Source organism: Mauremys reevesii, linkage group 2, assembly GCF_016161935.1.
Source record: "Mauremys reevesii isolate NIE-2019 linkage group 2, ASM1616193v1, whole genome shotgun sequence".
Lineage (NCBI taxonomy): Eukaryota > Metazoa > Chordata > Testudines > Geoemydidae > Mauremys > Mauremys reevesii.
The window spans coordinates 16,263,166-16,763,633 of NC_052624.1; the positions used below are offsets into that span (position 1 = coordinate 16,263,166).

The 500,468-nt window shown below is 42.7% G+C and overlaps 2 protein-coding genes and 2 long non-coding RNA genes across 25 annotated transcripts; 3 read left to right on the top strand and 1 right to left on the bottom strand.

The window, feature by feature from the left end:
• The first annotated feature begins 9,863 nt into the window (after nt 1-9,863).
• GALNT11 (polypeptide N-acetylgalactosaminyltransferase 11) lies at nt 9,864-91,508 on the top strand. Of its 6 annotated transcripts, XM_039524519.1 has the most exons (13): nt 9,869-9,984; nt 13,653-13,721; nt 32,805-33,137; nt 36,647-36,770; nt 40,317-40,483; nt 50,102-50,227; nt 54,589-54,838; nt 58,097-58,214; nt 60,836-60,988; nt 63,979-64,197; nt 67,520-67,624; nt 89,651-89,788; nt 91,374-91,508. In XM_039524519.1, the coding sequence occupies exons 3-13, from the start codon at nt 32,843-32,845 to the stop codon at nt 91,503-91,505; spliced, it is 1,827 nt and encodes a 608-aa protein (XP_039380453.1). In that variant the 5' UTR covers nt 9,869-9,984; nt 13,653-13,721; nt 32,805-32,842; the 3' UTR covers nt 91,506-91,508. The 6 variants fall into 6 exon arrangements, 4 of the variants coding, with proteins under 4 accessions (XP_039380454.1, XP_039380453.1, XP_039380455.1 ...); XM_039524520.1 differs by lacking the exon at nt 13,653-13,721 and having other exon boundaries at nt 9,864-9,984; XM_039524521.1 differs by lacking the exons at nt 9,869-9,984; nt 13,653-13,721 and adding an exon at nt 16,836-16,852.
• Nucleotides 91,509-100,110: 8,602 nt separating this feature from the next.
• KMT2C (lysine methyltransferase 2C) lies at nt 100,111-446,683 on the bottom strand. Of its 14 annotated transcripts, none has more exons than XM_039527503.1 (63): nt 446,535-446,683; nt 445,153-445,244; nt 426,947-427,111; nt 350,036-350,124; nt 333,075-333,213; nt 308,390-308,596; nt 304,386-304,531; nt 302,012-302,121; nt 256,405-256,567; nt 249,362-249,533; nt 247,400-247,514; nt 243,503-243,675; nt 241,448-241,614; nt 238,606-238,719; nt 229,641-230,380; nt 214,397-214,516; nt 208,842-208,958; nt 206,394-206,468; nt 205,968-206,069; nt 205,696-205,800; nt 204,319-204,500; nt 203,832-203,996; nt 203,124-203,233; nt 197,593-197,658; nt 195,417-195,629; nt 190,493-190,618; nt 187,700-187,819; nt 176,390-176,520; nt 173,626-173,812; nt 166,244-166,348; nt 165,831-165,878; nt 164,160-164,297; nt 163,941-163,973; nt 163,743-163,856; nt 159,292-159,430; nt 158,812-159,026; nt 158,573-158,646; nt 156,822-157,004; nt 154,294-156,171; nt 150,222-150,547; nt 147,192-149,011; nt 145,757-145,868; nt 143,131-143,209; nt 142,948-143,011; nt 135,488-135,720; nt 130,161-131,864; nt 126,960-127,172; nt 125,815-125,979; nt 124,479-124,620; nt 117,299-117,446; nt 115,895-116,073; nt 115,647-115,801; nt 115,195-115,447; nt 114,400-114,539; nt 113,173-113,280; nt 109,555-110,674; nt 107,272-107,408; nt 105,936-106,078; nt 105,499-105,667; nt 104,189-104,305; nt 103,168-103,241; nt 102,625-102,733; nt 100,111-102,094 (listed from the first exon to the last, which is right to left on the bottom strand). In XM_039527503.1, the coding sequence occupies exons 3-63, from the start codon at nt 427,108-427,110 to the stop codon at nt 102,002-102,004; spliced, it is 15,048 nt and encodes a 5,015-aa protein (XP_039383437.1). In that variant the 5' UTR covers nt 427,111; nt 445,153-445,244; nt 446,535-446,683; the 3' UTR covers nt 100,111-102,001. The 14 variants fall into 14 exon arrangements, with proteins under 14 accessions (XP_039383437.1, XP_039383436.1, XP_039383434.1 ...); XM_039527502.1 differs by having other exon boundaries at nt 190,493-190,621; XM_039527500.1 differs by having other exon boundaries at nt 195,411-195,629.
• LOC120399327 lies at nt 169,599-198,717 on the top strand. Its single transcript, XR_005595095.1, has 5 exons — nt 169,599-169,638; nt 170,107-170,201; nt 171,881-172,014; nt 197,811-197,973; nt 198,582-198,717. It is a non-coding gene; the product is annotated as an uncharacterized LOC120399327 (long non-coding RNA).
• LOC120399326 lies at nt 427,143-466,664 on the top strand. 4 transcript variants are annotated; one of them, XR_005595092.1, is made up of 7 exons: nt 446,765-447,898; nt 448,963-449,060; nt 449,569-449,700; nt 451,257-451,382; nt 457,449-457,546; nt 458,182-458,451; nt 465,979-466,664. It is a non-coding gene; the product is annotated as an uncharacterized LOC120399326 (long non-coding RNA). The 4 variants fall into 4 exon arrangements; XR_005595094.1 differs by lacking the exons at nt 446,765-447,898; nt 465,979-466,664 and adding an exon at nt 427,143-427,266 and having other exon boundaries at nt 458,182-458,652; XR_005595093.1 differs by lacking the exon at nt 465,979-466,664 and having other exon boundaries at nt 449,569-449,710; nt 458,182-458,652.
• Nucleotides 466,665-500,468: the final 33,804 nt, after the last annotated feature.

Here is a 500,468-nt window from a genome sequence, read left to right on the forward strand (position 1 = left end):
ATTGGACATCATTGCACAACTATACAATGTATTGTAAATCTAATCTAAACTTTCATATTATGTTCTTATTTCCACAATATCTGAGTGTCCCAGAAAGGCTATCTTTTCAGCCATAGCATCTTGTGCTCTAACTTCCTACCTCCTTCTCCCTTAGTCAGTTCCTATGACTTTGCTGTGGATGCATCTCAGATGTCAACCTTGAGTTCATAGATATGTGGATCCATCTGATCTAATCAAAACATCACTTACTTGCAGGTATCAAGAAAAACAACAACAGTATTTATATGTGCCAAGATACAGCAGCAGAGAGAAAAATTCTGACTGGCCAGCAAAATAAAATGTTCATTTTCCTTTGAGGACTGTCAGTCCAGATCCCCAAACTTGGAAAGTGCTCATTTACTCCATATAAACCTGCAATCCTCTAGAATATTCTGACCATTAGGGCTCTGCAGACAAGACCTTAAGCCATCAAGTGCCCTGTACAAAACACTATGGTACGGAGATATGGCCTCACCAAATTGAGTTTCTTCCAGTTGCAGAAGGAGCAAGTTGGAGCTTCCTCTGGTCCTCTCTCTTTTAGAGGGTCAGTTTTCCTGCCCTTTAACTAGAGATAATTGTTAGTACTTTAGGAATTTTGTAGATTAAAAAAGTTTTTGAGTTCTCTTAGGGGATGTTTCCCCTCCTTTTTTTAGGAGGACCTGAGTCCCTGTTAACTGTTAGGGATAGTGGAGCCCACAAAACAGACAGATTTAAAGAAAGCCCTTTTTGTAGTTCAAAATTCCCTATCTCTTATCTTCACTCCAAGTCTGAGAGGTTTGGGTGAGGGGCATATGTTAGATTGATGCTCCATCTCCCTGAATTTCATTAGTTGGGCACGTAAGGATCTCAGGTTCCACTGTGAGCCATACTGACAAAGGGTTGCTTTGAGAAGTTACCTAACTGCTATTTGTCTGTAGAGCTTCCTTTTGACTCCTGTGAAAACATGTATCCCTGGTGATGGGCAAGTGTGTGGATGGCAGCCAGCTGGAGACCCTCTTGCAGAACATCTCATTTGGAAGTCATGCTGCCAGTTCCACTGGGGTAAAATCCATTCCCCCCATCCTCCAGCAGAAGAATGAAGCTTTGTAAAAACTTACATAGTAGAAATCATTCTTCATATGGGGATTAGAGCTCTGCTATCACGTTAAATATGGGTCTAAGATGCAGAGAAATTACTCAATCCACATGGATTTTTTAATATTTTTGACAATCTTTACCTAATGTATTTTATACTGGGCTCTGTTTAGATTAGATCTTTTCTAATTTTCATTTCTAATTCCCTGACACGGAAGATCATATGATCCACTAATGAGCTACTCTGGAGTATATTAAAACAATTGGTCTGGGCAGATCTTGGGAACTGAATAGTAAATCTCTTAAAGACCCTGTAGTGGATGACACTAATAAAAACAACAATTTATCAATACTATTAATAAAGTGATAATCTAGGAACCATGGAAATATTTTATGTGATGTGAGCTAAAAGAGCTATTAACAGTTGATTAAACAGCTGAAATTAAGAAGTAGGGATGAACTGGTTTAGAAGATTAGAAAAACTGTAGAAATAATGATTCAAAAGAAAGTTGTCAGAATATGAGCTGAGTATGCTTTTACCTAACAGAATTTAACATACACCTGGTGTCCTCAGGCAAAATTAGTATGAATGGTAGAGCAAAACTCACTAGTTAACCATTATGAAATGAGGATTATGAAAGAAGGAACCAGCCTGATTGATGAAGATGCTGACTTTGTGAATAACTTGCGTAACAGCACGTCTGGGTTGCTTTAATCATGGATCCTACCATGAATTTGTGTTCTCCACCCCATATCCTTCCGGGGACTGTCTCTCCAGTTCCTGCTACTGCTGCTTCTGATTATGCAAGAGAGTCAATCTCTCTTGCCACTCTGCTTCTTCCTTTCCAGATGCAGCTCTTTTGATTGCTTCTCATAATGCGTCCATCACGGCAGCATCCGAGCACCATGTCATATCTGTTCTGCTGCTCAGTCAGCCAACAGTTGCGTTGGCTCATCCACCTTCAGCTCTGGTTACCTCTGATACATCGGCCTTGTTGACATGACTTTGGCGTGTTTGTGTTGCTTCCAACCATGGAGCATGGTCTGCTTCTTGCCAAGGACTTTGACCATCTCCTGAGCTCAAAATGCCCCACTGTTTCTGGGTATAGATTGTAGCCCACTAGCCGTCCACTTTACCCGAGGTCTTTTAAACAAGTCCTGCTGAGCTGGTCCTTAGTAAGTCCTGTAACATTAATTCCTCTCATGATCCATTTCTGCTAGTTGAGACTTTCTGAATTCTCTGGAATTCATATGTGTAGACTTGACCCTCTCTAGCTTGAAACTGCAAAGAAAGATTTTTTTTTTATTTCATGAGCCTACTGATAAAAGAGAAGATTTTGATCTGGAACCTCCGGAAACAGAACAAATATACAAAGGAGGTGGAAACTTTATCATTTGAATTGCTTAAAAAAATTAAAATGGAGTAACATCATGGAAAGGTAGGGAACTGGCACTGGGAGTATCTGATGGGAGAAGGACAGTTGGTGAAAAGAAGCAAAATCTAAAGCAAGTAAGGTTGCTAGATGCACTGTATGAGACTTGTTCTAGGTATAAGGGACTCGTGAGAAAAGTGAAAAGCAGACAGCAGAATGAAGTGTGTATGGAAAGGAATAGAAGGAGAGGAGATGTGAAAATAGGGACAACAAATGAAGAACTTTGAAGGCAAGGAGGAGTTGGAGTGAAATTAGGAAGGATTCAGCAGAGTGAATCAATGAAGGGAGGATAAATTTTAGATAAATAAGCCTTGGGATACACATCTAGAAAGTTCAGTAATGGGGAAAGATGGCATTGGGGACAATGAAAGATCTTGAGAGGACGGGGAGGGGGAACTACTGGTTTTTCTTCCTTAATAGCATTTTTTGTTTTTTGCTAGGGCACCAAGACCAGAGCTGCCTCTTCCTTTCTAGCCACATCTTCTAGTATTACTTTCCTTTCTTCACCACTCTGGCCCTCTAAAGCAGGCCTGCACAACATACAGCCTGCATGCGGCCCGCGGAGGCCCACTGTGTGGCCCGCGGAGGGATTCTAAACCCCGCGCACACAGGAAACACCGCACTCGCTCACCATCACCACCAAAGTCCCAGGGCTAGCGTGGCGGCGCTTCCTGGGGTGCGCCTGCCTGCCGGCAGGAGCCAGCAGTGCGGGTGGTTGAGTCCTGCACAATCAGAGCTGCGGGGGTGGGGCTTTCAGGCACACTGCCGGTCCCCTCCCCAGTGGGACACGGGCAGGGAGCCCTCGCATGCCACTGCCCCACCCCAGCGGGACACGGAGCCCTCGCATGCTGCCACCCCCCCCAGCAGAACAGGGACACGGAGCCCTCGCGGGCTGCCGCCTCCCACAGGTGCTTCAGTTTTTGCCGCCCCAAGCAGGGCGCTGAATTGCCGCTGCTGCCGGGGGCTGGGGCAGTCCGTGTGCCCTTAGGGCGGCAGGCGCGTTTCCACGGTGGTGGCAATTCAGCGGCAGCTTTTATGTTTAGCTGAAGCCGCCGCAGACAGCTAAACATAGAAGCTGCCGCTGCGGAAACGCACCTGCCGGCCTAAGGGCACACGGACTGCCCCCGCCCTCCGCGCCGGCGGCAATTCGGTGTGCTGCTTGGGGGCAAAACAACAGGGACTGCCGCCCCTTGCAGATTGCCACCCCAAGCACCAGCTTGGAATGCTGGTGCCTGGAGCCGGCCCTGCCCCCCCCACAGCGGGACACAGACACGGAGCCCTCGTGAGCCGCTGCCCCCTCCCCCAGCGGGACACGGGCATGGAGCCCTCATGCGCCGCCGGACCCTCCTCCCCCAGGGGAACACGGGCGTGGCGCCCTCGTGAGCCACCGCCCACCCCGCCCCAAGCGGGACATGGGCACGGAGCCCTCACGCGCCACTGCCCCCCCCAGCGGGACACAGGGCTCAACCGCTGCCCCATTCTGAGCACTTTTTGTCTCATGGCATACAAATTTGAATGCCGCTTCAAAAATGTGCACAGAAGAAATTTTTCTTTTACCTTAATTATACTATCTTAGGAGCCCGCTATAACATATTACCAAGGTTCAATACAAAGTCATATAAAAGTTATACAAAAATGCATAATGCAGAGATTTATCTACAACTGCATTGATTGACTGCTGTGTGCAGTAATATAGTAATATGTAATATGTATTGTTTCCAAAGACAAAATACTGTGCCTCGTGTGTCGTGAAATGTTAGCCGTTCCGAAAGAATACAACCTTCGGTGGCACTTTGAAACTAAACATCCCAATCTCGCCAAATTGAACCCAAATGAAAAAATAATTAAAGCAGCCAGTTTAGCAAAAAACCTTAGTGGAGAACAGCAAATTTTCAAGAAATTGAGCACTGAGAACGATACAGTTACTAAAGTAAGCTTTCAAATTTCTAAGGAAATTGCTGCTGCTGGGAAATGCTTCACAGAAGTCGAGTTTTTTAAAAAGTGTATGTTGATTGCTGTATCTGTGTTATGTCCAGAAAAGAGGGGAATATTTGAAAATGTCAGTCTATCACGCATGACTGTACAGAGACAAATAGCTGACATTTCTACCAACCTAAGTGATCAGTTAAAGCAGAGAGTCAGTGAATTCTGCTTTTACTCCCTAGCTATGGATGAAAGCACCAATTTAAAAGACACCGCCCAACTTCTTATTTTTACTAGAGGTATTGATAAAAACTTTGAAATTACTGAAGAACTTGTTGGCATGTGCTCCATGATGAGTCGCACAACCGGAAAAGAAATCTCCAGTGAAGTGATAAAGTGCATGAATGATAAATTGGGATTAGATTTCACAAACTTGGTGGCCATTTGTACTGATGGTGCTCCAGCTATGTGCCGAAAAAAATGTTGGAGCAGTTACTCTTCTTGAAGAATGTATCAGGAGACAAATAACCAAACATCACTGCATTGTACATCAGCCGGTTTTGTGTAGCAAAGTCTTAAAATTTGAGCATGTAATGTCAGTGGTAGTTTCCATTGTAAACTACATCCATTCTAGAGGACTAAAACATAGGACATTTTGAGCCTTTCTTGAAGGAGTAGACACCAAGTGCAGCAACTTAATCTACCATACGGAAGTGAGGTGGTTGAGTCAAGGAAGAGTGTTCCAGCATTTCGTTGCTTTGAAAGAGGAGGTAGCAAAATTCCTAGAAAATGGGCCAATAAAATTCCCAGAGCTTGAAAATGAGTCCTGGAATCAAGATCTCTTTTTCTATTGTGACCTGAATGATCTCAACATTCAACTTCAGAGAAAAAGTCAACTTATATTTCAAATGTGTGCAGCAGTGAAAGCTTTCAAAATGAAACCGAAACTTTTCAGAAGTCAGCTGTCAAAAGGTGAAATGTGTCACTTTCCCACTTGTGCACAGCATATCTGTCACCCTAAACACACCGAGTTAGGAAAAAATAAGCAAAGCACATTAATCTTTTGATTGAAGAATTTGACAGAAGACTTACTTTGTCTAAAGAAGAAGACATCCAGTTGAAGCTGATTGAAGATCCCTTTTCTGTGGATCCAGAGGAAGTGCCACTAGATTTGCAGTTAGAGGTTATTGAACTTCAATGTTAAGCAGTTTACCGAAATAAGCACAGAGAAAGCAGCCTGCGGGACTTCTACAGAAGTCTAGACAATGAAAAATACAAAAATCTTATCGAAGTTGCACTGAAAACGTTCAGCATTTTTGGAATCACTTACATATGTGAACAAACATTTTCCATCATGAACATGAATAAAAACAAGCAACGTTCTTCTCTGACTGATGACCATTTGGAAGATATTATGAAAATATCCACTTCAAATATGACCCCTGAATACGACAAGCTTGTTGCCAAAAAGAGATGTAATATCTCTCATTCAATTTGCAAGGTAATTATGAAAAGTACAAATGTTTTCTTTCAATGGAACAGGTGTTTTTCATTTTTCCATTATTCATAATTTTTTTTTAAAAATTGTTTAATTTAATTGAAAAATTCTTTAAAAAGTATCACCCCCACCCCCAACCTTCCTTTCTGGCCCACAGCTGTTTTGGTGGGGCGGCGCTGGGGAAGGAGGGTTTGTTTCTGCAGGGCTGGGCGGCGCTGGGGGGGGGGGGGGGAGTGTTTCCGTGGGGCCAGGGGGGTTCAGCCCTCAGCTGTTTTCTTTGGAGTAATATGGCCCTCGCCGCTTTACGAGTTGTGCAGGCCTGCTCTAAAGTGTCTGGTTACTTATTTTTCTTTGGCTGGTCTGTAAAAACCAAAGTTCTCTTCTGAACTCAGACTCCCCAAATCATATTAGGAACTAATTGTAACCCTTCTGCCCATCTGAGTTGGCAGCAACAAGGGCCGGGTTCAGTATCTAGGGGTTCCGTTTCAATAACGCAATGCAAAACCAGCTCAGACTCCCACCCAGTGACCTGGGACAATTACATATCACGCCCCCAGGCACCTCTAAGAGGCAATACTTCCCCTCTTACAAGCACAGAGTCTGAGTGTAGCAAAATCCTTTTAATAAAGGAGGGAAACAATGCAGCATTATGTTGGGGAAACACCCAAACAAGATTCATAACACAAACAACCCACCCCCAAGCTAGTTTGGCAGTGTCCTTTTCCCTTCAGGGTCTTAAGTCCAACCACCCAAGAGATCACCCCAAAATCCCAAAAGTCTAACACCCCAAGAATCTCTTGAGTCTATTAACCCAAAAATCCCCCCAAAAGTCCAGCAACCCAAAAGTCTCTGTCACTGGTCAGTGCAGCCCCAGAGTTCAAAAGTTTATCTGCAGAGTTCTACACCCCCTCCCCTAGCTGGGTGGAAATGGGGGGGGGAGAAAGGGGCACAAGGGGCATTAAGGGGCACCTTACATGGTCCAAGACTGACTGCCCTGCCTCTCCGTGGGGTTCTGCTGCACTCTTCACCACGAGCCGCTCCACTCCACCAGCTGTCCCGTGAGCCGCTCCTGCCGTCCCATTAACTACTCTGCTCTGCACCACTTCACTCCCCTCACTGTCCCATGGGCCACTCCAACCATCCCACAAACTGTTCAGCTCAGCTTGCCGTCCCATAGGCTGCTCTAACCATCCCACAAACTGCTCTGCCAGCCACTTAACAATATATCTTCAGGCTTGCCCACTAGTCAACACAGCACTCAGTGATCTCAACTCCCAGCAATCTTAGCTCTTTAATGATTTCAGCTCTTAGTGATATCTGCTTTTAATAGGGAAGCCCCAATGCTGGTATATCATTAGCCCAAAGTGAATTCAGCACAGCAGCCCATAATTAAACCCTTATTAGAATCAAAATTAGCTCTGCTATTCAACAGTAGAGAGAAAATACAATTACTGTTGCAGGCCCTCAAAACAACCCCCTGCCATCAAATGCAAATACTCCCTCCCTCAATTCACTGAGAATTGGAACCCATGTCCCTTGTCTAGCGAGTGCTACTTAGTTGATGGTGAGTCCCTCTGTCATAAAACAGTTTCGTTGTCCTTGATTCACATAATCAGGGTAACAACACTTTATTCTTCCTGCCCTAATAACAGAGAAACTGGGGATCCCACAATAGCCAAAGTGATCATTTGGGCAGCTGCGGGCTCATGCTAGGTGGGGTGGGTGTGCCTATGCAAACAAGACCAGCTTCTGAAGTTCTTTTCCACACAATTCACCACCAGATGTCAGGGTAGAGCTCATCCTGACTCTGCTTACATAATTATCTGATGGCACATGTCTGTTTCCCAGCATGCAGGGTGGAAGGAGATTAATTTTCCATGCTGAATAAATAGCCAACTCTGAAGCCACCTTATCAAGAGCAGTTTTTGGTTTAAAAAAACTCTGGTCGCATTATTTCCTTGACTCACTCTGTGCTCGCCTTCTGCAACCTCAGCTAAGAGGTGTATGTAACCCTTCTGCCAGGCCGAAACGATAGCAGCAAGGGCCGGGTTCAATACATAGGGGTCCCTTCCCCACAACATAATGCAAAACCAGCTCGAGCCCCCACCCAGTGGCCTGGGAAAATCTTACACACACCCCTGGGCGCCTCGAAGAGGCAATACTTCCCCTCTCGCAAGCACAGAGTCTTGGTGTAGCAGAAAAGGTTTAATTACATGACAAACAACAAGCATTAAATTGGGAAAATACCTCAGCTAGAGTTCATAGGTCAAACCGTGAGCAAAGACCCACTCCAGCAAATTGGGCCATGTCCTTCTCTCGGGGCCCTTGAGTCCAGCAACCCCCAAATCACCCACAGTCCCAAAAGTCCCACAATCCAAAAGTCTCTGTCCCGGGTCAGTGCAGCCCCAGAGCTCAAGAGTCTCTCTGCAGAGGTCCCCCTCCCCAGCCTGGGTAGAAAGGGGCACCTTACGTGGTTTCGGGGCCAACTGCCCTGCCTCTTCATGGGGTTCTGCTTCCACTGGTCATCTCCGCAAACAGCTCAGCTCCGCTTGCTCTGTGGGCTGCTCCGCTCTGCCAGCTGCTCTGGTCCACCAGCTGTCCTGTGAGCCACTCCAGCCGTCCTCGCGAGCTGCTTGGCTCCACTCACCCAGTGGCTGCACAAACTGCTCCACTCTGCTCTGCTCCACAGTATGGCTTCAGGCTCCCCCACTCATTAGCACAGTACTCAGTGCTCTCAGCTCAGAAAGTCCAGCTCTTCAGTGATTCCAGCTCTTAGTGATTCCAGCTCATAGTAGGGGAACCCAGTGCCCATGAGTTCAGCTCAGTAACTAGTATCTTGATTCTTAAGGGAATCAAAAAATTAACTCTGACATTCCACAGTGGAGAGAGGCATAGGTAGAACTGGTGCTTCTGGCTCACACAAGGAGCCTGCACCACCAAGTACAGACATCTGTCCCCAGCCTCTCTCTTTTCAATGGGTTTTGGAACCCATGTGCCCCATCTAGCAAGCGCTCTCCAGCTGACAATGATGAAACCCCCCATCACAAGACAATTTTGTAGTTCCCCATTACCCAATCAGGGTGACAACATTTCATTCCTCCTGCCCCAATAACAAAGAAATTGGGGATCCCACAGCGGTGAAAATAGCCATCCCAGGCTGCTGTGTGCTATGCTAATGGCAGTCGGAGTGCCAATGCAAATAATTGAAATACCAATGTGAATACATGAAACTTCTTTCTGCACTCCCCATAATTTACCACCAGATGTCAGGGTAGAGCTCATCCTGACTCTGCTTACCTGTATAAGTTAAAATGATTTTCTTGTCTTCTCTCACTTCAAACAAGTTGACTCATCACACTAAAGCTCTCAGGCCCCTTCTCTCCCTGCCCCTCTGCAGCAGAGGGCAGGTCATAACCCAGAGAGAGAGGTAACACCTGACCCACTGCTCTCTCTGCTCCCGGGGAGAGTGGGCGCTCTTGTGGCTCAGCCCCTGGGCTGGACTGTGAGTTGGGGACTTGCGTTCAGTTCCCAGCTCTGTCACATAAGGTAAGTCACGTGCTCTCTCTCTGTGCCTCAGTTCCCCCATCTGTAACATGGGGCTCATCCTTGAGATTCCTCCTCCTCCTAGTCCCGTGTGTCTGCGCAGCCCCTAGCCCCATGGGGTGGGCACGGCGCCCCCAGGCGGTGGCTGGGCCTTGTCACACCCTGCTCGCCCCTAGGGGACGCTCTCATCTCCCGCAAGCCCAGGGAGCGCGGGGGGCTTCCCAAGGCGCATCACAGGGACCCCTCCCCCGCCCCTGCCTCTAGTGTCATGGACGGCGGCCGGCACGCGCGCGTCACGTGACGGGGCTGGGCGGAGGGGCGGTCACGTGGCGCCGCCGCCGCCGCAGCGCGTCGCGAGCCCGGTGCAGTCTGTCCGCGCCGCTTACGGGCAGCATCAGCCGCCGGGGCCGGGCGCGCGCGAGATGCCGCCGTCCGAGTGCCGCAAGCTGGCGGGCCCGGGCCGCCGGAGCGCGGGTGAGTGCGCGCGCGCGGGGCTGGAGCCCCTGGCCAGAAGCGGGGGCGGCGCCGCCCGGAGCTGCCAGCCTGGCGGGGAGGCGCAGGCAGCGGGGCTCGCCCCTGTGGAGCCAGCGGGCCAGCCCCTGGACCCCCCCTTCCCCCGTGCACGGGCGGGGGCCGCGCACCCGCTCTGCTCGTGCTAGATGGCCAGGGGAGCCCCCCGGGCTCCGAAACGCCTCCCTGGGCAGCCCGGCCGGGGCCAGGAGTCCGGCTGCCTGCAGAGTCAGGAGGACAAGGCTGGGGGATGGGCCGCGGGCATTTCACCCGCAGCGGCGGGTAGGTTTGGAGCCATCAGAACTTGACACTTGTCACAGCGGAAGCAGGTTCTGCAGGAGCCGACGGGGCTTTCTCTTCCCCTCCCCTCGGAAGGGCTCCCACCAGCCACTGCGGAGAGGGTTTCTCACGGTCAGCTGCCCATTAGACCTGAACATCAGTGTCAGAGGAGAACTGAGTCTGAAATGAGGCAGTTCTCTCATTTCGAGGGGCAGATGAGAAGCATGGACTAGCGAAGGTGCAGTATGCAGGTTCATTGCATGTACCTTGTTCCCAATGAACAAATGGGTTTGTGACTCTACTCTGCCTCCCCTTCTAAATTGAAAGTCCAGAGTGCTGAACTGGGTAAGCTTTAGGGTGTACATTTAAATAATACTGCTATATCTGGTAAAAACTTTCCCAAGAAGACAACCTCTAGGCTACCTTGAGTTTTACCAGATGGCAGGGATGACAGCATGACCTTTTTCTTATCTCTACATACACCTCAGTGAGCAGCAGGCATCAACTAGACTCTCTGTAGGTAGGGTAGGGTAGAAATTGTATAACTGTAAGTCTTTAAAACTAGTGCTCTGTATGTTTATAGTCTTACTTTGCTGCCACCACTGCCTATGTGAATTCCCTTGCAAGGAGGAGCCAGGCATTCTCTTCCTTCCTACTTCTCAAAAAACCCACTGTATCTAAACCTGCCATAACTTCCCAGCCAGGGAGTTTATTCTTAATCTCTTCTCTATGCGTTTTCTGTAGCTTCCATTGTATGGTGCTCATCACTGAAATGTCTCTCCCCTCTTCACATGTAAGTGGTTATTTTACATGGCTGGGGTCTAGCCCTTCAACTGGGCATCTTGCAAATTATTTTTAGTTCATAAAGAGGAAGATTGTCTCAAGTCACTTCTGGCATTTGAGCTAACAATCCCGCTGTGGTCTAGTGCAGATCCTTAGTCTGTGTTTGCAAGGTAGAAAGACTTCCCTTCACAAACTTGCTGTTGACAGAACAACCAAAAGTTCTCTGCTGCTAGCTGTTACTTTCTGAGCAGCACAGTGGGGCTGGCCTGCTGTGCATCTGGCGTTGGAAGCACAGACTGCATTCAGAGGCTGCTGTTCCAAATAGCCTTTTTTCAGCTCCTGCCTAGGTGGCTAAAACTGTGGTTGAGACTATTAAAAAACAAACAAACCAAAAAACGGTACCATTGCCTTTGATAGCATCTCTATCAATGGCATTGTGATCTTTACATTATCAGCTATAGTACTGTACAGAGAACAGCTCCCATTGTTCCAAAAATAATTTTACATGATTTCACTCTTAGTTCTCTATAAACAATCTGTGTTTTGTCCACTTTCCCTCATGATAAGAGTGTTGATTTCTGGGTCATAGTTGTGGTATCATGTTAAAAGATTTCATGAATACTGTAATTATGCAGGTCACAGGCTCAATAGCCCTCTTCTACTCTAGTATTTGCTATTATGCTTGTACTTCTGGAAAGTTCATTTTAGTTTATCAAATCGCTGGAATCTTTTGCTTATTTAGAAATATTAAATATCACTTGCATGGACTGCTTCTGAATATGATCTACTCTAAAGGTTCTCTAACTTTTTCTTAATGTGGACCACATCTTAATAGAGATGCACCCACCTCTCTTTTAGTCCTGATTGTGCAGCCAATTTCCCTCTGATTTGTGATCACATAACCTCCCTCTGGCCACTACAGCAACTAATGATATAGAAAACTAATATTAGGAAAGTAACGTGTTTGTGGTCTGCTGAAATTCAGATGTTGGAAAGTAGTCAGCTCATAGCAGACTGCAGCTTGGAATTCTCTGCTCCCATCAGCCTGCATAAGTGAAATAGGAAGTCTAACCCACTTGTTGGCTATTATAGTAGAAGAGCATCAAAGTCCTGAGGGGTTTTAATAATCAACCATTTGGCCTCTCCAAGTATAATTGATTTAGAAGAACTGCAGTCCTTCCTAGCCTTCCTCTCAGCTGCAGTTTTAAGCTCTTGCAGAGTTCATGAGCTCTTCAGCAGCAGGGGAGGGAAAGAAACCAAGACTACATCTCTGATAAGCTCTTCATCTGTCTCTCTGAACTGAGGAAGCTTGGTAGCAGGCTATGAGGTGTGTACACACAGTATCTGGGAATCCTGACTGAAAACTCCAGAGCCTGTTGTCTGGCTCCATTATCTAAAAGTTTTGATTTGCCTCTGCAAAGAGTTCTCTTGTACATAGGAATGAAAGTCCAAAGAATTCTTGATCAGGTGTGTTGTGCCAGTGGTTATAAAGTACATGTAAAATAGTGACTTTGGTAACAAATTTCATATTGATGTAAAATTAGAGTAGGTGAAATGTCAAGCTACTCAAAGGAGACAACATGGTGGGGTGGAAATGGAAAGGTGGGTTACTAGTACTTAAGAAAATTTGTCTGAACGTACTGTGCAGTAGAGCAGCAAAGATTGTATTAGAGTGCATACCTAATGGCGTTTAAAGATAAAAGAGCATTCTGTCTGGAGCGTATGCAAACAGACTGATTAACACATAGGGAATAAGAAATTTAGACGTTATTAAGCAATATATTGTGATGGAAAATGCAGAGCACTCTGTGAAAGAGGGATAGGTACAACATGGGTGAAAAGGACACAAAGGGAACAGTTTTTCATTTTATCAGTCTGAATGAAAAGGTAATGCAACTAAAGATTGCAAAGTATAAGCAACTGGCAGGGCTGAGTCTAGCAATGTGATGACTGTACTGATTAATGAAGAAGGAAATATGAAGGGGATGCCAGGAGCTGAAGAAGCAAAATCAAGTGTGGAAAGGTATTGCTAAAGGATGGACTGGTTACAGGTCTGCCTCATCTTACGCTAGGGTTACGTTCCGCAGTCAGTGCGTAAAGCAAAAATCGCGTATAGTCAAAATTACATTGAGTGTAATGGCGGGCAGAAGCGCCCGCACTACAGAAACAGTATTTAAATTGTTCTTCTTTTTCTTGTTTTTGCTGATTGCGTAAAGCTGAAATCGCACATGTTAAATGCGCCTAAGATGTAACAGACCTGTACTGAGTTTACCATCTTTCCAGAACACACTAGAGAATAACATCTCCTGCCTGTTTGTATAACATGAGGTGGTCAAGTAGCATTAAGCTAATCAACTTGAGTAAGAATAAATATCACACCATGGTCCTTGAGAAATGCTGTGTTGAAACTATTTTTGCATGCTGTATGAGGACAAGTATGTAGGTATATTTTTGCAAGTACAAGTATAAACACCTGTTTTGCTTCCTCAATCAATTTTTATTGATGTGGTGAAGCCAATTTAAGAGCTGTGTGTAGCTGTATTCACTTGAAGTTTCATCTTCTGTTAAAGGACTTTGGAGATGGATAAAGACAAACTGCATTTAAACAAGAATCAGTAAGATCATCCCTTAAACACATGGTGAGTGCTTGGAGAAAAAGTGCAGCTGCTGCTGCAACTTTTTATCTGTACAAGCCCTGTTAGCAGAGAGAATTTGGTTCAATAGCTGACATTTAGTAACATACGTAAAAAATGTGGGTGGCTCTCCTGGTGCAGTAGTTCAAGGAATTAGTAAATGCTGCTTGCTATAATGTGTTAGCTTGCTGTTTCTCTTGACTATCAGTGTAAATTGTGTAACTTTTTCTTAATACTTCACTTGTAAATTATGTACAAACTATTCCACTACAACAAAATAAAGCTCACTTTTAGAAAACCAGTGTACTTGCAATATAAGTCTAGTACTGACTTCAAGTACATTTACAAAGATAGAAGTTTTATTCCCCTATAACCTGACTCAAAGACTTGGAAGTGTAATAAACATGCAGCGTAATACACTGCCTAACATGTGTCTGAATTGCAGTATTGATTTAAATGTTTGCATAAGAATAGTCTCATGCACTGTACCTCAGTTTCCTCCTATGTGACAGGTGGCTTGCCTAGGTTAAGGCTTTTTGCAGTGGTGCAGCTTCTCCAATATTAGCCTTCAGTCTGGATGTACTACTTTGGTGTGATTGACCCTGGTTTGAAACTGGAATAAGGTGCACTGTTATGAGTCCTGCTTTCCACCACTGGAGAGTATCTGCATTCAGGGTTTGTGGTGGTATAGATATGCTGGCTTAAAAAAAAAATCCCAAATGTAGGCAAGCTACAGTTCTCTCTGTTTGTCCTCTTTGTTACATACAATAGGATGAGATATCTAACACCTGGGTGAACAAACCAAGCATTGTGTATCTTGCACAACACATCTACACCACTGTAAATACACTAAAATCAAGCCTTGAAAAACAAATACCCTGAGACTGATAGGGAAATGAGGTAGAGCCCCTACTCCCAAGATCTAGATGCTCAACCTTGGAGACAGAGGTGGAAAAGTCTTCCTATTTTGTGTTGGTAGAGATGATTGAGAGCAAAGCTTAACCTGTTTGTGTGCTGGGCTGGATTGTCTTCTACTTGAAGAGTAAGACCATGTCTATTTGAGAAGCTGAATTGGTGTAATAGAGTTGATTTAAAATGGATTTATTTAATCAGTGCAAAACCCTTAAATGTGCTTGAGTCAATTTAGCTTGTATCAGTTAATTGATGTAAGTGAAACTGGTTTAAGTGCAGGTTAAAATGGTTTAAGTGCATTTACCTGGAGGTTTTCCATAGTTGAACTAGAACAATCTGTAATCTTGACTTTGTTAAATCAGTGTAGATTTTCTTGTACAGAAGAGGCCTAAAATCAGATATTGCTTAAGCCTAAAAGGTGACTAATTACTAGAAACAATACCTCCTTCTCAAAAGTGAGAAACTCTGTATGGCAAAAGCTAATGACATTTACGTTTGAAGTTAAAGAATAGAGAAAAATCCTCTCTTCAGTATTTGCTTGTGGCTAGCTTGCCAACTGCTAAAGCCTAATTGTATCCAGTTCTTATGAGCTCATCCACATTTCCTGTCCTGCTGGGTAACCAAACCTGCTGGCTTATTTGTCAATGAACTTGCTTTCTGTGATGTTGCCTCCAGTAGATGAGGTTTGCTAGTATAGCTGTGAGCAAACCCTTATAGTAGGAATGCAGTTTGTACTAACGAGTTCTTTTGTTCTCTGAAAGAAATAAAGCCATACCTGTTGGTCGTCTCCAGGAATTAGCTCTCCAGCCGTTGGAGCACCCTCTGGAGGCCAGTGGTCCACCTTGCCTCACTCTGGCTCCTGTGTCCCTCCCAGGACCCAGTGCCCCATTATCTGGGGTGCTTCCCCCTGGCAGTAACTTCACAGTTCTAGGTCTCCCCATCCCAGGGGAGCCCCTACCCCCACTTCACCTCAGTCTTGGCTACTGCCCAGTCTCCATCTAGCCCCCCTTCACTGGGGCAGACTGCAGTATAAGCCACTCATCACAGGCAAAGGGGTTTGGACCTGCTGCCTCTGGCTACCCGTGGACTGCCTTCTGCAACCCCCAGTACCTAGCTGGCCCAATGCTAGGCCACAGCCTGGGGCTTTCCAGGCTGGAGCTCCTCTGCCTATCCCTAACCCTGCTCCACTCAGGTACCTTATCACCAGCTCCCTACAGCCAGGCCCCTTTCTCTCTGAATGCAGAGAGAGAGTAAAACTGCTTTAGCCCAGCAGTCCCTTTATAGGGCCAGGTGAGTCCGTCTGGGGCGTGTCCACAGCTGTGGCTGTTTCCCTACTCAGCCTGGGCTGTTCTCCCAGCCTGACAGTCCTCTCCCAGGGCTGGTTCCAACCCTGTCAGGGCTGGAGCGGGTCATCACCCTGCTACACTGGTAAAAGCACTTGTTTGCTTTTAAACTGCATTTACACTAGGTATTTTGTCTGCATAGCTGTGTTAGTTAAGGGTGTGATTTCCTCCCCCGCCCCACCTGACCAACATAACTATGCTGGGAAACCCTTTAAACATAGATCAGGTGTGTGTTACTAAAGATTGCATTTGTTGCAGTCCTGGAATGGATTTTCACTAACATTACATGAACAGACCCCTCCTTTTTGAGAGTGTTTTGTAGACACAGTTCTGGGACAGTATATCACTAATTTCAGAGACAGTTTGTAGTTTTTTGTATAGAGATAGGGAGTTGTCATGATTTATCACAGAGCTCAATTGCCGCCATTATTGTCTACCCCGAGTCTTTGGACCTGATTGCCTACTCTTTAGTTTGGCAATACTCGAACTTTTTATTTCAAAAGAACTTTTGCCAGATTAAGGATTTCACAATCATACCCCTTCCATCCCCCATTCCTTCTCTTCCCTGGACTAATAATTGTAAGTGTTTGTCCACAGTGGAACAGTCATTGGGCCAGAGAGAGAATAACTCTCTCTGGTCCAGTCATTGGGGAACTGACCTATGAGGTAGGGGACCCCGAATCCAGTCCCCCTGTTTCAACCACTGTTTCATTATTTATTCAGAGCACAACAGCTTCAACAGGAGAGATTGTGGAAGCCCCACATCAAAATATCCCATAGTCTAGTGGTTAGAGCAGCCTCCTGAAAGGTGGGAGACACACCCCTCTCTGTCTGAGGAGGAAAGAGGAACAGGGAACTGAATCTTGGTCTCCCATATCCCAGGTGAGTCTCCCATATCCCTGGTGGTCTCCCATATCCCTGGGCTAATAGTTATAAGATAGGTGGTGACACTGCTGCCACCACCACAGGCTCCTTCTCTGGCTGGATTTTGAATAAAACTCCATTGGGTAGGTGTCCTCTGAGCATGCCTCCTGGATCAGGCCCCACACACAGCTTAGGTGGCTGAATGTCTGTCTTTCCCTGATTTGTGAATTGCTCTGGGACCATGAGCTCCAAGTTTGTATAATTTTTGGTGGTGTCCAGAACAGGTCCCAGCCCACCTTGCTGCGCTCCGCCCTGCCAGCTCCTGCATCGCTTGGGGGAGCGGGGGGAAGAGGCAGGGCAGGGACTTGGGGGAAGGGCGGAGTGGGGGTGGGGCATGCCTGGAGCAGGGGTGGGAAGAAGCAGGGTGGGGCAGAGCAGAGCAGAATGGGGTGGGCTGGGGCCAGGTCACTCACTGTTGCCAGCACCAGACCCCCCACTAACCCTCCAGGCCACCCTGGACCCCGCATCCCCCCAAAGCATGGGGCCCCGGGCAGTTGCCCCGGTCCTTCCTATGGACAGGATGGTTCTGAAAATATAAGCCCGAACATTGGTGGAGCCGAGCCCACCTTCCTGAATATTGGTGGCGCCCAGGCACCACGGGCCCATATAACTCTCCTGCCTATGTCCGGGACTTAGGCAGGAGGTAAGAGTGAAGCATCAATGTACATGCCCAGAGGCAGAAACAGAGATACCTAAGGAAATTTTACTCTGAAAATTTAGATGCCAAGTGAGTTTAGGCACCTACAGGGTTCCGTGGATGGTTTGTGGATACAGTGGAGACAAAATTGGGACTTAGGTGCTTAAACCTCAGGTTACGGCACTTACGTCTGGGGTTTAAATACTTGCATACCTTTGTGGATTCCCACCTTGCTGATCTACCCCTAAATGACTGGCCCAAGGTCACACAGGAAGTCTGGGACCGAGAAGGAAATTGAACCTGGTTCTCCCACAGTTCAAGTTAGTGCTCAAATTATCCTTCTGCTATATCAGTGTGAAGGGGAAAGAACATGGAGCTGAAGTCAGTCAGTCTATATTCCAATATTCTTCTACACATGGTGGTGATTTCTGAAGGCATTATTGAGAAAGTGGGTGTGGTTCAAGAGAATCTTCTGTAAATAGAGAAGAGGGGTATAGGCTTAATTCTACCAATATTTTTAGTTTCAGCACAGAGAATGAAAGTTTTTTGTTAAAAAGTGAAAGCCACATGTCTCAACTGTTCCGTGTGGCTCTAATACCAAAAGTATCCTCTTCAGTTCTGTGCTGAACCTCTGAACTCAATGGGATCACAGAGATGCAGATCGGCTCCATGTCCATAAAGTAAAACATTTGTTTGAACTGTTTCTTAAGCTTCTTTTTTGAATGGTTTATGGCTCTTGTTCTAGGTATTTTAGTAACAAACAATACACCCAAAACAATTAAATTGAAACTGGAATATAGTCAGAATGTGCCATCTGATCAGGAGGCACTACGATAATACAAAATTTAATAAGCAGGAAAAACAGAACTGGAGTTGGGAACAATGGTTTCAGGGGGAGAGAGATACAGCAAGCAGATATAAAATGGCTACTCTATGTCTGTAGCTCCTTTGCCAAATTAAAGAGCCAGTCCCTGGAGGGACATGTGGGGAGAGAAGTTCCTATAAAAAGACAATGCCAAAGTGGAGCAATGTTAATAGGAATTAGGTAGTTACCAATGAAGGTGCTATTGTTGGAGGGCCATGCTGCTATGTACCACTGTATCAGAATATTGTGTTCAGATCATGGTTTAACATGTGCATTGGGCCAAATTCATACCTGGTATAAGCAGATCCTTTTCGAGTGGAGTTGCACTTGCTCATGAAAAGTCTGAACTTGAACCACTGCCTGGACCGTCCAAGCTCGGAGTGGTCTGTCAGCTTTTTCAGAGGCCTTTCAAAACAAATCAATAAAACATGCATGTACTTCCAGGTTGACCAAATTCAGTCATGGAGACAGACTGCACAGCCATGTTGTACTGAAATCAGTGGGTGGAGTCTGGGCAGAGGTTCTGTATGCAGCCTTAATTCTGGCATTCCTGACAGATGACTGCTTAACTTTGCCAACTTAACACTTCTAATGTACATAGTTGTATGGGATCTCCCAGATATTAAAATGAAAAAAGAAAACACCTAAAACAATTTAACTCTTCATGACATGACTGGTTGAGCTTCTGCTGGCTTGTAAAAAAAAATAGGCCAACAGCACATCCTTTCCATGATCAAAACTATTAGGAAAGATTGTCAGGTCTCTTTAGGTGGTCTGCTTATAAGGTACATCAGAGAAGCCCTCCTTTACCTTTGATCCTTATACAAGGTTTTCCTGCCAAGTCTTTTTATCAGCCCATACACACTTTACATGTGTTTTCCCCTACACAACAAGGCTCTACTCCTGCAAACAATTCCACACAAGTGGACCCCTCTGCCCTCACTAATCGCATTGCAGAATTGGAACTTTAACTGGTCATGTTTGCATGGTACCTGAGCAAAATGTATTGTGTGCGCTCAGTAATGGCTTAGAACTCATTGGCCCACTCAAGTATTTCTGCTCAGTGAGGTCTGTTTTGCTGCGAAATTTCAGTGCTTATCCGCCAACTCTTTCGGCAGGAGGTCTGTTCAAAAGAAGTCTCAATATTTTTATTGTTTATTATGGGAAAATGTCTTTTCTACTTTACTTACAGTAGAGGGGAAAAAAGAGCGAAACCATATTTGCTCAATTAAAAAAGATCAACTTCAAGCAGAAGACAAGCCCCCAAAATGAAAGATGAATAAAATTACAATTTGAAAACTGAGGAGCAAAGGGGTGGTTAGAATGGAAACTCTTATATCATCTTAACTGTTGTGGTTCTTACCACACCAACCATAATGTATAGTGGATAGAGACTGTGGAGATGGATGCCTTAGTAATGATATGCATAGCTAGTATTTACACCCCTGTAGTAATCAGCACTGCAAGGTCTTGTGATTGCTTACGGCCAAACATACAGCTCATACATCAGTTAAAAAAAAAAAATCTAACTGCTCTCTGGGACAGGATATGCAGCCAAATCAGAAATAGTTTCGCTGCATTTGTTTCCTAAGATTTCATCCAATTTTGCCTATTACAGAGAGACTTGTATTTGTTGCCACAGTTCTCAGTTAGAACTTATGAGCCGCACTCAGCAGGAAAGTGTTAAGTTTTAGGCTCAGTGTTTTATTGTTCACTGAGAATGAAGACACCAACTGGATTTGACCGTAACTGCAGCAAACGTATTTTCACCACGTAACCTTGCATTGCTTCTCTTGTGCAGGCTCTGCTGGGGAAAAGGTGAGACTTATTTGTGCAATTCATTATGCAGAATGTGTGTCTTAAAATTATCCTACTGTTTTATATGTATCTAGTTTTCTTTTGTGGCTGTATCTGCAGGCTTTGTAAGTGTAATTTGCAAAGGACCAGCTAGGTAGATTTTTAAATAGAAGTGTATTGGGTAGCTTTTTTCCATGTGGTTGACCTTGCAGTCTCTTCTGTGTGTTGAATCAAAGGGTAGTATTGAGTGTTTTTAATCTTACAGTACTTACAGCTGTGTATGAAGGAGGAGGAGAGAGGCAGAGTCACAGAACACCTATCATGACCTGTATTGCTTGTATTACTCAATCCCTATACCTTTCTTGAGAGCTAGCACATGAACTTTATGGCTTGTCCCAGAGCTGGCTCTGCTGTTGAAAAGAGAATGTCCTTATTGGTAGGAAGAGAAATATCTATTAGCACCGGAAAGGAAGAGGAAATCATCAGGACAGCATGAATGGCATGCAGTGTGTTTAGGCTCTGGATGGCTTGAAGTACCTGCCAGTGGAGTAATTCTGTGGCATGGCACGTTTGTTAGAAAGAGGGGTAGGTAAGAGCAGCCCATCTATATAGGGTACTGGGTATGTTGGTAACAATAACATTCTAGGATCGAAGGAGGACTGTGCAGCACAACTATATATATATGTCCAATGAGTGAGCACCACTTTATTTGCTCAGTGTGACCATTTTAGGATTTTTATAAGCTGATGTTTCCAATACGTAAGTGTTTGTATTCTCTAATCATGAACCAGGCTGTTGTGTTAATCTGCTTGACACAAGGTTGCACCACTGATTATACCTAAAACGGGACTAGGCTGTTCTGTTACATAGCTTATTAACATGAGACCCTGGGTCTTACGAGATTTATTTTCCTTCCAAACTCTTATAGCTGCTTTTTGCATCTAAATTCTAGTTGCTTGGACCTGTGCTAACATCATGGGACCATGGAGTATGTAGTTTCTCATCAGAGAGGGGGGATATTTATGGGTGTTCTTTCCTAGTAAGAAAACTGAAGCATTTTGTTGGCACAGATGTGGGACGCTTTGAGGAGAGAGAGATGAACATTTGAGTTCTTCATTATAGAAGTACTTTGAAATTAGAAACTGGAAGTAGATGGAGAAAAATATTTCTGAAAAATATAGTTTGCCAGTAATTTGTTTACCCTGTGGTGAATTCCGTCTAATTAAAGCTTTATTATTACCAAAACTATCTAAAGAAGCTTTTGGATTTCCTCAAATTCAGCATGACATTCCTGGGACGACATTACAGTATATAGTGTATGAAATCCAAGATAGCTATAGTGCATAGAAAGGTATCTTGAGGTTTGTTTCAAGTCCAAAGTGTAAAACATTGTAGGTTATTGCTATGTGAACCATTTGCAACGGTAGAACAGCTTGGGAAAATGCCAAATAGTTTAAGCAGGTGAATGTTTATGGTATTATTCGTGCAATACATTTCAATTTAGGATTTTTAAGTTTTGTGTACATTGTCTATTAGTGGGATATAGCCAGTTATTTTTAGTGGAAGGATAGTTTTGTGGTAACAGCATTAGATTGAGAGTTGGGGGATCTGGGTTCTGTTCCTGGCTCTCCTAGAGATTTGTGTGACCTTAGGCAAGACAACCTGGGTTTTTAGAGGTTCTGAGTATCTGCAGCTCCCATTGACTTCAAGAAGGATAGCTCTTCAGAGGGAGTTACAGGTGCTCAGCGTGTCTAAAAATCAGGCAACAAATCTCTCTATGCCCATTTCCCTATCTGTAAAGGAGGGTAAATATCTGTTGTGATGCTAAATTGATATCTGTAGAGTGCTTTGAGAGCATCTGATTGAAAAAAGATGGAGAGTATTATTAACAATGATACGTATAATCTACTTCACTGTTGGAAGATGGGTATCAGCAGTTGTCATTGGCTTCAATGGGAGCTTCAGGTGCTCAGCACCTCTGCAAATAAGGTAATAAGGTATTTTCCAGGCCTTTCAAATCTGCATTTTCTAGTCATATATCATCTAAATGAGGGGTGGGCAAACTTTTTGGCCTGAGGGCCACATCTGGGTATGGAAATTGTACAGTGGGCCATGAATGCTCACCAAATTTGAGGTTGCGGTGTGGGAGGGGGTGAGGGCTCCGGCTGAGGGTGCAGGATCTGGGGTGGGGCTAGAAATGAGGAGATCAGGCTGTGGGAGGGGTCTCCGGGCGAGGGATTGGGGTGCGGGTGGGGGAGTGAGGGCTCTGGGATGCAGGAGGGTGGGACCAAGGGGTTTGGAGAGAGGGAGTGGGATCAGGGTTGGGGCGTGGAAGGGGGTCAGGGGTGCAGGCTCCGCCGGGCGGCGCTTACCTCAAGCAGCTCCTGGAAGCAGCGGCATGTCCCCTCTCTGGCTCCTATGCGGAGGTGCAGCTAGGCGGCTCTGCGCGCTGCCCCATCTGCAGCTGTCACCCCTGCAGCTCCCATTGGCCTTGTTTGCTGGCCAATGGGAGCTGTGGGGATGGCGCTTGGGGTGGGGGCAGCATGTGGAGCCCCCTGGCTGCCCCTACATGTAGGAGCCACAGAGGAGACGTTCCGCTGCTTCCAGGAGTTGTGTGGATCAAGCCCCTGCTCCCTTGCAGGAGCTCGAGGGCCAGATTAAAACATCTGAAGGGCTGGATGCAGCCCCCGGGCCATAGTTTGCCCACCCCGGATCTAAATGAAGAGGAGTTGTGCTCACATACTGAATGGCAGGCTTTGGGGCACTCTTGTTGTGTGGAAGTGGGTGTCTTTTATCCTTAGAGTGATTTTAGAGTCCTCTTCTAAACCATTCACAGCTGATTATTAGCTCCTGCACATGTTGGACATTGAATGATTTCCAGCTCAGTTTCCCCAGCTGTGAATTGGGAACAATGATACTTGCTGTGTAAAGCACTTTGAAATGCCCTGATGAAAAGCACGACGTAAGAGTTGTTATTGCATAGCTACTGCATGTCACAAAATAGCCATCTAATTCACAATGTACAGTAGTCTGCCTTCTCATCTATAATGGCAGTAATTAAACTGCAGGAGGCCCTACATTTGACAAATGTAAGAAAAGCCTCTCAGTAAGTCGTATTGGTGAGTGGACGTCGTTTTGTACTGTTAACGAACCAGTGGAAATTGATTATTAAGGAGTCGGGTTGGGTTGGTTCTTGATTACCAGTTTCTTGTGCTCTAGAATTGTAAGCTTTCATTTAAAAATGTGTCTAGCCTTTGTGCTGCAAAGAAAACCTTCAGAATCTGAACTCAATCTAAACTTGAGTCTGCTGGAGTCTGCAGGCAATCTGAATCAATAGCTCTCAGAGGTATGAACAACTTTTCATCTTACTGTATTAACTCTGAAACCTAATGAATGTAATTTATATTGTCAACACTGCTAACGACATCCCATTAAAGCGTGGAGAAGAGAGCCGTCATCATAAAATACACAATCTGCTCTAAGTGACATCTCCATTTTGGTATCATGTGTGGACTGGGGGAGTAGCATTATTTTTCCTCCATATATGATTCCTGTTCAATATGCTGTTAACACTGTTTGGTTGAAAAATTCATGGAGATGATAAAATTGGGGAGGGTGGAAATAGGGAAAAACTTCTTTTTTGACAGTATTTGCTACCACCTAAGCACCAACATTAGGAGCTAGGAAATTACTAACAAATTTAGGTTATAAAAACCAAGAAGATAAAGTGACGTTTCTTTTAAAAGTTTTAGCCAGGACCCTATAGAACAGTAGTTCTCAAACTTTTGTACTGGTGACCCCTTTCACATAGCAAGCCTCTGAGCGTGACCACCCTTATATAACAAAAGTGTTTTTAATTTATATTTAACACCATTATAAATGCTGGATGCAAAGCGAGGTTTGGGGTGGAGTCTGACAGCTTGTGACCCCCCATGTAATAACCTTGCGACCCCCTGAGGGGTCCTGACCTCCAGTTTGAGAACTCCTGCTATAGAAGAACTAGCAGAGATATCACATTCCTTCCACAGAAAACTACAGTAATACTGTCTTGGCAACTTTTTGCTAATTTGTTGATTAACAGCTGAGGATACACAAAGATCTGTCTTGTTTCGTCACTTAAAACAGAGACAGTACACAGGCAACTTTACAGGGGAATTGGTGGTGATGGTGGTTTTCTAAGGAAAGCTCTGCTTGGAGAACCTGAAAGTTGTGTTAAGATTTTTTTCAAATAATTCTGACTTCTGTTTCAACAATGTGAGGTCAAGTTGACCTCTGACAGAACCTCAGGGCACAGTGATTAAACATTAAGTGATGAAGAATGTTTCGTTTGAGGCTAATCCAAATGAATGTTGGCATTTAAGCAATGACTAGTTAAAGATCACCTAACTATCCCTTACTGTAAGCCAAAATACAGTATTGTGAAATGCAGTCTCTTTATTTATAGTGTTTTGCTAAAAAGATTAAAGGCTAATGTGTCAATTCAGCATTACCTTAAGCTGCATCAGTTACTTGCTGTGGGGAATGGCAAATGCTCAGCTTTTTGGTTGCCCGTGAATTATCATTTTCTCAGGCTAATTATTAAATCTATTTAATGTTTTGATGATTGATTCAGATCTCATGCCGAGTAGTGGACAATTTAAGGGGTTCTTTGTTCCCAGCAACGAGAGAGGGGGAAATTTAAAAAACAAACAGTATTTGATTGTAAATGCTCAAAATAGTGCTCTAAACTACTTTTAGCTTCCCCCCAAATGGCTAGATTTCAAGGAGCTAGTCAATCTTAAATCTCTGGAATGGTTTCCCTACTTGCAAAATTGATAGTAAGCTTGTCATAGAGACAGCCTTTTTGTATGCGTTTGTACAGTGCTTAGCACAGTGGGATCCTGGTCTGTGACTGGGGCACTTAGACCAGGGGTTCTCACAACACATTTTTTGGTGGCCTCAGAGTGCGGCCCCCAACTCTTGCTGGTGGCTGCGCTGACAATTTTTCCTAAAATACTTAATTAACTTTAGGAAAAACAAATAAATATGCATGTATATGTATCCAAATCATTGTAATTTATGTAGGGTTTTTTTCAGACTCCATAATAAAAATAATTTACAGTTGTCTCTATTCTTTACTGGACCTAAACGGAATAGAAACACAAATAAGGCACTTTGCATGTTCTTGTCTTTTTGTTGTTTCTTTTGCTTTTTTGGTGGCACTTTTTTTTTCTCCTAAGACTTGCTAGCTGGTAAGTCTTCTGCTGTGAAAAGTGATATTTGTATGTTTTTTAATATCACTTTTTCACGGCAGACTTACTCAGCCACAACAAGCCCTGGGACAAATTAAGCCCTGAATGAGGAGGTGGGCAGGAGGGCCGGAGCCTGGAACCAGAGCCTGCCACCATGTGGACGGAGCCCAAAGCCCTGTGGCCAAAGCCTGCCTGTCCTACCCCCCCGTGGGGAATTTACCAGTTGTCTGCATCTCCAGCATTTGTGTCTCTGGAGGGGGGCAAGGCCCAACCACTGCTGGTGGCCCTGCAAGAGGGGCCACTGCTTTGCGTCCCCCCCATCACAGCCCAGATGGGCCATGGTGGCCGCATTTGAGAAACACTGCATAGACACTGCAGCAATGCAAATGATAAATAATACGGCCTGCCTACTGCACAGGACGTTGAGGCTTAATTAACCTTTAAAAAGTCTTTTGAGATTCTTGACTGGAAGGTGTTATAGGTACAAATTAGTATCTATTATTAATGTTATGTTGTAGATGAGAGAAAATGCTAGGTGTTTTATTTATTTATTTTAATTTTTTTTTATTGTTCTTGTGTTCATCCTGTATGTTCTTCCAGCATATACATCTTCCGGAAGAAAATGGGGTTAATTGTATATTTAAGGTCCTTTTGAGCATTCATGTGTTGTCACCTATATCCTTTAGTAATGATAGGGAGAAATATTATGGCAGCATCATGCTCAGGCTATGCTAGACTGGTACAACCCTTAGGGCACCTTGTTATGGAACTTAACCAATTAAGTGTCAACTTGCATTAAGTTATTAACTTACGGTATTTGCTGTGAGAATAATATACATATATAAAAACTAAATATTCCCTTGTCATACTAGTTAAATATGAATGGTACTATAGTAAATGAAACAATGAATTCACGCCACTGTGGCCCTTTTGGGTAATGTTGATCGCTAACTTGGCTCCTGAACCACTGAGGAAATGGAACAATGCTTGAACCATGTCTTCATACCGGCCAACGTGGGGGCAAATGGGTTCAGCGGCATTGTTATATTCGTAGCATAGATGATCCTTGGTTCTCCTCACTAAGGTTATGTCTACACTGGCAATTGAATGACAAAACTTTAGTCTTTCAGAGGTGTGTAGTGTAGACATAGCCTCAGTTAAATGTATTGCCTAGTTCATGGCCGTGTGCTTCTTTACATTAAGTGGTCAGGCTTTAACTATGTAAGCCTACTAGCTGTGCTAGCATTAATATCTAGCTATCTGAACTTCTGGGCCATTAACCGCTCAACTTGTGTTAAATTGTGTGAGCTGGAATTTTACTATCACTTGTTTACCAGTGTCCTGCACTGACCTTAAATGTTCACCAGCCACGTTCTCAATGCAGCCTGCCCTGTATGCTGACACGGCTGGTAATGCCTTGGGGCAGGAACAGTAAGTAGTCTGAAAGACAAATCCTTCTTTACGTCTTCTGGACTCACGAGCAGCTTGTTGGCTTAGAACAACGTAATGACTGAGCTTTAATGCCTGAGCTTCAGAATCTTGTTTCGGGAGGTCAGCTGGGAGAGGAGGGATATTTCCTTGGACACTTAAGATGACATGCACCAGAAAGCAGTGACATTGCATGTATTGTTACATTCCATACACAGACAGCTGAAGGGATGTGTTTATCAATCTGATCAGTGAACTCTTAAAATCAATTTCCACCCTAATGCTCTAACGTCACAGAGCTAGACAAGTGAAGAGAGATGGGAAGGGAAAAGCTCCTGCAGACAGTAACTGTATTGTGCGTAGAAAGGGAAGAAGCCCATGCTATGCTAGATGAGCAGGGAGAGGAGTAGATAAAGACTGTGGGCCAAATGATGGCTGGCATTAGCTGTGCATTGGCCCCCCAGATCTATGAAATCAACTGAAACAAACTCATGGAGGATTTAAAAAAAAAGCTTTTGAACTGGAGGCTGAAATGAACGAGGAGCCACTGGAATACCCTTGTGTATGCGTTGACGTGGTTGCACTTGGGGTGGGTAAGAGAGAGAGAGAGAGGTGGGGCAAAGCAGGGTTCTTCCCATGCTGGCATCTGGAGAGCTAGGACTTGGAGGAAGGTATCTGCCAACTCCTTAATATATTGCCTTGGTGGTTGATCTTTTAGTGTTCTTGGGTCTCGGAGGAGAGTTGAAAATTCTAAGGTGAGGGACTCTCCAAGTGAGTCTCATCATCTCCCTGCTTCTCTTACTGGTGTAGGAACTCTTTTCTCACTTGTGTGGTCTGCTGACAGTTCATAGACTTGAAGGGACCATTGTGATCATCTGGTTTGACCTCCTGTATGACACAGGCCATTAAACTCCCCCAGATAATTTCTGGAGCATTATTTTATTTTGATTTGAAAATTGTCAGTGATGGAGAATCCACTATGACTAAGGCTGCGAGTCTGTCATGGATTCCGTGACTTTCCCTGATCCCCATGACTTCTGCAGCAGCTGGTGCTGGCCCAGGGGCTGCCTGAGCTGGGCAGCCCCTGGCCCAGCAGCAGTAGTTTGGGGGTGTGGGAGGGGGCTCAGCCCCTTCCCTGGCCCCTACCACCATTGCCTAGGAGCTGCAGGGACGCGGAGCCAGGTAGGGAGCCCTGCCAACCCCCCAGCACCAGCTGGGGGTCCTGCGTTGCGGCCTGGTTCCCCCTTCACCCCCCAGCACTGCCACAGCCTGGCCTCCCCCAGCACCAGTGGGGGGGGGGTCGTGCTGCAGCCCAGTTCCCCCCTCCTCTAGCACCAGTGGGGGTCCCGGGTCACCTCGATTCCCCACTCCCAGCACCCGCAATGCCCCTGGACCACCCCACCCCCCCAGAGCACCCCTGCCCAAGTTTTAGTCATGGTAAGTATTTTTAGTAAAAGTCATGGACAGGTCATGGGCCTGTGAATTTTTGTTTACGGCACATGACCTGTCCATGACTTACTAAAAATACTTATGACTAAAACATAACCTTAACTATGACCCTTGGTAAAATGTTCCAGTGGTTAATCACTCTGGTCCTGTGCTGGTCAGCCTCTTCTTTCGTCTCAAGTCAGGTCACACTATATTTCCACTCCTTTCGGAGAAACAAAGTCCAAGACACAAGAAGTCCAACAATCTATCATCAGTTTTTGGCCCCTGACTCTGGGCCCCATGTCCTTACTCTCTCTGCCTAAAGCCTTTCAAAAATCCATATCCGCTTACATCAGGGAGTTTTCATACCACTTTCTCCAGTGGCTGGTAGGGGAACCCAGGCCCTCCTTCCCCTCTGGATTCCAGTCCAGAGACCCTGTAATGAACAGGCAAGGTGTGCCCATTAGCCTCCTTGCTACTGCCTCCCTAGACTTCTTCCTGTCATTACTCTTTCTGTCAGGCCTTCTCCTTAGCCTCTTTCTGGGCTCTTGTAATGAGCAGTGCCTCCCAAGGCTTCTCCCTGGAGGTCTGGTTCCTGCCCTTGGCTGTGTTCCTAATCCACTGCAGCCTTTATGTCAGGGCTCCTACAAACAGACTCCTTCCACTGTTCTACTCCCCAGGTCTTTCTGCCTGCAAGTCCTATCCTGCTTCTTCAGGAACGCTTTCATACTCTGTGTTCAGCCTCTTCCTGGGTGAGCTAGTTCTTCCCCTTTACCTCAGGGCCCCATACAAGCCATCTGCCCAGCAAGGTATTCTAGCTCTCGCCAGTTCCATCACAACCCTCTGTGCATCCACTCCTCCTGCTCCTTCCTGTTTCTCTGTTAAGAGAGTAGTTATAAAATTCTTCTTTCTCTCCCTGTAACCAACTTCTGCTCCAGGCGTCCTGCCTTTATGGCACCACCCAGTTCTGTCCCAGCTGGGTTTAATCTTTAATTAGGAATGGCCCACCCTGCAGGTACAACCAGGGTTAATGAGCTTCTCAGGCCCACATTAATCCTTTCAGAGCTGGGATGGAGTATACACTCCATCAGACTACAATTAAAGAGGATGCAGGGGGAGGAGAGGAAATTGAGTGGGACAGGTTTTGGCCAGGAGTCCCAACCTAGTGCCTCCTTTCAGTAGTCGCAGACCTCACTTCTCTCTGGTAGCATGCACCCGAGTAGCCGCCTCTTGCTTGAAACCCAGGTAAGCTGCACTGGAGCTTTTATTGCTGTTTATTTTATTTGCACAGGTGCAGCTATCCCAGCTGACTGATGGTTGAAATCCCAAGTATAGACAAGGCCTCAGTGTTCCAGCTCAAGATGCTCTGCTTGCAATTAAGATTGATTAATAAGCCTGATGAGCTTTTTATAGTTGTGTTATTTGTAAAGACAGGGTAACCCCCTCCCCAAATCGCAAACAAAACGTTGCCACAGAAATGGAAACTTAAAAGAAAATAAATAATCCTCCTACACTTTCTTCCAAAACTGTCACTGAATGTTTTGGTTAAATAGCAAGTTATTGAAAGGATCTGCTCTTCTGGATTTTAGTGAAGCCATGATTTGTTTTAAATGCTGTTTCATACTTCATATGTCGTGTACAACATGGTGTAAACCAGTGGGATTCAGGGGGAGAGGGACAATTACATCTCAACAAGGAACAGGTGGAATATTGCATATTAAATTTGTATTCATGCAATATAGGCCTGCTTTCTCTCACTGTGCTAACCTCTGGACAAAGTCTTTCCAGCTGGGGGGCCCTGAGGTTCTCTTCACTCTGGCACTAACTTATTTCCTTTCCTCCTAATTGAAGCCCTGATTCCTCTTAGATGTCTGTGAAATAAAATGCCCATTCTCTGTTAGAACAGTGTGATTACTGGTCTTCTCTGCGATAGTCAGAAAGGGCATATCTGTGCTGCAAAAAAGAACTAGATCAGTTCGCAGCCAGTGTTTTGCGTGCGTGTGGTGGGGCTGTGGTAGAATGGTGCCTTTTCGTTGCCAGTGGGGAGACAGCTCTAACGTTTGCTAGAGAGCAGTTTTTTAGGCTAGATAAAGTCTTAAAACAGACCTCATTCCACTGCCCCCGTGCAGAAAAACTGGCTAGTGAACAGATCTTCCTGTAGTGCGGATGAGCTTGAACAGTCTACAGATCAGTCAGCAAGAAACACTGTTGTCGTGAGAGGCTGTAGCTGTTCATCTAATCTTTTTGCTCCTTGGCAACCTCCCTTGCTTTTCTGAGTCTAGATTCACCTTGGCAACATCCTTGACCTCCATTAGCACAGGGAGTGGGAGACTTGAGGCAGATGCTTTGAAGCCATGGTGTAGCTAAGTACTGAGCCAGCTAGATTGGGTGAAGAAATGATTCAGAAATCCCAAGCTTTTGTTTACTATCTGGCTACTTTCATGACTCTAAAGTATCAGCTCAGCGGTGGCATCCCTTTTTAGAGCATTGGAGAAGGCTCCTGAATGACAGTGCGTGCATTGCACCTGTATGCAGAGGGCCAGCACAAGACTTAGGCTCCATTTATATCCCTCTTAAGTCATTGGGCTTAAGTGCTGCATAGTCTGGCACTTTGCACAGGGATGAATTTCACCTAGTAAGAATAGCAGGTAAATATTTTTTGTAAGAAGAACTTTAACAAATGAAGGAGTGGCATGGTCTGACCTGGGAACGCCAGAGTTTGATTAACAGTGATGCTTTGTGATCTTAGCCAAGTCACTTGGGGCCCAATATTACATTTTGGAAGTCAGTGGGATTTTGCTATAAACTTCAGTGGGAGCATGATCATAGGCTTAATCTCTGTTAGTTTCCCACCTGTAACAAGGGAATAATTTCTACCTACCTCACGGAGATGTTGTAAGGGATAATTAGTATTCATAAAGCGTTTGGAAGAGGCTGTAGATGCTGTCTCTTTTTCTGATTTGTTCTTCGCCAGATTCAGCTGAAGAGTTTTGTTGGTGATTTCTGATACTTTGACAAATCCTACTTCTTTAAAAACCATGGACACTTGAAAATAGACCCAGCCACCTCCCCTCTCCAATCTCCCCCACACACACAAAAAATCCCACCACCACCAACAACAAAGTGGCTGATAGCTACATATATAGCTGTAGAAAGAATTGTGTATCTTGGTTTACTGGTTTAGATCAAGTTTAACTCTGAAAGAGCATTCCAGATTTTTCTGGTTAATTCTACGTTAGGGGTTCTTAATTACCTTTCTCCTCCCATCCCTCAGAACAAACCAATAAATCTAACTGATGGCTGCCAGAAACACCCAATCAATACATTTCTCAGGACCAGTTTTCCATTTTGGGTATTATGTGATTTCTTGGACCTTAATTTTGACAAGAGAACTCAAAAAGTGTAACTAATTCTCTTGGCAACTGTAAATAAAATGCAGTCCCCAGTACAGTCTATTTCTGTTTCCTCCATTGTCCTCAGTTCTGTAATGTTCAGTTCTGATAACAGTTGTCGATATGTCTCTGGGAAGTCACGTCTGTGGGTGACTGCTTAGAATAAAACTCTCGGCTGGTTTGCTCCCTCCCAGTTCCGTTACATAGCCCTTTGCCTGTTGTGGAATCCATCCCAAAACCTGGAAGGATATTCAAGGGTCTACAGGAAGCCAATGCCAATCTAGTCTCTCTGCCAGGGACTCTCCTGGAGACCTTGGGGCATCCTGTCACAGAGAGGGCTGTGCAAAGAAGGTAATAGAGCCCAGGCTTTTACCTTTCCCTGGTAACTTCTCAGGGCCAGATAGAGTATGGTGAACATCTCCCTCCACCGCCCCACATAACATAGGTCAATTCCCAGCCTCTAGCTGGCCCTGTCCTTTCTCACCCCCTACATGGATCCTGACATTGCAGAGTGTCTTTTGGGATTCTCGCAAATAGGGCGGTTTCACTGAGGTGCCTTTTAACTCCCTTTCCTCCCACAGTGGAGGAGTGAGTTTGACACTTGGATCTTGGAGGCATTCCTGAGATACTTCCTTAAAAGTTACTTCCCCACCCTCTTGGATCTGTCACACACACACCCCCCCTTCTTGCTTGAGTTTTCATGTATGTGTTTCTCTTTTATTATGCTTTCCCTAGCCTACATGTCTTCCTTCCCTGTCTCTTTGGAAAACAGAATATTATGTGTTATAAGTAATGAGAGTAATACAAACACTTTGTGACTTCTGTATTGTGGACACCAGTAAACTGTCCCACAACTTGAAAGAAAATGCTGTTAATATTTCACCCAAGACTATCTGGGTCTTTAGCCTTGTATCTGAAGATATACAGTACTATGCAGTCTGGGACCCTAAGTATTTTGATATTTGGGTGGGAGAGGAAAAAGATATAATGCTTAAACATGAATTAAAATACAGAGCATAGGTTTAAAATAGCATTTTATAAAAAGTTGGCATTTAGTTACTCATGTACAAGTCTGCAGAAGAGTCTTAACAGATGGAGGTCTCAGTTCTGTGTTTCTTTGATTCTCTTTCAGGGAATTGAGAATGGGCCATCAACAATGCTAGGTCTACAATGGGAAGTGTCACGCTTCGCTATTTCTGCTATGGGTGCCTTTTCACATCTGTGACCTGGACACTTCTGCTGTTCGTTTATTTCAACTTCAGCGAAGAGACCCAATCTTTCAAGAATGTGCCCGTCAAGGGGCTGGAACCTCAAAAGCCACTTCCTAAAAAATTCTATCCCCGTTTCACTCGGGGTCCAGTTCGCGTACCTGAACCACAACGGAAAGACAGCAGTATAGGGAATCCATTTGGAAATCATGCACAGGACCCAGTGAAGGGAGACATGGAGCTCTCCCCTGAAATGGGTAAGTGGGCTTGGTCATATTCATTATCAATGACGTACACGCACACACAAACACATCTTAGTTAAATCAGTAGAAGTGAGACCATAAGACTTTAAATGTGTCCAAGGAAAATTTTTATACTCAAAGAGAATATTTATTGATTAAAATGTTGATCCTCGTGTTTCTCTTGGTTTCAAAGTAGACTTAAAGTTTATTCTTTTACAATATGTATTTGTTTAATCCAAAATGTTGCAGTCTAGCCCTTATTCTAAAATATTTTCAACTTTGCTACATAAAATGCTAAAACAGAGAACTTCTGACCTTTAACATCCAGGATACAAACTTTGATATACTACCTTGCCACTGGTAGCATTTGTGTGTGTCACGTTGGTAATTTACTCTGAGGGGGATTGGGCTAAAATATGTGTGAAATTTTAGAGGCTGCAGAAAAACTCAATCCATCTTTTTCAGTATTAAAGATTTAAGAAGTAGTTTGCTTGGCGATAGTATGAGGCCTATGTTTGCTATCCATGTTTCATAGAAGTATAAAATGATCTACAAACAGGACTGGAAAAGAGAAGATGATGGGTTTATTCATCTGACAGGGTCAAATCTTGCTTGCTTTATTCAGGCAAATAGGTCTGTTGACTTCACTGGGACTACTTAGAAGAGTGTGGCATTTTGAACTGAAAACTGGCCATTGAACTGGAAGAAGGTAGCGCAAATCACTCTACTGGTGTCTTAGCTATTTCCGTTGGAAGTATAATATAGAATATATTTTTTGTCTAGCCTTGAATTTAATACTGGCAGTCTTGCTAACGCTCCCTACATTCTTCTTCAGTGAAATTTCAGTACAGCGTCAGCTGTTGGAGAGTTTTATGGAGTTTAAGAGAGAGCTTACCAAAATGTAACTGCAGACTTGCTCATAGGCTTATGTGATCGATAGAAGGTGAAACGCCTTCCAAAATTTAACTGCCAACTTGTGATGCCACAGGGCATGCAAATTCTTATCAGTTTGCTATAATACCAACAGCTGCTAATTGCTGCATAGTCCAGAGGTGACCATCTCTTTCCAAGTATTCACTGCTTGCCAGGAAATGAATTGGAGAGTTGCAACAGAAAATCTCTTTGATCTTGAAACCCAGAGACTAGCTGGACTGGTGAAAGCCAAATGTATTATATTGCAGGACACGTCCTATATGAAAATTGGGGAGACAGCTGGGCCTCTGTTAGAATTAGACCTAATGTTATAGGGAAGGGTTTCCTGTCTGTCCAGTCTGGAGAAGTGATAAATTTGCTAGGTTGTAAAGTTTGGCATATTATAGCTGAAAACAAAATGCCATCTGGTAGGGTAATCTATATTTTTTTTCTTATAAATGTATGAAACACACATAACGCTGCTATAGTAAAGGGTTTGTTGATGTTTCCATTGCAAACCTTATTTTCCAAGGGCTGAGAGCTGTTGTTTGGACTGGAATTTGTCAGGCACTTTGCACACACGTTGTTAGCCTGCATGCAGCTCTTCAAAACCGGCTTCAATAATATTTATGAGTTTGACTGTGTTTAGAGAAGGGAGGGAAAGTGTAGACACTTGCGTGAGGGCAGGCTGTAGAACAAGAGCCAGTGCAATTCGGTATGAAGTTTTCAAGCATGTGGCCCTTAAGGCGGCTGAATTGAGCAGGCTCATTGGCAGTAGTGCTTGCTGAGGCTGCAAGTATGACTGAGCTTAGAGCCTCTGGACCAGTGGTGGGAAGCTGTGGGCGGCTGTGCCAGCGGACGGTCCGTCAGTGTAAACAAACTGTCTGGCGACCCACCAGCGGATTACCGTGATGGGCTGTGTGCAGCCCACGGGCCGCAGGTCACCCACCACTGCTCTGGACAGACAAAAGCATTGCTAAGGTCAGATGTGCAACTCCAAGGAAGGGTTTGTGCCACTGCCTTTGTGGCTACTGCTGGACAAGGAAGGGAAAGTGACACTATTAATAGTCACATGTCTAACCTTTGTGACTAATGGCTTGTCACATTGCAGTGAACCTGGTGGATAAAATCCCCAGTCAGTGCAAACCCCATGGAGACAGATTGCTTTGGTGTAAACTGTGACTTCCACTGATGTAGCTTCCCATGGTTTCAAACCTCTACTATAAGGGTGTGAGCCACTGCTGCTACATTAGTAATGCTGCACTTGAGGCTAAAAACCCCAGTGCAGACAATGCATATGGCAGTCACATTGGTGTATCGTTTGTTAGAGGAAGGGCCAGGTATGCTCCCTCTGGCGAATCACTGTTACATGACCCTTGGTCTAAATCTCATTACCATGTCACAGTCAGTCATGTTACATCTGTGCTATGAAGGGAAATAGGGAGATCTTGCTGTTTTCCCATTCCAAAAACATTTCTACAGCTTGTATTTCTCCTTCTATTTTGCCCCTTTTCTTTCTGATCTTGCCACCTCCCTGGACACGCTGAGGCTGTCATTGCCCTAGGTCACCTGGATTTTGCATAGCTCTCCAAAGCAAGGTAATCTCTTGGGTGTGTTGCAGAAGATGAATTTAGGGTTTCCTTGCTTATTGGTTTGTCAGACCTTTGACACATTGAATAAGGGAAAAAACAAATGAAGCCATTTGTTCCAGTACTTCAAAGCTTGTACCAAGAGTTGAGGGAAATGTCTCAGGGAGTACAACAGAACTCAGTGGAGTTCGGGACCCTAGAACAGTAGAGTTTAAATTGTTTTTGGCCCCAAGCACAGAGTCAGGGACAGAAAGCGTGACATGGCAGGATTTTGCTGCTTACACTAGCATGCGTTTTGAGACTGGATGGCTGCCTCTAGCCTGCCACTGGACTCAGTGAGAATTGATGTTTCTGCTAAAACAATCAGCGAAGAAATAGTAAACTCTGTTGCTATTGAAGTTGTCATTCTGAGGCTTGTCTCAACATCTCAGGTGAGATGACTGATGGTAGATGGGGCTTCTTTGATAGCTATTGTTTTTGTCTCGCTGAAGTCTCCTGAAACTGCACTGCACTAGGGCCATGATTGGTTGGATTTTCTACCACCACAAGGGCTAGAAACTTGCTGTATTTAAATAGAAACGTACACTTTGTAGAAGCTTAATCTGCTATGGGTACCAGATTATGCATCAAGTAGATGCATAAGGGCTAGATCTGGCTGATTAGTTGGGTGTTTGACGCCTGTGTTTTATACTGAGTTAAGAGTGAGATTTTTAGGGGGAAGGAATGTGTGGGGAATAGGAAATAAGCACAATGGGGCCATCATTCTTTGGGGGATGTTATGTTCCATTCACATACAGTCTATTTTTATTACATCTATAATGGCTGTTCATAGACGTAACCTATTATTTGGGTAGAAATTGAAGTATTCATACAGAAATGTGCTTTGAAAACGGGTTTAAAATATGATTTGTAAAGGCAGATTGTGAAAACTATGCACGAGTTAAACACTCCATTTCAGTACTTGCTCATTGCCAGAGGATGTTTTTGACCCAATGAACTGATTTTGATATGTTTCTATTATAGGCATGATTTTTAACGAACACGATCAGCAGGTGAGAGACTTGGGCTATCAGAAGCATGCCTTCAATATGCTTATCAGCAACCGGTTGGGATACCACAGAGAGGTGCCAGATACAAGGGATGCAAAGTATGTCCTTTGTACCATTTTCTCTATAAATATAATGTTGTTTTCAAGGGCCCAGTATACTAAATAATGAGACTGGAATTAAACATTTGGCTGTTACACGTCTATTATATTTTGCTTTCAGCATATCAGTTACCACTGAAGGCAGATTTCCAGTCCGTTAATACTTGCAGCCAGATGGCTTGAGGTTATTCTTTTAGTTTGAAGGGCTTGCTTTATTGAATACTGTTCAGAATTGGATCTCAAGAGGCAAACGGGAATGGGATAATAATTGTACATAATTGGAAAATCTCTACTGAGCAGGTCACGTGAGAAAGTCAGACTAACGCTACCTTAAGACAGAGTGCATGTATGTAATTTTAAGATCACCTACTCTACCACACAGAATTCTCTTTGAATTTGGATTTTAAAATACAATATGTCTTCAAAGAAATACATATACTGTAGAATCTTTACAAGCTAGTGACACTCAGCTGAATGGATCAGAGGGTTAAAGTAGAAATGGAGAAGCTAATAGGTTAGAAAGTATCCTGCTCAGTTTAAATATGAGAAGCCATCTGGTGGTCACCCCAGGGACCTAACTTCAAATATATGGTAGTGGAATGGGTTAGATCAGGGGTCGGCAACCTTTCAGAAGTTGTGTGCCGAATCTTATTCACTCTAATTTAAGGTTTTGCGTGCCAGTAATACATTTTAACGTTTTTAGACAGTATCTTTGTATAAGTCTATAATATTTAACTAAACTGTTGTATGTAAAGTAAATAAGGTTTTTAAAATGTTTAAGAAGCCTCATTTAAAATTAAATTAAAATGCAGAGCTCCCTGGACTGGTGGCCAGGACCTGGGCAGTGTGAGTGCCACTGAAAATCAGCTTGCGTGCCGCAGGTTGCCTACCCCTGGGTTAGATGATCCCTAATTGATATATTGCAGAACCTCTCTGTGTGTGTTCTATGTAATGGACAAATAACCAACTAATGGTGAGATTGATTCCATGTAGTGATCAGAGTGCATTCAAGAGATCTCCATTAATGGACTATCAGGGATATTTCACGTGAGAACAGATACATTGAGCCATAGAGAAGTTTGCATAGTGCATACATGTATTCCGTGCAGATGTACTCTGAACTGTTAATTTTAAAGGGATGATATTATATGGAAAAAAAAAACAAAATTCTGTACCTGTATTATTAATTACATACTAGGGTCTTAAAAATGAAAGCATTTTTACAATCTAATATATGTTTTTCCATTTATTCTGTTGGAGTGAATAGCAAAAAGGTAAGCAGTGTGGTGAGTGTAACTGACTGCTAATCTCCCTTTTTTTAATATTCGTTTCACATTTAGTGTCTCATGCACCAGTACAATGTTGTTAAGGTTTTTAATTTGACTTAAATGTGTTTAAGATGCTGTGCTCATGAAGTTTATATCAGTAAGTTTACACCCAAATTAGGTTTTTAATTACACACATTTTTTCCCCAGACACACAGAGCACCCCAACTGCCACTGAAGGTGTTACAAATGATTGTGTTCCGTACCTCGAAAATCAGACCCGTAAAGTTTAAACATTCAAGTTAATGAGTGTTTGAAGGCTTGATGGAGACTTTAAACGGCAACATTCTTAAACTTCAGCGCTGCCGCGAGCGCGCTTAGTGCGTCAGCAGTAGCGCTGAAAAAAAACTCCTCCCAGCCCCTCCTGCACCTCCCCCTCCTGGGGGGGGAAGTGGGGCTGGCCCAGAGCGCTGCTGCGCTGGGGCTTTTGGCACTGCTGCTGCTGCGGCGCCACAATTTTGCAGCGCTGCAGAGGGTGTGTTTTCACACCCTGCTGCAGCGCTGCAAATTTGTAAGTGTAGCCAAGCCCTAAGACTAGCAGATTACTCTGTCTTTATATACTAAGTCACATTGCTGCATGATAATAGAGATTGGGAAGGTGAGAAAAGTGGTCTTAAATAGGGCCCTTTCTTGATGTCGGGGGAAATAGTGCTATATATCTAGTGACTTTCTGTTCGAAAGCACAAATTTTCTATACTCTATTACACTTAGATGGAGTAAAGCAACCATTGGAATGCCCCCAAACCTGCGCGCGCTCTCCTTCCTCCCCCCCCCCCCCCCAAAATCATGGTGTAACTTTCGTTTTTGTTGTGGTTGCTCAATTGTGTGCAAAATGTAATGGGCCATAGTTGTTGCACAAAAGCGCATATCCTTCCCAGAGCTAAATCCACTTGAATTCAAGTGAACAGGCTTCTTGACGCAACCAGAGTTGCATATTAGGTCCTGAAGTTTTTGCTATCTCTTGGCATATTGCTATCTCAAATGCCAGTATTGACAATTTACCCTGTATCATATCAGATTTGTAGATAATCAGGGAGAGAAATTGAAATAGGCAGCTAAAAGTCCTCTTATTTTTGCTGGAAGACTTTCAGTGCCTGCTCTAACTACTATTTGCTAGGAAGCTGACCCTTAAAGGCATACAGGTATTACATTTTGTAACATGCAGCAATAAACCCTATTTATATGGGTCTGAATTGTGTGAATTGTAGGTATGAGGCTACTCTATACTTGGTTGTGCCCTAATGTAAGTATTATGTTAATGAACATGTCTTAGGCCTTGTCTATACTACGGAGTTAAGTCGATGTAAGACAGCTTACGATATGCACCTAACTACGTCAGTGTACACACTATAGCCTTGCTCCTGCTGATGGAAGCGCCCTACTGCACTGACATCATAACTCCACGTCCATGAGAGGCATAGGGCTTATGTCAGTGTAGTTAGGGCGGTGCAACGTCTGTGTTTATGCTAGGTTACTTACATCTATTGGCTGTCATTCTTGTCTATTTAACGGCTCCTGGCTCCCAACTCGCCAGCCTGTCTCTGTTCTAAGCAGCGCTGCCACCCAGGCTTCCGGCTCAGGCTGCTTCCTGGGCTCCCTGCTCCTAGCCCGGCTGCTGCCCAGACTCCTGGCTCCCCATTCCGATCTGGGCTGCCGCCTGGGCTCTTGGCTCCCCACTGGGAGCACAGCAGCCAACCAGACTCTGGGCACGAATCTCCCCTCAAGGAGTCTGGTTACCCTCCCCCAGGTTCTCAGCTCCCTGCTCCACACTGGGAAAATGGCCATACCCAGTGTGGGGAACTCTGCACCTGGAGCCCGGTGCAGACCCAAGACATCAAGGGGGGCAGGGGCAGCCGGGCTCCTGGCGGGGAGCCGAGAAGCTGATGGGGAGCTGCGCATGGAGCTGAGAGCCCTGGCTTTCAGCCCGCCCCAACGCTGCACCTCTTAAGGTGGTGTAAGTGCTCCTATTGAGGATGTGCACCACCGACAGAAGGAGGGCCGTGTGGACATGAACCGCTGCAGTAATTACGGCAGTGGCTGTAAGCTGTCCTAACATAGGTCGGCTTAAGTTTATAGTGTAGACATGCCCTTTAGCGTAACACTGAAATGTGAGAGAAGAATTTCTAATTCAATATTAGTGTTGCTGTTTATGGAGCTTTGTTAGGAGGTGCAGTCTTGTACAAATGTACATTGACCATGTGTGTGTGTCTTTTTTTTGTAGGTGCAGAGAAAAGTCCTACCCTTCTGATTTACCATTTGCCAGCATTATCATCTGTTTCTATAATGAAGCATTTTCTGCTTTGCTTCGGACAGTACATAGCGTACTGGATCGCACTCCAGCATATCTTCTTCATGAGATTATCTTGGTGGATGACAACAGTGAATTGAGTGAGTGACAATCTCAGTAATGCATTTGTGCTGGCGTTGCACATCTATGCTTGCACATACTGGTGATGTTTGGCTTTCCTATCTCTTCCTATGCTTTTATCAATAAACCATGTATTGTGTAGACATGACCAGTCAAAATAGTTAGGTTTTTAAACTTCACTTGGACAAACTAGAGTTAAGTGTTAATGTCAATAATAGTGAAGATTTAAGCAGCTGGGATCAGTTGAGCTATGAATAACATATGACAATATATAGGGAAGTTTGCGGGGCCAGCTTGGTATTCAGAATGGCTTATGCAGATGTTCTAAGAATAGATTCTTCAGGCCCAGTCTCTCCACAAGCCTATATTTACTACTGAAAAAGTGTTGCCTACACACAGTCCTGTGCTACAATATTGTTTCTGTGGCCATATAAGTTGGTGTCGCACTACAGATATAGTGTGTGATTTCTGCCAGCTCATCAGCTCAGTGGTGGTGGTGTACCTAGGAGCAGAGTCCAGCTCTTGGTCTGGGAATGCTATGCATTACTCTTGGGCAATCTTGTGGTTGTCCCAGGAGTGGTTTTCACTAGCTTTTGATGGAGCAGCTGTCCAGCCCTGGGAAGCTGGAAGGAGGTCAGTGCAGTGGTGAGGCCCCTAAAGGGGGTAGGTCTGTCAGAATGAGTTGTCAAATATTTGTCTGTGGTTTAAAGATCATGCGCCAGCCCTTTTCCTTAGCACACTCTGCAAATCAAAATAAGCCACTAACTTGGAAGCATTCTGGCATTTGATAAGCCAAGCAGCAGCTGAGAAATATGTCGATGTAAACAGCAATTACAGCAGCGTTGTGTGTGCTTCCTATTTTCTTGCTATATAAACATCTGCAGCCTTATGTATCTCTTTCATCAGATCTTTTTTTAATATACATGATTAACTCCTCCTGTTTATCACCATCTGATTTCAGGCTTGTCTTTGTGAGGCTGATTACATCTGTATGGTTTAGAATGGAATTCCCTTGTTCTTACAAAGCGAATTTGTTTCTGTTGGGTCAGAGCAAACGTTAAAGTTGGAGAGAGAACTAGGATTAAATACTCTGTCCTTTTCCAATAAGCATGTCTAATGTTTAAATGCCTATTTCGTGGTTGTCCTCTTGAGGTTTGGAAGGAATGTCCATCCCACACCACAGAGTTTCTGGCACCACTTACTGCTTTCAAGTTTCAGAGCCTTTAAGTTCAACAGTAAACTTAACTCAAATTTGAGTCTTCAAATATGGCACTGACTAAACATAAACATTCTTCCTTGCTAACCAAGCCCGCTGACCCTGCTACTATTTTGGTATGTTGTTATTTTGAAAGCCTAGTTAGTGTCAAAGTCTTAGTGTGGTCATGCTAATATTTCTAATTTTAAACCAGCCTCAGGTGGCTGGAGAATGGGGTGAGATTTCTTCAAACAAAAGGCTTGGTGCACTCTCTCATTGATAGTGCAACAAACTAATGATGACATTGATACCTTCTTCTAACAGAATAAATTTCACAAGCAAAAGAGAGCAGGGGTGGTTTTCTCATTAAGACCCTGGACCAGAACTTCAGTCCCTGGCTCTGTACAGATTTCTTGTGTGGTCTTGGGTAAATCGCCAAATTCCTCTGTGCCTTCATTAACTGTGTGTAAAATGGAGATGATAGTACCTTCTTTCTCCTACCTTTTGTCTTATCTGTTTAGCTCTTCAGGACAAAGATTGTCTCTGGCTTTATTTATCTACCCTCCTAGTGTAATGAGGCCTTGGTAGGGTTTGGGGCCTGTAGGTGCTATTGTAATACAAATAATAGTATACTCAGGAGGGCATTCTGCACCTAAAAAATCAAAAATTCTGCAAACAATATTTTAAAATCCTGCAAGTTTCATTTGTCAATAAATAAATGCAGAGGCTCCAGCATAGCAGTGGGGAGCACAGGCTGCTGGCTGCATGAAGGTGGGAGATGACTCTGCAGCCACCCCATCCCTCGGACACAGACTCAGCGGTGAGGCTTCACCTGACCCTGACACAGCACAATGTCTGGGCCTGTCCCAAAAACTCCTGGGGCCCTGCCCCTCTGTGCCAGGCACACCAGGTGTGGGGCAGGCAGGCTCAACCAGGCAGGAGCCAAGTGTGGAGGGGCTCAATGTGGGGTGAGAAGATTCTGTGTGGGACAATCTGGGTGCAGTGGGGGGGGTCTAGGTGTGGGGAGAGCTGGATGCACAGAGGCTCGTTGGGAGGGGGTTGCAAGTGCAGGGGCAATGGGACACTGCAGGGGCTTCCAGGTGAAGGTGGTTGGGGCTCAGCGGAGGGTCTAAGTGTGGGGGTTTCAGCGGGGGTGTCTACTTGCTGGGGGACTGGGGCTTGGTGGGGTGGGAGTCTGGGTGCAGCTAGTTGGAGGTCAGTGGCATGGGGGTCTGGATATGAGGGCTCAGGGTGGTGCAGGGAGTGGGGCATCAGGGTGGAGATTTGAGTGCAGGGAGCTCAGTGGGGAGTGGTCTGGGTGCAGGGGTGGGGATCTGGATGCAGGGGGGGCTTCAGATGCAGGGTTTGAGGTTCAGTGGAGTGGGGTTTGGGTATGGAGGGCTAGGGGGGTTCTGGATGTACCAGGTGAGGCTTGGCAGGGGGTATCTGTGTATGGGAGGTCTGGATGCACGGGGATTGTGTCGATGCGGGAGCAGCTCCCCGTACAGTGGCCCCTCTCACCACAGCTGAGGAGTGATGGGGATAGGGAACAGGGGAGGATGCTGAGCTTCCTGCAGCTGCGGGAGCTGACACAACCCCAGCCACTCCTTGCAGGGAAAGGAAGGAAACCCCATCCTCTCCTGTCTCCAGCCCAGCTGGGACTAGCAGCTGATCCAAGATCACGGTAGGAGCCACTGGCTGGGGTGTCCCCAGCCCTGCGGTGATTTACCTCTCCACTGGCTGCTCCGGGTGCCTGAAATGATGTACCTGCGCTGCTAGGGAGTAATGTGTGACTGCTCTTGCAGCTTCCCTTTGCTTCCCTGTCAGCAAGTCATTTTTCTGTGGGGAAGCAAAGAAATCTGTGTGGGACATGAATTCTGCACACATGCAGTGGCGCAGAATTCCCCCAGGAATAAATAATAGAACTGAACTGAATTCTGGTGAAGAGAAGAGGATGCCGTTTGGCTTGTGGGTGTGATTTTTTGGGCATTTGTTAATTAGAAAAAAAACAACAGTTGTACTAGTCTGTTGATGTTACTGGAAAAGACCTACATGCTGGGACTGTTTGAAACATCAGCTGTGCCCAGAATTGTAGGCAGGTGAAATTTGGATATGAGAGAAAAGGGCAAGATTCATGAAATTGTATCTGAAATGAAATTCAGCCTACTTGCTCACCTCTAGTCGTACATGGTCTGCTGCTCAGCCTTATCATTCTGTCATGCAAACCTCATGTCTTTGACTTTGGGTTTCCCTCAATAAGTTCCTTACACACATGAACAACTTAGAAAAGTTTCTTTAGTGTATAGGGCATTTTATGTCTCAGCTGGAAACCATTCAGGGACTGGGTTCCCCCTCTTCACTCACTTTGGCTATCATTCTATCTGTTGATCTCCATCCAGAATTTTCCCTCTCTCTCTAGGCTACCTCCTCTCCTTCTCTGGTTTTAATCCCTACCTTACTAGATGAAGCACAGAAGAAGGTGACCTCTGTGACTGGTGCCATTCTTCCCTTAAGAAGAAGAGACCAAACAGATGAAAATGTGGTGGGGAAGCATCTTCCTCAGCTGGGCCTCTTGCAGTGCAGCTGTCACACAGGGTCCTGAAGCCAGTTTTCTGCTTTCTCACAGAGAGAAGCCTCCACTACCTCGGCAGAGCTAGATAATGACTGGAGTTGATTTCCAGAGCTCCCTTGCTTGCCTGAATGAGGGGAGAAGCTCTCCTTCAGGAGCAGAGGTGGCTTTCGGGTGCTGTAACAGACAAAACCAGCCTGCCCTGCTTACAAGAAAGCAAAAGAACTTCTCTAGCGGGGAAAGAGACGCCAAGGCAGTCTTAAACCTCTGTTCCAGAAGTTACCTTAAAAAGCCCTCCAGGGGTTCCCTGGGGCCTAACCTTTTGTATTCCACTGTTTTCAGAGGCTGTCCTGGGGCACATGCAGAATCTTCTGCTAATCACTTCAGCCATGTAGTGCAGCGGTAGTGATTTTCTATTCTCTGTTTTCTCCTTGGCAGGACCAAGACTTCTGGGGACTGGGAAAGGTGGGAGCATTCTTTGCTATTCTCTCCACCCACAGAGCCCCATGTGAAGCCTTTGTCCTCACTCTGTTAAATTTGATGTTTAACCTTTGCTGCTTTAATTTGATCATATGAGTTCTCCATTTCCTGTAACCTTATAGCCATCTCTGCCCTGGGATACTAGATCAAATGAAGAATAGTTTAGGCAATAGTTTTCGTTCCTATTCATAAGTTCATCTGTTTTTTGTACAGCCCTGTCTCACTCATTTATATAGTATTATTGGGATGACACATGTTGAGTATCCCTAACTCTCTATAAGATTTCCTTCAAAACCATCGCTCCTACTCCTTCCTTAGCATATTGTACCATATTTAAGACCAGGGACAGATAGCATCCTTGAGGCAGACAGCATAGAGACCTTTGATTTACTCAGCTGGTGTCTCTTATAGAAGTTTTAAGAAGGCCTTAGTCACAAGCTATTGCTCTTTCAATATATTCACTGTCTGGGATGATGTCATGGTATTTCACAGCTTTTCCTTCCCATCCGCTATCCATAAGATTTTATTGAAGTCTCATAATGTGTAAAGATACTAGCTGGAATTCCTTTTGTTTTTTTCACTATCTCCCTTATAAAGAAATGCCTTGTTCATGTGAATGGACAGTTTTGCGCTCCATGTACATCCAGGGGTACTGGAACTAGAGGTGCAGGGACATGGTTTCCACTTTCAGCACCCCGACCATAAATTTTTTTCCAATGCCCCTGCATCCATCTATTAGACAGGATGGTCAGGAATGCAACCTCATGCTTGGGGCGACCCTAAACCTCTAACCGCCAGAAGCCACCAACCCTCTCCTTGCTTCTAATGATGAGCTTCCTCCCCACAGACCAGGGGACACCATCTCAAAGCAGCATCTGATCCTGCCAGAACAACAGATGCAAAACCTGTAGACACATTTCATTGCTATGATGATCAACACACCTTTCAAGATCCCGGGGTCCTACACGTGTCTATGACAAATGTGGTGTACCTCACACAGGAAAATAAGACAAAAACAGCCTCTCACCTGTAGATGAACACTTCACAAAGTGATCACTCTCTCTCTTCTGACCTCTCAGTCATCATTCTTAGAGGAAATCTGCACAACACCTTTGAAAGATGAGTCTGGGAACTTAAATTCATAACTTTGCTAGACACTAAAAAACATAGACTGAATAGAGATACTGGATATATGGCTTATTACGGCCGTCTATAACCCACTAACAACTCCTCTTCCCCGCCAGCTGCCTTCCTCCCCCCCCCCCCCTTTCTCCCCTATGACGGGAGAATTGTTAACTGGCCACATCATCTTGAACGATCCTTTGAAATGTGTTAACTGTTTATGTTAAATAATCTGTTCCACCTTACATTTAGCTGTGACAATGAGTGTGTTTTCCAGACAGAAAGAGCTCTGTGTACGCTTGTCTCTCTCTCCAAAAGAAGTTGGTTCAATAAAAGATATTGCCTTGCCCACCTTGTCTTTCTAAGGGTATGATTACACCGCAATGTAAGCTCAGGGTTACTGGGACTTCAGGGTTAGTGGAACTGCTTTGCAATTGCCAGCTCCCTTGCTGAAAACCTGTCCTTCACCTGGGCGGTGATCCTCACTTTCCTCCTGCCTGTCAGCATGCCGTTGTTCCCATCTTTCGTCCCTCTTCTTCTGATACTGGACCTGCTGGTCTGTCCTCTCAAGAGCATCAACCGGATTCCGTAATTTCGTCACAGAAATGCTTCCTTTTGGAACGTTCCGGGAAGGTACATTGGGCCAGGGACGGAGTTCCTGAAGAACGGCAGGCAAGTTGAGGGGCCTGAAACAGGACAAGACACAGAGGGTTATTGTCTAAAGTAGCTCAGTGAAGGAGCATAGAGTTAATTATTGTGGAATCTCAAGGGCATAAAATGTAACATTCCTAAACTGAACCAACACACATTGTGAAAGGGATGCATCAGTACTCCTACAGTCTCTGGACACAGCCTGGTTAATCGCAGTTACAGAAATGCAGAGACAATGGTCAGGTTAAAATGATAACCTTTATTCTGTTTCATAAAAATGTCATAACTAATTGCCGTATGAAGGGGTGTTTAGTGCTCTCTCTGCAAATGTTTTTTCTATCACTTCAGGCCTTTCATATTTTGGAAGACATAACAGTTTTTGTGGTGCTCTATTGGCAAAGGGAGATGTTATTCCAAGCTGCTGGAGGAAAACCTGCAGTGTATGCAGCAGTATTCCAACTAATAGTCACTGAACAGCACATCTGTGAGTGGAGTGAGCTAGTCAGCTATACTGGGGGGGCTTGGAAAATATGCTCTTCCCAGCAGTGTGACTAACTACCTGGAGTTCTTGCTTCAGGAAAAGTTTGCAGCTATCAGCAGGCAGGATTGGGTCAGAAGCCATGAGGGAATTAACATGATGCTGTGTTAGCTCACATATGGCGTACCCTGTTATGGCTGCACGCAAACACACCGAAATCTGCCTGTTTACTCCACCCGGCACAGTTCTGAGAAATAACTGACACTACACTCGAACTGAAAAGGAATAGATTTGGAAATAGTATACTGGTTTTTTTTTTCCTCTCTCTCACTCTCACACACACAGTTCACAGGCGATAGCATGGACCCAGGAGGAATGATATCATCTTATTGACAGGAAAACACAAATGACCCTAGCAAACCTCTAAGACAACATTTAAAATAACCTTTACAGCTGTTGATGAGTGTTTGAAATTCCAAGTCACCATTTTGAGCTCCATGTGGTGGGTCGGGAGGAGGAAGAGGGGGAGAGGGAGGCCTGGGTGCTGTGATATAGTCAGCCATTAGTGGCTAAATGCTGGTAGCTGGGTCTTATCATTTTTGCATTGCTTCTTACAGCAGAAGTCCCTCCATTATGGTAATAGTACACTTTGAGTCATACACTTCCCAGGCTCTGGGGCAGCTTCTGTCTCTACCAGGTTCTCTGCAGGCTCTGTAGTGGGCTGTTCCACGGGAGACGATCAAAGAGTTCTTCCAATTAGGGACTGAGAATTTGCAGTTGAGCCTCATCCACAGCCTGCTCTGGGACTGGTTTCATTTAAAGTCACTTCATGCTGTTCACTGGGAGCCTGCTGCTGGCTCCTGTCAGCCTTCATGCTGGATTCAGGGGCCAGCAGGGCATCATCCTGGCTGACCAGGTCACCATGAACCATGGTTGGCTCTGTGCTGGGCGCACTGCCCAGGATCCAGTCAAAGTCCTCATAAAACGGGCAAGTTCCCTGATGTGCAGTTTTTGTCTTCCTGCACTCACTCTTCAGCCTCTTCATGCGCTTTCTGCACTGATCACCTGTCCGGAAAATCTGCAGAGCTGCCAGCTTTTTAACTATTTGCTGTTACGGCTGGTCATTCTCAGTGCTTTTTCTGAAGTCCACAGTTTTATGGGCTTTGCACCAGAGGTTCGTCAAAATCTGGCAGTGCTCCTGTGACAAGGAAGCCACTTGCTTTGCAAAGGCTTGATTGGTTCACTCTCCGTTGCAAACCCAGGAGGCGCTCTGATGGTGTGCTTGCAGAATGGTGATCAGATGAGAAGGGGTGAATGTGGACCTGAACTGCTGCCATTTGCCTGTGTGTGTGTGTGTGTGTGAGAGTTCTTTTTTCAATACAGTGGATTGCAGGTTGTTGGGATAAAAAGCACTAAAGAAGTTGTCCCATGGAATTGTGGGATATTTCTAGATGATTCCCAGGACCCAAATCAAGCGGGGCTGCATCTACACTGCAAAGCAATAGGGCTCAGATCCTGGCTCCTGGCTTGACTCAAGCTGGGTCTGAGCCCTGGTTTAGTGCAATTGCAGTGTAGACAGAAGGGGGTGGGGGTTTAGGCTGGATTCTGAGCTCAAGCATGGACTTACATTGCAGTGTAGACATCCCCTAAGAAGCCAGGAGTGAAGATGGGTGGATCACTCTGTAATTGCCCTATTCTGCATGCTCCCCCTGAAGCTCTGGTATAGGCCACTGTTTGAGGCAGGATGCTGGGCCAGATGGACCATAGTCTGACCCAGTATGGCCACTGTTCTGTTTGTATAATATATAAAGACGGTATCAGGAATTCCTTTTTTGCTTCTTGACCATCTCCCTGATAAAGAAGTGTTTCGTTCATTGTAAGAATGCTCCATTTTGCCTTCTTCATCCATTCCATTGATGTATTAATCCTGTTGATGATGACTTTGCTGTTCTTTTATAACTGATGTCTAGCTAACTCTGGTCCTTGTAATATCCCGGCTGGCTGTTGCACTATGACTTCATTTGTTCTTTTCCATGTCTCTGTGTGCTCAGTTACTCTTCTCCAGTATTATGGCTTTCATCAGTCCCTTTCCCCAATGACCGTAGCCTGCTGCCTGCCTTTCCTTTATGTGGGAAAGGTTGGCATTGAAAAGATTGAGGAAGTACAATGCCTTTTACCATCATTATATACTTGTGTTACAGTAGTAATTACAGGCTATAATAATGATTTCTGCTCTCCTTCCAAAGCATGTGCTTTGTCTGGGGTGTTTTGATCCTCCTTTGGTTTTGGAAAGGTTACCATTTGCAATCGGAGTCATAAACTACTTTGCATATCTGTGAGACTTTTTTTTGCAAAAGCAGAGAAAAAGATGGACCAATGCTTTCATTATCCATACCTGTTGAGTTGACGATAGATGTTTTCCCCTTCGAAGGCATCAAGGTTTATTTTAGTGTAAGTTAGCAGTGTCCTACAAGGATCACTACAACACTTTTGGACAGTTGTGTGATTTATCTGCTATTGCTACAAATAAACACCTAAGACAGCTACACTGGAAAGAGATTAGAGAGAGAGAAATATTCCTTTTTGTGTTCATTAACCTAGAAACCCAAGTCATAGACAAGGACCTCATTGTGCTTGGTACTGTGCAAACACAGAGCAAAACAAGATGGTCTCTGCTCCAAAATGCTGACAATCTAGGTATAAAACAAGAGACAGTAGGTGGATACAGACAGATCTATACAGGAACAAGGAAACATTGAGGCAAATTGGTCAGCATGATAGGCTGCACTGTCAGCACACAGCACGTGGCCAGTTACATTCTTTTCCCTGTATAGCCAGTTGCCATTTTGTTGCATAGATGTCTGACACAGCAGCAGGGGAAAGAGAAACACGTAATAGGGTAACATGATTGCAAAGCTACAAAAAGTGGCAAGGGGACTTAGGACTGGGTGTACTACCTGGAATGACTTCATTGAAATTGAACAGAATTCATGTTGAAGGTTGTCAACTAACAAAGTGTAGAACTTCTAAAGGAGCTTTTCGATCACTCTGCATGCTACACAGTTTTGCTGTTTTTATTCTACATGCAACTGCAGTGAAGCTATGACTAAATTTGCTTCCTGTATTTGTTCTCTTGTTTGCAGTTGAGTTGAAAAAAGACCTAGAAGAATATATCAAAAAAAATCTTCCAAGAAACACAAAACTGGTAAGAAATGAAAAGCGAGAGGGGCTGATTCGAGGAAGAATGATTGGAGCATCTCATGCTACAGGTATACCCTGTCTTTTCCTTCCTTTAATCCTTTCACCATACACCTAGGCAGCACCTGTGTTGTAGCCACAATCCGTCCAGCCAAGGAGTATCTGACATATTCCATATGGTGATCATCAGTAGTGCTTTTTGTTTAGGTAAAGGGGATGATGTTGAGTAATGTGATGCACTTGCTTTCCTTTAGTGGACTGAACTTACTGCCTATACAGCAATCTCTTGATGGATAAGGGGCAGAGAATTGGTCAGATTTCCTATAAGTCAGTCCTTAGCATCACTTATTTTTCACTGTTTGGTGTTTTTTATGTGTGTTTGAGCTCATGTCAGTTCAGATAAAAATCACTGAGCCATCTTGGTACTCTTTCCTACAAAATTTATCGGTATTTATTTTGTATTTAGTTACTCCAGCTTTATTCAGTGGCAGTCGATGGATTAAAAACTTCCTAGGTTAAAGTGCATTTACCGGTTTAACTGTTCAAATAAAGCTGTCCACACAAGATATGGCAGCTTGCTAGAAATGAAGTGCCTTCAAAAGAGTCATACTCAGTACATAATAAATGAAAGGGAAGCTTTGAGAAGAGTAAGTGGCCACTGGATGTGATCATTCTTTCACTTTGCTGAGTTTGGAAACCTGGGCAGGATTAGGGAACCGTTTTTTCCTATAAAACAAAAGTAGATCATGACTCTGGCTTTACCTGAATCATAGTCTATTAAGGTTGGATGAGACCTCTGGAGATCATCTAGTCCAACCCCCTGCTCAAAGCAGGACCAACACCAACTAAATCATCCCAGCTAGTGCTTTGTCAAGCCAGGCCTTAAAAACCTTGAAGGATGGAGATTCCACCACCTCCCTAGGTAACCCACTCCAGTGCTTCCACCCTCCTAGTGAAATAGTGTTTCCTGATATCCAACCTAGACCTCCCCCACTGCAATTTGAGACCATTGCTTCCAGTTCTGTCACCACTGAGAACAGCCGAGCTCCATCCTCTTTGGAACCCCCCTTCAGGTAGTTGAAGGCTGCTATCAAATCTCCCCTCACTCTTCTCTTCTGCAGACTAAATAACCCCAGTTCTCTCAGCATCTCCTCATAAGTCATGTGCCACAGCCCCCTGATCAATTTTGTTGCCCTCCTCTCGACTCTCTCCAATTTGTCCACATCCCTTCTGTAGTGTGGGGACCAAAACTGGACGCAATACTCCAGATGTGGCCTCACCACTGCCGAATAGAGGGGAATAATTGCTTCCCTCCATCTGCTGGCAATGCTCCTACTAATACAGCCCAATATGCCGTTGGCTGCCTTGGCAACAAGGGCACACTGCTGACTCATGTCCAGCTTCTCGTCCCTGTAATCTGCAGGTCCTTTTCTGCAGAACTGCTGCTTAGCCAGTTGGTCTCCAGCTTGTAGGAGTGCATAGGATTCTTCCTTCCTAAGTGCAGGACTCTGCACTTGTCCTTGTTGAACCTCATCAGATTTCTTTTGGCCCAATCCTCCAATTTATCTAAGTCACTCTGGACCCTATCCCTACACTCCAGCGAATCTACCACTCCTCCCAGTTTAGTGCTGACTGCTCAGGCAGCCGGTCATAAGAAGTGGTGTTGACAGATTGTATTTCACACAAGTTCCGTATAATTAGCTTTCTTACACGTAGCAGGGATTTCATTTATGGGAAAATAAAGAATTTTTTTGCTAATGAAGAAAATAAATTGAAGCTTTCAGCTTGAGTCATGGAAGTCCACCATCTGAATACCTTTTAAGCACCCTTCATGTATTTTAGCTCCCCCTACAAGAAACAAGAGGCACAAAGATTAGTCGGTACTTAGCAGTGTTGGCCAGAACCTGCCCTCACGTGCATGTAAATCCAGAATAAATCAGTTGATTTCAGCAGATTTACACTGTGTAAGTGAAGGCAGAATTTTGCTTCTGCATGTGTTTTTTAAAAAACAAAAAAACAAAAAAAACCTCAACCTTTTTATATAATCTAAATTTGGGGCCCAAATTGACCCAGGTGTCCCTTTTAAATCTTATCAAAATTAAAACAATAAGGCAATTTACTTTTGCAGTAAATGTGTTTCAATTAATTTAGATTAATTTGCTCTAATTGAGAAGAGCAACAGTGGTTCACGAACTTTGGTAAAACAGTGTAGGATTTTCCCTCTGCAACTTGAGAGCCCAGCTCATTATATATTGGATAACGTACATGCAGAATACTTTGCCTCAAGTGACAGCTTGACAACTGTGAGGTATTTTGCTTTCTCATTAAGGCACTTTAGAAAAACTCCTGAGTAATCTCCTAATTCACATGCATTGTTGAGCTACTTCTCACCTGTGGTATTTCAGTCGTCATTACAGCAGTTAATTGGGATAGAATATATCTGTGCTTTATGTACCCAGGGTATATTTTATATTAATGTACATCATGGATAAATTCTTTGGCATGTGAGAAACTGTGTGCTACAAGATAATTTCTAAATTAGTCTGTTACTTGTTAGCATTGTAATAGCATGATCCAGAAGAAAATCACTATTGAAGTTAATAAGTTATTGACTTGATAATTACTTGTTACCTCTCTCTGTATCTGGTTCATGTACCACTCTCTTCACCATGATATGTATCAAGTCCTCTCCCATCTCTGCTCAATTATCCCAATATCACATCGTTTTTCTCTTCTAAAATAAAATTTCAGAATAATTTTTACACTGACTAAACCTGGAGATTGCTCTTTTATTCCCAATGGTCCAGATTTTAACATCTCTAATTGCGGCGAATAGTCCCACACAAACTGATGGCTCTTACAAGGAGTGAGTAGGGTGTTACTTAATGTGAGTAAGACTAGCAGAATCTGGCCCTAATAATTTTGGCCCTGACTTTGCTCTTACATCACGCATTACTGGGTGCAGGGCTAATGAGAGAGGACAAAGAGGGGATAATTGTGCTGGGACCCTGAGCTCAAGGGGATCCCCAAAATGTCTAACATCAGTGCAAATAAAATCAAATAGGAGGGGGCGGGGCCGCAGCAAATATGACGCACCGGGATCCCAAATTTCTCTTGACAGGCTTGAAATTCTGTTGCCGTATTATGCAGGAGATAGGGCTTGATCATTATAATGGTCCCTTGTGGCCTTAAACTCCATGGATCTGCGATACACCAGTGTAAAACTGGTGTGTGGTCAGGCTCAGACTTGGAATTTAAGTGGTCTGTGTGTGTATTTGTTTCATATATGTATAAAGTTTGTGTGTGTGTATGGCAGTATAGCACTGAATCTGGCTAAAATGCTTACCAAAATATGAAACTCTGCCAAAGGAAATGTTATGAATAACTGCACATTTGAGTAAGAAATTACTTTAAATGTGAATAGCCAAGATTGATAATGTGAAACTTAAGTTTGTCTGTGAACTAGCTGAATGAATGGTATTTTCTTCTTGAGAGGTTCCTTATATGCTTATCAGACCATGAGTGTCTTCTGATTACCTTCTCCTGCATTATACCTAAGGTCTCCACGGATTCTCTGTTGCATGAGTGAGACTGTGCAACACTCCTTGTGGAGCTTTTTTGGTAGTCTCTTTTGGTACTTAATTGGCTTGTGATATCTGCTCTTCAGAGTCTTCCACCCCTCTGGCTACTCATGTCCAGCTGTCAGACAAGGGGATGCTTTCTTTGTTTGGCTTTTTGAGGATTGGTGTTGAGGTTTATTGTGGTAGGAGAGAATCCTCTGGGCCTTATCAGGGTGGTGGAGAACCTCTTTGAGCTGCGAAAAAATACCTGCATTAATGGCCTGATCCAGGTCTCATTGAACTCAACACAAGGACTTCCTTGGACTTTAATGGGAGCTGGAACAGAATAAATGCAGTAATTAAAAATTGTTAGAGTGAGGGTGGAAGAAGAGTTGTTTCATTTTCACAGCAGGGGAGTCAGAAGTGCTTCCCTTTATTGTTATTGCACTGTGCTTCTCTCACAGTCTGTGCAGTATATGTAGAATTATATATATTACTTTGTAATCAGTATTACTGCCGATAGTAAAGTTCTGTACTCTGCTCCTTCAGGCTAGATGGTAAGATTTCTCTGCGGGAAACCCTTTAGCAGCAGTGGACTCAGATGATTGCTACTGTCAAGGTTTTATTTGGAGATTGTATTCCCCCCTCCCCACCTATAGTTGATAAATTTGGTACCAATACCTGTAAAAGTGCTGCTGTCTTTACAATGCAATATATCCCAGTGGATTTCTTTAGATAGTCATCTCCTCTAGATTGGGATTATATCTTCCTCCATTGTGTATGCTTTCAGTCCTCTGATAGAAATAATTTGTGTATATATGTTTAGTGTTATCACAGACCTGCATATTTTGTATGTTTTTTGTTCTTCTCAGGAAAAGTGCTGGTGTTCCTGGACAGCCATTGTGAAGTGAATGAGATGTGGCTACAACCTCTGCTGACTCCAATCAGAGAAGACCGCAAGACAGTGGTGTGCCCTGTGATTGACATAATCAGCGCTGACACGCTTATCTACAGCTCTTCCCCAGTTGTGCGTGGAGGGTTCAACTGGGGTCTGCACTTTAAATGGGATCTTGTTCCTTTGTCAGAATTAGAAGGACCTGAGGGAGCCACTGCGCCAATCAAGTAAGATTTCTGCTGCCTGTTGGGAAGCAAGCTGACAATGATAAGTAACATGTGGTAAATAGAGACCAGCTCATAAATCTTTAAAAGCAGACTTACATTGCCAAGGGCCTGTCTGTCTCTTCATTTTTATTGAGTTAGTTTAAGAGAAAATTAAACTTTAACAACAGGAAAACGCTAGCTTTGCCTAATTTGCCTGCTTTTAAAGGGCAAGAAAAACACCTTTTTAGAGATTTATATAGCACCACATTTGCCATGGTGCTCTACGGACAGATAAGATGTGATCTGTGTGAAGAGTTTACAGGCTATTCTGTATTAAATATGTACTATCCAGTACCATAATATTAGAACTATGTATTGGGGTATGTTTGCCTTAATGATGGTTATTTTGATTATCAACTGTGCCATAGTGATATGCTGCGTATCCATCTGGCATGAGCTCTGGAACTTCCGAGGCCAAATGTTAACGAAATGCTAGCTTTGGAAAATTCTTTCATTTTTTTGTAACAAGAAGGCAAGTGTCGCGGTCAATGATAGAACTGTTGTACCAGTTTTACTCAAGAGCTTTCATGTCAAGATTCCGTTCTTTCCATTCAGATAGCTTTTAATTTTTTTTTTCTTTTAGATTAGCATTTATCTTGGCATAAAGCTTTCTACTTCATCATGCATGGATGCAAAAGCTGCCTCAAACCATTAGCCACGCCATCGAGCTTTGTGGTGAATGCGTTGAAATCATCTATCCTTCTATGGTCAACCCTTTGAGTCCGGCCTGAAGTGCTTCCCAGGGTCATGCTTCAAGGCAAAAGCCTGAGTAAAGATGAGCACTAGGACTTGGCAGCACTTTCTTGGATGTTTCTACCATACAATAGGTGTCTGGTGGCCTATCAGAAATAAACAGTAGCAGTCCAATTCCTTCTGGATGTGTCCATGTTATAAAATTGCCACCACCTTTGGAAACTTTGTCTTAGCAGAGAGGGCAGATATTCACTAGGCACTGAAGTAGAAAGGGCTTGTACAGAGAAATCCCTCCAAGAGCAAGGCTGAAGTTGGCAGAGCAATGTAGAGAAGCTGATATGTTGCATATGTTCTCTAGTTTAGAGGTCTTCAGTCTCTCGGGCTGTTAATACAGCACCGTTCATTGGCACTAGGTTGACTTCATAAAAAGGAAGCTTTAAGTTCATCAAAACAATTAAACTAATTTCTGGCAGAATGTTAGTGCTTTATTACATTTTATCGCTGGGATGGGCTCTGAAACCTGGCTGTGTGTTCTTATCCTCCTCTGCCCTTAGAATGTGAATTTAACAATGCTTCAAGCTGACATAAGCGGCTCCAACACTGGATTTTCTGCTGTGATTTGAAGACTGTGTGCATCAGGTTTTCCACATCAGGTTTTCCCATCACAAGGCTTGATCTAAGGAAGCCAAGAAACTTCTCATGTTGTTTCTTAATAAACTGGCTCAGCAATAATCTGTTTGGGAAAAGATCACTGCAGGTATTTCTGAAGTTAGAAGAAGACGACACATGGGAGAAAACTGGAGAAGATCCATCAAAGAGAATTTTAAATTAAGAACCTTGATTAGAGATAATCCACCATATGCCTGAAGATGTAGTCCTCTGTGTAGGCAGAGCTGCCACTGTCTTCCAAGGATTCTGGGATTGAGCCCAGAGAAAACGTTGATACCTAAATGGAGTCCCATTGTCTACGATGACAAAATTTCCTGAGTTTGAGCATGACTTTCCTATTTAGAGAAGCTCTCGCATTGCTTAAACAATATTCTACAAGTTGTTTTTTAAAATCTCTGAATATCACTTTCCACCTAATGGAAAGCTTTTTGTTTTGTCATCTATTTAGAACCTTCATAATCCAAATGTTCTGGATTCTTCTCTACCCAGATGTTAGAGGGACGAATCCTACAGCAGAAGACCATGTCAGAACAAACAGGGGAATCCAGACTTAGGGCTGCTTACCCTGGACACTTTTATTGCATTTTTACTGACTAGGATTGTGGAATGCCTGTGTCTAGCCACTGCCATATGGCATGTTTGCATGGACTGCTCTTCCCTCCCCGCCCCCCACACCTTACACTTTGCCAGGGCAATAGCAGACAGGGACTTCCTGCTTATAAAAAGAGGTATTGGTCATACAGGAGCAGTTTAGGATGTAGGTTGTAGAATAGTAACTAATATACAGATGTTTACAAAATATATTGCTATAGTAAAAATGCTACATAAGAGGCATTGCATAGAAGGGACAAAGAACTGGAAAACCTCCGGAGAGAACAAATACTCAACTGTAGAAGAGTTATAACAATTGGGGGATAACCTGATGATTTTATTAATGATGAAACATCAGTACTCCTGATTTTAAATTCAGCTTGTGAGACAAGATAAATAATTTAATTACACCCCATTAGGTTTATTGGGTTGTGTACTTTAAGCTTGATCCTTGTTTCACATAGAAAGGGGATTATTACTTCTTTCAGGTGATACCAGTAACTACAGTGTACACTGCAATGTATTATTTTTTTCTCCAGTCAGGTCAGGACCAGCCTATATTAGCCCTTTGTTCATGAGGGGGAGATACACAAACATTTTGATTTGTACACACATCACTGTACATTTGTACGTATAATGAACAAGTACATCCATACATTTCAGATTAAGAGCAACATAGTCAAGTAACCAGAAAATGTAGGTACTGCATCAGAGCTAAAGAGCCAAAAATATAATCTGACTGGATACTAGGCAGGGTTGCAGTGCACTTACGCTGATGATCTCATTGCAAAAGAGTAATTTGGCTTCTATGCAGCCAGCTATTTGTGTCTGAAGGAAGACTGAGGGCTTGTCTTCATAGCCCTGCATTTTGGACAACGGGCGTGTGGATGGCAGTGTGCACTAGCATACTGTGCTGTAACTCCCCCGTGTGGGTGCTGTGGGCACAAACTAAAAGTTACCTCGCTTGCATTAACTTAGTGCTATTTAAAGGTACACATCAAATAAATGTATGTTGTACAGTTCTATGTGATGGAACAGTGAGAGATCGCAGATCATATTTATACACTTTCCTTTAAAAATAAATACATTATAGGATCTTTTGAGACCTGATCTGATAACTTCAATCCTGCAGTCGTAGTCAATAGGGTCCAACCATCCGGATCCAGTAATAGGACTGGGGACTTGATGATTAAGCTAGAGTAACTTTTTTTATTAAAATGAGTGTGTAGACAATGGAATCTCATTTTTAACTTTTTCCTCTTCTAGGTCACCTACTATGGCAGGGGGCTTGTTTGCTATGGATAGAGAATACTTCAATGAACTTGGACAGTATGATAGTGGTATGGACATCTGGGGAGGAGAAAATCTAGAAATATCATTTCGGGTAATTGGTTTGTATTACAGTAGGTGCTTTACTTGTTCCCTTACCTGAGCAGAGATTCAGTAGCACTGGAATTGCTATTTGCATATTGAAGCTATATGGGGCCTTCATTTTCCTTTCAAAGGATGCTTTCAGCTTACAAAATAACACTCTGAAGTTTCTGACCCACTACTGTTACAACTAATTTGATTGTAACTGGAAGTTTAAAGTGGGGGAAAATGTTCTCCCTTTTGACTTTTATTCTATAGCATTTATCTTTACTAACTTTTACATTTTCCCCTTTTGTTTGTCTGGGTCTTTCACACGGCATATGGAGAGAGAGAGAGAGACGCTTAATATGGTTTATAAAACGACAAATTTGGCAGGAGGAGACATGGGCAGGTACACTGTGTGAAACGACGTTTAACTCAGTTTGTGAAATTGTCTCGACTTCAAGCTGCCAGATGCCCTTTTAATATAAACAGGTTTATTTATATAACATTTCTATAGGCTTATAGGGGCTTTACACACATGCTAGAATCCTCAGAGGAGCTTGAAACACAGTTTAGACAGGTACTGTACAAATTAGGGATCATGCAGAAGATTAGTCTCAGAGCTGTTGAAGAAAGATGGGCAGAAAGTTACTGTCAGCAGGTTCTACTGTAGTTGGTTCATTAGGCTTGTTTTACATTTATCTCCTCTTTGCTCACAGGGTAGAGATTTAAAAATAATTAAACTGTTCTGAACTTCTTTCAGACAAGTAGTAGTAGGCACCTTTGAGTTTATAAGGTATGTTGATTCAGTCTTTAGCTATGGACAAATATGAGGCAGGGACTTATTAAGGAAATGAGCACTGGCAAATGTTTCTTAGCCCCTGCTGCACAAAATAAAAATACTTCAAACAAATCTGTTTGCAAATTGAGTCGTGATAGGGACAAAGAACATAGGTCACATTTACAGGATGTCGAGCTGAACACTGGAAATCAGTGACTTTGAAAACAAATTTGGGGTTATGGTGGAAAACCAACTGAATTGGGGCTCGTGTGGTGATGCTGTGGCTACAGGCCTAACTCAATCCTTGGATGTATAAGAAGGAGCATATTGAGTAGAAGGAGGGAGGTGGTTACCGCTATACAGCATTGATGAAATTGTTACTGAAATACTGTGTCCAAGTACAGCATGCCTACTTGAAAAATTGGAAAGGATTCAGAATAGAGTTGTTAGAAGAATTTAGGGCCTGGAAAATCTGCTTTCCAGTGAGAGACTTAGGAAGCTCAATCTATTTATCTTATCCAAGAGGAGGTGAAGAGGTGATTTGATGAGTCTGTAAGTACCTACTTGGGAGAAGATTTCTGAGAGTCAAGGGCTCTTTAGTATAGCAGACAAACACATAACAAAATCCAGTGGCTGGAAGCTGAAGTTAGGAAAAACTCAGAACGGAAGCAAGATGCAAATCAAAAATTGGATATCTTTCTAAAACAGGTGTTTAGCTCAACTAGAAGTTACGGGCTTAATGCAGGAATTATTGGTTGACATTCTCTGGCCTGTGTTATGTAGGTCAGACTAGATCATCAATCTGGTCTTTTCTGGCCTTAAAATGCCTGAATTTTACTTACCAGAGAGAAGGTAAAGTAGGGCAAACATTTTAATTCCTGCACCCAAAAGGGATTACATGTCACACACATGTATATGTGTCTGCATACAGCACGTATGGAAAACCTGTTGCAAACAACCACTTATAGGACTTAGCAACGTTTGCTTAGCAGAGGTTGTTCTATTAAGGTGGAGAAAAAATGTACTTATTAAGTTTTTGGGGATACTCTGAAATGGACAGGAGAGATCATCATCCTGATTAGTCAGTCACACAGGTTACTGTGTGCACACATGTACGGTAGCAGTAGGGATGCTGAAGTCAAGGTTAAATAATTAACCTTATTAGTAATAATAAATAATAAATAAATAGTCCATTTTAATGCCTGGTCTACACTTAAAAGTTATACCAGTATGACTGTGAGAGGTGTGATTTTTTTTTTTAAACCAATTTATAGTTATACTTGTACAAGTCCTAGTGTGGACACAGTGATACTGGTATAAAGGTGCCCTACCTGTATGGGAATAGCTATACTGTTATAAAGCACTTCTATACCAGTATCACTATGTCCACGCTATCGGGGTTGGACCTGTATACTTAAGCCTTGTCTGCAGTACTGGGTTAACCTGTATTGTCACCTATAACTTTCTAAACTTTCGCTTTTGTCCTGAAATGTTCTATGTTTGGTCTTTTGTCTGAAAACTAAATATTGAAAGCTTGGAAAACTTTGTGGCTCTTTCTAATAGAAAGGAGAGTGGGAGAAAATATGCGATGTTTTTAAAAACTGCTTGCAACATTTTATTTTGAACAACCCTAAAAAGTGGCAGGGAGGTGATATAGGCAAATTGATATGAAAATTGCCTTTTTCAAAGAGTAAAGCCTTGCCTCTTTCCACCCATAGGAACTTGGTTTTGATTTGATGGAGAGATGAGCCTTTAAAAACTGAGTACTGAGCATACACAATCCTACCATAATTATTCCCTTATAAAAAAAAAAAAGTATTGAACTTTTTTTTTACTCTATAGTGAGGTGTCTTCTGCTTTCTTGTGGACAGATCTGGATGTGTGGAGGTAGACTTCTGATCATCCCTTGCTCCAGGGTAGGACACATATTCCGTAAAAGGCGCCCCTATGGCTCGCCGGGGGGGAAGGATACCATGGCACATAACTCTCTGCGCCTGGCACACGTGTGGATGGATGAATATAAGGTAAGACAAAAATTACAGAGTTTGAAAAAGTGTTAATTGAATTGTTCCTGTTTATGATAACACATACCTTCCATTGTCTAATGAGATACCATCTGTGCATGATTCTCACTCGTGATTCGGCTTCCTAGTGTGAGATACTCAGAAATTCCTAAATTCTATATGTCTTTTTGGCCTCTGAGGTCAGCATTAGGGACTAGAGGCATCAGCCAATCCCACTTCCTGTCCAAAAAGGACTTCACCTTCTGATTGTATGAGTACTCTACCTCAGTTCTGTGCCTTTTTTTCTTGTATCAGCTATGGAGTTTTCCAGATTGTTCTCTGAAACCTGCTAGGGTCTTTTGTTACAGCAGATTTAGGGATGGAAGGCATGTCTGAAGATATTTCCATGCTTATACATATAATAAAAGTGCCAAGATAATGATATTGACTGAAGCTGTAGTGGGATGAATGATATAGAAGAGAGACGTAGAAAGATTAGTGTAGATGGTCTGTTTTCCTCTGTTTTGTTCAGCAAAGAGTTCAACAGCAGCATTTAGTAAATAATTAAAATTACTATATGATAGAGCAGAAAAAGGGAAATAGTAAAAATTGCATTTTAATTTTTACATTCATGAGGAGTTGTAAATTATGTATTTATGCAATATGAGATACAAATATGCAATACAAAAAAAGCAAAATATCATAGTTACACTTTCAAGGATACGATGATGACTACACTGAATATCCCACTTCATTAATACTTTTATTGAAAAAAGGAACAGATACAATAATATACAGAATTATATATTTGATACAGAAAAGTCTAACCTAATTTATTCCTATGACAGTGTACAATTGCCCTGGATTCCATTTCACTATATACATGATATGCCTTGTGCTAGATTGTATTAGCCTTGCTCTTACAGCTTCTTTGTACCTGCTGCAGAAATTTCAGTGATATTAACTTTGCAGGCATCTTCATAATTAACAAGTATCTCAGTAATGATGGATATATAGTCTTAATTAGTGTCGGACAGAAGACCAGAAGATTAAAAATATCACTAGACTGTCATTCCAGACATCATTTAAAGTGCAGATTTACCCAGCGAAGTGTCAGGGTTCCATGCTTATTGTATCCTAAAGAATGCATATGAAATTAGCCTAGTCTACAGACAGTGTCTTTTCTGTTTTTACCTGAAAACTCAGTCTAGGATGTGAGAATCAACATGGGAATTTTCCTTTTCATACATCACCAGTAATAACGATTCTGCAGGCCATATTATCCCTAATATTGTGTAATCTCATTAGCTCTCATTGCACCTCTGTTGGGGTTGCACAGGTATAACTGAGGGCATAATTTAGCCTCTGAATCTTTATTACTAGGGATGAGGCAGGATAAGGACAGAACCCATCTTAATTCCAAGAGCCCAGATTAAAAGCCTGGCCCTGTAAATGCATGTGGATGTGAATATCTCCAGTCACATGAGTAGTCCTGTTGAAGTCAGTGAGACTCACCACATGAATAACATCATTCATATGCAAGAACAAGCCCTAAATTTGCATGTCTGGCAGTTAGACAATAAATCATTTTTTGACTTGTAAACCAAACACATTTGTTATGGAGATCATAGAGGCACAATAAACATTGACTCTAAAATGACATTATGGAATTTTGAAGGACTTAAAGGAGAGGAAGGTGATCAGGAACACTTAACATGGATTCACCAAGAACAAGTCATGCCTGACCAACCTGATTGCCTTCTGTGATGAGATAACTGGATCTGTGGCTATGGGAAAGTGGTGGACGTGATATACCTTGACTTTAGTAAAGTTTTGATATGGTCTCCCACAGTATTCTTGCCAGCAAGTTAAAAAAGTATGGGCTGGATGAATGGACTATACGGTGGATAGAAAACTGGCTAGGTCGTTGGGCTCAGTGGGTAGTGCTCAACGGCTTGATGTCTAGTTGGCAGCTGGTATCAAGCGAAGTGCCTCAGAGGTCTGTCCTGGGGCCAGTTTTTTCAACATCTTCATTAATGATTTGGATGATGGGATGGATCGCACCCTCAGCAAGTTAAGCTAGGGGGAGAGGTAGATATGCTGGAGGGTAGTACTAGGGTCCAGAATGACCTAGACAAATTGGAGGATTGGGCCAAAAGAAATTTGATGAGATTCAGCAAGGACGAATGCAGAGTCCTGCACTTAAGATAGTGGATGAGAAGCTGGATATGAGTCAGCAGTGTGCCTTTGTTGCCAAGAAGGCTAACGGCATATTGGGCTGCATTAATAGGAACATTGCCAGCATGTCGAGGAAAGTGATTATTCCCCTTTATTCGGCACTGGTGAGATCACATCTGGAGTATTGTGTCCAGTTTTGGGCCCCCCCACTACAGAAAGGATGTGGACAAATTGGAGAGAGTCCAGTGGAGGGCAACAAAAATGATCAGGGGGCTGTGGCACATGACTTACGAGGAGAGGCTGAGGGAACTGGGGTTATTTAGTCTGCAGAAGAGAAGAGTGAGGGGAGATTTGATAGCAGCCTTCAACTACCTGAAGGGGGGTTCCAAAGAGGATGGAGTTCGGCTGTTCTCAGTGGTGACAGAACAAGAAGCAATGGTCTCAAGTTGCAGTGGAGGAGGTCTAGGTTGTATATTAGGAAAACCTATTTCACTAGGAGGGTGGTGAAGCACTGGAATGGGTTACGTAGGGAGGTGGTGGAATCTCCATCCTTAGAAGTTTTTAAGCTTGACAAAGCCCTAGCTGGGATGATTTAGTTGGTGTTGGTCCTGCTTTGAGCAGGGGGTTGGACTAGATGACCTCTTGAGGTTTCTTCCAACCCTGGTGTTCTATGATTCTAATTCCAATTTTCAGAGAACTAATACTTTACGTCAGTGGTTAAATGGAACAGGTATGTAGTTTAATGCATTGGATTAATCACTGTTTAAAATTGGTACTAGAAATAATGTAAATAGTTCTGATTGGATATTTTCTCCTATTTCTTTTCTATCTAGGAACAGTATTTTGCTCTAAGACCTGAACTAAGGGCCAGGAATTATGGAAACATTACTGACCGTGTGGAGTTGAGGAAAAAAATGAACTGCAAGTCATTTAAATGGTATTTAGATAATATCTACCCAGAGATGCAAATATCTGGGCCCAATGCCAAAGCTCAGCAACCAGTTTTTATTAACAGAGGGCAAAAACGACCTAAAATACTGCGGCGTGGAAGGGTAAGACACTGTTCAACTTCTTTAGAAAATCCTTCGATTTCCCCCTGCTCTTTTTAGGTAGTTTTGAAACTTATTGTGATGGTGCACATAGAAGTAAGTACAGTAAATTGTTTTCACAGTAGGTGATTTGGTGTATGCTGTAATAAAAGTTAGTTTTGTCTTGAAAATGACAAATTTTGTATATTTATCCAGAGGTAAATTGGAAAAGGCCCCCTTATGTAAGCCAGGTTCTTTACAGATGGTACCGTACTGAAGCAATGTCTTTCCCTTTGTTGAGGCTTTTCAGCTTTAAAGTCTATGTAGGACACTTTCATGACTGACCATTGGTTCTGAGAGTAGATTTGGGTTGAGAAGAACCTACCCCGAGACTTTCACACTCTTTGTTTATCATGGATGTACAATGTAATTAGCTTTCCTCAGTCAATACTTTTATTCAACAGTTTTTTTGCAAAGATGGAAAGTCACATCTGACTGAAAATGCCTCTTGCCCTTTACCCATAAGGTGAGGCCAAGTGAGAAATCTTACTCTCAGATGTTCAGTGAAAGTATTTGAAGTATTAGTGGCAACCTAGCAATAAACACCACCAAGAAGGATATGGTGATAGACTTCTAAAATGGTGCATATCCATCTCTTACTAAGTAGACCTTGGTTTATGGATTTGTATGCAAGAATCACTGGAGTTGCACCTGCTTTCGCCAGTGCTGAATTTGGCCCAGTACAGTTTTTTTAAACTTTCCAAAAAAGCAGGAATGACTCCAGATTCCATAGAACATCTGTCAATCTTTCTGTGTGCAAGAGAGCTGGAGGAGACTCAAGTAATTCTTATTTTAGGTATGGACAAGTGGGAACCTCCCATTGATGATCATAAACCAATTTAATAAGTAATTTGGTTAATATATAAACATGCCCCCCACCCCACCCCAAAACAGGACAACGTAGCATAGTCTGCAATATTTAACAGTAAACTTTAAAAAATGGATGCAGCTGTTACAGTGTAGGGCCCCAATCCTGCAGGCTGTTGCATGCTGAACACAAGATTGGACATACTGGGTCAGACCAATGGTCCATCTAGCCCAGTATCTTGTCTTCTGACAGTGGCTGGTGCCATGTGCTTCAGAGGGAATGAACAGAGCAGGTGATCATCAAGTGAACACCTGTGCTCATGCAGAGTCCCTTTGAAATCACTAGGATTTCACTGTAGAAGGAGCTACAGCTGAGTCCAGCAGTGAAGCAGTTATAGAATATTTTCATATTCAGTTCAGTACCTGGTTGGACCACTGTATGTTTTAAAATGAAATGTCTGGCTTGTTCTAAATACAGCAGATGTACCAACCTGCCTTAGGCACTTTTCTTGTCGCTCTTTTTACCTTTGGAGGATGATAATGGCTTTTTGGTTACTCCCAGATGAAGGCTTAGCTGAAGGAATACTGTTGGTTTTGGATGAGGTTATTCAAGGCTTTTGAACATCTCAAAATGAAGTGAGGGACCTTCTCTGTAGCCAAGGATCTCCTTCCCTTCAGTTTAGAGGGTAGCCTTCTATGTCCTTTGAATAAACAGGGCAGTGTACTGCCAAATCTAAGTAAAGTCCTGCAGCTTGAGTCTTCGGGGTTTGATAAGTGTGCTCAATATTGTGTGGGTGGCTAGTCAGCTTTGGCTCTAATTCATGATATAAACTGATTCAAGAGGCCCGGGGAACAGAATGGTCAGCCAATATCACCAGTGTGCCAGACTCCTAAGGATTCAGAATAAATTACTCCAAATGCCACCTTTATAATATAAAAACTAATTTGGAAAGGAGCAGTGCTTGTTAGCCAACTGGGGAAGTATCATAAAAATGGTCAAATACTAGTGGTCCATGACTGATGACACACACGCATCATTTTAAAACCACGTAAGTTACATAATTTAAGGAGCTACTGGTGAGTGATTAACATTCAAAATTTGATCTTCCCTAAAGTCCTTGATTGAGAGGATTCTAAGGGATGTAATCTATTTGATTTAGATGTGTAGTGCAAATCAGCAAAGTGGTAGCAGTTATTTATGCTGCAGGGCATAGCATCTTAGGGCATCTGAAGAAGCAAATATTGCTGGGGGTGATGCTCAGAGAAAAATGGAATTTAGTTTGTTGTTGTGCTGCCTGATTATTTAGTGTCATGCTACAGAGTAGCTATTTCTTTCTGGATTTATGTATCTGTTAGCATTGTCTAGAGTGTTCATAGCAATGCCTTTTGGTTTTATAAATCTAAAGAATAATAAATATTGATTTTTTTTTCTTCAGAAATAGTCTAGTAATAAGACAAAAGCCGAAGTAACTGCATGCATTTATCCAAGGCAAAATTGGCTCATTTTTCAGGATGGCTCACTAGTCCAAGGCTGTGAAAGCTCGTCTACATTCAGCTCCAAAATGGAGATCAGCTTTTTTTTCTGTCGTTGATCATACTGAAGCCAGATAACCATAATAAAAGCCTTTGAGCATGCTGAGCTACTTCAGGGACCGCTGACCAAATGACCATCAGCAGAATTCAGGGTTGGGTAGGAGGGCACTCTTGTAAAACCAGGAGAGCAGCTGAGCAGCTACTAGGAGCTTCATAATTCATCACAGTAGTAGGCTTTCTTCAATATGCAGCCACATATTGAGTGTTTGATCCCAGTCTGGTCAAAACCCCCAAATTCCAGGTTATTCTACTTCAGGTTATAGTCAATGCATCGAAACTGGGCTGGGAGCTCAACTGAAAGACATGGGAAGTTTTACACTCTAAATTGAAACCCCACCATTGGTCTAATTAAGTTAACGTAGTTAAGACCAGGTAGATTTTCAATTCCTGAAGTTTTTGGAAATCAGGTGGCACAAAGTCACTTGCATTAAGTGAATCCAGCAGGGAAGGTGGTGGGGGCTGGAGGCAAAAGCATTTTGATGTTTTTGTAATTGCTGTGAATGCTAGAAAGAAAACCCATTAAATATCCGGAGTGAAAGTATGTCTGTGACCTCTGCTGTTCAGAGAAAGGATGGAGTTGGTGGGGAATAACTGAGTTACACAAACACAACAGGCAAAATTCTGTCATTTGTGCACACTACTTCCAAATCGCAGGGGGGGAACTTGTCAGATCTTGAAAATAAAATTAAAGTGTTTAAGTATATTTATACTAAAATATTAATTTAAAAAGCAGAATGTCCTATATGTGAAAAGGGAAGAAGGTGTTTCTTTGTGAGCATATGAGGAGTTTTAGGAAATACGGATTATTAGAAGACTTGCCAAATGTTCCTTCTGCTACTGCCTTTTAATGATGGTATAAATTAAGCATCATCATTTCCTTTCACAGCTTTATCACCTTCAAACCAACAAATGTCTGGTTGCCCAGGGTCACCCAAGTCAGAAAGGAGGACTAGTCATGGTTAGGGAGTGTGACTACAATGATCAAAACCAGGTAGGTGATCGATGTTGGCTTGCTGCCATTAATTCAAGTAAGGATTTTCCAGACTTTCCAAATTGCCAGCATGCTGTGCTGTTGAGAAGGAGCCTAATGCAGCACCTAATTTTAATGAAAAGGAGCCAGCTGCAAAGTACCTTTTTCTTCAGTGTGCAAGTGCTGACCGTGTAGATTGCAAATCCCATCATACCACACTCATGTGTGTGTCTACACTTAAAACTTTATAGTGGCACAGCTGCTTTATAGTAGACACCTGAGAGGCGGTGAGCTAGATGGACGGAAGATATCTCCATCGATCTACTGCTGTCTACACAGGGACTGGGGTTGGCTTAACGTCACTCAAGGGTGTGGATTTTTCACACTCCTGACCAACGTAATTAAAGTGACCTGATTTTTCTAGTGTAGACCAGGCCCTAGTCTTATGCGGAGCAGCCTGCTCTGGTCAACATGGAGCATCGGATGCCGAGAGCTGTTGTCTTTGTGGGTTGGTATTACTGTGAACTGCATATGGCTCATGGGCTCCACTTTGGTTACCCCTCGTGGAAAGGCTGACATTCCTTTGACTCTAAGGGCTGGTCTTCACTATCCACGCTGCTGCTGCAATTGATGTAGCAGGGATTGATTTAGCAGGTCTAGTGAAGACCCGCTAAATTGACGGCAGAGTGCTCTCTGGTTGACCCTGGTAGAAGAGTAAGGGAAGTCAACCGGAGAGCGCCTCCCATCAACGCAGTGCAGTGAAGACACCGGGGTAAGTCAACCTAAACTGCGTCATCTACGTGACTAGTATTGTAACTTAGGTCGACTTACCCCCATAGTGAAAACAAGCCCTAAGAGCTGCTACAGACAATCAGTTGTTAACTAGTTCTGGGGATTCACGATATGTATGTGCTGCTTCTTTGTCCACTGTCCTCCTTGCACTCTGCCTCTGTTCAGTTTGTTTTTAATTAAGACAAGTATTGCATTTTCTGGGTTTCTCGTTGTATGACAGCATTAGCACATTGTGACTTGGGGGTCTGGTAACTCTAGTTTTCTGAAAATCAGGCTCCTTTAAGGTTTCAAATGGTCACCGCAAAATTAAGGCACCTGCAATCACCAGTCAGTTTGGAAAACTTGGTGCTATTATTTATACGTTAGTTTAGGAAAGTACTGATGCCTTAAGACACTTAAGGAGCCTGGTGGGTTCACTGTGGAAGCAGTGCACGATGCCACCTACCGGAACCAGTGGCTTTAGAGCAGGGGTGGGCAAACTTTTTGGCCTGAGGGCCACATCTAGGTGGGGAAATTGCATGCAGGGCCATGACTGTAGAGCTGGGGCAGGGAGTTCGGGTGTGGGAGGGAGTGTGGAGTGCGGGATGGGGCTCAGGGCAGGGTGTTCGGGTGCAGGAGGGGGCGCAGAGTGCAGCAGGGGGCTCAGGGCAGGGGGGATGCGGGGTGTACAAGGGGGCTCAGGGCAGGGGGCTCAGGGAAGCGGTTTGGGTGCAGGAGGGGTTCGGGTTGCGGCCTCTGGCCCAGCGCCTCTTACCTGGAGCGGCTCTGGGGTGGCAGCGGGACTAAGGCAGGCGGGCTGCTGGAAGCGGCCGGCACCATGTCCCTCCAGCCCCTGGGGGAGGGGAGAGCTGAGGGCTCACGGCGCTTCCCTCACCTGTGGGTATCTCCCCCGAAGCTCCCATTGGCTGCAGTTCCCCATTCCAATAGGAGCTGTGGGGGGCGATGCCTGCAGGTGAGGGCAGTGCATGGAGCCCTCTGGCCGCCCAGGGAATGCAGAGATGTGGTTCCAGCCACTTCTGGGAGTGGCATGGATCCCCCAGTGCCACGGGGTGGCAATCCCATGGGCCATAGTTTGCCCACCCCTGCTTTAGAGCTTGGATCCCTGCTAGTCCTGTGAGACTTGTGGGGAGATGCCAGAGCTCTGAGGAGTGATCTACTGCAGCTTGTATCTTCAGAGAACAAGAGTGACAGGTAAGTAACTTTTTTTCTTTTTTTCTCAGTAACTCTTGTATTTCATCAAGTCGTTTTAACAAAGCAAGTGTGAGTTCCTTAGGGAGAAGCTATTAGCATCAGTAGCAAAAAAATGCTTTTGTTTTATTATGGTTTTGGAGTCAAGATTTTCCTCTGCGATTTATTTTATATCTTATAAAAAGCTAGCTGTCTTACTAATTGTCTGTGCAAATGCAGTGCTGAATCAGTTTACACATAACTATACCTCCCCGGCCACACAATAGCAGATCTTAAGGTGGCCATCCTGCAGCAAAAAAACTTCGGGACCAGGCTTCAAAGAGAAACTGCTGAGCTTCAGTTCATCTGCAAATTTGACACCATCAGCTCAGGATTAAACAAAGACTCTGAATGGCTTGCCAACTACAAAACCAGTTTCTCCTCTCTTGGTGTTCACACCTCAACTGCTAGAACAGGGCCTCATCCTCCCTGATTGAACTAACCTCGTTATCTCTAGCCTGCTTCTTGCTTGCTTATATATACCTGCCTCTGGAAATTTCCACTACTTGCATCCGATGAAGTGGGTATTCACCCACGAAAGCTCATGCTCCCAAACGTCTGTTAGTCTATAAGGTGCCACAAGACTCTTTGCTGCTTTTACAGATCCAGACTAACACAGCTAACCCTCTGATACATAACTATACGGTTATCTGAGCTGATAAACTGGGAAGCTGCATTTTTAAATTACATAATCTGAAGTGAAAGATTTGAAAAACATGACCTTTATGTGGATGTTGATCAGGAATAATAAATACGGTATCTGTACACTTTGGTCACTGTCTCCCTCTTATGATCTTAACATTGAGCTGCTAGAATTCCACACGGGGGAGGAGGGGAGACAGTTACCTCCCCCCATAATATAAGGCCTATTTACACCCCTTCACCTTAAATAATCTTATGCTATTCAGAAAGAAAGAGGCAGTGGTTAAGAAATTCAATCACTAGTAATTGTAACTTTCCCATTTTACCCTTCTCAGGCAACAGGTAGTTTTCCTATACTACCGGAGCTATAGCCCTTCCCTGGGCTACTTCCCCAAACGGCCCTTCCGTGGTACCGGACCACGCTTGTTCTCCTGGCTCTTTTACTGCCCACCTTCTTTCTCCCCGTCTTCCCACAACACGCCTTCTTACTGCCAGCTCCTACCAGCCGGCCTCTCTGAAGGGGCTTCCTATTAAACTAGTACCAGCGGGTTCTAAATGGGCTTCAGGTGATCTGATTAGCCTGTTTCCCTTGATGGCTTCTAATCAGTTCTTAATTGGTTCCAGGTGTCTTATGGAGTCTGCCTGACTTAATTGCTTCTAGCACCTTCCTGACTGCCCTGGGGTAGCCCCTATTCTGGTCACTCAAGAAACAGAAAACTATTCATCCAGTGTGTTTTCCTTTTACCAGGCTACTGCACCCAACTGGTCAGGGTCTGTCACAGCATTTTGTTTTTAAGTTTTTTCGCTGCAACCATGAGGGCTACTAATTTATTCCCCCTCCCCCCCGAGAAAAAAAAAAGAGGCAGGGGGATGAAATGATCACTTTATTCTCTGATTCTAGGAACTGAGGCTTTAAGAAAAATAACAAATATAGTGAGGCTACTGATAAAGTCAACAGAGTTGGCAACACTGTTAACCATTAAGTTAAGTTTTCTCTCTGATAATCAGCATCAGAGAATGGTAGAAAATAGTTTGAGCATTGATGTCCAGTAGTTTGCGCAATCCGAAATGAGAGGGAAGTTCCCCAATTTCACAGGGCTTGATGTGACATGCTGATGTAGTGTTGCATCATCCTGTAGTGATGGGATGCAGTAAGGGAAAGAAAATAGCACGCTGGTAAGGAGTACATGCTCTCAGGCAACCTGTAGCCAGTCAAGGAAGTGCATTTATGCAGAACTGTGTAATGCATATCCCTGCTGCTTCCCATTCCTATAAATTCCATCACTTAGGTTGGATTAGGATGGAGATTCTCATGGATAGGAAGGGGAAAAAAATGAAGCTCTGGAGTTTAGTCTCAAATTTTGAAAAAGCAGCTGTAATTTCAGGCATTTGAGAAGACGGGAGCCTTTCAAAAGGGTGAATTTACATAAAACATTACTGCTATTCAATGCCTTTTTCCCAGAGGGGAGAAAGAGCTGCTGGTGGAGGTCTCTCTTTACCCCCAAGAGGGGAAGTGTGGTGAAGGAACAGACCATGCTGTAGGTGAGGCTGATGGAGGAGTCTGAGCTCTTCTTCTGCCATCAGGTGCTGGTGCCATTCTACTTATTGGTGGGAAGGTGGAGAGCTTTGGGGGCTCCCTATGCATGTATCTGCTGTTGTCACTTCAGATTAAAATGCTTTGTGAGTCCTCACTTAGCTAGCCACAGATGATGGGAAGCCTTGGGGTACCAGTGTTTCCTCCAGCCAGACGAGGGGATCTGAGCTCCTCGTACTCTCCCTGTTATTGTTATGCTGTCGTGCTGCGTGTATCAGAAGTGGTGGCACTCTTCAGAGCTGACTGCATCATATGAGAAGCCAAGTGAGTACGTTACCAAAGCGGCTCCTGCTTTATCCAGGGACAGATTAGAAATTGATAACTTAAAGGTAAAAAACCACCAAACAAAAATCCCCTAATTATATAAGATCACAGGTCTCAAACAGAATATATTTGCAGTTTCCAACTGTCAAATTAGTTTTTACAAGATAAGGTGTATTTAGATAGCTGATACTGACCCACAAATAAACTCCACTGGGGCAGTCAGTCAGAAAGAATTACTGTACTCAGAAGTCTCTGCCTTATTTAAAAAAAACAACAAAAAACTTAACCCTGTGCTATCAAGGCTCATTCTGTATTTCAAAGGAGAAAATGGGGAGAGAGAAAGCAGGTGTTTTGCATAGTGTCTAATGGTTAAAGTGGGGTGTATGGGGGATACTAGGGAGAGGTAGTGCCTTTGTTGGAGGAACATGTCATGCTCCATAGGGAGTAGGTGTTCTTTGAGTGCTGTCCCTGTGGGTGCTCCACTCCAGGTGAGTCCTGGTGCCATTGATTGGAGATCTTCGGTAGCAGCGCCTGGTCGGGACGCACGTGCCAAGCTGCTGTCTCGCAGCATCGTTAGAGTCTCCCTGAGCCTGCGCGTCCCGCACCCCCCTCAGTTCCTTCTCAACCGTCCTCGGCTGAAGACGGAACTTGGGGCAGGGCTCACCTCTTCCCTGATTACTGCAGGAAATAAGTAGAGAAAAATAGAAATATTTAGCTAGCCAGTTCTCCCTTTCCTTTAGCATAGTTTGTTAGTTCCCCCCCCCCCCAAAAAAAAACAAAAATATCCCCTCAAGTTAGTCTCTTGTTGAGACATCCCCGGCCGCTCATACTTTCCTGATGCCGGGGTCGCCAGGCTTTAAGAAATGTGGCTCCTGCAAGGAGTCTGTGGGGCACTCACTCTGCGTTAAATGCCTTGGTGAGACACATGTCTGTGTGAAGTGTCTCCACTGCACCAACTTAAAAACTAGAGCTCGCCGTGACAGAGACTTGCGGCTAAAAATGCTTCTCATGGAGAAAGCTCTGCAGCTGCCTACAGAGAAGGGTAGTAAACCCTCTCCCTCATGTTCCCCTACCAAGTCAGAACCGACCGGGAGCCCGGCTTCACCCTCTCACGCGAAGAGGCAGGAAGCCCTAATGACTCCAGTCAGAGACACTTAAAAGGGTAAAGGATCTCCTGCAAGGTCTTTACCCGTGGTGCTGTCAGTGCTGAGAACAGGCAACTCTGACCACCCCAGCACTTCAGCAGCAACTCATGCGGGGCGCAAAAGCAGGGACCCGACTTCCTGCAGCGGGAAGCTCTCCTCGGCACCAGTCCTGCCGGCACTGACAATGGACCCGGTGCCTGCAACGTGTTCTACCACGGTGCCATTGGCTATCTGCCTGCCACTCCCGGAGCAGATTCGGACCCCCTGCAGGGCTCTCACAAACATCTCATGGCTACTACAAAAGTGAAACTAAAATCATTCTGGGCTGCCGCTCACACTTCTCGCTCTGAAGCACACCAGCCTAGGGAGCAGCAACAATTCCTGCATCAGCAGGATATCTCTGTGGTCCCTGAGCCTGACTCTCCGCTCCTTGACACGGAGCACTCAGAACAATTTTGAAGTGCTGGTCAGGGGTCTGTGCGACCACCCCTTGACTCCGCCGCCCATTTGCCCATTTCGCTACCACCTCCAGGCTTTCCACCATGTCTGGCAACGGATCACGCAGGACCGCTGGGTCCTGGAAATAGTTCAGTCAGGTTACTCCATCCCTTTCTTATCTTCCCTGCCCACCCTTTCCCCTTCCCCGTCCCTCTTCAGGGACCCCTCTCACGAGCATCTTCTCCACCTAGGTGCAGTCGAACATGTGCCAACACAAGATCCGGGAAAAGGGTTCTACTCCCACTACTTTCTAACCCAAAAGAAAGGCGGGGGGTAGAGACCTATATTAGACCTACGCCGACTGAACAAGTTTGTACTTATACAAAAATGCAAGATGGTCACATTGGGCACAGTAATACCCGTGCTGGAACAAGGGGACTGGTTCACAGCCCTCGACCTACAAGACGCCTGTTTCCATATATCCATTCATCTGGCACACAGACGCTTTCTGCGATTCACACTCTGACATGACCACTTTCAATACAGGGTACTTCCATTCAGTCTCGCCACAGCACCGCGGGTGTTCTCCAAGACCCTAGCCGTAGTTGTAGTCCACCCCCGCAAACACGGGATTATACTTTTCGTCTGCTTAGACGACTGCCTTATCAAAGCCAGCTCCTACGACGAGATGTTAAAAGCGACAACTTTACCATCTCCCTGTTCCACAGCCTAGGCCTGCAAATAAATTTCCAGAAATCCACCCTAATACTTACACAGCAGATAGAGTTCATTGGAGCTGACCTGGACTCTATTTGAAGCAGAGCCTGACTTCCACACAACAGATTCCTCACTATTATGCATCTCATACACACAGTCTCTGTTCGCCCCAGAATACAGGCACGGACCTGCCTTCAGCTTCTTGGTCACATGGCAGCCACCACCTTTGTGGTCAAATATGCCAGGTTGCACACGAGATGCCTTCAGGGTTGGCTCAACTCCAACTATAAACCCAGCAGACACAGTTTCTACATCACATTAACTCCACCACTGAACGTATTGGTCCCTCTACATTGGTGGACAAAACCAGAGAACCTGTGCACGGGTGTTCCCTTCCATCCACACACCTCTGTACTCATGCTTACCACGGACACTTCCCTGATAGGTTGGGGAGCATACCTAGGTGACCACAAGGTACGAGATCGCTGTTCCCTAGCAGAGATGCAGCTGCACATCAATCTTCTAGAACTCAGAGCCGTCAGGTACGCTTGCCTTCACTTACTTCCCCCCATGAAGAACAAGTCTATCCGAGTTCTGATGGACAATATAGCATGTCTGTTTTACATCAACAGGCAGGGAGGAGCACGATCTCCCTCCCTGTGCACAGAAGCCATCCGACTATGGAATTGGTGCATACAACATCACATAGAAATCACTGCTTCCTACCTGCCTGGTGTCACAACACTACCGCCGACACATGGAACCAGTTCAAATGTGATTTTTGACACAGCGAAATCAGTGCTGGGGCCAAAGGAAAAGGGTACACCAAGATTGGTTTGAGAACCATGAGGACATTTTCAAACTCCTAAGTGGCAAGCATAAAGCATTTGTTGAATGGCAGAATTAACTCACTTCCACCTCAAAGAAAGGTAGATTTAAGTACCTACAGAACAAGGCAGTCTCTCAAAGCAGTCTACGGACCATCTAAATCTGGCACAGCCCCATTGATGTCAGCAGATGGCACAACCCTCATCAAAGACAAGAGGGAATTGTACAGAGATGGGCTGAACGCTTCAATAGTCTACTCAATAGACCATCCACAGTCAATCGGCATGTCCTTGATCATATACCCAAGAAACCCCTCAAAGAGGATTTTGAGTCCCTCCATCAGTTGAGGAAGTTATGAAAGCCATAAAACAACTGAACTCTGGCAAAGCTTCCGGAAAGGATGGTATTCCAGCAGAACTGTATAAAGTAGCAGGCCCCAAGGCCATCGAGGTGCCTCATGACATCTTGAGTAGCATTTGGGAGGAAGAAGAAATGCCACAAGACTTCAAAGATACTATTATTGTATTACTGTTAAAAAACTAAGGCAGCAAAACTGACTGCAGAAACTAGAGAGGCATTGCTTTCCTCTGTGCAGGAGGGAAAATACTAGCTTGCATTCTATGGAACATATTGCAAACATGTCTGAGAAGAATCTGCCAGAAATGTAGTGTGGTTTCAGACCAGTTTGTAGTACTATGGACCTGATCTTTGTTGTAAGGCAGGTCCAGGAAAAATGTTTAGAGCAGAATATGGATCTGTAAGCAGTTTTCATCGATTTGACCAAAGCTTTGATATGGTCAACAGGGAGCATCTATGGGCTATTCTGCATAAACTTGGCTGCCTAAGAAGGGTCATACAAATCATCTGTCTGTTCCATGACCACATGACAGTGCAAGTACTTGCCAGTGGTGACTTTTCTCATGCGTTCAAAATCTCGAATGGAGTGAAGCAAGGCTGCGTACTTGCTCCAGTGCTGTTCAACTTGTTTTTTGCCTGTGTCCTAAGCCATGGTACAAGGGACTTGGATCAGGGGCTATACATCTGGTACTGACTGGGTTCCCTCTTTGATCTTCAAAGACTCAATGTTCAGACCAAGATGCTGGAGAGACGTCTCATCGAGGCACTTTCTGCAGATGATTGCACCATGATGGTCCATATACATGATGACCTTCAGGTCATCCTTGATAGATTTTTCTGAAGCATCCCAGCTCTTTGACCCACCATCCGTCTTGGAAATAGAGGTCTTGTTCCAACCAGCACCTCATTCCAATGCCTCAATGCCAGCCATCTTCATCCAAGGCACACAGATGAAAAATGTGGGTCAGTTCAAGTATTTGGGCAGCACCATCTCAAGTGATAGTTTCCTTGATAAGGAAATTTCCTCCAAAATTAGTAAAGCCAGCCAGGCCCTCGGCCAACTTCGAACAAAAGTCCTTAACCAACACAACATTTAATCTCTCCACCAAATTGAAGATCCTATAGTGCAGTGGTTCTAACATCTCTCCTGTATGGATCTGAGATGTGGACTCTTCATAGATAGGGTGACCAGATGTCCCGTTTTTAAAGGAACAGTCCTGAATTTAAGCCCTCCTGCAGGTGTCCTGACTTTTTCTTAAAAACGGGCAAATTGTCCCGTATTTTCTGCTCCTCCCCTCCCATCAGTACTGGCGGTCCTGCTGCTGGCCAAATCCTTGCTCACCAACTGCCCGCCCACTAGTGGTGAGTGGCGGGGTAGGGTCCAGTGACAGACGATGTGGGTTAGTGTGCAAAGCTGGTGGCAGGGCAAAGCTGCAGCCTGTGTGGCTGGCTGCTACCCCCTGCTGGTCCCTCAGCGCAGCCCCCGCTGCACACTAGCTCTCAGCCAGCAGGGCCCTGCCCCGTTTCTGACTGGCACTGGCTGTGAGCTGCAGTGGCTGATGAGTGTGGGTATGCGCCAGGCGGCAGCCACATCGTGTTGCCTCTGCTGCCTACCCATTGGCCCGTTATGTACTCCCCCTCTCGCTGTCCTCTCCCTGCTTTGCCCTTTCACCCCCTGCTGCACCTCCATCACCTCCCAGCGCTGTGCGGAGAACCAGCCCCTGGTCGGAGTGCTCAGCTCGCCAACAGCCCGGCTGGCAGGCTCCTTCCTTCTCCCTCTGCCTTTGGCTGGGCCGGCGCCTCGGAAAAGTCCAAGACCCTCCGGCTCAAGGCGCTGGCCAGGAGGAGCTGAGCCCTGCATGTGCCAAAGCCCCGCACAGCACTGGCACAGGGGAATGTCTCTGCCCCCCAGCTAAGCTCTGCGGTGGTGGTTGGGAAGTGATTGCCATCCTGTTCGCACCCCAAACCTGTAGGCTCCACAGCACCCTCTTCCCCTGCCCTGGGTCCTACCCCCAGGGAGTATGGGGCTGCTCTGTTCCCTCCCCTCCTGAGCTACCTCTCTGGCTGGGTTTACTGAAGCCCCTTCAGTCAGGTTCCCTGGGCCCTGGTGCACAATGCATCCTTAGGGCTTACCCCCTTCCTGCCCGCACTGTAGCTGGGGGACTGGAGGTGACTGGGTTATGTCGGTGGCCAGCAGCAGCCTGGAGGTGTTAGCTGCCTTTTGATACTGTGCGTGCAGGAAGAGACACAGGAGCTGCTTTCAGCCCTGTGGTGGGGGAAGAGATGAGCTCTGCAAGGACACGGGCCAGGTCATCCTTTTCTCGCCCCCTCCTCCCCTGTGGCTGGAAGCAGCTCCCGTCACTTCCCTCCCGCACAGTATCGAAAGGCAGCTGTTGGCCACATTCTGGTGTGAACCCTGGCACAAATCTGGGGAGGGGGAACATGTGACCCTGCCTGCTGTCCCTCCACGTGTTGTCTTAGGAAGACGTGGTCCCAGGTACCAGGAGAGGCGGGTCCGTCCTGGGGACTCAGCCAGGCATGAAGAGCACCAGGCGGGGGGGGAAGAGAGAGAGAGAGAGAGTGAGTGTGTGTGTCCGTCCTGTCCCTGTGTGAACCCTAAAGTCTTTAAAGATCAGAAGGTAAATTAAATCCAACTACGCAGTATTTCTTTTTAACAGGGGCTCAGTCAACTTGGTGTTAATTTGAATGTTTGTAGTGCATAGTTCTGATTGATTGCTGTTGAACTTGTATTGTTGAACTCGCTTGCATACGAGTAATTTTTCCAGGCGTCCCGTATTCAGCAGAGGGAAATATGTTCACCCTAACTAAAGGTGCTAGCAACCACATGGAACCTTAGTCCTTTTCTACAGTCTCTCTTCCTGAGCAGGCCCTGGTTTACCAGCTGCAAAGAGTCCTCAGCAAGGGAGACACTAAGAACTTCCCTGAAGAAAGAAAGCCGTCCTACAGCATTCAGCAAATCTGACAAGCCATTAAAAACAAGTTCAAGGGGGTGGGAGGAATTCTGCCTAACCACAGCCAAGGACTAGATTACCTTTGACAATATGAGCAATCTTTAATTGCAGTCCAACTGTTTTCTTTGATTTCATCCTAAACAGTCAGCTAATTTCCCTGCGTTTATTATGGGTACATAGGATACCCTCAGCATGGAGGAGAATGGAGCATGTGAGTGAGTAGTTATCACAACATATAGCAGGGGTAGGCAACCTATGGCACATGTACCGAAGGTGGCACGCAAGCTGTTTTTCAGTGGCACTCACACTGCCCGGGTCCTGGCCACCGGTCCGGGGAGCTCTGCATTTTGATTTAATTTTAAATGAAGCTTCTTAAACATTTTAAAAACCTTATTTACTTTACATACATACATAATAGTTTAGTTATATATTATAGACTTATGGAAAAAGACCTTCTAAAAATGTTAAAATGTATTACCGGCACGCGAAACCTTCAATTAGAGGGAATAAATGAAGACTCGGCACAGCACTTCTGAAAGGTTACCGACCCCTGGCATATAGCTTGGGCTACTGGTGTGCTGAGTCAGCTCCTTGTACTCGCCTGTCTGCCTGGGTTCAGCTGTTGCCTCTTGTCCAATGCTAAGATTGTGAGCCCTCTGGGGCAAGGAGTGCCTTTTTGTGTTTGTACAGTACCTAGCACACAATGGGGTCCTGGTCCTTGAGGGGGTTTCCTAGGTGCTGTAGTAATGTAAGTAATCTCTCTAGAGGGCAGCAATTACAGATATTGTAAACAGCATCCTCTTCTCCAGCACTAGCTGGGATGGAGCTCCACTCTTAGAAACAGAAATGTTCCAGCGCTCGCTCTCTCAAGCGAAGGGACAGTGCAATCATCGACGTGAGGAGAAGACAAGGTAAAGGTGCCCTGTGCACTGAAAGTTAGAATGGAGGGATAGACCTGGCATAGACACCTGGCTTGAGCATGCATCCAAACGGTCGTTTAAGAATGTGAACAGAAAATTCCCAACTCTCTGCCTTGTCAAGCTCCTACCAGAAACTAGCGGCCGTAGAAGATTTGTTTCCTGTGCAGTGGTTCTCAGTGTGAGCTTTTAATGAGTAGCCCTGTGAGGCTGTAACAATGAGCTACGATACCTGTAACAGCCAGTCTTCACAGACAGACTAATCTAATGATATTAAACGTGAAGACTTTAATGTTCAGAGTTACTGGTTATGTGCAAAACCTTAATACAATAAGAGCAACATTAGGGGCTTTTCAGTTGCATCATTTGATCCCCAGTTGGTTGCCAATCTGCAGATCATTATTGCTGTTCTAATCTGAAAATGAAGAACATACTGTGTTTCTAATTTTTTTTCCAAACAGACTATTAATTGAAATGAATTTCAGCTGATTTGCATAGGATCTTTCTAGAGAAGTAATGCCTTGAACATTAGCTAGTGAAAGTGGATGAATCATTTTTAGCTTACTTTTTATCTCCCAGTACCCTGTCTTCTCATTTTTTGCTTAAATCTCTGCTGCTTCTCCTCTCAACTTTTATCCCTTTTCTCTGGTGTTTGACTTCTTTTCATCTTTGGGTACGTCTACACTACGGGATTATTCCGAATTTACATAAACTGGTTTAGCAAAATAGATTGTATAAAATCGAGTGCGTGCGGCCACACTAAACACATTAAATCGGTGGTGTGCATCCACAGTCCGAGGCTAGCATCGATTTCTGGAGCATTGCACTGTGGGTAGCTATTCCGTAGCTATCCCATAGTTCCCACAGCCTCCCCTGCCCCTTGGAATTTCCAGGTTGAGATCCCAGTGCCTGATGGGGCAAAAATCATTGTCGCGGGTGGTTCTGGGTAAATGGCGTCAGTCACTCTTTCCTCTGGGAAGCAATGGCAGACAAGCATTTCGTGCCTTTTTTCCCTGGATTGCCCTGGCAGATGCCATAGCATGGCAATCATGGAGCCTGTTTTGCCTTTTGTGACTGTCACCGTATGTGTAGTAGATGCCGCTGACAGAGGCGATTCAGCAGCGCTACACAGCAGCATGCTTTTGCTTTTGCATGACAGCAGAGATGGTTACCAGCCATACTGTACTATCTACCATACCATAAATTGGTAATAAGATGATCATGGGTACCAGTCCTTTTGCACTGCACCATTTGCTGCTGTCATAAGTGCCCCTGGCTGAGATCAGCTAGGGGTGCAAAAGTCAAAATTGGGAATGACTCCCTGAGTCAATCCCTCCTTTTTGGTATCTAAAAATAGAATCAGTCCTGCCTAGAATATGGGCAAGTGTACTAGAGAACCACTGTATCATAGAACCAGAGAGCACAGCTACTCTGTGTCAGATCCTGCAGAAATTATGAGCTGTATGCTATTCACAGGGGGTGCTCCTGCAACAACCCCACCTGTTGATTCCGTTCTTCCCCCAGCCTTCCTGGGCTACCGTAGCATTGTCCCCCCACTTGTGTGATGAAGTAATAAAGAATGCAGGAATAAGACACACTGACTTGTTAGTGAGAAATTAGTGGAAGGCAGCCTCCAGCTGCTATGATAGTCCAGACAGGACATTAAGCAGTGTGGAGAAGAGGAGCCCAGCATCCCGCTGCTAGTCCAGGGGCAATTGAATCTTTTCTTTACACATGAAGGGTGGGGGCTGATGGAGGTCAGCCCCCTGTTGCTATGATGAAGATGGTTACCAGCCATACTGCACCATCTACCAGGAAAAATTAGGAGCAGGCGCCCTTGATCGACCTAACTGATGCTAGTCGGCATGGTTACCAGTCCTTTTGCACTGCCCCATGTGCCAATAGGCTGATGATGACGATGGATATCAGCCATATTGTACCATCAGCCACCCATGGCGGGGGGGGAGCAAGGATGTTGGTGTTGAGTGCTGCAGCATCGCGTCTATCTGCAGCATTCAGTAAAGATAGGGTGACATGTAAAAGAGTCAAGAGAGGATTGTTTTCCCTTTCACTTCTGGGGGTGGGTGGGGGGGTGCGTAAATTGCCGAGCTATGCCCTGACCCACCGCGGACACTGTGTTTGACCCTAGAAGCATTTGGAGCTCAGCCAAGAATGCAAATGCTTTTCGGAGACTGCAGGAACTGTGGGATAGCTTGAGTCCTCCAGTCCATGAGCGTCCATTTGATTCTTTGGCTTTCCGTTACGCTTGTCACGCAGCAGTGCGCTGAGTCCCTGCTATGGCGTCTGTCTGGAGATTTTTTAAAAATGATTTTGAATTTCGTCTTCTGTAACGGAGCGCTGATAGAACAGATTTGCCTGCCCTTACAGCAATCACATCCGCATGGTCCATGCTGGAGCTCTTTCTTTATTTTGATTTTTAACTGTATCGCCACACGTGCTGATCGGAGCTCCACGCTGGGCAAACAGGAAATATTCAAAAGTTCGCGGGGCTTTTCCTGTCTACCTGGCCACTGCATCCGAGTTCAGATTGCTGTCCAGAGCGGTCAGTGGTGCACTGTGGGATACCACCCGGAGGCCAATACCGTCGATCTGCGGCCACACTAACCCTAATCCGATATGGTAATTCCGATACTAGCGCTACTCCTCTCGTTAGGGAGGAGTACAGAAATCGATTTAAAGAGCCCTTTATATCGATATAAAGGGCCTCTCAGTGTGGACGGGTGTGGCGTTAAATCGGTTTTACGCTCCTAAAACCGGTTTAAACGCTTAGTGTAGACCAGGCCTTTGTCACCCTGTTTAATAATAATACAGCCCCTGTTGCTATCTTTCCATTCTCTCCTCATCTTTAATCTTTCCTTCCTTTCATTCTTACGAGCGGGTCTATGCTAGAAATGTTAGAAAGAGAGCAGGTCCTGTAAAGTTAGGACATTTTTAATGTAATACCTGCAGCTCGCACTGGAAATCTCTGCGATATTAAAATAGTCAATGATAATCAGTGAATTGCAGATCTCTTAATTATGCTATCCACGTGAGAGAATATCGTGAGTCACATGACATTCAAGGAGGCTATTTTAGAGTTTGCCAGAAAAAATAAAGGCAGAATTCATTTAATTTGCCTGGTTTTAGTGCACTGAATTTGATGTTTTATACTGGGAGAGTGTGAAACTCATGCAGAGTCACAGGAGACTTACATCGAAGGCAGTGTGTGATTGTGGTGTTACAAGCTGCGTGAAATCAAACCAGTTTCAGAAGAAATAACCCTTTTAAGAGTTTAGAACACAAATGGGCCTGTTTAGTTTTGATATGATTACTCATTCACACTGGTGTCCATTAAAAGTAATAGAGTTAATGTAAGTGACTGACAGAGGAGAATTAATGGAGTTACTCCTTATATATACCAGTGTTACTGAGACCAGAATCAAGACCATGAACTTGGCCACCAGTATGTTTTGCTATTCAAACTGTGAAAGGTTTAACCACTAGTAGAAACTAGGGGCTGTCAAATTATTAAAAAAATTAGCTGTGTTAAATTGCCCAAGTAAAAATTAATCTTGATTAATTGAGCAATTAATCACACTGTTAAACAATAATAGAATACCATTTATTTAAATATTTTTGGATATTTTCTACATTTTAAAATATATTGATTTCAATTACAAAACAATACAAAGTACAGTGCTCATTTTATATTTTTGATTACAAATTTTTGCACTGTAGAAAACAAGTGTTTTTCAATTCACCTAATACAAATACTGTAGTGTAATCTCTTTGTTTTGTTTTGTACATAATTCTACATTTGTAAATTCAACTTTCATAATAATGTAAAACTTTAGAGCCTAAAAGTCCCCTTGGTCCTACTTCCTGTTCAGCCAATCGCTCAGACAAACAAGTTTGTTTACATGTGCAGGAGATGCTGCTGCCCTCTTCTTGTTTACAATGTCACCTGAAAGTGAGAACAGGTGTTTGCATGGCACTGTTGTAGCCAGCGTTGCAAAATATTTACATGCCGTATGTGCTAAAGATTCATATATCCTTTCATGCTTCAACCACCAATACAGAGGACATGCATCCATGTTGATGACAGCTTCTGCCTGATAACGATCCAAAGCAGTGTGGATTGATGGATGTTAAGAGCATAAGAAAGGCCGTACCGGGTCAGACCAAAGGACCATCTAGCCCAGTATCTGTCTACCGACAGTGGCCAATGCCAGGTGCCCCTGAGGGAGTGAACCTAACAGGCAATGATCAAGTGATCTCTCTCCTGCCATCCATCCATTCTTACCCATTTTCATCATCTGAGTCAGATGCAACCAGTAGAGGGTTGATTTTCTTCTTTGGTGGTTTGCGTTCTGTAGTTTCCTCTTCGGAGTGTTGCTCTTTTAAGACTTCTGAAACCATGCTCCACACCTCGTCCCTCTCAGATTTTGGAAGGCACTTCAGATTCTTAAACCTTGGTTCAAGTACTGTAGCTATCTTGAGAAATCTCACAGAGGTACCTTCTTTGTGTTTTGTCAGATCTGCAGTGAAAGTGTTCTTAAAACGAACAACGTGCTGGGTCATCATTCAAGACTGCTATAACATGAAATATATGACAGAATGTGGGTAGAACACAGCAGGAGACATACAATTCTCTCACAAGGCATTCAGTCACTAATCTAATTAATGCATTATTTTTTTAACGAGCATCATCTGCATGGAAGCATGTCCTCTGGAATGGAGGCCGAAGCATGAAAGGGCATACAAATGTTTAGCATATCTGGCACGTAAATTTCTTGTAATGCTGGCTACAAAAGTGCCATGTGAACGCCTGTTCTCACTTTCAGGTGACATTGTAAATAAGAAGAGGGGAGCATTATCTCCTGTAAATGTAAACAAACTTGTTTCTCTTAGGGCCTGGCTGAACAAGAAGTAGGACTGAGTGGACTTTTAGGCTCTAAAGTTTTACATTGTTTTGTTTGAGTTCAGTTATGTAACAAAAAAAAAATCTACATTTGTAAGTAGCACTTTCACAATAAAGAGATCACACTACAGTACTTGTCGGAGGTGAATTGAAAAACTCTTGTTTACAAATATTTGCACTGTAAAAATGATGAAAAAATAGCTCAGTTTATATTCTGTGTTGTAGTTGAAATCAATATATTTAAAGTGTAGAAAAACATCCAAAAATATTTAATAAATTTCAATTGGTATTCTATTCTTTAACAGTGAGATTAAAACTGATTAATTGTAATTAATTTTAGTTAATCACATGAGTTAGCTGCAATTAATCAACTGCCCTAGTAGAAACATTGGCATTTCTAGTATTTGCTCTTTTCTGATCTTGGTTTACTTTCCTTTCCTTCTTTAAAAATTGTATCAGAGAGGTAGCTCTAAGTTTTTATCACTGCTGACCTTCCATCAGTTAGATGGGCATCTGGCTTTTCTAAAGGGCTCTACTAAGACCTGCTCCATGAACATCAGGCTTGGCCATTCTGGGCCCCTCACCATGAAGAGTTTAATGACAAAGCAAAACTTTACGTTGAGGTGCAAGCAATAAGTGGTTAATAGAATAGAACCCAGGCAAGATCACTCCTAAAAGCACCATCACAACCCATCTTTGTAAAATAAAAATGATAGTTTTGTAATAAAGAATTTTCTACTGCTGTGCCTCTTCAGGCATTTTCACTGGCCATTTTTTTAGTTTCTCCTATATAAAACCACACTGAAAAAACACTTTGTTCTCACCTTCATGACAATTCCCTACAGCTCCCTATTTGCAGGAGTTGAATGTCCTTACATGGAGCCATTTAAAAACAGTGAAAAATGTAGGTGCAGAGTAAATGTAGGCACCTAAAGAAACAGCTGCATAAATACCGTAATCTTTCCATGCACCAGCTGTCCATTACTGACAGGTCCCTTAATGAGCCTTCCCTTTCTCTGTGTGTCCATGGGCGTGTACAGTGCCTAGCACACTGGGTAAAGGAACATCATTACCTCCAGGTGCTGCTGTAATAGCACTAATTCAAAAAAAACAAACTATAATGGCGTATTGATGGGAAATCTTTGTACCATGCTGGTGGAGGGAACATGACGACATATAGTCCCACATGTCATGCGGTCTAGAGAGGCTCATGACTGTAAGCGTCTGCCTCAGGGCAGACACCACAAACTGGTGTGTGGTCTCTAATTTGATTTCACCAGGCTAGTAACAAACGTGAACTCCTGGATCACTATACCAGTCCCTCTTGGCCCCCAGACAAACTCAACTTAGTGATAATGGTCATTTACACCAAACTCACACCACATTCAGGTTGCTTCCAGTCACTTGCCCCAGATCAATTGGTACCCTAGATCTTACACCAAAGCCAAGGCCTGTAGCCATCCTGTAGCAAACTAGTGAAAGGTTTAGTAATTAGGAAAAAGGCATAAGAGTTCTTTGCAGGTTAAAGCAAGCAAACATACACATACAAACGAGTTACCATCTCAATCCTGACAATGACAGAGCTGTAGTTGTCTGTCAAAGTGTTTTTCAGGGCAGATCCAGGAGGCAGCCCTGGGGGCTCTCTGGCTTTAGTTTGAACTCTGACAAAACCAGAGACTCCAAACAGCCAAAAAAGATGGAAAGAAAACAGAGCCACAGGAAACTTTTCCTTCATTCAGCTTCCTAGTCTACAGGATGAGTTTCCTTGCACAAAGCATATCCCAGGTGCAACAGGGCCATTAACCAATACTTTGCATTGAAATATTGCTTGATGGCCCATCTGATTTTTTATAGGCCTTCTGGATTTGGAGGGTGGGAGGAGGGGCAGTATGATTCCCATGCCTGAATTCACAGCAAACATTTATAAAGCAAAACTTTCATATTTTCTTGTAGCATGGCATACAGCCATTGCAAATGTGAGTAATGCATGCAGCAACTTACATGCATATCATAGAGTCTAAATACTTTCTTATAAGACTAATACTAGTTTGTGCACAACTAACATATGGGTCTGGTCTCCAGCTCTCAGTTTGTCAGGGCTTAGCTTATCCCTGCAGCCTGGGCAAGTGTTGGCATCTAGCCTGCCAGCATCACACCCATCACTTAGAAATTTTGAATCCCGCTGGGCTATTTTCTAAAGCTTTGCATCAGACCAAACAGGAATTAATTCAGCAACATGCTGTCGGCTCTGTTATACAGGAGCTCAGACTAGATGAGCTCCGTGGAGCCTTCTTGCGTTGAAGCCTGTAGGGCTGTCACACATACTAAGTTAGCCTTCCCAGGAATGGTGGATTCAGAATACTGGGCCAATCACTGGGCAGAACCAACAGCCAAACAAATGAAAAGTGCAGTAGTCATGCTCCATAATCGCTCGCCAACAATTCCCAGCGAGGAAGCAGGAAAGCTCCATCTCACATGAATGGGCTCTGCCACCACTGATGTTAGCGCTGGAATATAAAAGATTAAGTGGCTGTGGCCAGTGCTGGCCGGCCTGTGTAGTGGACTGAAGAGCATGACCGTTCTGCACCAAAGGGAACGGACGCTGCATGCTTTAGTAAAAGTCACAGAAGCCAGAGGAGCATGAGCGTGACCACGATAACCCTACTGAAATATCACCATGCAGGGTGGGGCTGGGCCAGGGGTGAAGAGCTACTCCTCCGACCGTGGCTGCAAAAGGGTGACAGCGGGGGAAATCCCTACACGCTGTACCTTGTGAAACAAGCAAAGTAGTTGAAGCTCTAACAGCTGGTTGTACCTACCGGTTAGTGGCGCTGAAACTCACCGGACAAAGGGTGGTCCTGTGGTTAATGCCATGGCCTGGGACTAAGGAGCGTGGGATTCGGTTCCCTATGCTGCTGCAGAGTGCGTGTGGCCTCATATACATCATTTAGTCTCTCTCTGCCGCACGTCCCCAGCTGTAAAATAGACGTGATAATAAGCCCTTTCTCCCACATTGCGGGCAGGGACTCTAGGGTAGGGGCTCCAGTAATAATTACAAACTGCATTATTCTGTAGGAGTGAAATAAACCGAGTAGCATGGTTGTGACCGCCCCCAGGTCCAATCCAGCCTGTGGAATTGCCATGCCCCTTTCACTCTCCCGGCACTGTGCTAGTGAAAAGCAGCCTCTCCAGGCTGATAGCTCACCCAACAAAGTTACTGAGTGCTCAGCCAGCCACTCATGAATTGTATCCAGGATGACACTTGCAAGTCCCCCACCAGCTGCTGCCTTGCACCCCCCCAAAACGTGTTTTTTTATGGTGCTCAAGCCCGCCTTGGCCAGTTTAAGCTCATAAGTCCGGCATTTTATCAACGAAAATGAATATGCAGCCGCCCTTGTTACCCTGAACAGAGGTTTCCCCAAACACTTCAGTCAGAGCTCACTGGTTTAGATAAAAACACCTTTATTAAACTGTAGAAAGATAGATTTTTAAGTGATAAAAGGTCAGAATTGGTTACAAATAAGATGATAAAAAATCACAATCTAATGCCTAAACTTTACCAAGCTAAGTAAAATTTGAAGCAAGCAACTTTCTCACCCCTCTGGATGTTGCAGGCAGGTCACAATTCTTAGTACGTAGGCTCAGTGCCCTTCCCACCCTGGGACCGATCTCCCCCATTCAAAGTCGTTCAAACAACTTATTTTAGTAGTGATGAGGTGACGAAGAAGCCATTGTCTCTTATTTTATACCCGCCTCGTCTCCTTGAGGAACACCCCTTCCCCCACCTGCTAGGGTATAGACAAAGCAGTCTCCTGTGTACGTGAGAGTCAAAGCATCTCGCGGGCGAACTGTACATTGCTCGCTCTCACCTTCTGTGTATGTGCCATTGGGATGCCAGGCAAGGCCTTTGTTATTGCTGAGAAGCCAGGCTGTGGTGTTTCCCAGACCAACAACATGTAGCAAAAAATCTCAGCACTCCATATACAAAGTTAATACACACATTTCAGCAGGACAGTGATACTTAGCAGATTGTGACTTTCCACACGGTCACTCACAAGGTATACTTTGTACAAAACAAATCAATCGTATAACAATGGTGACTATGTGGGTATGGGGGGGGGTGTTACATGGGCTACGGTGTGTTACAATGGTCATCCCCTATGTCTCAGGAAACACCTAGCCTCAAGCAGGACGAGCAAAAGCATTTGCTCTCGCTGGACGGGAAAGTTTAGCCAGGCCCCAGATTGCACCTTAAAATGTCATCCCTAAAGCTGTTTGCATGCAGGCGCCTCAGCCCCTCTGGGCCACAGAAACCCAGAAAGATTAACATCTCTTTGGCAGCAGAGACGATTTCCTGCCTGTGCTGAAAGGCTGCAAGCAGCTCAGCAGATGTACCAGAACCCAAAGATGAGTGGCCTCATGTGGCTCTCCAGGGTCACTCTGGGAACTCGTGAGCCCACTCAGATTTTATGCTGCTTTATTTGATTCCCCACCCCAGGACTTCCATGGCACTGCTCCTGGTCAGAGTTAAGTAGATGCATAAATGCTTGGCTGGACCAGGGCTCTAGTCAGTCTCAGCAAATTAAATGATCTTTGAGGCAGAACTAATGGGGCACCTGCCACTGCTTTCACAGCCTTCCACCCTGTATTCTAGACTCGTGTAGCTTCAGAATCCCCCAGCTGTCCCTTTATGCCAGATGGATCTTCCTCTGCTAAGAAAATTTAGGTTTTTGCTTCCTGGATCTGTGACCTGATGGGTCAGAGAGCCTGGAGTGGCTATAATCTTACTACTTCGTCTTGAAGTTAAGTGCATGGAGATCTCAGAGGGCAAAGGGCAGATTCTCAGCGCCCAACTGCCTCTCTGATTTTGCACAGGCTGAGAGGAGCAGAATTGGGCATCTTGCAGTGGAAAAATATGTAATTTAAAAAATGCTAGCGTACAGCAGGCTCAGAGAAACTATTTACACAGAGCCCATGATCATGTGACTTCCCCAGAGGAGACTTCTAGGAAGGGGTTAGACAGTGAAAGGAGAGACCTGAGGAAAAGACAGGGAGCTGGAGTTGGGGGACACAAGACAGGATGGGAGGAAAGATTAAATTACAAGGTAGGGCCAGGAAGTCGCTCTGAAAATTCCAATCTCCCCTGTATGGATAACCAGAGGATTTAAACCATTCCAGGATGCTGAATTCCCCACCGATCCTATGCAAACACGTTTCCTGTTTCCTTTTCCAGGTATGGATTTATAACGAAGACCATGAGCTGATTTTAAATAATCTCCTCTGCTTGGATGTGTCAGAAACTCGCTCATCGGATCCACCTCGTCTCATGAAATGCCACGGATCTGGAGGGTCACAGCAGTGGACATTTGGGGTGAGTGCTTTGTGTGGGGAATACTCATACCCATACCTGTGTTTAAGGTGCAGGGCTACCCTGAAAAGTGACTGTGAAAATGGCATTATGGGAGTCCAGGGATGTGGTTTCTGTATCAAATGTGCTCAGTTTAATAGGATAAATTGCATGGCTGCAAGTCACAATTTAACTTGTGTGCAGTGTATCCTAGAGGCTTTTGCTCAAATGTAGATAAAGCTTCACAATCTGGACTCTGAATCAAGCTGAGTTCTTTTCCTTTCCATACATCATCAGCTGTCAGGCCAAATTAGATTCATTCCCATCAATGAAGCTGCATAGGTGTAACTGAAATTTAGTAATCGATTCTCTAATGAACAGGGAGTACTAGAACCCGGGTCAGACTGTCTCAGCTGTGTTGTCTCTGTGGGACTAACAGGCATAAGAAACAGTAAAAACATTTGTGTCAATGGCATAGGCAGGTCTGACCCTGGACACGCGCAGGGAGCAGATCCAAGGAGTAAGAAAGTGCTATTTTTACAGTCACTTCTCAGAGTAGAAGCGCACGTTCAACCAGGCCAACTAAAATTGTCACCTGCACTTTTCTCTCACGTTGGCCAACTTTCCAAAGCAGCTGCTGAGCCGACTTTCACATCTGTTTCGAGGCTGCTCCTCCTGAGTGTTAATGCAAAGCCTTCCCCACTATCTAGCTTGGATGCGGTGGCAGCAGTTAATTGTCACTCTTTAATGTAAGCATTAAAACAATGGTAGTAGAGCACCAGCAGAACTCCCCATCACCCACTGGAGCAGGTAAACTCCTGTGCTGATGAATTGATAGTGGTGTGCCTGGGGCCTTTTCTGAGAAGGAAAGAGGGCCTCCGGGTGACCAACTCCAGCCAGAGCTGCCCCCAGGTCTCCCCAGACAATGGTCAGCATGGGCCTTGGAAGGTGAAGTAAAAAGGGGTTGGCACAGCCTATTTCACACAACAGCGTGCAGCTAACTAGCTTTGAGACTTGCTCCCTTGTGATGGGATCTACAAGCTGTTGAGTAGCTCATCCCCTCTCACTCCTGAACATTAGTGCCAACGCTGGTGTGTCTGGTGCATGCACACAGAACCCCCACTGAGGTCACTGGGAGTTGTGCATGGGTATCTGAATGCCAGATTTGGGTATTCTTTAATGCTATGTCACTATGTAAGGTTGTGTGTCCACTGAGTGATGGGACCCCATTCCATGCGTTGTTCAACATTTTTACAAACCATAGTATAGATATAACCTGACCAGGTCCCTGTAATTGGGCTAAAATCTTCTGTCCAGGGTTTACACCTAGTTATTGGGATATACTCTACAACTTTTAACTAATTGGGTCAAGGGACAGGTGTAGTGCCTTGGTTATAGGTGTAGAGTAGACTGGGTCGAAGTGAAGACCATCTGAAATGTGCATTGCTTTAGAATAGCCCACTCGCTTTGGCATCACTCATTTTCAGTTTAAGGATGGAGCAAAGGCCAAATTTTTTTGTATTTCTTTTTGTATTTCCTCTTTTATTTTGTGTGTGTGGTGTGTGTGCGTGTGCGTATATATATAAATTTTTTTGTATTTTCTCTCCAGAAGAACAATCGACTCTACCAGGTCTCTGTGGGGCAGTGCATGAAGATTGTTGATCCGCTTAGCCATAAAGGATACGTGACCATGGCTATTTGTGATGGCTCCCTTCCTCAGCAATGGCATCTGGAAAGCTGAATCTGTGAGAAAGCAGCACAGAGAGGCAATTAGCAGAAATCTGACTCCGCCTGGGCCATTGGTTTCTAAGTCATTCTGGAGGACATGGAAGGAGCCCTTAGCTGCTATCCCTGACATGGACTATTTTAAGGATTCTATTATTTAAATATTCTGCCATGATCACCTGTGTGTTTGGAAGGAGATGATTGGATCATTCAAATGCAGCAGTAGCGGCAGCAGTCTAGCTGCACAATATTGACACCCGTAGAAGTGCAATTTATCAACATTTCCTTGGATTATCCTGGATTAATGAATTGTTATTGTTTAAATAAGAGGAAATAATTAGAACAGTATAATTTGAATTGTGGTAATATTTTAACTCAGTGGACCTTTTTAAATGACAAAAGACAGAAAGGAAGGAAGTTCTCTTTCCTGACTGTTTCATGGGCAGCATCATGCTAATTTACATTTTTAGTCTATTTTAATGGCTGAATTATTTTAGCTCATCTGGAAAATATTTTAACTTCCTCTTGTCTTTCTGAAAATTGTCATTCGTAATATTTAATTTTAGTTTGGTTAATTTACAATTTTAGCCCATTTCACATAGTTAAATTTTCAGCTGTCATTTGTCATACAGTATTTAAAACAAAGTTACTATTACAAATTTTATTTTGATGACTCATGATGGTATCTGCATTTAAAATAAAGTATTAATGTTTTTTATTAATCATTATGGTTGTTTGGTTTTTTTGCTTTTGGATTCAGAAGTACAGAATGCAAGAGACCAGTGCAAGCCAATGTGGGTCTGATAATTCGGATACATTTGTTAGAAGTGTGTTTAAACAGACTGTTTTTGTAAAGATGCTTATGAAGACATTTTAGTGTCCGTACAGTTTGGTCTTTCGCTGCAGTGATTGGTGTGATTGGTGTGGAATCAGAGTTATGCACCTAACATTTAAGATGATGAAGATGGGAAAAAGTAAGTTGTATTCTTCTTCGAGTAGCATCCCCGTGTAGGCCGGAGTGATGTTTGGTAGCAGACAAGCCCTTCACCTGCACATTAGAGAAAGATGCCTGCGTAAATGCTTGGCGGTAGCTTGGTATTCCCTGAAATCATTTGGGAAAGTTTCTCCCTCCTGATCCATTTTCCCAACTCTTGTCTATTAGAAGTAACCAAAATACGTATGAAAAAAATCAGGTTCTTTCCCGTATCTCCTGCTTCTGCTATTCTCATTCACTCTTCCTTCACCCTCCTTCATTCACCCTCACTGCCATAATTCTTGGGCCTTTTAAAGCTGTTGCCATTAACCTCTTAGTTCTCATGCCCTTCAGGGACACATTGAGAAGGGTAGGGGTTTTCTTGCTCCTCTGCAGCTCCTCCTTCTGCCCACTTCTCCTCTCCATGTTCCCACCACCAGTTGGCAGGTTGGCACTGTTGCTGAAACTATGCCAGCTGGCCAGTAGCCTTCTCCGTCCTTCCACAAGCTCTCCACTTCACCCTTTGCTCAAGCACTTCTGTCCAAGTTTCATATCGTGCCCATCATAGAGTCCAAGTGCCTCTTCCCCCCACAACAACAGTCTCTTCCCACCCTTTCATGTCTAGAAGAAAATGCAGAAACAAAAGGGTTAAATTAAACTATTGTTAGCACTACAAGAACCTATTACTACTAGGACATCTATGAAGTAGAGTTAAGTGGCACTTGCTCTGCTGAGGAGGAAGAAATGCCACACAAGGCCAATTGGAGGCACTCGGTGAATGGGGTGAAAGTCCATGCTTGTGAGAGGCACAGCACGGGCAGCTCCCACTGAAGTTACAGGCACTGGAAGTGCTCAGCATCTCGCAGGAACTGGCCCTAACTTTGTAATTCACAAAATCCCAGAGAGCTGAGGAGCACGTGACTCTACTAGGGCTGTCAATTACTTGCAGTGAACTCAAGCGATTAACTCAAAACAAATTAACTCAATTAAAAGAATTAATCACAATTAATTGCAGTTTTAATTGCACTGTTAATAAAATACCAATTTAAATTTATTATACATATTTTTGGATGTTTTTCTACATTTTCAAATATATTGATTTCAGTTGCAACAATACGAAGTCTACAGTGCTCACTTTATATTATTTTTTACTACAAATATTCACACTATAAAAAAGAAACGAAAGAAATAGTATTTTTCAATTCACCTCATACAAGTACTGTAGTGCAATCTCTATCTTGAAAGTGCAATTTACAAATGTAGAATTTTTTTTTTACATAACTGCACTCAAAAACTTTAGATTCTACAAGTCCACTCAGTCCTACTTCTTGTTCAGCCAATTGCTAAGACAAACAAATTTATTTACATTTGCAGGAGATAATGTTGCCCGCTTCTTATTTATAATGTCACCTAAAAGTGATTAGTGCCTGTTACAACGTTGGTTTTAGCCACGTAGAGAGGAATCCATTTTTCTCCTTCCACAACTCTCTCATTTTTCTTCTTCTCTGTCTAGAGTCTCCAACTGAAATCAGGGCCCAGATGTGCAAACACGCAATGAGAGCGGAGTCCCTATTCCACAATCTAAATAGACCAGACAGACGAAGAGCTGGGGAAAGGAAGCATTATCCACATTTTACAGATGAGGAACTGAGGCAGAGAGAGGTTAGTGTCCCAGGACACGCAGGGAATCTGTGGCAAAGCTGGGAATTAAACCCAGCTCTCCTAACTCCGAGTCCATCTTATGAGTCCACACGACCATCTTTTCTGTCTCTCTTCCCATTTACTTCCCACAATTCCATCATCCTTCAGCTGCTTCCCCTTCCTCTAACTTGAGCTGCTTCCAGCCGGAGTACAACACAATGCTAGACTCCCCAGTTAAGGGAATCGTTGTGGGCTAACTGCAGTACAATGGATGGATAGCAGACAGAGAACCACAGCTCTCATCGCTTCCCCAAATGGAGACTCTTCTCTGCATCTGCTCTGCTAAAGCAGAAGACTCTAGGAGAGAATCTGGGCTTTAGGGTTATAGCACCATTATTGAGGGACTTTTAAACAATGCTAAGTCGTGATCCCATAAGCATTGAAAATACCTGTTTATCCATACCTCAGGGGTGCTTAAAGATAGGGGTTATTCAGCAGTCAGGCTTGCTGGCTGTCCCTAGTTACTAGTAGCTTCCAGGTGTGCCACAAAACAGTTTTACAACCAATGTCAGTCTTGCTCAGCCAGTAACTCCCTTGCCTCAGGATCAGAAGGTAGTGGGCTCAATTCCCACACTTCGGGGGGCCATAGAAGCAACTGGGTCCCTGTTGTGTGTTTTGCTCTGCTCCCTCTCAGTCCTTTGGAGTATGTCATGCCATTCTCCTGTAGGCCTAATTCTCTCTTCCTGTTGCTTTTCCCTTCAAGTTTTACATCATGTCTTCCTCCTCCATTTTGATGGCAAGCATCTCAGTGGAGGGACATCATCTTCCTTCCTGTCCTTGTGCTTGGCATGGGGACTGTTGCTCACACAGTGAGAAAAAGGAACAGGTGATCCTCAATCTTCTCTTCAGCCTGCTCACTCTCTCTCTCTCTGACCTCATGCTGCCTTGAAGGGTTAAGAAAGGTGGCCTGGCAGGCACAGCTTTTCCCTTCCTTGAAAGTTGCTTCTCCCCCTTTCTCCTCCAGCTCCATCCCGCATTTCCTTTATTTCATTGCCTCCCACATTCCAGCCTCCTTGTGTGGCCTTCACAGACCCAACTATTTCCTCAAAGCATGGCAGCTGTTGCATAAGGAATGAGAAATTTCTTACCTGATAGTTGTTAACAGAAATTTTTTCTCGTCATTCATCACTAATGGCCCCCACCTGTGGAATTTGGAGGCAGGTGAGACCAAGGCTGTCCCACCCTTCAGCTCAGGCAACCAGAAGAGTTCTTCCAAAGCTGTGGAAATACTCCAGCAGCCAATCATTGGCAGTAAAATAACAAGTTGATATCGTATGTATATAACCTTATGGTAATTATTTGTCCAAGTCTTCCTTTAAGGAAACATTTCAATTGTTTACAAATTGTGTTCCAGTCATTTACCAGGCTGGGTTAAATGAGGAGAAAAGCAGCTCACAAAAAGAAAATTGTCAGGTAAGAACCATCTCATTCTGCTGCACAACTTCTCTCCTCATTCGTCACTGAGGGGAAGAAGCGAGCAGCGAATCAAAGAAATAGGGAGGGAAAGGATAAGCAGAGATTTAATTATTATCAAAGTAGACAGGAAAAAAAAGACATCATCTCACCGTCCCCCGCCACCTCACCAGTATAGACATGAGCTTTGTGATTTAAGGAATTGTTTGGGAACCAACCCAGTAGCACCTTCCTACCCATGGATGTCTCTGTGGAGGAATGGAAACCTACTTTGCAAATGTTCCTCAGATCACGATTTGCAGACTTCAGTAACTCAGCCTGATGTTATGGGTCTATGACAGGAATTGGTGGGTGAGGTTCTGTGGCTGCAATGTTGCAGGAGGTCAGACTAGATAATTATGATGGTGCCGTCTGGCCTGAAAGTCTATGAGGCTCATACACTTTCCCCTCACAATACCACTAGGAACCTTGTAGGGAGCATTGGCTTCTTCGCAAATAGTTTTCCAGATGCCGAGCATGCCAATTGGTGCAGAATTTTTTTTTTAACATTTTGCCTGCAGCTTCTTTGAGGCCCTACAGCTCTGGCATTATGGATGGAATGAGATTAGCGGGGTACAACTGGCATATGTACTCTGCAGTGCATGAAATATATCGTTAGAATTCTAGGAATGCCCTTTTATGTCATAGCTTCCAAAGGAGTTCTGCAGATTAGAACAAAATAATTGTTCTGAACTGAAAGGAACTACATGAATAAGCTTTTTTCACAGCAAAATTAGTCTAGTTTTTGTATAGATAGAGGAACTAATGCTGAACCCTGACTTTGGAGGTGACGACACCTAAAAAGCCCAGCCAGTGGTTTCTCTAATGTGTCTTCCTGATTAATCTCGACCCCGGATGATACTCAAATGGGGAGTCCGATGTGCCTGCTAAAAGAACGCCACTAGGCCTGTTACCCGCTGCTCTACGGTGCTTGGTTGTAGGACTCCAATCAACCATACTCCGGAAACTCTAGTGTAGCCAAGATCACCAGAACGTTGTGGCCATTACTATTATTTGTATCACAGCAGCATCTAGAGGCCAGGGCCCCACTGTGCTGCCACTGTACAGAGACAGTCCCTGTCCCAAAGAGCTTTCTGTTTCCCTTCTCATCAAAAATGTAGCTTGACCAGATCAATAAATGAAATTTGCTGATTGAGTTCTTTCTGGATACTAAAAAGCATCTGTGAGGCTAATGGAGAATGAACTACACTTCAAACACCCGGGTGTTAACTGTAGTTTGCCTGCCTCTGGAGGAAAGAGTCCCTGCTTCAAACAGATCTTGTGTTTTGTGCAGGTGCTCTGGAGGTTCCTTGGCTGTCTGTCAAGTCTGGAGTGCTTTCTGGGCCAGTGGGAGACTAGGAGAATGTCAGCTCTCCCTTTTCTTCCTCCTTTTTGTGAACTGTCTTGACAGGTAGCAGATTTTTCTCTGCCCAGAACATTATTTCCATTGCCTCAGAGAAGCTTTGAACTTGTTACTCCCTGGTTTTGGAAGGGATGTAAACGTTCATGTTTCAATCATAATCAAACCTCTAACAGGGAAAAGAGGGAAACTTCCCCTGTGAGCACCACGGCTGCCCAGTACATGGTTTCTTGCACCATCTTCTGAAGCAGCTGTTACTGCTACTGTCATAGACATGATACTGGACTAGATGGGCCACTGGTCTGAACCGGAGTGGCCGTGTCTATATCTGTGTTCCGACAGAGCAAAGTGAACCAAAATGATGTGTACTCTGAGCTTTTGGAAATTTACTTTTCAGGTACGCTCCCCGCCCTGCAACGACCCATTTGCTTGCTATTTTGATGGTTTTCCTTATTAGTATAGGAATATTTTTTGGTCTGAGTGGCTACAGTTGAAGCTTTGAAATTTCTGTGTAGTGTCTCCTCACTATTATATGGACTATGGGATTTTCTGAAAGGGAGGCCCTTTGTATGTCTCCCACTGGGGAGCCACTGCTGCACCAGCCTGAGGTTCCCAAAACTTTGTTTTTATAACACATTTTCTCAGTGATAGTGTGTTTGCAGTACTTCCCCAGGCTATTTATAGGAGGGAGGCAGCATTTAGACCCCTCAGTTGAGGAGAGCTACTGGTACAAATACCTTGATTGTGGGGCTAGCCTGCTGGATGTCCCTGGAAGTCCGAATGAATGCCTGCCTCTCCCCCCCGCACCCTAAGCCCTGGATGGCTAGCACCCATGTATCAGGACATGTGGGGGAGGTGCAGCCACAGGCTCACAGCCGCCACCGGAGCCATGGGGGAGGGAGGTACACCGTCCTGGAAGCCACGGGTCAGGGAGTGCACAGCCCTGGCTCTGGCCCCCACCACAAGCCGGATGTGCATGGCGCCGGCTCCTGCTGCAAAGTGGGTCTCAGGGCTAGGGGCATGGGAGGAGGTTCGGGGTGCTGACTACGGGAGGGAGTTTGGGTGCAGGAGGGGGCTCGGGGCTGGGGTTCAGGAGAGGGTACAGGCTCCGGGCAGGGCTTACTTCAGGCGGCTTCCTGGACATCTCCCTCTGGGTCCTAGGCAGAGGTGCAGCCAGGCAGCTGTGCGCACTGTCTTGCCTGCTGGTGCTGCCTCTGGCCAATGGGAGCTGCAGAGCAGGTGTTCATGGCAGGGGCAGCATGCAGAGCCCCCCTGGCCTTCCCTGCACCTAGGACCCCAGAGGGAACTGTCACCACTTCTGGGGAGCTGTGGGGAGCCTGCCAGCCCTGTGCCAACCCTACAATATCGTACATCAGTCGGAACGTGGGACAAAGAGTTAAATATCGGGACATCTGGTCAACCTACACCCATGTCAGTACTTTAGGAAGGCCCTTGTACCATTTGGAATCATTCTGAACATGGGAAGGGATTTCACTTACCTCCCTACAATCCCATGATGTGCACCTGTGTGAGAAATGGAGTCTTCATCTGCCTCTGTTCTGGTCACAGACTGCCTGAAGTGCTCCTTGCACTTTAAAGTGGAGCCAGCCTATTTGGAGGTGGGGGGAGGGGAGAGAAAACCCTTTTCCCACCCATCAGTCTCTGAGCTCCTTTCCCTGGCAGAACTAAGATTAATAGGCAGAAAACCAGATAAAAACAATTCCCATTCCACTGCAGCCTGAAATTGGAGCCCCTTTCCCTAGGTCCTTAGGCTGAAAGCCAGACAGGCACAACACCCATTACTCTGCAGCCTGAGACCGAGCTTCACAGTAGTGACAAACTTCTCTGCACACCCAGATAAGCTGAAGGGTGAGGGAAGAGCAGGGAGCTGGATACAGAGCACTGTGAGGAGACTCTGTCCTTCCCCACGGTGGGAAGGACAGAGAACTTAAATGCTGATTTTTACACTGCTTGCTCATTAACAGTACAAAATGCTGCTTTGCGAAGGGGACGCTTGATTTTACCTTTCTGGGACCTGGTGTCTCTGGAGTTTGCAAGACCTGCTCCTGAATAGGCTGTGAGGGGTTCTCATCTGCATGGGAACCCTCATGCTCCCGGCCAGGCTCTCATGGTTGAGGTTTTGGGTGGGATTTGAGGCCCTATGCACCTGTTCCGACACCATGCCCTAGGAGAGAGAGGGTCGGGGTTTGTGGCAGCAGGACATACCTCGCCTCCTGAGGCTATTGTAAAGCTGCCTACAGCACCTCTTGGATGCCTCTGAATTCAGAGGTGCGGGGCATTAAACCATTAGTGCTGAGAGAAACTGCATCACAAAGGGGCTCTTCTGTCCTCTGCTGCTTTTCAGCTGTTACCAGACATCACTTTGGAGCTCTGCTGGACAGAAGAGAGGCAGCTATCACATGTCAAGAGAGCAGGCAGAAGCAGCTGGTTGTGGAGGCTCACAGCACACAGTGGCCCTACAGCTCAAGTCCATGTGACCACATGTCCCAGGGCTCTACAACACTGACATTTCACCAGAACTAGGTGGAAAGCCTGGGCTGATTGGTTGCCATCTGCCCACCAGGACTCGGGCTAATCCCAAATGCTGATGACATAACATGGGTGGAACTATACTTCTCTGAGGTGTGTTGGAAGGCTTTCCCCCATTCTTTTTGCTTCTGCTTCTCAAAAAATCAATCTTGGGCCCTGAAGACCTGTTCTTTGTGTAAAATGAAGCTGAAGAGGTTCGTGTCCTGTCCCTTTATGGAGAAGGGAAGCCGGAGGCCTTGGTGTGAAGCAATAGCGAGTTGGGCACTAACTGTGGTGGAGGATGGCTGGATCTTCTCTTGGCACCTCCTGCAGACTCTCTTCTTCTGGTGGAGGCAATACTTTGCCCCCTGAAGCGTAGGACCCCTAACTTCAAGTGCCCAGACCTGGAGGGTGTTTGGATGCAGTGCATGGCTTTGTGGTAGACAATTCAGGATGCAGCTGGCCTTAGAGGGATACTGGATCTGTGCCCGCTAACAGTTGTGATGCTCAGTGGTAGAAACAGATGAGGTTACACTGGAACAAACAGAAAACAGACGCTCCAAAATGAAAACGTGGAGTCATCATTTATAGTTGTAAAATATTTTTATTTGTAAATGCTGATCTTCTAAATCTGTTTTCACAAATTCCAAAACCCATAACACTCTGTATACTTCAAAAAAAAATCTTTTTTTTCTTTCTTTTTTCTTTTTTTTGCCAACATTAGATACTATTATACAGAACAGAAAAAACTGTAGGACAAATACTGGTAGGATGTTGGAATATTGTACAAGAGAAGAAAAATATTCAAGAAACAATTTCATACAGCTATTTATCAAGAGAAAAATATATACAATTGATTTATTCTGTAAGATAAAAATACATCATGCCATATACATTACAAGTTCAGAACTGTATTACTGAATATACCAACAGTTTACAGTCCACTTTAATTGTGCACACAAAAAAACTTCATTTTTTTTATATTTAAACCTGTGAAGTGTCAGTACCAGAATTTTAAGTACAAAATAAAAAGCTAACCTGGTTCAAAATGCTGATTAAGTTTCTACAAGCAAACACAAAACAGTGTTTATTTTTTAAAGAAATGTAAACAAAAACAATCCATACAAACACATTTTTAAATTACATTTTCCAAAACCCTATTGCCAGAGTCCTGCAGCTGCAAGCACAATTACATCTAATTTTTTTCCTTGTTTTTTCATTTAAAGAAGGCTATCATATTAGACTTAAGCTCCCACTACATGATCCTATTCTGTTTACATGATTTAGTGTAAGCTGAACAGTCACCTAATTGTGACGACTTTTTCTGAAGAAAAAACCATGTTCAGCCTCTATTTTGGGTGGTTTTAGCAGTTATTCACAGTTATCACAAATTGTAAGCACAAAAAAACCTGACTTAAGAAATAGGGATGCAACAATATAATACAAATAAAATAAATCAGTCTAACTTACCCAAGCATCTATAAAAGTCAGAGTTGTAATATACAAGCCTTCTACCAGGCTTAAAGTTTACTTAAAAAAAAAAAAAAAAGGAAAAAAAAAAGGACTAATAGACCACAGTTGAGCCAGCTTTAAACATTTAAAAAAAAAATCCTCTCTTTAAATTGAGATTTTGGTTATTCCATAATAATTGTAATGGCGTAGTTAGTAACACATGAGATCATATTGTAACATCCCTATTGATATTTTATAATAAGCACCCGAACTGCTGCAGAGTCTGGTAGCATTTGGTCAATAACTATTTTTTTATACTGTGTTTTTTTTCTCAAAATATTTACACTTTTGTACAAAGTAACAGGGTTTGTTAGTTCTGCGGGTAACAGCAGCAGCTTGGCTTTCTTCTAACTTTTTTTTTAAAAATAGCTTCATTCACTTATTCAATAATAAATACAAAAAGTTTCTCTTATTTTACAGAAATCAAAAACTACAATAAACTGACTCATGGAATCAAGTATTTTAAATGTATTTTAGTGCAAGTTATTTTTCCCTTAGCTCTATCCCTAAGGAAGTCGTTTCAGTACATTCCTTGTTCAGTGGTGTCTACTTTTATTTAAAAATTTTCTTTAATTAGAGGGCCTGCCCCTTTATCAAATAAGGCTGTGGCCAGCACTTTGGACTTCTCCCTTTCGCTGGTGATTTCAGTCTTACATTCATATATGCCCACCTGCCCTCCAGCAGGTCAGCCATCGGTTCTTTGCCCAAATTAAACAGTTTCTCCGTAGTGAGCTCAAAAAACAAAAGTGCTGGACCATTCTGTAATTCAGTTTAACCTCCAGGCATCTGGGAAGTTAGACAGCTTCAGATTTCGCCGACTTGCTTCTGGTGCTTGTTTTACACTTGAATAGAAATTGAAACTCCCAGAAGTGATTTTATTCCCCCCTCCTCCCCAGGAAGGTAAGAATTTTCTGTCGACAAAATCAAAATGTAAGTCACTTCTTCTTAGGGACAAGCGACCCTCAAAGACAGCAAGGAATGCATTCTAGTTCATCCATTTTCGGCAGTTTACAGCTCCACAGTGACATGGGATCTTGTGCTGGTCATCTTCAAAATCAAACTTATAGTCATAGCAAAGCTGGAAGGAAACAAATGTCGAGAGCTTGGTTATGAAATGTCTGGTCTGTATTCTTCATTATATCTTTGCTTGTATCTAACCTTCTATACCAGCCGTTCTCAAACGGTGGGTCGTGACCCCGTTTTAATGGGGTCGCCAGGGCTGGCTTAGACTTGCTGGGGTCCAGGGCAGAAGCCCAAGGGCAGCAGGGCTGAGGTTACAGCCCCTCTGCTTGGAGCGGTGGGACTTGGGCAGGCTCAGGCTTCTGTCCCCCCTCCTGGGGTCATGTAGTAATTTTTGTTGTCAGAAGGGGGTCACGGGGCAATGAAGTTTGGTCTATACTATACGCTACACTAGCCAGTACATTATATACTTCTGGGAACTTTAATTGTTTATATTGAGGAAGGGGACGGGGAAATCTTGGACACCAGGATCCGTCCCAAGTCTGAGTAAGTAAGTTGCTGTGCTAATGATAGTACAACAGACACGGTCATTTAGGAAAAAAAATCATATGAATGGGAACAAAATAAAAGCAAATGAGTAAAGTCTACCTCCTCCCCCTTCTGGATTCTCCTGTTGGAGCTGATGATAATCTTGTGTCCTCTCTCAAAAGTCACCACCTCAGCCACGCAGTTCGGTGCACATGAATGGTTAATATACCTACAAAAATAAAAGATTTGGAAAATGATTTTTTTTAAGCTATGTAATTGGACACAAATCTAAACTAAACTATAGAGTGACTTTAGCTTCAGTATGAGCGGATTTTTCCAGCTAAAATTACATTACTCTGTACTTGTTTCTTTACCTAGAAAAATGTAAAAGAAAAAAAAATCAAAAGTTAAAAACATTACATTTCTTTTTCTACAGCTGTACGTCTGCCATGAAACAGTTAATCAAGGCTATGGAGAGTTAATGAGAAAGATGGCATTGCTTCTGGCATTGCTTCAGTGGCTTAGTGTGAAGACTGAATGCACCAGCTTAGAGAATAAGGCCATTGAAAAAAAGCACAAAATGGAATCTCTCCCCAACAGCCAGCCAAGGGAACATGGCTAATTTCCAAACATGAGATCACAGCTCTCTGAAGAGCCACCCACCTTGCAGGACCTCCTGTCAATGTAGCATCAATGACATGATCATTGTCAATGCGGAACATGTACACTCCACGATTCTGAAAGAGAGGGGGGAGAAAAGGCGCTATAGATTTTACCAAAAAATAAGTCAGTGATTAAAACAAAGCAGCAACATGGACCATCTCCAAGTATTTTTCTGGATTTGCAATTAGATGTGGCCCATTGGCTCACTAAGGAAGCACTGATTCATCTATTTCACTTACTATCTGAAAGTAGGATACTATCATTAACTTCACTACTTATGAGGAATGGATGGGCCATAAACATGAGAGGCAACCTCCTGTGATTTTAATATCTCCCTCAAGTAATATGCTAGTATGATTTGTATGGCACCTTTCACGTAAGCTCTCAAAGCACTTTACCAATGGTCCCTCACAACATCCCTGCACTGCACCAAGAGGTTAAGCCTACTTAAAAAGTGGTCCCTAAAAACTGAGGCTCTGACCTCTGTGTGCTTGTATAACTGTAAGATCGGCACATTACCAGGCTCTCTGGGGTTTGTGAGGTTTAATATATTTGGTAGGCACGCTGAGATCCTTGAATGAAAGGCTCTGTAAAGGTCTAAGGTCATATCATCATCTCAAGGTCACACAGGAAGTCTGTGGCAGAGTGATGAACAGAATCAAAAGCAGAGTGGCACAGCAAAAGTGTGCTGAGTCTATAACTGAGAGGTCAATGGAGTGAAACCGTCTTCTGCTAGTTTCTATGGTCTGTGTTATACAGGAAGTCAGACTGGAAGATCACAATTGTCCCTCTCGCCTTGGAATCTATGAATTAAGGAGTCCCAATTCCCAGTCCCCTGCTACAATCACTAGACACAACACTGCTTCCCAGAATTCAAACATTCATCCACATTCACAACAGTACTTTGACTCAGCTTCCTCAGAACGGAAGTCTTAAAATGCTGGCAACACATCTCGTTCTGTTGCACGAATACTTAAAGGAAAGGAAGGAACAGTAAGTAAATAATAATTATATACAATACCTGAGATTCATAAAGTTTCTCTTTCCTGTTTGCTACCTCGTTACGGATGATAGTTCCAATATATTCAATGATCATGGTGTGCTTTTCAATGTCTCTAGCAGCATATAAGCCCAGGCCCTACAAAGGGAATACTGTGTGATTTAGAACAGGAGAATCAATGCACATTTACATTTGATTCCTTTGGTGTGCCCCCAAGCCATGCTTGGAGAAAATCTACATCTACACATGCAGAAATGATACATAATGAAAGATAAAAAGTGACACTGCTGAAAAAACACAAAAGGCCAGCAAAGGCAAACAGCAACCTTAGCTCCAGCATATACACACATTCAATATCTTTAACAATATACAATTGGAAATATAAACAGTGAAATATTAACTGACATATTTACGCAGAAAACAGGAAAAGCAGAGTATATGCACAACATGGCTGAATTAATATACACGTTTAAAGATTAACACAGAGAATTATCTGAGCAATTACATTCTGTGATTTCTTCACTTCATCTCCTGATTTCTTATGATTTTAATTATACAGCTTTAATGATGCAAAATCAGTTTTCTGCATTTAATTTCCTAGTTTTTTTAAAATAAGAGAAAATGCTTTGCAATTATTTGTCTTGCAGCCAATTGAGCTAGTAGACTTCTTACTCTGGAGCTATTTGACTTGAATTCTTTGAACAATAAAGAATACTTTCTAGAATCAAAGAATTCAAATGTGTGCTGTGGTGTTTTAACCATTTAAATAATCTTCCACAGTCCAACCTAAAATATACAGCAAATACATACAAGGCATGGTGTACAGATTTGGCAACAAGTCCAGTGGAGCTAAACACCTGGAAGGTTTGCATAAGTCAATAACTTGACTATTTAATTGTATTAACATGACAAAATATTTTACTCAACATCCTGGTCTCACATTATTCCTGTTCTCCATCTTTTAATGAGCTAGCTTGGTCTAAAATTAGCTACTAGATATGCAGATGATCCTCCCACTGCTGCTGGTAAAAAGATTCTGTATATTTTAGTTTCTTCACTAAACAGCATTTTTTTTTTGAGAAAAAAGTTAAGACGGCCTAACTAGTAAAATAACACAACTCAGTTTTACAAGCTAGAGTTTCAGTCAATTAAATTCAGAAAAAGAAAAAAAAAGATTTAAAGTAATCAGCAATCTTTGTTACATACAATACAGGGGAACTGATCACCACACATATGCTGCAAATTCCCTTCAGACTTTACTAGACTCTACAGACTGTAGGGAATTGTATTTAGGAATAAAATCTCAAAAATCCAGCTCTGTTGTAACTGACCTGAATCCGAGAGCGAGCCAGATACACATTGGATTTCCATTCAGTCTTCATTTTACGGTACTGGGAGGACTTGGAATGGACAAACTGTTTACTGTAAGGCGCATTTAGCTCTCCTGTCACTGTGCTCTGAAATGACTTCGAGGTGCTGGTGCTATTCAAGGTGTGAGGCCTGCGGGAATTGGGCATATAACAGAAAAAAATACAAGAAAAACTGAAGATTTCTCCGAATAAAACCACAAGCTGAATTTGATTAGAACTACTTTCAGACAAACACACACTTAAAGCCAGCTAGCATAGACGACAAAGCGGATCCTTTGATTTGGGCATGCACATACACAGCCAAGACAACAGGGTTTGTAAGCAGCAGACAAAAGCACAAATAACCCTACGCAGCCTATAAACCCTGGGCTGTACTATGTGAAGTTAAAACAAAATACCTTAACACAAACCTCTTGACATGGGTACTCATTTTAGGCTCAGCACGGGCACAGCCCGTGGGATTGATGGCAAGAGGAAGTTCCATTAAAGGGTTTCGGCCATATCGGAAAGTGTAGTTCTCACAAGCCTCAACCCCAGGAAGCTGTAAGAAACAAAGTAATCACATATTAACACGTCAGAAAAACATCCGCACAACAGCCTGGAACAGGCAGAGCGCTCACAATTGCTCAGACTTAAGACTTGACACTGCCTTATGATAATCCTTCAGTAGCATTTCCTTGACAAAAAGCTGTGTTTTGACGCTTATCAGACTAACTAATTTGCAAATATAGAAATATGGAGAGAGACACTGAGTCTTAGCAAAACTCCCTTTTCCTCCTGGCTAATTTTCTTTAAAGAAGATGTGGTGAGCGCATGGTGTGGCATGCTTCCATATCACAGCACACACTTCCCCTGTAATGCACTGTTTTTTGGGTGCACATTATGAGTAAAGCTGGTAGAAAGTTTTTGTTCAGAAAATTTTCTCACCACACAATGAGGACATTTCAATTCTAATGACAAATTTTGATTTTTCCATGGGAAATTTCAAAACAATTTTTTGTTTCATGTCAACTTAATGCTTTGGTTTTTGGAAATCACAAAATTTTGGCTTTCAAATGTTCAGTTTTTGGATTTCAGGTTCTTCTTCCCCGAAAAAGTATGTAAAGTGTAAGAAGGTGGAAGGAAAAACATCTTACTTTCTCACACCTTCTTACTGTTTTCCTTCTGCTGTGTTTGTGTGACTGATCCGGTAACTCTCTGTGTTGCATGTAGCACATTCATACAACCTTTCATGTTCTCAACAGAACAAAACAGAACTCCAAATGAAGAAAGAGTCACTCTCTACAGAATCAAATGGAACCTCTTCCTATTAGGGTTAATCACCTGGGGGAAGTGCAGGCTGGATTTCCCCAACTGCCCACCCTCCCCCGGCAGTTAGGTTGGGAGAGGGTAACTCTGGATTCCCCTGGGGGCTACAGGCCTGCTGGCTGAGGTTGCACCAAATCATTCAGTCTCTGGCCACTCTTGCTAATCCTTTCCTGGAGTAGTTCCACCCACTCTTCAGATAGCACTGGCACCAGACAGGCTCCCAGGTGGAGGGGAAGTTGACACTGCCATGTGGAATTTCCCTCCCAGCAGACTATCCACTCCAGGGGCCCCTTTGGCCTGTTTCACAATGGCAGAAACTTCACAAATATTTATATGGTAAATGTATCATTTTCATCTGAGATGTTCTAAATTGTTGTAAACCTTTAATTAGAATAAGAGTCCCGAATTGTTGCAGCAATGACTCACTGATTCAGCAATTCTTGCCACTGCAGAGACTGTCAAACCAAAGAGGTCTTCACCCTTCAAATATCCAGGAAAGAGCTGTAGCATTTCAGATTCTTTTCTAACAGAAGCAACAGGCTCCAAGATTTTATCCCACACACCTACATGACCACATGGAAAAAGATTATGATGAGCAAATAAAGAAAGCCCACAGACACTGTAGTTATACCTAACGAATAAGGAAATTGGCATAGGACACCTGTAATGAAAAAGGCCACAGAGTATCAGATAGTTGATTTTATATCTAAAGGGAACAACTTAATGAAATAAAATATCCCACTTCACCACAGTGTTAAAGTTTGAAATGGAGACTCATCTGAGTACTTATGTCCTGTTGAGTACTCTCATGTTGCTTCTCTGTTATACTTCTCTTGATTTTGAGGAATGTGACAAACACTAAGCGCTGGATAAAAACTTTTAGATCACTAATTCCACATTACAAATTCCTATTCACGTAATCAGGCAGCTAAGTTTCTCCTGCTAAACATTTTAAAAATGACCACAAAGTAAATAAAGTTTCCTTAAATAAATGGAATTTTCCACTTCCTTAAGTTGACGATTTTTCTCTCTTACTGTCCCAGATGTCTCATGGTGGTACAATATGTTGTTATGGAGGGAATAAAAGATCTGAGTTTGCGATTCCAGCTCAGTTCCTTTCTCACCACCCAGGAATTGCTGGGGAAGCTGTAGAGACAGCATGCTTATCTGAAGAGAGCAACTTTGGTCAGTTTGCTAGGACCCTCTGGCAAGTTTTCAGGAGAGGTGTTAATAGACTAGAGAGTGCATCTTCAACCCATAAGATTGGATGCACATTCGGCTAATGCTGAAGGTAGGACATAGTGGTGGTGGCAATGTAGCAAGGATTCCCTCAGCTCCAAGGATCCCATAACCTCCAAGATCTCTGATGTCACCAATCACATGGCTGACAAACATGCCGCCATTCTTCTATCCAGACAATTCTCATTAGTATCATCAGAGCCCAATGGGGTCCTTTGAGGTCGGAGCCTTAAAAATCCATCCGTTTTCTCTGACATTCATCACCACCGTTGGGATTCTGCATAGCAGTTGAAGAGCAGTGAAATAGGCTCCCTTCATAGCTTGACAATGCCACTGCACAGTTAGTTAAATGGATCTCTCTTGAACACCACAAGATATTTTTACTTTCATCAAGGTCTGAGTGCACTGCTTACTTCTAGTGCCTCCATGCTCAGAAAGTGACTAAAACCAGGAGATGGCTCCATGTCTAGTACAATACTGCTGAGCTGGCTAAACATACTTTCAAGTATGGGTCTACTCCTAAAAGAAACTATGTAAAAAACGACATCTTTGTAATTTGAAAGGTGTGTGTGTGGGTATTCAGACTCAATTCTACTTCAGTGACAAAAATATTCATGTTAGCCCTGCAAAGCTAACACAGCTAAAACTGAATGAGCTGGATTCCCATACAATTTGCAAATCATGTACAGAACAGTTTAGTAAGTTGCAGTTGGTTATGTCTGTGCAAGCCACTGCAAGCATAAATTGATAATAATGGGGTTGCACAGGTGTAAATAGCAGGTGTTATGTGTGAGACAGAAAGAAATGAGCTTGGCTCTCAGAGCCTAGGTTGTGTTTGCACAGCTGGAAAAAAAGATCTTTTTACTTGTAGCTTGAACACATCTCATCTGGAGATCATTGAGCCAGAATGAAAACAGAGCCCCAAAAGGTCATATTTAGAAAGTCATTTTTTAAAGCAGAAACACACACAAAATATTTTTTCTTATTGTATCCAATGTTCATGTTATATCGTTTTGGCTTCTTTATGAGCTTGTTGCAAGTATCCTTTCTTCCTCGTTATATTTGTAGTGCACATTATTGTTTTATCTGTCTAAGACGGTTATTCTATGGTCCCCATCACCATTGAATCCCAAAAGTTTCATCTTTGAAATCACAGTACTGAGTAAGTATAGTACAGCTCACGGTGCTAGAAGTACAGCCTTGGCATATTGCTATAGAGATTACATTACGCGGTAGAATTAGCAAATGATTAGGCACCAGATAAATAATTTTCCCATTCTATAATGGAAGTCTATGTTGTGAGACCCAACTCTTACATTACTGAGCATGAAACAGAAACAAAACAAGAAAGCTATGTAGGAAAACAAGGGCCTGCAACATTTATCTGAAACATTTACCGTACATACAATGTATAAGGAAACTGTATAGTCATGAAAGCCTTCTGTTGAGTTTACATTAATCCTTGTTTACCTTTTGGTGTTGAATCGGTAAGAACCAGATCATCATGACCTTGCTCAACAATCCTGATCACGAACACTGGAAAGCCATCCTTCTCCTCAATAGAACACAAGTAGCGACAGCGCCTGTTTGCATACCGCATGCTCCAATACAACCGGCTGGCCTCGTATCCAACAGGGAAGAGAGCTTTTGAAGAGTGGAATGCCTGCATCTGTTGCGGCAGCAGCTGACCAATAGTGTGGAAGATCAGGCTTCCTACACGGAAAGTGTGCTCACGTTCTCCCCGCTGTACTATACTAGCAATTTGCCGCACCTCATCACGCTGAACGTAGACCCTCCTGAAAACTGCAAAGTAATTAAGTTCTTGCTCATGAGCTCCCTTTGGTTTGTGCATGGGGCAAAGCATGGTTTTGTCTTTAAAAAACATGCATTGTGCTTTAATGGCACAGGTAAAGTGATAAATATTGGTGCATCTTAACCTGTGACAACTGCTGGTGGCGCCCATTTTGTGACAGAACATGCATTTCATTTGCAAGCCTCTTCGCAGTGCTAGTTCCACGTTAATTAAGGCACCAGCCTGTGTCTCATAGACCTCTGTAGACCAAAGTGCACAGTTCAAATGGACCCAAAGGTCTAAGTCAAGGTTAAGAAGCCTTGCTGGTCCATCTGTTAGTCCATCACCCTCTTCATGACAGAAGCAACATTTTCTGTAGTCTTTAGGCACAGGGTCAGGTTTAAGGGTTGTGCCCAGTTTCTTGAGAAACTCGTCTATCTCTTCTTCACCAGGGGGTTTGAATGATCCTTTAGGAATCACAACCTGAATGTTCCATTTTTTCCATTTCATTCCTCTCCATTTCTTACTTAGAGGTCGACAATCATCAAGGCTACTGTGTATTGTTTTTAACCTAGGTTTTAGCTTCACTGTTACTTTAAGCTCATCTGGCTTTGCCTCTACCTTGGCTGCTTCAAATGCAGGAGGGAAAATGATAGGGGGTGATGAAGGTGGAGAAACTTTTTCCTGCAGCTGAGGGAGACAATGTACATCTAACGTGGAGATGTTGTTGCTGTACTGATGGAATGCTTTAGGTGGCATTTCTTTCATCGGTGACTGTGGGAAAGATGGAATTGAGTCCTGAGAAATAAATAGAGAAAAGCCTCTTAAAAATGTATTACAAACTGAACAACAAATATCCCCTAATAATGTTTTCAGGTCAGACAAAAGAGAAGGGGGAAGTTTAGAGCGTATAAGGTAATTTGTCATGTTGTTGCGTCATAGGACAAAATAAGTTATCTTGAGTCATTGGTACCATGGCTTGTGTTGGGTCACAGAGCAGTATTTTAATAATTTTGCAGCTTTACTTTTGCTCCAGTAAGTCCAGAGTATGGGTCCTCTCCTCTTTCTCGACACTTTTAAAAATGAAATAGCAAATAGTTTAGTTTGCAGCATCCAACAGATTTACATCATCTTTATTTTTAGGAAGCTCCAGACAAAGTTGTATAAAAATCTCTAAATATGGATCAGGAGATAAATTATTAACAGATAAGGACCTAGTAAAATGGCAGAGAGAGATAAATGCTGGGAATTAAAGGAGTGTATTTTTCATGGAAGTTGGTGAGGACAGGGACAAATACGCTATTAAAAAAGTAAAAGGTCAAATTATAACACAAGATCTACATGTGCAGATGGATTTCAAAATAGGGGCAGGATTAAGACTCAGAGGCTGATATGTTTTTTAGGGTCATCTTGAAAACCAATGAAAAGATGCACAGGCAGAATATGAAATTTAATTGTTTAAGAATAAAGTGATGCACTTGAGTAGAAATAATGCCCAAGATAAGTACAATTCAACTAGTATTGAATTAGTTACTATGGTAGAGAAAAAGGATCTGCACATACTGATAAACCCAATATTTATATTCTCCATCCAGTTTTCAGCAACAATAAAAAGAAAAATAGAGTGCTGGCTTATATTGAGGAGGGCATGTTATACAATAAGATATTATGCAAACACGCTATAGAGCACTAATTAAATGACATTTGAAGTACAGTATCCAGTTTCAGCCACCTTTTTTGAAAAAAGAACTGAAAAAAGAATAAGCATTAGGCCAACTAAACTGATAAGTGATCTGAAGGAGCTTAACTTTGAAGCGAATGCGATCACACCAGGACTCCTTAAGTCTTGAGAGAAGACAATTTTACCATGACGTGACTGAAGCTTTATAAAGTGTTTTAACTGAAGTTATTGTCAAATTAATCTAGGTAATCTATTTTAGGGTGTTGAATAAAAAAGTACTTGGGGATATATTGAAAACATACATTAAAAAGGGAGCACACGCCCAAAGAATTTAAGAAGATATTCTTTTAGGGAATGTGCTAAAGACTTGGTTAAACTTCTATTTGAAGTGGTGGAGTCAAATACTATTAATGTAGTCAGGAAAACCTAGAGAACTCTATGGAATTTAATAAATTAAAGGATTATTTAGTCAGTTCTATGCTTTTTGTGGGACAGGAGGGAATTTTTTGCTGATTATACTTTCTCCCCACAAGACTGACTACAGGCATTTTTTTCTTTTTAAATGTGAGTGTTTTTGCCTTCCTTTGGGATGTGGGCAGGAGGGAGTAAAGATCTCCACTGACCTGATTTATTCAAGGAAAAGTACACTATACTTCTCTGCTCTTCACATCCAAGAGTTAGGGGTCTGATCCAACTCTGATTGTAGCCAATGGAAAAACTCACATTTATTTCTTGCAATGCCTATCTGTTATCATTACTTTCAATTAAGATTTTTAAGCCCTAACAGTGTGCTTGGCGATGTACTGGATATATAGCTGCAGCAACGGACCTCATCCACAAGCATCTTGTTTTCTTCCCTCCAAACTAAATAGAATGGGACAAGACAAGGTTGTCTGTCTCCTGCGCTGCTACTGTGAGCTGCTGCATATCCTTACTAGGGACTACAAACAGAAAACAGATTCTTTTGGCTGTTTACAACCTGAGATTGAATGGATGAAATTCAGTTCCAACTACATGTTCTTGTCATCCTGGAGTACACATGTGAAAAACTCCTGGCATGACCACATTTTCAACCAAGCATGTTTCTTAAAACATTATATTATACTTCCTACCTTTTGTGTCAAGAAAGTAAAGTGTCCCTGCAATCTCCCTGTTCAGTTATTTTTTGTACAGTTGTTAATGATTTCTTACTGCGCATAAAGCAAATGAAAATGCAGAAAATAAAGGAATACATGTAGGACTTGATGCAATGTTCATCAACGCAACAGAAAGCCTCCCACTGGTTTCAATGAGAGTCAGAGATTCAGCCCTAAAGCTCTGTCAGGAAAAGACTGCTAATGCTCTGCCATGCATTTCTCCTAGGTTTAATTTTCTGTAAATATGGATTTTGATTTTAATTCCTGATCCTTTGCTGCTTCAGAATTTCAATATCCTACTGTAGCATGGACTCATACTTAAATGCCATTAAAACATAACAGTTTAGGGTACTATAAATGCTAAGTATGCCAAGGACCCTTGGCCTAAGATCTTTACTTAGGAAATGTTTCTATTTCATTAGAGAAGTAGCAGCAATAATTGCTGCTAATTAGGACGTGACACAGAGCTTGGTACTTACCTTGCTCTCTGAGTTTTTTGCTTGCACAGCTGCTGAATAAAGAACAAAGCAGTTGTTGCTACAAAATACAACATCCTTTTCCACTCTATCAGAGATCTCTCGGGAATCCTGGGAATCAAAGCCAAAGATTGTTATGAGCCCATTCCAGGGAATAGAATTTTACAAATTCTCATTTTTGTGACACCAATCTTCATCTCTTTGGGACAAGATCTACCTCCCTTTTGAAGAGTACTTAACACAGGTGGGTGGGGGGGGGAGGAGAAGGGAAGGAAGGGTGGAATTCTGGTCAGGCCTCTGGGCACTACTGTAATACATATATTAAACTACGGAAATTTAAAGTTAAAACCACCAGTGGCCTTACTCTTCAGCATCTTATGCCACCAACAGAAGTGCATTAGAATCAATGTAAAGAATCCTCTATTGTATTCTCAAGTGAATTTTACTTAGAGAGTATGTCTACAGGGCATTTTTATCTTTGAACCACAAAAGCTCTTCCTGTTTCAGGCTGGTCAAAGATAGATCACACAACTTTATCATCAAGTGGTGATCTGTAAAATGTTGCTGTGGATTCAGGCCCAGATTTTTTAATGTATTTAGATGCCTAACTCCCACTGAAGTCAATGGGAGTTAGGCACCTAAATTCTGTAAAAAATCTGATCCTCAGTGTTTTGCATGGGTGCTCATGCACTTTATGTATAGGTTTGACTATACAGTTCTATTACATAGCAATCATATGATTTCACTATTTAGATAAATGATGATGGTATTTTTGTTGCAGGCCAGATGCTTGCTTTTCCAGAATTCATACTGGTGCAAATATTTTAATATTTGCATACAGGAATGGAGATCCAGCAGGGACATTTGGTTTTCCCCCACCACCACAAGAAACAAACAGCAGAAAATATACAAAAACAAGATTTAAATGTGATTAACTTCCTTCTGCTTGAAAAGATGGTTTCCAGAGTCACTCACCGAATACTGCCAGATAACAGCCCAAAGTTAGTACCTTGGAAAGTGAATTCTGCTGAATTTTTTAAGTCCCCTAAAAGTGATATATCATGGTAGCAACATTTAAATAGCTGTCCCTGATTATACACTGAAACCTATTTAAGAAAACTGACTGAAATATTTATATAAGCAGTATTTCTGAAATTGTTTGCTCGTTTCATTTGCTGACTGAAAATAATGATAAAATAAATAAATAAATATCACTTTCAACGACAGTACCTGTTTAAGGAAAGACAGATCTTTGAACGATTTCCGCACTCCACTACCAAGTACTACCACTTTACAATGAGAACACCACTGAGGTCTCAGTGCTGAGCCTTCTCCAATATTTGGATTGTGATCTTTATAACCGGCTAGACCTAAAAAGAACAACAAATCTGTTAGAAAATAGTCAAGACACTCCTGAACGAAGTGCGTGTTGAAGTGGCAGTATTCTTCGGCAGGTTAATAGTGGGGCTCTATCCTCCTAGACAGGGCATTAGGCAAACTTTAACATAAATACAAATGGGGAGTTTTTTCTTAAATCAGACACAAATCTTTTGTAGTTCTGGTTTGAATAGTAAGGCAAAAAGAGATTATATAATATGAGATGAATAAATAAATCAGAATAAAATAGGAGTATTAATATATTTAAATGTCTGTGTACAAATTTTCCAACGGAGGTATAATCTCCCAAAGTGGTGAAAGACACACCATTAGAGTAATTTAAAATTAGACAGGACAGAAAATGTGAGAATACCATGTACTGTTGGAAACAATCCCACACTGGCAGCGAGATGGACAAGATAATATCATAGGTGTTTCCTATCTCTAATTTCCATTAGTCTCGGAGAACTTCAGGAACATAGTGTGCAGGTACATGTGCGCTGATTGTATAAGAGACAGTATTATTAAAAACAAGAATCAACTAGTTAATTCTAGAGTTTGAGTTTATAGGGCTGAAAATTCTCCAATGCCAGCATGATTAAAAATGAAAAACTAATAATTACAAGAACTAGATATAAACTAACTCACCATTGCTGTTTGGAGGAAATGGCACATTAGGTTGCTTCAGGCCATAAGACCCTATTAGTCTGGTAGGGCCCATGGATCCTGCCTGAGGACCATGAAGTAGTAAGTGCTGTCTGTATTCCATAGCCGGATTCATTCTGTGACTGTTTAACACGCCCATGGAGGATGGAACATCTGGGGCATTACTAACTTCATAACTGTTGGGAATTCTGACGTGCAGAAGATTGGAAAATGCAGCCACAACGCTACTAATATTCTAAAACAACAAAAATAAATCTCTGTTTTTATCGATTACATGAAGTAAATGGCAAGGATATTAATTACCAGATTACAAGAGCTGCTGTACTATAGTAGCTCACATGCAAATTAAACTGAATAGTTATTATTTATATAATATGCTACATAAACACCATGCTAGAGTTCACATAGAAATCATTGAAGTTTATTTCCCTTACCTCTGCAGCTGTGGGATGTAAAGTAATTGCTACAGATATAAGGCCAGATTTCAGACCATTTTGGGATGGCCCAAGCTGAGAGCCAAAGAAGCCAGAACCAGGTAAAGTTCCTGAACTATGTTCTGATTTTACATAATTCCTTTTTGCTTCTGAACCTTAAAAATGAAATAAAATATAGATTAAGTTAATCTGCATGATTTTGAATGGATAGAAACTAGCAATAAGAACATAACCCATATTCCTCTTACCTTTTCCAGTACTGCTGGGTAGGATTGGAATGATGGGGGATGGTACAGGCTCTGGGCTCTCTTCCTTTACCAGAGACAAATCTGGATACCTATTTACTTCCATTCCCACAACACTTTCAGGAGAGGAAGAGGGAACAAAGCTGTCAGGAGTGTCCCGGTCATCACAGTGATCTTGAACCCTGGGAAGAAAAACAAACTACAGCTTTTGAAAATGCCTTGTACAAAAACTAAGTGAAGGAAGTGGGTGGATTTTTGGTTGCTGGCAACAATTTTTGTGGCATCTCACCTTACTGTAAGATAAAATTAGCCAGACTAGTTTTTAATTATCCTCTTCCCTCCCAAACTAAAGGCAATGAGGATCTACTGATTGGAGATACTTTTAACTCAGCAGATTTGCTGTAGATGATAGGTATAGATGATAAAGCCACTATTCTGCTCTTGAACATCTAGTAGAGGCTAACTATCCCATTCTTCACAGGTGCAACATGAGAAAGGATTTCACAAGGTTTGATGGCCACACACTTGGGTGCACACTGCTTGAGCTTATCATAAATTTAAACTTCTAGAATGTGTTCAAAATACATGTCATACTGAATGGCCCACAACCTTCCCCTACTGGATTTATAAAATCCATCCATCCATCATGGCTTGCATGACCATAGTGCCATGAATCTTTAATCTGCACTCATCCTAACGCACAGGTAAGTATTATTATCCCCATTACAAAGATAGGGATGTGATGCAAAGACAGATTAAGTGATTTCTCCAAGGTCACATAGAAAGTCTGTGGTGGAGCAGGAAACTGAATCCAGGTCTCCCAAGTCCCCAGCTAGTGAACTAATCACTGGACCATCCTCTCTCATACAGCCAATGGCTGTAGTTCCTCAAACTTGCTGTGCCTCCAATAAGCTCGAGAAAGAGAGGGAGGGAAGTCTTTGCAGAGAGTCCTGCTGTGCACCATGAAGCACCTCTGCACAGTGATTCAATCTGTGCTTACCAGGCAGGGGAGTTTTGGGGGTAGCGTGTGGACACGTACAGTGGGATTTATGACTTTGTGGATCCACTGCCCAAAACAACCCTGTGCTGCTGTGTGAACCCGATTAATTTCTATAACTTGTTTCTATTTCGGTGGAGCAAAATAATGAATATTTGACAGCTGAATAGGACATACAGTCTAGGAACAGCAGAAGTCTTCCTTTTAGTGGCACAGAAATCTCAGCTAGGGAATACTGAGAGATACCTAGTACAAATACTGCCATTTTCTTCTCATGCTGGTGTGGTTGGGGGAGGGCACATTCCCTTCTCTGAAACCCCTATGGATCTCCAGTTTACTTGGGCTTGCACAGGGTAGAAGGATCTGGGCCAAACCAAGTAAACTTAGTATTTAGGGGGGAAAAAACCTACCTTAATTCTTCCTGATTGTTATGAGGTGGTGTTGGAAGTGAAGCAGGGACATCCACAGTTTTAGGGCCCTGAGCCATAGCTCTTGCTAACAAATCATCCTGTGGTCTGAAAGGTAACTGGAACTGTTTCGGCCCAAGCGCTTTCGTAACTGAAACAGAAAAACACAGCACAACCAAGCATGCATGTGCGTCTCTCTACCTACTGATACACAGTGTGAGAGGGTGCTGGCTGCACTTGAATATAATTAAAGTTATACACCAGTTTTTAACTCTATTTTCAGTCACTCAGAACTCCAAAATTTTCATTTTCATGTTCCAATTATTTATGGATGGTTTCTGTGTGTAGGTAAAACTTTTGAAAAATTGGAGCATAAATGGTTCTGCAATTTTTGACTTCAAGGAAAGAAAAATATATTTTTTCCCATTATAAAAAACCTTTAAGCTTCCCCCCCCCCGCTTCTTTTGCAGCACCCTGTGGCTGAAATTTGAAAGATGGATTTTGTCATGAAAAGTCCTCAGGAGGACAATGCAAAGTCTTATTGATAGAAAACTGATTTTGATTTGACCAAGTTATGAGCATTTGAAAACGTTTACTAAGCATGTTCAAAGTTTGCTGAGTGCACAACTATGGAAGGCTGCTTTGTGAAAGCACATGCAGCTAAGCAAGCTTTAAAATTGTCTTGTCATCTACATTATGCATGCAACTTTTACTTTGTTTTTTTCCTGACTTTTGAGTGTTTAACTGTGCACTGATAGTGCTCTCAGCATAGTTTTTGTACGTAATATGCATAATTGCACATACATTGCTGTAAAATAAAGTTGGATAGAATCAATTACAACCTTCCAGACAGAGGAGTCTCATGTTCATTTGTATACAATAAAGCCAAAAAGACGGTTACTCACCTGTAGTAACTGTTGTTCTTCGAGATGTGTTGCTCCTATCCATTCCAATGTAGGTGTGCGCGCCGCGCGTGCACGGCTCTCCGGAACATTTTTACCCTAGCAACTCCGGCGGGCCGGCTGGCGCCCCCTGGAGTGGCGCCTCCATGGCGCCTGTTATATACCCCAGCCGGCCCATCCGCTCCTCAGTTCCTTCTTGCCGGCTACTCCGACAGTGGGGAAGGAGGGCGGGTCTGGAATGGATAGGAGCAACACATCTCGAAGAACAACAGTTACTACAGGTGAGTAACCGTCTTTTCTTCTTCGAGTGATTGCTCCTATGCATTCCAATGTAGGTGATTCCCAAGCCTTACCTAGGCGGTGGGGTCGGAGTGAGACGTGGCCGAGTGTAGGACCGCTGAGCCAAAGGCTGCATTGTCTCGAGACTGTTGCACCAACGCGTAGTGGGCAGCGAAGGTGTGTACCGAAGACCAGGTGGCCGCCCGACAGATGTCCTGGATGGGGACATGGGCCAGGAAGGTGGCCGAAGAAGCGTGCGCTCTGGTCGAATGAGCGGTGAGGCGGCAAGGGGGGACGCGAGCAAGCTCGTAGCACGTCCGTATACATGACATCACCCAGGATGAAATCCGCTGCGAGGATAGCGGCTCGCCTTTCATGCGGTCGGCGATCGCCACAAACAGCTGGGTCGAACGCCGGAAGGCCTTCGTCCGGTCGATGTAGAAAGCGAGGGCCCTGCGGACGTCCAGGGTGTGGAGCTGCTGCTCACGAGGTGAGGCGTGTGGCTTCGGGAAGAAGACCGGGAGAAAGATCTCCTGGTTGAGGTGGAAGGTCGACACCACCTTGGGGAGGAAGGCCGGGTGCGGTTGAAGCTGTACCTTATCCGCATGGAAGACGGTATACGGGGGCCCGGCCGTCAGGGCGCGGAGTTCCGAGACTCACCTGGCGGATGTAATTGCCACGAGGGAGGCCGTCTTCCAGGTGAGATAAAGCAGAGAGCACGTGGCCAGGGGCTCGAAGGGCGGTCCCATCATCTGGGCCAGAACTAGGTTCAAATCCCAGGTCGGGGCAGGAGGACGTACCGGCGGGTACAGACGGTCTAGACCTTTAAGGAAGCGGGCAACCATCGGGTGAGAGAAGACAGACCGACCTTCGATGGCGGGCCGAAAGGCCGACAGAGCCGCCAGGTGCACCTTCAGGGAAGAGATCGCAAGACCTTGACCTTTCAGGTACCAGAGGTAGTCGAGGATGGTCGAGATGGGAACCAAGAATGGGTTAAGACCTCGTTGGTCGCACCAGAGCGCGAAGCGTTTCCACTTCGCGAGGTAGGTAGAGCGCGTCGAAGGCTTTCTACTTTCGAGCAGGACTTGTTGCACCGCCGACGAACAACCCCTCTCTGCGTCGGTCAACCACTCAGGAACCAAGCTGTAAGATGCAGCGACTGCAGGTTCGGGTGACAAAGCCTGCCGAGGTCCTGAGTGATGAGGTCCGGCCATAACGGAAGGGGAATGGGATCCCGAACAGACAGCTCGAGCAGCAGGGTGTACCAGTGCTGTCTCGGCCAGGCCGGAGCGACGAGTATTACGCGGGCCCTGTCCCTCCGAAGCTTGAGTAACACTCGGTGCACGAGTGGAAACGGGGGAAACGCGTAGAGGAGGGGACCCGTCCACGTCAGGAGGAACGCGTCCGAAAGGGAGCCCGGAGCTCGACCTTGGTACGCGCAGAACTTGGTGCACTTCCTGTTGACCCTGGAGGCGAACAGGTCTATCTGGGGAAACCCCCACCTCTGGAAGAGTGAATAAGCCACATCTGGGCGAAGGGACCACTCGTGGGAGGCGAACGACCTGCTGAGGTGGTCTGCCAGCGTGTTCTGCATCCCCGGCAGAAAAAACGCTTCGAGGTGAATCGAGTGGGTCACGCAAAGGTCCCAGAGGAGCATCGCTTCCCTGCAGAGCGGGGAGGATCGGGCTCCACCCTGCTTGTTTACGTAAAACATTGCTGTAGTGTTGTCCGTGTACACCGCTACAGAGCGGTCCTGCAGGTGGGCCCGAAAGGCGAGACACGCCAAGCGGATCGCTCTCAACTCTCGGACGTTGATGTGGAGGGAGAGCTCCTGAGCCGACCAGAGACCCTGGGTGTGCAGGTCGCCTATGTGAGCACCCCAGCCGAGTGCCGAGGCGTCTGTGGTCAGAGTGACCGATGGGCGAGGAGGGCGGAACGGGACCCCAGCGCAGACAACCTCCGGATCAGGTGAGCGACTGGAGAGTGGGCTTCGTAAGCATAACCACCATGTCTATGCTGTCGTGGTGGGGTCGGTACACCGATGCCAGCCACATTTGGAACGGGCGAAGTCGCAGCCTTGCGTGCGTGGTCACAAACGTGCACGCTGCCATGTGACCCAGTAGGCGCAGGCAGGATCGCACCGTCGTTGTAGGGAAGGCCTGCAGTGCCCGTATGAGCGAGACCATCGTCTCGTGCCGAGGATGAGGGAGGCAGGCTCTGGCTAAATTGGAGTCGAGCACCGCTCCTATGAACTCCACCCTTTGTGCTGGAATTAAGCTGGACTTCTCGGCATTGATGAGCAGGCCTAGTGAACGGAAGAGATACAGTATTTCGGTCACCTGAGCTGCCACCAGTTCTTGGGACCGACCACGAATCAGCCAGTCATCGAGATACGGGTATACATGTATCCGACGACGGCGGAGGGCTGCGGCCACAACCGCCATACACTTGGTGAACACTCTCGGTGCGGTGGAGAGGCCGAAGGGTAGTACCGCAAACTGGTAGTGAGCTTCGTTGACCACGAAGCGCAGGTAGCGTCTGTGTGGGGGGGGGGGGTAAATTGCCACATGAAAGTATGCATCCTTCATGTCGAGGGCGGCAAACCAGTCTCCCGGATCCAAGGAAGGAATGATGGTCCCCAGGGTCACCATACGAAATCTGAGCTTGCACAGATGTCTGTTGAGCTCTCGGAGGTCCAAGATGGGACGAAGACCTCCTTTCGCCTTGGGGATGAGAAAGTATCTGGAATAGAATCCCCTGCCCCGCCTGCTGCGAGGCACCTCCTCTATAGCACCCACGCTCAACAGAGTCTGGACCTCTTGTAGGAGGACTTGCTCGTGAGAGGGGTCCCTGAAGAGGGACGGGGAAGGTGGGTGGGAGGGAGGGGGCGAAACAAACTGCAGGCGGTAGCCGTGCTGGATGGTGTTGAGAACCCAGCTGTCGGAGGTTATAGAGCACCACGCCTGGAGGAAGCGGGAAAGGCGATTCGAAAATAATAGGGATGGATCCTGGGGGGAGTGTGGCGGGCCGTCCTTGGGCGTCCCGTCAAAAGGCCGGTTTCGGGCCCTGAGGGGCCTTGGAGGGGCCCTGAGTCTGGTTACGCCTACCCCCCGACGGCCTGCGGCGGTAGGGGGCCGTCCGGCGATTATTAAATGGCCTAGACCTGGCCTGGGTGAAGGGCCGGTAGGGCTGCTGCCGGAAAGGCCGTCTCTGGGTGGCCGGCGTGTGCATACTGAGAGTCCGGATAGCAATCCTCCTGTCCTTCAGGGTCTGAATTCTCGAGTCCATTTTTTCTGAGAATAGACCCTGTGCATCGAACGGGAGGTCCTGGAGGGTATATTGTACCTCCGGCGGCAAGGTGGAGGATTGCAGCCAGGCAATGCGCCGCATGGTTATTCCAGACGCCATAGTTCTGGCTCCTGAGTCAGCGGAGTCCAAGGCTGCCCGAATTAGGGTCCTGGAGGCCGTCCTGCCCTCATCCAGGAGCGCCGAGAATTCCCGGCGGGAGTCTTGCGGGGTCAGCTCCGAAAATTTTCCGAGGCACCCTAAGATGTTGTAAGTGTACCTGGACAGGAGCGCCATCTGGTTCGCTATGCGAAGCTGAAGGCCACCCTCTGAATAAATTTTTCGCCCCAGTAGGTCCATGCGCCGCGACTCCTTTGACTTTGGCGCCGCGGCTGGCTGTCCATGTCTCTCCCGGTCATTTACCGATTGGACCACTAGAGAGTCCGGGGTGGGGTGTACACAAAAGTACTCGTAGCCCTTAGGCGGGACAGAGTATTTTCTCTCCACCCTTCGGGCCGTGGGGGGGACTGAGGAGGGTGACTGCCAGATTGTGGTATTGTTCCGCTGAATAGTGCAGATAAAGGGTAATGCCACTCGCACTGGAGCGTCCGAACCCACAACATCCGTTATAGGGTCATCGTCCTCCGTGACCTCCTCAACGGGCAGGTTCATGGCCTTTGCCACCCGGCGGAGAAGGTCCTGATGCGCCTTCAGGTCAATAGGCGGGGGTTCAGATGTTGATGCCCCCGCCACCGCCTCGTCCGGTGAGGAGGACGAGGAGTGGCCCGGCAGCACCTTCTCGGATGTCTGGTCCGCCCCTGGGCGGTCAGGCGCCACGGACTCCGGCCCCGGTGCCGGGCCTGGTGGCGAGACAGCCTGTTCCTGTGGGGACGGAGGGGGCCTGCTAACCGTGGCCTCCGGTACTGAGCGCCCCGTGGGCGCTTGTCTCGTCGGCAGGGGAGGCCCTTGCTCGTGATGGGCCCAGGGAACCCAATATCCCCAGTGTTGGGGTCCAAAGTCCCGTCCCTGAGACGCTGCCCTGAAATCCACTGCGCTGCCCTCAGGGGAAGCGATGGAGGGTTCACGCGAGGGCCAGGGAGGAGCTGAGGCGGTTCCCGAATGTCCAGCCGAAACCTGCGTCAGGTGTCTAGCAGGCGTTGAAGGTCGGCGGCGGTCATCACGTGACCTAACCGGAGAGCGGGACCTGCGATCAGCGCGGTACCGGGAGCCGGATCGACGGTGCCGGGAGCTCGACCGACGGTGCCGGGAGCTGAATCGACGGCGCCGGGGGCTGGATCGACGGTGCCGGGAGCTCGACCTCGATGGCGATCGGCGGCGTCGGGAGCGGCTCCGAGAGTCTCGGTGCCGAACACGGTCACTGGAGCCGGACCTCTTGCGGTGCCGGTGACTCGGCGACCGGGACCGTTGCCGGGAGTACGACCGGTGCCGCGAATGCGAGCGGCGCCGGGACTGCGACCGGTGCCGAGACGGGGAGCGGCGTCGCGATGTAGATCGACCTCTGGATCGGGACCGCCTCCGAGAGTAGGACCGGGATCGAGACCGAATCCTAGAGCGTCCGTCTCGCTTGGCAGGGGAAGGAGGCCGCATCATCATCGGTTTTCCCGCTGACTTGAGTGCCCGCACCGGCGGTGCCGGGGGCCGGGGGCTTGGAGCTTCCGCGAGCTCGATTAGCTCCCTCGCCGTCGCAAACGCCTCCGGCGTGGACGGGATCCGCAGCTCTACCTCGGTGGGTACCGGGGAGCTGGGTGGTACCGGACTCGACGGCCCTTGCGGCGCCGGAGTCGACGGCACTGTGCACTGCCTGTGCACTGCCTCAGCCTGTACCGCTTGTGTCGGAGGCGGCTGGGCTAGCGGTCTCGGCGGATGTTTGGAAGAGACCGCCTTCGGCACCTTGTGCTTCCTTCCTGGGGAGAGGGAGCGGTGCCGGGACTTCGGTGCCGGGTTTCGAGGAGCCTCGGCACCGGAGCGGCTCGGTGCTGCCGGTGCGCTGCTCGCCGAGGAGGGCTTCGGCGCCGGTGGAGTTGGCGCCGGAGGCTGGAGCGAAGCCTCCATCAGCAACTGTTTAAGGCGCGAGTCCCGCTCCTTTCTCGTCCGGGGTTTGAAGGCCACGCAGATCGGGCACTTGTCCGTTCTATGAGCCTCCCCAAGGCAGCGAAGGCACGAGTCGTGTGGGTCACTCACCGGCATGTGCCGCTGGCAAGCCGCGCAGGGCTTGAATCCCGGTGCCCCGGGCATAAGCCCGCACCGGGCGCGGAAGAAGAGGGGCTAACCCCTCTAATTCCCTATTTACACTATTTAACTATAAAAACTATAAAAACTATACAACTATCAAACTAACTAACGAACTATATACAATAATAAATGGAGAAACGCTAGGGCTGTGGAGGTAAGGGAGCACTCCACTGTTCCAACTGGCCGTCACGGGCGGTAAGAAGGAACTGAGGAGCGGACGGGCCGGCTGGGGTATATAACAGGCGCCATGGAGGCGCCACTCCAGGGGGCGCCAGCCGGCCCGCCGGAGTTGCTAGGGTAAAAATGTTCCGGAGAGCCGTGCACGCACGGCGCGCACACCTACATTGGAATGCATAGGAGCAATCACTCGAAGAAGAACTGCATCAAATAAGGTGCAGTATACATTTCATACTTCGGTACCAACATGATACATCTTTTAAGGAAGCAGCACACTAAAAGCTTACCATCATGTCCACCTAGCATTCCAGCTTTTCCAGCAAGTTCCTCAGTAGTTGCAAATCCATTCACCATCTTTTGACAAGCCACTGGTGGTGGCGTTGGAGGGAGAGAGGCTGGGGGTGTTGGAGGATTACTCAGATTATTCTGCTGCATGAGACCAAAGGATTTTAAAATTAGCTTTCGACAGGTAAATACAACACAGATGCACAATTCCAGTACAAGTAAATACTTGTAGGTTTTAAACATACAGAGGCAGCACCGAATACATAAAAATTATTACTTCCCAAATACACAGGAAAATAGATGAAAACACCTGCTACAAAACTACTTAGTATACAAAGACACAACACACTTTGTCAAGTATCAGAGGGGTAGCCGTGTTAGTCTGGATCTGTAAAAGCAACAAAGAATCCTGTGGCACCTTATAGACTAACAGACGTTCTGCAGCATGAGCTTTCGTGGGTGAATACCCACTTCTTCAGATGCAAGACAACACACTTTGTAGTGTCTGGCATGCATTGAATGATATTATTGTAGGGGAGTGGTAGATTCCTAAGCCACTTAGACATAACTCTTAAACATTCTGAGAGTTCTGTCTAAGGAAAAACTGAGTGAAGACTCCAGGATTTGGCCTTTCTGGAGCAGTGTCTACAGACATTAAACTTCATTATTGGTTTCCAAGTTCACCAGCTACCCTTGCTTGGCCAGATTCTTAGCTCAGTAACTCTGGTGTAAAACTGGAATATCTCAGATGGTCTTCAGAGTCATTCCAGTTTTATGCTAGAGTAACTGTGTGCCAAATCTGGTCCTTTGTCTGCTGACATTCTTCCTATTCTCTCTATATTGCCTTTCAGCACTCCAAGAGCCTGAGTTTTAAATTCTGTGGGCTATTAGACCTGCAACAAACAGATTATTTTGTTCACAGTTTTTAAGTCCTTAATCAGGGGCTAGTGGACAAACGATGAAGGTCTATTTCCCAACTAATTCTCATTAAGAAATGCATTGCTGCGCTCAATTACTTTGTAAAGCACTGGAAATTCAGCCTTTTCTGCTCCAGAGAGCTTTAATTACAATTTTCACCAATTAGCATCAGTTTGCAAATGCAGTGCTTGTATTTTTTAAATTTGTTTACAACACGGTTTCTATTATTTGATTCCATGTTTTGTAGAGCAAAACAACGAATACTTCACAGTTGAATGCGATATACAGTCTAGCAATAGCAAATGTCTCTTTTTTAGCTACGCAGGAGAGACTCCTAAGAGATTGTTAATGCAAATAATCCCCTTTACCTTGATTTTTTTCCAGAGAAGAGACATGGGAAATCTAGATGGAAAAACGTACCTTGTAGATCAGCTGGGAATAGTAATCAGAAACCCCATCAAGTGTAGCACTACCAAAACTTCCCAAAAGTCGATTTCCACCATTTAGCTGGCCACTGCCATAGGGGAGAAAATGTGCAAAGCTCACTCCAATTATTGGTTCCATTAGAGGTAGCAGGGAGAGTTGCTATAGAAAAAAATGGATAGAGATGAATACACCAAATAAATGCTAAGTGGACAGAAAAGTTTCCAGAGTAATATCAGTAGAATGGTTACCACTCAAAAGTCAAATAGCCTCTGAAACACACCAGTATTTCCTTATACTTATTAGAATAGGAAATAAGGTTGCAATTTGGCAAAGGATTAATGCACATCCTTAATTTTAAACACCTCCTTAAGTCCCACTGACTTCAATCAGAATTACGTACAAATAATAGGTTAGCTTTAACATTAAGCATGTACTAAAGTGCTTTGGTAAATTGGAGCAAAATCTCAGATAACACTGTATGTTAAATATTGACTTTTAAATGCCAACCACTATACACAAGCAGAGGAAAATTGCTTGCATGTTTTGTTAAGCATAGCCTTCCCCGTGCCACAGTTTCTCCATCCATGAGATAGGGATGATACTAACCTTCTGTGTAAAGCACTTTGAGATCTACGGATGAAAACTGCTCCAGAAGAGTTTGGTATTATTGATTATTATTACAATAAGAAAGTTCACATATTTAAAGTCAAGGGGGGGGAGGGTTTTAATATCGGTGTAATGTGACATTCACATCATAAAAGGCTCAAAACCTTAGCTGTTCAGAAAATTTTCAAGGGAATGTTATTCCAGTGGGAAAACATTGATTCATCAAAATCAAAACAATTCTCAGGGCTTGTGGGCTCCTGGTCTGGCAGAATTTCATTTTGAAATTATTGAAAAGAAACATTTTGATTTTTTGAAACAATTTTTTTTCAGATTTTATGGATTATTTTGAAATTTGTGGGTTTTGTTCTAAGTTGGAATGAAATTTTTTTTGAAAATCCTCTATGAAATGGAATTGCTATTCTCCACCCACCTTGACTCCAAACTCAGCATAATTGTAAATTATTTTTTTCCTCACTCTGAATCCATTCTCTTAAAGCTACTCCTGATGGACTGTACATTCTCTAAACACTCACCTGTTTTAGTTGGATAAATGTATCTGTGTTAGGATAAAGAGCCTGTTTTTCCTCTTCCTCTTTTTTTCTTTTCTTAGACCGAGGGGCTGCCTTCTCTCCAGTCCTCTGAGTTCGTTTATTTCGTTGTTTCTTTATTTCATGTCCTACATCTGTTCTCTGAAGCTGGCTGTTACCACATCCAAATGTACCTTGCATTTGATTCCCCACAGTTGGCTGATGGAAAAAGGAAGTTAAGCAACTTGAAATGCATTTGTTCAGATCCATGTTAATTTCACATTTTTATAACATGTTTTATTGTATATTTCTAATAAATGATGATTAAAGAAAATATCTGACACTTGAAAGTTTAATCCCCAAATTTCCTCTGCACTATACTAAGTGATACAGTACATCTGACAGAAGACAACATCTTGTAGTTTATACTTTGTTCACTTTGCCACCCCACTGATAATTGTAACTGCTGTTTTTGAGTCCACAATACAATATATGAACTATCATTAACTCCACTGATGCCTGCAAATGTCCTTAAAAATTATAGACCAGAAGCGTCTTCTGAATGTTTGCTAAAACTTATACCCTTAATTAGGGGTATTCACTAGGCCAAGGCATAATAAAAGAACTGGCTTCAAGAACAAAGGTTCATTTAATGTAAATATATTCCTGGTTGAGCCATATGTGGATTTATGGCTAAAACTAACAATTTTGCTTTGTACTGAGAGTACAAAAAAAATAATAAAAAATAGTTCATGACAATACTTTTAATGCAATTCTTCATAAAACAATTAGCATAGGATTTAATGGTGCAAGTGACAGGGTGAAGTAAAAATAAAGACTAAAATATTAAATATTTCAATTATTGATCTAACCTGCTGTAACCATTCTTTTCATCAGGGAAACCCCAAATCACTCCCTCAGTATATCTTTAAAGATGGATCCGTAACAACCGCTTATACTACCAACCCCTCACCACCCACTTCCATTTATTTTTTATCAGATTTCATTCACTCCGAGCTGACTTTATTTTGCTTCCAGGCTGTGTTGAGATTTCATGGAGTCATAACACAACTGGAGGGGAAAACTAGGCTGACAACAAAAAACCAGAAATGCTAACAATAAAGTGATCAGCTGTGAGCAGATCCTAATTTCCCTCCCCAGCAGTTTTCCTACCTCTAACCTTTTTTAATAATTAAATTATCCAACAGTCATTAACATGATGAATTACTGTTTTCCCCCCCTACTAGTAAAACTATTAGCTCTAGAAATGTTACTTAGAAATAGAATTGCCTCAGCTAGAGTACAGGCATACCATATATTCTCTGATGTGTAATTGTAGATATTCCCAAGTTATCCATTTCCCTGCATTCTGATTGAGTCTTGCATGTCTAATTTCCATAACTATGTGAATATCTGTACTCTGATTGGCTGACAGCCAATTTTAGCCAGAGTACAGGGATTTCCATATTAATTGTACAATTATTTCTCAATCACACTATGAATATGCAAATATCTTTTCTCTGATTGGCTGTAATAATCCTTCGGCTCTGATTGGTTCTTGTATTCAAATTTTTTAACTTCTTTGCCAACTGCAAAGACAGTCACCTCAGCTTCTGACTACTCTTCAACTAAACCTGAAAAAATACAAAATTTACTTCAAAGTAGAAAAAGCATTACTCATGGTAAATCTCAGAAATGTGTAAGTTTTAAAATAATGATGGTCTATAGAAAAATAAATTAACCTTTGTATTATTTTTAGGGATATACATTTGTGAACAGGCTGAACTATTGTGTTATATTAAAAATTAGTCCTTCTGAAGTGGCTGATTTATATAGGGGCAGATTGTGGTCTGTCCTGTGCGCAAGTGAGTTGGGAGAGGGTGGGGATAAGGTGCCCTTACTCCTTTGCACCTGTGCTACCTCTGTAGAGTTAAGGACAATAAGGAGGAGTTTCTTAAGAATACTAGAAATAAAAAGAATCCTAACAACGGTACTCGTCTATTACTAGATGGAAATGGTAGAATTATCAGTAATAATACGGAAGAGGCAGAGTGTTCAATAAATATTTCTGTTCTGTATTTGGGGACTCAGTGACTCTGAAAAGGACTTGGGGGCTGTGGTGGATAACCAGCTGAATATGAGCTCCCAGTGCAATGCTGTGGCCAAAAGGGCTAATGCCATCCTTGGATGCATAAATAGCAGGATGACCAGATGTCCTGATTTTATAGGGACAGTCTCGATTTTTGGGTCTTTTTTTTTTTATATTGGCTCCTATTACCCCCCGCCCCCTGTCCTGATTTTTCAAACTTGCTACCTGGTCACCCTAATAAATAGGGGAATCTCAAATAGGATTAGAGAGATTATTTTCCTCTCTATTTGGTTGCACTGCCGGAATATCGTGTCCGGTTCCTTTGTTCACAATTCAAGAAGGATACTGATAAGTTGAAGAGGGTTCAGAGAAGAGACGAGAATGATTAAAGGATTAGAAAACCTGTTTTATGGTGACAGATTCAAGGAGCTCAATCAATTTAGTTTAACAAAGAGAAGGTCAAGAAGTAACTTGATTACAATCTGTAAGTACCTACATGGGGAAAAAAATTAATAATGGGCTCTTCAGACTAGCAGAGAAAGGTATAACATGATCCAATGGCTGGAAGTTGAAGATAGACAAATTCAGATAGGAAATTAGTGTATATTTTTAACTGGGAGAGTAATTAACCATTGGAACAACTTACCAAGAGTCATGGTGGATTCTCCATCACAGACAATTTTTAAATCAAGGCAGGATATTTTTCAAAAAGCTCTGCTCTAGGAATTATTTTAGGGAAGTTCTAGGCCTGTGTTATACAGGAGGTCAGACTAGGTGATCACAATGGACCATGCTGGCCTTGGAATCTATGAGTTGCTAATGTCCCACCCTTGCTCAGCGGGGCAGAGCCTTGATTCCACCTCTTTCCCCACTGGCACACCTGCATGCCATACAGCAGAGCATAAAATGCAACAGGTTTACATCCAGCCCAGTTTACCCCTGCTTCAGCGTAGCAGGGAGATTGGGATGGAGATTAGTGATTTGGGGATTCTCCCCTTCCCTGCAATGGGGCTGCTCCAGAAGCATCACAACTTGCTGCCCCTTGCTTGGCACTAAATTGTAATGTCACCATCTAGCCCTTTACATGTTGACATGCATTTCAAAAACAACCACCTTACCATTCCTTCAGCTGGGTTCTGTTTCTCCACTAATTTGTTGTCCCCAGCACTTTCTTCTTCTGATCGGCAGCTGTTCTCTGATTTCTGCTTTACAAGAGAGGATGATTTTTTATTTTTAAGCAAGTGTTTCAGCAATTCATTCCCTGATTCCCCTTTTGCTGCTGGGGTGCTGGTTGATTGTGCTGGACTCTGTGCTGAAGAGTCAGGGTGCAGTGTGGCCTTGTCTTCTTCTATCGTAATACCACTTTGAGTCTCTGTTTTAGGCTCAGCTTGACCAGAACATTGATCAGATTCTGCTTTTTCCAGTTTAATTTCCTGAACGCTGGCAGGCACATCTGTCTTGCTCTTTTCAGTCTCAGGATTTACACTAGATTTGTGAGGCAATTTCTTTTGGAGCAAGCCACTATTGGAATGCTTACATTCCAGATCTAAGGAAGGCGGGTTCTCCACAGCATTTGTTGTTGATGAGCCTGTTAGCTCCGCTGATTCATCCTGATGATGAGTAAGTTCACTGGGTGTGCTAACTGTTGGGGTAGAGGTAGAATCTGAAACAGCTGGAGTTGGGGGTGCAGTTATATCTGAATGTGGAGTTGATGGGGCTTTTATTGACTCAGCATCATCATCCTTTTTCTTTTTTCGTGTCCTTTTCTTTTTTCCTTTCTCTTCTGGAATTATATCAGAATACAGCTGAATGAGAGACTGACTTGACCCAGGGAAATTTGTTGCGTGGGGCGTGCTGGTGTCTTGGCCACATGAAGGACCACTACCAGCTGCTGGAGGTCCTGCAGGTATACCAGGCGCAAATGGAGTCCTTACTTGGTTCTGCGTGAAGCTGGTCCCAGAGATATTCCCATGGGATTGTTTTACAGAATGGAAGTTAGGGGATCCACCAGGAATTGAAGGTGGTTCAGGTCCAAAAGGGGCAGGCCCCAGTGGTCTTCGCTCATTGCTTTGCATAAAATTTACTGCAGGTGGTGAGTTCACAGGGCTTTGTTGCAAAACTTGCCCCATTTGCTGCTGTTGATGCTGTGGAGATTGCTGAAGGGGTCGTGGAGGCGGCATGAAATCACAGGGTAGGTCAGAGTTAAAGAAAGGTATCTGAGACAAGGAAGCTCTGTTATTTAATTCTGACCCTATCATGCCATGTTGTTCCATTTCCATTCTCTGCTGCAAAGCCCTCTGTCGGTCCACCTCCTGCATAAGCTGTATTCGTTGCCGTTCTTGCTGCTCTCGTAAACGCTCCTTTCGTTCCCGCTCTTGAAAACTTTCACTAAATGGGTTATTATCATCGAATTCAACCCTTGGTGGTGGTCCTGACTGTGCATTTGCATTGGAACCTGGCACTGGAGTTGGTGTGCCAGGATTCATTGGCAACTGTGTCATTGGAGGCTGCATCCTTGGAGCACTGAGGGGGAGGTGATTTGGAGGAGCAGTTGCAGGTTGCCACCCAGGTAAATTTGGCATTCTGGCTGGGTTGGATTGCCCAGGAATTACAACTGTGTGCTGCTGATGCTGGAGTTGTTGTGCTACCATGGGGAAGTTCTGCTGATTCATTGCTGGTGGTGTTCCTCCTGGAACCATAGGTGGCTGCGACTGGACTCCTGGCATTATAGAATGTGGTGTTATCCCACACTGCTGCTGCTGCTGCTGCTTGATTCGATATTCCTCAATGAGCTCTGCATGTTCCTTTTGCTGTTTTCGAATCTGAAATTTAGACAAGTCATTACTCATCTCTACAAGGTTCTACTTAATATATAATATATAATATGTTTTATGTATATAAAACATACAGGACATACAGTGCACTACTAGCACTAATGTCCTGTGCTAGTTTCATACTATTGGAACTAGCCCAGGACATTGTACAAGATTAGCACTGGAACACATTAAGCTTATTTCATGTCCAACATCCATCAGCTAAGCAAAAAGAGTGCAATCCTTCCCAATGCCAGTTGCCACACAATTAATTAATTACACAACATACAACCACAAAGAACCAGACTAAGGGACAATATTTCAGAAGCAGCGCTGATCTTTAAACTATAGTTTCATTATGCAGCACTATTCAAAACTGCAGAGAACTTGCAATATATAGGCAAATAAATAAATTATGCAGAAAAATATATATTACTGCCATTTGCCATATAGTGACTTTTGTTTTATTTGTTACTATAGTTTGTATTTATGTGAAAAAACCATTTACAGTAAAGGCTATTTTAAAAAAGCTCTAGAGCACCTGAAGTGCATGCTATATAGAGATAAACTCTTGGTATTAAATGTACAATGGAGGCTTGACTGCAATGGCAATAGGGACTGGGGTTCGATCCTGGAGCCAGCTAAGCACCCTTCAGCTTTCAGGCCCTCGTTCAGGAAAACATTTAAGTACATACTTAAATTCAAGCACGTTTAAGTTCCACTTAAGTATATATTTAAGCGTTGTCCTTAATCAGGGCATCACTGACTTTAAAGGGAGTTGAGGGAGCACGGCACCTTCCGGCATCAAATGCAATATAGGTTTATAAAATAATAGAAAAATAAAACACCCTTAACTAACAGGCTACAATTATCTATCATTAATATCATGACTAGCAACTGTAACAGAAGATTAGAATGAAGTAGAGTATGTGCAATGCATTATTACCAGTACTGTATGAAAAAGTGTTTCCTTTATCTGTGATCTATTGTTAATAAAAATAAAAAAATTAAATTGTATCTGGTTGCTTCATCTTCCCATCACATCTGACTCTACAGAATTGCACCAAGCCCCTTCTACGAAAATGCTCTTTCTACAAATTGGAAAGAAAAGGCAACAAACATTCTATACTTCACGAACAGAGGTCCATTGTAAGGATATTGCAGAATACTGTGCCCAACCCTGCTGGCCAAAGACATAAGGCCTCAGTTCACTGGAGCAATTAAAAATACATGCTTAACTTTAACCCCATTGACTTCTCTTTAACCCCACTGACTTCAATGGACTTAAAATGTGATGAAAGTTAAGCGCAAACTTAAGTGCTTTGATGAATCAGGACCTAGGCCAGTTTGTGGGCTGGATCCAGCGACATGATGTAGTTCTATGACTTGCATGATGGCCTCACACACTGCAGAATCCTTCACTTTTTTTTTTCAAAAACTCAGTTTCTAACCCTCATGGCTGCAGAGATTACTTTTTAAACATGAGCAGAAGTAAACAGATGTCATGATATCTACCCTAGTCTGCAGCCAGACTGAAACTATGACTAAAAACTGTGACCTCTTCTCTCCACATTAATCTCATGGGAATGTCAACGCTAAAGCCCAATGATGACACTTCTGTGACAAAATTAACTATTTCACTGCTAATCATTTCAGAATATAAAAGGGATGAGATCTGGGAGTTGTTGCAGGGAAGGAGAGACTGAAGGTAGAACAGAAATGAAAGACAGAGGGAAGGGAGAGAAACAGAGAGAAGGTGATGAGGAAAAAAAGAGAACCAAAAGGCAGAAGTAACAGTGGTCTAAAGTGGACCATATTTTCTTAGTGAATTAGAGTGACTGCTATACAAATAATAAATAAAGCTTAGTTACTTCAGAAAGAATTCACTGTTCCCTTAACCTCTGTGCAAACCTCCCACTGGCATCAGTGGAATAGCTGCTGTGGACTGAGGGCACCATAAAGTCTTTAAATTATATCCCGGCCCACAGGTCATAATTCAACATGGAATGCAGCACTCTCCTCCAAACGAGTTTGATATCCTGGGCTTAAATTCTAAAGAATAAGGAAGAGGCTCCTAAACTGCACTCAGCACAGCTCTAGTATCAGATTTCTTCTGAACTGTGACTATTTTATATAGTGACCATGTAACCTGATAAGCTCTCTCCTAGTATTCACTATGAATTTCTTGTTTTTCACAAAATAAAGAAATGTCATACAAAAATATGAAATTAAACTGTAATAAAAGAAGGCACTTGAACAGGAAAATATAAAATAAATGACACATCACTGGCTATTACAAAGGTAGAATGCTACCAACTGGATCTGGTGAAATGATAAAATTGGAGAGAAAACCCTTAGCTGATGGATTCCTTCAGTGGAAATATAGCCCTGTATTTCAAGATGTTCCTATTATATAATTGCCAGTGCATCTGAATAGACTCTGGCTTTCCTTCACACTGCTGCCACCCGGTCTCTCTCTTCGCAAACTCTTAAAACAGTTTTTTTTCCCCATTGCTACTGTAGTTTTTTCTCTTGTAGTTCCAGTAATGCTGAGAAATTGAATCTCATAACTGACATTACTCATGTGAAACATGAGGGGTTTTGTTGTTTGTTTTTTAACATGAATTGCACTGTGTTTAATTGTTACAATTAGGGCTGTCAATTAATCACAGTTAACTCAAGCAATTAACTCAAAACAAATTAACTCGATTAAGAGAATTAATCATGATTAAGTGCAGTTTTAATCACACTGTTAAACAATAATAGAATACCAATTTAAATGTATTATAAACATTTGGATGTTTTTCTACATTTTCAAATATATTGATTCCAATTAAATACAGAATACAAAGTCTACAGTGCTCACTTTATATTATTTTTATGGAAAATATTTGCACTGTAAAAAGGCAAACAAAAGAAATAGTATTTTTCAATTCACTTCATACAAGTGTTGTAGTGTAATTTCTTTATCATAAAAGTGCAACTTACAAATGAATTTTTTTTTTGGTTACATAACTGCACTAAAAATCAAAACAATGTAAAACTGTAGAGCCTTCAGTCCTACTTCTCGTTCAGTCAATCGCTAAGACAAATGAGTCTGTTTACATTTACGGGAGATAATGCTGCCCGCTACTTATTTACGTCACCTGAAAGTGAGAACAGCGTTCGCATGGCATTCTTGTAGCTGGCATTGCAAGGTATTTACACGCCAGAGATGCTAAATGTTCATATGCCCTTTCATGCTTTGACTTGTAGATTTCACTATCTTTTTTTAATCTTTTTTACAGTGCAAATATTTGTAATAAAAAATAATATAAAGTGAGCACTCCACACTTTGCATTGTGCATTGTAATTGAAATAAATATATTTGAAAATGTAGAAAAAATCCAAAAATATTTATAATAAATTTAAATTGGTATTCTATTATTAACAGTGTGATTAAAACTGTGATTAACTGAAGTTAATATTTTTAATCTTGCAATTAATCACAATTACTTTTTTTAACCATTTGACAGCCCTAGTTACAATGCATATCTAGCGGATTTAAAGAAACAAGTAAGCTTACAGTGTTATACCTTAATATTAAACAGAAAAGATGCTGTCCTGTTTTTTCCCCCCGCCCAAATTGTTACCTGTTCTAGCTGTTTTTGGACCATACTCTGCTGCTCAGTAACATGCTTAAGCTGTTCTGCATCTTCTTCTGGGAATTCACGGCCAGCTTTTTTGGCAGTGCGTTGTTTTGCTGAGAGCGCTTTTTTTGATTTTCTGTGTGCTCCAATTTGCTCTTCAAGGTATTTCTGTTGCATTTGAAGAAGTTGTTGTGTTTCTTGAAGCCATTCTTCATATTGCTTTCTTTGTGAATCATCTGGGGTAGGGAGGGGAGTAATACAAGGAAAATAACCATTAATATTAAACGAAGGACTCTTGTTTTAAATGGAGGGGTTATTTATTATGGCTTTCACACTTTCTACGTGCAGCACAAAATTTAAAGTAACAGTATCCATCAAAAATGCACAAAAAGAAACAGCACTTCTAAAAAGGCTTTCAAATCCCAAACAATATCTAAGCCCCACCAAGTCCCCAAAAAACAAACTCTATCATTCCATTCATCTCCCAATCAGCCCCCGACACAGGGGACGCATAGGAGCACAGGTGAATCTTGTACCATGATTTGGTCATGACCAAATTTGGGTTCTAGTAGATTCAGAAGGAAAATTAAAACTCTTACTTTGCTACCAGCCCCCTCCTGTTTAAACTAAACTTAAGAATGTCAAATAATCATAACACATGGGAAGAGGCAGTCTCTCAAACAGATAGGATACAAAGCATGTAGGGCATACTAGGGTAAAAACACCACCTTACCTCAACTGACATTGACTGGTAGCCAGTCGAAATCACTGACCACAGGAGTAGTAAGAGCAAAGGGATTGAAAAAAATTGTTACCTACCTTTCGTAACTGTTGTTCTTTGAGATGTGTTGCTCATGCCCATTCCATTCTAGGTGTGCGCACGCCCATGTGCACGGTCATTGTGGATTTTTGCCATAGCAGTATCCATAGGGCCGACTGTGATGCCCCCTTGAGTGCCGTGCTCATGCGTTGGTATATTAGGTGCTGCCAGCCCTACGCCCTCAGCTCCTTCTTGCCGGCAACTCCAACAGAAGGGTAGGAGGGTGGGTAATGGAATGGACATGAGCTACACATCTTGAAGAACAACAGTTATGAGAGGCAGGTAACCATTTTTTCTTCTTCAAGTGCTTGTTCATGTTGATTCCATTCTAGGTGACTCACAAGCAGTATCAATGGAAGTGGGCTCAGAGTTCACGGTTTTGCAGCTTGCAGCACTGCTCTGCCAAAGGCAGCGTCGTCTCGAGTTTGCTGGGTAAGCGCACAATGAGATGCAAACGTGTGGACAGATGACCAGCTAATGGCCCTACAGATCTCTTGGATTGGTACCTGTGCCAGGAAGGCTGCTGACAACGCTCGTGCCCTAGTCAAGTGTGCAGTCATGATCACCGGTGGAGGCACCTTTGCCAGCTCATAGCGGTAGCAGATGCTGGCCGTGATCCAGGACGAAATCCACTTAGCAGACACTGGGCGACCTTTCATTCTGTCTGCCACCACAATGAACAACTGCATTGACTTACTGAATGGCTTTGTTCTATCTGCCTAGAAGGCCAGTGCCCTCCTGAAGTCCAGGATGTGTAGCCTGCCTGCCTCATCTGACGGATGGGGCTTTGGAAAGAAGACAGGTAAGTATATATCCTGGTCAGTACGAAACTGGGAAATGACCTTGTGCAGAAACGCTGGGTGTGTTCGCAGCTGGACCTTATCCTTGTAGAAGACTGTATAGGGTGGCTCCGAAGTGAGCCTGATCTTGGACACCCTGCGGGCTGATGTTATCATGACCAGGAACGAAACCTTCCAGGAGAGAAGCAGGAGAGAGCAGGAAGCCAGAGGCACAAAGAGAGGCTCCATGAGACTCAACAGCATGAGATTCAGGTTCTGGGGAGGGGAGGGGATCCCAGACATGCAGCTAGAAATGCTACAGACCTTTCAAAGGCCATGCCGTCGTGTCGCGAGTGAAGATCGACCTGCCTTAGAACAGAGGATGGAAAGCTGAGATAGTAGTCAGGTCAACCTTGATTGATGACAGGGACAAATCTTGGAGTCTGAGGTGCAGCAGATAATCCAAGACCTTCTGCAGTGGGACCTGCTTGGCCCGAATACACCATTCCAAGGCCCAGCATGTGAACCGTTTCCATTTGACCACGTAAGTCACTCTGGTGGAGGGTTTCCTGCTACCCAGGAAAACCTACTGAACATGGGCCGAGCATGCCCATTCATCCATGCTTAGCCATGCAGTAGCCAAGCCATCAAGGGCAGCGCCGCCGGGTTTGGGTGCAAAACATTTCCATGGTTCTGGGGCAGCAGATCCAAGCAGAGGGGTAGCTGCAGTGCTGCTTAGCTCCTAGGCAGAGGTGTGGCCAGGCAGCTCTGCATGCAGCCTCAGCCTGCAGGCACCACCTCCATAGTTCCTACTGGCTGTGGTTCTTGGCCAATAGGAGCTGCAAAGCCAGCACTCTGGGCGGAGGCAGTGCACAGAGCTGCCTGGCCACACCTCTGCCTAGGAGCTGAGGGAGGGGGATGTCACCGCATCTGGGGAGCCCCCCAAGTAAGCGCCATCCAGAGCCCGCCTCACCCCATCCCATGCCCCTGTCCCCTCCCACACCAAACTCTGCTGGAGGTGGGGATGGCGGTGGGCCAAGACTGCCCCAGCAGCGGACAGTTTCTGTGACCTCCGTGACAAACTCACAGCCTTAACTATAAAAAACTATTTCCAAGGTCCTAAGGCTCGAAGTCAGAAGAAATGAAACCGCTAGCCCTTGCTATGCAAGGAAAAGCACTCCAACTAACCACCATGCGCGGTAAGAAGGAACTGAGAGGGCATAGGGCTGGTCGTGCCTGATATACTGACGCCAGAGCGTGGCACTCAAGGGGGGTGGCACGGCTGGCCCTACAGATACCGCTAAGGAAAAAATCTCTGATGACTGCCCACGTGGGCACGCGCACACCTTGAACGGAATCGACATGAGCAATCACTCAAAGAAGAATATAAAGTTCTGTCCAGTACATAAGAACGGCTGTACTGGGTCAGACCAAAGGTCCATCTAGCCCAGTATCCTGTCTACCAACAGTGGCCAATGCCAGGTGCCCCAGAGGGAGTGAACCTACAGGTAACGATGAAGTGATCTCTCTCCTGCCATCCATCTCCACCCTCTGACAAACAGAGGCTAGGGACACCATTCCTTACCCATCCTGCCTAATAGTCATTAGTGGACTTAACCTCCATGAATGTATCCAGTAATGTAAGAAATCACCTCATCTCTGACCACAGATCGTGTTTAAAATTGCATTCAGTGAGAAGGGAACCTCTTTATATAATTTTTTTATATAAGACCACTAGGAAATGGAAGAATATAAGAAATCACTGAGAAAAATTAGACTTCATGAGATATTTGTAATCTCAAGCATCTACAGAATTATTAATTAAAATACAAATTGTTTTTAAGAACTATTGAAGTCACTGCAATAAGATCAACTTAAAATATGCCTTATTTATTTATTTTAGGAGAGTTTTTTTATTTGTCTTTTATGTACAATGCACATTTCCCCAGTTCTCAGTCAAGGGCCTCCAGTCCCAAATGGCCTTTTCTTACAGAAATTACCCTGTTTGGCAGATAACTGGGTGTTACTCTTCTTAGAGCTCATAAATGTAGTTTGGTTATCAGCGTCACTACAGAGTAACCCAAGGCTCCTTCACCTGTCTCCTGGGGGCAAAGCACGCTACAGTAGATTCTGCTTACTAGCAACCCAGACATTAACATCTGGTTAATAGCAAGATTTTGCCAGGAGCTAATCCCATCCCATTTACTTTAATGTTAGTGGGATCTGGATATTGACAATGGCATGTCTCTTATTACGAACATTTTTTTGGAACAAAGGCTCCAGATACAGGCAGGTTTGCAAAGCTGCAGCCAGGGAAGGAAGGGCTGGGACATGCCTTCCCTGGCTGCAGCCACACAAACCTGCCTGTGCCCAGTGCTCAGCACAACCCAGAGCTTCCTTCTGGGCCTGCAGCCTTGAAAACCTGCCAGTGCACAGGGTCTGCATAGGAAGTAAGGAACTGCAGAGTGGGAGGGGAGGCTATGAACTAGCAGGGATGGCGGATGCAGCCCTGATGCTAGAGTTATGTGGTACATTTCCCTGTGCTCTCTGGGCTGTACCCTGCTGGGGGCTGCACCTAGAGAAGGAAGAACTGGGATGTGAGGAGCTTTGACCCCCTGGGGGCACAGAGAGAGGTACCATGCAGCTATGTGGGCCCCCAAGGCCTCCACTCAGAATAGAAAGCCCTGGCATCTGGGCTGGAACCTCTCTCCCTGCTGCTGACCTGCCTGCATTCAGGTTTGTGGGGCTGCAGCGAGGGAAGGAAGCACCGGGGTGTGTCTTCGCTGGCTGCAGCCCTGCAAACTTGCCTTCTGCTTATTGACAAATGCTGTACAATGGCAACTTTTTTGCTGGCAAATGAGGGATTACTAATAAGCAAAATCTACTGTACTTCTAATAATATTCTCACCTGCTTTCAGTCTAGGATCGGGGAGAAGGAGGCCAGGTCTGGGAACAGTACCAGTTTTCTCAGATGATAGAACATAAGAAATGCCATACTGGGTCAGACCAAAGGTCCATCCAGTCCAATATCCTGTCTTCCAACAGTGGCCTATGCCAGGTGCCCCAGAGGGAATGAACAGAACAGGTAATCATCAAGTGATCCATTCCCTGTCGCCCATTCCCAGCCTCTGGCAAACAGTGGCTAGGGACACCCTCACTGCTCATCCTGGCTAATAGCCATTGATGGACCTATCCTCCATGAATTTAGTTCTTTTTGAACCCTGTTATAGTCTTGGCTTTCACAACATCATCTGGCAAGGAGTTCCACAAGTTGACTGTGCGTTGTGTGAAGAAATACTTCCTTTTGTTTGTTTTAAACATGCTGTCTATTAATTTCATTTGGTGGCCCCTAGTTTTTGTGTTATGAGAAGGAGTAAATAACACTTCCTTATTTACTTTCTCCACACCAGTCATGATTTCATAGACCTCTATCATATACCCCCTCAGTCGTCTCTTTTCCAAGCTGAAAAGTCCCAGTCTTATTAATCTCTCCTCATATGGCAGCCGTTCCATACCCCTAATCATTTTTGTTGCCCTTTTCTGAACCTTTTCCAATTCCAATATATCTTTTTTGAGATGCAGTATTCAAGATGTACCATGGATTTATACAGAGGTAATATGATATTTTCTATTTTATTATCTATCCCATTCTTAATGATTCCCAACATTCTGTTCGCTTTTTTGACTGCTGCTGCACATTGAGTGGATGTTTTCAGAGAACTATCCACAATGACTCCAAGATCTCTTTCTTGAGTTGTAACCGATAATTCAGACCCCATCATTTTATATGTATAGTTGGGATTATGTTTTCCAATGTGCATTACTTTGCATTTATCGGCATTGAATTTCATCTGCCATTTTGTTGCCCAGCCACCCAACACTGAGACTAATAGACAGAGTAAACAGAAAAACAGGAACAGAACTCCATTATAAAAATGTTTTGCAGATATTCTTAAGATGTATAATGGTTTTGGCACAAACAGGTCTTCCCTTGTGCTTCAATACCCACCGTATTCTACATTAGTTGTCACTGCACTACAGGCACTTGCAGAATCTAGTATCTCTATTGACTCAGTTCTTACAGCTATCCATACTCTCAAAGGACACCTTGATTCCTTCAATGCTAGGTTAGATTCTGTATCTAATAATATTGCCCAAAGTGACAACTGAGTGGAAATGTTAAGAGTATATCTTTGTGGATGTGGAAAAAAGACGTTTGACTCAGGAAAATGAGATTGAACATACTGAAATATTAACATGTCCTAGTTAAGGGTAACTGCTTGTTGAATCAAAAAAAACAGAGGGTGGGATTTTCAGAAGTGCTCAATATTGGCCCAGAACTGCTCTCATTATAGTTAAATCAATGCTGAATGCTATTGAAAATCCCTCTCAGAAAGTCTAGAAAACTCGAGTAAAGTTTCTAATTGCATTTTGTGCATTGGGCCTCCAATATCTGAAGGGGGGAATCTAGCTACTTCTGTTTTGTTGTTTTAAAATAATTGGGGAGATTTTTTGCAGACATAAAAACTTCTTAGGATATGTAAAAAAAGTTCAGTATTTAAATCTACAGTTAAATCTCTCTCATGATAGAATGTAAGGGCTATGGGTTTTTGGGAGGGGCCAGGGCCGGCTCTGGCGTTTTTGCAGCCCCAAGCAAAAAAAAAAAAAAAAAAGTGTGTGTGTGGGGGGCAGAGTGCAAAGCAGGGGAAAAGCCAACAAAACCACGGCGTGGCCAGAGCAGCAAAGCGGGGTGGGGGTGGGGTGGGGGGGCGGGACACAGCGCAGCTGGAGCGGCAAAGCAGGGGAAAAAAAACAAAACAAAAAACCCTACAGGGCGGCCGGAGCCAGGGGACTCCCTGTGCTGCGGAGTGCGTGACCTCTCTAGTGGAGAGGAGGGGGAGGGAGCCGGGGGGAGAGAGAAGGGGGGCGGCCAGCGCTTCAGCAGGGCGCTCGCCACGTGGCCCCGACCGCCGCGCCGCCTGCTGGGAGGGCTCCGCGCAGCTCCGGTCGGCGGGGAGGGAAGGACGTGGGCTGCCCTGCCGAGTTTGCTGCAGGGCGCTCCCCTCCTCCGCCCCCTACAGGGCGGCCAGAGCCGCGAACAAACAAACAAACAAACACCCACAGCCATGCCGCCCTAGGTTTGGGCGGAATGTCGCCCCATAGAATCTGCCGCCCCAAGCACGAGCTTGCTCAGCTGGTGCCTGAAGCCGGCCCTGGGAGGGGCAGGGGGAAATGAAATATTAGGCATATCAACTAAAATAGATACACGTTTCCAAGTATTTCTAAAATTACCAATTCTGGATGAATAAAATTGCTCTTTCTTTAGGTAGAGGTTCCTGCAGTTAGTTTTTCTGGTTTTCTGACAAGCTTTGCTTAACTAAATTCCAAAAATCTTTTTTCTTTTTGACTGATGATGCCAAGCCCTTTTTGATTTTTAAATTAAAAATAACTTGTTATTTTGGATAACTATTCCAACAGAGATCCAACTGAGTAATTATTAGATTTTTGAGATAGCTGACTGTAGTTTAATATATAATTAATTACTATTCTTTTGCCAATGGAAAATACTAATTACTCTATATGATTAGTACTATCAGATTCATATTTGTATGAATTTCCATCTTTCTTCACGATGTTTTTGAAGATTTTTTTGATATTGTTTTAATGTTTTAAGGTTTTGTATTTTGTTTTGAATTAATATCATAATTATGAAATGTTAAATTTTAAGTAAGCTAGAGTATTAGTGGAGCTAGGAAAATATTTTTTGGTAATCAAATATTCATGTGTGACGTTTCCCTTTAAAAAAGAAACTGCAATCTGAAACCCCAAGTTCATATACAAGAAATTATAAGGTTTATACTTACTGACAAAACCAGGACCAAAATTTGGAGGATTAGGCCTAGAAATCTGAGGTGTCAAACTTCCATCCTAAAAACCAGTAAAATGTATAAGCAAAGTGATTAAATCACAATTCCTTTTAAGAAGAAAATAAAATATTCATAATTTATCAACACTTCTGCTGTAACTCTCATATCAAGTTATGTTACCTGTGTGATTGGTTGCTGCATAAGATTCTGGCCTTCACTAGTCTGCGTTCCTGACACTGGCTGACCCATAAAGGGAAACCTATTGATACACAAAGATCAGCTATAACAGACTTTTTAAACTAGTGAACACTTTAGTACAGATGCATTGTTTAAAATTATTTTGACCTAAAATAAAACTTCCAAACCTTTTAGAGATATTTGTTAGAACTATTACATCCTAATTATGTGTCAGATTTTGAAAATGATATTTCTTATTTCACCCTTGTAACACTTTGTCCTCAGTTCAACCTGTTGTGCCTTATAATTCACAAAGGCATTAACTAAAAATGGCTTAAGTTGCCTTATACCAGGAGCTACCTGGAGTTTCCTAATAGTGATGATTCATAAAGGCGGCTGAACACATACAGATCACTCGAGAAGTCTCTGTGCTTGAATTTTAAATGCTATGTGATGTAAAGAGTAGGATTCAATGTGCTTAGATACCACAGTATAAATACCAACACAAATAAGGGTAAATAGCATTTTGGACATTATAAATCGTTTTTTAAAAGGCACTGCTGCTAAACTTGGACAATGTAACTCCAGGGAGCAACAACAAATGGAACCCCAAAGAGCTTAACCACAATGACAAGACAGAAGGAGATGGACTTCATCATGGAGCTGTGCCCTAGATCATGGCTTCTAAATATCACAACCAATTCCTTTTATTGCATTTAGAAACAAAGAGGAAGCCAGTGCTCACAGTTAACCTACCCTCTGAGGATGGGTGCCACTACAATCTGCGCTAGCACAAGTTTGTAAGTTCTCTTCTAGGGCAGTGGTTTTCAAACTTTTTTTCTGGGAACCCAGTTGAAGAAAATTGTTGATGCCCATGACCCAATGGAGCTGGGGATGAGGGGTTTGGGGTGTGGGAGGGGGCTAGGGTGTGTGGGTGAGGGCTGCGGGGGAGGGCCGGGAATGAGGGGTTCAAAGTGTGGGAGGAGCTCTGGGCTGGGGCAGGGGGTTGAGGGGCAGAAGGGGGTGAGGGTGCTGAGCTGGGGATGAGCGGTTTGGGGTGTAGGAGGGGTTCCGGGTTTGGGGGGAGGCTCAGGGCTGGGGCAGGCAGTTGGGATGCAGGAGGGGGTCAGGGCTTTGGGCTGAGGATGCATTCTCTGGGGTGGGGTGGGGATAAGGGGTTTGGAGTGCAGGAAGGGGTTGCTGGTTTCAGGGGGCTCAGGGCTGGGGCAGGGGATTGGAGTAAGGGGTTGGGGCATGGTCTTACCTCCAGCGGTTCCTGGTCAGCAGCGCAGCTGGGATGCACCGCGGACCGCGCTGCGGGCCGGAAGTGGCCAGCAGCATGTCTGGCTCCTAGGCGGAGGCACACAAACAGCTCTGTGCGACTCTTGCCTGCAGGTCCCCCCTCTTCCCCCCAGTTCCCATTGGCTGGTTGCTGGCCATCGGGAGTGCAGTGTCAGTGCTTGGGGCTGGAGCAGAGCGTGGAGCCCCGTGGCCCCCCTGCCTAGAAGCCGGACCTGCTGCTGGCCGCTTCCAGGACACAGCGCGGTGTTGGAAAGGGTAAGCACTAGCCTGCCTTAGCTGGGCAGCACCTCTGATGGGACTTTTAATGTCCCGGTCGGCAGTGCTGACCAGAGCAAGGCGACCCACCGCCTTACATGCTGCGCCCCAGTAGTGGGTTGTGACCCATGGTTTGAAAAACGCTGGTCTAGGGTAGCTGCAAACAGACACAGTTGCAGTAATGTATCTTAGAAGTGGCAAGGGCATGGACCATCATGGTGAAGTCTTCATTACTAACAGTCAGCTTTATTACACTATGGACCATAAACTTATGAGGGAAGTACTGGAAGCTCTATTGCTTGGACCATTTAAAATTAGTCTAGATAAAAGCACTAGGAAATTTATGGTAGTAACAACAATAAAATAACTAAATCTTGAATAGCAATTTTGATTCATAGATCTTTACTATGCAGAAGAAAAATGCTGCTTTCCCTGTATTGTTTTAGTAGCTTATGTTTAACACAGTACTGTACTGTATTTGCTTTTTTTTTTTTTTGGTCTCAGCTGCTACATGATTGCATACTTCTGGTTCCAAATGCAGTGTGTGGTTAAGTGGTCAGTTCGTAACTCTGATGTTCATAACTCTGAGGTTCATGTGTATATATCATTACACATTTTACAGATGAGGAAACTCAGGTAGAGAGAGATGAAGCGACTTGCCCAAAGTCTTACAACAGGTCAGTGGTAGAACTGAAAATGGAACCCAGGTCTTCTGAGTTCCAGTCCAGCGTCCTGTCCATAGATCACACTGTCTTTACCCTAGGGAGCAATGCTGTATTGGCATGGAGTATGAGCTAAATGATAACATGGCCTTTTTCCACATCTTATTATGATTCACTGTGAATAATTGTGATGGTCTATAATTGGCTGAGAATGACTTTTCAGACTCCAGAGGGACAAGGTGGGTGAGCTCATATCTTTTATTGGACCAACTTCTGTTGGTGAGAGAGACAAGCTTTCAAGCAGCACAGAGCTCTTCTTCAGGTCTACTGATGCTGGCGGCTAAAAGGCTATAATACTTTGGGTCACTTTTCCCTTTTTACTTTAAACAATAGTGTCATCTTTTGCCTACCTGTTCATAACCATTGGTGGCATCCCCATATTGCTCTGTGCCATTACTTTATTGATACCTTTAAGAGCTACCATTTTTGCTTTCATTATGGGATCAGTGATTGCATCAAAATCTATGAAACAAAAATAGTAAAGGGTGAATTACACAGCTGAACATTTTGATTTTACTGAACTACCAACATAATGAATATTTCCAATATTGGCACATGTACTAATCCCTTGAGTTTAAAACAACTGCATTACAATTATTTATCCATGCGTACTTCAAATTAATTTTTTTTTCACTTTATAACTAGAGATTAACATGCAGGTTTCTATATTCTGTAAGAAACTTGCACTTCAGTAAGCATCTCAGGAATAGGATTGACAGTGCCCATGATAGCAAATGGAATAACTTTCATTGCTTTAGTGAGCCAAGAACTCAAAAGAAGGGATATTAGTTTGAGAGAGGCTGGTACAGGAGACTTGGCTAGAGGGTGAATCCATTAAATTACAAACATCAAGTTAATGGAGGTATTTGACAGGGCTGCCTTAGTCACCATGAACAGTGACACGGAGGAAGAATTTACTGCTATTATGAAATAGAATTTATATATAAAAAGATCAGGAAAAGGAGTCTGACTTGTGCACTTAGTAGACATTACTGATATTGATACAACAGTGACAGCTAGTCAGAAAGCTCCAGTTGTGTTTAGACTCCTGCACCACACATTGACTCAGTATGTTTTTTAGCATTTTCATATTACATTAACGAGCTGTGGATTAAAATACCTGTTTTATACATCTAAATACTATAAATTGATATGCTATGTTATACCAGTAAGAACAGATTGCCAGCTTCTATTCAGAACTTTTCTTTTTTAAGTACATGAAGAACAATTTTTCCCTAGGTCCAATATGGGTGAGTTAATAATTGTACTTTGTTCTAATATATAATAATGTATATACATTTTATTTATAAAGCACTGCAGTTGAAGCAATGCACAATAATGTAATTCATTCATCATAAAACAATAAAAAGACAGATGAAAGGTCAAATAATATAGTACTTTTTATCTGTCTCTCTCTTTAAAAACCAAAAACAAAGGCAGCATTACCCCCTATCTCACATATGGGAAATTGAAGCATAAAGAGATTAAGAGACTTGCCCAAGGTCAAACAGATTTTGAATACAACTGTGAGTAAAATCCTGGCCCCACTGAAGTGAACAGGATTTTTGCCACTGACATCAACAGAACTAGAATTTCACCCATATGCTTAATTTCCAGTCTCCTGCTGTAACTACTAGTCAAGTTGCTCTTCATCATGCCAGCTACAAATTCAGTTTTAAATGCCTTTGTATTTTTGTCAATAGACAGTCAGATTTTTTTTTGATATATTCTTTTGGTATTTGTTTAGTGAACTAACCAGCCCCAAAAAAGATATCACATACATACCAATATTGGGGAAAAATGGCTCTGAACGCTGACGAATCATGGCTTGCATCTGTCGCTGCTGCTGCTGCTCCTGCCTTTCCTGATCCAAAAGATCCTGCAGAAGAAGAGGCTGCTCCTCTAATAAAAGAGGTCTCTCTCGATTTTGCTGCTGGGCTAGAGTCTGTGGGAGCATTATCTGCTGGGGACCAGATATGCCACTGGGACCAGGGCGATTTGCCAAAGTCACGGCTTGATTACCTGGTTGTCCTGTCCCAAAGCTGTGATTAGTTGACTGACCTTGGATAAATCCTGGATTTACTGTTGCCCCTTGAGAGAAGCTATGGTTTATTCGTGGAACCACAGTCAGATTAGAATTTAAAGCGTTTTCCAAGATTTGTCCAGCAGGTGTCATTAGTGTTTGTGAAACACCCAATACGTGATTTGTTTGTGTTGCCGGCAAAGACTGAGGTGAAGAACTTAATGCCCTTATGTCAGAGTTATCTGAACTCTCATTGGCCAGCAGACTTGAAAGGACTGGTGTGGAACCAGAAATACTGCAAGAATTTATAACACCCTGAGCAGGCAGTTGAGCAGGGCCCTGAACAACATTTGGACTAGACACAGTTGTTTCCTGATTCGTAGTAATAGTTTTGTCAGGTAATTCTGGATTATTAGGCTGCACAGGAGCTTTTTCTCCATCATTTAACTTTGTTTCAGCAGCAACCTGAGGGCCTGCAGATTCCACATTTCCATCATTTTTTTCATTTTCAGACTTTGTTTCATCTAATGAGTTTGGAGAAAGCACTTCTGTTTTAATCTCACTATCCATAGCAGATTTCTTCTGCGGAGAAAGTGCATCAGTGGGGACTGAAGTTTTATCACTTCGTTCTTTCTGTTTTGGTTCTTCTGTCTTGCTCTGAATATCTAATTTGTCATCTATAGGAACACTAAGATCCAATTCCTCATTAAACATACTTTTTTTATCTTCTAGATCAAGTTCTGGGTCTGTGTATGCAATTATGTCAAATTCCCCTGATCTCAGGAGGTCATCAAGGTGAGGATCATTGGTTTCTAGATTATCTAAAGTGTCCAACTCATCTCCTTTCCCATCCTCTGGATCTAGATTTAGATTTTCAAGATCCTCATCATCTAAGTCCTTGACTTCAACTCCATCCAAGTCTTTGACATCTAAGTCTTTTACAGAGGGATCATCTGGATCAAGCTTCTCTTCTAATCCATCAGTTGGCTGGTTGGGAATCTGTAGATTCCCAGGTGCCTCAGTGGGTGCAGATGTAGGCAAAGGAGTCCCTGAAAACGCGTCATTAACCGGGGGATGACTTAAAGAACGCATGACAAGCACGGGTGGATGGTCATGATTATCTTGCTGAGATTGTGGCAAATGCTCCAAATTTGTAGACATCTGTAACTGGTTAGTTAGACCTTGAGGAGAACATCTCACTGGATCTATGTGTCTTGGACCCTGAAAGTCCTGCCTAGGTAGAAATCCTGTATGCCGCTGATGCTGGGGTGCTGTGTCTATAACATTAGCAGCAGAGGGATTAAAGGGGAGTCTTGGTCTGCCATCAGGGGCTCTGTGGCGTAACTCAATGAATGCTTGACCCAGTATATTGTGTTGCTGAACCTGAATACCCTGTGGTGGAAAATGCTGAGACAGTCTAGCTGGACTATTCATATGTGTATTGTTCAATGGCCTAGGCATATCTATAGACAAAGATCTTCTCAGCTGTGGTGGAACTCCAGCGCGTTGCATTTGCTGTTGAGGCCCAAGAAAACGTTCTTGACCTGTTGATGGACCATGTCCACCTCCTGGAAACCCAAATCTGAAATCAAAGATTCATTAAAGAATTAGTTCTCTTGATTCATTTGGCCCACCTGATCTGGCATATTTCAGAAAATGACTAATCGCTTAAATGTTTTACATATTATGTTCTTTAGTACATTTAAATAAATATTTTATTTTGATCTATCTCAAACTTAAGTGAGCTTTCTGAACAGAATAAAAAAAGTAACTAAAATAACTGTATTAATTATGTTTAAACAATTTGTGCTGTACCAACCCCTGAACCCAAATAATCTTGGATAAAAATGCTTCTTACAGCAAAAACTATCTTGCTAGACATTCCATATTTTAATTGAACTCAATAAGTGTAAAAAAAAATTGGGGGACCAACCCCCACAATATTTCAGTATTGATATTTATTTCACATCTTGCCACTACTTAAAAAAATAATGACATAGAATACAAGTCGTTTCTTGATTGTGTATACTTTACATGAGGACAATAATATTTCATTAATGCCATATTCATAAATGAAAACTAAAGCTGGATTAAATAGTTTTCTTTATAAATGCCTAAAAATGCAGTTTTGTGGGCTGTGTGTACACAGGTGGCATAATGCAAGGAAAAAAATTCCCACCCTCCATCTCTCTCAAACTGCCAAAAAACCAACAATGTATTACTAAGGGCAGGTCCATACTCACCGCGTGGGTCGACGCGGTGAGTTCGACTTCTTGGAGTTCGAACTATCGCGTCTGATCTAGACGTGATAGTTCGAACTCCAGAAGCGCTGCGGTCGACTCCAGTACTCCACCACTGCAAACGGCGGTGGTGGAGTCGACGGGGGAGCCGCGGAGTTTGACCCCGCCGCGTCTGGACGGGTGAGTAGTTCAAATTAGGGTACTTCGAATTCAGCTACGTTATTCCCGTAGCTGAATTTGCGTACCCTAATTCGAACCCCCTTTTTAGTGTGGGACAGACCTTAGTTTTAATTGCTGAACAATTTCCAGTAACACACACAATCAACCTGTGCAAAAATATAGGCTGCAATAACCTCAGATGCTTACATGCATACTTAACTTTATATACGGACGTCAATGTGATTACACAGCTGCTTAAAGCTAAACACGTGTATAAGTGGTTAGCAAATTACATCAATGTTGCACAGGCCATCTTACTGGAAATCCCTATAATAGTTTAGACGATACAACTCTCTCTTAAACACTTATGTTTTAAGAAATCAAAAATCATACCCAAGACCATGAGGCCTCATTCCCATGGCTGTCATATCTCCTGGAAATTGGGGTCTATTAAACTGCCCATCAGAGGGAAATGGTCCACGTTGATCTTTTGGGAATACTGTGAATCTTGGACCACCTGGAGGGATGATGGATGCTCTAATATTCCCAGGGTAGGGAGGAGGAGGTCGGTTAAAAATCTGATTTAGATTTTCTTGCTGCCAGTGTTGATGCGGAGCTGCATGGGGAGGCGTGGCTGGGTCCTGTAGTGCTTTTTCCTGACGGATAGCATTCTTCTTCTGCTGCTGCTGCTGCAGAATAATTTCACGCAACTTCTGGCGCTGGTTTAAAAAAAAATTATGTTCACTACTGAAATAAATCTACTTTCAAAATGTAAGGTCCCCCAGAGCCAAGAATCTTGTATAAACGGAACAATCTTTCCTCCCACTCACTAGAAAAAAACCATATAATTCCCTTGCAAATTAATCAAAAACCAGACAACATGATTCAGGGAATTGGTAAGAGGCTAGTGAGACCTTTCACCTCAAGGCCCCCTATTCACCAAGGGTCTGCTAATAAATTGTATAGTAAATTGCTTGACCACACTTCAGTTTGTTATGAAATATATTCAAGAGACCAAACAACCAATACCAGTCAGTTTTATTGCTCAAAGTGAATTACAATATAGTACAGGAAGAAAGGCTCAATATGAGACCAATTTCTGGAAAGCCTTCTCATGCAGTGTTGTTAAATTCACCTTACAAAGAAGGTGCTTCCAAAGTTACAATGCTAAAGCTATTCTTTTTATGCTCATCCTGTTTGTATGTAAAAAGGTACTCTGTGCATCATCTGAAACTAGATTTAACCAATCAGTTTTCTATTTTGTTTTTCTGGTACACCCCTATCTCTTTGTTCTGAATACAGGCATTCCAGGTACCAAAGGGCACGAAGGCACCTCTTAGGTGTGTACCAGGGTAGAACAATCATTTACCTTGTCCTTTTCCTTTGGGACATTCCAGTACTGGTGTGTGAGAGTAACTCCTTACCAACTGTTATAGTAAAACACCCATATATCTAGATCCTGAGTTTTCCTACCTACTTAAGCCAAAATTTACTTCAACTAATGCAAGGTGTTATGGGATATTTGACACAGGTGAACAAATAGTGGGGAGAGGATAATACATTCAGTTAACATAAGAATTCACACTTACATTAATACTATGCCTAACGTATGTGTCTTGGCTAAGAGGCCAGCTCACTAATGTTAGCACAAGGAGCTGTCATATACACTTTTGTGCCCCAAATGGTGCCCTTGTGCCATAGGGAGAGGTGAATTCTGAAGGAGGAGAGGTGATCAGAAGTTCAGCTAGGAAAAACTGCTTTTGGTTTAACAGCAGTAGCAGACGCTACCCCAGCCAGGGCCCCTTCCAGGCCAGCACTGTCAATTTTTAGGCTGCATTAGGCCCCTAGACCTCCTTCACGCAAAAGGAGATTAAGCTACTTTCCACAACTCTAACCTCAGCCCCAGCCCCATCCCAAGGTGAACTTTCTGCCTTCTGATCTTTGTCAGAATCTACACTAGGATAATCCCAGAAGGAATGTGGTCCAGGACAGCAGTGGTCAAAAGACCTTACTATCTAATGCTTATTTGCTATTTGGTGGCTTATGTGACATGATTTGGTGTTCTTGGTCCAGTTCCTAATGGTCAGGTGGACATATTGCAGAAATCACCAACATAATTGATGTCAGCATTCTCAAACAGAGAAAGGACGAATTTGCATGGAAACCAATCTACCCCATAACCTCTAGCAAAGGTCCCTCCAAATAAGCATGGAGGCACACTTGTAGAGGACTGTGGGTGAACTCAAACAGCCAATAACCCTGCTGTACCTAGCCTGTGGATAAACGATTTAGATCATTACAATATTTTTTATCAGTGTCGTTACTCTTCCTAGGATACATTAATACTATTAAACGCCTCACAGGTCTGTCCAACTGTTTAAGTTCTTGAAGGTAAAGAAAACTTTTAATCTGTAACATTTAGGTGTCTCAAAAAATGACACAAAATAGTTTTTATCTACATTCGAATGTCACAATTTTAAGGTCCAATAGCCTGAAATGTGTCAAGGCCAGAAATAATCACATTATATCAGAGGAGGTAAATATTCTATGCAGAACGCTGAATTACATTTTCAGTCATGGTCAGTGGGCCAGGGCTACACGGTTAGGTTCATTCAACGGATCCTCAATCCACACTGTATCTCCTTCTGATGATGCTGGAAAGTTTGCTAATAAAACTGTGGGTAGAAGAAGGCCCTGTGGTTGCAACTGTAATTTAGTTACAGTAGAATTTCAGAGCTAGACACACCTCGGGAACGGAGGTTTTTCATAACTCTGAAATGTTCCGTAACTTTGAACAAGATATTGTGGACTTCAGCCAGAGGGTGGTTGGGGCTACAGGTGCGCGTGGGGGTGGTTGAGTCATGGCCCCAGGTTGGGGCTCAGGGTTTCTGCCCCGCGGAAGCACCAGGGCTCAAGGCTTTAGACCTGCGGGGAGCACTGGGACTCAGGGCTTCAGCCCTGCAGCTCCATTTCCAGCTTCTGCCCTGCAGGGGGCCCCGGGGCTTGGGACTCCCCATGGCTCTGTTCCTGGTTTCAGTTGGTGGGAGCAGGGTGGGGATCGGGGCTGTAGCTACGGGGGGAGTGCTTGGGCTGAAACCGGTGCTCCTCTCATAGCTAAAGGCCCGAGCTCCGGCACCCCCTGTGGGGCTGAAGCTGGGAACAGAGCTGCAGGGCTGAAGCCCCAAGCCCCGGTGACAGTTGCGTGGCTGAAGGCGGGAACAGAGCTGCGGGGCTGAAGTGCTGAGCCTCGGTGCCCCCTGCGGGGCTGAAGCTGGGAATGGAGCCACAGGGTGAAGCCAGGAGCCCCAGCACTCCCCCCAGGTCTAAAGCCCTGCGCTCTGGTGCTCCCGAGGGTCAGAAGCCCTGACCCTGCCACCTTGCCCGGAGCCCTGACCCTCTATCACGCAGCTGCAGCCCCAATTCCCTCCCTCTCAATCCTCCCCGCTGAAGCCTTGAGCCAAAAGCCCAGAGGCAGTACAGTATTTGCTTTTTATCCTGTGTGAGTATCCACAGTTGCCAGATTAATTACTTCTGGTTCCACAGGGTGTCCGGTTGACCGGTAAGTCCGTAACTCTGGTGTTCATAATCTTTGAGGTTCTACTGTAGTAAAATTACTGTTTTATTCAGCATCAATCTGGGGGGGGGGGGAACTAAGCAGAGCACTTTTGAGATCACATCTATTTCTGACCCTTATTTGGTCATTTGCATGAGTAACTCCTTAGTTTCAATGTATACTAGCACGCCCACATTTTTTGAAAACCTGGTATGTAAAGTGTAACAATTAAACATCAGATTTAACACACTTCTCAATGGCAGCAGTTTGCATCTCACTTGGGGTCTGATCCTACACCATCAAGTCAATGGGAGTTGTGCCATTGACATCAATGAGTGTAGGATCAAACTCTTAGACTATGTCCACACTGCAAATTAAGGTGTAACAGTTGCATGGGTAGGTATGTGCTAGGTTTAATCTAGCTTGTGTAGGTAACAATAGCAGTAAAGATGTGTGGCGTGGCCTAGCCACCCCAGTACAACCCTTCTAAGGGCCCTAGGTACATACTTGGGTTGCTAGCCAACGCTGAGGTCCGTGTTGCCACATCTTCATTACTACTCTTACCACCACTAGCTAGATCAAAGCTAGCATCAGTATGCCTATTCATGCTACAATATCACCTTAATTTATGGTGTAGAAATACCTTCAGACTAGACAGCACTATCTTAGTCAAAATTGAGAAACTTTTCTTCATAAACGTAAGAATTAGAAACTTACTCCTTAAAAATATTGAAAGCTTGCATTCTGCATATTCTGATTTTGTTAGATGGGCCAGGGAAACATGTCAAGTAGCCAAGGGCTGGCCAATGGGCTTTGAGTTTCACACCCCCGCTTTATAACAATGTAATATGGGAGATTCCTCTAATTGTGACATTTTAATAGCACAAACATTAAATTGTATACTGAGCTCACCTGTCTTAGTTTCTCTGTGTCTGCCTGAGACATGTTCATGGTATTCTGTGTATCTGTTACTCCTGTAGTTGGTGCTGGGCCAGAAACTTGTGAGACTGTGGAAAACTGCTGCCCTTGGGAGCTCATTGGAGAATTTGCAGATGCATTAAAGTTGCCCTCAGATCCAGACCTTTGCTGATCAGCTTCGTGGGCATGCTGACTAGTTCCAAAAGTTTCTGGCTGAGGTCTTGGAGTCATTGGAGGCTGATCATAAGGATCATGTGCTGGGGCTGCTGGAGCATGGCTAAATGATTCTGTTACAGCAGGTCCTGCTGGTCTTGGAGTTTGAGAACATGAATCTGGTGGTCTTACAAAAGTGCCCTGCAGAGCAGTTCCTCTGTTTTGGGATGTCTGCAGGAAAGGATCTCGATTTGGCATTAGTCCTGGTCTTACCGTGGGTCTGTTAAAATTCTCTGGAATCCCTGGCCTTGGAGTTGCTGGTGGCTGAGAATAAGGGTCATTAATAACTGGCCTTGGCGTTCCAGGAGGTTGAGCATATGGATCAGAATGTCTCTGATTTGCTGGAGACTGAACAAATAAATCTGCTGGCTGTGCAGGTCTTGGCGTGGGTGGTTGCTGCATATATGGATCAACAGTGGTGGGTCGAGGTGTTCCTGGAGGTTGGGAATAAGAGTCAGCAGCCGGCCGAGGAGTACCTGGAGATTGGGAATAAGGGTCCTGAGAGGCTGGCCTTGAAATGGGTCCAGACTGAGAGAAAGAGTCACTCTGCTGTCGCATTACCCGAGATGGATGGGCAAAAGGCTCCTTTATTGCAGGGTGAGGAGTCAGAGGAGGCTGGCTATATGGATCATTAGACTGATTGTGGGAAAAGCTATCCACTGGCCTTGGTGTCAAAACAGGCCTTTCATATGGATCAACAGCAATGCGTCTTGGTGTTGGTGGTATTGCTCCATAAGGATCTTGTGGGGACTGTGGTGGGCGCATTGGAGTTTTAAAGGGTCCAGGGCTGCCATCAACAATGGGAGTAGGAGTCAGTGGTGGTCGTGCATATGGATCAGCAGGAGTTATTCTCTGTCTTTGAAATATATCTGTTCTAGGAGCTGGTTTAGTGAATGCGTCATTGCTTCCAGTTGTTAAAGGAACTTTCCCTGATTGTTCCATAATTATGGGAGATCTTGGTACCCCCAAAGGTTTGGGGAACTGATCTGCTGCCATTACAGGTCTGGGTGTATCTGGTGGTTTTGCATAGGGGTCATTGCTAACTGGAGATGAAGAACATGAATCTCTGACTGGTGAAGGCCTGCTTCCTGCTGGTTCACTTACTTGAATGGGCCTGGATACAGATGATGGTGGTGGACAGGTATCCACTGGTGTAATGGTACTTCTTCTGACAAAGTTTTGGTTAACAGGTGGTGGCCTAGGTGTTCCCACCATTTTAGCATAAGGATCCATTGGAGAGGGCGGTCTAGAGTTTGTAGTACTTGGAGGAAACATCTGTTGTGATGCAGGCTGAGGCGTCTGTGACTGAGCAAGAGGATCCTGTACTGGCATTCTAGTTGGGGTTGGGGGTGGAGGTGGTGCTTGTGGTTTGAGAAACACATCATCGGAGGATACCGAAGTAGGGGTACCAGGTAGTTGTTGTTTGGTAAATAGGTCTTTGTGGAATGTCTGTTGAGCAGGAGACATATTTCCATTGCCAGTCTGAGGCGTTAAGGGGCTCTGTATCCCGCTGCTAGGTGTGTCTGAGCCAGACTGGTTTAGAAGCTGTTGTGAACCAAACTGTTGTTGTTGTTGTTGCTGCTGCTGCTCATTTTTCACTTGCTCAAGTTTTTGTGTGGCTTCGATTTTGGCTTGCTGCTTACTTTTCTGACGCATTTGCTGGTTTAAGATGGGAAGAGAAAAGGTTACATTTATTAGTCCAGGGAACATAAGCAAGGGCATTTTGATGACTGAGCATCAACGAATTAGGATCTTTAGAGACATATGAGATCAGTTAAGAATAATTTAAAAGCTTAAGTACAGTGGGGGCAGAATGCCTGGTCATTTATGAAACTAAATTACATTGGCAAACTCCCCATTGACTGATTGGGGAAAAGTATTTCCCAGATTCCCAGAGGAATAAAGCTGCTTGCCAACCTTCCATACTAAAGAAGCGATGCAGCCTCATTAACAAGCAGTAAAGGGCTTTGGAGTAACAGAAAAGTGCCAGCCTCATTTAAAGTGAGGGTACCCAGGGTGAAGGCCTTTTCTGTGACATATGACAGAAAAGGGCATACACCACTGCTCTTGGCTGGCCCCACAGAAATAAAGATAATTAATTATGTTAACAATCAACCGAAGTGGTAAAAATAAGTCAAATATTTTTATATACCTTTTCTTCTTATGACCAAAATCTTCACTCTATGCAGAGTGCATGTTATGAATTTATATTTCCTTCCTTGGATAGATTAAAATTGATTTTCATCCATTAAGCACAGCAACTACCAATAAAAAAATCCCACAATAATAAATGACCAAAGATAACACACCTGTCTGAATTTCCACTCCTGCTCATGTTCTGATTCCCTCTGCTTTAAAGGATCTTTAAAGAGGTCTGAGTCGATTCGAGAGCTATGATCAATGCTATCCTGTTGCTGCTGCCTTTTCATGGAGTCATTTGACATCTGCACTTTATTGATGCGTAGAGCAGCTCTATTATCTCTGGCTTTTTGCTGAGAAAAAAAATACAAGTAATTTTTCTTCTTCTTCTTTTTTTTTTTTTTAATATGTGTAAGTACTGCATCTACCCATTCTTCCTACAAAATCTACAACCAAATTATTGATGTGGTCTGATTTAATCGCACACAATCATGAACAAACTAGGTTACTCTCTTGTAACCAGAACTACTAACTGCAAGTCTATAGTCTTGACAAAGCTGCAGTGTGGGATTTGTGTATGTCAAACCATGTCGGGCAAAAGAGTCATTAACAATAGAGGCTTTAAATGTAAGTTAGGAGATTCTGTTTACATGCAGCAGAGGGCCAAAGAAATACAAATATACCAATACACATGTCAAATCTTATATTTGAGTGGTCCCAGATTTGAAGAAAACAGGCAGCTCCTAGGTAAAATGAATCAACAGAGGTTCATCTGAAGAACTTTAGTTATAGGAGAATAAGATGCACTAGTGGACTACATTAAATAGCCTCTATGCATCCCACTGAGTCAGGCTAGCAATACAAGCATAGGATTGAGGGTTAAGGACAAAGAAAAATTGGACTGCACAATAACAACTCTTCAGATAAGCATTTTCAAGCAATAATGGAGCTTTTAAACTTTTAATGGCTGCTTCAGGGAGTCGCTTCTGGCTGACATTTTGAATCTGGCTCCTTCTGAGTATCAAATCCTGACAGGTGCTTTTTCAGATTTATGTTACAGTTCTCAACTGCATATTGCACCTTGCAGAAATGACCCTTTTTAAAGATTTTAAAAAGCAGTCAAGGATGAGAGCTGCATAGCCATAATGGCAGCTGAATTAATGCCTGCAGCTTCTTACAAAATCCTCAAGTTGGTGTGACATTTTTCCTCCCCTTAAAGTGATGGGATGGTACATATTTAAAAGTGATAAGGTAAAGAAAGCTACAGTAAGCGCAGGAAAGCTGGCTTTTGAGCTTCAGTCACTTGGTAGTTTGAATTATCTTATTCAGCATGGAAGCTCTTAGAGGCGGGACTGTGATTTCTCCTATGTTGGTACAGTGTTAATCACATTGGTAGTGCACAAATAATAACCATCAGCAGACATTTAGATTGCAAGCTCTTTGGGGAACAGAGTGTCTCTTACTATGTAGCATACTGATCTTGGTTGGGGCCTCTAGCTAATATAAATAAATAAATGAACTTAGTTTATATTAAGACTGAATGGCTGAGAAAATAGCTTTAGAAACAAGTTCTAAAATTACAGAGGTCTAAAACTGCATCTTCTGGAACCTTAGGGTACGTCTACACTACCCGCTGGATTGGCGGGTAGTGATTGATCCCTGATCGCTTTGCAGTCGACTCCTGTACTCCACCGTGGCAAGAGGCGGAAGCTGAGTTGATGGGGGAGCGGCGGCAGTCGACCCCACACTGTGAGGACGCAAGGTAAGTCAACCTAAGATATGTCGACTTCAGCTATGCTATTCTCATAGCTGAAGTTGCGTATCTTAGGTCGATGCCCCGAGTGTAGACCAGGCCTTAGTAGTTTTAAAACAAAACACCCCACAGATTACATGTACAAATGCTAGTTTTAGTTATTGTTACCACATATGGTGCTCTTTCTTGTGAGCTTGCTTTTCTCCACAGTTTAGCAATCTGCTTCACTCTTGTAGTCCAGTCTGCAACCAAAAGCAACATATTGTTTTAGTATGCAGGTTTTTGATGATTTTATAATTCTTCAGACAATTTTTATAAGTAGAAACGGTTAATGCTTTGGTGAAGAAAGGTGCCTAACAGAACTGTTACAAAATGTTTGCCCCCTACACAATAAATCACTTCCTCACCTGGGAATTCTTCTTTTAGGTTGGGGAAGTTGATATTTGTGTACAGAACAGGTGCTACTGTTGCCATTTCACCAAGTGCTTCTTCTTTTTCCCACTTCAGAGTGCTTCTTTGAGCATTGGACATTGTATCCCCTTCTCCTTCCATAGGGGGAGCAGATGGTGTCCATGAACTATTAGGATCATTTACCATTGGATTAAATGCTGGGTTCTTATCCCTGACAAATCAAAACAGATGTTTAATTTTTCAATTTTCCTCTCAATATAATATGAAAATTTATTTTATAAACACTCTGTTCACTACTCCAGCAGTTAGTATCATGTCTTTTGAAAAGATTTAAAAGAGCAAACATGTTTTAAAATGTATTTAATGTTTCTGTCAAATAATAAACATTTAAAATGTGCAGTGGCAAGTATGCTTCACTGATACCACTCAAGCTAGGCTAACTGTTGAGTAATTCCACATTCTTCAGCTTGACTTACCTGGTATCACTGTACGGTGGTTGTGTAATAGGAGAGAAAGTGCCTAGTCCAGCTCCAGGAGCCAAAGGTGTATGAGGGAGATGAGGGGTAAGTCCAATCAGGCCATTCATAAGTGGTACTCTTGAAAACACACTTTCCCCTGGAAGGCAAACGTTGAAATGATCAATGTAAAGAATGAGTGCCTGAAGGCTTTCAAGGTGTTCAAGACAAACTTTGGTGAGGAATAGGCCTTTAGTCTAATGAGAAACTACTTATTTGTACATTCTATGGTGCTCGCCATGAATACATTTCTGCTATAAATTAGAAGGTTTCTAACCCTCAGAGGAGTGAGGTTCTAGTACAGCTTCCAATAGCAGAAGAAGGAGGAAGTAGCCTAGCTAGTTTTAAACCAGAGCTTGATAAGATTATATGACAGGATTAAATGATGGGACTGCCTGTGATAGGAGGGGACTTGATTCGATGACTCAGGAGGTCCCTTTCAGTCCTACATTCCTATGTGTCAACTTCAACCTTTTGGAGAGGATTTATGAACATATGACATTCTCCACCACCATAAACTTTAGTGAGTCCTTTCCATTATATCCAATCAGTATGTACATGTTTCTTATGATTTTGGCAAGTCAAAGGATTCTTTGAGAATTTCCCATCTTAACTCATTTTATATCAGGCTAGCCTGTGTTATATTATTCCATTTTACATATATGTATCTTTTGGGGTGGGGAAACAGAAGAGCAATTTTGAGCATTTATTTTTATTTAGTTAGTGATTTGAATATCTGTTAATACTGCTTGGTTACATATTATTAAATACTTGGAAATGAGTTCATGAAAAATAACCTAAAATTCACCAAAAGCTGAACACAACTCTTCTATATATGGGTGCGCAGCAGGCCCCAGATCCTTTGTTTATTTGAACATATTTTCTTTTACTGTTGGCAACAGCATCTAGGATCTCCTGCTTCTACAATGGAGGTAACTGGTGGTTGTCCAAATATATAAGGGTGAGGAACACAGTGGTGACAATAGATAACAATAATAGATAATAATAAAAGCTAAGCTCCTTCAACTGTAATGTAACAACTAAGATTGTCTGGTAGGCATCTGGCAAAGACTAGAACATGGCTTACAGACAGCTCTAGGGTATCCCAGGCTGCCAACCACTGTGATATTTCTAGCCTTCAAAGTTCTTCCCTAAAGGAGACATAACAAATACTATGAATTGGTGTTTCAACAACAGCTATTGTTATTTTCTGATCTCTCAGATTACAGCCAAACAAAGAAGTTACTCATCTTGTGCAGTAATGATGGTTCTTTGATGTGTCCCCCTATGGGTGCTCCATTATAGGTGTGTCTGCGTCTTTTTGCTGCTGATTGGAGAACTTCAGTAGCAGTGTCCATTGGGCCCACACATGCACTGTCTCCTCATGCTGCACCACGAGGCTAGAAAGCTGCGCGGACTAACCGTCCTCAGTTTCTTCTCTACTGCAGAATCATAGTGAGAACTCCAAAGTAGGGGAGGAGGGAAGGTAGTGGAGCAGCCACAGTGACACACATCTCGAAGAACCATTGTTACTCCACAAGGTGAGTAACAACAACTTCTTCTTTGAGTAGCGTCCCTATGGGTACTCCACTGTGGGCAAATCCGAGCAGTAGCCCCGCCGTGGTGAGCTGGGACTTCGTGGTCGGTTTAATCATAGATTATAGTACTGTGGAGCCAAAAATAGCATCAGAGGCAGAGTCCTTAGTGACTGCGTAACGTTCTGTGAAAGTGTGGACTGCCGAAGATACTGAATGAGATGGTGATTGTTTTCAGCTATTCCTGGGTTTGCTGAGGAGACTTCTTGCTCTCTTTTTTGACTTGTGAGAGGAGTCCCCGGATCGTTTTTTCAACCCACTATCCTTCGAAGTCAAAGGTTATGGGGAAGAGTCATGCCCGCCGGAGAGTTGGGGTCGGAGAGCAGCCTCCATAAAGATGATTTTCTGGCAGAGCTCACTGTCTTTGTGGGATCTCTGTCAGAGCTGCTGCAGAGGGAACACTTTTGCTGGATGTGGCCCTCGCCGAGGCAGCGAATGCACTGGGAGCGCTTGTCTGTGACTGGGTGCAACACTTCTTGAAGCCTGGAGAGCCTGCATGCCCTTGTCCAAGGGAGTCCCCCCAGAGGGGGTCCACACAAGAACAAAGCCTTTTCTTTCTTCATTTTTTTTAAGGCACGGCCAAATACAAGTCAAAAGAAGGCTAAAGGGTTTCTAAAAGCTAAAGATTAACAAATGAAAAGAAGAGTTAACGATCTACTAACGGACAGCTAAAGGCTCTGGCCCTAGCCAGGAGCAGTTGAGAAGGAACAGAGGATGGTTAGCCCATCCTGGCGCAGCAGGCGGAGAGAGAGTGCATGTGCGGGCCCAAAGGACACTACTACGGAAGTTCTATGATCAGCTGCGCGGGGACGCAGACACACCTATAGCGGAGCACTCATAGGGACACTACTCGAAGAAGAACCAATGCTACATCAAGAAAAAGAAAAGGAAAACATATCCATGATGCCAGGTAACAGACATGAAGGCACTGCACACAATCTTCTTTCACAATTCTTAAATAAATATTAACCATTTAATTAGGAATCTCCTCTTCAGAGATGGTTGGTATACCAGAGTAAAGCTTTCTAACGTATGATTTCTATACTCTTATCAATGAAATAAATAAATCTAGTCAAATGTACCTCAATATTTCAATAAAATATTAAGTCTAACAATTTTACACCACTATTAAGGCAGAATGTTTTATTTGTATCATTAAAATATTAGTGCAGACAGGACACAGGAACAAACTGGCCATGTAATCTATTACCTCTCGTTTGCTTTAAATGATCTCATTTTTAGAACTTCTTGAAGTTTTATATTTTTCTATAAATTCATCCAGATTAAGAAACAAATTATTTTTTCCTTTCTTAGGGTATCTGGTGGTTCTAGAATTATTCACTACTGAAATAGATTTCTGAAGCACAAATACATCATCATGGGCTCTCTGCTTGCACCTGAGCTAGTGCCAACTCTACTAGAGACGATGGCTGATGAGAAAAGAATGCTTTGAACCATGTGCCTGGATATTATGTAAACCACGGGTTCCCAAACTGTGGGCTGCGACCTAAAAGTGGGCCACAACACAGTGCTGGGTGGTCTGTTGGCAGGGGGAGAGATTGGGGGTAGGGTAGGAGGATGTTGCTCCCTCAAAACTATATACATTAGTGTAGTCGCGGCTGGCGATGACCCTCACCAGGGTCAGAGGAGCCTAGCGTCCGCAGCAGGTGACAGAGGGTGAAGCGGAGCCGCCAGGCGAGGAAAAGGGGTTGACCAAGAAGTGGAGGCACTCAGGGCGGCTGGAAGGTTTGCAGCCATTCCCACTCTGAGCCAGCGCACCCCACGATCTGTGGCTATCAGGACCCCTGGAGTATCAGCCCCGTGGCCCTCCCAGGGACCTGGGCTCAGCACTGCTGCTCTGTTTCCTCCTGGACAATGCTGTGATGAGGACTGCCACAGGTAACGGCCAGGCCCATCCTGAGTGCCTGCCTCTGCCCAGCACTTTGGACTTGTTCCTGGGCAGAGAATGCCTATGAGGCATGCCAGGGTGCTAGGTGACTGGGGGCATGGCTGTCAGGTGATGAGCTCAAGGCACTCAGCGGGCTGCTGAGGTGGAGGGTTTCAGCAGGGGCAGGCTGTGGCACCTGTCTGGCCCCTTCACCCTCTTGCTTGCCCTGGTCCCTGCTGAGGCGAGGGGCCAGGCATGCCCCAAGGCGTCACTCTCCCTGATGGAACTGTGTTAATAGTGGGCCGCAGTCCATCATTTTCTCAGAAAAATCTATCCAAGATAATAGAACTAAACAAAGTAAGTCTGATAACCAGCCTTCTTCTGGATTCATGGCTTGGGAAACAGATTTGATTTGGTTTTGCAAGAAAAACAAAAAAGGCATCTGTCCCCGCCTTCCCTATAATTGAAATAGTGAAAAATTATGCTAGCTCTCTCTTCCTTGTCTGAATAGTGCTAGTCAACTTTCTTAGATTAACCTTTTTACAGAAATTTGACTGAATGGCACTGTCACATTTAGACAAAAATGTTATAATTAAGGGGCAGACTAACTCCTTCACCGTGAGAGTGTGCTTAAATGTACTGACAAAGAAATGAGACAAAATGTCATAATAGGAGCCCTGCTTTATTACAGACCACTTACAGTACTATACCACAGTCAGCCGGTGTAACAGCTCCAGTATTTCACAAAAAGTCTAACAAAAGATAGCTTTTCCTCTCGGATATCAAAATCCATTCACATATATATCAGACACTCAATTTCAAAATGATTTGTGAAATAAAGCATACGGAGTATTTGCCCTAGCATAGTTTATCATCATATTTATAATATGAAAGATACAATTGGTTTTAAAAGAAACAGAAGACCATACCCTGATTGTGTAAAGGCATTAACTGAGGTGGAGGCTGTGGCAAAGGAGTTGGCTGAGTGGTTGCAGGACTCAGTACAGCAGTGAACAAGTCTTCCACATCCTTTCCTCCCAGCTCTGTAAAAATAATATGCATAACTTGGCAGGTACTGTTATATAAACTACATTTAATAAAAGACAGCAACGCTCAAGAACACATACCTGGAATTTTGTACAGTTTACCAAGAATTGCACCTGGTCAAAGTAAAAAATAACACAAAATTAGCAATAATTCATTTCACTCTTCTAGATAAAACATAATAAAATTAATTCTGTAATTGTAAGTGCAAAGGCTAATTTTAAAATTACATAGACAGTAATAGAAAATAGGAAGCATTTGCTTAAGTACTCTACAAGGTCAACATGTAAGAAACATTTTACCATCTGTAACCATTTTGTCTAGTTCTGGACTGAGAATTCCATCTAATTGTTCTTCACTCAGGGGCCGTGAACTCGGATTGACACTTGGCTGAGGCAGAGAGGAAGGATCATCAGAGATGGGACCAATATCTAGTCCAGCTGAAGGGGTAAGAATATTAAGTCAGCTGTAAACAATGAAATCTACTGACACAGGACAAAGGCCATAAAACATTTCCAAAATGATTTTTGGTTACAGTTTAGTTGTAAACTAAACCCATCTGCTAAAATCTAAAAGTTGATTTTCAAGAGAAAATAAGACATCAATAAAAATCAGAAAATATCTGATTTAGATTGCTGCATAGTTTGAGGAAGGCATCTAATTTAATGAAATGGTTAGAATTAGAAGACTTTGAACCAAATTTTGTTGTAACTTCAAATTTAGTCACAGAAGGTTTTCAAACACTGAATTCTCTAAGGCCTGGTCTACACGGGGAGTGTGTGTGGGGAGGATTGATCTAAGTTACGCAACTTCAGCTACGTGAATAAGGTAGCTGAAGTCGTCATACTTAGATCTACTTACCGCGGTGTCTTCACTGTGGTGAGTCGACTGCTGACGCTCTCCCATGGACTCTGAGCCTCTCGCTCCAGTGGAGTACTGGAGCCGATGGGAGAGCGCTCAGTGGTCGATTTATCGCATCTAGACTAGACACGATAAATCGACCCCTGCTAGATCGATCGCTGCCTGCTGATCCAGTGGATAGTATAAACAAACTCTTTGAACTTTTTATTTTGTTCATTTTAAAAACAGGAATTTCCTTCAGCAGGTACACTTAAACCTGACTGAAAGTTACCTTTGATCTTAAGTATCCCCCAAAATTCCCCTGATTTCTGCTGTGTTAAATTAAAAATCTACTAAAACACAGTTCATACTAGTAAATATCTGGCCTATATTAAAATGGCAGCAGCTTCTACTTTCAAAACAGGGCTAAAATATTCTGCATTGAATTAGAAAATACAGTTGTGGGTGTTGAGAAAATACAATTGTTACTTTTTCTGTGACGCATATAATATCCTTTTAAAAGTTAAGAAAATATCTCAGAAGCAAAAGACTCTTGGTAATACTGTACACAATTGACTTTAGTACTTGAAAGGTATTGCAGCACCAAATTCCAACTAAGAACCACCTTTAAAATAATGCAGCATGCTTCTTCTAGTTATCATAAATCTGTGTTTTATAAAGAAGTTTTATGTAAAAGTGATCAATCACCACCAGTGATTAAAAAAAAGACTGATGTTGATCTTTTTATTCATGCTTTATACATTGACATAATTAAGATGTGTTTTTAAGTTAAAAACAAATACATCACTAATACTACTATATGTAATACTGTCAAATATGAAAGAAAGCAAGAAAATGCATAGTTTTGCATTCTGAAACACACAAAAACAACAAATTTATTAAAAAATTTCAAAAGAAAACTTTCTAGAATTCTATCGAGTGCACAGTGCAGGTTTTGTAAGTTGTGCTTGGCTCAAACAACACAGAAATATAGAAAAAAATGAAAGCATGGATTAGTTACACAGAGTAACGAAGTACTAACATCTATGCATGCACAAACAGTTCTTTCAGCTGAAACCACTAGGAAAGATGACTACTTCTAACCACGGGCCATCCATTGTTTAGTTTCTTACCAAATGGGGAGGGTGAGTTCTCAACCTGGAAAGTGCATAAATCAAGACCTACAGGACCCAAACCAGATAAAATGGATGATTATAACAAGAGAAAAACAAACAAACAAAAAAAAAACCCGTAAGAGCATACACTGCTGCATGCTGAAAAAGCTACGCAGGTATGATAGACAACAGCAGCTGTTTTTATTCCCTTACAAGCAGCAAAGCAAAGGGCTGAGTAAAATAAAACACTGACAAGTTTTTTGTAAAAGAAGAGATAAAAGTCCTTCTGAAATTGGAGTATACTTAAGATATAACAGTTACATAAATATCAAAGCCACACATCACATAACCTGTGAACATAACACACGAAATGTGTCTATAATCAAGAGAACAAAGAAAACGGCCACCAAGGAGCACTTAAAAGCACATACCTGAATGATCTCCAGACTTTACTAAATCATCAGAAAGTATTCCAAGAATATCATCATCTGTGTTCAAGACCTCTGAAAGGTCAGCCAAAGGGTCATCAGAACTACCTATGTAAGATACAATAGACTAAAAATCAATACAACCATGATCCTCACATACTTATTCAATTATTTGTCCAGTGATTTACATGGATTTAGCAATTTCCTAAATTTAGTAAATGTAATGAATGAGCATGTTGTAAGGGAGACTGGCTGGATGATTTTAGGAAAAAATATATGGAGAATTTCTAAAAAAGAGAGAGAAAACAATAATCCCACAAATTTAAATGAGTAAACCAACTCTAATTTAGTATAACATAATATGGAAGAATGTCTTAGCTAACCACACTGCACAGAAGTACAAGGAGAAAATAAAGCAAAGTCAGGATGGGGAAAAAACTCTGTTTTATGAGAGTGATTTTCTTATTAATTATATTTTTGAGGGAACATCACATTTGAAGTTTTTCTTCAGCTATATTTATTATACCTGGCAAATATCAATTGTATTGCCAACTCAAAGTGTCAAAAAATCATGCCTGGTTTAAAATTCATGACATTTAACAAAACAAAAACAATGATTTTTTTTTTATTTGCCTTCTATTTTTTAAACCATTAGGGTACACTTGGAATGCATTTTCAAGCTTTTCTCTGCAAACTATGAAGGTAAGAAACACACACTTTTTTTTTAAATGTAAGCTTTCTTTCAAAATAACATGACTCCAGGATCTAAGGCTTTAAAAAGAAACACCCAATATCGCAAGATTCACAATAAAATTGCAATAGCTGGCAGCACTGAAAACATTAAAGAAAGATTAAATCTAAATTTTTACTACTGATGGGGAAGTTATGTTCACAAGTATCTTCACACTCTGCAATTTATAATCACCTGGCTACTACGGCATTTAGTTCACAGTAATAATTATTTCTTTAAGGCTCAGTCCCGGAAATATGCATTTGTGAATAAAGTTACGAACATATGTACATGTTGCAGGATCAGATCCTACCTCTAGCCTGGAATGAATGTTTGGGAAGTGTCCACCCTAGCCTTAACTTCAGGTAGTTTACATGTTTGTAAACAAATTAATAGTTAAAAATATCTGTAGATAAATGCTTGAGCACAAATCACTGAATATTATGAAGCATTCCAATAGGATGAGTTTGACAAATAAACCAGAATAACTTAGAAAGTCTATCAGGAAAAGTAAAGACTACTGAAACCACCTGGAGAAGTACCTCAGGAGTAAAATATGAAGAGCAGACCGTAACACGGACAGAGATGGAGGCAAGTGAAGGTGGGCAGGACAAAGAGGGACAGCAGTAAGACACAGACTAGACACACCAGTAGAATGGTAGAAAGACGTCTACATTGCAGCATTTCTAGTTCTATTCCGTCTAGTTTAACCTGGCTCAAGGGGTTGTGCTTCCAGAACTTCTTCTGTGAGGCTATGCCATGGTCTTCTACACCTCACATGACCTGAAGGTTTTTTCAGCTGTTTAGATTAAGTTTTCCTTTCTCTAACTTGATCCCACTACTCCTACAGGTTCTTCCCTGAACCATGCTAAAAATCAGAGTAGAGAGGACAATAGACCTGACCCTCTTTGTATAATCACTTACACCCATGCAAAGTAGCTGTAACATAGTACTGTCTTCATTGGGTAATGTTTTATGCTTCAAGCTTGCTTTGTAATTTATAGGACAATTTATCAGTGGAGAATGGCTACTAGATTGAGCTACATTATTGTGCATAGAGAACAGGGACTAATTATAATGAGGGAAGTACTTTAAGTGCCTCAGAAATGTGTCAGTTGTGGATAGTTTTTTATTTAATCAGTGTATCTGGTACTATAAAAGACTATGGAATGTAAGTACAGTACTGTGAACAAAAGTTGATTCCGCTTTTGTGATAAAATTTTGCCTTTTGCATATTAACTTTTGCATTTTGGCGCCAGTACACTAATCATGCAAATGGTTGGGTAATTCATGTATCACCACAAAGTGGTGCTGATGACATAAGATGGCTAGATGGCTTGCTAGCTGGCTAGCTAAAAGGATCGGATGCCGTCAACGCTTGGCTTTTATGAAATTCCACCCAAGTATGCATACTTGGCTTATGGCAGAGTTATTGAAGCAGGAAAAAAAAAGTCTCCTAATGTAGCAAACACCCAGGCAGAATTAGCGCCCCTTCAGTTCTTCTGCAATATTCTTCCTAAGCTGTGGCAGTTTTCCCTATAGGCTTCAATAAAACTACTTGGGCACAGTCCTTAATACTTTAAGCACCTTTTAATTAAAACAAAAATCTTAATCTAAGTAGTTAGAAATGACTCAGGGTGAAAAGATATAACTGAACAGAGCTTACTACTTAGACTTCCTCTCTGTTGGCCAGCTCTGTTCCCGTTGTGTTCACTGTCACTTAAAAAAAAAAAAAAAAAAAAAAGCTATCTTCCCATTTGTTCTAAAATTTGTCAGTTTTATTCTCTTTCTTTCTTTCTTTTTTTTTATTAAATTGAATGTGTGTTAAGTCTTAGCTTGGAAACTGCCAAGTTGCTTTGGTCAGCTGCTTCAGATCAGAGCCAAAGGCTTGACACCACCTGTCACTTCACTTGGCCGTTTTGGATTGGAGATGAAAACTAATGCCAAGCAAAAAGGAAAAATGACTTACCTGCATTTCTGGGTTCCCGGATGAACACAGTTATATTGCTACCTCGTGGACTTCATTCCTCTGGTGCATTTATTTGTTTTTGTTTATTTAAATTCAAATAATAAAGATGCCTATCTAAGGCTCTAGGCTCTCTCACATAATTAATTACACAATACATACAATTGAATTAAATCTTAGCAGCATTAAAATCAGTTCCAGTGGAACTGGGCCAAGCACCTGCCTCAATCATCATCTGGGAAGCATACCCTCAGCCATCTCCAGAGACCGTATCAAACAGATGTTTTTTGTAGCATGCCCAAATAGTCACCAAACAGGGGATATTTCAGACCAAAGGAGGGTAAGAGAGGTTGGAGGGGGAGGAGGGAGGGAGAACAAGTTCCAGAGTCCCAGAGCCCTCACAGAGAATGTCCTACCAGCTGTCCCTCTCTTTTATAACAAGAGGGATCCAGCTCAGGTAACCCTGTTAACTGCAGCAGTGGCAGTATGGCCTCGCAAGAGAGAGAACCCCTGAGGGAGGCTGATCCCAGGCCATTTAGGGCTTTATAGGTCACAATTAACACTTTGAATTCCACCAATGGGCAGCAAGTGCATAGCCTGGAGCTCTGGGGTCATGTGATCCCAGTATGATGCCCTGCTCAGTTACTGAGCTGCTGCATACTGCACCAGCTTCAGTCTCTGAATGGTTTAATGGCTGTGACAGTCTGTACCCTATATTCACCCCTTTTACACTACTATGATAAATCCTGGATAAAGTATACCTTGTAATAGCATTTGAAAACTTGTAATTTGCTGATCATATGTCCTGGTAAAATATGTGTGGCAACACTGCATGTAAAGTTATAAGATTCCACCGTATGGTATTACTAAGACATGTCCCAAGTCTGGGGGAAGCAGCCACAAACCATGCCCCAGAGACAAAAGGCTAGCCAACGCCTCAGCTAGGTGTCAGTAAAAGCAAATGGACCATCGCCTGGTTAAATGGCCATTTTTTGGCAGGAAAGAAGATGTGGATGAAAATCTGTATCTTCACAAAGATAGTGGAGGGTGTTCCCATCCACACAGACTTTATGTCTTCTGAATCTGAGCTGGAGAGGATTCTTGGAGAAAGAACTATGAAAGGACTGAGTAGGCACCCCAAATAATTCCTCCTTTTCTCTCTACCCACAGAACCCACAACACCTGAAGAACAGAGGAAACAACTTTGGATTGGGGGAGAGTCCTGACTGAAAGGAATTCAACCAGTAAGACTGCTGTAACTTGTGGTGAGAGAGACCTCTGCTTTGAATTCACTTAGTTTGTTAAGTTAGGTATTAGTTGTTTTTTACTTTTATTTTCTGTAACCAATTCTGACTTAGATTTTAAATGATTACCAGTAATGAGGCATCAATCTTTTGTAATTAATAAACTTGTTTTATTTTTATCTAAACCAGTGTGTTTGGATTGAAGTGTTTGGGAAGTTCCCTTTGGGATAACAGGATTTGTGCATATCATTTTCTATTAATAAAATGACAGACTTTATATGAACTTGTATTGTCCAGGAGAAAACTGGGCAGTACAAAACGTACATTTCTGGGGGGAAGTCTGGGGCTGGGAATTTCTTGGTGTTGCTCTGCAGTGTAATTTATGGATAGCTGGCTACAGCACTCATACACCATAACTGGGAGCAGCTTACTTGCTGGAAGCTATGTGAGAGGAGACCAGGAGTGATAAATCTCACAGGGAAGCAGTGTAAAAGGCATCCCAGGTTGGAGAATTGAGGGGACACAGCTATTCATCAGAACAGACTGTACGCTGGGACAGTGGCCCCAGGTAGAGAGCACTGCAATAGCCTGGTCTTGTAAAAACAGGGATAACAGTGGCAAGGTCTGCATCCAAAATGAAAGGTTGCAACCACTTACTCAGACGCAGACGAGGAAAAGCTGACTGAGTCACTGCTGTAATATGATCCTCAAACAGAAGCTGGGAGTCTAAAATAACCCTAAATTGTGAACACTAACAACTAATGGCAGTGATACTCCTTGATATCACCTCCACCACCACATCTGGCTGCTTCCCCCAACCCATCAACACCACCTCAGTCTTGTCTGAGTTGAGTTTCAGCCACCTCGCTCCCATCTACGCCCTAATTTCAACCAGACACGGGCTGAACCCATCATCCAAGTCAATGAGACAGAGACCTACAGATCGGTGTCATCAGTATACTGAAAACACCAAACCCCAAACTCCTTATTAACCCTTCTAAGGGTCCCATATAGATGTTGAACAGAAGGGATAACACAGTGGCAACCTGCGGTACCCCATCCTTGAGAACTCTTCAGGAAGACAAGCAATTGCACACAATTACCCATTAAGATCTGTTGTAATAATAGGGGTTTCTGAGAGTAAAGAACAAGGCCACTGATCAAAGGCAGCTGATGTGGATCTAATACCACCAGCATTGTCTTCATCCCTGACAAGAAGGAGATCAGCCACCAGTGAGACAGTTCAGATTTACCAGACTATCTACCATCTGAAATAAATCTGCTGTTCAAGATTTTGCAGATGTTATTGTGGAGGGAAAGAACTGTTTCTTGGCCACACACACGGCCATAGCACAAGAGTTTATAAAAAAATCTTCATGCTGAAACCAATCAGGCTAGGCACGGGACTTCCATCACTGGCAATCCAGCCATCTCATGGTGTATAACAAGAGGGAATATGCACAAGTCATAGTTCTGACTCACTGAAATCTCAACAGCAGGATGGATACATCTGCTGACTTGGCATTCCTATAGACCTATAGTGGCTGCTGATAATTATTGTTATGTTTACAGAAGTTTTAACTAAGCCTACCTGGTTCTCTGTTGCTCAGAATTTACTCTTTGAAACAGTTTTGTTTTGGAGTGAACTTTTCCACATTTTGTCTCAGTTTAAACAATTTTTGTTTTGTTTTGTGTTAAAGTTCCTGGGCTCTCAGGCTTTGTGTCCCGAAATGGATTGAGACTTCTAGAGTCCAGAAAATCAGAAAGAGATGCATGAGGAATGAGTCTTCTAACCCCTCTTCCTGGGGAACAGGTCTCCAAGGCCCTCTGGTTGGTAAGGTACCAAGGAATAAGCACTGGCTACGTGGTCATAGAGGAGAGTGGATGCAAAAGCTGCTCCCTGGCTGTTATTTTGGAGATACTAGGGTTATTTATGTAACACTGCACCATGCCTCTGTGAAATGCACATATATTAATGGGGAATGAGAGAACATACTTTAATAATTAAAAAACTAGATACCTGTACCAGCAGGAGTAAAGTATGGAATTGTGTGGTTTTATATTTTCCCCTACCATTTCCTGTTTTGTTTTTCCTCCCAAGCTTTAAAAAACAGGAAATTAAATGCATAACATGACATTAAGACAGCACTAAGGCTGCACAGTTCAAAACTTCTACCCCATTGGCTTAATATATTAGAGCTTAGGGCCTCAATCCTGCAAGCAGATGCACCAGCATGGAGCTTTGTTTGCATCCATGGAGAGTTTAAATGGAACTCCTCATGGGTAAAAAGATCTGTGTGAGTGCATCTCCTTGCAGAGTTGGGACTTATACAATGTTGACTAGAAAACATGCAGTGGGGACTGTGATAACATTACTCTAAGGTTCTTAATCTTTGCATTCCTTGATTCTTGTGATTTTAATTGTGCAACATTAAAGTTGTACCTTTTGAGTTTAACTACCATTTTCAATGGGCAACAAGACAGCTAAGTAATTTTCTCTTTTGCAAAGGTAAAAGTTATAATTGATGCCCATTCTGTGCACATTCAAAAACACCAGAAATACATGGGTAAAAAATTATTGGGTAACAGTACAAAAAACTATTTACAGTACGGATCAGACAAGCTATGAGTCACAAAATAATCATACAGCGTAATACAAAGTGTTAAAATACATAATGTAGAGGGATAAGATACTGCTAAACACACAGCAGATACCTATGAGACATTGAGAAAAAGAATTCTTGAAGTAGCAGGACAGTTGGGAAAATGCGAGATTGCTCCCTTGAGCGAAGCTGGCCTTTCAGCAGCACTTTGTGGCGCTCCAGCCATGTTCAAGACTCACTATCCATCAAGTTAAAATAACATTCCCAGTTTAGCTTTTGCAGTAGGAAGTGAGAGTTGAAAGCTGCCTTTTGGCTACAAACTGCACCCTGAAAGAGCATTCAGGCTCCTGGGGGACAATATAAAGCAAAAAGAATCCCCAAAAGTCTGAGGAGTCTGGGAACCTAAAATAATCAATACTAAAAATTAGACAATAATAACTTGAAAATAAATATTCACCAGTACAAAGAACAGGTTTTTAATGTTGTCTTTCCAATTAGTCTACCTTAGCCTTCCATCATGAAGGATTTGTCTTCCTAAAACAGGATACACCTTCTACCCTGTTTCTAAGTGTTTTGAAAACATGCAAATTAAAATCAAGGAGTCTTATTAGACCATGTATAAGGCAAGTCAGTGGAAGGCCTGCAGCTGTGTATTAGTGACTCCAGAATGAACACCTAATTGTGGATTATCACCTAATATAATGTTAACTAGTCTTGTAATATTAAATTAAAGAATGGTAGAAAGTGTGTATGTTAAGAATGAAAACACAAAAGCATAGGAAAGCTCCTATAACAACAAAACCAAACATGACTGAATTATCACTAACTTTAGCTTGGTATACCTTGAGCTCCTAGTTTTGCTTGAGCTGGAGTAGAGGCTGAACTAAGCAGTGGGTCAGAAGATGGATCCAGAAAATTGGTGGTCTGATTCGTTTTACATGACATCAGAAGTGATTCTTCGGATACATTTTCTAGGCTCATCTTACTGTGTCTACTGGTATCTAGGAGATCTTTTCCAAAGAAAGCTTCCTATAATGAAGACAAACATACATTAAAGTCAGTCTATTTAGGAAAATTTGTATATCTATCTGTCTACATGAGAAAGTTTTAGTAGTTATACCAATATAGTTATATAGCATCCGTATGGACACTGTTATATCGGTATAAGAGTGTCCACCCTGGAAGGGTGAGGGGAGGCGTGTGTGTGTCACTGGTGGAGGGTGGTAGTGGTTACACTGGTACAACCACATCAGTTTAAATTCACATCTTAGGTTATATAGGGAAAAAAACAAACCAAAAACTTTCCTTAGGTACCAACACAGCCCTGTGGTATCTGAGCACAACACAATCTTTCAAGGATTTATCCTCACACAAACATCACTGTGAGGCAAGGAAATGACTTGACCAAAGCCACACAAGAAGTCTGTGGAAGAGTAAGGAACTGAACTTGGGTCTCCTGAGTCCCAGGCTAGTGTTCTAACCACTGACCATCCATCTTTCCTGAATGGTTATCAATTAGCAGAAATCACCACATTGTGGAGCTGCAACACCACAAAACCTCTTTCTTCATGGAGCATAACGTACATTTTCATTAGCAGACTTACATACACTGTGTAATAGCTGTCATTCACTTGCAGCTGACTCATGAAAAGTACATCAGGAACCCACTGACTGGTCAACAGACTACACAAACTTCAAACCAACTTGTCAGTTGCAGTATTTTTAATTTATTTATTGCCACCTTCTCATTTGGCCCTAGAAACCCATATCATTTTAAGTTCTAATTGTTAGAAATGTAATTAAAATTATTTTTAAATTTCAGTTATTCTCTGCTTTAATGTAGTCAGAACCCACACACAAGAGCTAAAGAACTATTCTATGTTTCGAAAGAATTGAATTAAGTAAAAAAAAAAAATCCCTGCAATAAGAGGAAGTCTTAATTAATGGATTTTTTCCCTCTCTCCCCCTCCCTGAATACAGAGTATTTTTTTCTCATCAAATAATAATCTGTGATCTTTCTGTAAAGAAAAATGTAATAATATCAAGGAGAAATGACAAGATCTGACTCAGGCTTTTGACAGTATTCAATATATGCAAGTATGCAAATTGAAGGTCTAGTGTTTCAGTGTGTTGGGAGGAAAAAATACAGAATGTAATTTGTATGTTATTGCTCAATAGCAAGCAAGGGACCGGAAAACGGAGAGATAGTTGCCCAAGCTTGTGAACGCCTTGTATTCAATGGGACAGCATTTTCTGTCTGTCTGCATGTAACTCAACAACTTTTAAATTAAATACTGCATCCTGCCAATTCCAAAGTTTCACAGGGCATATTCTAGGCATCAATGGCCAGAAACCTTTTGATGGGAAAATCAGGGGAAAACTGTTTGGGACAGTTAGAGCTTCCAAGTACCTCTGCAATTGTTTATAGATCAATCAACTAGTTGATGGCACCCATTAACACCTTCTCATCTCTGTCTACCATTCCAATAGAGTGTAACACGTTCACACCCTGAACGTGTTATGATAGGACTTATCTCCCAGATTACGCTCTTGAATGAACTCACACAGAAAAATGATAAAAGACAAAAACACCATATTCCCTGTGGGTGAACACTTTTTACAAAGCCATCACTCTATATCTGACCTCTCAGACCTCATCCCCAAAGAAACATGCATAACACCTTCAACAGACAAGCCTCGGAACGTTAATTCAAACTTTTCTAGACCCTAAAAATCATTAATAGAGACACTGGATTTATGGTTTATTACAACAATCTATAACCCACGAACCCCCTTCCGCCCATGTATTTCCCCCCTATGACTGGAGAGGTGTTAACGGGCCACTTCACTTTGAATGGTCCCTTGAAATATGGGTTAGCTACTTATGCTAAACAATCCATTCCACCTTGCATTTAGCTATGACACTCCAAGTACATTCCCAGACCTGAAGAAGAGCTCTATGTAAGCTTGACGGCTTCTCTCTCTCTCCCCCCAACAGAAGTTGGTCCATTAAAAAGATATTACTTCTTTCTTATCACCCAGACAGAAAGAATAATGGGGGGTGGAGGAGGAAGAGGAAGGAAGGGCATGGGGCAAAGGGGGCTTGAACATAGCTCATGGCATGGGGAGGGGAAGATTGGGGGACCCTGGCATGGGAGCAGAAGGGGATGGGTGCAACATACAGAACCCCTACCAGGAGGGAAAGGCGGAAGGGGGAAACACATAGAGCCGCTGGCATGACGTGTGTGGAAGAGGGGACCCTCACATGTGGCAGAGAGGGCAATGGGGGACACAGAGATGTCCAGGCATGAGGGAGGGGTGGGGGAAGTTGCACAGAGTCTTTAAAATAGAGGGAGATGGGAAGGTGGTACACAGGGAGCTTGTGGGAGCAGGAATGAACGAATGCAGGGAGTCCCCAGTGTGTGTAATAACCTCACTACAAAGAATAGCTTTTATTATATATTCCTTATGCAAAAGCCACATCAACTGAGTGATAAATTAGATATCAGAAAGCAAACATTTATACTTTAAATATATTAACAGTTTATTCAACACATGCATACACATTAGTTTTAAATAGCACATAATGGATAGCAAGGACTGTACCTGCAAGTATGCAGGGAAGGTTTCTTCAAGTTTATTTTTCTTTTTCCTGTAACGCTTTTTTATTTTCTCAGTATTTTCAGAAATAGGAGTAGACTCATCAACTGGTGTCTCTGGCAGCTGTTCAGTCCAACCTAAAAACAACATTCATATACAAATGCATTAAAATTCTCTCTCTCTCTCTGGCCCACTATACACATCCAATGTTTATTATTTAAGAAGGACAATCTGTACTATGCAGGCTAACTCTCTGAAGTACAGTTCTACTCTGAAAAGGGTCTCTGTAAAAATGGTATTGTGGGGTTGGTTACATGTTTGTCATCTCTCAATTTCCTTACTGAATTTGATGATTCAAAATGAAACATGATTAAAGCTGAGAAGTGACAATTCTGTTAGTGACCTTGCCTACACTTGTGGTGGAGAATAGGGTGCATGTAGTTATATGCTGCATCCACACTCACTGTGGCAGTGAAAGGCTCTGGCAGGGAGGAGGCTGCGGGCTTTGGATCCGGGGATCCTTTGCTCACTGCTTCTCCCTGCCAGAGGCTTTCCTATTTGCCTGTGATGCAGAAAGGCTCCAGCAGCTGGGAGGCAGTGGGACTCTATACTGCTAAAAATAGCAGCATAGATGGGGAGAGTCATTTCTTGGGCATGTAGACAGCCATGCAGGCTACATACTCTTGGGTTCAGGCATGTAGGGCACTCTAGTCTACTCACCGAGGCAGTGCCTCACCAGCTACACTGCTATTTATATGCAGGCTGGCTGGGCATGCAGAGTCTGCACTCTATATACCACCGTATCATAGAATCTTAGGGTTGGAAGGGACCTCAGGAGGTCATCTAGTCCAACCCCCTGTTCAAAAAGCACAAAACAACCAAAAATCATCCCAGCCAGCTTTGTCAAGCAGCTGACCTTAAAAACCTCTAAGGAAGGAGATTCCACTACTAGTGAAAAGTTTTTCCTAATATCCAACTAAACCTCCCCTCTGCAAACTTGAGACCATTACTCCTTGTTCTGTCATCTTCTACCACTGAGAACAGTCTAGATCCATCCTCTTGGACCCCCTTTTCAGGTAGTTGAAGCAGCTATCAAATCCCCCTCATTCTTCTCTTCTGCAGACTAAACAATCCCAGTTCCTCAGCCTCTCCTCATAAGTCATGTCTCCCCCCCCCTAATTTTTTTTTGCCCCTCGCTGGACTTTCTCCAATTTATCCACATCCTAAATGCCCCCTACTTACACAACAAAAAATGCCATTAGCCTCTTGGCAACAAGGGCACACTGTTGATAGTCTGTAGTGCATGGGATTCTTTTTCCCTAAAAAAAATGCATGTTTATTTGATATAAATTGGGACCATATAGAACATGGGTTGCAACCAAGGTCCTGCAGAGATTATGGGTTGCTGATTATAATTATGCTGTCTATATGTCTGTATCATTTTTGTTGGCTCTAGAATGTTGGCTCTATGCTGTCAGTATTTCAAGTTTCTCTGCCCTAGCCGCTTGATGGCCCATTAAGGACCATCAGCTACACAATGGACCCATGGAGAGAAGCAGACACGCCTTGTGACTCAGCAAGGTATGCAGAGACTTGTCCATGTGACTGCAGACTCCATGTTGCTGTGATTTCATCTCCATCTGGTCTTCAATCCTGCTTCTGACCTCTGGGGGACTTGCCACAAACTGAAGCTCTACACCAGGGACTGAGGACCCATCCCAGCGGGGGATGTTCCAGAGACTTAATCTGAACCTGCAGTTTACTCCAGCACTGCTACAAGCCTGAACTAAGAACTTTGCCATTACTGTATGTAATTGATTCCATTTAACCAATTCTACCTAGATTTTAGATTCTGTTGGTTTTCATAACCATTCATCCCCAGGACGAGTGCACTGGTGGTGATGCTGGGAGACTGGCCCTGTTTGAGCAATTGGTCCTGATTTGGCACTCTCAGTTGGTCCCCGCAGAATCGCTCCGTCACATCAGAACCCCACGCTATCCAAATTTTAACTTTGGGATTGGTTAAAGATCAGTGACCATGAGACAGAAAGCATCAGGAAATGGAGAAAGAAGCTGATGAGAGAAAGAAAGAAGTTGCTAAGAGAGAAGAAAAGCTGTAAGAGGCGTCTGGAGCTGCTGGCTGCTGAGGAGAAAACTCCAAGTCAAAAGGAATGGAAGAACAGCAGAGACTGTATCCTCTTGAAAGTCCAGTTTGTAACAATGTTGGTATGTTGTATAAATCTGAGCAGTTGTCTGCTGTTTAGGCAAATTATGGCTTCTAACATCACTCTTGTTAAAGCAGATCTGGTCAAAGAGGAAGATTATTTACCAAATCAGAGTGTGAATGTTGTGATCCTCTGTGAGTTTACTGTCGTGTGCCTTTAGCCAGAATCCACAAGTGATAGCTGGCACAGAAGTTATTGCCTAAAGATCTTGCAGTGTGTCTGGGAATGAAGTTTCTAAATGTCTGTCTGATGTCTCAGAAGTTAATCTGGAGTTAGATCAAGAGCAGAAAGATCAGCAGATTAAAGTAGACGGTCAGGTTAAAGCCCTAACTGAGGAAGGAGATTTGCTAAAAGTAGCTCAGTGTAGTGAAGAGCAGCAGCTTATCTGTTGGGAGAGCTGATGGCTTTGTCTAATCAGCAGTTTGGGAAGGACCTGTTTCCTGTGTGGAGAAATGTGACAGTGAAGGGAATGTGCCTGTCTCTGTCAGACAGCCCTGTGTGCTGGGACAAGGGAAGTGAGATCCCAAGCTGTGTGTCTGGTAAAGGAGAATGTGTCTCCGGCTCTTCTGTGTCTGTGGAGCAAACAGAAGGGGCCTTTCAGCCTGTGATGGTTGAGGGTGGTTCAGTTGTCTCGGAGTTGGTTGTAAATACAGCTAAAGCCCAGGAAGGGAATAGTCCTGAGTTTGTGTCTGCTGGGGAGAATGGCACTGTGACTAGGTTGCATCCAGTTAGTGTCATAGCAAGATCCCAAAGACCAGACAGTTCTGGCCAGTTGCTAATGTGTGGTTGGAGAAGGGTGCAGCAACTGTCTGATCAGCATGAAGGTGATTTAAGTGTGTTACCTACTGACAGTTTGACAACTTGTAGCAAGAAGGAAAAGATTCGGAAGGAGACTGCTTATGACCTGTTATCTAGAAAGTCTGTAGGTGTGCCTAAAAGGGGATTGTGTAGAAATCCGCCTGTGGGGCCTGAAGTGAGTCTAAATGTAAGTAAGGTCCAGAAAGAGTCTGTGATTGCTCAGGAAAGGGTTCCTTTAGAGCAAGCCCTAGGTGAAGAGGGTGAGAGCAGAATTTCTGAGAGGGGTGAATTGCTGCTTAGAAAAGCTCCTGGGGAAAGAATCCTCATGGTAGCCTGTGCAAGCAGTTTACTGCAACTGAAGGGTGTAAAAGTGATTTAATCAAGGAAGTTTCAGTTCCTAACAGCCAGAAATTTTCTGTTGTGAATGAATCCACTGACTTTCCTATTGAGAGATCCAGTGTGGGCAGCTTTGAAAAGGTCTCAGATGGAGTAGAAGCTGTTAACAAAGTTGAACAGCCCTATAACCACAAGGCTGTGTGTGGCCAGCTTGTTGGAAAGACCATGGTGTTGGGACAGGACTGTCTCCATGCTGATTCTGTGAGTGAGCAGTCTGTGCTTCAGGGTCTGAGGGCAGATTCAGTTACTGGTGTTTCAGAGCAGAACAGTTTTATGGTTGAATGCTTAAGGATGCAGGTCAGACTATTTGGATTTGTGTGGTACCTCTGTAAGACAAAGTCCAGCCTTGGAATGGGTAGCAGCTGAAAATCTAAAAGCCAGTGTCTGTGTTGGTGCGAACTACTTGGCTGGCAGGGATAAGAAAGACTTGCTAATAGCTGTTAGCAAACAGAGCCCACCCCATCAGCCAGTAAATTCTGTTAAGCAAAAGAAATTGGGGTTTAGTCCTGCAGGACAAGAAGGAAAGAGAAAACTGAATTTTGCAAAGGGAAGCCACAGGTTAACCCTAAAATGCCCAAACTCCAATGGTATTGAGCCAAGGGTGTGGCATGACAAACATCATTGTAAATGGACACTTGCAATGAATTTTAATGCTAATTTTTGTAACTAATGTGTTGCTATTGCCAAGAACTGTAAAAATGTATGATGTGCCTAATCTTTTGGAAAATCCCTTGAACATGTTGAAAGGAATACATGAAAACACACTTTATGTTAAAGGGCCTTGCTATACTGATGTTTCACAGTTAATGCCTGTAAACAGTATTGGAACTTTAAGATACATTCCAGACCCGATGTGCTGTATGAGAGGGGAAACTGAGGCACACTACCATATTGCTTTCATGGCTAAATGCCAAGATTCCTGTACTATGAACAACATCAATATCTACATTGGTGTAATATTAATTGGGTTCCAAACATTGGCCAGAGCTGGTATGGATAAAGTAGCTGAAACATACAGGAACCATGCTGCAAAGTTATACCTTGAGTTTGTAGATTCATTCATGTTATTGAACATGACTTTGATAAACCATTTCTGTTATACACTAGCCCAACACTAGCTGTAGTGAGACAGACCCAAAAGGGGGGCTCTTGGGATGCAGTCAGCGATGTTTTGTCATCCCTTCCTGCATCAATTTCGTTATTGATATAAATTGGGACCATATAGAACATGGGTTGCAACCAAGGTCCTGCAGTGGCACCAAATCTTAGATAAAGGGGGTCATCTAAGGTGTCTAAGACCAGATTATGGGTTGCTGATTATAATTATGCTGTCTATATGTCTGTATCATTTTTAGTTGAAGTTATGAATGTTGGCTCTATGCTGTCAGTATTTCAAGTTTGTGCTGTGCTTCTGGGGGAAGCCTCCCAGACAAGCTGGTGTTAGCTCTGCCTAGCCTGTTTGATGGCCCATTAAGGACCATCAGCTACACAATGGACCCATGGAGAGAAGGCAGACACGCCTTGTGACTCAGCAAGGTATGCAGAGACTTGTCCATGTGACTGCAGACTCCATGTTGCTGTGATTTTCCACAGTGAGAACAAAGAGATTCTTACACCTGGAAAAGCCTATATAAGGCTGATGCTTCATCTCCATCTGGTCTTCAATCCTGCTTCTGACCTCTGGAGGGACTTTGCCACAAACTGAAGCTCTACACCAGGGACTGAGGACCCATCCCAGCGGGGGATGTTCCAGAGACTTAATCTGAACCTGCAGTTTACTCCAGCACTGCTACAAGCCTGAACTAAGAACTTTGCCATTACTGTATGTAATTGATTCCATTTAACCAATTCTACCTCTCTTCTCTACCTTTTTCCCTTTGTAAATAAACCTTTAGATTTTAGATTCTAAAGGATTGGCAACAGCGTGATTTGTGGGTAAGATCTGATGTGCATATTGACCTGGGTCTGGGGCTTGGTCCTTTGGGATTGAGAGAACCTTTTTCTTTTATTGGGGTGTTGGTTTTCATAACCATTCATCCCGCACTGGTGGTGATGCTGGGAGACTGGAGTGTCTAAGGAAATTGCTTGTGTGACTTGTGGTTAGCCAGTGGGGTGAGACCAAAGTCCTTTTTGTCTGGCTGGTTTGGTTTGCCTTAGAGGTGGAAAAACCCCAGCCTAGGGCTGTAACTGCCCTGTTTGAGCAATTGGTCCTGATTTGGCACTCTCAGTTGGGTCCACAATGCAGGACTCTGCACTTATCCTTGTTGAACCTCATCATATTTCTTTTGGCCCAATCCTCTAATTTGTCTAGGTCCCTCTGTATCCTATCCCTATCCTCCAGCGTATCAACCACTCCTCCCAGTTTAGTGTCATCTGCAAACTTGCTAAGGGTGCAGTCCACACCATCCTCCATATCGTTAATGAAGATTTGCCAACTAGACATGGAACCATTGATCACCCATTCATCCAGCCCATACTAAACTGTATCAAAAGCTTTAGTAAGTGTAGACCTACCAAATGATGCATATGCCAGAAAAGTAGCCAGCTCAGTTCTCCTGGTTGTGCTAATTTGGCAATGGTGCTGACCTGGAATGCATGCGGGGAACAGGTCCATTGCAAAAGGAGGTGCCATTTTTACATAGTCACTTTTCTGACCATAACCATACATAGATCTTAGAAAAAGAAGATACTTCCTCTTCGGGTATGTCTACACAGCAAAATAAAAAACAGGCCTGGCCTATGCCAGATGACTAGGGCTCACGGGGCTTGGGCTGCTTCATTACTGCGGAGACTTCCGGGTAGGACCCTGTGGGGTGGGAGAGTCCCAGAGCCCAGGCTCCAGCCCAACCCTGGAAGTCTACACAGCAATGAAAAACCCCACAGCCCAAGCCCCACAAGCCTGAGTTCGCTGGCATGGGCATTCATTTGCTTTGTAGACATCTCCTTAGACCAGCCTCCTATACAAGAATAGAAGTAGTTGTACTCCATTCCACAAAGGGGTTTATCCTCCCCTTGATGTGTGTTTAACTCCCATTAGTGTGCTTCCATAATTTGTTGGAAATAAAGTGTACTAATACTTCCTTTCTCTGCTAACTGTTCCAGAATTCCGTGGTGAAATTTGTGGAATCAGATCCAGATAATTTACCTGCCTATTTTTCTGAAGCGCTTGTTCTCTTGCCTCTTATCTATCTCTAGGGCAGGCTTTTCCCTGTAATCTATGATACTTAATTTATTTTTTGAATACCTTCCTGGCTCTGTGTTGAAGTCTCTACTAAAAACACACAGAGGACCTTGAAGCAATCAAAATATTTTCTGAATAATTCAGCTATTATATTCAAAAGAGGCAATAATTATTTTTGTAACAAACAAAGATTTTTCTGCAAAACATTGCAGAATAACAAATCCCCCATTGAATTGTTTATTTAGACAAAGAAGTAGAGTCACTGCAACTAATTGAAATACTTTTAAAAAGAATGTTTTGCACTTGTGAGGTGCCCAGCCTAATTGCAGGAAGTTACTTAGGAAAAATCACTAAACCAACTACATTGTTAGGTAAGAAAATGTTTTATACTGTACTGTGGATGCACTGCTAACAAAACCACTACAGCCAAATCCTGTAGTTATGTCTTAGTGTTGTACAGTCATGGTTTATGGATTTTATGACAAATTTTGAACTCTTAAGATAATTATATGAGAGAGAGGGTCTCAGAAGCCAGTAAGAAGAGTCTATCATATGACAGGTTTCACAGTAGCAGTCTGTATCCTGTAATAGGAAAAAAAGAAACAGAAGTGTGGAGAGCTTAGAGACTAACATTATTTTTTTAGTGATGAGCTTTGAGCAGACAGCTCACTTCTTCGGATGCATAGAATGGAACACACAGACAGGAGATATTTATACATACAGAGTGAGCTTACCAGCCAAGGAAGTGACCATAAGTTATTCTGCCAATCCCCCGGGGACCTTCTCTCCCATTCGTATGGTCTTGCCAACATCACCACTGTTTTTATGTGATTTCTCTGCAGTTTAGTTGTCTAAATCCTGCATTGTTCCCCAATTCTGTAGTGCCTGAATTATTCTGCTTCTCTCTTTCGTCTCTTCCACTGCTATAGATTTTTATCCTCCTCTGTCTTATATTCCTCTTACACTGAATTGCCGCTCTGTGTTTTTGTATGGTCTCTACCTCTTTGTAGTCTCTCTCTCTCCTTTCCTGTTCTTGTTTAACTCTCCATGCCCTGTGCTGTTCTGCTGTACCGCTTACTCTGAGCAGACTGAAATGTACTAATACCCTGATCTCAAAATTGCTTGAGAGTGTTTTTGCTGCCAGCACACAAGAGGGAATGAAACAGGAGAGTGCACCAAATGACAACCCAGGAGATCAACATTGGAGACTAAGGCCAGGTCTGCACTACATGCTTACTTAGGTATAACTATGTTCTTCAAGAGTGAAAAATCCACACCCCTGAGCGACGTAGTTATACCGACCTTAGGCCCCCTGTGTAGACAGCACTACGTTGTCTGGAGAAGCTCTCCCACTGATATAGCTACTGACTGTCGCGGAGAGCTCTCTCCCATCAGCTTTGAGCTTCTTCACCAGAAGCGCTGCAGCTGCACTGATGCAAGTTTGTAGTGCAGACCTGCCCTAAGGGCCACTCTCAGCTGGTATAAAGCTGCATGACACCACTGATCTTAATTCAGCTATGCCGATTTAAACTAGCTGAGGATCTGTCTCAGTATTCCAAACCTGATTTTTCCTAACAAGTAAATGTGCATCACACACATAGGCCCCCAACCCCCGTCATTATCAGATATGCATAACTTAGAATCATAGGGTTAGAACCGACCTCAAGGGTCATCTAGTCTAACCCCCTGCTAAGATGCAGGATTTGCTGCATCTAAACAGATGGCTATCCAGCCTCCCTTTGAAAACATCCAATGAAGGAGTTTCCACAACCTCCCTAGGCAGTCAACCAAAAATTTCAGTTGCTTTTTTTGCAACAGCATCATATTGCTCTCACTTTGAGGTTGTGATCTATCACCATTCCCAGGTCCTTCTCGGCTGCCAAGTCAGTTTTCCCGCATTCTGTATTTATGCATTTGTTTTTTCTTTCCGACCTGTAGCACTTTACACTTGTCTTTATTGAATTTCATTTTGTTGTCTATAGCCCAGTTCTCCAATTTTTCACGATCCCTCTGAGTTTTAGCTTTATCCTCCAAAGTGCTGGCAAACCCTCCCACCCAAGCTTTCTGTCATCTGCAAATTTGATCAGTATGCTCTCTATTCCTACATCCAGCTCATTAACAGATATTAAACAACACCAGACACGGCCTGCATTTCTCCAATTTACTTATCAGTATGTCATGTGGGACTAAAGCCTTGCTGAAGTCCACCCTTCTTTTCCACTCCCGTTCTTGGCATATCCTCACTTTTGTTTTTGTCAAGTTCATCACTTAGGCCACGTCTACACTAAAAAGTTAGGTCAACCCAGCTACATTGCTCAGGGGTGTGAAAAATCCACCCCCCTGTATAACGTAGGAATGCCGACCTAGTCTCCGGTGCAGACAGTCTAGCTACCACATCTTGGGGAAGTGGATTAACTACAGCACCGGGAGAACCCTCCCATTGCTGTAGTGAGTGGCTACACTGAAGTGGTGCAGCTGCAGCTGTGCCACTGTAGTGCTTCTATTAAGGCCATAGCCTTAGGGCTAGTCTACACTGGCAACATTTTAACGTAGCTTGTGTAGTCACGGCAAAGCGCTGGGAGAGCTCTCTAAAAAACCCACCTCCACGAGGGGAATAGCTCCCAGAGCTGGGGCACTGTCTACCCTGGCACTTTGCAGTGCTGAAACTTGCTGCGCTCAGGGGGGTGTTTTTTCACACCCGTGAGCGAGGAAGTTGCAGCGCTGTAAAGCGCCAGGGTAGACAAGCCCTGAGGATCAGGTTCTAATACTCAGTTTGTAGAAGTTTAGCACCTGTGCTCCACAAGCAGTCACACTGACTTCAGTTCAAGGGCTATATTATATATGGTTTAATACTTAAGGGTCAGTGGTTCGTAACCTTTCCAGACTACTGTACGCCTTCTAGGAGTCTAATTTGTCAAGTTTCACCTCACTTTAAAACTACTTGCTTTACAAAATCAGACATAAAAATACAAAGGTGTCACACACACTATTATTGAAAAATTGCTGACTTCCTCTTTTTTACCATATAATTATAAAACAAATTAACTGGAATATAAATATTGTACTTTCATTTCCGTGTCTAGTATACGGAGCAGTATAAACAAGTCAGTGTCTGTTAAATTTTAGTTTGTACTGACTTTACTAGTGCTTTTTATGTAGCCTGTTGTAAAACTAGGCAAATATCTAGATGAGCTGATGTACCCCCTGGAAGACCTCTGCGTACCCCTGGTTGAGAATTACTGGGCTAGATTATACAGCCCATTCTCACATTAGTGAAGAGTGGCTCAAGTTCTACAGTCCATGTATTTATACATTTATACAAAAAATCCACCCTCAGAAAAGAAGGTATCCCAACCACAGAAAGGGTCTGGAAAAATGTTTATGATATGCAAACTGATGCAAATACCATACTTTCTTATAAACATAACAGATGCAACTGTTAAATGAATAAAACTAGGATAATTAACCCCCTTCCACACACACTTATTGTTTTAGGGCCTCATTTATTCTCATGGTATAATCAGGTTGTTTTTTTTTGATTAACCAGGTTGTTGAGTGCCCTTTGTCAGGCACTGCTGAAAAGGCGTGAAAAAATGACCTATCAAACTACAGAAGTGCCACCTGAATGCAGTTAGCACCTCGTCAGGTGTTAAAGCAATGTAGGTTATAAAAGAGGAGCCCATATGCTACAGCAGGGGTCGGCAACCTTTCAGAAGTGGTGTGCCGAAACGTCATTTATTCACTCTAATTTAAGATTTCGCGTGCCAGTAATACATTTTAATGTTTTTAGAAGATCTCTTTCTATAAGTCTATACTATATAACTAAACTATTGTATGTAAAGTAAAATAAGATTTTTAAAATTTTTAAGAAACTTCATGTAAATTAAAATGCAGAGCCTCCCAGACCTGTGGCCAGAACCCAGGCAGTGTGAGTGGGACTGAAAATCAGCCTGCATGCCGCCTTCGGCACCCGTGCCATAGGTTGCGTACCCCTGTGCTACAGTATGTAAGGAACAGGCAAAGGACTTTTTTTTTTTTTACAGCAGGCTGAGCAGACATCCTATTCCAAACTAAAAGAATATTTACAAAGCAGACACTCATGGTATAGCTACATTGCTTAGGGGTGTGAAAAATCCACACCCCCGAGTGACGTAGCTATTCCGACCTAACCCCTGGGGCAGACCAGTGCTAGGTTGATGGAAGAGGTGGATTACCAATGCCAATTGCCTATTGGTGGTAGGTAGCATCTACATGGAAGCACTACAGCAGCACCACCTCAGTGTTTTAAATGTAGACATACCCTTACGCGTAATACAAATGTTATACAAACAAAAGGAACCATTTCTAAGTAGCGGGTCCAAGCTATAGCAGTAGGTCAGTAGCTGAGCTGGGAATGGAACCTAGGTCTCCTGAGTCCCAGCACAGTGCCCACTCTTCTAGAGCACACTGTTTCTCTTAGCTGTGTCTTAGTAACCTGTTGTTAGTGTTTCAGGACATTTCTAGTTCTGTCTCTTTGTGAATTTTAGACACTGCTGTAAATACAAATGAATTAGTATAGCAGCCAAATTCATAAAATGAAGTGACGAACATTAATAATGTAACCATTTTTCCACTGCAATAATCTCCTGACAGCAGCAGATAAAAAAAAACAGTTCCATTTTTTTTCTAAATTAAGCATTGGCAATAATTTACAAACAAATAAATGTTAGTACATACCATCTTCTCTGCTAGGCAACTGCTCAGAAACAGAACCGGAAGAATCTTTCCTGGAGAGAGATCTCTTAGTTTTACCCTGCCCTGTACGACTTCTCTGGCGTACCATGAATCCTCCAATACCTATCAAAGAAACAAAAATACAACAAGCAGATGCAGATTTTACATTCCCAGATAAAAATGGAAACAAAGAAAAAGCCATTAAGACTTAGATATTTTTTGGTTGCCCACATACAAGGACTTCTTCAAAACACAGAAATATTTTCCTTAAGACTTGGTCTACACACACTGTTTGTATGGACATAGCTACATTGGTTATGGGTGTGAATTTTTTACTGATATTCTAGTACAACTCGTAAGTGTGGACACCGTTAAATTGGTATAAAATGTGTCTTTTACTGGTCTGGATTATTCTCTTTCCCATATGGCTAAACATAAGTTATACCAATATAAGCACATTGATACTGGTACTGGTGATGATGTGTAGCTATGTTTTTCAGGTAAGCATAAGTGAGAGTTAGCGAATGTGTGTGTTATGCTGGGAGAGTTGTATTGATTTATGTGAGGGTTGTTTTGTGCTGGGAGGCCTGTACTGATTTGTGTGAGGCTTGTGTTGTGTTAGAAGACTTGTGTGGGTGGCAAAATGAGGGATGTGTGCTGCAATGAGGAGTAATGTATATTTGGGGCTCTTGTCTAGGTGGTTTTGAAGAACTGTGTCAGTTGGACAAACTAATCCATCATCTGTGCAGTGTCCCTCAGAAAACCAAAAAACTGCTGTGTGCAAATTAGCTGTAGAGTAAGGAGGGCCATTGGCTGAGTTACCTCTGATATCATAATTGTCTAGGACTCTCAGCACAGAATCCTTACTGTAGCCAAAAGTCTGTGTTATCGCAAGGATGCAATCTGTAAAGTCAATCATAGGCGCTGACTTCCCCTCTTTACCGTGGGTGCTTGACCTCCACTCTAACCCCAGCCCTGCCCTGCTTGTTCCCCAAAGGCCCCACCCCAACTCCACTCCCTCCCTGCCCCAATTCCAATCCCTTCCCCAAATCCCTGCCCCAGCCCTGCCTCTTCCCCACCTCCTCCCCTGAGCGCACCATGTTCCCGCTCCTCCCTCCCCTCCTGGAGAGTGCTAATGCCACCACTTTGTCGGTGGCTGGGCAGGAAACACTGGAAGGTAGGCGGAGGAGCAGGGATGCAGAGGAGGTAGGGCGGGGGGGAGTGAGGGGAGCTTGGCTGCCGGTGGGTACAGAGCACCCACTAATTTTTCCCCATGTGTGCTCCAGCCCCAGAGCACCCACGGAGTCGGCATCTATGAAGTCATTATGGTCGAGAACTTAAAAATTGGATTGTAAGAGACTGAAAATGCCAGTGATGACTGAACCTGGTGATATTCTAAACAAAAAGAGCTCTCAACATGCTGTTTCCATCCCATCCTGTCCCCTACCCTTATTTAAAACATCAGGGAAATATTTTTGTTCCAATTGTCCAATCAGTTTTTTTTTTTTAACTACAAAGACTATCAATAAATGAAGGTGATTCATTCACCCAACAACTGACAACTGAACTGCATACGAGTATGAATCATCTTCAGACTGTATGAAAGGTACCCTTACCACTAGAGGGCCCTACCAAATTCACGGTCCATTTTTGTAAATTTCATGGGCCTAGCATTTAAAAAAAAAATCTAGAATTTCATGGTTTCAGATATTTAAATCTTAAATTTCATGGTGGTGTAACAAAGCATGAATATGTATTTAAAAACAGCAAAATATACACATATAAAGCCCTTAAGTCAGCATTTCTCAAACTGGGGGTCCCAACCCAAGCAGGGGTCACAAGACTATTGTAGGGAGGATCGCAGTATTGCCACCCTTACTTCTGAGCTGCTTTCAGAGCTGGGCAGCTGGACAGCAGCTGTCCAGGCACCCAGCTCTGAAGGCAGTGCTGTCACCAGCAGCAGGGCAGAAGTAAGGGTGGCAATACACCTTACCTCTGTGCCACCTTTACCTCTGTGCTGCTGCTGGTAGCGGCGCTGCCTTCAGAGCAGGGCGCCCAGCCAGCAGCTGCCTCTCCAGCCGCCCAGCTCTGAATGCAGCGCAGAAGTAAGAGAGGCAATATCACGACTGCCCTACAATAGCCTTGTAGTCTCCTTTGGATTAGGACCTCCTGTTTGAGAAACACTGTGTACTTTTGTATACTTTTACCCTCTAGTATAGTATAGAGTAAAAGTACACAAAAGGCCACATTTCATGGGGGAGACCAGATTTCACAGTACACGATGTGTTTTTCACGACCGAGAATTTGGTAGGGCCCTACTTATCACACACTTCAGAAAACAGGTAGTAGATACCTACAAAAGTATTCTCTTTAAAGAAGCAAAAAGCCTCACACACATACTTCACTGAGCCACAGATACACATTTTTATACAATACAGCATATACGTATGTTTAACCTACAACATATATATCCAATTAGAAAAGCACAGTGCTTTCTTTTCTCAAGTTAAATAATCCATAACTGGCTGCAAATCTGAATTGTGAACCAGTATTTACAGCATAAGGGCAGGACTGTTGCTGTGCAGCAACCTGGAAAAGCGTACCTGGATAATCAGACTGTAAATTATTTTTAACCATAATAGAAGAAACTACTACATTGCACAGTGAGGAATGAACCACCCAAAGAAGCCTTTCCTAAACATGCTGTTTAGTCTTCCTATTTCTAAATTAACAGACTATTTACATAGTAGAAAACTTAAATGTGACAAACAAATTGGTCTACATTATGTACCCTACCAGGTCTGTATGGCTTTCTCTTTCTCTTTTTGACCCCATCAGCTCCTTCTGTCACCTTAGTATCATCATCCACAGTTTCTCGTTCTGGGCTGGAATCTGATTTTCCATCACAGTCCATAAGATCACCTTCTGGAGAAAAGACAGAATTATAAACTAAACCAAAAAGGAGGAGGACAATGCTTGCATATAGCCTATATAGAGTGGGATTTTCAAAAACATCTAAGGGAGTTAGATTTTCCTTGTGATAAACTGAGACTGCAAGGGGGTCTATAGTGGTAAAATGTTCCATCTACATGAATTTGTGATTCTGCATAGCTCTATTCTATTGAGTTTTTTATACTTCCCTCATCACTGTAATAGTCTGTTGGTCTATAAGGTGCCACAGGATTCTTTGCTGCTTTTACAGATCCAGACTAACATGGCTACCCCTCTGATACTGTAATACTTGAGGGCTCTGAAGTAGCACTTTAAGTGATGTGACTAACATCTGTCATATGCAGTTTGTTTTCTCTCTCATCTTCTTCCCAAAGGGGTAATTATGTGTGCAATGTAGTGTTTTGTTTAGGTAGGGTTCTATTTTGGGCTGTTTTTCTTGTTTGTTTGGCTGTTTCTGTAGAGAAGGCACGTCAAAAGAGTAAACCTTGCACTTGGAGCGGAAGGTGGTGAGGTTTGTGGTGGTCCTCAGTTTTTTGAGAGTTCATTCCACAGTCTTGGGTCTGCCCCTGAGAAAGCTCTGTCTCCCACACAGACATGCTTTACTCTAATGTTAGGAAGTTCCACTGCACCAGAAAAGCAGAGTTGTCATCCAAAGTTCTCATGCCAGAGCTTCAGGTGATTTTGTAGATATCTTTGGCCCAGGCCACTGAACACTTTGAAGATAATGACTGAGACCTTGAACTCGATTCAATAGTTTATGGGAGCCAGTCTAGAGAGTGAAGGACAAGTCTGATATGCTTGCGGTAGCCCGTGCTGCCAAGAACATGGGCTACAGATGCATTAATTCAGTGTTAGTCATCCTAAAATAAGTGTCAATAAATGAGTGCCAATATCGCCCTGCCCCCATCTTCCTGTATTGTGTGCGTCATACAGGTCTTGACATTTAAAAAAAATTTTTTTTAACAACAAGATATCGGGAGTCAGAGACTAGATTTGTTTTCTCTCCTTGGGCATTTGGGTGCCTGGGAAGTTGTTGGAGAATCTGGAGAGGTCATTATTCACTAGCAAAACATTCTTTTCGAGGTGATGGACTTTTCAGTCTGATCTCCTGAATGCTGGGAGTAGTCCCATTAACAAAGGCTTAATGGAATAAGGGCAGTGATGTGGTCAAAGGTGAGTGCTAAATGTATCTCTGAGGAGTGAGCTACATGTCCTTAGTTTCTTAATTATCAACCATGATTGTAAAGGGTGGGGAAAGTAAATGTTGTGCATGAGCTGGTTACATTTCATGGTAATTTTGCAAGGTTGCTTTAATACATGCGTACAACATTAAACACACATACATTGAAAAAGAACTACATAATTTTGAAGAAATGCATCTCTGTGCAGTCTATTTATGCTGCTGAGTAATAAAGGCATCAGAGATTCTCTCATTTCTAGCAACCACATGCCTTACTCCCAAAGGCTGAGCTCCTGACCAGACCTTCTAACTGGACAGGACCCCTGAAGTCTATCAGCTCTACTTTTGGACTGGCTAGGGAGTCTCTATTGAGTAACATGTAGTGATTTTCTCTACACTTTAGAGGATGAACAAGTCCTCTCAGCAAAACTTCCAGCCCCAGCAAGGAACAAAGTTTTCTTAGGTACCCAAAAGATCCTCTGTACAGTACAGTATATACTCGATCATAAGCCGGTTCGTTTATAAGCAGACCCCCCAAAGATGGATGAGTAAAAAAAGTTTTTATAACTCGTTCATAAGCCGACCCTATAATTTAGGGGTCAGCAAACTTTGGCTCCCAGCCATCAGGATAAGCCGTTGGTGGTCCGAGATGGTTTGTTTACCTCAAGCGTCCGCAAGCACAGAAGTAAACCTAAATAAACAAAGTGTCCCAGCGTGCCAGCTGCTTACCCTGATGGGCTGGGACAGCAACTGATGGGAAAAATTTTGGGGGGGAGAAGCTGGGAGTCAGGGGAGTAACCCCTGTGATCACCCCCCACATGACCCCACCCCTAGCCCAGGACCTCCCCACTCTCCCCATCCCATCCCTTCCCACCTTATCTGGGGAGGGCCAGGGGAGGCTGTCTCTGACCTGGCTGCAGCTGCTCCGGCAGGCTGGGCAGCGCGGCCGCAGCATGTTCCAGCAGGCTGGGCCAGGCGGAGTGGCCATGGCCTGCTCTGGGGGGTGGGACCAAGCGGCACAGCTGCAGCCTGCCAGCCCCGGAGCTGCAGCTGCTTTGGAGCCTGGGGGGAGAGCAGCATGGCCAGAGATGGAGAGGCTCCCTCTGTTGTGGGGAGGGGCTGCGTCCCACCTCTCCCTCTCTATACCCGTTCATAAGCCGACCCCCGTCTCTGCTGCTTCCCTTTTTTACTAAAAAAAAAAATCAGCTTACGAACGACTATATACGGTATGTTCAGAGTGCTATCTTAGTCCAAGGGTTTCCTAGTTTCTTTTCAAAGCACAGGTCTACAAATATTATCTAAAGATCCTTTCTGAGGCTTTTAACGCACCTAAATCCAGGCCAGTTTTCAAATACATTGAAACATTTTATCACAATCACTTAATAAAAAAAAAATACAGCTGAGGGGATGAGAACTGAAATCTAAACAAAAAGTTAGATCCCCTATTCCACTGCTATACTATGTGCATTATATTACATATCTTGTTATCTTATCAAAAAGGAGATTGAGAGGTGACTTGATTACAGTGCCTTCACAGGGAGAAAATACAAAGCACTAAAGGTGTTTAATCTAGCTTTGGTTTGGTCCATTTTCTTCTTGGTACTGTAACAGTGAGGCTTTGTAACAGACACCCCCAATTCTGTCAAACAGATTCCATCTTGGGTATATGTCTTCGGTGGGTCTATACAAGAACCAATGTCTGGAAGTTGAATCCAGACAAATTTTGAACTGGTATTAAGATACAAAATTTAAAAAAACCAGCCAGGATGATTAACCATTAGAACAAACTACTAATGGAAATGGTGGATTTTCTCTCTCTCGAAGTCTTCAAATCAAGACTGGATGTCTTTCTGGGAGATATGTTTTAATCAAACACAAGCTGTTGGGCTAAATACAGGGACCACTGGGTGAATTTAAGGTCTTCTGATATACTGGAGGTCAGACTAGATGATCTAATAGATCATAAGAGGGAAGATCCTCTCATGGATTGGTAACTGGTTAAAAGATAGAAAACAAAGGGTAGGAATAAATGGTCACTTTTCAGAATAGAGAGGTAAATAGTGCCCCCCCCCACAGTGGTCTGTACTAGGACCAGTCCAATTTAACATATTCATAAATGATCTGGAAAAAGGGGTAAACAGTGAGGTGGCAAAATTTGCAAATGATACAAAACTACTCAAGATAGTTAAGTCCCAAGCAGACTATGAAGAGCTACAAAAGGATCTCACAAAACTGGGTGACAGGGCAACAAAATGGCAGATGAAATTCAGTGTTGATAAATGCAAAGTAATGCACATTGGAAAACATAATCCCAACTATACATATAAAATGATGGGGTTTAAATTAGCTGTTACCACTCAAGAAAGAGATCTTGGAGTCATTGTAGCCTTAAACTCTATGAATCTATTAATCACAAACAAAGCAAGAGAAAAGTGATCACTCCATCATTCAAAAGTAACAAACAAACAAAACAAACATTTCTCATAAAAATACACATTTCTTCCAGCCAACAACAGATCATGATTAAGGATACACCAATCAAACATCTGCCATGCTACTTATATCAACACTTAACATGAGACCATACTAGAGTTAAATCACTCTATCTCAAGAACACTCTATATCTACAAAAAGCCTCTTATGACATTTAATCTGATTAACAGTAAGACAATGTTGCGTAAACAGAAAGCATTTCAGAGTGTGGTGAGGTGGGGTGTCTGCATTCCACTTTTAATAGGCGCTTGTGTAATTTATTTCCTGACTTTCACACTTGTATTTAGTTAGCCTTTCCTCAGGTTTAGGATTAACATGATAATACACAATACAGTTATCAGAATGTACAGTGGACTCTACTTAAACCAGATACAGATTAACTATGTGATCCATTTTCCAATCCAATTTCTGTCCAGTCTGGGATTATGGAGTCAAACAAAAGCTCACTTGGCCAGGGAAGTAAAAGGATGTGTTGCTTCAGACTGGGGTAAACAACTTCTTCTCTGTCGGAAATGGCAATTCCATGCCCTCCCCAGACCCTCTTTGTATCTAGAGAAGGATGAGTTGAGACCCCCCCCCTCAAGAAATTCAACTGTCCCTGAGTACCCTCATATGCCATCACACCCTTACTTTTGAGCATCTCATTTGAAAGAGCCCAAGAAGTCTCGATGTCTCTTTGTTAAGCCTTGGGGCTACAACTTTCTAACAGCGTTTGCTCTGGGTCTGAGTGTCTCAGAGTGCGCTGTGTACTCCCCATAGTGTGCAAAATTTTCAGTTGTAGTACTGGTGTTCTATGGAAGGGCAGCCAGACCCTTTGTTCTGCCCCTATTGTTAGTCTTAAAGACATGGTTTCTGTACGGGATAGATGACACACGAACAAAAGTAAGAGGAAGGTCCATCTCCTTGAAATGGACAGCTATGAACACCGACAGTCATGTTTTACAGTTAGTCCATCTTAACCATTTAGCACTAGAGTGAAACAGAAGCACCTATATGAGTAGTAAACAATACATTTAAAATATGGCCACATGTACAAATATATGCATGAACTGCAATAAATATCAAACTGAAAATATGCCACATACTGACCATTACCTCTACTGTCATCCATCTCTCCATCTCTGGAATGCTCTGATTGGATATCTGGTGGTGTCTGTAGCACAGCGACACTGTTCTGGTTTATAATCTTCAATTTAAGCTTTGGTTTTGTCCGTTTTCTTCTTGGTACTGTAACAGTGAGGCTCTGTAACTGAGACATCCCCAATTCTGTCAAACAGACTCCATCTTGGGTATATGTCTTCGGTAGGTCTATACAAATTACATGAATCACAACAGGAATATAAAACTCTTTATACTTTGACTCAAGTCTTGGATGAATTATTTAAACACTTCTTTAAAGAGTTAACCATACACATGTATGTCAAAGCATGATACATTCTAAGCACTAGAACTTGAAGAATATCAGTATAAATAATACAGCGGTACCTGATACTATCTTATAAATTACAGACAAAGCTTTATAATTTACAGTGTAATGTCAAATACAGTAACACAACATGACACACTGCAAGAACTCATTAAAAAGAATGTTTGCATTACAGCAACTGATGACTTCAAAAGGTATCCAGAGCTGGACTCCTACCTGACATACTCATATAACTTGACAAGTCTTATCTTTTTGGTCTCTGCTTCCTGTCTATCAAACTGTCTACCTAGATACTTATGTGGTCTTCAAGAATGGTAGTATTGGAATGTCTCATGACTTGTAACAGATTTTATCTTCACAAAACCCTTGTGAGGTAGGGAAGAATTATCCCCATTTTGCAGATGGGGAGCTGAAGGTCAGGGTAGATTAAGTTACTTTCCCAAAGTCACACAGGAAGTCTGTGGGTGAGACCTGGTCTACACTAAAAAGTTAGGTTGACCCAGCTACATTGCTTGTGGGAGGTGAAAAAAGTGACGTAATTAAACTGACCTAATCCCTGGGGCAGGCAGTGCTAGGTCGATGGAAGAATTCTGTCGACCTAGCTACCACTTATCAGGGAGGTGGATTAATTATACCAATGGAAGAACCCCTCCAGTCGGTGTAGGTAATGTCTACACTGAGGCACTACAATGGTACAACTGCAGTTGTGCCACTGTAGCATTTCAACTGTAGATAAACTCTCAACCAGGAATTGAACCCAGGTTTCTTGAGACCTGTGAGACGGCCTCTCTCCAGTGACGTGACAAGGCTATTGAGGTGTGGTGATAAGCATGTGCTGACAGTCCCTAGTTCTCAATGTAGGCAGGGATCCTTTTCTCAAATTCTTTTCCTCTGGCGATCAGCAGAGTTCAAGTTTCGTAAACGTCATTCAGGGGTGATATAAAGGCAAACAGGACAATAATGGTAAGCACCAGTGAAGCTAATTAAATACTGTCTGGATAACAGCTCTAACAGATATTTTAATATCACAAACAGTAAAATTCACTCCTTTTAAACAAATGAAGAAAAATGTCTTCTGACACAACATCCCAAAAGGGCACATCTACAGGTGGTTTGTGCAGATAATCATTTATTAAAGAAACATTTCTCTAGTGAAGAAATAACCCAAATATTTACAGCAACATTTTTATTCATTGTATCGTACAACAATTTTGTTGTATCATAATTTTGTTTTTTATAGATTGCAAACTCTTTTTAAGACAGAAAATTCCTTGCAATAGCTACCGACTTCTACTATATGTAAGTACAGCATCAAACATAATGGGGCTTAATTGAGACCTCTGGATGCTAGTATATACAAACAACAGTAATTGCTGTGGCACCCACAGGCCCCAGTCAAGACTGGGCCGACCTTGTACTAGGCACTTTACAAACACAGGAAGCCCTGAAGAGTTTACAGGCTAAGGTCCTGATTCTTCAATAATTTATGGGCATGCTTAATTTTAAAGCACATGAAATTAACAGCCCCAATTATTTAAATGAGAATACTTGTTACCAATGGGATTATTTATTGTTTACTCACGAGCTTCAAGTTAAGCACGTGCTTAAATTTCTGCAGGCTCAGTGCCTAATTTAAGATAATTGTAACAAAGTTGGTGTGACAAATAATAGAAGATAAAGGGAAGGGAGGACAAGGGAAACAATAAACGTTACACTGAGATAAAGGAGTCTTAGTGGTGCATCTATGATAAAATCATAGAGAAAACAATTTCTATGTTCCAAATAAAAATATCAGTTAAAATTATTCTAGATAATTAAAAGATTAAGCATTTTTTAAAAAATTACCTAGTTCTTTTACTTTTGAAACAATCTGAGCTGCAATTGATGGGTCACAGCAGTCTGAGGAAGGTACTGAAAAATAAAATTTAGTGAGTTTAAATAAAATCAAATAATTCATTTATTGGGATAGCGCAGAATTGATTTAAGGTGACAATGTCAACTAATTTTCTTTTAAACATTTTTTTTATACTCTCTCTTTTATATTATTGGCAACACATGTCTAGAATCTTACAAATAAAATGATTAATCTGGCTGCATTCCCAACATCATTGAAAAGATGGCTAACAAGAAACTCTGGGGGTTATCTGAAGCACTCAGATTTCCCAGACCCATGTATTGTATGGAGACTACATTGGTTGTGATCTCCTACTAATGGACAATGAGCAGGTGAGTACACTGGGTTTTTTTACATTGTCAAGCAGTTGACTGGTGACAGCAAGGTTTTGCCAACCTGATCGTGCATTATGGCTGGGCGGGGTGGTATCACAGAGCAGTGATTCCTTTCCTTCCAAAGAATTCCCAGAGAACTGCACTGGGCAATCATTCATTGTCCCCGAGGGCTCCCACGTGTGGGATTTCAGAGGCTCTCTCCGGTCAGCCTTATTGTACAATGTGTATGTGAGGCTATTGTGAGAGAAAGTGAGGCTCTAATACAGAGAACATGCTACTCTAGGTCTCTTGTAAAACTCAGATGGAGCAGTTAGACCATTTTTCAAGATAGGAACATGAATAAAAGTGAATTGGCAGAAACTCAATTTGGAAGTGATGTTAGTGGGTAGAGGGAAACATCTGTCTACCAAGTCTGGCAGAGATAATGTCCGCTCTTGTGACTGATTTAGTCTGTCAGCAACTCAGACCAAGGATTGTAAAGCACCATGCACACCTAACAAACAAGGAGATCCATAGTTATGGGGTACTATTTTGGGACTTGGAAGTACTTTTTCTCCATATTATTTTAATATAACAATTATGACCACTCCTTTCCTGTTATCTAGGTTTCTGTGACCTCCAGACTGAAATGTTACATGGGGCAACCCTAGAAGGCCATGCAGAAGGAATAGCTGGAGGAGAATGTAGTTGCCTCTATTTGATTTGCGACCTAGCTACACAAGAAACCACCTATCTCTGCATACACACAATTATGGAACTTGAAGTCAACTTACGTGGTTATACATAAGTTGCTGAAATAGCAGCTTTCTGTTTTTATTTTCTTATCAAAATAGAGAATATATTGATAAAAAGGAAAATATTTAGAATCTAGAGAATAATCCTCATAGAAAATATTCAAAAAATTAAGACCAGTGAAAGTTTGGTCTGAACAAATTAACAAGACTCCCTTAAAAATATTGCAGAATAATATATTTATGCAACACAACTTTATTTTATGTCAGTATCATTTACACAAGCTGTAATTGTATTATGCCAGAATTACAGACCATCCGAGAATGCTATATGGTACAAATCACAAAACAATTAGCTAAGCACTTTGATTAATAACTTAAAGTGATCAATCAACAAGCCCACAACAGTGGGAGAAAGAAATTAAGTGACATACCCAAGAGTCAGAAATACACAGGAAAAAATAAGGAAGAAATGATACATTTGAAAATGAAATTTGGAAATAGGTTTTGAAATGATGAGATAGAGGGAAAACAGGAAAATTGCAGGAGGAAAGGCACCAGTAGCTCCAGTGAGATTACAGGAGCAGGCAGATACTAATGAGTGGAGTGGGAAGGTCAGTAGAGTCAGACTTCACATATGAGCTCAATTGATCTAGTCCACAGAGTGTTTTAAAACAAAAGGAAATTTTGAAGTGGAACTAAAGTAAATAGGAAACCAATAGAGGTGATTTAGGATGGGGTGATTTGATATGTTTCACTGGTAAGCAAGACAGTGGGCAGTGGTATTCATGTACACGCTGCAGTGTGGAGACTTGGGGCTTGTGGAGGTCAATTAGGAAAGAGGTGCAATAGTCAAACAGTTGATGGCAAAGGTGAAGTCTCTAGAGACTAAGTCAAGGAAGTTGCACAAACAAATTATGTTTTGACAGTGGCAATAGACAGATTTCCAGATACTCGAGATAAGAAGATTAATACAGACAATAGAGAGAAATGGCAGATCTGAACTGAGGATGGAGACAGAAATGGAATTGTGTTCAAGGATATTCTTCTTGCCAAAGGGGAGAACTGCAGCAAGCTCAGCCCAAAATCACAAATTTATTTGGATAAAACAGACAAAGACAGTGTTTAGGGAGGAGTCTTTAAAGGTGGTGAAAGATATGCAGAGTTGAGTAACCGTGGAAAAAAGGTAATTAAAGTCAGAGTACAGATGGATGAGAGAGAGAGCAGTTAGGCTATGTGTACACTGCAGAGTTTTGTGGCCAAAAGCGATGCTGCTTTAATTAAACCGCTATTGCATGTACATGTTATGCTCCTTGTGTCAGCAGAGTGCATCCACACTAGCACCTTTTGCATCCACACAGAGAACAGTGCACTGTGGGTAGCTATCCCACTGTGCAACTGGCCGCAGGATGATTTGGGAAGGGTTCGCAATGCCTTACGGGGCAGGTACAGCAACACATGATGCAGGTTTCTCAGTCCCATCATTCCACGGGCACCCTACTAAATTGTCAGCCGCTTTTCAACTCAAGTGTGTGTGTGTGTGTGTGTGGGGGGGGGGGGTTTAGAGGGGAGAGACGGTGAGACAGGGAGCGTGTGCATGTATGGGAGAAGCAGAAACAGAGTGTGTGTTGGGGAAGAGTGAGCATCCGAAGAAGTGAGCTTTAGCTCACGAAAGCTCATGCTAAAATAAATGTGTTAGTCTTTAAGGTGCCACAAGTACTCCTGTTTTTTTTGCGGATACAGACTAACACGGCTGCTACTCTGAAACCTGTCATGTTGGCATGCTGTCTCTAAGTTCAGACAGCCGGAAGCAAGTTCTGAAGCAGGGAGAGGAGGACACCTCCGACATCAGCCCTGGCCTCCCTCCCTGGCTCTGTCAGCACAGCAGCCTCTCACATACACACTCATCCGCCCCGCCTCTTTGTTTGTAGTATGGGAGAGAGCAGGAGTATTCCATGTTAATGATTTGCTTTGTTGCTGGAGCTGAGCAGCATACTCAGCTGTCAGAACTTCCAGGAGCTTTGAAAGGAGAGGGGCGCATGCTAGCAGGGTAGATGAGTTCAAAACAGTAAGCAGAGCAGTCACGACAAGCATTGTGGGATACTGGGGGAGGCCAGTTACGGCAATATAATGAATGGCAGCATCTGCACTGATACTTTGCCGCTTTAAGTGTGCCGCAAAAAGCTTTATGCCTCTTGTCAAGGTGGTTTTATTTTGTTGCCAAAACTGAAGAGTTTTGTTGCCAAAAGTGGCATTACAATGTGTGCACCTCCACTGTTTCGTGTCCAAAAGCTGCCTTTTGCTGACAAAACTCTATGGACTGAGCATTAGGCTGAACAAGGCAGAAAGTTGCAAATTTAACCTTCCAGAAGAGCAGTCTTAGGGCTTATCTTCATTGCTAAAAGAACCCTGTACTTTTTACCTTGGGGTAACTAACACATTTGAGATAGCCCAAGATAAAAACATAGTGAAGATAAGGCACTTTAGTTTTACCGCAAGGTACGCTTTCTGCGGTCAACTCCAGGTGGGAATATAGGACTAACCTTGGCAAGTCTATCTCATGGTAAAATTGATGTGCCTTGTCTTCCCTGTGTTTTTACCTTGGGATAGCTCACGTGTGGCAGTTATCCCGAAATAAAATCACAGCTTTTTTAGCAGTGAAGATAAGCTCTCAGGCAGAGGTTTCACTGCCACCAGGGACAGATGAAAAATGGTTCAATATATAGGAGAACCATGGCAGGAGAGAAGCAGAGACACTTGCACAACTTTGGAGGCAGTTCTAGAAGACAGAATGGTTTCCCATAGTGCCAAAGGCTGCAGTGTGGTCAAGGAGAACAACAAAGGAAGAGAAGAACCATCAGCATCAGAAATCAGTCAGTCCTATAAAAGAATGGGTAATAAGACAATAGTGTTGCCAACTTGTGCAAGTTTTCCACATGATATAATTCTGGTTGGGACTGGAGCCAGTCTTGTGATAACGTGTGAAGCTACAGCCCTCTAGCTTATATGAGCCCTCTGATTGGCTCTCTGACTCACTTGCCAGCCTCCTGGGGCAGAATAACCAATCAGTGCTGCTGCAGGCAGAGCTCTCTCCTCCATCCCCTTAGCAGCACAAAGTCATTCTCACAGGAGGGCAGGGGAAGGAAGGATGTAAAGAGCCCTGGGCAGCTCCAATCCTTCCTTCCCCTCTTACCTGTGAGCAACAGGAGGCCACCTTTGCTCCTCCCCCCTACCTGCAACATCCAGCCTAGGACGGAGTTGCTCCTTCCCTGCCTAGAAGGGGAAGTAGAGGCTGAAGAACCCCAGAAGCTGGGGGGCAGAACTAAGTGGCAGGAGGTGAGCTGATGGGAGGCAGAACTGAGGGACAGGGGACTAGGGGAATGAACTGAGGGGGAGCTGAACTGATGGGGGGGCAGTCTAGACTGAGGGGGGGCAGAATGAATTGCTGGGCTGGGGGTGGGCAGATGTGGAGGTGAGAGCTCCTTCAGCAGAGACCAAAATCACTTTCCCAATAAACTTGAGAGATTACATTTTGACAATATCGTCTCACTCGCTCACGCACACAGAGAATGGGCAGGGGGAGGGGTTCAAAAATCAAATGACAGACAACCCCCCAACCCCGCCTCAACTCATTTTTTTAAAATCATTAGTTTTGGAACAGCCTCATGATTTTTGGGGATTGGACTCATGACTTTTGATCTCTTAAGGGAGTGTGACTCATGATTTTTCATCTCTTCCGTCTGGCAATACTGTAACAGGGAGAGAGCACGGCTGCAGCTGTTACGTGATTTGGATGCTACTCCTGCAGAGAGTTCTTTCACTGACGGTAGTCAAGAAGGAACTGGCTACAAAGTTCTAGGGGCTGAAGTAGCGGCATTAGCAGTGTGTGATTATGTAAGATAGAGGAAAGGTCATGTACACTCTGGATACCACTACTGCTACCTCAGAAGGCCTGAAAGTGTTAAGTTCAGAGAGGTTTACCCTGTCTGGGACCGGAAGCTGAGGTTCTTGTGCAAATATCTTTAGGGAATCAGAAATATTTTTTCCCACCTGACAGCTGGGAAGTTGAGTTGTGTTTCATCTTCCCAACACCACAATTTGAAACAGATCTCTGGCTCACACAGGGTTTATGAGTATTTACCCAACCCATCTTCAATAAATTGTTCATATTCCCCCCTCTATATCACATAACTCAACTGCTGACAATCTGCTAAATCTTTCCTGATGCTGTAATGGTGCTCCTGCAGTCAGTCACTATGGGGTGCTAAAGAACTAGCCTCTAAAAACTGGAAAGCCTCCGTTCTGCAATGATCCAGGACTTTACCAACCATAGCACAGAACCATAAAAACATTCCCAAACCTACTCTATTGCATTGTGCACTGCTGCTAAGTCATTAGTGTCAAAAGTCCTCTTACCGTTTGTTGGTGGTATGTATGGCCTACACATGGTACAGTCAAAACCAATATCAGCTATGCTTTCCACTTCCTCTTCTGTGTTTAAATTCTGACAGATTGCATGCATCCATCTAGAAATTAAATGGGGGGGTGGGGAAGAAATACAATTTAAAGGAAATGGCTAACATCTTAAGAGACTTAAATATCAGTATATGGTTTCTGAGGTAATAAATAAAGGGAAATGTTTATATAATTTGATTATTTTAGGATGATGATCTATGTTCTGGATGTATGCTTTTTCCTGTACATGTGGTTAAATACTGTATACACTCCCTCACATTGTCACCCTTAATAAGAAGGAAAATTGTATTTGTGTTGCAGACACTTTTTAGCATTGCTTTGCTTGTATATGTGATGGTCTATTTTGTTCTTATCTATTTATATGATACTCTGCCGAGTTCATATAGATTTATACTCAGAACAACCCTTTGAGATAAGCAAATATCACTTTTAAAGATAGAGAACCAAGACACAGAGAAATTTAGTAAGTTTCCCAGACTCGCACAGGAAATCTGTGGTAAAACTGGGAAATGATTTAATATATTCTGAGTCCCACTTCAGCTGGTTTCCACCACAAGACAACCCTTCCTCCCATCCTTACCATGTTACATCATTAGGGTAAAATGTAACGCATGGGAAATAATTTCACAAAATGTTAGAAACTCTTACCTATCACATTGCCTACACTGAAGAATGACCTCTTCTTCCCTATAATTGCGAAAGCAGACTGGGCAGTTAGATAAACTTGCACAAGGAGCACACTGTGTGTAATTGTTTTGCCATTCACATCTTAGACCAGGAGACGTTGCTCCGCAGTGCCTGCACCAAACACACCTGCAAAACACAAACAAGAATGTCTTTATTGTCTTGGGTTCAAAGTAAGATTGTTTGCACTCACAGCATCCTTAGCACAATACACAATATTAATGGAAGTCAATTATTTCCACATTAAATTGTGTTTGATCAAAGAAAAAAATCTGGTAGGTGTTTTTGTTCAATATATGCCTGCCCTCAAACATTATTTGACTTAATTGAGAAATTATGGTTAAACTGACATTGTGAAATACTTAGCTGAAATATATCAATAATAGTTTTAAATACAATGAAATGAAAAAGGGATAACAGTAAACATTTCTGACACCAGAACCAAACACACCATTTGCACTTCCAGCCTCCTTTGGGAACTGTCTGCAGTGGGGGATCTAGGCAGTAAGTGTGGTAGCTGATGTCACAGTCATCACAGAGAAGCAGTCTTCCTGGATCTGTAGCTTTCCCGCAGGCTTCACACACTGTGCACTCCAGGCACCTCCAGCCTTTACTGAGCACCACTTTAGTAATCTGCAGATAGGAAGGCAGTGTGCAACTTATTCCCAAACAACTGTACAGGCTTTAAATGTTGTATACGTTTATTTCACTATAGTAAACGTTGGGCCCAATGCTGATCTGGCTAGGTAGAGGTGTAAAGAGATGCTGCACCTGTGCTGATTATCTGCATCACTGGTAGCAGCACAGGAAGGGAAGCAGGCTTTGCAAAGCTGCTATATATCCCCTACTTGAGCAGGTGGGTGGGGAAAGTAGCAGAATGGGGAAGGGACTGGGTAGAGCTCAGCAGCATGTCAAGGAACATATGCTGTACTGGGGTCTATACCCAGTGCAGTTTACTCCCTCCTTGGAGCAACAGGGGAGTCACAAGCTTTTTCCCAGGCTGCTCATAGGGAAGTGCAACAATATGTTTGCCTGTAGCAAAGCCAAGATGGAACTCATTAAAAAATCCTGGTTCATTCCAAATTCTTTGTGAGGCCTAACACTGGGGTTTTAGTGAGTAGAACCAAATCATCTATTTAAAATTATTTAAGAGTATCATCTGAATGCAAAACCAAATTATATTCTCATGAAAAATGCACACAGCATTTCATAAAGCACATGTAAAAGCAAAGTAAAACCCAGTGGTATCTTAAAAAATACCCACATTTTACATAACTGCACTTATATAATGAGCAACAGACAGTTTATAGCATTCTGCAGTAAATAGTTTATTATGTGCTTGCTAAATCATCTCATACCATTCAAATTTAATTTTCTCACATTCTCCTAGACTAATGAATCTGAAATGTATTAACTACTCCAGTTGCTGTCAATTCTGACAGCCAACAGACAAATTGAATCAACTAAACCTGACACCCTAGCAAATGAAGTTTCACTATAATTTCTTTCTTTAAAAAATTCTGCTTGTGTTAAGATTTTAAGCTTACATTTCAACATGTTATTTTAACCAACTGCTAGATTAATAAGTGCTATTTATGGCTGTGAAATTAGAAAAAAGTTCATTTCTCTTGAGGCAGTGTATACTATAAAATGACATTTAATTAAAGTCTTTCACAAGTTGCATACAAATAATGGTCACATTAGCTGAAGAATATTTAACAAGTTAATGACTCTCCTAATTATGACAAAACTGGAAGCAATGGGGTGCTATTCAAGTACAATATGCAAACAATGCTGTCAAATAATTTTAATGCAACAAAGCACTTACCTTAATACTGACACAGTAGGGATGGTAACACTGACCACACTGAGAGCACGCAAGCAACCTGCCCTCTGCACCCTGTCCAAAACTCCCGCAAACTACACACATATCCTAGAATGACAGAAAGAACAGTTTTCAAAGATCGGCCAATACACTAACATCCAAAACTATGCAGCTGCTCTAAAGTAAAACCCCACCCGTATATTGGATAATTCAACTCATAACAAAGACATTAATTCCTTTTTCATTACAACAATCAGAGTCACTGGTATTCCAACCTGATGTAAAGTGAACTTGTCACTGCTAGAAAATAGTACAACTGTATTATGCATCGAGTTTTCTTCCTCATCTTTGTTAGATGAAACATCCATGGTTGTGACCTACAAAAAACAACATCATATTAATATATTTTCATAGCCGAATATACAAAACTTTTCACTCAGTTTACTACTGTCCTTCTGGAACTGAACAAGGAGTACAGTATTTCAGAATATAAATACATACAAAACATTGTAAACTGTAAAGAACATTTGCTGGTTTCAAGAACTGTATTTCTGGGTATTCATCAGGAAACCAGGCAAATGTTTATTAATACAAAGTAATCACCAGTAAAATCCACATTTGCCAGAAGTTACACACTGGTGGTCATATTGTACCATTTTTGACATCATGTGGAGGGTCCCTTCTGCTTAACTTTTGCTCACCGCAAAGAAAGAGATGTCAAATGTTTCTGCAGCAGTCTCTCTTCCCCCTTCCTCCAGATAGTACCTCTTATGCATCTTGGGATCCACATGGGGGAAACGGGAAGGCAGTAAACAGGTTGAGAGAAATGCACTTTTTGCTAAACAGAGGTTTATCTGAATATGCTAACTTTGCAGTTTTTCTTGCTCATTAATAAACATAAAGTCCATTTAATAGCACATTTTAATATTAAAGGTATAGTATATACACCCATAATTGAAGAACAATGAAGCTGAAGCAAATTACATATTACCGATTTTTTTTAATACTTGATTTAGATAAGTGCTCCAGTTGTATTAAAGAAATGATGGATAGCAGTTAAGGTTGTGCAGCTGTTCCCATTCATGGGTTTCTATAGGGTTTTATAATGTGACTCTGAAAATTAACTCTGGGTTGAAAATTTTGCACAGACATTTAGACCACAGCCGATAAGCAAATTTTTCTCCCCAAAACAGAGACCCTCCCCAACAAAAATCAATTTAAGCATCTAGATTATATGAAGGCAACACACATAAAGCCCCCAGACAGATATTAGGATTTTTAAAATGTGTTTTTATGCTTCCGTAACTCAATGTTTTCATTTTATTTTAAACAATTTTTCCATACTTTTAGACCTTAAGACATAGTTGTTTCAATAAAATATTTTCAAATAACTGAGCCAGACTTTAGAAAGCTATGTGTTATGCATAAAATGGTTCTTCACGAAATGCAACAAGAATTTTAAAAATGTAATATTACATTGTAATTGCACATAATTACATCACTACATATATTTATACTGATTCAATAATTAGATACAATTAGTTACATAAACTAGGCTTCCAAAATAAGCCAAGGATACTAACAAACCTTCATTAGAAGATATAAGCAAGACAATTAACTGTTTTCTGATTTAAAATCCAACACATACACTTGTTACCCTCCTGCGCCAAATGAGAGAGAGACATAGGAGACCAAGAATCTATGAAAAACAACTAACATCTGACAAATACATAATACTATGACTGGATTTCTCAAATGCATAAGCTTGAACAATAATTTCTAACTACCTTTTTTCTATGTTCAATCATATTTGATATAGCACTAAATAGAATGCTTGAATTACCAACTTCTGATATTAGAGCTTTTTAAAAAAAATACAGAGAAGGAGAGGGCAAAAAATGGTGATATTCCAGTACTTTGTTTTTATTTGACTGAAGGGGATCTACTACAGTAGGTTCCTTTGATTACGAGTAGCACTATTTCACCTGGTATTCAGGAATTTAGGTGTGTATTTCCCCTGCCTCGTGGTTGAACAAAATAATTATCGCCGCCGAAGGACCCGAAATGCTGCCCCTGAAATGCCAGTGCCCTAGGCGACCATCTAGGTCGCCTAATGGGTTGCACTGGCCCTGGGTACAATCTCCTACTACCACAAATTCCCATCCATGGGGAAAAGACCCCAGGTGCAGGAGATGGCTGGTGCCTTTCCACTGCTACCTTCCCTCTTGCTACCACTGTATAGCCATCACATCTCAGTGCAAAATCTACCTTCTCTAGGAGTCTGATCTGGTGCTCACTGAAGTAAACTGAAAGGCTGTCATTAACGTCAGTGGGCATAGTATCAAGCTTTAGGCCTTTATGGAAAAATTCTATACAGTTTAGTAGCAAATGTTCACCTTTCTATGTTTAGACCAACCTACAGAATTACATAATAACGACACCATATTTTCTACTACATTTTATAAGTGTTTAGTAATTATTTCTATAAAATCTATTGGTTGCACTCCTATTAAAATATTAGGCTTTTCCATAAGTGTAAATTAGTGCTTTGTAGCATTAAAATAGTTGTGGATATTCAAGTTGATATCAACAGCTATGCCCCTATTCAGCAAGGTACTTAAGCACATGAGTAGTTCCAGGAAGCCAATGGGACAACTCACACAACTCAAGTGAGACATGCTTATGTTCTTTGCTGAATTGGGGCCCTAAGAAGAAGAGCTTTCCATGGGCAGCTCCGCATCATAGACCCCCAATACCTTTGGAGTACCCTCAGGGGAATTATTATGGGGTTAAGAGAAGGTGATACAGTCCAGTAAAGGCCTTATTTTTCCCATGTCTACTGTGCCCAGTGAAAGCTCCCTTAATTAGTGTCACCTCCACTTGTGGAAGTAGAAAGAATGATCTGGGTCCTCAACAGTGTTGTTTTAAAAGGGAATGTAGATGACATAAAATTGTTTTGGATCCATTAGCTACAGGTTATTCCCTATTTTTAACTAAAATATATAATTAAATTGAATGAAAACTAGATTATCAAACCTATTTCACATTGCTTATTTTGTTTAGATACAAAATGTCTCTCAAAAAATGAAAGCTGGAACAATGAAGTTACACACCAAACTACATACATGATTAAAAAGATATGTTCTTACCCCTGGAGTGACAATAGCTCCAATCCCATTCTTCAGTTTTGATCTACCTCTGCCACCTCTTCCTGAAAGACCCGCACCACGTGGTCTCCGCTTCCCTGGGAATCCTGATCCACGGCCCTATTTAATATAAAAGAGCAATTTAAATGCAACCCAGATCTCTTTTAGTGTAGGGACACTTCCTTGTAACTATAAATAAGAAGAACTGTGGTTTCCAGTGGATATAGGCAAGTCAGATCATCATTATTAAATCACTGCATAAATTGTAGTAGAATACCTTTAACTTCAGACTAAAACCTTTTCCTCTGTCTGTGGTCTTCAACCATTATTAAAAGGATCATCTTCAATAAAAGTACTTAAAACCTGTAACACATTAATTTTTACTACAGGCACAGCTGGTAATACTGAAATACCTTTTCTCCCTCTTGCCTAGTACTCCAGCTAAATACAACCTCTTGTTTGATTCTTTAAGAACATGCAGCTCAGACACAGCCAGGTGTGTTCTGACTGTTGCTTTGGCACTGTATTGCCATGAGCCTTAGGACTGTTGCATGGGCACTTTACTAGATATACGGTAGCTACACTTCTTTGCTGTAAATAGTCACACAGACATTAAAAGTTGTTAGGGCTTAACCCTGCTCCCACAGAGCTCAGTGACTAAACTCCCACTGATTCAGTGGGAACAAGATCAGGATTTGAGTGTTTAATTTGTTAAATACTCTAAAGAAAGTATTATTTATAATACTAAAATTATATTTTTATTTGTAATATTTATACTTATTGCTAGTGATTTGTTCTTTTTCCCACCCTTGTTTAATCTGTAGATGCTTGGTGTGAGTGTTGAGTTGGGATCCCTTAACTGATGAGGTGAATTCAAATACAGTGAATTTGGGAGGGTGGGGGCGGGAAGTAAATTTCATACTTTTTCAGTGTTAATTACCTGACATTATTATTGTTAATTAATTTGGCTTTCACACTGAACTGGAAAAACAAAAGAAAACAAAGCAAAAGAAAACAAAAAAACCTCACTAATCACTTCCAAAAGAGGAAAATATTATTGGCTATGTCTCTATAGAATTATGGCCAATATTTTTCTGTCCAGATTTGAACAGATTACATATACCTTAGACCTTTTGTTCTGTTCTTATACAATGAGAGTCAAGGTATATATTCAATACAGCAGATTTCATACTATGCTTTTCTACTACTAGATACACAGTGTTTGTCCTTGTTTTAAACGCATTTTAAGAAATCTATGTTAACAGCTACTCTAACTTAGTTTTGCTGTCCACAAAATATCTACAAGTCTACCATCACTATCTGAATGCTTACTTCAAACTATTTTAAGATGCCAAAAATACCAAGAGAAAACAATTCACTCAATAAAAGGCACGTACTGCCTTTGAACGATGTTACTCTCATTAACGTCAATGGAAGATGCTCTAGACCAGGGGTTCTCAAACTTCATTGCACTGCGACCCCCTTCTGACAACAAAATTAGTACATGACCCCGGGGGGCAAAGCCCAAGCCCGGCTGCCCCAGGTGGTGGGAGAGGGGGCCAGAGCCTGAGCCCAACCACCCCAACTTGGGGTGGAACTCGGGCTTCAGCCCTGGATCGCAGCAAGTCTAATGCTGGCCCTGGCAACCCCATAAAAATGAGGTTGCGACCCACTTTGGGGTCCTGACCCACAGTTTGAGAACCGCTGCTCTAGAGTAGTGGTCTCTAACCTTTTAAGCACAAGATCACTTTTTGAATTTAAGGGCAACCCAGGATCTGTCCCGCCCTTTCCCCAAGCCCTGCCCCACTCATCCCCTCCGCCCCCTGTCACTCACTCTCTCCCACCCTCACTCCCTTTCACTGGGCTGGGGTAGGGGTAGAGGTTTGGGAGGGGCTCTGGGCTGGGGCTGAGGGGTTTGCAGTGTAGGAGGAGGCTCTGGGCTGAGCCTGGGGCAGGGGGTTGGGGTGCAGGAGGGGTGAGGGTGCAAACTCTGGGAGGGAGTTTGGGTGCAGGAGGGGGCTCCGGGCTGTGGCAGATTGTTGGGGTACAGGGCGCTGGCTCTGGGAGGGGGGTCAGGGCTGGGACTTGGGAGTGCAGGAGTGGGTTCAGGCTGTAGGAGGGGGTATGGGGTGCTGGCTCTGGGAGGGGGCTCAGGGTTGGGGTGTGGCCTCCTGCCAGGCAGCACTTATCTCCAGCAGCTCCCTGTCTGTGGTGCAGCGTGGCTGCTGCTAAGGCAGGCTCCCTGCCTACCCTCCTAGAAGGGGCCAACATGCCCCTGCGGGGGGGAGGGGGTGGGGAAAATGGACATGGCTCCACGCACTGACCTTCTCTGCAAGCACCGCCCCCGCAGCGCCTGTTGGCCACAGCACCCCAGTCCCAGCCAATGGGAGCTACATGGGTGGTGCTTGCAGGCAGGAGCAGCACGCAGAGGGAGACCCTTGCCCCCCGCCTGGGGCCATGCTGCCCACTTCTGGGAGTGATGAGGGGCTGGGGCTGGCAGGGAGCCTGCCCTAGCGGCAGCCCCACTGCACCAACAGAGATTGCGATTGACTGGGAGATCCTCTAGGATCGACCAATCGATCGTGATTGACCGGTTAGTGACCACTGCTCTAGACCCATACGTACAGCTTCTGTTGATATTAATAGTTCCATGGATTGAAGGTAACATTATGGCCTCAATAGGGCCAATAGTATTTTCAGATCCACCATCCCCTACTTTTCTAGAAGGTATAGGCAGTGGTTCTCAATCAGATGTCCGGGGTCCCCTGGGGAGCTGCGAGCAGGTTTCAGGGGGTCTGCCACGCACAGCCAGCATTAGACTTGCTGGGGGTCCAGGGCAGAAAGTCGAAGCCCAATGCATGGGGCTGAAGCCCAGTGCTCTGAGCCCCACCACCCAGGGCTAGGGCTGAAGCTGAAGCCTGAGCAACTTAGCTTCATGGGATCCCCTGTGGTGTGGGGCCCAGGGCAGTTTCCCTGCTTGCTACCTCCTAACCCTGATCCTGGCTTTTATATGCAGAAAAACAGTTGTTGAGGCACAAGTGGGCCGTGGAGTTTTTATAGCATGTTGGGAGAGCCTCAGAAAGAAAAAAGGTTGAGAACCCCTGGTATAGAAGTTTGTGGTGATAGTTATTGCCAGGTAGAATCCAAATATTCCACTAGTAACAATATTATTGGAACTATAATTTAAAGTAACTGTGCACTATCAGGCAATGTCATCATACAGTATTTTAGAAATAAGAATAAGGAAGGAGGTGTTGATGGTCAAAGTTTATTTGAGTAGCCAAGTGAAAAGTTTAATTCCCCCCATCTCCGCACACAGTGTAAAATATATACACACTGCATATAAGATTGACTTTTTTTAGAAGTAAAATGCTCTGACAAATTCCTAACATTTTGTGTTTTAGATTGCACATCTGTATTTTTATTTTCACAAGATTAACACTGTGACAGAAATAGCACAAAACTCTACCAATGTTAATGCTGGACATTATGCTGAAAATTAATATTTCAAGCAGCAATAGCTAAGCTAATATCAAATTAAAATAAAGCAAATTAGCATGATAATTAAAGTGAGATGAAAATAAATCAATTGAAAACAGCAGCAACCTACTTATGGTTTTATATTTTTTCATTAAGTTTTTTCTCTCTCTCTTTTTAGTGTTGTAATAATCCCAGTAAGGGGGTATCTACACAGAGCAGCAACGTACACTTTTACTTATTTTGGGGTGGGGGTGTTGTGATCTCCAAAGCACACCAACGTGTTGTGTGTTAACCAGTCCATGTAGACTCTGCTGGTGCGCACTATAAGTTCTCTAGTGTGCTTTAATGTGGTGCTGTTCGAATCAGCATTATGTTAAAGCACAGCAGGGAACCTTTAGTGCACAGCAGCAGGGTCTACACTGACCAATTATTAGGGCTGCCAACTTTCTAATGACACAAAACTGAACACCCTTGTCCCACTTCCTGCCCTGCCCCTTCTTGAGGCCCTGCCCCTGCTCACTCCATGCCCCCTCCCTCTGTTGCTTGCTCTCCGCACCCTCACTCACTTGCTCATTTTCACCACACTGGGGCAGGAGGTTGAGATGTGGGAGGGGGTGGGGGTGCAGGCTCTGGAGTTTATTTGAGTAGCCAAGTGAAAAGTTTAATGAAGGGTTTGGTGATCAGGAGGGGGCTCCGGGCTGGGGGGGTTGGAGTGTGGGAGGGGGCTCAGAGCTGGGGTACAGCCTCCGGGAGTGAGTTTGAGTGCTGGGGACTTAGGGCTCGAGCAGGGGGTTCTGGTGCGGGAGGGGGTACAGGCCCTGGGGTGGGAATGAGGGGTTTGGAGAGCAGGAGGGGGCTCCAGGCTGGGACAGGGGGCTGGAGTACAGGAGTGGGTTCGGGGTGCAGCCTCCGGGAGTGAGTTTGAGTGCTGAGGGCTTAGGGCTCGGGCAGGGGGTTCTGGTGCAGGAGGGGGTACAGGCCCTGGGGTGGGGATGAGGGGTTTGGAGAGCAGGAGGGGGCTCCAGGCTGGCACAGGGGGTGGGGTACAGGAGTGGGTTCGGAGTGCGGACTCCAGGCAGCGCTGACCTCAGGCAGCTCCTGGAAGCAGTGACACGTCCCTCGGCTCCTAGGTGGAGGGGCCAGTTGGCTCTGCACGCTGCCTCCGCCTGCAGGTGCCGCCCCCGCAGCTCCCATTGGCTGCAGTTTCTGGCCATGGCACTGTGGAGCCAGCGCTCAAGGTGGGGGCAGTGCAGAGAGCCCCCGAGACCGTCCCTGTGCCTAGGAGCTGAGGGACATGTCTCCTATTCCAGGAGTCACGCGGCGCCAGGTAGGGAGCCTGACAGCCCCACACCAACTGGAGTTTTAATGGCCCAGTCAGCAGCAATGACCAGAGCCACCAGGGTCCCTTTTCAAACTGGTGTTCCGGTCAAAAACCAGACACCTAGCAACCCTGCAATTAACACATATTAGTGTGCTTTAGAAATCACCCCCCTAAAGTGTGCATTGCTGCTCTGTATAGACAAGCCCTCAGTTTCTTTTGATGGTAGCTATCAATGGGAGAGTAGCCTGGCTCCTTCTAAGACAGACAAATAGTTGCTTTTTTCTAAGTTTAAACATATGTCACTGTGAATGCCTTTTGCAAGATATCTCCACAGCAACACACTTTGCAACAGCCCAGAGCTCAGTCCTTTTCAGTCTGGCTCTCCATACTGCCAGCAGGCTTCAGGACACACAGACGCACACTCTCTCTCTCAAGTAACTCCTTTGACAGCTATTTAACAGCAATAGCCAAAAAATAGTGAAGTACTAAAACATAGTTCATTAAAAATTGGTAATGCAAATTATCTTGCCATATAAAATTCAAAATTTATGCAATGCCATCACATTCCATATATGCTCTAATAAATTTATATTTTTGTAATTTAAAAGCTCCAGACTTCAACAGTTTTCTTAAAAAGCCAAAGTTAACAGTGATAAAATGGAAGATTAATTCAGTTGAGCTATACATAGTTTTCATTAGTAGCTTCTATAGCAGAAAGATAGCAATGGATACATGAATAGAAATACAAATTATTTACCACTTTGATGCTCCAAATGGCACTGCCAGGAAGCTGTCTGGATTTAAAAATGTCCCGACCTTCTGAAATGTCTGGGGACCAGGAAGGTGGGCTCACTGTATTATTGGTACTCCAAGCCCCCTAGGATACGGCAGGTGAGAAAATAGATGTATAAAACTCAGCAACATAAAAATAAAGAAATTAAAAAAAATAAAGCAAGCAACTAAAAGTTTCTGAAAAGCAAAGCACATGCAGGCATAGGCAATTTCCCCTAAATTTACTTAACTGCTAAACTAGTTCATATGGGGAAAATTTCAACCCGCCACTGAAATTTATGCAGATAAAATTTCAACCCTCAGTGAGGTTAAAAGGTCTGCAAAGCGACTTAAAAAAAACTACAAATGTGAGAAAAGAGGGTTGACTAACATAATCATGTCATAGACAGCAATCATAGCAACATAGTAAGTCTCTAAATTTTGGATCACCATGCCAAGAAGATACTATTTTGAGATCATAGATGGGTTTTGAGAGTACATTCCCTTTTATATCTCAAACCACATCTTTGAAGGAAGAAACGGCCTTGTATCACTTTTTAAATATAAAATTACTGATAATCAAAACAACATGTAGGCTGAGAAGCATGTAAGACAAAGAGATAAAAATAAAACTAAAACATGAAAAAAATGAAAAATAAATGTGAGCAGTTAACAAAATACCTCTGACCTGCAAGTATACCACAAACGTACAATTATAAAAGCTCACACCTATAAATCTTAACTCCATTTGTTTTACATTATAACAAACTATAATATCAAACAATCTCTAATATAATACAGGATATATAAAGCTGAATTTTAAAAAAAAATCATAGTTTTATTTTAATTTGTATTTATACAATGTCCAGCACAATGGGGTTCCAATGTGATTTGAGGTATTTGCTTGAACTCTGTGTAAGGACTTCAGGTTACTAATGATTTACTAAGATAATTTCATCCTAAACTTACAATTTAGCATGTCTAAAGAATAATAAATTATACTAATTTTACCATTTCTTTGGAATTAAGCAAAAACATAGTTAGGATTAAGATTAAAACGGTATAAGGAAAAATTAGTTAATTAAAAAAAAACAACCTACATTCAGCAATAATTTAGGCCCCTAATCCAGCTCATGAATAGTCCCAACTATTCACATACGTAGAATATCTCCATGCAGAAGTGTTTGCAGGATTGAGGCCTTAAAACATAGGCCTTTGTGACAATAAGCGTAAAGAAACATACACTGGCTTCACACATCACACATTTTTAAAATGAAATCTAAAACAATGTCAAGCAAAATAAAGTGATTTGGGATTCTTTTGAATCCAATAGTTCATTAAAACTTTTACTCGTGTCAGCATTAGTCTACATACAGAAATTGTAGCACTTTAACTTTACCAGTATAGTCAAAAGCAGTACAAGTCCCCTAGTGTGGACACAGACACATAGAATCATAGAACCGGAAGGAACCTCAAGAGGTCATCTAGTCCAGTCCCCTGAACTCAAGGCAGGACTAAGTATAAAAGTGCTTTATATGAGTACTGTATAGCTATTTCTGCATAGGACTGGGAATAACTTATACTGGTATAACTGCTTCCACTGTAGGGGTTATACTGGTATAACAATATTGGTTTTAAAAGGAGAAAAGCACACACTACCTGAAATATACTAGTACAAAAATTGTGTGTCGACCAGGCCTCAGTAAAAATAAATCCCTGTCACTTTGTCAATGGAAATGGAAAGACTACCAATGAAGTCAAATCTCTGTGTTGAAAATATTGTAGTTTTACTAATCAATATTTTTGTTGAATGATTATTATTATTTTTATCAATAACATTAATGTTCAGAATAACATTGTCAGAGATTATGTTAGCAGATCAGGAGCTACAGGAAATGGAAGACGTCAAGTCTTGACAACTATGCAGCCTTCTCTTTAACATCAAGGTAGATAGAACACTAGCTTCCAGTTTGGGTAAGAACAAGAGAATTTTGCAGAAAATTAAATTAAAAATCTTTCTGGCATTTTAGATTTGTTTTTCCCCTAAATAAATAAAGTTCATTATTTGTCAGGTATTTGTTCTTTACCCATAACAAAATAATGGACATATTCCGCATATCAAAGTTCTTCCCTCATCCTGTGTTTATAAGGGAGAGAACATACCACTTGAGGGCCACAATCCAAAGATCTAAAAACACATTACTCAAACTACTGTTAAAGACCTAAAACCATTAAGAGTCCTATTTGGAATATATTAAACAATTTTGCTGTAGAGAGAACACACTTCTCCAGAAATTAAATATTTCAAATTGATTTAAAATGTAATAGAAATTTAAATTTGAATATGAAATAACCATCTTTCAAAACAAAATGCATTATATATGATTATGAAACACATTGTTATAGTTTAAATTTCCAATCGAATCCAAGTTTTATTGTAGCTCAGAAACACATTTGAATTCTGTGTCAGATAAATTTAATTAAAAACACACCACTTCCACAATAGTATGAACAAATTAATTACATCAAAGAGATGCATTAATTATATTTTGGCTTTTAATTAATGCCCATTACAGCACAACATTGGAGAAAAAGTTCTATTCAGTTCACTTATATCAAAACCATGGTAATAATTATGTACTTTGACATAAACAGGAAGTTCTCATTCTCCATCATATTCTTGAGTCCTCAGAACTGAACAGCACAGCTGCAACTAAATTACAACAAAAGGAAACAGAACGTCAACAAAGGTCAGAAGGGCTTACTAAATCACCAGTGGCTGTGTTTAGCAACTGAGTGCCTCCTTTATGAAATATACTTTAATCAGAAATAAAGATGAACAAAACATAAGCTTTCATCTCATTTCAATATTTAATAAAATACCACATATGATCTTCTCAGATTGCAACTGTGTCATTTCTAGAGAGAAAAAAAAATATACCAGGACTCTGAAATAACTTGATAGTTATAAATCTAACTCTTCTTCTATTAAAAACAAGTCCCCTAATAACAATAAATACATCATAACAGCTTCTTCCCAGCCCCACATACCAACAAAAGTGCCCTCTCTCTAGGTTCTCACATCGACAATCATGATCATAGTATCTAAGCACTTCCATTGTGATTAAAAATGATTAAAAAGCCACAACACCACAACACCCAATAGGAAACATACAATGAATGTAATACAGTGTTTTGCTCTCTCAGTAGTATGGACAAAACAGAATCTGTTTGGGTCAAAATCGTTTTGGGGAAAGACTGTAAAAGTGGTTCCACTGGGATAGAGATCTCTTTAATACTATTAGAGAGAGAAAAACTAACGGGAATAGTGTCATAATGGGAGACTAATAATAAATGCTATTAATACTGGTAGAGCCCACTTATTGCTAGATGTGACAGATGACACTTTTCATTGTCAAATCATTACTGAACCAATAATGGGTGATTCAATTTCAAACTTGGTTTTGGTAAGGAGTGAGGACATCATAGAAGAGCTGATTGTAGGAATAACCTTGGAACAAGTAACCATGAGTTGATTCAGTTTAAATTAAATGGAAGGCTAATCAAAACCAGGTTATCAACTATGGTTTTTTTGGTTTCAAAAGGGCATTGTTTGGGAAATTAAGGGAATTAGTTAAAGTCGTCACTGGACTGAACAGCACACATCTTAAACATGGAGCAGGCTTGGAATTTCTTGAAATCAACTATACGAAAACTATCGCAATTTGCATCCCAAGCAAGGGTAAAAAACTGTAGGGAAAAGCTCCAGATGAATAGCCACCTTAAAGGCTGTTCATAGTAAGCAGAGAATCTAAAGGGAATGGAAAAACAGATTGATCATCAACGAAAGCTACATCCTGAAGACTAGAAAATGTAGGAATAAAAGTGAGACTTTCTAAAAGTCAACCTGAATTAGCTCTTGTGAAAAAAATAAACAAATTTTTTACTTATGTAAATAAAACGAGAGTAAGGAAGAATGAGGTTGGGTCACTATGCAGGGTGAATGAGGAAGAGTTTATAGATAGTCTAGGTATGACCCCAAAACTAAATGAATACTTTGCCTTGGTTTTCAATATGGAACATTGGCAAGAAATCAGGTTGGTTGATGGACATGAGTATATAGAAATGGAAATTTCCATATCTGAAGTGGTAGAAAACTCAAAGATCTTAATGTGCTCAGATTGGGGGACCAGATAATTTCCATCCCAGAATACTGAAAGAACTGGAACATTAGATTGCTAGTCTGGTAGCAAGGACTAACAAATCTTTCTATTCAGGAATACTACTGTATGACTGAAGAATAGCTAACCTTGTACCTACATTTAAAAAAGGGAAAATAAAGTCATTGGGGCAATTACAGACCCGTTAGTCTAACCTCAGTGGTATGTAAGATTTTCGAACAAATTGTGAAGGGCAAGAATAATTAAATTAATGGAGGTAAATGGAAAAAGGGATATAATGCTACATGTGTTTACCAAAGGCAGATTGTGTCAGACCAACCTGATTTCCTTCTTTGAGAAAATAACTGATTTTTTTAGATAAGGGAAGTGCAGAAGATCTAATAAACTTGAACTTCGGTAAATCATCTGACATGGTACCACACAGAAAATCATTAATTAAATTGGGGATTAGTACAAGAATGTAAAATGGATAAGGAATGATCTTATTTTGTATTTTTATTAATGTCCTTGGTACAAAAAGTAGGAGTGTGCTAATGAAATCTGCTCATGATAAAAAGTTGGGAGACTTCGTCAATACAGAACAGGATTGAAATATTATATAGGAAAATCTGGATGACCTTGAAGACTGGAGTAACATAAATGGAATTAAATTCAATAGTACAAAGTGTAAGGTCATGCATGAAGGGTCTAATAATAAGAATTTCTGCTACAAGCTGGGGGCTCATCAGTTGGAAGCAACAGAGAAGGAGAGAGACCTGGGTATGTGGGTCGATCACAGGGTAACAATGAGTCACCAAAATTATGCGGTTGCGAAAAAAGCAAATGTGATCCTAGGATGCATCAGGCGAGGCATTTCCAGTAGAGGTCCAGAAGTATTAATGCCATTGTACAAAGCATTGATAAGACCCCATCTGAAATGCTGTGTACGATTCTGGTCACCCATGTTCAAGAAAGATTAATTCAAACTGGAGCAGGTACGGAGAAGAACTACGAGAATGATCATGGGAATGGAGAGCCTCTCTTATGAGAGAAGACTGAAAGAGCTGGCTTGTTTAGCCTAGCAAAACGAAGGCTGAGAACGGATATAACTGCTCTTTATAAATACATGCAGGGGTTGGGGAGGGGGAAGGAACACCAGGGAGGGTGAAGCGCTATTTAAGCTGAAGTACAATGTTGGCACAAGAATGAATGGATATAAACTGGCCATGAACAAATTACGGCTGGAAACTAGAGGAAGGTTTCTATCCATCAGAGGAGTGAAGTTCTGGACAGTCTCCCAACAGTCACCCATGTTCAAAAGATTAATTCAAAACTGCAGGCAGGTGGAGAAGAACTACGAGAATGATCATGGGAATGCTTGTTTAGCCTAGCAAAACGAAGGCTGAGAACGGATATAACTGCTCTTTATAAATACATGCAGGGGTTGGGGAGGGGGAAGGAACACCAGGGAGGGTGAAGCGCTATTTAAGCTGAAGTACAATGTTGGCACAAGAATGAATGGATATAAACTGGCCATGAACAAATTACGGCTGGAAACTAGAGGAAGGTTTCTATCCATCAGAGGAGTGAAGTTCTGGACAGTCTCCCAACAGGAGTTGTGGGAACAAACAACTTAATTAGTTTTGAGAGAGATCTGGACAAATTTAAGAGTGGGTCCCACGGTTGCTTCTGATGGTGGTGGCAGGACTCAGCAACCCGGGGGGAGGGGGAGTCCCTTCCGGTTTAAATCTTATGTTCCCAATGCTGATGCTTTAGGGCTTCAGATGGTCAGGAAAGGATTCCCCCAAACATATTCTGTTTTTTTTTGTTTTTTTTTAAGTCTCCTTCCTAAAAATCCTCAGAGATGGCCACAGTTGGAGATAGGAAATTGACAGAGGGGTTCAGTGCTCTGAGGTGGCACCAAGCATTCTCGGTCTCTCACGTGCTTAGCTGTCCGGTTGCTGTTCACATGCTAAGAATCTAACTAATCACCATAGATGGGGTCAAGAAGGAATTTTCCTCAGGTCAGATTGGCAGTGACCTTGAGGGGTTTTCCCCTTTCCTCTGCAGCATGGAGTATGGGTCACTTGCCAGGATTAATTGGGTACATCTCCCTTAATCAATTCCCTGCCATTGTACGGGTCCTGAGCATTTGGACCATCTTAGCCCTCCTGTTCTCTGCATGTGGCACATAATAATTTAGTCTCATGTTGGCTGTAATACTTTGGTCTAATTTGGGTTGTTGAGTTTAGTGTAGGGTGTTGGTGGTGGTCTGTGGTTTTCAGGAGGTCAGACTAGATGACTTGGTGGTCTCTTTTGGCCTTAAACTCTGACTCTTGCAGAGCTTAGTTATCACATTACAAAATCACTGACAAATCACTAAAAATACCTTATGAAGTACAATATCTATTAGAAATGTGAGGTAGACCATAGATAGATTCTACTCAATGTCTGCCTGATGAAAAAAATGCACAATCGGTTGTGAGATTACTTTGTAGTTAAACATTTAATTAAACTAAAACAAAAAACAAAACCACCAAAAACCACACACCCAACTTGAAAGCCATAAATTACTGTGCCTAGCTACTTAGATAACCAGAGCAATTATTTCAATATCTTAATTTTAACTACATAGAGTACTTTGCACTAAAAACTTATACATGTACTACCATTAACACCCCCCCCACCACCACACACACAAATATTCCGTTTTCTATACTTTTCTATGCTACATTCTTTTTACAAGCTCTTTAAGAGGCTCTGTGTTTCAATAGAGTTAAAATACAGGATACCCTCTACTGGTATGTATGCACTGATTTCATATGAGGATTATGTTTCATAGATAATGACTAACGATCCATATCAATTTGTCAGGAGAATTTTTTTTTTTTGGGTAAAGAATATCCCCAATATCATCCAAGCCACAAACTTCCAGAGAAAATTTAGCCCTGAATCAGTTTGTGTGGATGGAAGTGTTTCTCTGAGCGTGTGTTTTCATTACTACTGGGTTCAGGGAAACAGGACTTTATGTACATACTTTATAAACAAACAGGACTGCATCCAAGAAATATTCAATTCTATCATAATTTTCTCCTTCTAACGGAAACAATCCAGAAAGGCCCCAAATATTGGCTAGCCCCTCTTTGGCCCAAGCAGCAACAGTATTATTGCCATAAATGTACATTTAAATGCACCCATCAATTAATTATTTGAATGTTTATTGTACTAACTAATCTCGGATGTCCGTTTTTAGTACTTTTAGAATAAGGATGCAGATATATCATACATCTCTTACAACGTGGTGTTTGTGCCACGTTACTAAGACTCCATTCCAGAAGCAAAGCACTTAGGCCCCAATTCAGTAAAGCATTTAAGCATGTGCTTAACTTTAAGCATGAGTAGTCCCACTGACCTCAACATTAACAAGTTAAATCATATGTTTAACTTTGCTGGATCAGAGCCTAGGCAAATAAGGAAAATACTGTAGGGTATTACAAACACTATCTACTATGGAGGGAGGAATGATGTGTCTGAGACACTGAAGGATTTTTTTCTGGAATGTATATGCCATAAGAGAGTACAGTAACTCCTCACTTAAAGTCATCCCAGTTAACATTGTTTCGTTGTTACATTGCTGATCAATTAGGGAACATGCTCGTTTAAAGTTGTGTAATGCTCCCTTCTAATGTCATTTGGCAGCCGCCTGCTTTGTCTCCTGCTTGCAGGAAGAGCAGCCCGTTGCAGCTAGCTGGTGGGGGCTTGGAACTAGGGTGGACCGGCAGCCCCCTATCGGCTCCCTGCTCCCCTAAGTTCCCTGTGCAGCAGCTGCCTGCAGTTCAGCTGTGTCCCTCCCCCAACTGCCATGTGCTGCTCCTGCCCTCTATCTTGGAGCTGCTCCCCAAGACTCCTGCTTGCTGTGCCAGGGGGCGGGGGGAGGGAAGGAAGAGGGGAGCTAATGTCAGAGCGTCCCCCTGCTCCTGCACCCCGCTTACTCTATCTTCCATAGAGCAGGGCTCAGGACAGAGGGAGTTTGTAGCAGCTGCGGTCTCAGCAAGCTGATCTAATTAACAAGGCAGCGTGGTTAAGGGAAATGCACATATCTCCCTCCATTCCTGCTGCCTTGCAGGGTGAGAGAGTTAACCCTTAAGGGCTCAGCCAATTGCTAGTTCATCATTTAGCAGTAAGGGAAATATCCCACCCTCTGACTCCTCCACCTCAACCAAGCTTCACAATCATCATCACTGTGTACCAGTATTAAAGTGTTTGTTATATATATATATATATATATAATATACAGAGAGAGAGAGAGTATATGTCTTTTGTCTGGTGAAAAAAATGTCCCTGGAACCTAACCCCCTCATTTACATTAGTTCTTATGGGGAAATTGGATTCACTTAACATCGTTTCTCTTAAAGTCTCATTTTTCAGGAACATAACTATAACGTTAAGTGAGGAGTTACTGTACATGTGAATGTTTCTCTCTGTCCAGAAGTGGGCATTGTACTTGGAGGAGTGTTTGGGTAGCCCATATACAATAAGTGGGGGGCAGATCTGTCAATCTATATTCAGCATGCAATAATGGGTTAATAGTTTATGTTGGAAACGCAGAAATCTTATGGTCAATTTGCTATATGGTGGTTGGGTGTAAAAGGATTAATTGTGCACAGTTGTGGACTAGGTAGTCAGAATTTTGGTTGTTTGTGAAACCTTAATTATGCATTCTTAGGCTTTCATTTAGTATAAATATTCTAGTAAATTTTCTTTCTGAAGAAATTGACAAGGTAAGGTTACACTTACAAAGGCTTAGTTGGAGAATGTGCTTTTAAAAACTGAGAAGTGCTGTTTCTGTTTCTTCCCAATACTATTTTAAGTTTTCTCTTGCAAAAGTTAGAAAAGAATATAGAAATATTTTATTACCTTGCACATTCACATGTAAACTGAAGACCTCATTTGTAGGCAAAATATCTCTTTTAGAAAAATTGTTCTCCTTTGTAACAGAGAACAATTGAGGCAGTTTACCTATTTGTGTATATGCCAAACAAGTATCCGGAAGTTTGAAACAGTGCTGTGTTTTAGTGTGGTTATAATTATAAATACATTAAATAAATGAACAAATAAAATACACTGAGAAGCCACATACATGAGTACAGATGGCAGTAGAAAGGAGATATGCTGAGAGCCTAATCCACCATATCTTGTGAACAGTAGGTATCTTAGGGTGAAATCCTGGCCCTAATGGAATCACTAGCAAAAAACCCACTGACTTCAATGGGGCCAGAATGTCACTCAGTTACCATTTCTGCTAGTACGGAGCTTAAAAGCTCCATGAAGCAGATGTTTCACTGGCATCCCTGCTCCTGCAGAACTTAGAATTTCCTCAACCGGTGTCTCAACTACTGTGAAACGTCTGAATTTCCTCTCTGAAGAGCTATGGGGAGCTCTCTTTGTTCCTCAAAGAGTCTACAGACTGCCAGCTTCCCGGTAAAGAAATAAATGGTGGACCACAGGCCCCTTACTGCCTGCCTGTTCTCCCACATCGGGGCTGCTGAACCTCTCATCACTCCATAGCCATCTGCGGGTGGAGGACGTGGAGGTGGTTGCAAGTCAGGACAACCTGCAACAAAAGCTAAGAACAATAACCTTGACATTAGGGCATGACTACCCACAGAGGCAGCTGGTGATGACAGCCTGATATTTTTGCAGTCTTTCAGGAAATCCCAGGATACATGAGAAGGAAAAACATAGATATAGGTCTAGGGCAGCGTAGACCTCCCAAGCATAGTTTCCAATACTCAGAACACTCTTTCCTGACAGAGTCTATCCTCTAATGTTTTGTTTGTTTGTTTTGGGGGATATTTTAAAATATTTGACTGTCTAACTATGATTTGGACTCCTGGCCTTCCTACACTAAAGAATTCCCATTGTGTGTGGGGGGCAGGGTGGGGGAAGAGGTGTGGTGTACATACGCATGCCTAGAAGAATGAGCATGTCTATTGCTTAGTCTTTTCTGCATAGATCTGCCAGGTTCCACTCAGGAAGGTGAGCCAGGGAACCCAGTGCTGGAGATTATCCACCCTACTGGACTCCACGGAGGTGAGAAGGGACACCTGGTGCTGGGGATTATCCAACCCTACTGCATTCCACAAAGGTGATCTGGGGAAACAGCACTGATTTTATTATTCATTTATTTCACCTTTAGAAATTTGAGCCCAGTTTCACTTCCCCTCTGAAGCAGGATAATGGGGGACAGAAATTGTGAAGAAAATATTTCAAGTGGCTACCAATCCCCTTGTCCTCCTTGAGGCTAACCTTCCCTACATGAGTCCGGCTGGGTCTCAAGAAGGGATTTGCAATTACCCCTCTCTATTGCATGAGATCCACATGGAAAGATCTGTGTTTGAAAGAAGGGAAGGGGGCTAGGCCTGAAGACCCTTTGCTGGACTCTCTGGGGTTGACAGAGACTGTGCTGTGTCCTGTGCCCTCCATCTGTGGGATGTGGCTGAGCTCTGCACAGAGGTGTGGCTGCTGGTGTGGGCTATAGAGACTCAGGGTTGATCTTCCTTCTGGCTTCACTACCGTTATGGAGCTGTGGCTGCTTGCCCCAGAGCCAGTTCTTTTCCAATCCTTTCTGCCCCCTTTCCTGCTGTGGAAAGGGCCCAACGCAACTTCCCCCAGCAGAGCCTGTAACTCCAATCCTGCCTGATTCCTTTCTTGCTCAGAGGAGAGGGTAAGAGCCTCCAATCAAACTGCACTATGAAGGGAACTGCACTCACCCTAAAGAGCCAGTCTAATTCCCCAAAGAAACACTCACTAAGGGGTGAAGCAGGAGGCACAGAGCCTTCCACTTGCCTCTGGCTTTTTCAGTCCAGCTCTCTCCCAGAAGCCTGCAGGGACACCAGCCATTGCAAATGCCTCAGAAGGGATGCAGAGCTGAGAGGACAGCTCCTCACGAGGCAAATGCAGCCCCTGGGACATGACTGCGGATTAGATGGACACATTATTAAGCCAAATTGTTAGCGAGCCATTTGATATACGGTCTTGAATTTCCCTCAGAAAAGTTTTGCAGCAAGGAGACCTGGCTGAGCCACCAGGGAGGCAGAAAAAACTGGCAGGAGCTTCAAAGAGCAGAGCATTCTCCTGCTGCCAGTGACTGACAGGTCTGGTTCTGCTCCCACAGTGCAAACAGGCTTACGTGTTCATTGTAACAGGTTTGTGGAAATTATCATGCAGAAGTGACATATCTGTAATTTTTCAAATTAATTTCCAATGAACACCTTGTACAATTACCCTCAAGCTTCGCCACAATCATTCTCCTTTGGCAGAACACAATTTGTGAAATTATACACAGAATACTTTAATTTCTCTGAAGTTAGGAAAGGAATTGTATCCAAATGAGGATTATGAACCAGAAAAACTAGTTACAATTTTAACTACGGAGTTGCTCCTGTCATTCTGTAATATGTGAATCAACTTTCAAAAACAAACTGAGTATTTGTCGGCAGAGAAAGAAGAAGACAGTGTGAATGTCTCATCTACTAAAAATTAGAAAAGTAGATATTTATATTCATCCTAGTTTGAAAGAAAAATGAGACCTCTATATTTAATATCCAATTTTTAAAAAGTGAGTATGATAAAACACAAGAGGATAAAAATACTGTGTGTGTTCTCAGGTACTAATGAAATATCTTCACAGGAGGTTAATTATTCTCATCCACAATTACTGATTTACCACAAGTACAAGATTTTTATAACAACGTTGACTCAAGGCAAATTGTATCAATGCAATTCTAGATGATACCCATGAGTACAAAGTTTAACACATGACTTACCCAGCTGGGATTTTTCTGTTTGCTTATACATTACTCAAAAGGGAAATTGTTTACCAGTAATTGGACTTTTCTAAAGCTAGTATCCTCTACAGACCCACGTTCAAAAGATCTCAGTCCCTTAGCAAAGGAACAGACTAGGAAGTTAATACTGTAAAATTGAGAACCTTCATTGGAAAGAATTATTGCATTGTCTCAGGGATATGTATATATATTTGTACATACAGTACATGCCTTAGTATATAATGATCTACAATAATCTAAGAGTATAAAAGAATAAACACAGAATCACTAATCTCTGAGAAGTAGAAGTGTGGTTCCAATGGTGAAACTGTATTTAGAAAACATCAATTACAGAAAAGCAAACTCCTTTTCTCAAAAGATAAGTATCCTCTACAGATATATAGGTCTCTTAATTAATACACTCAAGTCAAAACTGTAGCAATATAATAGGAACAAAATTAAGAAACAATCAACTAAGAGCATAAAAACATAAGATGATCCAGTTGTAACAAAACTAGTATAATAAATGAGAGAAAAGCCTGGTTTCCTTTTAAATTAATACTTTGATTAAGTATCCTGAGATTCATTCTTACTTTTTGTTCAGTCCTTCCTCAGGCAAATTTCCACTGACTTCAATGGAAGTTTGACAGAGTTAGGACAGAAAAACAAATGAGTAACAACTGAGGAGTTTAGGATTTGGACCAAAACCTTTGCAGATGCTTTTCTTACAATGAAATTGCTACTGGAATGACGGACGTTCCAACTTAGCATATTAATGGCATGATTCAAAGTCCACTGAAGTCAATGGGAGTCTTTTCACTGACTTCAATAAACCTTAGATCAGCCGTTAGTCCTTAAGTGGAAAATTATTTTTTCCCCAAATTGGGCAAAGTAAAAAACTGAGAAATAAACAAACTCTAAATGAGTTGTGTGCTATGTGACCAGTGTATTTTTCTTAACAATGGGAGTCATTTAACCACTGGAAATGGTTATCCAGACAAATCCATATTTCTGCACACTCAAATAACTATACATGTACTATTTCAAATGTTAGATATTAAAACATTAACTACATGTGTTTAATATGACTATTCGATCCATTATGACCACTCCTCAGAATATTAATACATCCTAATATCATGAAGAAGTGCCTCAAGATGCATATTTCAAAGAAATGCACTTGTGACTCTTTTTTCTTTTTTAATTAACATGGAAATTAAATGCTAAAATTATATTATGACAATATTATGACTGGGATTTTGTTTGCTCTAGCCATAAAATTCAATGTTATGGTTCCCACAGCAGTTGTAACTTGGCCATATTACACGCACTGTATATATTAAGATGTTCATGTCAATAGTAAAGGAAGTGAGCAGTATGTGCAACATAACTCAGTGCTTTTTGTTGATTTTTTTAAAAAAATGTACAATTATTTTCCTTCACCACTTATGTGTATTATTACTGAATTAAACCTGGGAAGAAATAAGAAACTTTTCATGTGATTTTAGAAGAATCTCACAGATCATGGGGGCAGTAGCATAAGTAACATTTAGTTTGCTGATGTCCAAAATAAAGAAGAATCCACCCTTTGGCATTTTCTCCCCCCCTACTTTCCCCATCAGACACACAAAAATGCATTTTAAGGGCATTTTAAACTACACTAGAAAAAAATCTGTATTACAAACTAAGTAAACTTTAATGGAAAATGCATTTGATTTTCAAGACATTTAAGTATAGAAACAAATGTCATATTCTAAAATATGTGACAATGCTCATTTAAGTACTATAAGGAGATACTAAAGCAGGGGCAAGTACAGTTTCTTCTAGTAGATTAGCTGCAAATTTCAGATTTACTGCATATTTCCAGCCAATTTCACTATGTTTACATACAGTGAAAGCCACTGAGAAATGCACCAAACCCCAGCTGGTTGAATGATCTTGTATGCAATTTGCTGCATTTACTGTAGAGGATTACATTAGTCTTGGATTCTTAATCCTTGGAGAACACTTTCTCACCTCTCAAAAAATATCAGGCTTTGCTTTGTGCTTGTGAATAGTCTTAAATAAGGACACGTCTACACTACAAACTTGCATTGGCGCTGCTGCACCAATACAGCTGCGATGCTGTAGCACTCCCAGGGAAGACGCTCTAGGCTGATGGGAGAAGCTCTCCCGCTGAGATAGCACTGTCTACATGGAGGGTTATGGTCAGTATACCTACGTCACTTCGGAATGTGTGGATTTTTCAAGCTCCTGAGCAATGTCGTTATACCAAAGTATGTACGTAGTGTAGACCTGGCCTAAATCAGTAATATGGAAAGTATCATATAGATTTTACAATTCTTTCCTTTACAAAAAGTGAAATTATGAGCCTATGATGTTCAGAAGCAAAAAATGAAATTTTGTGATCTTGACTAATGAAGTACTAATTTAACTAGTCACAGTAAAATATTTCTTGTGAAAAATTTGCAATGGCAAAATAAATGTGAAAGATGCGTAAACAATTTGTTTTCAAACTATATCTTTAGTGTGTATTATAGATGATGCAGTAAGCTATTTACTTTTCAGGACTATGATCAAATCTAACCCAAATCACAATTGCAATGACTTGTACCAGATAGTTCCTAATAGATACCTGCCAACATAACAAAATTATCAGACCATTTGCCATAATCACAAATTTCCGCCCAGGGAAAATCTCCCAGCACAAGGACAGCAGAGTTGCTCCAGGTTCATCTATAAAGGTAGGTGAAAAAGTTTTACCACATCCTGCCGACAAATACAATATACAAATCAAGATGGAAATATATGCAGATTGATATGAAAGAGTGAGAAATAAGCTTACACAACAAAAACTATGACATTATGGATAATATCACTTCTGGGATGTACCTTGAATATTGCATTTGAGGATCATATAAGATTTCTAGTTTGCTCTAGTGCTCAAAGGATAATCCAAAAGTAAGAAATTTCCCATTAGAGAACTTCACCATGTCTTATCTTCAATTATTCAACCTGTAGTTACCCAGAGTTTTTCAAAGCAAATGTGTTTAAAATAATGGATTGTTAACAATAAACTATATGCCCAATTTATACTGTGAGATAAACACAATGTATATTTTCCAGGATAGATCAAATTGTTTTTCATAAACCCAAACTTGATACTTCTTTCAAAAACACAGTATATTGAAAGTTAACAATGATTTGTCTACCAGCTTCAATACTAAAACAATATGCTTACCTGTCTTGATCTTGGCCTCCCAGGAGAAAACTTTCGTTTGGTGATAGCTGGCTTTCCCATGCCGATTTTTGGAGTGACAGATATATAAGTTGCTGGGAGAACATTTCCGGCAGAGGAACTCTGTGGTGGAGTCTGACTGTGCAGCATGTCATGTGCAGAATGCAAGTCTAATGAAACTACTGGTGAGGAACACACACTTCTCTTGTTTATATCAACTGATGATGAAAATGAAGAATATGTCTCAGTCGGTGACTTTACAGGTTTGTCTCCTGATAGTGAACTGTTTGCACAACTTTCATTTGCAGGAGTGGTTTCCACTTTCAACAGAAAAGTTGGTGTTTCAGAGCTTTCATGGGTTTCTTTCTTTTCTATGTCTTCTTGCACTCTTACTGTCTCCAATTGTTCTTCTATCTTAAAAGAAACCTCCTCTTTATTCACAGATCCTAAAGTTTCTGGTGGCGTAGTTGTGGCCTCAGGTGCAGAAAGGGGAGTCTGAGTTTCCTCTGTGGATACTTTTGATACCTCAACATCTTGTGACAGTTGTTGCTCTTCTGCTTGTTTGTCTGACTCCAGCTGTGTTACAGCTTGAATGCTTTCTGTCACTTCCATCATGTGCTTAGTTTGACTGTCATCGGATGCTGGTGTCCTTTTAGGAGATGTTTCCATTTTAGCTGTACCAAGTTGATCAGAAACTCCTGCTTCCAGTTCAACAGTCTTTTCATCCTGTGATACGTCTGTAACTAAGTAAGAGCATATTGTTAGAGACTCATACGAAAGCATCAATAGTAGAAAAGGTTTATATTTAAAAAAAGAAAAGTGGGAGATATTTCAACATTAAAACATACATTTATCTTCCAGAGAAACAATACAGCAGATGGAACCTAGGTTTAAATATGAAGGTGCAAGCAAGCAGAATGTTCTTAGGCCTGGACGACATAGTTTTAACCACATGTCTATGTCTGTTACGGGTGTGGAAAAAAAATCGCACATCAACAGACATAAGTATGCCAAGCAAAAGCTTTGGGTAGATACAGTTATACTGGCAAACAAGCTACACCAACAAAAGGACTCTGTTTCATTTTGTGACCTGGCATATACTATACTGACAAAAAAACCCTCATTTGCTGTTCTGAGCTATACTCCCAAATCCTTCCTAGTGTAGGCAAGCCGTCGTGGAAGACTTTTCACTGTGAAACTTGCTCCCACCCAGAGATCAGGTTTGACCAAGTCTTGAGATTCTGGAGGAACAGGTGCTGCAATGTGCTCCTGGATCAAACTACCTAACCCCATAGACAAGATACTTTAAAATAATAAATATTAGTATGTGAGATGATGGGAAGTGGACTATTTCTCCTGAAAGGCTGCAGATGTAGCTTCCTCCATCTTCCCCTTTCCTCTCCTCATGGGAGCTCATCTTCCCTCCTGGGTTTGGGAGGAAATAGCTGGGAAGGGGGAGTATTCTAGTTGATTGGCTGGTCTGAGCGGTGCAGAAACCCACTGACAGCGAAGGGGAGGGCATTCTAAATTCTTTCCCCTTGGCTGGGATGCCATTATTCACCCAGAACATGTTACCATGCTGCCAGAAAGTGTTTCTGACATCACAAATGCTGTCAGAATTACAGTAAAATGTTTAATATGATATTTCATTACATCAAACCATACCAAATGTTTTATGTATCTAATCCACACAACTCAAAATACAACCTAGAAAAATTAAAAGTGTTTGCTTGTACACATACAAATAATCCAGAAATTGGAAATCATGGAAAAATTAAAGCCAGAAAAAGTAAATGACTGTTTAATAGGGTATTTACTCTCTATATAAAATCTTTTACATATATAAAATCTTTTTTTTTTGCTTTAGTGTGTCTGTGGTGCTTAAATCTAAACATGTACAGAAGTAGTGCAGACGGTCCATCTTCCTAAAGAACAGGAGGGAAGGAGAGAAACAGTTTATAATGTAGTTAAAGTAATGTATTAGCTTTGAGCTATGTAAAGTGAAAAATATGTTCAAAATATCACAATATTCACTGCCATAACTCATTTTAGATTTCAATATTCAGTAAGTGGATTAACAACATGGATTTAATACAAAGCTTCAGAACTTAAAGACCCAGCATAGCACAAATCACTCACATGATAAATCAGAATAGTATATATTTTCAAAAAATTGACCACAGCTAAATTTTCCAGTAGGTAATTCCTTAGAAACTAGAGTTTTCCTTCTGAAAAACACCTTTGACAGTTTCATAACCACACAGTGTTCTCCACAAAAATCTTAAAAAAACAAAATATCCATAAATTAAACAATCTCAGATGGTGTAAACTGCCCAGCTGGACAAAAAACTCTCCCAACCATGTACAACCAACAAAGCTCCCCATAGTTCATCACTTAGGATCAGCAAGAAAGTGTGATTTCAAGTTATGGTATGCAAAGGTAGCAAAAAGAAAACTATTCTTGTCCAGTGTATGTGTGAGCCTGAGCCATACATTTCTGAAGAATTAAAACCTATATTTTTTTTATAAAGTCAGTCAGCCAAATCAACATAGTTTCCTTGTTTTTGCAATAGCATCACATTAAATGCTCATGTTTGTAATGTATTATCACCAGTGGGATTCCTTGCCTCAAACCAGCTTTCTCCCATGTGGCATTTCTCATCAGTATTATCTCCATATAAGTTGAATATCATCCCAATGGAATTTGCCCAATTTTCTAAATTCTCAAGGTCCTATTGCAGTTTCACTTGATCTTCTACTATGTTTGCAATCCTTTTTAAATTGGTATCACCATCAAATTTGATTATTTAATCTTCCAGGTAATCTGTGAAGCTATTAAATAGCACTAATACCAAAAGAAGCTCACTTGACACCTCAGCTGCTTTTGATTATGCTCTGATTATTTCCACTTCTGGTTAAACAAACAGTTTTGTGTTCATATTACCAAAAATCTTCACAACTTTTACATTGGATCATTTAGACCAATAACAAAAATGGTTCAGTCAATTCACTTTATCCACAACAATTAACATTTTATTTAATGATAGAACAAACATAATTTTTGTCTGGCTTTTCATTAAAAACAAAACACCACAAATACCTTCCTTCTCCACAAATCTATGAGTCTTCCTACACATCAAATTGTCATCTAAATATTTCCTGTATTGTTTATTTTAATAGGTTACCTAACTGTGATTTATCCAAACAGTTCAATATATTTACGTTTTGAAAACACTTTGTGCACTCCTCTTGTGCTTCCTGTGATCTTACCAATGAATTCAAACGATCAGCTATATATTTTGCTATTTGTTTCAGGATCTTGGATACAACTCTTCAAGTCCTGCTGATTTAAAAGCCAACCAATAGTCTCTCAGCTCCTTTGAATCTATCATTAGAGAAGACTTATCCAAATCATCTATGCCATCCAATATTCCACTCTGATATTAGTATTAACATGAGGGGCAAAGTACTGCATACACTAAATAACTCAGACATCATACAAGGACATTCCAAATGCTAGGCTACGATTACTCTGGTTTTACTCTTTTTCTTGGTGAATTTTTAAAAGTCTCCTAGAAAAGTATATTATTTAACTCTCCTAGAAAAGTATACTATTTTTGTCTTTTACTTCTGAAAGATTTGACTGTTCAGTAATCTTATCCAATGACTTCCCTGATTTCCCCACTTTTGTACAGAATTTGTTTTAAGTCATTTAATTCAGGTCTTTGCATATATCATCATGTAATCAAATATGTCTTCTCTACTCATGTATTGCACAAAGACAACTCACCTAGTCTTTTCTTCTAAGAAAGATGCTGGTGCTGTTACACTCAAAATTGATGGCATTAACATCTTTGCCAACAATCAATCTATTTAGGCTAGCAATGGTAACAAGAATAGGAGTAGGATCAAAGGTTCCTGATATTTGAAACGTAGTTAAGATCACACAGTTCAAGACTTAAACAAGTGTTTCTGAAGTTTAAGGCAGCATCATCGACCAGCAGGGTGGCACAGACGCAGACATCAAAGCAAGGATTGGTAAGGCAAGAGCAGCCTTCCTACAGCTCAAGAACATCTGGAGCTCCAGAGAGCTGTCTTTGGCAATAAAGATTTGACTGTTTAATTCCAACGTGAAACCAGTCCTACTGTATGGAGCTGAAACCTGGAGGACAACTAAAACAACCACTAGGAAGATCCAGACCTTCATTAATAGCTGCCTTAGAAGGATTCTTCAGATCCGCTGGCCAGACACCATCAGTAACATCCACCTCTTGGAGAGGACTCGTCAACCTCCAGCAGAGGAAGAAATTAGAAGAAGAAGGTGGGGCTGGATAGGACACACACTACGCAAGCAGCCAACCAATATCACCAGACAGGCATAGCGGTGGAACCCCCAAGGCAAGCGGAAAAGAGGCCGTCCAAGAAACCCCTGGCGACGCGACCTTCAGGCTGATTGCACAAAAATGGGCTATACCTGGAACCAGTTAGAGCAAATGGCCCAGGATAGAGGACTCTGGAGATCTGTTGTTGGCGGCCCATACCCCGACTGGGGTGACGGGCATGAATGAATGAATGAATGGCATGAAGAGTACATGTATAAAGTTGTAGATGATACAAAGCTGGGTGGGTTTTCAAGTGCTTTGGAGGATAGGATTAAAATTCAAAATGATCTGGACAAACTGGAGAAATGGTCTGAAGTAAATAGGATGAAAATCAATAAGGACAAATGCAAAGTACTCCACTGAGGAAGGAACAATCAACTGCACACAAACAAAATGGGAAATGTCTGCCTATGAAGGAGTACTGTGGAAAGGATCTGGAGGTCACAAGCTAAATGTGAGTCTAGAGTGTAACATGTTGCAAAAAAAGCAAACATAATTTTGGGATGTATTAGCAGGAGTGTTGTAAGCAAGGCATGGGAAGTAGTTCTTCCACCTACTCCATGCTGATTAGGCCTCAACTGGAGTATTGTGTCCAGTTCTGGGTGCCACATTTCAGAAAAGATGTGGACAAACTGAAGAAAGTCCAGAGGAGAACAACAAAAATGACTAAAGGGCTAGAAAACATGACCTATGAGAAAGGCTGTGAGTCTTTCACGGAGGTCACGGATTCAGTGACTTTCTGGGACCTCCGTGAATTCCGCAGCTGCAGCGGCTGGTGCGGATGACCCGAGGGACGCCCGAGCAGCAGGGGTGGCCCTGATGCCAGCCACACTGGCCGCCTCTCCGACAGCCCCAGGCAACTGTCGGAGCAGTGATCTGGGAGGAGCAGCAGTGCCCTAGGTCACCTCCTGGACCTGGAGGAGCAGTGGCAGGGCCCCGGGTCGCCTCCGCCTGGAGGAGCAGTGGCAGGGCCCCAGGCAACCCCCGCCTGGAGGTGCGGTGGTGACAGCAGCAGGGCCCCGGGCTGCAACCCCCCAGGAGGAGCAGCAGCAGTGGGGCCCTGGGCTGCCCACCCCCAGAAGCAGCAGTGGCAGCAGGGCCCCCGGCTGCACCCCACTGCCAGCAGCATCCGCTGGAGCGCACACACACCCCCGTCAGCACCTAAGTTTTAGTTAGGGATATTTTTAGTAAAAGTCATGGACAGGTCACTGGCTGTGACTTTTTGGTTATTGCCCGTGACCTGTCCATGACTTTTACTAAAAATATCTGTGACTAAACTGTAGCCTTACCTATGAAGTAAGATTGAAAAAATTGGTTTAGTCTGGAGAAGAGAAGACTGAAGGGGGACATGACAACAGTTTTCAAGTAGGTAAAAGGTTGTTGCAAGGAGGAAGGTGAAAAAAAATTTCTTGTTAACCTCTGAGTTTAGGACAAGTAGCAATGGTCTTAAATTGTAGCAAGGAAGGTTTAGAGTGGACATTAGGAAAAGCTTCCTAACTGTCAGGATAGTTAAGCACTGGAACAAATTGTCTAGGGAGGTTGCAGAATCTCCTTCATGGAAGGTTTTTAAGAACAGGTTAGACCAACACCTTTCAGGAGTGGTCTAGTTATTACTTAGTCCTGCCTTGAGTGCAGAGGACTGGACTAGATAACATATTGAGGCTCCTTCCAGTCCTACACTTTTCTGATTTGATGATTTTTCACATAAATAATTTGCCAAGTTCATTGATTACATTATTCAATGAAGAAAATTCAGCTAGCCTACCCAAGAGTGCTGGAACAAAATGTCACATACAGAGAGCTTGATGGCTTAGGCCAGGGGTGGCCAACCTGAGCCTGAGAAGGAGCCAGAATTTACCAATGTACATTGCCAAAGAGCCATAGTAATAAGTCAGCAGCCCCCATCAACTCCCTTCACCCCCCGCCGCTCCCAGAGCCTCCCGCCCACTGGCAGCCCGGCTGATCAGTGCCTCCTCCTCCCTCCCGATCAGCTGTTTTGTGGCATGCAGGAGGTGGGGGAGGAGAGGGAGGAGCGAGGGCACAGCAGGCTCAGGGGAGGGGGCGGAAAGGGGTTGAGTGGGGGCAAGGCCTGTATCAGAGCCAGGGGTTGAGCAGTGAGCGCCCCCTCCCCCCCCCGGCACATTGGAAAGTTGGCACCTGTAACTCCAGCCCTGGAGTAGGTGCTTATACAAGGAGCTGCATATTAAACTTCTGAAGAGCCCCATGTGGCTCTGGAGTCACAGGTTGGCCACCTCTGGTTTGAGCTTTGAATACTTCTGAATTAATGGATGATCAAACACCTAATATTGAAGACAACAGTCTTTCTGATTAGAAGCCATCCTACATTTTGGCTAATGCTTTGTAATGCCTTAAATGACTTTTTTTTCCTATTTCTTAGGAAACCTTAAACAAATAACTCCATCCACTAACCAACAGTTACAGCCTTATTATAGACACTGAAGGTGTCAGGTGCTCTAAAATGCTACTAAAAATACAACCACTGAAAGGTGCATAGCTATTGTATAAACTTAAGGGTATGAACTATGAACTTGATACTTAATCCTTGACCTGCTTTACAGTTAAAATTTAGGCTCACATAGCTGTGTCACTCTGCAGTGTGAAAAATCCAAACCCATTAGGGATGTAGCTATGCCTACCTGACCCCAGTGTAGATGTAGCAAAGTTGACAGTGAATGCTTCCCACTCTAGCTACTATCACTCAGATAGGTGGTGTTCCTACACCAATGGAAAAACCCCTTTTGTTGGTGTATGCTGCACTATGGGGTTATGCTGGCATCACTACGGCACTGTGGCAATGCCAGTGTAGTCCCCTTAGTGTAGACATGTCCTTTTGTGTTAGGGCACACACTATAATTTCTCAAAACCCAAATTTTTGTCAGTTCTCCAGTTGTGTGCAGCAACATATGCCAGTATTCAAAGAGTAGCAAATATGTGGAAAACATCTTATTCTGGAGAAACTACATATTGTATTTAGAATACGAAATGTTTTCATAAGAATTTCCCCTGCTGCCTTGTTTTGAAAACAAACATGATAAGGTCTTTTGTGGTTCACTCTTCCATACAGTAAACAGATGTCAGATAAAAGATGAGTTTACAAAGCTATAGGACTTTGGACTTGACGGCTCATTTGCTAGTGCTCTTTGTTTCCATATGGGATACTCAAGTTCTCAATCTTCTAGCTCGCAAGGGCAAGAAGTTCTGAAGGAGTTGCACATTCAGCCAACAGGAAGAAGTGTCTCATGTTAATCAATAGCACCCTTTGTCCCCCCAACCCTGAAGCCAAATAAATAAATATGTATGTTACTTCTCAAAGTGCTTTAAACAGAGTGGGTAGGTTCCAGTAAGCAGTGTTAATGGCAATTTTTGAAAGGTGGTCCATCCAGAGTTAGACAAAATGGAAAGATGATTACAATACGGAAAATCAAGTGAACTGAATTTAAAGCGGGGAAAAAATTGCTTGTATTTTTGCCATGAGCTTCTTTTTATAAGGGTAGAACATCTATTTTAAAAATCCACTTGCATTTGGAAAAAAGATGAAATTCTCACAGGAGGTCACATGTGGTTGTATGATTAAATCCATGCAGCAAGGATGCTGGAAGCACTCACCCCTTGGATATGTGGCCCAAAACACACAAGAGAAAATTTAGCCACTCATCCTGTTGTGTGCTATTGCTAACACATGAGACTCTGTGAAAACAAAAAGGATACCATTCCTGTGGGGTCGGAGGCCAGCAGCTGGCTAATCAGGCCCACCTGATGCACCTGGGACAAGACCTGTGTAACTTAACAGGCTGTTCTCCATAAAAGGAGGACCAGGAAATACAAAGAGAGAGCTACGATATCTGCCAGAGGCTGGAGCTAGTTCTGTGAGGAACTGCTCCCAGAAACAAAACAGATAGAAGGGAGACTGTGGGAAGTCCTATTATCACAAAGGCTCTGAGGCAAGAGCCAGGAACTTTTGGGTTGAAGAACTTACCGGGATGAGGGACAGACTTAGGGACATTTTGATCTTCTTTTGTTGAGGAGTCATGAAAGAAAAGAAACAACAGCAGCTGACCTGCTGGAAATTACCGTCCTCGGACTCTGAGAGACGGTTCCGGGCAGAATTCCCCAGAGAAGGGCACGGGCTCAGCAAGAAGAAGCCTGTGTCCAACTGGAAGAGGGGGCTATAAGACAGGCCCCAATCCTTTGCAGACTCATACAGAAAGTTTTGCGATTGAAATTATGTGGCAATAATTTTTTTTTCCTCTATAGTCCACAAATATACAAACATACCAACTTGGTTACCTTCTATTTCAGGGAATATCCACTCCCAGTAAATATTTAACATTTTTCCCCCATATAAATGTTCTTCAGACAGAGTCTATAACTTTATCCTTGTCTTAATGAAAATAATCTTTCAAACAACAAAACATAGTTAATACAGTCACTGAAGAGTTCTGGTAATGGAATCTATACAATTCATTTGACTCTGCAAAAGGCAGGGAATCTTCCTGTTAGTGTTTATGTAACTTCATGAGCACTTAGTGATCTATTTTGTCTGGCTGTGAACCTCTCATTCTTACCATCTGTGACACATCCAACTGTTGATTCTTGACCAGGACCATCATCAGCAACTCTTTTTTCCTGAAATGCCACTTCTTCAGCATCACCTCCAATTTCCATTTCATTTGTACAAGCTTAAGGAAAAGCAAAGCATTTATCAATTTTGACATAGTGTTTATTGTATTACTTTGGCATCAGTGGTTGCTGTCATTGCTTGACCTTTTGGTTTAACAACGTGGTATTTAACTATGTGATTTGAGATAAGGCAAATCAGGACAACTAGAAGGTTAAATAGAATTTCCTAATGAGCTTGTCTAAACATGGAGTTACTTACGAATAGCTGTATCTCCATGTATGGAATAACTCCATGTATGGGCACTTATTCCAGAATAAGAGTGCCTTGGCCCTATTTAACTTAACCCACCCTAATGTTACATCTACATTACAGAGCCCATGCCACCATAGCTATACCAGCATAGTCCCCGAATGTAGACACAGCATTCACCAATAGAAGGAGTTTTTCTGCCGATGTAGGAACACCACCTCCCTGAATTATGTTAACTACGTTGACAGAAGCCCTCTTCTGTTGGCATAGTTGTGTCTACACTATGGTTTTTGTCAGCATAGCTATGTTGATGGCAGTGTGGTTTTTCATACCCATGGCTGACATACCTGTAACAGTTTAAATTTGAAGTGAAGATCAGGCCTAAATGGAATAATTTTAACAGGTACAAGGCACTCTTATTCCAGAATAAGAGTGTCCCCACATGGAAGTATTCAGGAATCTATATTGCACTTTAAATTCGCAGCCTACCTTAATCCCAGTTAACTTTCAAGTATAGACAAGCCCCAAGGGCCTAATTCTCATTAGTGCTACAGCTGCTTTACACCACTCTGACAGTGAAAAGGGATTTTAAAGTGAGTGTAATTTAGTAAACATAATTTACACTCACTTTAAAATCCTTTTACACTGCCAGAACCATATAAAAGAGCTTCGGCGTAAATGAGAATCAGGCCCTAAGGTCCCAAATCCTATAAATAACTTACAGAATCATGGCTGAAAATATTTATAAAAATATATAATACAAGAACACTGTAGACGTATGACATAGTGAAGAGGCTCTATCATCTATCAATGTTCAGAACGTTCAAGTGGAGGCTAAATTTTCCACTTGAGGCATAGGCCTTCTTTCATATGCAAGGATCCCATTTCAGCTGGAGGAAGCTGCATGGAGGAAGCATATTAATTCAATGAGTGAGGCTACCTCTTGGGCTGAAGTCCTCATTATGGTGCATGCCTACCAGATGCCTACTTTCCTTTCCCCTAAAAGCCTTTTTACCTAATAAAATTCATTAAAATGCAGTAGGCAAAGTAGGAGACAGGGAAAATGTAAAGTATATACTAATACCTGCAGCTCCTAAAGAACTGATTCTCAGACAGCATTCGTGCAAAAAAGCACAATGACTGCTGCTTTTGGTTCAGGAAAGCCTCTTTAAAGTTCAAAAAGCCAGAAATGATTAGGTGATGCTACTTTTAGCACCTAAATATCCCTCTCAGAGACTATGCCAACATTAATGTGATATTTTAATTTCAATTTGAGGAAATGATCATTTAGATTAAACCCAGATTTGGAACCAATGTACAAAAGTGATCTCTTGGGTGTAAGATGCTACATGACTACCCTCCTATAACAGCTTCAGATTTTCACTAGTAGTTGAGATGACAGCCTAACTCTTCTTTGGAGGAAAAGAATACATTCCTCAGTGTTTCATCTGGCTAAAAAACATAACACAAGTAGTATTTTCAATTTTAAACATTCAAATACAAGCTTCCATTTATTCAGCAGTGTTTTCACTTTAAGGTTGGAAAGTTTTTAGGATTAGTTTTGTGTGTTAGCTCAGACTTCTCCCTAAATGACCTAAACACACTATCTGAAAGTTCAATAATCACGAGTAGCCTTTCAAGATAGAAGTGACCTTTTGCTAACCTGTTGTACATGTTCATTCCTAACCTCTGCCATTCATTTATTTATATTTACCTACTGTCACTGTCCCTCTCTAAGATCAATTTTTCCATTATCCCCTGCTACTCATCAAGGGTGTATACACATGACTGGAGCCAGCATCAAAGATGCTTGTTTACGCAAAGAATTAGCCTGCACACATAGGAGAATTATACTTGACTTTTCTGGTAGTTCAACATTTTCCCCATCAGCAGTGAAGGAATAGTTGGCTCCCTGGGTTATAGATACCTTGCAGTTGGTTTCCCTATTTCTTCTCAAAGAAGTTCACAATACATGGATGGCAAGAATTCACAAAGTGCCAGATTGGCTGATGCTGGCAAAGCAGTGCCAGCATCAGCTAGTGCCCTCTCCTAATGATGGTGGTGTTTTTTGTCAAATTTCTAGCCTCCGCCTCCAAGCTTAAACACCAATCGTATTTCTCCCATGAGACAAAACATGCATGAGAAGAAGTGCAATCCCTGTGACAATGTGGTGTGAAATATCCAAGAGTATTCAACTTCTCCCCCCCATTACAATTTAGCAAGGTAGCAGGTCTAGTGGACTGAGCACTAGACCATGACTTGGGTCCTACTCCCAGCTCTGTTGATAACCTACTGTAAAAGCTTGGACAAAGCACTTCATATCTTTCTGTTTTCCCCCCTCATCTTTGGTCTGTCTTGTCTAATTAGACTATAAGATCTTTGAGGCAGGGACTGTCTCCTGTGTAAATATTTTGTTTCGAATTGGACTCTTGTAATGACAAAATACATTTAATTGAATGTTGTTTAATGATTTAATTAAATACAGCTTAACCATAACTAACTGTTTGATACTCTCACACTTTAAGAGAAAATTGTACCTGTCACACTGCCAGATTCAGGAATCAGTCCAGAAGTCTGCATTACATCACATGGCTGTCCCTGATTCACTTCTCCTTCTAGTTGTTTACAAAGAGTACAGATGTAATCTTTTAACTGAGAATCCAATTCATTACCTGGAGGTTTGTCACATTCTATATGAATCCACCTGGATAGATTATTAAAGTTACATTAATGATAATTAATTCACATTAAATTATAAAATATCTTACTAAGAAATCTCTCTCTCTCTCTCTCTCTTCATTCCAACTCGCAGAACAGGCACAAGCACACGAATGCACACCCCCACGCCCCAAAAAACTGTAAACCAATGCCTAAAGGGTCCAATTATAAATTATGACTAAATGTACTTTGCACTTTGACTTATTTAGACAGTAAGGCCTAGAGAATGTGATTCTTTTTCAACTTAGAAATACTACTGCTTTGGGGGAGGGAAGAAATAAAAATAGCTTTCAATATATCAGGCAGAGAACAAATGTAAATAGCAGCCTAACTTTGCTTAAAGCCAACCATGTAACCATAATATTGTCCTAAATGCACATCAATTTAAAGATTTCCCATCTCTTTCATCCCCCCCATTACTGAGCTAACAGCATGGGTATAATTGGATAGAGAATGCCTATTCTATAGGCTTTACAAAAGAAGACAAATACCAAAAACAGAATTATTTGTATCTTCATGAAATGAAAATTTGTAATAGAAAGAATTTAAAGCTAGTGCTCATAAATGACAGGTTTCAGATTAGCAGCCGTGTTAGTCTGTATCCGCAAAAAGAACAGGAATGCTTGTGGCACCTTAGAGACTAACAAATGTTGGCAGAATGTGGGGCCATGCGGGTACCCATAGCAGTGCTGCTGACTTGAAGGTATAAAATGTGAAATAGTCCTGGGTGAGGACAAAGTCACAAAGTTCAGCCACCAGGTTTGCCATGACATTATTGAGGATACTGTTCCTGATAGCTTGTAGTCCACACAAAGATGGATCAACCACACACCACACAACAAAAACAACAACCCAGGAACCTATCCTGGCAACAAAGCCCGATGTCAACTCTGTCCACATATCTATTCACGGGACACCATCACAGGACCTAATCACATCAGCCACACCATCAGAGGCTCGTTCAATGTGATATATGCCATCATGTGTCAGCAATGCCTCTCTGCCATGTACATTGGCCAAACCGGATAGTCTCTACGCACAAGAATAAATGGACAAAATCTGACACCAGGAATCATAACATTCAAAAACCCACAGGAGAACATTTCAACCTCTCTGGTCACTCAGTGACAGACTTAAAGGTGGCAATTTTGCAACAGAAAAGCTTCAAAAACAGACTCCAATGAGAAACTGCTGAACTGGAATTAATTTGCAAACTAGATACCATTAACTTGGGCTTGAATAGAGACTGGGAGTGGCTGGGTCATTACACAAATAGAATCTATTTCCCCATGTTAAGTATCCTCACACCTTCTTGTCAACTGTCTGAAATGGGCCATCTTGATTATCACTACAAAAGTTTTTTTTCCTCCTGTTGATAATAGCTCATCTTAATTAATTACCCTCTTAGAGTTGGTACGGCAACTTCCACCTTTTCATGTTCTCTGTATGTGTATATATCTTCTTACTGTATGTTCCATTCTATGCAGCCAATGAAGTGGGGCTGTAGCCCACGAAAGCTTATGCTCAAATAAATTTGTTAGTCTCTAAGGTGCCACAAGTACGCCTGTTCCTTTTGCTCATAAATGTTATCACACTGACAGCCCAGGTCAGCTCTAGTCTTTAGTTTACCCACAGAATAAATGCAACATGACTAACAGGAGGGCAAGTCTCTAGGAGAAGAGAGGACAGTTTACTGACCACGCCTATTTACTCGTTTGATGAAATTACAAACCAAGGGTCCTATTTATTGAGAACTGTGGCAATGTTTTATTATGACACTTGCCAATTAAGTGAAGTGAGATGGATGCACTAATTTCCGATAGGCCGCCAAACACATTATAATGATTTAAGGAGTTGTAAATTCAGCTTCTTACCTTTTGCACATATGACAGTGCAACAAGTCTTTCTGCAAGTCTGGGTGGCATGATTTTTCACAAAAAGGACAAGGTATGTTGTCTTGCTGTTGGTAACAGCTATCACACACTAGACAGTTGTGGTGCCACTGACAACTGGTTCGTGTGCCACACTCGGCACACACTCTGCAGTTCTGGGGACCATAAAAAACAGGGATTTAGTTTGTTAATTATGATACTACACCACAGGCCCAAACTATCATTAATTGACACTTTCTACTTTGATTAAAGGGGCATTTTTAAAATCCTTTTTTTTTGGGGGGGGGGGGGAAATGCTAGTAAATGATACAAGATTATCTGCTCTGACTCTGGAAGTCTTTTATCAACAGAACATGTAAAGTCTGGCAATAGCAGGAAAAATTTCCTTGCACTGCACTCTCACTTGAAAGGGACACAACCTCTCTGGTGAGTGGACACTTCAGTCTCTAATCCCATTCAAATGTCAGCTTCTTGTTGAGACTACTAACAAGAGGCTCAATTAGTACAAACCGTGGTGGTGCTTTTGTGATTCTGACACCTGTATAATGAGAACTGAATTAGGACTCAACTCATTTCACAAAGGTCACCAAATAAAATCATATACTAACTATCTTTAGTCCATATTCCAGTTTTTACATGTATAACTTCAGAACTAATGGTTATCACCTTTTAACAGCACGCATAACTATTCAATTATTGCTCATTTTCTGTGTAGCATACAACGCCAGAAAATGTATTACCAAATTATTGCCATTTATGACGACAACAATGGGGTAAGTCCAGTCTCTTCCTCCATGGTGAAAGAGGGCCCTGTGCAGTTGAATTGGTGTTATTTTACTGAACAAGGAGTGTCAGGACAAAGGGAGGCATACGGGGAAGGAAGCACGTACTTCATGGCACAGACTGGAGTGTCGCACAAGCCCCTTCAAGAGCAATGTATGGAGGCAGACATGACCAGATGCAGGGAACCCATATGGATCATCCCCCTTCCCATCTCCTACATAGGGGGCTGCTTAAGTGCCTATATGGACTGAAGTGGTCTCCATGGAGCAGCTATGGTGCCATACCACAACCTGATGGCATAATTCCTCCAGAGATCACTAGGTTGGGATTTCTGGCCTGTGTTCTAAGCAGGTGGTCAGACTAGATGATCATTATGGACCCTTCTCACCTTAAAACACTATGTATATTAACCTGAGAGATACAAAGGGAATGTTATAAAGATATGGACACAATCTCTGGGGGTTGGTGCCCAGAGGCATCCCTCAGCATCCCTCAGCATGCAGATCTCCCCCTTCCCACATGACGTGTATGGGGGGATACATTAGGATCAGTTGCCTCCATACTAGCCAGCCTTCCTTTCTCTTCTAGAGGCACTCTGAAGGACTTTTTGTAAGGTCCAGGATTTGTGTTTGAGGAGGCAGACTGCAGTGAATCTGGGAAGAAGCATGCCATTACCTTACTAAACTTAGACAACTTTGTTTGAAGAGAACCTCCACGCAGATGTTAATATAGTTTGAACCTTTATTATTAACTTTTTCTGAGAAGGGCACCCTTGATGTTCTGGAATACCGCATGCACCAATGCACACACACCTTTTGTCTTGGGTAGCTGGCCCCTGTAAATGAAGCAGCTGTGCCAGAACAGGTGCTCCCAGTTTGGCAGGGCAATACCAGAGGCTATAAAGGATCAGGGAGAATCAGAGAGAGACACTCAGTGAGTCAGAGCAGCCTGAGTCAGTCACAAAAAGGGGCAGATGAGATTTTCCAGAGACCAGAAGAGGTCCCTGAAGGAAGTTGTAGGTGGTTCCTGGGAAATGCTGAAGGCAGGAGAGCAACAAGAGGGTTTGTTGGACAACAACCCCACGCCAGAATGCCAGGGCTGGAGGGTTGGGGAGCACTGAAGGCCAGAGAGTAGCTGAGTGAGTTGCCTAAACTGGAGAGTGAAAGCCAAGGGCTGGAGAGGGCTGAAGGCACAGGAGTAGTGGAGGAGCTTATTTGCTAATGTGTCCAAGCTGGACCCAGAATAATAGTTAGAGGGGCAGAGGAATGAGAATGATCTCCCAGCAAATCGGCTGTGGGGGCTCCTGCAGGGAAGAGCAGGGCTGCATGCCAGCTGGGAGAGGGCAAGAAAAGGACTGACAAGGTGATAGGTGTGGCAGAAAACACTGGAGGTGTAGTACCTGGGGTGTCAAGGGACTGCCAGTCCTGGGATTTTAAGGACTATAGGCACTGGATATGATAAATGGACTATGTGTTGGGATTTTTGTGGGGAATTATTTGTATAACGTTTATGTACTAAACCAGTCCCAAGGAGTGATATTACTGAGGCAGGAGAGCCTGGCGTAGAGATACTGGGAACTCAGAAGGAAGAAAACTGAGGCAGGCACAATGGCTGCGCCATCGCCTTCTACAGGAAGATGCTCAAGATGGAGCCACTCATGGCACTGTTTATGATTATTCCAGGGGCAGGAGTCAAATGGGGAAGTGCTCAACTTGGTCAGCTCCCCACAAGCGGTGACATGTCCCTGCTGCTCTTAGGCAGAGGCACAGCTAGGTGGCTCTGCGCACTGCCTATGCCTCGCCCCACCCCGAGTGCTGGCTCTGCAGCTCCCATTGGCTGGGAACCGTGGCCAATGGCAACTGCAGGAGCAGCATCTACAGGCAGAGGCAGTGTGCAGAGCCGCCTAGCTGTGCCTCCACCTAGGAGCAGCAGGGATATGTCGCCGCCTGCAGGGAGCTGCCTGAGGTGAGCACCGCCTGGATCTGGCACTCCAAAACCCCTCCTGCGCCCCAATCCCCTCTGTCCTGAGCCGCCTCCCGCATCCAAACTCCCTCCTAGAGCCCAAACCCAGCACCCCCTCCCACACTCCAACCCCCTCGTGGCCGTTCCTGCGGCTAGGAGCAGCAGGGACATGTCGCAGCTTCCGGGGAGCCATGCAGAGCCAGGTAGGAAGCCTGCTGGCCCCGCACCAACCGGACTATAAACTGGACTTTCAATGAAAATCAGAAATGCCGGTTTCTAGAGCTTTCCAGTTGATAAAGTGCTGGATAACACAGATTTTACTGTACATACAGTACTTACAGTATTTGTCCTACATGTATATTATGACCAGTAAACTTGTGTTCAAAATGCTGCACAAACAAAAAGTGCTATATAAAAAACTAAATATGATTAGAATAATGATTTCTTATGCAGGTTTTACATAAATTGGGAACATCTTATCTACAGAAGTTTATTTTTAAAGGTACAATATATTTTTATGAGTATGCTGGTTCTTGTCTGGCTGCCATTTTATTAATTTTTTAAAAATAACAAGTAAATAAGCTTTAGGCATCCAGCAAGCTGACTGGCTGGCAGAAATCCTTTCCAGTAGTAAAGGCATCTGGCTCAGAGGCAACAAATTCTCAACTCAAAAGATGAATAAAAATAATAAATCATGCAATACTAGGGTAAAGAATTAAATAAAAAAAGATTATGTGAGAAGTCTCTGTGAAATGGAGCTTTGAGCAAAACAAACAGCATATTTTTAGCTAGCCTCCATATTTATGTTCAGTAGAAAACATCTAAAAAATAGTTTACACCATTCACTATCACATGTATGAAATTCTCTGGGATTAAGAAAGCTAGACTATTGTGTTTATGTTACACCCATATGCACATCTATCTTGATTTAAAAAAAAATAAAAAAATACTATTTTCACTAGCCAGAGGCTGAATTCGGAATTACTCACTTCAAACAACAACTTTACTCCACAAATAATCACTCTGGTTTCAATAGCAATAAATATGAAGCAAGGTAATATTCAGCATGAGTAACGATATCAAAGTTTGGCCTCACATAGGCAATGAATATTTTTAAAAACATATTCAACTTACTTTGCATTTCCAGCCATTTGTTGGTACAGAGTCCATAACTGGTTGCAGACAAAAAGTATGGTACCCTTTGTCACATGTATCACACACCAACATCTTGTTGTCTTCCCCAGAATGCCTAAGAAATATGTAAGACAGGCTCTTAAATCCATATTAAAGAAACTAAAAGTTGTCTTGTTTTCAAAACTGCTGAACACTTGCAACTCCCATGACTTCTAGAAATCAGCCATTTTTATTTAGGCGTCTATCCGTGGATTTAAGACCTAGCTTTTGACACCTATGTTTGAAAGTTCAAGGAACATCTGGCTAGAATTAACATCTTTAGATAGAATTCCATCCAGGTGAATCAGCTCAAAATTTGAAACATTCCGCCTTGTGTGTGTGTCTGGAAAGCCTATGTAATTTTTCCTTCTTCTCAAAATAAATGATTCAGTGATATTTTTTCAAAAAAGAAAGTTACCCACAACTCAGCCTGCCAATAAGCCTATGACGACAAACCTATATGCATGCAAATGAGTAAAAATAATTGTTAAGGGAGAAGATTCCAAATTCAATTATCTTACAGACTACACAGTAGGGCAGATCTTCTGCTGGTGTAATCATTATAGCTCCACTGCCTTCAGTGACAATTGACTCTGTGTGTGTGTGTGTGTGTGTGTGTGTGTGTGTGTGTGTGTGTGTGTGTGTGTGTGTGTGTGTGTGTGTGTGTGTGTGTGTGTGTGTGTGTGTGTGTGTGTGTGTGTGTGTGTGTGTGTACACACGTACACCGGTATATAAAAATTGCCCATTGAAAAAGGAACAAGCTCAGGATCTGTGCAGAATTTTTAAATATCAAATATTTTTTGTGTATTTTTAAGTTCTAATAAATAAATGTAGCAACTGAGTGTACCACCAAGGTTTGGTTTTGATGAATAAGCATAGTTAAACTCCAGGCTCACACTCAGAACTCATCAGCAAAATGTCATACTGCGTATTAGATGCTACTTCGTTAGCTAAGAGACATGATATTTTGAGAGGAAGGAATAAATGCTGCTCTGAATAGCAAAATAGATAAGACCCTGTCCTATGACACCTGCATAATTCTGCCACCGTGACCTCACCAAAACAATGTACTATGTATATAATCACATTTTACTACCTATTCCATTTGCCATTGTGGAGAGGATTTTTTTTTAACAAGTCTTCCCATAACACAATGAAAAGTCTTCTTGTGGGTGTACTTTTTAGAATGTGCTCCAATACTAATCTTTGACTGCTGATAGCTACTATAGTCTGTGTGTGGGGAGGGAACATAACTTTTTTTGAACTTGGTGTTCTTGGTAAATGGTGCAGCACTAAAGGAGGTGCATTTTACCCTACGTATCAGGCATATCAGGCAGCAATTAAGTGGTTCTTCACTCTCAGATTGTCCTTGATGATGTCCATAAAACTGAACAATATTCTTTTTCTTTCCCAATGGACACTTTTAAATATATATATAGACAATGCATATTAGATAGGTCTTCTGAGAATAATTGTACAGGTATATTCCAAGTCCTGAGTGAACCCTTGTAAAATTTATTTCATCGTTTCAAATGCCTGTCTATCTTATCAGTGATTGCTCTTGACTTGTCATCACCTTCAAGTTACTTAGGTAAGCCACCAATCTGTTTTAGCAATGACTTATCAGTTCACTCCCTCTACAAAGTATTCTGAAGTAGAAGGATCAGTCTTGCACAAAGAACACTTCCAGCCAGTGGTAAGGTACCTAATATATAGGAGTTCCATCTCAGCTCTTTTCTGAGGAAGATTCAGAAGCTTTGTGATTTGATCAGTTATTTAAGTTAGCACTATGTGCTAAGCAGATGTACTTTGGTATGCAATCTTTATTTTTTAGAACAAACAGTTTAAGATAAACAGTTTTATTAGTAACATTTTGTTCTTAAAATCTCAGCGTATGTAAAACCATACCCCATTCTTACTTACTTGCAGTTCTGGCACACTTTGCAGTCAGGACACTGCCAACCTGCTCGTTTTAAAGGTGTAACTTGTATATCCAGGCACATCCCATGGTAATGCTGCCCACAGGTAGTACAAAAAAGTTGATCTAAGAGGTCTCCAGGGCAGTCACACACTGCACAATTTGCTTCTTCCTTTGCTATAATTTAAAAGTTTTCCAATTATTCAGTAAAAAAATAACATTTCCTTCATTTTCTTTCTAAAGCCAAACTTTCCCATACATTTAGAAATAAAGAGGTAAATATTTTAAAAATATTTACAATTTCTTTTTAAGAATGATATACAATTCAATAAAATAGAGAAAACCATGTAATATTTTAAAGTTTTTAATCCATTCAAATTGATTTCGTTTTCCTGATGAATATATGCTCTGGGGTGTTGTTGTTGTTGGGCTTTTTGTTCCTTTTTTTTTTTTTTTTTTGGAGATCTGTAGCTACTCTTTTCACACCAAAATTACATACATTTCAAATCTTTAAAAATGAAATCTTATTAAAATAAACAGATTTACTCTCCTCTCCCCCTGAGACTTAAGGCCTATTCCTGTCAGTACAGATTGCATGATCAGATTCTGAGCGGTTTCACTGTTACATTTTGTCCTACCTTTTGCTATTTTATGAAAGCTGCACAATATTTTTAGCTGCCACAAGTACATTTCTTTTACGTGCTTTTTTAGTCATTTAGTCTTAGACAGTAGCTTACATTTGGTTAGTACAACTTAACGATTTTGTGGGTAATTTTCCTGATATAGCTTGTGTTATTTGTTTACAATTATTAATTTAAAATACTACTGAATAAAATGTATTGCTACATGCTTACTTACTAAGGCTCTGATTCAGGAGCTTCCATGCTCAGGAATGGTGCTTACACATTTGCACATGTGTAAATCCCACTGAAGTCAGGAGCTCAAATGCTTTTCTGAATCAAGCCCTAACTGTTTTAAAAATTGCAAAAGACTAATAATGAACTTTTATCACCTTCACTAAGAAAACAAGAAATACCAACTTCATTTGTTGCGAGTCTATATAACAGTTATACACAATATACATAAAGATAGTATATGTACATACACAAAACTCATCTCTCACCAGGACATATGCCAACTGTGGGTGTAATTACAGACATAATAAATCTATATTAATGCATTCCTTAAGTAAACTGGCCCTACCAAATATTAGTTATCACAAAAACTGTAGCTATATAATGATGTTTGTTGCCATTTTACTAATTTTACACAGAATAATTTAGAAATAATTTCCTTGCCTGTGTCATTAAAAAATACATGTTTTAAGTATATATAGATATATAATTATAAATGGCACAGATAATGATGTTTGCCTGACATTTTTCATTGTAAGACCCTGTTTTTTCAGTTGCTTATAACTTTTCCAAACTTAAAACATTTGGGCTGAAATTTTCTATGCCAGATGTTTACCTCAGGTTTAATTTTTATGGAAAATTTCAGCTGTAGGAGATTCAGATGCTTCTGAGAATGAGGTTAGGGGAAAATGTTTTGACCCATGTTAAAAAAAATTCATACAACCTTTTCATTGAAAATCACTAGCACCTCCATATTTTGAAGCAGAGACTTGAAATTTAGCAGGGGATGGTTGCTGTGGTATCAGGAATGTACCTTTTGCCATCCCTGTAATAATTCACCCAAATTTGTATATGCTCAGCAGAGGTGCATTGGAGTTTGGCAGCTAAATTCTCTGAAGATTCTATACGTACTGATCATGCGTCATCCCCTCACAGCTCCGACATGCTGACCAGACTATATACACAGCATCTCACAGAGTGCATTAACATACTTCATCCCAGGGATGCCGGGGGTGAGCAATTGCCCCTCCCAGCGGCTGGGGACACTGTGGTGCTAAGTGCCAAAACTGAGCGCAGGGAGACTATCCCTCTTGTGCCCTCAGTGCTTCCTCTGCTGGGCACAAGCAGCAAAGAGGAGGAAACTACCTGATTTGAATTCAGAGTGTGAGGAACCATCAAGGGGGAAGAGATAGAGGGTGAGAGGAACCTTGCATGAGCAACCTTAATTCAGGCACTTCCTAACCTGAGTCCTTGACTTTGCAATAATAATAATGTTCTAAACATATTTTATCTATTTATTCATATACATATAGCAGCTGTTCCCCTTCTCATTTTGTTTAGATTACAAATTAAAACATGTACACAGGTTCCATTGCTTCAAGTCTCTACGTTATTAGGTCTGTGACTCCACATTATGGAACAGCTGATTTCCATGTGTAATAGTTGACTCTGTTCAAAATGTGAATACTCATTCAATGCACATGATAACATTTAATTTGATCATATTGAATGTGAGGAAGCAAAAAAAACCCTATTCTTTACTTTCCATAAGTCACTCTAAATATAACAGATAAATATTCAATTTACCAACTCAATTTATTTTTGTATAGTAGCTATTATACCATCTTCACAAAATGTTTCAGACAGTTACAAATGCAGAATTTTTCAAAAAATATAATATAAAGAAGATACTACATGACTAGAAAAACAAATTAGACATGAGAGAAGGGAAGGCTGAAGGTGGGCAACAAATGCAAGAAAGTATATATATATTTTTGGTAGTATTTGAAACCACTGAGACTGTAATTCAGGGCTGGCAAAGGGATTGCATCAGATAGGGCGTAAGCAATATAGCTAAGAGAAAGGCAGACAAAGGAGGATTCTAGCTGACCAATACAGGAAGTGACCATGTCAGAGAGAATGGATGGAGTGAGGCTGAGAGAGCAGCCAAAACTAGAGGGTAGATTTTTAATTTTTGTCTTTGATAAAATGCACCAATAATGTGAACAGATACTAAGGTAGTGTAGACAAGTTTGAACATTGATTAAAAGCAGGGTTACTGTTTGTACACAGTGCAAAGAAATTGCAGTTATCTAGAAAGGAGACAAGACAGAACATGGGTGTGAGAAAATGGATGAAAATGCAGATAAAGTTAGATATTGTTAAGACTGATGAGATAAGACTGAGCTGTGCATTGAGATGGTTGTAATCAGTGCATGGATTTCCCACAACTTCAGCAATGGCTGCTAAAACCACATTTTACTTAGAGTAAAAGGCATATATGTACAGTCACTTGAAATTTCCAAATGGTGCAGTGGACTTGGAGGCCAGATCACTGTTTCTCGAGGCACCAACTGAACGGTCTTAGAGTCTGCAAATTATCAGCATATTGGCAACATCTTATGACTCTAAAGATAAATTCTAATTAAGAGGATCAAGATTAGCAATATGTGAACCTCAAAAGGTTTGGATAAGCACTTAAAAACTCATATTGGCTAGAGATTCTGCTTCAGTGTGAGGGAAAAATATGAGAACACCTTTTTTCTTTCTGTATTTCATCACTTCAGCTTGACCTCGTGACCAGCACAAAGTGAAGAAGAGTGCAAAAATGAGAGACGCTGTGTGCTTATGTGACTGTGTGAGAGAGCTGAATTTTGCCAGATCTTTAAAATTTGACAAAGTTTCAGGTTAGGTCTTATTTTGGCCAGAACAGTTTGCTTCAAAAATCAAGATTTTTTTTTCTTTCAGATAATGGAAAATTTTAGTGTAGGTATCAACAGGTAGAAATTTAGGAGGAAAAAGAGATTCTAGGTGGAAGTCTAATCGATAGGCAAGATATTTGACAAAGCAATTTAAAGCAAGGTACTACACAGGGATAAACTTTCCAAGAGTGATCTTAAGTTTAATGGAAATATGATGCTTATAGTAAGATCACAGAGAAAACATTGAGTTTGAGGAAGCGGCTATGAAAGAGGATTAGGAGCTATGGAAGGAAAGTTGGCGATTACGAGGTCAAGAGCGCCACGGTGTTGAGCTGGGCTAGTAGGAGTCTTTTGAAGGAAAGAAGACATACAAGCTGGATGGACAGTGTGACAGAATGCAGTATGTCTGAGTCAAATTATGAATTTTATCTTGTTCTAGGTGTGGAAAAGTTGGATGTGGTGACTGCACAGGTTTGGACATGCCCAAAGCCAATCTATTGTACTGCATTCCAGACAGCTGCCCTTCCTGGGAAAGGTGTTTGACCCTTAGTTAAAGAACTAACACTAAGAGCCTTCAAGATTGCAGTCTGGGGACACCAGATTTTATTGTCTCTCAACTACTGGCCAATCCCTCTACTGGAATTAATAGAGCTAGAGATAGAGATGAATATGTTTATGTTTATTTATATATATATTTTATATATATAAATAAACTGGTGGGTCTGTAGACTTTCAATTTAAGAACACCTTAAAGATGGAGGCCCTATTCAAGAGCAGCATTCTGCTCTGTGCAAGAGGCAGACCATCAGCACATTTAAGGACTTGCAGAAGCAGGAGAGCAAGAGGCACTTTGGCCAGCTTGAATGCTACAAACCTCAGACTCACAGAAGGTGCATCACAGGACTTCTGTTGTTTTCAAAGATCTGTTACTCTTGAGTGCTTCAAGAGTAAAGTCACTGCAGTTAAGAAGTTCCTTTGCTAAGCACCTTTCCTTCTGCCCCTTGCTTTCCTGCCATGTTGACCCTGAAGGGATTAAACTAGAAGCCCAGTATGCTCACAGCCTAGATGTAGCTCTGGGGGAAAAGTGTGTATAAGCAAGTGGGGGGTGGGGTGGGGGCCTGGGAGGACACAGACTGATTTTGGGGTTAGGGTGGCAGCACTCTATGTCCCCAGGAAGGGCATCAGACAAGAGCCGTATGGTCCCAAAGCTAGAAACGGTGACTAGGCTCTACCCAGACCCAGTTGGCTTTGAAGCATGTAGGAGCTAGCTACTGGGTCCACATGCAACAGACTGGTGACCATTCAGAGCGGATTGGGTCAGCTTGTAACAGACAGTATGTGAAAAAGCCATTTTCCATGACAGCTAATGCAAAGCAGCTTTTTCATTATTTCATCAACTCATCAAAATACATATTCACACCCCAAGATTTCAGAGCATTAGCCTAATTCAAGGTGACAGTGACAAGTGAATAATAATAGTCGGAGTAGTTACTTCTGAAAATGTACAGAGGTTCACAACACCTCTTACTAGCTGATACTGTTTCACATGCCCACTGCTCCTGAAGATGATTTAGCTCCCCACTCTTCAGTGGGTAATCTGTTTATTTAAATTAGACTTGCTTATGTGTAATGTTTTGCCTGCTTCCCTCTTTCAATTGTTATTTAATAGCTGAATAGGAAGGGGGTGTATATATGTGGGACTCTGCTCGCTCCAACCTTCCTTCCCTCAAATTCTACTCTGCCCTTAAGCAGAAAAATAAGCAGGATCAGGATGCAAGAGATGTGCTGTCACTTATCGACATGAAAACAGCTCAGTGGAAAGAAAAGGCCATTTGAAAACATCTTCTGGACACATCTGAGCAGCAGCACTTTTTATATGTACTTGTACTATTGACAAGCTTGTACTACTGACTGAGCAGCCATGTGGGCTGGAGGGCAGAGGAGGAATTCCTGCACACTCCTTTTCCCCTCTGCCCATTCCAGCTATAACACATGACTGAATCATAGTGGATGAAGAAGAAAGTTTTACAAATGTATGAACAATTTGGTAAACAAATTACACTTTCAGAGGGGTAGCCGTGTTAGTCTGGTTCTGTAGAAGCAGCAAAGAATCCTGTGGCACCTTATAGACTAACAGACGTTTTGCAGCATGAGCTTTCATGGGTGAATACCCACTTCTTCGGATGCAAGGAGTGGAAATTTCCAGGGGCAGGTTTATATATGCAAGCAAAAAGCAAGCTAGAGATAACGAGGTTAGTTCAATCAGGGAGGATGAGGCCCTGTTCTAGCAGTTGAGTGAAAACCAAGGGAGGAGAAACTGGTTCTGTAGTTGGCAAGCTATTCACAGTCTTTGTTTAATCCTGAGCTGGTCCTGAAGTTTTTTTGCTGCAGGTTGAACCTCCCTGGCCACACAATAGCAGATCTTAAGGTGGCCATCCTGCAGCAAAAAAACTTCAGGACCAGACTTCAAAGAGAAACTGCTGAGCTTCAGTTCATCTGCAAATTTGACACCATCAGCTCAGGATTAAACAAAGACTATGAATGGCTTGCCAACTACAAAACCAGTTTCTCCTCCCTTGGTTTTCACTCAGCTGCTAGAACAGGGCCTCATCCTCCCTGATTGAACTAACCTCATTATCTCTAGCTTGCTTCTTGCTTGCATATATAAACCTGCTCCTGGAAATTTCCACTCCTTGCATCCGAAGAAGTGGGTATTCACCCACGAAAGCTCATGCTGCAAAACGTCTGTTAGTCTATAAGGTGCCACAGGATTCTTTGCTGCAAATTACACTTTGGAGGCTGGGCTAAACCTTCCTTAAAAGCAGGAGGAGCAGTGGAAGGGAAACAGGAATTCAGGATTTGCCATACTGGAGCAGACAAGTGATCCATGCACTCCAGTAGCCTGTCTGAAATGAGTTAAGGTGAGAACCTTAAGTAGCGATGTCTGAAATGGGCCATGGACAGCGAGTTCTTGGGGCTGTAGCATATCAGAGTGCAGGAATTTGCACAGTCTGCTATTATTGAGAAATATCCACACTGGTGTTGGTCAGTTCAGTATATGAACAGCAACTCTAAACCCAGGCTGGCTGCAACAATTCTACTTCTGTCTGCATTTCCATTTAACATTTATTTTAGTGAAACCTCCCTTTTTATTTTTTAGAACAAATTTGTGGTTAATGGCTTTTTAAAATATACCTATCTTTATATTTTTTCTAATTTACAGAAGTATTTTAAGAAAAGGTTATAATGTCCCTGATGCAGGATAGAGCCCATACTTAGTATGCAGGGTGCTGACCACCATGGCCCAATAGTCTTATTGGCTTCAAGGGGGTTATTCACATGCTTAAATACAAACACATACTTAAATGCTTTTCTGGATTGGGCCAGGATGCTCAGCATCTTACACGGTGGAGTCCTATACGACCAGAGTGTGAACCTGTGATATAATAACCATATACAGTTCACTTTCTTATTTGAATGTAGCTTACTTACATCTTTCAGGAGCCTGGTCAATATGGTCTGGACAAAGGAGGGAGAAGTTACTGAAATCCTGAAAGGTGCCTGCTCCAGCAGCACAGGGGTAATGGTACATCTGGGTACATTTCTCTTCACAGCATTTGATAGTGGCTCCAAGGTGCTTACAATATGCACATCGCTGAAAAACAGACATGCAGTTCTTTTTATGATGAAACTGAATACAAAAACTACAGTTCACAGAAGAAATCCCTTTGTTGCACAAATCAGAAAATCCATTCTCATGTCAGTCCCAGCCAGTGCCAAAGGTCTTAGTCACAGAAGCAATGTTACAACCATGTATCTACTCTATAGATTTTCACTTTGCAAAGATGGCTGACTGCTTGGAATTTGGTGCTCCCTCCTGGTCATTCTGGCTAAAGATTTTTTGAGCTGGATTTTCAAGAGTACACAGAGTTGCTTAACTCTGATAGAGAATAGTAGAGCTCCCACTGACTTCACTGGAAGCAGAGCTAGGGCAATGCTGAGAACTGTGGAAAGTCCCAACTCTTAGCTATAACCTGCTTAACCTTCTGAGGTGCATTATGTGGCAATCCCCTAAAATGGCAAACACCAACATACAAACAAAATCTATCCTTATTATTTACTGCTATCCATATAAACAGACTGTCATTAGCTGCAAGGACCGTTTGCTACACATGAATAAATCTGCTCTGGTAACTTCAAACTTGTTGATGGTGGAATGTATTTCCTTTACTTTTTATCTATTGTCTAATTTTAGCTATTCCTTTTGTAAAGAGGCATGTAAAGTAATCCAGAATAGTGCATGCAGAGGCTACGCATGTTGGTACGGGCTGTTACTAGAAATGGTATAATTCTGACATTGTGAAATAACAGGGTACATTAGAATATGAAAATACGTGAACATAAACAGGAAGTATCATGTTCTACTTCAGGGGTTGGCAACTTTTCAGAAGCGGTGTGCCGAGTCTTCATTTATTCACTCTAATTTATGGTTTCGCGTGCCAGTAATACATTTTAACGTTTTTAGGAGGTCTCTTTCTATAAGTCTATAATATATAGCTAAACTATTGTTGTATGTAAAGTAAATAAGGTTTTTAAAATGTTTAAGAAGCTTCATTTAAAATTAAATTAAAATGCAGAGCCCCCCAGACCAGTGGCCAGGACCCGGGCAGTGTGAGTGCCACTGAAAATCAGCTTGCGTGCCACCTTCGGCACACGTGCCATAGGTTGCTTACTCCTGTTCTACTTAAAAGATCAACACATTATACCCAGTATGGAGCAACTCTGTCTGGCAGAGTGATGGATTAGATGACCTAATATCTCTTTCCCATCTCTAATTACTGTGATTCTGTGATACACGAGTTCAGGCAACAGACATACTTTACACGGAATCAGTACTGTTATCATTAATGATCACATTTGTATACATGAAAAGAGAATTCCTCATGAGGAACTAACAAACAATATGACATAGGGCCACTCCACCTGGAGTTCGTTCTGCATGACAGGTGCACCTGCCTTGGTTTCCCTTTCAGAGTCCCCTGAAACAGTCCAAACAGCTTTTCTCAGTGCCAGTAGTCTTGTGGGGCTAAGTTGTTACCTAAGAAAGCCCCTCATGCACACAAGTCCCAATACCGTAGTGCAGACAACACATCAAATGCAGCCCTGGCGCCCTCAGCACACCCAGCTCTCCAGCACCAACCTGGCTCCCCAGCATAGTCCTCTCATGTCTCGTTGCCAGGACAACCACCCCAGCCCTTCCAACTGAAGTGCAGTCCCACTCTTCCCAGCGGAAACCCCCACAGCTTCTCTGCTGGGATCATCCTTGCCATGGGAGCAGGCCTCAAGCCCCCTGGATCTCTCTCAGTTCTGGGTCCAGCTCTATGGCCCTGGAGATATCAGCGGGTAAGCTCATCTTGTCTTCAGCCCTGGCTCTCTGGCTGGGGGACACCAGCCAGCAAACCCCTCTTTTGCTGCTCTCTTCCCTTCAGTCTTCTCCCAGGAACCACATTCTGCTTCCTTCTGGGACTCCTCCAGTCCCTTGGTTTCTGACAGCTCTCACCTGCTTTTCCTGACTAAACCAGTCTTCTCTGACTCGTTGGGACCCCACCCTTTCAGGTCTCTCCCTGATCTTCTATAGTACCCTGATGCTGACCCATCCTCTTAACTGGCCAAATGGGAGCACCTGTTCTGGTACGGGGAGATGGATCTACTTCATTCACAGAGGCCAGCCGCCCTGTGACACAACCTCTTTATTCAAGGATGGAATTTTTCCCTCCATCTATCTCACCCACACCTTTCTGATTCAGTTCATCAGTCCTTTAACTTCTTGGATCTCATTACAGTCCCCGAAGCACTGCAACAAGCTTCTGTACTTTTTCTCCAAGGCAATAATAATTTTTTGGGTAACATACGGCACTATAGAAAATTTGGAATAAACTGATGAAAAATAGGCCTGTGGTTTATAACAAAGCATATAAAGTACCAGGTGAGCTAATCTTTCATTATAAAAATATACACTTTAGGAATACTGGCATATTAGAGTACAAGAGCATCAATTACACAAAGGAACAAGTACTCCAATACTATATGTGCTTAATTCTTTAGAACATAGAAAACATACATTACCTTAATTCTCCAACATTTCACAAGTCAGACCCAAGACATAAATAATGCTCTTACAAACTCCTGGCAACTGACAACTGATTTTAAGGCAAAGAGTTTGTAAGGATACATGTCTAAGTTAATTGCTACACAGACATTCTTAAAGTCAGACCAATCCACATCCTCAGAGAAACATCCATCTGCACAGCCAACTGAAGGTATAGTGATGGGGGGAAATGGCTATTTCATTTGCAATATAAAAGAGAAACTGTCAGGTCTACAAAAGAAGCCAGTTGATTGGGGGTAGCTATTGCCAAGTATTTTGTGCAGCAAGGCTTAAAAAAAACCAGAGAGAGAGAGAGAGAGAGAGAGAGAGATTTCCAACATAATGTACAGAGAAGAAAGATTTTACAACCCCTACTGAAGACAGAGGTCCAGTGATAGTGTTCTGCACTCAAAATTTATATGAATAATAGGGGTTCCTTGCAAAAAGTTTACAGAGCTGAGTTCTGGGTGCCACAAGGCTGGCTATCAAAGATGCATTTGTACTGTCATTGCTTTACAGCTCTGCTCTAAAAATTATTGAAATATATAGCTCCAGATATGGGAACACATGGCATACAAGAGGTTAAGAGTCGTGTAGGGTAGAATGCATAGTGGATACCTACATCAGTACATTAAGGTGATAGGCGATATTGTGAGCATGCGCAGATGAGTTAATATTTACTAGACTTCCAATCTCTATCTATGTATGTTACTAATGTCTCTGAATAGTAAGACTATAACTATTATCAGGGGCGGCTCTAGGCACCAGCGGGCCAAGCGCCCGCTTGGGGCGGCATCCTGGGGAGGGCGGCATTTGGCTCCGGTGGAGCTCCCGCCGCCATGCCTGCGGCAGGTCCACCGGAGCCCGGGACGAGCGGACCTGCCGCAGTCATGCCTGCGGCGGGTCCCGTCTTCCCGCGGCTCCGGTTGAGCTCCCGCAGTCATGCCTGCGGCAGGTCCGCTCGTCCGGGCTCCGTGGACCTGCCGCAGGCATGCCGGCGGAGCTCCACCGAGCAAATGCCGCCCTCCCAGGATGCCGGAGCCGCGGGAAGAGGGGACCCGCCGCGGGACTGGGGAAGGGCGGCGCAGCGCTCCGCGCTGCTTGGGGCAGCCTACTTTGTAGAGCCGCCCCTGACTATTATAAGGTTGAAAACACTGTGACAAAGTCACTTTTAGAGACCATACATTCACTGAATATATGATCTACGATGCTGTATTGTGGGTAAATGGGACTGAATGTGAGGTTCTGAAACCATGCAGTCTACAATCTGAAGCTTTGCAAACTGCAGCTGCATGCTTGTCTTATAACTACCACACAACCAGTGGCATAATTTCATATCCAACATTCAAACTGTACAGATTAAGAATGCAGGCAAGAGAGGTTTGGTAGGATTAATCCTTAGAACGTTAAAAATTTCCAGCCAGATTAACCCTTTAGAAGATGTCCATAGATATCTCTCATGTCAGGCTGGTGGTGGGGTGATGGAGGAATGTGTGTGTGTGTGTGTGCGTGAGAAATAAATTAATGAGATGAAAAGATTCAAAATGTTACTCAAAACGTTGAATTATTGAGTTGTAATAAATACCAGTGTTAGTGACATTTCAGGCCTCAAGTTTCTGCTTTAAAATAGCCATACAAAAAGGTATATAATGAATGATAAAAGTAGATTTAGAGTGCATCCTTCTCCAAATTTTATGCTGATTCCTGAGATGTCAGTTAGTGGATTCCTCATCAGTTTTCACAAAAGAATGGAAAATAGGATGATAAGAGAAGAGCAAGATCTAAATAACTCTGAGAAGTACTGAAAAATGCCGAAACATGCTGATTTACAGTATCATATAAAGAAACTGGGGGGGGGGGGGGGAGAGATGGAAGCCCTAATTACATTTAATTGAACCCTTCAAACCCATCTGCTAAAACTATGTTAGCAATGAAAAGCATTTGGCAGCTACACAAACACACACTTTATAAACAAGGTGGCATATATCATCTGAACCATATAAAAATGAAGAATATCAACATTTATTGAATTGATAAGATGAAGAGATAAAGCAGTCAGAAGTAATAAATCCTCACAGGGAGTTTTTGCCATAGTTGCTGACTAGAAAACTTACTTTTCCAGCAACAGAAGCCAACACTTCTCTGAAATTGGACAACAAGTTATGGCCAAGAACAAGTATGTAGTTATTGTAACTGACTGACTTTTCTGAGGGAAGTGTTCAAAAACAATGAATTAGATGTTTTCAATGCTGTGATACATAAAAGCTCCCAGAACCAATGTTACTTTGGTTTTTTACTGCAAAAATATTTCATCAGGACATTAGAAAAAAATCAAATTATCAAGATAGTATAATGTCTTTTTCCATCACCACACTGTACATTCAAAGATAATAAGAGACTAAAGGAAGGTACAGAGTTTTCAAGATGACCAACAATGGGTAGATGAAATTACATCAGATTCTCAGGAACTGTGTGTCTTGAACTCTGGTCCACAGGGCTATTTGGAGCTAGCTGGTTCCAACCTGCCACCAGGAACCTGCTAACTGTTGTCAGAATAGGAGCTGATCTCAGACAAAGAACCTCAATCCTGGGAGCTGATTGGCAGAATGCTGAAGATCCTGATTGGTACACAGCTCCTATTTAAACCTAGCACAGGAACAGGAAGTCATCCATGCAACCGGATCCACCGTGCTCTGGACTGTATGCCTTTTGCTTCCTGCTCCCACTACCCAGGCGTGACTTCCTGGTATGCCAACTTGGTCTCACTCTTTTTACCGAGCCAAGGTTCTGCTGCCAAGTTCATCTCCTGGTAACCTGACCCCTGCCTGCATCCTGACACTCGGACTTTTGGTTTGCCCTCTGGTTTGTCTTGGACTCTGAGTTCCTGGTATCTGACCTGGCCTGAGTCCCGACCCCTGCTTTGACCGCTAGGTCAGACCGCCCATATTCAAGTCAGGACACAGCTAAAGGTGATGGCATATGGGGCTCCTCTCAGAACATTCAACGCTGCTGCAGGGATTAAAAATGGCAAGCTGTCAAAGAAAGCATGAAATTATTAGGAACCAGAAGTTTTACAGTCTGCTGGACTGAAGGAAAGTCCTTGCACAGTGCTATAAACTAGTTAGAAAGTTCAGGTTTTGTTCACAGTTCATTCAATTTGAAACTTACTTAACTCATTAGGTTCATTAGCTCCAATCTGCCACTGTAACATGACTCATTTCTTTATACTTAAAAAAAAGAAACTAGAAATCCATGCCAGAGGCAGCTTCTCTCTTTCACTCACTGTGGGGAAACCACCTCCCCAAATTAGCAGAATCAGCATTTTTAAATTCTACCTCTATTCTCCCCATACTCCCCTTGGTTGTCATCTTTGTTGTTGTTACACCATAGACCTGCTAGCCCTTGAATACTACAATTAACCTAAGGGAAGAGTACTGAGCTCAAGACTTAAATGTCTTCCTAGAAAAACAGGAAATGCAACTGGTTTATTGTTCAGAAATAAGTATCAAGAGAAACTGATTAAACAGAAATTATAGAACTGCCACCACAAGAGTTTATTGGGTACCTATTCCACATTATAAAAAGGTCCACTGATTGATCAGGATTGGAATATATGCAAATAGGGTGACCAGATGTCCCGATTTTATAGGGATAGTCCCAATATTTGGGGCTCTCTCTTATATAGGCACCTATTACCCCCCACCCCCTGTCCCGATTTTTCACACTTGCTGTCTGGTCACTCTATATGCAAAGCAGAGGTTACCACATGTATGTATCTCAGTTCAGGGTGTTTGCAGGCTAACTTAATTTTCAATATATGCTGTAAAAAAAGAAACTTGTTGGCAGACATGTCAGCCCTGGTGTTAACCAGATAAAAGTAAATCTGATAAAAGTAGCATAAGCTAAAATTATAGAACAAAGGCTTGGTTTTGTCCATACATTATCAAAACAAAGTACCTGATCCTTAGAGCGGCTGAGATCCACCAATGCTCATTGGCTTCATGGGAAGTTGAGGATCAGGCCCTAAAAGCTAGGGCAATAGAAGGATTGTTGACTCTGTCCTCACTGTTAAAAATATTCTTGATTTCAAAAAGTGCCTTTATGAAAAAATTGCATCCACTATGTTAACAGATTTCCACTACTGAGGTGCTTTGGAAAAATATTCATCCAAAAACACAGAAAAAAAAAATAACTGAAGAGAAGATTATGACATGGGTTCTGATCCAGCTGCTACCAATAGCAAATCAAAGGATATATAATGCCACGTTTTATAATTATTTCATAGCCTTTAGTACTCTTAATTAAAATGAACATGTATGAAACAATTGCATTATGAAGAAATACTGTGGATTTTAGAGACGAGGTCAAAATTATGACTTAGAATGGAAACTTATATGCAATCAGAATTCAGTAAAATATGAATTTTACCATTCCAAAACTTATTTTGGATAAAATGACAGACTTTATACTTTGCATGGATCTGTGTATTTCTTTTAGCTTTTAAAATGTTAGCTGAGAAATAACAGAATGCAATGAATGATTTTCATTTATAATAGTGTACTGTACCAGGTAGATGACCCACCTGTTCTATTTTATTGACCTGGCACAATTTAATCTATACAGAATAGTACGGCTGTATAAACTGTTATCTTACAAATGGTTCGGCTATTGAAAATTGTTGTGATGGACTCATATTAGAGGGATAAAGAGAATAATACCTTATGGTCCTGGCATTAATAAGACCTCAAAGAAACTTAAGTGTAAATGGTGGTTAATGAGACGTGCTACCGTTGTTTTGACAAACATCATCGGTTGCTCTGTGATCTGATAAAAACCTAGTAATGCTTATGAGCACACATCACTATCAGGATATCTAAGTATTGTAGATAATTAAGAAAAATTAAACACACCAACATGTTGACAAAGGAGAGTAAGCAATGTTCCATTATATGACTGCTTTAAAAAGGTACTATGTTATTGGCATGTCCAGCAGTACCCATTATTTTCTAATCTTTTAAATTTTGTATTAACAATGCCAGATATAGGGAGATGATTCAAAGCTGATAATGAGCAGGACAACCAGAGATTGGTTATTTTAAACTTGAAGATTTAATAAAAAAATTAAACAACAAAAAACAGGAAATTAAAATTCAAATTGCTCTAGCTTAGATTTTAATTGCACTGTAATTGTAATTTTCTTTTACCACTATAACTTACTACATGAAACATTTTGAAGCACCAGCAAACTCTAATGTAATTTAAAAGGTAAACTTGAAACCTGAGAAAACATTTCCTTCCCTTAGCTTATTTAAAAACAAACAAACAAGACCAATGCCTGCCTATGTCAGGCTTTTGGTGCTTTGATATCTTTAAAAACTCACAATATTATGAAGTACAGTGTATATTACATACCAAAAAAAAAAAACCACCATGTGAAAAGAATGCCACTGTTGCAAAGTCAAGCACTGAAAAGTTAACAAGTACCAGAATTAAGGGTGACAGAATGCATTATGATTACATGTAATTAAATGCAGCATGTATTTAATCAAAAGATCATATACTATTTTTTTCCACAGGACTCCAGCCTCATTCAGTGCACAGGATGGATGGTGCTAAATGAATAGATATTATTCATTACTTCTTTTTATCCTCCTATTAATGTGTGGACCCTATGCTGTACTGAAAGTACACCATCCAAACTGTGCACTGAATACTAAACTATTAATTTCCTAATGGGCGTGTCTATAGTGCATTCTCTGTACTGTCAGTTGTGAAGAAAAATGTATTAATACTTTCATAACCTCTCTGTAAGGTGAAGGGGCATTATCCCTATTTTATAGATGGGGAAGTGAGGCAGAGAGAAATTGAGGCTAAAATTGACAACAGTATACACCAGTTTTGGGTGCCCATTTTGATACATCTAAATAACCTGATTTTTTCAGAGTACTTAGCATTTTTATAGCCCTATATATTTGAAGCTGTGAAGTTGCAATTTAGGCAAATCAGGTCACAGGTGTCTGAAGCTGGTCATACAGAAAATTTGGCACATATAATTAGTGACCAACTGTGAACGTTTTGTCCTAAGTGACCTGCCAACATCACATGTAACCTTAATTCTGGCATATACTAACTTCAATACTTAAGTTTCCAATCTTAACATTATTTTAACAGTTTTTATATGAAATTTCAATTTTTTTTTAAACAAAGCAATATGAAAATTATATTCTGTGGAACCCTATTGACCACCACATGGATCATCAGCAAAGCTGGGTCCTTTAGAGCCACACCACAGATTTCAATCACTTGGGCTAATGGACTATCTGGATGGCTACTGACAGCAGCGGTAGACTGTTATTTTCCAAGTAGACCAATCCATGGGGTCGGGGAATGACACACACACTTAACAAGGGTTTACACAACTATTTGCAGACAGCAGAAGCCTCAAGAATCCTGGATTCTATCCCAGATTCTGGAGGGAAATGTGCTCTAGTAGTCATAGGCCATTCTGCTTCCGTCTACCTTACCTGACTCCTGCTCTGTAGAGATATATTTGTAGAAGATTATAATTTAGAGATGCTCCCTCACAAGGGACAGTATTATGAACATAGAAATTTGGAGATGTGTACCCTGGAGGTGGGGATTGGGAGCACCATGTGGCTATGTGCAGCAGGTTCACCTGAGAGGCTCTCCAGTTTGTTTTATTATAGTTTTATTCCTTTCTCATTCACTGATTCATTATTTAATGAACCCAACATCGTTACATGGTGTCTGAAGTGCTGAATGAGAAGGAAACTGCAGTGATTTTGAAGTTAACCTGGGTTTGCAACTGAAAGCAGAGATAAAGGGAGGCACCAAAGAAGCACATGGAGCACCAGGCACAGAGGCTTTTGCATATATTTGGTGAGCACAACAGTAGCTTGACTAGCTTAAGAGGGGGGGAAAGGCCAAAAATGGATGTATTGCAACCTCCATCCAGTCTTCAATTGTCAGGCAATGCTGCCAAGAACTTGAAAACATTCAGACAGAGATCTGAATTGTATTTAGCAGCCACAGGGGCAGAGGAGAAAAATGATAAAGTGAAACCGTCAATCTTATTGTATGTTACTGGGGATGAAGCATTGGATATTTATAACAAAATTTAAGTTTGAAGAAGGTGAAAGCATGAAGTTCAGTAAAATACTGACTAAATTTGAGGAACACTGCATGCCAAATAAGAATGAAGCCTTTGGGAGACCCAAATATTTATATGCATGCAAAAAACTGATAACACCATAGAGCAATATGTCACAGAATTAAGGAAACTCAGTAAAACCTGTGACTTTGGTGAGCTGACAGAATCTCTGGTCAGAGATAGAATCATGTGTGGTATTAAAGACTATGTGTTAAGAAAGAGACTGATCCGGAAGGAGATTTAACTTTAGAAAAAGCTCTCCAAATATGCAGGGCAGCAGAAACTGTGAAAGCACAAGCCAGAGAGCTGAATTCACCAGAAGGGGTTATCCATGTACTAAGTTCAAAAGAATATAGCCAGAATAGGTCAAATCAAAAAGAGTGAAACCTCTAGCTATGAATACCACTGCTAGGGGGGAAGACTGGTTTTCAGATGGTCATGTGGAAGTTGTGGATCACAGCATGCTCCCAAACAATGTGTTACCTTTGTGAAACTATGTCATAAATGTGGGGAAAATAATCATTTTGCAAAATGCTGCAGATCCCAAATGCAGAAAAGTCAAGTGCATTCAGTTAAAGACACTCTTGTTGAGGAGTTTTTCTGTAGACGAATGGGGATCTAGCAAGCATGATGAGAGGGACTGGATACTGACTGTGACTGTGAATGGAATAATTATTCCACTGAAACTGGACACAGAAGCTCAGGTTTATATTCTGTCTGAACAAGAGTATGAAAGACTGAAGATAAGACCAAAACTGGCACCAACAAAAATAAAAGTAGCTGGTTATTCTGGAACAAATATACCACTGAAGGAGAGATGCATTGCTAGCATCAACCGTTTAAAAAAAAATGTACAGGCTCCCTTTCATTGTAGGGCTAAAGGAGGTGACATCAATTTTAGGCCTGGCTGCATGTGAGAATTTCAATCTGCTAACATTGGCACTGCTCTCACTACAAGATCATATTGAACTGGCTACGAAGTACTCTTTCGGGAATATCAAAGGTTGGGTTGCTTGCAGGGTGTACATACAATCTGGATAAACCAGCAGGTCTCTCCAGGTCTCCATCCATGTAGAAAGATGCCATTTACACTCTGTGATAAACCCAAGTCTGAGCTTGCAAGAATGGAAGCAATACAAAAAATTGAGGTGACAACATAATGGGTGAGCTCCCTTGTCATTGTGGAGAAAAGTAACTGCCAGCTACGCATATGCTCAGATCCCAGAGACCTCGACAAGGCTATATAAAGAACATTTCAAACTATCAACCAGAGAAGAAATTATGGCTCAATTTGCAAATGCTAAATATTTCAATAAATGGGATGAATCCTCAGGTTTTGGCAGATAAAATTAAATGAAGAAAGCTCAAAGTTATGCACATTTGGAAGATACTGATTCTCATGCTTACCTTTCGGCAAAGTTTCAGCACCAGGAGTGTGCCACAAAACCAGACATAGATCTATGAACATATTAATGGTGTTGACACCTCAATGGATGACATCATCATCTGGGCCTCAATGGATGACGACATCATCATCTGGGCCTCAATGAAAGGGGAGTATGATCGTAGACTTTGGGATGTCCTGGATGCAACTACTGATACAACCTCAAAGTAAATATGGAGAAATGTGTTTGAGAGATTACAGAACTGACTTTTGCTGGGGCCATTATTTCCAAGGAAGGTATAAAACCTGATAAGAGGAAGATTTCAGCCACTGAAATGATGCTACATCCCCCAGTCAAAGAAAGATGTCCAATGGTTCCTGGGAATGGTTAATTATCTTGGAAAATTCATACTTAATCCACCAAACCAGCAGCTTTGAGAAAATTCCTAGAGAATAAAAATGAATGGTATTATGGTGCAGAACAGGAGGCACCATGATAAGGTTTAAAACAACTAATTCAAGAGTCAGTGTTGAAGTTCTAGGCACCAGGAAGGCCTATTAAAATTTCAGCAGATCCTTCATAGTCTGGGTTAGGTGCAGTGATTTTACAGAAGCATGAAGATTGTTGGCAACCAGTGGCATATGCATCCAAATCACTGACTGAGGCAGAAACCAGATACACACAGATCAAGAAGGAGCTCTTGGGAATGTTGTTTGCCTGAGAGAGATTCAATCAGTATATTTATGGATAGACAGTGGAAGTTGAAATGGACCACAAACCTCTGATAGTGCTATTTAGCAAACCGCTAAATGACTGTACCTTAAAGATTCAAAGAATGATGATAAAGCTGCAAAACTATGATTTGGTTGTGACCTACGTGCCTGGTAAATTCATGTTCACTGCAGATGCACTTTCCAGATCAGTGGCAGAGAAGACTTTAGAGACAGAGATGCAAGCCTATGTAGATCTGATTGTAAAGTAAATTCCCACAGCTAACAGGAAACTACAACAAATAAGAGAGGAAATGGAGAAAGATGAACTGTTGGGAATCCTTAAAGAAGTGATAATTAAAGGGTGGCCTGAAGAAATAAGCAGTTGCTGTCCAAGTATAACAGAGCACTGGAACTGCAGGCATGAACTTATTGTGATTTACAAGGTGATTTTCAATGGCAGTAAGGTTGTAATTCCAATGAGCCTTCAAAAAGAAATGCTATGGAAGACGCACAAGGATCATTTAGGAATTGAGAAGTGCAAACAATGAGCACGAGAGGTGCTGTATTGGTTGTGGATCAATCACAACATCGCTACTGTGATAGGAAACTGTTTTTCCTACTTGAAATACAAGCCATGCCAACAAGCAGAGCCTCAGACTTCTTATAAGGCCTTTGTGGAACTGGATGAAGATCAACACTGACTTATTTGCTTGACAATCAAAGGATTATTTAATAGTCCCAGATTATTAATCTCTGTATCCAGAAATCTGTACATTGAACAGTACTGATAGTAAGTCAGTGATAGCCGTATTTAAGGGAAACTTCTCCAGACATGGAATTCCATATGATGTCTTTAGTGATAATGGGCCACAATTTTCCAGTGCAGATTTTAGGCAATTTGCCATAGATTGGGATTTTCATCCTAAAACATCAAATCCAAATTATCCCTAATCAAATGGATTTGCAGAAAGATCTATATAGTAACTCCCTTAACGTTGTAGCTATGTTCCTAAAAAATGAGACTTCAAGAGAAACCATGTTAAGCGAATCCAATTTCCCCATAAGAATTAATGTAAATGAGGGGGTTAGGTTCCAGGGAAATTTTTTTCACCAGACAAAAGACTCTCTCTCTCTCACACACACACACACACAATAAGTTTTAAACAAACAATTTAATACTGGTACATAGTGATGATGATTGTGAAGCTTGGTTGAGGTGGAGGAGTCAGAAGGTGGGATATTTCCCTTACTGCTAAATGATGAACTAGCAATTGGTTGAGCCCTCAAGGGTTAATGCTCTCAGTCTACAAGGAGGCAGGAATGGAGGGAGATATGCACATTTCCCCTTTAAGTACACTGCCTTGTTAATTAGATCAGCTTGCTGAGACCGCAGCTGCTGCTGCAAGCTCCCTCGGTCCTGAGCCCTGGTGTGTCCCCCCCTGCTCTATGGAAGATGGGGTAAGTGGGGTGCAGGAGCAGGGGTGAGAGGGACATCCTGACATTAGCCCCCCTCTTCCTTCCCTCCCCCTGCACAGCAAGCAGGAGTCTCAGGGAGCAGCTCCAAGGCAGAGGGCAGGAGCAGCACATGGCAGTGGGGGGAAGGACAGATGCAATTGCTAGCCTGCTGGACAGCTGCTGCACAGGGAACTTAGGGGAGCGGGAAGCTGATAGGGGGGCTGCCAGTCCACCCTGGTTCCAAGCCCCCACCAGCTAGCTGCAACGGGCTGCCCTTCCTGCAAGCAGTAGACAAAGCAGGCAGCTGCCAAACAACATTAGAAGGGAACATTACCCAACTTTAAATGAGCATGTTCCCTAATTGATCAGCAACGAAACAACATTAACCAGGACGACTTTAAGTGAGGAGTTACTGTAAAGACAGTAAAGAACCTTATGAAAAAGACTTTTGACATAAGACTTTTGTATAAAGTGTTACTGGTTTACTGAAGTACACCCCTGGAGAATGGCTTTTTCTCCAGCTCAGCTGTTAATGCGAAGAAGGATCATATCTAATTTACCAATTATTGATAACTTGCTGAAATCTCATAACAATGAAACCATACAGAAGATGAAAGAAAATCAGAAGTGGAAGCAGAAATATTATTTTTGACAAAAGAGCGCATGATCTCCCATCTCTTAACCCAAGTGACAGAGTATGCCTGAAGAATCATACCTCTAATACTTGTGCCAAAGGGTACTATTAAAGAACAGCTGCATCCAAGGTCTTATGTAGTCTAGAGAGACCACAGGGGATGCATTTTGAGGTAACTGAAGGGATCTACGAATAATCCCAGAAAGTTCCAACACACGGACAGTAGATGTGGATGCTGGCATTTCTCATCTGACTGATCCTTTATTATCAACAAACAAAGGAGAAACTGTCAAGGAACAAGAGAACAACTCAGACTCTAATGCAGGGGTAGGCAACCTATGGCACGGGTGCCGAAGGGCGGCACGCGAGCTGGTTTTCAGTGGCACTCACACTGCCTGGGTCCTGGCCACCAGTTCGGGGGGCTCTGCATTTTAATTTAATTTTATATGAAGCTTCTTAAACATTTTAAAAACCTTATTTACTTTACATACAACAATAGTTTAGTTATATATTATAGACTTATAGAGAGAGACCTTCTAAAAATGTTAAAATGTATTACTGGCACGCAAAACCTTAAATTAGAGAGAATAAATGAAGATTCTGCACACCACTTCTGAAAGGTTGCCGACCCCTGCTCTAATGAAAGGCTGATACTGAGGAGATCAGAACGAGAGATTAAAACATCCTGAAAGACTCCTAGAGACTTGCTAATGTTACTGGTTTTGAGGAAAGTGAGCAGTAAAGACTCGCTCAAGAATGATGTGCTGGTAAGCTCTCCTATCTAGGCAGTTGACACATTGGGTTTACGGAAATGTACTAGATGGGCTGAGAATTTAATGCATGAGTTATTAGATAGTTGTTAGCTGTGTGTGAATATGTATATACACACACACACACCCCGTATATACTCATTCATAAGCCAAATATTTTTGGTAAAAAAGTGACACATCAAAGAGCGGGAGTTGGCTTATAAATGGGTACACACCAAAATTTTATGATTTTAAACTCTATAGAATCCTTTAATTGAATATCTAATACATTGTCATTTTGTTTACCTGGAGCGTCTGCAGGCATGGAGCCCCTCAGCTCCCTGTGGCCGTGGTTCACTGTTCCCAGCCAATGGGAGCTGCGGGAAGTGGCGCCACTTCCCGCAGCTCCCATTGGCTTGGAACGGCAAACCGCGGCCACTGGGAGCTGAGGGGCTCCATGCCTGTGAATGCTCCAGGTAAACAAAACGTCCAGGCCCGCTAGCGGCTTACCCTAACGGGCCAGTAGCCAAAGTTTGCCAACCTCTGAAATATAGGGTTGGCTTATGAAAGGGTCATACAGTTTTTGCTATTTTTACCTATCCATCTTGGGGGGTCGGCTTATAAACAAATTGGCTAATGAACAAGCATATACAGTAATTTGTTGTTCTTTAAGAGGAAAGCTGTAGAGATATGTTTGTAGATTATAATTTAGACACTCTCTCAAAAGGGGCAGTATTATGAACATAGTAATGTGTTGATGTGCCCGGGAGGCGGGAACCCTGCATGGCTGTGTGCAGCAGTTTACCAGAGAAGCTCTCCAGTTTGTTCTAATAAAGTTTTGTTCCCTTCTCATTCACTGGTTTGTTATTTAATGAACCCCAAGGTTGTTACCTGCTCCCATCCACCTCTGATTTTTATTCTACCCCACCCATTTCTGCTCCTCATACTTCTGCATTCCAGTCAGGCTGCTTCCTCTGCGCTACCTGGGAGCCACTGAGAGAACAGAAGAGAAAGTCTCCCTGGTATCAGTTCTGATGCTTGGCAGCACAGAAGATCCCAGTAGCCTGGAAGACCAATGATAGGAAATGTCTTGCTCAGCCCTGGGCTGGATCACAGAAAGTCTGATCGGCACATATGAGCTGTGTGGAAACGGACCATGCCCAGTTCATATGGAATGTTCAGCAAATTTAGATGCCTAACGCTAATAAGTCTCTATGGAGCATGTGCAAACCAAGAATTTCAAAGGCATTTATAACTTGGCCAATGTAGACAAATGTTCCTAGGGATGGCAAAGGCATATCCCTCAAACTAGGACATCTCCACTGCCAAATTTAAAGCTCCTGTTCCAAAGCATGGGGACACTACAGCTTCTCAACGAAACAGATACAATTTTTTTTAACATGAGCTAAATTAATTTTTTCCATAATCTTGTTCTCACAAACAACTGAACTGTTTTAGCTGAAACTTTCCCAAAAACTTCTGCTTGAAGTTGACACCTAGCATGGAGTATTGCAGCTTGAATGGTTAAAGTCTGGCAAAGTTCTAAGCAACTGAAAACAGGATCTTCTAATGGAAAGTATTGGGTAACTTTAACTTAGGTAATAGCTACCAGCTAAACCTATAGCTAAACCACTCAGGATATGCATACACTGAAGAAAAAAATAAAAACTCCTGCAACAATGAGTCTCAAAGCCCAAGGTATACAGACTCGAGCTCATGCAATGGCATTAAAAATAGCCATGTAGACATTCCCACTTGACTTCTAAAAACCAAGGGGAGAGAGCCAGTGCTTCTGATTAATTTTGAAGTGGATGAAACTAATTTGGAATAAGGCACTCTTATTCTAGAATAAGAGCATCCACACGTGGAGTTAATCAGGAATCGTTAATCCACTTTAAATTCACATTCTACTTTATTCCAGATTAACTTTCATGTGTAGACAAACCCTAATTTTGATAGCAGTACTACTAAGCACAACACATTTAGCAAAAGTGGATACACCTGGATAAATCACTTTCATCACTGTCAATCTGAATGTCTGGAAGGTTGCCCTGTTTTCTCTGTTTCCCCATTTAACTACTTTATTTACTTTGTAAATTTTTAAAAACAAAGGTAAATTCTAGCAAGGTATAAAGCATTTGGATAACTAGCTACAGGATAGTCTTTTGCTTTGCTGTTTCTGGGGCTTTTGTCATTGGGGAGTGAAAGACCCTCCTATTTTCCTCTCCCCTGTAGGCAGGGATATAGAGAAATTAAAGTTCTTAGGCATATTTGAACTTCTCCTTCCCAGTAGCCAGGCACCCCATTAATCTTAGTCTCAATATCCACAATGATGAATGAACATGTTAGCAGGATGTTTCTGACAAAATGATCAGCAGTGAGATAGTTAATGTTTGACATTTAAATCGTTATAATTAGGCTTCGGGGTTAGCTCCCCCCAAGAGAGGATTGGGGAAGATCAGACCCTGTCACTTATTGTTTCAGGCTGCTTGTTTGCAGGCTCAGGAACATAACATTGCATCAGCTCTACTTGGTTCATATTTGGAAGGTTTTCTTCACATCCAGAAGGGGTAGAAACTTCATTTAGAAAGTAGAAAAGAAAGAAAAAGAAAAGAAACAAAGCTTAGATCCTGAAACAATTCTGTAGTAGTGAGCGGATTCTGTAGGAAATTCTGCAGCCATAGTACTGTGGAAAATACCAGCCCTGCTTATTACAGGCAGGGCTGATAGTGCTGTTTATTAAGGTTGCCTGACACTTCCCACTTCAAGACCCTCTTTTTATTGGTGTATAACTTTGCCAAACAAACCAGTTGAGCTGAAATTTTACATGGCAGATGTGTGCTTCAGGCTGATATTTTATTTCATTTTTTTTTAATTTGAGCCAAAACAGTTTAGCTGTTTCTGAGAATGAGGCTATAGAAAAATAATTGTTGGGCACATTACAATTTACTGGTAACCTCTTCACTGAACAGCTCTAATGTTGTCCCCGTGCTTTGGAGAAAGGACTTGAAATTTTGCATGGGGTGGCCTTTGCGTAAGGAGTGTGCTTTTTGCCTTCCCCGTGAAAATCTGCCCCAATTTGGCCATAAGTCTTAGAAAACAATCACAATTTGCACATGCCTAATAGAAACTCCTTCGATTTTAGCAGCTAAAACCCCTGAAGATTCTGAGCATGCTTGATCCTCTCTCTCACAAAAGTCCCAGTGATGATCAGAATGCACATGAACCATCCCCACAGAATGACTGATTGTGCTCCAGCATAGGGCAACAGGAGTGAAGTTGCACTTTCCCTGTAATGGGTGCTCCAAGTTGCTCCAGCCCAAGGGTGAGGGACTGGCACTAGAAATGAGAGCAGGGAGCCAGTATCTCCTGTGTTCTCAATGACTGCACCTACTGGCTCCTAGACCGCATGGAGAAGAAAGCAGTCAGTCATATGTAGAGGGGACAAAAATAGGACTAATGGAGGGAAAGTAATAGATGGGGGGAAGGAGGGGTGGCAAGAAACTAGGACTGGCTGAGCAAGGAAACTGAGAGTCAAGGGGAAGCTGGGACTGAGAGCTAGTGAGGGAAATGGGAGTGACAGGGACTGGAAATCAATTGGCTGGAGGGGGATTGGGAAAACACTAAGATCAGCTCTGGTGGGGGTGGGCAGACTGGGACTGGTTTAACAAGGAGACTGGGACTAGGAACCAGAGTGTGGCCACAGCAACAGATCTGACAAGAAGCCGGGTAGGTGAGGGGGAAGGGAGATTAATGCTGATACAGAGCTGGGGGATTTGAGGAGAAGAGGGACTGGAAACTGAGACTGGATGAGGAGCCCAAGGAGGGAGGTAAGAACTGGGAGCTGGTGGCAGGGAGGAGGGGAAGAGCCAGATCAGATGAAGAGCCAAGAGAAGGAAACTGGAGTGGGTAGGCAAGAAGAATGGGAAGGGAGGGAGAAAAGAGAGAACTGGGACTCAGATGGCAAGTGGACTGGGACAAAGAACATGGGGTGGGGAAAAGACAGGACTGGGACATGGACAGGTTGGAAGGGAGGGGGCAGAAGGGTCAAAAGTTGGAAATGGGCAGAAGCGTCTGTGTCAACTAGAGTATACACCCCTCCAGAACCGGAAATGGAACCGCAAGGTATGTCTACACTGAAGGAAAAACAAAACAAAACAGCAGTGAGTCTCAGAACCCAGGTCAACTGACTTCAGCATGCAGAGCTCATGCTACAGGGCTAAAAATAGCAGTGTTGACATCCCTGTTTGGAATGGAGCCCAGCCTCTGAAATCTGGCAAGTGGGGAAGAGTCTTGCAGTTCAGGCCCCAGTCTGAATGGGAATGTCTATACTGATATTTCTAGCCATGTAGCATGAGCCAGTTGACCCTGGCTCGGAGACTTGCTGCTGGGGTGGGGTGGGGTGGGGTGGTTGGTTGCAGTATAGACATATCCATAGATTCCAGAGTCATACTATTCCTCTGCTGTCAGCAAATATCCATGAAACCCACTGGCAAAAAGTGTCCTATCCCTGGTCCACATCAAGGATAATATGCTGCTAACATGATGGAATTTATGTCTTTTCAGCTTGCTTTTATAAAAACCTAGGAAATTACACACATACAAACAATTGTTGAAAGAAAATGCAAGAATTAAAGTTGCCTGTGCAACCTTAATTTGTCCCCTTGTGTGTATGCATTATGATACAGTCTTCAATTACATGATCAGATACAATTTTTTCCACAGGACCCTGCCTCATTCACTGCACAGACTACTTTAATTCTGGCATTTCCTAACTTTTGAGTGCTTGACTGTGCAAACTTAATAATATTCTTTTAACAGAGGGTTGGTTTTTTTGTAGTATAATAGGAATTTACTCTAATGGAAAGGCAATTGTCAATAAAAACCACTGTACATATTCAGTTACAAGTATGTTTTATAGGATGATAGTGGGGGTAGGGTCGAAGAGCAATTTTGGATTATATATGCATATAAAATAAAACTTCTCGGCTTTGCTACCTTCCCCAGTATTGAACACCTTCTTAGTATTCCTTCCCCATTGACTGCAATCAGTACCTCATTGTTCATAATTCTTATTTTCTTGGTGGTTCCTAAATTGTGCTATCCAAATGGCACAGAATCATTGTAAACAAAATTCTACATCTTCAGTTCACTAATTTTTGTAAAATGAGCTCAAATAAAGCAATTAGAAGGTATACTTTAAAACTACCAGCTTGACACATAAATATGATTTCCAACTTAATGAAAGTTTCACATGTTTTATCTGGCTATTGCTTTCAGTATTTGCAATTTGATTACATTAGTCAATTAAACAATTTATTCATTCATCCCAAAACCACAGTGCCACAAACTAGGGCTGCCAAGCGATTAAAAAAAAACGCACTGTTAAACAATAATAGAATACCATTTATTTAAATATTTTAGGTGTTTTCTACATTTTCAAATACATTATTTCCATTACAACACAGAATACAAAGTGCTCACTTTATATTTATTTTTGATTACAAGTATTTGCACTGTAAAAAAAACGAAATAGTATTTTTCAATTCACCTAATACGAATGATGTAATGCAATCTCTTTATCATGAAGGTTGAACTTACAAATTTAGAATTATGTACAAAAAAGTCTGAATCCAAAAATAAAACAATGTAAAATTTTAGAGCCTGCAAGTCCACTCAGTCCTACTTACTGTTTAGTCAATCACTGAGACAAACAAGTTAGGCTACAATTTGCAGGAGATAATGCTGCCCGCCTCTTGTTTACAATGTTACCTGAAAGTGAAAACAGGTGTTCTGATAACACTGTTGATGCCGGTGTCGCAAGATATTTACATGCCAGATGCACTAAAGATTCATATGTCCTTTCATGCTTCAACCATCATTCCAGTGGACATGTGTTCATGCTGATGACGGGTTCTGCTTGATAACCATCCAAAGCAGTGTGGACCGACGTATGCTCATTTTCATTATTTGAGTCAGATGCCACCAGCAGAAGATTGATTTTCTTTTTTGGTGGTTCGGATTCTGTAGTTTCTGCATCGGAGTGTTGCTCTTTTAAGACTTCTGAAAGCATGCTCCACACCTTGTCCCTCTCAGATTTTGGAAGGCACTTCAGATTCTTAAGCCTTGGGTCAAGTGCTGTAGCTATCTTTACAAATCTCCCATTGGTACCTTCTGTGCATTTTATTAAATCTGCAGTAAAAGTGTTCTTAAAATGAACAACATGGGTCGTCATCCGAGACTGCTATAACATGAAACATATGCCAGAATGCGGGTAAAACAGCAGGGGACATACAATTCTCCCCCAAGGAGTTCAGTCACAAATTTAATTAACACTTTTTTTAACGAGCATTATCAGCATGGAAGCATGTCCTCTGGAATGGTGGCCGAAGCATGAAGGGGCGTACAAATGTTTAGCGTATCTGGCACGTAAATACCTTGCAATGCAGCTACAAAAGTGCCATGCAAATGCCTGTTCTTACCTCCTGGTGACATTGTAAAGAAGAAAAGGGCAGCATTATCTTCTATAAATACAAACAAACTTGTTTGTCTTAGCGACTGGCTGAACAGGAAGTAGGACTGAGTGGACTTGTAGGCTCTGAAGTTTTACATTGTTTTGTTTTTGAGTGCAGTTATGTAACAAAAAAAAATCTACATTTGTAAATTGCACTTTCACAACAAAGAGATTGCACTATAGTACTTGTATGAGGTGAACTGAAAAATACTATTTCTTTTGTATATCATATTTACAGCGTAAATCAGGGGTGGGGAAACTATGGCCCGCGGGACCATCCTGCCCAGCCCCTGAGCTCCTGGCCCAGGAGGCTCTCCCCTGGCCCCTTCCCTGCTGCCCCCCCACCTCAGCCTCAGCTTGCTCGCTCCGACAGTGGCGCAATGCTCTGCGCGGCGGGGCTGTGAGCTCCTGGGGCAGTGCAGCTGCAGAGCCCAGCCTGACCTGGTGCTCTGCACTGCGTGGTGGCGGCGGCGTGGCACGGTTGCAGCCGGGCGGCATGGCTGTAGTGCCGCCAGCCACCTGTGCTCCAGGCAGTGAGGTAAGGGTGCAGGGTGCGGGGGGGGGGGGGGAGTGGTTTGTATAGAGGGCAGGAGAGTTCGGGGTGGTGGTCAGGGGGCGGGAGTGTGGATAGGGGTCGGGGCAGGAACAGGGGGTTAAATGGGGGTAGGAGTCCCGGGGGGCAGTCGGGAAGGAGGGGGTTGGATGGGGTGGCAGGGGCAGTCAGGAGCAGGGGTTCCGGGGGCAGTCAGGGGACAGGGAGAAGGGGTGGTTGGATGGGGCAGAACTCCCGGGGCATCAGGAATAAGAGGAGGGATTGGATGGGGAGGTGGGAGTCGGGGGGGGGAGGGGAGAAGAGATAGGAGGTGGGGCCCGGGCCACGACCCCCTCCTCTAACCAGCCCTCCATACAATTTCCGTAACCCAAGTGAGGCCCTCATGCCAAAAAGTTTGCCTGCCCCGGTGTAAATATTTGTAATGAAAAAATAATATACAATTTGATTTCAATTATAGTACAGAATACAATATATGTGAAAATGTAGAAAAACATCCAAAATATTGAATAATTTTCAATTGGTATTCTATTGTTTAACAGTGCGATTAAAACTGCAATTAATTTATTTGATCGCGATTAATTTTGAGTTAATTGCGTGAGTTAACTGTGATTAATTAAAAGCAGCCAAGAGTCCTGTGGCATCTTACAGACTAACAGAAGTACTGGAGCATGAGCTTTCGTGGGTGAATACCCACTTTGTCGGATGCATGTAGTGGAAATTTCCAGAGGCAGGTATATATATCTGTGATTAATTGACAGCCCTACCCCAAACATCACATACCCTTATTTTTTAAAGCTTACAATCTTCTAAAGAAACTAACATACAATCTAGGCTCCTTTTATCTCTTTCTGCCTCCCTCATAATTACTTACATTTTTTGGGTAAGTAGTACAGAACTGATAATCTTGTCCTAGAATTTGAAACTCTTGAATTACTGGTCAAACATTTAGCATGTATTTCAGCTGGTCTTGTACAGTATGCCTCAGTAGCTAGAGAAAGAAAAAGCTGCCAACTTTTTGACTGAATTCCATAGAACATTAAGTCTGATACTTAGCAGAAGCCATAACTGTTAAGTAAATGATATTCTTCTGATTAATATCCTGATTTGAAAACAACATTGATTCTTCTAACCCTTTAGCAATGTCCCAAAACAGATGTGCACAACTGCAAATTCTGTTTGCTTTCAGGTTTACGAAGTGTGATGACATTTTTACAATCATGCATGAGCCCTTTTACCCAAGAGTAAAATAAACCGTAATAATTCTTCACCATCTGTTTGTTAATTTTGCATTCATTTAAATTTGCATTTTAAACGAATAATCATTTTCTTATAATATAGTTTGTTCCAGTGATAGAAATTATAGCTCAGTGATTTATAATAGTACACAGTATATCTACAAATGATTCCATTGTTCTTAATTATAGAGATAGTAATGTCACTGAATGGAAAAGAACTGCCAAAATATAGTGTTATGTTTCATGTGTCATAGTGCTCCTTAGTAAATATGTACATTTACTGTGTCCCAATATCTCCCCTCTGCCCTGTATTTCTCAATAGCTTTACATTTAGTTGTATACAGTAGTATAGTTGTATACTGAGTTCTTGAAAGAATAACGTGTGCGCATTTAAACTCTCTTCTCTATTACATTTGCAATGTACAGTCAAATACAATTCCATATCTTTACATTGCTCCAACTTGTTCATATCATGTACTCTATAGTGCAAGACCAAATACATCTTTGTAACATTTTTATTCTTGCATGGCCACAACTAAACTAGGACTCTTGTCAGCAAAGTACTTTAGATGAAAGCTTTCTATTACTACATTTATAGTAAAATGGGGGTAACCCATACTCTTTGCAAGCCATGTTTGAATAATAGTAATAAACTAAAACTCAATTGCTGGAGCCTGAGCGGGGGGGTGGGGGGAGAGAGCAGCTACCAGCAGGCAGCTACTTCCTCTCCCAAATGGGCTGGTAGGGAGTGGGAATAGGTTGGCAGGGGCAGGGACTGAGTTAGTCCCTTTGATCTGCCCCCTTTCAATTGCACCGGGTCTCACACAGGAGCCAGCAAAGAGGGGGAACTAATCCGTGCCAACAAAAAGACTGGAGCAAAGAGGAATCAGGAACCAGTCTGAGACCTTCAGTGTCATACTCTACGTCCTGCCCTACTCCTGGGGCAGTGAATCTAGACGCTGCCCCTTACCCACGATGGATCATAACTCGACTATAGGGTTACAATCCACCCCCTAGAATGTGAAGTCATTGGGGCAGAGATAGTTTTCTTTGTTACTTGTCTGTACAGGGGCTCTCTCAATGGAGTCCTGTTCCTTCACTGGTGTCCCTAGGCCTTCCCATAATACAAATGATAGTAAGAACATAAGAAAGGCCGTACCGGGTCAGACCAAAGGTCCATCTAGCCCAGTATCTGTCTACTGACAGTGGCCAATGCCAGGTGCCCCAGAGGGAGTGAACATAACAGGCAATGATCAAGTGATCTCTCTCCTGACATCCATCTCCATCCTCTGACGAACAGAGGCTAGGGACACCATTCTTACCCATCCTGGCTAATAGCCATTTATGGACTTAGCCACCATGAATTTATCCAGTCCCCTTTTAAACATTGTTATAGTCCTAGCCTTCACAACCTCCTCAGGTAAGGAGTTCCACAAGTTGACTGTGCGCTGCGTGAAGAAGAACTTCCTTTTATTTGTTTTAAACCTGCTGCCTATTAATTTCATTTGGTGACCCCTAGTTCTTGTATTATGGGAATAAGTAAATAACTTTTCCTTATCCACTTTCTCAACATCACTCATGATTTTATATACCTCTATCATGTCCCGCCTTAGTCTTCTCTTTTCCAAGCTGAAGAGTCCTAGCCTCTTTAATCTTTCCTCGTATGGGACCCTCTCTAAACCCCTAATCATTTTAGTTGCCCTTTTCTGAACCTTTTCTAGTGCTAGAATATCTTTTTTGAGGTGAGGAGACCACATCTGTACACAGTATTTGAGATGTGGGCGTACCATGGATTTATATAAGGGCAATAATATATTCTCAGACTTATTCTCTATCCCCTTTTTAATGATTCCTAACATCCTGTTTGCTTTTTTGACCGCCTCTGCACACTGCATGGACATCTTCAGAGAACTATCCACGATGACGCCAAGATCTTTTTCCTGACTCGTTGTAGCTAAATTAGCCCCCATCATGTTGTATGTATAGTTGGGGATATTTTTTCCAATGTGCATTACTTTACATTTATCCACATTAAATTTCATTTGCCATTTTGTTGCCCAATCACTTAGTTTTGTGAGATCTTTTTGAAGTTCGTCACAATCTGCTTTGGTCTTAACTATCTTGAGCAGTTTAGTATCATCTGCAAACTTTGCCACCTCACTGTTTACCCCTTTCTCCAGATCATTTATGAATAAATTGAATAGGATTGGTCCGAGGACTGACCCTTGGGGAACACCACTAGTTACCCCTCTCCATTCTGAGAATTTACCATTAATTCCTACCCTTTGTTCCCTGTCCTTTAACCAGTTCTCAATCCATGAAAAGACCTTCCATTTTATCCCATGACAGCTTAATTTACTTAAGAGCCTTTGGTGAGGGACCTTGTCAAAGGCTTTCTGGAAATCTAAGTACACTACGTCCACCGGATCCCCCTTGTCCACATGTTTGTTGACCCCTTCAAAGAACTCTAATAGATTAGTAAGACAAGATTTCCCTTTACAGAAACCATATTGACTATTGCTCAAGAGTTTATGTTTTTCTATGTGTCTGACAATTTTATTCTTTACTATTGTTTCAACTAATTTGCCCGGTACCGACGTTAGACTTATCGGTCTGTAATTGCCGGGATCACCCCTAGAGCCCTTTTTAAATATTGGCGTTACATTAGCTAACTTCCAGTCATTGGGTACCGAAGCCGGTAGTAAAATATAGTAAAAATAAACACTACTTACCACTAATAACCTCTTAAAGAACCAAGAGCCAAATCCTGCTTACCTTACTCAGGCAAGTAGTCCTAGTGATTTCAAGGAGACTACTCACATTAGTTACCACTATTTTCTAAAAACTATGCTATCACTTTACAGCATGGACATCTTAATGCCAAATTAGCACCCTAACATTTCAGCAGTGGTCAATAATTTATTAATAAAAGAACCCACAAAGCAATAAGTGGTATAACTGGATTTATTCCAATTAAAGAAGTTAAATCAACTGGATAGAAAACAAAATTACTGCACGTTGTTTTAATAAGGTTGATATTTGTGCAACAGACTAAATAAATGACCTGCCAACATTACTGCACATAAATGTTTTGTGGTTCCTAGCTTCAAGTTCTACCTGCCTGGTGAGTACTTTGACCTTTTTCTTTCTCAGATGAGTGAGCACTGCTGCCAGGTCCAGCCTTTACTAGGGGACGTATCCATCACAGTATTCTAGGTCTGACAAAGCACAAACATAATCAAGGTGCTCAAGGCACAATCTGATGTAATGAATGAACAAACTGTAACTGTCTGCCCAATAACTCACCATCTACTTCAAGTCAGAGCCTTTTAAAACAAAATTACCTATTTAACATTTGGAAGATCTTAACAAATTCTGTTACCACAGAGAGTACACTAAAGTTGATTTATCCAAAATGCAAGCCTTTGTTTCCCACAAAGTTCCACACCATGAAAACCTTTAAAGGTAAGTGGAGGGTTATCATCAACGTAAAAGTCATATCTCCCTGGAAATATTTTACCTGTTTTTGTTACAAGTGACACCTAACATCGCTGTAACTGAAAGAAATTAGAGAACAAACTTTTTTTTAGTGGTTGCTTGTATATTTGACAGCCCTTTGTCTATAGTCAGTTTCACTGTTTACTCTGCATAGTCAGTCAGTTTCCACAGTTTTTTGTGTAAGTCTTTCATACAACAGAGGCAAGGAAAACATTTTTAAAATAATAGGAAAATGTGTTTGTAAAACCATAAAAATTGGCTGGGGAGACTCATCGGGCATGTGTAACACCTGAAAATACTTTTAACATATTTTTAAAAACTAGCTGGATTTCAAGTTGATAATGTCCCTTTAATCTCAATAATGCCAAAACAAACAATTTCAATGGTATGTTTTTACGTTACCTATTTCATGTGCAAATTTTTCACTGAAGTCTTGAGCAAAACGTTGCCATATTTAAATGCAACACGCAACAGCCTGCAAAAATGTGTTGGCAGAAAAGCTGCTCTACAATATGATGGAAGGTGCTAACTTAAGAAACATGTCACCTCATCAGTTTTTTATGGTGTTCCACAGACCACTTAGATGTTGACTGCCAAGAGCTGACCTGTCACATGGTGCTGGCTCTGCTTCTTGTTTCCAGCTTAGATTCACAAAACGGATGGAAAGGTGACATGAAATGATGTAGGTAGTAATAACTTATTCATAAAAGGATCAAATACTAAAACAGTTGATACTTGGAAAAGTATTTTAATGTGATTGCTGTAGTTGCCACAGAAATATTATGCTGTTGTGAATGAGAGGCAAGCTGGTCTACGTGACAGAAAACAGGAAGGTGGTGGTCCATGACACATCTCTAGTATGATGTAGTCCACATCTGAGATTTCCTGGATTAACAGTATTACTTCATACTGGTGCACAAAGCCTTAATTCTCAACCTACAATTTTGGGCCTGATGCTGCACCAAAGAAGTCAAAGGGAATCTTCCCACTGGCTTCAATGGAAGGAAGATCAGGGCCTTTATGTGTATATATGCATATTTTTTTCTTTAAGGGCTTAATCCTGCAAGATGCTGAACACGCTGGCCCCAATCCCACAAAACATTTAAGTATGTGCTTAAACGCAAACTGAAGTCAATTGACTTCAATTGGACAATTCATAAGCTTAATATTAAACACGTTCTTATGTGCTTTCCTGGTACAGTGCCAGAGAGTTCAGCACCTTGCAAGATCATGTAATGGATGCACACCCTTAATGCAATTTAACAAAACCCATAATCTTATCAGGAAAAATAATTACTGAGACAAATAATCCTATACTCTGTACTGAGGCTAAACTCCCCTGGGAGTTTTGATTGAGTAAGGACTACAGGATTTGCAGAAATTATTTTTATATAAAAATCTAAACATTTTTTGATTTCGCAGTCTAAGAAAGCATGTGAATTACATCCTTAAAATGTGAAAAAACATTTTTCATGATCAGATAAAAACAACTTAAAAAGAAAAACTCCAATAAAACAGAGTCTGTAGTCAGTTAATCTAAGAATACTACATGACTTATGACACAGTTCTGCCAACATACACCTAAGTAATTTTTCTCATGTGAGTAGTCCCATTTACTCATGTGTGTCTGTTTATTATATTGTAAGCTCTTCAAAGCAGGAAACAGGTCTTTAACGTTCTTACACAGCACCTAGTACAATGGGACCCCAATTCCGGATTAGGACTTCTGGGAACTAAGTATAATATACAATAATTTATCTAGGTTCTTGTATCAGCACCCATCACAGAAGTGTTTACAAAAACAGGACCTAAACCACTAATACTAAAAATTACCCAGCAACTTTATCTATGGAAAGAGTTGAATATAAACTAATTAAACAGGAAGCTGCCATGCTATCAGCTTAGTGGTGTGTATTAGGAAAGGAAGATGAGGGTTACATTAGATACACAGGAGCTTTCCATATTTTCCTTTTAAAGCCATGTTTTTAGTGGTGATTTCTTAAGTTTTACAAGTATCCAAACAGCAACACAAAACAATCCTAGAAAAAAAAATACAGAATTTATCTAAAAGGTATAAAAATTTCCCACTATTTCCTGTGTCTCTTGACAGATCTCTGCTCATCCTGTACTGCTAGAATTAGTAAAATGGCATCCCCAGAGATTATACCACAGCTTCACTTGATTCAGTGGATATTTTGAAATGTTTGAAGTATTTTTTAAATTAGTACTTTGACATTTCCTTGTTTAACTTATACATTCTAAGTGGCTTTTTTTCCCTGTAGCCATCCAAGTGCTGTCGAGCCATCCCTAGGAGAAACACAAGGATGGGAGAAAAGTGAAAGAATCTGCCTTCCTATGTTGTGCTAAGCAGAATCACACCAGGGTAGACCCTGGCTCCTGGCTAGGAGGGTGTGTTCCATGGGACCCATCAGGAGGATTTGTTTGAATCATCCAGAATTCCTCCTCTCTTTAAAGCACACTTGTGAGAGCCCAGAGCAGAATCCTGACCAAGACGACCACTAAAGACTACTGCAATTTTCCTTTAAATGGTTGTTTGTTTGTTTTTAAAACGGATGACCTTTAGTCTGAGGCCAGACATGAGATATTTTAGGCCCCGAAAGACAATTTGAGGTAGGAAAGTTATAAGCCCTTGAGATCAGGTGCCTAGTATGAAAGTGCAACCTCATCTTTAACTATAATGTCACTGCCTCATTGCTGTAAGAGCTTTACAGAAAGACTCCAAGGAAAAACCAAGTGTAGAAGGTTTTAGCTGAGCACGTTATGAAAAAACGTTTCCTACTCAATCAATGCAGAAGAATGAAATGCTCATTGCTAAATACATTTACTGGTTCAGAACACATACTAACTGTTACTTCAGAGCTTTCAGTAAATCATTTCAGGGAGTGTTACGGGATAAAGGAAACCTGCACTGGAAATTCCTTCACAAACACAGGCCCTTGCTCAGGATGTTTCTCTGATAGGCCTTTCAGCTTTTAGTTTTGTGCTGTTGCTGCTTCTCTCTCGGTGGCTCTTGTCTATTCTGTCTGCTTCCAATGCTTTTCCCTAGCATCTATTCTTTACCTCCAGTCTATTCATCATCAAATCCTTTTTGAAATTTCTTTGTAGCAATAACCTCTCCTCCCTCATTCTAGTCCCCCGATATTCAAAATCTAGAGCTCAAGAAGTGAACATTTTTCAAAGCACTCTGATTGAAGAAAATAAGGGAACACTTCTAGGGCTGCCTCTGCTTTCCTGCTTCAATGCCAAGAGTACACTCACACAATCTACTTCCCACAGAACATTCTCTTGGCACTGTAGCAGGAAACCAGGAGCAACACTTCGGTAGGAGAAGTAGGTGAGACTGAAAAACAAAATGTTTCCCTTTAAAGGGAAGCCTCAAATACTTTTTTAAGAGTGGGAGGTCTACACTGCACTAGCATGTCCATACTTTAGCCCCCTGACCTCGTTACTACTTTCTACAAATAAATAATAATAATAATGAATAAGTGTCTGTGATGTAATTCAATAGGTTTTCTCCTATCCCTCAAACGGGAAGATAAAAGGTTATGTTTTTCTCCATATCTGCAATACCTGAGTTCAGGTAAAGTCAGTAGGACAGTAAGCATTAAAGTCACAGAAATCACATTAATATGCATTGAAAGAAAGTTTTTCTACTTTTGAAAGAACCCTAATGTTATCATCATAAATAGAGAAGATTGCTTATACAAAGTGAAAATACAAATATTACACTAGATTAGCTAACCTATAGCCTTTTCAGCTATGGACAGATGCTTAAAAGTGTCACAACTCAGTTCACACACTCTATGGGCAGGAAGTAGTAGTAAAACTGGCCTCTGCCATCACTTGTAGCTTATCAGGCTACTGATGATCTTCTTGGCATACAGGCAAAACCTTCAATAAATTCTCGTATGTGCGTGGACGCATCATTTAATTGATCAAAGAGCTCCACTGTTCCATAGACAACGTGTGGCAGAGTCAATTAATTTTAAAAATGGAAAAATTAAAGGGAAAAAATCTGCATACCCTTTTCCTCCTCCACTTCTCAGCAGCTAAATACTATAGGCTAATACATCACTGCCCTTTCCATGCAACAAAAACATACTGGATTATAAATATTATTGATTACTTCTTGCTAAATTCACCTCATTAAAATATACCCTGTCTCCCACCCAAAAGAGCAGAACTATTGAGACAATTATTATGGAGCAAGCATATTATGGTGAAGGACTGAAAAATCAGTCTGAATATTTATGGATGCCACTGACTGAATAAAGCTTCTATAGGTAAACACAACAATAAAAATCCTCTATAATTCATCCACTCCACCATCATTTGGTTCTCTGTTCTGACACCTCATGATATAATGTTACTCTATTACATTTTTGCACCTAATCATGACAAATTTCTTTGTAACTTCTCTTGTAACAGCATTTTATGATTCTCAAGACACTGATCAGACAGGGAAGGCACTGAAATGAAAATGAAAAAGGCTGGCATAACTCACATTGCATAGCACTTTCCACCCAGGAACATCCCAAAGCACTCTACAAATGGAATGAAGGCATCTCTGCATTGAAACATGGCTGCCACCGTGTGTATGTCTACACTGCAATGTAAGTCCAGGGTTAGTAGGATTCGAGTCAGCTGACCCATGTTAAGGAACCCTGGACTTCAGGGTTCTAAACCGTACTCAAACCTAGGGATCTAGCATCCACACTGCAGTGCGCACACCCGAGTCAAAGTAACCATATCCCAGAATCCCTTTCACTCCCCCACCCCAAAATGTGGCTGCTCTAGACCTAGGACTGTGGTCCAGTGAGAGAAAACTTTACTGCCTGCCCTGCATGTTACCAGGAAGCAGCTCGCTTTGCAAAAGCCTTGATTGGTTTGCTCTCCATTGCAAACCCAGGAGGCTCCCTGATAGTGTGCTTGCAGATTAGTGATCATAAGAAAATGGGTTAATGCTGACCTGAACTGCTGCCATTCACAAAGGGGGGTGAGGGGTGGCTTCTGTTTACAATACAGTGGATTGCAGATTGTTGGAACAGAGAGGACTAAGGAAGTGGTCCCATGGAATTGTGGGATACTTCTGGCCGACCCCTGGGATTTGAGTCAAGTGGTGCTGCGTCTACACTGCAAAGCAATAGGGCCAAGACCCAGGGACCCAGCTTTATTCAAGATCAGACCCTCCAGCCCTGCAAGGCCCTGCGACCCTGGGTCCAAGCCTTGGGTTAGCACGACTGCAGTGTAAATACAAGGGGGTTAGGCTTGAGCCCGGGCAAAGCACAGGCTTATGTCACAGTGCAGACATACCCAATAAGTCAGTAACACTTCACAACAGACTGGAGGAGCGCAAGTGAAGAACAACGTATCTTGCTGAAATAGTGAAAAATTTAGGCAGGCAGAAGGTAATTACTCCTTCATCCTGGAAGCAGGCTTTTCATTTAATAATTTCTGCTTCTTGGCTTGTCTTTCTTTTAAATTTTTCTCACTGACTGAAATTTGATAATTTATAAAAGGAAGAGTTAGCAAGTTATTTCTAATTTCATGTTATGAAGTGAAATAGGCAAAATTCCTTGCCAGTGAGCAAAAATTAATCCATTTAATCAACTGTGAAAGTGATGGAAAGCGATACCGGTACTAATCTATAAAAAAGGAGATGAGAGTGCATGAACTACAGAAGGATCAGCTGATTGAGTGTTCCAGGAAAAGCATTCACTAAGAGGTTGGAGAGGAGAAAGAAGATGTACATGAAAGTGGCACTTGCAGAGTAACAGGCAGGATTTAGACCAGGATGAAGTACGACAGATCAGCTATTTGTGATATGACAGAAATTGGAGAAGCATACAGAACACAATAAAACTGTTACAACAACTTTAGAGACGTCAAAGAGGCTTTTGATAGCATTTGGCAGAAAGGGCTATGGCAAGTCTTGAGAATGTATGCATCCCTAAGAAACTGATCAAGCTGATAGAAAACATCTACAGCAAGTCAATGAGTGCAGTGAGAGTAGACAAAAAGCTGACAGAATTGTTCGGGACAATCGTTTAAAAGCGAGTCAAAGATGCACCTATCGCTGGATTTGTTCAACTTGGTACAGGAAACAGTAATGGCTGTAGCATGGAGAGGTGAAACGAGAGGAGTCAAGTTATGTGGGAGGCCAATGAATAACCTTAGATTGACAGATGTCGTTGACCTCACAGCACTGAGCAAGGAAGACTTGAGAATAACTAACAAGGTTCATGGTGAAAGCAAAAATTCAGACTGAAGATCAGTATGGGAAAGACAAAAAAAGAAGTAAAGATGAAAATCGGTGACACAGAACTAGAACAAGTGAAAAAAATCTGAGTTTTGGAGGATTAAGATTGAAGAATGTGGTTTGTGAAGATTCCCTGTACAAAGAAGAATCAGACTAGCCACTACTGCATTTGAAAAACTCTGCAAGATCTGGAAAGACATTTAGATGAAAATGAAAATCAGCATATATGAGAGCATTGTCAGGCCAAGGATGCTGAATAGGTCTGAACTTTGCAGTCTGAGGAAAGTCGACAAAAGAGAGATATTGACTGAAGAAATGAACTGGCTGAGAGGAATTCAAAGAATGTCAGTATTTCAGACAATAAAAATTAAATTATACAAAACTGGACTGTTTATATAAGATTTAAGAAAGACAATTGTGATGGCTTGGACACACGTCAAGAATGAACCTAGAAAGGATACCATATATGATGATACATACCAAAGTGCAAGGAACTAGAAACAGAGGAAGACTGAGGATGTGTTGGATAGACACAATGGAGAATGACATAATATAACAAAAAGCTTTAAAGATGAATGAAGCCATGAAGTTGGTACAAAACAGGAAGTGGTGGAAAAACTTCATTCAGCCCCATTGTTGCTGCTGACAGGAATCAAAGAAGAATCAATCATGATAATCAAAGAAAATAATCATCACTCAACCCAATTCAATTATATCATCTCACTGCATTCCTGCGATATCACCTTCATCACCTTGCTATTTCTTGCAATAATATATAGTTTATAGGGTACTTTATCATCCAAACATTTCGAAGTGAGCAGCAATTAAATCAATAAACTCAAAACTAAGTTAAATTATGTTGTCTTTTTAAACAAAAAAAAAAAAAAAAAATCCATTTCAGACCCCGTCTCATTAATTGTACAAGATCTAATTTGTTTTTTTGCTAACCAGACAGCCCCTTTCTGCCTCTCTCCTCCAAAAAATTTTTATTTGTCTTCTGCGTTTGAAGGCAGATTTCAATTCAGACCCTTACTTTTCTTACACAGCGAAGGTGCAAGTCCCAGGGTGGAATCTATGTAAGTCCTATAATACCCATAGAATATATCCAAGAATAACAACAGGAATATATGGAAGCTCAAAATCTTGCTTAGGATAGGTGACTTGCTTGGTTTCATTTTAATATTAGTGGATTTTCATAGATATTTACATTTGAATACTGTCTTTGGGTATAAAGACAAATGTGAAAATATTCCACTGTACTTGAAAATCTCTGAATTATAAGGTAATCATGGACAGCTGAAAATTGGTTTCAAGTAATTAAGCCCAAAAATCTGACATTTTAAGGAAGTTAGATCCTAATGGGAAAAAAACTTCATGCTTCTAAATAGCTTTGGAGCCTTTATTTGTTTGAAATCCATTGCTTCATTACTGAGAAATGATGTTAAAAAACAAATATTGAGTTGGGGAATTGTCAAGAGTACAAAAAAATAGCGTCTTGGGTGGTATGGGGGGGAAATCACAACACACTGAAGGATCCAGTTTTCTCATACTTTGTTGCTATTGCCCCTGGAGCCGGTATGTATTTGGGGGCACTGAGGACTAGAATGGGGGTGTCTCTTTAAGCCCAATACTCACAGCAGATCTACACTACCACTTTTTGTTGATATAATTTACATCACTCGGGGGGGGGTGAAAAGACCCCCCCCCCGAGCGACGCAAGTTACACCCACCTAAGTGCCAGTGTGGACAGTTCTCCTACAAACACAGCTACAGCCCTCGTGGAGGTGGAGTAATTATGCCAACTGGAGAGCTCTCTCCTGTTATCTAGCAGCTCTGTGTTCTTGGGGAACCAGGGCACAGTACCCAGCCTGTCTGACCCCCCTTCCTCAGCCTCAGCTTGAGCCAAATTTGCATCAGAAGAAAGACTTACAAAAAGCAATGAAAAGGCAGTGGAAGACACACCTAAACCCTTGGCATAAAGGAATTAAGGAAACTCCCCTAGCCTCATTTGCGTGGAAGTGCTGTTCAACCCAGCCTGCTGAGTCCAAGGGCATATAAGGGGTCAGGTTGGGAGTGCTGATTAACCCAGTCCTCTGTGTGTGTGTGTGTGTGTGTGTGTGTGTGTCCATCCTTCGGAGAAGCTAGAAAATAATATACAGGGAATCCATGGAAAACTGAACTATCTAATACATCAGGCTGTTGACCTGGGTAAAAATTTCTACTGTATGCTAGGCCTGGTCCACACTAGGACTTTAATTCGAATTTAGCAGCGTTAATTCGAATTAACTGTGCACCCATCCACACCACGAAGCTATTTAATTCGACACAGAGGGCTCTTTAGTTCGACTTCTGTACTCCTCCCCGACGAGGGGAGTAGCGCTAAATTCGACATGGCCATGTCGAATTAGGCTAGGTGTGGACGGAAATCGACCTTAGTAGCTCCGGGAGCTATCCCACAGTGCACCACTCTGTTGACGCTCTGGACAGCAGTCTGAGCTTGGATGCTCTGACCAGCCACACAGGAAATGCCCCAGGAGGGAGAAGCTCTCTCAGTACCAGCGCTCACACAGCGAACGGGAGGAGAGGTGGCGTCAAGAGGACCAGCAGGCGACTCAAACGCTGCTTGGACTAATGAGGGAGCAAACGGACATGCTCCGGCGCCTTGTGGATGTTCTGCAGGACCGCAGGCAGGAGGACAGAGCCCCCCTTCAGTGTATCTGCAACCACCCTCCCCTGCCACAAAGTCCCATACCCCCCTCACCCAAAATAACCAGAAGGAGGGGCGCCAGGGGCCGTGAAAACTGTCACTGCACCCCAGCAGAGTGCTCAAGTACCCAAAAGCTCTCATACCCTAAATTTTGAGAAGTCCTTCCCTTCCTGACTCACCCAAGCCCAAATCCCAGTTTCATCCCCTAACTGTCTAGTTATTTATTAAAAATACTTTGCTGTTAATTACTGTTTCCGTCATGTTTTTTTACAGAAGACTGTTTTTGAAGGGGGGGGAAAGGGGGTTGGTAATTGCATAGGATGGTCACCTTTACCAGGGTATAGACACGGGGGCAGGATCAGCAGCAGGTCACACACACAGTGCAGTCAGTAGGCACCCTGGTCAGTATGGGAGGTGGTTTCCAGGTTCTGTGTGGGTGGGGGGGGACGTGACTTTGTAGCGGGGGAGGGCGGTTACAGATCTTATGCAGCGGTCCTTGTCCTGGACCGCAGAGTCACGCAGCAGAGGAATCTGTATCCGTCCTCCTCCGCCACAAGGTCACATAGCCCCCGCACACAGAATCCCAAAAAGGAGGGATGGCAGGCTCCGTTGAAACAACCAGTCTGGCACTGCGGACCGCTCTAGGAGCAGGAGCCTGTCATTCCTCGAGTTTAGAGGCGGTCTTTACATCACTGCACACTCTACGCAGCACAGTCTGCGTCCCAGTTTCAACCCTTTAACGCAAAGTCATTAATAAAGAAACGTTTGTTAAGTAACAATGGAACATGTATTTTATTTTTACACGTGTGTTGGAAGTGGGGGAAACGGGGTGAACGGGGTATGTAACTGCAGAGGATAGTCAACAGTAACTGGGTAAAGAAACAGGGGCAGGTTCAGCTTCTCTGTAAAGAAACTGAACAGTCACAGGTCACGCTGCTCGCTGGTACTTGAAGAGTTCCTTGTCGCTGTCCAAGGCGCCTGTATAGGGCTTCATGAGCCAGGGCATTAGCAGGTAGGCTGGGTCCCCGAGGATCACTATAGGCATCTGCACATCCCCAACAGTTATTTTGTGGTCCGGGAAGAAACTACCTTCCTGCAGGTGTCTAAACAGACCACAGTTCCTGAAAACACGCACGTCATGAATCTTGCCTGGCCACCTGACGTTGATGTTGGTAAAACGTCCCCTATGGTCCACCAGTGCTTGCAGCACCATTGAAAAGTAGCCCGATTTCTCAGCAGCTGACTGTGGAAGAGGTGGACGATAAGGTGCGAGGAGGTGAAAACGGCCATAACTGCAGCGGGCTCCATGCTCACAGTGCTGTGGCGTCCGCGCTGTCACTGACCAGAAAAGTGCACGAACAGATTGCCCACAGGCGCTTTCGGGGAGGGAGGGCGTGATTGACGGTTCAATGATGACAGTTACCCAAAACCACCCTCGACACATTTTTTCCCCCAGCAGGCATTGGGGGCTCTACCCAGCATTCCAATGGGCAGCGGGGACTGCGGGAACTGTGGGATAGCTTCCCACAGTGCACCGCTTCCAAAGTCGACGATGGCCCCGTTAGTGTGGACTCACAAAGTCGAATTAGTGTCCTTAGTGTGGATACACAAATTCGACTTTGTAAGGTCGATTCCACAAATTCGAATTAAGTTGAATTGAACTACTCTTGTAGTGTAGACATACCCCTAGTATTTGAATACTGCTGCCTGATAAACTGGCTAACAGCGTATGTCTCATGAAGAAGCATGTATATTGCCTATATTTCACTCATCCTGCTCCATCATGTCAAATGAAGAGTTACAATTATGACAATAGAGTGTATAAGCAAAGGAGGCTACTTTGCCAGAATGCTTCACATCTGGACCAAAAATAAAAGACAAATACAACTATAGAGAAATGCCTAGTAAGACAGAAGTACAAGCAGTTTCTAGTCTGTAAATGCGATGTTTGGGGGAATCAATTATATAAGAAAAGTACCATACGGCAGCTCGGTGGTGCAATGGGATAATGGTGTAAAAGAGGATAACACACTCAACAATCACATCAGAAGAGAAATCAGGACGAGAAACATCACTGAATACATATTGTATGCCTTAAATAGTTGCTTAGGTCACACAGAAACATTTAGAGGACACTAAAGACAAAGTAATTTCTGAGAGCTCTGCAATTCATTTGAAAAGATGAGTCACTATGTAAATCAATCTACTACCACTACTACTAAGAATACTTAGCAATTACACCACATTTTCCACATTCAAAGCACTTTATAAACAGGACCTAAACAACCCTCATCCGACCAGTGAGGTAGGTATTATCCCCATTCTGCAAATCAGAAAACAGTATCAAAAAAGGTTAAGTGACTTGCTCATGGCCCTGGAGGAAGTACATGTGAGAGCTGGGACAAGGAGAGGTTACTCACCTTGTGCAATAACCGGAGTTCCTTGACATGTGACTCATATGGGTGCACCACTTCAGGTGAGCATAAACCCCTCTGGCTTTGATCAGACATTTTTGGTAGCAGTGCATGTTCAGCCCACGCATGCGCCCCATACAACCTCATGCTCTGCTCCAAGGAAACATAGGCCTGTGTGAGTGAACCACTCTCACTTCCTTCTCTACTATGAAGTTCCACAAGGAAACTCCAAAGCAGAGGGGAAGGAGGGCACTCACAGGGGAACACATTTCAAAGAACTCTAATTACTGCACAAAGTGAGTAACTTTTTCTTTGATTAGTGTCCCTATGGGGACAGGCGACTCCTGAGCAGTATCCCCCGAAGGAAGAGATGATTCCCGAGATGACTTCTAGGCCGAAGGCGGTTGAGGAGGAACTGAGAACAGTTCACCCGCCCAGCCCTATATATCCTCCGAGTGGGGCACGAGAGCACATGCACAGCCCAAACAGGTATCTCTACCAAAATTTCTGATCAAAGGCCCAGGGGTGCATGTGCACCTGAAACAGAGCACCCACATCCTGAAGGGGAGCACTGACAGGGACACTACTCAAAGAAGAACTAGGAGTTCCTGAGTCCCAGCTCAATGCATTTTCTGATGGTAGGCCATAAACTAAGTCGCTCTGAACACTGATGAGTAATGATGATCCTGCTTGGGAAAAGGTGTAAGTTAGAGTAGGTGGAACTTCTGACGTGTCCTTTTTTAAAAATAAAAAAATCAAAAGTCCTTCCAGTTATGAGACAGGAAGAACATGGACTCAGAGCACTGAGAAACTGTGAGTTCGGTCATCTCATCTGATGCACTGCAAACAAGCACTATGCAATTAGATGACCTGGTTGTTATATGTTGTTGGTATTATGATAGCTCCCAGAAGTCACAATGAGGGTCATGGTCCTCCTGTGATAGGTAGAGATATATAGATAGACGCAGATAGATACATAGGTATCTACGGCCTTGTCTACATACAGTTTTTTGGACTGATTTAACTAAAATCAGTAGAAAAAATGATTTACCTAACTTGGTGCATCTCTCTAGTATGGACACAGCTACATAAGTATAATAAGCAGCAGCATAAACACCTTTATACCAGTATAAGTGTCCACACTAGAGGGTTGCACCAATTTAACTAAACCATATTTCTACTGATTTAGTTAAATCAGCACACACACAAAAAAAAAAAAAACCCTCACCACAACAACTGTAGACAAATCTCTAGAAGACAAGAAACATATAAAGGGTGAGAAAGATACATTCAAATATTGACATTTATATACTATTGTTAAAAAAAATTATTACAAATATTTGAGCTATGCCAAAGTTCCCCATAGCCTGCCCCTTCTGGTAAGAATCACAGAAGTAGTAAGCCCTGAGCATGGATATGAAGGAGGAAAAGGTAGTGGCTTTACGGATCAGTTCAGGTTGGGCATTTCATGCACAGTGGGAGCATGGAAGACGGTTTGAAGACAATTGTGAGAGTAATACACAAGTGGGCAGACAAGGCTGTCATCACTGGTGGAATGGAGGGATAAAGGATAACACAGTAAAAGACAAAACTGGATAACAGGGAGTGGCAGAGCTGTACATGTCCTCTGTGACCAATGAGATACAGCGAATTTGAATTGGAGACAGTGGAAAAGGTGAGACAATAGATTGGGAGGACTGTTTCACGCACCCCATTTAAATGGCTTCCTACCTACTCGCATTTCAGGCGATACAAACACATGCCCTCTTGATTTCCTTCAGTACCACTTTTCTTCAGCCTCTGTGCTCCAGATGAGTGAGCTCGCCTAGCTTTGTAGGCTGCTGTCTAAGTGCTATTAGAAGAGAAGAGTGGTTGGGAAAGTTACTGCTACAGCAACTTCTTTATTGTGTGGTGTATATAAAGGCAGCAATTCAAATGCCATTAGTCCTTCTAAGATCAACAAGAACAAAATAAGTGATGTTAAAAAATAGACACCCTTATTTCAAGATAACTAACATACAACTCGCTAAACCGCCACCAAGCGCTATTTGTCCTTTTTGGGCAAACTGTGTGTCTCATTAACAGTGCGTCCACCCAGTCCTTCCCTAGACATTTCCCATTATACTTTTTGACGTATATTGCTTTAATCTAGAATGCAAGCTCCTCTGGGATATGGACTGTGTCCTTTTATTTACCTATGAAATTCCATACACAAGTACAGTATTAAATAAGAAGAACAAGAAGAGGGGGGAGTGCCATCCTCAGGAGTGAAGTCTTTCCCTTTTCCAGAAGGGAGCAAAGAAGGAGAACTGGCCATTTTTAATGGAACTATTTGACAGCAGCTCCTGACTGTGGTGACATTAGCCCATATCCTTCTACACTGGTAACATGTCCTGAATTGAGCCATTTAATGCAGACAAGCAGCAATTTTTACACTGCCTTAGCAGAACACAGGAAAACACTCACCTCATCAAAATATGTAAATTAAACATGGAAATTACAAAGCAGTGTTTAAAATACCTGAAAATGTTTCAAAATAATCTTTGTTAAAAACTCAACAGCTGTAATCCCTGGAGGCCTCCAATTTAATTAGAATTAAAATAGGAAGTGCACCCTGTATCAAAGGTACCAAGTATCAAGACAGCATGATCAAGGATGCAGTTAGAGATGCAAAAGACTGGACCCGGAGGTACAGACAAAAGCAGGATACTTCTCTTTCTCGTCTTTTAAAACTCTGTATCTTTTTTAATAGTTTGGTTTGGTTTTGTTTAGTAGGTACAGCCATGTAATACTGTACTTTCATTTCTCACCTAGAAAGACTTGTGAAAATCTCTTGCTCTACCCTGTGTCTCTGGCTAAAGTGTGATCTTCCGGTCTTGTATCAAATTAACAATGTGGCTACTTCTTTGCTTCATTATTTCAGACTTATTTTCACATACCGTATAGAGTATTTTAAGGAACCAATATCAGTGACTTAGTTATATTTTGCATTCAATCAAATAACTGGAAACTATATATAAAAAGTTTTAAGAAAAATATGGTGATCCAAAAATACAAGCAAAATTGGATTTTATGCCAAAAGCCTTTTCAAAAGACATCTGAAATGTAAGAGCTGGAATGTATCTCTCTGGAGTTTACACCATATTGAACTTGAAAGAATGATCTTGGAGCCCCATGGACATGTAACTTTTTAACCTTAAGAGTGGTCTTGAGAAACTCTTTCTTTGGCTCAGGTGGATAAGATGAACAAAGGGGTAAAAGGACTCAGATAGACTACACATTAACAAGGCACATAGAATCATAGAATCTCAGGGTTGGAAGGGACCTCAGGAGGTCATCTAGTCCAACCCACTGCTCAAAGCAGGACCAAACCCAACTAAATCATCCCAGCCAGGGCTTTGTCAAGCCTGACCTTAAAAACCTCTAAGGAAGGAGATTCCACCACCTCCCTAGGTAACCCATTCCAGTTCTTCACCACCCTACTAGTGAAAAAGTTTTTCCTAATGTCCAACCTAAACCTCCCCCTCTGCAACTTGAGACCATTACTCCTTGTTCTGTCATCGGGTACCACTGAGAACAGTCTAGATCCATCCTCTTTGGAACCCCCTTTCAGGAAGTTCAAAGCAGCTATCAAATCCCCCCTCATTCTTCTCTTCTGCAGGCTAAACAATCCCAGTTCCCTCAGCCTCTCCTCATAAGTCATGTGCTCCAGCCCCCTAATCATTTTTGTTGCCCTCCGCTGGACTTTCTCCAATTTATCCACATCCTTCTTGTAGTGTGGGGCCCAAAACTGGACACAGTACTCCAAATGAGGCCTCACCAGTGCTGAATAGAGGGGAATGATCACATCCCTCGATCTGCTGGAAATGCCCCTACTTATACAACCCAAAATGCCATTAGCCTTCTTGGCAACAAGGGCACACTGTTGACTCATATTCAGCTTTTCGTCCACCGTAACCCCTAGGTCCTTTTCTGCAGAACTGCTGCCCAGCCATTCAGTCCCTAGTCTGTAGCAGTGCATGGGATTCTTCCGTCCTAAATGCAGGACTCTGCACTTGTCCTTGTTGAACCTCATCATATTTCTTTTGGCCCAATCCTCTAATTTGTCTAGGTCCCTCTGTATCCTATCCCTACCCTCCAGCGTATCAACCACTCCTCCCAGTTTAGTGTCATCTGCAAACTTGCTAAGGGTGCAGTCCACACCATCCTCCACATCGTTAATGAAAATATTGAACAAAACCGGCCCCAGCACCGACCCTTGGGGCACTCCACTTGATACCGGCTGCCAACTAGACATGGAACCATTGATCACTACCCGTTGAGCCCGACCATCTAGCCAGTTTTCTATCCACCTTACCATCCATTCATCCAGCCCATACTTCTTTAACTTGCTGGCAAGAATACTGTGGGAGACTGTATCAAAAGCTTTGCTAAAGTCCAGAAATAGCACATCCACATACATTACCACACATATAATGGTCTATTTGGTCATTTACTTGTCAGCTATGAAATAAAATAACCTGATCCATTAAGTCCCTTAAACCATGAAAAAACAAGACATCATGGATATATCAACAATAATCAGAGACGGAATGGAGACTGGGTAACAAAATCAAAGCAACTAACATAGAACTAGGCAAAAAAGAAAATACAAAAAATGAATTTGTCATACGTCTGAACAAATAAATTCTAATGCCTTCAAAACCAGTGAATCAAAGGGGTGGATCACAGAAGATAAAATCTAAGCAGAACATTTTGTGAAACATACAGGTGTGGACTACACTTAAAATTTTTAACCCAGCAGAAAGTAAGAGCCAAGTAGAAACAGAAAATGATTTACACACACATTTTGGAACAGGTCAGTGAAAATATGCTTACACAAGCTTTATTAATGCAATCACAAGTTCAATGAAGCCAAATGGACATCTCAACTGATAAACAGAGTAATAAGAAACACTGTCAAATCCAGTTAAAAGACAATCAGAAACAGATATCCCAAGTACTGAGAAACAATAATTCAAATTCCAAATTAAAAAGACCCTCAAGGTAAGAAAACCTACAAGATGTTCCCAGCAAAATAGAGAATAAAAACAAACAAACCAAAAAACACCAAACAATCTTGCTAACAAAAAACATTCTTTGCATGTCAGAACTAATCTGCACAAGTAACATAAGGAATGGAGAAAACACCTTCCCAGTTGGGCAAAGACATTACTGCAGTAGACCACATCATAAACTCATGTAATGCCAGGGGGACTGCCAGGGAAAAAATAAGAGCAAGTTTGATGGCCCGTTAAAGAAACAACCTACAAATTGTTTTATGGAAAATCATCTAAATAAACCTAACCACAGATTCACACCTGTATTGCCAGCAGCATCCAGAACATTACAGCATTAGAACACAAAAAACTAAAAGGAGAATAACACCAGAAAAGCAAAATTTGAAGAACGCACAATGCAACAGCTATAAATACAAAAATATATCAAATGAACAGTTGCCAAAATATATTACGTAATACTATGCATTTATATAGAAGTATTTTGGAGGATTATTATATTGTCTATTGTTATATAATAATATATTTTTGCAGGTAATGTAAACCTTTTCAGTTTGAGAGCCAAACATTACTGTCAATACTCCAGGACAGAGTCTCTGCCTTGTTCTTCTCTTTACATTGCTCAGGTGGTGCACAAAGACAGTGGAAATCACCCACAGGTCCCCTGCTGAATTCCCTAGCGTGGGTACAGCGCTGGCATAACCAGCTCCTACGTTTCCCTTGCTGCAGTCACTGGTGCAGAGGGATGTGCTGAGGGTGGGCAGAGGAAGTGGCTTTAACACACTGTACTCCAGCTATAACCAGTTGACCTATGACATCCTGTCAATCATAAACAGTTAGTACAACTTAGAGCAGCCTCCAAGCTACTCTAACCTATGGCTGGTGCAAAGAATCTGGGAACAATAACTAACTGGTTGTTCTGTCTGCTTCTCCTTTTTTCCCCACTTCTCCCAGGCTAAGTTGAGTGGCCAGGTGAGGGCGGGGACCCATCTTTGCTAGACAGTCTCCTAGACTCAGGCAGAGCCAGTTGAGCTCTCATCCTGCTTTCTCCAAGAATCTCACAACCTGGCAGGAAAGCAGGCAATGGAGCAGCCAGAACTACTATCTCCTCTCCCTCCTGCACAGCAGCAGGCAGCCATGAGGGAGCTGCTCAGTACTTGTAGCAGAGCTGCTTCTACAGATGCATGGGAAGTAGTGCTCCCTACTTCCACCCACCACAGTGGCAGGTGTAAACCAAATGTTTCAGGTTAAAAACCACAGCACACAGTTCAGGGAAACATTTTCAGTTCTTAACCAAATACTAATCTTAACGCAGGGCCTCAGTTTAGAGCCTCAAGAAGCCCTGGGCCACTGTATTTATTGGGACTGTTTTACCTATCCTTTCCTCTTGGAAGGCAAGCTGCCTAAGTACCCTGACTGCAACAGTACGGGCCTCTGAAGGAGGAAAAAAGTTATTATGAATAGGTCAAAAACTTCTAAAATAAGTTTTTCTACACATGAAGTCTCACAAATTAAAGGTCTAATATATTGCATTCTACTAGAGCTGGATCTGGGTCAGCTGATACAGAAGTGATTCCTGGTTTTTAGGTGGTATAATGCACTAAGATGTAGCCCGAATAGTTCATCAAAAAAAACTATTTAAACCAATCATGGGTCTAAAGTTGAATATTTCCCGATCCTTGCCCTTTCACCATTTTAATTTTGTGGTGGAATTTTTATATTTGTTGGATGAAACATTTTTATGGCTGAGTTTAGTTTTGGTTTATTTATTTATTTGTCCCTAATGGTAGTTGTCTGAATGCTGTTCAGGAGTTGAGTGTTAGAAATAGCCCTAGTGCAGATGACCTGGTGGACAGAATGCAGCTGACTTCCTAAAAGGTGCATGATAAATGCAATTTATCATGTGGATATCATAGTCACACAACACACTCTAATTGCTAAGCAACTTGCAAGCACTTGGGAGACATTTCTGCACCTGTTCCCCCCTACAGCTAGATTGCCTCAGGGTATGTCTACACTGCAATTGGACACCCGTGGCTGGCCCATGCCAGCTGACTTGGGCTCGGGCTGCAGGGCTGTTTTATTGTGGTATAGATGTTCAGGGCTGGGCTGCAGCCTGAGTTCTGGGACCCTCCCACCTTGCAGGATCCTAGAGCATGGACACCTACATTGCAATTTTTTAAAGAGTATTTGGGTATATTGACACCATATTAACTGCACTCTGATTATATAAACTTGTAAGGATAGGATGAATATTAGTGTTGATGAAAAAGGCATTTGCTAATTTGAACACATCTATTTTTTTTTTCCCTGTGAACCCCTTGCCAGCTTCTAATAATCACGGAACTGATTCTGCCACGCAAACTCAAGCTGAGTAGTACTTGATACTCCACAAGTTTTCCCACTGAAATCAACTGTAGATTACAATCTGATTACTTGTACAGTAAAGCATTACTGTGACTGTAGGAGGCAGAACAAAGCTCTAGGAGTTGATATTTTCAGTGAGTGACATTTTGTACTCTTATTTGAATTTTTTTTTTTTTATTTTACAGTCCTGGGGGAAAATGTTCTCTTTTTTCTACTCACTTCTGTGCTCCCTGAGACAACAGCTTTGTCCACGTTCACCGATAGCTGCTCTTCAGTCTGGCATACTCCCAATGACCACTCTGCACAGCGGTGATGAGCCCAGCAGTGACCTAATGCATTATCATTGAGAAAGAATTGCACAATTTTACAACTTTGCCAAGCAGCAGTTGAGTTTCAAAATAAGCATTAAAAGGAAAGACCTTTAAAAAAAAACAAAAAACCCCCAGACCTGATCTTACAACCATTACTAGAGAATACAGAGCTTAATTTTAGTGGTAAGTGCTTGCAGAGTTAGGACAATAGTCTTTTACTGAAACAGGAAGAGGAGGAGGAGGAGGAAGGAATCAACAATTTCTCTACATACTGCAGTTTTTATTATATACAAAAAAATCCAGATGTTTTCAAACATATTTATATACCTTTCAGCTTCTAGTTTTTGTACCCCAAAATATACAAATACACCTGTGACATGTCTGTGTGTACTTATACGCTCAAAGTTAACTTCAGTTTGCCCCTCACTTATTTTACTGTTTGTCTGTATATTTATCCTTAGCTTGTGAACTCCTTGGGACAGGGATCAATTCCTTTTGTCTGCTGGGAAAGCACCAAGCATATTGTGAGTGCTACCATAAACAAATAATAATTTTTTAAAAGATCACAAGATGCCATGCACAGGGCTGGTACATAAATTGTTTTGTAAGACGCTGTGATTACAATAGTGAGCTGTTGTTATTCGGAGACACTCACAAATAAGAACCTGCTGTACTCATATTGGGAAACTTAGACTACAAAAATAGAGCATCTAGGACTCAAAGTACCTGTTAAAATGGCTTTCAGTTCAGCTGCTGGCAAAAGAATGAAAGCCATAGGATATGGTATAATGACAAACTGCTAATATTTCTCGCCTCACCTGAAGGTATTCTATGCTGACATACCATATAAGACTCATGGTATGTACCTCTTGAAATTTACTATTAAGCATATAAATTGTATATTGCAACTCTGCATTTAGTAACACAAAAAAGGGACGGAAAGTAAATAGAAAGAAATAATTGTAAGCATTTTCCAATAGCGATGACTTGGAAGAATTCAAGTTTATCCAACATTAGGTGACCAGACTCCATACTAATTTTTTTTTTAAATTCATTTAGAAGGTTTCTTTGCAATCAAATTTTGAAACCAATTTTCAGAGAATTTTGAAAAAAAGTGACACTACTACTAAGCTCAGCACAGAGATAATATTTATAGAACAACTTCTGAGTTCTTACAGTTTCTTCTTTTGTGAGACATAAGTAAGGCCAACGAAATTCATAGTCCATTTTGGTCAATTTCACAGTCATAGGATTTTAAAAATTGAAAATTTCATGATTTCAGCTATTTAAATCTGAAATTTCATGGTGGTGTAACTGTAGGGATCCTGACCCAAAAAAGGACTTGGGGATGGAGGGTTACAAGGTTATTGTAGGGTGGGTTGTGGTACCGCAATCCTTACTTCTGTGCGGCTGCTGGTGGCAGTGTCGCCTTCAGAGCTTGGCAGCTGGAGACCAGTGGCTGCTGGTTGGGCATCCAGCTCTGAAGGCAGTGCTGCCACCAGCAGCAGCGCAGAAGTAAGGTATAGTGGTATAGTATTGCCACCCTTACTTCTGCGCTGCTGCTTGCAGAGCTGGTTCTTCATTCAGCAACCGCCACTCTCTAGATACCCAGCTCTGAAGGCAGTGCAAAAGTAAGGGTGGCAATACTGTGACCCCCACTTAAAATAATCTTGCGACCCCCCTGCAATCCTCCCTTTTGGGTCAAGACCCCCAATTTGAGAAACAGTGGCCTCCTCCCATGAAATCTGTAGAGTATAGAGTAAAAGCACACAAAAGACCAGATTTCACAGGAGGAGACCAGATTTCACTGTCCGTGACTCATTTTCCATGGCCGTGAATTTGGTAGGGCCCTATACATAAGCATATGGTATAGATTGCTGGTAGGGCAACATTTGAACCAAAATGCTCTAAGAAAATAGCCCAAAGCTTCTTGATTTTTCTGACATACCTAAATAAAACAAAGTTAAAAATGTATATTACAATCTTAGGACCTGATCCTGAAAACCCTTCCTCTCATGACTAATTGTTATTTGTTCAGGTAGCCCCAGTGAAGCCACATGAGAAGGAGGCTTTGTAGGACTGTGCCTTTAGGAGTTATATAAAATGACAGTTTAAACAATGATGTATTATCTCTGTTTCTTTCTCCTTTGCTCCTCACTTCCCCAAAAGAGGCAATTACTATACCAAACTAAAGAATTATTTAAACAAAAGTTTAGTTTGAATTCCAGTTAAACCATTACAAATACATACCACATACTATTAATAGCTGAACGTATACCTACCTGTTGGCTCAAATAAGGCTTGGACATCAATGTCATCTGGTAAGCCAACTAAACTGAGTTCATCCCAGAATTTGACAACCTGATCATCAGAAGCAGTTTGAGTGCTTACACTTGTACATGACGCTATACTCTGTCGAGGTCTCTCTCTGTAGAGAAGGAGAGAAAAAATGTGAGTAGGTAACTCTGCAATTAAAACAGTCTAAGTTTATAACTCAATTAGCTATGTGGTTTTTAAATGATCTAAAAAAACCAGAATGCCTCAAATGAGTTTTCCCTAAGTGTGATAAAACATACATCAAAGAAGGGGGGGGGCTAGCCCAGTTTCTTGAATTTTGACACAGTATTTATATCAGTAGGAGAAAACGAAGAACAATGCTTTCAGTTAAAAGTCATATGCACCAGAAAAAATGACTGTGTTAAATGGCCCTTTGTCCAGTCTGACCGTCTCATTGTTCAGGATATACATCCTAAAATTTTTCAAACTGCATTTTTTGTTTGACTTGCTTCATCTCCAGAAGAGGATTGTTAGGTAAGTACAGGCAGATATAGATCCAGGCAAAGAAGGGATATTTCTCTGGGGAAATGGGAAAACCTGGAACAAAGAGAGGGAGGTGGTGTAAACAGAGGGTGTCAGCTGCAGCTTTCTTATGGTTTCCTCTCTGCAACCTCGACAGCTGGTCTGTGGTATAGCATTGACAATATTCTCAAAGGAGACTCTGCCCTACCAGACAGAGGTAAGCTGCTAGGATAGCAGACAGCTAGTGTGTATGGGGGAAGGGTGAAAAAGACCAAGAAAGGAGAAGGTTAGATGGCAGCAGATGTCTTTGTCCCACACAACCAAAATTCACAAAATAGCCAAGTGTAAGAGAAAGAGGGTAGAAAAGGAGAATTTAATGATACAAAAAGCACTAGATGATGATGAAATGGAAGAATCTATCAAACCTATTAAAAAAAACCCACAAACACCACAGTATACTATCTGAGCACAGAGTATTCTCCTTTCTGGCTTTTTAACCCAACCTACCAAAAAATTATCCACTGAACATCAGACTCACTAACCCATTAACCAAAGAAACCTGACTCCCGCAACCCCACTTAAAAAAAAGTTTCTGCCTTGGATTTCTAAAGCACTGCACTAAGCCTTACTGAGAGGTCTAGTCCCCTCAGCTACCATAGTGAAATTTGGGTCGTCTCAATCTTTTATTGGTTCCTTCTTCATTAGGGCCCTACCAAATTCCCAGTCCATTTTGATCAATTTCACAGCCAGCGGGTTTTTAAACTGGTCAATTTCACATTTTCAGACATTTACATTTGAAATTCCATGGTGTTGTAACTGTGGGGGGGGGGGGTCCTACCCAAAAGTGGGTTGTGGAGAGTCACAAAGCTGATGTATGGGGGGTTGCAGGATTTCCACCCTCACTTCTGCACTGTGGAGCTTTCTGCAGCTGAGGGAGATTCCCAGAGGTGGCTCTGACCTCACCGGTATTGCTGGGAACCTTCAGAGCTGTCAGCACACACACAGAGCTTCCTGCAGCTGCAGGAGGTTCCCTGAAGTAGGTGGGTCTGATCTCCCCAGAGAGTGGCCATGCAAGAGAAGAGGAAGTCCTGTCCCACTTCAGCCCCGAGGGGACTAGCAGCCCCCAGCTGGGGTGCTCCCAGCAGCATGAGGGAGATCAGACCCAACTCCACCTCTGGGAATCTCCTCAAACTGCAGGAAGCTCTGTGGCTGCTGCCTTCAGTCTGATCTCCCCACAAGAGCAGCCAGGCAGGAGAAGTGCCGTCCCTCCCCAGCCTGGCAGACTAACAGCTGGATCCCAGTGAATGGTAGGAGCCCCCAGGCCTACCCTGTTCCACCCCTCCAATAGCTATATTTCACTGGGGAACTCTGATTTCACAGTCTGTGACGTGTTTTTCATGGCCGTGAATTTGGTAGTCCCCTATTCATTAATAAATCAAGCATATGCCTCCGTGGCTGTTCATAGATGTCGACAGTAGCAGCAGCATGAAACTGCTATAGTTCTTGACAATTTCATGATGCTCATACCCTTCTGAAAAAGAACAGTGAACTTGACCAAATGTATGTTAATTTTACTTTACTGCTTGGTAAAGCTATGAGCTACAGCAGGCAACAGAGTTGTGTGCTGATTTAGGAGTAAAATCATTTTACATTTGGCTTATTTTGAAGATTACCTTCAGAAACATAAGAGCAAGAAGATGGGGGAAATGTAAGTGAAAGCTTAAGCTGTGCAAAAATTGATGGTTAAGATCCCCCCCCCCCCTCCACATCTGTCAAGAAAAGCTTCTCTCTCATTATTGGTGAGTGGGTGAAGTTTTCAATCCTTGGCACTAAATTATGTTATGTCATAACAAAAAAAAAAGTGCAATATCAGAAATCAAAACCTTCAAGAGTAAAACCTATTACTATGAATAAAATAGTCCCCTTATGAACTGCTGTATTAAATTAACCCATTCTACCGCAAAAGGGCAAATACCCCTCTATGCAGTCAAGCCAGATATTATTAACATAGGCTCCTGTTACTGAATTACTGTCATTTTTGAATCAATCTAAAAAAGAATTACACATTCATATCAGATTTTATAATAAGGAAATCTGAGTACCTGTTTTTTTTTAATTTGTGTTTATAGTTCCTGAATATCAAATGGATAAAATCACTGCCAGCTTCATATAGCGATTCAGCATTCATACTTAATTAAGGGCTATTAAACTAAAATGTATCTAAACTGAATAAACATAATCTGAATATGAATTCAAATTTAAATGTCTACAGTACTTTTAATGCTACATATGCCTTGATAATTCAGGATTCCTTAAAATGTACCACCTTAAATCCTTTTAAAAGGCTGCCTCTCTTTGTTATTGTTTCATTTCCTACTTCACTACTTCACTGTATTGGCAGCAGTCCAAAGCTATCAACCAATCAGAAAACTCCAACACAACAATGCTTTAGTACTTAAACTTGGATGTTAGCCAGCATGGCACTTGGGGATGATTACATCATCACCCTCAAGGGACAGAGCTGCTTAGTTGTTCCAAGCTAAATTAATTTTGCACTTTCCCATAGGCTACAAAAACCTCTACTAATCAGCCAGCACAACTGAATCCACATATTAGCAAGACAGCTCTGAAACAAGAACACATCTAACCATGGTAACGGCAAAAACCCAGAATTACAAAATCCAAATATATATTAAGAAAAATCTATTCCATTATGCAAATACTAAAAAAGATCTGCATTCACAGTTATGGATGTATTTTAAACTTCATTTCCATAAATACATTCAATAATCTTTCAGCATGGACCATACAGGAATGTGTACGTGAATGTAATTTCTCAGAAATAGCTATTAAAAAGTGCTCTATTGCAAAAGGCACCTGGGATATTACTATACTTCAATGGATTAAAAACAGAACATTGACATACACAAAAACAACAGAGTTCTAATCACAGTAGAATATACTGTATTCATATAGCACATTGCTTTTCACAGTCGCAAGGATTATTTTTTGAGGGGGCAAGGGAAGAAAGATTACAAAGTGACACCCACAAATTTCTTGCCTCTCCAATGTACACAAACACAACAGTTTAGAAATCAACTGGTTAATGTGTTACTCCTCTTCTGTTCTTTTGCATGCTCTCTCTAAGATCTATTTCAAGAGTACAAATACATTTGTACTTTTAAAGTAAGTCTGTCTCTTTTACTTTTGTACTCTCCAAAAAAGAACACATTCTCACTTCTAGGGGAAAAAACCTTAACAATAAGAAGCAGAAGAAAGATTGCTAGTTTTCTGACATGGTTTGCAATTTTTCAAACACAGATTAATAATAAATACTAAGCATCATGTGGTTTTAAAATAATTTCAAATTTTCAAATTATTCACTTATCACTGCATAATGTTTGCATATATGCTTCCTGGCCTCTCTACAATAAATCAACAATACAACAAAATTATGACAGAAGTTTTTATGATGAAACAGACTTACTTCTTCTGTCCTCTTTGTTTGCGCGGCACTGAGTTTTGCCTTGGAGTTCTCTCATAAGCTCCATCGCTGCGGTCGTTGGTTTCACTCTTACTTAAAGGCTGGTTCTTCCAGGGGATGATAAACGCTAGCGTTGGACTGAATTGTTTTAATTCTCCTTGTCCTAATGAGCTTCGTTCACCACAGTAACAAAAGGCGCAGAGTTGTTCGCTGCAAAGCAGAGGAAACTTTTTTAAACCAGGATAATCTGGGGGATTTCCTATTAATTGTCATGTTTTGGGTCAATCTGACTTTCCTCAAACAGAATGCAAAGTACCATAAATAAAACATAAATAATAATTTAAAGTGTATCTTTAAATAAATTTGCAATTTAACTACTAAATATATTATTTAAAATTATGTAACAGTAGTTTTGTTTTTCTGCCATAAAAGTCTGCTAAAAATGTGGAAAACACCCAAGTTAATAAAGATTTTTTATTTTTCCTATGCTTAAAAGCCCTTAGTCTATCAAGGGAAAAAAACTTCACATATTCTACTGTATCCAAAAAGTATGTGCAAATCTAAATGGTGGTGATTGAAAGAAAGGAGTGGTGGGGGAGCAGGGGAAAGAGATGAAATACCTTATTAAAATCCCACATCAACCAAAAAGATAATATAGTCGAAAACTCTCAGCACTGACACGACATACATATACATTGTGTGTGTGTGTGTATATATACACAAACACATATATCTATAACACACACAGTATGTATAACATATAACCATGCATCTATGATACAAATGCATGCATTATCTATTGTATACAAAACATCACACACACATTTAAAAAAATTAATGGGAAGATCAGAATAATGGAACACACAGCAATGACTACATAAAGACAGGTTATAGCTACATATCACATACAAATACATACACCTCTACCCCATTATAATGCCACCTGATATAACACGAATTCGGATATAACGTGGTAAAGCAGCGCTCTGGAGGGGGTCAGAGTGGCACGTTCCGGCGGATCAAATCAAGTTCGATATAACGCGGTTTCACCTATAACACGTTAAGATTTTTTGGCTCCCGAGGATAGCGTTATATCGAGGTAGAGGTGTATATCCATTTAATACAAACACTGTAAAAATACAGCAGCCTAAACTTATACTTGAGGAAACTTGCATGTATTTAGTACTATGACCTGTTAAGTAAGTTATCCCTGTACCATTTGCAATCTTGTATTAACGCTCAAAACACAATGACAGTTCTGGCAGCATTCCTTGTGTCACATCATATGGAGGTTACTGCACAATATTTCTAAAACAACCATATTCACAAACCTAAAATGTGAACTTTTTAAATTTGCATAAAAACTGTTTAAAGAGAAAAATCATTTAACACATTTTTACGCCTAAGTGAGCAACTTTGTTTTATGTGTATTTATATCCCTGTGATCCCCAAAATGTGCCTCAGGGAATCTGGCACTTGGGTGGAAGCCTGGTTTGGAAAGAGCTCCATTTAAATAGAATTTAAGCACATCTCTGAAGCGGCATATTTGGACTTTGGGAGCAGTAAGTTGAAAATAAAAAAAGTCCCCTGGAGGTCCAATTACAGTACAGTGTTCACTAGGACTTGGAAAAAATAACAGATCGTCTGCACTGCTAGTCAAGGGGCTAGTCTACACTACAAAAGGTAGGACAGCTTAACTACATTGCTCAGGGTTGCAAAAAATTTCACATCCTGTGTAATGTGATTAAATCAACTTAAGCTCCGGTTATAAACACTGCTGGGTTGATGGAAGAATTCTGTCGACCTCGCTATCGCCTCTCAGATAGGTGGACTTACTACACCAATGGACAAACCCCTTCTATTGCTTTGGTAAGCAGATGTGGTGCTGCAGCATTTCTAGTGTAGACATACCCAAAGTCAGATACAAGCAGCAGCAACAGCAGAACGAAGAAAGAACTAAAAAGGGAAAAGTTGCAGCCCCAACAGAGGACTGTGACAATCCAATACAGCAATTTAACCTTGTCTTAATGTACTTTGAGACTGGACAAAATCTTGCCCTTACAATACAACACCAGATGGGGAAGAGGACTGGTTGCAAAGAAGGTCCCTGAGACATCCTGCAAGCACACAACTGTCTGTCTCATATGGAAAGGCTGAACAGGAAGACATGGTTTTCTGGAGCACTTCTCAACGGTGGCCCAAGAAGCAGCAACATGCCGCCAACCGTATCATGTATGTGGAGTTGGCCACGCCAAACTGGCAGACCACAAACTTTTGGGGCCAGGTTGCTTCAACAGGAGCCTTAGTTGGGTCCCCCTCATAGCATTCAAGAGAGTGCTAGAGAAGACCCCATCCTGTTGCTTTGGGAGAGAATCTTAGTGCATATTCATGCCCCATGTTGACCCCTCTCCTGCCCCCAATGATCCTGCTTGACACAGGATAGGTGTTGGCCTATACTTCCAATGTACAACCCACAGGAGAGATTTTGCTCATAACTGAGTATTAGGCAATGGATTAATTTCAGAAATATTTACAAGAATCTGCCTGAAGACAAAAATGTTTTGAAGAAAGAAAAATCTAAGTTCCCTGACAAAGGCATAAAGATGAGCGTGGTTTCTCTTCCAGGCTGTAAATTTAAATGTAAATGTAATTTCAAATGTTATATGGCAGAGCAACATATTAGTAGCTATTCATATTTCAGAGAATATGGCTCAATCAGAGTATTAGGTGAAAACATGTGAGTTACCCTAATTCACACAGCTTGCAGATCAGGTGCCAAAATTATTTAGGATAGTCAAACCTAAGGAGGACTGTGAGAAACTTCAAAGGAATTTAATGGTAGGTGAAAGGGCAGCACATTGCATTTGTAAACACTGAGTTTCATCAGCCAAAGTTTTCCACATTGGAAGGAATAATTTGAACTACTCATACACATGTGGCTGGTCTATAAATTAACCGGAACAACTTACATAATTTGTTGTGATCATTATGAACAGTTAAACAAAAAAACCTGCTCAATGTAAAACAGTCAAAATTGCAAACAAAACATTACAATGCGTAAAGAATGAAATAGAAGATATTTAAAATATGAATCTATTATATAACCCAGTACTGGTGCGCTACTGAACTTTCTAGGCTTGGAGACAGCTTCAGGGTCTCTGCTGCAGGTTACAACTTTCCCAAGCAGCAATAGGTTGAAATTAACAAAATTAGTCAGTTTCATGGCTGCTATTCAGAATGGTGTGGGCACCTGTGAAAATGTAAAGAATCATGTCAGTTTCATGCTACTGCTTGGGGAAAGCTATGAACCACAGCAGCTGACCTAAGCACTAGTGTATTCAGAGAGGAAGAAAAAAGCGGCAGTCTTGGTTTAAGAGCCCAGTAGCAGACACACATTCCCCCATTCAGGAGCCAAGAATCTGGGAAGGAATCGAACCATAGAGATCCTATGTTCTCTCAGAAGCCAGAGGATTCTAGTATTGAGGTCGAAGGAGAAAAGGAAAGCTTCTCATTTCTAAAAGAAATATGGAGCAATTGGGCTTCAACTCTATCAAGTATTTAATAGCCAGACATTTATATGAAAGATACCCCCAACCACACCAAAACCCATGAATAGAATCCTAGTAGAAATCTCCGAAGCCTCCACTTCTCAGCGGTTTGGAAGGGAGGTGTGGGTGTGTGTCATGCGCACACACGTTGATCATGGAAGTCTGCCTTCTCATCTTCTGTGCTAACCTGGGAATAAAAGACGCAGGGCTTGTCTACACAGGGAGTTATTATTCCAGAGTAGCTATTCCTGAGCTATGTCAGAGGCATGTATCCCAAGAAAGGGAAAACGGCTCGTAGGTAGCAGTTTTAGACCGAGCTGGATGAGCAAGCGTCTCAGAGGGGTCATTAAGAAAAAACAGAAAGCGTACAAGGACTGGAAAATGGGAGGGATCAGCAAAGAAACCTACCTTATTGAGGTCAAAGGGTGTAGGGAAGCAGTGAGAAAGGCAAAACGACGGATGGAGATGGACTTAGCGAAGGGGATTAAAACCAATAGCAAAAGGTTTTTTAGCCATATAAATAGGAAGAAAACCAAGAAAGAAGAAGTGGGACCGCTTAAAACTTTGAACGGAGTGGAGATTAGGGATAATCTTGGAATGGCACAATATCTGAACGAATATTTTGCCTCGGTCTTCAATGAGGCTAATGAAGGGCTAAGGAATAGTGATACAGGGACCGATGGGAATGAGGATATGGGGGTAGACATTATGGTATCGGAGGTGAAAGCCAAACTTGAACAGCTTAACGGAAGTAAATCGGGGGGCCCGGATAATCTTCATCCTAGAATATTAAGGGAACTAGCGAGTGATATTGCTAGCCCGTTAGCGATGATTTTTAATAAATCTCTAAATTCGGGGATTGTACCGTTGGACTGGAGATTAGCTAATGTAGTTCCTATATTCAAGAAGGGGAAAAAAAGTGACCCGGGTAACTACAGGCCTGTTAGTTTAACATCTGTAGTATGCAAAGTCATGGAAAAATTTTAAAGAGAGAGTGGTTACGGAGCAGGAGGCCGATGGCAACTGGGATAGTTTACAGCATGGATTTACGAAGGTAGATCGTGCCAAACCAACCTGATCTCCTTCTTTGAGAAAGTAACAGATTTTTAGACAAGGGAAATGCAGTGGATCTAATATATCTAGATTTCAGTAAGGCGTTTGATACGGTACCGCATGAGGAATTACTGGTTAAATTGGAAAGGATGGGGATTGAAATGAAAATCCAGAGGTGGATAAGGAGCTGGTTAAAGGGGAGACTGCAGAGGGTAGTATTGAAGGGGGAACTGTCAGGTTGGAGGGGGTCACTAGTGGAGTTCCTCAAGGTTCGGTTTTGGGTCCAATTTTATTCAATCTATTTATTGCTGACCTGGGAACCAAGAGTAGGAGTGGGCTGATAAAGTTTGCGGACGACACCAAGTTGGGAGCTATTGCCAATTCGGAAAAGGATCGGGATATCCTCCAGGGAGATTTGGATGACCTTGTAAGCTGGAGTATTAGTAACAGGATGAAATTCAATAGTGAGAAGTGTAAGGTTATGCATTTAGGGATGACTAACAAGAATTTTAGTTATAAGCTAGGGACGCACCAGTTGCAAGTAACGGAGGAGGAGAAGGACCTAGGAGTCCTGGTTGATCGTAGGATGACCATGAGCAGGCAATGTGATGTGGCCGTTAAGAAAGCAAATGTGGTATTGGGATGCATTAGGCGAGGTATTTCTAGTAGGGATAAGGAAGTGCTAGTCCCGTTATATAAGGCGTTGGTGAGACCTCATTTGGAGTATTGTGTGCAGTTTTGGTCTCCCATGTTTAAGAAGGATGAATTCAAACTGGAACAGGTACAAAGAAGGGCCACTAGAATGGTCCGAGGAATGGAAGGCCTGTCATATGAAAGGAGACTTGAGGAGCTGGTTTGTTTTCCTTAACCAAAAGAAGGATAAGAGGAGATATGATTACACTCTTTAAATATATCAGAGGGATAAATACCAGGGAAGGAGAGGAATTATTTCAGCTCAGTGCTAATGTGGACACGAGGACAAACGGATATAAATTGTCAGTTAGGAAATTTAGGCTAGAAATTAGACGAAGGTTTCTAACTATCAGGGAGTGCAATACTGAACAGCCTACCGAGGGAAACAGTGGGGGCGAAGGACCTCCATGACTTTAAGACTAAGCTAGATAAGTTTATGGAGGAGATGGTATGATAGGATACCGGGCTTAGTCAATAGGTTAATTAAGTGCCACACTGGTAAATAGTACAATGGGTCAATGATATGTTAACCTTTTTCCAGAGGGTATGGCTGGAGAGTCTTGCCCGCACGCTCGGGGTTCAGCTGACCGCCATATTTGGGGTCGGGAAGGAATTTTCCTCCAGGGTAGATTGGCTGTGGCCCTGGAGGTTTTTCGCCTTCCTCCGAAACATGGGGCAGGGGTCGCTTGCTAATGGAGTGGGGAGATCGGCTAATGTGGCCTGCATCTTGCAGGAGGTCAGACTAGATGATCATATTGGTCCCTTCTGATCTATGATTCTATGATTCTATGATTCTGATAAGAGTGCCTCATTCTGAATTAGCGTAATCTACAGTGATTAAACTGATCCAGAATAAGAGCATCCACACATTGAGTTAATCAGGAATAGCTATTCTGGAATGTAATTCCCTTTGTAGCTACTTTCTTAGCCTTTTAGCTAATAAGTGTTTCGTAAATATTTTAAACCCTGTCTGTATAGACAAAGGCTAATTTCTTTTACTAACATGTGAGACAGACAAACACAATTTAAAAATACAAGTCCTTTCCCATATATCAACATTCAGTTTATTTCTAGGGGAGTGGAGAAGAGATCTCAATTCAGACTGAAGACAGAAGAAGTTGAGGAAACTCAGCGACTCATAAAATCAAGTCCTGTGATCAGATTTCGGATGTTTACAGAATAGCGTACTATTTTAAAATGGGGATAATGACCAAGTTAACATGCCACCTACTGATCTCTTCATAATTTATTGAAATGGAAAAGCAAGCAGACCACTATTATACCTATATCCTTATGCTGTTCCATCATTTAATTCTTCAGCCATATGGGCCAAATTCTGTTCTCTTATATACTGCTTAAAATCCAGAGCATGGCACACTGCCATTCAGGATGGAATAATAATACTGCTTTAGACCTAGTCTACACCTAAAACTTAGGGAGGTTCTACACTTAAACATTACAGCATGATGAAAAGTCTTCAGTGAAGATGCTACCTAAGCCAACAGGAGGGCTTCTTGCACTGGCGTAGGTATCCACCTCTCCAAGAGACGGTAGCTAAGTCGACAGGAGGAGAAACCCTCCTGTCGACATAGCGCTGTGTTCACAGGGAGTTAAGTCGTTATAACTATGTCGCTCAGGGGTGTGATTTTTCACACCTGTGAGCAACGTAGTTATACCGATGTAAATTCATAGTGCAGACATGGCTTTAAATTGATCTAGCTTTGTCACTCCGGGCTGTGAAAAATTCACACCCTTAACAGTCATAGTTAAGACGACTTACGAAGCCCTGCTGCAGACACCGCTAGAGGAATTCTTCCATCAACCTAGCTACTGCCCTCAAAGGAGTGAAAGGAAAACCCCTTCTGCTGTTGTAGGAAGTGTCTATAGCTGTGCCATTGTAGAGCTTGTAGTGTAGACTCTGAGAAGACAGAAGCTATCAAGAGTGTTTCATGTAGTTTTTCTCTCTCTCTCTCTCTCTCTCTCTCTCTCTCTCTCTCTCTCTCTCTCACACACACACACACACACACACACAGCGCGCAAAAAATGGCATCAAGGTGGACAACTAGAATCCAATACACTGCACAATGGTAGTTAGTTGGGAAGGATATTTTGATCAAGGGCAGTGGGTATGTTTACACTGCACATTTTAAAACCCTCAGCAGCGAGTCTCTCAGCTCAGGTCTACAGCCTTGGGCTCACGCTACGGTGCTAAGAACAGCTGTGTAGACATTTGGGCTTGGGCTGGAGCTCAGGCTCTGAAACCCACCCAGGCTCCCCAGGCTTCAGAGCCTGAGCTCCAGCCCAGATTGGAACATCTACACTGCTGTTTTTAGTGCCACAGCACAAGCCTAAGCCTGTACACCTGGACTCTGTGATTCACTGCCACGGCTTTTAAAATGCAGCACAGACATACCTAGCAAGGATAATGTCTGCTCCTAGTCAAGAGCCTGTTGAGAAACCTTAAATGGAGACCCAAACTTCCAGCTGCTAAACCTGTACCCTCTACCACAAAACCTAGTGAGCTCAAAAACATGCTGAGTAGAGCAGCTTGACCTTTTAAGTCCCTGTCCCCCAGAGCAATCTGAACCAATATCCAACCCAACAGCAGAACCTACCCAAATCCCTGACAACAAACTAAGATGCCAGTCACATTTATTGAGTCCTCCCACTCATCCATGTTCCAACCAGAAATAAAATACCACCAAAAAAGCCCTAGAATGAACCAATGGAAAAGGTTCAAGTCGGAGTAAAAGGAGAAAAACAATCATGGTTTCCTCCACTCAAGTAGTGACATACATTCATTAGAAGCCCTCCTAAAACACAGACTTTACTGTTCAGACAACTTCATTTCCGCACATGCAGTATTGTATAAGTGGTTGCACATTATTCAGTCAGAGAAGAACAAGCTCTTCTTGCTTGCTCGCAAACAGTCAACTAGAAAATTAAGGTACAATTCACTACCCAAAAACTTTGTTAACACAAAGTTAAGGTTGCCCAACAGTACCTTTTCCCATTCGCCAAAGTCAAGTACATCTCTACTTAAACCTCTGAAAAGCCGGACATACAATATTAAAGTGCATACCAGCCCCACTCTGAAGAGCCACTGGCAAGATACCATTTCAGCCAGGGCTGCCCTGTGGCTATAACAAGGAATGACAATGTAAACGAGCTTTTTCATGTAGTATGCTGTGCCCCACGTAACTATATTCATTCCTTTGTCTGCATGCACTCCAACTGCCCTTCACTGTGTTAGGAACAGCCATACTGACTGGTGCAGGGATTACTTGCAGAACATTACCACATCTCGCATTCAAATATGACGAGAGATACATCTTCAGCCAAATGGATCACTAACTTTAAGTCCAGGTGCACTCAACATTCTGCAATACCATGAGGCACTGAAGTCAACCTTACCTCAGCGTTAATGAAGTTTTTAGGCAGTTAGTTTCTTTTGGCTTTTTGAGGAGGGCGAGAGTGCGCCAATGGGAGGCTCCTGGAGTCTTCCTGGAAAATCTTCATTGCCATTCTGCTATCAGCTGCCCTCCTCCTGGCCCCTTCATGCTCCCCCTGCCCAGCAGTAGAGGAGCAACATGGAAGAAGGGAGGTGCTAACCAGTGGGCTGTTAGGAACACATCTCCTAGCTGGAGGCAGCAAGGGGATATGGAGGGGAGTCCCAGACTCTGTACTCCACTTTGGGGTCCAGTGTTAGCAGGGAGTGTTCTACACAACCCTCTGAAACACAGGAGGATTGCAGAGATGTGAAGTGTCCCATTCATCTCAATGGGATGTGCTCAGATAAATCAGAACATCTGATTTATGAAAAGCCTGACGCAATACCTCTGAGACATATAAACTGATCCATTCAACTCAATGGATGTCCTTTCCCAAAGTCTCCTCCAGCCCCTATTGTGCAAGAAATTTTCAAGACAATTTTGCTATCAATGGGGGTTTTAGAACAATTTGCTTATTAAAAGCAGTTATTTCTGGGAAGAGGAGGAGTTAGATTGTACCTGAGGAACCCATTGACCAAATGACCCAAGCTTATGCCATTATCTCTAATCCTGGCCCTAATGTATCGTAGCAATATTACGGTGGGATGTAGCACCGTGACAGTTAAGGCTGCACCAGGATTTCCATTTTAACAGGGGCAAAAAAGGTCTGCAAACTCTCTTTTGGGTTATATCATCATTTTAAAATGCTCATTGCAGTTTGTGCAGTGCTTTATTTTTCTATAGCAGTTTGTTGAGAGGGGCAGATATTACTTGATGTTTACAATGTCTGTTTTAAAAAGGCTCATGTGGCAAAATTTTTTGGTGTCTAGGCTTGCCTTCAGATCCCCTTTTCACATAGACACCATGGCACTTTGAACGATGAACTAGATAAGTCTGAATCTTTGGTTTGTGTAGATTGGGTGAATTACTGTAGAAATTTGAAATAGAACCATAGGACTGGAAGGGACCCAGTAGCAGATTTAGAGTTAGTGGGGTCCTGTGCGCAACTTCATTTCTGGAAACCCCCCATCGGGGGACCCAGCCAAGAAGAAGCCTCTCTTATCTCCCCGCCGGTTTTTCATTCTTTTTTTCTTCATGCTCCTCCTATATTATAAGTAATAGGAAGTAAATGAAAATAAAGTGAGGTACCTTGATTGGGGCAGGGGGTTGGGGTGCAGGAGAAGATGAGGGGGGTCAGTCTCTGGGAGGGAGTTTGGGTGCGGGCTCTGGGCTGGGGCAGGAGGTTGGGGTGTGGGAGGGGTAGGATGACCGGATGTCCCGATTTTATAGGGACAGTCCCGATATTTGGGGCTTTTTCTTATACAGGCTCCTATTACCCCCCACCCCAACCCAATTTTTCACACTTGCTGCCTGGTCACCCTAGGGATGGGGTGAAGGGTGTGGGCTCTGGGCTGGGGCAGGAGAGGTCAGGGAGGCAGCTCTTACCTTGGGCAGCGTGGCTCCCAAAGTGACCAGCACAGCCCTCTGGCAGCGGCTCCTAGGCGGGGCGGGGGGGCTAATCTGTGCACCGCGCCTGCAGGTGCTGTCCCTGCAGCTCCCATTGACCGCAGTTCCTGGCCAATGGGAGCTGCGGAGTCAACACTCAGGATGGGGTCAATGCACAGAGACACTCCGCCCCCACACCCCCTCCCCAGTGGTCGCAGGGACATGCTGACCGCTTCCGGTAGTGGTGCAGAAGGAGGGAGGCAATGCAGGCAGGGAACCGCCTTAGCCCTGCTGATAGCACGTCTCTGCGTGCCCCTGGGGGGGCGGGGAGAAAGAGGGGTCTCCATGAAATGTCTGGGGCAGGAGCAGCGCACGGAGCCGCCTTCCCCCCTGCCAGAGGCATGCAGAGACATGCCAGCCACCGGACGCTTCCAGGAGCGGCATGGGGCCACAGGCAACGAAATGCAGGCAGCCTAAGCCCTGCTGCACCGCTGGCCAGGACTCAGGGGCAGGCTGTCAGATGAGATTTGTCCTGCATTTCGGGGCCACCACACTGTTTCATGGTAAATCTGCCTCTGAAGGGACCTCCTCGAGAGGTCTTCTAGTCCAGTCCCCTGCACTCAAGGCAGGACGAAATAGTATCTAAACCATCCCAGAGAGGTGTTTGTCCAACTTGCTCTTAAAAATCTCCTATGATTCCACAACTACCCTAGGCAATTTATTCCAGTGCTTAACTACCCTGACAGGGAGTTTTTTCTAATGTCCAACCTAAACCGCCCTTGCTGCAATTTAAGACCATTGCTTCTTGTCCTATCATCAGAGGTTAAGGAGAACAATGTTTTTCTCTCCTCCTAGTAACAACCTTTTATATACTTGAAAACTGCCATCATGTCCCCTCTCAGTCTTCTCTTCTCCAGACTAAACAAATACAATTATTTTAATTTTCCCTCACAGGTCATGTTTTCTAGACCTTTCATCTTTTTTGTTGCTCTTCTTTGGATTTTCTCCAATTGTCCACATGTTTCCTGAAATGTGGCACCCAGAACTGGATACAATACTCCAGTTGAGGCCTAATCAGCACAAAGTAGGGCAGAAGAATTACTTGTTTATTGCTTACTCCTGCTAATACATCCCAGAATGATGGTTGCTTTTTTTGCCACACTGATACAGTGTTGACTCATATTTAGCTTGTGATCCACTATGACCCCCAGATTCCTTTCTGCAGTACTCCTTCCTAGGCGGTCATTTCCCATTTTCTATGCGTGCAACTGATCGTTCCTTCCTAAGTGGAGTACTCTGCACTTTTCCTTACTGAATTTCATCCTATTTACTTCAGATCATTTCTCCAGATTGTCCAGATCATTTTGAATTTTAATCGTATCCTCCAAAGCACTTGCAACCCCTCCGAGCTTGGTATCGTCCGCAAACTTTATCAGTGTACTCTCTGTGCCATTATCTAAATCATTGATGAAACTATTGAACAGAACCGGACCCAGAACCAATCCCTGCGAGACTCACCCTTGATATGCCCTTCCAGCTTGACTATGAACTACTGGTAACTACTCTCTGGGAACGGTTTTCCAACCAGTTATGTACCCACCTTATAGTAGCTCCATCGAGGCTTCATCTCCTAGTTTGTTTATGAGAAAGTCATGTGCGAGAGTATCAAAAGTCTTACTAAGTCAAGATGTATCACATCTACCCGTCCCCCACATCCACAAGGCTTGTTACCCTGTCAAAGAAAGCTATAAGGTAGGTTTGACATGATTTGTTCTTGATAAATCTATGCTGACTGTTACTTACCATTTTATCATTTAGGTGTCTGCAAATTGATTGCTTAATAATTATTTGCTCCATTATCTTTCCAGGTACTGAAGTTACACTGACCGGTCTGTAATTCCCCAGGTTGTCCTTATTCCCCTTTTTATAGATCAGTATTATATTTGCCCTTTTCCTGTCCTCTGGAATCTCACCCATCTTCCATGACTTTTCGAAGATAATCACTAATGGCTCAGTTATCTCCTCAGTCAGCTCCTTGAATATTCCAGGGTGTATTTTATCAGGCCCTGGTCTATATATTTTCTGCATTTGTTTTTCCTGATAGAAGTCTAAGTTTGATTTAATACTATGAAATGGAATGTTTGGGAAAAATAGGATTTCACAGCATCATCAGTATTAGGCCTGGTCTACATTACACAGCTAGGTCGACGCAAGACAGGTTACATCAACTTAGCTGTGGATGTGTCTTCATTTAAGTTTGTCTCCCACTGACATACGTGATCTGCTACTCCAACTTAATGCCACTGTAGCACGTCCAGTGAACACACTAAGCCGATGGAGAGAGCTCTCCCATCATCTTAATAATTCCACCTCTACAAGAGGTGATAACTTTGTTGGCGTGAGTTGCTCTCCTGCCGCCACAGAGCTCTCTATACAGGGGGTTACAGTCAGTATTACTATGTCACTCCTAGGTGTGGATTTTTCACACCCCTGAGCCATATAGTTATACTGAAGTAAGCATGCAGTGTAGAGCAAGTCTAACGGTATGTCTAAACTGGCAAGTTTTGTGCAACTTTTACTAAAGTGCTGGAATTAAACTGCTGTTGCATGTCCACACTATGCTCCTTGTGACAGTAGAGCAGATCCACATTAGCAGCTCTTACAACAGCAAAGACAGCAGTGCATTGTGGTAGCTATCCCACTGTGCAACTGGCGGCAGGGTGCTTTGGGAAGGGTTTGCAATGCCTCATGGGGCAGGCACAGCATCACATGATGCAGGTTTCCCAATCCCATTGTTCCATGGGCATCCTACTACATTGCCAGCTGCTTTACAACTGAAGTGGGGGGGGGGAGGGGGAGTGTGTGACAGGAAATGTGCGTGGGTGTGTATGGAGAGGGGAGGAGAGTGTGTGTTTTGGGGGACAGAGAGTGTGTCAGCATGCTGTCTTGTAAGTTCAGACAGCGGCAGGAAGCAACCAGTCCTGAGGCAGGGGGAGGGCGAAACCCCGACATCAGCCCTCGCCTCCTTCCCTTGGGCTCTCTGCACAGCAATCTGCCTCTCTCTCTCTCACACACACACACACACACGTACGTGCACGCGCACACACACACGCGTGCCTCTGCGTTCAACAGCACGAGCATTCCACATTACTGGTTTCCTTTGTGTCCCAGAGCAGATCAGCACAGCATGCTAGGGCCGCCAGAAACTGAGCTTTGAAAGGGGAGGGGCGCATGACTCCAGGGCAGCCAAGTTCAAATCAATGAGGAGAGCAGCCACTTTATGGGACACTTCTGGAGGCCAATTGATTGCTTTCTGCACTGTAATGTGTTTACACTGCCAATACAGTGCTGGAGCCTCTGTGCTTTAAGGCTTACGACTCTCGTTGATGTGGGTTTTTTTTTTTTGCAACGCTGGAACTGAGGAGTTTCTGTGCACTAAGTGGCTTGGCAGTGTGTACACCTCGGGAGTTACACCACAGAAAGCTGATTTACTGCGCAGTAACTTGCCAGTGTAGACAAGGCCTAAGTTCTAATTTTTTTTTTAATTGCCTTGTTCATGTTACAGAATAAAATTCTATTTTTGGGAACAAAATTAATCTTTATTAGTTCACAACATATGCTGTGTGGTGCTGAGCAGGTCTGACACCCACCAATTTTTTGTTACTTCACTGTGTCACAGATCCCATAACATCCTCCACAGACAATATTAATAGGTGCATTGACATTGTTATATTCCTACATATAGAGCAATCACAACAAGATCCCTAAGGGCCACAAAAGAGCGAGGCCATGTACAGCACATTACAGCAACACACAGTGCTCTGGCTCAGTATTAAAAGAGTCTTCCAAAGCCTCCCTGATCTGTACAACGCCACGTTGAGCTTTTCTTACAGCCCTGGTATCCACCTGTTCAAATTCAGCAGACAACTGCTCCACCTCCACCCTGGTGGAAACTTTTCTCCCTTTGCTTCACAGATATTATGCAGGACACAGCAGGCAGCTATAACCATTGGGATATTTTTCTCATTGACGTCAAATCTTATAAGTAAGCAATGTCAGCAACCCTTTAAAATGACCAAAGGTACGTTCAACTGTTATTTTGAACCTGCTGAGCCTGTAGTTGAAGTGCTGTCAAGGTGGCTGGCATACAGCTTCATGAGCCATGAAAGCAAAGGGTAGGCTGGGTCTCCCAGGATCACTACTGACATTTCCACATTCCCAGTGGTAATTCATCCCTGGGGAAAGAAATCTCTGCTTGCAGCTTTCTGAACAGTCCTGTGTTCTTAAAGATGTGCACGTCATGCCCTTTCCCTGACCAGCCCACACCGATGTTGGTAAGGCATCCCCAGTGATCCACCAGAACTTGCATACCATAGAAAAGTAGCTCTTTCTGTTGATGTTCTCTGTAGCAAGGTGGTCTGGGGCCAAAATAGGGATATGCGTGCCCTCTATTAACCCACTGCAGTTTGGGAACCTCATTGCTGCAAAAGCATCCACTATGTCCTGCACATTGTCAGAGTCACAGTCCTACGTAGCAGGAGGCGATTAATGGCCCCTGCAGTGGATTTTCTGACTCCATATTGATTCCCAACTGACTGGCAGCAATCTGGTGCTGCAAATTTCCACAATGTGATCGCCACTCGCTTCTCAACTGTCAATGCAGCTCTCATTTTGTTTTCCCAGTGCTGGAGGGCAGGGGCAAGCTCAGCACAGAGATCCAAAAATGTGGTCTTACACATCTGGAAGTTCTGTACCAATGCTCATCACCCCAAACCTGCATGACAAGGTGATCCCACCAATCAGAGCTTCTTTCCCAGGCCCAGAATTGGTGCTCCACCACCTCCAGCTGCTCACTCAATGCCACCAACAACCTTGAATTGTTTCTATGTCCCACAGCAATCTAGCCTCCAAGGAATCATCATGTTCCTCACAGCTCCTCTTGTGGCTCTGCAAATACTGCAGGATCATCTGCCCTGTGCTTGCAATGACTCATGATAATAGTGCAGAGCTGTGCAGGCTCTGTGCTTCTGTCAGAGATGGTGGACAGTGAGAAAAAACGTGAGAGTTTGTGCGGATTTTGTAAAGAGAATGTGAAATATTATGGGATGGACAACACTGCATTATGGAATGTTGACCCCCATGCTCCCTGTCATCACTATGCATCAGGCACTGCAAAACTTCCCAAAATACTCCATGCTAGATGGTGTGAGTTGCACAGTGGGATAGCTACCCATGGTGCACTGCAATCTACATCAATACAAATACTCCTGGTGAGGCGGTGCACCACCGACACAAGGAGTTAAGTGTGTACACGCACAAGTGATGTAATAACTGCGGTGGCTGTATGCCAATGTAAATTAGATCACATAATTTTGTGAGTGTAGACATGGCCTTAGTTATTCAAGTAGATGTGAGCTATCCTTGAAAGTTCTGTTCCCTCCACGTTCATACATGCTGGATGGTAATGTTAATCTGAATAATCCTTCCACCCATTTTAACTACTAACAAAAGCACAGCACATCAATGTGTTGTCTAATATTTTTCCTCACACACACAAACATAGACTTTAGAGTAAAGCCTTGTCTCCACTTGGAAAAACATTTGTTTGAACCTTGTGTTAGCTGACAGGTAGATAGCAGACATCCGTAACTTGTATTAAAACTACAAACTGCCCTATGCTCACTAGGATTTCCTGTTGTTTTGGTTACGAATTAAGAACAAACCAGTTTTATTAGTGTGGATGCACCCTTAGAGAGTGCTACTTATGTGAGGCAAAACCAAGGTATTCAGCAGCACTTTATTTTATAAATATTTCCAAAATAAACAATGCCATGAATATGCTTCATTGTGAGCTTTAATGTATACAAGATATGCACTGAAAAATACAGTGGCTAAGCCTCATATGAAAATTATGGGAGTGAAGTGTGAACATTTGCAGTTTGAGCATTCATCACTAGAGACTCTGGGGTTCCTGTACATGTTTGGTAACTTTCCCTCATGCTCCTCCAATGCAGTAGCTCAGTGTAAAGCTGCCTGCGGAGAAATGTCATTATAAGTTGTGTAAGATCTTGACATGGAAGCAGAATTCACAAGCCAAGAATTCAGTTCTCTCAACGTATTGGATCGAAGCATAAGGAGTGCCAAGCACAATAACGGGTGGTCTAGAAAACATTAAAAAAAGAAAAAAAAATATTTTTGAAATGTAGAAATTGTGTTTGACTCATTTCTAAATGTGGCTGTTAAAAATGCAAAAAAAATCTCTCCTCTCTGACATAAAATGAATCACAAGAGAAAAATCAATCAGCCAGGAATTTCTTGTATTAGTTTGCTAGATGTTGCCATTGCAGACTGTCTTGTAAGTATATACAGTATTTTCGCATGCACGTTACATGTGCCTAGTAAAATTCCTTCCAATAATTTTTTGTAAGTGGTAAGTACAGGCAATAGCCATATTTCAAAGTTTAAAACTATTCTGTATTTTCACCACCTTCAAAATATACAAAGTAATTAAACCACATTACACACAGCTTTCCAATTTTTTCAAAATCAGCACAGCTGGAGTTCAGCATGTACACAAACAACCTAACAGTACTCTTCTCTTCAAACAAAAAAACAAAACAAAAACAATTTACTGACATTTGTAAGAAAAAAAATAATTAAAAAAATATGCTCCTGTTCAGAGCCATTATGTGGCAGGTTTCAGCTCAAGGTAAATTTTCAAAGCTCAATTACAAATGTTAAAAAAATAGATGTATATAATGAAACCCATGAGGTGCCTTAAATACAGCAGGTGCCATCAGAACACTGGTTTTAAATAAAGCAAATTTCAAGAAACTACCTAATAGCTCATAAGTAGAAAAAATTATCCGGAAGCCATCTACAGTTATTCTTCAAGCTCTGCCAGAATAGATTTTTTTAACCCTTAAGCAAGAGAGTGGAACAACAGTGAGAAATCCAGGCTGATTTAAGCGATGAGTGGCAAAATGAAAAACGTCTGTGGACTATTTCTAAAGATGTTTCACAGCTCAAAGCACACAGTTCATGTGTGTAAACAAAACTTCATCTCTAAGCAGATGAAAATACAGGGAAAAAAAGAAGTGCACTGTCCACATATTACAAGTGGGGTTGGTAATGTTGCCTATTATTAAGGTCCCCTGACACTTCCCATTATAAAGACCCTATTTTCTGTTGCTTATAAAACTTGTCAAATTTTCACCATTTCAGTTGAAATTTTCCATGCCTAGTATCTGCCTCAGTCTGCTCTTTTTTTGGTGGGGGGGAGAAGAGGGGTGGGGTGGGGTGTGGGAATTCAGCCATTTCCAAGAATTAAGCTAGGGAAAGTATGTTGTTTGGCACTGGTTAAAATATACTGATGACCTTTTCCTTGATATGCACTAGTGCCCCCATGCTTTGGAAAATGGATTTGAAATTAAACGGGGGGTTGTCTTTGCCGTCCCTGTGAAAATCTGCCTAAACTTTGCCAGATTACAAATAGGCCTTTGAAAACTGCTCTTTGCACATGCTCCGTAGAGACTTGCTAGAGCTTGCCAGCTAAAATCTCTGAACTGTCTGTCCCCACTAAGCAAGTTTGCGCTTCTCACAACTCCTAGTGCTGACCAGACTGTGCATGAGCCACCCCATATAGTGACTAAGTATGCGCCATCCCCACAGAGTGACTGAGCATGCTCCCTCCCGCCCAAGGCCATCAGGGCTCAGAAGGACTTTCTCTGCAATTGCAGCTCATGGCTGCCGTGGACCGAGGTGGTGCCAGGCACTGGAACTGAGAGCAGGGAGCCTGTCTCCTTCTGTGCCTTCAATGACCCATCTGGTGGCAAAACAGGCAATGTGGAGGAAGAAGCCATCTGATTCAAATGCAGAGGGCACAAAAGTCAGATCGGGGGAAGGGTGAAGAAGTAAATTGGGACTGGTGAGACCAGGAGCTGGGAGATGGAAATGGGGGGTGCGATACTTAGCCTGGTTGGGCAGGGAGACCGGGAGACTGGAGGGCGTGTGGGGGAAAGAGAGGACAGGCTGGTACTTGTTGCACAAGGGGACTGAGACTGGAAGTGAGGGGCTGGGACCGGAAGGGAGGAGAGGCTGGGAATGTTTGGGTGATGGTAGCCAGTGAGAGAAATGAGTGGGATGACTGTAGACCAGTTGGCTAGGGAAGGGGAATACTGAGATCCAACAAGGAGCTGGTAGAAGTGGAAAAACACTGGGACTGGATGGACAAGGAGAGTGGGGCAGCATCTAAGGAAAGGTGAGGGGGGGAGGACAGAGTCCGGTGCTAGGAGCCAATGAGTGTGTGGGGTGGGGGAAGAGACAGATCGGATGAGGAACAGGGTGGGGGGGAACTGGGACTGGCTGGGCAAGGAGACCGAGACTGGGATGAGAAGCCTGAAGAGTGGAGACTGGGACTGGGTAAGGAAGGAAAATTTGACTGGGACAAGGCGCCACAAATGATGAAGAGACAGGACTGGGACAAAGACAGGGTAGAATGGGCCAAACTTGGGGGCATGAGGAACAGGCAGATGAGTAAACAAAGTAACTATTAATAGAATTATGTCACTCTGGAGGGAGGTCTCAAGTCATGTTCCACAGGGATATGTCCTGGGTCCGGTGTTGTTTAACATCTTTATTAATGACCTGGATGGAGGTATGAAGAGTATACTGATCAAGTTTGCAGGTGCCACAAAGCTAGCAGGGAGTAGCCAATACCTTGGAAGATAGATCTGAAATTCAGAGGGATCTTGAAAAATTGGAGAACTGAGCTTTAGACAACAAAATGAAATTAAACAAAGACAAACGTAAGATGCTACACATACGGAAGAAAAACCAAATGCACAAATACAGATTGGAGAAAAAATGGCTTGGCAGCAGCATTGCTAAGAAGAATCTGGGAGTTGTGGTGGATCACAACCTCAACATGAGTAAGCCATGTGATGCTGCTGCAGAAAAAGCAAATGCAATTTTAGGTTGCATTAAGAGGCATAGCATGCAAGCTACTGGAGGTGATAGTACCACTCTACTCAGCAATGATTAGGCCTCAGCTGGAGTAGTGCGTCCAATTTTGGTCACCAAGGTATAGAAAGGATGTAGAGAAACTGGAAAGGATCCAGAGATGAACGAGATGATCAAAGGGATGGAATGCAAGCCATATAAGCAAAGGCGGAAGGAACTGGATATATTTAGTTTGGAAAAGAGAAGATTAAGGAGGGACATGATAGCAGTCTTCCCATACCTGAAAGGCTGCCATAAAAAAGATAGAAAAGAGTTGTTCTCTCTTGCCACCGAGGGCAGGACAAGAGGCAATGGGGTCAAACTAAAGCATAGCAGATTTAAATTAAATCACAGGAAAAACTTCCTGAGAACAGTAGGACAATGGTATAGACTACCGAGGGAGGTTGTGGAAGCTTCTTCACTGAAGGTTTTCAAAGGGAGGCTGGATAGCTATTTGTCCTGAATGGTTTAGACACAGCAACTCCCGCATCTTGGCAGGGGGGTAGACTAGATGACCCTTGAGGTCCCTTCTCACCCTTTGATTCTATGAGTATTTCCACTAAAGCACACTCCCAAGAACCTGGAATGGATTCCTGAGCTTCACCATTCCTCTTCTGCCAGCAAATATCCATGAAACTCCCTGACAAACTGCGTCTCACTCCCTCTGATGGCTCACACAGAGGATGACAACTTATTATTACAGTCAGTTACTCTGATAGCTCAAGTGGCACAGGTCTATGCAGTAGATCTAAAGGTTCCAACCCTCCTGATGAACCATGTGGATGTCAATATGCTGCCATATGATGGAATTTGTGTCTTTTCAGTTTGCTTTTAAAAAAAAAATCTAGGAAATTACACACAAACAACAAGTTAAAATAAGGTTTGTAAGGTTGCAAAGTCAAGCACTCAAAAGTTAGGAAATGCAGAATTAAAATTGCCTGAGCAACTATTACTTAGCACCTTGTAGATATACTATCATGGTACAGTCTTTAGTTACATGATCATATACTAATTTTTCCACAGGCCTCGGGCCTCATTCAGTGCCCAATATGGACCTGTTCAGGGGAGGAATCATGATTGCATACTAAAGCCAGCTATTACCTGTAGGCAGATGTGAAAGTAAGCCGATATGGTCCGGTACGGCGTACCAGCAAGAGCCAGTACGCCGTGCCGGTCTGCACCGGTGATTTAAAGGGTTCTGGGCGGACTGGGGCCGGGATTTAAAGGGCTCAGAGCTCCTGTGGCTGCGGGCAGCCCAGAGCCCTCTAAATCCCGCCCACGGCTCTGGCGGGCAGGCTGGGGCCAGGATTTAAAGGGCTCAGAGCTCCTGAAGCTGCGGGCAGCCCAGAGCCCTTTAAATCGCACCCGCAGCTCCGGCGGCCAGGCTGGGGCTGGATTTAAATGGCTCAGAGCTCCCCACAGCGACAGGAGCTCCAGGCCCTTTAAATCCCGGCCCCAGCTCGGGAAGGCTTGTGGCTCCCCGCAGCCGCGGGAGCTCCAGGCCCTTTAAATCTCGCCCGCAGCTCCGGCAGCTGGAGCTGTGGTGGGGATTTAAAGGGCCCGGAGCGCCACGGCGGCCGGAGCCCCAGGCCCTTTAATTTGCCCCTGAGCCCCGGGGGCTCCCAGCCACCTCTGCAGCTGAGAGCCCCGGGTTGATTTAAAGGCCCTGGGGCTCCCAGCCACAGCCGGTGCACCAGGGCCTTTAAATCTTGAGAGGCCACGCCTCTTCCAGATGAGGCCACGCCCCCTCAGGACTCCAGCAGTACCGGTAAGTCCTGTAAGTTACTTTCACCCCTGCCTGTAGGATACCTGCCTCATTTATTACAGAAGTTGGAAGGTGTGCAGTGAATGAGACAGGGCTGCAGGGAGAGAAAGGAAGGTCTAATGGTTATGGCTGCTGAACGCTGCCCTACGTAACTGGAGTCTATCGCTGCCTCTACCACAGAGTTCCTGTGTGAGGTTAGTCAAGTCATTTAAGCCAAAACGTTCACAGGTGACCACTAATTGTGTGTTTCTCATTTTCTTGGTGCCCAATTTCAGAACCTGAGATCTAATTTGCAGAAGTGCTGAGCACTCACAACTACATCTAAGTCAATGGGAGCTGTGCTTTACACATAAAATGTGCTATATAATCAGGGCCGGCTCCAGGCACCAGCCCAGCAAGCAGGTGCTTGGGAAGGCCAAGGGGAAGGAGCGGCACATCGGGCTCTTCGGCAGCGGGTCCCTTTCGGAGGGAAGGACCTGCCGCCGAATTGCCACCGAAGAAGAAAGCGGTGTGGTGAAGCTGCCGCCTATTGCGACTGTGGCTTTTATTTTTTATTTTTTTCCTGCCGCTTGGGGTGGCAAAAACCCTGGAGCCGGCCCTGTATATAATGTTAAGTACTCCAGAAAATCAGGTCCTAGTCATCTCAAATTGGGCACCTAATATTAGTGGATACTTTTAACCTTAATCTCTTTGGGCCTAGTCTGCTGTTTGTAAAATGGAGTTAACAACAATAACCCCTCATTTCACAAAGATGTAGTGAACAGAAATTTATTATGTGAAGAACTCAGACTACAGCGGTGTGCCAAATAGAAAAGCCCATGAGGAAATTATTAATTCTGCCTTCAGAACAGGGTTTGAATAGTGTGTAGTAAATAAGGCTTAGGCCCACACATTGATCACGTAATTAAAGACTGTATCATCACTAAGGATAAGATCAGGGCATGGAGGTCATGGATTCTGAGACGTTCAGAGACCATGACAATTACCACTTCAGCCCCGGAGCTTGGTCCTACCCTCCCCGCCCCCCTGCTCTGCCTTGAGGCCCCACCCCTGCTCAGCCTCTTCCCCCACAAAGGTCCTGCCTGCCGCTTGCTCCTCTCAGCCCCCTCCCCCCTCCTCTCCGTCTCCTGCCCTCCAATGAGAGGGTGTGGAGCTGTGGAGTGGGGTACGGGGCCACGGTTCAGGTGCTGGGGCCCACAAAAGATTAATCCGGCCCTGAGTACTGCTAATACTGCAAGTTTAATAATCATGAGACGAACAAATATAGAGAAATTTGGCACAACTGCTTTTGGCACTGCCATGACTCCATCTCTTCTTGATCTTACTGCCTGCCCCTCCCTACAAGAGATCAATAATCCACTCATTTCTGAGCACAGATGCCTCTTTCTCTCCAGCCTACTTCAGCTAGGCATGACTTCTGATGCTATTTTTTATTTTGGTGTCTCCAGCACTCTACTTTCTGAGTTTTAAACTTAACACTCTGTTACCACTCCTTTCTCTATTTCTTATTCACAACTAGTAGTTCACTCTCTCCTGGACTCACATGCGCACGCACATACACACAAACACACTTTCTGCTGGGTAGTTCCATTAAGGTTACAACCTTGGCTCTATTCTCCAGCATCACCCTCAGAGATGTCCAAGTTAGCCTCAAAGTTAGGAGAGATCAGAGAGAAGTACAAGAAAAAAAGCTTTGGATATTGGCTGCATAAAAGTAATACTGATACTCCCTAACTACACTGTAACTTCTTTTCTCCTAAATGCTTCAAAATCATTTGTTTGGGTGAAGTGCCTTGTCACATATCGCTTGCACTACTCTCACCCCCATGAAATCCAGCCTTAAACTTTACTCACGAAGTCAGAAATCCTGAAGGCATCCATTACCCCAGACTTTGTCTACTCTCACTTTACCCTTGTCATTAAGCATTTCTCTCACTTGCCAAAACATTGGCATTGTTCTGCATTACTTTGACATTGCCCTCGCTGCTACTTTTTCATGCTCTGATCAATTTCTGCCTTCTCTGTTGCAATACTTTCTTCCATGGTTTCCCTAAAACCTCAAATTTCTAAGCTTTAGGAGGGGTATAAATGTTTCCTACGGTAAAAAAATAATCTGGAAGAAACTTCAAAACTACCCTTCTAGCTTTCAAGTTTCCATGGATTCACAATCCACCCTAACCCCTCTGACCTTATCCCTAAATCTTGGCATGTTTTCTCTCTCTCCATGCCCAGACACAATTGAGGGTCAATCTTTACCGTATTCTGCTTCATCTATCTGGAGTTCTTTCCAGCAAAAAGGAGTGGAGCCACTCAAAAGCTATTCCCTCCACCCCTGCCAGGAAGATGTGTCACCACCTCTCATGGACAATGATACAGAAGACAGATTCAAAAAACAGCAGTTGTTCTTTGGATGTGCATTGGTTTTAGATGGGTGCGGGATCAGATTAAGAAATAAAAATAAATGGACATTTGATTTTTGTCCATTGCCAGGAGGAGACCACCCAACATTGCCGTCAATGCAATGTCCATACTACATCCAGGCCTAAAATCAAATTGTCTGGGATGAAGGAAACCTGCAGACCCCAGATACCTGCCTCCAGACCCCAGATACTTGCCTTGTCAGCACCTTCTCAATATTTTTTTCCCTAAAAAAGATCTGAGAAAAACTCTTTAGCTACTGCCCTATCAGTATCATGAGATGGTTTCTTGAGCAAGGGTATATTAATACACACACACACACACATACACACACACACACACACTTCAGTTTTATTGATATATCAGGGTAGCTCCCACAGATATTCCCCTTCTAACAGAAGTTTGTGACCAGATAAAATCTGTAAAGGTAGGTGAGGTAGGCAGTTAAGGCACTAGCCTTTTGTATCTGGGGGCACAGGTGCAAACTCTGACAAGGTGGAAGTGAAATGGTTTGGGTGATTTTTAATCCAAGTCTGTCAAAAACATACATCCATATTATAAAGTGTCCTTAAACTGATATGATAACCTCTGCAACAAACAGAAGCCCACTATTTGGCTAACTAGCTGCACTGAAGGCTTGGCCAGAGTTCCATGACATTGTTCCAGTGGTGCCTGCCCATGATAGGTCTTGTTCTTGCTAGTGTCATATGATTGTTACATTTATCGGCACTAGTAATTTATAGATACCCCAAATTTAGGAAAAAAGTAAAACACAGTTAACATTTATTTGCATGTTCGAGACTCTGAAAGGCAAGTAGGATTATGGCATACAAGATAAAATTTAAAAAAACATTACTAAAAATGTAGAAAATATCCTCTGAAACCTTGGAAGTACTGTTATATTAGACCATTGTTATATATAGCACGTTTTATTTTTCACCAGAAAGGCTTTACTAGTGGGTGTAGTGTATCCGCTTGTACACAAACCCCAAACTTTTACATTTACATAGTTAATATTTTGCAATTCTCAAGTTTTCCTGTGTTGTGTGATCACGGAGGATGACACTTAAGAAACATGCTTTTCCACCCCCAGTTCCCTGCAGACTAATTAAATCATCAGTCTCAAATATAGCAGCTGCCAACAAGGTTTCTGCTAATGCTTCCAAGCACCAGCACTGTCCCAAGCCTGTTCTCCCAGCATTCTCTGAACCATTACTCAACTCTCAGCCCTTCCCCCACCACTGACTCAGCACCCATCTGTCTCACTTACTAACCTGGTTTTGGCTTCAACACCAACAGAGGCAGTGGAGCTTGCAGACTCCTCAGATACTGAGCGCTGAAGAATTGGTGTTAGCTGCTTGTTTCTGTCCACTTCAGTTTGGGCATCCTCCTCTGCAGATTGTTCTTTGACTTCTGTTTGACAAGAAAGAAGACTGCTAAGATTCCATTTGTGTGGCTATAAAAATCACTGTTTACATTTTCCCCTTTAATGTAAATGTTTTTAAATAGGTTAGTCAGTGTAACAACTCTATTAGAAAAGAAATATTTAAGTAGGGAAGTATCATTCCTCTTCACATCTACCTAAAGTGAGAACTTTAATTTCTGCCTAAAGTCTGTATAATGGCTCAAAAATGAAATGATGGGAGTCCATGATTATTGTTTCTCAAACTTACACCTCAAACTTATATATCCAACTTCCTTGGTTTAGACATAAAAATATGTTCTAATTGACACCTTTTTCATATTTGAGTGTTGGTACCTAAGCAGTTTGTGCAAGAACAAAAGGTTTGTTTCACCTAAGCAGGGAGAGGAATTGTCAAGTGTGGATGGGTAAATATTTTATGACACACAAAAATCTATGTTAAAAAAATGTTACTTAAATTTCAACATCAAGTGCTTGAAAGCTGGGAAATGCCAGATTTACAGTTCCCCGTGTACCTTTAATTCTGCCTCCTTGTGTATCCAGCCCATGCTCTGAATGAGGCAGGGGTCCTATGGAAAAATAGCATCTTAGAAATGAGGGGCTGGAAGGAACCTCAATAGGTAATAGGTAATAAAGGTAATAATTGGAGATATACCAATCTCCTAGAACTGGAAGGGACCTTGAAAGGTCATTGAGTCCAGCCCCCTGCCTTCACTAGCAGGACTGATTTTTGCCCCAGATCCCTAAGTGGCCTCCTCAAGGATTGAACTCACAACCCTGGGTTTAGCAGGCCAATGGTCAAACCACTGAGCTATCCCTCCCCCCATCAAGGTCATCAAGCCGAGCCCTCTACACTGAGGCAGGACCGAGTAAACCTACACCGTCCCTGACAGGTGTTTGTCCAGCCCGTTCTTAGAAACCTTCAGTGATGGGGATTCCACAACCTCCCTTGAAAGCGGAGAGCTTAACTGCAAAGTTTTTCCTAATTGCTAACCTAAATCTCCCTTGCTGCAATTTAATCCCATTACTTCTTGTCCTACCTGCAATGGTAATGGAGAAGAATTCACCATCCTCCTCTTTATAACAGCCTGGGCGGTGGAGGCAAGCAGGGGCACCCCCCTACTCCCCCAATAATCATCAGGGACACAGAACTTCTCTGGCCCCGGGGCCACAGAGGCAGGGAAGATCGAGCTCCTGTGGGGTCAGGGCCAAGGCCAGGGCCAGGTGGAGGGAGAGGAAAGAAGAAAGTGAGCTCCTCATAGGCGAGTTTCTGTGCCCCTCCCCCCCAAAAAGGGGTCAAATTTAAATTTCTGTGCATGCCCCTGTAACAGCTCTTAACAAAGGGGTGGCCAACCTGTGGCTCCAGAGTAGGGTGACCAGACAGCAAGTGTGAAAAATTGGGACGGGGGTGGGAGCCTATATAAGAAAAAGACCCAAAAATTGGGACTGTCCCTATAAAATCGGGACATCTGGTCACCCTACTCCAGAGGCACATGCAGCTCTTCAAAAGTTAATATGTGGCTCCTTGTATAGGCACTGACACCTGGGCTGGAGCTACAGGCTCCAACTTTCTAAAGTGCCAGGGAGTGCTCACTGCTCAACCCCTGGCTCTGCCCCCATTCCACTCCTTCCCACCCCCTCCCCTGAGCCTGCTATGCCCTCACTCCTCCCCGTCCAGCCTCCTGCATGCCACCAAACAGCTGATCAGGAGGTGCGGGGAGGGATGGGGAGGCACTGATCGGCAAGGCTGCAGGTGAGGGGAGCTGATTGCAGGCTGCTGACGTATTACAGTGTACATTAGCAATGTACACTGGTAAATTCTGGCTCCTTCTTAGGCTCAGGTTGGCCACCCCGCCTTAACATATATGAAGACCTGTTATCAGGTCCTCACTCAGGTCTTCTTTTCTCAAGACTAAACATGCTCAGGTTTTTTTAAGCCTCTCCTCACAAGTCAAGTTTTCTAAACTTCTTATTTCTTCTCTCTCTTCTGGAGTCTCTCCAGTTTGTCCTCATCTCTCCTAAAAGTGTAGTGTCCAGAACTGGACATAGTGCTCCAGTTGAGGCCTCACCAGTGCCAAGCAGAGCAGGACAATTACCTCCTGTGTTTCCCATACAATGATCCTGTTAATACATCCCAGGATGGTATTAACCCTTTTTTTGCAACTGCATCATACTGTTGACTCACATATAACTGTAACACCCGGGTCCTTTACAGCAGTATTTCTGCCTACTGACTTATGCCCAATTTTGTGGTTGTGCATTTGATTTCTCCTTCCCAAGTGAAGTACTTTGTACTTGTCTTTATTGAATTTCATCTTGTTGCTCTCAGAACAATTCTCTAATAGACTGTGATGACGTAATTAAAGACGGTCATTATGCATACACATAAGGAGGCCAAACTGAGATCATGTGGCAATCAAATCTGGCATTTCCTAACTTTCAAGTGCTTGACTTTGGAACCTCAATAACCCTTTTCAATGAGTCTCTCTGTGTGTAATCTCGTAGTTTTTATTATAATTATTATTTTTAAAGAAAAGGTAAAAAAAATCTATTATGTAAAATGTAACATTCCTCTGCCCCTATGAATCACCAGCAGAGTCTGAACCAGAACACTTTAGTAACAGTCTGTGCTATGGTGCTATGTGAGCTAAGGACTGACTCCTTTAGCTGTCAGCAGGACAAGGCTACAGTAGAACCTCAAAGACACGAGCATCAGAGTTATGGACAGTCAGACACCATGTTAAACTGGAAGTAACCAATCAGGCAGCAACGGAGACCAAAAAAAAAACAAAAAAGCAAATACTGTTCTGTACAGTACCTGTATTGCATCTTAAAGGTAGGCACATCTGGGCTCCCTGTACCCACGCCCTGCCTCATGCGGGGCTGCCACTTGCAGCTAAGAGGTGACGACACTGGGGCTGCCAGCCCAAGGCAGGCAGAGCCGGCAGAGCAGGAGCAATGTTGGGGTCTGTGCCACTTTCACCCTCCCCAAGGCCAGGAGGGGGAGGCACTGTTTTCACACATCCCCTTCCACAGCTGGGAAGGGGACACACTATCGGAAGCTGCCTGTGCTGAGGAGGGAACTCAGTTGCTGCTGGAGCCTAGACTGGAGTGTTAGCTGCTGGAGCCCGAACTGCGCTTTGTTCAGAGTTACAAACATTTCAGAGTTACGGACACCATCCAATCCCGAGGTGCCTGTAACTTTGAGGTTCTACTGTACTTTCCCAGAGTGGGAGGATGGGTCCGAGGGTCCCTCCCTCTGCATTGAAATGATTTTTAACACTAGCTCTGCCAAATCTGAATGGAATTTCATGGCATGAAGAAAAAGGCACTTCTGTTGCCCCAGGGAATTCCCCCTGCTGAAATCAAAAGCCAGATGCGAAAAATGGAGGCAAGAGCATTTTTGGGTATAGGGACTTTTCTAGTGTATGTTTACAGAGTGTCTAAGCACAATGGTCTACTAATCTGGTTGGGGTTTCTGGGTGCTACTGTAATTCAAATAAATAATAATAATGGCAACAATGCACTTTGGCCTTGCACAGACAAAAACTATAGAGTAATTATGGAGGCAAATCACTATTATCAACAGGATCTACATAATGCTTATTAGATCAAATTTAACAATTTGCAAGTTGGGGAGGCAGAAGTCACTTGAACCATCACAGTTAACGGCTCATCATGTTAATTGTGTTCTCCTGACACACTTTTTATTGGACTTCAGGTTGAAAAGACAAATTTTAGGTTTCACAAAATTATTAAGTTCATTGCAAAGTTCTCATGTAGGAAAAAAATCTTTAAGATCCATTACAAAAGTGCTTTAATATACCACAGTGTTCAGAGCTCTCTTCCCTCAGAATTGTTTTTACTCCCCCACTTCATAGCAGAACAGACTAGTCACTCCTTACACAAAAAACAAACAAAAAGTTATGTTTTGACAGAATTTGTCATTCAAGATTTTTAGTTAGTGTGTTATCAAAAGCTCTGCTATGCTAGGTAGCTTCTTTATTTGTATCTCTCATTGGTGTTTTTCACATTTGTTGTTTTCAAATTATGCTGTTTCTTCCTCCTATGCATGCTCCCTAGATGCAGAGACAGGCGTCTTGAGGGCCATGGTTTGAGCCAAGCAGGCCTTCTGAGGAATTCCTGCACTCAAAGCCAGTTCTCCCTATCCTCCGTGCCACTTCTAGGGGAGCGAGTCTCTTGGGGGCTGTACTGTGCAACATGGAGGAGGAGGAAATGAATAACGGCTGGAAAGCTACTAACTGACAAAAGATTTCTTTGTGGGAATGTAGTGATTAAAATGCATCTTCTGCTGTTATATTACTAACCTCCCTTCTTCTGGATGTCAGGGACCCAAGAGAGAAAACAGGAGGTGCTTCTCTGGAGGCTGCCTGAGTATGCTCTCAGCAAAGTAGAGATACATTTTACACATGCAGAACCCCCTAAAAGCAGATCTTTTAGCACCATCCCAATCACTACCTTTGCCTTTAAAACAAAACAAAACACCCTAGAGCTGGGGAACAAAGCAAAGAAAAAGATCTGTATTCTAAAGTTTACTTTTGACAAATTTTTTTTAAATGTAATGTTAAAAATATTCCAACTGAAATATTGTAAAGCCTCTACCAAAAAAAGGAACAAATTTAAAAACGTGTTAAATCATGTTTAATAATAATAATGGAGTGTTTTAAACAAAAATTTTAACAGTGTAAAAATAAAAATGTTATTGCTATTTAGATGAGGGCTGAATTGTTAATAAATACAGGGGCAGGTGGCTGCTCTCAGGCCTATATGCAGCCAGCACAGAACAGGTGGAAACAGCCTGATGAGATAAAGCCAATGCAGTCTGAGCTGTCAGAACTGCCACTGAAGGGTAGACAGAAGCACTGGACAGATTACAGTAGGAGCGCTAATTGTACCCTTGAACTGCAGTGCTCTCACTTGCTGTCCACACTGGCTGTGACTTGTTGCAGGAAGCAATGATGGCAAGACTTTTTCAAAGCAAGTGTAACTGCAACAGTGGTATGAATACCTGTGCACGGTTGCAAGAAGTTGTGTTTAGGGCAAGGTGTTTTACAGGCATGCTACAGGATTACAATACTGTTAGTAATACCCAAATGCTCTAGGGTAGACAAGCTGTTTGACAGCTAAAGATGGTGTAGCAGCAGTAGTGACAAGGATTCCTGATGGTGAATTTAAAATGTGAGCTCTGGTGAGCAACAATGCCCTTGGCCTGTGATGTTATGCATTATTACCAAATCTCATTCACTTTTTCAACTCATGGAAAAACAAAGTTTCCACTACGCCCAGAGTTCGCTCATTTTTTGTCACATCGGACGCATCTTAATAAATAGAATGTCTCACTGTCACCTTTCCTTCCACTGACAAACAATGTTCTTGGGGCAACTACAGCAATTTGTTGCATGGAGACGTCTCTAATGTATTTTTACCTTACTCTAATAGGATTTAGCGCCTGGAAACAGGAAGGTACGGTAGCACTCAGTGACCAAGCAACTCTCCAGTGAACACAAGCAAGCATTCTGGGCACCGCCATTTAGAAACCACTGCACTAAATCACAGTATATTAGTGTGCGTGGATGGGGACTTGTTTGCCAATAGCTACTGCTATATTTTAGTTTGCAAAGTAGTTTCTAGCCATATAAAACTCTGTATTTTATTTTTTGTTTTGCTTTGTTTTGTTGTTTGTTTTTAAAGAGCACAGTTACTGTGGTGAGATGCAGGGGTTAAAGTTTAAAACTTGGCATGAACGGTCCTCTGTGAGGACCAATTTTTGTTTAACAAAGAAAAGCTTTTTTTATTTCAAGGAAATGCTTGAAAACTGAATTTTTATTCAGACACGGCAATAAACAATTAAATCTACAGGCACATCTGCAACCATTTTTCTCGAAGTACTGCTAATACTAAGTTTTCATTTTTTAAAATAGCCTAAATTTCTCTTCCCCCCCCCATTGGAAAAACATGACTTTCCCTCACAATATATAATAATGTACTATTGCCCTATTAATCCAGAATAGCAGTATGAATGAATTAACATTATGTGGAAATGAGAAATTTCTCCATTTATGTTCATTTAAATTTGTAAGCTTTAATATATTGTATTAAAATATATATTTGAATTTAATAAACACGTTATTTAGCCAGCTAACACAGCATACCTTAGTGTAAATTTCCCACCAGTCATGAAATAAAACTTTTTTCTCTGTTTCACACCACCCAAAACTATATAGTTTAGTTTCTGTAGATCCTAAGCACAAAATTTCATCCTGTGCAAATCCATTGATCCCAGCATGATGAAGTTGTTAGGATCCTTTTTCAATTACATATTTGGATACCTTGTAATTATATATTTTTATTATGAATATGCTTGCTTAAAACAGCACTAGAACAAAGAAAAGGTTCCAACTATCCACTTTCAGATTTTGTTTATACTTTGATGAATGACTAGAACATGTCAACTTCATTAAAAAAAATCCATTAAAAATTAATCCATTTCATCCTCACCCATAACAAGTTTTACACTGAACAACAAAATATTTTGTCCAAACCATGGGAACAGCCACGGGCACTAGGATGGCTCCCCAGTATGCAAAACTCTTCATGGGCTACCTTGAGGAAAAATTTCTGGAAAATGCACCACAAAGTTAATGACATAGCTGAGATACATCAATGATATTTTCATCTTCTGAACAGACAACAAACGCCCTCACAGATTTCCACCACAACTTCAACAACCACCACAAATCCATTAGACTCTCCATAGAACACTCCCACACTAGCATCAACTTCCTGGATACCATGGTCAACTTCAACAGTGGAACCCTACTATATGACTACCATATAGAAGAAACCTACACATCACCACACCTATCTTCACAGATCCAGTAATCACTCCAAACACACCAACAAATGTGTTATCTAAGGCCAGGCATCATGGAATAAGCCACCCAGATACCCCTAGAGAACCTGCTTCAATATGGAAATAAATCCCCTCCAACTGCACACCGCTAGCTGTCATTTTCCACCTCACACTGGAACCCAATGGGGCATCAAACAATCACAACCCATATTCAATGGGGACCACATCCTGAAAGAAATTTTTCCTGAACCCTCTCTACTGACCTTCAGACAACCCCACAGCCCCTCTAACCACATCAAAAGCAAGCTCCTCAAAGTGGTACCAGACTCTGCCAGAACAACAGATGCAAAACCTGTGGACATATCTCCACTGCTATGATGATCAACACTCCCCACAACACACCTTTCAAGATCCATGGGTCCTACACATGCCTATCACTACATGCAGTATACCTCATCCAGTGCAATAAATTCCCCAACAACTATGTGGGTGAAACCTGACAATCCCTACACTGTCAAATGAACTCTCAGAGGAAAATGATAAGACACAAAAACACCCTCTTCACCTGTGGATGAACCTTTCACAAAATGATCACTCTATAACTGATCTCTCAGTCCTCATCCTCAAAGGAAACTTGCACAACACCTTCAAAAGACAAACCTGAGTGTTTAAATTCATAACTTGGCTAGACACTGAAAATCATGAACTGAACAGAGGCACTGGATTTATGGCTTATTACACCAATTTATAACCCACTAACAACTCCTGGCAAGTTGTCTTTTCTCCCCTCTTCCTTCCTTTCCCTCCTATGACTGGAGGGGTTTTAATGGGCCACTTTCCCTTGAATAGTCTCTTGAAAAATGTGTTAACTACTTATACTAAACAATCAGTTCACCTTGTATTTAGCTGTGACAGTACCTTTTCCATTCCAGAAGAAAAGAGTTCTGTGGAAGCTTGAAAGCTTCCCTGTATCCCAACAAAAGCTGCTCCAACAACAGATATCACCTCACCCACCAGGTCTCTTTAGAAGCATTTTAAACACACAAGGGTAACATTGGGGCATTGTATACGGAGTGGCAATATATGTAACCATCAGTTTTTCCCCTTTGTTGTAGCATCTTAGCCAATTAAATTCAGTCTCAGTCAAAATGAATTTGTAGAGACAAGCCTAAAATGTTTAGAATAAAGAAAATTTTCATTAAACCAAAATATAATAAACCATGTTGATCATAAATCTGTTAGTCTCTAAGGTGCCACAAGTACTCCTCATTCTTCTTACCTAAAAAGTCAACCCCTTTGTCAGAAGAAGCCAGGCACACTGCGTTTCTGTTGACCTTGACCCCACAGTGGGAGGAGGGGCCTTTTACAGACGGGCAGGCCAGGATTTCCAGTAAGACCCCACAATGGCTAGGGAGTGTGGGGGGAGAAATTTTTGACACTGGCCAAATATGTCTAATGAAGAAACAAGTCTATGGTCTGAGACAGATTATGGTAGGTGACACACAAGACCAGACTTCATTTTTTCATGTCATGCAAATATTTGAATGCAATTATAATTCCATATTATTAAAATTATGCAGTGCTACCAGAATGCATGACTTTTACAAAAATCAAGGCAGGTCTTTGGCTCAGAAAACTTATAATCTAAACAAACCATAAAACAGCAAGTAAAGACAATCAGTGGTGAGAAGAAAAGTATTAATTCACAAGGTGCAAAAATGTGGCTTGCAGTCAACTCTCTATTTCACCACATTCAAGATAAGGAGATGCATCTTACACATTCCAAAATTCAATGCACTACATACAGCTTGGTGATGCTGAAGCACACTTCCCCATGACCCAATACCGACACGATGCACAATACACCAAACCCAGGCCTGGGTAACCATGGTTTTGGCCAGAGAGGAAGTTTGAGTTTCTTTGTTCCTCAGAACCCATTCAAAAACCTCAAGATTTTTGGCCATACTGTCTGTGTCTAAGGGTGGTACACTTGCAGATACAACTTTTAGATAAATTTAGATAATGTTTTCACCTCTTAGCTCAACTACAACTGTGAAAAGAACAGGAGTACTTGTGGCACCTTAGAGATTAACAAATTTATTTCAGCATAAGTGATGTTCAATGGAAGGAAGGCAGAATAAATAGATGGTTCTAGTCCAGAAAGAAAAGCCACAAAGCCAGCCCCACTACTTTCTCGATTTGCTCAGAAGTATGGGATTTTACCTAATGAAAAAAATATGTTTGTTCACACAACACAAGAACCTAGGGGAGGGGGCTAGAGCAGCCAAAAGGAAAAACTCAGGCTTTTAAATGTTCCATTTTCAGTCCCATTTTGAGTGTGCCTCACAACATCATCAGCCAAAAAGGAGAAGCTGGCTGCTGAGAAGTTCTTGTGCTAATTTAAATCCAAGTACCTTTTGTGGCCCCCTTTGAGTCCTTGTTTTGGTAATTTGTTTATAATAGGAGAAAAGAGAAACAGAACACTTTCCTTAATAGCTAGCTCCCTGGGCTCTGCCAGTTTTTCCACAGGCTGGAAGAAACATAAAAATAGTTGTATAAAGCACGTATTTCAATGCTTTAAAAAAAATACCAGAAAAGTAACTGGATCTCTAATTTTACTCATTATTACACAAAGATACAAATACAAGGGAATATTATGGGGCTGTGCATATAATCTTGGTGCGTTCTTTTATGCAATATATGTTTAAATCTATATTCAAATTATGCTCTGCACTCAGTGATGAGAAAAGCTAGCTTTCATTTATTTTAGGGTTTTCGATAGTGCCCATCACTGTAGTTTATGAACACTTCTTAGGTAAGTTATGTCTGCATGACAAGGTCCTTAACAGACTTCATGGATGAAATCCTGGATCCACTCAAGTAAATGAGAGTTTCTGCCATTGACTTCAAAAAGTTAGGATTGCACCAATGGAATTTTCTGCTCTTTTCCCTTCCCTGATCGGAAGCTCTGCTTGGGACATACAGATATAGAGAGTTATTTTGTTTTGACTTTTCTTCTGCCCAATGAGCTGACTATGGTGGGACATCTTTTCTTACGGCATGTCTTCACTAGCAATGTTAAAGCACTGGCTGCGGCAGCACTTTAAGGTGGCTGTGAAGATGCAGCATAGCGTAGTGTAATTAGAGGAGCACATGTCATCAAGAAGTCATCAACAGGCCAGACAAATGTCCTTGGGCACTGTATCAGGGTTATCAAAGATACAAAATAATGAGGGGTAAATGATACCAGCTGACATAATTTTCTAGGTTTCAGTAAAGCATTTTCCCAAGTATCAAACCAGAAGCTTCCATACAACATATAGGAATAGGGACTTACATAGATTAAGAATTGGTAGGTACAGTGCAGAATGCTTTAGTGTAAATAGAATAAAATCCTCATTGTTGGATTTATCAGGGGGTTTTCCCACAAGAATCACCAGGAGCACTAACTTTATTTCACTTATACAAAAGTGATGTGGAAGAAAGGACAATCTGCACGGTCTCAACATTTACAAGTGACACAAGGACAGGAACGATTGTGGATTCTAAAGAAGAGGCAGGGTGACCAGGTAGCAAGGGTGAAAAATCGGGACAGGATTGGGTGGGGGGGTAATAGGCACCTATATAAGAAAAAGCCCCAAATATCAGGACTGTCCCTATAAAATCAGGACATTCGTCACCCTAAGGAGAGGTGAGAAATTTATGAAAGTTTTGATAAGGAAAGACAATGATCAAAGGATCAGCATGTAGAATTCAATTTCAGGAAACCTAAAGGGAGAACCAAGGCTAAGGCAAAATATACTTTGGATGGAAAATTGCTTAAACTAACAGAGGAAGAAAATGATCTACCAACAGGAGAATAGAAGCATGAGCTCAGTATTAGACAGAAGCAACAAACAAAAAAACCCTTAAAGAAACACAAACCAACAGAGGCTACTAGGATGCATTTGTTTTGTTATTTCTTTCTTTAGATTTATACTGCTACCCAAAAAGAGCGCACATTCCAGGCTCTGTGTACCCTTAACAATCTTTTAAAACATACTGTTAAATAGACTCCCCAAATTACTCCAAAAATGCAATACTCTGGCAGAGAGGGTGTGGGGTCTGGGAGGGAATTTGGGTCCAAAGGGAGCTCTGGGCTGGGGCAGCGGATCGGGGTGCAGGAGCGGGTGCGGGGTCTGGGAGGGAGTTTGGGTGCAGGAGGGAGTTCCAGGCTGGTGCAGAGTGTTGGGGTGCAGGAGGGGGTGCGAGGTGCAGGCTCTGGCCAGGAGGCACTTACCACAGGCAGCTCCCAGCCGGTGGCGCAGCAGGGCTCGGGCAGGCTGACTGCATGCCATGGCCCCACGCTGCTCCCGGAAGCAGCTGCAGCCGCCTGCTGCTGACAGCATGTCTCTGTGCGCCCCTTGGGGGGAGGATGGTAGTGGGTCTCTGTGCACTGCCTGGGTCCACAAGCACCAGCCCCGCAGCTCCCATTGGCCGGCTGGAGCACCCATGGGGAAAAATTAGTGGGTTTGGAGCATCCACCGGCACCAACCTCCCTCCTCTGCCCCCCCCACCTCTCATGCACCAGCGGCCCCCCCGCTTACCAACTTCTCCTCCTCCGTCCCAGGGCTTCCAGAGCACTGCGAACAGCTGATTCACAGCGTTCAAGCTCAAGGGGCGGGCAGGGGGGAGGAGGGACACCTGGGGCCGGCAGCTGGGACATGGGGCTGGCATTGGAGCCCCCAGGCGGGGGGCCAGAGACCAGGAACCTGGGTGGCAGCAGGTCCCCCCAGGTGGGAGGGGCACACTGGGCACAAAGCCTGGGGGTGCTGCAGCACGCCCTGCTCCCCTACTTCCCACACCTATGAATACCAGCTGGCACTCTGCATTGACCTTCCGTGGTTCGGGAAATTCTCTAGTTCGGCACCAGTCAGGTCCCAAGGGTGCCGGACTAGAGAGGTTCAACCTGTATTAATCTCAGCCATAAAGTATCACTAGCATAGTTTTCTGCATTAAAAAATGCAGAATGTTTGCACACCAAAGAAAAGGCACATATGCCAAGAAATACCAGTGAGATTTCAGAATTAAAGCTGGTAAATAGTACAATGGGTCAATGGTATGATATAACCTTTTCCAGAGGGTTTGGCTGGAGAGTCTTGCCTGCATGCAAGATTGGCAATGGCCGCCTGCATCTTGCAGGAGGTCAGACTAGATGATCATAATGGTCCCTTCTGATCTTGAATTCTATGATTCTATGATTCTATCCGAACAGGTAATAGAGGACCCTGGTATATGAGGAAAGGGGAAAGTAGGAGAGCACACCAAGACTCTGGCATGTGAGAAGGGGAAAAGTGAGTGCACAGAACCCCTGGAATGGGGGGAAGGGGAAGGATGAGGGACACACAGAGCCCCTAGCCTAAAGGAGAGAGTTTTAGGGAGGCCCTGAAACAGAGGGGGATGGGAGGGTGGAAAGTCATGGGGTGCATGCAATAAGCTTGAACTACAGAAGCTGAAAACCGTGGACCTCCTAGTTTAAATATAAATAAGAAACAGGTCTGGATGCAACATTCCTTCTTTCAACACCTATATTTAAAATTCAGTGTTTCCAGCAACTTGGCTACTATCACGAGTTCAACTCCTAATATACCTTTCTTGGCCTCTAAGTGAGTACACATATATTCACATTTCTATTCAGATATTTTGATTGTCAGATGCTCATAATAAATGCTATTGGTAAACTGATGCAGTAGTATTCACTTAGTGGAATTCTGAACTGATGGATTTAGTACCTGTTTTTTCTTTGTTATGACATGTTTACTTGCTTACTAAATATTAATGCAATGGTTTTGCTACATATAAACACTGGCACATGCACGTTATTGTAGTAAACACATGCGCCCACGGGTTTCAACATTTAAACAATGTTCTCATAGATTCGTTACATGTCTTCTGGTGAACACTGTGTTAAATTTAATACATGCAGTGGTAAGATAAGTGGGTTGTTAGCATGTCACCAGCATCGAGGCAACACTCTTCAGGGGGTAACTCTCACCAGGAGATGGGAATATGTGGAGAATCTCTCTCTCTGGGAGGTAGGGGAAAGTGGGGAATCTTCCCCATCTGCTCCCTTCAGGAGATGGGAGACATGTTTCCTCTGTTTTCTCCACTGTGGAAATCTCCCTTCCTGTGGGCAGTGGTTTTCATCCTTTGAACCTCAACCATGTTTGCAGACCCCTAATAAATTTCAAATGGAGTTGTGGACCCCTTTGAAAATCTTAATTTGCGGACCACAGGTTGAAAATCACTGGAATAGGGGTTTGTGGGATAACCTGCCACATTCAGGGGGAATACTCCTTCCTCCTGTCTGGGCCTTACCAAATTCACGGCTGTGAAAAACGTGTCATGGACCATGAAATAAGCCCTCCCACCTGAAATCTAGCTATTGGAGGGGAAAGGGAGGGTCAGGGCTGGAGGCATCTCAGTCAGAGCTCCTACCATTCCCCAGGCTCCAAATGCTAGTCCCCACACTGGGGAGGGACAGGACTTGCTCTTCCCCTGCACAGCTGCTCTCGTGGGGAGATCAGACCCACCTCCACCTCCACCTCCAGGAACCTCCTGCAGCTGCAGGAGTGAGGGTGGCAATCACGCAACCCCCCAACAGCAGCTTTGCAACAACCCCACCCCACAACTCCTTTTTGGGTTGGGACCTCCATGGTTACAACACTGCGAAATTTCAGATGTAAACATCTGAAAACTTGAAATTGACTAATTTTCAAATCTTATGGTCATGAAATTGACCAGAATGGACCCTCAAAGTCCCTGTCTGACAGCAATGTGGATTACTCTGAATTCAATTGACACTAACAACATATGACTATTATTATTTGTATTACAGTAGTGTCTAGAGCCCCCAGCCAAGATCAGGGCATCATTGTGCTATACTCTGTATGAACACATAGCAAGAAAAAGTCCCTGCCTCAAAGCGATTACATTCTAAATAGACGAGAGAGAGAAGAAAGCAGACTAGATGTACAGAGAGGTGAAGTGACTTGCCCAAAGTCACATTACACGTTTATATTTACATGAACTCATTCTGAACTCTCAAATTCAAAGGCCCATTTAAAAACTCTACTACAATACTATTACCATTTTAAAATAGTTTGTTAGGAAATATTGGTGAGGTTTTTGCAAAAGTCCATTTCCCCCTTTTTTTTTTTTAAACTAAAAGGGTACCCATCTCAGTACAGAGCCTTTAAAAAATAAAATGACAGACACACACAGACAACTAAAAACTCCTTCCGTTTAATGAATAGCAAATAGTTTTATATCTATTAACAGCTAACTGGTATCACTTTCCCCCCCCTGCTTATTAGCCCCAGACCAGTACTTTAAAAAGTTCATTGGTCCTGAAAACATTTCTGCCAGAATTATTCAAACCCTAGCAAGTCACAAGACAGCAAATTTTAAAAAACAGTTGATTATGATTTCCTGCTCGCTCTCTCCCTCCCCAACCAAGCCTAACATTCGTTTAGCAGTCAATGTTCCCCAAACTGCTTAAACTGACAATGTTCCTTTAAGTCCAGTTTGGTCCCCCATGTCCAGAGATATTGGACATGCACATTTACAATAAGGCCTTTTCTTTTCCTTATTTTTTTTAAATACACTGCCAGAATGGTGTAAAGGGGCTTTAGCATAAAGAAGAGTCATGCCCATAGTGACCAAGAAGTCTCTTTGAGGCTCCAAAAGGGATGCAAGTGAAGTATTCCTCCTTGTTGGCCTCTCCTCCAAACAAACTAATTATTCACAGATCTATGCTGATGACACAGGGAGTGTCGCTAAACTAGTTAACATGACTGTGTACAGCCAGACCAGTGTAGTAATTAAAGCACCTTTTAAATAGTAATGTATCATTACAGATTTTTTTTTACCTCCTTTAACAAAATTTTAAAAATGTCTATTCCCCTGATAAAGTTTATAAGGGTATTTCCAGTGGGGAGGCAGGGCTCTGTGTAATGGGCAAGTCTGAAAACAAAGCACCAAAGAGGCTTAGGCTTTTGGCAAGTCTACACTACAAAATTAAATCAACCTGAACTACGTCGACATACAGTCACCACAGTAATTAAATCACTTTTGCACGTCCACACTAAGCTTCTTGTGTCAGCGGTGCGCATCTTCACCAGGAGCATCAGTGTGGGGCATTATGGGACGGCTTCTGAAAGGCAGCAACAGTAGATGCAAGTAACACAGTGTCCACACTGACACCATGTCGACCTAATTACATCAACCTAAACACTACACTTCTCGTGGCGGTGAAGTGGGCGAGTTACATTGGTGGGAGCTACATTTTAGTGTAGATGCTTAGAGTTAGGTCAATGTAAGCTAGCTTACATCAACCTAACTCTATAGTAAAGACCTGGCCTTAGCCTTCCTCTGCCCTCCCCTTCTTTCCTAAGGATACTGGTGCCTGCTGTTTCTTCAGTTTCTGCTTTGTCACCACTGTTACTGATAAACATCCTTATATAGGGCCTGGGGAAGAGCATACATCAAAGCAGTGCATGAGAATATTTCATCACCCCAGTGCATGAGACAGGTAACGCAACGGGCTAAACAAAGTGTTGGCAGACTAACAAAATCAATTGTTGACTGTTCCCTTTGAACTAGACACCCTTCAGAACCTATTAATACCAGTCATTTATCAATAAGAATCGCTGCTGAACACCTCAAAGCACTCCCTGAAACCTGAGCACAAAGTCTCTTCAATACTTTGTAACTCTTACCAAATGGGGAGCAAGAGACCAGATGACACAGCTAAATCTCTCATCCCCTTCCTCATAATTTCATGCCCTGACTATCACAACCTCCTCTTTTATGGCCTCAACTATGGTAACTTTGCTCCCCCAAAGTCTATTTAAAATAATGCTTCTAAGACAGCTCCTTTTTCTGACCACATCACCTCCTTACTCTGGCCATCCAACTCCCTCCACTGGCTCCCCCTTAACCTCTATATCAAACATACGTTTCTTGTCTTTACCTTTAAGACCCTTCACAACTTAACCCCGCCCTTTTTAGCTGATCTAGTAACTCATTGTAATGTGGACACCTGCCTTCACTCTGCCAGCATTCCCAGCCTTTACTGCCCACCAGCCAGCTTCTCCCTTAAACACATCTCTGCTTTCTTTCACTCTGTCCAACATGCATGGAAAGAGCTCCTCCATAAAATCCATACAGTCTCTTCCTTATTCTCCTTCAGATCCCTTATTAAGGCTCACTCTGTCATGATTGCTACAAAACCCTGCCTGATAGTTACAGCCTAAGCAGATTTCCAAGAGCTACATACATGTAGCTAACAAAGCTGTGGAAATTCATCATCATACTCATTCATTTGTATGTTTTAACCCATCTGTTTTGGTCTTCAGACTGTAAACCCTCCAGGGTAGGGATTACATCTTTTTTATGTTTGTACCACACCCAACACAATGGGGTCTATATCCTGATTAAGGCCTTTGGGTGCTATCTCAATATAAATATTTATAAGACTAGCAAATTAACATGTGTTTCTCAAACAGCAGCAGAGAGCACTAACATTATGCCATCCCTGTGGTATAATTTCCTTAGTTAACTGCTACTACAGGGCAAAGAGCAACATTGTATTTTGGCAGATAATATACAAGTGGCTGCTACTGTATTTTATTTCTGTTAGACAGTGGTAGAGTTATCAAAACAAAAGAGCCACTAGACATTTGAAATACAGAGGAATTTTCCTTCAGACTATTTTTAAAAGGTAAAGAATGCAGTCTTATTTTTATAAATGTGTAAATGTCTGTTTCATGGTGTCATATTAAAGCAAGAGATTATTTTCCTGCTTATAGACAGACAAATTTCCTGCGTAACTACATGCACTCACTTCTAAAAGAGAAATGACAAGATGACACTACTGATACTGTACGTCTCTTTACCTGTTTCCACAGTGTTTTCTGTTTCTGCTGCCTCCAACCCATCCATGCTGTCTTCATCCTCCACTGCAGTTTTTCCTCTACTCCGAGGCCTACAAATGCAAGAAGGGCACATTGTTCACAAACAAATCTTTTCAGTTTAAATGTATCTAGGATCAAAATCATTTTATGCTGACTGAGTCATTATCATCACTAACTTATCTGGAATTCAAGTTCAGCAATTATTTATGAAATTAGATGACAGTCTTACCTACATTTTTTTGTGCTGTTGAACAAGAGTATTATACCACTAAAGGTTAACATGGTACCCCTTTATAATCAGCTGCCAGACCATAAGATTTTGCAATTACTATTAACAGAATAATTCAGTAATTCACCTCTTTTGAACAGACAGTAGGCCACTGGCATGACAACAAGTGTTTAGTAAGAGCTTCACAGATTTCATTATGCAGAAGGCAATTACAAGGATCTTACTTTAGAATGTGGTCCAAAACTTGTGCATTAACAAATCTTACACACTATACACAGATATATATCCATATAAAGCAGGCCAGAAAATAAATTCCAGAGAATATAACCATATCATTGGAAAAAACAAACTGAACAAAAAAACAAAACAAAAAAAAAGGAATTTTGCTGGTGGAACAACAGCGCTAAAAATGATGTTAGTTGACAAGTTACTTTTAAAATTAAATACTGGAGCGGGTCAGAAATTCTCAGACGCAACAATATTTTAACTGACAGAAAATGCCAATTTGAAATTGAAATGTTCCATGAAGACTGTCTGATTTTGGAAAAAGGGCTGACAAAAAGCAGGAAGTTTTTTCACTGGGAACCCATCTGGTTTCCTGCCACTTTACCTGCCTGGCTCCTCAGGAGCCAGCTTGGTGGGAAGCCAAGAGCCTGTAAGCCCTAGGAGCCCCAGATTCCAGGCTCTTCAGCAGCTCATGTGCTGGGCTCCTGCATTGTGAGGCTGCCAGGACTTCCCAGCAGGCAGACTACCCCCAAAGTCAGGGACCCCACAGCTTCCAGGGCTCGCAGCTCTAGGGCATCCCATTAGGCAGACTGTCCCCTATGCCAGGGAACCCAGGGCTTTCCATTTCACAGAGAATTTTGAAATTTTTAGTTTTCATTCCAAATTGGAATGAAACCAAATTTCTCAGTATTGAAATCCTTCCTGAAAAGGACTTACCCGTCTCCACACAGCTCTATTAAATACAAAAGAATTGCATTAAAATAATTTCTCTGTACTAGACCAACTGAGCAGCAGTCCAAAGGAAACGTTCCATCCTGCACCACCTCAGATGCTCAGGAACTAAGACAATAGGTGCAGAATTTGAACAGAATTAGTTTGGTCCATGCTCTGTTGAGTGTACTGCTGAAGCAGAGCATTCCATACCAGAGCAGTAAATGTCTCATAGTAAGATCTCTCTGGTCACATTAGAACAGTGTTGGCCATGTGGAGGAGTAGAGGGATTAAAATGGAAATCAAAACAGTCTGAAATCCACAGCACCTTTCATTCCCACGCAGGGGATGCAATATTGCTGTGCCAGACACAATGAAAAGCAAAGGAGTTAAAAAAGCAGTCTTTACTTTTGCGTTTCTTGGCTTTTGTTTTTGTTTGGGTCACAGTAGGAAGGGAGAAGTCCAAAATGCACACATGGCAGAACCACTACTTTAATAAAATATAAAAAATAAACAAGTCACCCTTATTACCCAAAATGTTAGCTATTATGATAATAGCACCCAAAGGACTGTACAGATTAACCTCCCAGGAAGCAGCAGGTCTGTGAAACTGGATTGGGTCAGTAATTGCATTCCCTGAGAAGCTATTGACATAAATATAGATATTTGATAAAGGCATAGGGGAAAAGAAGGTTGTTTTTATGGGCTCTCCATCTGTATGGCGCATCTTTGGATTTTTTCTCCTCCTCAAATTATTGGTCCCAAATTTAGATTATCTTTGGACAGCTGTCTACAGAATGGAGGTTTTGTTCACCACTTTCATGTTATTTAAAATGATTTTTTTTAAACGAAAAATAAACAAGATGTATTCCTCTCCCAATAAGGTATTAAGGCTACAACTGTTGACACATTTCTCATGTACACACCTGCTGCATAAATACTTAAACTCTAAATCTGACAAAAACTACCAACTCCATCAACAACATTAACCGGAATTAATTGTGTTACTTTAAAGAGGGAAGAGGGGAAGTAACTTTTCCAAATTAGGGTCCTTTTGATATCTTTAAAGGATCACAGTTTTTCAGCCCTGCCCTGAACTAAACAGATGGCAACCCTGGAATACAGCTGAATGCAGCTTCTCTTCTTGCCCCCGGCCAGTTTTTCCACGTGGCCCAAAGATGACATGAATATTTAGTGGCGGAAGAAAAATAGCCTGCTGTTTTCTCTCTACTCCCAGAATTCTCTTTAGCCATTTGCCCCTCAGCCTTCTGCAGGTCTCCATTACAGTTTTCTAAAGGTATGTCTACAATTAAAACCTCATGGCTGACCCAGGCCAGCTGACTTGGGCTCTTAGGACTCAGGCTGCCGGTCTGATTAACTGCAGTGTAGACATTCCAGCTCTGGCTGGAGCTTAGGCTCTAGGATCCTGCAAGGTGGGAGGGTCCCAGAGTTCAGCCTGAACCCAAATGTCTAAATTGCAATTAAACAGCCCCACTTGAGCCCAAGTCAGCTGGTATGGGCCAGTTGAGGGTTTTTAATTGCAGTGTAGACACACCAACTGTCTATGAGCTTTGCCTTGCCATAGATGGCCTCCCCAATGGAAAGGCCCCCAGAAAAGACTGCATACCAACCAAGGTCATAAAATGCAGAAGACCTGTTCTACTGCAATATCTTCATGAGTTGCTCTGCCTGTGCTGGAAAGAAGGCAAAAGTACCACAAGAAATGAGAGATGCCGACATTATCACTCTATAAAACCGAGGGTGACAGGAGTGACTTAACAACTATTGTGATATTTCCCTTCTTAGTATTATGGGAAAAGCCTTTGCGTGAGTTGTCCTGAATAGACTTCAGACCCTTGCAGATAGAATCTATCCTGAATCACAGCACGGCTTCAGAGCTGAAAGGTCTACTATCAACATGATCTTCTCGCTGAGATAACTACAAAAGAAATGTAGAGAACAAAAAAGTCCCTGTACATAGCCTTCATCGATCTCACAAAGGCTTTTGACTTTGTCAGTAGAAGTGGACTATTCACACTTCTAGAAAAGATTAGATGCCCCTCCCAAGCTCTTAAGCATGATTCGATCCTTCCATGAAAACATGTACAGCACAGTCCAATACCACGGCTAGGTGTCTGAGGCTTTCCAGATTCATAGCAGAGTTAAGCAAGGTTGTGTACTTGCCCCAGCTCTGTTTGGGATCTTCTTCTCCCTGCTACTGAAACAAGCTTTTGGTTCCTCAACTGAGGGGGATCTACTTGCACACAAGATCTGTTGGAAAGCTGTTCAATCTTGCAAGACTAAGGGCTTGGCTACACTTACAAATTTGCAGCGCTGCAGCAGGGTGTGAAAACACACCCTCTGCAGCGCTGCAAATTGCGGCGCTACAAAGCGCCAGTGTAGTCAAAGCCCCAGCGCTGGGAGCCGCGCTCCCAGCGCTGTCCGTTATTCCCCACAGGGATGTGGAGTACGGACAGCGCTGGGAGAGTTTTCTCCCAGCGCTGGCGCTTTGACTACACTTAGTGCTTTGAAATGCAAGTGTAGCCACAGCCTCAGACATAAAACCAAAACTCTGGAGGCCCTTATCCAACATCTCCTCTTTGCTGATGATGCAGCAGTAACAACCCACACAGAAGCTTATCTTCAAAGGTTAATGGACAGTTTTTCCAAAGCCTGCCAAGACTTTGGGCTTACCATAAGCCTAAAAAAGACTAACAATGTGCCAAGGAGTTGAGGAAGCACCCTCCAACAAGACCAACAACCATGAACCTGAAGTGCTGAACGAGTTCATGTAACTGGGGTCCACTATCGCAGTCAACCTTTCACTTGAAACAAAACTCAACATCTGCATTGGAAAAGCCACCACAACGTCTAGACTGAACAAGAGCATATGGCAAAACAACAAACTGACAGAACACACAAAGATCTGTGTGTATCATCATGTGTTATCAGCACACTTTTGTATGGGAGCGAGACATGAGCCTCATTTCCTGATGAGAATATGAGGTTCAACAGCTTTCATATGCGTCGCCTTCGTCGAATTTTTGGAATCTCCTGGAGGGACAGAGTCACCAATACTGAGGTGCTCAAACAGGCGAGCAATACCCAACATGCGAACACTCCAACAGAGACACCTCCGCTGGCATGGGCACATGTGCTGAATGAATGATGGGTGCATCCCAAAGGACATCCTTTCTGGGGAACTGGCATCTGGAAAAAGACCCAAGGATGCCAAAATTGCGTTTCAAGGTAGCGTGCAAGTGAGACCTCAAAGAAATGGACATGGATGTGGTCAGATGGGAAGATCACACTCAAGACTGCATCCTTTGGAAATAAGAGCTTAAAAAAGGTCTCAGGAGTTACGAGAGGAAGCAGTCCAGCTTAGAAGAGGAGAAAAGAGCTCGCAGAAGGCAGAGCCCAAAGGGTCAAATCATCACCTTTAAATGTGACAGATGAGGCAGAGATTGTCTCTCTCGAGCAGGTCTCTTCAGCTACATTTGCGGCTGCCATAAAACCAAACTGAGTAAATTCTTTACCTTTCAGGGGTGCATACCCATGGTCTCTTGAGACTGAAAGATGCCTTCTACTAGAAATACCCTAAGTGGATTTAATCCCCTCCATGTAGCAGAGCAGGGAAGAAGCATAGTTATCTGGATAGAACACATTTGCCAGCATTGTCCCACCCTATTTCCCCTCCTCCCCCTGCCCACAAAAGAAAAAAAATCTGAACAAGTGAACTGTTGATTAATGGACTCAATCATTAGAATATTAAAGAAGTGTGGAGAAGAACAAAAACATATGTTTTAATGTTACCTTCTTTGCAGTTCTTTACCATCTACATAATTTAGACACTTTGCACTCCCCACGCTCACATTCAACAAACAAGCTAAAGGCATTTCACATAGACATAACGTGATGTGTTTATAGCTGAAATCACTAGAAGTGATGTAGAAAACAGAAATGCTAAAAGGGTACTCAAAAGCAACCACATAACAATGGTAATCTCTCTTAACTACTACCCTAATTACTTTTCTACCTACCTCCTAGCAATAATACAACTTAAGTCACAGCTCCGGGCAGCAAAAGAAAACAGTTTTTTCCAGCTTTTCAAAATAAACAATTAGTTCAAAAAATTTCTCCCCACATAACTAGTCTCCACAACACCACTTTGTATAGAATAGCTCACTGGCTAGTTGCAAATATGCCTTGTGTTTATTTCACAAGGTATATAAAATTGTGAATTTTATGTTATAGGTATTACATGAATATACAAAACATAAAAACCTATCCTATACATTTTTAAAGGCTTTATTTCTGCAGCAGTGTTCACTTTTTAAACCCTGTCACCACATCTTAGCCACTTATTAACATTAGCAAAATCACAGGTTTGGACTAATTAAACATAATTGCTTCTTTTCAGTGGAAAACGTACCCACATCTGGTGTTTTCATGCAGTTCTCCCCTCTGCACATACACTACAAAAGGCCTTCCAAACAGGACTCAGGTTTAAAATAAATCCATTAGGGTGAAGAAAAAAAAAGTGAAATGAAGAGTCAGGGTATATTGGTATCTTATTTTAGTTTGGTTTCAGCACTTAACATGATCATTAGAGATTTTATAATCCTGTATTATAATCTAAAGAAATATAAAATGTCTATCGGAGAGGGATAGCTCAGTGGTTTGAGCATTGGCCTGCTAAACCCAGGGTTGTGAGTTCAATCCTTGAGGGGGCCACGTAGGGATCTGGGGCAAAAATCAGTACTTGGTCCTGCTAATGAAGGCAGGGGGCTGGACTCAATGACCTTTCAAGGTCCCTTCCAGTTCTAGGATATAGGTATATCTCCATATATTCATTCTATGCCAGGTTCTAAAGAAAGAACTAAAAAAACCCACACAAATAAAAACTTGCAATAATAATTTAGTGTTTCAAAGAAGATACAAGAGAAAATCCCCACAGTAACATCTACATAGACAACTCAATGGTTAAAAGTCTAAAATTGATGTTTACTTTTCATTAAGTAATTTTCATACAAGGTTTATCTTGTCACACAAGTGTTTGATTGGTTAGCAGAACATCCACTCAAGTACTGAACCTATTACTGTAAGTTTCCCTTTTGATTATTCAGTTATAGTTTTAATAAAGTTAATATTTCAGGACTTCATGCACCACTCCAGAACATTAAGAAATGCATAATAGATAATAAGCGCTTTGAAAGTACATGGTATTTTACACTGCTCAGTGAATTTGTTTCTAGTTCCTTAAAATTACTGACATAACCAGAACTAAAACGGGTTTTGTAGAGTCTCTTTCATTCTGAATTCAGCAACAGCTCATGCAAAGCTTTGCAGATAATTTAAAAAAAAAACAAAACCTGAATCCAAACATTGGGGTTATCAGCTACTCTTTCTGAAAATTAGCCATGTGATTTTTAATTACGAGGATAACCATCAGAGTCAGAAAGAAAAAAAAACTTGGTTAACATTGTCTGAGTAACTGCATTTCCAATAATTCAGTGTCTTCAAATAAATCACTACATTATCAGCACCGGGCTTAAGACCTTCATGCTGATGTGGAACTTTAACGCTCAACCCTCCAGCCCAAAAATGAATAAAAGGGTTGCTAAGTGAATTCCCAGCATACATATTCTCCTAAACAGGTGCCTGTACCTAGCTTTTCTTTTATAGAGTGTACAAAAATATTTTAATATACTTTAAATCTATTATCAACAATAGGGCCTATCCTCAAAACGCTGTCACACAGGAACTAGAGATGGAACAAAGCTGCATAGGTTGGATCTCAACTTCCCCCTAATTTAGGGGTTTTAAAACAAGGTTCTAGTTCAGGCCTAACTGAACTGGAAACAATACCAGTTTAGGGGGAATTAAATAGAACCAAAACCATGAAGTCAAGTATCAGAGGGGTAGCCGTGTTAGTCTGGATCTGTAAAAGCAACAAAGAATCCTGTGGCACCTTATAGACTAACAGACGTTTTGCAGCATGAGCTTTCGTGGGTGAATACCCACTTCTTCGGATGCAAGAAGAACCCTCTTGCATCCGAAGAAGTGGGTATTCACCCACGAAAGCTCATGCTGCAAAACGTCTGTTAGTCTACAAGGTGCCACAGGATTCTTTGTTGCTTTTACAAAACCATGAAAACATGACTAATTATACACAAAAACACTATGCTGCATATGAGTTATGATTGGTCATAAATAATAAATAAGGCTAAGATTTTGTCATGAGTATTTTTAGTAAGTCACTGACAGGTTGCAGGCAATAACCAAAAACTCACGGATCCCGTGACCTGTCCTTGACTTTTACTTGCGAGGAAGGACTTTGGGGGTGGGGAGGGTTGAAGCCGAAAATGTCACAAAGGTCAGCTGAAGTCACGGAATCCGTGACAGAATCGGACCCTTAACGAAAAACTCAAAAAAGCAAGGAAATTAAAAGTTACCATGCCTACAACTATAATTACTCTATTCATGCAGCTACAAGGACACACACACCAGGAGAGCAATTCAGACCATGTGTACACTACAATCTTTGATCCAAGCACATGTCAGCATAAAGCTGCCAATTAGTATATCGCTTGTGTGCGCTCACACTTGGCTCCTTGCACCAGCACTGTGGGTACTCATCAGGAGTGCTTGTGTCAGTGCACTCTGCAGTGCACCATGGGTAGGTATCCCAGCATGCAACCCACCAATGTCCAGCGCAGTCTCTTTTGGGAAGTTTTGAAAATGCATGGTGGGGCAGAAATGAATCATGCAGGGGTGACTGGGAGCAAGGGGTCAACTTCCCAGCATGCAGCTATCTCCATCCCATAATTTTCATGAATTTTTCGAAAATGCCACAAACCACCATGGCCATCCTCACTGTCCAGCGTCTCTGACAGAAGCATGGAGCCTGCACAGCTCTGCACTAGTGTCGTAAGTTTTGCAAGCACAGGACACACAATCCTCCAGTATTTGCTGAGCTGTGAGAAGAACCGAATCACAAAAGAAAGTGACTATTTCTTGGATGGCAGATTGCTGTGGCACATAGGTTGCTGTTGTTCACAAAGCAGCTGCAGATGATGGAGCACTGCTTCTGGAGAAACAAGCATTGACTGGTGGGATTGCATTATAATAAAGGCTTGGGATGATGAGGGGTGACTGAAAAACCTTTCGATGCACAAGGCCACATTCCTGGATCCATGTGTTGAGCTCTCCTTAGCCCTTCAGTACAGGCACACCAAACTGAGAGCTGCACTGACAGTGGAGTAGCGAGTGGCAATTGCACTGTGGAAGCTTGCAATACCAGATTGCTACCAATCAGTGGAAGTCAGTTTGGAGTTGGAGGCTGTTGTCACCCAAGTGTGTAGGCCCATTAATCGTCTGCTGTTACACAGGACTGTGACTCTTAGCAGAGCACAGGACATAGTGGATGTAAATGCAGCAAAGGGATTCCCAAACGCATACCCATATTCAGACACCAGACCACTTTGCCTCAGAGCAAATCAACAGAAAGGGCAACTTTTCTATGGTTATGCAAGCATTGGTGGATCACTGGGGACACTTCACTGACATCAACGCTGGCTGATCAGGAAAGGAGCATAGTGCTCGCATCTTTAAGAACATAGGACTGTTCAGAAAGCTACAAGCAGTTACTTTCTTTCCCAACTAGTGGATTATCATTGGTGACGTTGAAATGCCAGTAGAGATCCTGGGGGACCCAGCTTACCCCTTTGCTCCCCTGACTTGTAAAGCTGTACACCAGTTACCTTGACAGCACCAAGGAAAGATTCAACTAGCAATTAAGCAGGTGCAGAATGACAGTTGAATGCATTTTTGGTAGATTTAAGGGATGCTGGCATTGTTTACTCACAGGATTGGATCTCAGTGAAAAACATATCCTAATGGTTATAGCTGCCTCCTGTGTCCTGCATAATATCTGTGAAGCAAAGAGGAAAAAGTTGCTGCAAGGGTGGAGGGAAGAGGTGGAGCAGCTGTCTGATGAGTTTGAACAGCCAGACATAAGAGCTATTAGAAGAGCTCAGGAAGGTTTTGAAAGAGCACTTTAACAGTGAGCCACAGGCATACCCGAGCCCACTTATCCACTGACACTTAAAAAACTCTTGGACCCCAATCTGGGTCTTGCTGGTTATGTGGTATATATGTATCTCTTCATCCTTGCAACCGATACCTGTAATCCCTCATAACTCAAGCCTGACCCCAGATGTACAGTACCTTCCCTCTTAACTTGTGTCTAGTTAATTTTAAACATTTATTCTACCTGCTGTTTTGTGGCCTGTTAAGAACTGTGTGGTGCTTAAAGTGTTATATTCATAGATGTGCACCATCAATGCACCTATTAATTTTGCAGTGCTTGCTGTACATTTATGATTATTACACTGTGTTTGTCACACTGTACAGTAACATGTAAGTGGGTCCTTTCAGAAATACTAGGCACTCTGCAGCATTTTTTGTGACCAAATAAAGAAATTATTTTCCAAATAATATGATTTTATTCAGTAACAAAACCAGTTCAAAGAGAAATTCATGCAATTAAAAATCAAATACATTAAAAACTTAATAAATTAATAGAACTGATCTTAACAAGGAGAAAAAAACATTCATGTTCATTTTTTACCACCACATACAGCCACCATGCCCCCCCACAGGTCAGTGTATGTGAAGCTGTGGTTGTCCTTAATGTCTCCTTGGGCGGGGTGGTAGGGGTAGGGATGTAGCTCCTGATGCCACATGGCATGTTGAGGGGGGATGCAGGGAGGTGCTGTAATAGAGTTCTCCGTGGACTGCAAAGGGAGATGAGCCCTTTGGACTGCAGCCCGTGGACCGCAAAGGGAGGTGAGTGACTGTTGAACCTGTAGGTCCACAAGAGCCTGAAGCATCTGTGTCTGCTTCCAGAGAAGCCCCATTATGTCCTGATGCATCTCCCTCTTCTTTCTTCTGCTGGGACTCATGGGCCTTTCTCCTGTCCCTCTTTTCTTCTCCAAGCGGTCTGCAATGTTCATCCACCAACCCATCTGCTCACTGTCTGCTGCAGCACTGGCTTGCAGTATCCCACAGAGCATATCATCCCAAGTCCTCTTCTTTCTCCTCCTCCTCATCTGGCTTCGGTGTTCCACAGGTGTGGAGGGGGAGCACCGCAAGTCCACAACAGCAGCAGCTGCAGATAAAACAAAGAGGTACCATTGTCAATATAGTCACAACCAAAAGTGAAAGTTAAAATTCAGAACTCCCTTCCCTTGCTCCCCTGAAGTTTTAAACAAGACATGTTTATTGACATGTCTGCTTTAGAGTGCTTGTGCATGGCACCACTCAGAGCTCCAGCCGCAGTGAGTATGGCCTGCAGAGATGAGAGAAATGAATAGAGAATTTCTCGGTTGCGTGAAACTATGAGTATAGGGCAAAAGCACCGAATTCCGGCACCATTTTCCACAAACAGTGGAAATTTTAGCGGATATCTCACTCCTGAGGGTAACAAAGGCACAGAGAGCACAGCTACTGCTGGTATCCCGATGCCGCCCAAGCCCGTATGCTGATAGCCTGTTTACTGCAATGGTGCCTGCCAAAGTTATCGCTGACTGGCATGGGAAAATGTCCTACCACAGAGGAAGAAATAGGGCTGCCATCTCTAGAAACCTTTGAGAGAGGATTGCAGAGTGTCTCTATGAAAGCTTCATTGAGATCTCTCAGGGGAATTCAAGGTACTTCCCTGTGTTTATAAACAAAGTGCTCCACATGTCCTCCCTTACCTAACTCCACGAGGGAATGAAAACAGATAACAATGCTACATCTCTTTGTTATACCGCTACCTCTTCTAGTACAAGTAAATTAATGAAAAGTTGCTAGCGGTGTCCTGTTAAGTTGGGGGCACCATCATTGTAATGGGAAATACAATTACACACTTACCCGGGGTTCCTTCCCCAGCATCAAGCTTGTCCATGCTCAACAGACTGGACTGAGTGAAATCTTCAACAGGTCCTGGCTCAAGACATAGCTGGACACCCCCCGATCACCTGTCCTTCATCCTGCTTCTCTTCTTTCTCCACTTCTCCTGGCTGTTCGTGCCAAGGGCCTGTGGTTCGGTCTCCTTGGATGTATTCATGGTGGTGTGAGGGGTGGTGGTGGAGTCTTCACCAAGAACGGCATGCAGCTCTTTGTAAAAGTGGCAGGTCTATGGCTGGGCACCAGATCAACTGTTTGCCTCCCTGGCCTTCTAATATGCCTGAAGCAGTTCCTTCACTTTCAAGCGGCACTGCTGCTGATCCCTGTTGTATCTGTTCGCCTGCATCCCCCGTTCAATCTGCTTGTAGATGTACATGTTTCTATACCTGGTCCGTAGCTATGCTTGCACAGCCTCTTCTCCCCACAGGACCAGGAGACCCAATATCTCCTGTTTTCTCCAATGCAGCGTATCAGGAGCACATAGCTGGCATGATCAGCTGGGCAGCTGCACATAACAATGGAGAGTTGCCAGGTGTTCTTGCCAAGCTGGACAATCAGGAAAAGGCATTTCAAAATCTGCAGGGCTTTAAAGAGGCAGGGGCCTTTTGGTTTCCGTGATCCCTGGGCAGAAGAGTTCACAACTGTGACCAGAGCAGTCAGTGTCAGGCATTGTGGGACAGCTGCTGGAGGACTATTAGGGTCACTGTCTACACTTGTGCTCCATGGACATCAGTACATCAATCATGGCTCAATGCTACTTGGAGAAATGATGTTACTAGATCACTGTAACAAGGTACTTACATTGGTAAGAGATAAATTTAAGTGTAGATACATGCACAACTAGGTCAATGCAAGGCAGCTTACATCAACCTAACTTTGTAGTATAGACCAGACCTCAGACAACACTTCACAACCTTAACTCTGCTTCAGTAGGGATGCCAGCCCTCCAGCACTCCCTACCTCAACCTCCCCATCACCACCACGAAAAGACTCTTATTATTATTTGTATTACTGTAGCACCTAGGAGACCTAGGCATGGACAAGGCTCCCATGGTGCTAGGCACTGTACAAACACAAAAGAAAAAGATGAACCCTGCCCATGGAGCTTACCATCTGGGGCCTGATCTACACCTAAATATTAGACTGACCTCACTACACCACTCAGGACTGTGAAAAATTTTGCGGCTTGTATAATGTAGTTAAGGCAACCTACCCCCCACTGTAGACATTATTGGATGGATGGCAGAATTCTTCTGTTAATCCACCTCTCCAAGAGGCAGTAGCAAGGTTATCTACGTGGATGGGAAAAACTCTTCCATCAATGTAGGAAGAGTCTACACTACAGCGCTACAACAACACGATAGCTGTGCTGCTGTAGCCGCTGAAGTGTAAGACCACAAACAACTGATGAATATACACAGACAGTATTCATTAGCATTATAGACGGTGGTCTCAGTACACCAGCAGACTCACTATTGTCAAGTTTTTTGTGATGAGATTCCCATTGATCTTTTTTCCACAAAGCTGGGGGGGAGGGGTGGGGATTGTATATCATACCATTCATGTTTAAAAGAACGGATATATTCACAAAAAATATAATTCGTTAACCAAGAAGTGCTCCAAACACATTGAGGATTTAATGCAGGGATCGGCAACCTTTGGCACGCGGCTCGCCAGAGTAAGCACCTTGGTGGGCCTGGCAAGTTTGTTTACCTGCTGCGTCAGCAGTTACGGCCGACCGCGGCTCCCACTGGCTGTGGTTCGCCGCTCCAGGCCAATGGGGGCTGCGGGAAGCGGCGTGGGACAAGGGATGTACTGGCCGCCGCTTCCTGCAGCCCCCATTGGCCTGGAGCAACAAACTGCAGCCAGTGGGAGCTGCAATCGGCCGAAACTGCTGACGCGGCAGGTAAACAAACCGGCCAGGCCCACCAAGATGCTTACCTGGCGAGCCACGTGCCAAAGGTTGCCGATCCCTGATTTAATGCAAAGAAATCAAAGAAAAATTTCATTTAATAAACAAGTTGTATTCTGGCTCATAAAATATCAATTGACAAAATAAAATAAAATGAACTGTAGTAATTCTACTCATATTCACATAGTGTTTAATCAGTTTCAAATCCTCCATGTCCCATTACAATTTTAAATAATCAGATCTCTTGAACATCATCTTTCTTAAATTTGTCAATTCAAAAACTCCCTAGTTTCATCATAAAAACGGGAAAAATATCAAATAGTATCACTATAACCCACTGATAGGATTTCAACATGTACACTTAATTTTTCCATTTTAACATGTTTATTCCTAGATGTGTCTGGATATGTTGTAACCATATTATTACAATACTGAATATTTCCTCTATATTTGTAAAGAGAGAGTGAGCATTTTCACAGTTCCATAGGGACTTTAAGTTACAATCAATATTCTTAAATAGAATTAGATCTAAAAACTACAGAAGGAGTTTTAGTAGTGACCATAAGAAGATTTAGATTTTTGAAGTGTGATATTTCTCATGAAAAACGCAATCTAAACATAAAAGTGTAGATTGACTCAAAGGTACTTAATTAACTGATGCAAGAATTCCTTGCATTCTAATATTAGCCTTAGGGTCCAAAGGATCTCAATTTTTTTCTACAACAATATTTTCTTTGATGTAAACACTAGTCAAAGATTTAACACTTTCTCTCTGGCTCTGTAAATAACTGAGAAAATTTTCTCCTCAAATTACCTTTTCCCTCATCTAAATTTGAAATTTTCAGTGTAACAATCAAAGTAGGAATCAAATTGATCAACTCTACTTTCAGTGCAAGAACTACAGAAAAATAAAAAAGTACTCTAACACTTTAAATTAAAGATGCTGAAAAGCTGAAGAAATCAGCAAAACTCACTATTTCACTTACAGTAGTAGCCAAAGCCAGGAGCAGCAGGGAATGAAATGGATAACCAAGGATCCTCTGGGCCATGCCAAACACTCCCCACCAGATGTTACAGAAGACTTTATACTCTAAATGCATCTATTGCTGCCATTTCTCTAAATATTCCATTTCCTTTTCAGAGATATTGAAATTCATCTGACAGCAGAGAATTGTACACAAGATGCTGATCACAACTTACACTTAGCCCCTAAGTAGCAACCTTGGCACTGGACCTTTATAAGGGGATGAGTTTTCACTTTAAGGCCATGCCTACCCTACAGGGACTACATACATCAGCACAACCCCGGTGCCACAGCTATGTTGGAACAACCCCCGCTTGTAACTATTGTGAGTACGGGAAAACCAGCTTTTGATGGCAGAAGCCTCTTCTACAAGTAAAGCAAGAATGTTTTCTTAATTTCTGCTTATTCAACTAGTTGAGCTCAATGATGCAAAGTTAAGAAACCAACTGTGAGCTAATAAAGCAGGACATTATTTTCCTCTTCTAATCTATGAATAAAAAGTAGGTATGAGAGGATGGGATCTACTAGTTGTAAAATTTTGAATGACATGATGACCAAAAACAATCTGTTCAATTCTCTAACTACTAATAATACTTCCTTTAATTAATTAGTTTTAAATGCAAAAGGACTCAGGGACTTGTAGATGCAAAAGTTTTACACTGTTTTCTTTTTTAATGCATTTATTTGTACATAATTCTACATTTGTAAATTCAACTTCCATGATAAAGAGATTGCACTACCGTACTAGTAATGGGGGAATTGAAAAATACTATTTTGTTTTTTACAGTGCAAATATTTGTAATCAAACATATAAAGTGAGCACTGTACACTTTGTATCCTGTGTTGTAATTGAAATCAATATACTTATAAATGTAGAAAACATCCAAAAATATTTAAATGGTGTTCTATTATTTAATCGCGTCATTAATCATGATTAATTTTTTTCATCACTTGACAGCCCTACAAAACATGTTTTGATCAACTTTTTTTCCTTATGTATCCAGCACACTTAAGGTAGTTTTATTGAAACTAATTACAAAAAAAAAACCAATTTTTAAATGCTGCTTTTGTGCATTTTTAATTGAATTCAAATTTCCATCCAAATCCAGCTGGACACAAATTGTGAGTAACAAATTAGTCCTCTAGTAAGTAATAAATGCATCAATCACAATTTTTAACATAAAAACAGGCAAAAAAAATCAAGATTCTGAATATTTGTATGTTAAGTTACATAATTGCTTAAATAATGGTCACTAGATATAGTGTATCTTCCTGGTTAGAAGACAGAAGTACCAAATTTTGTGAAAAGGATACATTTAGGTGCAAATCAACATGTGTTAGTGACCACCAACCAATGAGAATCAACCTTTCATTAGAAATGTAACTATAAAGTACAAATGCAAGCCAAATATAAAAAATGTACAAATGCAAGCCAATTATTTAAATCTAGGTTTCCTGCTTGCTGATTTAAATTGTGATTAAAATCAGTTATTTAAATCACTTTGATTTAACTCAATCTACCCTGCCACTTTTAACTCATCCTCAGAAAGAAAGGTGGGAGTATGAATTTGTGCAGGTAATCATCTAGAAAATCCTAATAACCAATTTCTTTGAGTACTGCTTGAACAGATTCCCTACTGGCAGATTAACTAGTAATAATATCTACTCCTGGGGGAATTCTGTGCCACTGCGCACATGCAGAATTCATGTGCCACGCAGAATTTATTTTTGTCAGCAAAAAATACATTCAGCCAGAAAGGTGCTGTTGTTACTCCTTTTACCCACTAGAGACCACTGTGGTGCCAGAACAGAGAGAAGCCAATCCCAGGGCAGAAGCACCGCAGCTGCAGATAGGGAAGAGAAAGAAGCTGCATTCCTCACAGCGCCCTGCCCATGGGGCCAGGTCAGCAGGCATGTTGATGTCCTGCCATATCTCATGCTCACATCTTCAATTAAGGTGTTAAGAGATCACAATAAATATCCTATATACCTCATAAGAACGACCATACTGCGTCAGACCAATGGTCCATCTAGCCCAGTATCCTGTCTTCCAACAGTGGCCAATGCCAGGTGCTTAAGAGGGAATGAATAGAACAAGCAATCATGCAGTGAATCCATCCCCTGTCATTCACTCACAGCTTCTGGCAGTCAAAGGTTAGGGGGACAGAGAGCATGAGGTTGCATCCCTGACCATATAGGTTAACAGCCTCCCATTAGTCCTCCAGTAAAACCAGGGAGGAGCAGACATTACATCCTTGATATGTCAAAGTTAAAAACAAGCAGAAAAAAAATGGTCACACACCCTCCTTTTATGGTTTCTTTATAAAATACAGAATCATAGAAATGTAGGTCTGGAAGAGACCTCAAGAAGCTATCAACTCCAGCCTCCTGTGTGGCAGGTCTAAGTAAACCTAGACCTCCATAACAGGTATTTGTCCAACCTGTCTTAAAATCCTCTAGTGATGGGGAGTCCACAACTTCCCTAGGAAGCCCATTCCAGAGCATAACTAACTCTTATAGTTTGAAAGTTTTTCCTAATAGCTAACCTAGATCTCCCTTGCTGAAGATTGGATAAAGAATAATGGGCTCAATCTTCAGTGGACATGGACAACAACTGATCACTGTCCTCTCTGTAACAGACCTTAATATATTTGAGGACTGTTATCAGATCCCCTCTCAATCTTCTTTTGTCAAGACAAAACATGCCCAGTTTTTTAAAGCTTTCCTCACAGCTTTTCCTTTCTAAACCTTTTTATCATTTTTGTTTCTCTCCAATTTGTCCACTTATTTCCTAAAATATGGCACCCAGAACTGGACACAGTACTCAAGCGGAGGCCTCACCGGTGTTGAGTAGAACAGGACAATTACCTCCTATGTCTTACACCCCAGAATATTAGCCTTTTTCATAAACTGCATCACATTGTTGACTCATTCAGTTTGTTCGCCATTTTGTAGCTAAGCATTTGATTTTTTTCCTTCCTAAGTGAAGTACTTCGCACTTGTCTTAATTAAATTTCATCTTGTTGATTTCAGACTAATTCTACAATTTGCAAAAGTCATTTTGAATTCTAATCTTGTCCTCCAAAGTGCTTGCAACCCCTCCCAGTTTGGTGTTATTCTGCAAGTTCTATAAGCATATTCTCCACTCCATTAACCAAGTCATTAATGAAAATACCGACAAGTACTGGACCCAGATATGACCAAGTGGAACCTCACTAAATACATCTTCCCAGTTTGACAGCAAGCCATTAATAACTACTTTTTCAATTCAGTCTTTTAACCAGTTGTGCACCCACCTTGTAGTCACTGCATCTAGACCACATTTCCCTAGTTTGATTATGAGAATGTCATGTGGGACTGTGACAAAAGCCTAATATCAAGATTTGTCTATTCTACTGCTCCTCCCCACCCCCAATCCATGAGGCCAGTAACCCTGTCATAAAGATGCAAAAAAGGGCACAAACTCATTTAATAAAAACTGCATGCACACACACGCACACCTTTGCAGGTCACATTTAAACAAAAAGATTTTTTAAAACACTGCATTATTCCCTCCTCCATAAGGGGCATAAACTGCAAACATCTTCTGCCCTGAATGGCTTACATGTTTGTTTTTTATGGTGCTGAGCACACAGACAACATTAAATACATAACATTATAAATATAACCCCTGGGATTAGTAATATTCAAGAGAAAGCATAAAGGAACCTTGCCTCTATTCAAGGAGGATGTCATTGATCACAAAGACTTGACTCCTGTTCCAATACCTTCTGTACTCCTTTGTATCAATGAGGTCTATCAGAGATTTCCTTCACCTCTAAATTATCAAAGCTAGTAGTGAGTCTTTCAGATATTGCTTATACTGAATGCTGTATCTGCATCTTAGGTTATGTGCTAGAAAATGGTCTTTCCCAGAAAGGTGAACTGTCACAAGGAACATTTGATGATGAATGCACCACTCCTGGAGATGAATCATCTCTTGACACAGAAGTTTTGAGTGAGCTCCCCCATGATATCACTATGGTGTTGCCCGGCAGGATCTGTTTTTCCTTGTTCTAATTACGATTTAATGGCTGGACGAATTACAGTACTCATTTTTAGTTTTCTTATCTGAAAGTTGGCTTCCCCGAGCCTCCGTGTTTCTTGCAATCAACTGTTCTAAATGTGCTCCCCAACCTTGCCAGAGGTGTCCAACACAATTACCTTCAATGAGAGATTGGGAAAAGGCAAATAGGATGTACTGCCTGCAGGCATTCTCCAAAACTGTCGACCCAAATCAGGGAGGCATAATCACTATGGGAGCAATGTCATCTCATTGTTGAAAAATTACTTGTCCCAGACATAGTTCTAATAGTCCCAACTCAATTTTTGCAAATGGAATGACATAAGTGCAGTAAGCCATTAGACCCAGAAGCCTGAGGCAAGCTATATTGTGTGATGAAGCTGGGGTCTGGCCAAGTTGACTGCCTCCTGTATTTTCTCAGCTCTTCCTTAAGGAAGGTAGGCAATTGCTAACTTGGAGTCTAGAACTGTTCCTGTAAAAGATAAGATTCATATGAACACCAGCTTGTCCTTACTGATGCTAAGTCCCAACGACTGGGTCAAGAGAGATACTTTTCTCATGGACAAATGTGTACCTTAACAAGACTAGGCCCATATCAACCAGTATTCAAGATACAGATACCCATAATTCTTTTGATATTGGAGATTACCAGAATGGCCAAAAAAAAAAATTCAAATCTTTGGTGCGAAAAAAAGACCAAAGGGAAGGATTTCATATCAATAATGATTGTTGCTCACAGAAACACTAAGTGTTTCATGTCAGCTGATCAAATAGCTACATGGAAGTATTCATCCTTTAGACTGAGAACCATGAATGAATCTGCCTCTAACTACATAGGAAATATTGAGGCACAGGTCACCACATTGTATTTGAAAGTTCAAATACATTTGTTTAGACCCAGGAACCAATATAGTGTCTTTTTTCCCTTGAAAATTATAAAGTAACGAATGCAAAATCCCTTTTTCCTGATACCGTTGAGGGATCTATTTTATTACTCCTAGCTCAAGAGAAATCTCTTAATCTCTTAGAAGCATCCCGTGAGAGGACTACTTGAAAAGGTTGGAGAAGTATGTCTACCCTTCATTTTCATATCTGTGCTGATGAAAAGTGATGTACAGATATAAAAAGAGCACAGAACTGGCAATATCAATCCATCTTTCCCACTAATTCCCAGTAAAATGTCTAATGCTAAACTGAAGGGCCACCTCTAGGACATGAGAGACCAGGTTCAGTCTCCATGCCCATTCAATGGTTAGCTTATTTGTTGAGACTACCACCAAAGATGTCACCTTGTGCCTAATCATATATGGTTTTCTGTTATGGGAAAACCTCTCCTAATAGTAACTGGACCAAGACCAACTCATTGCATATAAACTGTCAAGGCTGAATCCCCACTCTGTCACTCCAAGTGCAGAAGGTGGGGGCCTGCAAAGATTTTAAAAATTAATACTTGCCCCCTCCAGGCTTGTATTAAACTCCCAAGGTTACAGCTTTTCTCTGACCTTAGCTGGGTAAACACTGCCACCACCCAAATGCAAACCCCCACCCCTTTGAACCCAGGAAGGAACACTTGGAAATTCCTCCCTGTGAGGTACCCTCAAGCCCTTTCACCCCCCTCTGGGGAAGAGCTGAGAAAGAAAACAAAGGAAATTAGCTGTGGCCACCAGCTAATTAAATAACATATGCACAAACTTCTTAGGACACCAAAAATCCAATCCTGTTCTTAAAAAGGGTAAATTTTAATAAAAACAAAAGGAAAGAATATACATCGGAACTTAGGTTTTTGCTAGATTTTTAAAAGAGCAATTCCAAAAATCAAGCACCCAAACTAGCTTTCTTGGGGGTTCAGCTTAAAGGTTACAAGCAAACAAAAGCATCAGGGCTTAGCACAGAGGAGATCCACAAGCCAAAATAAGAAATAAACCTGACAGCATCTAACTAAATATTCCCTATCCAAATTATTTTTTCTAAGTATGGAAGATACTTTTTCATATCTGGTTCAAACCTTACACAGCATTTCTGCTTATAGCATTGCTGCTCCATGTCCCTGCAGCCCAGAGAACTACAGACAAAGGGAAAGTTTCTTTCCCAATTTTAAAAAGTTCTACGTTCCCACTGGCTCTTTTGGTCAGATGCCCACTCCTTTTATTTTGCCTGTGGGCTTGGTAACCCTTTACAGGTAAAGCAAGCAGAGAACAGACACCAAGAGGGATTTTACAGCTAACTGGCTGGCTGGGTGTTCATAAACAAGGGTTCTCCCCCCCCCACCCTTCATTTATTACATAAGCCAAGTAGCTCTCAGATGGTAACTACTTTCTATCATTATCAGTCTGAACTGGATTCAGATTTACAACCTATAGAGGTGAAAGTTGTAATACTGTATCATGTTATCATTCCACTCAGTCCCACCTACACCCCTTATGGAATGCATTTCTGTATATTGCAAATAATAAATTATTTCTTTAATATGAATTTATGCAAGAACTATATTTATTTTAATTGAAACTGTTAGACCTGGTTAAGGAACTGAAGGGACAAAAACAGAAGGAACACAAACTGGTTAATAATTCATTAATACCTACTCAAAGTGTTGGGAAAAGCCCAAAAAACTAAAGTACGCTTGAAAAGAAAGATGACAATGACCAAGGAACATCAACACAAGCATAAATTAACCAATAAAAATACAGTATCAGCAGTTTCTCTCAATTTGTTTTTCAAAAAGTAAAATGATAATCTGAAAAGTTGCATGACATCACCTGTTCCTATAGCCTGGTAAGTAAACTCCTGAAGCACTATTGGTACAATAAAAATCAAAATAGCATAATACTATCTCCAAAACATGATCATATATAATCAGAACTAATACACGTCCTTAAATGTGTTTCATAATTTTAGCAAGTATACATAAATGAGTGATCCTTATGGACTTGGCTATTTCAAAGTTTTGCTTCCCATCACCCTGTCCTGTCCCTGAAGAGGATGTTTCTGACCTTCAGAGACTTGACATCACTGAGCCTTCTGGAAATTACTGATATTTTAATACTGTGAATAGCTGTTATAAAGATCTTCTGAGCCTGTGTTCAGAGGATTGTTACGTTATCCCTCTCCTATTTTGAAAACTGACATATTGCTGTCAATGGGAAAATTATAAATTTTCTCCCTTTTATAGGCTGTGGTATGCCAAAATATCTCATGGTGTTTTCTTTCTTCTCCCTATCATCCTACTTCCCCCCAAATATATGGATTGAATGTACTACATTAATCTCAAATAAAGTGTTACTGCTTTCCTTTATTTCTTGGAAATATCCCTAAAGAGACAACTAAAAACCAAGGAACATAAGGGAATTGATAAATATGTGGTATCAGCATTTGGTGCCCTTGTTTCATCATCTCTCCCCTTCACATTCTCTGGCAGCTGTAATAAGGGTGTGACAAATGCTACTCCTGGCAAGAGAATGATCTATTTCTTGACCCAAGTCATGTGATATGGGTGAAGATTATAAACTGTCACATGGCAGGGCTCAATATTCAGCATATATTTTTACAGCAGCCACTACAATAGAGGCCATCCAGGAGGACGACGACTTGGTATCCACATGTCAAATTTCTTAAAAACCATCTAAAGGCACACTTAAATACTGTATCATAGAATCATAGAATTCAAGATCAGAAGGGACCATTATGATCATCTAGTCTGACCTCCTGCAAGATGCAGGCCACATAAGCCGATCCACCCACTCCTTAAGCAAGCGACCTCTGCCCCATGCTTCGGAGGAAGGCGAAAAACCTCCAGGGCCACTGCCAATCTACCCTGGAGGAAAATTCCTTCCCGACCCCAAATATGGCGGTCAGCTGAACCCCGAGCATGCGGGCAAGACTCTCCAGCCAGACCCTCTGGAAAAAGGCTAACAATATCCTATCATTGACCCATTGTACTAATTACCAGTGTGGCACTTTATTGACCTATTGACTAAGCCAGTTATCCTATCATACCATCCCCTCCATAAACTTATCTAGCTTAATCTTAAAGTCATGGAGGTCCTTCGCCCCCACTGTTTCCTTTGGTAGGCTGTTCCAGAATTGCACTCCTCTGATGGTTAGAAACCTTAGTCTAATTTCAAGCCTAAATTTCCTGACTGACAATTTATATCCGTTTGTCCTCGTGTCCACATTAGCACTGAGCTGAAATAATTCCTCTCCTTCCCTGGTATTTATCCCTCTGATATATTTAAAGAGTGCAATCATATCTCCTCTTATCCTTCTTTTGGTTAAGGAAAACAAACCGAGCTCCTCAAGTCTCCTTTCATACGACAGGCTTTCCATTCCTCGGATCATTCTAGTGGCCCTTCTTTGTACCCGTTCCAGTTTGAATTCATCCTTCTTAAACATGGGAGACCAAAACTGCACACAATACTCCAAATGAGGTCTTACCAACGCCTTATATAACGGGACTAGCACCTCCTTATCCCTATTAGAAATACCTCGCCTAATGCATCCCAAGACCGCATTAGCTTTTTTAACGGCCACATCACATTGCCTACTCATAGTCATCCTACAATCAACCAGGACTCCTAGGTCCTTCTCCTCCTCCGTTACTTCCAACTGGTGCGTCCCCAGCTTATAACTAAAGTTCTTGTTAGTCATCCCTAAATGCATAACCTTACACTTCTCACTATTGAATTTCATCCTGTTACTAATACTCCAGTTTACAAGGTCATCCAAATCTCCCTGGAGGATATCCCGATCCTTTTCCGAATTTGCAATACCTCCCAACTTGGTGTCATCCGCAAACTTTATCAGCCCACTCCTGCTCTTGGTTCCCAGGTCAGCGATAAATAAATTGAATAAAATCGGACCCAAAACCGAACCTTGAGGAACTCCACTGGTAACCTCCCTCCAACCTGACAGTTCCCCCTTCAATACGACCCTCTGCAGTCTCCCCTTTAACCAGCTCCTTATCCACCTCTGGATTTTCATTTCGATCCCCATCTTTTCCAATTTAACCAGTAATTCCTCATGCGGTACCGTATCAAACGCCTTACTGAAATCAAGATATATTAGATCCACCGCATTTCCCTTGTCTAAAAAATCTGTTACTTTCTCAAAGAAGGAGATCAGGTTGGTTTGGCACGATCTACCCTTCGTAAATCCATGCTGTAATTTGTCCCAGTTGCCATCGGCCTCATGTTCCGTAACCACTCTCTCCTTTAAAATTTTTTCCATGACTTTGCATACTACAGATGTTAAACTAACAGGCCTGTAGTTACCCGGGTCACTTTTTTCCCCTTCTTGAATATAGGAACTATATTAGCTAATCTCCAGTCAAACGGTACAACCCCCGAGTTTAGAGATTTATTAAAAATCATCGCTAACGGGCTTGCAATTTCACTCGCCAATTCCCTTAATATTCTAGGATGAAGATTGTCCGGGCCCCCCGATTTACTTCCATTTAGCTGTTCAAGTTTAGCTTCTACCTCAGATACCGTAATGTCTACCCCCATATCTTCATTCCCATCAGTCCCTCTATCACTATTCCTTAGCCCTTCATTAGCCTCATTAAAGACCGAGGCAAAATATTCGTTCAGATATTGTGCCATTCCAAGATTATCCCTAATCTCCACTCCGTTTAAAGTTTTAAGCGGTCCCACTTCTTCCTTCTTGGTTTTCTTCCTATTTATATGGCTAAAAAACCTTTTGCTATTGCTGTATTTACTGCTATCCACGCTTTGCAACTTCATTCTGATTCAACTGAATCAGAGACAGATTCCCTTAAACAAAAATCCTCATTTTTAACTGATTATGGATTCTCCTTGTAAATTACAAATATATATACTCCTGAGAGCATTTTGCTCCAAAATATTTAAAAAATTGCCCCCCAAATTAAAAACTCTGCCCACAATATTTTAAAATTCTGCACAATTCTTCAAAATTTTATTTGTCAAATAAATGTGGAGGCTCCAGCATGGCACTGGGGAGCACAGGCCACTGGCTGCACAGAGGTGGGAGATCACTTTGCATCTCCCCCACCAGGACACAGACTCAGCGGTGAGGCTGCACCCAACCCTGATGCAGTGTACGGGCCAGGCTTGCCACAGAAACACCCCAGGGCCTTGCCCCTCCATGCCAGGTGCACCAGGTGTGGGCAGGAAGGATCCAAGTGTGGAGGGCTCGGGGTTTAGTGTGGGGGAATCCAGGTATGGGTTGAGAGGGTTCTGTGTGGGGCAATCTGGGTGCAGGCAGCTCAGTAGGGGATCCAGGTGCAGAGGGGATCTGGATGCATAGGGACTTGTTGGGGGACTCTGGGTGCAACAGTAATGGGACCCTGCAGGGGGGTCCAGATGAAGATGGTTGGGGGCTCAGCAGGTCTGGGTGTGAGGGGGATAGAGCTCAGCGGGGGGGAGGGGGTCTCGGGGGGGGGGTTTCAGATGCAGGGGAGTGGGGCTCAGTCGGGTGGGGATCCAGGTGCAGCTGGTTGGGGCTTGGTGGGGTGGGTATTCAAGTGGCTCATAAGGGTAGTCCAGGTGCAGGGGGAGTGGGGCTCATCGGGGGGGGCGGGTTCTGATTGCAGGGGCAGGGGTTAGGCTCGGCAGGAGGATTTGGGTAGGAGGAGGTCTGGATGCACAAGGGTTGGGCAGATGGGGAAGCAGCTCCCTATACAGGGATCCCTCCCCCTGAAGCTGAGGAGCGATGGGTGCAGGAAGCAGGATTGCGGGGGGTGGGTGGAAGGAGTTTGAAAAGCTTCCTGCAGCCCAGGGAGAAATCTGGGGATGGGTCTGACCTGGCCCTGGATGCCATGCAGATGAAGAGGATGTCCCATTCTCCCCAGCCCAGCTGGGACTAGCAGCTGAGCCCAGTGCAGGGTAGGAGCCACCAGCTGGGTCTTCCCCAGTCCCTCTTTCTGCCCCAGTGATTTACCTCTCTGCCAGCTGCCCTGAGCACCCAAAATATACTGCTAAGGAGGGTTACATGACCACTCTTGTAGCTTCCCTTTGCTTCTCCATCAGAAAATAATTTTTCTGCAGCAAAGCAACAAAATTTGCAGGGAACATAAATTCTGCACATGCGCAGAATTCTCCCAGGAGTCTAAATTGTAATTTAGGGTATGTCTACACTTAAAATGCTACAGCAGCATTTTAAGTTTAGACACTACCTATGCCAACAGGATACACCTGGGGGAGTTCTGCAGGACTGCGCCCCTGCAGAAATGCTCCTCCAGCCCACACAAAATTTCTGTGCTTCCCTGCAAAAATGGTAGGGAAGCAAAGGGAAGCCTGGAGGGGGAGGGAGAGTTGCTCTGCTTACTCTGCAGCTGAATGCCGCCTCCTGGGTCTTACTGCCAGCTGTGCTCCCCTTCTATGTGCTGGAAGCCTTCCTGTTTTCTGTGCAACAGTGAGTGCCTGCGGTGAGACAGCGGGGGAGGGGGGGAAATGAGGGAAAAGGGGTGGGAAGAAGCAGTGGGCAAGGAAGGGGTGTAGAATAGAGCAGGGGGAGGGGAATGTGGGCCTGAGGGGTGGGGGAATCACAAGGGGCATGTGACGTCCCATCAGCAGCAGCTGGGGCGCTCACCCAGACAAGCTGCCAACCCCAGAGCCACACACACCCTGACCCCCACCCCACTGAACCCCAACCAGTTGCACCTGGACCCCCACCTCATCAAGCCCATCACCCAGACCCTCCACTGAACTCTCCAGACACCCCTGCCAAGCCCCATCTCCCCATACCCAGACCACCCCTGCTGAGCCCCCCACCACCTTCACCTGGATCCCCTGCAGAGTTCCATTGCCCTTGTACCCGGAATCCCGCAACAAGCCTCTGTGCATCCAGATCTCCGAATGAGCTGCCTACACTCAGACTGCCCCACACAGAAACCTCTCACCCCACACCTGGATCCCCCCACACCTGGATCCTGCTGGGCTGAGCTTGCCCATCCACACCTGGTGCAGAAGGTCAGGGCCCCGGGGTGTTTCTGGGGCAGGCCTGGCCCTTGCACTGTGTCAGGTGTGGCCTCGCTGCCAAGTCCTTGTACTGGGGAAAGTGGGGGCTTCACAGTGATCTCTCACCTCAGTGCAGCCAGTGCTCTCCACTGCCATGCTGGAGCCACATTTAGTTATTGACAAATAAAATTAGTAGAATTTTAAAATATTGTGCACATCATTTTTTTTGGCACAGAATTAATTTTTTGGTGCAGAATTCTCTCAGAAGTAATAGGAAGGCTTCTTCCATTGACAAAGGTAACCCATCTCCCCAAAAGGAGGTATCTAGGTCAACGGAAGAAATGCTGTCTACAACGGGGATTAAGTCGCTATAGCTATGTCTTTCAGGGGGATGGATTTTTCACACCTCTAAGAGATGTAGCTATACCGATCTAAATTCCTAGTGTAGGCCATGCCTCAATATTGCAGAACTTCAGTTGAGTCACTGGAAAAGAGTGCTAAAGCATTTAAGATTAATATGTGAGCATCACTTGAAGATTTGGAATTGAATTCTTCTAACAAATTACATTTTTACGATTAATACTGCACACTGAATTTATTCCTCCTCTCCAGATTCTACAATATTTCAGAATCCTTTTAAAAAATAAGCCACTCATTGCCATGCATAACTGTTCTATTTTAAAGAGAGCTATGTGACTTTTCTGTCACCAACAGAGATGGAGTGGTGGAGCAATATCGAGGTGCAAAGCCTTTTTTAAATTAAAGAGAAAAATTTAATCTGTTTCTTTCCAGACCTCACCAGAGGCAAACTATCATGCTGGAAAAATGTTTTAATATTTGGTCAGAGCTTCTTTCACTGATGTGGTAACTCGTTTAATGGGCTGTCAGAAGAAGAGTGGTGATCATGAGACCAATTTTAACCTGAACATAAACTTTTAAGTTTCTAGACTGATAGTTGCTTGGGTATTTATACTTTTATTTCTGCTTGCCCCCCGCCCTTTTTTTTTTTTTTTTTTTTGGTTAAGTTATACAGGTTCCTGTGCAACACTTACACTCTGGATGCTTTGTGCCACTTAGGTGATGTAAAGTGGCCAGAAAGCCATCTTAACCAAGCCCCTCAAGTGACTACCATGCTGGCAAAGATCTGACATAGCACTTCTACACCAACCGCACTCCCAGCTCTCTGTGTAGGGGACAAGACTACTGGGCCAGGGAAAGGGTGCATAGATGGTACATCACATATTAAAATCTAGCACTAAATATTCAAATAACTCTATAAAAGTCAGCACTTACAAAACATATCTACATGTAAAGCAGTTTATTTGACGCAAATAATTGGGGGTAAGGCGGTTAACAGAAGTGTCAATACCCGCACAGAATGTTACATAGATTTCATGCACTTCTCAAAAACTGAAGACACCGGAGTTCCACATCTCTTGTTTTCTCATATAATCAGTCTTCTCATCATCAAGGGCTTGATCTGTCAAACTGTTGAGGGGCTTCCAGCTCCCATTGGCTTACATGGGATTTGTGGACACTTGCCACCTTGCAGTACTGGACACCAAGTAACACAAGTATTCCAGGAAATAGGCAACAGAATATTCTGTTTGAACTATGAAGGCTAAAACAAAGACTATCAATTCTTGCAACCTCTTCAATGTAAAATCCAACAGCAAGGTAGTAATTGGCAGGGACAAAATTATGTAGCAATTAGGGCATGACAGCAAAAGCAAACAAAAACTGAAAATGGGTTCGACACTTCTGGTAACAAGCAGGTAATTATCACAGCAGCTTGAAAGGGGCATAATCAACCAAACTGACATCATCCCTCCCACATAATAAAACGCAAAATCCCTTTATGTCCAATGTAGCTCTTATACACAGCTGGTAAATGCTGCTAGTCTAGTCTCCATGTCTGTCTGTTTAGCAGCTAATGTTTCATTCAGGCCATTTCAACAGTGAATTTTTTTTTAAATTAAGGATAATAATCATTGTTAAACGCTTTCATCTACTGTGAAATAGAAAGACTCTTCATAGATGGTAGTATTTTATGAAAACCCTTTGCTTTAATATAGGAACTTTTAAAACAAAATTACACTGGAAGGAGAAGGCAAAGTTGTCTGGCTAGAAGTCACAGTAATTTTCACCCCTTCAGCTACCCTCCAAAAAAAATAGAAAGAAAAATATTTTTAAGTATAAAAGCTGAAAATTGTTACTCCTGAACAACTGAATTTATACTACTGAATTTCATCTGCAACATTTTTTTAAAACTTCAATTGCAATATGAAAAAATATTTTATTTAACCTTTGAAAAAATAGCAATACTTGCACTGAATAGAGAATCATTTATTTTGTCATGGGTATTTCTATTGTGCTCATCATCACAGTATCTGACTGCATCCCAAACAGTAATGCATGTATTTTCACAACACCCTTATGAAGTAAGGTAGTATAATTTTACAGATAGGGAACAGAGGTGCAGCAAGAGTTTGTCAAAAGCATCTGTGAATTTGCTGTCCGCTATTGTCCCTTTGGTACCTTTCAGCTTTACTATATCCCAGGTTTCTCACTTTCATTATGGAGACATTTTGATTCCAGCTCCAGATGTTTACATTTTTCCAAATTAAATTTCATCTAGTTATTTTCTGTACATGTTTCTAATCTGTCTAGATTCCTTTGTGCTTTTTTCTCTCCTGGTGTTGGCAAATCAGCTTAATTTAGTATTGGCCATCAATATCATTAGTCTGTTTTCTTCTTCCAGCTCATTAATGAGAATGTTAAATAAAAATGAACTTCACACTGATCCCTGCAGTCCTGCATTAGTCATCTCCCCCAACTAAATACAGCTTTTTCTTTTATGCAATTTCAATCCACACTGGCTGAAAAACAAACCGATCTAACCTCATCTGAATAATGCCTAAATCCGTAGTAATTTTTCAAGCAACATTTCATGAGACTTCATCAAATGCTTTAATGGGAATCTACTGTATTCCCTTCATATCCTAGAGGTACAAAGGCTACAGAGACTGTACCAGCACAGACACGCTGCCTTAGATATGTTGGTATAAACCCATAGTGTAGACGCAGCCTACACTAACAGGAGAAGTCTTTCCATCTGCGCAGGAACACCACCACCCTGAATGATGGTAGCTACGTTGACAAAAGCATCTTCCATCAACATAAATGCGCCTACATATGGGGGACGGGAGGTTAGGTCAGCATAGCTACATTGGTCAGGGGTGTGAATTTTTCACCCCTGTGACCAACATAGCTGTCAACTAACTGAAGTGTAGGCCATGCCTTAGTTGCAAGCCTCACAATCAATATACATACATCATCAGGGGTTTGGAGAGGGTCCCATACAAAGAAAGATTAAAGAGGCTAGGACTCTTCAGCTCGGAAAAGAGGAGACTAACGGGGGATATGATAGAGGTATATAAAATCATGAGTGATGTGGAGAAAGTGGATAAGGAAAAGTTATTTACTTATTCCCATAATACAAGAACTAGGGGTCAACAAATGAAATTAATAGGCAGCAGGTTTAAAACAAATGAAAGGAAGTTCTTCTTCACGCAGCACACAGTCAACTTGTGGAACTCCTTACCTGAGGAGGTTGTGAAGGCTAGGACTATGACAATGTTTAAAAGGGAACTGGATAAATTCATGGTGGCTAAGTCCATAAATGGCTATTAGCCAGGATGGGTAAAGAATGGTGTCCCTAGCCTCTGTTCGGCAGAGGATGGAGATGGATGGCAGGAGAGAGATCACTTGATCATTGCCTGTTAGGTTCACTCCCTCTGGGGCACCTGGCATTGGCCACTGTCAGTAGACAGATACTGGGCTAGATGGACCTTTGGTCTGATCCGGTACAGCCATTCTTATGTTCTTATCAGTAGCACTATTTTCCCTAAAGGAACAGTAGGTGCCACACAACACAGACAGAAGTACAAAGAAAACAGAGCGGAGAGAAAATTTTCTGATGAACAAATTTATTCATCTTGGAGGAGCAGCTCTGGGTTCTAATCCCTGCTACAGAGCAAGGATTCAAACCTGGTCTCCCACATGACAGGGAATGTCCTAATCACTGGAATATTGGGGGAGGGACATGACACCTCCTCCCCAATCTTGTTTTGTGCCCTTTAAAGATGCACAGAAACTAAACATTTTGGGTTGAATTACATGTTTAATTCAATCCAAAAAAGGACTTTTTCAATTTGACAATGCTTTTCAGAATTTTCAAATTTAGTTCCCCAAAACAATTTTTTTTTGGCAAAGAGGGCAGGGGGAGATCGATGGGGACTGAAAAAAAAATCAGTTATTCACCCAGTTCTAAATGAAAAGTGATTTGGACTTTCAACACATTAACAAGCTGTTGTGAATTTCATTCTATATAGACAGGCCAATATTTTCAAAAATGGGAGCAAAAAGTTAAGCTCCTAAGTGTGGTATTTTCAAAAGTGTGTTAGGAGCACAAGTCCCACGGAATTCAAACTACAAACCCTGATGGAGGAGGAGAGCCTGGTCAAAACATTTCAGCAATCTTGACTTGTAATATGTAATATTGACTTCAATATATTCAGCGGTAAGGTTGTTTGTAAATATATCAAAAACTATGTCCTTATCAATTTTGAGTATGAGTTCATGTTATTTGCATCGTAAGGATGTTAATGAGGCCCAGGTATTGTCTTTTTCAGCACAGATGAGCCATTTTAAGCATGAATCTTCTTAGTAGAAAAAAATTTCTATGCAAAACTCTGAATTTCTAACAATTAGGAAATGCAGAAAATTTAAAAACATCTGTTTTTGCAATTTAAGTCTATAAAATTGGTAGTCAAGAATTAACAAGCAAATAAATTGATTTAAATTTTTAAAAAGTCAATTTAAAGATAATTTGGTTGGTTGGTTGGTTGTTTTTTAATTGATCCTGGTTGAGGAGACTACTTGCTTTCAGTGAACATCAGCATAGATGTGAGGCTTTGCTATAAAAATATAGTTTTGTTCTTACAGACACGTCCAAGAAGTCAAACAGGGTCCTACAACAAAATCAAAGAGGATGTCAAGGTCAAATGACCTTTCCACACCAAAATGACTCAAGACTTTAGCACTAATCAACAAAACATCAGTAATCAGAATGTAGTCCTACAGAACTAAGGTGGTTTTCTGCTCTATGCCCACCTAACATCTGGTCACATGGCATTTTGTGATTGGCTGAGACCATCTCTGAGAACCTGGAGTTCCCTCTCCTCCCCAAACACCACATCTTTTAAACAAATTTTAATTAAATAGACATCATTGAAAGAATGTCTCATTTAACTCAAACTTTTTAAGGATGTCTGAAAATGGTATACCCCAGACTCCTGATACTCCCAAAAATGGCCCCATATCCTAAGACTTAGAAAAAAACCAAACAATAATACTAAGGTAGATTCAAAAGCTTCAGGTCCAACATCTCTGGCCTATGAGCAGCAGAACAAATGGATGAAGCTTCCTCTAATACAGGACCAGGCATTGTCTGACTTGCTTGCTTTTGGCTCACAGAATGAAGGTAATGTGGCTGAATGCCCTTGATGGAAATGTTTTACATACAAACATCAGTGATTAACATGTTGTAGGAAGTATGATATTTAAACCTAAAACATCTTGAAGAGATCCAAGTAGAATACAATATACAACAACTTAAAACTTGACTAAAAACAGAGATATGCACATGCACACATACTCTTATATGGTTAGTAAACTAAAAATTGTATGGTCTGATTTTCAGAAGTGCTGAGCATCCACATCTCCCATTAACTAAACTGAAAGTTGAAGATGTTTAGCTCACCTGGAAAAAAAAAATCTCTGTGCTTTGGATCACTAGATTCACCCAGGAATATTTATATATCCCAACAGTTAAACAGTTCTCAGACTGGCAAAGCACAGCATGAGGGGAAGGAGTTTTGAAAAAGGAAAGGAAAAAAGGACAAGATACAGCAATCACTGTTTGCCCAATGACACCACACAATTACATCTCTGAACACAGGTGAAAACGGTTAGTAAACTCAACTTTTTAACATAAACCACTGTAATAAATATGTATGTTCATTTGTTTCCCAGTCAATCAAAGTCATATTTCAAATGAGTAATCTAGGATATAGACAATGAAGTAAAAACATACCACTTCCAGGGCCTGAGAGAGAGTTACCATACAAGATGTACGCAGAGAGGAACACTTCATAGCTCCCTAGTGGCCTCCCTTTCTCTTCCAGCCCTTCTATTTCAAGTGTTGCTCTCTCTGAGAAGTATGACCAAAAAAACCTAGAACATGAAAATTTTCAAGGGGCTGTGAAGGCACATTTTGTTAACTGAAGAAAGAGACATTTTAAAGTATAAAACAACTTTTAAAAAAAATAATCCTTTGGGACTGAAATTTCTCATGCTTGATCCCAGCCAAAATGAATGACTGAGAAGAAGATTTTAGAATTAAAAATCCAACCAGACCATATGTATAGCATCACTACTGCAAAGATAGTTCAAAGTTGTGAAAAATCACATTCTGTGCCTATTCAATAACTTTGAAGGTTTAAAAAAAAAACAAAAAACCAAAAACACACTACAGCATACTTTAAAAAAAAAATCAAAGAACACTCAGTGAAAGAATAGAGGATACTTCATAAACTTCTGAAAATTCTAAATAAAAATAGACCTCTCCATGTATTTCAGCAAGAACAAAATTCCACCTCCACTATCTAGCACCTACTTCAGCATTACATGAACTCAATTCCTTTGCTCATTTCATTAGTGAAAGCACCTTGCAACATGCATTAGAGGACTGACGCTACTTATGAGCATCTGCTATTGAAGTTCACAGATCAAATCTTCAACATTAGATCAGGTTTCTGGATCCTTTTATCAAGCAGTCTGCTTTCTGAGTGAGAAGAGGAAACTGCCACATACCTCTTAATAGTCTACTGCAGACAAAAAAGTTAAATCTTTTTTAAAGTTACTTGTTGCTTAAAAAGCAATAGAAAATGTTGAGGCTGATCAGCTCTTCAACCTAGTAACTGAATCAAAAGAAAATGCACTTAATAGGAACTGTGACTCAACTACACAGACACTATATCTCTAATAGACTAACAGACGTTTTGGAGCATGAGCTTTCGTGGATGCATGCATCCAACGAAGTGGGTATTCACCCACGAAAGCTCATGCTCCAAAACGTCTGTTAGTCTATAAGGTGCCACAGGATTCTTTGCTGCTTTTACAGATCCAGACTAACACGGCTACCCCTCTGATAATATGTATCTAGAATATGGGTCCCTTTCAATCAAGCAAAGTTAGTTCCAGTATTACGGTTGACGCTAGAACCTGAGTTCTAAAACTTGAATAACATAAGTTATTGCTTTTGCAGGTCTATAAAAGGAGTCTGACCAGTGAACTATATATATTTTTTTTCTAAAAACACCCGTACAATGTTTTAAAAAGTTAATGGCAAACACTGAAATTACTGAGAATGTGGTTTTAGAAAGTTAAATGATAGGATAGGGCACTCTTACTGAATTTTATATATTGTATTAGTTGGTCTATATTTGGGAAATAAATCTACATAAATCATAATATATTAAGCTACTCTGAGCGAGATGCAAGTATACCATTAAGTGTATTAAATTACATCAGAAATTAAAATAATTTATATAACATTTATGTTTAAAAAAAGATCATGCAAGCCAGAATTTAAAACTAAATATGATGCCATCTCAGTAACAAGTGCATACTATTAATTATATTTTACAAATTGAAAAACCAAACCCAAAAATATTGACTATATGGCTACTAATATGATCTTCAATGTAGGGATCATGCAGCCTCTCTTGGAAGATTTCAAATACACCATTCAAATACTTCTGAGAACCACAATCAGCTTAAAACATTCCCAAAAGCAATTTTATGAAGAGATTTAAACATTTAAAAAACTGCCTTTCAAAAAGGTTTCCGTTATTTTTATAACTTTTTTAAAATAACATTTTATAAAAACAGTATTTCTTCTATGTAGCACAGCCCTACTACAGACAAAAAAAGACTCTTAGGGCTACCAAGCTTAGAGACTTTGAGGAATCTCTAATGACGACGCACCCTGTTTTGTATATGGAGCTTGCATGAAAAAAATAGTCAACTGGCATTCTTTACAGATCTTCAGCTACCAAGCTTCAACCTAGTGTTATTTCTTGCACAAAAGTTCTAACATATTGCAGTCAAGTATACTAATGTATTAATTGTTTTAAGAAAAATACACAAAACAATCTGAATGTGATGTCTTCTACACACAGTAAATTTATGCTCACTTCCAACAAATGCTCCAAGATGGCTGCTAATAAAATAATCTGAATTATACTATACATACAAACCTAGCTAGACTAAAAATTCCTCATATTGTTCCACACAGCACATTTCCTTGCCTGTTACAATAATGTATTCACCATTAATTACTCTGCCAAACTCACTTCACTCGAATCATTCGAACAACTCTTGATGGATATAAAAAAGTATTACATTTAAAAACAAAAAAATGTTGCTATAGAGAACCCTAGAAAGCCCATATTAATATTTTAATTTGCTTTTTAGATGCTCTGTTATACTTATACTCTATTGGAATTTAGTTGAACTGCCACATAGACACAGCTAACTCTAAATGGACTGGTCTGTTATACTGATGTATATCTATAAGAATTCAATGTTTTAAAAATCTCTTGCAGTTAATGGAATTTGCTTCAACTGCCTGACACTTTTCAAATCACTAAAAATGTGACTGATTCATTCTCAAGCAAAAACTTGTTTTTATTACAATTATCTATGTATTAAAATGTTTGTGAAAGATGCCAGAAAGAAAATTTCAATCCATCTCTTCTGGGTACAGAACAGGCTGCAGTAATTCCAGTTTCTCCACACTGCTCTGCCAAGTGCCTCAAACGCAACATGGAAAGACCAACTCCAGGCACAAAAGGATTGTCTAGTGTTCATGCCCATTCAGCCCTTTATCTCTATGCTAAACTACCAATATGGATACCAAATTAATATCAAATGTGGTAGTGGTTTTAGAGATGAGGACACTTGTCCTCTAGAAACTGGACTGAGACTCATTTCACAGGGGGATAAACAGCCACTTGATACTAGAAAACCCTCATTCATTACTGACCTGGGCCAGATTCAAATTAGTAATCTAGTTGAAGATTTCTAGTTGACTGTTTCTGTTTTCAGTCCCCTCAGACATTCAATTCTCAAACAATTTAATTCCTAAAACTGATATATTTCTAGATGTGGCCACATATGCAAGTGAAAACAGGTCCTGCTTTATGCCAGCTATGTGATCTCTCTTTCTCACTGGGGATACACACTTTCCAGAATTTCAGATGTCTTCAGCACAGGAATTCCCAACCCCTACTGCATACACAATTTTTTTTCTTTTAAAGACACCTTTTACGTAATGTAGTTACACATACCAAATTATCTAACTTGATAATGTCCCAACATAGAAGTCAGATATTTGAACTTCTATAGTACTCTGCATACCCCTTATCTATAGAATATTGATTCAGAAGCAGGACTCTCAATTTGTCCAAATTCCAAGTATCATCTGAACTCTACCGTGTCCCCGCCCTAACATAACAGGCTACCATCAGGCATGTACAACTACAACATGGTTCCAATAGGTCTATGCTTTTTAGAAGGTGGCTCTCAATCCTCGAGTTCAAAGGGATCAGTAAAAATCTGTGGATTTGAAACTTTGGGTCTCCAGATTTGGGGCATATTAAACTCCATGTTTCAGAAGATACAACTCTGGAGACTGATCCATTTTACTACTTCCAGCCACAGCTACAATTTTAGGGTGTCTCCTAGAGAGCACAGCTGAGTCTATTTGATTGTATAATGGAGTCCTGACTCTTCACTGTTCTATTGTTACTATTTATATAGTGGTGATTAACATGACTAGGTCCCTGTCCCATGATGCTTACTGTAGTAAAATGAGGCCCTAAAATATAAATTAGCTAAATTAAATTAATACAACTGCCTTTGGTAGGTAGGGAAGGAAGATACAGGAAAATAAGAGATCACAGTAAACAATGAGAACTAAATATTTGTCTTCAGAGGAGAGCATTGTTTTCAATTAAAACATACTGCATGTTGAATTTCTGTTTGCTTTTTTTAAAATAGATCAATAACCAGCTGAGGAATTGACAGCTCCAGAAGCAGTCATCAACTGTAAAGGGTCAGAATCACTGATAAGATTTTCATCATGAGTCATAAATATAACTTTTTCAGCCATTTTATGACAGTTTTAGGTTAGAGTGATCATCCAGATTCAAATCCTTCATCAAAAAGTAAAGCAAACAAAACATTGTGCAACTGCTCTTTCAACATGCAGATCCAATATAGTAAATAAGATTGTCACTTCTTCTGACTGTGAGATGGTGTAAGAAAGAAAAAGTATGGTATTCTGGATACTGCAAGGAGACTTAGGGCAGGAGTCAGCAACCTTTCAGAAGTGCTGTGCCGAGTCTTCATTTATTCACTCTAATTTAAGGTTTCGCGTGCCAGTAATACATTTTAACGTTTTTAGAAGGTCTCTTTCTATAAGTCTATAATATATACCTGAACTATTGTTGTATGTAAAGTAAATAAGGCTTTTAAAATGTTTAAGAAGCTTCATTTAAAATTAAATTAAAATGCAGAGCCCCCCAGACCGGTGGCCAGGACCCATGCAGTGTGAGTGCCACTGAAAATCAGCTCGCATGCCTGCCGCCTTCTCGATTAAAAATAACTCCAAAAGCAGAAAGTTGTATCTGTGAGGGACAAGCCTTTGATTTCAGCTGAATCTAAGCTTTTATTTAAAACCTCTTTTTCCAAACATTTTTTTTTAATTCTTCTGGTAACCAATAATAAACTCGCCTAGTCACCAGATTATTTGATATGACCTTAGAAGATAACATGAACATGTCTTATTCCAGATCATTTCAGAAAGCTAGCTGATATCTTGCTCCTATCTACTAACTTACAATAGTATCCAGCTCCAGTAGACAGGACACTCAGTTTCCCCGCACAGTCTACAATTGCTCTAACCTTACACAGAATCAATATTTAACTGAGATCCCAAATAGTTGAAAATTAACTGCTATCTACCTATTTGTCTAATGCATCTTGGAGGGAAACATTTCCTCACAGCGGTAAGAAGCATTTCTAAGATGCAGAAGGTACTACAATATCAACCTGAGGATGACTCCAGGACTATGTCCATGTACTAAAATGCCTCCTGTTCATAAGACATACAGGAGTGGCAAAGTTTTATTTAAGCTCCTTGTAACTGCCTTTAGCTCAAAGGACTACACAAACGTTTGAGAAGAATAGCCCCTTCTCCTAGGAGAAGTTTCTGAAGGGACTGATTTACAGCCTATTACCTGCTTTTCTACTACAAAAGTAAGTCTCCAAGACAGATTTATTCTTCAGAAAAGGCCTCCTCTTCCTCATCTGTAAGTCCATGCACTTTACTAGGGGACTGTAGCAAGGCACAGCTGGGCCCCTCTTACTTCTGCCACTGCTGCCCTCACAAAACCAATCAGGCACACCTCAGATCGATGCAATCACCCATGTATTTTATTTATAGTTCTTTCCCATCACCACCTTACTATCTATGTGCAGGGTTTTACCAGACTCCACCAGCAACAGACCAGAGCCACCAGTCCCTCTCAGCCTCTGGCCTTTCTCTCCCCTCCCTGGCTTCCTCCCTCTCAACAACCTTTATAGACCCTGGCTAATTAGGCTGGCATCTGTTCCTAGTTGCCAAGCAGGCAGGACTATTCAGCCAGCCCCAATCCATTCCCCTTGATTGGGGCTGGCATGGCAGGGGGCTGATTAAGCACTTCCTGCCTAGAACCCTGTCACAGGGACCCAAAGGAGGAGCAGCCCCTCCAAATATATTCTTTGGCTTTAGAAGAAAACAATGGCAGAGAAGTTGGGCTATGGATAGTCCTGTCTCCAAAATCATCCAGCCCTCCACCGCTCTACTAAGATTTAATACAAAACAATGTCATTGTGATTTCTGTCAACACACCTGTAATATCAAGAGTAAAATTATGTATCAGAAGAAGTCTGCAACACAAACCGAGGTCCAAATTCTGTAATTAATTGCAGCCCAGAAAACCCTAATGGAGTCAATGGAAACCCCAATACTGTTGCATGGAGTGTAAGTCAGTGGAAAGTCAATGGAAATCCTAGATTACTCAAGGAGCTGACTGAGGAGAAATGTGAGCCATTAGCAATTATCTTTGAAAACACACGGAAAACAGGAGAGAGTCTAGAGGACTGGAAGAGAAGACTGAAGGGATATTATAACAGTTTTTAAGTACATAAAAGGTTGTTACAAGGAAAAGGATGAAAATTTGTTCTCCTTAATCTCTGAGGATAGGACAAGAAACAATGGGCTTAAATTGCAACAAGAGAAGTTTAGGCTGGACATTAGGAAAAACTTCCTGTCAGGGTGGTTAAGCACTGGAACAAATTGTCTAGGGAGCTTGTGGAATCTGGGTCACTGGAGGTTTTTAAGAACAGGTTAGACCAACACCTGGAATGGTCTAGTTATTACTCAGTCTTGCCTTGAGTGCAGGGGACTGGACAACATGGGCTACTGAAGTCCCTTCTAGTCCTACATGTCTATGATTCTATGAAAGCTAGCCTCAATCTTCAAGTTTTAAGAAGATAAGAGAGAACAAGCTTGCAATGCACATCTATACAACCAGTTATCCAGTTCTCCACAGTTTTAGATTGTGTATAATAATCATACATAAAAACTGGTTAATATCTTCAACATTATTACATCATAATTGCATCAATATGCATAATTATTCAAAATACTACCAAAAGTAGAGGCTGGATTGCCCAACTGTTACTCCTGTTGGTGGGCATTTACTCTCATGAATAATTCCTTTGATTTCAATAGGATTATTTGCATGAGTAGATGGTCACCATCACAGCTAAGGATTGTACACTAACCATTAGGACCTGATCCAAAGCCCATTAAAAAAATCAGAAGAAAATCTCTCACTGACTTCAGATCACCAAGGATCTCATCCAAAGACAATGTACAGAATACCTTGTTATCTTGATTAGAAATTCAATGAAGCCATAATACATATTATAAACAGGTCTCTATGTGAAAGTTTAAGTGCATTACCACTGAAAATATTTAGGTAGTTATAGAAAAGCTGTGTCCAGAAGATATTTTAACACGTTAAGATTATCCTGCAATGAGAAAATGAGCAAAAAAAATCTTTTATACTTTAATTCCAAGAGCAAGCTCTGCCATCAATTCTTGGGACCACCACTTCCCCATCATAATGCTAGCCATAATCAGGAACTACACATGAATACATTAAAATAACATTCTACACAACAGTCAAACAAGATTTTAGAAAGTTTTGGATGCTTAAAAAAAGACAACAGATATAGCTACCGTAGTAAATGCTTATGATTAATTTAGGGTACTTCTACACTTAAAAAGCTATAGTGGCTCAATTGCACCACTGCAGCACTTCAATGTAGACACCACCTATGCTGATAGAAGGGGTTCTCCCATGGGCATAAGTAATCCTGCTCCCCAACAGGCAGTAGTTAGGTCAATGGAAGAATTCTTCCGTTGACCTAGCACTGTCTGCACAGGGACTTATGTCTGCTTAACAATGCAACTCAGGATCTTTCACACCCTTGACTGACATAGTTAAACCAATATAATTTTCTAGTGTAGACCAGGTCTTAGATACACATCACTTGGTTTCCAAAGATCTCCATGGAAGCTACATTAATGACTGAGGTTCAACAACTAAATAATAGTTGCTAGGAGCCAATAACAGGAGTTAAGCTTTTTTTTTAAATTGTACTGATAAAAATTTTAGCTTGACAATAGCCATCAGTTAAACACCATCATATAGACAAGATATATGCTGATATTGAGGGGAAGTAAATAAGTTGTGAAAGAACAATATATTACTCGTTACACTAAGAGCAGATGGTACAAAGGTTTAAAAAAAAGTCTTCTCCCAGCCCAGTTTTAGGAAGAGATCCTAAAAGACTGTATCCGAGTCCACACAAACCATCTCTCCAAACCCTCGACCTTGACTCAAAAACCCTCCATCACTCTTCAATATGATAGTCTCCCTCTCAGACCTAGACTTTAAAAACTAATCTCGTGCTTCCGAAATACCAATTGGAATTACCTTTACAACTGTTTCTTTAATTAAAATATCACCTTTCTAATGGAAAAGAACAAGAGCCAAATGGAAGGAGAAGGTGGTTAAATGCACCTGAAAAGAGCTTGCTCAGAGACAAACAAACAATTGCACCAAGATGGACTGAGGTGAAAAAAGGGACTAAAATCTGTCCTTCCCACCCTTAATCTCTTATCTATCTCATTTAATGTTATATTCCTCTGACTTCTGGACTCCCTCCTCATAACCAATGCAAGACAATTTCTCTCACAAGCACTCTGGGCTGATGTTCTACTCACTCCTATGAGCAATGAAGTCTGTTGAGATAGCATTGTCCAACTATTTGTTTTCTTGTTGAAAACATCATCGATCTGCTAAAGTTTAACAACATAGGGCCAGATTTTCAATTCAAGGCTCCCATTTTGTGAGCAGTTTTGAACCTACAATGAATTGTAATTCTTTCTTTCTGTCTCAATGGCCAAGCCATTTGTACATTCTGTAAGGCAGGCGTGACAGACAAAAAGAGCTCTTTATTTCCTGGCCATAGTCACATAACAATATGGATAAGGATTTAAAAAAAAAAAGATTCTGGACACATTCCCCAATTATGTGCCTCAACTACGGCAATGTCTTCTGCATTATTTTTTACTAAATAAGATGTGAGGGAGATTCCCACAGCAGAACCATTCTTTTTAGGTGACAAGTGTCAAAGACTGAAGTAGCAATAGAGGAAGTTTTCGAACAAATTAATAGATCAACCAGTAATAAGTCACCAAGGTCAGATGGTATCCACCCAAGAGTTCTGAAGGAACTCTAATACAAAACTGTAGTACCACTAGCTGTGCTATGTAGCCTCTCACTTAAAATCAGCCTCTGTACCAGATGACTGGAGGATAGCTAATGTAATGCCTATTTAAAAAAAAAAAAAAAAAGACTCCAGAGGTGACCCTGCCAATTACAGGCAGGTAAGCTTAACTTCAGTACCAGGCAAGTTGGTTGAAACTATAGTAAAGAACAGCATTATCAGACACATAAATGAACACGATTTGTGGGGGGGAAGAGTCAACATGGATTCTGTAAAGGGAAATCATGCCTCACCAATCTATCAGAATCCTTTGAGGGGGTCAACATGTAGACAAGGGTGATCCAGAGAACTTGGTAGTGCACTTGGACTTTTAGAAAGCCTTTGACAAGGTCCCTCATCAAAGACTCTTAAGCAAAAGTAGGCAGTCATGGGTTAAGAAGAAAAAAGTGCTTTCATGGACCAGAAACTAGCTAAAAAATAGGAAACAAAGGGTAGGAATATGGTCAGTTTTCACAATGGAGCAGGGCCGCCCAGAGGATTCCGGGGGCCCGGGGTCTTCGGCGGCGGGGGGCCCTTCCGTTCCGGGACCCGCCGCCGAAGTGCCCCGAAGACCCGCGGCGGGGCCCCCCTCCGCCGAATTACCACCGAAGCGGGACCCGCCGCCAAAGCGCAGCCCGGTCTTTGGGGCACTTCGGCGGCGGTTCCCGGAACGGAAGGGCCCCCCGCCGCCGAATTACCGCCAAAGACCGGGCTGAACTCGGCGGCAGGTCCCACTCCGTCTTCGGCGGTAATTCGCCAGCAGGGGGTCCTTCCGCCCCGGAGCGGAAGGACCCCCCGCCGGCGAAGACCGGGAGCGGCAGAAGCTCCTGCGCCCGGCCGCACAAGAGTTTGCCGGGCACCCTGGAGCGAGTGAGGGACCCCGCTCCAGGGGCCCCGAAAAACTCTGGTGGGGGCCCCCGTGGGGCTCGGGGCCTGGGGCAAATTGCCCCTCTTGCCCCCCCCTCTGGGCAGCCCTGCAGTGGAGAGACGTTAAGTAGCGGGGTACCCTAAGGATCTGTACTGGGACTGTGCTGTTCAACATGTTCATAAATGATATAGAAAAAAGGGTGAATAGTGAGGTGGCAAATTTTTTACAGGATACAAAATTACTCAACATAGTTAAGGCCAAAGCTGACTGCAAAGAGATACTCTGGATCAGTGGCGCTCAAACTTTTTTACTGGTGACCCCTTTCACATAGCAAGTCTCTGAGTGCGACCCCCCCCTTTATAAATTAAAAACACTTTTTTAATCTATTTAACACCATTATAAATGCTGAAGGCAAAGCGGGGGTTTGGGGTGGACCCCCAGTTTGAGAACTCCTGCTCTGGATGAATGGGAAACAAAATAGCAGATGAAATCCAATGTTGATAAATGCAAATGAATGCATACTGGAAAACATAATCCCAACTATACATACAAAATGATGGGGTCTAAATTAGCTGGTACCATTCAAGAAAGATCTTGGGGTAATTGTGGATAGTTCTCCAAAAACATCCACTCAATGTGCAGTGGCAATCCAAAAGGCTTTCAGAGTGCTAGGCACCATTAGAAAAGGGATAAATAATAAGACGGTAAATATCATGTATCATTGTATGCCCACACCTTGAATATTGCATGCAATTCTGGTTGCTCCATCTCAGAAAGAGATATATTAGAATTGGAAAAAGTGCAGAGAAGAGCAACAAAAATGATTAGGGGTCTGGGGCAGCTTCCATATGAAGAGATATTAAAAAGACTGGGACTCTTCAGCTTAGAAAAGAGACGACTAAGGAGAGATAAGGTAGAGATCTATAAAACCATAGAGAAAGTATGGAGAAAGTGAATAAGAAAGTGCTATTTAGCCTTTCGTATAACACACAAACCTGGGGTCCACCCAGTGAAATGAATTACCAGCAGGTTTAAAACAGGCATAAGGAAGTACTTTCTTCACACAATTCACACTCAACCTTTTGAGCTCATTGCCAAACAATTTTGTGAAGGCCAAAAGTATAACTGGGTTCAAAGAAAAATTAGATATGTTCATAGAGGATAGCTCCACCAATGGCTATTTGCCAAGATGGTCAGGGATGCAACCCCATGCTCTGGATGTCCCTAAGCCTCTGACTGCCAGAAGCTAGGACTGGACAACAGGGGATGGATCACTCAATAGTTCCCCTGGTACTGTTCATTCCATCTTAAGCATCTGGCACCAGCCACCCTTCATTCAAACCATATCATGCCCCAATTTGAGTCACTATGTTGACTCCGTACTGTGCTGCACATCAAGTTCAAATTTCTAGCCCTTCCTTTCAATGAACTACATCTATGAACTGGCCTTCTTTCACATTCTCTCCGTTCTGTACTCTCTGCTCTGCCAACAGCACCATGCTCTTTTCACACTGTCCAACTAGCTCGCAAAGACCTTCAAAAATCTGTCAACCTTCCACCCTTGTCTCATTCAAACCACTCCTAAAGACACTTCTCATTATGGAGCCAAACACCCACAGCTACATCAGGTAGACTTTTAAAAGCTTGGAAAGAACATAACCGATTATGCTTCAGGGCATAATTCAATCTCTTAACAGACCCCCTATGGAACGGATTATTCCATAATTGACCATTTCAGAGTTTCTTGCGCCTTTCTTCAACTCATGCAGCATATTGGATTAGATGGACCATTGTTCTGAACTAGTGTAGCAAATCTTTTGTTCTCACTTGAACAAAAACAAACAACAGACATATATGCATCTTAATGGTATAAGTGTGTAATTTAAATAACCAATTATCCATATATCCATATACTATGTCTTTCTTGATCCTCTCCTTCTCCCTTCCTTTTCACTTGTCTGTTAAATCCATCATTTCGATTGTAAATTGTCTGAGGCAGGGGCCTGTCTTGTGAAGAATACCTATGACAACTATAAAATGATAAGTAATAAAAATCTACACTCATCCTTCCTCCCAGAGACAGTCCCACTGAAGTAATCTGAACTCCCTTACAGGCTGGGCATGTAGATTCTTTTACAGAACTGGGGCCTCCTTTTAGGCATGACAGTGAACAAAGGTAACAAAATAAAAAAGTGGGGGGAAAAGTACACAGTTTGCAATAAGACCACACAACTATTCAATTTAGGCATGAGCACTTCTCAATGGTATTTAAAACAAAACAACTCATTACTGAAATAATATTACATCTGCAAAAACTGAGGTCTGGTTTGAAAATGCAGGGCTTCAGTTTCTATTAGTGTCCAATTTCATAACATAATCAGAGATATTTAAATTTACTTTTCAATACTGTGACAATTAGAATGCAAAGATTGGTTGAACTAGCACACCACACTTTTTTTTTTTCAGATATAGTATTGTAAAAGCACCATTAGCGCAAACCACACTTGTTCAAAACAACATTTAAACAGTGATCCTACACAACATATAGGCTGCGTGCAGGAGCAAGGTAAGAAGAAAATGTGTAGAGCAACATTTTACTAACTTTTAATGCATCACTAATGGAGATCAAATATCCTCAGTATATACAAAATGATCTCCCATTAAGGTTGGTGATGCATGTGCATGGCAAGAGGAAAATAAAACCTACATGAGGCACTTTGATGTTTTCAAAAGCACATGAAGACATTTCTTCACAAAGTAGACACCGTTCTTAAATAAAAATAGGTCTGTTTTGTTATGTAATTAAAGCTGTGCTGTTTTGCCACTTATTTTAGTACTTGTTTTTAGCCTAAGAAGTCCAGCACTGAAAATACCTAAACAAGATTGAATTAAACATATATTTGTATGCTGAATACTTTCCACAAACCCTGGATCCCCCACAGAAATAAGGTTTAACTAACTTTATTTACATTTCTATTGGATTACCAGATATAAACATTTAACACTGCCATTAAACTGAAAACTCTCTACTGATCTTCATTATGATGTGGCTATCACTCCACCATAATATTTTCCCAACTATCTCCTTCCAAACGCCTAATGGCATTTCCTGGTTCACTGAAGGTATCCTGGAATGTACCACTATGACACAGCAAATGCCATGGATTGTAATGTGACACTGGATATCTGCGATAACACACTGTGGGATATTGCCAGTGAACCAGGTTGTGCCAAAAAGATTTCATTGAGGAAAAACAGAATTATAAAAGGCTAGCTATAGGCACACTGTCAACTTATTTAAAAAAAGCCATACTTCTCTGAAAAAGCATTACTTACTATTGTTACCTTTTAACTCATAAGATTATTAGAACTAAAATACAGATTAAAGAAAGAAATATTTCTATATTTTTCAGTTTGTTTACACTGTGCATTTGACAACACTGGATAGTCATGCTCCCTATTATCCTGCGTATAGGCAGTTCCCACTTTGCTGGGCTGAATTCTTCAAACTCAAGCATGGAGAGAAAAAACATTTCAAAAACTAGGAAAACATAAATTGGCACAGCTGTGAGGGATGGAGACAGAGCCTCTACAGCCTGGTCAGAAAACGCATTCAGAGAAGAAATCCATACATGACTTATTTTCGTTTTGGCTTTAGTTCACCTTTAGGAGAATGTTCTTTGGGGAAATGTGGTGAATAATCTATGCTAAGGAAGTTTACATGCTGTGATCACATTCCACTGTCATGACAAAAACTGTTAAATGCCATAATGTAAAATAAACTATTAAAACAAAAAATCTTAATCAACAATTTCACTAAAAGGCTACAGGGGTCTCTCTGAGAAAGAAGAGTGCAGAATAAGTAACATTTCATTATTCTAGGACACAAGTCAACAGAGTACACAAATCTGACAAAGATATTATTCTGGGTAGCCAATATACTCAAAGTATATTGTCAGAAGGAAAGGATATTTTTGATGCATGGATTAAAAGGGGCATGCTTTTAAAACATTAAGAAACAAAATGTACAGTGCTCTTTAATGACATTAATGAATGGTTAGCATGGATGCAGCTGCATCACATTAGCACTGTTGATAAAAGTATATCTTGTCTTCTGTCTCCAATTGTCTTATAACCATAGTGGTTTAAAATATTTCCACTAAGCAGGCAGTGAACTACAGTTTTTTCTACAGGAAGTGGGCATTTTATTATGCATTAACATAGTACATTAAGTATTTACAGTATGCTAATGTACGACTATAGCTATATTTAGCATTTCTGCTATGTTTAATTTTATTTATTTGAGCATATATTATTTTTATGTTCACTGAAAGCCTTCAAATGACATATTTGCTTTAGTTTTGCAATAGCAAAATTGACTGTTTGTCTTGTCTATCTTCCACAGGCATAACAACAGCATGTGACTACTTTAATACTGGCATAAGGTTCTTTAAAGTACCCCTTTTGAACAATGCAAAAATATTACTATACTACAAAGACTGACAAGTCAAATAATAAAAATTACACATACGCTCATGAATGTCTTTCAAACATACAATGAATCTAGTATATTACTAACAAATGTTTCACTTATCAAATGTTTGATATTTAGTATCTAGCATTAGTTACATGATAAAAGTCATAGTTCAAGAACAGTATGGATACTGAATTAACTGGGCCATAAGCACAACATTAAAACATCATACTTAACAGCTCTCCCTTATAGTTTGTATCAAATTCACTGAACCAAACCAGTTACATAATCCATTCTTTGACTTTTGATCTATTTGTTCATTGCTCATAGATCACAGATCAAAATATAAGATGGTTTAAACATCCAGTATGTGCTGTATTTTCAGTATATTTTACTAACAGGTCATCTAATAGTATTTTTCTGATTTAAAATTAATATGAGCAGGAAAAGGATGGGGAAGAGAATCTAAAATTTTGTAGACATACTATATTTTAAAATGATGTGAAAATATTTAAGATAACATTGTTTTACAAGAATAGCTATGTGCATGTGTAGAATATTTAAGAAATATATAGAAGAAATAATCCTATTCCTTACTGTATTTTTAAGTTTCAGGACACCCCAGCACTCAAGTGGAAAAAAAAGGCTAATAAAATTAGTTTTATTTATTACATTTAGGCCACGTTTTAAAAAACATGTTCTTTTTTTAAAAAAAAACAAACATGTACATTATACATACACACACACTTAGAAACAAATGACCGGACTATTGGTCATATAACACCTGTCAGTCCTGAGCTGCGTCTTTTATTTGAGTTGAAGAACCTGTAACTTGGACTGATATATACATTTTGATCTCAGGAGATGGATTTTGATCAACGGGTGTGAAAATCTCTCTAGAGTGTCAGTGTCACCACAGTACTCCTGATAAGTTTCCAACCTAGTGCCTCAGCTCCCACAACCCCTCCTTATGTTGACACCCCATCTGTCTCCATAGAATTATAATGCAGATTGCCATATGCAGCCCCGTGCCGCCTGTCACATTTTGCCCTTTAATACAAAGAAGTTAAACGCAAGACACACTCACCCCTAGCGAATTGTTTTTGCACAACATAATCCAGAGCCTGAGAACCTCTCACAAAACCTCTTTGGAAAATGGAGGGGCTGGCATCGGTGCCCTGGCTTATTGTCCAGAGGAAGGAGAAGTTATTTACATGTTACAATCCAAGCCCAGCGTCGTACAGACACAAACTGCTCAGCACTCCCTTAGATCAGCCATGTTACTCCCCCCAAATCCACCGCCGGCTGCGAGCACTTCCCAGGCCACTTCCCCGGGAGCCTGGGCAGGGACAAGGGGCAGGCGCGCTCCTAGACGTGTCCTGCCAGAGCCCCCATGGCAGCGGCCGCTCCGCGAGCCCCGAATCGCCTCGGAACTTCAGCTCTCGGGATCCTCCCCGAGCCAGACTGGAGCCGCCGGAGGAGGAGGAGGGGAAGGGGAGGAAAAAAGCAGGGCTAGAGAAAGTAGATCCGACGGCTGCGGGCGCCACCAATGTGCGGCCTGGATTCCCCCTGACAGGAGCCGGAGCCACCAGTCCCGGCTGCTCGAGCTACGCAAAGCGGCCCCCAGCTTAACTCTTAACTATCCGCCTGGAGACGTTTTCATCGGACGGGCCCCTCACCCAGCCACCCCCGCTCCCCACCAGCAGCAGCAGCCTGGCTGCGGTATTGTAACACTGGTGCAGCAGCAGCAGCAGCGGCGAAGAGACATACACCAAGGGCTTGCATTGCACAATGCAACTCGAACTCCGCAAGAGCATGAGGAACAGCACGTCTCTCCGCGCCCCGGCTGCTCCCGGGAGGGCTGCGGAGGAAGAGCCTGTCACATTAGCCCCGGGGCGAGTGCAATCTGTCCTCCCCATAGTCCCTTTCTGGCAAACACCTCCAAAGCAGGGTAGGAGCCAGACTTCAACATGCTTTATTTCCCCCTTCAGCCCCCCCGCCACCCGCGAACCGTACTTTCCCCATTTAACAAAGCACCACGAAAAGTTGCAACACGTACAAATGGATCCCTCCTCCTTCTCTAGCAGACACACGTCTTGGGTATTAAGGGGCTATTCAAGGCAGGACTTTAGCTTGAAATTAAGGGGCTTCTTTAACTCTTTTATAAAAACGCTGCTACTTTTCCCCAACCCAGTTTGAAATTGACTCGCTGGAAAACCTGGTCCGAGAAATGTCCCTTACGAAACTCGCCCTTCCCATTCCCACAAATGGCCCCTGGCAAAGTTTCCTTCTACTAGCACTGCACAGAAAGAAAAAAAAAAAGCAATCATTATTCCATTTGCGCTGATCTATTCTTAAAGGCGAATCAATTTAAATAGTATGGTAATTATGAGTTTCCTTAGTAAAAGAAAATAATACAGGTTTGTTGGGAAACATTTTGTTTTGTGTCTAGCTCAGTCTGGTTGGGGGTGGGGCAAGGGAAGGGGGTTTAATACTTGATTCAATAATCAGAGGTCTGTTTCCAGTCCACAGATTAAAATCCTGACAGCAACACTGAGCTATAGCTGGCAAACCCAGAGAGGACCAGAGTATTTTATTCCCTGGCTATACTGAAAACTGAAATTCTAGGTTCAAATTCTGTTCTCAATTACATAGTTGTAAATCCAGATTAATGCCAATAAAATCAATGGGGTTACTCCAGATTTATCCTGTTTTTTTTTAAAAAAGAAATGTTGACTCTTGTCCATATACAAAAGCTTTAATGATTTAACTGAATATTTTAGAAATTGGTAGTGTTAAATTGGTGCAGACTTCTGTTGTGGATACTTTTAAATGGGTTTAAGATTTCATAATATCAATTTAGCTTAAATTGATAAGAACTCTTTCTAACCCAATTGAGTTGAACATTTTTAGGCCTAAGATCTTGTCTGAACACAGAAGTTGCAAAGGTTCTTGTCTACACTTGGAAATTTGCTGAAGTAGCTATTCCAGAATAAGTATTTTGGTATAACCAAAATATCCCCAGAATAAGAGTGCCCTTTTACAGTTTAGCTTAATCCATCATGTGGACAGTACTCCAGAGTAAAATTTACTTTATTACAGAATAAAAAGCAGGGAAAAAACAAAATAAAATTTCTTTTACTCTGGAATGCTGTCCACACAGAGAGCTATTCCAGAACATTCCAGAACAATGTATTCCACAGTATCTGTTCTTGTCAATTTTCCCATGTAGACATGGCCTCAGGTTAAAATAAAATAAAATAAAAGTCTAGTGTAGACACCCAGTAAATCTACTTCCCATTACACAGCTGTGCCAGGACAGTCTCCTAGTATAGATGCAGCTCTACACCAAGAAAAGGAGTTTTTTCTGTCAGAAAAAGCATCATTCTGTCAACATAGCTGCATCTACACTGGGGGTTTTGTTGGCAAACGTTTTTTCATACCTCTGACCAAAATAGCTATGCCAACACAACTTTTAAGTGTAGACCAAGCCAGTGAAGGGCTTTTCACTCCAGTTAAGCTAACTAGGTGTAGTTCGTGGTTAAAAACATGCCCAGGATTTGCACTGGTTTTACTAAATAAATTTAAAATTATACCTTAAATTAAACCAGAGCAACTTTCCAATACAGACAAGCCCTTAGTTTGAAATCTAGACTTCATTTCTGCAAATGTACACAGAAGCTCATGGTAAGTACTGCATTAATTTATGGAATTACAAAAATGGCAGACAAATACTTAATTTTTTAAACTTTTTTTTAGAAATAAAGTCAAAGCAGAATTAATCCCCTGCAAATTTTTTATTTTACAAAACAACACTATTAGAGCAATGCAAAAAGTCCATCTGAGGGCGGAAGGTGAAATTCCTATCTATCAAAACCCTAAAAACTGATTTTTATTTTATATTTTGTAAATCTGAAGAAAGGGAAAAGTTGGATGAGGGCTTGGAACTTGGGTAACAAGCTTCTACTCAGGAGACACTTTTATAACAACAAATAATAAGCAGCATTATAAGCCCCCTGAAAAGCAATGTCAGCCCCAGTCTTGCAATGAGCTCCATGTACACAGACCCCCACGCCCGCACAGCATCCCACTGATTTAAAAGGGGCTCTGCACAGGTGCTGGGGATAGAGGCACATTTGTTACAAGAAATGGGCCTTAATGCCCAAGTTATGTAGTGCTTCATTCAGCCAGTCTTCCCGCTAACTACAACAGAGAGTGACCACATAAGCAGTGAAGGATCAAGCTGTATAGAGTATATGATGATGCAAATGTAAAGGAACATCATAACACATAATTGTCTCGTTTTCATTTGAAAACATTTTGCCTTCTGTTACAACTTACACCCCAAAAATTACTAAACTGAAAAATAAGAAAAAAATATTTCCTCACTTTTCCCCGCAGTTTATGTACTTTGTGCATTTGACAGCATTTTGGGTATAGTCAGTTTCACCTATGGTTGCGATGGATCTTTCACAAGGCAGCAGGTAGGAAGAAAAAAATAGGAAAGAGTGATCATAAGTTTACAAAAAATGGCAGCAGGATACAGGGACGGATATACTAATTAAACCTGCTTTTTTCCCCCCCAATTGACTAGATTTGAAGTTGACGGGTCTTTAAAGTTAAGTTATTGTCTCTAGTAGTCTAATCCTGAAAATCTTACTACCAACTGTATTGCTGCAATTATATGTAGTTTTACTGAAATCAATGGGACAACTACATTAGCAGTAAGGGATCACAGGTTCAGGCCATTAGTTTACATGCGTTAAAGGAAATTCGTCAAGGTATAGACCATGTGTCTTGTAAAGTTTTGTGTGCATTTATGAGTTAAGTAATTAACATTGCACATTAAATTAATATTTCTATTTATACCATCTTTTCTTTAAAACAGTTTTCTGTAAAATTTTGACAATAAAAATTGCTTTCCCTTCATCATTTGACAAATACTGACTCCACCTGCATTACTTTTCTATTGCAATATGGTAGAACCTCAAAGTTACAAGCACCTCAGGAATAGAGGTTGCTCGTAACTCTGAAATGTTCGTAACTTTGAACAAAAAGTTATGGTTGTTCTTTCAAAAGTTAACAGCTGAACATTGACTTAATACAGCTTTGAAACTTTACTATGCAGAAAAAAATACTGCTTTTAACCATTTTAATTTAAATGAAACAAACACAGAAAGTTTCTTTACCTTATCAAATCTTTTTTTTAAAATCCCTCCCTTTTTTTTTTTAAAGTAGTTTACATTTAATACAGCAATCTCGAGTATTGGGTTTTTTTTGTTCTATGCTGCCTGATTGCGTACTTCCAGTTCCAAAAGAAGTGTGTGGTTGACTGGTCAGTTCGTAACTCTGGTGTTCATAACTCTGAGGTTCTACTGTATAACTCATCATATTTCCCAGTGGTTTGACTTGAGTTTTTGTACCAGTGTCTGAGATCTACAACGATGTACATGTTGGTGGGCCATCTTCAGTTCATTCTGAGATTCCTACCTCTTCCCCTTGCCACCCAAACTAAAGTGACATCTTCAAAAAAAAGCAGCACCAGCAGCTGGACAATACGAGTAACTTTACACTCCTGCACAGCTGTTGATTAGCTGATTTCGATCCTCCAACACAAGGGCTTGATCCTATGGCCCTTACTCAATTAAACCAGTAGGACAACTTGTGATTAAAAGACATAGGACTGGGCTGCTAGTCAATTTTACTCAACAGTAGGCTTTGAGAATAAAGTTCTTCTGGAAAGAAGTGATACTATATTTCTTCAGCAGCTGCCAGCCTGAACCTTAAAGAAAAGATGAGATTAGACATATACAAAGACAATCAGAGTGAAAGAAAAAGAAAAATGAAAAGACTGACAAACAATAAAAGAAAGAGAAAGAGAAGAGAAAAATAAACCCAAAACCTTCATCTATTTTCAAATCTCTTTTTCGTGTATTTTAACTTCTTTTCTCCCTTTATTCTTATTTGAACTTTATCAGAGGGGTAGCCGTGTTTGTCTGTATCCACAAAAACAACAAGGAGTCCAGTGGCACCTTAAAGACTAACAAATTTATTTGGGCATGCTCGTTGTTTTTATTTGAACTTTGTAACTCTTATTTAAACTTTAAAGATGTTGGAATGTTATTTTATAGCACCTAGGGAGAGCATTAGACACGCCTCTGAGTACAAAAAAGATATGGCCCCTGCCCCAAATTGTTTCATGTCTAAAATGTAGACTGTAATCTATCAGTGAAAATGAAAAAAATAGAAAGGAGATGGGGTTTACAGCAGTGTCACTTGGTTATCATAGTCTAGGCATGTGTACAATTTGGTGATAGAGTTTATAATAAAAACAATATATTAAAAGGTACTCTGAATGCAACAGACTTGTCATTCAGACAAGACTCCAATGTTTTCAAAACTTTTACTGACACACTATTTTCTAGCTCTTTGACTTCATAGGGTCACAGAGTCCAAGGCCAGAAGGGACCATTGTGATCATCCATACCAGTGGTTCTCAAACTTTTGTACTGGTAACCCCTTTCACATAGCAAGCCTCTGAGTGTGACACCTCCCCCTTACAAATTAAAACACTTTTTAAATATATTTAACACCATTATAAATATTGGAGGCAAAGCGGGGTTTGGGGTGGAGGCTGACAGCTCACAACCATCCATGTAATAATCTCACCACTCCCAGTTTCAGAACCCCTGATCTATTCTGACCTCCTGTTTAACATAGGACATAGCACTTTCCCAAAATAGTTCCTAGAGCATATTTATCAGTTAGAGTTTTACCTGAATATGCACTCAACACTGAACACTACATTTGTATTGTATGAAAAGGAGAAAGGGAGGAAGCAGCAAAGGAGATCAAAAGAATGTTCATCTTAAGGTTGATATTCTACTAAAATGTAGAGGTGAGTTACCATTTAGTAGCCTACTAGACTACTATGCTACTACTCCATTTGTTCCTCCTCTCTCAGTAAATACAGCTTTTCTGACAAAAAAGTGATAACTAACAGACCAGAGGGAATAATCATACTTTTGAAAATTAATTAATTACTGAATAAAAATATATTTAGTATCCAAATGAAATTCTCCACATAGTTACAATCCTGACATAGATCACATTTTGGGCCCAACGCAGGTCGGTACTATCCTTTAGAGTCAAGGAGTGCATTTTATGTATTAACTATATATGCATGGTAACATAATAACATAAGTGTGATTTAAAGCCATTAAATTTGGATACATTTCTAGTGATCATGTCATTAATTAGAATTTAAAACAGTAACAAGGTGCAGGCTCAGGAACAGCAATAGCTCTCTAAATACAAAAGGGCCAAATACTGCCCTATCACTCAGTGATATCAATGGTCCTGGAGTAGCACAGAATATGTCCGGTTAAAATAAGGTTAATTATTTCAATTAAATAAAACATTCCCAACAAGCAGGGAACTAGTTGTATCACATACACCCCATTGTGGTTTGGTAGTGTACTTTTCAGGGTTTTCCAAACACTGCAAAGCTTTAAATTTGGTGCTAGATTGCACAAAGCTCGCAGTTTCCCTTACCCACTCCTAACACAAACATCCTATCTGGTACTAATTGTAAACTGCCAGAGCTGGGTCATACATAGTAATGCTTTCCCACAGAACCACTGTGAAAGTGACAAGGATCTTGTGATCTGTGTCAGTTTTACACTCCTGCTAGTGCTGCTGCGCGGAAGCTCCTCTGTGCAAAAGCACAGCACGCATAGTGCTAATTAAAGTTACTTGGTGCTCCAGAAGGGGGGAAATAAAGCAAGGGGGAGGAGAATAAACACAAGAGGGAGTTTAAATACCAAGTGAAAGGAAGGAGCAAAAGGAGAGAAAGAGATGAAATAAACAGACTACACATAAGACCGCAATAGGGGAGTGACTCTTGCTTACAATAATTGTTAACAGTGGGTTCCCCTCAACTGATGCTGAATGGTTTATCTGTTAGCATAGATAGGGCAAGACTATTGAACACTGCTACAGAAAGCATGATGGAGACCCCAGTGGAACATGGTGTCTGCCGCCATTTCTTCAATGCTGTTGAAAACATCATTGTCCAGATTACACTAGCAGGTAAGCAGCTGACCTTTATTCAATACCACTTCAGATGGAATGGTAAGGGGGAGCCATTTCTGACAACCATTATCAAGAACAGATCATTTTCTAGCCTATGTGGAACCAGAGAGACTAATGACAACTGGATTAGCTACCACAGGGTTAGTGGCAAGAAAAGGGTAGCAGGGAATAAGACTTTCCCATAAAAATATTGTAAGCCTTTTCCCCATCAAAATCAATACAGAAGGTGAATCCCTTCCAACAGAGTGAAGGTACAGCACAACATTTCATGTTCTAACATCTGAGAAGAAGAAAAAGAAAAGAGTTTGGGTTTTCAGCATTAGCTTCCTGTCCTTGGTTAGTTTAATTTAAAATCAACTTAATTTTAAAACACTTTAAAATTATTTTAAAACATTTACATGAAAGGAAAGCAAAGAAAAATTGACTAGATAGAGTAATTAAGACACTGGTAAATACATACCACAAAATATAGTAAAAAAGCTTACATCTCCAAATGGTTTACAATTAAATTTACATTGCTCTGTAAGTATACACAGTGTTGAAACACTTAAGATCTAAAGAACCTTGTCCCAAATAACTTATTCCCTACCTCAGACAAGTACAAACAACAAAGATCAGGGCACCTATTGTTCATTTATGAAAATACTAATATTTTCATCATCTTAAAAAGCTCTGAAAGAAAATGTTTAACATTTTTAACTAGAAAATTGTAATACTGCATGAGAACCTGAAACTGAAACTAATTACTCATAAAACAGTCTAGTTTCACTCCGAGACATTGTGTCTTCACTGGCAAAAAAGAGGCTATTTTTCAATGACTGAGAAGCCCTCTTAATACCAGTTTAAAAATGCACACTAACATATATGAAGCTGTATTAGTTGGCCATGTTAAAGGCTAGAGGGACCCTAGGCTACAGCCCACCCAGCTCACACAACTTCACATGTGTCAGCCTGAATTCATGGCTTAGTCTAGACTAACATTTAAAGGCATCTTGTTAAATTGTGTTAGCTGGCTTGATGAAACTGACAAATACCTTCTAAAACTCCAGTCAAAATAAGGCGAGTTATACTTTAGCTTGTACTAGAGTGGCCAAGTTAGGCTGCGTCTACACTGCCACTTTCAGCACTAAAACTTTAGTCGTTCAGGGGTGTGAAAAAACACATCCCTGAGCGACAAAAGTTTTAGCGCTGAAAAGTGCCAGTATAGACAGCACTTTATCGCCAGGAGCCGCACTCCCAGCGATAAAGCTACTTCTTCGGGGTGGAGGTTTTTGTTGTTGTTTTTTAAATCGCCAAGAGAGCTCTCCCCCGGCGATAAAGCATGTCCACGCTGCCCACATCACAGTGCTGCCGTAGCCGCACTGCATCATGGGCAGTGTAGACATACCCTTAGAGTCTTTAACTCCACCAGTTTAGTACATGTTAAAAGCAGCGTTCCTTGCTTACACTAGATTTTTAACACACGTCAGTTAACACATACTAACATCACACCTTAAATCTTAGTCTAGACAAGGCCTTAAACTAACAATATTGAGAAAACACAGACACACTTTTTTGCCCATCAAGACAGTACCCAAGATGAATAAAATCCAAAAACAGACAGCACAAATGTTGAAAAGTAAATGAGATTTCAAAAATATTTTCTGTTTTCTTTACATTTACTTCTAAATAAACTAAATCCTTATTAAAGATACCTGATTCATAAGCCTGGAGATTGAAGTCCTTTGCTTGGAAACACAACAGATACATAAACCAATATCAAAAAAAGCTTCTCCGCACTACTCTACCAGTGTGTCCTAATCCTTATGTAGATAGAGAGAATATAGAGTACTTAAGCCACTACACCAAATTTTAATAATGTAAAGGGCTATTAATACCACAGGTAAGAGCACATTTCAGTAGATATGATTGTGCAGTCAGCCTTTGTGAACCGGTGCCCTGATATCTGTCTCAAAACTTGTCTCCCAAGTCCCTTTACAATAGATGCTACTGATTTGGCCTGCACAATAGTTTAGGGCCAGGTTGTGAGATTATGGCACAGGCCCACAATGGTAGCAGTGCGAAGTCTCACCACCAGAAATCAGGTCCCCAAGAGGTCCTGCCTCCTCCTCACCTTCAGAGAGGCTTACACCTCAAGCTGTATTAGCTGACAAAAGTCCCTGCACTATCAGAGAGTGCAAGGAAGAAGTACCACTGTGGTTTCCCACTGTTCAAGGGCACATGGAAGGGAAGAAGCAGCTCTCAACTCTCCTCCCAAATTATGCTCCAGAGCAATGGCCAGCCACAATCTGACCCTTAATGTTACATAGAAGATTTTAGAAATATATTTTATTGACGAGAACTTTCCTTACAGAACGTTTATTTTATTAATTTGTTTTTCACAGTTTTTGGACTCAGTCACCTTCTTCTACAGTTTTCCCTATGAGATACAGGTAGAAAAGCCTGCTGGAAACCCCACAAGTTAAAATCCTTCTTAGTCGCCTTCCCATTCTCTTCTCAAGAATAATTCTCTAACTTTGCAAGGGTTGTGGCCTGGAAATTCACTGGAGCATTAAATAGAGAAGCGAAATCATACCCACACAGATTCTGGAGTTGTAGCTTGGAGAGCTGGAACCTCGGGTGCTTTCTGGCTTGGTTACTCCACCCCCTCCCTGGCACCACAGCTCCCTGAAGAGCTATGAGCTCTCTCTCCCACGCTTATGCCCTACAGGCCAGAGAAGCATTAACTCTTGCACAGTGTTTCCCCAGCAGGATGAAAGCAGAACTGATGAGGATCATGTCAGTTTCATTCTGCTGCTGCTAGAAAACACTGGGCAAGCAGAGTGGTATAGGTGCTGTGGCAGTATTGTCAACTCCAAGCATTCAAATTTCATAAGTCAGGCCACACACAAAATATGGGATTGGCATAAAAATAATTATTTTTTAAAAATAAATGCTGGGTACTTTTATTTGCATACTGATTTTGGAGCCTCTAGGATTCTTATTTTTAAATTCTTCTCCTCCAACCTGAGAGCTAGATATATTTTTCTTTTTTAAATGAAAGCTGAGATTCTCAAGCAAATCACAGAGCTCCAGGAGGAGGGATTTTAAGAAAAACACCAAATATTTTGAGTTGGCAACATGGCTATTCGGGGGGTCGGGGAGGTGTCTTTGGGGAGAACAAAAAAAGGGGGGATATGAAAAAGTAAAGCATAAAAGAGAAGAAAAGAATGGGGGAATTAGGAGGGAGGGAATTAGTGAAAGGAGAAGCAGCTGAACTGATAGTCTAGTGGAAGTAAATATTCATTTTATCTATTTAAATGTGTTTCCATTTGCTCCTATCTTAAACTCCATACATTTGAAAAAAACTACAATCATTCAATTTTGTTAAGTGTACGAAAAAACTTCCTGAACAATAAAACTTTCCTAACAATTAATACAGCCATCAATGTAGTTTCCAACATAGTTTCCATGCTGCCAGCCCTTTTGCATTTTGACCAGAGGGCATGACGTCTGAGCACCGTGGATGATCACAGCTGCCGTGTGTATCATATGGGGAGAGCAGCCATTGTTTCAGTAAAGCAGGTCCCAAACCATTTAGTCATGTATAGGTCAAAACACAACAACCTGTATCTCACCCAGAAGTCTACTGGCAGCCAGTGAAGATCATAAAGCAGAGGTATAACGTGCTCTCGGCGTGAAACACTGCTTAATAAATGAACCATTTCATTCTGCCTTAGCTGAACTTCCCAGATGGAAGCAGTTTGAAACAAGTTCAAACTCTGGCTTTGCTGGGAAGAGGACCACTGCAGCAGCAGCTCACTTAGGCCATGACTTCACTGACAAAAAAAGGCCCATTTTTTCCAACAAGTATCTGCCATTTGTTAGCTATGCAAGTGTACAATCCTAGTAGAGACATGGCACTACAGTTTTACCATGTGGTAGCTAGGCAAGGTCAACCATGGGCAGGATATAGTGTTGACTTCACTTAGCTACCTTGTGGTAAAAACTACCGTGCCTTGTCTCCACTAGGATTTTACAGCAGGATAATTATCATGCTGATGGAAAAAAAAAACACCACCTTTTTTGCAGTGGACATAGCCTTAGGCTCCGATATTGCAAACATCAGGCAGATGTGTAACATTACTCATATGAGCAGCTTCATTGACCTCAACAAGTCTACTCCCAAGAGTAAATTTTTGCACATAGAATCATAGAATATCAGGGTTGGAAGGGACCTCAGGAGGTCATCTAATCCAACCCCCTGCTCAAAGCAGGACCAATCCCAACTAAATCATCTCAGCCAGGGCTTCTTCAAGACTGACCTTAAAAACCTCTAAGGAAGGAGATTCCACCACCTCCTCATTCCAGTGCTTCACCACACTCCTAGTGAAAAAGTTTTTCCTAATATCTAACCTAAACCTCCCCCACTGCAACTTGAGACCATTACTCCTTGTTCTGTCATCTGCCACCACTGAGAACAGTCTATATCCATCCTCTTTGGAACCCCCTTTCAGGTAGTTGAAAGCAGCTATCAAATCCCTCCTCACTCTTCTCTTCTGCAGACTAAACAATCCCAGTTCCCTCAGCCTCTCCTCGTAAGTCATGTGCTCCAGCCCCCTAATCATTTTTGTTGCCCTCTGCTGGACTCTTTCCAATTTTTCCACATCCTTTTTGTAGTGTGGGGCTCAAAACTGGACACAGTACTCTAGATGAGGCCTCACCAATGTCGAATAGAGGGGAATGATCACGTCCCTCAATCTGCTGGCAATGCCCCTACTAATACAGGCCAAAATGCCATTAGCTTTCTTGGCAACAAGGGTACACTGTCAACTCATATCCTGCTTCTGGTCCACTGTAACCCCTAAGCCCTTTTCTGCAGAACTGCTGCCTAGCCATTCGGTCCCTAGTCTGTAGCAGTGCATGGGATTCTTCCGTCCTGTTAAGAGTATGTCTGCACTAGAAATGCTATAGTGGCACAGCTGCAGTAGTGCAGCTCTACCACTGTAGACAATTACAACAGTGGCAGAAGGAATCTTCCATCATTGAAGTAAACTCACCTTTCTAAGAGGCAGTAGTTAGGTCAACGGAAGTATTCTTCCATCACCTTAGGGCTTAGGTCAGTTTAATTACATCGCACAGGGTGTGGAAATGTTCACAGACCTGAGTGATGTAGTTAAGCCATCCTAACTTTGCAGTGCAGCTCACCCCTAAAAGTTTGCATGATCAGAAGCTTGGGCATGGAAGGGAATGCCACATATGGATCTTTAGTCACCCCCTCAGGCCAACTGAAGGGATAGTGTCAGCAGGAAGGTGTGTCACGATGATACAGAGCCAGACAGAAAAGAACAGGAAAATAAAGAGAGAGTCCTAGAAGCCCTCACTAAGCTCTCATACAAAAAAGGAGGAAGAGGGAAACTAAGGATGTGGCAGCAGAGAAGATGCACACTAACAAGGGGAAAGACAGGCAGAAACAAGGGAGGGAACATAATCTTATGAAAAACACCTTTTCTTTTTGGGATGTCATGTGGTGGTTAGATATCACAGTCATGAGTAGGATATAAAAATAACTAAGAGGAAGAAGTAAATTGCTTCTACATTCAATTTCTTCCTGATACCAGCTAATTATGACACCTACCAAGTTAACTTTTATTATTAAAGAAACCTCAAAAAAGCATCCTCACACTTTTGGAATAGCCCCTTTTAAAAGACAAGACAGGAAGGTCCCAACCAACAAAAATTAGAATTTTGATAAGAAGTATTATATTGCATAGTAGCACCTGCATACAGTGTTGGGATGGCTTGCAATAAGGTGTGGGTTGTTGTTTTTTTAAATACATTTTGAATTAAAGAAGAGAGATAAATATGCAAAAAGCAAAAATATTTTGAACTGAGCTAGGTCTAACCTTTACTTGTTCTATTATACCTAGGTACTGTAGTGCACATAGTTGATTATAAAAGAGTTCCCAAAACAGTGGACACTACTCACTAATATGCACTATTTATACTACAGCATTGCAATTTTTTTAATCAAATAACTCAACAAATACAACATGGCTCAGAATTATAGGAACTTCTCCAAAGTTCCTTAGGAGCTGCAATCTCAAAGTACCATGTGACTGAGTTAAAGAACAACTCACATGTTTCAGTCTGAGTGCATTACTCATCATTGTCTATGTTTTTTAATGGATGTCCTGAAATTTAAAATTATGTTTCTTCTCTATCCAGTTTAAATTTATTTTACAAGAAAGCACTAGTGCTCTTAGAAACTCATTTCCAGAGTGATCACTGCAGCAAATGACAAAACTGATTTTTATTACATCATCTGATGAACTAAGCAATGACTGAGCCACAATATGAATGGTGATGCCTCATGCCATCTCTCTAGTAACTGCAGTGAAAAATCCAAAGCATATTGTTAGATTTAAATAGTTCAGGAGATAATTATTGAAATACAGTAGAAACCTGCTCATTTGTACTAGTGACTGGGAGGCCTCCGTTGCATGTTACTTACTAATTCAGTTCAGTAAGTGAGCAAACTAAAAAAAGGCAAAGATACCGTATCACAAAATGTTCTTTGTTATTTTGACAAATGTAGTATAGTTTTAATAACTGATGATATTTCATCATGTATTAATAAATGTACCACAGTATATTTGTTAGTATAACTTGAAGAAGTCTGGCATTTTCTTAAAGAATCTCCCATGTCATAGGACACATGGTGAAATGATGGTCTTGTGGCTGTATCAAAGACCAGAAGTCAGGAGACTGGGTCCTGGTCTATACCTAAAACTTAGGTCAACCTGGCTACATAACTCTGGGCTGTGAAAAATTTCACACTCTATCCAATGTAGTTAGGCTGACCTAACGCCCGCTACAGATGCCACTAGATCAACGTACCACCTCTCAATGAGCTGGATTTACTACAGCACTGGAAAAACCCCTTCTGTGCTATAGTAAGTGTCTACACTGCAGCAGCATAGCCGCACTGGGGCAGCTGTGCCACTGCAACACTTGTAGTGCAAACATACCCTGGGGTTCTATTCCTACTTCTGCCACAGTCTTCCTTTGTGACCAAGGGGCTAACACATCCCTTTTACACAGGGTGTTGGAACGCCTAATCCAGGTGTAGTCAATAGCCAGCCCATGGGCCAAATCCGGACTTCCAGACACATTTGAATAGACAACAAAATCTTTTTATTTACTTATACTTATGTTGCCTGTGGCTGCCTTTGACTGCCAGTACTGACAGCTCAGACTGTGAAAGGCAGCAACAGGCGAGGTAAGTGCGGCGCTGATTGCCAGAGCCCCACTGCCATGGGGCTGACGAAGCTCTGGGCTGTCAGTGCCTCACAATGCCCTATGTTGTCAGTTAAAATCGGTGGAAGTGCTCTTGGTGAGGACACGTGCCGCCAACAGAGGGGGGCATAGTGTGGACACAAAAAACCGCAGTAATTACTGCAGTGGCTGAACGTCAACCTAACTTAGGTTGACTTAATTTTGTAGTGTAGACTTGCCCTTATTATTATAATTATTGTGGTGTAAAAAAATGTTCCTCTGGAGTCTGGATCTTGACTTTACCATGGCCAAGAAATTTGGACCTTGATAAAAAATTGACTATTCCTGCCCTAACCCCTTAGCGTCGGTCAACCTCCTTGAGATACTTGAGAAGAGGTGCTGTAGAAGCTCAACATATTACTACATATTCAATAAACAGTTAATGTTGTTAACTACAATTTCAAAGATTTAATAACACACCATTTAAAACAACCCAAACCTTCAAAACTATGGAAATCATAAACCATGATTACATAAATAACTCTGGTCCCAACCTTAACACCAAATTCATGCACACATACAAATAAAAATAATTCACACTAATACGTATCCTAACAACTCCGCTCATGAAACAAAACAGTTACAAAACTACCAACATATACAACAATCTTCTTATTCATCCACTACACAAGTTTCACTCATAATTGAGAATCAAAAGCTTAGATCCTTAAGTCTTATCCATGCAATAGATGCACAAAGTTTGGCCTTCCACCCATACAAGGATTCCACGCTTGCCAGGCAGCAGTCCTGGCTTCCACCATGTTGCTCTGCAACTCCTACATTTTTTAAATATATATTTATAAGTTACACATTTTTTAAAAAATTAATGTTCAAAATTAACATTTACAAATGTAAAAAAGCCCAAGTAAGGCAGGGGAAATCAGGGGTCTGAATGGTACATCAAGTGGAGGGCAGGGGATGAGCCAAAGAAACATAGCTAAGCTACAAAGAGAAAATGTAGAATTGCATTACGGCTCTTCTGAAACGGACATGGATATCATTAAATGCTGGCTTACCCTAACGCAGACTGCAGTCAAACTAATGAAAAAGATTCTTAAATAATTATTTTCTGGCAAACATTCTGTGCACGTGTGTCTGAAAAACTATCTGCATATGTGAAATCTTGGACTTTTGAAAACCTACTGCTGCGAACATGGGCCAAAATAAGTAATAATTCAAATAATTTTAAATTAAGTAGCATGCATAAGCATTTTTAATCAAACACTTTTCGAAGTCTCTGGAAAAGATCTTTTCAGACCCTATTTTAAGCATACCATTACAAAGTAAATAAATAAAAATCTGTTACTCCAATCAAAAGTTAGATAAATGTTGAAAACAGGGTTTAGAAGGGAAGTCTGGATACAGCTTATCTATGGAGTCACAACTATCACCTCCATAACAAATCCTCACTGCAGGATTTGGCTACTAAATCTTTACTATGAAGTGGCGAGAAACACTTTTGTACTAATTACAGTGTGGGCAGATTAACAAAGTTCTACTGTATAAAACTACTTCTCAAAAGTCTTACTGGACCTACACAGTATTATTCTTACAACTTTTCATGGATATCCAGCTGTTAATACAAGCTCAACAAGATCAAAACTGAGTTCTTAATCTTTAACACCAACCTTTTCCCCTTTTATGGAAAACACCACCACCATCGCATGGATGTCATCCTTAACTAAGACCCCTTTCCAGACTCATACATAAAGGTCATGTTTTGCCGCTTTCTTCTGTGTAATCTCAACAATATCCAGCCTTTCCTCTCCTTTCACAAAGCTAAAACTCTTTTCCAGGCCTTCATCATTTTGTTTCTCAACTATCACAACCTCCTCCTCCTCCTCCTCCTCTCTTGCCTTGACAAATACAATCTTGCCACCTCTTAAATCCATACCAAAGGCCACTGCAAAAATCATCTTCCTGACTCACTGCTTTGAACACATCATCCTTCTCTTTCCATCCTTCCATGGGCACCCTCTTTTCCACCACACCATGCACAAACTACTTGCCTTCACTTTAAGGCCCTTCATGGATATTCTGACTCTACCTATCATCTACCTAAATCCTGCCATTACTCCCGCAATAGTACCTTTAATTGTCCGTTTGTCAAATTTTCAGACAAATACCATCATATTCTATCTGATGTCACCCCATATGCATGGAAGAAGATCTCTGTAAAAATACTTGAGGTCACTACATTACTTCCTTTAAAATCCACTTTATACCTTGATGTCTACAAAACACTTGACAATGGGTAGGCACCACTACTTATGGCTAGGCACCACTGTTCATAACTGCCTCATAGTTCTCGTATGCTCTCATCACTCCAATCTCCTTCTCCTAGCCACCTGCTGTCTTGTCTTAAAATTTAGATTGTAAAGTCATTTGGGTGAGTACCATCTTTGTGTTATCTGTCTAGACAGTGTCTAACACAATGGGGTCATGGCCTCTAGGTACAACCATAATTATAGCAGAGCAAGAGCTCTATAGTTACCGTTAAGAACAGCTTTCTGTTTAAATCTCAACTCTAAATCTTCTAAAATCTGTACAGTGAATCAGATTGCCCTGAAATTTGGTATACCTCACAAAGGAATAAGGTTTTGTTAGTGATCCAAATGGTGAGGTCCAGGATGTAATCATGTTGCTAGCAAGCAGAGTGGAAAGCTGATTGCTATTTGGATCGAAGATCAGTTGCAGACCTTCCGCAGACATCCTGTCCGAAAGGTCTTTACTATCAGCTTCATAACCCCATATAGTGTGTTGCTGTTAAAATCACCAATATATAGGGCTGGGATTAGTGCTCTTGGGAGTGCTGGTTTCAGTCATTTTGAATTAGGGGCTTTATACACGTTGTGCAGCTCCCCTACCCTGGTGGCAGTTGTGAAGGTGGCTTCTTTTTCAGTTGGGGGAAAAACATCAAAATCCATGATGGTGTTCTTCATGTATATGGCCAGGCCATACTTCAGACAGTAGTGGCTAATCGTGAGGTTGTAACCATGGATACAGTAGCATCTGGCCTGCTGATCATTAGAGACATGGGTTTCTTGGAGTGTCAGGACACCAGTGTTATACCAGATGCTCACACTTCGTCCGGGAAAGATCCTCACTGTTAAGTTGGAGGAGCCTTGTTCCAGAATCTATCTGGAGTGTTACTTGGCCCTGAAGAGGACTATTATGGTGGCTTGAGTTGTTGCTCTGAAGACCAGGAGGTCATTAATTGATGTTCGGTCACAAGGTCACAGATTTTTATATGCAGATGACCTTGCCCTGGCAATGCAAACAGCCACCTTCAGCGACATCAGGTCCACCTTGAACAGGACCTAAGCACCATGGAGGAATATTTATGGAAATGGAGGCTCAAGCCAAATCCCCACAAAACAAACAGTCACTGCATTCCATCTTGATCACAGAAACGCTAAGTGCACCCTGAAAGTGACCTTCTGTGGCAACACTGTGCGACATGACCCCACTCCAACCTATCTCAGAGTGAAGCTGGATCACACGCTAACCTTCCATGACACTCTGAAGAAGGCAGCTGCCAAGATAAAGCAATGGTCAACCTGGTCCAGAAACTGGCAAGCACAAACTGGGAATCATTGGTGTTACAGATGTCAGTGATGGCCCTTGTGTACTCTGTTGCTGAGTACTGTGTAGGCCAGAAGTAGCCATACTCAACTTGGTGTCCAACTAAACACTGCAATGCAGTGCATCACTGGAACCCTCCACTTGACACCAACACTTTGGCTGCCAGTGCTGTCGCACATTGCTCCCCCATCCATTCGCCGCAATGCCACAATCCTTTGGGAATTCCAGAGATTTGTGGAAAATGAACATCTTCCCATCCACCAGGACCATAACAACGTCCCTCACCACTGCTTGAAGTCATGTAAGCTGTTTTGGACCCACACATTTAACTTTCAACAATGCAACTTCAATCCTGATGAAGCTTGGAAAACAGAATGGAATTCACAAGAAGTCACAAATAAACATTGCGAAAGAACCAATGCAGAAGATCCCTGGCTTCGATCTCGCACAAAGCTCATGGGCAACCCTAAACTGTATCAATGTAAATCATGGCAGATGAGGATACTTGCTGCACAAATGGAAAACTAAAGACTCTCCAGCATGCAACTGTAGTCACCCAGAACAGACCATAAAACATATAAACACTCAATGCCCAATTCACAAATACAAAGAAGGCACCACAGCAATACACTCTGCTACTCCAGATGCAATTATCTAGCTTAGCCATCTAAATGTACAATTACAGTTGTTGCTCTACATTTACATCAGCCATATAAAGAAGTAGTGATCCAAATTTGAAGAATTTGACCAAAGGGTCCCAAGATACAGTCCCCAGGGGAAAAAAGACTTTCCTTAAAGTTGATAGATTCTGTCAACCTTTCTTTCTTTTTTTTTTTTTTTTTTTTTTTTTTTGCTCACAAACAGAGATCAAATCAGGGCTCAGAATCAGATCATTTCACCAGGACTTAAATCACTCGAGGGTTGGTTCATCCCTTTGGGTGAAATAAATTAAAACATTATTTCAAAAATATTTTGCTTCTCTAATTCTGGCAACGAATTGATTATACTGAGCATATGCAGGCAGAGGAGTTAACAGGATTGTTCGTCTTCAAATTTTCACACTAAAGCCTGGTCTACACTATGAGTTTAGGTCGAATTTAGCAGCATTAAATCAAATTAACCCTGCACCCATCCACACAACGAAGCCATTTACTTCAACATAAAGGGCTCTTAAAATCGATTTCTGTACTCCTCCCCAACGAAGGGATTAGTGCTGAAATCGATATCGCTGGTTTGACGATATTGGCCTTCGGGAGCTATTCCACAGTGCACCATTGTGACCGCTCTGGACAGCACTTTCAACTCAGATGCACTGGCCAGGTGTATAGGAAAAGCCCTGCGAACTTTTGAATCTCCATTTCCTGTTTGGCCAGTCGAGCTCATCAGCCCAGGTGACCATGCAGTTCAAGAACTGAAAAAGAGCTCCAGCATGGACCATACGGGAGGTACTGGATCTGATCGCTGTATGGGGAGACGATTCCATGCTATCAGAACTACGTTCCAAAAGACAAAATGCCAGTACATTTGAAAAAGTCTCCAAGGGCACGATGGAGAGAGGCCACAACAGGGACTCAACACAGTGCTGCGTGAAAGTTAAGGAGCTCAGACAAGCCTACCAGAAAACCAAAGAATCAAATGGACGCTCTGGGGCAGAGCCGCAGACATGCCACTTCTACGCTGAGCTGCATGCAATTCTAGGGGGGGCCGCCACCACTACCCCACCCCTGACCATGGATTCCAAGGAAGGGGTACTCTCAGCCATGCCTGAGGATTTAGCAGACGGGAAAGATGAGGAGGAGGAGGAGAGGACAAGCTTGAGGAGAGCACACAGCACACCGTTCTCCCCAACAGCCAGGATCTTTTTCTCACCCTGACTGAAATACCCTCCCAACCCTCCCAAGGCGATATGAACCCGAAGAAGAGACCTCTGGTGAGTGTACCTTTGTATATATAATACATGGTTTAAAAGCAAGCGTTTTTTAATGATTAATTTGCTCTGAGGACTTGGGATGCATTCACAGCCAGCTACTGGAAGTCTGTTAACATGTCTGGGGATGGAGCGGAAATCCTCCAGGGACATCTCCATGAAGCTCTCCTGGAGGTACTCTAAAACCCTTTGCAGAAGGTTTCTGGGGAGAGTAGCTTTATTCTGTCCTCCATGGTAGGACACTTTACCACGCCTTGCTAGTAGCAAGTAATCTGGTATCATTGCATGACAAGCCTGGCAGCGTATGGTCCCGGTGTTTGCTGGCATTCAAGCAACATCCATTCTTTATCTCTCTGTGTTATCCTCAGGAGAGTGATATCGTTCACGGTAACCTGGTTAAAATACGGGAATTTAATTAAGGGGACATTCAGAGGTGGCCGTTCCTACTGGGCTGTTTGCCTGTGGCTGAAAAGAAATCCTCCCTGCAGTTAGCCAAGCGGTGGGGGGCAAGGGCCATTGGCGCTGAGCTGTTCGCGTTTGGCTAACAGGGATCTTCCCTGATACCAGCCACGCAGTGAGAGGGAGGGGTAAAGTTTTCATCCAGAGAATTGGATGGGGGGGTTAGTTTGATTTCTGCTGCTGCACGTTAACACGAAAACCGCAGCACTCAACGGGCTTTGCTTGGTATGGGAAAGGAGGGCGCTGCTTCTATGAAGGTTGCAGAAGCTGAAAGACTATGGCTTACCATGGCCGCCTGCAAGCTGAATTCTGTTGCCCAGCCCTGCATCTGTGATCTCTAACACTAGAGCCGCAGACACTCAATACAAGATGCAACAAAATGACCTTGTACCGAAATCACATGTGCTATGTAAAGTGAATAGTGTTCACTGTGAAAGAGTATACCCATTGTTCTGTAAAATGTATCTTTTAAAATACTTCTCTCCCTTTTTTCCCCTCCTGCAGCTGCAAATTTTTCAAGCCTCCCTCCCGAAGGCTCTCTCAGATAAGGCGGCAAAAAAAACGCATGCACGACTAAATGTTCTCTGAGATCATGCAGTCGAACCGCAATGAAAGAGCTCATCTGAATGTGTGGAAGGACACATTATCACAGTACAGGAAAGTGGCCAATGAACGTGAAGACAGGAGGAATAAATGTGAAGACAGGAGGGACGATCAAGATGAGAGGTGGCAGCAGGAAGATCAGAGAAGGCAGGATGCAACGCTGGGGCTATTGCGGGATCAAACGGACATGCTCCAGCATCTGGTGGAGCTTCAGGAATGGCAGCAGGATCACAGAGTGCCGCTGCAGCCCCTGTTTAACCACCCTCCCCAAGTTCCACAGCCTCCTCACCCAGACGCCCAAGAATGCGGGGGTGAGGCTCCATGCACCCTGCCACTCAACCCCAGTGGACAGCCCAAGCAACAGAAGGCTGTCATTCAACAAGTTTTGAAGTGGCCTTTTCCTTCCCTCAGCTCCTCCTCACACACCCCACCCAGGCTACCTTGTCAGTTCTCTCCCTATTTTTATAATCAATTAATAAAGAGTATGGGTGCTCGGCAGAAGATGCTGCATTACGCCTGGTTAGCCATCATCATCTCCTGGGTGCGCAGCAGAAGATGGGAATGACCTGGCTGAGTCATTCCCATGTCTATCCAGGTGCTCCGACCGACCTCACCGAGGTCAGCTAAAACAGCACCCAGGATTACGATGACAATGGCTACCAGGCGTAATGCACCGTCTGCTGCCAAAAGGTAATGAGCTGCTGCTGTGTAGCAATGCAGTCCCATGTCTGCCAGCACGCAGGAGACATACGTGACGGTCAGCTGAGCGGGCTCCATGCTTGCCGTGGTATGGCATCTGCACAGGTAACCCAGGAAAAAAGGTGCGAAACGATTGTCTGCCGTTGCTTTCACGGAGGGAGGGAGGGAGAGGGGGGCCTGTACCCAGAACCAACCGCGACAATGTTTTTTGCCCCATCAGGCATTGGGATCTCAACCCAGAATTCCAATGGGTGGGGGAGACTGCAGGAGCTATGGGATAGCTATGGGATAGCTACCCACAGTGCAACACTCCAGAAGTCGACGCTAGCCTCGGTACTATGGACGCACACCGCTGAATTAAAGTGCTTATTGTGGTTGCATGCACTAGACTTTATACAATCTGTTGCCAAAAATCTAATTCTGCAAAATCGGAGTAATTTCATAGTGTAGACATACCCTACTAGCTCAAGAGGCTAAGCAGTAGTCTTCAAACCTGACAGAGCCAGTGTCAATTTGAGTTCAGCCATGGGCAGGAACTTGGAGAAGGTTAGGGGGCATATTTGCTAAAATCTGTCCCTGAGGGCTGCACTGATGGGAGGGGAATAAATGGGGATGGGTGGTAGGGCAGGTGAGAAGGGCTGAGGAGTGAAGTGAGAGGAAGGGGTTGGGGCACATGGGGATGAGTGGCAGGGGGCTGTAGGAGAATAGAGGCAGGGGCATCTTTTGTGGCAGAATCTGGGGTGGTCTCTCCCTACTGCCCTCATGTGATATAAGTGGCAATCTGGGGAAGCCATCCCCACCCCATGGGACACTTAGAACAGGCATGCTCAGACCATGCACTAAGAACACACTAAAACTATGGCTACACTACAGAGCTTACAACTCTCCTGTTGGCTTAAGTTACTCCAGCCCCCGCGAGCACCAGTAGTTATGTCAGCAGGAAAAGCTCTCCCGCCAACATAGCGCTGTCCGCACTGGCGCTTGGGTCAGTGTAACGTACTTTGCTCGGGGGTGGCATATTCACATCCCAGTGCGGCAATTTATACTGACGTAAGATGTAGTGTGTACGTGGCCTACAACTGGCGTGAGGAGCTAAGAATGGATATGCTTGCCACATAGTAGAGGCTGTCCAGCACTGGGGAGGGAGAAAGGGAACATTTGGCACAAAAACTCTGTCAAATTGTTAGATTGGGGATTTATTTTGTTGTTGCGTGTTTGTGGGGTTTTTTTTTTAAATGTAATCTGCACACAAATTATTTTTGAAAATTAAATAAGTTACACTTCTAAATGCTCACTGGGAGGGGAAGGGTGAGTAGGGTATGCGAGCAAGGGGTAATGAGGAAAAGAGGGTTGGGTCTGAGGTGAGGGATGGGGGTATTATGGGGAGGGGGATAAATGGGAATAGGTGGCAGGAGTGGAAAGAGGGATTGGGGGGCTCAGGTAAAATGGAGAGGTAGGGATTGGGGAGAAAGGAGAAAACAAGGGGGAAGGACATGAGCGGTAGCAGAGGAAGTGGGGTGTTATGGGGTGGGAGGCATGTCAGCTCTGAATTCTCCCCTTCCTGGGATCTCAGGAAGCCCTACCTCTGTGTGGGGGTCTGGGCCCCTCTCCCTGCCCACTGTATGTTCTGGGGGACTCTGCTCTTGGGGTGTGTCTTAGCCTCTCTCCCTGCCTCTCCATGTGGGCTGAGATCTAGGGTGGGGGAATGAAGGTAAAGTAAATTTATACATCTGAAATCCAGAAAACGAATAGATGGGATCTGGGGTGGAGGGGCTGGCCAGAGTGTATGGGGGAGGGACCCAGTTTGGAGGAGGGGTAGACTGGGTGGACCTGGGGCATGGCTAGGGAAGCCTGGCTGAAGCAGGGGTTTGAGTCCCAGCAAAAGGTGGGTAGGAGTGAGGACCTGCTCAGCTTTCAGGTTGGACTACATAACGAAAGTAACACCTGGCCCTTCAGTAAGCTGATGCCTGTGATATGCTACTCAGTAGCACAGGGCAGGAGACAAGAGGAGCAACTTCTTACATATCAATAGTTTCTACAATGCCAACTAATGGTTTAGTGGGATGGGGAGGGGAGGGAAGAGGGAGCTGGAAATGCAGGGGTAGAATACATGTTGCAAGGAATGGTGGGGCAGGGTGTGGGGAAGGAGAGAGAGACACACCAGTTTTCTCTCACCCACTTAAAGTTATGTAACAACCATGTCATAAATCTGTCACAGTTTTGGGACATAGAAATCTCATCCTTGGTCTCTCATCAGCCCTGTTACCAAATGCACACTGCAAACATTTCAAAGCAGGGCCATTATCCCCATTCCACTACAACAAAATGTAGAGGAAGGGGGAGAAGTACTGAGTAATCACACAGCAACTGTGTTGCCTAGTAGAAAGACCACTGGACTTGGATTCCTAGCTCTGTCACTGGCCAGCTAGGTGACCTTGGGTAAGTCACTTCATCTTTCTGTGCCTCCATTTTCAATCTGTAAAGTGGGGATAATGATGTAAAGTTTTCTGAGATCTACTCATGACAAGCACTATATAAAAGCTAGGTCTTTAGATTATTACCTAGCCACTGTAGCTTATCAACTGCAAACCCAGGTGATTTAAATGACCACTAACTCCTATCAACATTTCTCTTCCTGTTTAAAAAAAGAATGAAGTTTTTTTTGTCATTTAACTTCATTAACACAGAGAAGGTTGTCCAGTTATAGCTTGTGCCCTTCCAGAACATCAAGTTCAGCAAAACTCAAACATCTGAAAACCAGGAAATACAGAGGTAAGGTAAACAAACGCCCACACAAACTTAACTCACCCTCTTTGAGCAATGCTCCAATATGCCCATACTCACACTCTGCCTTTTCGCTGTAATGAACAAGCATTACCTGCACTTCCCCTACACTCAAACACTGAGCCTACTCACCTGACAGAATACCACACTTATGAAATTAAACACACAGGATACCACTTAAACCTATACTTTCTCATATCCATCATTAAATCTGCAGATTGCTCTCATGTCCCACCTCACTACTGACACTAGCCATGGCAAGAAGACCCAGTGCCCTGCTAACAATTATAATCGACACAATTCCATATTGAAATGATGCAGATTGGCTCCTCAAGGTGCACATACATCTCCTTCCTTCAATCACACACATGGGGGGACTTAGATCCAGATCTCTCATATCATGAATGCAACTCTTCCATGCTACACCAATTTATTCCTCCACCATTCAATACAGCTACACCTAACAATGTGAATGCAGCTGGAATGCATGCAGATAATTTCCAGTGGCAACTGCCAACATTAGGGGGGCAGAGTCAAGGTTGAATGGACATTTATCTTAATTCTGTATTCCCTGATTTCCAGAAGTTTGTGTTTCACTGAACTTGATGTTCTGGAAGGGTACAAGCGGTCACCAGGCAACCTTAACAGTTCATTAATGAAGTTTTTTGCCACTTACACAGATAATAATAAATAACTATTCACCTAAGATATAGTCCCCAGGAAATATTATTCACATAACTATATATTCAATTCTGCCACATCCTCAGATGACATCATCAGAAAAGCTGTTCTGATATATTTCTCTACAGACAGAAACTCTCAAGGTACTGAAAACTGATGAGTCCCTCCTTCATAGTGTATACCAATTCCTTCTTCATCACCTACAAGCAACTTCCCATGTTTCTCATGCAGAACATGGCACAACGCCTAGGTGCACTATGAGGATTTTTAGTCTTTTTTACGACACATCAGGTAGTGCTGCTGCCAGAGGCAGGATGCCAGTTTAGATAGAACTACATAAATCTCTACTAATATGGCAATTTCTGTGCTCCCATAAAAATAAATAAAGGGCCTACATTTGTGAAGAGTTGAGGGTTCTGGGCATCTCACGGGGGCAAACCTTATACAGGAAAATGAAAAAAACTGTCTTAACTCAATCATCCATTTGAAACCATGTCAACAAGGAGGTGAAATAATACTAATTGAGTATTTTTCAAATATTGTTCTTTAAAGGCAGCACCTTTAACTCATAAATCCTTTTACTTTGGCTATGCTCTTTTAATGTTGTGCTCTTATTTAGATCATTACTTAGACTGAATATCCAATGGAACATTTTCCATAATGGGATAAAGTGGCTGAACAATCTGATTGGCTAACAGTGACTTAGACATGTGATTATGGTACAGAACACGCTCAGACATATGCTCTATTATCTGATTTACAAGAGACATATTAATCCAACTGGAAAGCATGGGAGAGAGGAGGAAGACATAGCTAAGCAATCATACAAAAAATGGAAACTTTATTTTCACTCAATGTTTGCTTTTCATTTGCATAGCTAATTTTAACATTGAAAGATATTAGACTGGTTTAAACATTGAAACAGTATAATTTAAAATAAACTGCTCTTTACAGAAGCACTGGTGATTAAAAATAGTCCAGTCTTCATCTGATCAGTGATACACTGGGGCAAAACGACTACCAACACCAAAATCTTATTTTTAGAAATGTTGATTACTTGTGTTACTATAACACTTTGGGCCACAATCACGAAACCTTTCCATACTCAAACTGAAGTCCTCGTGCAAGGATCAGTTTGCAGCATCAAGTCACATACAGTAATATTAAAATTGTGGAGGAAAACACAACTTGAACTGTCTGTTTACTTTTTGTATTTCACTCACACAATTCATGTGAATTACATAAAGCTAATGAAAAACAGTTTCACTTTTGTCTCTAGCTAGTTTCATTTTCTGGCTCTCATGCACTGGTACACATTTTATATATAAGTATTTATATTTTTGTAAGGTTTAGAAAAAAAATTTAAATAAAAAATAATCTTGATTTCTCCTTAAAATTGACTGTCAGTCTTCCTTTAACACTAGAAATATAATTAAGAAATTACACTGGATTTCACTTTTCACAAAGTATACAGATGATCTTAAACTGGCATGGAAGAAATTAGCTTTTCCACAAATTGTGGTATTTTAAAAATGATTTAATTAAATTAGTTCACTTTTTACTATTCTGTAGCTACACAGACATATAGGCATGAGTAGCCAGCATTCAGAGTTTCACTATAAAACTATTTTTGTAAAAGTAACTCAAGTGCTTCATATGTAACTAGATGTTATATGCACAAATAAAACTGGAAGAAGTATTCAAATACAAGGGTAAAGCAGATGAATCAGTACTGAATGCAAGGACTGAAGTCTTTAAATCATGATTTGAGAACATAAGAATGGCCATACTGAGTCAGACCAAAGGTCCATCTAGCCCAATAGCCTGTCTTCCAACAGTGGCCAATGCCAGGTGTCCCAGAAGGAATGAACAGAACAGGTAATCATCAAGTGATCCATTCCCTTGATGACTTCAGTACCTCTGGCAAAGGTTACGGGTCTGTGACAGGAGTCAGTGGGTGGGTGGGTGAGGTTCTGTGGCCTGCAACGTGAAGGAGGTCAGACTAGATTATCATGATGGTCCCTTCTGGTCTACAACTGAGCTGCACACAAACAGCAATAGCAAGAACAACAAGGAGTCCGGTGGAAGCTTATGCCCAAATAAATCTGTTAGTCTTTAAGGTGCCACCGGACTCCTTGATGTTTTTGTGGATACAGACTAACACGGCTAACCCCTGATAGTTAACAATAGCAAGGACTGCTAACCACTTTTAACTTCCACCGTGGGAAAAATCTGTGTTATTTTAACAAAACACAAAGATTTAAGAGGTATGGGGTCATGAATTAAATGCTACTAGAAGACATAGCCACACTAAAACCAGACAGTCAATGTTAGAAAGCCTCTAAAGTAAACAAACAACAGAAAACAAAACCCCAAAAACGAATCCCACTTTTATCTAAAAAAATGTATTTACTTATTACAAATAACATAGAAGATTGATACAACTGAATGATCACACAAAAATATTTTCCTCTATGCCTTCAGTTTATTTTATGCACTTAACAGCATTTTGTATATAGTCAGTTTCACAGTTTCCCGTATACAGTTAGTTTCCACTCTTGTTTGTGTAAGGTCTTTCATTATAAAGCTACAAAAACTGACTGGGAGATTCAGGGGAAGATTTAGTAAACTAGTTTTAACAAAACATTTTTGTTTTAAATTGACTAGATGTCAAGTTGACCGTGACCCTTAAAAAATAAAACACTAAAACTTTAAGCCTGCAACATGGTCCACAGCCTATAGTTCATTACATTTAGAACATAAACATAATTAAAAATAGTAGCAAACAGGTTTATTCTACTTTTATCCTAGAGGGGCTCTCATTAACAACCAAAACTGAGTGTGGTTGGTCCATAAGTAGCACTCTCTGTGACAATGGGAATGAGGCCTTTTGGACTCCTGCTTCACAACAGAGACAGAAATTGGTCCAGACAAAGATATTACTTCACCCACCTTGTCTCTCTAATACACCTCACACAAATTAGTATTATGAAAAATATAAGTAAAACATGCCATATTTATTTGCTATAGTTCATGTGATGCTCCTAACTGGTGAATCAGTTTTAGTGCACTATGCATGTAATATATGTGTAATTGTAAAAACTGTTGTATGTCCATTAACACATTAATTTGTGTGTGCTAACAACATTCAACGTCTGAACCACATTCTCATTAGTTATTAAAGGTAAATATTTTGTAATATTCCATTAAACTGTGTTATGTACAGCACACTGTCCTCATGAAAATGAGCACAAAGTTATGAGGTCCTCATTGACTCATACACTGTCAGAGTATCTGTTAGTGCACACAGAACATGGACATTAGGTGCATTCCTGACCCGCACACAAACGCGCCACAAAAGGGACTTTCCATTTAAAACCAAACATAGTCCACAGTCCACCTGCACCACATATGGACGCAGCAGATCACTCCAACGCGCTCCCTAGGTTTGGCTGAGATCCGCGGTTGATAGTTGACGCAGCTGCAAGGGGCAGCCTGCCTTAGTTTGCTAAAAGTGTACGGTGCACATTCAGTTCCGCCTGAAGCGTGAGAAGAGCAGGGACCAGAGAAGGAAGCAAACCGGCAACGCAAAACACCACAATCTTCCCAACCACCCTCCTGTCCTGTTGTGCCTGCTACCTTACACCCTCCCCTAGCCGGGCCACCAGCCCGCGTCTGAGGCTATTTGACAGCTCCAGGGAGAAAGCAGCTTCCACTTTCAAACACACTCCGGGTCTGGTTTGGCTGCAGGAAATTGCTGTCTAAACTTCTGCGTGTGTGTCTGCGTAGAGAGAGATGTTTTTAGGGTCACCCAGTTAGGGCGAGATCAATCTTTCCTTTAAAATCAAGCTCCAAAGGAACAGCCAGAAGACACCGAGGGACAAGCTGAAACAGGGGGCAAGCGAGGGCCCTGGAGGAGGAGAGAGACCCAAGAAGGGCAGAGGGAAGGTGCAAAAGAAAGGGAAAGAGGAGAGGGGTCCAGGGGCACGGCTGGGGAAAGGGGGAGCGAAAGGAGGGAAGAGGAAAGGAAGGGAGAAGTGAAAAGGAAGGAGAGAAGAAGGAGGCCAAAGGTGAAGAAGGAGAGAGCAGTGGGGGAGGAGGGGAGAGTGCAACGGGCAGAGGAGGAGAAGAAAGAAGAGGTGAGAAGAGAAGGGCCCCTCCCAAAATGGCATTGGGCAGAGGGGAGGGGGCGCTGAGGAGCGAGCCTCTGCTGACAGCTCTCCCAGCGCCGCCGGCCCCCTGCCCCGCTGCCTCTCCCACACGCTCCGAACTTACTTCTTTCTGGCTCTCTGGAAAGGGGAAGCGCCATCTTTGCGAGGCCGGCCCCTAGGTCTTTTGTCTGTGGCTGCTGCTGGGGGGGGAGCTCCGGGCTCGGGGGGCTGCTGGGGCAGCGGCGGCTCCGCCACCCCCCCGACTAGACTCTTGTCCTCCGTTGACATCCTAGTCAGCAGGACGAGAGAGACACATGGATGAGGAGGAGGGTGGCGATGAGGATCCCGATGCTCCTCCTGCTCCCGATGCGCCTCTCCGCCTCACCTCCGCCTCCTCCACCTCCGCCTCGCATCGCTGGCCTCAGCCGCCGCCGACCAGCGCAGGTAGCAGGGGGAGCGGCATCGGGAGGGCCGGGGGGACGGAGGGGGGAAGGGGCTCACGCACAATAACCGCCCCGCGGAGCGGGCTCGCCAGGGGGCGGCGGGGGAGACACACGGGCACTCCCGCGGCGGGGCGCCCCGCTCAGAGGGCCCGGGAACAAGCGGCTGCTCCGGCTCCTGCGCTGCCCGGCTGCGGCGGCGGCCGCCGCTTCATTGTACGCGGCGCCCTCCCCCTGGCGGCGCCCCCGGGGCGGAGGAGGGGCGGGCGGCAGGGGCCGCGGCAGAGAGGAAGTTTTGACAGCTCCAGCTGTTGTGTGTGCCGGGGGCAGAGTCCGGCCGGGCCCCGCTCCCTTCCCTTCCCGGCCGGGCCGGGAGCAGGAAGTTTACTTGGGGAAAGGAGGACGGAGGGGAAGCCCGGGGCCTGCGGCTGGCGAGGGATCCCGGTGCGGCGGCGGCGGCGGCTGCCCTGGTGTGTAACCCCCGTCAGTGCGACACATAGACACAGAGCCACTCAGCCTCCTCCCCCCCGCGGGCCCCACACTGCGCCTGCCCGGCCCGCCCGTCCGCCCAGCGACCGTCCCACAGCACAGACACCCCTGCGACGCGCCGCCGACGCTGACCTCACGGGCTCGCTGCCTCTGCCGGGCTGGCGGCGGCTGCGGGGAAAGTGCGGAGCCCAGGAGTTGGGACGGGGCTCCGAGCACGGAGCGGCGGCGCGGAGCGTGTGACACCCCGTGCGCTCATCCCCGCCGAGGCTGCGGGCGGCTCCCAGGGAGCCGCACCTGGGGGGGGGTCGGCGCTGTGTACAAACAGACAGGGCTAAGCAAACACGTACCTGGATCCGGACACGGGGGTGGGGGGCACATTCTGCTCTCGTTTGCACCCCTGTAAACCAGATTAAATCAACTGGAGTTAATCCACATCTACACCCGAGGAGTGGAGAGCAGAATGTAGCCCGCGGTGCGCGGAGCTGTCATTTCTCCCGACAGACTGCGTGTGTGAAGTTTGATACACACATGTGCTCCCTATACATCGGTAGGGGAAATCCAGACACATCAGAGAGACGCACGCAGAGTGTCTGTTTTAATACAAAACCCCAATGGCGATTGCTCCTAGTGCAGCCTGTGCACCGTGTGGCCCCGGGCACGTATGTGGCCGCTCTTCCCCATGGAGTTAGGCTGTGTGCTCGCAGTGCACGGCCCTTCGTGTTCGGGGCACCGTGGGCCAAAGCGTCTCGTTAGCATGTTCTCAGGAGCGCCTGGGAGCTTAGCTGGTATCACAGGCGCGAGCAGGGTTTGGCCCTCTGAGACTGAGACAAAATCTGGGCAGCGTGGAAGGTTTCCAGCAACTCTGGCTGGAACAGCTGCGGCTGCTTCAGGGAGGCGGAGGGGGATTGTGTTTGCGCTAGTCTCACTCCTTGCTCCCCCCGGGGCAGGGCCTAGCTGGCGGCCTGCCCGCCCGGATTCACTGGGGCTCAGGGCGGGGGTTAAGAATAAAAGACTCGTTACTACACGGGATTTAATGCGTCCCGCAGCCCGCTAGAATCTGGCTCCAAGGAGCTACGCGGCTTGATGCCCTAACGTCCGGGAACAGGGCGAGGAAGTCGCCCTGGGGCGATGCCGTATGGGCGTTGGGGCTTGTACCTGAGCAGGACGGGCCGGCTAGCTGCCTTATTTACCCCAGCGGCGGAGCGCACATCTGGACTTTCATCCCGGATCCGCCCCAAACGCGCAGCCCGGCTCGGGGAAGGAGCTGAGCTAGGGAGACTGGGAGGAGACCAGAGGCGCCTGCTCTGCTCTTGCCTCTGAGACTCCCCACACCTCCCTCCCTGGAGAGTCAGTTTTGCAGTGTTTAAATCTGCTCCTCTTTGCCAGGAAGAGCTTTGCTGAATGTGTTTCTGTTCTAGACATATTGACTGTCTCCCTCACTCAGTCTGACACAGCCCTCTCCCCTGTGCGCTGCTCCTCAGCAGTGCTTGCCAGAGTATTTCAGGACCCCAACCCTTCAGCTGTCCACTTGAGGGACGGTCAGTCCCTCTCCTTTCACAATCACATTTACCTTCCTCCCACTCCAGCCTGGTGCTGTTTCACCTGTGTGAAAATCAATTATTCACATCACAAATGCTGAATCATGAAACTGATGTTATGTATGGTAAAGAAAATCCTAGGGTGTTTGAGTCATTCATATATACATAGGTGACTCAGACATTTTGTGTGTACTCATTTAAAAACTTTGCTGAGGAGCCCAGAAATTTTGGTGCTCAAGGCCGCATAAGACCCCAAATAAATAATGTCAAATAAAACGTGTAAAGTCCTTCTTTATGTTGTGTTCCTTTTTTAGGTCTTTGCCTTACTTTTGGGCCCCAGTTGATTGAGAAGAATGGTCTTAATTATTACACTAGTGTATAGGCACAACGGGGGTATAGATAGCATTTTGAAATGTGTACATGCACTGGCAGATGTGTTGTCTTTACCCATGACATCCTGAGTTAGTCTGCCATTACACACAACCTGACCACTAACAAAGTGGGAGCAGATAAAGCTAGATCTGTCACCAGTGTCTGTGTAAAAGACCAGATGAAGAACAAAATGAAAAACCTCCTCTTCTTCCCCCTTCCCTAAAAAATTCCTGCTAGCCACCTTCAGAAATATTGCAAAAATAAAATATGAACTGTGTTTTTTACATCAAGATGGGTATCTCAATGTAAAATGCTAGTGGAGACAAGGCACACAGGCTACCTCAGTGAAGCTAGTTGAGGTCATCACTATGATCCACAAGTAGGGTTTACCTCAACTATCTACACCAGGGGTAGGCAACCTGTGGCACGGCACGTGAGCTGATTTTCAATGGCACTCACACTGCCTGGGTCCTGGCCACCAGGCCGGGGGGCTCTGCATTTTAATTTAATTTTAAATGAAGCTTCTTAAACGTTTTATAAACCTTATTTACTTTACATATAACAATAGTTTAGTTATATATTATAGACTTATAGAAAGAGACCTTCTAAAAACGTTAAAATGTATTATTGGCACGTGAAAACTTAAATTAGAGTGAATAAATGAAAACTCGGCACACCGCTTCTGAAAGGTTGCCGACCCCTGATCTACACTGAAGTAAAACTCCTATTATTATAGTTTTTTGTTTGTGTTATGATAGCACTTAAGGGCCCCAGTCATAGACCAGAACTTCATTGTGCAAGGCGCTATACAAACACTGAACAAAAAGATGGTCCTCCCTCCAACGGGCTTACCATCCAAGTATCTTGTCTCCACTACGATTTTACATCATGGCCAGGTCTACACTATAGACTTTTGTCAGGATAGCTGTGTTTGTCAGGGATGTGATGGGCATGATTTATGATTGACATAGTTGTGCCAGCAAAAGCCCCTAGTGTAGACCTAGCTATACCAGCAAAACTGGACTTTTGCCAGTAAAATTTATTTCATTTTGAGGGACTGGAACATATATACAGGCAAAAATGCAGTTTTGCTAGTATAAACTGCATAGTGCTTTGCCGGCATAGTGTACTGGTATAGCTATATTGGTAAAACGTTCAAGTGTGGACATGTCCCAAGCTAGCTATCTTGAGTTAGCTATCTTGACAGTGAATACATAGCCTTAGCTAAGGCAGCACTCTGCATTTTAATGGGTGTTAAGAAGGCTTTTAATTAATATTAAACTAACTCAGTTGAAGTGATACAATTGAAAATACATTTTTTTGCCCATCAAGGCAAAACTCCTTTGAAAATGCCAGCTGAAGTTATAAACTCCTAACCCCCCTCAAAATAAGTGTTTTCAGTGCCTGCACAATTGGTTTCAACCTATAATGGAGACCCTATGCAAGACTATTTAAACAAGGCACATTTACAATTTTTAACTTAAACAAATCTAAAATTGTCTCGATGTGCTTAATGACAAACTAGGAGTAAAATTCTAATGCACACAGACCTGCCAAAACAGGAGTGAGAGGAAGATCAGATCTTGTTATGGAAACCATTAAAGGAACATGAGGACTGGTATGTAAATAATGTATCATTATAGCATTAAAAACAGTATTGTGCAACAAAAATAATGAATAAGATGACTCAAAGAGCTGGTAATAGGACACAGATACTTTCTCCTTCATATCACTACTTCAGATCCATCTAATGATTGTTCACTAACCTATATAAAATGAGTTAGAGATTTAATTTTGGGTTCTTTGGGGCATGTATCTGTGTGATGCTCAGAAAAGAACACCAAGCAGTCACAATGGCCTTGTCTACACTAGGATTTAAGGCAGGATAACTAACATTTTTTAAAAGTCTCCTGTAGACAAAACACTGTGCCTTTAACAGGTTCTAAACTGATCAAATGAAAGCCCAGTGGAACATAGGCCAGCTAACACAATGCCAAACATCTTAGCGTCCATCTTAATTAATGCTAAGAGTGTTTATCATTCATGTTAAGCTAACTCAAGGCTTCTTCTATGAGCATAGGTAGTCCATCTCCACAAGAGCTGGTAGCTCTGTAGATGGGACAAGCGTTTCCATCAACATAGTGCAGTCTACACCTGGGGTTAAGTCAGTTTAACTGCATGGCTCAGGGGTATGGATTTTTCACACCCCAGAGCAACACAATTATACCAACCTAATTTCCTAGTGTAGACATGACCCATGACACAGAGGACCCTACTATACTCCCCCAAACTTTTCATTTAATCAGTTTGGCACATTTTAAAGGCAGAGTACTTTGTCTTCAATAGACTTTTAAAATGTGTTTAACATGTCTTTACACCTTAGTCTAGACAAGGCTTTAGGAATTTTAGGTTTTGTCCATATAGGAAAGTTTTTGGTATAAACTAAAGTGTGAATTTAAACCAATAGTTATACAAGTATAACCCCCATGTTAAAGAGTGTCTTTTTGTTTGTTTGTTTGTTTGTTTAGCTTTTATGTTGCTTGAGAAGGGGTTTAAGATAACTAAAAAAGCCACCAGAATCAATGTGTCTGCATGGCCAGGGTATGGGGGAGGAGAGGAGGGAAGAGCTATAGTGTATGACTATACACGTATAACTATATCAATACAACAGGTAACATTTTCCTGTGTAGACAAGGCCTTAGACAACATTGTCTTTCAGGGTTGTGAGTTTTGTGTGTGTTACCTCCATTAAAAAACATTAAAAATATTAACAGCACAAATTGCTTACATTTAAGTTTTCCTATTTTAACTACTAATTGATTTTCTATATTAAAATGCAGTAAAAAATGTTATTCCTGCCAAATCATGGCCCTGACCCTATAAATGCTTAATTAGGCATGTAACTTTACATATGTGAATAGTCCCTTGAAAGACTAAAATTGCAGAAACAACTCAACCCCCAAAATTTCTTAAAACTAGCAATTTATATAATCTCTTCTTCTAAAGAAAACATTGACAGAACTTAATGTATGTCATAAATATTAACGTTTATTCTGACCTTCATTCTGTTGTGGAGAAGGATGAGGGGAAAGGCACAACTGCACAAATTAAGGATAGAGTTATTCTTTTTGATTTTCCTAACTTCTGAAAATGTGTCCCCTGGTCATAGTTTTATTAAGACATAGTTTTTGCCCTTAATTTTCTGGACTTTAGTTTTAAAGAATTTGTGGGGGTGGGGAATAGCGGGGAGAGAGAGAAAAAGAGAGAGAGAGGGGAACTTGGAAAAGGTTCAGAAAATGGCAACAAAAATTATTAGGGGTATGGCACGGCTGCCATATGAGGAGAGATTAATAAGACTGGGACTTTTCAGCTTGGAAAAGAGGTGACTAAGGGGGATATGATAGAGGTCTATAAAATCATGACTGGTGTGGAGAAAGTAAATAAGGAAGTGTTATTTACTCCTCCTCATAACACAAGAGGCCACCAAATGAAATTAAGGTTTAAAACAAACAAAAAGAAGTATATTTTCACACAATGCACAGTCAATCTGTGGAACTCCTTGCCAGATGATGTTGTGAAGGCCAAGACTATAACAGGGTTCTAAAAATAACTAGATAAATTCATGGAGAATAAGTCCATCAATAGCTATTAGCCAGGATGGGCAGGGATGGTGTCCCTAGCCTCTGTTTGCCAGAAGCTAGGAATGGGCAACAGGATGGATCACTTGATGATTCCCTGTTCTGTTCATTTCCTCTGGGGCACCTGGCATTGGCCACTGTCGGAAGACAGGATATTGGGCTGGATGGACCTTTGGTCTGACCCAGTATGGCCATTCTTATGTTCAGCTGAGCGGCTGTGGGAATTGTATTGTAGTAGGAAGGGCTGGGGTCCTGGCATAGGAATGGAAGACACTGAAGGAGCCTAACTGTGATAGAAGATACTGAGGTATGGTGGGAACGAGGCCTACACTATGGTGATATGGGCTATGTTTTGGGACTGTTATAAACTATTCACACAATGTTTTTGCAATAAATTGGTCCTAAGGAGGGATATTCTTTAAGAGTCTGAAGTGGAGTCCTTTGGCTTAGCCAAGAGGGAAACTGAGGCAAGGGGCCACTTGCAGGGCTGCCATGAAGGAGAAGGATGTCAAATGTTTACAAGCAGGATTTTGTCCTCATTCAGCAAGTACACTTATGGGTCCATGACCCCTGTTTTTAGGGTCCAGCCAGAAGGTAGCTTTTTATTTGTTAACTTTAATGACTCAAATATGTTTCAGAACAATTTTCTCCATATAGATTATAGAAGCACTGGTAGTGCCTTCTTAGTTAAAACTATGTTGAGATATGCAATGTTACATATAATCTTCTGTCTGAGATCTATCTTATATTTCAGCCTCAAGCAAATATTTTCTCCAAGTCACAGACCCTTGAAGAAAACATGATTTTTAATGAAAGTCCTGACAGAACCTTAATTACAATGGAGCAAACATTACCATTACAATCTAATTTTCATCCTTAAGCCATGAAAAGCTTCCCAAGGGGGTGGCTTTGCTTTTGTTTACCAGTGACCAGTTTTATAGAAAACTGAAATTGTGGCTCTTCAGATTTTGGTGGGTGGTTTTTAATCCTGTGTTGCCGTGGGGGAGATTTCAGAGGAGTTGTTAATGTTTACTGAATTTAGGAACAACCGGGGAAAGAAGAGATGGAAACGAGGGAGGGAAGGGAACCAAGGAGGAAAGGGTGGAGAGAGAGAGAGGGAGCTCTGTAGAGGGTACAGAGAGGAAATCTGGAGTAGTAGGGACTGCCAGCCTTGCAGCTCAGCGAGAGGTACCAGGAAGGGGGAGCTGAGCTAACTACCAACCTGTCAAATCCACTTTAGGCAAACTAGGTCAAGCTTCTTTCCCAGCCAGGGGTTCCCCTCCCCCTCGTGGCACTGGGCAGGCAAAGGCTTGGTCTAATATTTAGACAGGATTTGTCGTGTGTAAATGTCTCTCCTCTAGCCTGGCAATCTAAACACAGAATGATTCCCAGAAAAGGAGCCTCCAGGCAGGCTTTCCCACTCCTGTACGTTTTCCTTCGGTAGTTTTCACTCCCTGGCCAGTTCCTCCTGCCGCGTGGGAGGGAGGAGAGGGTTTGAACTGGTAGGGGGGAGAAAAACGGGGCCAGACTGGATCTGTAGCTTTCCAACTCTTCTCACCCACCCAGCCACCCTGCTGATCTGATCAGTTTGTTACTTTCGAATCAATGACAACTGGGTGGGGAGCTTTGGTCTGTTACAGGCAGGGGGAAGGGTGAATAGGGCGTGGGGAGAGACCGTGGCAGCGCAGATCTCTGTATTCTCCCCACACACACACACTTTCTAGTGGCTAAACTAGATCTTATCTAGCTGGATGCGTGTTTGTGAAAAGTGTTTGGGTTGTGTCTGTGGGGGTCATTTACTAATATCGATTCTAGCAGGTTTGTGCGGCTCTCTCATTTGCAATCTGTGATCTGCGCCCCCCCCCCCCCCCCAGCCAAATGCGATCAGTGTCTCCACTCCCTTGTACATTTTTTTTCGCGTTGGTTTTGTTTTGTTTGCTCTAGTTTCCATGAGGTGTCCCTTTATTTGCAGAAGCTGAAATATGACAGAGGCACTATTTCGTGTGGAAGGATCAAGACTGGGTGGTACGAGGGCTGCAATACACTCTGTAGTAGGAGCTGAGATGGGTTTTTGCTGTGTTACACTGGAAACCCTCATGAGCCTTCTTGTCTCTAATCTTTTTTGCCCCGTCTTTTTGCGGGGCTCTTTTTAAAGATAAAGCAGTTTATGGGCTATCACATCATGTAAACGTTCACTATCAAGTGATGATCTGCAAGCAACACTTTAGGTTTGCTAAACCAAGGAAACAACAAAAACAAAATGCATATGTGACCACTGACCATGTTGACAGTGTTTGACAGCTGTAGTCAGTAAGTACAATAAATACCTTCACTTGGTATTATCTGACTACTTTAAGGGAGACCAATACATTTCCACTAGAGCCAGCAAAATGTGCATTATCTAAAACTTACATTTCAATCTATACCCTCTGCACAATACACTTGTTCAACTATTACCACCATAAAACTTTCACCCCATCTGTTTTTAATAGCACAGACTTGCTATTTGTGCCAATATGTCCATAACAAACAATGTTTCAGTTCCTCAAGAACTTCAGAAATCCTTCCTCTGGAAACAATACAATTAAAGTAACTACTTATTAGAATGACATTATGATGCCCAAATAGATGATTGCTTTTTCAAAATACATGGATATCATGGTTTATCAGTTCTACTCCCGCCTAACAATAATTTAGTTATTAAAACATCCTTGCAATATTTTCAATCTTTCAAATCATTTTGGATGTGAAAGTAAAATTTAATTAGCTTTTCATTTCCATTAATCATCATGGAAAATGGAGTGTCAGTAGATTTTTGTGTTTGTCCTGATAAATTTACATATCAAATTTGCAAGGCACCTTTAAAACCATAATCATTTTCTACCAGAAACATGGTAGTATAATCAGCAAAGAGTTCTGTGGCACCTTATAGACTAACAGACGTATTGGAGCATGAGCTTTTGTGGGTGAATACCCACTTCATCAGATGCATCCAATACGTCTGTTAGTCTATAAGGTACCAGAGGACTCTTTGCTGCTTTTACAGATCCAGACTAACACAGGTACCCCTCTGATACATGATAGTATAATGTATGACAAGGAGATGCTTGTGGCTTATTGCATCTTATCTCCCCATCCCCAGGGCCGGATTTATACCTTTCATGCCCCTAGGCATAGCATCTTCAGAACCCCCCCCCACACACACCCCCCGTGCTTACAGATGACCTTCATGTTTTCTGTAAAAAATAAAACTTTTAGGTGCCCCTAGAATAGGGATGTAAGAGGGTACCGGTTAACCAAATGGCCCCACGTTGGGCTGGTGGGAGGGACCCCAGTCCCGGCTGGAGCTGTCCCCAAGCCCCAGCTGTGCCGGCCAGCAGGTACCCAGCCCCGGCCGCACCGCTGGCCAGTGGGAGCCCAGCCCCGGCCATGCCAAGACAGACCCCAGCCCCAGTCGGATCGTGCCAGGCTCCCCCAGCTATCTCAGTTAACAGTTAACCGATTAAACAAAATAATTTTAATCATTTAACTGAATAACTTTTTAAACCAATGTTTACATCCCTACCCTAGAATGCCTGTGCCACTAGGTATGTGCCTACTGTGCCTAATTGGAAATCTGGTCCTCTCCATCTCCTCTCAAATTGGTCAAAGCAGCAAACCTAGATGATCAAAAGAGTTAGGATAACCAATCTACCTCTACTTAATTGATCTGAGAGGCCTGAATACCCACTTCATCAGATGCATCCAATACATCTGTTAGTCTATAAGGTGCCACAGGACTCTTTGCTGCTTTTACAGATCCAGACTAACACAGGTACCCCTCTGATACATGATAGTATAATGTATGACAAGGAGATGCTTGTCATACATTATGTGAGGGAAATAAGACGCAAGGATTTGTATTCTCCCTAGAACACTCTCAGAATTAGGCTACTGTAAAGATACTATCACCTGCTTCCATTATGGAACTTCTGTAGTTCTTACATACCGCCTAAAACCATACACTTAATATATTGTTCTGTTTGTTTAAAGAAAAGAAACTATAGCTATGTTATTGATATCTTAGGCTCTTATACTGTGTTAATCACCCTGGTATCTTACAGCTCTATAAAAATATAGATATGTGGAACGTCATTAGTATCTTTAAAAATAGTGTCAGATAAAAATTTATAAATGTTCTCAACCGAACAAATCTAAAACGGAGTTTATGCAGTAATGGCCCAGAAACAGCCTGAGTAAATGGGCAGTGTGCAGAAGAGGGGGGAATCAGAATTGTTCCCCAACAGATGCTGCTACTCCCCCACAAACATGTGTGGGAGTTTGATATGGTCACTTCTTTGGCTCTCCCCTAACCTGTTTCTCCCCAAGCTCCTGCACAATGAGGCAGAAGGAGTATCTGCAAACCACATCCTGTCCCTCTCTGCTTTGCAAAATAGCACCTGTTAAAGGCCTTCCACATCCATGGGTGTGTGTAGGATTTGCCCTTAAGAGCATAAGAAAAGGATTAAAATAAAAACATAACAAAGGAAAGGGTTGTACGTCCATTGGAAGGAAAGCCCCGAAGTAGGCATGACTTAATATCACAAGATATTAATCTCACTTTTGTATTTCTTCATGGTTTTTGTTTCCCTCCTAGTTTCAGCTGGCTCTATTCTCCATTTATGCAGTGTCTACACAAATGACTCTCTCTGTATACCTTAATGGTAAATTCTTTTTCATGCTGGAATGGCAAAAGTAATTATATTTATAAATGGAATGACTGTTTTGCCTAAGCACCACATGTATAATTCCCTTCTGTAAGAAGGATTTTTATAATTCCTTCAAAAATGTCTTGGCAAAGACCAACCCTGCCACTTGGTAGTGTGAATCCAACTTTTGGGACAGAACTCAGCACTCTTACTCCTTGAGTCAGTGGGCACTATAAGCATCACTGCAATTATGCTTTCAATTGAGAGAATGGTGGAGATAGTCTGTGTATGGTTATTAAACACCCCCAGCAGCTGGTCTGAGAGAGTGTTGCTTGCCCTCTTGCTCTCTGCATTAACTATTTAATACAGGGCAGTTTGAAATCTGATATATTCTCTGGTGGGGATGGAGATAGTGGGGGGTGGAGGAGGTAGACACTAAATCCTGCTCTTGCTGTGGGATGAACTCAGTGATCAAATAGTCTAAAAGAAAACAGACTGTTCCACAGTGAAAGCTTGAATGGCCTAGAGTCCTACTTAATCCATTCTAATTTCTTTCTCAACCAGTTCTCAGGGGGAAGGCAAGAGCTCCCTCACTTCACCTTACTATGCTTTCAGACCTGGGGCTTCACTGAGAAATGTTGATCCAGCCTGAACTGCCTAACTACCTCCCTTGGTCTATCCCTCTTCCTAAATTCTTTTTTTCTGCTTCTTCCTTCAAACATAGCACTGTCTCCCTTAGTCTCAAAACTCTTTTGATTCGCTCCCTTCTCCAACTACTGTCCATTTCTCTTCCCCTCTTTACCTTCAGACTTCTCCGATTACTCAGTGGCATCAACTTCTGCTCCAAGGCGTGAGAAGGTGGAGAGGATCCTCAGCGGACACAAACTGTTATAACTTTAATGAAATGAATGGCACTATGACAAGTTACACTAGATGAGGATCTTCCCACTTACTCCTTTTCAATCAGACTTCTGCTTTCTATAAACCACTGAAGTGGCTTATAGATTTTTGGAACAAGTAGGTGAAGCCACTCTAAGGAGATGGAAGGGAAGGGATTCCTTATATGAGCGTTAGGAGATATTTGTATGTTAATGAGACTTTATTAAACAAGATCCCACAAGAGGAGGCTAAGCTTTGGAAAAGTAGTTGTTTCCCCACAAAGGACACTGACATATGGCTTCCCCCAGTTGCCAGAGAGGGAAACTACCCTCTTGACTCCTTTATAAACTGACTCTGGCTTCTGCTGTCAAGGACACCATGAAAGACCCAGGTTGAAATCCTGACTCCACTGAAGTAAAAAAGAATTTTGCCATTTACTTCAATCGATCCAAGATTTTACTTTTACAAATTGCAACCCTTATACAGTATCACTGTGCTGCTAGGCTGACACTGGCAGAAGATGAATACGGAACAATCTATATAATAAGATTCCAGGAATGTCACTCTGAAGCCTAAGATGTCAGAGTCAGTGTAAAGCAATAGAAACAGCTACAAGCATGGTTGAGAGCTCTTTTTGTTCAGAATATCAGCATGTTCAATCATCACTGGGATTCATGATCTGTCACCAGCCAGTTTAAAGTTTTCAGCCAGTTTTGGGTTTTTTTAAACACACATGGCTTTACAAATTACAGCCATGTGACAGCATAGGTTTTCAGCTACTAGTATTTCCTATCATGAGTAAGGAATAGATTTAAAGAGAATAGATTTTATGTTAACTCACTTTGAACCATATGAACCTAACTCAGGCTTTGTGGATCACAGCAATGATCCTGTGATTTTCTAGGCCCCTAAAAGTTAGGTGCAACGCTACTGAATGTTACAGTACCTGAGCCCCTTTGGGTATGTCTACACTGCAGTTAGACACCCACAGCTAGCCCATGCCAGCTGATTCAGGATTCAGGACCGCCCAGAGGATTCAGGAGGCCTGGGGTCTGCCCCCCGCTGCCAAATTGCCGCCGAAGATGCAGCACTTCGGCGGCAGGTCCCGGGGCGGAAGGACCCCCGCTGCCGAATTGCTGCCGAAGAGCTGGAGCGGAAGAAGCTCCGGGGGCTTCTCCCTCAGCCGGTCCCCCTGCTCCCTGCTACAAGCTAGAGGGGAGCCTCTGCAGCCCCTGCTGAGTGGGAGGGTTGGGGGAACGCGGGGCCTAGCCGTGTCAGGTGGCCTGGCTGGAGGAGGAGTGGGAGAGAAACAACAAACAAATGTGACAGTGAGTTTTCCCTTTCCAAGCTTTTATTAGCGTTGAGTTTGAACTTTTTGTTATGCAGCCAAAAGAGGTGATAGTAAGCTGTAACATTCAGTAGCGTTGCACCTAACTTTTAGGGGCCTAGAAAATCACAGGATCATTGCTGTGATCCACAAAGCCTGAGTTAGGTACCTTGGCTCTCCATACAAAAAATGGGGAGAGACAAGTGCCTTAGAATGGGATCTACAAAAGCCAGTAATGCTAGGCAGAGAGCCACCTAAGTTAGGCCATGGGAGATGGTGATGCAGGGGCCTTGTCGCTCTCAGAGTTATGTGCTAAGTCTGGACTGTAGGAAGGCAGCTATATGTGCTTAGTGATCCACAACCAGGAACATACTGCCTAGAGTCAGCCAGATTAGGCAATTAAGCTACTTCTGGCAGGAACAAGGTAAGTGTCTGTCTTGCTCAGGGCCGGCTCCAGCTTTTTTGCCGTCCCAAGCGCCGAAAAAAATAAAAGAAAAAAAAAGATAAAGCCGCTATCGGTGGCACTTCGGCGGCTGTTCTACCGTGCCGCTTCATTCTTCGGCAGCAATTCGGCAGCTGGTCCTTCTGTCCAAGAGGGACTGAGACACCCGCCACCAAATAGCCGCCGAAGACCCAGACGTGCCGCCGCTTTCCATTGGCCGCCCCAAGCACCTGCTTCCTTCGCTGGTGCCTGGAGCTGGCCCTGGTCTTGCTCTGCACAGAATGGCTGGAGGAGGCAGCAATACCCACTTTATTACTATTAGCCAAGTGGCTAGAGCACTCACCTAGGACATGGGAGTCTGAGTCCCAAGTTCAATTCACCCCATCTGCCAGAATGGGGAGAGGATTTGAACAGGACCCTCCCACCTCTTAGGAGAGTGCTCTAACCACTGGATTAATAGTTATCTATGACTTTGGAGCATAATCCATTTTGAAGATGACAATTAGGGCAAGCTATGAGAACCCTCTGGGAGCTTCAGATGTGGAATGCAGTGGCCTTTTGAATAGATTTGGTCAGTGCTAGCATATATCACCTGAGCTCCTTCTCCTATACTGACTACCTCTTCAGTGTTGGGTTTTACAGTAAAACTTCAAAGTTACAAAATACGTCAGGAATGGAGGCTGTTTATAATGCTGAAATTTTCATAACTCTGAACAAAAAGTTATGGTTGTTCTTTCAAAAGTTTAGACCTGAACCCTGACTTAATACAGCTTTGAAACTTTACTATGCAAAAGAAAATGATGCTTTTAACCATTGTAATTTAAATGAAACAAGCACAGAAACAGTTTCCTTACTTTGTCAAATCTTTTTTTAAACTTTCCCTTTTTTTAGTAGTTTACATTTAACACTGTACTGTATTTGTGCTATTTTTTTTTTTTGGGTGGGGGTGTCTCCGCTGCTGCCTGATCATGTACTTCCAATTCCAATGAGGTGTGTGGCTGACCGGTCAGTTCGTAACTCTGGTGTTCATAACTCTGAGGTTCTATTGTAGTTACATTTAACTATAAAGCCTTACATGGTCTGGAAATCAGTTATTAAGGACTCTGCCTCCTAAGTCCTTTGGGGTATCTTGGCTGTTAGTGTCTGTAACTTGGCTTTCCAAGACTGACAACAGAGCATTTTCACTTTATCCATGACTATCCAGCAGATCCTGAATATGGAAAGCTTCAGATCATATTGCAAGAGTTTTTAGTTCGGTCAGGATTGTGAAGGAGTGTACTACCCCTTTAAGAGAGAGGCTGAAGGCTCCAGCCTGAGGATGATGAAGGAAACTTTGACCTGGGGCTGAGGTATTTAAATAGGAAGCTGAGTTAGAAGAGGGAGAAGAGGTTATGCAGGTTGCTGTGTGTGGTGGCTTGCCTTTCAGACTTCAGGAAACCAGCCTAACCTGACTGAGCTCTAAGTTTGGAAGCTTTGATCCAGGGTCCTAATTAAATGTTTATTGTAATTACTGCAGTTCTGAAACCTTATTAAAGAGGACGTTCTATTGGTTAGTGAGTGCTGGCTTTTTCTTGTCCTGGGATGTTAAGGTGAACCTATTGCTACCCCAGTTGGAGGAAATTAAGGTGAGTCACAGCTATAGGGCTCCACCAGGCTGCAAGGGAGTGTGTAGAAATGGTCTATGCCTTTACAAGACCATTTTATTTCTGTTGCTATTTTTACTATTTCAGTATTTATCCAGGGGCTGGGGGAAGAAACAGGGAAAAATGACTCTTTAGTCCAGTGGTTCCAATACCCACCTGAGAAGTGGGAGACAGATGATTCAGTCCCCCTGCTCTAATCACTTTCATTATCTGTCTACAGTGGAACAGCTTCTTCAGGGGAGACTGAACATCCCACGCAGATTACAAAATTTGGCTTCTGTTCTAGCCAAGAGATTTGGGGAAAATGGGAACATTATTGCACCGCAATAATAAAGGTTGCACAGTGGCAGACACTTTGTGTAGTTTGCAGGAAATATTTGAAATTGGGTGATGAGAATGGGAAGATTATATTCTGGCCTTGGATCAGGCCAAAGCGTTAGCTAAATGAACCCACTTTACTTATGGTTAGTTCTGTCTCAATTTGGTGGTCTGGTGTCCACAATTCAAGAAGGAGGTTGATAAGTTAGAGAGGGTTCAGAGAAGAGTCACGAGACTGATTTAAAGGATTGGAATAATGTGCCTTATTGTGATAGAAGATTGTATTTAGCTTAACAAAGAGAAAGCTAAAAGACTATTTTATTAATCTTGGGGAACAAATATTCAGTAATGAGCTCTTTTCTCTAGCAGAGAAAGGTATAACACGATCTAATGGCTGGAAGTTTACACTGGAAACAAGGCATACATTTTTAACAGAGCGAGTAATTAACCACTGGAACAACTTACTAAGGGTTGTGGCAGATGCTACATCACTACCAATGTTTTAAAATCAAAATTGGATGTTTTTCTAAAAGTTATGCTCCACGAATGATTTTGGGGAAGTTCTACAGCCTGTGTCATACAAGATATCAGACTAGATGATCCCACTGATTCCTCTGGCCTTGGCATTTATGAATCTATTAATATGGTACTTCTCTATAGTTCAAGTGGTTGTGGCTCTTGTACATTCATGCACTATGAATCACTTTAGTAAAATGGGTGGAGGGGAGAAGCTATAATGTCCTTTGAATCCATTGTTGTATTGTTTTTCTTTCAACCCTTTACTGTGGGTAGTGGCAACAGAAGATTTTGAAGTTTAAATTGGGGGTGGGGGGGTGGAGAAATTTCATTGTCAGTGAAAATTTTTACCTATGCAGATGATGTTGGGGCTGGTGGGCGGTACAGAAGATAGGTGTGAACTGCACTCATATGCTTCATAGTGATATTAGTGTGATATGATTATATCATAATTATGATGTATTTTATGGAAGATAAGGCATATAAAATGTCATTGGAAAGGTTATGATTTGCTAAATATGATTATAAGAATGGCCCTAATGTGTCAGACCAAAGGTCCATCTAGCCCAGTTTCCTGTCTTCCGACAGTGACCAATGCCAGGTGCCATAGAGGGAATGAACAGAACAGGTTATCATCAAGTGATCCATCCCCTGTTGCTCATTCTCAACTTCTGGCAAACAGATGGGAGACCTGCTTCTCGTAAGGCCTATTGTTATCCTATTATCCTGTTTGTATGCAGGTATCATTTTTGTATCTGAAGTTATGAATATTGACTATATCTATTTCACATGTAGCTGTTCCTGGGCAATGCCCATTAGGCAAAATGCTCTCAGTCTAGATAAGTGGCTGGGAAGGGCCCATTCAGGTTAATGAGCCATTAGGAAGAAACAATAGGCCTTAGGAGAAGTGTATTTCCCTCCTGGTGAGCCTTCCTGTGAATGTTCCAAACAGCCAGTGGGGATGGTTGCTGCGACTCTATAGGGACATGTGAACAGGTCACCTGGTGCTGGACTCCATCATGGGATGTCAGTATTTTTCCACTGACTGGTATGGGAACCAATCTTTGAAATAAAGAGTTCTCCCCATATGCAAAAGCTATATAAGGCAGGGAAGTGACATCATCTTGGTTCTTCACTGACTCACACCTAAGAAGGCTCCTGGAAACACCTGAGGAACAAAGACTGAACTGGGGGAAGTGCTGGACCCAGGCTAAAGGGATTTTTAGCCTGTGAATGGAACACCCGTGGATTCCAAACTGTAAGCAAGTGCCGCTTGCCCCTTAAGACTCTATAGCCGGCTTGCATCATTACTTAGGATGAGACTCTGCTATTCATATCATAGCTATTTAGTATATTAAGCTTAGATAACGTTTTTTTGTTTGCTGGGTAATCTGCTTTGATCTGTTTGCTATCACTTAACCTATCTTTTGTATTTAACACATTTGTTTTTTGCTTTATCTAAACTAGTGTGTGGAAATCATAACTCAAGGGCAGAAAGCTGTTTCATATTCCTCTCCACATTGAGGGAGGGGGTGAATCTTATGAGTTTGCTGTACAGTTCTCTGTGCAGCCCAAGACAATATAATTTTGAGTTTACACTCCAGAGGGGGTGAGTGCCTGAGGAGCTGGGAGGTACGCTAGCTGGAGCCTTCCCATGCAAGGGCTGATCATAGAGTCTGCTTGCATGTAACTGCAGCTGGATGTATCCCTAACTGTAGGTATTCTGGTGACAGTGCAGGCTTGAGAGGGCTTTTCCGCTTGTCACAGCTGTACAGTGTAAAAGGGAGCCCAGGCTGGTGGGTTAGGGGGGCTCAGTGGTACCCTAGTTACAGGTGGTATCCCGGAAGGAACCCATCACAATAGATTCATCTTGTTTTGTCACTTTATCTAATTTTGATACTTTATACTGTAGCCAGAGCAGTGATTAACATGAAGAGCAAGGCTTTGTTGTCGGGGGATATGGGGTTGCTCTCCTCCTCTTCCCAAGGAGTTGTAAATTGTGACAAACTCTCTCTGGGTTATAGATATTTAGGGACTCACCTTTGTCATGATTCAGTGGTCAAGTTGAACTGGGAGATGCAGTTTGCCTCCTGCCAAGTTCAGGTAATGAGGTAGGAAGAGATGGACCTTGACTGGGCAGAAAAGGTGATGTTGTTAAAAAAAATCCTGTTATCCCTTTGCTTTTATGTTGCGTATCTGTGCTCTTACATACAACATGCTTTAAGATGCCTTTCCCCTTGGCAAATTCAGGCAACAGCATTCCAGCACAGTGGATCACAGTTTAAGAGAGCCCTATACCAGAGGGAGTGTAAGGAATCTGTTTCGTAACAACATTTAGCAGTACTGAATTGTTCAGAAAATTTTCTTAGGGTGCATTGATGTAACTTGGAAACAAGTGTTCCCTTCAAGTCCAGGAATATATGGTGATAGGTATTTCATGGTAAATTGTGTGCTAGAGGTAATCTACGAGGAATGCATAAAGGTTGTTCTTGGGAAGCGTGCCCTGAATCAGAGGGAGACAAAGGAACACTCTATTATTCTGCTCCTTTAACGTATATATTTGGGATTTGTTAACTTCAAAACTGAGAGTTTTTTGCTATTTCATGGCCAAACTAATGGACAACTGGCTTTTGCATCTTTTCAGGCACCAGAGGACTCAAAGGCTGCCTCGATAAGGAAGGATGCATGTGTTCTTTGAAACTCTGGCAGTTGTTAATGCAATGGTTTTTTGTTACCTCTGCCAGAACTGCTGTTTGACCTGTCTTCAGGCACAGAACAATACACCTGAAACTCTAGTTCACGCTACTTATGCAGTTATTCAGTTGCTGGCAATAGTGGAGAAAAAACAAATGAGTTGGGCAGGATGGTGTACGGCATGGGGGCCTTGATACCAGATTGATCTTCTAGCTTTCAGGACAGAGTCTGGGATTGGGAGGGTTTGGATGGTATCTTTTTGTATCTGTGTTTTGTTTTGATTGTGTCTGTAATAGCTGGTTTTAGTTTTGAAGTTTTTATTTAAAAAAACAGAGAGAGCTCTACATCTGTTCAATGCTAGTTGCTTTTAAATTCTCTTCCCCTCCTTTCTAATCCTTCCCAACCTCATGTTAGCTCTGTTTTGAACCTGCATTGCTTTAAATGTCCAACAAGCACATCCTTGTATTTTAAAATGAGCTGCCCATCACTGCTACCTTTTTGAGATCTCTTTTGGCTTGTTGCCAAATCCTGGGCTGTTGCCTGACTCCAAGTGAGTGAGGATTACAAGATTTGGACTACGGGGGCTCATCTTGCTTCCATTGTAGCTAATGGCAAAACTCCCATTGATTTTAATGGGAGGAGAATTCCCCCTCTCCCCTTTTTTTGGTTAAATGATGGGAGAAACAAGAAGTGCTTGAAGTACAACTCAGGATGTCCACTCTGCTCACAATCATTGGTTTGATCTTGAATCCCCATTGCATGTTAATTAGTGCTGCTGAGAGGGGAGGTAATGGTGCTAGCACCAAGTACCAACTGCCATGGTCTCTACACATTTGTTTGGCCTCTTCTCCTCTCTCCTACTGCCTGCTCAACAACTGCTGCTCACAACTGTCATTCCCAACTGCCACGGAACTCTCACCTCAACCTTCCATCAGCCAAAACTTCTGGGCCAAATTCATCTGCAGTATAATAGCACTGACTTGAGCTAATGCGGTCCTTCAATGTGTGCCCTGGACTTGAGTGAAATTGCACAGGAAATGAATTTAGCCCTCTGTCTGCAGTGTGAAAAGCAACAAAAAGAGGAAGTGCCTCAACCCACTCTAGCTCAGATTTTCATAGTTGATTGCAGGATTGGGCCTCGTATATGTAGTCTATTACAGTAGCATTTAGCAGGAAACACCTGATTCTCAGATATTTTCTATATAATCACTGAGAAACAGAATAAAGTAACACTTTTTAAACTTCATCAGTCAAGGGGGGGGGGAATTCTTCAGTTGAAATTTGGCAGCTACAATCCTAGTGGATTTTTTTTTTTAATGTAATGACACCTGTACTATGTCTATTGTGGTTTATATTTCTATTGATGATGATATTTAGCACTTATACAGCATTTTACAGCTTCAGTGCACTGTGCAAACTAAGTGCAGTAATTAATCTGATGTAGTCTAGCACAATATGTACAGTTCATCTGGCACTATGTAATTTTTTTAAATAGACATGACATGTAGGTTTGTACTAGTACCTGTTACATTCATCCAGATGCTGAATACCAGGCTCGGCTAATACAGCCAGAGGTGATACCACACAAGTGAAGAACACTTTACTAACCTTTAAATTGAATCTTGATTCATTTTTCATTCCTCCTTTTTTTATTCTATCCATCCATCTTCCACATCATTCTCTCCTCTGATTTCCAACCACCTTCTGCACTATTTTTTCAGTACTCTATACACTGTTCTCTTTCTGCACTCTCCTCCCCATCTTTTTCCCATTTCCTCAGCCTCCTACCTCCCTTCTTGTCACATCCATTCCTTTCTGCAGGTTTCCTCCACGTTGCTCACACTTTTTTCCCCTTCACCTTCCTCAGGTCCTCACATCTTGGGCAGCAAGAATTTAGGCAGTGGTTGGCTTGGGGAGTGTGCAGGGTTAGAGCCAGGATACAAGAGAGCTCCACCATCAAGAGGAAGCACTTAAATGCAGGTCACTGTCCCTCTCTCCTTAATGGAGAAACTGGGAACAACACCTTAGCTAATCTGTAACCATTGAATATTATTTTATTGGAAGAGATACTAGAATAGAATTAGGTTTACAGGTATGTGCTGTTTGACAAAATGTCTTTTTTGACCTTTAATGTTCTGTGTTCCTCCTAATATACAACTGATGTTTGTATGTGCACATCAAAGTTAGTAATGTGAACGAATAAGATAAATGAGCTTTTATGTATTCACACACATAGGAAAGTGTTTTCGGTTCTCTTGAACAGAAGTTCTAGTTTTCTGTATACTGACTTTTATGATGATGCAACTTGATTTGCGTTGGAGCCTTTGCTGACTCTTCATGGGTAACATTAGTCTGTTCTCACAATGAAAAATATTTGAAGAAGAGTTTCTCATTTTGTGCAGTAGCTGTGGTTCATCAGGATGTGTGTCCCTATGAGTGCTCCACTTCAGGTGTGCATGCATCTCGAGCCCTTGGTTGGAGATTTTCAGTTAACAGTGGCCATTTGGCTCATGCATGCGCCCTATGCGTCTTCATCCCAGATACCAAGGCTATATTGGGGTGCATGGGCAAATGGTCTCCAGTTCATTCTCCATCCAAACATCTCCTAAGGAACAGGCTGAAGCAAAGGGGAAGGAGGGTAGATAGTGGAGAACACATAGGAACACACATCTCAAAGAACTGCCATCACCACACCCATGAGTAACCTCTTCTTGAGTAGAGTCCCTGTGGGTGCTCCACTTCAGGTGACTTCTGAGCAGTATCCCCTGATGGAGAAGGATGCTTCAGAATAGAGTGCAGAACTGAAGATAGTATTGCAGAAACAAATGCCATATTAAATCTGACAGCATGGATCAGGGTGTAATGTTTTGAAAACACATGTATTGAAGCCCATGTAGCAGTCCTGCGTATTCTAGATACCGGTACATTCTTCAGTAAAGCCATAGATGTTGCCTGTGATCTGGCTGAATATGCTATTACCTTTTTTGGGGGGGAGGGTGATCATATCTGGATGTCTTATCACTTACCACCTCAATAGTCTCTGAGTAGAGATTGAGGACCCCATAAATCTGTCTGCCAAGAAAATGAAGAGCCTAGCTGATTTCTTAGAGAGGGCCAAGCAATTTAAGTAAAAGCCAATGTCTTTCTAACATCCAGGGTACGTAAACAGGATTCCTGCAGAGAACTGTGTGGCTTCAGGAAAAACAGTGGTAGATGACTGGATTGATTAAGATGGAACTCTGATAGGACCATAGGTAAGCAGTTAGGGTGTGGATGTAAAGAGACCTTGTCCTTAAAGGATACTGTAAAGGGTTCAAAGGTCCAATCTCCCTGCTCCTACAGGCTGATGTGGTAAAAGTCTGTCTTCATAGATAAAGGCAACTGAGAACAGGTTGCCATTGGCTTAAATAGAGGTCTTGTAAGGTAATTGAGACCAGGATGAGGTCCCAGGTTGGGATGGTTTATAATCTGTGGGTAGAGATTCTCCAAACTGTGACTATACCTAGATGATACAGGATGAGCAAGTGTGGAGAATCCTCCGACCAGAGGATGATATTGCAGCGAAATGGACCTTAGCTGAATTAAATGATCACCTTGATTTCTTAAGATCCAATAGATAATCCAGGATGACTAAAAGTGGCATTTAATCAGGCAGGTAGCAGCAATGTCAACAGCAATAGAAGAATCTCTTCCATTTCTGCAGGTAAGTAGTGTGGGTTGATCTTCCCCCTATTCAGTAACACCTGTTGTATTTCCTTACAGCAGGAGGACTCTAACCCCATGAATCATCACAAAGCCATTCTCTGAGGTGGAGAACTGCTAGGTTGGGATGAAGCATGTGCTGAAAATGAGGAATGATTGGGAGCCTGAACTGCAGTTGGACACATAAGTGAAGTAAATAAGGGTATCTTGGTCAGATCAGCTCTATAAAGATAACTCTGTCTCTTTCCTGTGTGATCTTGTTCATCACTCTTAGCATCAATGACATTGGAGAAAATGCATAGAACAGATCCTTCTTCCAAGATAGAAAAAAGGTATCTCCCAAGTAGTGGTGCACCAGACCCCCTCTTGAGCAGAGAAGAGGACACTTCCTGTTCCTGGTGGGGGAGAAGAGATCCATCTCTGGCAGTCTTCCTTTTAGGAGTATGCTATGGAGAACTTGGGTGTCTAGCTACCATTCATAATCCTCTGAGAAGTGTCTGCTGAGGACATCAGCTGTGGTGCACCATTGAAACTTGAATCTGATGAGCTATACACCAGTTCCATAATTTAATGGTATCAGCACGTAGGGAGGGAGACCTTGTTCCTCCCTGCTTCTTGATGTAGAACATGCAGGATACAGTGTCCATCATGTCCCTGAATTGCCCCTGATGGGGAGTAGGAAATGAAGGCAAGTATTCCTGACAGGCCTGAGCTCCAACAGATTGATGTGGAGACTGGCTTCTTGAGTTGTCCATCTGCCCTGAGTTGTGAGGGTATTGAGGTGGGCTTCACATGCCAACAATAATACATCTGTTAAAACAACAAAGAGTCCTTGTGGCACCTTAGAGACTAACAAATTGATTTGGGCATAAGTTTTTGCGGGCTAGAACCCACTTCATCAGATGCATGGAGTGAAAAAATACAGGAGCAGATATAAATACATGAAAGGATGGGGGTGCTTTACCAAGTGTGAGGTCAGTCTAATGAGATAAATCAATTAACAGCAGGATACCAAGGGAGGAAAAATAACTATTGAAGTGGTAAGAGAGTGGCCCATTACAGAAAGTTGACAAGAAGGTGTGAGTAACAGTAGGGAGAAATTAGTGTTAGGGAAATTAGGTTTAGGTTTTGTAATGACCCAACCACTCTCAGTCTTTATTCAGGCCTAATCTGATGGTATCCAGTTTGCAAATTAATTCCAGTTCTGCAGCTTCACGTTGGAGTCTGTTTTTGAAGGTTTTTTTGGTTGAAGAATTGCCACTTATAGGTCTGTTATTGAGTGACCAGAGATTGAAGAGTTCTCCTACTGGTTTTTGAATGTTATGATTCCTGAAAGTCACTGATGAGATGCAGTGACAGAAAGGAATGCCTGCACAGATGTTGAGGTGATCCTTCCACCAGTCTGAGTTCCTTACTTGCAGAGGAACTGTCATCTGTCCGTGCAACGTGTGTCTGACTGGAGAATAGGTCTTTTTGAGACAACCCTGGAAGCAGTGGAGATGTAGCCTTGTGTGATTGGTTACAAAGGTGCAAGCTGCCATGTCTTCAGCTCCTGGGACACAATTCCTTACTGTGGTTTGAGGGATCCCCTGAATTGCCCATAGCAGACCTGACAAGGTTACGAATCTGTCTAAGGGAAGGTAGGCTGTCACTATCAACAAATCCAAATATGCCCCTATAAACATTATTTTCTGCACAGAGTTAATGTGGACTCTTTTTTTTTTTTAAATATATATATTCATATTCAGCTGCAGACGCAACTCCTGGAAAAGACCAAGGGCCATCTGGGTAGATGATAGAACTGCTTCGTAGAAATAGCCCTTGAGTAGTCAGTTGCTGAGATATGGGAAGACTAGGATTGCTTCTTCTTGGAGGTAAGGAGTCACTACTGCCAGGATTTTTGAGAACACCCTTAGGGCTGGGGAAAGGCTTTAGGGAAGCACTCTGTATTAGAAATCTTGGCCTATAGTGAAGTGTAGGTATTTCCTGTGTGATGGGTGTATTGTTGTATGGAAATAGCCATCTTGTAGGTCCAGGGTCAAAATCCAATCCCCTTTTTCTAGTGAAGGAATTATAGCTACCAGAGTCAGCATCCTGAACTTTAGAGACTTTACACACTTGTTCAGAAGTCTTAGATCAGAGATGTTCACTCTGTCCTGGTTTGGACCAAGGAAATACTTTGGGTAAAACCCCTTGCCCATCTGAGGACAAGAAACTGACTCTATTGCTCCTAGTCAAAGGAGAGAGTTCACTTGCCTCAATAGAAGGTCATGAAAAGGGATCCCTGATGAGGGGTGGGGAAGAAGTGTGGAAGGGGAGGGAGCATGGGTGCTGGAACTAGAGATGTTGGCTTGAAGTAGTAGTAACAACCCAAAGCCTTCAGCATCCCCACTATAAAAATTGCGCCAGCACCACTCGGAGGGAGTGATGTAAAATGGATGATATAGCCCTCTGATATGACCTCTGTGAAGCATGTAATTTGCTTCCAAGCATGTTGGAAATAGGCAAGGTGGTCTCCAACTGCAGGAGGTGGGTTAATGGGCATAGCTGTAAGTCCAGAGGTGTCAGAGGATTCGAACCTTCAGTCAGTCCATCAAAACTGTTGCTTTGAAGATGGCTGGGTGGCTATGGAGGGCATTTGAGTGGCCCTCTTTCTATAAAATGTCTTTCTGCAGGGTTTCAATGGATCTGAGGAACCCAGAAAACTGAGCAGGATGCTATCTCTTGCCAGTTTGTGACTGTAACGGGTCGGACTCACCCCCACAGCGCCTCCTGCTGGTGACTCCGGGAATTAGCTCAGTCCAGCGTTCGGAGCGCCCTCTGCAGGCCGGTGATCCGCCTGTTCGTAGGCCCCCATGTCCCTCCCTGGACCCGGTGCCCTTTTACATGGGGCACTGCCCCCTAGCAGTAACCCCTTTCTCTCTGGGTCTCCCTTTCTGTCTCAGGGAACCCCCACCCTCTATCCCCACTTTGCCTCAGTATTTGGCTACTGCCAGTCATTGTCTAGCCCCACACTCTGGGACAGACTGCAGTATCAGCCTACTCATCACAGGCAAAGTTGGGTTTGGACCTGCTGCCTTGGCCTACCCCTAGGTTGCCCTCTGCAACCCCCAGTACCTGTTGGCCCACTGTTAGGCCACAGCCTGGGGCTTTCTAGGCTGGAGCTCCCCAGCTCCTCAGCCTTCCCCAGCCCTGCTTCACTCAAGTACCTGGTCTCTATTTCCCAGCAGCTAGGCCCATCTCTCTCTATAGCCAGAGAGAGACTGTCTGGCTCCTGGCTTCCCTGCCTTCTTATAAGGCCCTGTTGCTCTGTTTGGGGCATGGCCCCCAGCTGCAGCCACTTCCCCAATCAGCCTAGCCTGAAGGCTGTCTTCTCAAGCCCTGCCAGGCCACTTTTTAACCCCCTTCGGGCAGGAGCAGGGTCCACCCTGCTACAGTGACCTAATAAACCTTTTATTTGTAGGTGTAGATATGCCCAGGGATTGTAAAGTAGCCCTGGAGTCCTTTTAGATAATGCAATGACTCATCCTGTGGTTTCCAAGAATAGTTAACAACCATAATGTTCTGTACTTCTCCGGGAAAGCCCAAGAGATAGAGCCAGGATGCCCTGTGCATAACCACCGCTGTGGAGATGGACTTGGTATGCTGTGGACACTGCTCTAAGGATGCTTGAGGAGAAATTCTGGCTACCATTTGGCCCTCTGAGACAGTGGTCTGGAATTGCTCCCCATGTTCTTGTGGCAGATGTTCAATAAAAGCTGTGAATCTGTTATAATTTTACAAATTATATTTGGTCATGACCACCTGATAATTCACAATCCTGAATTGAGGAGTTGCTAATGAATAGGTCTTTCGTCCAAAAGATATCCAGCCTTTTCTATCCCTTTTCATATGGGGCAGACTTAGAAGTGCTGCTTACCCTGCTCATTTACCACATCCACTATCAGGGAGTTAGGTGGAGGGTGGGAGAACAAGTAGTACAAATCCTTAGAGAGGACATAATACTACTTATCTCCCACACTGTCTTAGCCAGATCTAGGAGCACCTCACTGATGGGTAATGCCACCCTGGAGGGTGTTGCTGACTACAAGATATCCAACAGTCTGTGCTGTGAACCCTTGACATCCTCAAGAAGAATTTGAAGAGAGTGTCATCTACTCTCTTAATGAGATCTTGAAATTGCCAAAAGTAATTGGCTATGGATGGTGGTGGAGGCCTCTTTATCTGCCCTGGCTTCCTACTCCTCAAACATCTCCTCCGCTGGGGATTGGCTGTACAACTCTAGCCTCCTTATGAGATGGTCTGTCAGTGGTCTGGCAAATTGTCATCAATAGGCAGTCTGGGGGTCCCAGTATAGCTATCTGGGAGGGTGGCAGGAGCAGCTTATACAGAAATGGGAGTGTCATGCAGGGTTGGGTTCACCGCCCTAGATAACGAATCCAATCTTTCCTATGACTTTCAAAGAATGGATTCCTGAAGGGATATATTGAAGACACCTGAACAGAAATAGAGGAGACCATCTGGAAGTCTCCTTCATCTCATTCAAAGTGGGAGCAGAAAATGGAGAGTCTTGTGGTACCAGAGGATAGTAGTATGGAGATCAGGGCCTCGGTACTGAGAGAAGCTCAGTACCCATGAGGAGCAGGGACTCCAGATACACTAAGGAGTTCTCGATAATGGATGAACTGAACTCCTGTGATACCAAGTAGGGGACCGGTAGTGATGCTGTGGCCACAGTTGCTGAAGCCAGTGGTACGGTTGATGGTGGGTGTACTGAAGTAGACACAGGGTATCTGATGCAGTTGCTTGCTCAGTGCTGGGTACAAATATCTGAGCTGAACTCGACCATGCCAATCCCAAGTGTCTAGGCTTGCCTTCCTTGCTGGTAGAAGGTACCAAGGCCCTATCAGAGCTGTGTGTCTCCTTCGTGCTCTGGGACTTCATTGCTCCATTTGTACTGGAGGAGGAGTCCTTCAACTTAACAGTACTGAGTCGAGAGTTCAAGGCTTAGGCAACTGTAGATCTAACTGGGGACCTGAATTTTTTCAGAGCTGATTCCTTAAGATGAGAGTCCACACTCCTCCTTTTTGGAAGCATTCCCTGAAGTCTCCAAAGTCTTCCCTTTCTTAGGGGAAGCCTGCACTGAGGTAGAAGGGGCACTGGATCTGTCTGGAGACAGATGTACAAGGGAAGGGGGAGGAGTCTCCTGACCTGACTCAGAAGCTGGCCTAAGCGAGTGTTCCATCATTAACAGTCTGAATTTAATCTCCCTGGTTTTTCTTTCTTGACAGAACAAGGAGCAATGGTCTCAAGTTGCAGTGGGGGACATTTAGGTTGGATATTAGGAGAAACTGTTTCACTAGGAGGGTGGTGAAGCACTGGAATGGGTTACCTAGGGAGGTGGTGGAATATCCATCCTTAGGTTTTTAAAGGTCGGCTTGACAAAGCCCTGGCTGGGATGATTTAGTTGGGGTTGGTCCTGCTTTGAGCAGGGGGTTGAACTAGATGACCTCCTGAGGTCTCTTCCAACCCTAACCTTCTATGATTCTATGGTACCCTGCAGTTGAGGGCCAGGTAGAAGTTGTACTTCTGAGAGATGTGGGACTCCTCCAGGCAAGGGGCATACAGAGTGGCTGTTGCTCACAGATATAGCCTCTCGGCAGGAGAGGCAATGTTTGAAACTTGGAAAGCCAGGAGTGCCCTGCTAGGGGAAAAAAAACCCCTCTCTCCCCAAGGAGAAAGAGAGAAGTAAAATAATCCTCCTACTATTTATCTAACAACTATACTAACAACTAACTATAAAAATGTTAACTATTATGGAAATATTAGAAAAGCTGAGGCATGCTCAAGGTGGACATGCCATTTCAGTCTCGGGCCAAGGTGGTTGAGAAGGAGCTGACAGCGGTCCACCCACACAGCCCTATATAGCCTTGGTATCCAGCATGGGGAGGCATAGGGCGCTTGCCCAGGCCAAACAGACTGCTAACTGAATCTCTGATCAAGGGCTCAAGAGGTACATGCACACCTGAAGTGGAGCAGTCCATAGGGATTCTACTTGAAGAAGAACTGGTATTTCCATATCCGATTCCAATTCCTCAGCAAAAATAGAGAAAAGAACAGAATTGCATGGACCCCTTAAAGTCTTACCAGAATACTATAGCTATACTCACAGTGGGCTCAATGCAGCTTTCACACTTACTTGAAAAGAATTCATTAAGCTGAAAAATCTGGTTTGAAACCTGTCTTCCTATAATGTCTTCCATAATTTGCTTCAAGGGACACATTTATAGTTATTCTCAGTCTTTTTTTTTGTAATAAGTCTAGTGCAAGATGAAGGGCTAGTTCACTGTTGTAAGACTTTAATGAATAGATGTTGGTTGCCTGCCACAGCCCAAATAATTTTTCAAGCATTTCTGCACAGTATAGCCTTTTCTGTATGGACTTTCCCAAGAATATGCAATAGCATGACAGCTGTAATCTCTGGAATCACAATGATGTAATTACCAGTTTTGTTTCAGGAGCTCCATCTCCAATGGACACAGCAGAAAATATTCCAATATTGTACTTTTCTAATCTTGAATTTTCTAAGGACTTGGAAATTCCAGCTACTTCTTTTTATTCATTTTCACTTTTCTGCAAGCTTGGAAGCACATGGATTGTGACAAGAAAAATTCTCTATCAAACAGCTTTGATACTCTATCACAGGGGTTGCCAGCCTGTGGCTCTGGAGCCACATGCAGCTCTTCAGAAGTTGGCCACCCCTGCTCTATCAGATGACCAGGACTCATGACACACTAATATTTTCAAAATGTGTCCTTAGCTTAGTTCTTCTCTAGGTAATTTTATGGTAGAGAACAGTGCCTAATTCATGTATCCCCCTTTACCCCTGTACTACTAGTGCAACGTAAGTAGACAATAGATGAGGGAAAAGACCAAGAGAAAAGGTAAGAGGTTTGCAAGTGTGACATTCCTAGGACTGCTGGAATGTTGGAAAAGAACATGGGTATTGACCTTTAAGGTACATACATTCAATCTGCACCTTTTCTTCCAAAAGGGGAGCTTTTCAAAACTGCAAATTGGAGTTGGGTGCTTAACTTTGTTTTGTGATTCAAAAATCTCCCCCCAATAATAAATACTAGAAGTTACATATTAGTTGGACAAAACATGTATCTAGTTTTACCAGGAGGCTCTGAACATATTTTCTGTAGTGCAACACAAACTGAAACAGTCTTGCATCAGGGGCGTTGATGTAGTGATATGCAGAGGATCAAAAAAGGAGCTTCTCTATCACCTGAATGACTCTCTTTTGAGGTTTTTTTTATTTTTCTTTCACATTGATAAATACATCCTTGATGCATATCTGATCTCTTCCCTTTTTTAACAGGATGGGGTATGATGTGTGAATATGTTCAAGTTGAATTACCTCATTCCCTAGACTAATAACTTTCAATTCGAGGACCACCACCACAACAAAGCCAGTAACTATTACTTAAAGTTAACACCACTTAAAGATGGCCTATGCTATCTTGCATTTGCACCCAGTGGCAGGTCAGAGAATAATCAATTTGGTGTAGGACATCAGGGATAGAGGTGTGATGAATGTCAGCACTGTAGCATGCTTGTTTCTGTAGCCCTCACAGAAGATCGATGGTTTTAGTCTTAGCAGTTTTGAAGATATCAGAAAGGATGGGGTTGGTGGTTTCTCTGGTTTAATTAGAAAGCAATCTGAGAGTGTCTATGGATCAGTGACCCTTGATTGTATGAGTGTTTCCATGTGTTATAATTTTTCATGTTCTTCAGCAAGGATAATTGGTCTCTCCCATCACTGAGTTTAATAGTTGGGGTGTGGAAATAAAAGGGAGAAGACCAAACTATAGTACTTTCTAATGGTCTCTGAAACCTCTTTATATTAATGTAATGAGGTATACTGGCTCTTTAAGACCACAGGGCATCAGAAGACTCCATTCCAGGAACATTCAAACAAATGAAAGCCTAGGAAGTGGCTGAGGCTGGAGCAGGAAGAGAGGAAGTGGCCCTGGTGAGTCAGCAATTGGTAGTGGGGAAACCCAGGCGAGTGTCTGTTTAAGGGTTCAAGATCAGGAGCCTTATAGTGCAAGCCGTGGGAAGGAGCAGGGCAGTATATATGCTTCCTGCTCCTTCATAACAGGCAGGAGCAGGCTCGTATCTATGTGCTGCTTCAAGGAAAGGGGGCCAAGTATGAAATAAGGGCCAGCTGAAGAGAAGCTGGCCAAGGCCTGCAGCTGGCAGGAATTGTGATCCAGCCCCAAGAGGAGGGTTGTAAACCCCTGACCCAAGGAGAGAGTGTTTAGTTTCACTCAGCCATGGGAAGAGGACTGGGAACTCCTTATCCCAGTTGAATCTATTTCCCTATGTTAAGTTCTCCTCACACCTTCTATGGGCCATCTTAATTATCACTTCAAAAAGTTTTTTTCCTCCTGCTAACGATAGCTCATCTCAATTGATTAGACTCTGCCTGTTGGTATGCATACTTCCACCTTTTCATGTTCTCTGTATGTATAAATATCCCCTGTCTGTGTGTTCCATTCTATGCATCCGAAGAAGTGAGCTGTAGCTCACGAAAGCTCATGCTTAAATAAATTTGTTAGTCTTTAAGGTGCCACAAGTACTCCTGTTTTTTTTTTTTTATCCCAGGAGGGACTTCTTGTACTCTAACCCAGCCTAGGAGGAGTCCTGTAAGCTCATGATTCAAGGACAGAGTCTGCTTATACTCTAATCCAGCTCAGGAGGAATGGTTTGGATTCCTGATCCAAGGAGGGAAAGTGCTTTTATCCCAGTCTGGTACTACAAAGGGGCTATGGACTCCTGATGCAAGGGGAAAGAGGCTGATATAGTTATAACCCAGCAAGGAAGCCTGTCTGACCCCAGAGACCTGTGGACTAAAAAGATTGAAGAGAAACTGAGGTAGGGGTCTGCAGAGCAAACTTAAGCCATTAGGTGGTGCCCTGGAGGAGGCCCTTCTACAACAATTAGCAACATACCATATGATTACAATATCCTGGAAACCAGACAAGCTACCTATGCAAATGGATTAGATCTAGCATGTGGAAAATTAATTTATCCATACATTTAACTGTTATCACTGAAATAAATTCTTGAACTATCTGCCCAGGCAGATGCCATTCTATGAAGGTGCTGAGCAAAAAACTGGTACCCTAGAAAGCTTGGAAGCACTGTGAAATAACTTAAAGTTTTGTACAACATAAATTGAAATGAGTTATCTGCTTAGTCACAATTAGGCTAATGGCAACAGTCACCTTACCCTGGTGAGATTCAGGGCTTATCTTCACTACCGGGGAGGTGGATGCAGCTGCAATCGATGCAGCAAGTGTAGATTTAGCAGGTCTAGTGAAGACCCACTAAATCGATGGCAGAGCGCTCTCCCGTCTACTCCAGGTCCCCGAGAAGAGTAAGGTAAGTTGATGGGAGAGCGTCTCCCATCAACGCAGTAAAGTGAAGACACTGGGGTAAGTTGATCTAAGCTACGTTGACCCCAGTTACGTGAATAATGTAGCTGAGGACCATAACTTAGGTCAATTTACCCAGGTAGTGTAGACAAGGCCACGGTTAACAGATTGTACCTTGAGTCTGTTACAGGGTGACAGTGGGCCTTTGAGAGAGCAGTGCTAGTGCACCTGTGCTGCATCAGCTGATCCAGACTGGGCTTTAAAAGAGAGTGCTGGGGGGAGAGAGAGAGAGAGACACACCTAGTGAATCAGAGGCCTTGTCTACATCACTAGGGTAAGTGGACCTAGGTTACACTATTCCAGCTACATGAATAATGTAACTGGAATCAACATAGCTTAAGTCAACTTACCCCTGTGTCTTCATCGGGCTGTGTCGCTAGGAGATGCTCTCCCACTGACTTACCTTACTCTTCTTGGGGAGCAAGAGTACCGGGAGTGACCGGGGAGTGCTCTGCTGTTGATTTAGTGGGTCTAATTAAGACCCACTAAATTGACACCTGCTGCATCATTGATCTCCCTGGTAGTGAAGACAAGCTCAGAGCTAGAAAGTAACAGAAGCAGCAGGACAGTGACCTGAGAGGGGAAGTCGGGGGTGGAGTGGGGAAATCCCCTGGGGATTGTTGCCCAGGATGAGTCAAGAAACTATTTGTTTTAAGTTTGAGCAATAAAACTGCCTTAGAGAGACACTGGGTGTGGCAGTGTCTTTGGGAGCTGGAGGAGAAGCCTTCCCTTGTTGCATGTGGTGGAGAACACAGGCAGGCTATTGACCTCTGGAATCAATCAAGGGGAAACTGAAGCCTTCAAACATTGATTATCCCCTCATTTTGGTGACCAAGAAAGATGGGGAAGGTGATTCACCACCACCACCAGATGTAGCACAAGCCAACAGCTACTTTAGTGACAGCAGGAACAGCAGCAGCAGCAAGACCCAGGCTATGCTACTGCTATTGCAGAGTTTGCAGAAGCAACAGGAGGCACAATTTGCCATGCAGCAATGGTGACTGGAGGCCCACCTCAAATAACAGGAGTGGTTGTAGAAGCAGTTGGGCTAAGGGTCTCTGTGGAGCTCAGCTGGTCCTAGAGAGGATAGCTCTGGTGAAGCTGGGTCCTGAGGATGACTGGAGGCCTTCCTCCATACCTCTGAGTGATTGGCCAGTGCAGTAGGCTGGGAAGAATCAACTTGGGAGGCCCACATAGCACTGTTTCTGATGGGTGAAGCACAGGCAGACCACCAGGTGGTGAGTAATGAGCAGGCGGGCTCCGATCCTGTGGTGAAAGCTGCTGTCTTAGGTAGATTTGGACTGATGCTTAATGTATACAGGCAGCAGTTTCAAGTTGAACCATTCCTGCAGGGGGCATGACCGTGCATCGTGGTTCAAAGTTTATGGGACCTTGCTGCCTGGTGGTTGTGTAGAGATTAATTCAATAGAGGAAAACCATGGACAAAGTGGTTCTGGAGTGGTTCCTGTGGGAGTCCAGAGTGGGGCAAGGCGATTTCGGCTTTGGTAGTTGAATGGGCAGAAGCACCTGAATGGCATGGCAGACTAGGAAGGGCCCCTTTGGGATGGGGTCCCAATCTGTCCCCAGTACCATGGGGTATGGCCCAGGGGGGTGAGGCTCTCCCTGCCTGGAGGCTCCACCTTCAGGCATTCCTTGGGGCCCTTCCACAGGGAGTGTCCTCTTTTTGAAAGTTCAAATATGGTAACCCTACTGTCCATAATCTCTCCCACCGTCTGGGTGTCCGGCCTCAATTACTGAGTGGCCCTGTCCGTGAGCTTCTGGGCAAAAGCTTGGGGCTGCAAACCTGGGCCGCCCGAAACTTCTGTCTGTACTTTTCCACAGACAGTCCCATCCAGTCTAAGACGGCTGCCTTCACTGCATCATCATCTTTGGTCTGTTTGTCACTCAAGGCCATATAAGCAGCCTGTGTCTCACTGGCCAGATAGGGGGCCACTCGCAGGGCCCAGGTCGCCTTGTCCCATCCAGCGCCCATAGCCACCCACTCAAATGTACACAAAAAGGCATTGGGGTTGTTGGCAGGGCCCATCTTAGAGTCCCAACCCTGGCACGCAGCTGCTATCACCTCCCAGGGGACTCACCCATCAGTGCAGGAGCTGCTGCTGTGCACTGGCCTGCTCCCTGATGAAGTCCTGGAGGGTCTTCTGTTGTTTGGTCTGCCAGGCAAGTAAGGCCTGCCTCTCCACCTGGTGGGACTGCTGAAAGGCCTGTAGGGTTTTCTGCAGCTTCTCTTGTTGTTTAGTTAGCCACTGCACAGTTCCCTCCATCTTCTAGTATCCATGCCCTGGCAGTGGCTTTGAATCCCAGACAGGGCCCCACATGTAACAGGCCGCCAGGGCCGGCTCTACATATTCGGCCGCCCCAAGCAGTCATGCGCGGGAGACGCCCCGGAGCCCCGGGAGCAGCGGACCTTCCACTGGCTTGACTGGTGAGGGTCCGCTAGTCGCGCGGCTTGGCTGGACCTCCCGCAGCTGCGGACGGTTGGCTGGTCCGGCGGCTCCGGTTGAGCTGCCGCAGTCATGCCTGCGGGAGGTCCAGCCGAGCCTCGGGACCAGCGAACCGTCTGCAGTCATGTAGTCCGCAGTCATGCCTGCGGCAGGTCTGGTCATCCTGGGGCTGCCGCCCCTGAGGACAACTGCCGCCCCACGCGCGTGCTTGCCGCGCTGGGGTCTGGAGCCGGCCCTGCAGGCCGCACACTGTGCCCCTCCGGTTCAGCCCTTCTTCCCCTCTTCTCAGAGACACTTCAGGCTGGTGCAACACTCATGCTTTTTATTTGTGATCCAGTCCCCACCACCAGTCCCCCACTATATAGAGACTTTTTACAACATCTTGGCCAGCAACAGATTAGGAGACTCCCCACTCTCACCTCCCTCTGAGTCTGACCATCCCCTCCTAGTCTCCGCCTTCCCCTTGCTCTCACTTCCTCCCAGCCTTATAGCTCCTGCTAACAGGCTGGCAGGTGTGGTCAGTTACCAAGCAAGTATCAGGCTATCTACCCAACCCCAATCCAATCCCCCTGATTGGGGCTGGAGTGGCAGGAGCTGATTAAGGCCTGTCTAGCAGCACCCTGCCACAGGGTCCAGTCTGACTAGCACTAGGTCTCAACTGTACATGTTATCAGTCAGACAGGGAGGATGGTCAGTAGGTCTCATGGACTCCAGTTACATGGGGTCCCCTGTCTGGGAAAATAAGGTGTTGGCAATGAGGATGGATCAGCACCTCCCCATATGCAGGTCTCATGCATACATGGCAAGACATGCATCTACTCCACAGCAGAGGCTGAGCTAGAGGTCTTGGGCAGGAGAGGTTGGCTAAGTGTCAGGGTAGTCAAGAACCTTCCATGGCCAATTATCCTGGGGAGAGATTGGGTTTTCTGGCCCAGATCAGGGAAAAATAGAACAACAACCTAAGATGGGGACAGGGGTGTCTCCAGGCACCAGCACACCAAGCGCATGCCTGGGGCGGCAAGCCACAGGGGGCAGCCTGGCAGTCACCGTGAGGGTGGCAGTCAAGCTACCTTCGGTGGCATGCCTGCAGGAGGTCCGCCAGTCCCGAGGCTTCGGCAGCAATTTGGCGGCGGGTACGCCAAAGGTGTGGGACCAGTGGACCTCCCACAGGCATCCCGCCAAATCTGCATTACCAACGGACCTCCCACAGGCATGCCACTGAAAGCCGCCTGACTGCTGTGCTTGGGGCGGCAAAATACATAGAGCTGCCTCTGGATGGGGAAGATGAATGGTTGATTGTAAAAGGAGTGGAGGGAGCTGGAAGCTTGAGTAGAGGTGGCTGAGAGGAAGCCCTCAATCATCTTCACAGCTCTCAGGATCAGCTAAAAATGTACTGATGAGAACTAGAAGATGTAACCACCTCTTGGCAGAAGATTATCAATTCAGTTGATAGACTGGAACAAGAACTATCACTCTAGGGTAGAGGCAGAGTGGGAAACAGCAGCATTCCAATGCTGGAGCAGGAATTGACCCTGCTCCAGATAGAAAATGGGGCAAGGGAGTAGAAGCTGATGGCAAAGATTGATCAGTTTATAGTGGGGACTTGGGTAGAACCTTGAGCTGATCAGTGTATAGTGGGGACCCAGGCAGGGCCTAGACTGGCCAGGATGCTGTGGAGACCCAGGCAGACGCTCAAGCTGAGCAATATACAGTAGGGACCCAGACAATTCCTCAACAGCAAGCTGGGGCCCAGGTAAGAAATCGGGGGCAAAAACAGTGCTCTGGGGGTCCTGTCATGAAGACTGGAGAACTGCCAGAACAACTGATGGCCGCAGAACACTAGCTAGAGATGGTCTGACAAGAAAAAGATGAGCTGACTGTGGAACATTGGGCCACTCAGAAAAGAGTTTGTCTGATCCCGAAGGTCAATGAGCTTGAGGGACAGCTATAGACTCTGCATGAAGCGATCTTGATGCCCTAGAGAAGCAGATGAGGCTTTAAAGACAGTACCCTAAAGGAGGTGGTACAGATGGTAAGGCTTGCCCTGAGAGTGGGCAAGGCCTTAAGTGAGGAGGAATGTCACAGGATGACACTGGCCCTTTGAGAGAGAAGGAGAGCAGGGCCAGTGCACCCGTGCTGCATCAGCTGACCCATATTAGGCTTCAAAAGAGGGGGAGTCTGGGGGAGAGAGAGATGGGGGGAGGCTCCATGAATCAGAGGTAGGAAGCAGCAGGACTGCCAGAGTCCCCTGGAAGGGAAAGCTGTGAGGCCCTGAAAGGTAAAAGGTAAAAATCCCCAAGGGATTGTAGCCCAGGATGAGCTGAGAAGCCATGTTTGTTTGTTTGTTTGTTTTTTGTTTAAATGTGGACAAAAGAACAGCCTAAGAGAGGCTGTGGCAGCATGTCTTTGGGAGCTGGGGGAGAAGCACTACCTTGTTACAGTTCCTTTCTACTGTATTAGTTGGAGCATTTCCCTCCATCTGCTGGCAGTGATTGTCCCCCTCTATTTGGCACTGGTGAGGCCACACCTGGAGTATTGTGTCCAGTTTTGGTCCCTCCCACTGCAGAAGGGATGTGGACAAATTGGAGACAGTCCAGTGGAGAGTAATGAAAATTATTAGGGGCCTGGGGCACATGACTTCTGAGGAGAGGCTGAGGGAACTCGGGTTATTTAGTTTGCAGAAGAGAAGAGTGAGGGGGGATTTGATAGCAGCCTTCAGCTACCTGAAGGGGGGTATCAAAGAGGATGGAGCTAAGGTGTTCTCAGTGGTGGCAGATGACAGAACAAGAAAAAATGGTCTCAAGTTGCAATGGGGGAGGTCCAGGTTGGATATTAGGAAACACTATTTCACTAGGAGGGTGGTGAAGCACTGGAATGGGTTATCTAGGGAGGTGGTGGAATCTCTAACCTTAGAGGTTTTTAAGGCCTGGCTTGACAAAGCCCTGGCTGGGATTATTTAGTTGGTGTTGGCTCTGCTTTGAGCAGGGGGTTGGACTAGATGACCTCCTGAGGTCTCTTCCAACCCTAATATTCTATGTGGTCAAGGAATGAATTGATCCCCTGTCTATGGGCTTGAACTTGGATCATTCAAATCGAGGGAAGGTTTTCTCTTGACTGGAATGGAAGCAGGATCAAGCTCTATATGTATTTCTAGTACACTTAGCGCCATGGTAACAAAATGCCTACCCCTTGCCTTCATGTCCTTGATGGTACAAGTAAGTGACTACATTTCTGGTGAGTGGGGGAGGAAAATGAAACCTTCAAGAAAAGAATTCAGTGTAAATTCGCTCATGCATGCAGAACAGTTGGCCCATTAGAACTGGATTGGACAATTAAGATACAGGTACAGAACGAATATGTTGTTTGTGACAGATTTATCTGGAAAGACAAAGTAACCACACTTTTTACTTTCAAAACAACAAGAACTTTTCTCTTATTAAGGAGTTTATAATCTGGTCATACAGTTTTTGGGACTACTTATAACTGAATTATAAGGTGGTTTATTTCACTTAGTGTCACTTTACATTTTGCTAGCTGGAAGATTCATGAACCATTTGATAAGACAAGACTGAGTCCCTCTGGGAACCTTCATATGAAAAACTGTATTTTGTGTTCACCATCACTCTTAGCTCATTCCAGCTATCATCAATGTTCTTGCCAGGTGAAGGTTGTACCAGAAGTATTGCCTGTTGGTTTTTCATGTTTGTGGTGACCAGAGTTAAGATGTTTGGTGCAGAGTCAGCTCTACCATGATGGCAAAACAGGAAATTATCTATGTGGGGTGCAAAATATTCCATAACTGCCTGTACAGGTGCTTATAGTACAGGAAGGGTGAATGTTGTCTGCTTTGCCTAGCACAGTAGAATGCCTAGAATATACACTCAAGACTGTTAGTAGGCCAGTTCAGGCAATTTGCCTTTAGGGTTTTTTCTAGGTAAGACACTTTAAATACTGCCCAGGATCCATGGGACACCCTCCCTGAACTGATCTATAAGGCCATTACCCTCTCTACTTCCAATCTTTCCTCAAAGCTCACCTGTGCCACCACAAATTAAAAAAAATAAACAAATTAAGGGCTAGTTGGGCATCTAATAATTTATCTATTTAAAATAATACAGAAAATAACTTGCAACGGTAGATAGGTTTATAACATTGTATCTATTCAACTGTATCTGTCACCTCTGTTTTCATATGTCACTCGTCTTCTTAGGCCTAGAATTTGCAAAGTGCTACACATATGCTTAACTTTACATACACGAGTAGCCCCATTGAAGTCAATGCGATTACACACACAAAGTTAAGCATGTGTGTTACTGGCTACAGGACCTGGGCATTAGATTGTAAACTGTTTGGATAAGGACATACATAAACTATATTCAAGAATTAACAGAACCCTAATCAGTGTCTCCAGGTGCTATGGTAACATGAATTTTATATAAGAAATAACAATTTCCTCCCATTACTTCTAACCTGTTTTCATCACCTCTTCTTTTTCATAGCCTGCTGACCAATTCTGGATAGAAGTTTTTTTTTTTTTTCCCTTTGCTGGACCACGACCATTCAATGGAGTGAGTAGCAGGAAGTATTGAAAGAGAGATACTGTTAGCACTGTTTCCACATACCTCAAAGACTGATCTTTATGCAGCTGAGACTCCAAGGGATATCCCTTAAAATAAAGGCCAGCTTATTACCCATCTTCTCCAGCTCCCGGGGAACTAAATACTCTGAAGTAGAGAGAAATTGTTGCACAATGCTTCTTTATAGCTCTCAGTGTGCCTTCTTTGCTGGCTCCAGCTGCCCCTAAACTCTGTTTTTCCTAGTCTTTTCTCCAATATTTTTTCCAGTTGACTTAGTTATTACAGTACATGGACCAGACTGAGGAAAATACATTGAAGGTTGGAGTTGGCAAAGCAGTAAGTGCTATGAGAGGGAAGTACTCTTGCCATGCAATGACATCATCTGGGAGTTAATTGGTTGCATTCCTGCTGATGGGAGGTGCTGGCTGGAGTCCTTACACTTACTTCCGTGATACAGAACAGAGACAGTGCCTGTTTCTTGCCAGCCTGCTTCATTGGCAGTACTCTGGCAAAGTCTAAGATGCTTACAAAAACAGTACAGTACTTTATTTAGCCTGTAGTGAGAAAAAGTCCTTTCACAGCTCCAGTTTAGGTGCTGAGCACTAACAAGCAGATTAAATAAAACATTACAAATTAATGTTGTGTTTTACTTTATTTTTTTCATTCTAGATTAACTCACAAATCAGGGGCCTGAATTGTGCCTTTTATCTCTGGGGAAGTGGATTCAAATAATAACTAGACCATAAAGGATATTCCACTGAATGGTTTAGTTTTAGTGGACTGAAAATCTGTTCCCTTTGTGGAACCACTATACATCATGCATTAATAGCAGTCTCTGCTTAGAGAGATCAAGAACTTCCTCATAATAATCTCCTGCCATCCAGTCTCACCCACTCGCACCAGAAAGAGCTTGGGAAGATCGACAGGATTTGCAGAGTGACCAGAAGGTTATCACATTCATTGTCATGCAGACAGGGAGGGTGGGTGAGACTGAAGCTTGAGGTGGTCACAGGAAGGGATTATTGGAATAAGAGAAGGGAGTTTGGTAAAGGGAGAATTAAATTGATGGAGGAAAAGTTTAGAAGGGAGAGAGAGGAAAGGTAAAAGGTAGGGAGGCTGAGGATGGACAGCTGAATGGATGCAGCTACAGGAGAGTGGTGGAATGCAAGCAGACCAAAAACTAATGGCAATACAGCATATGTGAGTAGTGATGTCTAAATTTCAGAGCTAAGTGCCATTGTGATAATGGGGCCTACAAATTTACCCCAACTGTGAGTTTAACTGTAAAAAGTGAGTGTAAATTCATAAGATGTCACCATAACCCAGGGGTTGGCAACCTTTCAGAAGTGGTGTGCCAAATTTTCATTTATTCACTCTGATTTAAGATTTCGTGTGCCAGTAATACATTTTTAGTAGGTCTCTTTCTATAGGTCTATAATATATAACTCAACTATTGTTGTATGTAAAGTAAATAACGTTTTTAAAAATGTTTAAGAAGTTTCATTTAAAATTAAATTAAAATGCAGAGCCCCCCAGACCGGTGGCCAGGACCCGGGCAGTGTGAGTGCCACTGAAAATCAGCTCGCGTGCCGCCTTTGGCACACGTGCCATAGGTTGCCTACCCCTGCCATAACCTATAGTAAGAAGCACCGAGGGGAATAGGCAGAAGAAAACCAGAGAAATTGGATTGGTCTGAACCACAAAGGCTAAGCTGATGCAATAGGACTGTTGAAATGATGCTTGTTAAAAATAGATGATATGGAGTTGGAAGCTAATGAATCAAAATTGTTGTGTTGGATATTAGGCCTAATTGGTAAACAAAGTAATGAGGGGATGGGCCTTTAAAGAAAGACTTGGGGGTGGGGGGTAGAGAAGAACAGATGGAGGCTACTGAAGCAAGCTTCACCATCATGGCTGCCACCCCCATGGTCTCCTGGGACCCCAGACAACCTTTGACCTAATCCTGAGAGATGTCTTCACCAGACTGAGCCAGCGCGAGGGACCCAGATAAAATTGCCACCCCTACTGGCTCCAGCTGAATCCCACGCACCACCTGGAATGAAATAGGATCAGACTTTATCAGCAGCAACAACAGCTCCAGCCCATCTTAACTAACTTTCTTTTCCCCAAAAGGGCAGTTATTGCCATCTTTAATACCTTGTTTGACAGTCTGAGAGGGGATTTCTTCCTTTTAGAACTCTCTCCATGGAAAGGAAACAAGGGATGTTGTTTAAAGGAAAGCCTTATGTAATAATTTACCTTTCAAATGCTTTATCTGTTTTTTCTTCCCTGTATCTTTAATATAAAGTTTAAAGGATTTTTAATGGGGTGGTTGCCATGGTATTAAACAGGTGGTGGTCTCTCTATACCAAACCTGAACTTGTTTAACATTGTTTAATGATGGATAGTGTTAAACAAGGGTTTATGTTCATGGCTTTGGAACGGAGCCTGGAGCTGGAGTTCAGAGTAGCTCCGGAGCAATGGAACTGCAGGTTTTTGCCTGGAGCTGGAGCCAGGGGGCGCGCCCCAAGCAGTCGCGCCGCGGGGCGCCCGCGCAGCGGGGGCGCAGACGGGCAGCAGCGGAGCGGTACTGGCGACTGTAGAGTGGTCCCGCCGCTGGCTGGCTGGGCCCCTGGCCCGGCGGCGCGGGCGGGGCGAGATCGCCGCGCTGCGCCGGCTGGCGCAGTCATGCCTGCCCGCGGAGCCGAGCGCGGCGCGCTCCGCGCGTCTCCGCAGTCATGCGGCCGGTCCGGTCGTCCGCCCCGCTCCGTGGACCCTCCAGGCGGCATGACTGGCGGGGGGCGCCGCGCGCCTGCCGCGCCCCCTAGATCGCCGCAGGCACACAGCTTGTTTTGCTGGTGCCTAGAGCCGCCCCTGGCTGGAGCACAGCTCCAAAGCCCTGTTTATGTGAACACCTTTGGCCCATATAGTCCAACCATTCATATGATGCTAGGAGGCTGTGAAAGCTCCTCCTACTGGGTGCTATTCCCCACGTGGAAGGTGAGTCTGCTGAGCTCAGTGTGCTGGTGATTCTCTTGGTCTGGTGATATTGGTTGGTGTAAGAAGGCTTGGTTCACTTCCTGCGCTCTCAGCTGGTGCTGGCTGCTTTGGGGAAGGAGTCCCGAGGGCCTGGGGCTTTCCAAAGTTTGCCCCCACCTCCACAAGCTACCTCACAAAGGACTCCCAACTCCTCACAGTGTGAAACACTCAATTCTGCTGCTGAGTGGAGACTACCAGGTTTCCGTAGGGTGTCCAGCCCACCACACAGCTCCACTGCTCAGAGCTTTGCAGATGCTGTGGGGGATAGAAAGGAAATCCTTATTCATCTCCTTCCCAGCAACATAATACATTTCCAAATTCTTTGTGTTACTACCACCACTACCTCAGTCACTTTCCTTCTCCCTTCATCTATCCCTCTGTATCACAGGATGGGCTATGGAAAATGTAACATGTTCAAGAATCAGTGTATAAATAGTTAAGGACAAAAAAGTAGTGTCCTACCAGGCCAATAGTTATGAACCTTTTCCATGTTGTAACCCCATGTTACAACAGCAGTTAGTTTTAAAACCTTACTGCCCATCTAGCCATCACACTCCCCATTGAAACTTGGTCGCAACCTCCAACTTAACAGCCCATGTATGATCTACCATTAGTAATGATGAATGTGTGATTTATAATCTCTTGTAATGAGACAATGCTAAGAAGGCTACATGCCCATGTTTGAAATGTTCAGATTTTTAGCATTCTACCATGGTAAGTTAAATATCTTTGGAAGAGTTAGAAGATATTCAATATTTCACCAAAAAAGCTTCCTAAATTAGAATTCAGATTTTTAGCATACTGTATGTACTCGTTCATAAGCCGAATATTTTTGGTAAAAAAGTGATGCATCAAAGAGCGGGGGTCGTCTTATAAACAGGTCTACAACAAAATTTGAAGATTTCAAACTCTATGGAATCATTGAATGTCGTTTTGTTTACCTAGAGCATCTGCAGCCACAGATGCTCTAGGTAAGCCGCTAACGGACCTGGACATTTTGTTTACCTGGAGCATCTGCAGGCAGGGAGCCCCTCAGCTCCCAGTGTCCGTGGTTTGCTGTTCCTGGCCATTGGGAGCTGTGGGAAGCTGCCTGGGAACAGCAAACTGCGGACACTGGGAGCTGAGGGGCTCCCTGCCTGCAGATGCTCCAGGTAAACAAAATGTCCAGGTCTGTTAGCGGCTTACTCTAACGGGCCAGGAGCCAAAGTTTGCCAACCCCGGAAATATAGGATTGGTTTATGAAAGTCATACAGTTTTTGCTATTTTTACCTAATCATCTTGGGGGGGCGGTGTCAGCTTATAAATGAATGGGCTAATGAACAAGTATATACGGTAAATTTAAGTTCAAGATGACAGTGATGTACCCCTCCTGTATGGTATATTTTTTTCATCAGAAATTGCCCAGTTCTTCTACTATACATCACTATGCCTTTTATTTTTGCTTTTTTCTACCTTGTTAAAATTAATAAATGCCATTTGACCTCCCCCATTAACAACTCAATTAATATCAAATTAATTTATTATATAACAACTAGACTCTGGAAATTGATCCTTGTGGGAAGACCCCTGCATTCATGTGGATCCGCTTACAGGATCTAGCCCTTGGATTGTAAGTTATGTGGGGTCTGAGACTGTTTGTTTTTCTTTTATATCCCTGTACAGCACCTAGCACAATGGTACTCCAATCCCTTATTGGTGAGGGGGGTGTCCAGATGCTGCTATAGTACAAATAAATAGCAGTAATTTGTATAAAACACAATACTTTCCATCATGGGGTAAGCGCTCGCTTGTGACTTCATTCTTGACTGCACTGTAATATTTTTCTCTTACAATTTCATATCCTATATCTCTAATCCCCTCTTTGTGGATTCACCATATGTGCACAGCCAGAGATACATCCACGGATAGCTGTTAATCCTTTGAGTGTTTTTACAATATATAGCATATGTCCAGTAAAAGTTGTCATACAGATTTAAGGATATTCACTGATCATGAAGAAACACTGCTGGAACCAGAAAATTGTACCATCATGCAGTCCTGGGGTTTCTATTAAGTGAAGTAGTCAGGGAATGATCCATGATTTCCTTCCGCAACTGAAGGAGTCAAAGGAAAATACCAAGGTTTTCAGCCCTTCAGGTTGACAACTTGACATTCCTGTAAAGTTACATGACAGGAGGAGGATGGGTCTAGAGGTTAGGTCAGATAGCTGGGTATCAGTACTTCTAGATCCAACTTGTGACTGCCTCTGCATTTATGTATGACCGTGAGGAAAGTCACAGTCTACGCTAGGGCTGGTCAACAACTTTTTGTTGAGACTTTTTTTAAAACAGAAAATTGAGGTTTTGACAAAATGAAAATTATCACAGAAAGTGTCTGTTCATCCGTGCATTTCCTTAACAGGTTCAGATTTCTTTTAATTGTAACCTAAATTCTGAATTTCTTGGGTTTCTAATACTTGGTTTGGGGATAATTACAACATTTATGTAATGTGTTTTACCCTTAGGTTACTGATATGGCATTTCCATTGAAAGTACATCTTAACATATGTTTTGTCTAGATTTTCCTTGCTTCCTAAAATTATCAGACGCTTCATACATGAAACCTAAAGACAAACCCTGTGATATTTTTTAATGATTTGAAGATATGTAGCATTAACCTTAAATAGTTTTTCTGAGGTAAACTTTTAATGGCATAGTCACTGGTGTACCAGAGCAGAGCAAATCAGCAAGTTTAGGTTGGGCTTACAGCTGCTTTGCATTGCCAGGCAGCACAAAGTGCATTGGTGACTATTTTGCAGTTGACTTACTGGTTTAAAGCTGGTCTGTATGCAGTTTTTGTAGCGATTTAACTATATTGGTTTAGAGCAGGGGTTCTTAAACTGGGGGTCGGGACCCCTCTGAGGGTCACAAGATTATTACATGGGGGGGTTGTGAGCTGTCAGCCTCCACCCCAAACCCTGCGTTGCCTCCAGCATTTATAATGGAATTAAATATATTTAAAAGTGTTTTTAATTTATAAGGGGGGTCGCACTCAGAGGCTTGCTGTGTCAAAGGGGTCACCAGTACAAAAGTTTGAGAACCACTGGTTTAGAGATTGAAACACTTAAATTGCTGCTACACTATACTGTGAAAGCAGCTCTGTTGGTATAGCATATTGCAGTGGCGTAGCCAGGTGGAGGGAACAGGGGGAGTGATCACAAAAAAAGGCGCCACCCGCTGCGGCGCTTTTACTCACCCGGCAGCGCTTTTACTGACTGGGCAGTGCTCCGGATCTTCGGCGGCACCTCGGCAGAAAGACAATCACTCGCTCTGAGGGTCTTTGGCGGCATTTTGGTGAGTGAAAAGTGGCGGGCCTGGAGTGAGTGAAGGGCCCGTCGCCGAAGTGCTGCTGAAGACCCAGAGCGCCGCCGGGTAAGTAAATATTGAAAAGGTGCCAAGAAATTGAAAAGGCGCCACTTGGGCTCGGTGGGAGAGCGGCTGCTGCTCCGCTTCCCCCCACCCCCAGCTACGCTACTGGCTTATTTCCATAAATTTACAGAAATAACTGTATTGACATGATCACCTTTTACACTGGCGTAGCTGTGTCTACACTAGGGGGTTGCACCAATTTAACTCCATCCATTTCATTGGTACAAAACCTCTGGGGAAATGCAAGCTACCTTGGATCACAAAGACTAGGAGCCAGATGAGAGGTGATGACCACAAATGTCCCTTACTGGTTTTTTTTCACTGCAGTATAGCAGGGTGAAAGCCCTGTGCCTCATAGCTGTGCTGCAGTGGGGAGGAATAAAACACACATTCTGTCAAGAGAGCAAGAAAGGGTTTGGTATTGGTTATGCAACGCTTTGACAGGGACCTGTGGAATCATTTAGTCATATATAGAATATTCTAACCAAGTACCAGCGCTCTAACTCTGTGCCGTATAATACCATCAATGTTTATTATAGGCAGTTGTTCTTAAATGACATTTCCACCCTGCCAATAGCTCTGCCCTTTCATGTTTACTACGTTATCATAGGGCAGCTCCCTAGAAAATGGGTTGGGAGGGGGGACTTTTTATTGTCTCTGAGTGGCCTTCCTGTTGTTAAAATTAGAAAGCATAGCTATGGAATATTACAATAATTCATGGCATTTCTCTAACACCTTCCATCCCAGGATCTCCAAGCACTTGGCAAAGAGCGTAAATTGCCTCCAATTATGGAAGATGGACATTTCATAAATATTAACGCTTGACGTTTTATACTTACAAAGTATTTGCCATTTCCCTAGTGTGAAATGTTGTGGTTGTTATTAATACCCAGAATATTAAAATGTTTTGAGTGCTGTATACAAACTATGGGCCATAATCTCCCATAAATGGGAAACGCTCCCTGCTAATCCCCATTTCCCCCTCTTTCCCCTCCCCCCAAAAGGGTAGGAAACAGTTTCTCTTAATGATTCCATAGGGGTTGGAGTTTGGCTCTTCATAGCGCTGGCCATAGATTTGGTCCTCCAGAGCTGTAGATGTCTCAAGAGTCAATATATCTCAGGACACCTCAGAAGCTCTAGTGAGCTGTCCTCGTGCCATTGTCTGCCTCCCCTGCAGCGATGAGGTAGCTGTTCAAAAAGGACCCAGCAGAAGTTATTGCTGCTTCAAACTTCATTAACACCTGACTGGATAGCAGCAGGGAGCAGCTGCTCTCCAGCTCCAGCTCTGATCCACTCTTTCCAACTTCAGGAGTGTGGAGCAGAGTGTCATTTGCTATCTGCTGGTGCTCAGGACCCCTTGACCTTGTTGCAGACCAGCACACAGTAAACTGCATTAAGACCTGATCTCCATTTAACTGCACTTGATTTTTAAGAAGGAGGAATCCTTGTAGTTTGGAAAAGCAAAATCCATGTTTCATCCCTAAACTGAGTTCAATTTTACGAGCTCAAGGCCCCTTAATGGCTTTTCCACATTTCATATGGCATTAGGCTGTCACATACTTTCATAGACTCCTTTGGCATTCTTTGTTTTCGCACTGATATTCTGCCTGTTCCCAAGGAACTCCCATCCTTTTTCAGCACAGAAGTGGGCAAGTGAGAGCGTGTCACATGTGGTGTCTGGGAACTGCACTCTGGCAGCCAAACCCTTTCCAGGGGCTTGGCACGTCAGGATGGAATGAGTGCATGCAGGTAGAATGTTATTTTGCTGTTCCTAGCGAGCGCTCTGCAGCTATGTCTGCTGAATCTCAAACTCAGGCAAAAGCAGCAGGTTACGGTGGGATTTGAAAATCAGTCAAAAGATAACCAGGTTGCAGCTTAAAGCATGCTCCAAGGGGAAAGTAGAGTGCAGCATATGTTCTTACTTTGGAAGTTACATAAAAAAGCCTTAATGGAGCCTTTACTGGCTTGTACTAGTGGAGTTGTTAATTAATTAAATAACTATATGTGAATGGCATCCACTGGGGAAGTGCATTGCGGCTTCCAGATGCTAGTTATTGGCCCCATTATGGACCTAAAACTGTTACAGTAAATCATGGCATGCTCCAAGATGAACTGGCACACGGTCGCAGTAAGGAAGGATGGAGCTAATTTCGATTGTGTGCCAGTTTTCATCTAGTGAAATTAATTAGTACTTTTAGAAATGCAAGTCAGAGCTATTAAATATTAACATATATTCCATCAATAGAATGAAGACACGCTTAAACAGAACTTTACAAACTTTTGGGTGTTGATGGGAGCTAGAAGATTTAATGAACGCCATCAGATTTTAATTTCTTAAAAAAAAATCAGATTTACAATTCTTATGCACGCTGTGAATCTAATTAATCTATTGCATGAACTGTCAGAGGAGAGCATTGGTGTTCATCTCCAAAGCTCAGGTGCCAGGTAAGAAACGTTTTCTCAGGCCAAAATCAGTCATTTAAGGCGGCTATTCAAAAAACGCCAAATCAAGTGAAAGAACATTACACAGCCTTCTAACATGGGTTCCCAGCATAGAGGAGAAGTTTTGAAGACTGGATGGCTGCCCACTATCTATCAACTACCTAAAGATAGGCCACAAAGTAGTCTTTTCTCTCTTATTTTTTTTTAATTAACAAGCTAAAATGTTGCTCACAAAATAGCAGCTGTGGGTCTTATTGTTGCTCCATAATTGGATTTTAGAGATGGAGGAGACTGATCAAGTCCTCTAGTCCGTGCCTTACCAGTATAGGATTGTCCCTTGCAATATCTTTTTGACTGCTTTGTCTGGTCTACTTCTAAAAATCTGAAACTAAGGGGTGTCCACAGTTTAATACACTTCCCCATTTGGCTAATGGAAGTTAAGTACTTATTCATTGGGTGATTTAACCTAAAATCGTTCTGAACAAGGAACAAGAATGTTTAATATATTTCAGACGGTGTGGGGGAGGGGTACAGAGCAGGTCCCTGGACTCTGGGTATGTCTGCTCTAGAAGGTTAACTCAGGCTCTTACTTGCATGTTGCCCCTACCCCCCTCCCGTCCACAAAGAAACCCCTCTGTCCTGAGTTTAGTGGTGCTTTCAACACAGGATACCTAGCATGGTCTGGGGGGTGGGTCAAAGCCAGGGCATTGCTTTCACTTAGGCTCAGCTTACTGCTGCATAAAGAGCCATGGGATATGTCCCCAGAAGTCCTAGCATCACACATGGGTGAGCATAGCACCAGCAAGGACACAATAACACAGGTAGGTCTTTTCAGTAAAGCTGCTCACACCCGGGCCAGACTAATTGGGTATCTAGCAGTATTAACAGTCAATACAACCCCAAACCCACTTTGGAAGTCTTTGAGTGGAAATAGTGGAGCCTTTAGTCTGGCTGAATTTCCTCTTGTTTCCACAATTAGATCCTGAGAGACCAGAGCATGGTTCTCTAATCCCCATCCACTCTCTAGGATTTATCAGTGGAATCATGAAAGTGCTTACGTCCATCAAAAGGAAGGTTCTTTGCGGTGTTCTGGATCGCTCTTGGGCATTCTGAAGATTGCAGCCAAAAAGCACAATGCATGATGATCGCTTTAGACCCAGAGTGAGCTGCTGTGTCAGTTGCCTCAAGGAAGGCTTGTAACAAGGTCCTTGCTAGGAGGTGATCTTCCACAATGGCTGTCTGAAACTATTCTCAGTTTTCTAAAGAGAGATGCTCAGTAAATGAGTTAAAGTTGTTGTAGTTTGGATGATTATACTTAACCATTGATAGTTAGTGATCTCAAACTGCAAAGCTGTGGAGGAGTAGCCATGGAGGAGTGACCAAAGAGATCTAGGTGGTTTTGGTCTTTGTCATATGGTGTTGCTTTAGAAAGAGGTTGTCTGCCACACTCACTGATGGCATCAACCACCAAAAAATTAGGTGAAGAGTGAGTAATCAAAAATTCAAAGCCCTTATCTGCAACATAATACTTTGTTTCAGCTCTTTTACATGTTGAAGGTATGGTGACGAAGTTTGCAGATAGTTTTGGCAGGTTCAAGTAGAGTCTCATTCACAGGCAAGGGCACTTGATCAGAAGCTGCCATGTGCAAAATAGTCAATATATTGAGTCTCATGAACCTCCTCTAAGGAAATTCGGAGCAATTCAGCATTCATAAGTTCCTGGAAATGTTTGAACTCATCTGCATAAAATGGCGTGGGTGTGGTGGGCAACACAGCTTCATCTGGTGAAGATGAGATGTTAGTTTGTGTGTCATCAGCTCTTGCCTTTTATTCCTTGAAAGATGACTCTTGGGGTAGAGGTTGGCAAGGCAGAACAGAGGGAGCAGGAGATGGTTGTCTTTGGTGGTCCCCACTGGAATAACTGGGTGCTCTAGAAAACTCTCTTGTAGATAAGTAGCCCATGACCACTGAGGATGGCCATAAGGAAAGGGAAGGGGCATCCAGTGTTGCTCAAGCCAGGATGGAGGAGGGGCAACATAAGGCTCTCTGAATTTTGAAACCTCTCTCTCAGAATAAAAGTCAGGACTAGGGGTGCCTCATATCGAAATCTGAGAGTCAGAAAGTGTCCTCATCATAGTCCAAGGGATGAGCAGACATGGGTGGTGGTGATGAGGTTTGTCTGTCTCTTTTCAACCTTACTAGGGGTAGCGGAGAAGGGTAAGGTATTGGTGACCTGGAAGATTCTGGTACCAGAAGTCTTTTTGTACCCATAAATAAAGGGGACTCTGGATCATCTGAGACAAGTCCTTGGAGAATCTAAACTTCTGTGGTACTGGGTGGATCTGCACTATAACCACATGAGGCTCTGCTGTGGTACACAGTAGTACCAAGGATGTCCCTTGCTCAATGGTCTCGATCTAGCAATCTATAATGTCAATTTGAGTACTGGGAATAATGCTGGAGGACCTGTGGTTGGTGCCAGCCTCTTTGATGCAGAGGCCTTAAGGTCTCTGCCACTGCAGTCATGCCTGGGAGGTACTGAGGTTGACTTTGATGCCAGCTTGGTATGCTGGGTACCATGAATCTTAGCGCCTGAAGCCTTAGATGAGGAGCTCTTGGTTCTGATGAAGCCTCGAGCCTCAGCAGTACCCTTTCTGGGACATGAGGTCTCCAAAATGGTAGGTCTCTAGGTTTCTTGGAAGCAGCTTCTCTTTGAGGGGATCTGAAACTTGCTTTCTGGAAGTCTTGGTGCTACTTTCTGTGGTTTTGTCCCACGATGGTATAGAGGGTGAGTAGGTTGTGGAAGTCAACAGAGTATTATGTTCACTTAAAGGCTGCTGTACAGGAGAGGTAGTCAGGCCCAGATCTTAGGCAGGTTGAAGGGAGAGGTTCATGAGGAACCCAATTTTAATTTCCCTATTTTTTCTGAACCTCCTCTTGAACCTCAAACAACTGTTACATTTGTATGGAATGTGAGTGTCTCCTAAACAGAAAGTATCTAAAACTAAAGCTAAACCTACGGGGCTAACCTAAATACAACAATAGACTAAGCTATCCCTAGATACATTTTAGAGCAGGCACTGCAATAAGTTCCATCACAGGCAGAGGTAGTTAAGAATGAACTGATGGTGGTTCATCCATGCTGCCCTATATACCTGGCCCAAGGGCAGCTAGGGCGCATGTGGAGGTACTGCTACCAGAAATCTCCAATTAAAGGCGCATGGGCCACATGTGCACCTGAAATGGTGCACTCATAGGGATAGTACTTGAAGAAGAAGCCTGCACATGTCTGCATGTTTGGGGGTGGGGGGAGGAGAGAAAAGCGGGGAAGAAATGGAAATTTCCTGCAGTATTTATTCTCTTTAGGTTCTCACACTACACCAGAGTGATGAACCTGGGTACCGAAGTCACCATGTAATCATATTGTTCCCTTACAACCATGGAAATTCATGGTGTATAACAACATTGACTGTCAGCATGTGTCCCCCCCAGTTCTGAATTTGCAGCAGGATGTGCATGTGTTTGCATTTGCATGCTTGTTGTCTGGTGCGTGTGGAGTAATCCACTATCCATTACACTGGCCACACCATGCCTTCTGATCATTCTGTGGAGGAAGCAGGGGAGGGGAATATAAATCCATGCCCCTTCCTCTGATAGGATGATCTTATGGGAAGCTGTGAAGTTTATCACCTGTACAGGTTTTCCCTTGTGGAAGGATGACTTGGGCCAGTGTTAGAATTCCACTGCTGTTAACATTGATTCATTTGAGATGAACATAACTAAAGAAAGGGTTCAGGTATCAATCCAAACTATAGCCTGATCCTGCAAACACATATGCACATGCTTGACTTCAAGCACATGAATAGTCACAGTGAAATCACTGCAACAGTTGACATATTTTAATATTAAACATATACATAAGCCTTTGCAGAATCATGGCCTATAAATGAGAGAACCCAAATCACTAAGCCTAAGTGTACTCTATGCTGTGAAAATGAGGAGTTCCGCAGGGCTGTGCCAGTAATCAACCAATGTACACATCTACCTACAGGTTTCAGAGTAGCTGCCGTGTTAGTCTGTATCCGCAAAAAGAACAGGAGTACTTGTGGCACCTTAGAGACTAACAAATTTATGTGAGCATAAGCTTTCTACAAGTACCTTGGGATCCTTCTTGAATAAAGGTACTAGAGAAAAGTAAATCCATAGCATTGAAGGACATCGCATCACCACTCATAGAAGTGGGAGGTTCCAAATATCCATCCGCAAAGGTACTAAAGGCTTTTGTGGAATTTTATAGAATTGTCTTTTTGTTCTTTAAATCAAGACTAGACCATTGCATCTCTCCTCTGGCATTCACAAACCACAGTATCATGCAAGACAAGGTTATCAGCACCTGCTTTGCAGCTTTATAACCAACAACTAGTCAGAAAGAGTCCAATGGAAAAACAAGATGAAACATTAAGTCCCATTTGAAGGTAAAACTGCACAGGGTCTGGGCTTCTAGTCTTTTTTTTTTTTTTTTATGGAGTTCTTTTGACATTAGGGATTTTTGCAGACATGGACTTTGACAGCCTATTTCATATGGTGACAGAATTTGGAATTGGTGGTGATACGGCAAGAGAACATGTATTAGGTTCAAATTTCCATTATACTAAGTGAGAGCCTCATGGGGCCCATAGAGAAATTCCCTCCATCTATTAGCACTCTGAGCATTCTACTTCACGGGACAGCTGTTTGCCTAAATGAAAACCTTCTTGTTCCTATCTGTGCTGTGTTATCTTTCACACCCACTAAGAGTCCTAGAGTCTGTTAAATATGTGTTTTAGTCTTGGAATGAATTGGCACTTTAGTTTTACTATATCCCACCCAGTAATTAAGGTTAAATCATTGCTAAACTTAATGAGAAACTGAAGTTAACTGGAGTCCAAGGATAAAGGGTTTGGCTTCAAATAAATGGAGGGGATATGTGTTTGCATATGTGGAGGCAGCAGTGACACGCAAATGCTCAAGAGCAAAGCATGACTCAAGTATCAGTCAGTCAGCAGAATAAAAACATTGGGACATCTGGCAAGGACACTTAAAACTTTAACATTAAATCCTTGTGTTTTTTATCTGAAGAAAATGTATTTTAATAGGAAATAACTTAGTTTTACTATACTCAAAAGCTTGTTTCCAGCTTCAGCTGACTCTAGGATCATTTGAAAAAGGGGTTCTGTTGAGTGCTATGGAAAATTTTGGCCTTGATCTGGAACTGGATCATGTATAGGTAGTTTTCCATCTCTACTTCTTAATTCTATGATGCTATTAGTCTATGCTTGAAAGTGCAAACACAGGAGTGAAGAATTCAAAGTTCTTACCTCTAGCTTCCAGACTCTGCATAACTCCTGTCCTGTCTACATCCCTGCATTCATTTCCTCCTCACTTTCTTTGTATCCTTCTCCCACACAGTCCTTTGGAACTCTTTCCTACTTCCAGGGGTGAAAGTAACTTAAAGGACCTACCGGTACGCCGGAGTCCTGAGCAGGGTGTGGCCTCAACCAGAAGAGGTGTGGCCTCAACCAGAAGAGGTGGGGCCTTTCAAGATTTAAAGGCCCTGGGGCTCCGGCTGTGGCTGGGAGCTCCAGGACCTTTAAATCACCCTGGAGCTACCAGCTGCAGAGGCGCCTGGGAGCCCCGGGGCTCAGGGGTGAATTAAAGGGCCTGGGGCTCAGGCCACCCCGGAGCTCTGGGCCCTTTAAATCACTGCGGGAGCCCTATCACTGCTACCCCAGGGTGGCAGGGCTCCAGAGGCGATTTAAAGGGCCTGGGGCTCCAGCCGCTGCGGGGAGCTCCGGGACCTTTAAATCCCCACCCAAGCCTGGCTGCTGGAGCTCTGGTGGTGATTTAAAGGGCCTGGGGCTCCCTGCAGTGGCTGGAGCCCTGGGTCGTTTAAATCACCGCCGGAGAAGCCAGTCCAGTCCGGTACACAGTACCAGCCCATACCGTCTTACTTTCACCTCTTTTGCATAACTGAACAGCTGGAACAGAAGTACACACTCGGTGCAGAGAGCAGCTCTGGAGATTCTTCCCTCCCCCCCTCCCCAACTCCCACTTCTCGCCAGCCTTTGGACAGCAGGATAACATTCATTCTAGGCCCCAGATCCTCAAAGGTATTTAGGGGCCTAACTGCCACTTTAGGCATGTAAATCTGAAATTGAGATCCTCAAACCCCCATCAGCTGCTGCCTAACTTTGTAAGTGCCTAAATTCCCTAGGGGCCTAAGTTTCCATTGGTAAAGTTTCCTCTAGACTTCAGAGATGATCTGGGCCTGCTGATAGTGGTTGGGGAGGGCAGCAGAGTGACATCAGCTGGCATCAGCAGTGTTACTGAGCATGCTCAGTCCATGGGAGCATGCTCAGTACAAGCCAAGCAGCAAATGGGAGGTGGGGGCACATGTGACCCTGCATGTCCTCGCCAGTCATCACCTCTGACTAAAAACCTACCCATGAGCATGTGCACAGCCTGTGGTTTCTCAGGCTAGGTGTTTCCTTCTATCTTACTTGTGGGGCCCAATCAAGTAGTATGCTCAGAGGCCTCCTAACAGATCAGCCCCCCCAACACAGCCAGAGGACCAGTTGGGGCCCCCTTAAACTTTTGGCCCAATGGTTAGAGAATTACCCATGATGTGGGAGACTCAGGCTCAAATCCCACTGCTGTCTGAGGTGGAGCAGGGATTTGAACCCACATCTCCCATCTGAGTGCTCTAACCACCGGAGAACAGAAGGGTGTGCTGTCTGCCGGGTGCTAAGATACGGGATGTGGACCTGAGGCTGAAAAGGATCCTAACGGGAGCAGGAAAGAATCCGTTGATTGTCCTTCATGTGGGAATGAATGATACGGCTAGATTCTCGCTGGAATGTATCAAGGGAGACTATGCCAGACTGGGGAAGATGCTTAAGGAAATCGAGGCTCAGGTGATCTTCAGTGGGATTCTGCTGGTTCCTAGAGAAGGGCAACAAAGGTGTGACAAGATTAGGGCGATCAACAGATGGCTCAGGCAGTGGTGCTATAAGGAGGGCTTTGGGATGTACGGCCACTGGGAAGCATTTATGGACAGAAGACTGTTCTCTTGGGATGGACTTCACCTGAGTAAGGGGGGAAATAGACTTCTAGGATGGAAGCTCGCCCAACTGATTAAGAGAGCTTTAAACTAGGAATTTGGGGGAGATGGTTGGGAGATGTCCAGGTAATCTCCATGCCGGAATTTAACCTTGAGAGGGAAGAAAACAAAGTAAGAGAGGATACAGCCGTGGGCAGAAGAATTGGCATAAGGAGGAAGGGTAGTGTAGATACCAGTCTAATAGATGATGCTGGTAGTAGAATGTCTGTGCCTAACCGGGTAAAGAATGTCAGTGAAGCCAAACAGCAAAAATTAAGATGTCTGTACACTAATGTGAGGAGCCTAGGTAACAAAATGGAGGAATTAGAGTTACTGGTGCAGGAAGTGAAATCAGATATTATAGGGATAACAGAAACATGGTGGAATAGTAGTCATGACTGGAGTACAGGTATTGAAGGCTATGTGATGTTTAGGAAAGACAGAAATAAAGGCAAAGGTGGTGGAGTAGCATTGTATATCAATGATGAGGTTAACTGTAAAGAAATAAGAAGTGATGGAATGGATAAGACAGAGTCTGTCTGGGCAAAAATCACACTGGGAAAGAAAGCTACTAGAGCCTCCCCTGAGATAGTGCTTGGGGTGTGCTACAGACCGCCGGGATCTGATTTGGATATGGATAGAGACCTCTTTAATGTTTTTAATGAAGTAAACACTAATGGGAATTGTGTGATCATGGGAGACTTTAACTTCCCAGATATAGACTGGAGGACAAGTGCTAGTAACAATAATAGGCTCAGATTTTTCTGGATGTGATTGCTGATGGATTTCTTCACCAAGTAGTTGAAGAACCAACAAGAGGGGATGCCATTTTAGATTTGGTTTTAGTGAGTAGTGAGGACCTCATAGAAGAAATGGTTGTAGGGGACAACCTTGGTTCGACTGATCATGAGCTAATTCAGTTCAAACTAGATGGAAGGATAAACAAAAATAGATCTGGGGCTAGGGTTTTTTACTTCAAAAGGGCTAACTTTAAAGAATTAAGGAAATTAGTTAGGGAAGTGGATTGGACTGAAGAACTTGTGGATCTAAAGGTGGAGGAGGCCTGGAATTACTTTAAGTCGAAGCTGCAGAAACTATCAGAAGCCTGCATTCCAAGAAAGGGGAAAAAAACCATAGGCAGGAGTTGTAGACCAAGCTGGATGAGCAAGCATCTCAGAGAGGTGATTAAGAAAAAGCAGAAAGCCTACAAGGAGTGGAAGATGGGCGGGATTAGCAAGGAAAGCGACCTTATTGAGGTCAGAACATGTAGGGATGAAGTGAGAAAGGCTAAAAGCCATGTAGAGTTGGACCTTGCAAAGGGAATTAAAACCAATAGTAAAAGGTTCTATAGCCATATAAATAAGAAGAAAACAAAGAAAGAAGAAGTGGGACCACTAAACACAGAGGATGGAATGGAGGTTAAGGATAACCTAAGCATGGCCCAATATCTAAATAAATACTTTGCCTCAGTCTTTAATAAGGCTAATGAGGAGCTTAGGGATAATGGACTGATGACAAATAGGAATGAGGATATGGAGGTAGATATTACCACATCTGAGGTAGAAGCCAAACTCGAACAGCTTAATGGGACAAAATCGGAGGGCCCAGATAATCTTCATTAAAGGAACTGGCACATGAAATTGCAAGGCCATTAGCAAGAATTTTTAATGAATCGGTAAACTCAGGGGTTGTACTGTACGACTGGAGAATTGCTAACATAGTTCCTATTTTTAAGAAAGGGAAAAAACGTGATCCGAGTAACTATAGGCCTGTTAGTTTGACATCTGTAGAATGTAAGGTCTTGGAAAAAAAATTGAAGGAGAAAGTAGTTAAGGACATTGAGGTCAATGGTAATTGGGACAAATTACAACATGGTTTTACAAAAGGTAGATTGTGCCAAACCAACCTGATCTCCTTCTTTGAGAATGTCATAAACAGATAGTGAAGGGTTAAGGTCTCTTTTACCTGTAAAGGGTTAACAAGCTCAGTAACCTGATGAACACCTGACCAGAGGACCAATCAAGGGACAAGATAATTTCAAATCTCTGTGGAGGGAAGTCTTTGTCTGTGTTCTTTGTTGGGTCTTTGTTCTCTCTTTGGATCTAAGAGAGGCGTTATCTTCAAGCTCTCCCAGTTTTCCTGAAGTATTTTCTACTATTCAGTATAGTAAGTATTAGAAAGGTGGATTAGTCTTATAATTAATTTCTGCATTTGCAATTGTGAGTTTGCTGGAGAAATATCTTTATTTCTGTTTGCTCTTACTTTGATTATTCTGAGAAAGGAGGGTGGGGAAAGCCTCTCCAGGTTTATAAGCTAGACCCTGTATATTTTTCATCCTGGTATTACAGAGCTAGTGTACTTTCTTTCTTTCTTTCTTTCTTTCTTTCTTTCTTTCTTTCTTTCTTTCTTTCTTTTAATAAAATCCTTTGCTTTTTAGAAACTGATTGATTTCTTCCTTTGTCTGGATTTTTCAGGGGAAGGGGAGGGGGGAAAAGTGAATCCCTCTTTGTTTTGATTCAAGGAGTTTGAATCAAGGTATCTCTCCCAACGACTAGGGGAGGGGGAGGAAGGTGGGGGAATGGTTTAATTCCCTTTGTGTTGTGATTCAAGGAGTTTGGATCTGTGTTCCCAGGGAAAGTTTTGGGGGAACAGGGAGTGTACTAGACACTGGAATCTCTAGATGGTGGCAGCTTTACCAGATCTAAACTAGGATTTTAGTTTAGAGGAGTCCATGCAGGTCCCCATCCTGTGGACGCTAAAGTTCAAAGTGGGAAATAAACCTATGACAGAGAAGGTAACAGATTATTTAGACAAAGGAAATGCAATAGATCTAATTTATCTTGATTTCAGTAAGGCATTTGACACGGTTCCACATGGGGAATTATTAGTTAAATTGGAAAAGATGGGGATCAATATGAAAATTGAAAGGTGGATAAGGAACTGGTTAAAGGGGAGACTACAACGGGTCGTACTGAAGGGTGAACTGTCAGGCTGGAAGGAGGTTACTAGTGGAGTTCCTCAGGGATCAGTTTTGGGACCAATCTTATTTAACCTTTTTATTACTGACCTTGGCACAAAAAGCGGGAATGTGCTACTAACGTTTGCGGATGACACAAAGCTGGGAGGTATTGCTAACCAGGGGTGGCTCTATACATTTCGCCGCCCCAAGCAGGGCGGCACACTGCAGGGGGCGCTCTGCCAGTCGCCAGTCCCGCAGCTCCAGTGGACCTCCCGCAGACGTGCCTGCGGATGCTCCACCGGAGCCACGGGACCAGCGGACCCTCCACAGGCACGCCTGCGGGAGGTCCACCGGAGCCGCCTGCCGCCCTCCCGGCGACCGGCAGAGCGCCCCCCGCGGCATGCCACCCCAAGCACGTGCTTGGCGTGCTGGGGTCTGGAGCCGCCCCTGTTGCTAACACAGAGAAGGACCGGGATATCATACAGGAAGATCTGGATGACCTTGTAAACTGGAGTAATAGTAATAGGATGAAATTCAATAGTGAAAAGTGCAAGGTCATGCATTTAGGGATTAATAATAAGAATTTGTTATAAATTGGGGACACATCAGTTGGAAGTAACAGAGGAAGAGAAGGACCTCGGAGTATTGGTTGATCACAGGATGACTATGAGCCACCAATGTGATATGGCCATTAAAAAAGCTAATGCAGTTTTAGGATGCATTTGGCAATTAATTTTGGCAATTGATCTTTGATTATCAGCAGGTAAGTATGTCCAATTTTTGTACCCGTGCCAAGTCTATTGGGGTAGGCATGTTAGATCAGGCGAGGTATTTCCAGCAAAGATAAGGAGGTGTTAGTACCATTATATAAGGCACTGGTGAGATTTCATCTGGAATACTGTGAAAGAACCGGAGCAGCTCGGCTAAAACTAAACAAAACAAAAATATAAATTCTGTGTAATGGAAATAACAGACCTGGGAGATGAGCTAATGCAGCCAGGTGTAGAGGTAGGTCTCAGTGAGGGTGAGGCCATCACCAACATGCCTACCCCAATAGACTTGGCACGGGTACAAACATTGGGCATACTTACCTGCTGATAATCAAAGATCAATTGCCAAAATTAATTGCCAAAATTAGGCTATCCCATCATACCATCCCTTCCATAAACTTAGCAAGCTTAGTCTTAAAGCCAGATATGTCTTTTGCCCCCACTACTCGCCTTGGAAGGCTGTTCTAGAACTTCACTCCTCTAATGGTTAGAAACCTTCGTCTAATTTCAAGTCTAAACTTCCTAGTGTCCAGTTTATACCCAATTTGTTCTTGTGTCCACATTGGTACTAAGCTTAAATAATTCCTCTCCCTCCCTAATATTAATCCCTCTGATATATTTATAAAGAGCAATCATATCCCCCCTCAACCTTCTTTTGGTTAGGCTAAACAAGCCAAGCTCTTTGAGTCTCCTTTCATATGACAGGTTTTCCATTCCTCAGATCATCCTAGTAGCCCTTCTCTGTACCTGTTCCAGTTTGAATTCATCCTTCTTAAACATGGGAGACCAGAACTGCACACAGTATTCCAGATGAAATCTCACCAGTGCCTTATATAACGGTACTAACACCTCCTTATCTTTGCTGGAAATACCTCGCCTGATCCAACATGCCTACCCCAATAGACTTGGCACGGGTACAAAAATTGGGCATACTTACCTGCTGATAATCAAAGATCAATTGCCAAAATTAATTGCCAAATTAGGCTAGCCTTGCCCTTTATTAGGACCGTCCAGGCTAATGCCAATACAATCTGGCAGTCTCCGGCGTCCATTCCTCCCACTGCCAAGGGGGTGGAGAGGAAGTACTTGGTCCCCTCCAAAGACTATGAGTACTTGTACATTCACCCCCAACTGTGCTCCCTCATTGTACAGTCCGTTAATGAGAGGGAAAGGCACAGTCAACAAGCTCCTGCTCCTAAATCCAAGGACGCTAGACGCTTTTATTTATTTCTGGCGCAAGATCTATTCGACTGACCGCCTACAACTTAGGGTCGCTAACCAGCAGGCCCTCTTGAACCATTATAACTATAATACCTGGAACTTGATGGGGAAGTTCAAAGAGCTGGTTCCTCAGGAGTCCAGGGAGGAGTTTGGAGTCTTGCTAGAGGAGGGCAAGAAAGTAGCCAGAACCTCCTTGCAGGCTTCGATAGATGCGGCAGACTTGGTGGCTAGGACTCTAGCTATGCGGTGTATCTCGTGGCTGCAGGTGTCTGGTCTTCCACTGGAGCTGCAACAAACAATTCAGGACCTGCCCTTTGATGGCCGGGGGTTATTTTCAGACAAAACTGACTCCAGACTCCAGAGTCTGAAGGATAACTGGGCCATCATGCGCTCATTGGGTATGCATACCTTGGTGACGCAACGTAGGCCCTTCCGACCCCAACTCAAGCGCACCTACCCTAACCCCCGACCGATACAGGACTTTTCTAAAAGACGCGGCCGCGGTGGTAGGAGGAGGCAATCTGGTCCTCAGACAGGCCAGAACGAGCACCCTCACAAACCATCAGCAGGGCCTAAACAAAACTTTTTTGAAGGTGTGCCTGAGGGTGGAGCACCAGTCTCCTTACAGGATCCTTCCCTACCTTTCACCAACTGCCTCTCCTATTTCCTCCCTGTGTGGTCCCGCATAACGTCAGACCGCTGGGTCCTATGCATGTGGAAAATGGATACCAACTTCAATTTGTTTTGTCCCCGCCTTCCCACCCTCCCTCCTCGTCCCTCTTCAGGGACCCCTCTCATGAGCAACTCCTTCTACAGGAGGTGCAGACGGTCCTGGCTATCGGAGCTATAGAGGAGGATCCAAAGGATCTCAGGGCAGGGGTTTTTACTCCCGCTACTTCCTAATCCCCAAAGTGGGGGCTACGGCCCATCCTGGACCTGCGCGGACTCAGCAAATTCATGGTAAGGTTGAAGCCATTCGCCTGTGGGAATTCTGCAGAGCCCACTTGATTGACCTGGTGGCGTCGTTTCTCCCGGGAGTCCAAAATACCTTGGCAGATCACCTCAGCAGATCCTTTCTGGCTCATGAGTAGTTGATTCGCCAGGACTTTATCCATTCTGTTTTCCAGAAGTGGGGGTTTCCCCACATAGACCTTTTTGCCTCTCGCGAGAATCAGAAGTGGCAGGTATTCTGCTCTCTCCGGGGTGCTCCCTGGGCTCCCTATCGGACGCCTTCCTGGTGCCGTGGAAAGACCATCTGCTCTATGTCTTTCTTCCATTTCTGTTGGTCCACAAGGTCCTTCTCAAATTGTGAAGAGACAAGGCCCGCTTAATCTTGGTCGCCCCAGCATGGCCCAGGCAACATTGGTACACCACTCTCCTCGATTTGTTGGTGACCACACCAATTCGACTCCCGTTGTGGCTGGACCTGATCACTCAGGAGCACGGCTGACTGTGTCATCCGGACCTGCAACCTCTCCATCTCACAGCATGGATGCTGCATGGCTAACTCAATCTGAGCTACGTTGCTCCCGCTCAGTGCAACACGTTCTCTTGAGTAGCAGAAAGCCCTCTACTAGATCCATGTATCTGGCCAAGTGGAAGCATTTCTCCTGATGGTGTGCCCTGAACAATACTGCCTCTCTGAAGGTGCCAATCAATTGTGACAAACCAACCAGAGACGAGATCAGAAAAGCCATCACTATGATGAAGAACAGGAAGATGGCTGGACCTGACGATATTCCAGCAGAGGCCCTGAAAGTAGACCTGGATGCTTCAGTGGAAATGCTGTACCCCCTTTTTGAGAAGATATGGAAAGAAGAAGCGATTCCGGCAGACTGGAAAGAGGGATACCTCATCAAAATCCCTAAGAAAGGAGACCTTAGCAACTGTGCCAACTACAGAGGAATCACACTTCTGTCAGTGCCTGGGAAGGTCTTCAATTGTGTCCTCTTAAAGAGAATGAAGGATGTAGTCGATCCACAGCTACGAGATGAGCAGGCAGGCTTCCGGCAGAATAGATCATGCACGGACCATATAGCAACGCTCTGTATCATAGTCGAGCAGTCTATGGAGTGGAACTCCTCGTTGTATATCAACTTTGTTGACTATGAGAAAGCGTTCGATAGCATGGCTCGAGAGACCCTCTGGAAGCTCCTTCGGCATTATGGCATCCCAGCAAAGGTGGTCAATTTGATTAAGAACTCATACGATGGCATACATTGTAGAGTGATCCATGGAGGGCAGCTCACAAACAGCTTCCAGGTATGAACCGGAGTCAGACAAGGATGCTTGTTGTCACCATTTCTCTTTCTCCTCGTCATTGATTGGATTATGAAGACATCCACTTACGAGCGTAGGAACGGAATTCAGTGGACATTGTGGACCCAGCTTGATGACTTGGACTTTGCCGATGACCTTGCACTCCTTTCACACAGCAAACAGCAGATGCAAGAGAAGATCAACGTAGTGGCAGCCACATCATCACAGGTTGGCCTCAACATCCACAAGGACAAGACCAAGATCCTCAATATTAACTCCATCAGCAACGACCCAGTCACACCGAACGGAAGCCCCCTGGAAGAAGTGCAGTCCTTCACCTACCTAGGCAGTATAATTGACCAGCAAGGTGGCACAGATGCAGACATCAAAGCAAGGATTGGTAAGGCAAGAGCAGCCTTCCTACAGCTCAAGAACATCTGGAGCTCCAGAGAGCTATCTTTGCAATAAAGATTTGACTGTTTAATTCCAACGTGAAACCAGTCCTAATTTATGGAGCTGAAACCTGGAGGACAACTAAAACAACCACTAGGAAGATCCAGATCTTCATTAATAGCTGCCTTAGAAGGATTCTTCAGATCCGCTGGCCAGACACCATCAGTAACATCCACCTCATGGAGAGGACTCGTCAACCTCCAGCAGAGGAAGAAATTAGAAGAAGAAGGTGGGGCTGGATAGGACACACACTACGCAAGCAGCCAACCAACCACTAGACAGGCATTGCGGTGGAACCCCCAAGGCAAGCGGAAAAGAGGCCGTCCAAGAAACACCTGGCGACGCGACCTTCAGGCTGATTGCACAAAAATGGGCTATACCTGGAACCAGTTAGAGCAAATGGCCCAGGATAGAGGACTCTGGAGATCTGTGGTTGGCAGCCCATACCCCGACTGGGGTGACGGGCATGAATGAATGAATGGAGGTGCCAGTACCTACCATCCTAGATTATCTCTTGTCCTTGAAACTGCAAGGCCTAGCAGTTTCATCCATCAGAGTACACTTAGCAGCAATTTTGGCCTTCCACCCGGGTGAAAACGGGCGCTCGATTTTCTCCAATCCCATGGTCAGCAGGTTCCTCAAGGGATTGGAATGTCTGTACCCGCAAATTCGGCATCTGGCCCCTACGTGGGACCTCAACCTGGTCCTAGCCAAGCCTAGCACGATCTCTTGCTCTCCCTCTCAAACTCCCCTGTCTGCAGCCCCCTGTCCACTTCAACAAGCATTAAAATACTAAAGCAAAATCATAGAGAAATTAAAGCATTGATGTCAAATAAATGCTTTGATAAAGATGCAATTAAGAAACACTTTCTAATGCTCTTTCTTTGTTTTTCAATGAGCACTAATGCACTGCTTAAGCCAATGATAAATTAAAATATAGAATGGGAAAAGAATAGTTACTGAGATTGAAGGTTGCTTTTGGACCTCCTAAGATCCTGTTTTTTTTAATAAAATTTCTGCTTTTCTGGGATTAATATGCACCTGGGGATCTTTGGACTGATCACACCTGTATTTATTATTACACACATTTAAAAAGCATCCATCACAGTGGTGTCTGGTGCAGCTTGTGGCTTAAATTAGGACATTAACATTCCTAATTAGGAGCTTGAGTCCAATTCCCATTGACTTTGATGGGAACTGGATCATCCCTAGAGAGACAAACCCCTCACAGCACCTCTTCTGCCTGAAGCTTTTGGACAGAAAATGGAGAGGGATTTGGCTTGTCCTCTGAGAGCCCAGCTCTGGTTAAATATGGCCCTGTTTGTGTATTTCTGGCAGAGTTGAATTCCAGCAACATAGGTCTGCTAATATAGAATGTCCTGCTTCCAGCTTCATCCAGCATAGCATAGGTTGCACAGCAAGTTGGAGAGGCACAGATGATCTGTATGGTGATTTGGGTCTAGGCGTAGAGGCCAAAATCCTAGGCCAGAAAGCAGAATCCAGGTGTAATATGCTTGCATTGGCCCAAAGTGAGCAGCTGCATTCTGGATTTACTGTGCCTTCCAGATGGCTTTCACAATTAGTCCCACAGAGAGCCCTTTGGAAGGATCAAGCCAGGTACTGAAGACCATGGTGAGAGGCATTTCTGCAAGGAAGCATCTTTCAAGCTATAGATGAAAGAATGCAGTTCTGGACAAGAATATGTTCTGAGAATCTAGGAGCAGTGAATTAAACATAGAAGTAGCTTGGAGGAAGCAGTGGCAAGAGAAAATTCCTAGTCAGGAAAAAAATCCTTTGAACAAGCTTTGAGAAATTATTACACACATTTATTACGCTGAGTTTGACTCAGACTTCTGAGTAGGAATGCTAATGACCTAATTTAAGCCTTATAAATGTGTGTAATAATTACACTCGTATCTGAAAGCCAGGTTCCCACAACCCTGGAGGAGGGAAGGACTGAGGGAACCTATGTGAACAAAATAGCTAAAAGTTTGGATAATGTAGATGGGAGTGTGACATTATTGACACGAATGGTGACCTTATAGATCATTGTTGCAACCAAGGTCCTATAGTTGCACCAAATCTTGTACAAAGGAGGCCAAGTAAGGTGTCTATGGAAAGGCTGTAATTTGCTCATTATGATTATACTCTCTGTATGTGTGTATCATTTTTTATTTGAAGTTATGAATATTGGCTATGTACTTATATCTCAGTGTGTTTGATTCTAAGTAGCATCAGTAAAGCATTTGGTCAGCTTCTTGAGAAAGGACTATTCTGAGTAAGTGCCCAATCAAGAAACACTTAACTGACAATGGACTTTGGGAGATGCCAATCCACATCTGAGCTTTCCTGGGAATGTTCAAACTAACATGTAAACAATGGCATTGGCCTGCAAAAAGCTGAATCATTCATGGACATGTGACTTGCCCAAGTGGCTACAAATGCCATCTTGTTGCTGTGATTTTGCACAGAGGAACAAAGGGGTTTCTGCCCACAAGGGAGAGAATATAAAAAGCCCTGGAAGCCCCTCCATTTTGGTCTTCAGCTGGCTCAAGAGATGGCCTCTCCACCCCAAAGAGATGCCTGAAAGAAACTGGAACAAAGGTCTATAACTATGGGGGTGTGAGTGATTGCTGGACCCAGGCCATAAGCCACAACGTTGGTCTGAAAAGATTGGGCCCAGACTAGGAAGAAATCTAGTCTGTGAAAGAAGCTTATTGGGACATCTCTGAGGGTGAGATTTACCTGTATTCAGTTTCCTATTATATTAGGCTTAGACTTGAGTGTTTTGTTTTATTTTGCTTGGTAATTTACTTGGTTCTGTCTTACTTGGAACCACTTAAATCCTACTTTTTATACTTAATAAAATCACGTTTGCTTATTAATTAACCAAGAGTAAGTAATTAATACCTGGGGGAGCAAACAGCTGTGCATATCTATCAGTATTATAGAGGGCAGACAATTTATGAATTTACCCTGTATAAGCTTTATACAGAGTACAACAGATTCATTTGGGGTTTAGGCTCCCGGAAAGACTGGGTGCTGGGAAAATCCCTGTTAATTGCGAAGCCCCTGGGCTAAGTGAATCTTAGGTTCTGTGAACTGCAGGGAGGCATGGCCCAATCTCTCAGTCTGTGCTGTGGCCGACTGGTGTGTCCAGCTCAGCAAGAGGGGAGTGGAGGGAAGCCTTCTCTGGCAGGGGGATTTGTTCTCAGTGGTATCCCAGCACATCTAGTGACAGTCTTGAGGAAATTTCTGTGACACAGCCCATCACAGGGAGAAAAGGTAATCACACGCTAATAGCCTGAGTGTATGTCTACACTACAGACTTAAGTCACTGCAAGTTATGCCGACAATCATAAACCACTATAATTACATCACTTGTGCATATTCACATGACGGTTCTTCTGTCAGTGGAGTGCGGCCACAGTTGGTGCTCTAGCATTGACAGTGAGAGCAGCGCTGTGTGGGTAGCTATCCCACTGTGCAACTCACCACCTTCTGCAGGTAGGAGTGGTGTGAAGGTGGAGTGGAACACAGTGCATCATGGGTGCGGGCTCAACGCCCAATGCAATTTTGTTCTGGCCCATCATTTCATGGACTTCTATGTTTTTGTGCCATTTTTTTCAATGGCCCATTTACTGTGTGTCCACCATCTCTGCCTGAAAGGATGGATCCTGCTCTGTGCTCCACTGTTGTGGTCAGTGTTATGAACACATCGCGACTAATCATGCAGTATATCATGAGCTCTGAATCTGAATAGGAATCCATGGTGCCTGACATGCTGTGTACCATAGAAAGAAGCAACACCAGATTACTTTTTGCATCTGAAGAAGTGGGTATTCACCCACGAAAGCTCATGCTGCAAAACGTCTGTTAGTCTATAAGGTGCCACAGGATTCTTTGTTGCTTTTACAGATTACTTTTGGCATTCATGGAGCAGTTGCACATGATGGACCGTCGCTATTGTGCTCAGGAAACAAGCACTAAGTGGTGGGATGGCATTGTTATGCAGGTCTGGGATGATGAGCAGTGGCTGAAGAACTTCTGTATGTTTAATGCCACGTTCCTGGAACAGTGTGCAGAGTTTACCCCAGCACTGCAGTGCAAAGACACCAAAATGAGAGCTGCTTCTCTCAGTGGAGAAGCGTGTGGTCACGGTGTGGAAGCTGCAACGCCAGACTGCTACTGGTTAGTAGCAAATCAGTTTGGAATTGGGAAGTCCACCCAATTGGGAAGTCCACCACTGGGGTTGCATGCACGCAAGTGTGCAGGGCCATTAATCGTATCCTGTTATAAAGGACGGTGACTCTTGGAAATGTGTGTGAAATAGTGGCTGGCTTTGCAGCAATGGGATTCTCTTTCTGCGGTGGGGCGAGAGATGGCATGAATATCCCAATTTTGGCCTCAGACCGTCTTGCAATAGCATACATCAATAGAAAGGGGTACTTCTCTATGGTATTGCAGGCACTTGTGGATCACTGGGGTCATTTCACTGATAACGCCGGGTGGTCAGGGCAGGTACATGATGCACACATATTCAGGGACACTGGCCTGTACAGAAACTGCAACCAGGGGCTTTCTTTCCAGACCAGAAGATTCCAATGGGGCATATTGAAATGCGCATAGGGATCCTGAGCAACTCAGCATACTCCCAGGGTTCAGGAAGCCTTACATGGGAAACCTGGACAGCAGCACGGAGTATTTCAACAATAGGCTGAGCATGTGCAGAATGACCATTGAATGTGTGTTTGGGAGCTTGAAAGTTCACTGGTGCTGCCTTTATGGCAGTTTAGATCTAAATGAGCAAAATATTCCCATGGTCATAGCAGCCTGTTGTGTGCTGCATAATATTTGTGAAGCTAAGGTTAAAAAGTTTCCCCAGGGGTGGAGCATGAAGATGGATTGCCTGCTGGCTGATTTTGAGCAGCCAGATACCGGGGCTATTTGAGGGGCATAATAGGGAGCTATTCAAACCAGGGAGGCTTTGAAGCACCATTTTGACAATGAGCACCAGTAATACGTCTTTTCATAAAGCATTCTGCCATTCTTTAACTTGCCGCCTTGCATGAAAATTTTGATGATTGCTTTCTGACCGTGATTTGTAGTGTGCAAATGTGCCAATTGCCACTGTGTATTAATTCCAGAAGCAACCACCTTGGGTAGGAGAGAAATAAAGATTATCTTTCAGAGTGTTTTTTTTTAATTAAATAGCAATAAACACGACAGAAAATGCTTGGTTGAAAGGGAGCTAACACTGAAGGGCACCCTCCCAATGGAGGCTCTTAACCTGTGTGCAACTCCAGCTATCATTTTGGAAGCTGACCAAAAGGGTGGCATGAATGGGGTACTGCAGTGGGCTGGAAGATGCAAGGAATGTATGCAAGGAGTTTGGGGGCTGCATGGCAAGCAGTTCTGTTGGGGCTGCAGGGAGTGTCAAGCACATATGTGTTCTGCCTGCAGTGAAATTAAGGAGTTCAGCATTTCCGTTTGCTCCTCCATCACTTTTATCACCCATTCCTGGCCAACAAACATTTGCTCCTGGCCCTGCTTATTTTTAAATTTTCATTAACAGTCTCCCTCCATGCCCTGCATTCTTGTTCTGTGGCATCAGAGCATTGACCTCCCAAATCGGGTGACCAGACAGCAAATGTGAAAAATTGGGATGGGGTGACAGGAGCCTATATAAGAAAAAGACCCAGAAATCGGGACTGTCCCTATAAAATTGGGACATCTGGTCACCCTACTCACAAAACATGTCTTCCTTGTGTAGTTAGTCATTGGATGCATGTGTATTCTCTCTGCGTGCAGCACTGAATCTGGTGAGATAGTCCGCATAGCAGGCTCCAGTCGAACTGCCCTATAAGACCACAAGTCTTGATTTAGTAGCAAAGGCACCTGGCCACATTCACAGTCAACAAAGCACAGTCCTAGCTCTCTGGATCAATGTCTACAGTTACATTAGCACATGTATGTTCATAACAATAAACTCAGCTCAGTGAATGGTGGGACTTTCCATTCCCTCCTCAGCTAGCCAAAGACCCTCCTTCCGAGACCCCTCTTATACACTGATACAAACAAGTTACGCATTGCCCCCTGACATGGTTCATAAGCACCCTTTACCTTACATGTTGGTTCAATCAAAACATCTCTAGCCATCATACTATCATCCTGACCTTATCTTTAGGAGGGGTTAACATGTTCCTGTTATCTTTGGGGAGTGTGTTTGTACCATACTCGGTATCGGGGTGTTCTGGTACCACTCTTCTGGAATGTATATGCATGAGTGTCCTGTGTCTAGTACTTCTCAGGAACGTATGTGTTCTTGCAATACCAGCTCTGTCCTTGCCAGGCCCTGTGAACTTGGAAGCAGGCATGTTTTATAACAGGGCCTGACTTCTGCTCACAGTCTGTCTTCTGCTCACTTTGTTTTATATCAGCAGGGCCTGACTACTACTTTAGTTCGGCCTCAGGCATCATATTAGGCCTCATGTCTCAGGCTCTCTCCTTCTATTATGCCTTGCTCCTCCTCAGAGGCTTCCTTATCTAGTGGATACACTCTGCCGGTGTGTAGGTGATTCCCCTGAAGGTCACATCTGCAAAAGCGCAAGAAACACTAAACAGAAGCATGTTTGTTAGTGAACTCACACAATCTAATAATAATAGTAAAATACACCCCTTTCTCACTGGCCCTTGGCAAGCACACAAACTTGGCAAATGCCCTAAAAATGGTGAGTTTGGCCAGGAGGACGATGACACACCTTCAAGATGGGGCAAAGGGTGTTTTTTTAGGGGATCACTGCAAGCAACTAGTGACAATATTGTAAATTTTGCCACCATTTTCCACAGGTTGAAGCCAATATCTTACTCCTGAGGGTAAGCCAGGATGCAAGGGTGCATCTCCTGCACGTATGTGGCTTCAGATCGGGTCCCTATGCCGCTCACCTGTGTGCTGCTTTGGTCCCTGCACAAGTGATTGCCAATTGGTGTGGGAAAGTTTCCTACAACAAAGCTGCTCTGTCAAGGAACATTTGGCAGAAGGTTGGTGAGTATCTCTAGGAAAGTTTCCTAGAGATCTCTCTGGAGGATTCATGTGATATCTCGGTGTACATTAACACACTGTTCCACCCCACTGAGTAGCTGCACAGGGGAATGTGAAGCAGATGCAAACACAGCTAGTCTCGTACATTTCTATTCCTTAACCCTTAGGGATCTGGGGCAAAAATTGGTCCTGCTAGTGAAGGCAGGGGGCTGGACTCAATGACCTTTCAAGGTCCCTTCCAGTTCTAGGAGATTGGCATATCTCCAATTATTACCTTTATTACCCACTTATAGCATAAAGCAAAAGACAGCTCTACCTCATGTAACCGAGCAGTATCAACTCAAAATGATCACTTACTAGAGCTCCCCCGTCCTGCATGCCAGAGATGAAGTGCTGGGACTAGCTCAAACCTCCAGAGTTGAGAAGAGGTCCTGGCTTGCAACAGTACTGGACTACCCTGTCACCTGTCCCATCTCATCCTCCAATTCCACTTCCTTGTCTACCACTTTGGCCTCGGGGTTGAGTCTGCTGGCCACTGTCTCCAACCCCCACAAAGTATCCAAGGGGCTCTTGGTGGTGGAGGTGGGGTTGCTGCCAAGGATCGTGTCCAGCTCCTTATAGAAGCAGTGGATCTTTGGCACAGCACCAGAGTGATGGTTTGACTCCCTTGCCTTCTGGTATGCCTCCCTCGGCTTCTTTATCTTTGCATGGCCCAGATGCATGTCCCGTTTGTAGGCCTTATCCAACATGCCATGAGAAATCTGACTGTAGGTATCGAAGTTCCTACAGCTGCAGCGGAGACTGCACAGCCTCCTCTCCCCACAGATCCAACAACGCTGGTGTGCTCCAAGCGGGACACTGTCTGCTGTGTGGAGCTGCCATGGTCAGCTGGGAAGATGCAATGTGTGCTCTCCGTGCTAAGCAAACAAGAAGTGGAACTTCAAAAATTCCCAGGTCTTTACAGGGGGAGGGGTGGATGCCTTCGTACCTAGGTGCAGGGCAGCAGAGTTTGAACTGCTAACCAGAGCAGCCAGGATGGGCATTGTTGGACACCTCGTGGAAGTCATTCACAGCGACATAATCAAGAGTAGTGTCTACACTGACACTTTATCAATCTAACTTGCTGCAAAAAGCTCTATGCCTCTTGTTGAGGTGGTTTTATTTTCTCAGCAAAGCAGGAGAGTTTTGTTGTCTACTGTTTTGTAGATGAAAGCTGACTTTTGTCAACAAAACTCTGTAGTGTAGACAAGGCCTCAGTCAGCATTTTGGCCTTGATGTGTTTTTTTCAATTAAAAGTTTCATGCTTGGAATAAATAGGAATAGATGCTGTGTACTCAGACAGTAAACAGTAATAGATATACAAGAGTGACAGGAAATAAGAAAATACAATAGCCAAGAAAACTGTACATGACGTCTATCGTACATCAGAACCATTAGCACTAAATAAAGAGTATGTGTGATCATCTGTGACTGGTACATTCAGACTACTTAGCCCAGAAACAAATCCTAAGAGGAAGCAGAGAAATAAGAGAACTCCCTCTCCCTTACGTTGGCTTGTTACCCAATTCCAACTCTGATCATCCAAGTAGGTTTATGTAGCTGTCATGGGCTTACCTCCCATATTGACTGACTTGTAATATAGTTCTAGAAATGGCTCCCAGTCATAATCATAAATATCCATTTGGTTAGTATGTTGGAGAATCTTCATATCTGATCACATGAAGGAGTGCAGAGGTCCATGAATCTATGACTGACAGAGTTGCTCTGTCAGTTCATTAGTGCAATTCACTTAGCTGCCAAAACAGCCTGCAGGTGAGAACTTCTCCCCACAATTTATTTAGTGTATGAAGCAAATTGGTTTCTCCCAGTCTCAGTACCACTGCATCTCTTTCGTGGATGCTTAAGGTTCATCCTTCCAGCTGACATCATCCTGACAGAGGTTAATGACAGTGCATTTCCAGATCGCTTATTGGCTGCAGCACCCATAGACATCAAAGGGAGCCCCAGGTGCTCAGCATCTCTGAAACCCAGGCCACTTTGTTTGGTGCCTAGTAGAGCTATACAGAAGATAGAAATTCCATTTCATGGAGGATTGAGAGATTTTGAAATTTGTCTTTGTTTGTTAGGCACAAACGCCCCAAATGTTAAAATTCTAAAAAAAATGTTTGTTTCAGATCAATTGAAACATTTTGTTTTGAAAAATCAAATATTTCATGTAGACTATGATTTCTTATAATAAAATATTCACAATTAAAAGATATTTTAAAAATAAAAATGTTTCATTCCAAAAATGTCAAAATGGGATGTTTCAACACTGAGCTTTTTCCCAAGGTTTTTCTCTAAAACAAAATTTCTGTAAAACTGATGAATTTGCAAAGCATTTTGCTTTGGCTAGAACTGTATTCACTGATGGACAATGGTTCAACTGAAGTTTTTTTCTGTCTAGCTCTAATGCCTAGACATAGTTCTTGATGGCTTTGAGCCACTCAAGTTAGAAAATGTAGGTTTATAGGGTTTTGGGATATACCATTGTTGTCCACATATTTGTTTCCAGGCATGGTTTCATGGCTGGTTTAAGTAACAACAGAGGTGATAGGGCAGTACATGGAGAACAGGTGTGAGTGAGATGTGGGTACTCAACACCTGTAAAAAAATACAGCCAATTATTTAGGTGCCTAATTTTATACACCCCAATTTGAAAACTTTGTCCTCAGAAGTCAGATGAAAATGTTAAGATACTCACTGCAATATTTTCTCACTTATCTTGCACAAATTATATAAGGTGTTTCTTTTTAAATATGCAGTTTATTATACTGATGTGTGCTAAACTGTGAACACATATGTTGTGCAACATGGCTGAACTAACATTGCTGCAAGAACCATATTCTGTCATCTTGATTTGAGTGGTTTCAATTTGTAACTATGTTTTTTGCATTAAATAATGTATAGTATTTTTCCTATAAAGCCCCTTTCAAATGGCACTCTAGATTAATAAATGTTACGTTGTTCCTTGCCAGAACTGCACTGAATTTCCCATATGGTCTGGAGCTTGTTTGCCAGAGCTGCAACATGCCAAATCCTGCACACACATGTTCTACTTTAGCTTCATTTAGGAAGAGCTTCCTCTAGCTGCTTTAATTGTTCTGCAGTTACATGTAGGAACTTGCAGCATTTGAAATCTCAGCTCAAGCCAAAGGCTAAAAATGTGTAAATCCAGACTACACCAAGACACTGCCAAATAAAAGACTAAACATAGAGGAAAGCAAATAGATTAGGTGATGGAGAATTCTTACTGCTAGCCACGTGTTGGGGAACTCAGAGGAGGTAATATCACCCTGGAAACTAGCAGTGCCACTATTGGAGGCATTTTTCCCCTAGCTTGGATAAAGGTTCAGATGGAAATTTGGCCTGGAATCAGGAGGGCATCCCAACCAGGCTGGGATTTGGCATTCAGCCAGGAGGGTATGCTCCAACTCACTGGAGAAATGGAAAGACAGCATGTGGGAGAAATCACATTGCTTTGCAAGCTTCAGATAAAGAAGGGTGGAATTCTAGACTGTCCAATGTAAAGGAAGGGTGATTCCTGGGATGGCCAATTCATCTGTATTAGCACACTAAAACAGCTTCAGTTCAGACTTTTTGAGCAAGATATGATCAGAATGAATTTCACAGACCTAACCTA

Coding starts and splice junctions, on each gene's coding strand:
- GALNT11 (XM_039524520.1), top strand. CDS start 32,843: ATGGGAAGTGTCACGCTTCGCTATTTCTGCTATGGGTGCCTTTTCACA. Junction 40,484..50,101: donor GGATGACAACAGTGAATTGA/GTGAGTGACAAT, acceptor TCTTGTTTGCAG/TTGAGTTGAAAAAAGACCTA. Junction 67,625..89,650: donor ACTACAATGATCAAAACCAG/GTAGGTGATCGA, acceptor TTCCTTTTCCAG/GTATGGATTTATAACGAAGA.
- KMT2C (XM_039527495.1), bottom strand. CDS start 427,110: ATGTCAACGGAGGACAAGAGTCTAGTCGGGGGGGTGGCGGAGCCGCCG. Junction 143,012..143,130: donor TGCAGCAACCAATCACACAG/GTAACATAACTT, acceptor ACTGGTTTTTAG/GATGGAAGTTTGACACCTCA. Junction 103,242..104,188: donor AGAAACTTTATGAATCTCAG/GTATTGTATATA, acceptor CCTCTCTTTCAG/AATCGTGGAGTGTACATGTT.